Raw genomic sequence first — 518,632 nt, 5'->3', positions numbered from 1 at the left:
AAATCAGAACAGGACTTGTACACTTAACTATACTTATACACCAGGGAGTATAGGATAAATAGACAAAGTCTTTTTCCTGGCCTGGCAGAGTCCAGAACTTAGAGGGCATAGGTTTTGGGTGAGAGAAGAAGGTAGAAAAGGGACCCAAGGGGCAACCTTTTCATGTGGAGGGTGGTGTGTGTGTGGAATGAGCTGGGAGAGGAAGTGATGGAAGCTGGTACGATTACAACATTTAAAAGGCATCTGAATGGGTATATGAATAGGAAGAGTTTAGGGGGATATAGGCCAAGTGCTGGCAAATGGTACTTGATTAGGTTAGGATATCTGAATGACATGGATGAGTTGGACTGAAGGGTCTGTTTCCATGCTGTACATCTCTATGACTAAGACCTTGGAAGAATTGACATTAGTTGTAACATTGCTTAAGGAGAAAGTGAGGACTGCAGATGCTGGAGATCAGAGTCAAAAAGTGTGGTGCTGGAAAAGCACAGCTGATCAGGCAGCATTCGAGGAGCAGGAGAGTTGACGTTTCAAGCAAAAGCTCTTCATCAGGAATGTTCACATTCCTGAAAAAGAGCTTATGCTCAAAATGTTGACCAGCTGTGCTTTTCCAGCACCACACTTTGTAACATTGCTTAAGTGCATATTGGATTCAGAGTATGTCAAGTGAACAAATGAAAAATTGCCTACAATCTTAAATTAATTTTGAGGCATACTATAAGAAAGTACTTATGAACGATGTGATTTTAAAATATTTCATTTGGAGCCATAGTTTTGAAACATGGCAAGAGGCCCTTCAGCCAATCTTGCCTGTGCTAGTCATCCAGCATCTATCTACTCTAATGCCATTTTTCAGTATTTGAACTGTAACCTTGTATGCTGTAGAATTTCAAGTGTTCATCTAAGTACTACTTAAATGCTGTGAAGATTCTTGCTTCTACAACCCCTTCAGGCAGTGAGTTCCAGATTCCCTCTGCCTCTAGGTGAAAACAATCTTACCCAAATCTCTTCTAAATCTCCTCACCTAAGTCTATGTTTCCTCGTTTTTGACCTCTCAGGGAATTTTTTTTTCCCTTATCTACTTCTGCCCTTTTATAGCTTGGTACACCTAAATTGCACCCCCACCCCTCCAGTGCTATCACATCCTTCCTTCGTGTGCACAGAAATGCGCACAGCTGTGACCTAACACTGCATTCAGTTCCATCGTAACCTCCTTGATCTTGGATTCAATGTCTTGATTAATGAAGGCAAGTATTCCAAATGTTGCCTTAACTACCTACCTAGCTTCCTTCAGTGATCTGTGGACATGCACACCAGAATCCTGCTGATCTCTATACTTCACAGGGTCCTGCCATTCTTCATGTTTAAGTAGTGAGGGAGGCAGAAGACATGAAATTATAGGCAGGTTAGCCCGACCTTGGTCGTTGGTAAGATTTTAGAGTCCATTATTGAGGATGAGATTGCAGAGTTTGCTTGGAAGTGCATGGTAGAATAGGGTGGAGTCAGCACGGGGGGGGGAGGGGTGGCTGTCATGCCTGACTAATCTGTTAAAATTCTCTGAGATGATAATGTTAGACAAAGGAAAGCCAGTGGATGTGATCTATTTGAAATTCCAGAAGGCCTTTGATAAGGTGCCACCCAAGAGATTCTTAAATAAAAGCCCATAGTGTTAGGGGCAATGTACTGGCATGGATAGGGAGAAGGTAGAGAGTGGGTTGAAAAGGGCTTTTTTTTTTCATGATGGCAGCCGGTGACTAGAGAAGTTCTGCAGCACCATACTTGTGTGTTCGGACCATACCTTGATATCATGTATATTAATGATCTGAAAGAATTGAGAGCATTGTTGTGAAGTTTGCAGATGACAAAGGTAGGTGGTGGGGCAGTAGTGCTGAGGAAGCTGGGAGGCTGCAGAAGAACTTGGAAATGCTAGGAGAGTGGGCAAAGTAGCAGATGGAATACAATATCGCAGAAAAAGAATAGAGGCATAGACTGTTTTCTAAACAGGGAAAAAAAAAATCAAATGTGAAGTGCAGAGGGACTTGGGAGTCTCCGTTCAGTATTCTCTTAATCTTAACATTGGTTCAGGTGGTGGTTCGGAAGGCAAATGCAATGTTGGCATTCATTTCAAGACAGCTAGAATACAACAGCGACTTACTGTTGAGGCTGTGTAAGGCCCTGGTCAGATTGCATTTGGAATATTTATAGCTCCACTTCTAAGGAATGATGTGCTGCTGTTGGAGGGTGTTCAGGAGATGGTTTACACGAATTATCCTGAAGTTGAAGGGCTTGTCATGTGAGGAGTGTTTTGAGGACTCTGGGTCTGTAGTCTATGGAGTTTAGAAGGATGAGGGGGGAATCTGAAAGTTACATAATATTGAGTGGCCTGGATAGAGTGAACATGAGAGATTAGGGCCTGGGAGCGCACAGCCTTTGTAAAGGAATGACCCTTTAAAACTGAAATGTGGAGGAATTTCTTCAGCCAGAGTGTGGTGATTCTGTGGAACTCATTGCTGCAGAGGGCTGTGGAGGCAGAGTCATTGAGTGTATTTAAGACAGAGATAGATTCTTGATTATTAAGGGGATCAAATGCTACTGTAAATACAAGAGAATGCAGTTGAGAAACATCAACCATGATTGAATGACACAGCAGACTCAATGGACTGAATAGTCTAATTTTGCTTCTGTGATGTACTCCTTTGCCTTGTTTGTCATTTTAAAATGCATCAGGATTAAGTTCCATTTGACATTATGCTCTCCATCTATATTGTCCTGTATTTTAAGGCTTCCCTCCTCTGTACTTACCATACTGCAAATTATCCTGTTATTACTGATCATACCACCTACCTTCCTGATGAAAGGTTTATGCTCGAAATGTCGATTCTCCAGCTCCTTGGATGCTGCCTGATCGACTGTGCTTTTCCAGCACCGCGCCATTCAACTCTGATCTCCAGCCCTCACTTTCTCCTTTTCCACCTCCTTTCATGTCTGATCATTAATATGTACAACAAACAACAAGGGATCTGGCTCTGAACCATGCGGTACACCAATGGACACAGGCTTTGAGTCACAAAAACATCCTTTTACCATGCCTCCTGTAAGTAAGGCAATTTTTGATCCAATTTGCCAAATTGCCCTGGATCGCACATGCTCTCACCTTTTTGAGCTGCCTGTTGTGAGACATTGTGAAAAGCCTCACTGAGGTCTGTGCAGATGACATCAACTACACTACCCTTATCTGCAAACGCAGTCACCGCAAAATTCAATCAAATTTGTTAGATGTGATCTCCCCCAGATAAAGTCATGCTGATTCTTTGATCAATTCTTTCCTCTCTGAATGGAGATTAATTCTGTTGCTTAGAACATTTTTCATTTCCTGTTTTAACCCTGCCACCAAACTTGAGAAACTATACCACATCAGCTGTCCCCCAATCATCTGACACTCTTCTGTAGGAGAAAGTGAGGCCTGCAGATGCTGGAGTTAGTTAAAAAGAGTTACACTGGAAAAGCATGGCATGTCAGGCAGCATCCGAGGAGTAGGATATTTGACATTTCATCAGGAATGTCCCATAAAGGGCTTATGCCCAAAATTTCAACTCCTGCTCCTTGGATGCTGTCTGACCTGCTGTGCTTTTCTAGCACCACCCTTTTTGACTCTGGCATTCTGCTATGTCCAGAGAGGACTTGAATATTCATGTCAGAACTAATGCAATCTCCTCTCTTGCCTCCCACAGTAGCCTGGGAACTTATCCACTTTCATACCTGCTAATACTGCTTTCCTCTTGATGCTAATTTGTTATCTCAGTACTCCTCCCTGATTTCTATACTTACGTTGTTCTTTCTATCAAATTCCGAAATACGGCATGCCATCCTTCTCTCTTATCCTGCTTATGGGGTAGGATTACAGAGAGAGGTCAAATTAACTGCATTCATCATACCAAAAACAAATATTTTCTTTATCCTTGAATTGAAGAGTGTTAACATTTGATCATTTCTGAACTGTGTAATAAAACTGATAAACTTGGCCCATCAGCTTTCTTTAGTCAGGAAGGTCTTAGAAGGAAGAAAAAACCCAAAGGACTTGCAGATGCTGCAAGTCAGAAACAAAAGACATTGTTGGGAAAGTTCTTGGTTCCGGCAATATCTGTGGAGAGAAAAATAGTTAAAGTTTCAGGTCTAGTTTTTCAGAAGTCTAATCTTATACTCGCGCAAGACAAACAAAAGCAAAAGTATTTGGCAAGAATGACTTTTGTTCTTGCTGAACAAAAGTCAAAGGTTGAAAGTCAATTAGATACATTGCAGGTAAGGCAACAATCTAGTGTCTCATTGATGGGCTGTTAATCTAGGGACTCAGTGTTCTGGGGCCTTGGGTTCAAATCCTGCCATAGCAGATGAATTCAATAAAAACCTGGAATTAAGAATTCACTGATGACCACAAAACCATTGTTGATTGTCGGAGAAACTCATCTTGTTCACTAATGTTGAGGGAAAGAAGTCTGCCATCCTTGCCTTTTGTCTATGTGATTCTAGACCCATAGCAATGGGGTTCACTCTTAACTGCCTTCTGGACAATTTAAGGATGGGTAATAAATGCTGGTCGAGCCAGTGATGCATCCTGTGAATGAATATAAAAAATGGTTCCGACTGTAAATTATGATAACTAGCAATCCAAGAGCACTTTTTTCCACGGAGAAAAGTTTAACTTCTGATTCCCTTGCCCAACAAAATCTACATTTTGCCTCAGAAGGCGGTGGAGCAGGATCATTGAATATTTTTAAAGTTTCAAAGTTGCAGAATCCTGAGAAAAATAAATTATCATCTTCTCTATCCTAAAAGAGGAATCCTGATTTTAAGTGTCCCATAATTTTGGACTTACTCACAAGAGGAAACATCTTTCCACATCCATCTTGTCAGGATATCTCAGAATCTTATATATTTCAATCAAGTCTCCCTCTGCCTTCCAGTGGAAACGAGTCCAGTCTTCCCAGCTGTCAATCCAGTAAATCTCCTTTGAACCACCTCCAATGTATTTACATCCTTCCTTAATTAAGGGCACCAAAAACTGCACACAATATTTGTGAAATGTGGTTTCATCATTGGTCAGAATACGTGAATCATAACTACTTTTTTTTGTTCAATTCCTCATTAATAAGGATTAATCATTTGCTGAAAATGCAAATTAATTTTTATCTTGTGCACTAGATCACCTAGAACTCTTGGTGGCTCTGAATTTAGACTGTGCACCCTCTGTTCAAAGAAATGCTCTTTTTTCAAATTCTTCCTGCCAAAGTGATACCTGCCAACATTTTCCAGATTTTTGTCCACTCAACAAGGATGAAGACCAATACAAATAATGACAAATTCATTTACTCCTCAAAATCTGCCAATCGGAAACAAAAATTCATAATCTGTTTTCTGTCAGCCTGCCAATCTTCTATTTTTCGGGAGCGAGAGAGAGGCTGCCGGGAAGGTAAATTTTCCCACTTAAAACTGACTTACCTTGAGTGTCAGCAACCTTCATTTACAGCAGCAGTGGGAGCAGTGGCAGATAGGAGCGGGGAGAGCGAGGGGCTGAGTGGGGGAGTGCGCGGGGGAGAGGGAGAGGAGATGGGGGGAGCGGGGGCAGGGCGGAGGGGTGCGGGGGCATGGGGGGAGCGGGGGTAGGGCGGAGGGGTGCGGGAAGCGGGGGGGGCTGCATGGGGGGTGGCGGTGGGGGGGGAGCGGGGGCTGAGGGGACGGTGAACAGCCAGTTGTCGTGGTGCACATAGGCACCAATGATATTGGTTAAAAAACCGGATGAGGTCGTACAAGCAGAATTTAGGGAGTGAGGAGTCAAGTTAAAAAGTAGGACCTGAGATAGTAGTCTCAGGATTGCTACCAGTGCCACATGCTAGTCAGTAGAAATGAAAGAATAGGCAAAATGAACGCGTGGCTTGAGAGATGGTGCAGGAGGGAGGGGTTCAGATTTTTGGGACATTGGGATCAGTTCTGGGCGATACGGGACTATTACAAATTGGATGGTCTCCACCTGAGCTGGACTGGAACCAATGTCCTTGGGGGTGTTTTCGCTAATGTTGTTGGGGAGGGTTTAAACTAATGTGGCAGGGGGAATGGGAACCAAATGAGGAGTTAGTGGGCAGTAAGGAGGTAGCAACTAAATATTGTAAGGAACTAGGTAATTAAGTCAGCATGACTAAGAAGAGGAGGAGGCAGGGAGCAGATGAAGAGACTGGCGGTCTGAGGTGCATTTGTTTTAATGCAAGAAGTGTAGTAGGTAAGGTGATGAACTTAGGACTTGGATTAGTACCTGGGAGGATGATGTTATTGAGACTTGGTTGAGGGCATGACTGGCCTCTACCTTTGAGCCAGTTCTGTATCCAAATGGCTAGTTCTCCCTGTATTCCATGAGATCTAATCTTGCTAATCAGTCTCCCATGGGGAACCTTGTCGAACACCTTACTGAAGTCCATATAGATCACATCTACTGCTCTGCCCTCATCAATCTTTTTTGTTACTTCTTCAAAAAACTCAATCATATTTGTGAGACATGATTTCCCATGCACAAAGCCATGTTGACTATCCCTAATCAGTCCTTGCTTTTCAAAATACATGTACATCCTGTCCCCCAGGATTCCCTCCAACAACTTGTCCACCACTGAGGTCAGGCTCACTGGTCTATAGTTCTGTGCCTTGTCTTTACTGCCCTTCTTAAACAGTGGCACCACATTGCCAACCTCACCTATGACTATCGATGATACAAATATCTCAGCAAGAGGCCCAGCAATCACTTCTCTAGTATCCCACAGAGTTCTCGGGTACACCTGATCAGGTCCTGGGGATTTATCCACCTTTAACCGTTTCAAGACATCCAGCACTTCCTCCTCTGTAACCTGGACATTTTGCAAGATATCACCATTTATTTCCCTACAGTCTATGTCTTCCATATCCTTTTCCACAGTAAATACTGATGCAAAGTATTGATTTAGAATCTCCATTTTCTGTGGCTCCACACAAAGGCCGCCTTGCTGATGTTTGAGGGGCCCTATTTTCTCCCTAGTTACCCTTTTGTCCTTAATGTATTTGTAAAACCCCTTTGGATTCTCCTTTAATTCTGTTTGCCAAAGCTATCTCATGTCCTCGTTTTGCCCTCCTGATTTCCCTCTTAAGTATACCCCAACTTGCTTTATATTTTTCTAAGGATTCACTCGTTCTATCCTGTCTATACCTGACATATGCTTCCTTCTTTTTCTTAACCAAACTCTCAATTTCTTTAGTCATCCAGCATTCCCTATACCTACCAGCCTTCCCTTTCACCCTGACAGGAATATACTTTCTCTGGATTCTTGTTATCTCATTTCTGAAGGCTTCCCATTTTCCAGCCGTCCCTTTACCTGCGAACATCTGCCTCCAATCAGCTTTCGAAAGTTCTTGCCTAATACCGTCAAAATTGGCCTTTCTCCAATTTAGAACTTCAACTTTTAGATCTGGTCTATCCTTTTCCATCACTATTTTAAAGAAAATAGAATTAAGGTCGCTGGCCCCAAAGTACTCCCCCACTGACACCTCAGTCAACTGCCCTGCCTTATTTCCCAAGAGTAGGTCAAGTTTTGCACCTTCTCTAGTAGGTACATCCACATAACTGGATCAGAAAATTGTCTTGTACACACTTAAGAATTTCCTCTCCATCTAAACCTTTAACACTATGGCAGTCCCAGTTGATGTTTGGAAAGTTAAAATCCCTGACCATAACTACCCTATTATTCTTACAGATAGCTGAGATCTCCTTACAAGTTTGTTTCTCAATTTTCCTGACTATTGGGGGGGGTCTATAATACAATCTCAATAAGATGATCATCTCTTTCTTATTTCTCAGTTCCACCCAAATAACTTCCCAGATGTATTTCTGGCAATATCCTCCCTCAGTATAGCTGTAATGCTATCCCTCATCAAAAATGCCACTTACCCTCCTCTCTTACCTCCCTTTCTATCCTTCCTGTAGCATTTGTATCCTGGAACATTAAGCTGCCAGTCCTGCATCTTAACATTCTGATTATCTTATATGCCTCTATTAAGTCACCTCTCAACCTTCTTCTCTCCAACGAAACAGCCTCAAGTCCCTCAGCCTTTCCTCGTAAGACCTCCCCTCCATACCAGGCAACATCCTAGTAAATCTCCTCTGAACCCTTTCCAAAGCTTCCACATCCTTCTTATAATGCGGTGACCAGAATTGTACACAATACTCCAAGTGCGGCCGTACCAGAGGGTTGTACAGCTGTAGCATAACCTCATGGTTACGGAACTTGATCCCTCTATTAATAAAAGCTAAAACACTGTATGCCTTCTTAACAACCCTGTCAAACTGGGTGGCAACTTTCAAAGATCTATGTACATGGACAGAAATCTCTCTGCTAGTCTACGCTACCAAGAATCTTACCATTAGCCCAGTACTTTGCATTCCGGTTACTCTGACCAAAGTGAATCACCTCACACTTGTCCGCATTAAACTCCATTTGCCACCTCTCAGCCCAGCTCTGCAGCTTATCGATGTCTCTCTGTAACCTAAACATCCTTCGTCACTATCCACAACTCCACCGACCTTCGTGTCATCTGCAAATTTACTAACCCACCCTTCTATGCCCTCATCTAGGTCGTTTATAAAAATGATGAACAGCAGTGGACCCAACACCGACCCTTGCGGTACACCACTGGGTAACTGGACTCCAGGATGAACATTTCCCATCAGCCACCACCCTCTGTCTTCTTTCAGCAAGCCAATTACTGATCCAAACTGCTATATCTCCCACAATCCCATTTCTCTGCATTTTGTACAATAGCCTACCGTGGGGAACCTTATCAAACTCCTTACTGAAATCCATATACACCATATTAACTGCTTTACCATCATCCACCTGTTTGGTCACCACCTTAAAGAACTCAGGAAGGTTTGTGAGGCATGACCTACCCTTCACAAAACCATGCTGACTATCCCTAATCAAATTATTCTTTTCTCTATGATTATAAATCCTATCTCTTATAACCTTTTCCAATACTTTACAAACAACTGAAGTAGGACTTACTGGTCTATAATTACCAGGGTTGTCTCTACTCCCCTTCTTAAACAGGGGAACCACATTTGTTATCCTCCAGTCTTCTGGCACTATTCCTGTAGACAATGACGATTTAAAGATCAATGGCTCAGCAATCTTCTCCCTGGCTTTCCAGAGGATCCTAGGATCGATCCCATTCGGCCCAGGGGATTTATCTATTTTCACACTCTGTAGGATTTCTAATACCTCTCCGTTGTGAACCTCAATCCCACCTAGTCTAGTAGCCTGTATCTCAGTACTCTCCTCAACAACATTGTCGTTTTCAAAAGTGAATACTGTTGAAAAATATTCATTTAATGCTTCTGCTATCTCCTTTGACTCCACACACAACTTCCTACTACTATCCTTAATTGGCCCTAATCTTACTTTCGTCATTCTTTTATTCCTTAAATACCTATAGAAAGCCTTAGGGTTTACCCTGATCCAATCCACCAACAACTTCTCATGTCTCCTCCTGGCTCTTCTGAGCTCTCTCTTTAGGTCTTTCCTGGCTACCTTGTAACCCTCAAGTGCCCTAACTGAGCCTTCACATCTCATCCTAACATAAACCTCCTTCTTCCTCTTAACCACAGATTCCACTTCCTTCATAAACTACGGCTCCCGTGCTGTACAGCTTCCTCCCTGCCTAACAGGTACATACTTATCTAGGACACACAGGAGCTTTTCCTTGAATAAGCTCCACATTTCTAATGTGTCCATCCCTGCAGTTTCCTTTCCCATCCGATGCTTCCTAAATCTTGCCTAATCACATTGTAATTGCCTTTCCCCCAGCTGTAACTCTTGCCCAGTGGTATACACCTATTCCTTTCTATCAGAATTGTGATCGCTATCACCAAAGTGCTCACCTATTTCCAAGTCTAACACCTGGCCGGGCTCATTACCCAGTACTAAATCTAATGTGGCCTCGCCCCTTGTAGGTCTGTCTACATACTATGTCAGGAAGCTCTCCTGCACACACTGGACAAAAACTGACCCATCTATAATACTCGTACTGCAGTGAACCCAGTCAATATTTGGAAAGTTGAAGTCCCCCTTGACAACTACCCTGCCCCTCTCACTCCTATCGAGAATCATCTTTGCTATCCTTTCCTCTACATCTCTGGAACTATTCGGAGGCCTATAGAAAACTCCCAACAGGGTGACCTCTCCTTTCCTGTTTCTAACCTCAGCCCATACTACCTCAGTTGACGAGTCCCCAAACATCCTTTCTGCAACTGTAATACTGTCCTTGACCAACAATGTCATACCTCCCCCTCTTTTACCATCTTCTCTGTTCTTATTGAAACACCTAAATCCTGGAACCTGCAACAGCCATTCCTTTCCCTGCTCTAACTATGTGTCCGAAATGGCCACAACATCGAAGTCCCAGGTACCAACCCATGCTGCAAGTTCACCCACCTTATTCCGGATTCCTCTGGCGTTGAGGTAGACACACTTCAAACCAACTTCTTGCTTGCCGGTGCCATCTTGTGTCCCTGAAACTTGATTTTGGACCTCCCTACACTCAACCTTTTCTATACTTGAACTACAATTTTGGTTCCCATCCCCCTGCTGGATTAGTTTAAACCCACCCCAATAGCCTTAGTGAAAATCCCCCCCCCCCCCAGGATATTGATATCCCTCTGGCTCAGATGAAGACCATCCTGCTTGTAGGGGTCCCACCTACCCCAGAAAGAGCCCTAATTATCCAAGAATCCAAAACCCTCCCTCCTGCACCATCCCTGTAGCCACGTGTTCAACTCCTCTCTCCCTATTCCTTGCCTCACTAGCACATGGCACTGGCAACAAACAAGAGACAACAACTCTGTTCGTCCTCGCTCTAAGCTTCCATCCTAGCTCCCTGAATTTCTGCCTTAAATCCCCATCTCTCTTCCTACCTGTGTCGTTGGTGCCTATGTGGACCACGACTTGGGGCTCCTCCCCCTCCCCCTTAAGGATCCCAAAAACACGATCAGAGACATCATGAACCCTGGCACCTGGGAGGCAACACACCAACCGTGAGTTTCTCTCGTCCCCACAGAACCTCCTATCTGTCCCCCTAACTATGGAGTCCCCAATGACTACTGCTCTGCTCCACTTCCCCCTTCCATTCTGAGCAGCAGAGATAGACTCTGTGCCAGAGCCCTGTGCCCCACTGCTTTACACTTGTAAGTCGTTCCCCCAACAGTATCCAAAATGGTATACTTATTGTTGAGGGGAATGGCCACAGGGGATCCCTGCACTGCCTGCCGGTTCCCTTTCCGTCCCCTGACTGTAACCCATCTGCCTTTTTCTTGTACCTGAGGAGTGACTACCTCCTTGTAACTCTTCTCAATAACCCCCTCTGCCTCCCGAATGATCTGAAGTTCATCCAGCTCCAGTTCCCTAATGCAGTTTTCGAGGAGCTGGAGTTGGATGCACTTCCCGCAGATGTAATCAGCAGGGACACTAATGGTGACCCTTACCTCCCACATTCTGCAGGAGGAACATTCAACTGCCCTAACCTCCATTCCCACTATTCTAAATTCCCAAAGAGACTGTTGAAAAAATAAGGAATAAAAAAATAAACTCGTTACCTTACCAATCTGGCGCACAGGTCCTTTTTTTTTGGGTAGGAGGAGAATGGGTGGGAGACACTACCCGAGTAACGCACCCACACAAATATATGCCTTCCCAGAAATCCTTCGCTCCTCCCTCACACCTCTTGGCAAATGAAGGCCCAACTCCAGAGGTAAGTCCCTTTTAATGCGGGAAAACTCACCCTTCACATTCACAAGGCTGTTATTAAACTGGAAAGTGTGTAGAAGAAATTTACAAGGACGTTGTCAGAACTCAACAGTCTGAGTTATAGGGAGAGGTTAGACCATAAGACATATGAGTGGAAGTAAGGCCATTTGGCCCATCGCGTTCACTCAGCCATTCAATCATGGCTAATGGGCATTTCAATGCCACTTACCCGCACTCTCTCCATACCCCTTACGTTGAAAAAACTAGGTGTTTTCTTTAGAGCCTTGGAGACTGTGTATAAGATCATGAGAGGCATGGTTAGGGTGAATGCACTCAGTCATTTTCCCAGAGTTGGGGAAGGTTAAGGTTAGAGAGGAAAAAATAAAAGGGAACCTGAGGGGCAACTTTTTTTACACTGAGGATGATATGCATTTGGAATGAGCTGCCAGTGGAAGTGGTTAAGGCTGGTACATTAATAACATTTAAAAGGTATTTGTCAAATACATGGATAGGAAAGGATTAGAAGGATATGGACCAAGTGCAGGGAAATGGGGTTAACATGGATGAACGTTGTGGTCAATGTGGACCAGTTTGGGCTGAAGGGCCTGTCTCTGTGCTGTAGGCCTCTGACTCTATAATTGTGTGGCCAAATTCTGCTCTAACTCCATTTACAAATTTGCCAATGACACTATTGTAGTGGGTCGCATCTCAAACAACAAAACAAAGTACAGTTAAGAGATTGACAGCTTAGCGGCATGGTGTAAAGTCAACAATCTCTCCCACAGTGTCAGCAAAATGAAGGAGTTGGTTATTGACTTCAGGAAGCAAAATGGAGAACACATCCCTGTCTGCATCAATGGTGCTTTGTGAGCTTCAGGTTCCAAGGAGTAAATATCACCAATGATCTGTCCTGGTACATTCAGATTGATGCTTCAGTCACCAAAGTCTCTACTTCCTCAGAAGGCTAAGGAAATTTGGCATTTCCACAACGATTTTTATAGCTGCACCACAGATACCATCCTATTCAGATGTATCACAGCATGGTATTGCAACTGCTCTGCCCAAAAACCAAAGAATTACAGACAGTTGTGAATACAGGCCAGTCCATCATGAAAACTAGCCTTCCATGACACAGTCTATACTTCCCTCTGTCTCAGGAAAACACTAACATAATTATGGACACTTCTCACCCGGTTATATTTTCTTCCCCCCCTCTCTGAAGGGGTTATGCCCATAATGTTGATTTTCCTGCTCCTCGGATATGACCTGACCTGCTGTGCTTTTCCAGCACCATATTCTCAACTCTTCCATTGGGCCAAAGATGCAAAAGTCTGAAAACACGGACCAACAGATTCAAGAACAGCTTCTTCCCTGCTGTTATCAGAATTATAAACAGACGTATTCATACATTAGAATTGATCTTTCTCTGCATTTTCTCTGTAGCTGCACATTGTGCATTCTATTACCCTGATGTACTTATGTAAGGTATGATTTGTCTGGTTAAAACAAAACTTCTCACTGCATCTCGAGCTTTCACCTTGTCCACTAACCTCTTATGAAAGACCTTATTAAAAGCCTTCTGAAAATCCAAATACACCACATGAACTGGTTTTCCCTCATCTATCTCCTGGTTACATCCTCAAAAAATACTCCACTGGATTTGTTAATCATGAATTGCCTTCATAAACCAATGCTGGCCCTGTGCTTTTCTGTTTGGGCTAGACAGAGCTAAGTGATTCCATGTGGGTGAAAGTGAGGACTGCAGATGCTGGAGATTAGAGTCGAGTGTGGTGCTGGAAAAGTACAGCAGGTCAGGCAGCATCCGAGGAGCAGGAGAATCAACATTTTAGGCAAAAGCCCTTCATCAGGAAAGTGATTCCATGACCAACAGATCTAAGCACTGTAGTCCTGCCACATTTGGTCATGAATGGTGATGAACAATTAAACAACTTGCTGGAGAATCAGGCTCCACAAATATCCCCTACATCAATGATGGGAGTGCAAAGAATAGGCTGAAGCATTTGCAATAATTATCAGTAGCAAGTAACATTCATGCTACAGAAATGGTAGACAATAACCATTTCCAAAAAGATAGAATCTAATTATCATCCCTTCACTTTCAATGGCACACACCATCACCACCACACCCATCCCTCGCCACGATTGACGTCCTAAGGTTACCATTGACTAGAATCTCAACTAGACTTCCCATTAAAATATAGTGATCATAAGAGCAAGCCAGAGGCTAAGAGTCTTGAAGCGGGGTAGCCATCACCTGAATCCCCAAAGTCAATCCACTATTTACAAGGCACAAATCAGGAGTGGGATGGAATACTCCACACTTGCCCTGGATGGGTGCAGCTCCAACAACACTCAAGAAGCTTGACACCATCCAGGACAAAGCAGCCGGCTTGACTGACACATCCACAAACAACCATTTCCTCCACCACTGACAGTAACAACAGTGTGTACTATGTACAAGATGTATTGAAGAAATTCACCAAAGATTCTCAGACAGCCCATTCCAAACCAATGACCACTTCCATCTAGAAGGGCAAGGGAGGCAGATACAGGGGAACATCATCCCATGCAAGTTCTTCTCCAATTTGCCACCCTGACTTGGAAATAAATTGCTGTTCCCTCATTGTTGCTGTCTTGAAATCCTGGAATTCTTGAGGGCCTTGTGGGTCTACCTACAGCACATGGATTGCAGTGGTTCAAGAAGGCAGCTCACCATCACCTTTTCAAGGCCAACAGGGAACAGGCAATAAATGTTGGCCCCGATAGTGCCATTCATGTCACACAAGTGAATACAAATAACTGAACTAATTATTGCAGATTGTGAGTCTCTGAATTTCATCACCATCTCTCCAATCATGAGGGTTTGACAGAACAGATGCTGGGATGATCTTTCTGACTGGATGTACCAGTTTGGAATGAGTTGAAATAAGGATCACTGGACACAAATTGACGCAGATACAGTCAGACCAGCTCAGTTTGTCCAACACTTTTTGTTTCAGATTTTCATCATCCTCAGTTGTTTGATTTATATTATTAGAAATGGGGAGGGCTTTTATCTCTCAGAGAGGTGGTCAGTCTTTGGAAGGACCTGGAGACTCGGACATTCAATAGGTTCCAGGTCAATGGCAGGAGGTTGACTCTGAAGTTGAGCGATCAGGTTGAAACACGATGGAAATGCACAGCCGGTCAGGCACCATCCCAGACCGCCTTCTCCTCCACGATGGGCTGAACGGCTCCCTCCAGATATTTGGCGCGGTTTGGGATATCACCGCGATCCATTACGCGGGAAGCTGCGATTGGTGATAATACGTGTTTAATGAGTAGGCCAATCACGACCTCGGATAATGGGAGCTCGAGAGATCCGAGCTTTGATTGGCCACGGGTGAAGGGTTTTGAGTGTTCGTGGGGAATCCGGGTTATGATTGGCCAGTAGCACCTGGACTCTAATTGGCCCTCGAGAGTCCAGGCTTTGATTGGCTCCGGAGAAGACAGGCTCTGATTGGCTCTGCGGAAGCCAGGCTCTGATTGGCTCTGGAGAAGCCATGCTCTGATTGGCTCTGCGGAAGCCAGGCTCTGATTGGCCAGACGGAAAGCCGGGCTATGACAAGTTGCGGTGGGGGTGACGGAGAGAGATGGCGGCGTCTAAGTGTGTGGTGGTGAGTGAGGGAGGGATCGGTGTCATGTTCCATCTGGTTTAATGTGGCGGTATGGTGTTGGGGTATGATATATAACACTCCGGTCTCGGGGGGGGGGGGGTCTGCGTGAGGCCTCCCCGCGCTCAGGGACACAGGCCGCAGCTTCTACCAGGAGGTGGGCCCTGGGGCACGAGGATACCGTTCGGCCCATCGTGTCTGTGGTGGCTCTGAAGTCCCGTGTGACCGGGTCCTGTGTGATCTCCCTTTACCCATCGCCTCTAGGGTTTCCTCCTGACAGTAGAGGACCGACAGGACACTCAGGGTAGGGGTAGACTGGAGGCTGGTGTCCCGCAGGGATCTGTACTGGGCCCTTACTGTTTGTAGAGTATGAGAATGTGAAGCACCTTTAGAAATGACACCAAGATTGTGGAGTGGTTAATACCGACGAAGATGGTTGTTGGTTACAAGAATCTATTGATGGGTTGATTCAACTGGGCAGAGCAGTGGCAGGTGGTTTGTAACCATGATAAATGTGAAGTGATACACTTTGGAAGAAGAAACAAGATGAGGGAGTATTTTATGAATGACAGGACACTGTGTACCTTTAGAGGAACAGAGGGATCTCTGTAATTACTCACATCCCTGAAGTCAGCATAGCGTGTGAATAGCATAGTTCAGGCATTAGGGAATTGTTTTCAACAGATGTGGAATTGAGTATGAGAGCAAGTAGGTAATGTTGGAGTTGTTCAGTGTGTTGGTCAGGCTGCAACTGGAGTACTGTGTGTAGTTCTAGTCACCTTACTGCAGGAAGAATGTCTATCACAAGAGGAGGTTTGACAAGATGTTGCCTGAGATGGAGAAATTGTGCTACAATGAGAGACTAGATTGGCTTGGATTGGCTTAGAACAGAGCAGGCTGAATGGGGATATGATTGAGATATATAAGATTATATGGGGAATGGATAGGGTGAGTAGGGACCAGCTGTTCCCCTTGGTTGATGGGTCAATCACAAGAGGGTGTAGTTTTGGGGTAAGGGGCAGGAGATTGAAGGGGTTGAGAAAAACAGCCTTTTCATTCAGGATGGTGGGAATGTGAAATGCATTGCCTGGGAAGATAGGGGAGGTTGGCAACTTTTTAAACCTTTAATAAAAATTTGGATGAATACTTCAAATATCATAACATTCAAGAATATGGGGCAAGTTCAGGAAGTTAGGATTAATGTGTTTTTAGTGGTAGTCATGTCAGTGCAGACTTGATGGGCTCAAGGGCCTTTTGTGCGTTGTATGACTCTGTGAACCCCTTGGCTTGTTAGGTCATGTTGTGGCTGTACAGGACATTGTTTAGGCCACTTTTGGAATATTGTGTGCAATTCTGATCTCCCTTCTATAGGAGGAAGGTGAAACTTGAAAGGGTTCAGGAAAGATTTCTGAAAATGTTACCAGGGTGGGAGGGTTTGAGCTACAGGGAGAGGCTGAATAGGCTGGGGCTATTTTCCATGGAGCTAAGGGGTTACTCTTGTGGTTTATAAAATCATGAGATGCAAGGATAGGGTAAATAGGCAAAGTCTTTCCCTGGGCTGGGGGTGTCCAAAACTAGAGGGCATGGGTAAGGGGAAAGATTTTCATGGAGAGAGTGGTGTGTGTATGGAATGAGCTGAATTGAATTGAATTTATTGTCACATGTACCGAGGCATAGTAGAAAGCTTTGTCTTACGAGCAATACAGGCAGATCAGAATTAAGTAGCATAAGTAAGTAAATAATAGGTAAACAGCAGCAAAAACAAAAACACAGGCACAGGCGAGTGTTAGGAGTTTGAGTCCATTCAGTATTCTAACAGCAGTAGGGTAGAAACTGTTTTGAAACCGGCTGGTGCATGTGTTCAGGCTTCTGCACCTTCTTCCGATGGTTGAGGTTGTAGAAAAACATTGCGAGGGTGGGATGGATCTTTGGGAATGCTGGTGGCCTTTCCTTGACAGCGGGCCTGGTAGGTGGATTCTATAGATGGGAGATTGGCCTTTGTGATTGTCCAGGCAGAGTTCACCACTCTCTGTAACCATCTCTGATCTTGAATGGTTCAGTTGCCATACAGGTAGCGATACATCCAGAGTAAGTGGTGGAGGCTGGTTTGATTGCAACATTCTGTCTGGATGTATCACTACCTGGTATGGCAACTGAACTCGTCAAGATCAGAGACGGTAGTGGCCAGCTGTGATCGATGAACAGGAAGTTTGGTTGATACAGACTGCCAGTCGTCGACCCATGACTACATACCTGGCAAACACCAGCATTTTAACTTGGAAGAATGGGAGGGGGAACACATTAAGATATATACAGTGGACCACTGTTACTGTTGACCAGAACCTGAACTGGACTCTCAACATAAATACTGGCAACATGAGCAGGTCAGAGGATAGGAATATTGCTGTAGGTAACTCCCTTCCTGACTCCCCAAAGCCTGTCTATCATCTACAATGCACAAGTAAAGAGTGTGATGGAATATTCCCCATCTGCCTGGTTGAGTGTAGCTCCAACAACACTTAAGAACTTTGACAAACAGGACAAAGCAGCCCACTTGAGAGGCACTACATACACAAATTTTCTGTTCCTTCACCACCAGTGCTCAGTAGCATCAGTGCAATACCATTTTTTTTATTATTCATTCGCAGGATGTGCACATCGCTGGCTAAGCCAGCATTTATTGCTCATCCCTATTTACGGAGAGGTAGTTAAGAGTCAACTGTATTGCTGCGGTATAAAGTTGCACGTAGGCCAGACCAGGTGAGACTTAACAATCTAATGATAATGCCACTAGGCCATCACCACTCCTTTACAAGATGCACTGAAGAAATTTACCAAAGATCCTTCGACAGCACCTTCCAAATCCATGACCATTACCATCTAGAAGGACAAGGGCAACAAATACATAGGAACATCACCACCTGCAAGTTCCCCTCCAAGCCTCTCGCCATTCATTGCTGTAAGCGATGGCCTAGTGGTATTATTCTAGACTGCTGATCCAGAGACCGAGGTGGTGTTCTGGAGTCCCAGATTCTGAACTGTTACAGCAGAAGGTGGAATTTGAACTCTGTAACAGTCTTGAATCAAGAGTCTAATGATGACTGTGAAATCATTGTTGATTGTTCGAAAAAAAATCTGGTTCACTAATTGTCCTTTTAGGGAAGGAAACTGGTTTGGCCTACATATGAGTCCAGACCCACAGCAATGTGGTTGATTCTTAACTATTCGCTGGGTAATTAGGGATAGGCACTAAATGCTGGCCCATCAGCAATGCTGTCGTTCTGTGAATGAATAAAAAGAAGATTTAGAAATATATCACCCTTCCTTTGGTGTCACTGGTTAAAATCCTGGAACTCCCTCCCCAAGGGCATTATGGATCTACTTGCAGAATATGAATTTGTAATAATTTAAAGGTAGCTCACCACCACATTTTCAAAAGCTACTAGGGATGGGCAATAAATATTGGCCCAGCTAGTGATGCCCATGTGCCACAAGTGAATAAAAAAAATTGCAATGGGATGGAATGGATGCAGGAAAGATGATTCTGCTGGCTGGTATTTCTGAAATAAGGGGTCACACTCTCAGCAATATGTAGTAGGCCAGTTCTGACTGAGAAAAGGAGAGATTTCATTACTCAAGATGGTGAATCTATGGAATTCTCTGCCACAGATAATTGTGGAGGTCAGGTGCGGTCACTGAATATAGTCAAGAAAGGAAATAGGTTTGTAGAAGCTAAAGGTTAAAGCGCATGCGAAGAAAGCACGAACATGGTGTTGAGATTAAGGATCAGCCACGATCATAAGATGGAGGAGCAGAATTAGACCAATTGCCCCATTGAGCCATTCAATCATGGCTGAAATATTTCTCAATCCCATTCTCCTGCCTTCCCTGATAACCTTAGATCCCTTTGCTAATCAAGAACACCACCTATCTATATCTGTCTTAAAGTTACTCAATGATTTGACCTTCACACCTCCCCCTGACAGAGGTTTCACAGTTTTACCACTCTCTGGCTTCAACAGAGCATGTTGAATAGTGGAGTGGGATTAATGGGCTGAAAAGCCAACCTTTCCTATTTTACTTGTTTCTGTGTTCTCCCAACCACCGCCATCCTGACTTGGAATATGTAGCCTTTTCTCCAATAATACTGGGTCAAAATCCTGGAACTTTCTTCCTTAACAATATTGAAGGTCTACTGACAGCACATGGTCAGCAACTGATCACAAAAGCAGCCCACCACCATCAAGAGCAATTAGAGCTGGACAACAAATGCTATTCCAGCCATTGAAGCCCACCTCCCCTAGGTAGTATTTTTTAAAAAAGCCATTTGGCTCCCTTAAACCTATGGCAGTGAATCAGGAAAAAGACATCGGATTGGGAGGAGGCAATGTCCTAGAGGTATTATTGCTGGACTATTAATCCAGAGAGCCAGGCAATATACTGGGGACCCAAGTCCTGAAGACCACAAAAGATGGTGAAATTTGAATTAAATTTTAAAAATCTGGAATGAAGAGTCTAATTGATGACCATGAATCCATTGCTGATGGTTGGAAATACCCATCAGGTTCACTAATGTCCTTTAGGGAAGGAAACTGCCTGGTCTGCTGTTGTTCTGGAGTCACATGTAGGTCAATGTGGTTGATTCTTAACTACCCTCTGGGCAATTACGGATGACCAATACTGGCCTCATCCCGTGAATTAATTTTTTTAAAAAGTCCCGATTCCAGCCAGTGATACTGGATCTGGAAGGATCTTGTCAGCTCCTAAACCTAATACATAAGAACTTGAAATGTTGATCTCAACCACCAAATTGCTTCAGAAGAATTTAAATTTTGTACTGTAAATTTGAATGTTTTAATATCCAATGCATGGAATAATTTTGCATGGTTGTATTTTGCAGATCACTGATGATGAACAAGGCTATGACCTCGATCTATTTTGCATCCCAAAGCATTACTCAAATGATCTGGAAAGAGTATATATTCCTCATGGTTTAATCATGGATAGGTTAGTGGTTTCTCACACACTGATACCTGACCCTATATCTTTGGAACCGTCAAACACCTTTGACAGAAAGCTTTGGGAGAGTCAGTCATAACATTTAGCTACTCCAGAATTGCTTTGCCATCAGTTCCATTGCTTTCTTTATCTAACACTGACAGCATTTATATGAAAAACGATATACCAACAATATGGGCTCACTCAGCTCTTTTAGGCTGAAAAATCAAAGAGCTACAGATGCTGGAAATCAGAAACGGAAATTGCTGGAAAAAAAACTAAGCAGGTCTGAAGAAAAATAGAAATCTCTGGAGAGAAAGCAAAGTGAACATTTTGGATTCAATGAGCCTTCTTCAGAACACGCTAACTCTACTTTCTTGTATGTGGATGGGGGAGGTATTGTGTGCGGGTGGAGGGGTTTGTTGGTGGGTGGAATTGGTTGGACAGGAGGAGAGGTCAGATAATGGGTGGTGATGGAGCCTACAGAGAGAGGGAGTTATGAAAGGGGTAGGTAAGCAAGGAGATGATTGATATCAGGCCTAGACAGAAGAAAAGCTGAATAAATGATTAGTGGGAGAGAATGGGTTAGCTGCACTGAAAGGAGCCCATTATAATTTGATAATAGGCCTCATATACAAGGAAAAAAAAAGTAAAGGTGGCGAGCAGGAAGAAAGGTTAGAACAGAAATCCTATCGCAGAAAGGAGCAGAACTTCTTCAACGTGGAAGTCCATTAAACACTAAAAACAAAGAACTATGGGTGCTAGAGTTGTGAAGCTTTATTTTAGTTCAGAAGAACAGTCACTGGAGCCAAAATATTAATTCTGCTTTCTTTCCACAGACCTGCTAGGATTTTCGATAAATTTTTACTGAACACACAATTCCAGGTGCTGCCTCACCAACATTCTGTACAGTATAAAAGGATTTCCCTATTTTAAACTCCAACCCCCTACCAATAAAGGCCAAAATTCAATTTGCCCAAATTAATTGTTGACATGTTTTAACATTTAGTGTTTTATTCACAGATCCCTTTTGGGCTGTACTTTTTTGGAGTCTCTCTCCACTTAAAGCTTTGTTTTTAGATTCTCCTCTCTGCCTCCCTCAGTAACCTGCGATTGATTCCATCATATCCTGTGGACTTATCTAGTTTAATGTTTTTCAAGACACACAACACCACCTCCTTCTTAAGATTAGGGAGATCTATGTTGATATTATCATCATCTGTGTCCTTCTTGATGAATAGCGATGCCAAGTACTCATTAAGGACCTCTCAGACTTTCTCTGGCTCCACACAAATTGCCTCCTTTGCCATTGAGTGGACCTGCCCTTTCTTTAGCTAGCCTCTTGTTCCTAATATATGTTTAAAATGCATTGCATTTCTTAGTAATCCTACTTGCCAAGGACATCTCATGACTGCTTTTAGCCCTTCTAATTCCTTAATTAATTTTTTTCCTGCTTCCTTTATTCTCCTCAGGCACCATGTCTGATTTCAGTTTTGTAAATCTTACACATGCTTCCTTTTCCTTTCTTTGACTAAATTTTTATTATCTCTTGACATTCAGAGTTCATGAATCTTGTCATCTTTGTCTTTTATCCTCGCAGATACATGTTGGTCCTGAACTCCCAATTAACTGAGCTTTAAAAGACTCCTACATGGAACTAATCTTGAAGGCTGTCCCCAATCTAATTTTTCCAGTTCCTGCCTAACTCTGTTCTAATTAGCTGTCCCCCAATTTGGCACTTCCACGCAAACCAGTCTCATCTTTCTCCATAACTATCTTAAAGCTTATGGAATTATGATTACTGTTCCCAAAATGTTTCCCCACTGAAACTTCGATCACCTGGCCAATACAAAGTGTAGAATGGCCCCTTCCTGATGAAGGGCTTTTGCCCAAAACGTTGATTTCGCTGCTCGTTGGATGCTGCCTGAACTGCTGTGCTCTTCCAGCACCACTAATCCAGTATTTGATTTTCAGCATCTGCAGTCATTGTTTTTACCTTCCGTCATTAGCCAATCTACATACTATTTCAAGAAACTCTCCTGGATGCACCTGATAAATTCTGCACCGTCTAAGTCCCTGGCCTGGGAGTCCCAATCAATATTGGGGACGGTAAAATCACGCATCACAAACAACTTTCCATGATCTGCTTACATATCTGTTCCTCTGTCTCCCATTGGTTACCTATAATGGAACCCCATTAAAATAAGTGCGCCTTTCCAATTCCTGAATTCTACTCATATGGCCTCTCTAGATGAACCCTTTAAGATGTCCTCTCTCAGTACATCTGTGACATTCTTCTTAATCAGTAATGCAACTCCCCCACCCCTTTTATAACCCTCTCTATCTTGCCTGAAACATCTAAACTCTGGAACATTGAGCTGCCAGCCTTGTTATTCCCTCAATCAAGTTTCTGTAATGACTCCAACATTGTAGTGCCATGTACTAAGCTAAGCTCTAAGTTCTGACTTACCTGTTATCCTCTTTGCATTAAAATGAATACATTTCAGACCACCAGTTCTATATTAATTTGTCTGGTCCTGTCTGTTCTTCCTATTCAACTAACTTGACTTAACCTCTCTCCTCCTCCTTCTGACCTACAGCTCTTGTTCCCACCCCTGCCACACTAACTTGGCATTAACAAACCTCCATGCAAGCGTATTGGTTCCCTTTCAGCTTAGCTGTACCCATCCTTCTTGAAAAGGTCCCTCCTGCATGGGAAGAGGTCCCAATGATTCAGATATCTGAAGACCTGCCTCCCACACTAGCACTTCAGCCATGCATTCAACTGTAATATCTTCTTATTTCTGGCTTCTCTAGCACGTTCTGCAGGGAATAATCCCAAACTTGCAACCCAGGAGAACTTGCTTTTCAACTCCCTGACTCCTGAACTTCCCTTTTGCAGAACTTCTCTCTTCCTGCCTATGTTGTTAGTACTAATATGGACCACAACCTCTGACTGCTCAACCTCCCCCCTTCAGAATATTCCGTGCCTGCTCAGAGACATCTTTGACCCTGGCACCAGGAAGGCAACACACCATTCCAGGAGTCTTGATCGTAGTCACAGAAACTCCTATCTCTGCCCCCGACTATAGATTACTACCACTCACCTACACTTCAAATCACCATGGACATCCAGTCCCTCTATACCTCCATCCGCCATGATCAGGGCCTCCAAGCCCTCTGTTCTTCCTCTCCCGATGACCCCACCAGTACCCTTCCACTGACACTCTTATTCGTTTGGCTGAACTAGTCATCACCCTCAACAATTTCTGTTTCCAATCCTCCTACTTTCTCCAGACCAAATGGGTAGCCATGGGCACCCGAATGGACCTCAGCTATGCCTGTCTTTGTCAGCTACATAGAACAGTCCATCTTTCGGAGTTACACCGGCACCACTCCCCACCTCTTCCTCTGCTACATTGATGACTGCGTTGGTGCCACCTTGTGCTCCCACGAGGAGGTTGAACAGTTCATCAACTTCACCAACACATTCTACCCCAACCTTAAATTCACCTGGACCATCTCTGACACCTCCCCTCCCCTTCCTAGACCTCTCCACCTCCATCCACAAGGACCGACTCAAAACTGACAATTTTTTTTACAAACCCCACTGACTCTCACAGCTACCTGGATTACACCTCCTTCCACCCTACCTCCTGAAAAATGTTATCCCATATTTCCAATTCTTCTGCCTCCATTGCATCTGCTCCCAGATCCACCACAGAACACAGCAGATGGCTTCCTCCTTTGAAGACTGAAATTTCCCGTCCCATGTGGTTGAAGATGCCCTCCATCGCTTCTCATCCACGTCCTGCACCTCAGCCCTCGAACCCCACCCCTCCAATCACAGCAAGAACAGAATACCTCCGGTCCTCACCTTCCACCCTACCAACCTCTGCATAAGTCGCATCATCTGCCAACATTTTCGCCACCTACAAATGGACCCCACCACCAGGGATATATTTTCCTCCCCACCCCTTCCCGCTTTCCGCAAAGACTGTTCTCTCCGTGACTACCTGGTCAGGTCCACGCCACCCTCCCCTCTTGGTACCTTCCCCGCCACTGCAGGAATTGCAAAACCTGCGCCCACCGCCTCCTCCATCCAAGGCCCCAAAGGAGCCTTTCACATCCATTAAAGTTTCAAATGCAGTTCCACCAATATCATTTATTGTATCCGTTGCTCTCGATGTAGTCTCCTTTACGTTGGGGAGACTGGAGGCCTTCTTGCAGAGCGCTTTAGAGAACATCTCCAGGACACCTGCACCAATCAACCCCACCACCCTGTGGCTGAACATTTCAACTCCCCCTCCCAATCTGCCGAGGATGGGCAGGTCCTGGGCCATCTCCATCGCTGCTCCCTTACCACCCGATGCCTGGAGGAAGAAAGCCTCATCTTCCGCCTTGGGACCCTTCAACCCCAGGGCATCAATGTGGACTTCACCAGTTTCCTCATTTTCCCTCCCCACACCTTACCCCAGTTCCAACCTTCTAGCTCAGCACCGTCGTCATGACCTGTTCCACCTGTCAATCTTCCTTCCCATCTATCCATTCCACTCTCCTCTCTGACCTATCACCTATACCCCCAACTCCATCCACCTATTGCACTCTTGGCTACCTTCTCCCCAGCCCCATCCCCCTCCCATTTATCTCTTCACCCCCGTGGCTCCCAGCCTCATTCCTAATGAACGGCTTTTGTCCAAAACATCGATTCTCCTGCTCCTCGGATGCTGTCTGACCTGCTGTGCTTTTCCAGCAACACACTCTCAACTCTGATATCCAGCATCTGCAGACCTCACTGTCTCCTACACTTCAAATCTCCCTGCTGTACAAAAGTGCCAGTTGCGATGCCCCTGATCTGGCTGCTGCTGTTGCTTTCCCTGTGACAAACCATATCCCCAGTGGTATCCAAAACAGTATATCTGCTTGAGAGAGGAATGACCACAGGTGACTCCTGCTCTGCCTGCCTGTTTGCTTTTGAAGTGGGAGTTAATTTTACGCAGGCTTTAGTTTCATTCCTGAATTGATATGGCAATGCTAGTTTTGATTATGAGGAGAGGTATCATTCATTTGTACAGAATTTGGTTCGAAGAGGAAAATCAAATCATGAGCCTACAGGACCATTCCTGTGTTGTACAGTTTTACATAATGCTATCTTTTTGTGCTGATTGCTCTATTTTGCACCATTTCAAAAAGGGGTAAGCACAAATCTGTCTGTTTATCCACAGGACTGAACGTTTGGCAAGGGACATAATGAAAGGCATGGGAAATCATCACATCGTTGCCCTCTGTGTACTCAAGGGTGGCTATAAGTTTTTTGCTGACCTTTTAGACTACATCAAAGCTTTGAACCGGAACAGTGACCAATCAATCCCAATGACGGTAGACTTCATCCGCTTGAAGAGTTACTGTGTAAGGATTTATAACCAAATTTTGAATCCTTGTTTGATAGTACAGACCTGAATGATGCTGTAAAAATAGAGATGCTGTCAAAGCTTTTCATCTTCCACTCATCAGGAGAGGTACAAGAATATCGAACTTCAGAGTGAGCAACATTGCATGAAGAAAGGGTTGTACTTGGTTAGCAAGTCAGCTCTGGGCCAAGGCGTTGTCATGGTCAATACACCAGGAAAAGGGAAATGGTACCATAGTAGTTGTGCAGGCCATACCTACAGTAGCGATGTGACAGGACTAGTAATGCTGAATCCCTGGCAAATGTTCTGGGAACATGGATTCAAATCCCTCCATAGTAAGTAGTGAACATTGATTTCATTGGAATAGTAAACTAGTTGAACGATGACCATGTAACTATTGTTAATTGTTGTAAAAACAAATGCCGTCTGTTTCACTAAAATCCTTTAGGGTTGGAAATCTGTCGTTCTTCCCTGGTCTGGCCGACATGTAATTCCAGACCTGCAGCATGTGACTGATTCTTATTTAGCCTTGTAATGGCCACACCATTGTATCAAATCACTACAAAATCTAAAAAACAGAGTAAAGCAGGATGACCTAGGCACTGGCATAGCATACCCAGCCCTGTTGACCCTGGAAAGTCCCCATGTATTTTCTTGCCTTGTTTGACCTGTCCAAGTGCATCATCTCATGCTCATCCAGATTGAATTCCATTTGCCACTGTTCTGCCTATCTGACCAGCCCATCTATATCCTCCTGTAATCTAAGGCAAGCCTTCACACTATTTACCACCCTATCAATTTTCATATTGTCTGCAGAGTTAATGATAACCCTGCTACATTCAAATCTAAGTTGCTTACATATGCCATAAGCACCAAGGTTCCAACACCGATCCCTGCAGAGTCCCACTGAAGAGTCTTCCAGTCACAAAAACACTTCTCGACCATCACCCTCTGCTTCCTGCCACTCAGCAGTTCTGCATCTGGTTACCCAAATTTCTTTGGATCTATGACTCTTTGCTATCTGTCTCCCGTCTAGGACCTCACGAAACCTGTTGAACCACAACAGCTCCTTTCTACCCCAGTACTGATGCCTGTGCCCCATGAAACCCAGTCTCCACGCTATTCTTTGAGCCATGCACTTAACTCTCATTTACTTTTGTACCAGTTTGCTTATGGCTTAGGTCGTAATCTTGAAAATCTTACCTTGGAGATTCGGCTTTTTAGTTTAGCTCCTAACTCTTCAAAATCTTTCAGCAGAATCTTGGCTTTCATCTTGTTAATGCATTGATACCAATGTGGACAAAAATAGCTGGATTCCTACCCTCCCACTCCATGCTCCCCAGTATTATTTCCCTAGCATTGTTTGCTAAGGGGCTTATGTTCCAAAGGTTTTGCTGTTTTAGAGTAGAATCACAGAATTCCTATAATGCAGAAGGAGGCCTTTCAGCCCAACGAAACTGCATTGACCCGACAAGGACCATCCTACCCAACAAAAACCCAGACATCCACCCTATTCCTGAAACATTGCATTTAGCATTGCCAATCCAGCATATATTTGGACCGTGGGAAGAAACCCACAAAGACACTGGGAGAAAGTGCAAACTCCACACAGTTGCCTGAGGCTGGAATCAAACTTGGGTCCCTGTGAGGCAGCACTGCTAACCACAGCTACCATACTAGTTTATTCTGTAGTTTGTTTTCTCACTCATTATTTTTGGCATTTAAACAGTTAACTGCACCCTGAGTCTGTCTGTCTTGGGGGGTGGCGAGTCACGGTGCACCCAGGGTCCGCCTTGGGGGGGATGTCAATGTACACTGTTTGTACTGGGTTTGTATTGTTTTCTAGCTAAGGTGGTGAGCACTGGGTATGTTATGGATTATGCCTTGGGTCTTTGGGGCACACAGTGTATGAAAGTTAATGACCTTTCACCTATCAATGACTGCTAGTCCACTGTTTCCAGTTCAGTTTTGTAAAGTTGAATGGAAACCCTAAGTCTGTATACCACAGGTATTTTGGGAAGAGTTTTGAGACTACATTTCATGGTGAGGCTGTGTTTGGAGATGTCCAGGAAATGACATTCCCAGTCATCAATCTGCTTTTTCAAAAACTTATTTGTGGGATTTAGGTGTTGCTGGCTGGCCAGCCTTAATAGCCCATCCCTATTTGTCCTTTAAGGTGGTGGTGAACTGCCTTCCTGAATCGCTGCAGTCCACTTGCTGTGGATTGACCCACAATTCCAGTAGGGTGGGAATTCCAGGATTTTGACCCAACGACTGTGAAGGAATGGCAGTATATTTCCAAGTGAGGGTGGTAAGTGGCTTGGAAGGGAACTTGCAGGTGGTGGTGTTCTTGTCCTTCTAGGTGGAAGTGGTTGTGGGTTTGGAAGGTGCTGACTAAGGATCTTTAGTGAATTTTGGAGTGCATCTTGTAGATAGTACACACTGCTGCTACTGAGCACTGGCGGCGGAAGGATTGAGTGCTTATAGATGTGGTGCCAGTCAAGTGGGTTGGTTTGTCCTGGATGGTGCCAAGCTTCTTGAGTGTTGTTGGAGCTGCACACATCCAAGCAAGTGAGAAGTATTCCATCACACTCCTGACTTGTGCCTTGTAGATGGTGGATAGACTTTGGTGTGTCAATAGGTAAGTTACTTGCCACAGTATCTCTAGTCTCTGATCTGCTCTTGTAGCCATTGTGTTTATGTGTTGAGTCCAGTTGAATATTTGGTAAGTGTAAATGATCTCCTAACCTTTATACTACTGATGAGCAGAATTGCAGGTGCTGTTTGATTACACTTCTAACATTCAATATAGTTTAATTCATATCAAGCTGTCTAACGTCATGCTGAGCCCACTTGGCCACAATGCAGAATGTATTGCAAGAAATTGGGGCAGGTGCAGTTCGAAACAGTTTGTGATGGCCTAGTGATATTATTGCTGGACTATTAATCCGGAGACTCCAATACTGTTCTGGGGACCTGGATTTGAATTCTGCTGCAGCAGATGGTGGAATTTGAGTTCAACTTTTTTAAAATCCTGAAATAAGAGTCACGTGATGAGGATAAATGCATTGTCGATTGTTGGTAAAACCTGTCTGTTTCATCAATGTCCTTAAGAAACTGCCACCCTTACTTGGTCTGGCCTACATGTAACGACTGGCTCTTAACTGGTTGACTCTTAACTGGTCTCTGGGCCAGTTGGCAATTGGAGATGGGCAATAAATGCTAGCCTAGCCAGTGATGCCCTCATCCCATGAATGAAATTTTAAAAAAACCATTGAATCCTGGAACCCCCAGCCAGCTTGATAGTTACAATTGCTTGATTTGTAAAGGACATTTTGGCATCCGGAATAAGGTGGATGAACTGGCAACGTGGGTTGGTATCTGGGACTTTGATTTTGTAGCCATTTCGGAGACATGGATAGAGCTGGAATCGTTCTTGCAGGTTCTGGGATTTCAATGTTTCCATAAGAACAGAGAAGTTCGTAAAAGGGGAACGATGGCATTGTTAGTCAAGGACAGCATTACGGTGGCAGAAAGAATATTTGAGGATGCACCAACTGAGATAGTATAGGCTGAGGTTAGAAACAGGAAAGGAGAGGTCCCTCTAGGAATTTTCTAGAGGCCTCCGAATAGTTCCAGAGATGTAGAGGAAAGGATAGCAAAGATGATTCTAGATAGGACTGAGACCAACACAGTAGTTGTTATGGGGTCTTTAACTTTCCAAATATTGACTGGAAATACCATAGAGTCATAGAGATGTACAGCACAGAAACAGACTCTTTGGTCCAACTTGTCCATGCCGACCATATCCCAACCTAATCTCGTCCCATTTGCCAGCACTTGGCCCATATCCCACCAAACCCTTCCTGTTCATATACCCATCCAGATACCTTTCAAATGTTGCAATTGTACCAGCCTCCACCACTTCCTCTGGCAGCTCATTCCATACACGTGCCACCCTCTGTGTGAAAAAGTTGCCCCATTGGTCTTTTTCTAATCTTTCCCCTCTCACCCTAAACCTATGCCCTCTAGTTCTGGACATCACTGAATATATTCAAGGAGATAGATAAGTTTTTAGATTTTAAATGCATCCTGGAAAGAAATCTGGAGTATGGCATTCATACAGAGAATCAGCCATGAACATATTGCATGACATAGAGTCACAGAAACAAACCCTTCGGTCTGACTTGCTCTTGCCAACAAGACATCCCAATCTGATCTAGTCCCATTTGCCAGCATTTGGCCCATTCCCTCCAAACCCTTCCTTTTCATATACCCATCCAGGAGCCTTTTTAAACTTCATAACTGTACCCACCTCCACCACTTCCTCTTGCATCTCATTCCATACACAAACCACCCTCTGCGTGAAAAGGTTGCCCATCTGGTCCTTTTGAAATGTCTCCCCTTCCACCTTAAAACTATGCCCTCTAGTTTTGGACTCCCCCACACCCTAGGAGAAAGGGTGCTATTCACCCTATCCACGCCTGTCATAATTTTATAAACCTCTGTAAGGTCACCCCTCAGCCTCCAACACTCCAGGAAAAACAGCCTCTCCATTTTCAGCCTCTCCCTGTAGCTCAAACCCTCCAAACCTGGCAACTTCCTTGTAAACCTTTTCTAAACTCTCACAAGTTTAACAACATCTTTCCTTCAGAAGGGTGACCAGAACAGTATGGGATACTCTAATAGTGGCCTCACCAATGTTCTATACAGCTGCATGCAACATAACATTCTGGACCTGGCTTGAGGGGCTGCATGGCCTACTCTTGCTCCTAGTTTCTGTGACAGCGCAGAGGATCAAGGAGGATGATGTCAGCATACAAAAGATAATACAATTGTTACAATGAGTTTCAGTGTTTCTATGCTAGGGAAGAAACAATAAAGCAGTTCCTGTTTCTGATGGCTATCAATGATTCATTCATTTACATAGATACATTTAGGTTTATGCATTTACAGGTTAGTGATTTAATACAATTGATCGTGCTTGCTCGGCTATTTCAGAGAGCAGCTAAAAATCAACCACATTTTAGTCCTTCCACACACATCAGTAGGCCACACTTCTGACCAAGCAATATGACATGGTGTCAAACTAAGGAGCCCCTCTGTAACAACAACTCGGTTTGATTCTGAATAAAGAACCCCTCTTAACTGCCCACCACCCCCTGCAAGTTCCCCTCCAAGCCACGCATCACCCTCTGCTTGAAAACGTTGCCCCTTGGATCTCTTTTATATCTTTCCCCTCTCACCCTTAACCTATGCCCTCTAGTTCTGGATTCGCCACCCCAGGGAAAGACATTGTCGATTTATCCTATCCATGCCCCTCATGATTTTATAATTCTCTACAAGGTCACCCCTCAGCCTTCGATGCTCTAGGGAAAACAGCCCAAGCCTATTTAGCCTCTTCCTATAGCTCAAATCCTGGAACCCTGGCAACATCCTTGTAAATCTTTTTTGAACCCTAAAACGTTTCACAGCATCAGATAAGGAAGGAGACCAGAATTGCATGCAATATTCCAAAAGTGACCCCACCAACATCCTATATGGCAGCAACATGACCTCCCAACCCCTATACACAATATTCTAACCAACAAAGGAAAGCAAACCAAACGCCTTCTTCACTATATTATCTACCTGCAACTCTACTTTCAAGGAGCTATGGATCAGTACTTCAAGGTCTCTTTGTTCAGCAGCACTCCCTAGGACCTTACCAATATGAGTGTAAGTCCACCTAAGATTTGCTTTCCCAAAATGCAGCACCTTGCATTTATCTAAATTAAACTCCATCTGCCACTCCTCAGCCCATTGGCCCATCTGATCAAGATCCTGTTATAATCTGAGGTAACCTTCTTCGCTGTCCACTACACCTCCAAGCTTGGTATCATCTGCAAACTTACTAACTGTACCTCCTATGTTCGCATCCAAATCATTTATATAAAATAAAGAAAAGTAGTGGACCCAGCACTGATCCTTATAGCGTTCCACTGGTCACAGGCCTCCAGTCTGTAAAACAACCCTCCACCACCCTGTAAAACAACCCTCTGTATTCTACCTTTGAACCAGTTCTGTATCCAAATGGCTAGTTCTCCCTGTATTCTGTGAGATCTAACCTTGCTAACCAGTATCCCAAGGGAAACTTTGTCGAATGCCTTACTGAAGTCCATATGGGTCACATCTACTGCTCTGCCCTCATCGCACCTCTTTGTTACTTCTTCAAAAAACTTAATCAAGTTCGTGAGACATGATTTCCCACGCACAAATCCATGCTGACTATCCCTAATCAGTCCTTGACTTTCCAAGTACGTGTAAATCCTGTCCGTCAGGATTCCCTCCAATAACTTGCCCACCACTGAGGTCAGGCTCACCAGTCTACAGTTCCCTGGCTTGACCTTACTACCTTTCTTAAATAATGGTACCACGTTTGCCAACCTCCAGTTTTCTGGCACCTCACCTGTGACTATTGATGATACAAAGATTTCAGCAAGAGGCTCAGTAATCACTTCTGTAGTTTCCCACAGAGTTCTGGATTTCACTTGATCAGGTCCTGGAGATTTATCCCCTTTATGTGTTTCAAGACATCCGGCACTTGCTCCTCTCTAATATGGACATTTTTCTAGATGTCACCATCTATTTCCCTACATTCTATATCTTCCATGTCTTCCTTCACAGTAAATACTGATGTAAAATACTCATTTAGTATCTCCCTCATCTGCGGCTCCATACAAAGGCTGCCTTGCTGATCTTTGAGGAGCCCTATTCTCTTCCTAGTTACCTTTTTGACCTTAATGTATTTCTTAAAAACCCTTTGGATTCTCCTTAACCCAATTTGTCAAAGCTTGCTCATGTCCCCTTTTTGCCCTCCTGATCCATCTCTTAAGTATACTCCTACTGCCTTTGCACTCTTCTAAGGATTCACTCGATCTATCCTGTCTATACCTAACATATGCTTCCTTCTTTTTCTTAACCAAACTCTCAATTTCTTTAATCATCCAGCATTCCCTATACCTACCAGCCTTTCCTTTCACCCTGACAGGAATATACCGTCTCTGGACTCTCGATATCTCATTTCTGAAGGCTTCCCATTTTCCAGCTGTCCCTTCACTTGCGAACATCTGTACCCAAAATCAGTTTTTGAAAGTTCTTGCCTAATACCAATAAAATTAGCCTTCCTCCAATTTAGAACTTCAACTGTTAGATCTGATCTATCTTTTTCCATCACTGTTGACTTCTGGGAAGGTGAGTCTAACCGTTTAAAAGACTTACCTCAGGCGTCGGGGCCTTCATTTGCCGAGAGGTGCGAGGGAGGAGCGAAGGAATTCTGGGAAGGTGAATCTAACCGTTTAAAAGCCTTGGTTGTCAGGTCTCTGGCACTGAGCCTAGCACTGTGGCTCAGAAAGGAAGGGGGGGGGGGAATAGAAAAGTGCTAGTGGTAGGGGACTCGATAGTTAGACGGATTGACAGGAGATTTTGTGGTTAGGAAGGGGACTACTGGAAGGTATGTTGCCTTCCTGGTATCAGGGTCCAGATGTCACCGATCGGGTTTACGAGATTCTGAAGGGGGAGGGTGAGCAGCCAGAAATCGTGGTACATATTGGCACCAATAATATAGCCAGGAAATGGATTGAGGATCTGAAAAGTGAATACAGAGAGTGTGGTTGGAAGCTGAAGAGTAGGACGAGTAGAGTAGTGATTCCAGGTTTGCTACCGGTGCCATGAGATAGTGAGGTGAGGAACAGTCAGCGAATGCAACTTTACACGTGGCTGTGAGGCTGGTGCAGGAAGATGGGCTTCAGATACCTTGACCATTGGGATAACTTCTGAGGAAGGTGGGACCTGTACATGAAGGACGGGTTGCACCTGAACTGGAGGGGCACAAATGTCCTGCGTGGGAGATTTGCTTGGGTAATTCAGGAGGGTTTAATCTAGTTTGGCAGGGGGTGGGAATCAGAGCCACATGTCTGAGAGGGGGTCAGTTGCAGTGACACGATATATTGAATCTATCAGGAAGGTTTCTCACGCAATGAAACAAAGGGATTGGTTAAAGTGTGTCTGCTTTAATGCAAGGAGTGTCTGAAATAAGGGTGACAAACTTAGAGCATGGATCAGTACTTTAGGATATGATATTGCGGCCGTAACCGAGACGTGGGTTTCACAGGGGCAGGAATGGTTGCTTGATGTTCCAGGGTTTAGAACGTTTAGAAAGAACAGGGAGGGTGGAAAAAGAGAAGGAAGTGTAGCATTGCTAATCAGAGAGTGCAAGAGTGCATCACAGCTACAGAAATGAAGGTTATTGAAGGTTATTCATGCCCCCTCCTGTCTCTCCTCAGTCCATTTCTGAGCTCCTTTCTAGCAAGCCTGTAATCCTCTAAAGCTGTGCTAGATCCTTGCTTCCTCCACCTTACTTAAGGTGTCTTCTTCCTTTTGACACCTTAAAAGGAAGGTTTGTCCACTGAGTCAGTGTGGGTGGAAGTTAGAAACAGCAAGGGAACAGCCACCTCATTGGCGGTTTTCTACAGACCACCTAATACCAATAGAGAGATTGAAGATCTCATAGGCAAGCAGATTCTGGGAAAATGCAGATGTAGCAGGGTTGTTGTTATGGGTGATTTCAACTTTCCCAATATCGACTGGAACCTCCTAAGTGCAGATAGTTTGGGTGAAGCCATTTTTGTCAGATGTGTTCAGGAGGGTTTCTTTACTCAGTATGTAGACAGGCCGATGAGGGGAGAGGATAATTTGGATTTGGTGCTCTTCGATGAGCCAGGACAGGTGTCAGATCTCGTGGTGGGAGAGCACTTTGGTGAAAGTGATCACAACTGCCTCACATTTAGCATGGCCTTGGAGAGTGAAAGGAGCAGTTACCAAGGGAAGATATTTAATTGGGGAAAAGGAAATTATGATGCTATCAGACAGGAATTGGGAAGTACAGACTGAGAGCAATTGTTCCACAGGAAGGGCACAACAGACATGTGGAGACTATTTAAGGAGCAGTTGTTGCGAGTTATGCACAAATTTGTTCCTCTGAGACAGGTAAGAAGGGGTGAGATTAAGGAACCTTGGATGAAGAGAACAGAGGAACTTCTCGTCAAAAGGAAGAAGACACCTTAAGTAAGGTGGAGGAAGCAAGGATCTAGCACAGCTTTAGAGGATTACAGGCTTGCTAGAAAGGTGCTCAGAAATGGACTGAGGAGAGACAGGAGGGGGCATGAAAAAGGTTTGGCAAGAAGGATTAGGGAGAACCCAAAGGTATTTTACTGATACGTGAGGAATAAGAGAATGATCAGCGAGAAGGTAGGGCTGGTCAGGGATAGCGTAGGAACTTGTGCGTGGAGTCTGAGCAGATAGGGGAGGCCCTAAATGAGTTTTTTGCTTCGGTTTTCATCAAGGAAAGGGAACTTGTTGTAAATGAAAACTTAGAGGAGCTGGGATACGGTCTTGACCAGATCAAGATTGATGAAGATGATGTGCTAGAAATTTTGGAAATCATTAAGATTGATAAGTCTCCAGGCCCAGACCAGATTTATCCTAGGCTGCTCTGGGAAGCGAGAAAGGAGGTTGCTAAGCCGCTGGCGAGGATGTTTTCCTCCTCACTCTCCACGGGAGTTGAACGTTGTTCCTCCAAGAAAAGTAATAGGGAAATCTCTGGCAATTACAGACCAGTCAGTCTTACGTTTGTTGTCAGTAAAGTTTTGGAAAGAATTCCGAGGGATAGGACTTATGAGTATTTGGAAAAGTATAGTGTGATTAAAGGCAGTCAGCATGGCTTTATGAGGGGCAGGTCATACCTCACAAATCTTATTGAGTTCTTTGAGGAGGTGTCAAGACAGGTCGACGAAGGTCGAGCAGTGGATGTGGTGTATATGGACTTCAGGAAGGCAGTTAATAGGGTTCCCCATGGTAAGCTCATTCATAAAGTCAGGAAGTATGGGATACAGGGAGATTTGGCTATCTGGATTCAGAATTGGCTGGCTGACAGAAGGCAGAGAGTGGTTGTAGATGGGAAGTATTCTGCCTGGAGGTCAGTGTTGAGTGGGGTCCCACAGGGCTCTGTTCTTGGGCCTCTGCTCTTCGTAGTTTTTATAAAATGACTTGGATGAGGAGGTTGAGGGGTGGGTTAGTAAATTTGCAGATGACACAAAGGTTGGAGGTGTCGTCGATAGTATAGAGGTCTACTGCAGGCTGCAGTGTGACATAGACAGGATGCAGAGCTGGGCTGAGAAATGACAGATGGAGTTCAACCTGGATAAATGTGAAATGATGCATTTTGGAAGATCAAACTTGAATGCTGAATATTGCATTAAAGGCACGATTCTTGGCAGTGTTGAGGAACAGAGGGATCTGGGTGTGCAAGTACATAGATCCCTCAAAGTTGCCACCCAAGTGGATAGGATTGTTAAGAAAGCATATGGTGTTTTGGCTTTCATTAACAGGGGGATTGAGTTTAAGAGCCGCGAGGTTTTGCTACAGCTCTACAAGTCCCTGGTGAGACCACACTTGGAATATTGTGTCCAGTTCTGGTCGCCCTACTATAGGAAAGATACAGAGGCTTTGGAGAGGGTGCAAAGAAGGTTTATCAGGATGCTGCCTAGACTGGAGGGCTTGTCTTAGGAAGAAAGGTTGAATAAGCTCGGACTTTTCTCTCTGGAGAGAAGGAGGAAGAGAGGAGACCTGATCGAGGTGTACAAAATAATGAGAGGAATAGATAGAGTCAATAGCCAGAGACTTTTCCCCAGGGCAGGATTGACTGGTACGAGGGGTCATAGTTTGAAGATATTAGGAGGAAGGTATAGAGGAGATGTCAGAGGTAGGTTCTTTACACAGAGAGTTGTGAATGCATGGAATGTGTTGCCAGCTGTGGTGGTGGAAGCAGAGTCATTGAGGACACTTAAGCGACTGCTGGATATGCACGTGGTTAGCAATGAGTTGAGTGCGTAGGTTAAGTTACTATATTTGACATTAGGATTAAATCTTGGCACAACATCGTGGGCCAAAGAGCCTGTTCTATGCTGTACTTTTCTATGTTCTATGTTCAATATTTTAAAACTCATAGAATTATGCTCGCTGGCCCTAAAGTGCTCCCCCACTGACACCTCAGTCACCTGCCCTGGTTTATTCACGAAGAGCAGATCAGGTTTTGTATCTTGTCTAGTAGGTACATCCGCCTACTAAATCCCCAGAAAACTTTCTTGTACACTCTTAACAAATTCCTCTCCATCTAAACCCTGAACACTATGGCAGTCCAGTCTCTGTTTGGAAAGTTATAATTCCCTACCATAACCACCCTATTATTCTTACAGATAACTGAAATCTGCTCACAAATTTGTTTCTCAATTTCCTGCTGACAATTAGGGGGCCTATAATTCAATCCCAATAAGGTGATCCATCTACCAGGCTGCTGTCAAGGAAAGGCCGCCAGCATTCCCAAAGATCCATCCCACCCTGGCAATGTTTTTCTACAACTTCTACCATCGGGGAGACGGTATAGAAGCCCTCCAGTCTAGGCAGCATCCTGATAAACCTTCTTTGCACCCTCTCCAAAGCCTCTGTATCTTTCCTATAGTAGGGCGACCAGAACTGGACACAATATTCCAAGTGTGGTCTCACCAGGGACTTGTAGAGCACCATCCGGTTTCAAAACAGTTTCTACCCTACTGTTATTAGAATACTGAATAGATTCATAAACTCTTAACATTTGCCTGTACCTGTGTTTTTGTTTATGCCACTGTTTACCTATTATTTACTTATCTATGCTACTTCTCTCTGTGATTTGCCTATATTGCTCGCAAGACAAAACTTTCTACTGTGTCTCAGTACATGTGACAATAAATTCAATTCAATCCAATTCAATCGTCCCTTTCTTATTTCTCAGTTCCACCCTAATAACTTCCCTGGACGTATTTCCGGGAATATCCTCACTAAGTACAGCTGTAATGTTATCCCTTAACAAAAACGGTACTCCCCCTCTCTTGCCTCCCTTTCTATCCTTCCAACAGCATTTGTATCCTGGAACATTAAGCTGCCAGTCTTGTCTATCCCTGAGCCACATCTCTGTAATTGCTATGATATCCCAGTCCCATCTTCCTCACCATGCCCTGGGTTCATATACCTTCCCTGTTAAGCGTCTTGCATTGAAATAAGTGCAGTTTAATTTATCAGTCCAATGTTTTTTCTCTGCTTTGTTCCTGCCTGCCCTGACTGTTTGACACTTCTTTTCTCAACTGTACCAGTGTCAGATTGATCTCTTCCCTCAGTATTTCCCTGGGTCCTTGATACTGGGTAATGAACTCAGCCAGGTGTTAGGTTTGGAGGTAGGAGAGCACTTTGGTGATAGTGACATAATTGGTTATGTTTACTTTAGCGCTGGACGGAGTTAGGTATATACCACAGGGCAACAGTTATAGCTGATCGAAAGGCAATTATGATGCAATTAGGCAAGATTTAGAATGCATAGGATGGGGAAGGAAACTGCAGGGGATGGGCACAACTGAAATGGGGAGCTTATTCAAGGAACAGTTACTGTATGTCCTTGATAAGTATGTACCTGTCAGACAGGGAAGAAGTGGTTGAGCGAGGGAGCAGTGGTTTACTAAAAAAATTGAATCTCATGACGGAGGAAGAAGGCGGCTTGTGTTATGATGAGATGTGAAGGCTCATTTAGGGCGCTTCAGAGTTACAAGTTAGACAGGAAGGACCTAAATAGAGAGTGAAGAAGAGCCAGGACGGAATATGAGAAGTTGTTGGCAGATATGGTTAAGGAAAACCCTAAAGATTTCTCTAGGTATATCAGGAATAAAAGAATGACAAGTGTAAGTTGAGGGCCAATCAAGGGTAATAGTGGGAAGTTGTGAGTGGAGTCCAAGGAGTTAGGAGAATCACTAAATGAATATTTTTTGTCACTTTTCACACTAGAAAAAGACAATGTTGTCGAGGAGAATACTGAGATATAACTATATAGGGTCAATTTTCACAAGGAGGAGGTGTTAGCAATTCTGGAAAGTGTAAAAATAGATAAGTCCCCTTGGCCAGATGGGATTTATCCTAGGATTATCTGGGAAGCCAGGGAGGAGATTGCAGAGCCTTTGGCTTTGATCTTTATGTTGCCATTGTCTACAGGAATAGTGTCAGAAGACTGAAGGATAGCAAATGTCGTTCCCTTATTCAAGAAGGAGAGTAGAGACAGCCCTGGTAATTATAGACCTATGAGCCTTACTTTGGTTGTGGGTAAAGTGTTGGAAAAGGTTATAAGAGAGAGGATTTACCATCATCATGAAAGGAACTAGTTGATTACAGGTAGTCAACATGGTTTTGTGAAGGGTCGGTCGTGCCTCACAAACTTTATTGAATTCTTTGAGAAGGTGACCAAACAGGTAGATGAGGGTAAAGTAAGGTAGGCTGTTGCACAAAAATGGGAGAAATGGGATTGAGGGTGATTTAGTGGTTTGGATCAGAAGTTGGCTAGCTGATAGTGGTTGATGTACATGGACACCAAGATCTCGTGATCATCCTGGAGTTCAGTTACTGGTGGTGTGCTGCAAGAATCTCTTTTGGATCCCTTGCTGTTTGTCATTTTTATGGGTGACCTGAATGAGGGCATGGAAGGATCGGTTGGTGGATTTGCAGATGATACTGAGGTTGGTGGAGTTGTGGATAGTGCTGAAGAATGTTGTAGGTTACAGAAGGACATAAGAGCTGGGCTGAGAGGTGGCAAGTTGAATTTAATGTGGAAAAGTGAGGTGACTCACTTTGGAAGGAGCAACAGGAATAGAGAGTACTGGGCTAATGGTAATATTCTTGGTAGTGTAGATGAGCAGCGAGATCTTGGTGTCCATGTACATAGATCCTTGAAAGTTGCCACTCAGGTTTATAGGGTTGTTAAGAAGGCATATGGTGTGTTTGCCTTTATTGGTAGAGGGACTGAGTTTCAGAGCCATGAGGTCGTTTTGCACCTGTACAAAACTTTGGTGCGGCCGCAATTGGAGTATTGCATACAGTCCTGGTCACCGCATTATAGGAAGGATGTAGAAGCTTTGGAATGGGTTTAGAGGAGATTTACTAGGATGTTGCCTGATATCGAGGGAAGGTCTTATGAGGAAAGGCTGAGGGACGTAGGGCTGTTTTTGTTGGAGAGAAGAAGGTTGAGTGAGAGGTGACTTAATTGAGACATATAAGATAATCAGAGGGTTAGAAAAGGTGGATAGTGTGAGCCTTTTTCCTCGGCTGCTGATGGCTCGCACGAGGGTCATAAATTGAGGGCTGATAAATAAATATAGGACAGCTGTCAGAGGTAATTTCTTTACTCAGAGTAGTAGTAGTGGCATGGAACGCCCTGCTTGCAATAGTAGTAGACTCACCAACTTTAAGGACATTTAAATGATCATTGGATAAACATATGGATGAAAATGTAGGATAAATAGGCTTCAGATTGATTTCACAGTTTGGCACAGCATCAAAGGCTAAAGGGCCTGTACTATTTTGGATGTAGGTTTGCTCGCTGAGTGGAAGGTTCATTTCCAGACGTTTCGTTACCCTACCAGGTAACATCTTTAGTGGGCCTCAGGTTGATGAAAACTGCTGAAAATTCCTGCTTTCTATTTATATGTTTGGGTTTCTTTGGGTTGGTGATGTCATTTCCTGTGGGGACATTATTTCCTGTGGTGAAGTCACTTCCTGTTCCTTTTTTCTCAAGGGGTGCTAGATGGGGTCTAACTCGATGTGTTTGTTGACCTACATCCAAAACCGCAACCTGAGCTACAAATCTTCTCAAAACTCTCGAAGGCCTATACTATGCTGTAATGTGGTTATAAATGGAAGAAGGAATATTGATAGCAGAGGCTTAAGTGTCTTTATATATTCTTTTTGAGTAAACTAAAATGTCATTAATTAACTGGCGTTTATGAACTCTTAGTAACTAAAGCAAAAATTGGAACACGGGTGTCTCTTTACATATGCTCACATTGTTATCCAATTACTGCTCCTCAATAAACTTTAATTTCTACAGTTCACACTTGATGTACACAGTCTGGTTACCACGTTTCTTACCTTACAGTAGTGACTACACTCAATTGTCTGTGAAGTATTTTAGAGAGACCTCACATTAGGATAGGCATCAGAAACAAAAACAAAGTGCTGGAAACACTCAACAGATCTGGCAGCATCTCTGGAGAGAAAGTTGTTGCATTAGATCTAGTGACCGTTCTTCAGAACTGCTCTGTTCAGAGGCAGGCAATGCATTTCAGACCCCTAACCAATTCTCTGCGTGAAAACATTTTCCTCAAATCCCCTCTAAACTGCCTGCCTTTCATTTTAAAATTAAACCCCCTTTGTTATTAACCCTTCAACTAAAGGGAAGAGCTGCCTTCTATCCATCCTGTGCATGCCCCTTAGGATCTTGTACATCTCCAACAGGTACTCCCTCAACCTTCTCTGCTCCAAAGAAAACAACCTGAGCCTATCCAGCCTCTCCTCGTGGCTGAAATACATCATCCCAGGCAGCATCCTGGTGAATCCCTTTGTTTTTGTCCTCTCTCTCTCTGTTTCTCTCTCTCTGTTTTTCTCTCTCTCTCTGTTTTTCTCTTTCTCTGTCTCTCTTCTCTCTTTCTCTGTCTCTCTCTCTCTCTCTGTTTTTCTCTCTGTTTTTCTGTCTCTCTCTCTCTCTCTGTCTGTCTCTGTCTCTGTCTCTCTCTGTTTTTGTTTCTCTCTCTGTCTCTCCCACCCTCCCCCTTCCCCTCCCACTGTGTCTCTGTCTCTCTCTCACTGTGTTTCTCTCTCAAAGCATTTGACCAGATTTGTTAGGCATGACCATCTCCTGACAAAGTCATACTGACTATCTCTGATCTACCCTTTCCTCTCTGAATGGCGATTAACTTTCTTCTTCCCTGTTTTCTCACTAGTTTCTCCACCATTAATGTGAGACTCATTGGTCTATTGTTCACTGATCTATTTCGAACACCCTTTTTGTGAAGTGAAACCACATTAGCTGTTCTCCAGGCCCCTGGCACCTTTCCTGTGGCCAGAGATGAATTAAAAATTTGGGTCAAGGCCGTTGTAATTTTCACCCTTGTCTCCCACTCCAAGCCCGCAGCAATGTGTTTGATTCTTAATTGCCCTCTGAAAAGGCATTGAAACAAGGATGGATGATAAATACTGGCCTTTAATATTTGTTAATCTGCACATTCTGAATGTAAAGCAATGTAAATCAGTTTTGTTTTTAAATTTCAGAATGATCAGTCGACTGGAGAGATAAAGGTGATCGGTGGAGACAACCTTTCAACCCTAACAGGAAAGGTACTACAGCATCAGTAACACTTATTGCACAGAAGGAAGTGGGACAAGGCCAGCAGATGCTGTTGCATTGCTGAGCCAGAGGGAGTGAGCAGAGTGCAGGCAAGGGTAGTGTGGGGTGGATGGTGAGTGTGTGTGTGTAGGGTGTGGCCATGGTGGGGGGAGGGATGGAGTCTGCGTGTGTTCGTGTTCAGAGTCCGATCACCTTTTCAACCATTAAATGAGATCCATTCAGTTTTCAGCTTGATGAAGAAGTGCAATGAGCCTACATGAATTAAAGATTATTTTAATAGAAAGCAACTTAGAGTCCGACAGCACAGAGACAGGCACTTTGGCCCAAACTGGTCCATGGCAACCAAAATGTCTGTCCGTGCTAACCGCATTTCCTTGCACTTGGCCCATATCTTTCTAAACCTTTACAATCCATGTATTTGTCCAAATGGTGAGGGATGTCATTAGTGTCCCATCCAAGTACATCTACAGGAAATGCACCCAACTCTCGCTCCTCCAAGACCGTGTTAGGGAACTGGAGCGAGAGCTGGATGAACTTCGGATCATTCGGGAGGCAGAGTCTGTGATAGGTAAGAGTTATGGGAAAGTAGTTACTCCTAGGCACGAAGAAAGCTGGGTAACTGTTTGAAGGGGGTAGAAAACAGTTAGTGCAGGGATCCCCTGTGCTCGTTCCCCTGAAAAACAAGTATACCGTTTTGGATACTGTTGGGGGGATGACTTACCAGGGGCATGCAGTGGGGTGCAGATCTCTGGCACAAAGTCTGCCCTATTCCACAGAAGGGAAGGAGGGAAAGGAGGAGAGTGTTAGTCATTGGAGACTCAAAAGTTAGAGGATTAGATAAAAGGTTTATTGGGAATGAACGAGATTCACGGTTGTTGTGTTGCCTCCCAGGTGCCAGGGTCCGTGATGTCTCGAATCGTATGTTTGGGTCTTGAAGGGAGAGGGTGACCAGCCCCAAGTTGTGGTCCACATAGGTACCAACGACATAGATAGAAAGAGGATAGGGATGTAAGGCAGGATTTCAGGGAGCTAGGGTGGAAGCTGAGAGCTAGAACAAACAGAGTCGTTATCTCTGGTTTGTTACCCGTGCCACATGATAGCGAGGCGAGGAACAGGGAGAGATATCAGCTGAACACATGGCTGCAGGGATGGTGCAGGGGGGAGAGTTTCAGGTTCTTGGATAATGGGGGCTCATTTGGGGGAAGGTGGGACCTGTAAAAACAGGACAGTCTTCACTTGAACCAGAGGGGTACTAATACCCTGGTGGGAAATTTGCTGGTGCTTCAGGTGGGTTTAAACTGGCTCAGCAGGGGCATAGGAACCTGAGGTGTAGTTCTATTGCACAGGAGGATGAGAGTAGGGAGGACAGGGACAGGATTTCATGGTCATAGGAATGTGCTGGCAGACAGCAAGTTGGTTTGAAGTGTGTCTACTTCAATGCCAGAAGTATCCGAAATAAGGTAGGTAAGCTTGCAGCATGGATAGGTACCTGGGACCTCAATGTTGTGGCCATTTCGGAGACATAGATAGAGCGGGGTCAGGAATGGATGTTGCAGGTTCCAGGGTTTAGATCTTTCATTAAGAAGAGACAAGGCGGTAAAAGAGGGGGAGGTGTGGCATTGTTAGTCAAGGACAGTATAATGGTGGCTGAAAGAACTTTTGACGAGGACTTGTCTGCTGAGGTGGTATGGACGGAGGTTAAAAACAGGACAGAACAGCTCACACTGCTGGGAGTTTTTTATAGACATCTGCAGAGTTCGAGGAATGTGGAGGAGAGGATTGACAAAACGACCCAGGGTAGGAGTGAAAGGAACAGGATGGTCATTATGGGGGACTTTAACCTCCCAACATTGACTGGAAATGCTATAACCCTAGTACATCAGATGGATCAGTTTTTGTCCAATATGTGCAGGAGGATTTTCTGACACAGTATATCGAAGGCCCGACAAGAGGGGAGGGCACACTGGATCTGGTGCTTGGTAATGAACCAAGCCTGGTGTCTGATTCCGTGGTAGGTGAGCACTTTGGAGAGAGTGACCATAATTTGGTTACATTTAGTTTAGCGATGGAAAGGGATAGGTACATGCCAGAGGGCAAGAGTTATCGATGGGGGAAGGGCAATTATAATGCGATTAGGCAAGACTTGGGAGGCATAGAATGGGGTAGCAAAATGCAGGGGATGGGGACATAAAATGTGGAGCTGGCTTAAGGAACAGGTATTGTGTGTCCTTGATAGGTATGTCCCTGTCAGACAGGGAGGAAGTGATAAGGTAAGGGATCCGTGGTTTACTAAAGTAGTTGTACCTCTTATTAAGTGGAAGAGGGAGGCTTACGTGATGTTGAGACGAGATGGTTCAGATGAGGCAATGGAGAGTTACAGATTAGCTAGGAAGGATTTAAAGAGAAAGTTAAGAAGAGCAAGGAGGGGACATATGCACTCTTTAACAGGTAGAATAAAGGAAAACCCTAAACTTTCTATAGGTATGTGAGGAATAAAAAGATGATTAGGGTAGGAATAAGGTCAAGATTAGAGTGATGCTGGAAAAGCACAGCAGATTAGGCAGCATTCTGCTGTGCTTTTCCAGCACCACTCTAATTTTGACTCTAATCTCCAGCATCTGCAGTCGCCACCTCTGCCTAGGGTAGGAACAGGGCCTGTGTGTGGACCCTGTAGAGATCGGAGAGGTGATAAACAAATATTTCATATCTGTTTTCACTCAGGAAAAGGAGAATATTGTAGAGGAGAAGAATGAGTTACGGGAGATTAGACTGGAAAGGTTAGTAAGGAGGAGGTGTTATCAATTCTAGAAAGAGTGAAAGTAGACCAGTCCCCTGGGTCGGATGGGATTTATCCGAGGATTCTCCGAGAAGCTAGGGAGGAGATGGTGGAGCCTTTAGCCTTTGAATCGTCATTGTCTACAAGTTTAGTACCAGAGGACTGGAAGGTTGCAAATGTTGTGCCCTTGTTCAAGAAGGGCAGTAGAGATAACCCAGATAATTATAGACCAGTGAGCCTTATGTCTGTTGTAGGACAAGTTTTGGAAAGGATTATAAGAGCTAGGATTTATAATCTAGCAAGCAACTGTTTGATTGGCGATAGTCAACATGGTTTTGTCAAGGGCAGGTCATGTCTCACAAACCTCATTGAGCTTTTTTAAGAAGCTGACCAAGCATGTGGATGAGGGTAGGGCAGTTGAAGTGGTATACATGGACTTCAGTAAACCTTTGATAAGGTTCCGCGTGTTAGGCTGTTGGAAAAAATGCAGACACATGGGACTGAGGATGATTTAGCAATTTGGATTAGAAACTGGCTTTCTGGAAGAAGGCAGCGAGTGGTGGTTGATGGAAAATATTCAGCCTGGAGTCCGATTACTAGTGGTGTGGCACAAGGATCTGTTTTGGGACCACTGCTGTTAGTAATTTTTATAAATGACTTGGACGCAGGAATAGGTGGATGGGTTAGTGAGTTTGCAGATGACTCTAAAACCGGTGGAGTAGTGGACAGTGTGGAAGAATGTTACAGGTTGCAGGGGGACTTGGATAAACTGCACAATTGGGCTGAAATGTGGCAAACGGAGTTCAATGCAGATAAATGTGAGCTGATTCACTTTGGGAAGAATAACAGGAAGACAGGATACAGGGTCATTGGAGAGATTCTTGGTAGTGTGGATGTGCAGAGGGATCTTGTACATAGATCCCTGAAAGTTGCCACCCAGTTGCTGTTAAGAAGGCATACGGTGTGTTAGGTTTTATTAGTAGAGGGATTGAGTTCCAGAGCTGTAATATATCGCTACAACTATACAAAATTCTAGTGCGGCCACACTTGGAATATTGTGTACAGTTCTGGTCTCTCCATTACTGGAAGGATGTGGAAGCATTGGAAAAGGTGCAGAGGAGATTTACCAGGATGTTGCCTGGTCTGGAGGGAACGACTATTGAGGAAAGGCTGGGGGACTTGCGTCTGTTCTCATTGGAGAGAAGAAGGCTAAGAGGGGATTTTATAAAGACATATAAGATGATCAGAGGATTAGATAGGGTAGATAACGACGAGGGGGCATAGCTACAAATTGAGGGGTGGTAGATTTAAGATAGATGTCAGAGGCAGGTTCTTTACTCAAGAGAGTGGTAAGGGCGTGGAATGCCCTACCTGCCAATGTAGTTAAGTCAGCCACATTAGGGGCATTTAAGCAATCCTTGGATAAGCACATAGATGATGATGGGATAGTGTAGGGGGATGGGCTTAGATTAGTTCATAGGTTCATGTGTAATGTATCTCTCAATCTTCTCAAGTAACTTACCTCTCACGCATGTTAAGTTTACTGGTCTATAGTTCCCAGGCTTTTCTTTGCAGACCTTCTTGAATCAGGGCACAACATTTGCTATCCTCCGATTCTCCGGGAGCTCACCCGTGCTAACATTGATGCAAAACTATCAGTTAGAGCCCTGCAATTTCTTCTCTAGCCTTTTGCAGTGTTCTTGGATATATCTGGTCAGGAACAGATTTATCCATCTTCATACACAAAGAAACCTCGATTATCGGAATATTAATTACCCCAAAATTGGGTTAACCGAAAGAGATCTCAAGGACCCAATAGAAACATTACATCAAAGACGTGTTTCCAACACTGATCGCATCTTTTGTGTACAGTGATTAAACAGGTACCGTCTCCAAATAACTGACATCCTGCCCTCTCTCTACCTCGACACTTGCCCTTGAGTTCTACACAGGGGTGTACCCTAACCCCCCTTCCCCACATAATCTCTCCATCTGTCCTGTACAGGGCTGTGTGTGTGTGTGTTAGTTATTTGGAGATTCACCCCCCAAGAGGCAGCAGCAGCAGTTTTGTTGTTGATGTCCCATCCAGCTGCCACGGAGAGAGAGGCAAATGGAGGGAGGAGGAGGATCTGGGGGCAGGGGGGGGAAGGGTGTAGGTGATGCACGGGAGCGAGGGCAGTGGCTTGTGCACGGTGTGCTGCTGCCTCGTCTCCTGAATGGGGAGCAGACTTAAAACACTCTGAGCCCCAGAGGAAGGGCATTTAACCGATTAACTGAATAATTGATTATCCGAACAAAATCGTGCCCTCCCATCTCATTTGGATAGAACATAGAAAAGTACAGCACAGAACAGGCCCTTTGGCCCACAATGTTGTGCCGAGGTTTAATCCTAATGTAAAATATAATAACTTAACCTACACACCCCTCAACTCACTGATACCCATGTGCATGTCCAGCAGTCGCTTAAATGTCCCCAATGACTCTGCTTCCACCACCACAATAATTGAGTTTCCTCTCTAATATAATACATCCAACATCTCGACTGTGATATGGACTGTCCCCAAGATACTACTTAGAACTTATACGCAGAATGTAGCCATTTTTATTTATTTGTCAGGATGTTAATATATTTTAAAAAACATAGAATTTGAGAGTAGTAATTTATATTTAGCAGGAAAAGCTCTTGCATGTTGTGAATTGCAGGGTTATTGATGTTTTATCTGTGATGAAATAAAATGTTTAACAATTTTATTTCTCTTTCCCTTCTCGCAACTTTGGGAGACAGAATGTTTTAATTGTTGAGGTTAGTCTTTTTATTTTAAACTTATATTAATGTTATGAATTGCACTGCTGATTACTTTGTGGTTACAACTCCACTTGGCCCAATTTTTACTCCTTTCTCCACGGAAGTTGACTTCTGCTTTTGCACCATTCATTTTTTGAATCTTGTCCCACTCTGCTTTTCATTTTAATGAGTCAAAGTAGTCTGACCTTGGAATCTCCCTTATGGTATTCAGCAATTAGTTTCTCCTCTTGGAGAAGACTGTTTTCTAGAATTTGATCAGAGTAATTCACAACGGATCTTGAAGGAACCTGTTTGGGAGAGATCACCGCACAGAAACCGATAAGTAAACAATTTAAAGTATAGCCTTGCTATAAATCGATAATAATAAGTAGAGTGTGTACCTTCTTGATTATGTTTTTATTGGGATCTGACTCTTGATTAAATTTTAAAAATATAAGCCATAAGTATTAAGTTAGCCTGGAGCAGTGTTTTCTAGAGCAATAAGACGATGCTATTTTTGGGTCTGTAGATTGGAAGGTGCAAAAATGGTCTTTACTAGAGTGATATGCTCTTCTTGTTGGATGTGGGAGTTTAGAGAGAGTTTACATGTTAATGAGGATTATATCTGAAATAAATATCAGTTGCAAATCCTATCAGATTGAATGTATCAGTTCATGCGACAGTTAGAGGCGGTGAAGAATTTGCAAGAGCAAGGGGGTGTGATAGGTGGCAGTTATAGGAAGAGAGAAAAACTGCAAATGTAGTCACATAGATGGGTTAACTCCAGGAAAGGTAGGCAGCTAATGCAGGAGTCTCTGTGGCTATCCTCATTTCAAACAAGTGTGTTGTTTTGGAAAATGTAGGGGGTGATGGATTCTCAGGGGAATATAGCATGGGCAGCCAAGTTTCTTGTATCAAGACAGGCTCTAATGCGCGGTATGTCGGGTTCCATGCGATCGATTATGTTAGTGGACTGTCTGGTCAGAGGCACAGACAGATGTTCCTGCGGCTAGCAGCAAAAAATCAGAATGGTGTGTTGCCTCCCTGGTGCCAGGTAAAAACAATGACTGCAGATGCTGGAAACCAGATTCTGGATTAGTGGTGCTGGAAGAGCACTGCAGTTTAGGCAGCATCCAAGGAGCAGCGAAATCGACGTTTCGGGCAAAAGCCCTTCATCCTTCATTCCACACTGTAATGTAATCTGAATCTGTAATCCAGTCTCTGGTACTAGGATCAAGGATGTCTCAGAGAGAATGCAGAATGTTCTCGAGGGGGAGAGGGACCAGCAGGCGGTCATTATACACATTGGAATCAATGACATAGGAAGGGAAAAGGATGGTTTCTGAAGGGAGAATATAGAAAGTTAGGCAGGAATTTAAAAAGGAGGTCCTCGAGGGCAGTAATATCGGGTTACACCCGGTGTTATGAGCTAGTGAGGGTAGGAATAGGAGGATAGAGCAGATGAATGCATGGCTGAGGAGCTGGTGTATGGGAGAAGGATTCACATTTTTGGATCTTTGGATCTTCTGGGGTGGAAGTGACCTGTATAAGAAGGGTGGATTGAACCTGAACTGGCAGGGAGATTTGCTAGAGCTGCTCAGCAGTAAACTAGTAAGGAGGGGAAGTAGGACCCAGGGAGATAGTGAGGAAAGAGATTAATCTGAGACTGGTACAGCTGAGAACAGAAGCGAGTCAAACAGTCTGGGCAGGCAAGGACAAAGTCGAAAAAAAGGTAGGACTGATAAAATAAACTGCATTTATTTTAATGCAAGAGGCCTAACAGGGAAGGCAGATGAACTCAGGACATGTTTAGGAAGATGGGACTGGGATATCATAGCAATTACAGAGATGTGGCTCAGGGATGGACAGGACTGGCAGCTTAATGTTCCAAGGTACAAATACTAGAAGAAGGATCGAAAGGAGGCAAGAGAGATGGGGGTGGCGTTTTTGATAAAGGATAGCATTACAGCTGTACTGAGGGAGGCTTATTTGCATTGAACTGAGAAATAAGAAAGGGATGATCACCTTATTGGGATTGTATTTTAGATCCACTAATAGTCAGAGGGAAATTGAGAAACACATTTGTGAGCAGATTTCAGTTTTCTGTAGGAATAATAGATTTAGATTGGATTAGATTCCCTACAATGTGGAAACAGGGCCCTTCAGCACAACTAGTCCACACCAACCCACCGAAGACCCATTTCCTCTGCACTAATGCACCTCACACTACGGGCAATTTAGCCAATTCACCTAACCTGCACATTTTTTGGATTCTGGGGGGAAACTGGAGCACCCGGAGAAAACCCACGCAGACACAGGGAGAATGTGCAAACTCCACACAGACAGTCACCCGAGGCTGGAATTGAACCTGGGACCCTGGTGTTGTAAGGCAGCAGTGCTAACCACTGAGCCACCATGGTTATTGTAGGGAATTTTAACTTTCCAAACATAGACTGGGACTGCCATAGTGTTAAGAGTTTAGATGGAGAGGAATTTGTTCAGTGTGTACAAGAAAATTTTCTGATTCAGTATGTGGATGTACCTACTTGAGAAGGTGCAAAACCTGACTTACTCTTGGGAAATAAGGCAGCGCAGGTGTCTAAGGCGTCAGTGGGGGAGCACTTTGGGATCATAACACTCTTAGTTTTAAAATAGTGATGGAAAAGGACATTTTGGATCTAAAAGTTGAAGCTCTAAATTGGAGGAAGGGTAATTTTGATTGTATTAGGCAAGAACTTTCAAAAGCGACTGGGGGCAGATATTCGCAGGTAAAGAGATGGCTGGAAAATGGGAAGCCTTCAGAAATGAGATAATGACAGTCCAGAGACAGTATATTTCTATTAGGGTGAAAGGAAAGGCTGGTAGGTGTAGGGAATGCTGGATGATGAGAGAAAGTGAGGGTTTGGTTAAGAAAAAGAAGGAAGCATATGTCAGGAATAGACAGGATAGATTGAGTGAATCCTTAGACTATAAAGGCAGTAGGAATAAACTTAAGAGGGAAATCAGGAGGGCTCAAAGAGACATGAGGTAGCTTTGGCAAATAGGGTTAAGGAGAATCCAAAGGGTTTATAGAAATACGTTTAAGGACAAAAGGGTAACTAGGAAGAGAACAAGGCTCCTCAAAGCAGCAAGGGCGGCCTTTGTGTGAAGCCGCAGGAGATGAGGCAGATACTAAACGAGTATTTTGGATCAGTATTTAATGTGGAAAAGGACGTGGAAGATATAGAATGTAGGGAAATAGATGGTGACATCTTGAAGATTGTCCATATTATAGAGGAGGAAGTGCTGGATGTTTTGAAACGCAAAAAAGTGGATAAATTTCCAGGACCTGATCAGGTGTATTCTAGAACTCTGGGAAACTAGGGAAGTGATTGCTGGGTCCCTTACTGAGATATTTATATCATCGATGGTTACAAGTGAGGTGACGGAGGACTGGAGGTTGGCTATCATGGTACCACTACTTATGGAAGGTGGAAAGGATAAGCCAGGGAACTGTAGACTGGTGAGCCTGATGTTGGTGGTGGGCAAGTTGTTGGAGGGAATCCTGAGGGACAGGATTTATACGTATTTGGGAAGGCAAGACTGATTAGGGATAGTCAACATCATGTTGTGTGTGGGAAATCATGTGTTGTGAACTTGATTGAGTTTTTTGAAGAAGTTACAAAGAGGATTGATGATGACAGAGTGGTAGACATGATCTATATGGACTTCAGTAAGGTGTTCAACAAAGTTCCCCGTGGGAGACTGGTTAGCAAGGTTAGATATCATGGAATACAGGGAAAACTAGCCATTTGGATACAGAACTGGCTCGAAGGTAATAGGCAGAGGGTGGTGGTGGAGGGTTGCTTTTCAGACTGGAGACCTGAGACCAGTGGAGTGCCAGAAGGATTGGTGCTGGGTCCACTACTTTTTGTCATTTATATAAATGATTTGGATGTGAACATCGGAGGTATAGTTAGCAAATTTGAAGATGACACCAAAATTGGAGGTGTAGTGGACAGGGAAGAAGGTTACCTCAGATTACAAAAGGATCTGGACCAGATGGGCCAATGGGCTGAGAAGTGGCAGATGGAGTTTAATTTAGATAAATGTGAGGTGCTGCATTTTGGGAAAGCAAATCTTAGCAGGACTTATACACTTAATGGTAAGGCCCTAGGCAGTGTTGCTGAACAAAGACTTTTTGAGTGCAGGTTCATAGCTCCTTGAAAGTAGAGTCACAGGTAGATAGGATAGTGAAGAAGGCGTTTGGTATGCTTTCCTTTATTGGTCAGAGCATTAAGTATGGGAGTTGGGAGGTCATGTTGCGGCTGTACAGGACTTTGGTTAGGCTACTTTTGGAATATTGCGTGCAATTCTGGTCTCCTTCCTATTGGAAGAATGTTGTGAAACTTGAAAGGGTTCAGAAAAGATTTACAAGGATGTTGCCAGGTTTGGAGGATTTGAGCTATAGGGAGAGGCTGAGCAGGCTGGGGCTGTTTTTTTTCTGGAGTGTCAGAGGCTGAGGGGTGACCTTATAGAGAATTATAAAATCATGAGGGGCATGGATAGGATAAATAGACAAATTCTTTTCCTTGAGGTGGGGGAGTCCAGAACTAGAGGGCATACGTTTAGAGTGAAAGGGGAAAGATATAAAAGAGGCCAAAGGGGCAACTTTTTGAGTAGAGGGTGGTATGTGTATGGAATGAGCTACCAGAGGAAGTGGTGGAGGCTGGTACAATTACAACATTTAAAAGGCATCTGGATGGGTATGTGAATAGGAAGGGTTTAGAGGAATATGGGCCAAGTGCTGGTAAATGGGGCTAGATTAGGTTGGGTTATCTGGTTGGCATGGACAAGTTGGACCAAAGGGTCTGTTTCTGTGCAGTATATCTCTAAGTCTATATGGACATGTAATAGTGAGCTATATTTTCCAGAAATTATGTTGCATTACCACATGCATATTAAAACTACACAGAGCATATACTGGAGATTCACCGGGATAATTCCATAGATTATATAAAATTTGAGGAGGGGCCGGCAAGATCAGATTTATCTCTGCTGTGCACCATGCATCATGCTTTTACCTTAGAGTCAGGGTGTTGTAGTTCTGGTCTTACTTCAGAGACATGAGCAGAATAATCCTTGCTGTTGTTCCACTACAGTACTGTGTGTGTGCTTCACTATTGGAGGTGCTGACTGTTATATGAGGCATTAAATCAGCTCTGTTGTTTCCATCACATTGTTTCAAAGAGGTGTTCATGTTATCTTTGATATTCAGGTCTGTATTTTATGAGAGAATCAATTATTATGTGGTGGAGCTGAAACCATTACCAAGTCAGCACAAACTTATTGAATAGAGGAACAGGGTTCCTGCTGCTGAGTCCTATTCAAGGTTTTAAAATGTGTTTATATAGTGATTCAACAGCAAAATCTCAATCAAAATATGGTGCCCTTAACAAAAACCCAATTTATATATGAGTGTATATGCGAAAATGCAAATTAGGGACAGGAGTACTTCCTTCGGCCCATTGAGCATACTCCATCATTCATTGAGATCATGGCTGATCCAATTGAGGCCGAAACCCCAATTCTGACTATCCACAACCTTGGACTCCGTTGTTGGTCAAAATTCAATCAACCTCTATCCTAAAAACATAACTCTCAACCTTCTGAGAGGAAAGAATTCTCCTCATCATCTCAAGTTCAACACTCCTAAATTTAAACTGTCTCCCTTCATTCGTTTAAAGGAGAAATATCCTTTCATCACCAGCTTGTCAGACTGTCTCATTGGATATCACCTTGAACACCTTGTAATGTAGTCAAACAATCCTGGATGCTAAACTTCTCATTTAATGACTCATGTAGGAGAGCATTTCGGTGATAGGGGCCACAAGTACCTCACCTTTTACCATAGCCATGGAGTGGGATAGGAGCAGACAGTATGGGAAGGTATTTAATTGGGGAAGGGGAAATTATCCTGTTATTGGACAGGAGCTGTGGAGTATAAATTGGCAACAATTGTTCAACAGGAAAAGCACAGCAGAAATGTGGAGGCTGTTTAAGGAGCACTTGCTGCGAGTGCTGCAGCGGCACGGTGGCTCAGTGGTTAGCACTGCTGCCTCACAGCACCAGGGTCCCAGGTTTGATTCTAGCCTTGAGTGACTGTCTGTGTAGAGTTTGCACATTCTCCCCGTGTCTGCGTGGGTTTCCTCCGGGTGCTCCGGTTTCCTCCCACAGTCCAAAGATGTGCAGATCAGGTGAATTGGCCATGGGAAATTGCCCGTAGTGTTAGGTAAGGGGTAGATGTAGGGGTATGGGTGGGTTGCGCTTCGGCGGGGCAGTGTGGACTTGTTGGGCCGAAGGGCCTGTTTCCACACTGTAAGTAATCTAATCTAATCTAAAATGGACTGAGGAGAACTAAGTGGGGGCACGAAAAAGCTTTGGTGGGAAGAATTAGGGAAAACCCAAAGTTGTTCCACACATATGTGAGGAATAAGAGAATGATCAGAGAGAGGGTCGGGGCAATCAGGGACAGTGGAGTGAACTTGTGCCTGGAGTCTGAAGAAGTAGGAGAGGCCATATTGAGTTTTTTCTCCTTCAGTATTCACTAGAGAGAGGTACCTTGTTGATAGTGAGAACACCGTGGACCAGGTTAATAGGCTTGAACAGATTAATATTAAGTAAGTGGATGTGCTAGAAATTCTGGGAAGCATCAATATAGTTAAGTCCCAAGGCTGAACCAGATATATCTAAGGTTACTACAGGAAGCGAGGAATGAGATCGCTGCACCTCTGGTGATGATCTTTGCAACCTCACTCCACAGGAAGAGTACCGGATGATTGATGGGAGGTGAATGCTCTTCCTCCGTTCGAGAAAGAGAATAGGGAAATCCCTGGGAATTACAGACCAGTCAGTCTTAGGTCTGTGATAAGCAAGGTACTGGAAAGGATCCTGAGGGATAGGATTAATGACTATTTGGAAAAACATAGTTTGATTAAAGACAGTCCGCATAGCTTTGTGAGGAGCAGGTCATGTCTCACAAACCTTACTGAGTTCTTTGAGGATGTGACGACACTAGTTGATGAAGGTTGAACAGTGGATGTGGTGTATATGGATTTCATTAAGGCATTTGATAAGGTTCCCCACAGTCGGCTCATTCAGAAAGTTAGGAGGTATGGGATACAGGGAATTTTGGCTGGCTGAAAGAAGACAGTGAGTGGATGGAAAGTATTCCACCTGGAGGTCGGTGACCAGTGGTGTCCCACAGGGATCTGTTCTTGGGCCTCTGCTCTTTGTAGATTTTATAAATGACTTGGATGAAGAAGTGGGAGGGTGGATTTGTACGTTTGCTGATGACACAAAGGTTGGTGGTGTTGTAGATAGTGTCGAGGTTTGTTGCAGGCTACAACATGACATTGACAGGATGCAGAGCTGGGCTGAAGAGTGGCAGATGGAGTTCAACCTGGACAAATGCGAAATGATTTATTTTGGAAGATCAAATTTGAGTGCTGAATATAGCGTTAAAGACAGGATTCTTGGCAGTGTTAAGGAACAGTGGGAACTTGGGGTCCATGTACATAGATCCCTCAAAGTTGCCACCCAAGTTGATAGGGTTGTTAAAAAGGCGTATAGTGTGTTGGCTTTCAATAGCAGGGAGATTGAGTTTCAGAGCCACGAGGCTTTGCTGCAGCTCTATAAAACCCTGGTTAGACCACACTTGGAATATTGTGGCCAGTTCTGGTCCCCTCATTATAGGAAGGATGTAGATCCTTGAGAGAGGGTGCAGAGGAGATTTACCAGGATGCTGCCTGGATTGGAGGGCGTGTCTTATGAAGAGAGGTTGAGTAAGCATGTGCATTCCACACTGGAGAGAAGAAGGAAGAGAGGTGACTTGATAGAGGTGTACAGGGTAATGAGAGGCATTGATAGAGTGGATAACCAGAGATATTTCCCAGGGCAGAAATGGCTGTCACAACTTTAAGGTGATGGGAGGAAGGTGTAGGGGAGATGTCAGAGGTAGCTTTTTTATGCAGAGAGTGGTGGGTGTGTGGAATGCACTGCTAGTGGTGATAGTAGAGTCAGAAACATGAGGGACATTTAAACGACTGCTGGACAAGTACATGGACAGCAGTAAATTGAGGTGTGTGTAGGTTAGATTTACCTTAGATTAAGGTAAATGCTTGGCACAACATTGTGAGCCGTAGGGCCTGTACTGTGATGTAAATTCCAGAGATTAAATGTAAAGTTGCTGTGGTCCCAGAGGACCATAAGCCTTGATTCTCATTAGAGAAAGATGATTGTCGGTGTTTTAACCCAAGGACCACCTTGCCTCAGGAGAAGTTAAGAATCCTTCATGGTAACCTCAGCTAGCGTGGGAATTGAACCCACAAAATTGGCTTCTCTGTATTGCAAACCAGTCATTCAGCCAACTGAGCTAACGGCTGCTGATGACATGACTACCGTTGATGGAGTAGGGTGGTGGTTGTGTGAGGAGTCAGTCTCAAAACCAGGGTTCACTATAGCTAGAGGAGGTTAGATTAGATTAGATTCCTTACAGTGTGCCCAACAAGTCCACACCGACCCTCCGAAGAGCAACCCACCCAGACCCATTCCCCTACATTTACCCCTGACTAATCCACCTAACACTATGGGCAATTTAGCGTGGCCAAGTCACCTGACCTGTACATCTTTGGACTGTGGGAGGAAACCGGAGCACCCGGAGGAAACCCCACAGACACTGGGAGAATGTGCAAACTCCACACAGATAGTTGCCCGAGGCAGGAATTGAACCCTGGTCTTTGGTGCTGTGAGGCAGCAGTGCTAACCACTGAGCCACCGTGCCGCTACATAACTAGGTAGTGTGATTTCACAAAGAAATTTAAACAGGAGAATGCCAGTCTTAAATTTGAGCTATAGGGAACAAACACAACTTAGGTGAATGGTACTTGCTCTAAGTTAGAGAATTGCAGCAAGGTTTCAGTTTAGCTTGAATTTATGAATATCAGTGGCTGGATAGCTGAGACTGTGGATAACAAACGTTTAATAGATGAATGCGGGAGAGCCAAGGGATAAACACTGATGCTGACAAATGAGGATGGGAGAGACAATGTTGGCACTTGTAGGGTTTCGGTTGGTTGGTAGGGGGAGGGCTGCTGTTGGGGAGTGGGTAGTGCTGATGCTTACCTGTAGATGGAGGGGCAGGGTAGCACTGACATTCGTATGGTGGGGATGTGTCTGAGGAGCATTATTGTGTTGACCTCACAGCTTTCTATGAATCATACTTTACTCCCTTTTTCACAGGATATAATTGACACAGGTAAAACAATGCAGACTCTGCTGAGCATGTTGCAAGATTACAAACCCAACATGGTGAAAGTGGTGAGGTAAGCCTCATGTGAAACCTATCCAAAGATCAACTTAAACAGTGGGTAATAGATTGCCGAAATACCTTATGGCCTTGTGTTATTGTCAGCTCCAGAATCTCCAAACCCACATCTGTTATTGTTAATTTCAGTTCACACCCCATGATCCCTAACACCACAGCCTTTTCGAACCAGGCGTTTTTCTGAATATGTCCCAATTCTTGGGGCATCAACCCTTCGGGGGACTGCTCCTGCTGTCACAGAAAAATGCTTCAACTATTTGCATCAAATCTTCTATGCTCGCTTTGAGCAGAATTTTGGCAGAGGTAACACTTATTGCGGCAAGTCCTGGCGAACCTATCCCAACAGTCACTGCATCAGAGGTCAGATTGATTTTCCTTCGTGTGAATCCTAGGAAAGCGATGGAACCAGACGGAGTACCAGGTCATCTTGGACATCTCCAACCTCTCCCTGCAGCAGGCCACAGTCCCTGCATGTTCCAAGAGGCCAACATCATCCCTGTTCCTAAGAAGGCTCATGCAGCATGTCTCAATGTGGCCCTAACTACGGTGGTCATGGTATTAATCAATTCCAGCATCCCTACTACTCTTGACCCACTCCAATTTGCCTATCAGACCAACAGATTCATGTCAGATGCCAAATCGGTTGCCCTTCATTCGTCCTTAGAACATCTTGACACCAAGAACAGCTACATAAGGATCCTACTCATCGACTACAGTTCAGCCTTCAACACTATTATCCCCTCGAGACTGATTACTAAACTTAGTGATCTCGGACTAAACCCCACTCTCTGCAACTGGATCCTCGGTTTCCTGACCCACAAAGCACAATCAGTGAAGACTGGGGACAATTATTCATCCTCACTTACACTCAACACTGGAGACCCCCAGGGGTGCATACTCAGCCCCCTACTGTACTCACTGTATACCCATGACTGCATCGCCTAATACCAGACTAATGCCATTTACAAGTTTGCTGATGACACCACCATTGTCGGTTGAATCTCAGATGATGACGAAACAGACTACAAACAGGAGGTGGGAGACCTGAAAAAATGATGCACTGAGAACGACCCAGCTCTCAATGCAGGCAAAACCAAAGAACTCATTATTGACTTTCGGCAGGATGTTACTCATGCTCCCCTACACATTAACAGCACAGAGGTGGAACAAGTGGAGAGTGTCAAGCTCCTGTGAGTGGTCATCAACGACAAGCTTTCTTGGACTCTTCATGTGGATGCACTGGTTACAAAGGCCCAACAACGTCTCCTCTTTCTCAGGCAGCTGAGGAAATTTGGCATGATGGAGAATACCCTCGCCAACTTTTATAGGTGCGCCATTGAGAGCATTCTGTCTGAATGTATCACTACCTGGTATGGAACTGTACCATTCAAGATCGGAGATGGTTACAGAGAGTGGTGAACTCGGCCCAGACAATCACTCAGGCCAACCTCCCATCTATAGAATTCATCTACCAGGCCCCGCTGTCAAGGAAAGGCCACCAGTATTCTCAAAGATCCATCCCACCCTGACAATGTTTTTCGACAACCTCTACCATCAGGGAGAAGGTACAGAAGCCTGAACACACGCACCAGCTGGTTTCATAACAGCTTCTACCCTAGAATACTGAATGGACTCACAAGCTCTTAACATTCGCCTGTACCTGTGTTTTTGTTTTTGCCACTGGTTACCTATTATTTACTTTTCTATGCTACTCAACTCTGTGATCTGTCTGTATTGCTAATAAGACAAAGCTTTTCACTGTGCCTCGGTACATGTGACAATAAATTAAATTAAATTTTCTCAGATTTTAACCCAAAATCACACTTCCTTGTGTGGCTGTTTTTAGCAATTTGTTTGATTTATTAATTATTTTCCTTTGTTAATACACCGTCTTGGAAGGAAGGATTGAATTTGGAAAAACAGGATTTAATATCATCTGAAATGACTAATCTTGTGTGTTTCTTAAATGGTTCAAAGTTACATTCAAGTTGGAACCATTGGACTCTGGTTTACCATTATTTGTATTTTTAAAATTTTCTGCTTGACTCTGCAATTCTAATGGCAATTGAGTGTATGAAATTGTCATTTCATCGTTTCACTAATGCTCTCTTCTTTCTTAATAGTCTGCTGGTTAAACGAACTCCTCGAAGTGTGGGCTATCGGCCAGACTGTGAGTATTGCATTTCAATCCAGGATGTCTTTCAAACTGTAATTGCCTCTGAATCATCATTTCCTCTAAGCAGTGCAGTAAGGCATAGTCCCCACGCAGACCACTGATACATCAGTCCCATTAGATTACTGAGTGAGAAAGGGAATCACACACTTCAGTATGTTGCTAGTGTACTTCAAACAATAAATTAGAGGCAATGTTGCTTAGAACACAGCTCACTTATCAAATACCTTCATGAATTAAGCTCCAAGGGCTGGCATTAATTCCTCCAATCCCTGATCATTGCTCCAGTTTTAAGTAAAATACAATGAATAAGTCATCTTTCTCTATAAAAGGGGCATAAATTCTGATAATGTGTCTTAATTAGAGAACTACTGGCCCCAACTACTCGTAGCCTTTAATATCTAACTTGTCTAAATCCACCTTCCTGCTCACCACCTGTAGCCTTTAATATTCAACTCTCTGCTGTGTTCCAGACCTTTTTAACATCCTACTTTCCAAGCTATTAGTGAATTTCCTTCAATAGACTGTGCTTCAATTCAAACTTAGGTTAGTTTAGAAAGAGCCAACACTCAGGAGTTTAATGTCTGGGAGAAAGTGAGGACTACAGATGCTGGAGAGTCAGATGTTGAAACATGTTGAGCTGGAAAAGCACAGCAGGTCAGGCAGTATCTGAGGAGCAGGAGAGTTGATGTTATGGGTATCAGCTCTTCATCAGGATTGTGGAGGGGGAAAGGAGCTGGGAGATAAATAGGTGCGTGAGGGTGTGGTTGGGGAAAGGTAGCTGTGAAGGCACTAGTTAGATGCAGATGGGGGGTAATTGTGATAGGTCAGTGGTAATGGTGGAGCGGAGAGGTGGGAAGGAAGGTTGGTCAAGAGGGCGGTGCTGATATTGAGGACTGGATCTGGGATGAGAAGTGGGGAGGGGAGATTGGGAAACCAGTGAAGTTGATGTTGATGCCGTGTGATTGAAAGGTCCCAAGATGGAAGATGAGGTGTTGTTCCTCCAGTCAGCAGTATCATGTTTGGGTCAGTTTTGTTCTGCATGCTTACTTGAATCTTGGGTTGAACATGAAGCATTAATAAATTATTCCTGATGTTTAGATAGTTCCAATACTATGTTGTTGTTGATCATGAATGTAGTTAAAGGATGATCCCAGGGGATCTGCACCCATAATATCAAAGTCCAAGCTGTGCTGGATGTTCAACATTGCCGTGTTAAATTTTGCATTAATTGTCACTTTGCAAGTATTTCACTCATCTTAATGAACTTTACTTACAGTTGTTGGTTTTGAAGTTCCTGACAAGTTTGTGGTTGGATATGCACTCGACTATAATGAATACTTCAGAGACTTAAATGTAAGTAATTCACAATTTTTGGTTCTCATTCTCTCTCTCTTGCATTCTCTCTCTCTCTCTCTCTCGCATTATCTCTCTCTCTCGTTATCTCTCTCTCATTTGGGCAGCACGGTGGCTCAGTGATTAGTGCGGCCTCACAGCACCAGGATCCCAGGTTCGATTCCAGCCTCAGGCAACTGTCTGTGTGAAGTTTGCACATTCTCCCTGTGTCTGTGTGGGTTTCCTCCCGGTGCTCCAGTTTCCTCCCACAGTCCAAAGATGTACAGGTCAGGTGAATTGGCTATGCTAAATTGCCATAGTGTTAGATGAAGGGGTAAATGTAGGGAAATGGATCTGGGTGGGTTGCTCTTCGGAGGATTGGTGTGGACTTGTTGGGCCAAAGGGCCTGTTTCCACACTGTAAGTAATCCACTCTTAATAATTCTAAAAATTCTCTCTCGTTCTCTCTCTCTTTCTTGTTCTTTCTCTTTCTCACTTTCTCTCTCTCTCTTTCTTTCTTTCTTTCTTTCTTTCTTTCTTTCTTTCTTTCTTTCTTTCTTTCTTTCTTTCTTTCTTTCTTTCTTTCTTTCTCTCTCACATCTCTCTCTCTCTCTCTCACATCTCTCTCTCTCTCACATCTCTCTCCTTTCTTTCTCTTTTGCACTCTCTTTCTCTCCCTCTCTCTCTTGTTCTCTCCGTCTCTCCCTCTCTCTCTCTGTCTCGCTCTTGTTCGTTCTCTTTCTGTCGTTCTCGTTCTCTCTCTCTCTCGTTTCTCTCTCTTGTTTCTCTCTTTCATTCTCTCGTGTTCTCGCGTTCTCTCTCTCCCTCGTTCTCTCTTGTTCTCGCTCTCCCTCGTTCTCTCTTGTTCTCGCTCTCCCTCGTTCTCTCTTGTTCTCACTCTTTGTTGTTCTCTCTCGCTCTTTCTTGTTCTCTCTCATTCCCTCTCTCTCTCGTTCTCTCTCTGTCGTGTCTCTCTCTCTCTCTCTCGTTCTCTCTCTGTCGTCTCTCTCTCTCGTTCTCTCTCTCTCTGTATTGTTCTCTCTCAGTTCTCTCTCGTTTTTTCTCTCTCTCTCATTTTCTCTGTCTCTTTCTATCTCTCTCTCTCTCTTTTCTCTTTCTCTCTCGTTTTCTCTTTCTATCTATAGAGAAATTGGCACTCACAGTCATCTATATATTAGAGAAAATACCATCTAAACAAAACGATACCAATGATGACAGAAATTGAGGCAGAGAGATAATTACAAAAAACTAAAAATAAGGTGATGCTGGAGACAAACCAAATGGCTGGACTAACATGATAGGTATAAGAGACTCCAAGTCACCTGACGAAGGAGCAGTGCTCCAAAAGCTTGTGATTTCAAATAAACCTGTTGGACTATAACCTGGTGTCGTGTGACTTCTGACCTTATCTGACCAAAATGGATAACCTCTCACTTATTCACATTAAACTTCATTAGCTAAATTCTGACCCATTCACCTAACCTACACATATCCATTTGTAAATTTCTCTTTTTTCATAGCAGCACACTTTCTCACCTATTTTAATGTCATCTGTAAATCTGGCTGTTACATCTCTATCCCCGCACCCAAGTAATTAATATCGTTTGCAAATAATTGGGGTCCAAGGGCAAACTACTTACATCTTGTCAACTGGAAAAAGACCCATTCATCCCGACCTTCCACTTTCTGTTAGTTAGCCAATCTTCTATCCAAGCTAATAAATTACCCCCAAAACCCACATGACCTTGCCATGTGTATTAACCTTTTATGCAACTCTTTATCAAATGCGTGCTGGAAGACCAGACGTGCTACATCTGGAGGACCCCCTTTATCCACTTTGCTTGCAACATCTTTGGAGGGCGCTCGAATAAATTTGTCAGAAATAATTTACCCTTCAGGCTGACTCTGATAGCTCAAATCCTGCTGGCTTTATGTTTCCATTTGTGGAGTTTATATGCTTTTATTCCTGTAGAAGTTCATTCCACTTGCCTACATTTACATCTGAATTCAGGTTGTTGATATAAACTACGCACTGGGACAATCCCAGCATCTAATCCTTGCTGCATTGACACGACTTATTTTCTCTTTCAGCACATTTGTGTAATCAGTGAAAAGGGAAGAGAGAAGTACAAGGCATGAGGTGTGTGGCACTTCGATGGACTGTCAGATTGCGATGGTTGAAATCAGCTGAAGACATTCAGTCTAGAAGATAATCTCTAGGGCTATGTGTTTGTTACTGTCAGTGAATTAGATATTTAAGGGCCCATCATGAACGTACTTAAGTATTTATTTTTGTACTGCAAAAACATAAAATTACAATCTATCATCACCTTTTGTTATATCCATTTCATTCTGCAGTTATTGCTTGTATTAAGTTTGCTTGAAAAAAATTTGGTAAATTTTATATGATTAGTGAGAAACAGTAAAGGAACCAGAAGTAGCAATAATCATGATAATGCAAGTGTTTCCACCATGGTGGCTTGAATGATGATTGTTTACATTAACCTGTGACTTACTCCTGTTACTGGAACTGGTCTTTCTGTCAAAGGGATGCCATCAAAGAGATTCTTCCACACTTTAAGAATTCATTATAGCTGTCAAGGTAATAGCACACAAATCAGGGACTAGTGATGGTCCCCCAATTAAAATTCCACTGGACAGAGGAATGTAATGTGTCAGATTGAGGTATTGCCTGTCACTGGACAGTAAGACCAAGAGAGGTGCGTCTGATGGACCAACATCTTCTAGCCATAGGAGAGATGAATAGTACCTTGGGACAAGAATAAAGTTCCTTCTCTTTGCCCCACTTTCCACTGTCTCAGTATACACCACAGGATTTCCAGGAGCTCTCTTGCACCTCTGGTTTGCTCCAGTTGGTGTCCAGCATGAAGTTCTGTTAGCTGTTCAGTGATGAGCAGAGAGAAATCCTGTCTGTATTTCCCTTCTGGATTGTTACCAAAACTTTGCCCAGTCCACTTTACCTTATTAAACATTGATTAAACAAGTTACAAGGTAAGAGATTAGGGAAATTGAAAATTATAAAATATCATCTTAAATGTCTGACACCAAGATATGTTCCATTGAGAGAGATTCTGTGATGCATCATCCATCTGTAATTAAGGAAGCTAAGAATTGTATCAATTTGAAAGAAAAAACACACTATAGAAAAAAACAAAGCACAGAAAGAGGCCATTTAGTCAGGCTGTAATAAACTAGGTGACAATTTTAAACCTGTTTTTTAGGACCTGGTCCCAAGCAGGTTCCAGCATTTCAGGTACATCCTGATCCATTTCACATGAGTTCCAGGCACCTATCATCCAATGTTCCAGTTAGTTTTTTTTCTTCACAACTCCTCTGGAAACAAGTCAATACTGTAAACAATGTTGGCATGCTCTGGGAAAGCGCAAGTCCAGTGGTATTATCAGTGGATTGTAAATCCAGAAACTCAGGTAATGTTCTGGGGATCCAGGTTCGAATCCGGCCACGGCAGTTGGTGGAATTTGAAATCAATAAAAATCTAACTGATGACCATAAATCCATTGTCAAATGTTGCAAATATCCATCTGGCTCACTAATGTCCTTTTGGGAAGGAAACTGCCATCTTTAGGTGATCTGGCCTCTGTGACTCCAAATTTACAGCAATGTGGTTGACTCTTAACTGTCCTCTGGGCAATTAGAGATGGGCAATAAATGTTGGCCTAGCTAGTGATGTCCTCATCCAACGAGTACAAAAACAAAAAAAAAGTCTGAGCAATTACCTGTAACCAGACAGCTTAATGGAAATGTTGCCATCATCCACTGGGTGAAATATTTTCCTCATGTCTGCTCTAATCCTTCTACCAATCGCCCTAAATCTGTGCTTCAGTATTTAACATCTTCAATAGAGGAAACCGGTCTTCACTGCCAATTCTATCCAAGCCTCTCTTTATTTTGTACGTTTCAATTGAGTTTACCCCTTAGCCACCTCTGTTCTAAAAATAATAACCTATCCAGTCTTTCCTCATAGCTGCAAAGTTCAAACCCTCACAACATTCTTGTAAATTTCCTGTTTACTCTCCCTAGAGCAATTGTGTTCTTCCTGTAGTGTGGTGACCAACTTACAATGTGTGTACTTTCAAATGCGATCCCATAAGGAGTGTAATTTTAACTCTCTGACATATAAATATTTCCTGCACTTATGCACAGCTGCTTTATATTGTCATGCATTAGGTTAGTTAAAAATTAACAGAATCCATTTTTTACCACCTTATTTGCCATTTGTCTTCAGAGACCTGTGCACGTTCACTCTAAGGTCTCTTACTTTCTCTACCCTTTCAACATCCATTTATTGTTATAATAACTGCTGGCAAAACTCAGCAGATCTGGTAGTATTTGTGGGAAGAATGCAGAGTTAACATTTCAGGTTTAGACTCAATGTTAACTCTGCTTTCTCCTCATTTATTATTTATTCCCTTATTTTGTTTTTCTTCCCCAAATGCATTACCTCCTGTTTATCTGGATTGAATCCCATTTACCACTTTTCCACCCACTCAATCAAACCTTTGACATCATCCTGAAGTCGACAGCAACCTCTTCACTGTTGACTTCCTGTCCAGTTTTGTGTCATCTGCATATTTTCTAATTAAACCTTCCACATTTAAGTCTAAGACATGAACATATACAGTCAGTTCTTCTATAATGCAATGGTTGCGTTCTTGTACAACCCCAGGTTGTAGAAAAATCGTGCTTTAGAAATAGTGCTTAAAGTGTTGGTGATGTAATCACATTATAGCCAACACACGTTTTAAAAGTTCGTTCTGTAGAAACAGTGTCCCCAATTTATAATTTGTGTTACAGCAAATTCACTGACGAAATGCACATTATAACAGAACAACCTGGACCACAAATTGTAAATGACTCAACAAAGATCCCTGTGAAAGACCACTGGAGGTCCATTCCATTCACAAATGGAATCTGTTAACTATCGCCCGTTAGATGAGGGAGCAGGCTGAGCCAGTGATGCCCACCAAAAAAAACTGTAAACCATTTGGTCCATCGAGTCTGCTCCACTATGCAGTGAGATCATTCGTTAACTCCACTTTTCTGCCTTTTTGCCATAACACTTAATTCCCTTACTGATTAAAGTTCTGTCTATCTCAGCCTTGAATATATTTAATAATTTAGCCCCTAGCTCTCCAAAGAATTCTACAGGTTCAATTCTTTCTGAGAGAAGAAATGTCTTCTCTTAAATGAGTGACCCTTTATTCTGAGATTATATCCTCTCATCCTAGCCTCTCCCACAAGGTGAAACAACTTTTCCATGTTACCCTGTTTCCTGTCACTGAAGCGATTTTGGATCCAACCATCCCATCACCTTGTGTCTCATTTGGTTTAATTTTTTTGACCTATCTGCCAAGGACGACCTTGTTGAATGCCTCATTGCAATCCATGTAGACGAGTCCACTCTACAATTGTCATCAATTATCCTTCTTACTTCCTTAAAAATTCAACTAAAACTGCTTCGACTTTCCCCTAAAACCTAGGATGATGATGTCAGCGTGTACGAGGGGGCATAATTACAAATTGAGGGGTGATAGATTTAAGACAGATGTCAGAGGCAGGTTCTTTACTCAGAGTGGTAAGGGCATGGAATGCACTACCTGCCAATGTAGTCAACTCAACCATATTAGGGAGATTTAAACAATCCTTAGATAAGCACATGGATGATGATGAGATAGTGTAGGGGGATGCGCTGAGAATAGTTCACAGATCGGCGCAACATTGAGGGCAGAAGGGCCTGTTCTGCTCTGTATTGTTCTATGTTCTGAAACCAACGCTGGAACCTGTTCAGAGGAAGGGTCATTCAACCCAAAGTATTAACTTTGATTTCTCTCCATGTATGCTGCCAGACCTATTGATGAATTTGTGCTTTCTAAGCAACAGTTAATCTTCTATCTCAGGATTGATTTTAATAATTTGTCTACCACAAAGGTTCAAATTGACCGGCCTGTAATTATTTGGCGTATACCTCTCAGCCGTTTTGAATGATGAAACAATATTTGTTGACCTCTGATCCTTTGGAATCTCATCCCTAGCTTGTGTAAATTAGAAAATGATCCTCAGAGCATCTGCTATTTTTTTCCTGAGTTCTGTTGTTTTTAATAGCCTAGGATACAATGCATCTGGCCCTGATAATTTATCCCCTTCCTGAAGGTCAGTACTTTCCTTCTCATAAGCTTATTTGATTTAATATTTCACATTCTAGTTAAAGCAACGTCGTCTTCATCCCTATGTTTTGTGAAGACAGACAAAATGCACATTAAAATCCTTGCCCACATCTGCAAGTTATCTTGTGGTTTCTATGATAGGCCCGAACCTTAGTCATTCTCCTGCTCTTCATCCACTGATAGGGAGTTGGTTAGCTCTTGGCTAGGCAGTTGATTTGTGTGAGTGATTGAAAGACTGATGCCACACTGTGGGTTCAATTTCCACCCAGTTGAGGTTACCTTCTCAACCTCCTTTTGTCTGAGGCATGGTGACCCTCAGAATAAATAGCCAACAATCCTCTCTCTCTTTCTTTTGAGAGACAGAGCGAGAGCGAGCAGCCTTATGTCCTGGTGGGACTATGGCATTTTACTATGTATTCATTTTACCAGTCTGTATTCTGTTTGTTTTTCTAATTTTCCCTTTTTCACTTCACCTTGTACTCAAGCTTTACTCTCACTAGCCTTCCTAACATGACGTTTGTTTTTGAAAATATCCTGAACTCTATTTTTCTTCTTCCTCTTACCTGTTTGCGGCTGATCAATCATTGGGGATCTCGATTTGGCAGCGTCATCCTTTATTTGTGTTGGGACATCGCTACTCTGAGCAGAATTGTATAATACTGCAAATAAATAATTGTGGCCCCAGCATTGATTTCTCTGGCACTCCAATAGTTATAGGTTGCCATGGTGAAAATGTTCCCCATATCCTAACTTTGTCTTAAATGAGTTAGCCAATTCTCCATCTATGCTAATATGCTACCTTCAACACCATGGCTCTTATTCAGCAGACATTGGCAAATTTCCAAATCTCTAGGAACTTTCAGAATCTAAGGATTCCTGGAAGGTTGCTACTGGTGCATCCACTATCTCTATCGTTACTTCCTTTAACATCCAAGGATGCATCCCAATCAGGTACAGGGGACATCTCGGTCTTTAGATCCATAAGTTTCCCTAGCACTTTTTCTCTAGTGATGATTATTGCATTTACTTGCTCTCCTTTTACTTGAATATTTTGTGATTCTGGAATGCTATCAGTGTCTCCTGCCATGAAGACTGATGTGAATTATTTATTATTATACTCTTCTGCCATTTCCTGGTGCCCATTATTATTTCCCCAGCCCCATTCGCTAAAGGTCTTTGTTCATTTTGGCTTCTGTCTTCCTTTGCCTTCTAAAAAAAACAGGCTGTCCTCACATCATTCACACATCAAGAGGTCTACTGAGTATGCACCGATTAAAAAACTACTCTAAATCTACATTTTTCACACTTGTTAACATTTAAGGCTATATGTTGTGGTTCTGTTCGCCGAGCTGGGAACTTGTCTTGCAAACGTTTCGTCCCCTGTCTAGGTGACATCCTCAGTGCTTGGGAGCCTCCTGTGAAGCGCTTCTGTGCTGTTTTCTCCGGTATTTATAGTAGCCTGTCTCTGCCGCTTCCGGTTGTCAGTTCGAGCTGTCCACTGCAGCGGCCGGTATATTGGGTCCAGGTCAATGTGTTTGTTGATAGAGTCTGTGGATGAGTGCCATGCCTCTAGGAATTCCCTGGCTGTTCTCTGTTTGGCTTGCCCTATAATGGTAGTGTTGTCCCAGTCGAATTCATGTTGCTTGTCGTCTGTGTGTGTGGCTACTAAGGATAGCTGGTCGTGTCGTTTCGTGGCTAGTTGATGTTCGTGTATACGGATCGTTAACTGTCTTCCTGTTTGTCCGATGTAGTGTTTTGTGCAGTCCTTGCATGGAATTTTGTACACTACATTAGTTTTGCTCATGTTGGGTATCGGGTCCTTTGTTCTGGTGAGTTGTTGTCTGAGCGTGGCTGTTGGTTTGTGTGCTGTTATGAGTCCTAGTGGTCGCAGTAGTCTGGCTGTCAGTCCAGAAATGCTCCTGATGTATGGTAGTGTGGCTAGTCCTTTGGGTTGTGGCATGTCCTCATTCCGTTGTCTCTCCCTTAGGCATCTGTTGATGAAATTGCGAGGGTATCCGTTTTTGGCGAATACTTTGTATAGGTGTTCCTCTTCCTCTTTTTGCAGTTCTGGTGTGCTGCAGTGTGTTGTGGCCCTTTTGAATAGTGTCCTGATGCAACTTCGTTTGTGTGTGTTGGGGTGGTTGCTTTCATAGTTTAGGACTTGGTCTATGTGTGTGGCTTTTCTGTAAACCTTTGTGGTGAATTCTCCGTTCGGTGTTCTATTCATAAGGGCCACAACACACTGCAGCACACCAGAACTGCAAAAAGAGGAAGAGAAACACCTATACAAAGTATTCGCCAAAAACGGATACCCTCGCAATTTCATCAACAGATGCCTAAGGGAGAGACAACGGAACGAGGACATGCCGCAAACCAAAGGACTAGCCACACTACCATACATCAGGAGCATTTCTGAACTGACAGCCAGACTACTGCGACCACTAGGACTCATAACAGCACACAAACCAACAGCCACGCTCAGACAACAACTCACAAGAACAAAGGACCTGATACCCAAGATGAGCAAAAACTAATGTAGTGTACAAAATCCCATGCAAGGACTGCACAAAACACTACATCGGACAAACAGGAAGACAGTTAACGATCTGTATACACAAACATCAACTCGCCACGAAACAACACGACCAGCTATCCTTAGTAGCCACACACACAGACGACAAGCAACATGAATTCGACTGGGACAACACTACCATTATAGGGCAAGCCAAACAGAGAACAGCCAGGGAATTCCTAGAGGCATGGCACTCATCCACAGACTCTATCAACAAACACATCGACCTGGACCCAATATACCGGCCGCTGCAGTGGACAGCTCGAACTGACAACCGGAAGCGGCAGAGACAGGCCACTATAAATACCGGAGAAAACAGCACAGAAGCGCTTCACAGGAGGCTCCCAAGCACTGAGGATGTCACCTAGACAGGGGACGAAACGTTTGCAAGACAAATTCCCAGCTCGGCGAACAGAACCACAACAACGAGCACCCGAGCTACAAATCTTCTACCAAACTTTGGATTTAAGGCTATAGACCAAGTGCTATGATATTTCAAATGCTCATCCAAGTACATTTTAAAGGTTGTGAGGTTTACCAACTTAATTGTCGAGAGTGTAGTGCTGGAAAAGCACAGTACTCCTGATGAAGGGTTTATGCCCGAAACGTCGATTCTCCTGCTCCTCGGATGCTGCCTGACCTGCTGTGCTTTTCCAGCAACACACCCTAGACACTGATCTCCACCTTCTGCAATCCTCACTTTCTCCTTACCAACTTAACTACCTTCACAGGCAATGCCTTCCAGATTCCTACTGCCCTCCGAGTGAAGAAGTATTCCTCAAATCCTCTCTAAACCTCCTGCCTTGCACCCTAAAATTATACCCTCAATCTTTTTGTTCACTCGTTGGGCGTGGGCATCACTGTCTGTCCAGCATTTAATGCCCGTCCCAAGTTGTCCCTTGAGAAAGTGGTTGTGATTTGCCTTGAACTGCTGCAGTCCATGTGCTATAGGTAGACCCATATTATCTTTAGGGAAGGAATTTCATGAATTTGATCCAGTGACAGTGAATGAACAGCAAAATATTTCCAAGTTGGGATAGTGGCTTGGAGGGAACTTTCAGGTGGGATTGTTCTTATGTAACTGTTGCCCTTGTCCGTCTAGATGGATGTGGTCATGGGTTTAGAAGGAGCTGACTGAGGATTGTTGATTAATTGAGGGAGTGAATAATTGTGGATGTGGTCTCAGTCAAGAGAGCTACTTCATTCTGAATGCTGTCAAGCTTCTTGATGTAATGCAGCTGCACTCATCCAGGCAATTGAGTATTCCATCACACTCCTGACTTGTGCCTTGTAGATGTTGGGCAGTCTTTGGGAAATCATGAGGTGATTTACTCACTGCAGTATTCCCAACCTCTGACCTTATTCACATGACTGGTCCAATAGAGTTTCTTGTTAATGTTAATCTCAGGGATATTGATAATGGGGAATTCAGTGATGGTAATGCCATTGAACGTGAAGGGGTGGCAGTTAGATTGCCTCTTATTGGAGATGGTCATTGCCTGATATTTGTGTGGTATAAAGGTTACCTGCTACTTTTCAACTAAAACCTGGATATTGCCCATATCTTGTTGATTTTGGATATGGACTGCATCAGTATCTGAGGAGTTATGAATAAAGCAGAATATCCCCACTTCTGACCTTATGATGGAGGTAAGTCATTGATGCAGCTGAAGATGGTTGGGCCTAGGACACTACCCTGAGGAACTCCTGCAGACATGTCCCGAGGCTGAGATGACTGACCTCCGACAACCACAACCATCTTTCTATATGCCAGGTATGACTTCAATCCCACAAAGAATTTTCCCTGATTCACATTTTGCTCGGGCTCCTTGATGCCACACTCACTCAAATGTGGCCTTGATGTGGAGAGCTGTCACTCTCACCTCACCTGTGGAATTCAGCTCTTCTTTCATGTTTGAACCAAAACTATAATGAGGTCAGGGGCTGAATGGCCCTGAAATATCCCAAACTGGGCATGACTGAGCAGGTTATTGCTGAGTGGGTGCTGCTTGATAGCTCTGTTGATGACACCTTCCATTGGCTTTCCCTATCTCTGGATACATTTTTGTAGGTTTTCATGGAATGTGGACATCACTGGTTGTGGCAGCACTTGTTGCCTTTGAACTGAGAGCAGCTCTCGGTCATTTCAGAGAGAGTTACGAGTCAACTGTTTTGCTATAGGTCTGGAGTCACATGAGGGCAGATCAGGTAAGGATGGCAGTTTTCTTTCCCTAAAGGGTATTAGAGAGTCAGCATAATTGTTTCATGGTGCCACAGTGGAATTTGAACCCATGTTCCCAAAACCTTGTTTGGGTCGTTTGATTACAAGACCAATGACAATACCGCCTTTAGGGTGGCACAATGGCTCAGTGGTTAGCACTGCTGCGTCACAGCACCAGAATCCCAGGTTTGATTCTGGCCTCAGTTGACTATCTGTGTGGAGTTTGCACATTCTCCCTGTGTCTGTACGGGTTTCCTCAAGGTACTCCAGTTTCCTCCCACAGTCTAAAGATGTGAAGGTCAGATGAATTGGCCACGCTAAATTGCGTATAGTGTTAGATGCATTAGTCAGAGGGAAATGGAACTGGGTGGGTTACTCTTCGGAGGGTCGGTGTGGACTTGTTGGACCAAAGGGCCTGTTTCCATACTGGAGGGAATCTAATCTAATCTAAATATCATTGCCTTTCCTGAGTATTGTCCATACTCTCTTTCTGGTCTTTTAGAGAATGAGGCTACCAGAAGTATTGAACAAGATTTTTTTTCTTTGTCTTCACCATAGAAAAATTAAGAAACTTCTCAAAAAAGCTTGAAAATTAAAATCTGAAAGGGAGTATCTACAAAGAGTCACCATCATTGGGAAAAGATAGATACTGGGAAAACAATTAAACTTAAAGGCTGCCAAAATCCTAGGACCAGATGGTGTGCATCTCAGGAAGTGGCTGCTGAGTTGATAGAGGTATTGGTTATAATTTTGCCAAGCCTCTTAGATTAATAAACTTATATTTTCCTGCTTTCTGTCTCCCTCCTTTCTTGAATAGAGATTGTTATACTGGCTATTTCCAATCCCCTAGAACCCTATCAGAATCTAACATCTGTAATCATGAAAATTGCTGGAATCCATTAAACAGGTTATGGCAGGATATTTATAAAATCATAATGCAATCAGGAAGTATCATTGTAGATTTATGAAAAAAAGTCATATTTGACTAATTCTCATGAGTATTACTAGACGGAGTAACAGACAAGCTGAATAAAGGTGAACCTTTAGATCTAGATGGAGGCATTTAATAAGGTGCTGCAGCAAAGGTTGCTACACCATATCAGTGAATGGTATAGAGAGTGATGCATCAGCATAGAGAAAGATTGTCAAGAGGACCTGAGTCCAAAAAAGGGTATGGATGGGTTTAAGTGAGTGAGCAAACTTCTGGCACACTAGGAAAGTGTGAGCTTGTCATTTCTGGTAGAAAGAGTTGAGAAAAAAGGCATCTGTGTGTCTTAGTAAATGAAATCTCAAGGGAAAGGGTCAGGAAACCTTACTGCAGCATCAGTGAGTTGCCATCTGGAAAACTGTAGTTTCAGTTTATTTATTTAGAAAATAATGCAACTGTGTTAGAAACAGTTCTGAGAATGTCCACGCGACTCATGCCTAGGAAGAAGGCATTATCTCATGGAGAAAAATTGTGCAGATTTAGCCGATATGTACCATTATTGAATGAAATGTGAGTTTATGGAAATGTACAAGATCTTCAGGGAATTGACAGGGTGGATACTGGGGGGGTTGGGGGGCGGGGTGGTGTGGTTCCTCTTATGGGGAAGACTCAAATTAACAGTTTAGAAGAGGAATATTTTTTTTCTTGAAGGGCTGTTTATGTGAAATTTCTTCCCCAGTGAATAGTGGATGCAGGGTCAGCAAATTTATTCAGGGCTGAATTAGATTTCAGAAGGACATGTGTGATGAAGATTATGATGGCAGATAGGAAAATGGAGCTGAGACCAGAACTAGATCAGCTATAATCTTAATAAACAATTGAGCAAACTTGAAGGGCCAAAAGGCCTACTTAGCTCCTACGTCTATGTTTCTATGGCTTCAACAAAAGAAGAAACTTCAGAAACTTAAAACTTTCTCATTCATGAGAAAAACAGTTATAGAAACATAGAACATAAGTGTTGGATAGGCCATCTGACCTTTCAATCCTGCTCTACCATTCAATCTGATCATGGCTAATCTTCCAACTCAGTCCCCTGATCCTGCTTTCTCCCTATACCCTTTGACCTCTTTAGCCCTAAGAACTGTATCTGTTCAATGTTTTGGCCTCAACTGCTTTCTATGACAGAGAATTCCACAGGTTCACCACTCTTTAAGTGCAGAAATTTCACCTCATCTAAGTCCTAAATTACATACCCCATATCCTTAGATTGTGACCTGTGGTTCTGGACTTCCTGGTCATTGGAAACATCTTTCCCGTGTTTATCCTGTTTAGTCCTGTGAGATCCCCTCCTCATTTTTCTAAACTCCAGTGAATATAATCTTAACCTTTGATTTCGCTGCTCATTGGATGCTGCCTGAACTGCTGTGCTCTTCCAGCACCACTAATCCAGTATTTGGTTTTCAGCATCTGCAGTCATTGTTTTTACCTTATAATCCTAACCAATCCAGTCTCTCTTCATACATCAGCCTACCATCCCAGGAATCAATCTTGTAAACTTTTGCTGCATTCCTTCATTATCTAGAATATCCTTCCTCAGATAAGTAGGTCAAAACTACACATAGTACTCCCAATGTGGTCTCATCAAGGCCCTGTACAATTGCAGGAAGATATCCCTGCTTCTGTATTCATAGAGTCATACAGCGTAGAAGCAGAGCATTTAGTCCAACTCATCCATGCCAACCAAGTTTTCCAAACTAAACTTATCCCACTTGCCAATATGACAATAGTATGGCTTTAAGAGGCATATTTTGACCTGTTTTTATATGAAGAAGGTTGAGACAGCTAAAAGCTGGGGTTTTTTTCTTTCTGCTAGAATTGCATGTGAGGCAACTATTTTACAGAATTTGCCTTTGCCAAGAGTGTGTTTGTGATTATTATATTGGAACAGTTAATTAGTAACAGTTAGTATACATTGTTAAGCATTTCGATAGTTACAGTTAAGCCAATGCTTTTATTTGTATTTAGTCTGTATTACAATGTAGTATAAAAATAAGTTTGATTTGCTTAAAGTCAAGTAGTTTGACCAATTGAATTGCACCTGGAATATAATGCCTTACACTTACCTATACAATAAGAAAAAATTAGGGACCAAACTATCATCTTAACATATTTGAGGGTGATCAGTCTGGTCCGTAACAAACTGCTGCTCTTGTTGGGATCAAAATCTGTAGTTCCAGGCTGGATTGTTGGACTCAAAGGCAGCGAGTGGTGAGTGTTGGTATTTTGCATTCGATTGGTTGAAACAAGGTGTGCCTTGTGTAATAATGGCTGTTCAGGCACTAAGGCTTTTCTGGTGGTGGAAGAAGTTACTTTGTGTATTTTATTGAAAGTGAGCAAAACAAAACTTTCAGAATTGGCAGAGAGATTGAAGTTGGAATTGCCTGTGTCTGTGAGGAAAGGGGAAATAATTGCAGCTATAGCTTTACATTTGTAATTACCAGGAGTGCAATCAGAATTATTGGAGATTGATAAAACTTCGTTCCAAATGAAGCAGCTTGAAGTAGAGGCAATGCCAAGGAAAAAGAAAAGAAAGAAAAAAGGAAATGAAACAGTTTGAATTATGATTGAAAGCAGAGGGAAAAGAAAGGAAAAGAGTGGCAGTAGCAGAAGAAAGGGAGAAAGAGTTTTTGAACTAGAGATTTGAATTGAAAACTCAAAGTTGTCTCGAAATGGCAGAGGTAGAGTTGAAAGGTAGAGTAATGATGAGAACAGTGATGGAGAGCAATCCATTATAGCAAAAGGCCTGGTGCGAATCTGTTTAAATAAGTTCAAGCTGCATGGTGGCTCAGTGGTTAACACTACTGCCACACAGCACCAGGGACTCTGGTTCAATTCCAGCCTTGTGACAGTCTTTGTGGAGTTTGCACATTCTCCCTGTGTCTGCGTGGGTTTCCTCTGGGTGCTCCGGTTTCTTTCCACAGTCCAAAGATGTGCAGGTTAGATGAATTGGCCCATACTAAATTATCCATAGTGTTCAGGGATGTATATGTTAGGGGTAAATGTCGGGGAATGGGTTTGGGTGGGATACTCTTTGGAGGGTCGGTTTGGACCTTTTGGGCTGGAGGGATCCCACACTGTAGGGATTCTCTTCTATTCATTGCCTAAGTTCAACAAGAAGGATGTGCAGTCATTTCTTCTATAACGCGATAGTCACGTTCCTGTGTGACTCTGCTCTAAACAAAAATTGTGTAATGCAAATAACACTTAAATCTAAGTGCAATCTAATCGTGTTATAACCAACACACATTTTAGAAGTTCGTGTTTTAGAAACAGCATTCCCTATTAACCAATTGCATTAATGATTTGCGTTAACGAAAGATTTGTTATAGCAGCATTGACTATAGAAGCTTTTTTTATTTCATTTGAGCAAGTGGCTAACCAAATGAAATGGCTGGTGACCATGCAGGTATTGTTGATCCAAACAAAGTTGGTAGGTAGAGCTAGTGACATATTTGCATAACTATTATTGGAGGTATCTGGGAAGTACAATAAGGTGAAAAAAGCCACCTTAAGTGCTTATGATCTAGTACCAGAAGCCTAGAGATAACGTTTTAGGAATCTAAGGAGGAAACCTGGTTAAACATATGTAGAGTTTGAAAGGATCAAACAAACTAATTCTGATAAGTGGATAAGGGCATTGAAAATAGATCAAACATATGATGTTCTGAGAGAGTTATTCTGCAGGAGTTCAAAAATTCACTTCTTTTCCTTGGATAGTGACAGCGAGCAGGAGGGGACATAACTTTAAATTGAGGCGTGATAGATATAGGACAGATGTCAGAGGTAGTTTCTTTACTCAGAGTAGTGAGAGGTGTGGAACAGCCAGCCTGCAACAGTAGTAGACTTGCCAACTTTAAGGGCTTTTAAATGGTCATTGGATAGACATATGGATGAAAATGGAATAGTATAGGTTAGATGGGCTTCAGAGTGGTTTCACAGGTCGGCGCAACATCGAGGGCCAATGGGCCTGTACTGTGGTGTACTACTATGTTCTATGTGTGTTCTAATGCGAATGTGGAGAAGAGCAGAGAGCTAAGACTAAGATTAGCAGTAAAAATGGCTGATGATTATGAAAATTTGGCTTCCAACATCAATTTCAATCTGTGAGGGATAGAAATTGGGGAAAAGAGAAATTCTCAGGTGGTAAGGGAAAAGGAGATCTCGTTGAAAATAGGGAAAAAGGAGACCCATGAGGGGGAAAGAGAAGTAAAACATTTCAGGTATTTTCACTGCAATAAAATAGGCCACATGAAGTTACAGTATTGGTAGGTTAGAAAACTGGTTGTGGGAAAACAGGATAAGTCTAGTGTGGAAAATCAGGCAGCAGAGGTTTTAAGGGATGCAGTCCTGGGATTTGTCCTGACTGTGGTAACAAGGTCACAAAGCCACAGATTGAAGTAGGAGGAGAAATCAAAGAATAAAGATAAGCAAGTTGAAGTTCAATTATTAGAAACCATGTTTGGTCAAAAGGTTGAGGAAAACAAGAACAGGTGGAGGACAAAGTGGATATTTTTAGTTCAGGGAAATTAACTGAATTCCAACAGAAAGATGAAAAACTAAAGCAGTTGTATCAAAAGCATGCATAGAAGAAGAATCTGAACGTATCCCAAAATGTTACTGTCTTAAAATGATGACTTGATGAGGAAATGAAAACCACCACATATTCAGGCAGATAAGAAATTAGCAGAAGTTCATCAAGTTGAATTATTGGTGGATTACAGAAAGGAGGTGTTGTGGGTAGCACATCAATCACCAGTAGGAGGTCATTTGGGAGTAAGAAAAATTCAAGCTAAAATACAAAAACATTTTTATTGGCCTGGAATGTATAAGGATATGGTTGAATTTTGCTGGACATGTTATATGGATCAGGTAATTGGAAAAACACAGACAATGGTGAAACCAGCATCCTTATACCCATGCCTGCATTTGAGGAACCTTTTACAAGGGTCTTAATTGATTGCATAGGACCCCTCCCCAAAACAAAGTGTGGGAATCAGGATTTATTGACCATAATGGATGTGTCGACTATATTTTCAGAGGCCATTCCATTACACACTATTAAGGCTGAAAGGATTATAGAAGAGTTACTCAATTTTTTACTAGATTTGGACTACCCACAATACAATTGGATCAGGGATCAGCTTTAACATCAAAATTACCCAAGAAAGTTATGGATAGCTTAGGGATAAAAGAAATCAAATCTACTGTATAACAGACTGTTAACATACTTAACTTTCCCAATGGAACCTCCTTCGAGCAGATGGTTTGGAAGGAGCTGTTTTTGTAAGGTGTGTTCAGGAGGGTTTCCTAACTCAGTATGTTGACAGACGGTCAAGGGGAGAGGCCATTTTGGATTTGGTGCTCGGCATTGAGACAGGGCAGGTGTCAGATCTTGTGGTGGGAGAGCATTTTGGTGATAGTGACCACAATTGCCTCACATTCTACATAGCTATGGAGAAGGAGAGAAGCAGGCGCAATGGGACGATATTTAATTGAGGAAAAGGAAACTATGATGCTATCAGACGTGAGATGGGAAGCCTGGACTGGGAGCAATTGTTCCATGGAAAGGGCACTATAGACATGTGGAGACTGTTTAAGGAACAGTTGTTGCGAGTGATGCATAAATGTGTTCCTCTGAGACAGGCAAGAAGGGGTAAGATAAAGTAACCTTGGATGACGAGAGAAGAGGAGCTACTCGTCAAAAGAAAGAAGGCAGCTTATGCAAGATGGAGGAAACAAGAGTCTTGCTCAGCTCTAGAGGATTACAGAGAATCGACGTTTCGGGCATGAGCCCTTCTTCAGGAATGAGGAGAGTGTGCCAAGCAGGCTAAGATAAAAGGTAGGGAGGAGGGACTTGGGGGAGGGGTGTTGGAAATACGATAGGTGGAAGGAGGTCAAGGTGAGGGTGATAGGCCGGAGTGGGGGTGGAGGCGGAGAGGTCAGGAAGAAGATTGCAGGTTAGGAAGGTGATGCTGAGTTCGAGGGTTGGGACTGAGACAAGGTTGGGGGAGGGGAAATGAAACTGGAGAAATCTGAGTTCATCCCTTGTGGTTGGAGGGTTCCTAGGCGGAAGATGAGGCTCTCTTCATCCAGCTGTCGTGCTGCTATGGTCTGGCGATGGAGGAGTCCAACGACCTGCATGTCGTTGGTGGAGTGGGAGGGGGAGTTGAAGTGTTGAGCCACGGGGTGGTTGGGTTGGTTGGTCCGGGTGTCCCAGAGGTGTTTTCTGAAACGTTCCGCAAGTAGGCGGCCTGTCTCCCCAATATAGAGGAGGCCACATCGGGTGCAGCGGATACAGTAAATGATGTGTGTGGAGGTGCAGGTGAATTTGTGGCGGATATGGAAGGATCCCTTGGGGCCTTGGAGGGAAGTGAGGGGGGAGGTGTGGGCTCAAGTTTTGCATTTCTTGCGGTTGCAGGGGAAGGTGCCCGGAGTGGAGGTTGGTTTGGTGGGGGGTGTGGACCTGACGAGGGAGTCACAGAGGGAGTGGTCTTTTCGGAACGTTGATAGGGGAGGGGAGGGAAATATATCCCTGGTGGTGGGGTCCATTTGGAGGTGGCGGAAATGACAACGGATGATATGATGTATATGGAGGTTGGTGGGGTGGAAGGTGAGGACCAGTGGGGTTCTGTCCTGGTGGTGATTGGAGGGGCGGGGCTCAAGGGCGGAGGAGCGGGAAGTGGAGGAGATGCGGTGGAGAGCATCGTCGATCACGTCTGGGGGGAAATTGCGGTCTTTGAAGAAGGAGGCCATCTGGGTTGTTCGGTATTGGAACTGGTCCTCCTGGGAGCAGATGCGGCGGAGACGAAGGAATTGGGAATATGGGATGGCGTTTTTACAGGGGGCAGGGTGGGAGGAGGTGTAGTCTAGGTAGCTGTGGGAGTCGGTCGGTTCATAGTAAATGTCCGTGTTGATTCAGTCGCCCGAGATAGAAATGGAGAGGTCTAGGAAGGGGAGGGAGGAGTCTGAGATGGTCCAGGTAAATTTGAGGTCGGGGTGGAAGGTGTTGGTAAAGTGGATGAACTGTTCAACCTCCTCGTGGGAGCACGAGGCAGCACCGATACAGTCATCGATGTAGTGGAGGAAAAGGTGGGGGGTGGTGCCAGTGTAGCTGCAGAAGATGGACTGTCCCACATATCCTACGAAGAGGCAGGCATAGCTGGGGCCCATGCGGGTGCTGCCTGACCTGCTGTGCTTTTCCAGCAACACATTTTCAGCTCTGATCTCCAGCATCTGCAGTCCCCACTTTCTTCTAAAGGATTACAGGCTGGTGAGGAAGGAGCTCAAAAATGGTCTGAGGAGAGCCAGGAAGGGGCACGAAAAAGGCTTGACAGGAAGGATTAGGGAGAATCCAAAGGCATTTTACACGTATGTCAGGAATAAGAGAATGATCAAAGAAAGAGTAGGGCCAATCAGGGATAGCATAGGGAACTTGTGTATAAAGTCTGGGAAGGTAGGGGAAGCCCTAAATGAGTTTTTTGCTTCTGTCTTTACGAAAGAAAAGGACCTTGTAGTGAATGAAACCATTGAGGAGCAGGTAAGCATGCTGGAACGGATAGAGATTGAAGAAGCTAGTGTGCTGAAAATTTTGACAAATATTAAAATTGACAAGTCACCAGGGTCAGATCAGATTTGTCCTCGGCTGCTTTGGGAAGTGAGAGATGTGATTGTTTTGCCGCTTGCGAAGATCTTTGCATCCTCGCTCTCCACCAGAGTTATACCTGAGGACTGGAGGGAGGCAAATGTAATTCCTCTCTTCAAGAAAATAAATAGGGAAATCCCCAGCAATTACAGACCAGTAAGTCTCACGTCTGTCATCTGCAAGGTGTTAGAAAGGATTCTGAAGGATAGGATTTATGACCATCTGGAAGAACATGGCTTGATGAATGCAGTCAGCACAGCGTTGTGAGGGGCAGGTCATGCATCACAAATCTTATCAACTTGTTTAGTAACATCCTCAAAGAACTCAATGAGGGTCGAGTGGTGGATGTGATGTATATGGACTTCAGCAAGGCATTTGATAAGGTTCCCCATGGTAGGCTCATTCAGAAGGTCAGGAGGATTGGGAATACAGGGAAATTTAGCTGTCTGGATACAGAATTGGCTGGTCGACAGAAGACAGCGAGTGGTAGTGGAAGGAAAGTATTCTGCCTGGAAGTCAGAGGTGAGTGCTGTTCCACAGGGCTCTGTTCTTGGGCCTCTACTCTTTGTAATTTTTATTAATGACTTGGATGAGGAGATTGAAGGATGGGTTAGCAAGTTTGCAGACGACACAAAGGTTGGAGGTGTCGTTGACAGTATAGAGGACTGTTGTAGGCTGCAGCATGACATTGACAGGATGCAGAGATGGGCTGAGAAATGGCAGATGGAGTTCAACCTGGATAAATGCGAAGTGATGCATTTTGGAAGGTCGAACTTGAAAGTTGAGTACAGGATTAAAGACAGGATTCTTGGCAGTGTGGAGGAACAGCGGGATCTTGGTGTGCAGATATATAGATCCCTTAAAATGGCCACCCAAGTTGACAGGGTTGTTAAGAAAGCATATGGTGTTTTGGCTTTCATTATCAGGGGGATTGAGTTTAAGAGCCGTGAGATCTTGTTGCAGCTCTATAAAACTTGGGTTAGACCACACTTGGAACACTGTGTCCAGTTCTGGTCACCCTATTATAGAAAAGATGTGGATGCTTTGGAGAGGGTTCAGAGGAGGTTTACCAGGATGCTACCTGGAATGGAGGGTTTATCTTATGAAGAGAGGTTGACTGAGCTCAGACTTTTTTCATTGGAAAAAAGAAGGAAGAGAGGGGACCTAATTGATGTGTACAAGATAATGAAAGGCATAGATAGAGTTGATAGACAGAGACCTTTTCTCAGGGCAGAAATTGTTAACACAAGGGGTCATAGTTTTAAGCTGTTTGGTGGAAAGTATAGAGGGGATGTCAGAGGCGGATTCTTTATGCAGAGAGTTGTGACAGCATAGAATGCATTGCCAGCAGCAGTTGTGGAAGCAAGGTCATTGGGGACATTTAGAGACTGCTGGACATGCATATGGTCACAGAAATTTGAGGGTTCGTACATTAGGTTTACCTTACATGAGGATCAATGGTTGGCACAACATTGTGGGCTGAAGGGCCTGTTCTATGCTGTACTGTTCTATGTTCTATCTAAAATCACAGGGAGCATTAGGACAATGGCATACAACATTGCAGACCATGTTAAGAGTTACAGTCAAGATTATCCAGAGGATTGGGATAAAGGAATTCCATTTGTACCTTCTGCAATTAGGGATGCATTTAATGAGTCAACAAAATTCAATCTATTTGAATTAGTATTTGGGCATGAGGTGAGAGGACCACTGAAATTAAGTAAGGAGAAATTGGTGAATCAGAGTTTAGAGACTACATACTTATGTATTATGTATCAAAGTTTTGGGAAAGATTAAATAGAGCAGATGAGTTGGCTAGACAGCATTTGAAAGTAGCACAGCATGCAATGAAACAGGAAGCAGAGAAGAACTCCCAAAGAATCGTGTTACTCCCAGTGGTAGGTGAACCTGTAAAGCAAGGTTCAGTGTACTACACCAAATTGAAAGGAAATTGAGTGAGATGAATTATTTGGTAAGAACGCTAGAAAGAAATCTCACAGTGTAACATGTGAATGTGCTCAAAAGGTATTTTGATCGGGAAAGAAAGCCAAAGGAGACGTTGTTATTGGTTACAACACAGAGTGAAGAACCAAGTACAGATGATTCGGTATTGAACATTCCTCACATTAAATTGGACAACAAGGAAGTCTCATAAATTTGAATAAATTATTGAGTTTCCTTTCAGAGGTGTGGGCTTGGTGATAAACCTGGCTAAGAGTGAGTTTGCAAAAGTCCAAGTCATTGAACATGGACAGATGGCCCCATGGGTTGTGAAAACAAAGGTTATTGGGGAAATTCCCATACCATCGACGAAGAGGGAAGTATTACAATTCCTGGGATGGAGTGATTTTTATTGAAAGTTTGTTCTGAATTTTAGCAGTGTGGTTGCTCCATTGACTTCTGCGGAAGTGCAGAAAATTTCAGTGGATGGAGGAATGTCAGAAGGCATTTGACACCTAGAAACCTGTGTTATCCACTGCTCCAGTGTTAGCTATACCTAATAGTGCAAAGCCACTCGAGGTGGCTATCAATACTAGTGATGTAGATGTCAGTGCTGTACTCCTGCCAGAAGACAACGGGACGATAGAAAGAGTTATTGGTTATTTTTCCAGAAAATGGAATAACTTTCAACAGAAATATTCCACAAGTGAGAAGTTGACCTTGAGTTTAGTGTTGGCATTGCAACATTTATATTGCTAGTCATTTGTCTGAGATGATTGTATAAAATGATCATAACCCCTTAATGTTTATTGGAAAAATTTAAGGATAAAAATTCCAGACGGTTTAGATGGAGCTTATTATTGCAGCCAATTAATTTGTGAATTATACACATGGCAGGACAAGAGAACATAATTACTGACATGTCATAACTTTTAAGAAGGAAGATGGAGCGTTCAGTGGCGGGGAAAACAGACTGAAACGGACTGTAGTAGCAAATGTTTACATGGTCAGAGACATTGTAATGTATATTGTAGTGCACTCATACAGTAAGGCAAAAGGTTTTTCCAAAATGAAGGCATCTTTGTATATTGTTAGTTCATTCTTTAAGGGGCCAGATGTAATGATACTGTAGATTTAATACTGTATATTTTGTCCTGGTTTTTTCATGATGAAAGATTGAGACAGAGATCCCAAGCGATCTGCTCGAAGCCAATAAAGTAAACAACTTGTGAGGCCTTGAGGTTTTTTTACAAGTTGGAACAATAGAAGCAGCCTGAATGGGTTTGGCCTAGCTCCCACAGTAGGAGATCTTCAGCTTTACCTTTCAGCAGTTATTGGGGTCTTGAAGCTGGATGTTGGAGCTGTTTTTCCTCTCTGTTACAGCAAAAGGCTGGGGTTCTCTTCCTGCTGGTAGAATTGCATTTGAGACTATCAATTTTGCTGAATTTGCCTTTGCCAAGGATGTGTTTATGGGATGTTAGTATACTGGAACAGTTAATTAGTAGTAATTAATATATATTTAATTTTGTTAAGCATTTCGATAGAGTTACAGTTTTATTTGTATTTTGTCTGTATTTTATCTCAAGTAAAACACACTTTATTTTTACACAAAAGTTGAGTAATTTGATCAATCAAACTGCATCTGGAACCTAATGCTTTATACGTATCTTTACAATAAGAAAAAGTGAAGATCTGCACTATCTTCTTAATATATTTTAAAGGGGTTTGGTCTGGTTATAGCGCCTGCCCTCCTTCAAAACTTCCCCATTGTCCCCAACCCCATCAATACAGCTCACCATCAACACAGATCCCCATCAATACACCTTCCCCATCAATGCCCCTCCTCCAACATCCCTCCCAATCAACACCCCTACCCATCAATACCTGCCCCATCAATACGACTCCCCACATCAATAACCCCCATCAATAACCCTTCCCAATTAACACCCCTCCTCTGTCATTACAGATCAACCAGCAATACCCCACCCCCTTAAATCTCTTCTCCATCAAAACCCATCCCCAGTACTACCTCTTCCTACCAATACTCTCCCAATCAATAACCTTCCTCCATCAACACCCCTTCCCCATCAATACACCTTCCAATTAACATCCCCCCCATCAATACCCCTCCCCAATCAACACGTGACCCCATCAAACCCTTCTCATCAACACCCCTCCCCATCAACACCCCATCCCCATCAACACCCCATCCCCATCAACACCCCATCCCCATAAATACGCCACCCCCATCAATATTCCTCTCCCATTAAAATCTCCCATCAATACCCCTCCCCATCAACACCTCTCCTAATCAACACCACTCCTCCACTAACACCCCTCCCCCATTAATAGATCTTGTCCATCAACACACCTCCCCCACCAACATCTCTTCTCATCAATACCCCTGCCCATCAATATCCATTCCCCATAAATACCCCTCCCTTAACACCCATCCCCCATCAAATTCCCTCCCCATCAACACCCTAGCCCATTAACGCCACTTCACCTTCAATACCACACCTCCATCAGCATCCATCCCCCATCAATACCCTTCCACCATCAATACCTCTCCCCATCAATACACATTCCCCATCATACCTCCCATCAACACCTTGCCCCATCAACATCCCGCCCCATCTAAACCTCCCCATCAACACGCGATCCCATCAAACCCTTCTCACCAACAATACTCCTCCTCCATTATACCCTACCCCCAACAAGATCCCTCCCTATCTTTCCCATCTCCCATCAACACTCCTTCCCGACCAACACACCTGAACCAACAATATTTGTCTCCCATCATACCCCAACCCCAACACACTCCCTCCCCATCAGTGCCCCTCCCCCATTGAACATGGAACAATACTGCGCAGAACAGGCCCTTCGGCCCACAATGTTGTGCTGACCTGTGAACTAATCTAACCCATCCCCCTACACTATCCCATCATCATCCATGTGCTTATCCAAGGATTGCTTAAATGCCCCTAATGTGGCTGCGTTAATTACATTGGCGGGCAAGGCATTCCATGCCCTTACCACTCTCTGAGTAAAGAACCTGCCTCTGACATCTGTTTTAAATGTCTCACCCCTCAATTTGCAGCTATGTTCCCTCATACAAGCCAATGTCATCATTCTAGGGAAAAAAAACTCTCTCCACCCTCTCTAATCCTCTGATCATCTTGTATGTCTCTATTAAATTCCCTCTTAGCCTTCGTCACTCCAATGAGAACAAACCTAAGTCTCTCAGCCTTTCCTCATAAGACCTTCGCTCCAGACCAAGTAACATCCTGGAAAATCTCCTCTGCACCATATCCGATGCTTCAACATCCTTCCCGAAATATGGCGACCAGAACTGGACACAATATTCCAAGTGCGGTCGCATGAGTGTTTTGTATAGTTGAAACATGGCATCATGGCTCCAGAACTCAATACCTCTCCCAGTAAAACCGAACATTCTGTATGCCTTCTTAACAGCACTCCCTCCCCCATTAACACCCAACCACATCAACACCCCATCCCATCAACATCCCTCCCCCAACAAAACTCCTCCCCAGTAACACCGCACCCCATCAACACCCCTCCCCATCAACACCCCTCCCCATAAATACCCACCCCATCAACACCCCTCCACCATCAACACCCCTCCCACATTAACATCCCACCCCATCAACATCCCTCTGCCATCAACACCACCTACCCATCAACACCCCAACCCCATCAACACCCCCCCATCAACACCCCACCCCTAACAACACCCCCTCACCATCAACACCCACACCCATCAACACCCACACCCATCAACACCCTACCCCGTCAACATCCCACCCCATCAACACTGCTCCCACAATAACACCCCATCCCCATCAACACCCCCTCCCCATCAACAACCCGCCCCAATCAATTCCCCCTCCCCATCAACACCACATCCCATCAGCACCCGACCCCATCAAAACCCCACCCCATCAACACCCCCTTCCGATCAACACCCCTCCCCATGAACACCCTGCACCAATCAACTCCCCCTCCCCATCAACATCCCACCCCATCAATACTCCTCCACATCAGCACCCCACCCCATCAACACCCCACCTCCATCAACACCCCAACCCCATCAACACCCCAACCCAATCAACACCCCATCCTCATCAACACACCTTCCCCATCAACACCCCTCCCCATCAACACTCCCTCCCCACCAACACTCCTCCTCAACACCCCCTCCCCATCAACACTCCCTCCCCATCAACACCCCTCTCCATCAACACCCACCCCATCAACATCTCACCCCAACAGCACCCCTTCCCCAACAACACCCCATCTCCATCAACACACCTTCCCCATCAACACTCCCTCCCCATCAACACTCCCTCCCCATCAACACTCCTCAACACCCCTCCCCATCAACACCCCCTCCCCATCAACACCCATTCCCATCAACACCCCTCCACCATCAACACCCCTCCCACATTAACATCCCACCCCATCAACATCCCTCTGCCATCAACACCACCTACCCATCAACACCCCCCCATCAACACCCCAACCCCATCAACACCCCCCCATCAACACCCCACCCCTAACAACACCCCCTCACCATCAACACCCACACCCATCAACACCCACACCCATCAACACCCTACCCCATCAACATCCCACCCCATCAACACTGCTCCCACAATAACACCCCATCCCCATCAACACCCCACCCCATCAACACCCCACCCCATCAACACCCCACCCCATCAACACCCCCTCCCCATCAACAACCCGCCCCAATCAATTCCCCCTCCCCATCAACACCCCACCCCATCAACACCACATCCCATCAGCACCCGACCCCATCAAAACCCCACCCCATCAACACCCCCTTCCGATCAACACCCCTCCCCATGAACACCCTGCACCAATCAACTCCCCCTCCCCATCAACATCCCACCCCATCAATACTCCTCCACATCAGCACCCCACCCCATCAACACCCCACCTCCATCAACACCCCAACCCCATCAACACCCCAACCCAATCAACACCCCACCCTCATCAACACACCTTCCCCATCAACACCCCTCCCCATCAACACTCCCTCCCCACCAACACTCCTCCTCAACACCCCCTCCCCATCAACACTCCCTCCCCATCAACACCCCTCTCCATCAACACCCACCCCATCAACATCTCACCCCAACAGCACCCCTTCCCCAACAACACCCCATCTCCATCAACACACCTTCCCCATCAACACTCCCTCCCCATCAACACTCCCTCCCCATCAACACTCCTCCTCAACACCCCCTCCCCATCAACACCCCCTCCCCATCAACACCCATTCCCATCAACACCCCTCCACCATCAACACCCTGCACCAATCAACTCCCCCACCCCATCAACACCCCACCTCCATCAACACCCCCTCCCATCAACACCCCCTCCGATCAACACCTCACACCATCAACACCCATTCCCCAACACCCCTCCCCATCAACACCCCATCCCCATCAATACTCCTCCACATCAGCACCCCACCCCATCAACACCCCACCCCATCAACACCCCACCTCCATCAACACCCCCTCCGATCAACACCCCCTCCGATCAACACCCCCTCCGATCAACACCTCACACCATCAACACCCATTCCCCAACACCCCATCCCCATCAACACCCCAACCCAATCAACACCCCACCCTCATCAACACACCTTCCCCATCAACACTCCCTCCCCATCAACACTCCTCCTCAACACCCCACCCCTGTCAACACCCCACCCCTGTCAACACCCCTCCCCATCAACACCCACCCCATCAACATCTCACCCCAACAGCACCCCTCCCCCATCAACACCCCTCCCCCATCTGTCATCTGTCTTAAATGTCTCACCCCTCAATTTGCAGCTATGCTCCCTCGTACAAGCCAATGTCATCATTCTAAGGAAAAAAACTCTCTCCACCCTCTCTAATCCTCTGATCATCTTGTATGTCTCTATTAAATCCCCTCTTAGCCTTCGTCACTCCCATGAGAACAAACTCAAGTCTCTCAGCCTTTCCTCATAAGACCTTCGCTCCAGACCAAGCAACATCCTGGAAAAATTCCTCTGCACCATATCCGATGCTTCAACATTCTTCCCGAAATATGGCGACCAGAACTGGACACAATATTCCAAGTGCAGTCGCATGAGTGTTTTGTATAGTTGAAACATGGCATCACGGCTCCGGAACTCAATCCCTCTCCCAGTAAAATCGAACATACTGTATGCCTTCTTAACAGCACTCCCTCCCCCATCAACACCCAACCCCATCAACACCCCAACCCCATCAACACCCCACCCCCATCAACATCCCTCCCCCAACAACACCCCCTCCCCAGCAACACCCCACCCCCATCAACATCCCTCCCCCAACAACACCCCCTCCCCAGCAACACCCCACCCCATGAACATCCCTCACCATCAACACCCCACCCCCATCAACACCCTATCACTATCAACACCCCTCCGCCATCAACACCCCTCCCCCATCAATTTGCCACCCTTCCCCAATCAACACGCCCTCCCCATCAACACTCCAAACCATCAACACCCATCCCCATCAACACCCAAACCCCATCAACACCCCACCCCTATCAACGCCCCTCCACCATCAACACCCCTCCCCATCAACAACCTTCCCCCATCAACACCCCACCCCCATCAACACCCCACCCCCATCAACACCCCACCCCCATCAACACCTCACCCTCATCAACACCTCACCCTCATCAACACCCCTCCCCATCAACACCCACCCCATCAACATCTCACCCCAACAGCACCCCTTCCCCAACAACACCCCATCTCCATCAACACACCTTCCCCATCAACACTCCCTCCCCATCAACGCCCCTCCACCATCAACAACCTTCCCCCATCAACAACCTTCCCCCATCAACACCCCTCGCCATCACCAACCCTCCTATCAACACCCCACCCCAATCAACTCCCCTCCACCATCAACACCCCTCCACCATCAACACCCCTCCCCCCATCAACACCCCACCCCCATCAACACCCCACCCCTATCAACGCCCCTCCCCCCCCATCAACACTCCACCCCCATCCACACCCCCTTCTTTCGGCACCTCTCTCTCCCCTCTCCAATGGCCGCCGCGGAAAGGAAATGACCCCGCCCCCGGCCGGCGCGCCCCCGTTGGGGGCGTGACGTGTACACGGCGCGCGCGTCCCCGCAGTTAAAGCAGTCGCGGGGCCGCGCCCACATTCCGGTTAGCGCGAGGAAAGCGGCGCCATGTCGGAGCCGGAGCGGCTGGAGAACCACCGCATCCGGAACTTCAAAAACAAGGGCCGCGATGTCGAGGTACCGGGGCCTGGGCCTGGGCCGGGAGAGGGGAGGGGGGAGCCTGTGCTAATCCAGCCCGGGGACTGGGCCTTCATTCAGGGCCTCGGACTATCTGGTTTTGGGGGTTGGGGCGGTTTGGGCGCGGGCGGGTCACTGTGAAACCGGGACCGGCTCTCGGCCTCTTCCGGGCGGCGAGTGCTGCCCGGGGCCCTGCCTCCCGCCCGGGGCCCTGCCTCCCGCCTCCCCCGGGCCCTGCCTCCTGCCTCCCGCCTCCCCCGGGCCCTGCCTCCTGCCCGGGGTCTGGGGTCTTGCCTCCTGCCTGCCGCCGCCCGGGAGGCGGGGCTGTCCCCCGAGCCAGTCACTGAGGCCCCGCTGCTGCTGTGGAGGCAGACCCTGGAAGATAGTGACATTTCCATCAATTAAAATTCTGGAATTAAAACCGAGTCTCATGATGCCCATGAAACCCGTGTTGATTTTATAAAAACTCATCGGGTTCGCTAGTGGTTCTTGAGCGAGGGAAATGTGCCGTCCTGTCCTGACCTAGTCTGGGTCTCTATGTGACTCCAGACCCACAGATCTGGGATTAATTGATCATAAAGTCATAAACAGACACAAACTGAAGCAGGCTGTTCTGCCCTTTCTGTCAGCCTTGCCATTTATTGTGGTCATGGGTGACCATCCACTCAGCAGCCTGTTCCTGATTTTTTTTCCCCCCCACATCCCTTGGTCCTTTTAGCCTCAAGTGCTACTTGCTCCTTGAAATCATACAATACTTTGCCCTCAGTTGCTTTCTGTGGTAGAGAATTTCACATGCTTACTATTCTCTCAATAATAAAATTTTTCCTAATTTCAGTCTGAAATGGTTTACCTGTGGCCCTTGATTCTGGACTCCCCTATCAAACTTGGGGATAGTACATTTAATTCCCACTTACAAATTAAAATATGTTGAGATCCTAGCACTAGTCTCTGTGGTTCCCCACTAATCACTGCCTGCCATTGAAAAAAAAGACCCATTTATTCCACCATGATCTATCAGCAGAATGGACCCACAATAGAGGCGGTGGCACAGTGGTATTCAGTCAGATGAGAACTGCCTGAAAGTGACCAGGGTAGTTGTTTAAACTCAACTATATTGAGCTGCATCATCAGTATTTCTCCATTATAAGGTCAGAAGTGGGGATTTTCTTCTGTCCACCATCTATAAGGCACAAGCCATGAGTTTGATAGAATGATCCTTTCATTACTTTAGTAAGTGCAGTCCCAACAACAGTCAAATCCAACAGCATCTCTGAATTACCAGGCTGATTGAAGGTTGCAGATTGGGTGCCAATGTTTGCTCCTTCACTGACAGTCAGCAGCAGTGTGACCCATCTACAAGATGCACTGCAGATAATTCAATGAAAATTCATGATCAACACCTTCCAAACCAATGACTGTCCATCTAGAAGGATAAGGGCAACAGATGTGTGAGAATGCCATATACGCCTTTATACACAGCTGATTTAGAATCCTGTTTCTGTTCCTTCAGTGTTGTTGGATCAATGTCTTGGGATTCCCATCTGCACTATAATGGTTCAAGGACGCAGTTCTCCACCAGCTTCTGGACATTTAGGGATGGACAGTAAACTGGGCTGATCCAGACAGTGACACCTACATCCTATGAAAGCATTTTGCTCCATGACCCTGTCTCACCCACACCAAAGTAAATAATCTCTCACTTCTCACATTGATTTATTGCGACAGGTAGTAGTATGGTGGTAATGTCACCAGGCTAGCAATCCAGAGCCTCAGGCCAATGTTGTGAAGGCATGGATTTGAAACCCACCATGACATTTCTTTGCAACTTTGGATTAAAGAGCTGGTCTGATGGGGGCCATGTAACTGATGTTGTTGTTTAAAAACTCATCTAGTTGTGTAATGCCCTTTGAGGGAAGGAAACTGAAGTCCTTACCAGGTCTGCCTAATGGGATTCCAGGCTCTCAGCAAACTTAAGAGGCAGTTAAGTTTGCCTCTTAACTCCACTCTGAGCAATAACTGGTGACCTAGCCAGCAATAGTCATGTCCTGTGAACAAATTTAAAAAGCAATCTGTTAGTTTTATGCACGCAGTTGTCATATCTATGCTTTTTCCAGCCGCTGTGTTCTCTCAATCTGCGTTGTCTTTTTAAAATTTGATCGTGGAATGTTGGCTTCGCATGAAACGTTGATTCTCCTGCTCTTCAGATGCTGCCAGACCTGCTGAGTTTTTCCAGCATTTCCTGTTTGTTTCCAATTCCAGAATCTGCAGTTGTTTTTATTTTAGATGTATTGGTGTCTGTTTCTACCTCATTAAATAAAATAGATTGTGAACAGTTGACTCCCCAGCACTGATTATTGTGCGCTTGGTTTCAGTTTGCTAACCTGAAAATGATCCATTAATTAGTGTGGCTGGGGGATTGTCCAGGTAACATATTTACCCTAGAACCATTCATTCTTTTTTGCAACCTTTTATGTGGCATGCCATCGAATGCATTTTGGAACTCCAAATACACTATACCTATTGGTTGTCTCTTATCCACCCTGCTATTTCCATTGTCAAAGAACTGTGATAAATCTGTTAAATATATTTTCCGTTCAGTAGAAGCAGGTTGACTCTGCATGAATATTTTATGATTTCTAAATGTACTCTTGTCAGCTTAATAATAGTTCCTAGCCTGTCTCCTTTTTGTCTCTCCTCCTCCTCTTCCCTCTGCTCTATTGAATGAAGGTGTTGCATTTGTTCTATTTCAATGTGAAGCAATCTTTTCTGAATTGTTGGAAATTTAGGCAATTACAACCTATTCAGTGGTTATCTCTGCAGTAATTCTTTTGAAACACAGGAATTGCAGGTCATGAGGTGCAGAGTACTATCAACCTGTAATCCCGTTAGTTTTTCCAGTATTTGTTCTGTCGTGATTGTTTGAAGTTCATTGATCCCTCTAGCCTCTTGATATTTTAATATTTTTGGAGTGCTTTTGGGTCTTTTACTGTGGAGGGAGAAAAGGTTAAAGTACTTGTTCAAAGTGTTCACCATTTCCTCATTTTCCCCTGCCCAGCCCCCTCAGAATCTTATGTTTCTATAAAGTTCTTATTTTTCTAAAATCCAATGAGTTTAGACTCAACCTGCATATCCTTTCCTTATCTTTCAAGTTCATCATCCTAGAGGGTCAGCCTAGAGAACCTTACTTGTACTGATTTCAGTATCCCATGTAATCTGTTCTGTTCTTAAACAAGAAGAGCAATCTGTACCCAGTACTCCAGGTGTGGCCTTAGCCATGCCCTCTACAATTGGAGCGAGACTGGCCTACTTTTGTACTCCACGCCTTGAAAATTTCATTTGTATTCCTAATTATTTGCTGCACTTGCATGAAGTTTTGAGATTCACATACAAGAACACCCTGATCCTTTTTTTTTAACTGCAGCTTTCTTTAATGTCTCTGTTTAAATGCTAGTTTGCTTCTCTAAATTTTCCTGCCAAAATGGACAACCTCACATTATCTGCCAAGTTTTTACTCACCTGCTTAACCTATCTATATCTCTTTGCAGACTCTTTGTATCCTCACTTGCTTTTCTATCTATCTTTGTACCATTGAGGAAATCTAGTAGCACTACGGTTGGTTTCTTGATTAAAGTCATTAATATAGATGATAAATGGTTGTGGTCCAAGAACAGAGGCAGATGTTCTGTCTGCTACTTACAGTTTGACATACTGAAAATAGCTGTTTATCTGTGCTGTGTTCTCTACAAGCTAGCCAATTACTTCTTCATACAGCTAGATCACCCACTGGCCCGGGAGCTGTTGTCCTGTTTGATTATCTTTTTAGTGATGCCTCAGCATGGAAACATGAATATATTGCATCTACTGTTTGTTTCCTTATATCCACCAAACTTATAACATTTTGAATCAACTTTTTAGCAGATTGTGCAAATGGTGCCAAAGTAAAAGGAAAACAACATTTATGCTGTATGAGAAAAGTGTGTTGATTGATGACAAATGGATTCTGGTAGAGGCACAGAGAATGCTGTAATTAGATGATTGACAGTTAACTGGCAAGTGTTGTCTAAATTTTTTACGCTGATTGTAATGAACACTAGTTCAACATTGTTTACACACGGAATAGTGCAGCACAGTACAGGCCATTCGGCTCTTGATGTTGTGCCGACTTTTTATCCTACTTGCGTCAGTCTTCACTGAGGAGAGGGACATGATGAATCTTGAGATTAGAGATAGAAGTTTGATTAGTCTGGATCACGTTAACATAAGTAAGGAAGATGTGTTGGTTAGGCTAGGGGTTATTAAGGTGGACAAATCCCCAGGACCGGATGGGATCTATCCCAGGTTGCTGAGGGAGGCAAGAGAGGAAATAGCTGAGGCCCTGACAGATATCTTTGTGGCAGAGTTGCCAGAGGACTGGAAGGTTGCTCATGTTGCCGCCCTGTTGTACAAGAAGAGTAGTAGGGATATTCCAGGTAAATACAGACCGGTGAGCTTGATGTTGGTGGTGGGAAAGTTGCTGGAGAAAGTACTGAGGGATAGAATTTATTTATATTTAGAAAAGAATGGGCTTATCAGTGATAGGCAACATGGTTTTGTGTGGAGGAGATCATGCCATACCAACTTAATAGTTGTTTTCCTCCCCTTTTTAGGGAATTTTTTGCCAGTAAGGGTATTACTGATGGTCTTGAAGGTTTCCTCTAATTTGTTTCATTTAGTGATGACAAAGGTGTCATCCACTTAGTGGACCCAGAGTTTGGGTTGGATGGTTGGCAGAGTTGTTTGTTCGAGTCTCTGCATTACCTCTCACTAGTATCCTTACATACAGATAAGGAAGGACACCACTTCGCCTGGGACAACGCATCCATCCTAAGTCAAGCCACACAGAGACACGACTGAGAATTGCGGAAGCATGGCATCCCAACTGGAGCACACTCAACAAACATATTGACTTGGACCCGATTTACCACACTCTGAGGAAAAAAAAAACAGGGAATGACATAATTGGAAGAACTAGCTTTTGGAGCGCTGCTCCTTCATCAGGTGGTTGTGCTTCCAATTAAACCTGTTGGACTATAACTTGGTGTTGTGAGATTTTTAACTTTGTACACCCCAGTTCAACACCGGCATCTCCAAACCTCTGAGTGTCGTCAGTCTTTGCCATTCTCTTCCATAGAGAGCAGTGGAGGCTACATTAGACAGATTATTGATCTGCAAGGGAGTTGAGGGCTATGGGCCAGGCAGAAGTGAAGAAAGGCCGCAACCACGTCAGCCATGATCATACTGAATGATAGAGCAGGATTGAGGGGTTGAATGGCCTACTGTTTTTAATTCTTATGTAATTTTGCAACACTCAGTATAATTAGAGGAGGTCCTTCCCCAGCCACTATGCTGACCTTTTCATCTTCCTGTTTTTGTCTTCGTTTCTCTTCCACGCAACTCTCTTCTGCTCCTTCTGTTGTTGTTCTTGCAATTTCCTCTGACATTCTTCCATTTGTTTCTCATACTGGAGTCGTATTTCTTTTCTTTTTCTAGCATGTAAAGTTCTTTTGCAGAAAATTATTTTAAGAATACTTGAGAAGGAAATCAGGAGGGCAAAAAGGGGACACAAGATAGCTTTAGCAAATAGGTTTAAGGATAAACCAAAAGGTTTTTATAAATACATTAAGTGGGTAAGGGTAACTAGGGAGAGAACAGGGCCCCTCAAAGATCAGCAAGGCAGCCTATGTGTGTAGCTGCAGGAGATGGGGAGATACTAAACGAGTATTTTGCATCAGTGTTTACTGTGGAGAAGGACGTGGAAGATATAGCATGTGGAGAAATAGATGGTGACATCTTGAAAAATGTCCAGTTATAGAGGATGACGTACTGGATGCCTTGAAAAGCATAAAAGTGGATAAATCCCCAGGACCTCATCAGGTATACCCGCAAACTCTGTGGGAAGCTAGGGAAGTGATTGCTGGGCCCCTTGCTGAGATATTTGTATCATCGATAGTCACAGGGGTGGTGCCACTATTTAAGAAAGGTGGTAAGGAAAAGCCAGGGGTTTATAGACCAGTGAGCCTGACATTGGTGGTGGGCAAGTTGTTGGAGGGAATCCTAAGGGACAGGAGTTACGTGTATTTGGAAAGGCAAGGACTGATTAGGGATAGTCAGCATGGCTTTGAGCGTGGGAAATCATATCTCACGAACTTGATTGAGTTTTTTGAAGAAGAAAGAGGGCAGAGTGGTAGGTGTGATCTATGTTGACTTCAGTAAGACGTTCAACAAGATTCCTCTTGGGAGACTGGTTAGCAAAGTTGGATCTCATGGAATACAGAGAGAACTCGCCATTTGGATACAGAACTTGCTCAAAAGTAGAAGACAGAGGGTGGTGGTGGAGGGATGTTTTACAGACTGGAGGCCTGTGACCAGTGGAGTACCACAAGGATCTGTGCTGGTCCACTAGTTTTCATCATTTATATAAATGATTTGGATGTGAGCATAAGAGTTAGTAAGTTTGCAGATGACACCAAAATTGGAGGTGCAGTGGACAGTGAAGAAGGTTACCTCAGATTACAATGGGATCTTGATCAGATGGGCCAATAGGCTGAGAAGTGGAAGATAAAGTTCAATTTACATAAATGCTGCATTTTGGAAAGGCAAATCAGAGCAGGACTTATACACTTAATGGTAAGGACCTAGGCAGTGTTGCTGAGGAAAAAGACCTTGGAGTGCAGGTTCATAGCTCCTTGAAAGTGGAGTCGCTGGTAGATAGGAAAGTGAAGGTGGTGTTTGGTATGCTTTTACTTTATTGATCAGAGCATTGAGTATAGGAGTTGGGTGGTCATGTTGCGGTTGTGCAGGACATTGGTGCGGCCACTTTTTGAATACTGTTTGCATTTCTGGTCTCCTTCCTATCGGAAAGATGTTGTGAAACTTGAAAGGGTTCCGAAAAGATTTCCAAGGATGTTGCAAGGGTTGGAGGATTTGAGCTATAAAAGGCTGGGGCTGTTTTCCCTGGAGCGCCGAAGGCTGAAGGGATGTTTTCCCTGGAGCGCCGAAGGCTGAAGGGTGACCTTATAGAGGTTTATAAAATAATGAGGGGGCATGGATAGGATAAATAGATAAGGCCTCTTCCAGAACTAGAGGGCATAATTTAGAATACTGTTTAGAATACAGGGGCAGCATGGTGGCTCAGTGGTTAGCACTGCTGCCTCTTAGCCACAGGGACCCGGGTTCGATTTCAGCCTCCGGCACCTGTCCGTGTGGAGTTTGCACATTCTCCTCATGTCTGCTTGGGTTTCCTCCGGATACTGTGGTTTCCTCCTGCAATCCAAAGATGTGTGGGTTAGGTGAATTGGCCATGCTAAATTGTCCACAGTGTTAGGTGCATTAGTCAGGGTAAATGTAGAAAAATATGGGTAGGATACTGTTTGGAAAGCCAGTATGGAGTTGCTGGGCTGAAAGGCCGATTTCCACATTTGGGGATTTTACGTTCTAAGTTCAAAGCTCTAAGTTTAGGGTGAGAGGGTAAAGATATAAAAAGGACCCAAGAGTTAACTTTTTCACCTCAGAGGGTGGTGCCAGAGGAAGCGTGGAGGCTGGTACAATTACAGGATTCAAAAGGCATCCAGGTGGGTATATGAATAGGAATGGTTTATATGGATAAGGGCCAAGTGCTGGCAAATGGGACTAGATTAGGTTAGGATATCTGGTCGGCATGGATGAGTTGGACCGAAGGGTCCGTTTCAGTGTAGACAGGCCAAGAGGTGAGGCCATACTGGATTTGGTTCTGGGTAACGAACCAGGCCAGGTGTTAGAATTGGAGGTAGGTGAGCACTTTGGGTCAGTGACCACAGTTTGGTGACTTTTACTCTAGTGATGGAGAGGGATAAGTGTGAACTGCAGGGCAAGAGTTATAGCTGGGGACAGGGAAATTATGATGCGGTGAGGCACGACTTAGGATGCATGGCTTGGAAAAGTAGGCTTCAAGGCAAGGGCGCAATTGATATGTGGAGCTTGTTCAAGGAGCAACTATTGAGTGTCCTTGATAAGTATGTACCTGTCAGGCAGGGAGGAAAGGGTCGTGTGAGGGAGCTGTGGTTTAATAAGGAATTGGAATCTCTTGTTAAATGGAAGAGGGCGGCCTATGTAAAGATGAGGCGTGAAGGTTCAATTGGGGTGATTGAGAGTTATAAGGTAGCCAGGAAGGATCTGAAGAGCGAGCTAAGAGCAGCAAGGAGGGGGACATGAAAAGTCCTTAGTTGTTAGGATTAGGGAAAATCCAAAGGCTTTCTATAGGTATGTAAGGAATAAAAGAATGACTAGGGTAGGAATAGGTCCAGTCAAGGATAGTAGTGGGAAGTTGCGTGTGGAGGCTGAAGAGATTGAGGAGACACTGAATGAATACTTTTCGTCAGTATTCACTCTGGCAACAATGTCCTGTTCCTATGTGAATACTGAGTCACAATTAATTAGAATGGATGGCTTTGAGGTATGTAGGGAAGAGGTGTTGGAAATTCTGGAAAGGGTGAAAATAGATAAGTCCCCTGGGCCTGATGCCATTTATCCTAGGATTCTCTGGGAAGCAAGGGAGGAGATTGCAGAGCCACTGGCCTTGATTTTTATGTCCTCATTGTCTACAGGAATAGTGCCAGAGGACTGGAGGATAGCAAATGTGGCTCCCTTGTTCAAGAAGGGGAGTAGGGATAGCCCTAGTAACTATAGGCCAGTGAGTCTCACTTCTGTTGTGGGCAAAGTCTTAGAGAGAATTGTAAGGGATAGGATTTATGAACATCTGGATAGGAATAATGTGATCAAGGATAGTCAGCATGGTTTTGTGAAGGGCAGGTCGTGCCTCACAAACCTTATTGAATTCTTTGAGAAGGCGACTAAGGAGGTGGACGAGGGTAAAGCGATAGATGTGGTGTATATGGATTTTAATAAGGCGTTTGATAAGGTTCCCTATGGTAGGCTACTGCAGAAAATGCAGAAGTATGGCATTGAGGGTGAGTTGGAGGTTTGGATTAGGAATTGGCTGGCTGGAAAAAGACAGAGGGTAGGAGTTGATGGTAAAGGTTCATGTTGGAGTGCAGTTACTAGCGGTGTTCCGCAAGGATCTGTTTTGGAACCATTGCTGTTTGTCGTTTTTATAAATGACCTGGAGGAGGGGCTAGAAGGTTGGGTGAGCAAGTTTGCGGATGATACGAAAGTCGGTGGAGTTGTTGATAATGAGGAAGGATGTGTCAGGTTATAGCGGGATATAGATAAGTTGCGGAGCTGGGCGGAAAGGTGGCAAATGGAGTTCAATATAGGTAGGTGTGAGGTGATTCACGTTAAGAGTAACAAAAAGATGGGGTACTGGGCTAATGTCGGATACTTGGTAGTGTGGATGAGCAGAGGGATCTTGGTGTCCATGTACACAGATCTCTGAAAGTTGCCACCCAGGTAAATAGTGCGGTGAAGAAGGCATATGGCGTACTGGCTTTTATTGGTAGAGGAATTGAGTTCCGGAGTCCTGAGGTCATGTTGCAGTTATAGAAGACTCTGGTGCGGCCGCATCTGGAGTATTGTGTGTGGTTTTGGTCGCCATACTATAGGAAGAATGTGGAGGCACTGGAACGGGTGCAGAGGAGGTTTACCAGGATGTTGCCTGGTATGGTAGGAAGATCGTATGAGGAAGGGCTGAGACACTTGGGGCAGTTTTCATTGGAGAAAAGAAGGTTTAAGGGTGACATGATAGAGGTGTGCAAGATGATTAGGGGTTTAGATAGGGTTGACCATGATAAGCTTTTTCCACGTATGGAGTCAGCTATTACGAGGGGGCATAGCTTTAAATTAAGGGCGGGTAGGTATAGGACAGATGTTAGGGGTAGATTCTTTACTCAGTGAGTCGTGAGTTCATGGAATGCCCTGCCAGTAGCAGTGGTGGACTCTCCCTCTTTATGGGCATTTAAACGGGCATTGGATAGGCATATGGAGGATAGTGGGCTAGTGTAGGTTAGGTAGGCTTGGATCGGCGCAACATCGAGGGCCGCCAAAGGGCCTGTACTGCGCTGTATTTTTCTATGTTCTATGTTCAGAGTTGTCCGTCCTTATGACTCTATGACAAGCCTGATACCCACTGAGCTTTGTATTTTCAGTTTATCTGCTGTTGTCCACATTTAATGTCTGCAACAGAGGGCAGATAAATCTTGATCCAAAGAATGTGAAGGTGTTTACAACCTCCAAGTGAGTTTAGTGTTGATGGAAGGTCGAGTCTCTGCCCCGGCCCTTAAATTTAGTTTCCCTGACACTTTTACAGTATAATTTCCTTGCAGGAGGACTGGTTTGTAAGCTGCCGTAAGCATGAACTGACAGATTGGGATATTAGAAACTTTGGTTTTTGCCACACAGTCTTGCCTGCTGTCTGCTCTGGCATACAGTTAAAAATCTCGTTTGAGTTGCTGATAGCATCATGGAGAAATGCGGGTCAAAGAGTTGGTGCCCGAAGGCCCATATCCCATGAGAGAATAAAACTAACTACAGGATCTTTTTAAAACCAGTCATGTTGCAAATATGAATAATGAAGATTGAACTAGGTGGCATGGTGGCTCAGTGGTTAGCACTGCTGCCTCATAGCACCAGGGTGCCAGGTTTGATTCCAGCCTAGGGTGATTGTCTGTCTGTGTGGAGTTTGCACATTCTCTCAGTGTCTGTGTGGGTTTCCTCCCACAGTCCAAAGATGTGCAAACTAGGTGAATTGGCCATGCTAAATTGCCCATTGTGTTAGGTGCTTTAGTCAGAGGGAAATGGGTCTGGGTGGGTTTCTCTTCGGAGGGTCGGTGTGGACTGGTTGGGCCAAAGGGCTTGTTTCCACACTGTAGGGAATCTAATCTGAAAACTTTTTACACTCAACAACAACTTCACAGATTTTCAAACCTGGGTGAAAAGTTAGTCTATCTCCACTTTAAAGGCCCTTATTCATAGGCACAGCTGTAATTGGGATTTTTTCCAGCAAATGCAGCAAACTTTGTTTTAACTGGCAACTTATGAACCGACCAAAATTGTACACCTGAAATACCTGACATTTTCTATATTATCGGGTTCTCTCGATGTCCTTTTTGTTCGTGCATTCAACTGAACATGAAGGCTGTCTGCCTGTAATTTTTGAGGCAAAATTACATTATTATTTACTGTAAATAAAGTACTGCAGTGATATGTGTATCCCCTGCATTATGTTTCATAATTTAGTGAGTGTTTACATTGATTATGTGGGCGTCTTGATCAACTGATGCATTCCTGGTTCCATAGATGCCAGTTAATAAAACACTTTACATTCACGTAAGTGCTATTTTCTTTAGTTATTGCCTCTTCGTGAAACCCTTCAACAAATTGTTAAAGTAGCTGACAAAATCCATGTCTTATGCATCTTTCTCCTTCTGGAATTCTCTTCTCAGCAACTCAAGACTTTTTTCCCATCCCTAAATGTATTGAAAACAATTATTAACAAAATTTCTGCTAATAAGGGCCTCTTTTGTCCTTTAAACTTGCATGCTGCCTCATCTTCTCGATAGTGTCTGTGTTGCTGGATTTCTGTCACTAGATAACAGCAATTTTTTTTCTATTTTGGTTTCCTCGTTCACTGATCTGTTCTGTTCAATGGTTTAACCACTTCATTAAAATACTCGCAATAGAACAAATTTCCAACACCCTAACTCCACTCTCAATTCAAAGGTGAAACAAAAACTCCATCTTCCCCTTCCTATCACTTTCAATATAGAAATAACAATCAAATTCAAAGGTGTACATGTTCTGTCGAATTTAGAGCAGTCATGCCCTGTAACATTTTTTTTGCTGTTGCGTAGGCCTGCAACGTCTGTGTTCAGCAGCAGTCTCTGAAGTGGAAGCTGTTTGTTAGCATGCTGATCAAAGTGCACAGAGCTATCCAGTAGCTCTGCACTACTTTAAAGGGGATATCATTTACAACCAAAATTTCCAAATAACAATATCTCAAATCCTCATCACAAGAAACATTGTGCACTTTGTGTTGACATTACTGTGAAGTACTCAATTGGTTTAATCTATAAGAGCATTATGAAGAAATTATGTCTATTTTGATTGCTGACTGATTATGTCTTTTCGATGTTATAGACTATGAGAAAACAGCGAAATGAGATCACGGTTGAATTGCGAAAGGTAAGTATTAAAGCCTTAGCTACCCTCCGCTTTGTGCTGAAGAAGGGAGTAGTGGGCTGGATGGGAAGAGACAAATGAGGCAATGGAACACCATGAACGATTGGACACTGGGAAACACAGCATCAGAGGGACCTTGGTGTGTCTGTACAATGCTCCCTTAAGGTAGTGGGATAGATAGATAAAGTGGCTAAAAAGGCATGTGAGATGCCTACTTTATTAGCTGAGGCATAGAGTTTAAGAGCAGAGTAGTTATACTGAAACTGTATGAAGTGTTGGTTACGCCGCAGCTAAGAGTATTATATGTAGTTCTGTGTGTGCAATCCACATTTACAGAGAGATGATTGCACTGGAGAGGGTGCAGAGGAGGTTTACCAGGATGTTGCTGGGCTAGAGAGGTTATGAAAAGAGGCTTGACAGACTGCAATTGTTTTCCAGGGGAAACTGAGGGAGACGTCATTGAGATGTATAAGATTATGAGCAGAATAGACTGGGTAGACTGGAAGAACCCTCACCCCAATAGATTTAAAGTAAGGGGTAGGAGATTTAGAGTGAATGTGACGTAACACCTTTTTAATCAGAGTCGAGGGTATGGTGCTGGAAAAGCACAGCAGTTCAGGCAGCATCTGAGGAGTAGGAGAATCGATGTTTCGGGCATAGGCCCTTCATCAGGAATAAGCTCATTCCCGATGAAGGGCTTATGCCTGAAACGTCAATGCTCCTCCTTGGATGCTGCCTGACCTACTGTGCTTTCCCAGCACCATACTCTGGACTCTGATCCCCAGCATCTGCAGTCCTCACTTTCTTCTACCTTTTTTTACTCTGGTTGAAACGAATCTGGAACTTATTGCCTGTAAAGGTGGTAGAGGCAGAAACCCTCATTACATTTAAAAGTGTTTCGATGTGCACTTATGATGTCAAGGCATACAAGTCTATTGCCCGTGTGCTCGATAATTGATTCGAATAGTTAGGCCATGGTTTTTGACCAGTGCAGACTCAATGGGCCAAAGAGCCTTTTTGTGTTGCAAACCTCTGTGACTCTAAATTGGATTTGGGATTGTGCTTTAGTCTATGACCATGAAATACACCTGATTATAGTTTTCAAGGACCCAGTGTGAGTCACCTATGTACCATCAATTTTGTAACCTCTTTTGTTAAGGATCTGGTCAAGGGCACAGAATAGAGTTTAGGTGGTCCAACATGGATGAACTTTAGCATGTTATTTGTCCATATGTTGAACTGGGTTGGGATGAACACTGATCCCTGGGGTGGTTTGGTGGCTGATCTTCTTGCATTTCATCCTTACCTGAGGTAGACTCTCAATCATTTATCTTGAAGGAATGTTTCATCAACAGTCCTGACCCAGGTTGGAAGCATTCAGAGCAACTTGTACGGTTAGCTCCTATGATGGCACTTTGCTTTACCTGATTGCAGAAACCAATATCACTCGGGTGCTGATCAACAATAATGTATTATCGACTCCCTAATAGTAAGCAGGAAATTGAGAAATACGTTTAATAGGAGATTTCAGTTTTTTGTAAGAACATTAGGATGCTTATGGTAGAGGATTTTAACTTTCCAAACGTAGACTGGAACTGCCATAGTGTTAAGGGTTTAGATGGACATGAATCATCTGTTAAGAGAGTATAAAAACGTTTTGAGTCAGTATGTGGATATACCCACCAGAGAGAGTGCAAAACTTGATCTACTCTTGGGGAAATAAGGCAGGACAGGTGATTGAAGTGTCAGCGAGGGAGCACTTTGGGGCCAGCGACCATAATTCTATTAGTTTTAAAAAAGTGATGGAAAAGGATGGACCAGATCTAACAGTTGATTTTCTAAATTGGAGGAAGGCTAATTTTGATATTAGGCAAGAACTTCCAAAGCCTGATTGGGTACAGATGTTTGCAAGTAAGGGGACGGCTGGAAAATGGGAAGCCTTCAGAAAAGAGGTAACGAGGGTCCAGAGGCCATATATTCCTGTTCGGGTGAAAGGAAAGACTGGTAGGTGTATGGAATGCAGAATGACTAGAGAAATTGAGGGTTTGGTTAAGAAAAAGAAGGAAGCATATGTCAGGTATAGACAGGATAGATTGAGTGAATCCTGAGAGTATAAAGGAAGTAGGAGTATACTTGAGGGAAATCAGGAGGGCAGAAATTGGAGATGAGATAGCTTTGGCAAATAGAATTAAGGAGAATCCAAAGGGTTTTTAGAAATTAAGGACAAAGGGCAACCAGGGTGCAAATAGGGCCCCTCAAAGATCAGCAAGGCGGCCTTTGTGTGGAGCCGTAGGAGATGGGGGAAGATACTAAACTAGTATTTTGCGTCAGTGCTTACTGTGGAGAAGGACATGGAAGATATAGAAGGTGGAGAAATAGATGGTGATATCTTGAAAAATGTCCATATTACAGAGGAGGAAGTGCTGGATGTCTTGAAATGGGTAAAGGTGGATAAGTCTCCAGGACCTGATCAGGTGTACCCCAAAATTCTGTAGGAAGCTAGAGAAGTGTTTGCTGGGTCCCTTGCTGAGATATTTGTTTCATTGATGGTTACAGATGAGGTTCTGGAAGACTGGAGGTTGGCTAATGTGGTGCCACTATTTAAGAAAGGTGGTAAGGACAAGCCAGGGAACTGTAGACTGGTGAGCCTGATGTTGGTGGTGGGCAGGTTGTCGGAGGGAATCCTGAGGGACAGGATGTACATGTATTTGGAAAGGCAAGGACTGATTAGGGATAGTCAGCATGGCTTTGTGTGGGAAATCATGTCTCTTGAGCTTGATTGAGTTTTTTTTTGAAGAAGTAACAGAGGATTGATGAGGGCAGAGTGGTGGACATGATCTATATGGGCTTCAGTAAGGCGTTCGACATGGGAGACTGGTTACAAGGTTAAGAGCTCATGGTACACAGGGAGAACTAGCCATTTGGATACAGAACTGGCTCAAAGGTAGAAGACAGAGGGTGGTGGTGGAGGGTTGTTTTTCAGACTGGAGGCATGCGACCAGTGGAGTGCCACAAGAATCGGTGCTGGGTCCACTACTTTTCGTCATTTATATAAATGACTGGATGTGAGCATAAGAGGTATAGTTAATAAGTTTGCGGATGATACCAAAATTGGAGGTGTAGTGGACAGTGAAGAAGGTTACCTCCGGTTACAACGGGATCTTGATCAGATGGGCCAATGGGCTGAGAAGTGGCAGATGGTGGTTAATTTAGATAAATGCGAGGTGCTACATTTTGGGAAAGCAAATCAGAACAGGACGTATACACTTAATGGTAAGTCCTAGGGAATATTGCTGAACAAAGAGACCTTGGAGTGCAGGTTCATAGCTCCTTGAAAGTGGAGTCGCTGGTAGATAAGATAATGAAGAAGGCATTTGGTATGCTTTCCTTTATTGGTCAGAGTATTGAGTGTAAGAGTTGGGAGGTTATGTTGTGGCTGTACTGGACGTTGGTTAGGCCTTTTTGAAATATTGCGTGCAACTCTGGTCTCCTCCTTATTGGAACGATGTTGTGAAACTTGAAAGGATTCAGAAAAGATTTCCAAGGATGTTACCAGAGTTGGAGGATTTGAGCCATAGGGAGATACTGAATAGGCTAGGGTTGTTTTTCCTGGAGGGTTGAAGGCTGTGGGGTGACCTCATGGAGGTTTATAAAATCATGAGGGGCATGGATAGGATAAATAGATAAGGTCTTTTCCCTGGGGTGAGGGAGTCCAGAACTAGAGGACATAGGTTTAGGATGAGAGGGAAAAGATATAAATGGGACCTCAGGGGCAACTTTTTCACACAGGATAGTGTGTGTTTGGAATGAGCTGCCAGAGGAAATGGTGGAGGCTGATACAATTGCAACATTTAAGGGGCATTTGGATGAATATATGAAAAGGAAGGGTTTGGAGGGATATGGGCCGGGTGCTGGCAGGTCGGACCAGATTGGGTTGGGATATCTCTGGTTTGCATGGACGGGTTGAACCGAAGGGTCTGTTTCCCTGCTTAACATCTCTGACTCTATTTAAAGGCATCTGGAGGGGTAAATGAATAAGAAGGGTTAGAGGAATATGGGCCAATTGCTGACAAATGGGACTAGATTAGGTTGCGATATCTGTTCAGCATGGACGAGTTAGACCGAAGGGTCTGTTTCCGTGCTGTACATCTCTGCTTCTCTGTGACTCTATGACTTTTAATTGCGTGTGAATTGCTTTGTCTCTTTCTAAGAGAAAGCACAAGATTTCCTTCAATATCCTGAGGATAAAATTAAAGACCTTGCAAGAGTTGAAAAGTTACCATTAGTCTTGGCGCTACTTCGATTTCTGGAGTTCCCTGTTTGCACAACTTTCAACTGAATGTTGATAGTTTTCAGCAATTTGCCTAATGTGGTTAATGGGTTGGTACTAGGTGGAAGATCATCCATTTAGTAGTTTTGTTATGAACAGTTTGTTATTTTTGCCAAGTAGTCTTGGTGTTCAGTATTTTGTTAGAGATGTTCCAATAAAGTCCTTGTCCCTGAATTTCTGCCTGTTCTTAATGTTAAATCTTTGTCTTTCTAGAATAAGCGAGATGAACACTTGCTAAAGAGACGAAATGTGCCTCAGGAGGAGGGTCTTGATGACTCTGATATTGATGGTGATTTCAGAGTTGTAAGTAATACTTTCATTGACCGAATTGGACTAGGAGTAATCAAAGGTGAATTTTGGTTCACTTGGAATTGGGATCAGAATGTATATACAGATCTTAAAAAGGAAATTAGTGTAGCCACTAAATCTGAGGACTAAGGAGCCTCTCAAACAGACCTTAGCGAGCAGCATTCTAAACTTAGTTGTATCAAGTTACTTGGCAAGTTGATACAATTTCACAGATCAATGCTGTGGCACAAATGGTTTTTCCTTCAAATGTAGGTACTTTAGTGATTTTGTGTTTTCTGTGTGAAGCATTCCATAATGCTGTGTCTGTGAGATTTCTCTGGACACCAAATTGAGTCTCCTCATCACCAGTGAATGGGTGAGTAGATAGTTCTGGACTCTGTTTATGCTCCAGCTTCCTTCCATACTATTTCATCCTTCCTTATCAGCATATCATAGAAACATAGAAAATAGGAGCAGGAGTTGGCCATTCCACCCTTCAAGCCTAACCTTTCATTTATTATGATCATGACTGATCATCAAACTCAATAGACTTTTCCCAATATCCTTTGATCCCTTTTGCCCAAGGGCGAACTACAACTTCCTCTTGAAATCAGACACTGTTTTGGCTTTAACTGCTTTCTGTGGTTAATTTTAAAGGCTCACCAATTTCTGGGTGAAAAAATTTCTCTTCATCTCAATCCTAAATAATCTACCCTATATCCTTAAAACTATGCTCCTAGTTCTGGGCGCCCCTCCCATTGGGAATATCCATTTTGCATGTATCCTGTCTAGTCCTGTTAGAATTTTATAGGTTTCTATGAAATACCCCATATTCTTCTGAACTCCAGCAAATATGATCCTAACTGATGCAACCTCTCTTCATACGTCATTTCAGGAATCAGCATGGTAAACTCTTCATTGCATTCCTTCTATAGCAACAACATCCTTCCTCAAAACAGTGCACAGTATTCCAGGTGTGGTCTCACCAAGGCCCTGAATAATTACAGAAAAATGTCCCTGCTCCCCTCCGTATGAAGGCCAATATGCCATTTACCTTCACTGTCGACTGGTGTCCGAGGGCACCCAGATTTTGTTGTACGTTTCCCCCCTCTCAATTTATAACCATTCAGATAATTTGCCTTTTGGTTTGGATACCAAAGAGGATGACCTCATGTTTATCCACATTACAATGATTTTGCCATGCATTTGACATTCAGCTTGTTGAAATCAGATTGACATCTCTGCACCCTCCTCACAGTTCACTCTCCTGTCTAATTCTGTCACAATTCTGGATTAGTGGTGCTGGAAGAGCACAGCAGTTCAAGGAGCAGCGAAATCGACGTTTCAGGGGCTTTTGCCCTTCCAGCACCACTAATCCAGAATCAGGTTTCCAGCATCTGCAGTCATTGTTTTTACCTTGTTAATTCTGTCCCAAGTTTGCTGTGTTTCTTTCTGTGCCAAGAACTTATCTAAATTACTTTTGAATGCATCTGTGCTATTTGACTCTACTAGTTCCTGTGGTTGTGCTTTCACTATCCTTGCTAATCCCTGGGGAAAGAAATTGCTCCTAAGTTTCCCCCATGATTTATTAGTGACTGTTATTTATGGATGCAATTTTGATCTCACCTGCTTGTGAAACCGTATTCTGCACATTTAGACCATCAAACAATTTCAGAATGTTGAAGACTTCTGATTGGTGTCCCTCCTCTCAACTTCTCTTTTTTTTTCCTCATGGGTGTAAATGCTCAGTTACAATATCTTACTTTTAATTTCTTTTCACCTTCCATTGCCTCCATATCCTTTTTGTGAGGGAATGTGAAAAACACTGCACCAAGGAACCACGATGCAATATCTGGTGGATAGAGGTATAATTTTGGTCTCTTATTTGAAAAAGGATATAATTGTGCCAGAGGTCTGGTTTAAAGTCCCACCTACCCTAAACATGTTGTATCATCCCTGAACATGTCGATTTAAAATATCTATGATTGTGTTCGAAGCAGTTCAGAGAAGATTCACTTGGCTCATTCCTGGAATGAAGAGCTTTATGAAGGAAGGTTGGTATTCATTGGAGTTCAGAAGAATGAGAAATAATCTTAGTTTATGTATAGGGAATAATGTATAAAATTCTGAGAAGATGTTTCCCTTTGTAAGAGAGATTAGAACCAGAGCTAAAAATTCCCTTATGACTCACTTGATCAGGTGTACTGATACTCTACTCCCACTAATCTTGCATCATTTTACAAGAAAGATTTAATCAAAGGATGTAACATGGGACTCAAGTTAATGGAAACTCTGACCAGGGGTTCCTGTACTTAACTGTTTATTAGAATTTACTCATTTATAACAACAACAACCATGAGCTATCAACATAAGGGCTCTGCTAGTTTAAACTCCTCACCCAATTTTAAACCCTCTCCTCTCACAGACAAACGAGAAAACTCAGTTTTATCTGAAGAGGGGAAGGAAACTGGGAATCACTGTTCAATAGCACCGGTCAACAAAGATTCTCCAGTTGATCCTTTTGGTTTGCCAGGGCTTTTGTGTTCCTCAGTCTCTTTTCTCCAGGTTCTTTATGGAAGCTGAACAGGGCCTTGATTTAACCTTAAAAGAAAATTCACTGATGGGATGTGGGCATCGCTGGCTAGGCCAACATTAATTGCCCATCCCTAATTGCCCGGAGGCAGTTAAAACCCATTGCTGTGGTCTGGAGTCACATGTAGGCCAGAACAGGCAAGGACAGCATATTTGTTTCCCTAAAGGACATTAGTGAACTGGGTAGGTTTTTACAACAATTGAAAGTGGTTACATGATCACCATTAGCCTAACTTTTTATTCCAGTTTTTCTTTCATCAAATTCAGCTTTCACCGTCTGCCATGATAGGATTCCCCAGAGTATTAAACTTGGGTGTGCATTGATAGTCCAGTGATAATACCAGTTTGCCACCATCTCCCTGTCCACATTTGGGATTACTGTATAAAATTTAGCTCATCTTTTTTAAGTAAAAGCATACTTGCATTAGAAACAGTTTCATCAGGAAACAGGAATGTTTCATCAAATGATTACTGGCATGGAAGAGTTAACCTTGTGGAGAGAAGGTTGGACTGGGCCTTTATCTATTGTCATTTAGCTGACTGAAAGGTGATGATTTTGAAGCATGTACGAGTCTGAGGGGATTTAACAAGATAGATGTGAAAAGAATGTTTCCCCTTGCGTGAAAGACTGGAACTCGGTGAATTGGTTCTTGATTGAAAAATGAGTGAAAGGCTGTTGAGGGAAAATGGGAAAGTGGGTTTGAGGGTTAGGGTTAATGGTTCAAGAAGGCAGCTTACCAGTACTTTTCCATAGGTGACTCAGGATAGGGGCAGTCAATGCTGACCCAGCCAGAAATGCCAGCATCCCATGAATAAATTTTTAAAAAACCACAACCAGTCATTCATGAGCTTATCTAATGGCTGGACAAGCTCAAGGGGCCAAATGTCCTACTCCAAATTCATTTGTTCATGTGTTCACTTCACAAAAGGCGCAGGACAACTCAAACACTAACTGCAAAGTCTCTTAGTTTCTGGTCAAGGGCAACAGCTAACAGCAAATGGTGAGAGAAAATAAGTGGCTTTCTTCAGACATTTGTATTGGGCACAGAGAGAGAGAGAGACCATCTACCTTTCTAAAGGCTGAAGGCTTCTCACCATATTATTCACACTCGAGTTGTTCTGGAGGCCAAAAACCAGCAGAGCGTTGTCATCAGACAGATGATCTATGGTACCCAAAATTGATCACAAATGCATAAGCCAATTGGCTACTTGCTGCTGGCCAGATCTCACCCTGTCTGGTACCATGGGACTGTGTGCAATCTGCAAACAACTTCTCCAACTGCTTGCAACAATGTAGACAACATACAATGAGTTTCTGCAACTTGTTTTTGAGAGTAACAATTCCTTCCATAAGCCTAAGTCACGTGTTTCAGCATAGTTGGAGTGTTGATTGTGGATGTTTGGAATTATCTACATGGAGTGGTATTTTTGATGGGCCTATAGATCAACTACTCCATCGGTGTCTGGTCAACAAGATGCTATGTAATTTTTAATTTACTTTCATTAGAAGTATTTTCTTGTTAACAATTTTTAAACTGAATCTGTGCCATGGAAAGAAATGTAACTAAATCTTTTGTTCTTTTGCAGCAATCAATCACATTGTCAGGGATTGTGCAGGTGCGTGCCACATTAGGTCACTGCAGAATAATGCAAAATCATTTTTAAAAAGCAAATGTGTATTTTTATTTTAAAAACTTTAAAAATTCAGGTCATTTCTTAAATGCTAGAGGCTTTATGTTAAATTATTCTGGATTTTTTTTAGGGAGCTTCGAGTGACAATCCCGTGGTACAGCTCAGTGCAGTTCAAGCAGCCAGGTAATGATTGATGATTACATTTTGTTTCAGTTAAATTTGTCATGAATTTCATGCAAACCATTGAATGGTTACAACACAAAAGGAGGGCATTCAGCTCATCATATCCATGAGTTCGTCTGCAAAAGCAGTCAGCTAGCCTCACTGTAACACCCTTTCTGCATAGCCCTGAACATCTTTTTGGAGATAGATTCACAGAAGTGTTATCGTGCAGAAGGAGCCATTCAGCCCATAGTGTCTGCTTTGGCCATCCAAACACATCATGACTTGATGCTGAACAAAGAGAACTTGGAGTGCAGGATCATAGTTCCTTGAAAGTGGAGTAGCATGTAGATAGGATAGTAAAGAAGGTGTTTAGTATGCTTTATTGGTCAGAGTATTGAGTACAGGAGTTGGGAGGTCATGTTGTGGCTGTACAGAACATTGGTTAGGCCACTGTTGGAATATTGCATGCAGTTCTGGTCTCCTTCCTATCGGAAGGATGTTGTGAAACTTGAAAAGGTTCTGAAAAGATTTCCAAGGATGTTGCCAGGTTTGGAGGATTTGAGCTATAGGGAGAGGCTGAATAGGCTGGGGCTGTTTTCCCTGGCGTCTCGGGGCTGTGGGGTGACTTTAGAGGTTTATAAAATAATGAAGGATAAGATAAATAGACAAGGTCTCTTCCCTCGGGTGTGGATGTCCAGAACTAGAGGGCATAGTATGGAATACAGTTTTTAGAATCCCTACATGGGCAGCACAGTAGCTCAGTGGTTAGCACTGTTGCCTCACAGCCCCAGGGACCCGGGTTCGATTTCAGCCTCTGGCACCTGTCTGTGTGGAGTTTGTGCATTCTCCTCATGTCTGCGTGGGTTTCCTCTGGGTGCTCTGGTTTCCTCCTGCGATCCAAAGATGTGTGGGTTAGGTGAATTGGCCATGCTAAATTGTCCAGTGTTAGGTGCATTAGTTAGGGTAAATGTAGAGAAATATGGGTGGGATACTGTTTGGAAAGTCGGTATGGACTTGCTGGGCTGAAAGGCCTGTTTCCATATTTGGGGATTCTAAGTTTAGGGTGAGAGGGTAAAGATATAAAAAGGACCCAAGAGTTAACTTTTTCACCTCAGAGGGTGGTGCCAGAGGAAGCGTGGAGGCTGGTACAATTACAGGATTTAAAAGGCATCCAGATGGGTAAATGAATAGGAATGGTTTATAGGGATAAGGGCCAAGTGCTGGCAAATGGGACTAGATTAGGTTAGGATATCTGGTCGGCATGGATGAGTTGGACCGAAGGGTCTGTTTCCGTGCCGTACATCTCTGACTCTATGACATGGTGCTATTCTGTAAACAATCATGTCCTCTGGAATGTCTCAGGTGTTGCCTGGAATGAAAAGTCTCCGTTAAGAAGAGAGACTGGATAGGCTAGATTTGTTTTCATTGGAACAGAAGAGATCTGATTGATGTATATAAAATTGAAAGGTATAGACAATAGATTGTAAGAATCTCTTCCCCATGGCGGATGCATCTAAGGCCAGGGGGCATAGTTTAAGGTGAGGAGAAAGTGGTTTAGAAGAAATTTGAGAGATGTTTCTCACTCAGTGGGTGATAGAAGTATGGAATGTGCCATCTGAGACGGTGGTGGAGGCAGATACTATTGTAATATTTAAGAAGCGTCTGGATGAACGCTTAAAATGCCAGGACATTGTAGACTATGGACCAAGTGCAGGTAAATAGGATTAGTGTAGTTTGGCATTTGTTGGTGGGCTGCAGGGTCCGTTTCTATTCTGTGTGACAATGTAGGTATTTCAGTAACTGAGGATTGTTGGGGAGGAATTTGCAGGTGGTGTTTCCATGTAATTGCGGTGTTGTCCTTCTAATGGTAGTGGTCATAGGTTTGTAGTGGTCTTGGGAGTCCTGGTGAATTTATGCAATGTATCTTGTAGATGGCACACACTGCTGCTACTGAGTGTCAGTAGTGGAGACTGCATGTTTATGAATGTGCCATTCAAGCAGGCTCCTTTGTCCTGGATTGTGTCAAGCTTCTTGAGTGCAATTGGAGTTGTACTCATCCAGGCAAACGGGGAGAATTGCATCACACTCCTGACTTGTGCCTTGTTAATGCTGGCCAGGCTTTTGGGAGTTAGGAGGTGAGTTCCTTGCAAGAATCTTAGTCCCTGACCTGCCCTTATAACCACAGTACTTAGATGATTAATTCAGTTTGGATTCTGGCCAGTAGTAACTCCCAGGATGACAATAGTAGGGGATTCGATGATGATGATGCCAATGAATGTCAAGGGACAGTGATTAGATTCTCTCTCGTTGAAAATGGTTATTGTCTTGTACCTAGATATTGTCCAGGTGGTGTTGTACATGAGCACAAACTATCTGAGTAGTCACAAATGTCGCTGAACATTGTGCAATCATTGGCAAACATCCCCATTTCTGATGTTATGATGGAGGGAAGGTCATTAATAAAGCAGCTGAGGTTGAATGTGTCTAGGACACTGCTCTGATGAACTCCTGGAACTGAGATGATTAACCTCTGACAGTTTTAAAGTCTTTTGCAAGATGAGAAAAATACTTTTTCACACAGTGGCTAGTCATGGTCTGGAATACATTGCCTGGCAATGTGGTAGAGGTAGATTTAATTAAGGCATTCGAGAGGGCGTTGTTTCTATTTAAATGATCATCCAATGTGCAGGGAAAAGGCAGGAGACTGGTACTAAGTTAAAATGCTCAAATAGTCAGTGCAGGTGTGATGGGACAAATAGCTTCCTTCTGCACCATAACAATTCTGTGAACCTCGATCTCCACTTATTATCAACCTGAAATTGAGATGCACCCTTTCTGCTTTACCTTAGTTTCCATCACTTTTGTCATTGAAGGGACTCCAACTTCGTACCTTTCCAGTTTGCTGGAATGTCTCAATTGAACTGTCTCTTCCTAAAGGCAACTCATTGTTCACTTATGGTCCTGCAAATGATTTGATTATTTCACCTCATTCCCCAGACCCAGATCCAGCTATGTGTCCTCGCTTATTGGAAAAGAAAGACCGATTCTGGAAGTTTTCTGGATAATTATTAGTGTCCTAGTATATTGGGGTTATTAAAGCTCTCCTATTATAGCAATTGCACAAAGATATCAGTAGGCTGAACAGTGATAAATTAATCTCCAAACTAGAGAAGTACTAGCTAATGAATTTGGAAAAGGTAACAAAGCAAATATATAATAACTGGGAGGATGTGGAATAGTGTATAGGAGCAGGGGACAGTGAGGTACATGTGCAGTGATCTCTGAAGGTGTAGCAGTTGAGACGGCATATGAGATACTTGCCTTTATTAATTGAGGAATAGAACATAAGAGCTGAGGTTATGTTGGAACCATCTAAAATATTAATTAGACCATAGGTGGAGGACTGCGTGTAGGTCTGGCCACTGTTTTGTAGAAAAGATTTACTCATATGAGAAATGATAGGGAGAAGATTTTAATGTTTTGCATGGTTCCAACATAACCTTTCAATGCTTATATTCTATTCCTCAATTAATGAAGTTAAAAACTCACAGCACCAGGTTATAGTCAAACAGGTTCATGTGAAAGCAGTAACTTTTGGAATACTGCTAAGTCATGATCTTAACTTTGTATACCTCAGTCCAACACCGGCAGCTCCAAATCAATTAATAAAGGCAAGTATCCTGTATGCCGCCTTCTCTGCTATAACTTCAGAGATTGCTGGACATGTTGTTCACGGTCCCCGTGTTCCTTTACACTATTCCACATCCTCCCATTTATTGTGTACTCTTGCCTTGTTAGACCCTCTCCAAATTCATTAGCTAACACTTCTTTAGTTTGAGATAGACCATAGACATAGGAGCAGAAATTAGGCCATTCAGCCCATTGAGTCTGCCCCACCATTCAAGCATGGCTGATAGGTTTATTAACCCCATTTCCAGCTTTCTCCCTGTAAGCTTTGATCCCCATGGCAATCAAGAACTTATCTATCTTTGTTTTAAGTGTAGTTAATGACCTGGCCTCCATAGCCTTCTGAGACCATGAGTCGGCAAAATTGCTAATCGGACCACTTATATCTCTGTCCAAATCATTTATGTATGTGTGTGTATATCTGTATGTATGGGTCCTTGTCTTTCCTGCAATGGAAACATCTTCCCAATGTCCACTCTGTACAGGCTGTTCAGTATTCTAAGTTTCAATCAGATGCCCTCTCAGCCTCCTAAACTCCATTGAATATAGTCCCAGAGTCCCCAAACGTTCCTCATATGTTAAGCCTTTCATTCCTGGGATCATTCTCTTGAATCTCCTCTGGACCATCTGCAGGGCCAGTACACCCATCCTGAGGTATGGGCCCAAAATTGCTCACAGTACTCTAAATGCAGTCTGTCCAGAGCCTTCTAAAGCCTAAGAGGTACATCCCTGCTTTTATACTCTAATCCTCTTGAGATGAATGACAATATTGTATTTTTCCTTCCTAATTACTGACTCAACCTGCAAGTTTACCTTAAGAGAAACCAGGATTAGGACTCCCAAGTTCCTTTGCACTTCAGATCCATTTGCCTGGACTTAAGTGTTAGTTATGAGGAGTGGTTAGGTTGGTTGGAACTGATGAGAGGGAACGTAATTAAGGTGTACAAACTTATGAGGGGTCCAGGTAGTGGAAAGGAAAGCCCTATTTCCCTTGGCTGAGGAGGGGGAGGGGTCTATAATCATGGGACATCGAAACATAGAAAATAGGAGCAGGAGTTTTACCATTCAGCCAATTGAGCTTGCCCCATCATTCAACGTGGTCATGATTCGTGGGTGGCATGGTGGCAGTGGTTAGCACTGCTGGCTCACTGCGCCAGAGACCGGGGTTCAATTCCCACCACAGGCGACTGTGTGGAGTTTGCACATTCTCCCCGTGTCTGCGTGGGTTTACTCCGGGTGCTCTGGTTTCCTCCCACAATCCAAAAATGTGCAAGTTAGGTGAATTGACCATGCTAAATTGCCCGTAGTGTTAGGTGAAGGGGTAAATGTAGGCGAATGGGTCTGGGTGGGTTACGCTTCAGCGGGTCGATGTGGACTTGTTGGGCCAAAGGGCCTGTTTCCACACTGTAAGTAATCTAATCTAATCTAAAAATGATTGATCTAACTCAGTGCCATACTCCTGTGCTGCCCCCATACCCCTTTAGGTTTTAGAAATCTCTTTTTTTTTCTTAAATATATTCAGTGACCTCCCCTCCACAGCATTTTGTGGTAGAGAATTCCACAGGATCGCCAACCTCTGCGTGAAGACATTTCACCTCATCTCAGTCCTAAATGACTTGGAGATTGAGATCCAATCCTGATTTTGACCCCTTGTTCTGGGCCCCTCAACTAGGGGAAGTATCATCCCTGCATCTAGTCTGTCCAGCCCTGTCAGAATTGTATACATTTCAGTAAGATTTCCTTGCATTCTTCTGAAGTCAAGTGAACACAGGCCCAGGTATGCACAGTGCTCTCGATGTGATCTTACTATGGCCCTGCACAGCTGCCATCAGACCTCTTTGCAAAAGGATTTGAGTATAGGAACAATGAAAACCAAAATAGCATTTGCTTTCCTAACTACTTGCTTTCAGAGACTAGTGTTACATCTAGGTTGCTTATTGCATCAACATTTCCCAATCTCACCTTTTTAAATAATACAATACCATTCTATGGATAACTTTGCAATCTTATACTGCATCAGGCATGTATTTTCCCATGCACTCGGTAAATCCAAATCACCCTAAAGCTGCCACCTCACCTCTCAATTTCATTTAGTTTTGTATCTCCAGCAAACTTGAAATACACAGTGAAGTTCCTTTTCCCAAACTGTTGTGAGATTTAAAGTAAGCGATTTAGTTGGGTTTCTTTGAGTAATCTTTTCACCCAGAGTGTTTTGAGGAATTGGAACTCATTGCCTGAAAGAATGGCAGAAACTGAAACGCTCATAACATTTTAAAAAGTATTTGGATTCCCTAGGTCAAAATCCTGGAACACCCTCCCTAACAGGACTGGTAGTGTCTCTAATGGGCAAATGGACAGCAGCAGTTCAAGAAGGTAGCTCTTACCAACACCTTTAAGGACAATTAGGCTTGAACAACAAATGCTGGACAAGCCAAAAAGCCCCTGTCCATGAATGAATTTTAAAAATTTGAAGTGCTGTAAACTACAAAGTTGTAGACCAGGAACTGGAAAATGGGATGCAGCTGGATGACTAATAGTTGAGGTAAAAACAATGACTGCAGATGCTGAAAACCAGATTCTGGATTAGTGGTGCTGGAAGAGCACAGCAGTTCAGGCAGCATCCAAGGAGCTTCGAAATCGACGTTTCGGGCAAAAGCCCTTCATGAGGAATAAAGGCAGTGAGCCTTGAAGCGTGGACAGGTAAGCTAGAGGAGGGTGGGGGTGGGGAGAGAGTAGCATAGAGTACAATGGGTGAGTGGGGGAGGGGATGAAGGTGATAGGTCAGGGAGGAGAGGGTGGAGTGGATAGGTGGAAAAGGAGATAGGCAGGTAGGGCAAGTCCGGACAAGTCATAGGGACAGTGCTGATCTGGAAGTTTAGAACTAGGGTGAGGTGGGGGAAGGGGAAATGAGGAAGCTGTTGAAGTCCACATTGATGCCCTGGGGTTGAAGTGTTCCAAGGCGGAAAATGAGGCGTTCTTCCTCTAGGCGTCTGGTGGTGAGGGAGCAGTGGTGAAGGAGGCCCAAGACCTCCATGTCCTTGGCAGAGTGGGAGGGGGAGTTGAAATGTTGGGCCACGGGCTGGTGTGGTTGATTGGTGCGGGTGTCCCAGAGATGTTCCCTAAAGCGCTCTGCTAGGAGGTCCCCAGTCTCCCCAATGTAGAGGAGACCGCATCGGGAGCAACGGATACAATAAATGATATTAGTGATTGTGCAAGTAAAACTTTGGATGTGGAAGGCTCCTTTAGGGCCTTAGATAGAGGTGAGGGAGGAGGTGTGGGCGCAGGTTTTACAGTTCCTGTGGTGGCAGGGGAAAGTGCCAGGATGGGAGGGTGGGTCGTAGGGGATTGTGGACCTGACTAATAATTGGTCAGCATTAGTATGATTGGCTGAATAGTCTCTTTCCTTGCTATAAATATTGCACAGCAGAAAAATCACAATAAGAAAATAGAAAAACTTGAATTATTTGTTTTAATAAGCGTACATCAGTAATGTCTCCATATTCCATCAAGTAATGATTTAGTTCTGCAGATGCAATGCTATGTTAAAGAGGTTACATGTAATATGGACATGGAGGTATACAGCACAGAAACAGGCCGTCCTGTCCAACTCACTGTTGCCCAGTTTTCCTGAACTAAACTAGTCCCATTTGTCTGTGTTTGGCCCATAACACTCTTAAACCTCTCTCATCTGTGTATCTGTTCAAATGTCTTTTAAACATAATTGTAGCCATCTCTACCACTTCCTCTGGCAGCTTGTTTGAAAAATGCATCACCCTATGTGAAAAAATTGCCCCACAGATCCCTTTTTAAATTTTTCTCCCCTCACCTTAAAATTGCGCTGTTTAGTTTTAGAGTGCACTACCCTGGGGAAAAAGTTTTTGGCTATTCAATTTATCCATGCTTCTCGTGAGTTTATAAACCTGTATATGGTCACCCTTCAGCTTTCTATGCTCCGGGGAAAGATGCCCCAGCTTATCCAGCCTCTCCTTTAAACTCAAACCTTCCAATTTCAATAACATCCTCATAAATCTTTTTTGCACCCTTTCCAGTAAACACAGTCACCAGAATTGTATGCAGTACTCCAAATATGACCTCGTCAATATCTCCTACAGCTGTAAATGATGTCCCACCTGCTGTATTCAGCGTAGGAGCAAATTACTGCAGACGCTGGAATCTGTACTGAGTGTGTCAGGTAGCATCCATGGATAGAGAGCAAGCTAACGTTTTGACTCTAGATACTCTAGATTTGAAACGTAGCTTGCTTTCTCTCCTTGGATGCTGCCTGACTTGCTGTGGTTGGTAGCATTTTTTATATTCACTATTCTGACTGATGAGGGCAAGCATTTGCCAACTGCCTCCTTCACCACCTTTACCTGTGACACCACTTTCAAGGAACTATGCACTAGCACCCCTAGGGGTGTCTGTTTGACAACACTCCCCAAGGCTCTACAATTAATTGTTTAAGTCCTGTCCTGGTTTGATTTACCAAAATACAGCACCTTGCATTTATCTGAATTAAACTATCTGCCATTCTTCAGCCCAGTTGATCAAGATCAGTTTGTACTGAGATAACCTTTTCACTCCAACAATTTTGGAGTTGTCTGAAAACTTACTAACTGTGCCTCAAAATTGTTTGTATAAGTGATGAACAACAGTGGACCCAGAACTGAACCTTGCAACCCACGCTGGCTGCAAGATGATAATGATCAGAGATCGCAAGAGATCAAGATTAACATGGTCATGGCTGATCTTATCCTTGTCTCAACTCCGTTCTCCTGGTGCTCCCATTAGCTCTTTATCCTGCTTTTCATAAGAAACACATCTATTTCTTTCTTTAATCTGTTGACTGATTTTGCACTCTATCACAGTGAGTTCCAGAGATTCACCACCCTGTGAGAGAAATAGTTTCTCCTCATCTCCGTTTTGAACCGACCTCTTCTCACTGTATATCTAACCCTCTTGTTTGAGACTGAACCATAAGGGGAAATATCTGTTCAACGTTCACCTTATCAATCCCCTGATTACCTCAGTCAGATCCCCATTCTTCTGAACTCCAGTGAATATAAGCCCAAGCTATTCAACAGCTCCTCATAACGCCAACCCTGTTATCCCTTTCATACACTTGATCCTGGGGATCTACTTTTATGACTTTTAAGACCTCTCGCACCACCTCTTCTGTAATGTGGACTCTTCAAGTTGTTATTAACTTCTCAGAGTTTCATAATTTCCATGTCTTTCTCCACGGTAAATGCAGATGATAAATATTCACTTAAGATCATTCCCATCTCCTACGGTTGCGCACATGATAAACCTCTTGATTTTTAAAGGACCCTATTGTCTCCTTAGTTACTCTTTTGCCCTTAATACACTTGTAGAATCTCTTTGAATTCTCCTTTACTTTGTCTGCCGAAGCTATCTCACTTCCCCTTTTTGCCGTCCTGATTTCGCTCTTAAGGAACTCCTAAAACCCTAATACTCCTTCAGGGATTGACTTGATCCAAGCTACTACTACCTGACGTACGTCTCCTTTCTGTTGACCAGAGCCTCAATATCTCTAGTCATCCGGTGTTCCCCACGTCAGCCAGCCTTACCCTTCACACTAACAGAAACATGCTGGCTCTGAACTCTTGTTTTGTTTTTGAAAGCCTTCCAGTAGCCAAAAGTCCTTTTGCTCTTGAACAGCCTCCCTCAATCAATTTTTGAAAGTTCCTGTCTAATACCATCAAAATTGGCCTTGCCCAATTTAGAACTTTAACTTGTGGACAAGAGCTATCCTTTTCCACGACTATTTTAAAACTAATACAGTTATGGTCACTGGTCCCAAAGTGTTCTCCTACTAACGTGTGCTGTGGTCGCATATTGTGCAGGTCCATGTGTTTGGGACAGTATTATCTGGTGTATCTGGATTTGCATCATACCTGGTCAGTAATGCCCACATCCTGTGAATGAATTAAAAAGCAAATTCACACAGCTGGATCCCATAACAAAATCAAATGGGTCACCATGTGAGATGAATACCTACAGATTAATCTGCAGATTAACTTCCCTGTATGAAAAATGGGTAATTTTCATGGCTCCTCCATGCTTATGTCATTCCCCTGCAGAATTGGTCCTGGGACTTTCCACTCCTACTGGTAGCCAGCAGTTTGTGCAAGTGTCCATGGTGTACTCCACTCTGTAAACAGCTGCCATCTCAAAACAGTTGTAAACAGAAGAATTACTGACATACATTGGTTAGTGAGTAGAAAGTGAGGACTAAAGATGCTGGAGATCAGAGATGAGAGTGTGTTGCTGGAAAAGCACAACAGGTCAGGCAGCATCCAAGGAACAGGAGATTCTATTTTTTTGATGAAGGGCTTATGCCTGAAACGTTGATTCTCCTGCTCCTAGGATGCTGCCTGATCTCCTGTGCTTTTCCAGCACCACACTCTCGATACATTAGTTAATGTTCAAACTATCACCCTCAAAGTGGAAAGGTGGTGACATAGTGATAATTTCACTGGTAGAACCCCAGGCAAATCTCACCATGGCAGATGATGAAATTTGAATTCAGTATAAAAAAAACTGGGTTAAAAAGCTAGTCTAATACTGACCATTTAACTGTCAACTGTCATAAAAACCCATCTAGTTCACCAGTGCCCTTCAGAAAAAGAATTTGCCATCTTTATATGTGCCTGCAAACCCAGTGCAATGTGGTTGGCTCTAAAATGGCTCAGCAAGCCACCTAGTTATATCAATCTGATGCAAAACAATGAAAGTGGATGGATCAACAAGCATCAATTCAGGCATGAGAAATGCCAACAGCAAACTCTGGTACCATTGCAACATTTAAAAGGCATCTGGATAGATATATGAATAGGAAGGGTTTAGAGGGATATGGGCAAAGTGCTGGCAAATGGGACTGGATTAGGTTAGGATATCTGGTTGGCATGGATAAGTTGGACTGAAGGGTGTGTTTCTGTGCTGTACATCTCTCACTCTAAGCCCTGTCAACTTTACATAATCCTCATTAGGAACATCTGGGGACTTGTGCAAAACTTGGGAGAACTGACCTGCAGTCTAGTTAACCAACAGCTTGTGTAATCTTACTCATGGAATCATATATTGTGGACACAGCCTCAGGCATGACCATGCTCATCAGGTCTGGCAGCATCTGTGAGAAGAAAGCAGTGTCAACATGAAGTCCAGTGACCCTTCATCAGTGTCACTAGATTTGGAATGTTAATCTTCTTTATTCCACAGATGCTGCCAGATCTGATGAGTTTTGCCAGCAATTTCTTTGTTTCAGATCTCCAGTTTCTGCATTCTTTGTTTTAATTCATTGCTGGGCACGTCCTGTCCTACCAGTAAAGCAGACCTGGCAGAACAGCTAATCCAGAAATATACAGTCCGGAGAGACTTGCCTTGGGAAATATCAACATTTGATACCATGAAGGTATGGCAAGGAAATCTGACAACCCCCTCCCCCTTCACCACAATCTCACGTCCCCCCCACTAGTTCAGCTGATCAATCAGTTCTCCTCCACATTGACCAGTACTTGGAGAAAGCACGGAGGGTGAGGGGGACACAATGTACTCTGGATACAAAACTTGAATATTCATCTCGGAAGGTGGCTCAGTAGTTAGCAATGCCCACATTCGATGAACAAATAATGGAAAGTAGGCTCCTAATGGACTTTTCTGCTAGATTTGTGACAGCGGCAGGTGGTGAGGGAAGACCTTACTTGTACTCATCCTTAACATTCTAGTTATTGCAGATGCAGGTGTTCATTGCAGTATTACTAGTGATCACTGCACAGTCCTAATGGAGTCAAACATCCTGCCTTCCCATTGAAGATACCGTCCCTCATATTATGTGATACTACCACTATGCTAAGTAGAACAGACTGCAAACAGATCTAACAACTCAAAAATGTGCATCTACGAAGTACTCTGGATCATCGGCCGCAGCAGATTTGTACTCTGATATAGTCTACAACCTCACAGCCTGGCATGTTTTACATTCCACCATTACCATCAAGTCAGGGGCTCACCTTTGGTTTATTGAAGAGTGCAGGTGGGCATGAGGGGAACAGCGACAGGCATACTTAAAAATGAGTTGTCAACTTTTAAAAGCTATAACATGGGAGTAGTATGCCAAACAGCAGCAGACACACAACATACATAGAGTTTAGCAATCCCAGGATTCATCAATACAATCTAAGGTCTGCAATCTCTACATCAAGTGACGAATAATGGTGGGCAGTTAAACCAACAGAAAGAGGTGGTTTCACAACTGTCCCTATCCTCAATGATGTGGGAGCCATGCACATCAGTGCAAAAGACAATATTGAAGTATTTGCATTCATCTTCAACCAGAAGTGCTGAATGGATCATTCATTTTGTCGTCTTGATGAGGGTCCTGGCATCACTGACATGAATCTTCAACCACTCCATAAGACTTCTAGAAGCATTGAATGTCCTGGCAACAAAAGTATTGAAGAATTGCATTTAAGCATAGAAATTAGGAGCTGGAATAAGTCACTTGGACCTTTGAACTTGCTTCAACTTTGAATAAGATCAAGGCTAATTCACTTATTCCATATTCCTGCTACTGTCAATAACCTTTGAGCCTTGCTTACCAAGTCCCTATTTCCACCTTAAAAGTATTCAAAGACTCTGCTTCAACCTTTTTTTTGAGGAAGCAAGTTCCAAAAACACTCATCCCTTTTCCATTTCATTGCCTTAAACAGTGTGTCCTAGTTCAAGATCTTCTCAAATGATGAAGCATCCTTTATACATCCAGTTTGTCAAGACCACTCGCTTCTCTGCGTCAAATCAACTCTCTTCATATTTTTCTGAACTCCAGATACAAGCCTAGCCTGTCCAACCTTTCCTCATAAGTCAACCCATCCATGCCAGGAAGAGAGAGGGGAGAGGAAACCGGTGAAGTCCGCATTAATGCCCTGGGGTTGATTGGTTCCGCAGCGGAAGATAAGGTGTTCTTCCTCCAGACGTCAGGTGGTGAGGGAGTGGCGATGGAGGAGGCCCAGGACCTGCATGTTCTTGGCAGAGTGGGAGGGGGAGTTGAAATGTTCAGCCACTGGGCAGTGGGGTTGGTTGGTGCGGGTGTCCAGGAGATGTTCCCTAAAGCGTTCTGCAAGAAGGCATCCAGTCTCCCCAGTGTAGAGAACTCTTTGGTCACCCACTCTTGAACAAAGTTAAAGTTGACTCAACAATTTGGTTAAGCATTTGGGTGCTCAGAAATTCAGTCATTATCGGCCCATTTCAGAGAACAATTTTGGCAAACCATCGCATCATCCTCTGCCATTTCCGCCACCTGCAAATAGACCCCACCACCGAAGATATATTTCCGTTCCCACCCATATATGCTTTCTGCAGAGGCCATTCCCTCCGTGACCACCTGGTCACGTCCACACCCCCCAACAACCCACCCTCCTGTCCTGGCACCTTCCTCTGCCACCGCGTGGATTGCAAAACCTGTGTCCACACCTTCCCCCTCACCTCCATCTAAGGTCCCATAGGGGCCTTCCACATCCATCAAAATTTCACCTGCACTTCCACGCATCATTTATTGTATCCGTTGCTCCCAATGCATTCTCCTCTACATTGGGGAGACTGGATGTCTTCTCGCAGAGTGCTTTAGAGAACATCTCAGGGACAGCTGCACCAACCAACCCCACCATCCCCTGGCTGAATATTTCAACTCCCCCCTCCCACTCTGCAGAGGACATGCAGGTCTTGGGCCGCCTCCATTGCCACTCCCTCACTATCCGATGCCATGAGGAACAACACCACCTCTTCTGCCTCTGAACACTTCAACCGCAGGGCATCAATGTGGACATCACCAGTTTCCTCATTCCCCTCCCCCTACTTACCCCAGTTCCAACCTTCCAGCTCAGCACCACCCTCATGCCCTGTCCCTCCTGTCAACATTCCTTCCCACCTAACTGCTCCACTCTACTCTCCAATCTATCACCTTTACCCCCACCTCCATCCGCCTATTGCTCTCTCAACTACCTTCTCCCTAGTCCCACCCCTCCCATTTATCTCTCCATCTCAGAACCTCTAGTTATGCCCCTAGCCAAACAGTTACAACACTGCCATCTATCTGACAATTGCTTAGGCATGCTCTGTCCACCAAAAACAGGGCAAATCCCACCCAACCAATTGTTGTCCATCACTTGATTCTCAGCACAGTGATGGAAAGGATTATAGGCGGTGCTGTTATGCGCTTTTATTTGGGTTCTGCCTGGGTCATTCTGCATCTGACCTCATTACAGCCTTGGTCTCGACATGAACAAAAGAGCAGAACTCCACTGATGAGATGAGAGTGTCTACCCTTGACATCAAGGCAGCATTTGACCAAGGGTGGGGTGTAGTGTCTACTAGTTGGAGTCGTACCGAACATAAAGGAGGTTGTTAAGTGTTATGCAACTTTATGATGTATTAATAATAATGTCTGGAAACTTGAAAAGCTTTAAGTTTGATTTGTATTTCTATGTAGTATAGTTAAGAAGAAGTTTTAGTTTCAGTTTTGTGTTTTGAGAGTGGTGACCGGTTGTCTGGAGATTTTAAAACCTCGAGGTTTAAGAATTCCTTTGACACAGAATCATAGAATCCCTACAGTGCAGTTAGGTGCCATTTGGTCCACTGACACTGAAGTAGCCATCAGCAGAGCATCCCAGCAATCCTGCATTTATCATGGCTGATCTATCTAGCCTGCACATCCCTAGACACCATGGGACAACTTAGCATGGCCAGTGCACCTAAGCTGCACAACTGGAATTAATCTGTATGGTTTATGAGATACTAAATTCAGTGGTCCTCCTTGTGGTGCAGTGTTAACATCCATACCGCTGGACCATGAGGCCTAGGTTCAAGACCTGCATACTGCAAAGGTGTGTAATAACATCCATGTAGGATGATCAGAGCAAGAGGTTAAATAAAAGAAAAATGCTGATGCACAAATGAATTTCCGAGTGATTTGCCAAATTTGTTCTCTGGAATGGGCCTACAATATCTCAGCACCCCACAAGGTGATGCTTAATCAAATTGTTGAGTCTCACAGACAATTCCCTCTATTGGACAAAGTTTCCATTTCAACTTTAACTTTGTTCAAGAGTGGGTGACCGAATGTCAGAAATGTTTTGAGACAGGGAGACATAAACTCTTTCTTTTAGAAAGACATAACCATCTAAAAGGTGCAGTGCAGTTTAGCAATCTCCAAAGTCATGGCTCAGAGTCATTGAGAAAAGCTCAAGAAACAAAAGGCTATGGAAAAAGAGTTTAAGGAACTCATGTTAAGAAATAAATGATTGTGATAACAGTTTCTGCATGGATCCCAGGAAGGGACATTGACGAAAGAAATTGTCTTGATTGAAAAGAATCCAATTACAGCGGTGTTACTGAACAAGGAACTTTAAAATGGAAACAGGGTGACCCCTCACTGCGGTTTGAGTATTCTTCAAATCGTTGTTTGGGGTAAAATGGAAGTATCTTTATTATTGATATCTGTAATACTGTTTCACCTAGTTGTTTTACAGTGTAAAATTTATTTTTTCCTTTAATGCATAATAAATTTTGTTCTCTTTAACAAAAGAACAACGGCAGCCTCTTGTGAATATGTTTAGTGACTGACCAGCATGGTAAATGTATTGCAAAAATCAAATGTATGATCTCTCAAGACAGCATTCATTTTAGAACTTAACTTGTCCAGTATTGTCAACAGTGTCATAACAAAGATGAGTCATCTCAGTCGCAGGTCATTACTTCAGGAGTTCCTCAATGTAGTGTTCTAAGCAAAACTGTCTTCAGGGGGCTTCATTAATAACCTTCCCTCCATCATGAAATTAGAAATGGGGGCATTTTCTGATGATTGAACAAGTGTTCAGCACCATTTGTGAGTCACGTACTGAAGCATCCATGTCAAATGCAGCAAGATCTGGACAATATCTGGGGTAGATTGATAAGCGGCAATTAACTTTTGTACAGTCAATGATCATCTCCAACAAGAGACAATCAAACCATCAACCTTTGACGTTCTCATTGATGAATCCCCTGCTATCACCATCCTGAAGGTTGCTATAAACAAGAAACAAAATACCATGGCTATGAGAGCAAGTCAAAGACTGGAAATCCTGCAGGGAGGAACTCACCACCTGATTCCCCCGATCCTGTCCACCATCTACAAGTCGCAATTGAGGAGTGTAATGGAATACTCCCCACTTGACGGGATATTTGCAGCTCCAGCAGCATTCAAGAAACTTGACATCATCCAGAACAAAGTGTCTTGCTTGATTGGTACCACATCTACAACATTCATTCCCTCTTGCCCTCAGGGTGGCATGGTGGCTCAGTGGTTAGCATTGCTACCTCACCACGCCAGGGACCCGGGTTTGATTCCACCCTAGGGTGAAATTCTCTCCACAGCTGTCTGGGTTTCTTCTGGATGCTCTGATTTCTTCCCATTGTCCAGCGGTAAGCAGATTGAGTGGATTTGTCATGGAGTAGGGATGAGGAAGGACTTGGTCTGGGTGGGACGTTCTTTGGAGCATGGGTGTATCGATAGGCTGAATGGTCAGTTTCCATACTGTAGGGATTCTATGCTTCTATCACCGATGATTTGTAGCAGCAATACCTACCGTATGCAAGATGCACTGCATAAATTCACCAAGTCTTATTAGACAGCACCTTTCACACACAAGACCACTATCACCTAAAAGGACAAGGGTAACAGATCTGAACACCATATCATCTTAGAATGCAGATAACCAGTGCACAGGGGCAGGAATTGTTAAAGCATCACAATTTCCAAATCCTTCTTAGCAGCAATAAATGCAACTGACAATGAGTAATGGAATATTTAACTAGAAGTGGGTGAACAGTCCTCAGAGTTTAAATTATCTAAAGGAGCAGTGTTATTAGATTTCCTAAAATGGCTCAAACAAATTACAAGGTCCTGGAGGAAACTTACTAAAAATTAAAGGCTAGTTAATGGTGAATCTTAAATATAAAGATTGCAAAACTATTGAGTCCATGGCATTTACAATGAAAACTATTCTCTAAGTAGAAAAGCAGCTGATATTGTTCTGTAACATTTAATGGTTGCTGATACTGAATGCATAAATGAATTTCAAAGTAGTTTGCCGACATTGTTCTCTGGAATGGGTCGATAAAGACTGAATTTCTGAGCACCCAAATGTATAACCAAATTGTTGTATCAACTTTAACTTTGTTCCAGAGTGGGTGGCCAAAGAGTCAGAAATGAAGGGCTTTTGCCCGAAACATCGATTTCGAAGCTACTTGGATGCTGCCTGAACTGCTGTGCTCTTCCAGCACCACTAATCAAGAGTCAGAAATGTCTTGAGAACCTCACACAATGCTGGCCTAACACTTAATGAAAAAATGTGAATTTGTCAAGTACAGGATAAAATTATTTGGACACGTTGTTTAAACCATTGGAATTATATGTGGTCTACAAAAAAAAACTCAAAGAGAATCTCCACCTAGGAATGTCTGAGAACTTCAAAAGATCCATGGGATGGTAAATCGGATTGTTAATTCCTATTAAATTTGACAAAGGTCAGTGAGAATGCTTTTGAGACCATCAATAGTGTTGCTGAAATGTGAGTTAGCAAGTCACTTTTGAAAAGATTAAACAACTCCTCTCTTGAGAACTCTTAGCACGTAATGATCTGTGTTCACCAACTGTAATAGTGGCAGATGCCTTATCTACGGGAAAGTGTAAAACATAGATTTTTTTTTTGTGCTTCTAAGTGATTAACAGAATATTATTACTCCCCAAAGGAGAATCCCAAAGCGTTTTTATTCTTTAATAAGTAGCAAGTGGGTAACTAGAGAAAGGATTGGTCCACTAAAGGATAACGAAGGAAGGCTGCGTGTCGAACCTGAGAAAATGGGTGAGATTCTGAATGTTTACTTTGCATCATTGTTCACTGAGGAGAGGAACATGATGAATCTTGAGATTAGAGATAGAAGTTTGATTAGTCTGGATCACGTTGACATAAGTAGGGAAGATGTGTTGGTTAGGCTAGAGGTTATTAAGGTGGACAAATCCCCAGGACTGGATGGGATCTATCTCAGGTTGCTGAGGGAGGCGAGAGAGGAAATAGCTGGGGCCCTGACACATATCTTTGTGGCATCAATAAATACAGGTGAGGTGCTGGAGGACTGGAAGGTTGCTAATGTTGTCCCCCTGAACAAGGAGGGTAGCAGGGATATTCCGGGTAACTACAGACTAGTGAGCCTGACATCCTTGGTGTGATCATTGCTGGAGAAGGTACTGAGGGATAGAATCTATTTATATTTAGAAAAAAATGGGCTTATCAATGATAGGCAACATAGTTTTGTGCAGGGGAGATCATGCCTTACCAACTTAATAGAGTTCTTCGAGGAAGTTACCAAGTTGATAGATGAAGAAAGGGCTGTTGATGTCATATACGTGGACTTCAGTAAGGCGTTTGATAAGGTTTCCCATGGTAGACTAATGGAGAAAGTGAAGTCACATGGTGTGCAGAGTGTTCTAGCTAGGTGGATAAAGAACTGGTTGAGCAACAGGAGACAGTAGTAGTTGAAGGGAGTTTCTCAAAATGGAGAAGGATGACCAGTGGTGTTCCACAGAGGTCAGTGTTGGGGCCTCTGTTGATTGTAATATACATAAATGATCTAAAAGAGGGCACTGTTGGTATGATCAGCAAGTTTGCAGATGACACAGATTGGTGGAGGAGCAGAAAGCATAAGGGACTGTCAGAGAATACAGGAGGATATAGATAGACTGGAGAGTTGGGTGGAAAAGTGGCAGATGGCTTTCAATCCAGACAAATGTGAGGTGATGCATTTAGGCAAGACTAATTCTAGAGCGAACCATACAATGATTGGAAGAGCCTTGGGAAAAGTTGATGGGCAGAGAGATCTGGGAGTGCAGGTCCATTGTACCCTGAATGGTGCTGCACAGGTGGATAGAGTGGTCAAGAAGGCAGATAGACAATAGATGCAGGAGTAGGTCATTCTGCCCTTCGAGCCTGCACCGCCATTCAATATGATCATGGCTGATCATTCCTAATCAGTATCCTGTTCCAGCCTTATCTCCATACCTCTTGACTCCACTATCTTTAAGAGCTCTATCCAATTCTTTCTTAAAAGAATCCAGAGACTGGGCCTCCACTGCCCTCTGGGGCAGAGCATTCCACATAGCCACCACTCTCTGGGTGAAGTAGTTTCTCCTCATCTCTGTCCTAAATGGTCTACCCCATATTTTTAAGTTGTGTCCTCTGGTTCGGCACTCCCCCATCAACGGAAATATGTTCCCTCCTGCCAGAGTGTCCAGTCCTTTCATAATCCTATACGTTTCAATCAGTTCCCCTCTCAGTCTTCTAAACTCAAGGGTATACAAGCCCAGTTGCTCCAGTCTTTCAGTGTAAGGCAATCCTGCCATTCCAGGAATTGACCTCGTGAACCTACGCTGCACTCCCTCAATAGCCAGAATGTCTTTCCTCAAATTTGGAGACCAGAACTGTACACAGTACTCCAGGTGTGGTCTCACCAGGGCCCTGTACAGTTGCAGAAGCACCTCTTTGCTTCTATACTCAATCCCTCTTGTTATGAAGATATAGTATGCTTGCCTTCATTGGACAGGGTATTGAGTATAAGAGCTGGCAAGTCATGTTAAAATTGTACAAGACATTGGTTCGGCCGCATTTAGAATACTGTGTACAGTCTGGTCACCACATTAACAAAAGGATGTGGATGCTTTGGAGAGGGTGCAGAGAAGGTTTACAAGGATGTTGCCTGGTATGGAAGGTGCTAGCTATGAAGAGAGGTTGAGAGGTTAGGATTCTTTTCATTAGAAAAAAGGAGGTGGGGGGGGCTGATTGAAGTTTACAAGATCATGCAGGGTATAGACAGGTTGGATAGAGACAAGCTTTTTCCCAGGGTGAAGGATTCAATAACAAGAGGTCACGATTTCAAGGTGAGAGGTGGAAAGTTTAAGGGGGGTACATGCGGCAAGTACTTCACACAGAGAGTAGTTGGTGTTTGGAATGCGTTGCCAGCAGAGGTGGTAAAGGCAGGTGCGGTAGATTCATTTAAGATGCGCCTGGACAAATGCATGAGTAGGTGGGGAGCAGAGGGAGACAGATGCTTAGGAATTGACCAACAGATTTAGGCAATACATTTGGATTGGCTCAGGCTTGGTGGGCCGAAGGGCCTGTTCCTGGGCTGTAAATTTTACAGCGCAGTGCAGGCCCTTCGGCCCTCGATCATTTTGTTCTTTGTTCTTTGAGAAAAAAGCTTTAGTCATAATATGGGGACTTAACCATGTTTTAGACCTTGGAATTAGATTGTAGTTCAAAATCAAAACTAACCATCATCTGTTGGTAACCCTCCTGAATGTGAAAGAAGTTTTAAGATGTTGCCTCAACTTTAGCACTAAGGTTAAGCTTTGTATGGCACGATTCAGTCTCTGAATTGTGTACAGAGGAAGGTCTAACCTACAGCAGATGCTCTCAAGAATGACACGAGTATAGATAAACACAAATTCTGTATCGGTCTTTACTGTGGCCAGTACAGGTAACATATCAGAAATAGCTGTAAATCTGGGAATGGAAGATAGGGAGGAACTCGGGAAAATTATTCAGCAGGAAAATGATACTGAGTAAATTGTTGGAGTTATCTACTGATAAGTTGCCAGTCTTCATTAACTTTATTCTGTGGTCTTAAAAGAAGTGACCAGTTGATGAGTTGACTATAATTTTTGAAAATGCCCTTAATTCAGGGATGGCTCCATTAGATTGGAAAATAATGGACGTAACTCCTTCATTCAAAAAGGAGGAAACTACAGGCTAGCTAGCTGCTTGGCTGTCATATGGAAGATATAATGTCTTTGTTAATAGCTTTGATAATAAGAGAATGATCAGGGAGAAGGTAGGGCCGATCAGGGATAGCATAAGGAACTTGTGCGTGGAGTCTGAACAGAAAGGGGAAGTCCAAAATGAGTTTTTTTCTTTGGTTTTCACAAAGGAAAGGGACCTTGTTGCAAATGAAAACTTAAGAGGAGCTGGGACACCGGTCTTGACCAGATCAAGATTGATGAAGTTGATGTGCTAGAAATTTTGGAAAACATTAAGATTGATAAGCATCCAGGGCCAGACCAGATTTATCCTAGGCTGCTCCGGGAAGCGAGAAAGGAGATTGTCTCCTCACTCTCCACAGGAGTCGTACCGGAGGATTGGAACGAGGTAAATGATGTTCCTTTTTTCAAGAAGGGTAATAGGGAAGTCCCTGACAGTTACAGACCAGTCAGTCTTGCGTCTGTGGTCAGCAAAGTTCTGGAAAGAATTCTGAGGGATAGGATTTATGACTATTTGGCAAAGCATAGTGTGATTAAAGGCAGTCAGCATGGCTTTGTGAGGGGCAGGTCATACCTCACAAATCTTATTGAGTTCTTTGAGGAGGTGTCAAGACAGGTCGACAATGGTCGAGCAGTGGATGTGGTGTATATGGACTTCAGCAAGACATTTGATAGGGTTCCCCATGGTAGGCTCATTCATAAAGTTAGGAAGTATGGGATACAGGGAGATTTGGCTATCTGGATTCAGAATTGGCTGGCTGACAGAAGGCAGAGAGTGGTTGTAGATGGGAAGTATTCTGCCTGGAGGTCAGCATTGAGTGGTATCCCGCAGGGCTCTGTTCTTGGGCCTCTGCTCTTTGTAGTTTTTATAAAATGACTTGGATGAGGAGGTTGAGGGGTGGGTTAGTAAATTTGCAGATGACACAAAGGTTGGAGGTGTCGCCGATAGTATAGAGGGCTACTGCAGGCTGCAGCACGACATAGACAGGATGCAGAGCTGGGCTGAGAAATGGCAGATGGAGTTCCACCTGAATAAATGTGAAATGATGCATTTTGGAAGGTCGAACTCAAATGCTGAATATAGGATTAAAGACAGGATTCTTGGCAGTGTGTAGGAACAGACGGATCTGGGTGTGCAAGTACATAGATCCCTCAGAGTTGCCACTCAAGTGGTTAGGGTTGTTCAGAAAGCATGTGGTGTTTTGGCTTTCATTAACAGTGGGGTCGAGATTAAGAGCCGCGATGTTTTGCTGCAGCTCTACAAGACCCTGGTGAGACCACACTTGGAATATTGTGTCCAGTTCTGGTCGCCCTACTATAGGAAAATACAGAGGCTTTGTAGAGGTTGCAAAGAATGTTTACCAGGATGCTGCCTGGACTGGAGGGCTTGCCATATGAAGAAAGGTTGAATAAGCTCAGACTTTTCTCTCTGGAGAGAAGGAGGAAGAGAGGAGACCTGATCGAGGTGTACAAAATAATGAGAGGAATAGATAGAATCAATAGCCAGAGATTTTTTCCCCAGGGCAGGATTGACTAGTACGAGAAGTCATAGTTTGAATATATTAGGAGGAAGGTATAAAGGAGTTGTCAGAGGTAGGTTCTTTACTCAGAGAGTTGTGAATACATGGAATGTATTTCCAGCGGTGGTGGTGGAAGCAGAGTTACTAAGTACAGTTAAGCGACTGCTGGACATGCACATACATAGCAGTGAGTTGAGGGGTGTGTAGGTTAAGTTACTATATTTGACATTAGGATTAAATCTCGGCACAACATCGTGGGCCAAAGGGCCTGTTCTGTGCTGTTCTTTTCTATGTTCTATGTGCTATAGACATTGTAGTAGGACATTTAGAAAGATTGAATGTAATTAGGTAGAATCAACAATTTTATGAAAAGGAATTCATGTTCAATTTATTTTAGTTTTTTGAGGAAGTAATGTGCTGTGAATTTGAGGAACCACTGGATGTACTGTGTTTAGATTTCCAGAAGGCATTTGAAAACATTGAAGATTATTTTGGGAAATGGAAGCTAATGGTGGCAGATGTATAGATTGAAGATTAGGTAAAAACAAGGACTGCAGAATGCTGGAAACCTCTATTCCTGATGAAGGGCTTTTGCCTGAAACATCAATTTTCCTGCTCCTCGGATGCTGCCTGCAGGCTGTGCTTTTCTAGCACCACTCTAATCTAGATTGAAGATTGGCTAGTTAGCAAAAAAAACTATAGGTTCAAATGGACCATTTTCTGGTTGATAAGATGTAAAAGTGGTGTGTCACAAGTATCACTGTTAGAAGCTAAACCTTTTACAACTTCTATAAATGACTTGGATGAAGGGACTAAGGCATGGTTACTAAATGTTCTGATGACATAAAGTTAGGTATGTCGTGAGGAGGATGTAAGAAGGCTAAAAGGGGATATAGATAGATTGAACTTTGAAGCTTTTGTTCACTCATGAGATGTGGCTGTTGCTGGCTGGGTCAAAATTTTTTTAAGATTAGATTACTTAGTGCGGAAACAGGCTCTTCGGCCCAACAAGTCCACACCGACCCTCCAAAGAGCAACCCACCCAGACCCATTCCCCTACACCTAACACTAAGAGCAATTTAGCATGGCCAATTCACCTAACCTGCACATTGTTTTTTGGACTGTTGGAGGAAACTGGAGCAAACCCATGTAGACACTGGGAGAATGTGCAAACTCGACACAGACAGTTGCCTGAGACAGGAATTGAACCTGGGTTCAATTCACTCGGCAAATCACTCGGAAATTCATTTGTGCATCAGCATTTTTCTGTTATTTAACCTATTGTTATGATCATCCTACACAGATGTTATTACACACCTTTGGTGTATGCACAAATGAATTTCCGAGTGATTTGCCAAATTTGTTCTCTGGAATGGGCCTACAATATCTCAGCACCCCACAAGGTGATGCTTAATCAAATTGTTGAGTCTCACAGACAATTCCCTCTATTGGACAAAGTTTCCATTTCAACTTTAACTTTGTTCAAGAGTGGGTGACCGAATGTCAGAAATGTTTTGAGACAGGGAGACATAAACTCTTTCTTTTAGAAAGACATAACCATCTAAAAGGTGCAGTGCAGTTTAGCAATCTCCAAAGTCATGGCTCAGAGTCATTGAGAAAAGCTCAAGAAACAAAAGGCTATGGAAAAAGAGTTTAAGGAACTCATGTTAAGAAATAAATGATTGTGATAACAGTTTCTGCATGGATCCCAGGAAGGGACATTGACGAAAGAAATTGTCTTGATTGAAAAGAATCCAATTACAGCGGTGTTACTGAACAAGGAACTTTAAAATGGAAACAGGGTGACCCCTCACTGTGGTTTGAGTATCATTGTTTGGGGTAAAATGGAAGTATCTTTATTATTGATATCTGTAATACTGTTTCACCTAGTTATTTACCTATGTCATTTATTGCTCATCCTTAGCGAAGATGGTGGAGAGCTGCTGTTTTGAATCCCTGCAGTCTATTGTCTAATTGCTGAGAGATTGCAGAGCTTTTAGATATAGAGGAGTGTAGGTAACCTAGTGGATGAATCACAACCGAGTTTTGAGAAGATTTGTAGCTTAGGTTGAAGTTCTGGATGTAGGTGCTCGCTGAGGTGGAAAGGTCGTTTTCAGACGTTTCGTCACTATACTAGGTAAAATCTTCAGTGAACCCCTGGATGAAGAATTGCTGATGATTCCTGATTTCTATTTATATGCTTGGGTTTCTTTGGGTTGGTGATGTCATTTCCTATGGTGATGTTATTTCTTATTCTTTTTCTCAGGAGTTGGTAAATCGGGTCCAAGTCTATGTGTTTGTTGATAGCGTTCCGGTTGGAATACCATGCTTCTAGAAATTCTTGTGCATGTCTCTGTCTGGCTTGTCCTAGGATGGATGTGTTGTCCCATTCGAAGTGGTGTCCTTCCTCATCTGTATGTAAGGATATTAGTGAGAGAGGGTCATGTCGTTTTGTGGCTAGTTAATGTTTTTGGACAAGCATGCAGAAAACTAGCCACCAGGATACATGAACATCAACTAGCCACAAAACGACATGACCCTCTCTCACTAATATCCTTACATACTGATGAGGAAGGACACCAAATGGGACAACACATCCATCTTAGGACAAGCCAGACAGAGACACGCACAAGAATTTCTAGAAGCATGGCATTCCAACCAGAACGCTATCAACAAACGCATTGACTTGGACCTGATTTATCACCCTCTAAGAAAAAGAATAGGTAATGACATCGCCACAGGAAATGGCATCACCAACCCAAAGAAACCCAACTATATAAATAGAAAGCAGGAAACATTAGCACTGCTTCAGCCGGAGGCTCACTGAAGATGTTACCTAGTATAGTGATGAAACGTCTGAAAATGAACCTTCCAGCTCAGCGAGCAAACCTAATCCATAATCACAAGGTTAGTATGCAGGCGCAGCAAATAATCAGGAAAGGTAATAGAATATTATCATTTATCACAGGGGAATTGAATGCAAAAGTAGGGAGCTTATGATTTAATTATATAGGACATTGGTGAGGCTGCATCTGTACAGTTTTGGTCTTCCTATTTTAATAAGAACCTACTAGCTACTAAAAGGACTTTGCAAGAGATAAAGCAAGTTTTGAATGTTTCTAAGTCGAGAACTGTTTTCTGAAAGGATGGCCACATTATGTACCCAATATTCTGATATCAAACCAGCACTTTGAACAGTGTAAGCACCTCACAGTTGTTGGCAAATTACTGGTCTTCAGGAGATTAGTTACATCAAGAACACTTCAGCCTGATATTCTTCAATGCATACCCCTTCCCCACCCATCAAAGCATTTAGCGATCAATGAAGTGATGTGTGTGGATGCAGCAATCAAGTTGGTGGCCAGACATCACCACTCTCTAGAAGACATACAAGACCAACAAAAACCATTGTTACCTTTCCCATCAGTAGCGTGGAAGCAACTGGGAATGGATTTGTTTGAGTTCAAGGTTATATAGACTGAAGTTAGCTTTTTGCGTAATAACACAACAGATATTGTATTCAGTCCCTCAAAAGACATTACTGTACACTCAAGATCCTGGACATTGTCATGTCAGACGTTGGACCAAAGATTGCAGCTGCAGTTATTACTTAGTAATGTTATCACTGGCCTATTAATCCAAAGATCCAAATTATGTTCTGCAGGTCCACATCCAAATCCCATCACAGCAGACAGTGGAATTGCAATTTAATCCAAATTTGGAATTAAAATTCTAATAGTATTCCAACCCTACCCATTGTTGAGTGTCTGTTTTTAAAAAAAAGCATAAACATCACAAATGTCTTTTTAGAAAGAAAATTTACCATGTTTACCAGGTCTGGCCTACATGTTACTATAAAGTCTTAGCAATATGGTTGACTCGTAACTGCCCTCTGAAAAAGTTGAGTAAGAGCTTCAGTGGCATTCCAGGTTAACACATGTTGGCACAGACAATGACACCCTTAACCCATGAATGTATAATAAAAAAAAACAAGCAGTTCCAAAATTAAATATGCTTTCATGTTACCAGTTCAGCTGGAGAGGCTGATTGAGTGGTGTGAATGATTAAAGTTTGAGCAGACAAATTCCTGATCCTAATTTATAAGAAGGTCTTAATCTTACTGGATTGAATGATCAATCCTCACTGCTCAGAATGGATTATCACCACCAGAAATGTTAGGTAGGGAGAGTGAGAACACAACTTCCATCAAAACCTAATGTTGTAGAAAACGATCACGAAATAAAATATCGTGAAGAAGAGACAACTGTGACCAAAAATTCAATAACTTGCAAAGACCACAAGGTTTACCAGAGCTGAAGCCCAAGAAGGGAGTATGGGTAAGATGTGGAGAGGAGGTATAATTATTGAAAGAAAACCACAACTATGGTTGATCAAACGTCCAGCTGCTTTCTGTTGATCGATTCTCTCCTTGTGTAGTTCAGAGTAAAGGTACTCCAATCAAGTGAATAAATCAGTGACTGTTAACTCTGTAAGTTTTTTAGAACTTCAGTCCCTGAGGGAGCCACTGGATGGCAACTTCAGTGAGGGTTTGAGTTTTTCTAAATCTATCCTTTATCACTGTTCTGAATTAATCCACAAGATTTCAAGGATCCACTCAAACTAATCGTGCTCAAGAATAAAATCTTAAAAATCCTGCTCTGTGAGCAGGGTCAACAAAAAAGATATTATTCCAATGCCAACACTGTCCCAGATTTTATGAAAAATTGTGTTCAAAAAGGCTGAATACATTTAATCCTCTTCAAATAAAGGAGGTTTAATTAATGCATTGATGCAAAGCTGGATTGGTAAGGTGGAGATACAGCTGATGTTAGGCAGACTTAGCCAGTGGACTAATTGAGGATAGTGAAAAAGTATAGATTTAGAGAAACTCAAACCCAAACTGGTGCTGCCACCAAGTGGTTCCCTTAGGAACTTAAGTTCCAAAAATCTTCCTTCGTTTCAGTCTCTGGTTTATTCTCTTTATTGAAGTACCCTCAGTCTGAACAACACAAGTGGAGAACTGATCAACAGTTAGCAACTGTATGTTTAGGTCCGGTGAACAGAGAGAAGTGGATTAAATAAATATGCATGATTAGAGTCAGAAATAGAGCCTCAATTCCTGATGAAGGGCTTTTGTCCGAAACATTGATTTTCCTGCTCCTCGGATGCTGCCTGACCTGCTGTGCTTTTCCAGCAACATTCTAATCTAGACTCTGGTTTCCAGCATCTGCAGTCGTGGTTTTTACCTAAACAAATATTCATGCTAATTTATTTAGGAGAGGTTATGGCTTTGAGGTACTATCACTAGATTATTAATCTGAGACCTAGGGAATGTTCTGGGGACCAGGGTTAAAATCCCTCCCATGATTGATGGTAAAATTTGAAATTTTGTAAAAAAATTCGGCAATTAAGAGTGTAATGATGACCATGAAATAATTCTTGATTGTTGTAAGTATCCATCTGATTCACTAATGTCCTTTAGGGAAGGAAACTGCCATCCCTATGTGGTCTGGTCTACATGTGACTCCAGGCCCACAGCAGTGAGGGTTACTCTTAACTGCTCTCTGCATAATCAAGGGTGGGCAACAGATGCTGGTACCCACCTTCTGTGAATGAAGAAAAAAAATTGTGTTTCTTGAACGTTAGATTTAGTTATCTAATTTAGGCAGTTGACCATTTGTAAGGAATTTTCAGGTGGTGCAACAAGTTTAGGAGCAGCAGTTTAGATATGAAACATTAATTAATTAAATAAGGAACATATACAATTCAGAATGGTTCATTGATACCAGAGGATGAGCAGCCAATTGACAGAGTATGCACTCATCTCATTAAGGTTATGAAGACAGCATTCTGCTTGCTAGCCAAAGTATTAGAGGACTCCTCAGTGAGTTGTGTTCCGCCTCTCCTGGTTCACCTTTTATCGGAGGAAACAGCTGTCTAGTGATCACATGCTGAGAACTGCTGTCTTCAAGCTCTGATGCTCTGCACATGCTGATACACCCTGTTTGAGACTACCAATACAGGTTCAAACAAATGGTTGACACAGCATGGTTTGCCAATGTGCAAAACAAGCATCCAGCAATATGGAAGTTGTGTGATAAATTAATGTTTTTAAAAAGCTATCAGCAGAATCAGTTCTGAGTAAGGGGCACTGAACCTGAAATGTTAACTCTTGATTTCTCTTCACTGATGCTGCCAGACATAGAGTCATAGAGATGTACAGCATGGAAACAGACCCTTCAGTCTAACCCGTCCATACCGACCAGATATCTCAACCCAATCTAGTTCCACCTGCCAGCACCCGCCCATATCCCTACAAACCCTTCCTATTCGTATACCCATCCAAATGCCTTTTAAATGTTGCAATTGTATCAGCCTCCACCACTTCCGCTAGCAACTCATTCCATACATGTACCACCCTCTGCGTGAAAAAGTTGCCCCTGAGGTCCCACTTATATCTTTTCCCTCTCACCCTAAACCTATGCCCTCTAGTTCTGGACTCCCCGACCCCAGGGAAAAGACTTTTGTCTATTTATCCTGTCTATGCCCCTCATGATTTTGTAAACCTCTATAAGGTCACCCCTCAACCTCTGATGCTCCAGGAAAAACAGCCCCAGCCTGTTAAGCCTCTCCCTATAGCTCAAATCCTCTAACCCTGGCAACATCCTTGTAAATCTTTTCTGAACCCTTTCATGTTTCATAACATCTTTCCGCTAGGAAGGAGACCAGAACTGCAAGCAATATTCCAACAGTGGCCTAACCAATGTCCCATAAAGTCGCAACATGACCTCCCAACTCCTGTACTCAGTACTCTGACCAATAAAGGAAAGCATACCAAACGCCTTCTTCACTGTCCTATCTACCAGCGACTCCACTTTCAAGGAGCTATGAACCTGCACTCCAAGGTCTCTTTGTTCAGCAACACTCCCTAGGACCTTACCATTAAGTGTATAAGTCCTGCTGAGATTTGCTTTCCCAAAGTTTCTGATTTACAGTAACTACTTCATTTTGGTTATTGTTCAGAAGAGATGTTAGGAAGCACTGCTACATACAAAGGGTGCTAGAGCTTAGGAGCACTCTTCCACAGAGGCTGGTTATGCAAGATCATTGTAATTTTAAATCTGAGATTGTTAATTTTTTGTTAAATGAAAATATTAAGGGATATCAGTCAAAGGCAGGTGGTATATGGAGTTAACCTGCAGCTCAGCTGTAGATTGAATAGTGGAACAATTCCAAGGGGCTGTATGGCCTATTCTTGCACCTACATTTAATAGTGTATCAACTTAAAGGCAGTGAAGAAGGCTAATAGCATGCTGGCCTTCATAACAAGAGGAATTGAGTATAGAAGCAAAGAGGTTCTTCTGTAGCTGTACAGGGCCCTGTGAGACCGCACCTGGAATATTGTGCGCAGTTTTGGTCTCCAAATTTGAGGAAAGACATTCTGGCTATTGAGGGAGTGCAGCGTAGGTTCACGAGGTCAATTCCTGGAATGGCGGGACTATCTTGCGCTGAAAGATTGGAGCGACTGGGCTTGTATACGCTTGAGTTTAGAAGGCTGAGAGGGGATCTGATTGAGACGTATGAGATTATTAAAGGATTGGACACTCTGGAGGCAGGAAACATGTTTCTGCTGATGGATGAGTCCCAAACCAGAGGAAACAGTTTAAAAATAAGGGGTAGGCCATTTGGAACAGAGTTGAGGAGAAACTTCTTCAACCAGAGAGTGGTGGGTGTATGGAATGCTCTGCCCCAGAAGGCTGTGGAGGCCAAGTAGGTAAAAACAATGAATACAGATGCTGGAAACCAGATTCTGGATTAGTGGTGCTGGAAAAGTTCAGGCAGCATCGAGGAGCAGTAAAATCGACGTTTCGGGCAAAAGCCCTTCATCAGGAATACAGGCAGAGTGCCTGAAGGATGGAGAGATAAATGAGAGGAGGCACTATGTCTGTATTCCTGATGAAGGGCTTTTGCCCGAAACGTCGATTTTACTGCTCCTCAGATGCTGCCTGAACTTTTCCAGCACCACTAATCCAGAATCTGGCTGCCTGAACTGTGGAGGCCAAGTCTCTGGATACTTTCAAGAAAGAGTTGGATAGAGCTCTTAAGGATAGTGGAATCAAGGGTTATGGAGATAAGGCAGGAACAGGATACTGATTGAGGATGATCAGCCATGATCATAATGAATGGCCTACTCCTACACCTATTGTCTATTAAAAGTCCTAATAAACACCCCATCATTAATATTGAAAAATGAGTTTCATATTTATTGAATGTCAAATTTCTCTGTTGTGATTATAAGTCCATACTTTTTAAATTTAAAAACAGTTTTCATAAGTTTATATTCATACTTCAGCTTGCATCATTATTCTTACATAATCAGTTGTTGTCCTATCAGATCACTTTAATTAAAAGTGAAGCTAATTGGGGCTTTAATATTTCTTGGTCTTGCTGTGTGAATACTTCATTTTGATTGGCTGCTTCGTTCTGCCTGGTTACCACTTTAAATTGGTATTGGGAAAGCAGAAAGTCAGTCCAGTGAGATTGAGGTTTCACTGACAGCTTTCTTCAAGGTCAGCACTCACTACAAATTACAGGTCAATGTTAATGATGCATGAATTTGTTGCTCTGAGACAGGTAAGAAGGGATAAGATTAACAAGCCTTGGATGATGAGAACAGAAGAGCTTCTTGTCAAAAGGAAGAAAGCAGCCTACATAAGGTGGAGGAAGCAAGGGTCTAGCACAGCTTTAGAGGATGACAGGTTTAATAGAAAGGAGCTCAGAAATGGACTGAGGAGAGCCAGGAGGGGCCACAAAAAGGCTTGGTGGGAAGGATTAAGAAGAACCCAGGGGCATTTTACTCATATTTGAGGAATAAGAGAATGATCAGGGAGAAGGTAGGGCCGATCAGGGATTGCGGAGGGAACTTGTGCGTGGAGTCTGAGCAGATAGGAGAAGCCCTAAATGAGTTTTTTGCTTCAGTTTTCACTAAGGAAAGGGACCTTGTTGTGAATGAGAACTTTGAGGAGCTGGGAAACAGATTGACAAAGTTGATATGCTGGAAATTTTGGCAAACATTAAGATTGATAAGTCCTCAGGGCCAGACCAGATTTATCCGAGGCTGCTCCGGGAAGTGAGAAAGGAGGTTGCTAAGCCACTGGCGAAGATCTTTGCCTCCTCACTCTCCACGGAAGTCATATCGTAGGATTGGAAGGAGGTGAATGTTGTTCCTCTGTTCAAAAAAGGTAATAGGGAAATACCTGGCAATTACAGACTAGTTAGTCTCACGACTGTGGTCAGCAAGGTTTTGGAAAGAATTCTGAGGGATAGGATTTATAACTATTTGGAAAAGCATAGCATGATTAAAGGCAGTCAGCATGGCTTTTGAGGGGAAGGTCATGCCTGACTAATCTTGTTGAGTTTTTTGAGGAGGTGACAAGACAGGTCGACAGAGGTCGAGCAGTGGATGTGGTGTATATAGACTTCTGCATGGCATTTGATAAGGTTCCCCAGGGTAGGCTCATTCATAAAGTCAGGAGGTATGGGATACAGGGAGATTTGGCTATCTGGATTCAGAATTGGTTGGCTCACAGAAGGTATAGAGTGGTTGTAGATGCAAAGTATTCTGCCAGGTCTGTGTTGAGTGGTGTCCCACTGGGCTCTGTTCTTGGGCCTTTGCCCTTTGTAGTTTTTATAAATGACTTGGATGAGGAGGTTGAGAGGTGGTTTAGTAAATTTGCAGATGACACAAAGGTTGGAGATGTCGCCGATAGTATAGAGGGCTGCAGCACGACATAGACAGGATGCAGCACGACATAGACAGGATGCAGAGCTGGGCTGAGAAACCTGGATAAATGCGAAGTGATGCATTTTGGAAGGTCGAACTTGAATGCTCAATGTAAGGTTAAAGTCGGGATTCTTGGCAGTGTGGAGGAACAGCGGGATCTTAGTATTGAAGTGCATAGATCCCTCAAACTTGCCACCCAAGTTGGATAGGGTTGTTAAGAAAGCATATAGTGTTTTGATTTTCATTAACAGGGGGAATTGAGTTTAAGAGCCGCAAGGTTTTGTTGCAGTTCTACAAGTTCCTGGTGAGACCACACTTGGAATATTGTGTCCATTCTGGTTGCCCTACTATAGGAAAGATACAGAGGCTTTGGAGAGGGTGCAAAGAAGGTTTACCAGGATGCTGCCTGGACTGGAGGGCTTGTCTTATGAAGAAAGGTTGAATAAGCTCGGACGTTTCTCTCTGGAGAGAAGGAGGAAGAGAGGAGACCTGATCGAGGTATGCAAAGGAATGAGAGGCATGGATAGAGTCAGTAGCCAGAGACTTTTCCCCAGGGCAGGATTGACTGGCACGAGAGGTCATAGTTTTAAGATATTAGGAGGAGGTATGGAGGAGATGTCAGAGGTAGGTTCTTTATGCAGAGAGTTGTGAATGTGTTGCCAGCTGTGGTGGTGGAAGTAGAGTCATTAGAGACATTTAAGCGACTGCTGGACATGCACATGGACAGCAGTGAGTTGAGGGGTGTGTAGGTTAGGTTATTTTATTTTACATTAGGGTTAATCATCGGCACAACATCGTGGGCCGAAGGGCCTGTTCTGTGTTGTACATTTCTATGTTCTACGTTAACTGTAACATAGGCTTTTTCTGTAAGAAGAATGAGTACAAGATGGAAATACCAAAGCAGAGATTTGAACTTTTGTAATCCTTAGTTACAGGGGTATTCACCTTGTTAAAACTGTTCCTTCTGGGAACTGTAACAATTAAAGATGCAAAAAAGACAGCATCGTGAATTCAACAAAATCAGAAATTGCTGGAAAAAAATCTCAGGTCTGCTGCATCTTTGGAGAGAAAATAGAGTTAATGTTAATTTCTGTCAGCTTCACATCAGTAGTGGGAAAACTGATGGAGGCTATAATACAGGAAAAGGGAAACAACTTGGAGAAATGCCTCACAGTGCCAGGAACCCAGGTTCGATTCCAGCCTTGCAACTGTCGGTGTGCAGTTTGCATATTCTCCCTGTGTCTGTGTGGTCCTCCCACAGTCCAAAGGTGTGTAGGTTAGGTGAATTGGCTGTGCTAAATTGCTCACAGTGTTCAGAGATGTGGAAGTTAGGTGTATTACTCAGGGGTAAATATAGGATAGGAGGAATTGGTCTGGGTGGGTTACTCTTCGGAGGGTCGGTGTGAACTTGTGAGGCCGAAGGGCCTGTTTCCACACTGTAGGGATTGATTCTAAGAAATAAGTTCGTACTAGACAGTCAAGGTGGGTTTGCCAAATGTAATTGAGTTCTTTGAGGAGATGACACAGGCAATGGAAAAGGGCACTGTGGTTGTTTTCTATTTTGGCTTTCAGAAATTATTTAATACAATGTCACTTGATTGCAGAGTAGGACCATCTGGGTAACTCTTTTAGGAGCCAGTGCTGACATCATGGGTTGAATGCCTTCATTTTGTACTATAGAATTTTATGTTTCTATTTCTCACCATGTACAATATAGAGGATAAACACCTGGCCAGAGACTAACCAAGTCAAGAGCTCCTTCTGCCAAGTTAACTATAGGCTCTTTCTGAATGAGCCAAGATTTAGAACTGCTGCAGGTAGATCAACTGAAGGAACCACAATATATTTCCAAATCAGGATGCTGACTAGCTTGAAGAGGAATTTAACAGGTCGTGCGATTCCCATGTCCTTGTTGACCTTGTTCTTCTTGGATGAAAGTGGTTATAAGTATAGGAGGTGCCATTAAAGAAGCCTTAGTTAATTTTTGCTGTGTGTCTATTAGATGGCATGTATTGCTGCCTCTGTATGGTGGTAGTGAAGGAAGTGAATTTGAAGGTGGTGGATGGGGAGCCAGTCAAGTAGACTGCATTGTCCTGGATGGTGTCAAGCTTCTTGAGTGTTAGTGGAGCTGCACTCATCCAGGCAAGGGAATATTCCATCACTCTCCTGACTTGTGCCTTGTAAATGGTGGATAGCCTTTGGAGAGTCAGGAGGTGAGTTACTTCCTGCAGTATTCCTATCCTCTCTCCTGCTGTTAAGGCCACTGTGTTTATATGGCTGGTCTAGTTGAGTTTCTGGTCAGTGATCAGTATTTTGGAGTTCAGATCTTTCATCTTCACAAAATTTTTTTCAACACCAGGAGAGTTCCACATAAACTAATATTAAAACACTAAATATGTATGTTTAATGGTAAAGCTGATTATTTTTGTGTCATGTTATTGAGGGTCTGTAAATATCTTCTAACAATACAGTCCATTAGAAACTATAAATGCTGACTTAGTTTCAGGTTGTCATGAGTCAATGAAGTGAACTGTTAGAAATTGAGATACAATGCGGTAAATGAAAGGTATTCTGAAATTCTGTTTTGATTCATACCTAATTTAGTTCATCATAATGTACAAAGTATGACATATATTTGCTCAATTTTTTATGCAGAAAACTTCTGTCAAGTGACAGGAACCCACCCATTGATGACTTAATCAACTCGGGAATCTTGCCAATCCTTGTGCAATGTCTTGAAAGAGATGAGAAGTATGTACAGTGCTTGTATGATAATTTGACAGAGCTTTGTGTGTTCTTAAAGTATAAGTGTTGGCTCTCCTGCATTATGATATCCTTTCTTATCCCTTTATTACCCATGTTGCTGCTGTTTTGGGAACTTTTACAAAATGATATATATATGAAAACCTATGAAAGTGTGCCTGGAGTTTTTCATGTGTGGAGAACAAATTTTTATTACTTGGAAAATCATTTCTTTTCCTGAAATTCCCTCTGTTTCAAGTATACATTGTGCAAATGTCTTCCCCAGGTGTTGACTATTTTCTAAAAGCAGCCAACTGTTTGGATATGGGCACATACTTGTTTGTCAATGCAGCATTCTCTTTGTACTGACGTCTGACAATGTGGCACTTCTTCAGTGCTGAGCCTCTGACGGTATGGTACTCCCTCAGTACTGACCCTCTGACAGTGCAGAGCTCCCTCCCTACTGACGCTCCCTTAGTACTGACCCTTCGACATTAAAATGTTACCTCAGTACTGACCTTCTGACAGTGGTGCACTCCCTCAGTACTGACCCTTTGACAGTGTAATTCTCCCTCAGTAATGACTCTCTGACAGTGCAGCATTCTGTTGTACTGACTCTCGCACGGTATAGCACTTCCCCAGTATTGAATGTCTGACAGTCAGCATGCCCTCAGTACTGAACTTTGGTGGTAATGTGCATTATGTGGTGGTATCGTGACTGAATCCACAATGTTCTGCTTTCAAAGTGAATGTGCTACTTCTGAACCAAGCCTGGATAGTTAATGAGTTGTAACTCAAATTCTCATTGAGAAATACTTAACCTGAGAATATTTCCATTAACCCATGTAATTCTCCATTGCTCCCATCTGTGCAGCCCTTCACTCCAGTTTGAAGCAGCATGGGCATTGACCAACATAGCATCAGGAACATCAGCACAAACACAGGCTGTAGTCAAAGCTAGTAAGTGATCAAACAAACTTTTTATCATCTGCTGTTATATGGTGGTCATTGTTCAGAAATTTGTTCGGACTTTGCTGTTTGAGTAAGGTCTTATCATCCCACTTGTATGAAAAATATTGACTAGAAGTTTCAGCATGGAATCCAGGAACAGAAGGCCAATCAATGCGAAGAGTTTGGAGTTTGCTTAAATTGCAGATCAGGAAAGGAAAACTGAATTGTAAAATGAGATTACAGCTGTTAATTTATCCTAGAATAAGCCTCTTAGAGCTCTGGAAATTTGTTGTATTAGCAAAGATTATTGAAGGTGTAGGGGTTGGAATACACTTCAGGATTTCAAAATGAAAGATGTTTGTCTCTTGGGAAATGTCAGTGTTTAACTATTTTAGTGCGGGACAGCATTGATTTTTGTGATTTACCTGTTTCCATGTTGGAGGTTAACAGTGTCACTGGTAGATGTGTGCCAAAGAAAGCTGTGGCAAGACTAACAATTATCAATGAATCCAGTTTCCAAAAAGTTGACAAATGTTTTTGTCTGTAACTTTATCTCAGTAAATGCGTAAGATCTTTCAGTGATGTCCAGGTGTTTTACGCTAGAGATTTTTCAATTTTATATTCCACGAATAGACTACCATCTATTCAGTGATATCTGAATTATCTTGGTTTGTGAGCATCTTAAAGGAAATGACTCACTTGCTGTAATTGTTTCAATAGTGGAGACAAAAGTAATTGGAGTAAGTACACTGCTTAGGCATTGTAATAACCAGCCTCAATGTTCTATTACAGATGCTGTGCCTTATTTCCTAAGGTTGTTGCATTCACCACATCAAAATGTCTGTGAACAAGCAGTTTGGGCCTTGGGGAACATAATTGGTGAGAACCTAACCAGTTGAAGAATATTACACTGAAAGTGATTTGGTATCTGGGGTATTTTGGACAGAGGGGTTGTCTCTCTAGTTTTGGTCTCCCCCTCGAGCTGAAGTATCTCTACACCTGTGGATTAAACTCCCACTTAAACCTAAAGACCATTTTTAACATTTCACTCCTGGGATGCGTGAGTCACTGGCTGGACCACCAGTTATTGCTCATCCTTTAGGACCTGATCAACTTAATCACTCGTGCTGCTGCCAATCCATTCTTAACTGTGGACTTTGAAATCCCCCACCCAGAGTACATTTTGCATCCTTGCCATCTTCAGTGCTTCCCTTAAATGTTGGTTAATGTGGAGGAGCAATGATTTATCAACTGAGGGAAGACAGTATGGTAATCAGCAGGAGATTTCCTTGCCCATGTTTAGCCTGAAGCCATAAAACTTCATGGCGTCTGGGGTAAATGTTGAGGCCTCCCAGGGCAACTCTTTCCTGACTGTATACCACTTTGCCTCCAACTGTGCTGGTTCTATCCTGTCACTGGGACAGGGCATATCCAGGGATGGTTCTGCTGGTGTCTGGGACATTGCCTGTAATGTATGATTCTGTGAGAATGACTATGTCATGCTGTTGCTTGACTGGTCTAAGAGACATCTCTCCCAAGTTTGGCACTAGCCCCTGGATGTTAGTAAGGAGGCCTTTGCAGGGTTGACGGGGCCATTTCTGCTGTAGTCTTTTCTAGTTTGGTTTTAGCAAGCAGGCTGTTCAAAGCTGCAGGTCAAAGAAAGCTGCTGCAGTGAAAAGAGGTTCCGTGCTTCAGCGAGTGATCCTTAGCTGATCCTCTCTGCAATATTTCTGTCCTGTAAGAACCTGTGTTTGAATTTACCTCTTTGCCACTGGGGTGTATTTATGAGATGTTGCTTGAAATTGGAACAGCTCTTTGTTAAGTTGCAGGGGATATTGTTTCAGTTGGGTCTGTTATGGACCAGGCCAGACCCCCCTCACAATATTTTAAGAAGGTAGCCTAGACCCTAATTTTTTTAATTGTTTTAGGCAGATGTAAAATGGATATTTCAGGAGTGATGTAGCTGGTCAAACCACTCAGTTTTAAATGAAACAATTTATTTACAGACTACCAAATGAAACACAAACAGAAACACGAAGAGATCAGAATATACAATAGCTTATCTGAAAACCCAACGTGGCCACTCCCCTTTCATTTAACAAATGTTTTAAAAAATCCTAAAAGCCCTTTTCCCTGATTGTTGCCTTAGGCAGTATCTGTTAGCCATAATCAAAGTTGCTACTCAAGACAAATCGGAACCTCTGCCTTTTAGAGCCCCTTTTGAATAAACCAAGGACAACATAACATTGTTAAAGGAGCAGCATCATCACAATTGACAATGATTTAATGGCCATGAGTAGATTCTTATTTCCTGATACTGCTTATTGAATTCAAATTCCACCAACTGTCATGGTTGAGTTTCTGGAATAATAATGTAGTGATAATGCCACTAGGCCACCTATCTATTTCTAACTTCAATGCCCTCACAAATGGCTTAGCCTCCACAGCCCTGTGCTGCAGTGAGTTCCATAGATAATCACCTTCTGCTGAAGAAATTCCTCCTTGCCTCAGTTCTGAAGGATTGGCCCTTCACTCTGTGGCTGTGCCCTCGGGTCCTACTCTCTCCTGCTGGTGGAAATATCTTCTCCACATTGACTGTATCCAGGCCTGTCACTATTCTGTAAGATTCTATGAGATGCCCCCTCATCCTTCTAAACTCCATAGAGTACAGACCTAGAGTCCTCAAATGATCCTCATTTGACCACCCCTTCATCCCAGGAATCATTCTTGTAAACCTCCTCTGGAGCCCCCTCCAACACCAGAGCATCTTTCCTTAGATATAGGATGCAACACTGCTCACAAAATTCTAAATGCAGTTGGACCAGAGCCTTATACAGCCTCAGCAGTACATTTGTGCTCTTGTATTCTAGCCCTCTTGAAAACTAATGCCAACATTACATTTGCCTTCCTAAATGCCCACTAAACCTGCATGTTTACTTTAAGAGAATTATGAACTAGGACTCCCAAGTCTCTTCGTGCTTCAGATTTCCAAAGCCTTTCACCATTTAGAAAACAATCATTGCCTCTACTCTTCTTATGAAATTGCATAGCCTGACACTTTTTCATATTATAATCCATCTGCCACTTCTTTGCCCATGCTCCTTGTCTGTCCAAGTCCTTCTGCAGCCTCCCTGCTTCCTCAACACGACCTGTCCCTTCACCTACCTTTGTGTCATCAGCAAAGTTAGCAACAATGCCCTCTCTTCCAAAGAAACATAGAAGATAGGAGTAGGAGGAGGCCATTCGGCCCTTCGACCCTACTCCACCATTCATCAAGATCATGGCTGATCATCCAACTCTAAAATCTAATCATAGAACGTAGGACATTACAGCGCAGTACAAGCCCTTCAGCCCTCGATGTTGCGCCGCCCTGTCATACCAATCTGAAGCCCATCCCACCTACACTATTCCGTGTACGTCCATTTGCCTGTCCAATGACAACTTAAATGCACTTAAACTTGGCGAATCTACTACCGATGCAGGCAAAGCATTCCATACCCTTACTACTCTGAGTAAAGAAACTACCTCTGACATCTGTCTTATACCTATCCCCCCTCACTTTAAAGTTGCGTCCCCTCGTGTTTGCTGTCCCCATACTTGGAAAAAGGCTCTCTCTGTCCACCCTATCTAACCCTCTGATTATCTTGTATGTCTCTATTAAATCACCTCTCAACCTTCTCCTCTCTAACGAGAACAGCCTCAAGGCCCTCAGCCTTTCCTCATAAGACATTCCTTCCATACCAGGCAACATCCTAGTAAATCTCCTCTGCACCCTTTCCAAAGCTTCCACATCCTTCTTATAATGCGGTGACCAGAACTGTACACAATACTCCAAGTGTGGCCGTACCAGAGCTTTGTACAGCTGCAGCATAACCTCCTGGTTCCGGAACTCAATCCCTCTATTAATAAAGGCCAAAACACTGTATGCCTTCTTAACAACCCTGTCAATCTGGATAGCAGCTTTCAGGGATCTGTGTACATGGACACCGAGATCTCTCTGCTCATCTGCCCTCCCAAGAATCCTACCATTAGCCCAGTACTTTGCATTCTGATTACTCCATCTAAAGCGTATCACCTCACACTTGTCCACATTAAACTCCATTTGCCACCTCTCAGCCCAGCTCTGCATCCTATCTATGTCTCTCTGCAACCTACTACATCCTTCTTAACTATCCACAACTCCACCAACCTTAGTGTCGTCCGCAAATTTACTAACCCACCCTTCTAAGCCCTCATCCGGGTCATTTATAAAAATGACGAACAGCAGTGGACCCAACACCGACCCTTGCGGTACGCCGCTAGTAACTGGACACCAAGATGAACATGGTCCATCAACTACAACCCTCTGTTTTCTTTCAGCAAGCCGATTACTAATCCAAACTGCTATGTCTCCCACAATCCCATTCCTCTGCATTTTGTATAATAGCCTATTGTGGGGAACCTTATCGAACGCCTTGCTGAAATCCATATACACCACATCAACCTGTTTGGTCACTTTGTCAAAAAAGTCAATAAGATTCATTAGGTACGACCGACCCTTCACAAATCCATGCTGACTGTCCCGATCAGATTATTTTTTTCTAGATGGTTATACATCCTATCTCTTATAACCTTTTCCAACACTTTACCAACATCTGAAGTGAGACTCACTGGTCTGTAATTACCAGGGTTGTCTCTACTACCCTTTCTGAACAAGGGAACCACATTTGCTATCCTCCAGTCCTCAGGCACTATTCCTGTAGACCATGATGATTTGAAGATCAATGCCAAAGGCTCGGCAATCTCTTCCCTTGCTTCCCAGAGGATCCTAGGATAGATCCCATCCAGCCCAGGGGACTTGTCTATTTTCACACTCTGCAGTATTTCTAAACCTCTTCCTTGTGAACCTCAATCTCTTCTAGTCTAGATGCAAGTATCTCTGTATCTTCCTCGCCAACATTTTCATTTTCTATAGTGAACTCTGTCAAAAAATATTTATTTAGTGCTTCCCCGATCTCCTCTGACTCCATACACAACTTCCCACTATTATCTTTGATTGGCCCTAATTTAACTCTCATCATTCTTTTATTCCTGACATACCTACGGAAAGCCTTAGCGTAAAGCCTGATCCTATCCGCCAACAACTTCTCATGTCTCCTCCTGAGTTCTCTTTTTAGGTCTTTCCTGACTTCCTGGTAACCCTCAAGCGCCCTAACTGAGTTTTCACATTTTGTCCTAACATAAGCCTTCTTCTTCTTGACCAGGGATTCCACTTCCTTAGTAAACCACGGCTCATGCGTTCTATATCTTCCTCCCTGCCTGACAGGTACATACTTATCTAAGACACACAGGAGCTTTTCCTTGAATAAGCTCTACATTTTTAATGTGCTCATCCCCTGCAGTTTCCTCCTCCATTCTACGCTTCCTAAATCTTTCCTAATTGCATCGTAATTTCCCTTCCCCCAGCTGTAATCCTGCTTTCTCCCCCATAACCTTTGATCCAGTTTGCCCCAAGTACTATGTTTAGCTGCCCCTTGAATACATCCTTTGTTTTGGCATCAGCTACTTCCTGTGGTAATGAATTCCACAGGCTCACCATCCTTTGGATGAAGAAATGTCTCCTCATCACCATCCTAAATGGTCTACCCCAAATCCTCTGACTGTGACCTCTGGTTCTGGACACACCCACCATTAGGAAAATCCTCCCTGCATCTACCCTATCTAGTCTTGTTATAATTTTATAAGTCTCTAAGCAATTCCACCCTCATTTGTCTGAACTCCAGCAAAAACAATCCTAACCTAGTTAATCTGTCCACATAGGTCAGTCCCACCATCCCCAGAATCAGCCTGGTAAACCTTCGTTGCACTCCCTTGAGAGCAAGAGCATCCTTCCTCAGAAAAGAAGACCAAAATTTCACACAGTATTCCAGATGTGGCCTCATCAAGGCCCTGTATAATTGCAACAACACATCCCTGTTCCTGTACTCAACCTTTTGCAATGAAGACCAATATACCATTTGCCTTCTTTAGTGCCTGTTGCATCTGCATGTTTACCTTCGCTGACTGTGGGTCCCGCTGCACACTCCCCTCTCCCAATTTACAGCCGTTCAGGTAGTAATCTGCCTTCTTGCTTTTGCTTCCAAAGTGAATAACCTCACATTTATCCAAATTGTACTGTACCTGCTGATTTGCCAACTCATCCAACCTGTCCAGATCATGCTGAAAGATCTCGGCATCCTCATCACTGTTCACCCTCCCACCCAACTTGGTATCATCTGCAAAGTTTGAGATGTTACATTTTGTTCCCTCACCCAAACCATTAATATATATTGTGAATAGCTGGGGTTCCAGCACTGATCCCTCTGGCACTTCACTAGTTACTGCCAGCCATTTGAAAAGGACCCATTAACTCCTACTTTTTGTTTCCTCTCTGCCAACCAGTTTTCTGTGCATCTGAATACACTTTCCCCAATCCCACATGCTTTAATCTTGCACAATAATCTCTTGGGCAGACAGATTGTTAATGTATAATGTGAATAGTTGTGGTCCCAACATTGACACCTGCAGAACTCCATCTTGAAAAGGATCTCCACGTCTATGCTTACTGACAGTCAGACAATGAGTACCTTGCCCCTAACACCACAGGCTCTTAGCTTATTTAGCAACCTCCTGTGTAGCATCTTGTCAAAAGCCTGAAAATCCAAATAGACCATGTCTACTGGCTCTCCTTTGTCAAACTTGCTTGTTCGATTAGATTAGATTACAGTGTGGAAACAGGCCCTTCGGCCTAACAAGTCCACACCGACCCGCTGAAGCGCAACCCACCCAGACCCATTCCCCTACATTAACCCTTCACTTAACACTACAGGCAATTTAGCATGGCCAATTCACCTAACCTGCACATTTTTGGATTGTGGGAGGAAACCAGAGCAGCCGGAGGAAACCCACGCAGACACGGGGAGAATGTGCAAACTCCACACAGAGAGTCGCCTGAGGCAGGAATTGAACCTGGGTCTCTGGTGCTATGAGGCCACAGTGCTAACTATTGTGCCACTGTGCCGCCCCCTCAAAGAATTCTAAAAGCTTTGTCAGGCATGACTTCCTTTCATGAAGCCATGCTGACTCAGTCCTATTTTACCATGCAATTTCAAGTTCTTGCAATATCATCCTTAATAATGCACTCTCAAATCTTACCAATGACCAAGGTCAGGCTAGCCAACCTACAATTTGCTGTCTCCTGTTTACCTTTGTTCTTAAACAGGGGTGTAACGTTAGTCATTTTCTGTCCTCTGGGACCGTCCCTGACGCCAGTGATTCCTGAAAGATTACCACTAATGCCTCTGCAATCTGCTCAGCTGTCTTCTTCAGAACTCTAAGGGGTAGTCCATCTGGTCTGGGTGATTTAACCACCTTGAGACTTTTCAGCTTCCCCAGCACCTTCTCCTTAGTGATGACCATTACACCCACCTTAGCACCCTAACTCTCTTCTAGTTCTGGTATGCTGCAGGTGTTTTCCACTATGAAGATTGATGCAAAGTATCTGTTCAATCCTCCACCGTTTTTTGTTCCCCAATGCTATTTCTCCAGCCTCATTTTCTTGCAGTCCAATGTCTAGTCTTGCCTCTGTCTTACCTTTTATATATCTTTCATGACTTTTGTAATTTCCTTTTATCTTACAAGCTGACTTAATTCTCGTATTTCAACTTCTCCACCTTATTGCCTTCTTGGTTATCCTCTGTTGGTTTTGAAAGGCTTCCCAGTGTGTTTCTTCTTCCTGGGGATGAACTTCTGCTGTGCTCCTGAATTACCCCCAAAAACTCTGCCATTGCTGCTCCACCATCTTCCCTGCTAGGCTCCCCTTGCAATCAACTCTAGCTTGCTCCTCTCTCATGTCTTTGTAGTTACTTTTACTCAGCGAGGTTTGAGAAGATTTGTAGCTCAGGTTAAGGTTTTGGATGTAGGTTTGCTCACTGAGCTGAAAGGTTCATTTCCAGACCGTTACCTTACTAGGTAACATCTTCAGTGGACCTCACGCGAAGCAATGCTGAAAATTCCTGCTTTCTATTTATATGTTTGGGTTTCTTTGGGTTGGTGATGTCATTTCCTGTGGTGATGTTATTTCCTGTGGTGAAGTCATTTCCTGTTCCTTTTCTTAGGGGTGGTAGACTTGATGTGTTTGTTGATAGCTGCCTCCTAGGGGGTTCCCTTACCTGAAGCTCCTTAGTCACGTTTACCCCAATATACATCACCAAATCCAGAATAGTATGTTCCCCAGTGAACTGTATCCCAAACTGCTCCAAAAACACCATCTTGTCGACATTCCACAAATTCTTTTTCTTGAGATCTGCTATAAACCTGATTTTCCGAGTCCACGTACATATTAAGGTCCCTCATAGAACATAGAACAAGACAGCGCAGAACAGGCCTTTCGGCCCTCAATGTTGTGCTGACCTATGAACTAATCTAAGCTCATCCCCCTGCACTATCTCATCATGATCCATATGCTTATCCAAGGACAGTTTAAATTCCCCTAATGTGGCTGAGGTAACTACATTTGCAGGCAGGGCATTCCACACCCTTACCACTCTTTGACTGAAGAACCTTCCTCTGACATCTGCCTTCAATCTATCACCCCTCAATGTGCAGCTATGCCCCCTCCTACAAGCTGATGTAATCATCCTAGGAAAGAGACTTTCACTGCCCACCCTATCTAATCCTCTGATCATCTTTATGTTTCTATTAAATCCCCTCTTAGCCATTTTCTCTCCAATGAGAACAGATCCAAGTCCCTCAGTCTTTCCTCATAAGACCTTCCCTCCAGACCAGGCAACATCCTCTGCACGTTTTCCAATGCTTTCACATCCTTCCCGAAATATGGTGACCAGAACTGTACACAATATTCCAAGTGAGGCCACACTAACGTTTTGTGCAGTTGCAACATGACATTACAGGGTAAAAACAATGACTGCAGATGCTGGAAACCAGATTCTGGATTAGTGGTGCTGAAAGAGCACAGCAGTTCAGGCAGCATCCAAGTAGCTTCAAAATCGACGTTTTGGGCAAAAGCCCTTCATCAGGAATAAAGGCAGTGAGCCTGAAGCGTGGAGAGATAAGCTAGAGGAGAGTGGGGGTGGGGAGAAAGTGGCATTGGGTACAATGGGTGAGTGGGGGAGGGGATGAAGGTGATAGGTCAAAGAGGAGACGGTGGAGTGGATAGGTGGAAAAGAAGATAGGCAGGTAGGACAAGTCCGGACAAGTTATGGGGACAGTTACTGATCTGGAAGTTTAGAACTAGGGTGAGGTGGGGGAAGGGGAAATGAGGAAACTGTTGAAGTCCACATTGATATCCTGGGGTTGAAGTGTTCCGAGGCGGAAGATGAGGCGTTCTTCCTCCAGGCGTCTGGTGGTGAGGGAGCGGCGGTGAAGGAGGCCCAGGACCTCCATGTCCTCGGCAGAGTGGGAGGGGGAGTTGAAATGTTGGGCCACGGGGCGGTGTGGTTGATTGGTGCACGTGTCCCGGAGATGTTCCCTAAAGCGCTCTGCTAGGAGGCGCCCAGTCTCCCCCAATGTAGAGGAGACCGCATCGGGAGCAACGGATACAATAAATGATATTAGTGGATGTGCAAGTAAAACTTTGATGGATGTGGAAGGCTCCTTTAGGGCCTTGGATAGAGGTGAGGGAGGAGGTGTGGGCGCAGGTTTTACAGTTCCTGTGGTGGCAGGGGAAAGTGCCAGGATTGGAGGGTGGGTTGTTTGGGGGTGTGGACCTGACCAGGTAGTCGCAGAGGGAACGGTCTTTGCGGAAGACGGAAAGGGGTGGGGAGGGAAATATATCCCTGGTAGTGGGGTCTGTTTGGAGGTGGCGGAAATGTTGGCGGATGGTTTGGTTTATGCGAAGGTTGGTAGGGTGGAAGGTGAGCACCAGGGGCGTTCTGTCCTTGTTATGGTTGGAGGGGTGGGGTCTGAGGGCGGAGGTGCGGGATGTAGACGAGATGCATTGGAGGGCATCTTTAACCACGTGGAAAGGGAAATTGCGGTCTCTAAAGAAGGAGGCCATCTGGTGTGTTCTGTGGTGGAACTGGTCCTCCTGGGAGCAGATCCGGCGGAGGAATTGGGAATACGGGATGGCATTTTTGCAAGAGGTAGGGTGGGAAGAGGTGTAATCCACCAGAACTGGACACAATATTCCAAGTATTGGAAGTGTTGGTCAGTTTCTCAAAAAACTCAATGAAATTTGTGAGACACGACCTGCCCTTGACGAAACCATGTTGACTATCTCCAATCAAATTGTTGTTTGCTATATGGTTAAACATCTTATCTCTTATAAACCTTTCCATAACCTTTCCTACAACAGACGTAAGGCTCACTGGTCTATAATTATCTGGGTCATCTCTGCTACCCTTCTTGAACAAGAGCACAGCATTTGCAATTCTCCAGTCCTCTGGTACTAAACCTGTAGACAATGACGACTCAAGGATCAAGGCCAAAGGTTCCACCATCTCCTCCCTAGCTTCCCAGAGAATCCTTGGATAAATCCCATCCGGCCCAGGGGACTTATCTACTTTCACACCTTCTAGAATTGATAACACATCCTCCTTACTAACCTCAATCCCTTCAAGTCTAATAGACCCTATCTCTGTCTTCTTCTCTACAATATTCTCCTTTTCTTGATTGAAAACAGATGAGAAATATTCGTTGAACATCTCTCCGATCTCCACAGGGTCCACACACAACTTCGCACTTCTGTCTTTCCCTGGCCCTATTCCTACCCTTGTCATTCTTTTATTCCTCACATACCTATAGTAAGCTTTAGGGTTCTCCTTTATTCTACCTGCTAAACACTGCTCATGTTCCCTCCTTTCTCTTCTTAACTCTCTGTTTAAATCCTTCCTAGCTAATTTGTAATTCTCCATCTCCTCATCTGTACCATCTCGTCTCATCGTCACATAAGCCTCCCCCTTCCGCTTAACAAGAAATACAATTTCTGTAGTAAACCACGGTTCCCTTACCTTATCACTTCCTCCCATAGAGACATAGAACATAGAAAAGTACAGCACAGAACAGGCCCTTTGGCCCACGATGTTGTGCCGAGATTTAATCCTAATGTCAAATATAGTAACTTAACCTCCGCGCCCCTGAATTCACTGCTATCCATGTGTATGTCCAGCAGTCACTTAAGTGTCCCCAATGACTCTGCTTCCACCACCACCACTGGCAACACATTCCATGCATTCACAACTCTCTGCGTAAAGAACCTACCTCTGACATCTCCTTTATACCTTCCTCCTAATATTTTTAAACTATGACTTCTCGTACCAGTCAATCCTACCCTGGGGAAAAGTCTCTGGCTATTGATTCTATCTATTCCTTTCATTATTTTGTACACCTCATACCTATCAAGGACACAAAATGTGTTCCCTAAACCAGCTCCACATTTTGATTGTCCCCATCCCCTGTATTTTGCTACCCCATTCTATGCATCCTAAGTTTTACCTAATTGCAATTTACCTACCCTTCCCCCATCTATAACTTTTGCCATGTGGCATGTACCTATCCCTTTCCATCGCGAAACTAAACGTAACCGAATTATGGTCATTCTCTCCAAAGCGCTCACCTACCACTAAATCAGACACCTGGCCTGGTTCATTATCAAGTACCAGATCCAGAATGCCTCACCTTCCGCCTCGGAACACTTCAACCCCAGGGCATCAATGTGGACTTCTTCAGTTTCCTCATTTCCCCTTCCCCCATCTCACCCCAGATCCAAACATCCAGCTCAGCACTGTCCCCATGACTTGTCCTACCTGCCTATCTTCTTTTCCACCTATTCACTCCACCCTCCCCCCTAACCGATCACCTTCATCCCCTCCCCCACTCACCTATTGTACTCTATGCTACTGTCTCCCCACCCACCACCCTCCACTCACTTATCTCTTCACCCTTCAGGCTCTCTGCCTGTATTCCTGATGAAGGGCTTTTGCCCGAAACATCGATTTTACTGCTCCTCGGATGCTGCCTGAACTGCTGTGTTTTTCCAGCACCACTCTAATCTAGACTCTGGTTTCCAGCATCTGCAGTCATTGTTTTTACCTAACATATATTCTGGACCCTACTCTATGCATGTATACAAAATGGCCACCACATTGAAGTCCCAGGTACCTATCCGTGCTGCAAACTCACCTACCTTATTTTGGGTACTCCTGACGTTGAAATAGACACACTTCAAACCAGCTGTCTGCCAGCACATTCCTGTGACTGTGAAATCCTTTCCATGTCCTCCCTACCCACATCCTCCTGTGTACTGGAACTACACCACAGGTTTCTGTCAGATTCCTATTATGGTTATTGTAACAGTGCCTTTCTTACATGCCTTTTCTATCTCCTGGTTTATTTTCTTACATCTTGACTACTGCCCGGAGGCCTGCACATAATTTCATCATGGTCTTTTTTTCCTTTAGGATTCTCAACTCTACCCACACGTATTCTACACCTTCTGACTCTGTATCACTTGGAGTCATAGAGTCATAGAGATGTACAACATGGAAACAGACCCTTCGGTCCAACCCGTCCATGCCGACCAGATATCCCAACCCAATCTAGTCCCACTTGCCAGCACCCGGCCCATATCCCTCCAAACCAAATATACCCATCCAAATGCCTCTTAAATGTTGCAATTGTACCAGCCTCCACCACATTCTCTGGCAGCTCATTCCATACACGTACCACCCTCTGAGTGAAAAAGTTGCCCCTTAGGTCTCTTTTATATCTTTCTCCTCTCACCCTAAACCTATGCCCTCTAGTTCTGGACTCCCCGATCCCAGGGAAAAGACTTTGTCTATTTATCCTATCCATGCCCCTCATAATTTTGTAAACCTCCATAAGGTCACCCCTCAGCCTCCGACACTCCAGGGAAAACAACCCCAGACTATTCAGTCTCTCCCTGTAGCTCAGATCCTCCAACCCTGGCAACACCCTTGTAAATCTTTTCTGAACCCTTTCAAGTTTCGCAACATCTTTCCGATAGGAAGGAGACTAGAATTGCATGCAAAATTCCAACAGTGGCCTAACCAATGTCCTGTACAGCCGCAAGATGACCTCCCAACTCCTGTACTCAATACTCTGACCAATAAAGGAAAGCATACCAAATGTGTTCTTCACTGTCTTATCTGCCTGCGACTCCACTTTCAAGGAGCTATGAACCTGCACTCCAAGGTCTTTTTGTTCAACAACACTCCCTAGGACCTTACCATTAAGTGTATAAGTCCTGCTAAGATTTGCTTTCCCAAAATGCAGCACCTTGCATTTATCTGAATTAAATTCCATCTGCCACTTCTCAGCCCATTGGCCCCTCTGGTCCAGATCCTGTTGTAATCTGTGGTAACCCTCTTCGCTGTCTACTACACCTCCAATTTTGGTGTCATCTGCAAACTTACTAACTGTACCTCTTATGCTCGCATCCAAATCATTTATATAAATGACAAAAAGCAGAGGACCCAGCACCGATCCTTGTGGCACTCCACTGGTCACAGGCCTCCTGTCTGAAAAACAACCCTCCACCACCACCCTCTGTCTTCTCCCTTTGAGCCAGTTCTGTATCCAAATGGCTAGTTCTCCCTGTATTCCGTGAGATCTAACCTTGCTAATCAGTCTCCCATGGGGAACCTTGTCGAACGCCTTACTGAAGTCCATATAGATTACATCTACCGCTCTGCCCTCATCAATCTTCTTTGTTACTTCTTCAAAAAACACAATCAAGTTTGTGAGACATGATTTCCCACGCACAAAGCCTTGTTGACTATCCCGAATCAGTCCTTGCTTTTCCAAATACATGTACATCCTGTCCCTCAGGATTCCCACCAACAACTTGCCCACCACTGAGGTCAGGCTCACTGGTCTATAGTTCCCTGGCTTGTCTTTACCGCCCTTCTTAAATAGTGGCCAACCTCCAGTCTTCCAGCACCTCACCTGTGACTATCGATGATACAAATATCTCAGCAAGAGGCCCAGCAATCACTTCTCTAGCTTCCCACAGAGTACTCGAGTGCACCAATTTATCCACCTTTAACCATTTCAAGACATTCAGCACTTCCTCCTCTGTAATCTGGACATTTTGCAAGATGTCACCATCTATTTCCCTATAGTCTATATCTTCCATATCCTTTTCCACAGTAAATACTGATGCAAAATATTCATTTAGTATCTCCCGCATTTTCTGTGGCTCCACACAAAGGCTGTCTTGCTGTTCTTTAAGGGGCCCTATTCTCTCCCTAGTTACCCTTTTGTCCTTAATATATTTGTAAAAATCCTTTGGATTCTCCTTAATTCTATTTGCCAAAGCTATCTCATGTCCCCTTTTTGCCCTCCTGATTTCCCTCTTAAGTGTACTCCTACTTCCTTTATACTCTTCTAAGGAGTGATCTATCCTGACATATGCTTCCTTCTTTTTCTTAACCAAACCCTCAATTTCTTTAGTCATCCAGCATTTCCTATACCTACCAGGCTTCCCTTTCACCCTGACAGGAATATACTTTCTCTGGATTCTTGTTATCTCATTTTTGAAGGCTTCCCATTTTCCAGCCGTCCCTTTACCTGCGAACATCTGCCTCCAATCAGCTTTCGAAAGTTCTTGCCTAATACCGTCAAAATTGGCCTTTCTCCAATTTAGAATTTCAACTTTTAGTTCTGGTCTATTCTTTTCCATCGCTGTTTTAAAACGAATAGAATTATGGTTGCTGGCCCCAAAGTGCTGCCCCACTAACACCTCAGTCAACTGCCCTGCCTTATTTCCCAAGAGTAGGTCAAGTTTTGCACCTTCTCTAGTAGGTCCATTCACATACTGAATCAGAAAATTGTCTTGTACACACTTAAGAAATTCCTGTCCATCTAAACCTTTAACACTATGGCAGTCCCAGTCGATGTTTGGAAAGTTAAAATCCCTGACCATAACTACCCTATTATTCCTACAAATAGCTGACATCTCCTTACAAGTTTGTTTCTCAATTTCCCTCTGACTATAAGAACATGGCAGATGGGATATAATGTGAATAAGTGTTAAGTTATCCAATTTTGTCAGAAAGTCAGAAGATTTCTTAAATGGGAAACTGAGAGTTTCCAAAGGGATGTGGGTGCCCTTGTTCATGAGTTGCTAAAAGTTATTACGGATGTGCATCAAGCAATTAGGAAGTCAAATGGTTCTTTGACCTTCATCACAAGGGGATTTGCTTTCAGAAATAAGGATGTCTTGCTGCAATTGTGTAGGGCCTTGGTGACACTGCACCAGGATATACTGCCTTCAATTTTGTTCTCCTTATTTAAAGAAGGATATGTATGCTATGGAGGGAGTGCAACAGAGGTTTACCCCTGAGATGGCAGAATTGGTTTACGAGGAAAGGCTGAAGAAACTAGCTCTGTATTCTCCAGAATTTCACAGAATGCTCTCCTAGAAATTTAGAAAATTTTTGCAAGTGTGATAGAGTGGATGTTGATGAGAGGTTTCCTCTGGCTGGTGACTCTAGACCAGGGAAAATTATCTCAGGACAAGATATAGTCCATATAACACTGAGATGAGAAGAAATATCTCTGATCAGAGGCTAGGGAAACTTCGGAATTCTTTACCCCAGAGAGCTGTGGGGTCTCAGTCATTGAGCAGGTTGAAAGCAGAATTTGATAGATTTCTGGAGACTAAGAAAATCAAGGATACTGAGAGAAAATGGCATTGAGGTGGGTAATTTCATTGAATAGTGGACTAGGCTTGAGGGGTTGATGGTTTATTCCCAAACCTGGCAGCATTCTTCTCTCTGTCATCTACTGGAGATTATGCAAAGGCCATCATGGTGTAGAGAAATATTTCCCAGAGTATTTCTTATCTGAATTGACCTTTGGTTTCCTGTTTTTGCTCTGTCCCTGGAAATTGTATGCATTGGGGAAGTATTTGTCGGGTAAACATACCTAGCCAGCTTGTCTTTTACTGTTGTTTGTCAGTTCATGAGAGTTGGAAAAATTGCATTTTTGTCAGCAAGTAACTGAGGACCTGGCAGTTCATTAATGACAGTGATTATGGCAAGCTCTTTGATATGGCTTACTGATGTAATTTTGAGGAATGTTTTGTAAGTATGTGCATGTATGTGTTTGTGTGAGAGAGAGGAGAGAGTGTGTGTGCACATGAAGTGAATCAGTAATATATTGACTCTTGTTTCTGTCTATTGAAATCTTCCCTCTTTTCAGGTGATGGACCTCAGTGTAGAGACTACGTCATCAGTCTAGGAGTGATAAAGCCCCTGCTCTCATTTATTAATCCTTCTATCCCAATCAGCTTTTTAAGGAATGTCACATGGGTAATTGTAAATCTGTGCAGAAATAAAGACCCAGCACCACCAGGAGAAACAATTCAGGAGGTAGGTTTCCTTCACCAGCTCCTGCAGCTGTGCTGCCTATATTGAGAGAGGCAGGCATTACTTCACTATCAAGCCTTAATATTGTGTTTTTTATTTCTATTTCTGTTGTCTCTCCAATGTTCCTTTTCTGCTTAATTGTTAGCACAGGAACTATTAGAAACCTGATTCCTGGAATGTGAGAAACTGACTCCATCAGTACATTCCCTGCTTGTGTGAAATGGTTTACCAGCTTCAGTTAGCAAATCCACAAGGAACCCCTGAATGCAGCATCCCAGGAATGAAAAGCTTAACATATGATGAGAGTTTGAGAACTCTAGGTCTATACTCGATAACGTTTAGAAGAACGAGGAGGGATCTAATTGAAACATACAGCATACTGAATGGCCTGTACAGAATGAATGTTGAGAAGATGTTTCCATTGAGAAGAGAGACTGGAACCCGAGGTCACAGCCTTAGAGTAAAGGGATGACCTTTTAGAATGGAAATAAGGAGAAAATTCTTTAGCAAGAGAGTGGTGAATCTGTGGAATTCATTGCTACAGAAGGCTGTGGAGGCCAGGTCATTGAGTATATTTAAGACTGAGACAGATAGGTTGTTGATTTTCAAGGGATCAAGAATTACGGGAAGAAAGCGAGAGAATGGGGTTTAGAAACTTATCAACCATGATTGAATGGTGGACCAGACTCAATGGGTTGAATGGCCTAATTTCTGCTCCTATGTCTTTATGGTCTTATGTAGCAGCTGTACCTGACAGTGTGTGGCTGATGACTTCTTTGTGTTTTACCCCATAGTAAATGTGCACTTAAAGCCTTGAACTGCAAGGCAAAGCCATTGGCTACTCAACTGTCCCTGTTTAATATTGGACAGTGAAACACTGAGATGATAAAATTTCATGTGACACATTCTCCGTATCTGCAATGTAGTGAACCAAAACACTGGTCTGTGAGTATATGCAAAAGGCTGTGGAGGCAATGTCACCGAATATATTCAAGAAAGAGTTTAATATATGATTATGTTTTTAGGGTGTCAAGAAAGTGGATATATAGCATTGAGCTAGAGGATTAGCTGTGATCATCTTGAATGGTTAAATAGACTCGAAGGGTCAAAGGCCTTTCGTTTTTCTGTGTAGCATCCAGTACATATAGGTGTGTCACATTGTCAGTCTGACTGACAGTTTTAAAATTTGTTGACAAAAATAACTTGTACTTTGCGTCTATTTCCAGTCAACAAAACAGGTGACAGTCATTCTGTGATTCATTGCTGAGGACAATGACCATAATAGTGTAAAATGATGCAGCAGAAATAGGTCATTTAGCCTATTGAGTCTACTCTGCCATTCACTAAGATCATGGCTGATCTGATAATACTTTCCTGATGTTTCCCTATAACCTTTGATTCCCTCACTGATTAAAAATCTGTGTATCTTCGTCTTGAATGTCCTTAACAGCTGAAGCTTGACAGCTCTCTGTGGTAAAGATTTACACAGGTGCATTACTCTCTGAGAGAAGAAATTCCTTCTCACCTCCTGAATTTGTGACCCCATCTTCTGAGAATATGCCCTCTGGTCCTACATTTGCCCGCGTCTCCTGTGTCCGGTCCTTTAAGAATCCTAGATGTTTCAATAATGGCACCTTTCATTATTCTAAACTCCAGTGAGGACTGGCCCAGTCTGCTCAATTGCTCCTCATAAAACAATCCCTCCATACCAAATATTAATCTAATCAACCTTCAGTGGACTATCTTCAATGCCCAGTACATCTTACCTGACATAAGAAACTAAAACTACCCACAGTATTACAGCTGTTATACTCCATTCCCCTTCAAAATAAAAGCCAACCTTCTATTTGCCATCCCTCTTACCTGCTGAACTTAGATTATGGCTTTTTGTGATTCATGGATAAGGACTTCCAAATCCCTCTATTCTGTAGTTTTCTGCAGTCTTTCTCCATTTAAGTAACATTCAGCTTCTCTCTTCTTGCTGTCAACACAAAACATAGAACAATACAGCGTAGATAGGCCCTTCGGTCCTCGATAGTGCACTGACCTGTGAACTAGTTTAAGCTCATCCCCCTACACTAACCCATCATCATCCATATGCATATCCAAGGATTGTTTAAATCTCCCAAATGTGGCTGAGTTAACTACATTGGCAGGTAGGGCATTCTACGCCCTTACCACTGTCTGAGTAAAGAACCTGCCCCTGACATCTGTCTTAAATCTATTACCCTCAATTTGTATTTCTGCCCCCTCGTTCAAGCTGACGTCATCATCCTAAGAACAAGACTTTCACTGTCTACCCTATCTAATCCTCTGATCGTCCTTGTATGTCTCTATCAAATCCCCTCTTAGCCTTCTTCTTTCCAATGAGAACAGACCCAAGTCTCTCAGCCTTTCCTCATAAGAGCTTTTCTCCAGACCAGCAACATCCTGATAACTCTCCTCTGCACCTTTTCCAATACTTCCACGTCCTTTCTGTAATGTGGTGACCAGAACTATACACAATTTTCCAAGTGTGGCTGTACCAGAGTTTTATATAGCTGCAGCATGATCTTGTGGCTCCGAAACTTAATCTCTCTACCAATAAAAGCTAACGCATCATAGGACTTTTTAACAAGCCTACCAACCTGGGTGGTGACTTTCAGGGATCTATGCACATGGACACCGAGATCTCTGCTTATCTACACTACCAAGAATCTTACCATTAGCCCAGTACTCTTTATTGCTGTTTCTCCCTCCAAAGTGAATCACCTCACACCTTTCCACATTAAACTCCATTTTCCATTTCTGAGCCCAGCTCTGCAGCTTTTCTATGTCCCTCTGTAACCTGCAACATCCTTTGGCACTGTTCACAACTCCAATGACCTTAGTGTCATCTGCAAATTCACCATTGGTGACTGTACTCCAGGATGAACATTTTCCATCAATCACCACCCTCTGTCTTCTTTCAGTTAGCCAATTTCTGTATTAAACCATTAAATCATCCTCAATCCCATGCCTCCATATTTTGTGCCATAGCCTATCATAGGAAACCTTATCAAATGTCTTACTGAAATCCATATACACTATATCAACCACTTTACCCTCATCCACCTGTTTGGTCACCTCAAAGAACTCAATAAGGTTAGTGAGGCACAGCCTACCCTTCACAAAACCATGTTGACTATCCCTAATCACCTTATTCCTTTCTAGATGATTTGTAAATAGACAATAGACAATAGGTGCAGGAGTAGGCCATTCTGCCCTTTGAGCCTGCACCACCATTCAATATGATCATGGCTGATCATCCTTAATCAGTATCCTGTTCCTGCATTATCTCCATAACCCTTGATTCCACTATCCTTGAGAGCTCTATCCAACTCTTTCTTAAATTAATCCAGAGACTGAACCTCCACTGCCCTCTGGGGCAGAGCATTCCACACAGCCACCACTCTCTAGGTGAAGACGTTTCTCCTCCACTCTGTCTTAAATGGTCTACCCCATATTTTTAAGCTGTGTACTCTGGTTCAGCACTCACCCATCAGCGGAAACATGTTTCCTACCTCCAGAGTGTCCAATCCTTTAATAAACTTATATGTCTCAATCAGATCCCCTCTCAGTCTTCTAAACGCAAGGGTATACAAGCCCAGTCGCTCCAGTCTTTCAGTGTAAGGTAGTCCCTCCATTCCAGGAATTGACCTCGTGAACCTACACTGCATTCCCTCAATAGCCAGAATGTCTTTCCTCAAATTTGGAGACCAGAACTGCACACAGTACTCCAGGTGTGGTCTCACCAGGGCCCTGTACAGCTGTTCCTTTAATAAATTCCACGTTTCAGTTGTGCCCATCCCCTGCAGTTTCCTTCCCCATCCTATGCATTCTAAATCTTGCCTAATCACATCATAATTGCCATTCCCCCAGTTATAACTCTTGCCCTGCGCTATATACCTTTCCCTTTCCATTGCTAAAGTAAGCATAACCGAATTGTGGGCACTATCAACAAAGTGGTAAAAACAATAACTGCAGATGCTGGAAACCAAATTCTGGATTAGTGGTGCTGGAAGAGCACAGCAGTTCAGGCAGCATCCAACGAGCAGCGAAATCGACGTTTCGGGCAAAAGCCCTTCATCAGGAATAAAGCCCCTATCTCCAAATCTAACACCTGGCTGGGTTCATTACCAATACCAAATCCAATGTGACCTCACCCTTTTTGGCTGGTCAACATGCTGTATCAGGAAACCCTGCTGCACACATTGGACAAAAACTGACCCATCTAAAGTATTTGAACTATAATATTCCCAGTCAGTGTTTGGAAAGTTAAAGTCTCCCATAACAACTAAACTCTTAGTATCACTCCTATCCAGAATCATCATTGCTATCCTTTCCTCTACATCTCTGGAGCTATTCAGAAGCCTATAAGAAAACTCCCAACAGGGTGGCCTCTCCTTTCCTGTTTCTAACCTCAGCCCATACTACCTCAGTAGATGAGTGTCTGCCACCATAATGCTGTCCTTGACTAACAGTGCCACACCTCCCTCTCTTTTACTATCTTCTGTGTTCTTACTGAAACATCTAAATCCCAGAATCTGCAGCAACCATTCCTGTCCCAGCTGTATCCATGTCTCTGAAAGGACAACAACATTGAAGTTCCAGGTACCAACCATGCCACAAGTTCACTCACCTTATTCTGGATGCTCCTGGTGTTGAAGTAGACACACTTCAAGCCTCCTTCCTGCTTGCCAGTGCAGTCTTGCAATCTTGAAACCATATTCCTGACCTCACTACTCTCAACCTCCTGGACACTGGAACCACAATTTAGGTTACCATTCCCACTGCCCCCCCCCCCCCCCTCCCCCCCCCCCCCGCCCGCTGAATAAGTTTAAACCCTCCTGAAGAGCATTAGCAAATTTCATCTATAGTACAATCACTTTGCTCTCAACCAAATCATTAATATATTAATGTAAAACATAATGGCCCTATCACTGATCCCTGTGGCACTCCACTAGGTACAGGTTGCCATCCTGAAAATGCCTGCCTTATCCCAACTCTGTCTTTTATTAGCTAGTTAAACCTTTATCCAGGCTACTGAGAACATAGAATGACAAGCAGAAATAGAAAATTCAGCCCTCAAGCCATTTAATACAATCATGAGTCATCTCATCTCGATGTCAACTCAACTTTCTTGCTCACTCTCCATGATTCTTCAACCTATTACCAATTAAAAATCTGTCCATGACCTAGCATCAACCACATTTTAGTCGTGAATTCTACAGATTCATCACCCTCTAATTTAAATCTACTACCCCTTATCCAGAAACTATGCCTCTCATTCTAGATCGCCCGACATGAGGAATTCAATTCTCTTTAGCCTCTCACACCTCCATTGAATCTCCTCTCACTCTTTTAAACACCAGAAAGTATAGGCCTTGACTATTCAGTCTGTCTTCATAAGACAAATCCACCATCTCTGGAATCAATATAGTGAACCTCCTCTGTACTCCCTCCAATGCAACTACATTTCTCCTCAAGTAAAGGGATCAAAATTTTATGCAGTACTTCAAGTGTGGTCTCAATAATGACTTGTAAAATTTCAGTAACAATTCCTTACTTTTATACTCTATTCATTTAGCGATATGCCAAAATTCCATTGTCTTTTTTATTAACTGATGTACCTGCACACTGATTCATGCATGAGGACACATACATCTTCTGCACTGAAGCACTCTGAAGTTTCTCTCCATTTGTATAATAACTTGCCTTTCTCATCCTGGTGATGAAAATAGATAACCATACACTTATCCACATTAAACTTCATCTGCCAAATTTTGGCTCATTTTCGTAACATATTCATATCCATTTGTAAATTTCTTACTTCATCATTGCAGTTCACTTTCCCATCATTTTTATGTCAACTGAAAATTTGGCTATCAAACGTTTTCATTAATATAATTCAACATGGCGCATGGACTCCAGCATCATGGGCTGTTATCTTAAGTCATCTAATTTGTGGTACCTTTTCAAATCTGAATATCCAACCATCTTACATCCACTTCTTTCCCTTTATCTGTTCTAATTATTATGTCTTTGAAGAATTCCAGTAAATTTGTTAGGCGTGATTGCTCCTTCATGAAGCTATGCTGATTCTGATCATATTATGTGTTTCTAAATGCTGTGCTATTACATCCTTTGTAATGGACTGACATTTTCCCAGTAGCAGACGTTACATTATGTTGAGGAAGTGCCAGTGGACTGGGGTGGACAAAGTTAAAAATCACACAACACCAGTTTATAGTCCAATAGATTTATTTGGAAGCACTAGCTTTTGGTGCGCTGCTTCTTTGCCAGGTACCTGCGCTCCGAAAGCTAGTACTTGCAAATAAACTGGTTGGATTATAACCTGGTGTTGTGTGATTTTTAACTTTGTCCTATAGTTAGCTGTGTTTTTTGTCTCCTTCCCTCTTTAATCAAGGTGTTATTGAGTCATAGAGTTCTACAGCATAGAAACAAACCCTTTGGTCCAACCAGTCCACACTGACCATGTTTCCAAACTAAACTAGTCCCACCTGCCTGTACTTGGCCCACATTCCTCTTAATGTTGCCTATTCAGGAACCTGTCCAAATGTCTTTTAAATGTTGCAACTGTACCTGCATCCACAATTTTCTCTGGCAGTTCATTCCTCACACGAACCACACTATATGTAAATATTTTCCCTTCATATTCTTCTTAAATTTTTCTCCTCTCAGTTTAAAATATACCCTCTAGTTTTGAACTCCTCTATCTGAGGGAAAAGAGCCTTGCTATTTACCTGATCTATGCCCCTCACGATTTTATAAATTGCAAGAAGGTCACCCATCAACTTCCCACACTCCAGTGAAAAATGTCCCGCCTTTCCAATTCTCCATTCCTGGCAACATCCTGATAAATCTTTTCTGAACTATCTCCACTTTAATACTGTACTTCCCATAACTGGGTGATGAGAACTGCACATGATATTCCAGAAGAGGCCTCACTAAAATCCAATAACCTCAACATCCCAACTCCTATACTCAAAGGTCTGAGCAATGAAGGCAAGTGTGCTAAACACCTTCTTAACCACCCTGCCTACCTGTGACACAAAGTTCAAAGAATTATGTACCTGAACCCCTGGATCTCTCTGTTGTACAGCACTATACAGGACTCTACCATTAATTATTCAAGTTCTGTCCATGTTTGCATTACCAAAATGCAACATCTCACATTTATTCAAACACAACTTCTCTGCCCCTTTTCAGTTTGCTGCCAGATTGTCCATAGAACAAAGAACAATACAGCACAGAACAGGCCCTTCGGCCCACGATGTTGTGCCGAACTTCTAACCTAGATTAAGCACCCATCCATGTACCTATCCAAATGCCGCTTAAAGGTCGCCAATGATTCTGACTCTACCACTCCCACGGGCAGCGCATTCCATGCCCCCACCATTCTCTGGGTAAAGAACCCACCCCTGATATCTCCCCTATACCTTCCACCCTTCACCTTAAATTTATGTCCCCTTGTAACACTCTGTTGTACCCGGGGAAAAAGTTTCTGACTGTCTACTCTATCTATTCCTCTGATCATCTTATAAACCTCTATCAAGTCACCCCTCATCCTTCGCCGTTCCAACGAGAAAAGGCCGAGAACTCTCAACCTATCCACGTACGACCTATTCTCCATTCCAGGCAACATCCTGGTAAATCTTCTCTGCACCCTCTCCAAAGCTTCCACATCTTTCCTAAAGTGAGGCAACCAGAACTGCACACAGTACTCCAAATGTGGCCTAACCAAAGTCCTGTACAGCTGCAACATCACTTCACGATTCTTGAATTCAATCCCTCTGCTAATGAACGATAATACTCCATAGGCCTTCTTACAAACTCTATCCACCTGAGTGGCAACTTTCAAAGATCTATGTACATAGACCCCAAGATCCCTCTGTTCCTCCACCTGACTAAGAACCCTACCATTAACCCTGTATTCCGCATTCTTATTTGTTCTTCCAAAATGGACAACCTCACACTTGGCAGGGTTGAACTCTATCTGCCACTCCTCAGCCCAGCTCTGCATCATATCTAAGTCCCTTTGCAAACGACAAATGCCCTCCTCACTGTCCACCACTCCACCTATCTTCGTATCATCTGCAAATTTACTGACCCACCGTTCGACTCCCTCATCTAAGTCATTAATAAAAATTACAAACAGCAGAGGACCCAGAACTGATCCCTGCGGAACTCCACTTGTAACTGGGCTCCAGGCTGAATATTTACCATCTACCACCACTCTCTGACTTCGACCGGTTAGCCAGTTTTCTATCCAATTGGCCAAATTTCCCTCTATCCCATGCCTCCTGACTTTCCGCATAAGCCTACCATGGGGAACCTTATCAAATACCTGACTAAAATCCATGTACACTACATCCACTGCTCTACCCTCATCCACATGCTTGGTCACCTCCTCGAAGAATTCAATAAGACTTGTAAGGCAAGTCCTACCCTTCACAAGTCCACTGTCTCCATAGCTACTTCCTTTAATATCCTAGGACCTTAAAAAATCAGAGTCAATCTGCCTGGTTTAAATTTAAACAAAGATTACCAGTTAAATCTTAGTCATCATTTAACTATGCATTCTCCATGCATCTCAACCAATTTTTAAAAATTCATCTGTGGGATGTGGGCGTCGCTGGCTCGCCAGCATTTCTTGCTTTTTCCTAGTTGCCCTTGAGAAGGTGGGGGTGAGTTTCCTTCTTGAACTGCTACAGTTCACTTGCTGTGGGTTGACCCACAATGCCATTAGGGAGGGAATTCCAGGATTTTGACCCAGCGACACTGTAGCAACGGTGATATATTTCCAAGTCAGAATGGTGAGTGGCTTGGAGGGAAGATTGAAGGTGTTGGTCTTCCTATGTATCTGCTGCCCTTATCCTTCTAGATGGAAGTGGTCGTGGGTTTGGAAGGTGCACTTTGAGGATCATTGGTGAATTTCTGCAGTACATCTTGTAGATTGTACACTGTGCTGCAACTGAGCATCAATGTTGGAGGGAGTGGATGTTTTGTGCTAATCAGGCAGTGGCTGCTTTGTCCTGGATTATGTCAAGCTTCTTGAGTGTTGTTGGGGCTGCACTCATCCAGGCAATTGGGGAGTATTCAATCTCACTCCTGATTTGTGCCTTGTAGATGGTGGACAGGCTTTGGGGAGTCAAATGATGAGTTACTCGCTGTAGTATTTGTAGCCTCTAACCTGTAGCCACTGTGTTTGTGGTGACTCCAGTTGAGTTTCGGGTCAATGATAACTCTCAGGATGTTGATAGTGGGGAATTCAGTGATGGTAATGCCATTGGGCTGCTTCAGTAGCTGAGGAGTCACAAATGGTGCTGAACATTGTGCAGTCATTGGGGAGTACTACTCTGCCCACAGTGCCATATGGATGCCCAGTTATGTGTTGTTAGATCTGTTCAAAGTCTGTCCCATTTAGCATGGCATTAGTGCCATACACAATGGAGGTTATTCTCATTAACCCCCAGATAATAATGAGGACGACTTTTGCAGATTCAACAGGGCTGTTTGTGCCGTTGCTTTTTCTGGTGCCTGTTTGCTGTCAGGTGATCCATCTGGTTTCATTTTGAGACATCGTAGCGATTGGTACAATTGAATGGCTTGCTAGGTCATTTCAGAGAGTAATTGAGAGTCAACCTCACTGCTGTGGATCCAGAGTCACATGTAGGCCAGACCAGGTGAGAATGGCAGATTTCCTTCCTTGAAGGAAGTTGAGAACCAAATGGGTTTTTCTGACAATCCACAATGATTTCATGGCCATCGATAGACTCTCAATTCCAAAGTTTTTCCTATTGAATTCAAATTCCACCATCTGCCATGGAAGGATTTGAACCTGGGTCCCGAGAACGTTAGCTAAATTTCTAGATTAATAATCCAAGTGCACCACTCTGATCTAAACTCTAGTAATATCATGAGGCCATTGCCTCTCCATGCCACAAGAGTTCAGTTGCTAAATAATCAACACTTGCTTCATACAGATAAAAAGGTTGTTTATTTTTGCATTAGTGTTTCTTGCAAATTGTCCTGAAAAACAAGATGAAAAGCTTCAACAAAATGTGCCTTTTTTCAGCAATACTCAAGTCTTCCATTATCAAATGAAAATTTAGTCTGTATATATTGGTCCCAGGCTTGGGATCAGGGTCTTGGAAATAATGATTTGGTAACAAGATGATGAAAGTGACAATGCATCATAGAATGTCTCAAAACATTTCCTTTTGCCACCTTGCTACCAGCAATTGTATTGTATGGAGAGTGTTTCTCTTTCTGACGTAAGGAACTGGAATAATTGAGCACGCTATGAGATAATAGGTAGATAATATCAAAATGTGTGCACAGCCTTTACAGAACCTTTGTTGCAGTTAGGAATTTTTCTTCCAGGCTTAATTGTAAAAGAATCTAGCAATGAAACTGCTGAATTTACTTTTGAGGTAGAGTTTTTTTTTAGCAAGTAAACTGGCCATTGATTTCCTGGATGAGTAATGTGTGACAAGGATTCTTTTTGTTTTGCAGTTGCTACCAGCTTTGAGTGTATTAATACAACACAGTGACACAAATGTAAGTATTTAGAAAGTTCATTCTCTGTAAGTGAAGACGTTAGAATGTATACTTTCTTGCCTAAACAACTAATTGTTTTCTCAGATTCTAGTTGACACGGTCTGGGCTCTCTCCTATTTGACAGACGGAGGAAATGAACAAATTCAAATGGTGATAGATTCTGGTGTTGTACCCCATCTAATTCCACTTCTTAGCTGCCAAGAGGTCAAAGTTCAGGTAAGTAGTGAAAAACTGCCAAGGCCGCCTCTTGGCTAGAATCACGGAGCATTACAATTAGTACTTTATACAAATTAGTGCAGTAGTAGCTAGTGAGAGTAGTATTTTGTACAGACAGTACAGTGATTGCCATAATAAATAGGGACAGGAGTAGACCATTCGGCCCCTCACACCCGTGCCATTAAATTCAGTAATGTCTTGGCTAATCTGTGTCACTGCCCTTCCTGTCAATTTGTTCTCTTCATCATTCTTTCTCTTTTTCTCATTTGTTTTCTTTCTCTCTCTTGCTCTTTCTGTCTCTCCCTCTGTCTCTGTCTCTTTCTCTCTCTCTCTCTCTCTCTGTCTGTCTGTCTGCCTCTCTCTCTCTCTCTCTCTCTCTCTCTCTGTCTCTGTCACAGACGGATTGAATTGCTAGACTGGGTCTGTGGCAGGTGGTGAAGGAACTAACAAGAAGGGAAAAACAGACTTGACCTCATCCTTACCAGTCTGCCAGCTGCAGATGCATCTGTCTATGTCAGTATTGGTGAGAGTGACCACACACAGCTCTTGTGGAGACGAAGTCCCGCCTTCACATTGAGAATACCCTCCATCATGTTGTGTGGCACTATCACCATGTTAAATGGGACAGACTTTGAACAGATTTAGTAACTCAAGACTGAGCATCCATGAGGTGCTGTGGACCATCAACAGCAGCAGAACTGTACTCCAGCACAATCTGTAACCTCATGGCCTGGCATATCCCCCACTCAACCATTGCCATCAAGCCAGGGGATCAACCCTGGTTCAATGGAGAGTGCAGGAGGGCATGCCAGGAGCAGCACCAGGCAGATCTGAAGATGAGGTGTCAACCTGGTGATCAGACCCAAGCTCTGCAGTCCTGCCATATCCAGTCATGAGTGGTGGTGGATGATGAAACAACTCATGGAGGAGGATGCTCCACAACTATCCCCATCTGCATTGATGGAAGAGTCCAGCACATCAGTGCAAAAGATAAGGCTGAAACTTTCGCAGCAATCTTCAGGCAGAAGTGCAGAGTGGATGATCCATCTCAGTGGTTGCCCTGCAGTGGTCCCCAACATTACAGATACCAGTCTTCAGCCAATTCGATTCAGTCCAAGTAATATCAAGAAATGGTTGGAGGCACTGGATGCTGCAAAGTTCATAGGCCCTGACAACATTCTGGCAATACTACTGACGACTTGTGCTCTAGACCTTGCTGTTCCCCTAGCTAAGCTGTTCCAGTACAGTTACAACACTGGCATCTACTGGACAATGTGGAAAATTGTCCAAGTATGTCCTGTACATAAAAAGCAGATCAAATCCAACATGGCCAGTTACTGCCCCATCAGACTACTGTGATCATCAGTAAAGTGATGGAACGTGTCATCAACAGTGCTACCAATCAGCACCTGCTCAGCAATAACCTGCTCAGTGACACCCAGTTTGAGTTCTACCAGGGCCACTGAGCTCCTGACCTCAGTCTTGGTTCAAAAATGGACAAAAGAGCTGAATTCCAGAGGTGAAATTGACATCAAGGCTACATTCAACTGGGTGTGGCATCACATAGCCCTAGCAAAATTGGAATCAATGAGTATCAAGGGGAAAACTCTACACTGGTTAGAGTCATACCTGATGCACAGGAAGATGCTCATGGTTGTTGGAGGTCAGTCAACTCAGCTCCAGGATATCTCTGCAGGAGTTCCCCAGGGTAGTATCCTAGGCTCAACCATCTTCAGCTGCTTCATCACAAGGTCAGAAGTGGGTATGTCGGTTGACGATTGCACAATTTTCAGCACCCTTCATGACTCCTCACACACTGAAGCAGTCCGTATCCAAATGCAACAACATGTGAACAATATCCAGAGCTGACAAGTGGCAAGTAACATTGTGCCACACAAATGCAAGGCTGTGACCATCAGCAACAAGAGACAATCTAACCATTGCCCATTGACATTCAATGGTGTTACCTTCATTGAAAGCCCCCACTATCAACATCCTGGGAGTTATCATTGACCAGAAACTCAACTGGACTCACCACATAAAAGTAAGAGCAAATCAGAGACTAGGAGTACTGCAGTAAGTAACTCACCTCCTGATTCTCAAAAGCCAGTCCACCATCTACAAGGCACAAGTCAGAAGTGTGATGGAATACTCCCCACTTGCCTGGATGAGTGCAGCCCCAACAACATTCAAGAACCTTGACACCGTCCAAGACAAAGCAGCCACTGCTTGATTGACACAACTTTGTCAAGCATCCACTCCCTCCAGCACTGATGCTCAGTAGCAGCAATGTGTACTATCTACAAGATGCACGACAGAAATTCATCGAGATGCTCAGACAGCAGCTTCCAAACCCATATCCACTTCCATTTCGAAGGACAAGGGCAGCAGATACACGGGAAGACCACCACCTTCAAACCCTCCTCAAGCCAATCACCATCCTGACTTGGAAATATATCACCATTCCTTCAGTGTTGCTGGGTCAAAATCCTGGAATTCCTTCCCTAATGGCATTGTGGGTCAACCCACAGCAGATGGACTGCAGTGATTCAGCAAGGCAGCTCACCCCCACCTTCTCCACGCTACTAGAGACAGGTAATAAATGCTGGCCAGCTACCAATGCCCACATCCCATATAATGAATAATAAAAAAAAGTTGCTGCCAACTGTACAATGATGTACAGTTCAGATTGAAGTCAAGCTGATCTGTGCCTTTGGAAAGTGGGCACCGTTCTGCTTCTCGTGATTTGTTACATAAACAGAACATAGAACATAGAAAAGAACAGCACAGAACAGGCCCTTTGGCCCATGATGTTGTGCCGAGGTTTAATCGTAATGTAAAATATAATAACTTAACCTCAACTCACTGCTGACCATGTGCATGTCCAGCAGTCGCTTAAACGTTCCCAATGACTCTGTTTCCACCACCACAGCTGGCAACGCATTCCATGCATTCACAACTCTCTGTGTAAAGAACCTACCTCTGACGTCTCCTTTATACGTTCCTCCTAATATATTCAAACTATGACCCCTCGTACCAGTCAATCCTGCCCTGGGGAAAAGTCTCTGGCTATTGACTCTATCTATTCCACTCATTAGCTTGTATACCTCGATCAGGTCTCCTCTCTTCCTCTTTCTCTCCAGAGAGAAAAGTCCGAGCTTATACACCTTGCTTCATAAGGCAAGCCGTCCAGTCCAGGCAGCATCCTGTTAAAACTTCTTTACACCCGCTCCAAAGCCTCTGTATCTTTCCTATAATAGGGTGACCAGAACTGGACACAATATTCCAAGTGTGGTCTCACCAGGGTCTTGTAGAGCTGCAGCAAAGCCTCGTGGCCCTTAAACTCGACCTCCCTGTTAATGAAAGCCAAAACACCAAATACTTTCTTAACAACCCTATCCACTTGGGTGGCAACTTTGTGGGATCTATGTACTTGCACACCCAGATCCATCTGTTCCTCCACACTGCCAAGAATCCTGTCTTTAATCCTATATTCAGCATTTGACTTCGACCTTCCAAAATGCATCATTTCACATTTATTCAGGTTGAACTCCATCTGCCATTTCTCAGCCCAGCTCTGCATCCTGTCTATGTCACGCTGTAGCCTGCAGTAGCCCTCTATGTTATTGGCGACACCTCCAACCTTTGTGTTATCTGCAAATTTATTAACCCACCCCTCAACCTCTTCATCCAAGTTATTTATAAAAACTACAAAGAGCAGAGTCCCAAGAACAGAGCCCTGCGGGATACCACTCAATGCTGACCTCCAGGCAGAATACTTTCCATCTACAACCACTCTCTGCCTTCTGTCAGCCAGCCAATTCTGAATCCAGATAGCCAAATCTCCCTGTATCCCATATCTCCTGATTTTATGAATGAGCCTACCATGGGGAACCTTATCAAATGCCTTGCTGAAGTCCATACACCACATCCACTTCTCAACCTTTGTCGACCTGTTTTGACACCTCCTCAAAGAACTCAATAAGATTTGTGAGGCATTACCTGCCCCTCACAAAGCTGTGCTGACTGACTTTAATCACACTATGCTTTTCCAAATAGTCGTAAATCCTATCCCTTTGAATTCTTTCAAAACTTTGCTGACCACAGGCGTAAGACTGACAGGTCTGTAATTGCCAAGGATTTCCCTATTACCCTTCTTGAAAAGAGGAACAATATTCGCCTCCTTCCACTCCTCCAGTATGACACCTGTGGAGAGTGAAGAGGCAGCATCCTCGCTAGCGGCTTAGCAACCTCCTTTCTCACTTCCCGGAGCAGCCTAGGACAAATCTGGTCTGTTTCTGGGAACTTATCAATCTTAATGTCTTCCAAAATTTCCAGCACATCAACTTCATCAATCTTGATTTGGTTAAGACTATCCCAGCTCCTCAATGTTCTCTCATTCACAACAAGGTCCCTTTCCTTGGTGAAAACCGAAGCAAAAAAACTCATTTAGAGCTTCCCCTATCTGCTCAGACTCCACACACAAGTTCCCTCCACTATCCCTGACCGGCCCTACCTTCTCCCTGATCATTCTCTTATTCCTCATTTAGGAGTAATATTTACTTTTGGAACTTTGTCAGATTCTCAAGGAATTTGACTGAGAGAAGGAGAGAAACTTGCACCTCCTGTTGTTTTATTCCTTAGTATTTTACATCACTGCCATCAGGAAACTAAGTACAGAAAGGGTTGCGAGGCATCAACAACAAAGAGGCCTCCATGGTCTTTTGTAAGCCAGGTTTTCTAGCAATTAAGGGCTGTACATCCTCCCTCTATATTGCCTTTTAAGTTACTTGCGGCACCTGCATGCTAACTTTTCATATTTCATACAAAGAAACACCCAGATTCCTCTGTACTGCACTTTTCTTGTAATATCTGTCTATTTTAATAATAGTCTATCTTTGACTCTTCCTATCAAAGTACAAGACCTCACACTTTTCTACATTAAACTCCATCTGCCAAGTTCTTGTCCGCTCACTCAAGCCCCTGCAAATTCCTATGCTGTCAATACAACATATCCTCCCACCTGTTCTTGTATCATCAGCAAATTGGATACTTTACATTCTTTCCCCTCATCCAAGTCATTAATATATACAGCAAATAATTGAGCCCCTAGGACTGATCATAGCAACATAGAAAATAGTAACAGGATACGCCATTTGGCCCTTCAAGCTAACTCCACCATTCATTGCAATCATGGATGATCATCTAGCTCAATAGCCTGCTCCTCCTTTTCCCTCATATTCTTTGATCTCTTGAACCCAAGTTGCTATATCTACCTTCTCCTTGAAATCATATAATGTTTTGCCCCTAACTGCTTTCCATGGTAGTGAATTCCATAGATTCATCACTCTCTAGGTGAAAACAATTCTCCTTATCTCAGTCCTAAATGGTTTACCCCATAATCTTAGTCTGTGACCCCTGGTTCTGGCCTCCCACAGCATCAGCAACATTCTTCCTGCATCTACCCTTTCTAGAGCTGTTAGAAATTTATAGGTTTCTATGAGATCCCTCTTTATTGTTCTGAACTCCAACAAATATAATCCTAACCAATTCAATCTCTCCTCATTAATCAGTACTACCCACCCAGGACTCAGTTTGGCAAACCGTCACTACATTCCCTCTAGAGCAAGAACATCCTTCCTCAGGTAAGGAGACCAGAATTTCACGCAGTAGTTTTGGTGTGGTCTCACCAAGGCCTTTCATAACTGCAGTGAAACATTCCTGCTCCTCTACTCGAATCCTCACTATGAAGGCCAGCGTACCATTTGTCTTGATCACCTGTGGTCCTGCAAGCTCACCTTTGGTGACTGGTGTATGAGGACATCCTGGTCTTGTTGCACAATTCCCTTCTCTCAATTTGTAGCTACTTAGATAATAATCTGCCTTCCTGAGTTTGCTACACATTGCACTATATATGCTAAGCATTTACCCAATTACTCAGCTTGTCCAAATCGCACTCAATTATAACATAAGAGCGAGGAGCAGGAGTAGACAATTCAGCCCCATGAGCTGGCTCCTCCACTTAATACAATTAAGGCTGAACTCATCTTGGCCTCAACTTCACTTTCCCCAACTAACCCTTCATCTAATTCTGGGTCCACTGTTTTTTGACATTATATACATGATTTGGATGTGAATATAGGAGGTATGGTTAGTAAATTTGCAGATGACACCAAAATTGATGGTACGGTGGACAACAAAAAAAGGTTACTGCAGAGTACAAGAGGACTTTGATCAGATGGGTTGAGGAGTGCAGATGGAGTTTAATTTAGATAAATGTGAGATCCTATGTTTGTACTTAATGGCAAGGTCCTGGGGAGTGTTGCCAATCAAAGAGACATAGTTCCTTGAAAGCAGAATCGCAGGCAGACAGGGTGGTGAAGAAGGTGTTTAGGACGCTTACCTTTTTTGGTCAGTGCATTGAATATAAGAGTTGGGAGGTCATGTTGCAGCTGCACAAGATATTGGTGAGGGTACTTTTGGAATACTGTGTTCAATTTTGGTTTCCTTCTTTTAGGAAAGATGTTGTTAAACATAGAACAAAGAACCGTACAGCGCAGAACAGGCCCTTCAGCCCACGATGTTGTGCCAAAGATTAATCCTAATCTAATCTAAAATAACATAACCTATGCGCCCCTCAATTCAGTGCTGTCCAAGAGTATGTGCAGCAGTCGCTTAAATGTCCCTAATGACTCTGCTTCCACCACCATCGCTGGCAACGCATTCCATGCATTCATAACTCTACTTAAAGAACCTACCTCTGATGTATCCTCTACCTTCCTCCTAATATGTTTAAACTATGACCCCTCAAGGCAGTCAGTCCTGCCACAGGGAAAAGTCTGGCTATTAACTCTATCCTTGTATACCTCAGTCACCTCTTTTCCTCCTTCTCTCCAGAGAGAAAAGTCTGAGCTTAGTCAGCCTCTCTTCATAAGGCAAGCCCTCCAGTCCAGGCAGCATCCTGGTAAAACTTCTTTGCACCCTCACCAAAGCGTCCGTATCTTTCCTATAGTAGGGCGACCAGAACTAGACACAGTATTCCAAGTGTGGCCTTACCAGGGACTTGTAGAGCTGTAGCAAAACCTCGCGGCTCTTAAACTCGATCCCCCTGTTAATGAAAGCCAAAACACCGTATGCTTTCTTAACAACCCTATCCACTTAGGTGGCAACTTTGAGGGATCTATGTACTTGCACACCCAGAGCCATCTGTTCCTCCATCTTCCAAGAATCCTGTCTTTAATCCTATATTCCGCATTCAAGTTTGACCTTCCAAAATGCATCACTTCGCATTTATCCAAGTTGAACGCCATCTGCCATTTCTCAGCCCAGCTCTGCATCCTGGCTATGTTGCACTGCAGCTTGCAGTAGCCCTCTGTATTATCGACGACACCTCCACCCTTTGTGTCATCTGCAAATTTACTAACTCACCTCTCAATCTCCTCATCCAAGTCATTTATAAAAACTACAAAGAGAAGGGTCCCAAGAACAGAGCCTGCGGAACCCCTCTCACCACTGACCTCCAGGCAGAATACTTTCCATCTACAACCACTCTCTGCCTTCTGTCAGCTAACCAATTCTGAATCCAGATAGCCAAATCTGCCTGAATCCCATACCTACCATGGGGAACCTTATCAAATGCTTTGCTGAAGTCCATATACACTACATCCACTGCTCGACCTTCATTGACCTATCTTATACCTCCTTAAAGAACTCAGTAAGATTTGTGAGGCATGACCTTCCCCTCACAAAGCCATGCTGACTGCTTTTAATCACGCTATGCTTTTCCAAATAGTCATAAATCCTACCCCTCAGAATTCTTTCCAAAACCTTGCTAACCACGGATATAAGACTGACTGGTCTGTAATTGCCAGGGATTTCCCTATTCCCCTTCTTGAAAAGAGGAACAACATTTGTCTCCCTCCAATCTTCCGGTACAACCCCCATGGAGTGTGAGGACGCAAAGATCTTCGCCAGTGGCTTAGCAACCTCCTTTCTCGCTTCCGGAGTAACCTAGGATAAACCTGGTCTGTCTCTGGGAACTTATAAAATTTCCAGTACATCAACTTCATTAATCTTGATCTGTTCAAGGCTGTTTCCCGGCTCCTCAATGTTCTCATTCACAATAATGTCCCTTTTCTTAGTGAAAACCGAAGCAAAAAGCTCATTTAGAGCTTCCCCTATCTGCTCAGACTCTACGCACAATTTCTCTACACTATTCCTGACCAGCCCTACCTTCTCCCTGAGCATTCCCTTATTCCTCACGTATGAGTAAAATGCCTTTGGGTTCTCCCTAATCCTTCCTGCCAAGCCTTTACGTGCCCCCTCCTGGCTCTCTTCGGTCCATTTCTGAGCTCCTTTCTAGTCAGCCTGTAATCCTCTAAAGCTGTGCTAGATCCTTGCTTTCTCCGTAAGCTGCCTCCTTCCTTTTGATGAGAAGCTCCTCTGTTCTCATCATCCAAGGCACCTTAATCTTATCCCTTCTTGCCTAACTCAGAGGAACAAATTTGTGCGTCACCCACAACAACAGATTCTTAAACAGTTTGCACATGTCTGTTGTGGAACAATTTCTGTGGAACAATTGCTCCCAGTCTGTACTTCCCAACTCCTGTCTGATAGTGTCATCATTTTCTTTTCCCCAAATAAATATCTTCCCTTGGTAACTGCTCCTTTCCCACTTCAAGGCTGTGGTAAATGTGAGGCAATTGTGGTCACCAAAGTGTTCCCCCAACATGAGATCTGAAACCTGTTCTGGCTCATTGCCAAGCACCAAATGCAATATGGCCTCTCCCCTCGTTGGCCTGTCACCGTACTGAGTAAGGAAACCCTCCTGAACACACTGACAGAAACGGCTCCATCCAAACCATCTGCACTAAGGAGGTTCCAGTCAATATTGGGAAAGTTGAAGTCATCCATAACAACAACTCTGTTGCATCTGCATTTTTCCCAAATCTGCCGGCCTATGAGTTCTTCAATCTCCCTCCTGCTATAGGGGGTCTGTAGAAAACCCCCAATGAAGTGGCTGCTCCCCGCTGTTCCTAATTTCCACCCAGACTTTCTTGATAACCTTCCTTGAGAACCTTCATTTCTGTAGCTGTGATGCACTCTCTGATTAGCAATGCTACACCCCCTTCTCTTTTTCCATCCTCCCTGTTCAATATTCTAAATCCTGGAACATTTAGCAACCATTCCTGCCCCTGTGAAACCCACGTTTTCGGTGTGGCAACACCATCATAAACCCAAGTACTGATCCATGCTCTAAGTTCATCACTCTTATTTCTGACACTCCTTCTGTTAAAGCAGACACACTTTAACCAATCCCTTTGTTTCATCACGTGAAAATTCTTTCTGATAGATTCACTACATCCTGTCACTGCCCCATCTACAACTATCCCCCTCTCAGATATGTAGCTCTGGTTCCCACCCCCCATAAACTTGAAAGGGTTCAGAAAAGATTTACAAGGATATTACCTGGTGGGCCTGAAGTAGGATCACTGATTGTTTCTCACAAAGGGTCACGAACTCTGTAAATACATTGTTCCAAAGTGCGATGGACTTTGAGTGAATTTGTGGGTTGGAGGCTTTGACCTATAGGGAGAGGCTGGGGCTATATTCCCTAGAGCTTTGGAGGCTGAGGGTGACCTTATAGAGGTTTGTAAAATCAAGAGGGGCATGGATAGGGTGAATAGCGAAAGTATTTTCCCCAGAATGGGGGAATCCAAAACTAGAGGGAATAGGTTTCAAGTGAGAGAGGAAAGATTTAGAATGTAGAACAGTACAGTACAGTACAGGCCCTTTGGCCCTCGTTGTTGTGCTGGCCTTTTACTGTATTCTAAGATCAGACTAACCTACATGTACTTCATTGTACTATTTTCCATGTGCCTATCCAAAAGTCACTTAAATGTCTCTACTACCACTGCTGGCATTGCATTCCATGCACCCACCACTCTGAGTAAAGAACCTACTTTTGACATCACCCCTAAACTTCCCTCCAGTCACCTTAAAAGTATGCCACCTCATGATAGACATTTCCGCCATGGGAAAAAAATCTCTGGCTATCCACTCTATCTATGCCTCTCAACATCTCAAGTCATCTCTCATCCTTCTTCACTCCAATGAGAAAAACCCTAGCTCACTCAATGTTTCTTAATAAGACATGCCGTCCAGACCAGGCAGCATCCTCGTAAATCTCTGTGCACCCTCTTGAAAGCTTTCACATCATTCCTAAACATCCAGAACTGAAAACAATATTCCAAGTGTGATCTAACCAGGGCTCTCCAGAGCTTCAGCATAACCTTGTGGCTCTTAAACTCAATCCTCCTGATAATAAAAGCCAACACACCATATGCCTTCTTCAGAATCCTATCAACCTGGGTGGCAATTTTGAGGGGTCTTGGACATGAACCCCAGGATCCTTCTGTCTTCCATGCTGCCAAAAATCCTGCCTTTAACCCTGTATTCTGCATTCAATTTCGACCTTCCAAAGTGAACAATTTCACACTTTTCCAGGTTGAGCTCCATCTGTCACTAATCAGCCCAGTTCTGCATCCTGTCAATGTCCTGTTGCAACCTACCATAGCCCTTCACACTATCCACAACTCCACCTAGCTTTGTGTCATCCGCCAACTTACTGACCCACCTTTTCACTTCCTCATCCAAGTCATTTATAAAAATCAGAGTGCAGAGGTCCCTGTGGAACACCACTGGGCACCAACTCCAGGCTGCAAACGTTCCATCAACCACCTTTGTCTTCTATGGGCCAGCTAATTCTGTATCCAGATAGACAGGTTTCCCTGTATCGCTTCCCCCCTTACTTTCTGAATTTAAAAAGGACCTAAAGGGCAACCTTTTCATGCAGAGAGTGGTTTGTATATGTAGTGGTGGAGCTGGTACAATTACAATATTCAAGCATGGGTATATGAATAAGGGAGTTTAGAGGGATATGGGGCAAATCTGGCAAATGGGACTATGTTAATTTAGGTTGACTGCTTGTCACGGATGAGTTGGACCAAAGAGTCTCTTTCCATGCTGTATGACTCTAATTAAACATCTATCCATCTCCACAAATTCACTCAAAGTCCATCGCACTTTGGAACAATGTATTTACAGAGTTTGTGACCCTTCGTGAGAAACAATCAGCGATCCTACTTCAGGCCCACCAGGTAATGGTAAAACTAGACGAAGTGTATTGATTAAATCAGAAAAAGTGAAAATGAGCAGATGAATAAAGCACCAATGCTGAGGGACAGGTTCAAGTGTACTGGTCCACATAAAAGTTTTACATACAATGCATGGAGTGTAAGGATTAAATAAAGTGAGCTGCAGGCTCAAATTCAAACTTATTTTTTATTCATTCACGGGATGAGGGCATCGCTGGCTAGGCTAGCATTTATTCCTCATCCCTAATTGCCCAGAGGGCAGTTAAGAGTCAACCACGTTGTTGTGGGTCTGGAGTCACGTGTAGGCCTGACCAGGTAAAGATAGCAGTTTTCTTCCCTAAAAGACATTAGTGAACCAGATGGGTTTTTCCCGACAATGGGTGCACGGATTCATTAAACTCTTAATTCCAGATATTTATTGAATTCAAATTCCACCATCTGCCATGGTGGGATTCAAACCCAGGTCCCCAGAACAATTCCTACGTGTCTGGATTAACAATCCAGCAATAATGCCACCAAGCTATTACCTCCTCTTGAGGGAAATTATAATATAGTAGCCAGCATTGAGACATGGCTGCAAGATGGTTGGGACTGAAAACCAAATCTACTAGGTTATAAGATTTACGGAATGCACAGGGAAAATGGCAAAGATAACATAGATTAGGAGAGGCAGACAAACGCAGAAAGGTAGTGAAATCTGGAGGGTGTCTGGGACAGTTTCCTACAGCAAGATGCTCTGGATACAACAAGGGACAAGCAATATTACATTCAGTGATGATTAGTGAACCGATTTAATTAGTAACCTAATTGTGCATGAACATATATCAAGTATTGATCATAACATGATTGAGTTCAATGCTGCGTTTGAAAGCAAAAAGCACAAATCAGCTCCTAGTATTTTAAATTTAGGGAAGGCTGACTTTGATGAGATGAGATGAGATACAGACTGTCCATGGTAAACTAGGAAATTCTGCTCGTGGGTAAAACAATTGAAGAAGAATGAAGCATGTTTAAAGAAGAATTTAAACAGTACAAAACCAGTTTATACCCCTGAGAGGGAACAGAAAAAAACAGGCATGGACCCTAAAGAAAAAAGGCACAGTATAAATTTTTTTAAAAAGAGCTTGAAAAATGCAAAAAATAATGATTGAACTTGCCAAATGGGAAAGATAGAAAGACAAGCAAAGGGCCACAAAGTAGCTTATAAGAGCTACTGAAAGGGATTATGAAACGCAACTTGCAAGGGATATCAAAATCAATAAGAATAAATGTGGTCAGGGCCAATGTTGATTCACTAAAGACTGAAAGTAGGGATATTGTCAATGACTATGTGGAAATGGCAGACAAGTTGGATAATTATGGATTAGTGGTGCTGGAAGAGCACAGCAGTTCAGGCAGCATCCAAGGAGCTTCGAAATCAACGTTTTGGGCCCGAAACGTTGATTTCGAAGCTCCTTGGATGCTGTCTGAACTGCTGTGCTCTTCCAGCACCACTAATCCAGAATCTGGTTTCCAGCATCTGCAGTCATTGTTTTTACCAAGTTGGATAATTACTTTGCCTCAATATTTACTGTAGAATTTCCAGCCTGCTGAAAGATCCAAGAAAAAAATTAGTAGTGGGTTGGGGACAGGAAATAAATAAAATTAACATAAGCAAAGCATAGATATTGAGGAAATTAATTGAAGTAGAGATTGACTTATCCCCAGAACCTGACAGTTTCCATCTCCGGGTGTTCAAGGAAGGGGGGGGGGGGGGGGGGGGGTGGGGGGTGGTGGTTGGTGGCATATTACACCTGCCCTAATGATAATCTTTGAGTTCCCTAGCTGCAGGAACTATCCCTCTGGAATAGAAAATAGGACCATTTACTCGCTTTTTAAGCAGGGCAAAATAGGAAGACTGGGGAATTACAGACCGGTTAGCCTAACATTTGGAGATTGGTGAAATCTATCATCAAGGACAGGGTAACTGAACACCTCAAAAAGTTTTCAGTTAATCAGAGAGAACCAGCATAGTTTCATGACTGGTAGATTTGCCTGACAAATGTTATGAAACTTTTTTTTGAAGAGGTGACTAAGGTAATGGCCAGGGGAATATCTATGGATGTAAGAACATAAAAATAAGAGCAAAAGTAAACCATCTGGCCGGAGGAGCCTGTACTGCCATATTAGGTTTAGTGATGAATAGTGAACCAATTTAATTCGTGACCTAATTGTGCATGAACGTGTATCAGGTAGTGATCATAACAAGATTTAGTTCAATGTAGATTGAATTCAAAAAGAATAGATTAGATTCCCTACAGTATGGAAACAGGCCCTTTAGCCCAAACCGACCCTCCGAAGAGTAACCCACCCAGACCCATTCCCCTACCCTATAATTACCCCTGACGAACCCACCTAATACTATGGGGAAGTTAGCATGGCCAATTCACCTGGCCTGCACATCTTTGGATTGTGGGAGGAAACCCATGCAGACATGGGGCGGATATGCAAACTCCACACAGAGAGTTGCCCGCACAGGGACTCGAACCCGGCTCCCTGGCACTGTGAGGCAGCAGTGCTAACCACAGAGCCACCATGCTATCCCTCATGGCTGATCTTTTTGTAGACTCAGCTTCACTTGCCCAGTCGCTCACCATAACCCTTAATTCCTTTACTGTTCAAAAATCTATCTTTGCCCTAAAAACATTCAACAAGGTTCACTGGGTAGGGACTTCCACAGAAGAAGTTTCTTCTCAACTCAGTCCTAAATCTAGTTTGACCCACCAATAGAAACAATCTCTCTGCTTCTATCTCATCTATTCTCTTCATAATTAGTTTTGGAACTGTAGAAGGGGATAGAAGGGGGTCCTCTTGTGTTTGTCATTTATATAAAAAATTTGGATGAGAATGTAGAAGGCATGGTTAGTAAGTTTGTGGACCGCACTAAATTTGGTGACATAATAGACAGTGAAGAATTCTAAGATTACAAAGGGATCTTAATCAAATGGATCAATGGACTGAAAATGGCAGATGGAGTTCAATCTTGATAAATATGAGATATAGTATTTTGGTACATCAAACAATGGTAGGGCTTATACAATTAATGGTAGGGGGTTAGGTAGTGTTGTAGAACAGAGGGACCTAGGCTGGCAGGTAGACACTTCTTTAAAGTTTGTGTCACATATACACTGGGTGGTTAAAAAGGAATTTGGCAGGCTTGTCTTCATTGCTTAATCCTTTTCGTATTGGAATTGGGAAGTCTTGTTGAGGTTGTACAGGACATTGGTGGGGCCTCTTCTTGGAAAACGTGTCCAGTTCTGGTCGCCCTGTCACAGAAAGGATATTATCCAGCTGGAGAGGGTTCAGAAGAGATTTACCAGGATGTTGCCAGGTATGGAAGGTTTGAATTATAAAGGAAGACTGGATAGGCTGGGACATTTTTCACTGGAATGTAGGAGGCAACCTGATAAAAGTTTATAAAATAATGAGAGGTGTTAATGTTAGTTGTCTTTTCCCTAGGATGAGGGATTTCACGGCTACAGGGCACATTTTTAAGGTCAGAGGAGAAAGATTTAAAAAAGACATGAATGGCAAATTTTTTACACAGAGAGTGTCTCGTGTGTAGAATGAACTTCCTGAGGAGGTGGTGGGTACAGGTACAGTGATAGCATTTAGAAGACATTTGGGTAGTTACATAAATAGGAAAAGTTTGGAGGGTTGTAGGCCAGGAGCAAGCAGGTGGGATTAGTTTAGTTTGGAATTATATTCAGAATGGACAGGTTCAACTGAAATATCTGTTTATATGCTGTATGACTCTTTGACTGTAGGTTTCTGTAAATACCCCCTAATTGTTCTAAGTTGTTTATATGGACTTCCAGAAGTAATTTGATAAAGTTCCACATAAGAGACTGTTATCTAAGGTAGAAACCCATGGAATTGTGGACAAATTACTGACATGGAAATTGGTTGAGTGGCAGGCAACAAAAAGTTGTAATAGTGGGTAGGTACTCAAATTGGTGTCCCACATGGATGTGTGTTAAGGGCTCTAATATTTCACATTGTTTATTAAAATCTTGAAGGCTCTTATGGTGCAGTAGTAGTGCCCCTACCTTTGAGCCAGGAGGCCCAGGTTCAAGTCCAGAGGTGTGTAATAGCATTCCTCAACAGGTTGATCAGAAAATACCTTATTTGGCATGATTGCTCAGTGGTTCGCACTGCTGCCTCACAGGGCCAGGGATCTGGGTTCCACCCTACCCTCAGGCGACTGTGTGGAGTTTGCACATTCAGACCACATTTGGAGTATTGTGTCTAGTTTTGGGCCCCATATCTCAGAAATAATGTACTGGCCCTGGAGTATGTTCAGAGGAGGTTCATGAGAATGGTCCCAGGAATGAAAAGCTTAACATATAAGGAATATTTGAGGACTTTGGGTCTCTACTCGGTGGAGCTCAGAAGGATCTGAATGAAGCTTACAGAATGCTGAAAGGCCTTGGACAGAGTGAATGTTCGGAACATGTTTCCATTGGTAGGAGAGACTATGGCCCTGATGGCACAGCCTTAGAGTAAAGACAAGACTTTTTAGAACAGAGATAAGGAGAAACTTTTTTCAGAGAGTGATGAATCGATGGAATTCACCGCCACAGAAGGCTGTGGAGGCTAGGTCATTGAGTGTATTTAAGACGGAGACAGATAGGTTGTTGATTGTCAAGGGGATGAAGTATTTTGGGGAGAAAACAGGAGATTGGGGCTGAGGAACTTATCAGCCATGATTGAATGGTGGAGTAGACTCAATGGTCTAATTTCTGCTCCTACTCTTATGGTCTTATTCTACCCACATCTATGTGGGTTTCCTCCGGGTAATCCCGTTTCCTCCCACAATCCAAATTTATGCAAATTAGGTGGATTGCCCATGCTAAATTACCCATATGCTCAGGCATGTGTAGGTTAAGTGCATTAGCCATGGGAAATACAGGGTTACAGGGGTAGAGAAATGGGTCTGGGTGGGATGCTCTTCAGAGAGAGTAGGCATGGACTTATTGGGCTGAATAGCCTGTTTCTACACTATAGGGGTTTAATGATATTGGTAAAGAAAGTCATATATTCATATCTGATGTCACAAAGTTAGGCGGCATTGTATACTGTGTAGATGATAGTATAAAATTATGAAGATATGTTGATAGAGTAAGTGCATGGACAAAACTATGTCAGATGGAGTTCATTGCAAACAAGTGTGAGGTTATCCATCTTGGACCAATAAAGGATAGACCAGGGTACTTTCTAGTTGGTATGAAGTTAGATACAGTGGATGAGCAAAGACACTTGGGGGCTCAGTTGCATAGATCTTTATAATGCTATGAACAAGCCATGAAAATAATCAAGTAAACTAACGGAATACTGGCCTTTATATTTGGAGTATAAAGATACTGAAGTTATGCTGCAGTTATACAGAACCCTGGTTAGATCCCTCTTGGAATACTGAAAGCAGATCTAGGCACCACACCTTAGGAAGGATATATTGGCCTTGGAGGGAGTGCAATGTAAGTTTATAAGAATGATACATGGACATAAGAGATTAAGTTATGAGGAGAGTTTAAACAAATGAGGCCTATTTTGTCTAGACTTTAGAAGGTTAAAGGTGATGTGTTTGAAGTATTCAAGATATCAGTGAGAAAAGGCAGGTAGATAAAGATAAACTATTTCCATTGGTTGGAGATTCTAGAACTAGGGACATAGTCTAAAATTAGGGCTAGACTATTCAGGAGAGACATTAATTGATGCTGGATCAGTTGTTAATTTTAAACCTGAGATAGCTAATTGTTTATTAAGCAAAGGTGTGAAGGAATATGGGCCAAAGGCAGATATGTAGAGTTAGGCTACAGATCAATCATGTTCATGGAACAGAGTTGAGGGCTGAATGTTACTATGTAATTCCTCCTCATCTCTGTTCTAAATCTGCTACCCTTTACCCCAAAACTGTGACCTCTTGTTCTGGATTGCCCCATGTGAGGAAAAATCCTTTCCACTTCAATCCTTTACATAAAAATGTGTTGCTGGAAAAATGCAGCAGGTCAGGCAGCATCAAAGGAGCAGGAGAATCAACGTTTCGGGCATAAGCCCTTCTTCAGGAATGAGGAGGGTGTGCCAAGCAGGCTAAGATAAAAGGTAGAGAGGAGGGACTTGGGGGAGGGGCGTTGGGAATGCAATAGGTGGAAGGAGGTCAAAGTGAGGGTGATAGACCGGAGAGAGGGTGGGGGCGGAGAGGTCGGGAAGAAGATTGCAGATCAAGAAGGCGGTGCTGAGTCCGAGGGTTGGGATGAGAAAAGGTGGGGGGAGGGGAAATGAGAAAGCTGGAATCCGGAGTGTGGGGGTAAGTACATGAAAGTTTTTGGTACTTACTATCTTACTAAATAAGGGGGTGCCCATTTAAAACAGAGATGAGGAAACTTTTTTTTTCTGAGGGTTGAGTCTTTGGAATTAATTTCTTCAAAAGACAGTGGGTGCAAAATCTTTGAATATTTTTAAGACAAAAAGTGGATAGATTCTTAACAAAAACAAAGAACTGTGGATGCTGGAAATCTGAAACAAAAACAGAAAGTGCTGGAGAAACCCAGTAAGTCTAGCAGCATCTGTGCAGATAAAGCAATGTGAACATTTCAGATCCAGTGAACCTTCTTCAGAACGTTAACTCTGCTATTTCTCCTCCACAGATGCTTCCAGACTTGCTAAGTTTCTGCAGCTATTTCTGTTTCTGTTGTAGATAAATACTTGAATATTATGGGTGTGAAAGATTATCATGGATATTTAGGGACGTGGAATTGAGATTAAAATCAGATCAGCCATAATTTTTGATTTGATTTGATTTATTATTGTCACATGTACTGAGATACAATGAGAAACATTGCACTGCATGCGAACCAGACAAATCATACCTTACATAAGTACATTCGGGTAATGGAACAGAATGCAGTATATGGTGTTACAGCTACAGAGAGGGTTGTCACAAAGCTAGTCCTTTTTATTTCTAAAAGCTGTTCCTTGGCTCAAGGATACTCTGTCCTTGATTTTTTTCAGAGGGGTAATAAACCAGGCCGGGCTCCGATCAGACTGGTTTGGTACAGAGATGAAAAGGATTCTGAGAGGTCTTTTGTTTAAATGTAAACAGATGAGACTTCAGGCCAAAGTGGTCATGTTTTAGAAGTGACCTGTAGAATGAAAGGGGAGCGGCCAGCTCTCTAGCTGAGCATTTAGTTTAGTCCAGAACTGGTAGGGAGTTCAACAGTGAGCTGTGTGGAAACTCTCTCTTCTGCCCTTCTAACTTCAACCGTAAGCATCTGACCCTTTTTTTTTGTACTGTGTTTTAAAGGGGGGTTGCTTATATTTGGAACAGCGTACTTAAGTCTAGTTTGGATAGACTGAGTTCTGTAGGGATTCTTTATTCTGTTCTTCATGTTTCATTGTGTAATTTTGTGAATAAATGTTTTGTCTGTTTTAACCTGGTGGTCAACCTTGCTAACTTAATCCAGGTAATCTTCACTGTACACTTACTGAAACAAATTGCAAAGTTATTGTCTGGGCTGCCTGCTTAAGAATGTTTTCAGTGGTCTGGCCTAGTCCATAACAGGATGCAGAAAAAGATCAACTCTAATCTATTGATTGGTGGAGCAGGCTCAAAGGACCGAATGGCTTACTCTTGTTCCTTTGTTAGCATGATTGTATGTTTGTAGCATTACCATCAGCTTGAATCGTAATAAAGGCAAATTAAATATTGTTGTTTATTACAAGGGGAATGAAATCTAAAATATAATATAAATATAAAAGTCGAGACGTATTGCTATAGTCAGCAGAGCGTTGTCAGACTGAATCTGGCGCACTGTGTATGCTTTTGGTCTCCTTTACATTAAAGATATGACTGTTGAAAGAAGATTCGCTCAGCGGATGGCTGAGTTGAAGCAGGGCTTATCTCATGAGGAAAGATTGGACCTGCTGGGCCAATATATATTGCAGTTTAAAAGAATGAGACATGATTTTATTGAAACATATTACATCCTGAGTGGACTTAACAGAGTTAATGATGAAAGCATTTCCTCTTATGGGAATAAATAGAATTAGTTTAACAATTGTCTTGTTGGAGATGAGAAGAAACATTTTCTCTGAGGATTTTGAGTCTGTAGGACTCATCGTCAGACAGTGGTGCAGGCAATGATTGAATATTTTAAAGGCAGCAATAGATTGGTTCTTGATCAACATGAGAGTCGCAGGTTAGCAGAGGTAGATAGGAATGTGGAGTTGAGGCCACAATCAAACCTGATATGATCTCAACGAAAAACAGAGCAGGCTAAAGAGACCAAACAACCTATTCTTTACAATTCTAATGTTCATATCACTAAGGTTATTAAGCTGTGACACACGATGTAATAGTTTTGGTGTCCAGCACAGTTTGATGTGTGTGAAATGTTTGTATCTCTTTTTTACACAGACAGCTGCACTGAGAGCTGTGGGTAATATCGTAACCGGCACTGATGAGCAGACGCAGATCATATTGAATTGTGATGTACTCTCCCACTTCCCAAACCTTCTCACTCACCCAAAGGAAAAGATCAATAAGGTAACACACTACTAGTTACTTTGTAGCTGATAGCTTGTTCCATATCTCCAGCCCCCAGGACTGGCCCCTCCATGCCCTCCCTTGGCCCCCAGAACTGGCCCATGTGCCCACACTCTATCTCTTTGGGTGCGGTGGGCAATGCTGCACCCTGCCACCACCACCACAACTGCCCTGGGACTTGCTGATTTTATGACAGAGAATTTCTGCAGAGTCTAATCCAATTCTTCTTGGTTATTTGGACCAATTTACTTGCCAGTTGGAGTTTTTGGATTACAAGTAGGAACTCAGGTAGATTCCTCTCCCTCAATTTCCCTCAAACTGTTTCAACAGCTTTGGTGTTAATCTGATTGAAAGTACCTTACCCAATTCAGAGTTAGTGCTAAATATTTGTAAAAGTTTGTTTTACTCTAAAGTGAAGACACAGTTGCCATTTGTGAGAAAATGTGAGGTAATACATTTTGTTAGGAGAAACATGAAGAGACAATACAGGCTCAATGGTACAACTTTGAGAAGGGAGAGGGATTTAAGTGCATAATTCTTTGAAGGTAGCCAGGCAAATTGAATAGGTTGGTAGAGTAGATTATTCGGTAAAAACAATGACTGCAGATGCTGGAAACCAGATTCTGGATTAGTGGTGCTGGAAGAGCACAGCAGTTCAGGCAGCATCCAAGTAGCTTCGAAATCGATGTTTCGGGCAAAAGCCCTTCATCAGGAATAAAGGCAGTGAGCCTGAAGCGTGGAGAGATAAGCTAGAGGAGGGTGCCCGAAACGTCGATTTCGAAGCTACTTGGATGCTGCCTGAACTGCTATGCTCTTCCAGCACCACTAATCCAGAATCTGGTAGATTAGATTAGATTACTTACAGTGTGGAAACAGGCCCTTCAGCCCAACAAGTCCACAAAAATGTGCAGGTTAGGTGAATTGGCCATGCTAAATTGCCCGTAGTGTTAGGTAAGGGATAGATGTAGGGGTATGGGTGGGTTGCGCTTTGGCGGGGCGGTGTGGACTTGTTGGGCCGAAGGGCCTGTTTCCACACTAAGTAATCTAATCTAACCGACCCTCCAAAGAGCAACCCACCCAGACCCATTCCCCTACACCTAACACTATGGGCAATTTAGCATGGCCCATTCACCTAACCTGCACATTTTTTGGACTGTGGGAGGAAACCGGAGCACCCGGAGGAAACCCACGCAGACACCGAGAGAATGTGCAAACCCCACACAGGCAGTTGCCTGAGGTGGGAATTGAACCCAGGTCTCTGGTGCTGAGAGGCAGCAGTGCGAAGCACTGTGCCACCGTGCCGCCCAAGGCTTCGGTTTATAAATAGAAGCATAGAGTATAAAAACAAGGAAGTGATGCTACACCTCAACAAATTGTTGGTCAGGTCACATTTGGAGTATTGTATTGAGTTCTGGGCACCTTATTTATGGAAGGATGTTAATGCATTGAAGACAATGCAAGGAAATTTACTGAAATTATATGAGGAATGAGAGATTTTAGATTCAAGGTAAGATTAGAAACATTGGGCCTATTGTCCTTGCAGCAGAGAAGATTAAGAGGTGATCTGATTGGGGTGTTCAAAGTTATGAATAATTTTTACTGAGTAAAGAAGGATATTCTGTTTCCAGCTGGTTGCTGTGTCAGTTACGAGGGGTCACAATTTCAAGGTTGTCAGCAAGACAGCTGAGAGTGAGATGAGGAGAAATGTCTTTACTGAGAGAGTTGTTAGGATTTGGAATGCGCTGTCTGGAAGGGTGGTGGAGGCAAAATCCATAGGAGTTTCAAAAACAGCTGGATATATATTTGAAGGCGATAGGGCTGTAGAATGGGATTAGCTGAGTAGCTCTTTTGGGAGCTGGTACAGATGTGATGGGTTGAATGGCCTCCTGTACTGTAAAATATAATGATTCCTTTTCAACTTCTGATTTATCTAATATCAATAAGTCATTCTGGCAATATTTGATGTAATGCGACCTGAACTGTACTAATGTTGTGTCTAGGAAGCAGTGTGGTTCCTTTCAAATGTCACAGCTGGAAACCAGCAGCAAGTGCAGTCGGTCATTGACGCTGGGCTCATTCCCATGATCATTCATCATCTCACCAAAGTAAGTAACTTCCTGGTGGGTCAACCTGCATGACTGGATTTTTTTTTTAAACTAAGCATTTTTGTTTCTGTATTATGGGGCTGTTACCCTGCCTACATGAATACCTGCTCAGTGATGTGTCCAGCGTAATCAGTTATACTACCATTTCCTGGCCAAGCAAACAATCGTCTACTCAAATGTGCCTACAGATAATGCCCTCTGCTCTGAGGGAACACTGGGCACTTGAGGATTCAGATTGAGAAAACGCTATACTGTTGGAGGTTAGTATTGAGGGATCTCTGCATTTGAGGGGTCAGTGCTGAGGAAGTGATGCACTGTGGAAGGGTCAGTGCTAAGGGACTACTGCAGTCTCGGAGAGTCAGATCTGAGACAATATTGGACTATCAGAGAGAGAGTTAATCTAAACAATGAAATACTGTGGAAGCTGGAAATATAAAAGAAACATAAAACACTGGAGAAACTCAACCAGCCTGGCTGCATCTATGGAAAGTCTGTCTCCATAGATTGAGGTAAAAACAATGACTGTAGATGCTGGAAAGCAAATACTGGATTAGTGGTGCTGGAAGAGCACAGCAGTTCAGGCAGCATCCAACGAGCAGCGAAATCGACGTTTAGGGCAAAAGCCCTTCATCAGGAATAAAGGCAGTGAGCCTGAAGCATGGAGAGATAAGCTAGAGGAGGGTGGGGGTGGGGAGAGAATAGCATAGAAGAGCTTCAGAGCAGAGGAAATGACCTGGGAGTTGCAGTGGGAGAGGGACTCCCTGAGATTCTTGTAGAGAGAGGAGGAAGAAGAATGGAATATAAAAGTAAGGAATTTTTGCTGCAGCTATACAGGGTATATATAAGACCAGAATACTGTATTTAGTTCAGAGTTAGGTTTAGCAGTTCCAGAAAGTAGCTCACCATCTTCTCCAGGACAACTAGGGATGGTGAATAAATGTAGACTGGCCAGCGATGCCCACAATCTCGAATTATTTAAGAAAAACCACAACTGATCAATCGTGATCTTATTAAATGGTGGAAGAGGCTAGAGGAGCCATATGGCCTACTCCTGCTCCTAATTTATAAATTCAAATAAGTGCAAATTATGTCTCTTCTCTGGTTACATCAGGTTTTAATTATCCTGAGTTATTTTATACCTTATGAAGATTGAGTTTGATTTATTCTTTCTCTTCCAGACCTTAACAGTTTTGATTTTTTTTAACATCAGTAAGAAGTCACACGGCACCAGACTCCTTTGTCAGGTGAGAGAAGCAAAGAGAAGCTCAGAATATATAGGCGGAGAGATAATGGCAAGTCTGGGTCTGTGCGCTTCTCTCCACTTCACCTGACAAAGAAGCTTGTGACTTCACATAAACCTTTGAACCTGGTGCTGTGTGACTTCTGACTTTAGATTAGAGTGGTGCTGGAAAAGCACAGCAGGTCAGGCAGCATCCAAGGAGCAGGAAAATCAAAGTTTCGGGCAAAAGCCCTTACTTCTGACGTTGTCCCTCCCAGTCCAACACCTGCACATCCACACCATTTTTCACACTAATGTTGGATTGGAGCAAGCTTCTGAACCAGCTATGTGTAAAAGGGGTTCAAGCCATTTGCGATGTGTTTTTTTTGTGATTAAATACTCAATAACTAGCCACAAATTATTGTTATCTCTCCTTCTAGGGAGATTTTGGGACTCAGAAAGAAGCAGCATGGGCCATCAGTAACCTGACAATTAGTGGGAGAAAGGAACAGGTAACTGCACTTTTTGGTTATGCCAATGCACCAGCACATTTAGAGGCGATGCTTGTAGCTGAATGCATAACCCAGTAGATCTCATGGAGCTGTACATCCTTCATTATCCTCATCACACAGTTCTAGGAAGAATGCAACATAACATTAACACAATAGTCAGCTGGAAAAAGAAATCCTACAATCTGTCTTTAATCTGGTTATGATGTTTAATTTTCATACAATGCACACAGTGCATTTCAAATACAAAAACATATTTTAATTTTGAACATTAGCTTTGGTTTCTGGATTGCCATTCTGCCATCAATTCCCCATATAGGTATGGATATTTATTACATTAAGAGTTTTTTACTTGTTGCTTTCCAGGTTGAATATCTCGTACAGCAGAATGTTATCCCTCCTTTCTGTAAATTGCTTGGTGTGAAAGATCCTCAGGTGATTCAGGTGGTTCTTGATGGTCTAAATAACATTCTGAAAGTGGCTGGTTCTGACACGAATACTTTAGTTGAAATGATAGAGGAGTGTGGAGGTAAGTGAAATGCTTTCAATATCACCTGTTTCAGATCAAACTATATCTCAAGACTAAAATATTTAACTCCCTTAAACTTCCCAGGACTTGAAAAAATTGAAGCTTTGCAACAGCATGAGAATGAGGACATCTATAAGCTTGCCTTTGAGATCATCGACCACTACTTTTGTGGTGAAGAGGTGAGAAAGTTTGTAATCATTGCATCATCTCATAGAAATGTTGTGCTCATTAATTTTGCTAATTTTACAGGTACATACAACATACAGGCAAGGAGCAGCAGAAGGTTGTTTAGCCTCACAACCCTGCTGTCATTTAATAAGATTATGGCTGATTTTGATCGTAACCTTTAGACTACATTATCTACCCCTGACAGCCTTTCATCCCTTTACAAGTAACTGTCCTCCTCTGCCTTAAAAGGCTCAAAGCCTCTGCTTTTCAAGACCAAAGACTCACGATCTTCTGAGAGACAAAAATTTCCCCTCATCTCTGTTTTACGTGGGTGATCTGTTATTTCCAAACAGTGACCCCTAGTTCTAGTTCGACAAGAGGAAGCATCCTTGGACAAAGGATTTTGGTGCAGAACTAAGCCATTTGATTTATTATGTTTTTTTTCATCATTTACTGAGATTGTACCTGATTTAATAATACTCAACTCCACTTGTCTGCCTTTTCCCCATAAACCACTGATTAAAAATCTGTCTGTGTCAGCCTTGAATATAGTTAATGACCCAGACTCAACAACCCTCTGTGGTAAAGAATTCCACTGATTCATTTCCCTTTGAGAGAAGAAGTGACTGAATGTGAAATGACAAATATCTCTGGGGATCAGTAAAGAAAAACAAACAGTTCAGTGCTGTTCCACAGCTGACCCTGGGAGACCTCATGATCAGATCTATACTCGCCAGCTGGGAGTGATCAGTGACAATTTCAGAGCCTGATCAGCTAAGTGTTTGATTTAAGAACTTATAACTTATGGATCTTCATTTTCTTTTGTAATTCTATAATTGTGAATGAGGTGAATGTACATTTTTTTATGTTTTACTGAGATCTAACCCTGGTTAAATTTTTAATATAAAAGATAAGTGTTAAGTTATTGCAGAACAGTGTTTTCAATAGCCTGACTCTGCTAATGCTGAGTTTTTGAGAAAGTGTGTTGTGGTTATTTTTTGAGTATATTCTGCATCTGTACATTGTTAAGGTACAAAGATGACCTTTAGTAGAGTGATGTGCTTTGCCTGTCAGATGTGGGAGATTAGGGGGCATTTCAATGTTCCTGACTATTATGTCTCTTGGAAGAGTTTGGTTGCAAATCCTATCACATCACATGGATTGGTTGGAGTGGCAGTTGAGGTAATGAAGAGCCAGGGATATGATGGGCAGCAGTTTCAGGAAGGTAGAAAAACCACGGCTACAGTCAGGTAGATGGGTTACAGCAAGGAGAGGTAGGAGTGATGGGCACATAGTGCAGAGATTTCCTGTGGCTGTCCCCATCTCAAACAAGTATGGATACTGTGGGACTGCTAGCCTCTCAGGGCAATATTGCATGGACAGTCAAGTTTCTGGTACCATGACTGGCTCTACTGTAATGTGAGGGATGTTAGATTCCAAGTGATCGATTGTGATGGGGACTGTCTAGTCAGGAACACAGACAAATGTTGCTACGGTCAACAGCAAGACATCAGAATGGTGTGTTGTCTCCTTGGGATCAAGGATATCTTGGAGAGGTGCAGAATATTTTCAAAGGAGAGAGTGACCAGCTGAAAGTTGTTGTATACGTTGCTACCAATGACATAGGAAGAGAAAGGTATGAGGTTCTGCAGAGACAATATAGGAAGCTAGGCAGGAGGTTAAAAAGTAGGTCCTCAAGGGTAGTGATTATCTGGATTACTCCCAGTGCCATGTGCTACTGAGAGTAGGAATAGGAGGATAGGGCAGATGAATGCGTGGCTGAGGAGCTGGTGCAAGGGGCAGGGATTCACTTTTTTTAGATCATTGGGATTTCTTCTGGGATAGAAGTGACCTGTACAAGAAGGACTGGTTGCACCTGAATTGGAATGGGACCAATATTCTGGTGGGAAGATTTGCTAGGAGGCCTTCAAAATAAGATCATGAGAGTTCAGAGCGAGTATGATCCTGTTAGTGTGAAGGGCAAGACTGGCAGATGTAGGGAATGTTGGATGGCTAGAAAATGGTGGCAAAAACAGAAGTTGTTGGAAAAGCACAGCAGATCCAGCAGTATCGATGGAGAGAAATCAGAGTTAACGTTTTTGGTCCAGTGACTCTTCCTCAGAACTGATAGTAGCCAGGCAAAAATCAGTTTATATGCAAAAGATAGGGTAGGGAGAGGGGCTAAGGAGTTAACGATAGGAGGAGATAGAGCCCAAAGAGAGAGAAGAACAGTTGGACCGACAAATGAGTGGATAATGATCTGGCTAAGAGAGTGAATCGCTGTTAATGGGGACTGTTAGAAATTGAGGCTCTGGTCAAGAAAAAGAAGGAAGCGTATGTCAAACAGACAGCTGTGATTGGTTGAATCCCTAGAAAGCTATAAGGGCAGTAGGTGTATACTTAAGAGGGAAATCAGGAGCACAAAAAGGGGACATGAGATAACTTTGGCAAATAGAGTTAAGTAGAATCCAAAAAGATCCTACAAATACATTAAGGACAAAAGAGTAACTAGGAAGAGATTAGGGCCCCTTAAAGATCAACAAGGCTGTCTTTGTCTAGAACCACAGGAGATGGGTGAGACACTAAATGAGTATTTCACATCCGTTTTTACTGTGGAGAAAGACGTGGAAGCTAGAGGACTTAAATGAATAGTGATATTTTGGAAAGTATTAAGTTAGGTGGATTGGTCGTGCTAAATTGTCTATAGTGTCCAGGGATGTAAAGATGAGGTGAATTAGCCATTATAAGTGTAGAGTTTTAGGAAAATGGTAGTGGGGTGGGTCGGGGTGGGACGTTGTTTGGAGGGCTGGTGTGGATTTGATGGGCTGAATAGCCTGCTTCCACTCTGTAGAGACTGTATGATTCTATGTCCATATTACAGAAGAGAAGATGCTGGACATCTTAAAACACATAAAGGCGATTAAATCACTGGGACCTGATCAGGTATATCCTAGAACGCTATGTGAAGGTAGGGAATGGATTGCAGAGCACCTTGCTGAGATATTTGCATCATCGATAGTCACGGGTGAGATACTAAAAGACTGGAGGTTGGCGAATATGGTGCCATTATTTAAGAAAGGTTGTAAGGAAAAGCTGGGAACTATAGACAGATGAGCCTGACCTCAGTGGTGGATAAGTTGTTTGAGGGGATTCTGACGGATTTGTAAAGGCAAGGATTGATTAGGGATATTCAACATGGCATTGTGCAGAGGAAGTTGTGTTTCACTAACTTGATTGAGTTTTTTGAAGAAGTGGCAAAGAAATTGATGAAGGCAGAGATGTAGACGTTGCCGATATGGACTTCAAGGCATTTGACAAGATTCCATGTGGTAGACTGGTTAGCAAGATTAGATCACATTGATTAGAGAGAGCATTTCGATTACAAAATTGGCTTGAAAGTATGAGACATAGAACATAGAAAAGTACAGCACAGTACAGGCCCTTCGGTCCACGATGTTGTGCCGAGGATTAATCTTAATGTAAAATAAAATAACCTAACCTACACACCCCTCAACTCACTGCTATCCATGTGCATGTCCAGCAGTCGCTTAAATGTCCCCAATGACTCTGCTTCCACTACCACAGCTGGCAACACATTCCATGCATTCACAACTCTCTGTGTAAAGAACCTACCTCTGACGTCTCCTTTATACCTCCTCCTAATATATTCAAACTATGACCCCTCGTACCAGTCAATCCTGCCCTGGGGAAAAGTCTCTGGCTATTGACTCTATCTATTCCACTCATTAGCTTGTATACCTCGATCAGGTCTCCTCTCTTCCTCTTTCTCTCCAGTGAGAAAAGTCCGAGCTTATACACCTTGCTTCATAAGGCAAGCCGTCCAGTCCAGGCAGCATCCTGGTAAAACTTCTTTACACCCGCTCCAAAACCTCTATATCTTTCCTATAGTAGGGTGACCAGAACTGGACACAATATTCCCAGTGTGGTCTCACCAGTCACTTGTAGAGCTGTAGCAAAACCTCGTGGCTCTTAAACTCAATCCCCCTGTTAATAAAAGCCAAAACACCATATGCTTTCTTAACAACCCTCTCCACTTGGGTGGCAACTTTGTGGGATCTATGCACTTGGACACCAATATCCCTCTGTTCCTCCACACTGCCAAGAATCCTGTCTTTAATCCTATATTCAGCATTCAAGTTTGACCTTCCAAAATGCATCACTTCGCATTTATCCAGGTGGAACTCCATCTGCCATTTCTCAGACCAGCTCTGCTTCCTGTCTATGTTATGCTGCAGCCTACAATAACCCTCGATACTATCAGCAGCACCTCCAACCTGAATGTCATCTGCAAATTTACTAACACACCCCTTAACCTCCTCATCCAAGTCATTTATAAAAACTACAAAGAGCAGAGGCCCTCAAACACAGCCCTGCGGGACACCACTCAACACTGACCTCCAGGCAGAATACCTTCCATCTACAACCACTCTCTACCTTCTGTTAGCTAACCAATTCTAATTCAAGAGAGCCAAATTTTCCTGTATCCCATACTTCCTGACTGTATGAATGAGCCTACCATGGGGAACATTATCAAACGCCTTGCTGAAGTCCATATACACCACATCCACTGCCCGACCTTTGTCAACCTGTCTTGACACCTCATCAAAGAATTCAATAAGATCGGCGAGGCATGATTGCCTCTCACAAAGCCATGCTAAGCACTTTTAATCATGCTATGCCTTTTCCAAATAGTCATAAATCCCATCCTCAGAATTCTTTCCAAAACCTTGCTGGCCACAGATGTAAGACTGACTGGTCTGTAATTGCCAGGGATTTCCCTATTGCCTTTCTTGTAAAGAGGAACAACATTCGCCTCCTTCCAATCCTCCAGTAAGACTCCCATGGAGAGTGAGGACGCAAAGATCTTCGCCAGTGGCTTAGCAATCTCCTTTCTCGCTTCCGGAGCAACCTAGGATAAACCTGGTCTGTCTCTGGGAACTTATAAAATTTCCAGTACATCAACTTCAGCAATCTTGATCTGTTCAAGGCTGTTTCCCGGCTCCTCAAAGTTCTCATTCACAACAAGGTCCCTTTCCTTATTGAAAACCGAAGGAAAAAACTCATTTAGAGCTTCCCCTATCTGCTCAGACTCCACGCACAAGTTCTCTACGCTATCCCTGACTGGCCCTACCTTTTCCCTGATCATTCTCTTATTCCTCACGTATCAGTAAAATGCCTTTTGGTTCTCCCTAATCCTTCCTGCCAAGCCTTTTTTGTGCACCCCCCCACTCCCGGCTCTCCTCAGTCCATTTCTGAGCTCCTTTCTAGTAAGCCTGTAATCCTCTAAAGCTGTGCTAGATCCTTGCATCCTCTACCTTACATAAGATGCCTTCTTCCTTTTGATGAGAAGCTCCTCTGTTCTTGTCATCCAAGGTTCCTTAATCTTACCCCTTCTTACCTGTCTCAGAGGAACAAATTCATGCATCACTCGTAACAACTGCTCCTTAAATAGTCTCCACATGTCTGTTGTGCCCTTTCTGTGGAACAATTGCTCCCAATCTGTAATTCCCAACTCCTGTCTGATAGTGTCATAATTTCCTTTTCGCCAATTAAATATTTTCCCCTGGTAACTGCTCCTTTCCCTCTCCAAGGCTATGGTAAATGTGAGGTAGTTGTGGTCACTGTCAGCAAAGTGTACTCGCACCGCGAGAGCTGACACCTGTCCTGGCTCTTTGCCGAACACCAAATCCAAAATGGCCTCTCCCCTTGTCGGCCTGTTTACATACTGAGTAAGGAAACCCTCCTGAACACACCTGACAAAAACGGCTCCATCCAAACCATCTGCACTAAGGAGGTTCCAGTCAATATTGGGAAAGTTGAAGTCACCCATAACAGCAACCCTGCTACATTTGCATTTTTCCAAAATCTGCTGGCTCTGAGTTCTTCGATCTCTCTATTGCTATTTGGGGGGTCTGTAGAAAACCCCCAATGAGGTGGCTGTTCCCTTGCTGCTCCTAACTTCCACCCATACTGACTCAGTAGACAAACCTTCCTTGAGAACCTTCATTTCTGTAGCTATGATGCACTCTCTGATTAGCAAAGCTCCCCCCCATTCTTTGTAAATGTTCAAAACTCTGGAACATCTAGCAACCATTCCTGCCCCTGTGAAACCCATGTCTTCGTTATGGCCGCAACATCATAGCTGCAATTACTGATCCATGCTCTAAGTTCATCACTCTTATTTCTGACACTCCTTGCAATAAAGCAGACACACTTTAACTGATCCCTTTATTTCATCACATGAAAAACCTCCCTGATATATTCACTACATCTTGTCACTGCCCCATCCTCTACCCTCTTCTCAGATATGTAGCTCTGGTTCCCACCCCGCTGCCAACAGAGACAAGGGTGGTGGTGGAGTGTTGTTTTTCAGGCAGGTGGTATGTGACCAGTGGAGTGCCATAAGGATCAGTGTGGGGACCACTGCTTTTCATCATTTATATCAGTGAGTTGGATGTGAACAGAGGAGTTATGGTTAGTAAGTTTACAGATGACACCAAAATTGGAGGTGTAGTGGACAGTGATGAAGGTTATCTCAGGGTACAATGCGATCTTGATCAGATGCACCAATAGGTCATGGTTTGGCAGATGGTGTTTAATTTAGATAAATGTGAGATGTTGCATTTTGATAAGGCAGATCAGGGCAGAACTTATGCACTTAATGGTAAAGTTCTGCCCAGTGTTGCCAAACAAAGAGACCTTGGTGCAGGTTCATAGTTCCTTGAAAGTGAACTCGCAGAGTGGTGAAGAAGGCATTTGGCACGCTTGCCTTCATTGGTCAGTGTATTGAGTATAGGAGTTGGAAGTTCATGTTGCAGCTGTACAGGACATTAGTGAGGCCACTTTTAGAATGCTGCCTTCAATTCTGGTCTCCATGCAATAGGAAAGATATTGGAACAAATTACTATAGATGTTGGATTCTGTATGGGAAACAAAAAGTGCTGGAGATCACAGCAGGCCAGGCAGCATCCATGGAGAGAAAGCAAGCTATCATTTCAAGTCTAGATAACTCTTCATCAGAGCTTGCTTTCTCTCTATAGATGCTGCCTGACCTGCTGTGATCTCCAGCACATTTTGTTTTCAGTGTAGAAAAGATATTATTGAACTTAAAAGGAATCAGAAAAGATTTACAAAGATATTGCTGGGATTGGAAGGTTTGAGCTATGGGGAGAGACTGAAAGGCTGGGGCTTTTTTCTCTGGAGCATTGGAGGCTGAGGGATGACTTTCTAGAACATAGAACATAGAACAATACAGCACAGAACAGGCCCTTCGGCCCACGATGTTGTGCCGAACTTCTATCCTAGATTAAGCACCCATCCATGTACCTATCCAAATGCCGCTTAAAGGTCGTCAATGATTCTGACTCTACCACTCCCACGGGCAGCGCATTCCATGCCCCCACCACTCTCTGGGTAAAGAACCCACCCCTGACATCTCCCCTATACCTTCCACCCCTCACCTTAAATTTATGTCCCCTTGTAACACTCTGTTGTACCCGGGGAAAAGTCTCTGACTGTCTACTCTATCTATTCCCCTGATCATCTCATAAATCTCTATCAAGTCACCCCTCATCCTTCGCCGTTCCAACGAGAAAAGGCCGAGAACTCTCAAGCTATCCTCGTACGACCTATTCTCCATTCCGGGCAACATCCTGGTAAATCTTCTCTGCACCCTCTCCAAAGCTTCCACATCTTTCCTAAAGTGAGGCGACCAGAACTGCACACAGTACTCCAAATGTGGCCTAACCAAAGTCCTGTACAGCTGCAACATCACTTCACGACTCTTGAATTCAATCCCTCTGCTAATGAATGATAATACACCATAGGCCTTCTAACAAACTCTATCCACCTGAGTGGCAACTTTCAAAGATCTATGTGCATAGACCCCAAGATCCCTCTGTTCCTCCACCTGACTAAGAACCCTACCATTAACCCTGTATTCTGCATTCTTATTTGTTCTTCCAAAATGGACAACCTCACACTTGACAGGGTTGAACTCCATCTGCCACTCCTCAGCCCAGCTCTGCATCATATCTAAGTCCCTTTGCAAACGACAAATGCCCTCCTCACTGTCCACAACTCCACCTATCTTCGTATCATCTGCAAATTTACTGACCCACCCTTCGACTTAGAAGTTTCTTAAATCATGAGGGGCATTGATAGGATGAATACCCAAGGTATTTTTTTCCCAGTGTGGGGGAGTTCAAAGCTAGAGGACATAGTTTTAAGGTGAGAGGGGAAAGATTTAAAAGGGAACCGAGGGGCAACTTTTTCACACAGAGGGTGGTGTGTATATGGAATGAGCTGCCAGAGGAAGTGTTGGAGGCGGTACAATTACAACATTTAAAAGGCATCTGGATGGCTACATGAGTAGAAAGGGGCCAAATGCTGCATCTGGGATTAGATCAATTTAGGATATTTGGTCAGAATGGATGAGTTGGACCGAAGGGTCTGTTTCCATGCAGTATGACTTTATGGTTCGATAAGAAATGCTTTATTTTCATCTTAAATGGGCAACTCCTTATCCTGAGATTATTTCCTCTGGAATTATACTTTCCCACAAGGGGAAACAACCGCTTTGCATCTAGCCTGTCAAGTCACCTACGAATCTTTCAATGAGGTCGCCTTTCATTCTTCTGAATTCCAATGAGTGTAGGCCAACCTATTGCACTTGGGCAAGACAAACAAGGCAACAGAATACATGATGAATGGTCGGGTTTAGAGAGATCTTGGTGTGCATGTCAGGTATCAGAAAAGGTAAATAAAGTGGCTAAAAAGGCTTATTGGATACTTGCTTTTATTAGTTGAGGCATAGAGTTTAAGAGCAGCGAAGTGATGCTGAATAAAATGTTGGAGTATTGTGTCCAGTTCTGGAATCCACATAATGGGATATATATGATAACACTGAAGAGGGTACAGAAGGGATTTACCAGGGTGTTGTCTGGTCTGGGGAGTTTTAGGTATGAAGAGAGATTGTATAGACTGGGAATATTTTCCTTGAAGCAGAAGAGGCTGAAGCAGGAATATGATTGAGATGTTTAAATTATGAGGAGCAATGAGTGACTCGGGATCATAGATTTAAGGTAGAGGGCAGAAGGTTTAGAAGAGATCTGAGGAAAGCCCTTTTCAACCAGAGGGTGGTGGGAATCTGGAACTGACTGCCTGTGAGGATAGTAGAGATAGAAACCGTGCTAACATTTAAGAAGTATTTAGATGTATACTTTGAATGCCAAGGCATATAAGGTTATGGACCAAGTGCTGAAAATTAGGATAAGAATAGTTAGGTAGTTGTTTTCGACCAGCACACACCGATGGACCAAAGGGCCTTTATCTGCACTGTAGACCTCTATGACAGGTATACTGTGTCTGTGACTATAAGTTTTCCTCATAAGAAAATCTCTAAAACACAGGATCAACAGAGGGAATTTTCTTTTGACTGCCTCCAGTGCAAGATTATCTCTCTTTAGATAAAGGGCCCAAAACAGTTCACAGTATCCCAGCTGTGGTCTGACTCGTGCTTTGTACAGGTTTAGCAAAGCCTCTCTATTTTTATAGTCCATTCCCCTGAAATAAAGACATTCCATTTGCCTGCCCTTGTATCCACTGACCTTGGATGCTAGCTTTTTTTGATTCAAGTACAATGATTCCCAAATTCTTCTGTGTGGCAGCATTCTACGGTCTTTCTCTATTTCAATAATATTGACCTCTTCTATTCTTCCTGCCAAACTGCATAACCCCCTCATCGAACCTATGAAGTTTCCTCAGGGTCTGATATTTTTCAATTAAGACAGCTTGTACTCTTCTAAACTCCAGCGGATACAAACCTACCCCGTCCATATGTTTACCATAAGACAACACTCTCATTTTAGGTATTAGTCCAGTAAACCTTCCTTGAAGTGCATCCAACACAATTAGTTTTTAAATAAAACCCTTCAAGTCATCTTGGTGTACGCTGAATGGAAATATGGTGAAGAAACTGGTATACTGGTTTCTGATTCCTTCTTGGTTGCTAGAATTTTAAAGTGCTGGCAGTGCTGTTGCCCATTTGTTGCATTTTTGGTTGGACCAAGTCAATTTTTTTGACCACGTCAACGATTAAATCTTTAAAACAATGTTTGCCTTGTTGATTCCTAATTAATTCTTCTATGATGCACAGAGTAATGTATGGTGTGCTGTTTAGACTTTCTCTGACAAAGGAGCAGGGATCCAAAAGCTTGTGATTTCAAAAACTATAACCTGGTATCGTGTGACTTGTGACCATGCTGTTTAGAAATCGCCATTATCTAGTTTTGGAATTGTGCAGGACAGAAGAAGGCCAGTTGTACCTCTGCCCTTTGTAAGAGCTATCCAATTAGTTTTACTCTACTGCTGTTTCCCTATATCCCCGCACATTTTAATATAATTTTATCGGAGAATCATACAGTACAGAAGAGGCCATTCAGCTCATCAAGCCTGTACCACCAATGCTACACTAAATATACAATAATTCAATTTTCCAGCACTAGGCCAATAGCCTTGAATGTTATGACGTTTCAAGTGTTCATCCAAGGACTTTTTAAAGGTTGGGAGATTTCCTGCCTCAACTATCCTTCAAGGCAGCGCATCCCAGAACCCATCACCCTCTTGATCAAAACAATGTTCCCTTAAATCCTCTCTGAATCTCTTGTTCTTCATTTTAAAATTATACCCCCTATACTGGCCCTTTGACTAATGCGAATATCTGTTTTATATTCACCCTGTCCATGCCCCTCATAATCTTATTCACCTTAATCAGGTCCCCTCCTTACCCTTCTCTGCTGTAAAAAAAATAATCTGAGATTCTCATTCATAGCTAAACTGCTTCACCCCAGCAAACATTCTGGTGTATCTGCCCCGCACCCTCTCCAGTGTAATCACAGACGTTTGTATCAGTGGGGCTACTTGCATTTCTAAAATTCAGATCCCATATATACCGTTTGCAGAAAATTGTCCTGCACCTGATGTGCCCTTTAGAGGAGGAAGGATATCAAATTAACAGAAGTGTGTTCTCCTTACCATCAGTGTCATAGCCTTCTGTAGAACAACAGAGTTGTGTTAACTTTACCTGAAATGGTAATTTGCACTTTGAATGAATGAAACACATATATTCAGCATCTGTTCAGTATCACTAGAACATAGAACATTACAGCACAGTACAGGCCCTTTGGCTCTTGATGTTGCATTGACCTATGGAACCAATCTGAAGCCCATCTAACCTACATTATTTCATTTTCATCCATATGTTTGTCCAGTGGCTATTTAAATGCCCTTAAAGTTGGCAAGACTACTGTTGCAGGCAGGGCGTTCAACGGCCTAATTATTCTCTGAGTAAAGAAACAACCTCTGACATCTGTCCTATATCTATTACCCCTCAATTTAAAGCTCTGTCCCCTCATGCTAGCCATCACCATCCGAGAGAAAAGGCACTCAATATCCACTCCATGTAACCCTCTGATTATCTTATATGTCTCAATTAAGTCACCTCTCAAACTTCTTCTCTCTAACAAAAGCAGCCTCAAGTCTCTGAGCCTTTCCTCATAAGACCTTCCTTCCATACCAGGCAACATCCTAGTAAATCTCCTCTGAATCCTTTCCAAAGCTTCCGCATCCTTCCTATAATTCGGTGACAAGAACTGTACACAATACTCCAAGTGTGGCTGCACCAGAGTTTTGTACAGCTGCAAAATGACCTCATGTCTCTGAAACTTAATCCCTCTACCAATAAAATCTAACACACCATATGCCTTCTTAACAACCCTACCAACCTGGGTAGCAACTTTCAAGGATCTATGTACATGGACACCAAGATCTCTCTGCTGATCTACACTGCCAAGAATCTCACCATTAGCCCAATATTCCTTGTTCCTGTTGCTCTTTCCAAAGTGAATCACCTCACACTTTTCCACATTAAACTCCATTTGCCAACTCTCAGCCCAGCTGTGCAGTCTATCTATGTCCCTCTCTAACCTGCAACATCCTTTGTCACTATCTACAACTCCACTAATCTTAGTTTCATCTGCAAATTTACTAACCCATCCTTCTACGCCCTCATCTAGGGCATTTATGAAAATGACAGACAGTAGTGGACCCAAAACAAATTCTTGCAGTACACCACTGGTAACTGATTTCCAGGATGAACATTTCCCATCAATCACCACCCTCTGTCTTATTTCAGCTAGCCAATTGCTGATCCAAACTGCTAAATCACCCTCAATTTCATGCCTCTGTTTTTGTGCAATAACCTACCATGGGCAATCTTTTTAAAAAGCCTTACTGAAATTCACATACACCAGTTAACCCTCATTCACCTGTTTGGTCACCTTCTCAAAGAACTCAATAAGGTTTATGAGGCAGGACTGACCCTTCACAAAACCATGTTGACTATCTGTAATCAACTTATTCCTTTCTGGATGATTATAAATCCTATCTCTTATAACCTTTTCCAACACTTTACTCACAACCAAAGTAAGGCTCACTGGTCTACAATTACCAGGGTTGTCTCTACTTCCTTCTTGAACAAGGGGACGACATTTGCTATCCTCCAGTCTTCTGGCATTATTCCCCTGTAGACAATGACAAATTAAGATCAAAGCCAAAGGTTCTGCAATCTCCTCCCTGGCTTCCCAGAGAATCCTAGGATAAATCCCATCCGGCCCAGGGGACTGATCTATTTTCACACTTTCCAGAGTTGCTAACACTTCTTCTTTGTGAACGTCAATCCTGTCTAGTCTAGTAGCCTGTATCTCAGTATTCTCCTCAACAACATAGTCTTTCTCTAATGTGAATACTGACAAAAGATGTTCATTTAATGCCTGTCCTATCTCCTCAGACTCCATACAGAACTTCCCACTACTGTCCTTGACTGGCCCTAATCGTACTCTTGTCGTTCTTTTATTCCTGACATACCTAGAGAAAGCTTTAGGGTTTTCCTTGATCCTATCTGCCAATGACTTCTCATGCCCCCTCCTGGCTCTTCTTAGCTCTCACTTTAGGGCTTTCATGGCTAACTTGTAACTCTCAAGCACCCTAACTTGACCCTTCACTTCTCGTCCTAACATAAGCCTTCTTCTTCCTCTTGACAAGAGATTCAACTTTCTTGGCTCCTTCACTCAACCACTTCCTCTCTGCTTGACAGGTACATATTTATTAAGGACTCACAGTAGCTGTTCCTTGAATAAGCTCCACATTTCAATTGTGCCCATCCCCTGCAGTTTCCTTCTCCATCCTATGCATCCTAAATCTTGCCTAATTGCATCATAATTGCCTTTTCACAAGCTATGACCCTTGCCCTGCAGTATATATCTAACCCTTTCCATTGCTAAAGTAAACATAACCAAAATGTGGTCAATTTCACCAAAGTGCTCACCTACCTCCAAACCTAACACTTGGCCGGGTTCATTACTCAGTACCAAATCCAATGTGGTCTCGCCTCTTGTTAGCTGGTCTACATAACTATGTCGAGAAACCCTCCTGCACACAGTGGACAAAAACTGACCCATCTAAAGTACTCGAACTATAGTATTTCTAGTCAATATTTGGAAAGTTAAAACCCCCATAACAATTACCCTGTTACTCTCACTCCTATCCAGAATCATCTCTACTATCCTTTCTTCTACATCTCAGGAACTATTTGGAGGCCTATAAGAAAACTCCCAACTGGGTAACCTCTCCATTCCCGTTTATAACCTCAGCCCATACTACCTCAGTAGATGACTCCTCAAGCATCCTTTCTGTCCTTGACTAACAGTGCCACACCTCCCCCTCTTTTACCATCTTTTCTGTTCGTACTGAAGCATCTAAATCCCGGAACCTCCAACTGTGTCCATGTCTGTGAAATGGCCACATCGAAGTCCCAGGTACCAACCCATGCTGCCAGTTCACTGGCCTTATTCCAGATACTCCTAGTGTTGAAGTAGACATATTTCAAACCACCTTCCTGCTTGCTGGTGTGCTCTTGGACCTTGAAACCTTACTTCTGACCTCACTGCTGTCAACCTCCTGGACACTGGATCTACAATGTAGGTTCCCATCCCCCCTGCTGAATTAGTTTAACCCCTCCCGAAGAGCATGAGCAAACATCCCCCCCAGGATATCGGGTACCCCTCTGGTACAGATGTAAACCATCCTGTTTGTAGAAGCTCCACTTACACCAGAATGAGCCCCAATTATCCAGGTATCCGAATCCTTTCCTCCTGCACTATCCCCGTAGCCACATGTTCAACTCCTCTCTCTCCCTATTCCTTGCCTCGCTAGCATGTGGCATGGGTAACAAACCAAAGATAACAACTCTGTTTGTTCTAGCTCTAAACTCACCCTAGCTCCTTGAATTTCTGCCTTAAATCCCCATCCCTTTTCCTACCCATGTTGTTGGTGCCTATGTGGACCATGTCTTGGGGCTGCTCCCCTTCCCCTTCCCCTTCCCCTTCCCCCTCAAGGATCCCGAAAGCATGATCCAAGACATCATGAGCCCTGGCACCTGGAGGCAGCACAACACCAACCGTGAGTCTCTCTTGTTCCCACAGAACCTCCTATCTGTCCCCCTCACTATGGAGTCTGCCATGACTAATGCTCTGCTCATCTCTCCCCTTGGTAAAAACAATGACTGCAGATGCTGAAAACCAGATTCTGGATTAGAGTATGCTGGAAAAGCACAGCAGTTCAGGCAGCATCCGAGGAGCAGGAAAATCGACGTTTCGGGCAAAAGCCCTTCATCAGGAGCCCTTCTGTCCCCTGATTGTAACTCATCTGCCTTTTTCCAGTACCTGAGGTGTAACTACCTCCCTGTAACTTCTCTCTATAATCCCCTCTGCCTCCCAAACGATCTGAAGTTCATCCATCTCTAGCTCTGGTTCCTTAACTCTGGTTTTTGAGTAGCTGGGGTTGGGTGCACTTCCTACAGACTCGGTCAGCAGGGACACTAGTGGTGACCCTTACCTCCCACATTCTGCAGGAGGAACATTCAACTGCCCTAACCTCCATTCCCACTATTCTAAATCCCCAAAGAGACTGTTGAAAAAAAAAAGACTAGTTACCTTACCAATCCGGCACACAGAACTTTTTTTTTGGTTAGAGGAGGAGGATGGGTTGGAGACACTACCTAAGTAGTGTTTCGGGTAACGCAACCACACAAATATATTACTTTACTTACTCAGCAGTCCTGTGTCCGCTCCTGTTCGGTGTGTGCTCCACCTAAACATGAGGTAAGTTTTTAAAGCACTCATTTACCTTCCCAGCAGCCTCCTGGTAATCACTCCCTCTCTTCCTGCTGTGAAACAAAAGACCTGCACCTTTTAAAACTGCATGGATCCTCCTCAGTCAAAAGGGTGGGCATTCTTCTTTGTGTTCCTTCATTTTTGAGAATAAAATCACTGCCTTCTTGAGGCATTTTGCTTCTGACTGATGACACCTTTCCAATGCTCAGAGGACCTAAATCACATTCTCAAAGAGAAATCATTTAGGCATCTGGGGACAAATGGACATTTGCATCTGACTGAATATTAAAGCTGAAGTTACACCATTTTTGTACATTTCCATTTGTTGAAAAGTTGACAATTCTTCTGCCTGATATTAACATTTTTTTGTGATGAGTTTTTATTTTTGAAATGAGCTTCACTTCTCCTGTAGCAATTACACTGATAAATTTGGAATGCTAATCAATCAGTAATTTTCCTCCTAACAGTGTTTACTGTACGTTCTGATATTTCTACCACCATTTTAGTCTGTGTGTTGCATATTGTCATCATAATCCATCTTCTCATTATCACATTTTGAGATTTCCTGTCATTATGGATTGTGTTGAGTAATATTGATTAATACTGAGAGGAAATGTTGTGAAATGTAGTTACGATTTCACGATACACGGAGTCCTTTTAAAATTAGCAAAATGTCAAGCAATAAATCACAGTCATGTGTAATTAACTGGTTCAAATGTTTTGCTGTGTCACTTTGATCAGAATTAATCAGAATTTATCCTGTGTAACTTGATTACAACTTGGTATTTACTGTGAGTGGTTGTGTGTGCAAGGGAGTGTAGTTTAATTATAGCTGACTGAGTATTTGCTGTTTTTATGCCCTGGTAGATTGATGAAGATCCCTGCCTTATTCCTGAAACCACACCTGGAGGAACTTTCAACTTCAACCCTCCTACAGAGCTTCGGTCAAAGGAGTTTAACTTTTAAATGTCCACTCAGTCTGAAGATAGAAAATAGAGTGATTGGTCACCTGTCAATCAATATGTTTGTAAAAATGTAAAAAGCAACATCCGACTTAGAATACTGGCTTGCAAAAAAAGAAGTGCAGCTGTCTGCACACCAGACAGATCTTCCAGTCACAAAGAACAAAGCTGCTTTTATGTCTCTGCTAACCAGCAGGATGTCCTTCGCTGTTCCCCGCACTAATGTCTGTGATGCAATGACTGTGGTACATCCAGAGACATGGTGCTGAAACCTATCCTGTTTGAACGATCTAATGGACTGTGTCTCTGTCTTTGGAGAGAGACAGTGAAGAAAATATACAACTCCTTATTACTCTTGTTTTCCTTTCCTTTCATTGTTGTGGAAGCTTCTGCCTTTCCTGTATAGTTCCTTTGTCTTCATCCAGCTCCCTATTACTGAGACTACTTAAAATGCCATGAAAAGAAAACCTAATATTACAGTCCTGGTTTTGTGAGTTTGTATGTATCATAGGAGGCTTAAAATGGTGGGAAAAATCCAGATCTAAGGCAGCAATATCACCACACACTCAGAATTTCCAGTAACCACTGTACTCTAAGTTTGGATATGGTTCTCTGGATTTTCTCAAAGCTCTGCAAAATTTGTTCCTCTTTATTTTGTGAGACTCACCATAAAGGTGCTGAAATAGTTTTCTGCGACTGTATGCGCCTCAATTATATTCACCTCTAGAGATGTCTTTGAAAATTATGGAATTAATACTGTAACGTTTGGAAACTTTTCAACGCAGCAGAAAGTATTAATATTCAGATGTGAAGACAGTCAGCTCCCAGGAGTTCTGCACCTTTAATCTACCGCCTAACTAAGACTCCCTTCCTGAGAGATTTTGCATTTGACTCATGTGCACTATGGTATTTATAAGTACCCTTCTATGCTGGTGTGCATTTTGGCCTCACTGATAAAACTCCACAGCCGTTTGAAGTATTGATGTGTTACTGCATGAAACTGGTGTATATATGAAGTTTCTCACATTCAGTGTCACATTTTTATACCAGATGCCTCAATTCATTTTAATAATTAAAGAATCATTAATGTTAATTGCAAAACTAGGACTTAAAGTGCTGCCAAGTAGATATGATTTGGAAAATCTCATTGCTGTGGTTGGGTTTTCGTATTCCCATATAACATCTAGGGAAGTCATTTCAACTCATGTTTTGTTCAGTAATACTAAAAACAAATGTTTTCAGTGAAGAAATAATTAAAAGTATTGGTACAGTTGGCGACTTTTATTTCTGATACTTTAAACAGTTTTTTACTTCTGTTTGGTTACAACTGTTTGAGGCATGCTCTTGCCGCACACACATACCTGTTATCACTTCCATGACAAGCTCATTCTCACTCCCGCCACACACACCCATTCTCACTCCCGCCACACACACCCATTCTCATTCCCGCCACACACACCCATTCTCACTCCCGCCACACACACTCATTCTCACTCCCGCCACACACACCCATTCTCACTCTCGCCACACACACACATTCTCACTCTCGCCACACACACTCATTCTCACTCTCGCCACACACACACATTCTCACTCTCGCCACACACACTCATTCTCACTCCCGCCACACACACTCATTCTCACTCCCGCCACACACACCCATTCTCACTCCCGCCACACACACCCATTCTCACTCCCGCCACACACATCCATTCTCACTCCCGCCTGCACACACCCATTCTCACTCCCGCCACACACACCCATTCTCACTCCCGCCACACACACCCATTCTCATTCCCGCCACACACACCCATTCTCACTCCCGCCACACACACCCATTCTCACTCCCGCCACACACACCCATTCTCACTCCCGCCACACACACCCATTCTCACTCCCGCCACACACACCCATTCTCACTCCCGCCACACACACTCATTCTCACTCCCGCCACACACACCCATTCTTTCTCCCACCGATCACACTCATTCTCACTCTCACCCCACATACCTGTTCTCACTTATCTGCATACATTCACAATATGCTCGTTCTTGGGCTGCTTGCTCTTTTTCACCCCTCCCATAAACACCTGAACAAATGTTCAGAAAACATACTTACTACATGGCCAACAGATTTAAGATATTGAATGACAAAGTTTTATCTTCCCGTTATTCGTCCTGAAGATGTTCTGGCCTTTGTTGTGGAGATCAGCAAAGGAAAAACTGATACTAGTCATTGCCTCTGGTTCAGACATTGAATATTGGCAACGGTAAAAACTCAATAGCCTGAAGATGGGTTTGAAGCAACAACTCAAAGTTTTAAATGATAACATGTGGGAGAGTTTCTTTAAAGAGACTTCTTTTATTGGGCAAACAAAATGAATCTGATGGAAGCACAAGTCAGACAGGATCTGATGAAAAAGTACTAAAATACAAAATTATGCCTACCAGGTTTTGGTTAAGAAAAAGAAGGAAGCGTATGCCAGGTATAGATAGCAGAAAATGATGAATCCTTAGAAGAATATAAAGACAGAAGGAGTATACTTAAGAGGGAAATCAGGAGGGCAAAAAGGGGACATGAGAAAGCTTTGGCAAATAGAGTTAAGGAGAATCCAAAGGGATTTTATAAATATATGAAGAACAAAAGGGTAACTAGGGAGAGAATAGAGACCCTCAAAGATCCCTCTGTGTGGAGCCAGGACATGGGGAGATACTAAACGAGTATTTTGCATCAGTGTTTACTCCGGAGAAGGACATGGAAGATATAGAATATGGGGAAATAGATGGTGACATCTTGAAAAATGTCCATATTACAGAAGAGGAGGTGCTGAATGTCTTAAAATGCTTAAGAGTGGATAAATCCCCAGGACCTGATCAGGTGTACCCTAGAACTCTGTGTGAAGCTAGGGAAGTGATTGCTAGGTTCCTTGCTGAGATATTTGTATCATCGATAGTCACAGGTGAGGTGCCAGAAGACTGGAAGTTGGCTAATGTGATGCCACTGTTTAAGAAAAGCCAGAGAACAGGTGAGCCTGACATCAGTGGAGGGCAAGTTGTTAGAGGGAATCCTGAGGGACAAGCTTTACATGTATTTGGAAAGGTAAGGACTAATTAGGGATAGCCAACATGACTTTGTGCATGGGAAATCATGTCTCACAAACTTGATTGAGTTTTTTGAAGAAGTAACAAAGAGGATTGATGAGGGCAGAATGGTGGATATGATCTCTTGGACTTCAGTAAGGCATTTAACAAGGGTTCTCTTGGGAGACTGGTTAGCAAGGTTAGATCTCATGGAATACAGGGAGAACTAGCCATTTGGCTACAGAACTGGCTCGAAGATAGAAGACAGAGGGTGGTGGTGGACTGTTGCTTTCCAGACTGGAGACTTGTGACCAGTGGTGTGCCACAAAGATCGGTACTGGGTGCTCTAGTTTTCATCATTTATATAAATGATTTGGATGTGAACATAGGAAGTATAGTTAGTAAGATTGTAGATGACACCAAAATTGGAGGTGTAGTGGACAGTGAAGAAGGTTACCTGAGAGTATAACGGATCTTGATCAGATGGGTCAATGGGCTGATAGAGGTTAATTTAGATAAATGTGAAGTGCTGTATTTTGGAAAGGCAAATCAGAACAGGACTTATACACTTAATAGTAAGGTCCTGAGGAGTGTTCCTGAACAAAGAGACCTTGGAGTGCAGGATTATAGTTCCTTGAGAGTAGAGTCACAGGTAGATAGGATAGTGAAGAAAGCGTTTGGTATACTTTCCTTTATTGGTCAGAGCATTAGTGTAGGAGTTGGGAGGTCATGTTGCAGCTGTACAGGACATTGGTTGGGCCACTGTTGGAATATTGTGTGCAATTCTGGTCTCCCTCCTATTGGAAGGATGTCGTGAAACTTGAAAGAGTTTAGAAAAAGATTTACAAGGATGTTGCCAGGGTTGGAGGGTTGGAGCTATAGAGAGAAGTTGAATAGGCTGGGGCTGTTTTCCCTGGAGTGTCGGAGGGGTGACCTCATGGAGGTTTATAAAATCATGAGGGGCATGGATAGGATAGACAAAGTCTTTGCTCTGGGGTTGGGGAGTCCAGAACTAGAGGGCATAGATTTAAAGTGAGAGGGGAAAGATATAAAAGGGACCTAAGGGGCAACCTTTCCATGCAGAGGGTTGTGCGTTTATGGAATGAGCTGCCAGAGGATATGGTGGAGGCTGGTACAGTTGCAACATTTAAAATCTGGATGGGTTTATGACGAAGAACGATTTAGAGGGGTATGGGCCACGTGCTGGAGATGGGACTAGATTGGGTTAGGATATCTGGTTGGCATGGACGAGTTGGAGTGAAGAATCTGTTTCCATGCTGCACATCTCTACAATGCTATTCTTCCTCTGTATAAAAGCTGCCAGATGTGTGAAAAATTTTGAGGCTTTGCAATATCTTGCTTTTTTTTGTTTTATTGTTTATTTGGCTGTTTTTCTTAACTATGGGGATTTACACATATAATTTACAGCAAATTCACAAGAATTTCCATGTTTATTCCATGTGGGGTTGTAAGTTTGCTATTTCTGGTACTTGTAATATATTACCTGCTTTGGGGATTTGTGAGTTAAAAATTGACAGTACATCCTCCTGTCTGTGAGAGATAGAACATAGAACATAGAAGAATACAGCGCAGTACAGGCCCTTCGGCCCTCGATGTTGCGCCGATCAAAGCCCACCTAACCTACACTAACCCACTATCCTCCATATACCTATCCAATGCCCGCTTAAATACCCATAAAGAGGGAGAGTCCACTACTGCTACTGGCAGGGCATTCCATGAGCTTACGACTCGCTGAGTGAAGAACCTACCCCTAACATCAGTCCTATATCTACCCCCCCTTAATTTAAAGCTATGCCCCCTTGTAATAGCTGACTCCATATGTGGAAAAAGGTTCTCACTGTCAACCCTATCTAACCCCCTAATCATCTTGCACACCTCTATCAAGTCACCCCTAAACCTTCTTTTCTCCAATGAAAACAACCCCAAGTGCCTGAGCCTTTCCTCATAGGATCTTCCTACCATACCAGGCAACATCCTGGTAAACTTCCTCTGCACCCGTTCCAGTGCCTCCACATCCTTCCTATAGTATGGCGACCAAAACTGCACACAATATTCCAGATGCGGCCGCACCAGAGTCTTATATAACTGCAGCATGACCTCAGGACTCCGGAACTCAATTCCTCTACCAATAAAAGCCAGTACGCCATATGCCTTCTTCACTGCACTATTTACCTGGGTGGCAACTTTCAGAGATCTGTGTACATGGACACCAAGATCCCTCTGCTCTTCCACACTACCAAGTAGTCTACCATTAGCCCAGTAATCCATCTTTTTATTACTCTTACCAAAGTGAATCACCTCACACTTAGCTACATTGAACTCCATTTGCCACCTTTCTGCCTAGCTCTGCAGCTTCTCTATATCCCGCTGTAACCTGCCACATCCTTCCTCACTGTCTACAACTCCTCTGACTTTCGTATCATCCGCAAACTTGCTCACCCAACCTTCTAACCCTTCCTCCAGGTCATTTATAAAAATGACAAACAGCAATGGCCCCAAAACAGATCCTTGCGGAACACCGCTAGTGACGGCACTCCAAGATGAACCTTTGCCATCAACTACTACCCTCTGTCTTCTTCCAGCCAGCCAATTCCTAATCCAAACCTCCAACTCACCCTCAATGCCATATCTCTGTATTTTCTGCAGTAGCCTACCATGGGGGACCTTATCAAACGCCTTACTAAAATCCATACATACCACATCTACCGCTTTCCCCTCATCTACCTCCTTAGTCACCTTCTCAAAGAATTCAATAAGGTTTGTGAGGCACGACCTGCCCTTCACAAAACCATGCTGACTATCCTTGATCACATCATTCTTATCCAGATGTGCATAAATCCTATCCCTTACAATTCTCTCTAAGACTTTGCCCACAACAGAAGTGAGACTCACTGGCCTATAGTTACTAGGATTTTCCCTACTCCCCTTCTTGAACAAGGGAACCACGTTTGCTAGCCTCCAGTCCTCTGGCACTACTCCTGTAGACAAAGAGGACACAAAAATCAAGGCCAATGGCTCTGCAATCTCCTCCCTTGCTTCCCAGAGAATCCTAGGATAAATGCCATCAGGCCCAGGGGACTTATCTATTTTCACCCTTGCCAGAATTTCCAACACCTCTACATATCTCAAAGCCATCCATTCTACTTATTCGTGCCTCAGTATTCATATCGACAACAATGTCCTGTTCCTGAGTGAATACTGACGAAAAGTATTCATTCAGTGCCTCCCCAATCTCTTCAGCCTCCACACGCAACTTCCCATTACTATCCTTGATTGGACCTATTCCCTAGTCATTCTTTTATTCCTAACATACCTATAGAAAGCCTTAGGGTTTTCCCTAATCCTACCAACTAAGGACCTTTCATGTCCCCTCCTTGCTGCTCTTAGCTCTCTCTTCAGGTCCTTCCGGGCTACCTTATAACTCTCAATCGCCCCTATTGAACCTTCACGCCTCATCTTTACAAAGGCCGCCCTCTTCCATTTAACAAGGGATTCCAATTCCTTATTAAACCACGGCTCCCTCACACGACTCTTTCCTCCCTGCCTGATAGGTACGTACTTATCAAGGACACTCAATAGTTGCTCCTTGAACAAGTTCCACATATCAATTACGCTCTTGCCTTGGAATCTACTTTTCCAATCCACACATCCTAAGTCATGCCTCAACGCATTATAATTTCCCTGCCCCCAGCTATAACTCTTGCCCTGTAGTACACACTTATCCCTCTCCATCACTAGAGTAAAAATCACCGAATTGTGGTCACTGTCCCCAAAGTGCTCACCTACCTCTAGTTCTAATACCTGGCCTGGTTCGTTACCCAGAACCAAAACCAGTATGGCCTCACCTCTTGTTGGCTTATCTACATATTGTGTCAGGAAACTCTCCTGCACACATTGCACAAACACTGACCCATCTAACGAACTTGAGCTATAGCTTTCCCAATCAATATCAGGAAAGTTAAAGTCTCCCATAACAATCACCCTATTACTGTCACTCTTCTCCTGAATCATCTTCGCAATCCTTTCTTCAACGATTCGAGGACTATTAGGAGGCCTGTAAAAGACTCCTAACAGGGTGACCTCACCTCTCCTATTCCTAACCTCAACCCAAACTACCTCAGATGGCAAATCTTCGTCCATCTTCCTTTCCACCGCTGTAATACTATCTTTGACAAGCAAAGCCACACAGCCCCTCTTTTACCCCCACCTCTGACCCTACTAAAACATTTAAACCCTGGAACCTGCAACAGCCAATCCTGTTGGGAATGCAGCCTCAGACTCTAGCGAGGGCAGATGACATAATCTACTGCAATTCTGATGGCTAAACCAGCTTGTTCTGAGATGGCAACATCAGCCACAAGAGCCACACCAGTGTGTGATGAAGTCTGCTGGTGCTTTGTTTGCAGGGATGGTGTTTGCTTTGGAGCTTATGAAACCATCTTGTCCTGGATTCATGCCCATAGTTACAACTAGTTTCCAATTCTCCTAATCAAGTTGAAGGCTCTCATGTCTTTTTTGGCATCCTCCATGAATTAGAAGTGTAGGTACCCTTTTGGCATGAACCACCTCCTTATAAAATACATTCTTACCGATCTTAGTGTCATCCGCAAAATTTACTAACCCATCCTTCTATGCCCTCATCCAGGTCATTTATAAAAATGACAAACAGTGGACCCAAAACAAATCTTTGCAGTACCCCACGAGTAACTGAACTCCAGGATGAACATTTCCCATCAATCACTACCCTCTGTCTTCTTTCAGTTAGCCAATTTCTGATCCAAACTGCAAAATCATCCTCAATCCCATGCCTCCATATTTTGTGCAAAAGCTTACCATGAGGAACCTTATCAAATGCCTTACTGAAATCACATCAATCACTTTACCATCATACACCTGTTTGATCAGCTTAAAGAGTGGAAATTATAGGAATGAGAAGTGATCTTAGTCAAACATTTAAAATCCTGTGGGGGCATGATAGAATGGATATCCAGAGGATGTTTGCTTTGCAAAGGACACTAAAACTAAGGACACAGTTTAAGAATAAGAGAGCTCATCTTTTTGAGACTTGAGATCAGGAGATTATTCTCTGTGAGGGTTATTGGTATGTGAGATTCTCTTTCCCAGACAGCAGTGAAGTCATTGAATTTATTCAGGACTGAGTTAGATTTCCAAGACATGAGGGAGTTGAGAGTTATTGGGGGACAGGAAAGTGGAGTTAAGATGGCAAAGCAGGGCTCAAGGGGCCAAATGCACCATCTACACCTATCTCTGGTGTTTTTAGGAAGATTGAGAAAAATATATTAAACAGAACAGAGGAATACAAGTTTTCAGAATACAAGTGTTGAACTGAATATTTTCATGGACGGTGTGAGACAGAAGCTTGGGAAGATGGGATTTTTCATTAATATCTGGTAGAGGATCATTCTGTTCACTCTGTCAAGTGCTGTTGTGAGATCCATAAAAACAAGCCACAGTGTTTGCTGCTCTCTGCACCTCACTCAAAGCTGGGGTATATCATGTCTCATGCTGACCTGCCTGTACTGAATCCACATTTTACCTCTGAGCATATTCTGTTGGCTAGTTTCTGGGACCTGTTATAGTGAATTTGGCGAGGACATCCCAGTGTGGCTGAGGAGTGAGATGCCCTGGTAATTCTGGCAGTCTCCTCTGTTGCTTTGTTGGCGTATTGTGGTTTGCAGCACACATTTTCTGTGGGGTAGAACCTTCTCTCCAGCAGAGCAGAAAGTAGTTATTGAGATGTGGTCCCAAGTGAGGCTTTCCATACTTGAGAAGTTCAGTTGGTATCCTGGGTTTTCCTAGTGCTTTGTTGTGAGATGTTATCATTGAATATGTTCTGAAGGGATGCCTGAGACCTAATGCAATGAGGAAGAGGATGGGTATATTTTCTAATCGGTTCAGGGGTGTTACAACATACCTCTAAAGCAGGTGGGACTTGAACCTGGACCTTCTGGCTCAGAGGTAGAAACACTACCATTGCACCACAAGAGTCCCTAAGGAATGAATATATTAATGAAGAGTGAACTTACTGGGTGTGAATTGTTTGGATAAATATGGGACGCTAGTGATTAGAGGAGGTGAGTTATATGGGGTGTGGTTAACTGAAATAAAGCTCTTGCTTATTGGCTTGATTTCTCTTTAAATCCGGTGATCTTTTGGGATTCAATTAGGGTGTCAAAGGCCTTTTTAAGCTCTGAGTGATCAGGGTTCTGCATCAAACTTGTAATGCTAGAAGCACATCGAGTACAGACAGAAATATCCGTCTCATGTGAGTAATACTCAAGCGCAGTCTGTACCGAGTGGGAGACTTGCTTTTTCCTTTGAGTCAATACTTTCCCATCTGCATATTTTGAAGGGGTAACTTTAATGGTGGGTCCCAGGACTTTTTTTGATATTGTCATCCATTATCACAAGCGATTTGCACTTCTTCACATAGGTTGGTCTAATACCGGTTGGCACGGTAACTTGCCATCTTCTGAACCTCTACCTTAATGAGCATGAGATTGTCACATGCATTAGGATTAAGGGACAGGTTGTGAATGAAGTGAGCTGTGTACTTTGTTACAAGGATGGAACTCTTTCTGTTTGTGGGGTCTGGACCAATCTTTGTTCCTGTTTCTGATTTCTCAAACACTTCTGCAGCTTCAGAGATACTTGCTGCTTCATCAGCATCATCAGGTGAATCCTCAGGTAGAAGGGATTGAGTATATTAAGACATAGGTTCTTGAGTATCAAGGCGATCAAGGATTATGGGGAAAATGGGGTTGAGAAACTTATCAGCCATGATTGAATGGCAAAGCAGACTTAATGGGCTGAATGGCTCCTATGTCTTATGGTCTAACTGACCAAAGATTAAAAATCACACAACACCAGGTTATAGTCCAACAGATTAATTAGGAAGCACTAGCTTTTGGAGCGCTGCTTCTTCATCAGTTGGTTGTGGAGGTTAAGATCGTGCTCAAAGAACTTATAGCCAAAGGAGTCCAGTGTCATGGAGATGTGATACAGTAAACAATCTGAGATTAAAACTTTCATCTTTTATAATGGATATGCTGGTTTCTGTTCTTTGATATGTAACTCCCAGAACTTCTTTTAAATTACATTCTCAAATTAGCTCAGCTTTTTAAACATTAGGTGTGAAGTCTGTCTGTGTCCCAATGCTATGTCAGACTGACAAACTCTCTGTATAGTTTTACAGAGTGTTACAAGGATTCATGCAGTTTTTGAGCAAAGTAAAATTCTGCAAAAACAAATTCACTCCATACATTTATATGTGTGCACATGTAGAAGCAACAGATTGTGCATGTGAGTGTGTGCGTGTAGGTGTGAGGGTGATGGGGTATGTATGAGAGGGGGTGTGTGTTGGTGTGAGTGCGGGGGGTGTATGTGTGTGCATATGAGAGAGAGCTTGTGTATGACAGAGGATCTGTGTGTGTGTGTGTGAGAGAGAGAGAGAGATTGTGTAGCTTCTGCTCAGCCACTCTTGTTGCCTGTCCCAAAGTCCGCCTTGGAGGATGGTCACCCAAAGGTCTGAGGCCGAATGTCCCGAACCGCTGAAGTGTTCCCCGACTGAGGGCACACTCCTGACTGGTGATTGTTGTGTGGTGCCCATTCATCTGGTGTAGCAAATGCTCAGTCTCGCCAATGTACCATGCCTCAAGGCATCCTTACCTGCAGTGTATAAGATAGACAATGTTGGCTGAGTCATATGAGTACTCACTGCCTGCATAGTGGGAGGTGTCCCTATGTGTAATGGTGTTACCTGTGTCGATACTCTGATACTTCTTGCAGTGGCTTCTGTGACAGGGCTGTAGGGTGTTGAGTGCTGAAAGCCGGGCAGTTTGCTATGAATCATGATCTGTTTGATGTTTGGTTGTTGTTTAAATCCGAGAAGTGGAGGCGCACGGAAGGTCTTGGCAAGGTGCTCATCCTCAGTGATAATGTGTTGCAGCCTGGGAAGAACATGGTGTAGTCCTTCCGCTCCTGGGAAGTACTGGACAATGAAGGGAACACTATCGGTCGCCTTGAGTGGGTTTGTGATCTGTAATCCTTCTGGGATCTCTCCTGCATTTCTGCAAAAAACACCTGATGAAGTTGCATCGCTCTGAAAGCGTCTACTTCCAAATAAACCTGTTGGACAATAATCTGAAGTTGTGTAATTTTTAATTTTGTGCATCGCAGTCCAATACTGGCATCTCCAAGTCATGGTGACCAAAGATTGATAGTTTTAATGAGTTTCACAACGTTGAGCTCCATGGACCTGAACATCTTCTACACATCCTGAAAGACCTGACATTCCCCAATCCAACTGACCCCGCCCCTTCAGGAATAGGCCCCGCCCCTTCAGGAATAGGCCCCGCCCAACCGGGCTGAGCCCCGCCTTCTCCGGTATCGGCTCCACCTCCATCTCAGGGGTTGCGGTGGGGTCAGGTCGGGTTAACCCTCTTCCCATTGGACAGCGGTGGCAGGAAGTCCCACCTTTATTCCAAATCCACCGTTGCTTTCGCTGATTAGCCACGAAACTGCCAATCAGCGATAAGCTTGGTGTTTGGAACAAAGCCAACACTTCCCTACCTGTGATTGGCCAACAGCCCTGTCAGTCACCCATTCGTATTTACGGATTGGTACACCCACCTGCCTGTCAGTCGAGGCCGCTCCACGATTGGCTAGTGTTGGGGAGGCGGGATTTGTTTCAGGGCGGTTGGAGCGGGAGCGGGAGCCGGGAGATCGCTGTCTGTGTCCGGCCGGGGATGTGGGCGAGGCCGAGGCGCAGCCTCCCAGGTGTTTGTTTCAGGCCCGAGGCCTAGCTGGGCTGCTCCTCGCCATGTCGTGGCCGTGCTCGGGGACCCCGCTGTCGGGATGAGCGGCTGAGGCTCGGCCCCATGGCCCAGGAGAAGATGGAGCTGGAGCTGCCGCTGCCCGGCCCCGGGCCCGGGCCCTCGGCTCCCAGCGACGGCGGCCTCAGGAGATCCAATAGCGCGCCCATGATCAACGGCCTGAGGTAGGCCCAGGCTCCGGGTACAGGCCCCGCTGCTGTCGTTATGGAAACAGGGCAGCTCTGGCGCACAGGAAGATCCCACTCGCAGCCGGTGGCCGAGGCCCCGATTGGGAGAAGGAGGGAGTTTCAGGGCGGGCTCCTCAATCAACATCCCCCCGTCCCCGGTCCCCCCCCCCCCGTCCCCCCCCCGTCACAGCAACTTCAACAACACTCCTTCAGCCGTGAACTAATGTCCAACATCCCGAGATTGAGAGGGATGTGTTTACATCCTGGAGGTGTCTGAGTGAGTGAGTGAGTGATCTCCCCATGGCCACAGGGTGGTCGGGAGTAAACCACACACACACTCGGCTGTTTGGCTGGTGGAGAGAATCCAGGACAAAATCCCTGATCCCTAACATTAGAGGCAGGCTGGTCAGAGCTCATCTTCACACAGACGGTAGTAAAAACCTGAAACTTTCCCACAAAGTCCAGTGGGTCAGTTGAGATTGATCGGTTGTTATTGAGAGTATGAAGGTGCTTCACAGTAATCTAATTGGACTCGATATGACATTGCACTGAGAGTGATACTGGGACAGATGACAAGGAACCTTTAGACCAATGTGATGTGGGAGCATACGGCCCATCCAGTTTCCTACTCCTCCATTCAGTGAGATTGTGGCTGATCTGAAATTTCTCATATCCACTTTTCTGCCTTTTCCCACTATAAATCTTTCTAAGAGAGGCTTAAAGGTAGAAGAATTAGTGGAGAGATTTATGGAAATCATTTCAATATTTAGTACCAGGCAGTTGAAGGCACTGCTACAACTGGTGGAACAGAGATATTGTGAAGAACAAGAGACCAGAATTGGACAGACACAATGATCGTAAAGGTTTATGGGTAAGAGAGTTGTAGACATAGGATAGGCAAAGGCATAGACTGCCTGAGATGTTTCTATGACTATTACAGGACATGTACAAGACAAAAGTGAGAAGCATTGCAGGGAAAGTGACAGTTTGGAAGTCCAAATTGGACTGCACTTAAGGATTGACTGAGCCCCATTCTTTTACTGATTGTCGTGGATGATCTGAATGAATGATTGAGACTGGAGGTGTGATGGTCAGTGATGTTTGCTGTTAATGTTGACCATTTTAACAGGGATGATGAGAACATGAATGTCTGGAGAACTAGAGAAAAAAGCACAGGAAGACAGAGGTGTGAAGAAATAGAGAAGGATGAATCCCTAATGAGAGGAGGAGGAAGCAAAAAAGTGATGTGAAAATGAGAATTGAGGAGGTGTGGTGGTGTAGATAAGATATGGCTCAGTATCTCAGTTTATGATGGCCCTAGTATATTGAGAGGTCATGGTAGAAGATTACTAAGCCAGATAGAGCTCCAGCCAGATCTGACAATGGGTTGTGAAGCAGTTCTGTGCCAAAAAGTCTATAAAATCCTAGGAGCTTGCTGGTAAGACCACTGATTGTCTTGGAATAAAGGCAGTGAGCCTGAAGCATGGAGAGATAATTAGCTCTCCATGCTTCAGGCTCACTGCCTTTATTCCTGATGAAGGGCTTTTGCCCGAAACGTCGATTTCGCTGCTTGTTGGATGCTGCCTGAACCGCTGTGCTCTTCCAGCATCACTGATCCAGCTCTGATTGTCTTGAACTATCTTAATGGCCCAAACTAGTGTACAGGGCACAATTTTAACGTTTGAACTTGGAACAATGGGAGAAACATAAATTTTAGAGGGATATAGATGTTGTAGCTGCATGGGGAATCAGGTGGCCAATGAAATTTAATGGAACCATTACGTTTTATTAAGAAGAACAAGTATTATATGTGGCTGGACAAGCTGAGAAAGTGGTTAGATAAGTATACAGGATCCTCATATTTGATAGATATCTAGAATATAAAAGCATGGAAATTATGACAAAACACTTGGTCAGCCTCAGCTGGAACATTGTATTCACACGTTAGGAAGGTGCAGAAATGGTTCATGATAATGGATCCAGAAATAAGGAATTTAATTATGTGGATAGATTTAAGAAACTGCTACTTTAAGCTTGGAGAAGTGTAGATTAAGATGAATGTCATCATACCTGAAATATTAACTCTGTTTTTCTCTTCAAAGATGCTGCTGGAGCTCTAAGATTCTCTGGCAGTTTCTGTTTCATTTCAGATTTCCAGCATTTGCAGTATTTTAATTTTATGCTGTGATTTTGTTGTCTGCTATGTGGTCATAGGCCCTGGACAGTCTTGGAGAGATGTTTAATTATAGCACTGTACCCTATTTCAATACCTTTCTTTACTCAGCAGGAGACTAATCAGCACGAACAATTTAGACAATTTCATTCTACTTTCTCACCAACTCTGATTTGATCGTGGAGAAACAGATTCCTTTTTGGGGCCAAGAAGATCAAAAAGAGTTGGCAAAAGTGTTCAAAATCATGAAGGGTTTTGATAAAGTAAATGAGAACAGTCTCTTTCTGGTGGGAAGAGCATTGGTTTACAAAGACCTATATTTAAAATAATTGGAAAAAGAACCTGACGCTGGACTTTATTTTTCTGCATCATGTTGTTGTGATATGGAATATGCTGCTTGAAAGGACAGGGGAAACAGATTCAGCAGAAACTTTCAATAGAGGACTGGATAACTAAATTAAAGGGAAAATACACAGGGCTATAGAAGGAGAGCGGGGGAGAGTTGGACAGTTTTCAAATAGCCAGTACAGGCATGACTGATTGGCCTCCTCCACCATTCTCCATTTCCAGTGCTTGTATGAGGAAGTAAGCTGCAAATGATTGTTTGTGGGCTGGCCAGCTTCATAATTTCCATCCTCAGTTTGTCTCTTTGATGTTAACAGTTAAAGCAAAGAGCGGTTAATGCAATTTGTGATTTTAAGACAGGTTTTTGAACTTTTGTACCCAATGTTTATAGGTAGCAATGCATCACTTGCTGTTTGTGATGTCAGAACTGCCAAGCTGCTGTATTGTTATGTAGCACTAACCTTTTTATATGACTTAACATCCTAAACTGGAGCAAGATGTGAGATGCTCACAGGCGTGTCAGGAAAATGAAAACTGAGCTACAGAGGGGGTGAGTTACCAATTGTTGGGCTGTTGAAGGGACGGTCTTGCAGTGAGTGAATTTAAAGGGTTTGAGGGCTGAAATTTTTTAGTAAAGGTATTACAGGACTGTGAAAGGAGTTTAAGGTGGAAAGGTTGAAAGATTCCTCGTAAATTGGGGCTTAGGCAGAGGGTTTGGAGAGGGAGTTATGAGAGCTCCTTGAAAGTGGAGTCCCAGGTGGATAGGATAGTGAAGGCGGCATTTGGTATGCTTTCCTTTATTGGTCAGGAGTTGTGGCTGTACAGGACATTGGGTTAGACCACTTTTGGAATATTGCATGCAATTCTGGTCTCCTTCCTATCGAAAGATGTTGTGAAACTTGAAAGGGCTCAGAAAAGATTTACAAGAATGTTGCCAGGGTTGGAGGATTCAAGGTATAGGGAGAGGCTGAACAGGCTGGGGCTGTTTTCCCTGGAGCGTCGGAGGCTGAGGGGTTTATAAAATCATGAAGGGTATGATAGGATAAATAGACAAAATCTTTTCCCTGGGGTGGGGGAGTCCAGAATGAGAGGGCATAGGTTTAGGGTGAGAGGGAAAACTTTTTCACGCAGAGGGTGGTACGAGTATGGAATGAACTGCCAGAGGAAGTGGTGGAGGCTGATACAATTGCAACATTTAAAAGGCATCTGGATGGGTATATGAATGGGAAGGATATGGGCTGGGTGCTGGCAGGTGGAACTAGATTAGGTTGGGATATCTGGTCAGTATGGACTAGTTGGACCGAAGGCTCTGTTTCCGTGCTGTACGTCTCTATGACTCTATAACTGAGGGCAGTATTGGTGTTTGGGGTTGAAAGGTCAGATGGATTTGCTGGGGAGATGAAGGGGTTGAGAGCAAAAGCAGAATAGTGACAGCTACAGGGTAGAGGAATTTGAGGTTGAAGGAGTTTGATGGAGTTGAAGGGATAAGGATGGTATTGCAGAGCAGGGATTTCAGGCTGTTGAAGTTATAGCTTCTGTTGGTAGGAGTGAAATGAGGGGTATGCTTAAGCAATGTAATCAAGGGAAGCATGGAAAGTCATACTTGACAAATTTGCTGGAATTCGTTGAGGATATAACTAGTGGATTCGATAAAGGGGAGCTAGGGGATGTGGTTTGTTTGCAATTTCAGAAGGCTTTCGACAAAGTTCCACATAGAGTTTAGTCTGTAAAGCACATGGGATTAGAAGATAGTGTGTTGAGATGGATTAAAAACTGTTTGGCAGACAGGAAACAAAATGTAGGAATAAATGGATCTTTTTCCAAGTGGTAGGCAGTGACTGGTGGGATACTACAAGGATCAGTGACAGGACCCCAGCTATTCACAAATTACATTCATGATTTTGATAAGGAAGCTAAGTGTGATATCCCCAGAATTACAGAAGACACAAAGCTGCTAGGGTTTGTGCTGTGCGGAAGGTGTAGGGATGGTTTGGTGTGGTTTGGAAAAGTTGAATGAGTGGGCAGTTGCATGAAAGATATAATGTGGATTAATGTCATGTTATAAGCTGAAGGCAGCTTATATTTGAATGGCTGTGAATTGAGAGAGGGAAATGTGCAATGAGACCTGGGTATCTTTGTGCACCTCTTGTTGAAGGTAAGTATACAGCTGAAGCAGGCGATGAAGAAGACAAATGATATTCAGCAACCTTCATAGCGAGAGGATTCGAGTACAGGAGCAGAGATGTCGTGCTGTAATTGTACAGGGCGTTGGTGAGACCACACCTCGAGCATTGTGTTCAGTTTTGATGTCATCTGAACAGGAATGTTTTTGCTATGGAGGGAGTGTAGTGAAGGTTTATTAGCGTGATTCCTGGTCTGGCAGAGGGAGGTGTTAGGAGAGATTGAATCAGTTAGAATTACATTTGCTGCAGTTCAGAAAATGGGAGGGAATCTCATAGAAACCTATAAAACTCTAACAGAGCAAGTCAAGGTAGATGCAGGAAAGATGTTTCTGAAGGCAGGGGAGTCTAGAGCAATGGGTCACAATCTGAAGATATGGGGTAAATCATTCAGGACTGAGATGGTGAGAGATTTCTTCACCCAGAGAGTGGTAATGCTGTGGAATTAACGACCACAAAAAGAAATCAAGACCAAAACATTATCTAATTTCAAGAAGGAATTGGATATAGCATTTGGGGCTAATGGGATCAAAGATTAGATTAGATTACTTACAGTGTGGAAACAGGCCCTTCGGCCCAACAAGTCCACACCGACCCGCCGAAGCGCAACCCACCCAGACCCTTTACCCTACATTTACCCCTTCACCTAACACTATGGGACAATTTCCCATGGTCAAATCACCTGACCTGCACATTTTTGGATTGTTGGAGGAAACCGGAGCACCCGGAGGAAACCCACGCAGACATGGAGAATGTGCAAACTGCCTGAGTCAGGAATTGAACCCGTGTCTCTGGCGCTGTGAGGCAACAGTGCTAACCACTGTGCCACCGTGTCGCCCACAATGAATATGAGGAAATAGTGGGAACCTGCTATTGAGTTGGATAATCAGATGTGATCAGAATGAGTGGCACAGCAGGCTCGAAGGGCTGAATGGCCTACTCCTGTTTCTATGTTAGAGTTTGGAGATGGTTACAGAAATGTTGAGGGATTCAAACATGAGGATTGGATTTTGTCTTGGCAGTTTATCTATCTGGCTCACTGATGTTCCCCAGGGAAAGTATCTGCATTCTTTACAGGGTCAATAAATGCTGGTCTAGCAAGTGATGTCCAGATCCGATGAAAGACTAAAAAGATTAAAGTTTTGTGTGACTGATTGGTGGGTGAGTGAGTGGGACATTGTGTAGGAATTTAGCACTTTAAGACTTACGATGCTGTATTGGGAAAGCATAGATGGAATTAAATTTGTTCTATACTCAGTGTCTGGTTTTGAGTTTGTTAAAAGGACTGTCTTTGGTTTTGTTCCAATTACATTTTTGTGAATGGTTTTATTGATTTGAGTTATGTCTCCTTCAGCACCAGTGGATAGAACTGAATACAGAGTTCAATATCATGCCACTGTAAACCACACTCGAATTATTTTTGGCAACTTTGATCATTTTAAGGAATTTAGAATTAATTTCTTTAACAGTTGATCAGCAAGATCAATGGGCTGAGGAGTGGCAGATGGAGTTTAATTTAGGTAAATGTGAGGTGCTGTATTTTGGAAAGGCAAATCAAGGCAGAACTTACATACTTAATGGTCCTCTGGGGTGTTGCTGAACAAAAACAAGTTCATACTTTCTTGAAAATGGAGTTGCAGATAGTTAAGATAGTGAAGGAGGTGTTTGGTATGCTTTCCATTATTGGTCAGAGCATTGAGTGTAGGAGTTGGGAGGCCGTGTTACAGCTGTACAGGACAGTGGTTAGTCTGCTTTTAAAATATTGTGTGCAATTCTGATCTCCCTCCTTGTAGGAAGGATGTTGTGAAACTTGAAAGGGTTCAGAAAAGATTTACAAGGATGTTGCCAGGGTTGGAGGATCTGAGCTATAGGGAGAGGCTGAACAGGCTGGGGCTGTTTTCCCTGGAGCGTTGGAGGCTGAGGGGTGACCTTCTAGAGGTTTACAAAATTGTGAGGGGCATGGATAGGGTAAATAGGCAAAGTCTTTTCCCTGGGGTTGGGAAGTCCAGAACTAGAGGGCATAGGTTTAGGGTGGGAGGGGAAAGATATAAAAGAGACCTAAGGGGCAATGTTTTCACACAGGGGTTGGTACGTGTATGGAATGAGCTGCAGAGGAAGTGGTGGAGGCTGGTACAATTGCAACATTTAAAAGGCATTTGGATGGGTATATGAATAGGAAGGGTTTGGAGGGATATGGTCCGGGTGCTGGCAGGTGGGACTGGTTTGGGTTGGGATATCTGGTTGGCATGGACGGGTTGGACCAAAGGTCTGTTTCCATGCTGTACATCTCTGTGACCTTGTGCACTGCCTGGGTGTCTGGTGGAGGCTAGTTCAGATGAGGCACTCAAAAGGGCATTGGATATTTGTTTCCATTTAAAATATGTACAGAGTTAAAGGGAAAAGGCAAGCGATCAGTATTTAGTTAAAATGCAGGTGTGATGAGCTGAATGGCCTCCTTTGCACCCTAACACTTCTATTATTCATAGAAAAGAACAGTGCAGCACAGTACAGACCCTTCGGCCCACGATATTGTGCCGAGCATTTATCTTAACCTAAGATCAACCTAACCTACACACCACTCAATTTACTGCTGTCCATATCTTGTCCAGCAGTCACTTGAATGTCCCTAATGTCTACGACCACTGCTGGCAGTGTATTCCATAAACCCATCATTCCCTACGTAAAGAACCTACCTCTGACATCTCCCCTATATCTTCCTCCAATCACTTTAAAATTATGATCTCTTGTGACAAGCCCTGGTGAAAAGTCTCTGGCTATCTACTCTATCTATGCCTCTCATTACTTTGTATGCCTTTATCAAGTCACCCCTCTTCCTTCTCTCCAGTGTGAAAAGCCTGAGCTCACGTAATCTCTTTTCATAATACACACCCTCCAATCCAGATAGCATCCTGGTAAATGTCCTCTGCACCCTCTCTAAAGGATCTACATCCTTCCTACGATGAGGCGACCAGAACTGGACACAATATTCCAAATGTGGAAAAACCAGGGTTTATGGAGCTGCAGCAAAACCTTGTGACTCTTAAACTAAATCCCCCTGTTAATGAAAGCCAAAATACCATAGGCCGCCTTAACAACCCTATCAACTTGGGTGACAACTTTGAGGGATCTATGTACGTGGATCCCAGCCTCCCGCTGTTCCTCCACACTGCCAAGAATCCTGTCTTTAACCCTGTGTTCTGCATTCAAATTTGACCTTCCAAAGTGAATCATTTCGCATTTATCCAGGTTGAACTCCATCTGCCACTTCTCAGCCTAGCTCTGCATCCTGTCAATGTCTTCTTGTAGCCTGCAACAGGCCTCGACCTTTGTGTCATCAGCAAACTTACTAACCCACCCTTCCACTTCTTCATCCAAGTCATTTGTAAAAACTACAAACAGCATAGGCCCAAGAACAGATCCCTGCAGGACACCACTGGTCATTGACCTTCAGGTGGAATACTTTCCATCCACTACCACTCACTGTCGACTTTTGGCCAGCCAATTCTGTATCCAGACAGCCAAATTTCCCTGTATCCCATTGTTCCTATCTTTCTGAATAAGTCTACCATGAGGAACCTTATCAACTAGGAGAAAGTGAGGACTGCAGATGCTGGAGATCAGAGTCCAGAGTGTGGTGCTGGGAAAGCACAGTAGGTCAGGCAGCATCCAAGGAGCAGGAGAATCGACGTTTCGGGCATGAGCCCTTCTTCAGAAAGAAGGGCTCATGCCCGAAACGTCGATCCTCCTGCTCCTTGGATGCTGCCTGACCTGCTGCACTTTTCCAGCAATACATTTTCAGCTCGAACCTTATGAAATGCCTTACTGAAAATCATATATGCCATTTTCACTGCTTGACCTTAGTCAACTTGACTTGACATGACCTCACAGAACTCAATAAGGTTTGTGAAGCATGATCTATTCCTCACAAAGCCATACTGACTATCAATCAAACTATGTTTTTCCTAATAGTCATAAATCCTATCTCTCAGATTCCTTTCCAGTACCTTGCTCACCACAGATGTAAGACTGGCTGGTCTGTAATTCCCAGGGATTTCCCTATTCCCTTTCTCGAAAAGAGGAACAACTTTCACCTCCCTCCAATTAACTGGTGGTACTACTGTGGAGAGTGAGGATGCAAAGATCATCACCAGAGGTGCAGCAGTCTCATTCCTCACTTCCCATGGGAACCTTGGATATATCTGGTCTGGCCCTGGGGACTTATCTATCTTGATGCTTCTCAGGATTTCCAGCACATCTACTTTCTTAATATCAATCTGTTCATGCCTATTAACCTGGTCCAGATGTTCTCATTATCAACAAGGTCCGTCTCTCTCTGGTGAATAGTGAAACAAAAAAACTCATTAAGGGCCTCCCCTACCTCTTCAGATTCGAGGCACAAGTTCCCTCCACTATTCCTGATCGGCCTGACCCTCTCTGATCGTTCTCTTATTCCTCACGTACCTTTGGGTTTTCCCTAATCCTTCCTTCCAAGACTTTTGTGCCCCCTCCTAGCTCTCCTCAGTCCATTTTTGAGGTCATTCATAGCTACCCCTGTAATCTCTAAAGCTGTGCCAGATCCTTGCTTCCTCAACCTTAAGCTTCCTTCTTCCTTTTGACGAGAAGCTGTTCTGCTTTTGTCATCCAAGGCTCCTCCACCTTATCATTCCTTGCCTGTCTCAGTGAGACAAAGATATCCAAAACTCGTAACAATTGCTCCTTAAACAGCCTCCACATTTCTGTTGTGCATTTCCCGTAGAATAATTGTTCCTAATTTATACTCCACAGCTACATATTGAGTCAGGAATCCTTCGTGGACGCGCTTGACAAAATCGGCTCCATCCAGACCATCTGCACTAAGGAGGTTCCAATCAATATTGGGAAAGTTGAATTCACCCATAACAACAACTCTGTTACATCGGCACCTTTCCAAGATCTGCTGTCCAATCTGTTCTTCCATCTCTCTGCTGCTATTGGAGGGGGAGGAGAGAGTCTATAGAAAATTCCCAATAAAATGATTGCTCCTTTCCTGTTACTGACTTCCACCCATACTGACTCCGTAGACAAACCCTCCTGAACAACCTGCTTTTCTGTAGCTGTGATGCACTTTCTAATTAACAATGCTACTCCCCGTCCTCTCACACCTCTCCCTGTTCTTTTTAAAAGATCTAAACCCTGCCTCTGTGAAATCCATATCTCTGTATTCAAAGTGGATCCAGCCAGGACTGGACTCAGTACTCAGTGTGAGGCTTAACCAGAGAACTGTAGAGTTTGGTGACTTTTTTATTATTCATTCAAGGTACCTGGGCTTTGTTGGCTCAGCCAGCATTTGTTGCCCATTCCTTCTTACCCTTGAGCTCGTGGTGGTAAGCTGAGGTTTTGCAATAATGTTCACCCACCCATTGGCATTCTCGAATGCAGCCCCAAACTGATAGAGTGTGTTGAATTTGGAGAATTTAACAACTGTTTAATTATTGTCATTAATTTTGGAACATGATTTCATTAAGAAGCTGATTAGCATCTTAACTACACTTCAATTCTGATTTCTTTATAAGCAGTAATGAGCACATAGTATTTTAAAACCAAGAGCTGAACCTTGAGCCTATCCTATGAGGCGTGCTGTCTGATGCTAATGAAAATCATATTTATGATTTCTGTTTGGATTTTTTTTAGTGACAATGCTCAGGTTTTTCAACCCGATGTCCTGCGCAATCGGAGAAACAGCACCACTATTGTGAACCGGCACAGTCAGGTAAAGACAAACCGTGGGTGGGGGAGTGTGTGTGGGTGGGTTAGTGGGTTAACGTTGTGTTAACACCATGAAGTTGTAAACAGTCCTGATGGAATCATGTGTCTGAAATGGAAGTAAATCTGCTGGACATTTGTGACTCGACCTCATCGGTAGTTCTCTTCCTACTTTTTGCCATGGATTATATAATTTACCATAAACCTATTGCTATGACAGTAAAGCTGTTGATACCTGGGAATTTACTAGTATAGCTAGATCAGGAAGAGGTAATTGTTAACTGCAATTATTGGTAAGCAGCAGGAGAAAAGTTGGAGCTGTCTTTTTTTCTATATGTCAAATTAAAGCATTGACCAATAGCATTGGGGACTATTGTTAGGGCAATATTATTTTTCATGATTTCTTCTGTCACTTCCTTGTATTACATTTCATCTGTACCATAATGTCTGCAGACACATCCATGAAAATGGGTGTCACATTTACCACTCTTCGGTTCTCGGGCTTCTCCTCCATATCTAAGGAAGACCGGGACAAGCCCTCCTGTGACCTCCAATCCCACTTCCTATAGCTCTAAACTATCCAGGCCAGATGACATATCCACTTTGAGCATAGCTACCCTTTTCAGTACCTCCTGCCCTTTCAGTTTCCAATCTATCCATTATCTCTACCGATATCTGCTTCTACTAATGTTTTGACTCTTTTTAGTAAATACCAATATGAACTACTCATTAAATATTCTAACCTTGAGAATTGTTGAAAAAAGGAAATGCCATGAAAGCTTTTCACCTTGCAGTCATCAGGACAGATGCAGGAGTAGCAAATTTCAAAGAGAATAATACTCTATAATGTTTCAGAAACAGGATGCTGATTGGCTGTTAAGTGGACTTCCAGTAAGGCGTTTGATAAGGTTCCCATGGTAGGCTCTTGCACAAAATACGGAGGCATGGGATTAGACCATAAGACATAGGAGTGGGAGTAAGGCCATTTGGCCCGTTGAGTCCACTCCGCCATTCAATCATGGCTGATGGGCGTTTCAATTCCACTTACACGCGGTCTCCCCATAGCCCTTAAATCCGTGCGAGGTCAAGAATTTACCAATTTCTGCCTTGAAGGCATTTAACGTCCCGGCCTCCACTGTGCTCTGTGGCAGTGAATTCCACAGGTCCACCACTCTCTGGCTGAAGGAATGTCTCCTCATTTCCGTTCTAAATCGACCCCCTCTAATTCTAAGGCAGTGCTCACTGATCCTAGTCTCCTCGCCTGACAGAAACAACTTCCCAGCCTCCGCCCTTTCTAAGCCTGGCATTATCTTGCAAGTTTCTAATAGATCTCCCCTCAACCTTCTAAACTCTAATGAATGCAATCCCAGGATCTACCATTTTCATCGTATGTTAGGCCTACCATTCCAGGGATCATCCATGTGAATCTCTGCTGGACATGCTCCAGTTCCAGTATGTCCTTCCTGAGGTGTGGGGCCCAACATTGGACACAGTATTCTAAATGGGACCTAACTAGAGCTTTATAAAGTCTCAGAAGCTCATCGCTGCTTTTATATTTCAACTCTCTTGAGATAAATGACAACATTACATTCGCTTTCTTAATCACAGACTCAACCTGCAAGTTAACCTTTTAGAGAATCCTGGACTAGCACTCTCAGATCCCTTACTTTGGCTTTATGAATTTGCTCATGTTGAATTTCATCAACCATTTCCTGGACAACTCTCCTAAACTGTCTTCAATCTTCCTACAGCCGTCCTACCTCCTCAGTACTACCTGCCTGTCCGCCGAACTTTGTATCATTGGCAAACTTTGTCAGAATGCCCCCAGTCCCTTCATCCAGATCATTTATATATAAAGTGAACAGCTGCGGCCACAACACTGAACCCTGCGGGACACCACTTGTCACCGGCTGCCATTCCGAAAAAGAACCTTTTATCCCAACTCGCTGCCTTCTGTCAGACAGCCAATCCTCAATCTATGCCAGTAGCTCACCTGAAACACCATGGGCTCTCAACTTACTCAGCAGCCTCCTGTGAGGCACCCAATCAGAGGCCTTTTGGAAGTCTAGATAGATAACATCCACAGGGTTTCCTTGGTCTAACCTACTTGGTACATCTTCAAAGAATTCTAACCGGTTTATCAGGCACAACCTCCCCTGACTAAATCCATACTGACTTGATCTAATCCGAGCCTACACTTCCAAGAATTTAGAAATCTCATCCTTAACGATGGATTCTAATATTTTACAAACGATCCAGGTTAAGTCAGTCGGCTTATAATTTTCCACCTCTTGTCTTGATCCTTTCTTGAACAACAGCGATTTTCCAATCATCTGAGACTTTCCCTGACTCCAGTGATTTTTGAAAGATCACAACCAATGCCTCCACTATTTCCTCAGCCCTCAGAACTCTAGGATGCAGCCCATTGGGGCTCAGAGATTTATCAATTTTTAGACCTTTTAGCTTTTGTACCACTTTCTCTTTTGTAATGGCTACGATACTCAACTCTGCCCCTGACTCTCCTTAATTGTTGGGATATTACTCCTGTCTTCCACAGTGAAGACTGATGCAAAATATTTAATAAGTTCTTCAGCTGTTTCCTTATCTCCCAGCACTACCCTTTCTGCATCAATTTGGAACGGCTCAATGTCTACTTTTGCTTCTCATTTTTTTTTGTTATGTATTGAAAGAAGCCTTTACTATCATTTCTAATATTACTGGCTAGCCTATCTTCATATTTGATCCTCTCCTTCCTTATTTCTCTCTTTGTTATCTTCTGTTTGTTTTTGTAGCCTCCCAATCTTCTGATTTCCCAGTGCTCTTGGCCACTTTATAGGCTCTCTCTTTTTCTGTGATACATTTCTTGACGGCTGTCTAATCCCCCTGGATAATCTTTCTTTTCTCTGTACCGTGTCCTCAATTACACCCAGAAACTCCTGCTATTGTTGCTCTACTGTTTTCATCACTAGGCCTCTGCTTCCAGTCAATTTTCGTCAGTTCCTCTCTCATGCCCTTGTAATTACCTTTATTTAACTGTAACACCATATTGAGGGTGATTTAGCAGTTTGGATCAGAAATTGGCTAGCTGAAAGAAGACAGGGGTGGTGATTGATGGGAAATGTTCATCCTGAAGTTCATTTACTAGCGGTGTACCGCAAAGATCTGTTTTGGGGCCACTGCTGTTTGTCATTTTAATAAATGACCTGGATGAGGGCATAGAAAAATGGGTTAGTAAATTTGTGGATGACACTAAGATAAAGTGGAGTTGTAGATAGTGCTGAAGAATGTTGCAGGTTACAAGGGGACATAGATAAGCTGCAGTGCTGGGCTGAGAGGTGGCAAATGGAGTTTAATGTGGAAAAGTGTGAGGTGATTCATTTAGGAAGGAGCAACAGGAATGAAGAGTACTGGACTAATAGTAAGATTCTTGGTAGGGTAGATAAGCAGAGAGATCCCTGTAAGTTGCGAGCCAGATTGATAGGGTTGTTAAGAAGGCATATGGTGTGTTTCAGAGCCATGAGATCATGTTGCAGCTGTACAAAACTCTGGTGCGGCTGCACTTGGAGTATTGCATCCAGTTCTGGTTCTCGCATTTTAGGAAGGATGTGGAAGCTTTGAAAAGGGTTCAGAGGAGATTTACTAGGATGTTGCCTGGTGTGGAGGGAAGGTCTTATGAGGAAAGGCTGAGGGACTTGAGGCTGTTTTTGTTAGTGAGAGGTGACTTAACTGAGAAGTATAAGATAATCAGAGGGTTAGATAGGATGGACAATGAGAACATTTTTCCTTGGATGGTGATGGCTAGCATGAGGGGATATAGCTTTAAATTGAAGAGTGACGGATATAGAACAGATGTCAGAGGTAGTTTATTTACTCAGAGAGTAGTAGAGACATGGATCATGCTGCCTGAAACAGTAGTAGACTCGCCAACTTTAAGGGCATTTAAATGGTCATTGGATAAACATATGGACGATAATGGAATAGTGTAGGAGAGGTGGGCTTCAGATTGGTTCCATAGGTCGGCGCAACATTGAGGGCCGAAGGGCCTGTACTGTGCTGGAATGTTCTATGTTCTATGAACTCTGGCCATCTAATCTGTTCTAACAATGCCCAGCATTACGGAGCTTGTCAATTGAATAATTTCGCTTCATTTCATCGAAGGTGATTGCAGAAAATGAAAACTCATGGTGCAGGCAGTAACATATTGACATAGATCAAAGATTGGGTGGCTAACAAGAAGCAAAGGGAATAAGTAGATCTTCCTCAGGCTTGCAGAATGTGAATGGTATGCCACAAGGGTCAGTGCTGAGGCCTCAACTCTTTATAATTTATATAAATAATTAGATGAAGGGATCAAATGTAAAGAAGCTAAATTTACTAATATGCAAAGATAAGTAGGAAAGTGAGTTGTGAAGAAGACCTAAGGAGTCTACAAAGGGATGTAAAGAGCTTAAGTGAATAGGCAGAAGTCTAGCAAATGGAGTACAATGTGAGAAAGTTCATTTTGGCAAAAGAAATAAAAAAGCATATTATCTAAACAGCCAGAGTTTGCAGAGCTTTGAAATGCAGAGAGATCTAGGTGTCCTAGTGCATGAATTGCAGAACATTAGTATGTGGGTCATTCTAGAACTAAGGTCATAGTTTAAAAATAAGGAAATGCCCATTTAAAACACCAGGAAACGCTGTTTTCTAGGTTGAGAGTCTTTAGAATTCCCTTCCTCAAAAGTGGTGATGGGCATTGAAATCCACACAAATTGAGGTGTATCTGGAGTCAGGTGACAGCCAAACTCTGTCAAAAGGCAGATTTCCGTTGTTAAAGGACATTAGTGAACCAGAGATGTTTTCATGGCTGTCTTCAAATTCTATCAATTGCCCTAGGCATCTGGGTTAGTAACAAAAATACATTGCTGGAGAAACTCAGCAGTTCTAACAGCATCTGTGGAGAGAAAGCAGGGTTAATACTTTGAGTCCAGTGACCCTTCTTCAGAACTGGAATGCTAATCCAATGACAATGACACAAAACCATAGTTTCCTTTTTCCAAATAAGCAAGCACCTCCCATTTTATAGGAAGGATGTTCTTAAATTGGAGAGGGTGCAGAAAAGATTTACAAGGATGTTACTGGGACTGGACGGTTTGAGTTATAAGGAGAAGCTAGATGGGCTAAGACCTTTTTTTCCCTGGAGCGTAGAAAGTTGAGGGGTGACCTTTACAGAGATTTATAAACTCATGAGGGGCATGGATAAGATGAATAGTGATGGTCTTTTCCCGAGAGTGGTGGGGTTCAAAACTAGAGGGCATAGCTTGAAGGGAAAAGATTTAAAAGGGACCTGAGGGGCAACTTTTACATGTATGGAATGAACTGCCAAAGGAAGTGCTAGATACAGATACGGTTACAACATTTAAAAGACATTTGGTTGGGTACATGAATATGAAGGGTTAAGAAGGATATGGGCCAAATGCAGACAAAAAGGTCTACTTTAGTTTGGGAAACTTGGTTGGCATGGACGGGTTGGACTGAAGGGTTTATTTCTGTGCTACGTACTCAGAGCTCTAGCTAACTGATTCACCAGAACACAATTCCACCCAGGATCTTGGGCAAAGCAACCAAAATCACAATGGCAACTAGTCAGTTTCACACAGTGACTGCATCCAAATGTTGCACTGAGAGAGCAAGAGACATGCATGTGGAAAAGATGCATGCACCTCTGAAGTGCTTCAGCTTCAGGTCGTTGGTGCCCAGCTCTGAGACTGTTTGGTTGTGACAGTGCTATGGCACTAGATACCTTGACCAGGCTGTGCTGCATTCTTCCAAAGTTGACATTTTTCAGTTTGATCAGCGCACAAATGATATTTTTAGGTGAATTTTTAAAAAAACTTAAAATTCTAGATTTGTGATGTATTTATTTGTCTTATTTCTGTTTTTGTAGATTGTTCCCTCATCTCCAGTTCGTATCCCCAGCAGCAGGCTACATCAGATTAAACAGGTAAAGCTGCATCATCCTTCTAGAATGATTCAAACTGAATGACCAGAGTTCCGTTTCAGTGCAGGGATTAAATGTTCAATCATAAACTGTTATTTCTGATTTCAGAGGTGAGAACATTCCTGGTGTTACACTGTTCTAGTTTGAGGCGATGTTTTTCATCAATAACCTAATTATTGTTGGGTTTTTTCCGAAGAGACACCCAAAATATTAAACTAATTGACAGGCTAAAATAAAAGTATGGATCTGTATGTAGTGGAAGCTGGTTGTGTATCAGATCCTGTAAGTCATAACACACAGAAGTAAACTGCCTGATTTTTATTTAAAGTTTTGTAGAGATACACTGACCCGTAACAGATCTCCTCATTCTTCAGGACAAGGAGGCATGTGACCTTTGCTGAAGACGACACAATATCATTCTTTGAACCTTTAGCAAATTCAGTAAATAGCCGATGATTTGTGTGTCATTTTTGTTCTACGCAATGATAATGGAGTTGGGGGAGAATTTTCGGAAATTAGTTCCATTGTGAACCTGGTGAACAAAAATTGCACCAACATTGTGAACACTGATAATGTAAAATGCAGTTGAAAATATTGACAGGCATTTAACATTTGAAACGTTAGGTAAACAACCAAAAATCCTCACCAGGAAGTAAAGTTTTGTGGTCAGGAAATAGAAGATTTTCGATAGATATTCAGCTGAATTGGAATAGTCAAGTTGTCAAAATGAAATCCCTTTAAAATAGTGTCAGACATAATGATGCAGAGTGTAACTGTTAGGGTTAGAAGGTGTGATAATGAAATTTCTTGATATTGATGGGTTATGGTCAACCTCATTTATAAGATCCACATTATGCCGATCTACTGGTTGAACCTAATGATCGGAAACTTGTTGATTGTGGAAACTGGACCTTACTTGCTCCCTACCATGGAGCAGCAAAGTCCAGCTAATGACACACCACTCGCTTTTGCTGTCCATCTATTCCTGGTTTATTTAAGAAATAATTGCTAACTTCTATTTTAAAACTATCATTGCATGCTCAGACATCCTGAGCTCTTCTTTGTTCAGAATACAGTGAGTGGAAAAAGTTTGACTGGATTTAATGTATCAAAACTCTTTGATCTTAAAAATACTAGAAGGTCTTAGCATCTGTTTACAAATGCAAATATGATTTATGAAATCAGCTGTGCATCAGCTGCATTGACGTCAACATCTGCAAACGCAGCACAAACATCACGAAACTTCCTTCTTTCCAGTGGCCTAAAACTGACATTAAACTCAACACACAGGACAAGATTTGATTTTAACTACTTAAAAACTAGACGCTGACACTGGGCTGTCAGTGTAAGGTTGAAGTCACTTTGAGGCTACGTATATTTTAGAGGAGTTCTTAAATAAACTGACAGTGTACATGCTCAAACCCAGAGAATCCTGTACTGTCGTGTCCCAAGTTACCCCTGTGGTGAAAATATAACACAATAGTACTTGAAGACTTGATTTTTTTTCTTTAAATAGGAAGAAGGAATGGACCTCATGAACAGAGAGACAGCTCATGAGAGGTAAGATTGGAGCCACATGTTTATTTAAATTTGCAGTCAGAATCTTTGCTGCCACTCAGCAGTTTCGAACTGTATTTCTTTTACCTCTGGACATTCGAGACATACTTGCTTCCAAGAGTTTTCATATTCAGAGCAGCCGTTTCATAATGTGGTGATGTTTTATGAATGTCACATTTCTCTATATCAAGATTCATCACTCTGCTCTTAGTTTGCTCTTGCTGTGTTTTGTATTTCCAAACTGTGCTCAATCTGTCTCTGGATTTTGCTGCTTCTTAAGAGCAGCTGTGTCTTGGCTTTCCTTGTTAATCCTGAGTGTGCTTTATAAACAGGGGAGTACAGGCAGCAATGCAGATGAGTGTTTCATGGGAAGAGAGCTTGAATCTGGTGAGTCATCAATACACATGGAGAAATGTCCTTTGTTATTGAACTCTTAGTAGCTGCTTCGAACCACAGTTACTTCCAGTTCTCGGGAGGAGTGATAATGTGCTCCTTGAGAAAGTAATCCAGTGAAGTAACACTTTTTAATAGATTATTCCATTCAGTGCAGCTCATTTATCAGCGACTGAAAAATCTCCAGGTATGATCAGATATGGCAGGAAGAAAACTTAAAATATTTCTTACTTTAATCCTTTCGAATTCTGAATGAGTCCAGGCACTTGATACCTTCACAGACACAGTTTGATGAACAGTGTCAGATTAAAGTGAGACATGAATTCCAAACAGATGTAAACTGAGCGCATGTATAGAAACTGAACCACTTACAAAGACAGAAGTATGTTTTGTAGTCTCTCTGCATTGTTTCCTCACAAAGAGACTACAATCTAACTGTACCTATGTTTATGGCTGAAGAGGTAGTCAAATTGTACACTGGTCTGGCAGTATCTGTGGAAAGAGAAACCAAGTGAATGTTTTGAGTCCAGTATGATTTGAAGAGCAGTCATAACATGTTGAAATATTAACTTTGTTTCTGCCTCCACAGATGATGCCAGACATGCTGAGTTTCTCCTGAACTTTGTTTTTGCTTTTATTTAACTATGCACAGTACACCTCAGTGATGCAATCTGTTTGACTTGTGAGAGGGTGTGTAATGGACAGTTAAATTAATGCACTTATGGGAATACATAACATACTGCAGTCTGGTTATTGCTGTCTAGTCCAAGTAGAAACTAGAACTCTGTTTAAGGCCTGTCCTTTGTGAAAGTAATCTTGTGTTGTTCTGTTCACTTAGAGTGATAATGACCTGGATAAATCTGCCTCGCCAAAGCGTATTGACTTCATTCCAGTGTCACCAGCTCCGTCACCAACCAGAGGAATCGGGAAGGTAGGAGGTGTTACAGAAAGTAACCTGGACTGATCTGAAAGCAGGAGAAAGTGAGGACTGCGGATGAAAGCAACCAAGTTATCACTTGTCAGGCTTTTTCAAAGAATTATCCCAGCTGTCTAATGGGGAGTCATTGTAAAGAAACCAAGTCTATTGGAAATTGATCGCACTTATCAGCATAATATTGATCTCAACACTTCCACTGTTCATTGTGCGTGAGTGGAGGTCTGTGGGAAGTTGGCTGAGGGGAAGCAGGGAGATGGGTTGGGGTAGAGATTGCGGTAGTGTGGAAGTCTGGTTGATGGGGCCGGGGCAGAGTCACAGTGATAGAGCATGCTATTGGTGTGGGAGAATTGAGGAAGAGGGAGATGGGTGGGGGCACAGGAGGTGTTTGGTGGGGTGGAATTTAGATAACTGACTCAGGGAAGTTGGGGGGAGTTGGATAGGTGAGTGGGGGAGTTGGTGGGGAGAGGTGGAGAAGGTTATGGAAGAAGGGGAGGGAGGTTGTGTTTTTGATTAAGGCAAGTATCACAGCAGTAATCAGATGAAATAACTGAAGGGTCATCCAAAAGGGCTTTGTGGGTGGAGCTAAGAAATCGGAAGGGGATGGTGACATTATTGGGGTTGTACTATAGGCTCCCAAATAGTTCATGGGAAATAGAGGAACAAATATGCAAGGACATTGGGGAGACTTGCAGAAGCAATAAGGTTGTCATAGTGGGGGATTTTAATTTTCCAAACATAGACTGGGACTGCCAAACTTTTAAGGGCTTAGATGGGGTGGAATTTGTTAAGTGTGTTCAAGAAAGTTTCCTCAAGCAGTATATAGAGAGCCCTACTCGGGTAGGGGAAAAACTTGACCTATTCTTGGGGGGAGATAGGGCAGGATAGGTGACTGAGGTGACAGTGGGGGAGCACTTTAGAACCAATAACCATCGATCTATTAATCATAAAATAGTTATGGAGAGGGACAAAACTGGTCCACAGCTTCAAGTTCTAAACTGGGGCTAGGTGAATTTTGATGGAATTAGACAGGAGCTTGCAGGGGTTAATTGGAGTAATTTGTTTGCAGGTAAAGGGACCTCTAACAAGTGGGAGGCCTTTAATCCTGTGAGTGTGAAGGCCAAGGTTGGCAGGAATAGGGAATCCTGGATGACAAGAGATATTGAGGCTTTGACCAGAAAAAAGGAGGAGGAGTGGCTCAGGTACAGGCAGCTGGGATCAAGATTAGGGTGAATCCAAAGAGGTACTTTAAGTAGATTAAAGGAAAAAAAGAGAGATTAGGCCTCTCAAGGACCAAAGTGGACATGTATGTGTAAAACTGCAGGAGATGGGCAAGGTTTTCAATGAATATTTTTCTTCTGCGTTTACTGGGAAAGACATGAAGACTTGGGAACTTGAGGAAATTAGTGGCTATATCTTGGGGACAGTCCATATCACAGTAGAGGTGGTGTTGGATATGTTAGAATGTATGAAGGTGGATAAATCTCTTGGTCCTGACCAGATATATCCAAGAACCCTGCAAGAGGCTAGAGATAAAATTGCAGGGGCTCTGGCTCATATTTTTGCGTCATCATTAGCCATAGTCCTGGAAGACTGGAGGGTAGCGAATGTTGTGCCCTGATTCAAGAAGGACTGCAAAGAAAAGCCTAGGAACTGTAGACCAGAAAGCCTAATGTCTGTGGTGAGTAAGTTACTTGAGAAGATTCTGAGACAAGATGTACATGCCATTTGGAAAGACAGGATTTGATTATAAGTAGTTTGTTAAAGTTCCTTGATGAAGTGACCAAGAAGGTTGATGAGGGCAGCGCAGTAGATGTAGTCTATATGGATTTCAGTGAGGCCTTTGATAAAATTCCACATGATAGGCTGCTCTGGAAGGTGAGATCGCATGGAATCCAGGGTGAACTGGCAAATTGGATACACAATTGGCTTGATGGTAGGAAGCAGAGGGTAATAGTGGAAGGATGCTTGTTGGACTGGAGACCTGTGACTAGTGGAGTGCCTCAGGAGTTGGCGCTGGGCCCTTTGCTGTTTGTTATCGATATCAATGATTTGGATGAGAATATAGAAAGCATGATTAGTAAATTTGCCAATGATGCTAACACAGGAGGTATTGTGGACAATGAGGAAGGTTATCAGAAATTGCAGCAGGACCTTGATCAGCTGGGGAAGTGGACTGAGAAATGACAACTGGAGATTAATATAGGTAAGTATGAGGTCTTACATGTTGGAAAGTCAAATCAAGGTAGGAGTTTCATGGTTAATGGTAAGGCCTTAAGGAAGGACAGAGGGACCTTGGAGTTCAGGTGCATGGTTCTCTGAAAGTGGAGTCACAGGTAAACAGGGCAGTGAAGAAGACTTTTGGCACAATGGCCTTCATCAGTCAGGGCATTGAGTTTAGAAGTTGGGAAGTTATGTTGCAGCTGTACAGGATGTTGATGAAGCCAAACTTGTGTTCAGTTTTGGTTGCCTTGTTACAGGAGGGATGTTTTAAACTGGAAAGAGTGCAGAAGAAATTTACAAGGATGTTGCCGGGACTCAATGATCTGAGTTATAGGGAGAGGTTGGACAAGCTGGGACTTTTTTCTTTCGAGCATAGTAGACAGAGAGGGGGATGTTATGGAAGTGTACAAGATTGTGAGAGACATGGATAGGGTGAATGCACTCAGTCTTTTTTCCCACGGTTGGGGAATTGAGGACGAGAGGGCATCAGTTTAAGGTTAGAGGGGAAAGAATAAAAGGGAATCTGAGGGGCAACCTTTTTACAAGAGGGTGGTATGCATGTGGAATGAGCTGCCAGTGGAAGTGGTTGAGGCAGATACAATAACAATATTTAAAAGGCATTTAGACAAATACATGGATAGGAAAGGATTTGAAGGAAATGGGCCAAGAGCAGGGAAATGGGATTAGTGAGGATGGACATTTTGATCAGCATGGATCAGTTTGGGCCAAAGGGCTTGTCTCCGTGCTGTAGGACTCTGACTGTAAACATTTGGATGACTAAGTAGGGTGAATGAGAGAGAGGGAAGCAGTTAGGTGGGAGAGTGAATCAGATGATGGTACTAGGGGTGGGTGGGTGTGAGCCATTGTGAGACTGCTTTCTGGTGACAGGACATGGGAAAGTTGGGGGAGGGGTGGTGGATTGAGTTGGGGCTCCACTGACAGTGCTGCAGCCTGTTGGTGATACAGTACAAAGTCATCTTCAATGATCTGGATACTCTGAAGTGGAATTGAAAGGTCGACTTTCTGACTCTGCAATAAGATTCAACCCTGTGAAGCCTGGCTTAACTGATAGGTGCGAGCATCTTGTACCTGTTTATATTCAGGCAAATAGGCTTTCTGTGGTGGATTTCTGAACCAGTGGATGTCAGCTTCCTCTTGATGATTTGCAAATGTTCAAAAAACCCTGCTTGCACTTTCATTTGATTAAAGGAAAGGTCCAAATTGAATCTCAAACTTTAAGTCTGCTGTCTCAATTCAACCTTCCTTGTTTTTAAATATATTTCAGTCTCTACATGTGAAAGCCTTCCTACTCCCTGCTGACAGGACTGGATTTTCCCTTTTGGATATTGCTAACATGTGACTTTTCTGCCTCCCGCTCCCTACAGCAATGCTTCTCACCCTCCTTACAGATCTTTGTGAGCAGTAATGGGCTCCCTCCAAGCCCCACCCCTAGCCCAACAAGGAGATTTGCCACGTGAGTACTCCCTGGGAATTTTGTTGATTCAGAAAAGTTTCTTTGAATCTTGTGAATTTGGTGTGCCCTGAGCTATATTATGGTGATGTTTTTAAATAATTTACTGTCTGGAAATGGGTGTCACTGGCATTTATTGCACGTCCTGAGTTATCCTGATATAGTGATTGGAATTAGGGTACAGCTGAGCATCCAAGGAACAGAATCACAGAATTAAAGGCCACCTAAATAGAGTTGTCTCTGGGTATTGCTGTTTTTATAGATCTTTCTCTGGATCACTGACACCCCACATACAGAGGAGGACTTGCAAACTTTTGTTATACTGGCCAATTAATTTTAATATTGACAAAGTTAATAGTGTATTTGCAACAAAAAGTAAGAAAGACTCATTTACTGGAACATAAAAGTGTAAATACGATAGAGAATCAGGATCAGATTCTGCTCGCTGTCCACTCTCTGCTCGCTGTCCACTCGCTGCTCACTGCCCGCTCTCTGCTCGCTGTCCACTCTCTGCTCGCTGTCCACTCTCTGCTCGCTGTCCACTCTCTGCTCGCTGTCCACTCGCTGCTCGCTGTCCACTCGCTGCTCGCTGTCCACTCGCTGCTCACTGCCCGCTCTCTGCTCGCTGCTCACTGTCCACTCGCTGCTCACTGTCCACTCGCTGCTCACTGTCCACTCGCTGCTCACTGTCCACTCGCTGCCCGCGGCCCGCTCTCTGCCCACACACTGTTCACTGTCCAACCTCTGCTCACTGTCACTTTCTGCTCGCTGCCCACTCTCTGCTGACTGCCCACTTTCTTCTCGCTACGCATAATCTGCTCACTGTCAGCTCTCTGCCCGCAATCTGCTCACTGTCCAATCTCTGCTCTGTGCCCACACTCTGCTCACTGTCGCTTTAAGCTCGCTGCCTGTACATTGCTCGCTGTCCGCTCTCTGCTCACTGCTACTGTTGGCTCTCTGCTCTCTGCCCGCTCCCTGCTGGCTGCCCCTCCCTGCTGACTGCCTGCACTCTGCCCGCACACTGCTCACTGTCCAATCTCTGCTCTCTGCCCACTCCTTGCTCACTGCCGCAGTCTGCTCGCTGCCTGCACTCTGCTCACTGTCGCTTTCTGCTCTCTGCCCGTTCTCTGCTCACTGCCCTAACTTGCTCACTGCCACTGTCTGCTCATTGCCGACTCCTTGCTCACTGCCAGCACCCAGCTGACTGCCCGCTCTCTGCTGACTGCCCCGCTCTCTGCTGACTGCCCCGCTCTCTGCTGACTGCCCCGCTCTCTGCTGACTGCCCCGCTCTCTGCTGACTGCCCCGCTCTCTGCTGACTGCCCCGCTCTCTGCTGACTGCCCCGCTCTCTGCTGACTGCCCCGCTCTCTGCTGACTGCCCCGCTCTCTGCTGACTGCCCGCTCTCTGCTGACTGCCCCGCTCTCTGCTGACTGCCTGTGCTCTGCTCGCTTCCCGCGCCCTGCTCACTGGCGCCCTACCCTGGTTGTCGTATGTTTTATGATATGGGGTATAGGCTTGTGGGCAGTGTGAGTGCAATCAGCTTCTTTTGTGAATTCTAACTGCAGTGACTGTCCCCAGTGGAACAGTGGAGATGTGAGACATCATAGTGGCATATGTTATATCTGCTGCCTTAACCTGTCAAGGAGATCATCACAAATATGTACATCTAATTTATTTTGTTATAAAAAGTACAGTTTTTATTTAATGATAAAGATCAGTGCTTTTCTGCAGAAGTGAATTTGACAATATTTCTAAAGTTAAAGTTTTGAAGGATAATTTTCTGCAGATATCTGAACACTTTTTGCTGGTATTTGCTGTCCTGTGATCTTGGGGACCTCTTCAGTTCACAGCCTAAGTGAGACTACTGAAACCAAACCTTGTGCTAGTTTTCAGCAGCTGTTGATAGTTGGGTTTTGTTCGTGCCATTGATTACTAAAGGAATGTTTGAAGTTGTTGAGTTGGACCCGGTGTAGTTTTAAAATATTGATTTCTGTTATGATTTCAGTCGGAGAAGCCAGAGCCCAATCAATTGCATCAGGCCAAGTGCACTGGGGCCTTTGAAACGAAAAGGTAACTGTTCTGTATCAAATGTTATTTTTCTTTTAAAAAGACAATTTATTGTCCTGTCAAGTGCCATCAAAACTACAATTGATTGACTCTGGTTTAAAAACAATCCTAGATTTAAATCTCACTTCTACACTGGGTGCAGAATCCAGTCTGACTTCTTCCAAGAAAGTCGTTTTGAGCTGATAGGTGTATTCAAACAATCCCTTGGCACTGTCTCAATAAAAGCAGGAGTATCCTTCAGTTAGCTCCATCAAAATTCATTAAGTTATCATTTTTGTCATTGCTGGTTGCACTATCTTACTATGTGGAAACAAGAGTGCCCAAACTTGAAAAAAATTCAACAGATTGCCTTGACAGGATGAAATGTGCAAATACAAATTTTAAAAATCAACTACTGAAGCAGTCCACATCCATATACAGCAATACCTGGTCTGATAGGTTGCAAGCAACATTCACGTCATAAAAGTGCAGCCAATAACCATTTTGAGATGTTTTATGAGATGGTTTTCTGGATTGATACATTGAGAATAAGCCATGCTAGACTGGGTATTGTGTAATAAGGAAGTAATAATTAGCAATTCAACTGTTTCAGATCCCTGGGATAAAGTGATCAAAGTGTGATAGAATTCTTCATTTAAGATGGAGAATGACATAGTTGATGCCTAGATTAGGGCCCTAAATTTAAATTGAGGTAACTACAATAGTATGAAGCTTGAGCTGGATATGATAACTTGGGAAAAATTACTTAAAAGATATTGGTGATTAAGCAATGGCAAACATTTAGCAATAGAGGAATTGCAACAATTGTTTATTCCTGTCTGGTTCTGTCACTTCACAGCAGCTGTCCTGCAGTGTAGCTCCCTCACTGTTCAGCTGTGGGACTATCAGCCAAGATATTGCATTCATGTTTCTGGATTGAGTCGTGAACTTTTTTATCTTCTGACTCCAAGGCAAGAGTAATTTCCAACCACAGCTGACCTTTTCTTGCACAGACAAACGATGTCTGTAGCTGTAGCAATTAATGTTTAATTCTAATTCCAGGTGATATGGAATCTGAAAGCCAACCAAAGCGACTTTTCCAAGGAACTACAAATATGCTGTCCTCTGATGCCACACAATTGCCAGAACTTGGCTCGTGGTGAGAACTCCATTTGCTTCACTTCATTGCTGCTCTCCGTCAATTTTTCCTGTGTTGTGCGCCTCCATCTGTTGTTTCAAATTATAATTGTGCAAACAAGGAGTAGTGGGAGGCCATTCAGCACTGATCCTGCTCCACCAATCAATGCAATCATAGTTCATCTAGTTGTAACTATCTACATTTCCAATTACCCCAATAACTTTTCACATCTGCAAACGTAACCAAAGAACTGCAGATGCTGAAAATCAGAAACAAAAACAGAAAAAGCTAGAAAAACACTGGCAGCGTCTGCCGAGAGAGAAAAAAGTTGACCTTACAAGTTAAAGTAGTTAGTTTGTGATTCTTCTTTGTAACTTGTGACAATTTCACAATTTTGACATATTGTAGTCTATTTGCCACTAATTTGCCCACTTCCTTAACCTATTTATATCCTTTTGCAGCGTCTTTATGTCCTGTTCACTCATAGGTTGTGGGCTTCACTGGCTGGGCTAGCATTGATTGCCATCTCTAGTTGTCATTGGACTCAGCCCTTTCAGAGAGTTGTAATTCTGGCTGCAAACAAATAAGGACAGTCATTTGCTTCCCTGAAGGATATTAGTGAACACAATGGGGTTTAATGACAATCAACATTGATTTGATCTTCATCATTAGACATTTAATTTCAGATTTGGTGGGATTTGAGTCCAAGTCCCCAGAACACTGCCTGGATTTCTGAATTACTAGGGGCCAGTGACACTACCATTGGGCTTATTGTCTCCTCTAAATTTAGTAAACATATCTTCAGATAAGTAATTTCTCCAAATTTTACATTGTTGTGGTCCCAGAAACTGATTCCTGTGGCATACTATTTGTTACATCTTGTCAACCTGAAAAAAAATTAATTTATATGCTCTGCTTCCTTTAATCAGCTAACCTTCTACCATACCAATATCCTGACGCAACACCATGGCCTTTTATTTTCCTCAATAATCTTTGATGTGACATGTTATCAAATGCCTCTTGGAAAGCTTAAATAAATACATCCACTGGTTCCCCTTTATCCATAACATTTGTTAGCTCCTCAAATAGGTCCAGTAGACTAGTCAAACAGATATCCTCTTTGCAAAACCTCATTCCTGTAATATGTCTGTTTATCCCTGTAACATGTACAGTCCATCCACTGTCCTTGGGAAATGTGATTTGGAATTCCACATGCAGCCTGTGGTTTCCTTGCTGTTCAGTGTAAAATATTGCATATATGGGAGCACCTTAGCAAAGGGACTGCAACAGTTTCAAGGTGGCCAACAAGCAACACTTCAAGGCTGCTCGGGATGAACAAAGGCATTTTGAGCCCTACTCTTGGAGACTTGCTGAGAGTCAATTGGATGTGATTCGGCAACTTTGCAGGTCGGTTCTGAAGAGGTAATCTCATGCCTGGGCTACTTGAGAATTACCAACTGGAGTTCTTGCTGCTAAATGCTATTGCACTTCTAAAGTTGTGGCTGGGTTTTTGCTTTCATCATTGCTAATGTTTTTGTTTGCTTTCTCTTTCAGTGCGATTCGAAGTAGCGATCTGTTTCTCAGTCTTTCAACAGACTGTTTGGATGGCAGCAGCAGCAATGGTAGTTCAAGTCAGGATTCACCAGCAAAATCAAGTGCAGTGCGAGAGTCTCCGGTGATGACGTCTGATTTCTGCTCGTCATTCACTGGAGGACCTGGCCTTTCACCAAAGTGACTCTGTCTATTCTAAAGGAATTTTGGAAACAGAGAATTTGGGAACAGAGTCTACATCAAGTATAACCTGGTGTAAACATGTGGTGCCATTAATATATGTAATTGTGTAGAAGAATGTCAGTGTTAATGAACTGGTTGTTGTAATTCTGAGAAATATTTTCTCCCTTTTTAATTTTTCCTTGAAATTGATCATTTATTTTTTGCACCAACTTGGAATCTTGAGAAATTCTGAAATGTCTCCTGCCAGAATTATAAGGTTTTGACTTTTAGTTCTACTTTCACAAGCAGATTCTAAATGCAGCACAAGTTTATCCTTTTCAGATACTTATGGGCTTTACTTTTTATGAATAGCACTAAAAGGAAGTGGTTCTTGACTTGAATTTATTTTGAAGCTGTTGTTAAATAGATTGCGCTTAAGTAAGCAAAGCAACCTTGACCCGGGTGCTGATAGTTTTACTGTAATGGGAGAGGTGGGAGTGTGGATTGAAAGCTCTCTTGATTTCCATTAGTCCTTTTGTACAGATTCTGTTACTTCAGTTATTTCTTTGTTGAATGATTATTGTAGAAGCACCTTTTACAGAGTCTCGCAGTTACCTTTATAGTTAGGGTACTTGTGGAGCTATTAACAGACATGTGCATAGTGTAACATACCAGAAGGGAGACTTTGGTCTAATTTAATATAGTGTTTCATAACTCTCCAAGCCTCACAACATGACTTGTGTATAGTTCATAGATCCCTATAAAGAGTTTCACTGGCTTTTGGGAAAATAATTTTAGTTAAATAGAGCTGTTTGTTGTTTTCCCACAAACCTTTTTGTGTGTTATTAACTTTTTCTTGCCATGTGTTGTGATAGAATGTTGTATAAACATCTGTTTAATTTTTTGTGTGTTGTTATTGTTGTTGGACTTACACCTGACTTGCCAGGACACTGAACTGTCTCCTGCTTAACAACATCCTTCTTTTTCCATCTTTATGCAAAAAGGAAAATCAGGCTTCAGAACGAGGAGGAACTGATGGGTGTTTGGTTCTGAAATACTGTTTCGAATGAAAATATATATTGTGTATATATAAAAGAATTTTGCAGCATCACTTTTATCTGCATTTGTGAAAATCTTTGAGAGCGATTGATAATTAATATTAACTGCAGAGTGTTAAGTTGTCACAAGGCTTGATCATCTTGAGCAGCAGATGCACTGAATCGACTTGTGTATTGTTTCTGTGTTCCAAGGTGGAGTCTGTCTCGTGCTTTGGGCATTTCAATCTTCAGTCAGAACCACTAAAGAGGAATGTCACTGACACAAAGCCTGCAGATTACAGCTATACACAATATAGGTCAAAGTTTGTGTAAATGCAAGGATTATTACAAGTGAACTCTGGGTCTTGATATTTAACTGTGATCATAACTTATTGAAGAAATTAAGAATAAATTGGTAAAAAGCAGTGAATAAGAGCTGCAGAACAAGAAAAACACAGAGGTTCTCAGGGACTTTGAGTACCTACGAAGCTTATACCTTACCAGTAGCAAAAAACTTGTACCCTGTAAATTCAGTGTTAGAGCTGGTAGCATATATACTCTCAACCTGTCATCCTGATGAGGACAAGTTCTCTCTCCAGTGGAACCACTTTGAATGCTTTGTTATAATCTGTCAGCCACCCTAGTCTGCTGCTGACCTTCCCGAGGGAGGTCAATAGAGCCAGACTCCAAAGACCCTGCTGGAACTCCTGAAAGCTGTTTGCAATCTCGTCTGGTAAAAGGCTGCTGACTTTCACCAGAAAGCTATTCCAGTAGCGCTTTGGCGGTACAATTGGATAGGGAAATGAATAGGTACTAAAAGAATGTACATTAGGGAGTAATTATTATTTACTTTAAATTAGAACTAATTGGATTAGGTTTTGGAATTTATGTTTATACTGGTGAAAGTGAGTGCAACTTGGAAAAGCATGGATTTCAAAACATTAGAAATGAGAGAATCAAATGGCAACAAAGAGTGATAAACTTAAAACAATCATTATCACACGAGAAATAAATATTAGGTAAACTACTGAAACTAAAGGAAGCCAAGCCCCCTGGACCTGATGCTGTGGTTTTGGGCTTGAGGGAACTGCTGCCAAACCTGCTTGCTGTAGTAAATGATTAAATTTAATGCCAACAGCTTCAAGGAATTATTGAGTTCCCCCTTTGTACTTAGACTGAAAACAAAGTTCTCAACATTAAAAGGATTACATTTCCTTTGTGAAAATCTCATCCTTCACATTTTGTTGAGGTCTCCACCTTATTGTTGTATGATCATATTAAATTAACAAGGGTTTATTTATTGTCATTTTAAAAACATTTATATTCCTTAATTCAAGTCACAAAAATAATGAAAAATTAAAACACCAATGAGTGATTGGTCACATTCTGGTCCCATTCAGTGCAAATCATTTTCAAACACCTTGTACAAGTGACTGCCACACTAGGAACTTTATTGCTTGATCCAGTTTATGAGGTAGAATTGAGAGTCTGTATATATTTAATTGCTCATTTGCTGCATGTCCTTTATTTTTTCCTACCAATTATTTGGTTCTGACCATGTACAATAATGGAATCATATGAATTGTGTGACAGACTGTGGGGTCATGCACTATTTACAAATCCACATCAGTTAAAGGAGTCAGAAATTGTAAAGTGCCATTCTCACAATGGAAAAAACAAAATGTTAAAATCTGTTCTCAAAAATAACTTTATTAAAATGTTTAAATAAATTGTATAAATCATGATGTAAACATTTACAAATTGTCATATTGGTACTTTTTTTAAAAACATAAATGACATTGAAACAGAAAATCTTATTGACTGTTTACACAGCACATTTCACTCACCCATGAGCTCTCAAAGGGACAACACCCCCTCTACATGTAGTTTGCTCCGTAGGGTAATTCCCGACACCAAGTAGTCACAATCTGCTTCCTGTATCCGTAACAGTTTAAACATAATTTAACTCACATTCAGTAATTCTGAATTTTAATAAGTTGCTTTGCAGAAGACCTGACAATTGTTTAAAACAATTTTTAAATACATTTATTTTTTGTTGTGTGGAGCAGCCTTGGCAGCTGGGTAATTTCTGTTTGACACAATTCGGCGATTAAGCATCTCTAAGCAAGACAGCCACAAATTTAGATAGGATCTCCTGCAGGATGGGCTGTTAATTGCTTGCCCTTAGCCCACTGCCTAATAAGTTATAAACTGCCAATTTCATTTATTACCCCTTTTTATTTTGTTTTATTTGAAAAACTGATCATTACATTATAAACTGACTGGAAGCATTAACCAGTCTCCACGCATTGCAAACTAATAGCTAAACACTGAATGTCCAGACATTGAAACTGAAATGCTATTTGACTGTGGAAGGTATCACAGTTCCTTGTCTAGAATCCAATTATCCCTTCATTTCAGCTCTTTCTTTATAGACTCTGGAGTTAATGCCAGCTGATTTCTGTGGCTGAGTGGGACCAAAGCCCAGCTGTTCAATCTGGAGTTATTCAGTGTGGAAAAAATGAGGACACCAGATCCAACTTCGTATCCTCTTCAGGTAGCATTAGTCAATATGAATGCCGTTCATGGATATTTCTGTATAATCCCGGAACAGGTGCGAGATGGATGACCACTCCAGCAATCTGAGGTTTGATCCAGATCATTACTGAGCTTTACCAACTTGGAAAGCACCTCATGCAATAATTCAGAACCTTCAAAGACAATCACCAAAGCTGACATGTTGGCAACCAAGCCTTTCAGAATGGATTCCTTTACATCTGTTTGCAGGTACAGTATATTGTACTAATTTTATACATAGTACTGACTTTCAAAAACCAAATGTACATTAAACCTAATCAGTTAGATACTGTGGAACTATTGCAACAGACCAGAAGGAAAATTAACGTTCCCTTTAAAATCCACTTCTTCCACTTGAGTGGTGAGGGTCCATTGACTACTGTGTTAATCTATTAGTTATTCAATGTAGACTGAGTGCTTCCAAAAAGAAACATCACAAAGCGTTTTATGGCTAATGAAGTAATGTTGAAGTGCTATCACGGGTGTAATGTAGGAATCATGGCAGCCAATGACTATTTGCCTCAAAATCCTGCAAAATGTGTAATAAATGACCAGATATTTACTTTTGATTCGGTTGATTCAAGAAATAATAACCTGGACATTGGGATGAACCCCCCTGCTCTATTTGAAAAACTGTCACACAATTTGTACCCCACCAGAGGCAATTTAACATTCTGAATGAAAGACATCCTATGGACTGAGTGCTCTCAGCACTGACCCTCTGACGGTGCACCACTCCCTCAATACTGACTCTGACAGTGCAGCATCCCCTCAATACTGACTCTGACAGTGCAGCATTCCCTCAGTACTTCCCCTCTGACAGTGCAGCTTCCCTCAGTACTTCCCCTCTAACAGTGCAACATTGCCTCAGTACTTGCCCTCTGACAGTGCAACATTCCCTAAGTTCTGCATTGGGAAGGTCACCTTGGATTATGTGCTCAACCCTCTGAAACGTGGCTTGAATCCATGACCCTTGACGAGATAGTTGTATCCACAGAGCCAAAACTAACACATTGGATTAAACTAAAAATGTGATCAGCATCCTAACTGAAGTTTGACAAGTGCACTTGTTGAAATAAACACAAAAGTTCTAGAAGTATAAAGCTTGATGCACTAGAACCTGTAGAGAGGAAAAAACAGGTTAAAGTTTTAAATGTGTACCCTTTGTTACTGGAGTAGAAACCGCTTTTGTTCTGTTGAAGTGCCTGTTCTTAAGTCAGTGTCATGAGTACATTTCACAAGGTACAGCCAATCCCTGGCAAAATTCCACAACTTGTGAGTACTCACTGGATTTTCCTCAGGATATCACCTGGGACAGAATGACATGATTGCACATCAAAGCTGGACATGGATTAAAAAATAACAAACATCTATTTAATAAAAGTTACACACATGAAACCATTTATCTAAACATTTTCAGAGCAATTAAAACAAAGCTTATTGATATGGTGTTTTGCGACAATGTGATTGCAATCTTACAGCTCAAGGTCTTGGATAAACATTAAAATACACAAAGTTCAGATAAATCCATGCTGGTTGCAACAAGTGCTCCTGCTGGAGGCCTTCATGTTCAGAAGAATGTAATGTGACTCCATGGGGGAAGCAGCCTGTGCCCCGGATTAACAAATGGATCAGTCCATGCTGGATCTCCTTCACAACTCCTTTTCATGTTCGAAGGATAACCATGGTCACAAGGCCTGAAATAAACAAGATTCTGTTTTTGTTGAGGAAGAGAGTGTGCATTTATACAGCGCCTCATATTCTCAGGACATTCCCACTGACTTTACATTTAATAAAATGCGGCTTGGGTACAGTCACTTCTGTAGGAAAATATGGCTGTCAAGCTGTGCACAGCAGATTCCTCAAGCAGCAAATGAATCAACTGGTCACTGAGCTGTTTGTGTGCTGTGGAGGGATTGAGTTCCAGAGTAGATCATCTCCCTCTCCTAATAATATCACTGAATATTTCCACTGTCTGGACTGGGTGACCCAGCTTTAGCTTAACATTTTGTGAAAGGAAGCATTTGATAAAATGGTTTGAATTAAGTATTGCGCAAAGTAGGAACTTACAGGGAGATTAAAGTTCTGGATGTAGATTTGCTCGCTGAGCTGAAAGGTCCATTTTCAGACGTTTTGTCACCATATTTGGCTTCACCTGGAGACTGACTGATGGTGTTACCTAGTATGGTGAGGTTCTACATCCAGAACCTCAACCTGAGCTACAAATCTTCTCAAAACTCAGCTACATCCCCTCTTGCCTGAATTTAATGTTTTAGAGTAATTGGCTTTCTTGACATATTTTGCGAAACAAACCAATCACAAAAATCAAGGTGAAACTCGCTGCACGATAAATTAATAATTGGGTTTGATTTGCAATGCAGTTACATTCCAGATAGTAATTACTAAATCTCTCATTGCCTTTCCCAAAGACTCAATGATTTGTGGGAGCTTTGGGACTTAAAGTGTAGCTAAAGCAACTCCTAAGACATTTCAGAAGCAAATACATGAGATGCAAGAAAACTGAAATTAAAATACAAAGAGCTGGAAAGACTCAACAAGTCTGGCATCATCTGTGGAGAGAGATATCCTTGCCCATGTTTAACCTGAATCCATGAGACTTCATGGGGTCCTGAGTCAATGTTGAGGACTCCCAGGTTAACTTCCTTCCAGCTGTATACCACTGCGCCGCCACCTCTGCTGGGTCTGTCCTGCCGGTGAGACAGGACATATCCAGGGATGGTGCTAGTGCTGTCTGGGACATTGTCTGTTCAAGAAGGGGAGTTAGAGACAACCCTGGTAATTATAGACCAGTGAGCTTTACTTCAGTTGTGGGTAAAGTGTTGGAAAAGGTTATAAGAGATAGGATTTATAATCATCTAGAAAGGAATAAGTTGATTAGGGATAGTCAACATGGTTTTGTGAAGGGTAGGTCGTGCCTCACAAACCTTATTGAGTTCTTTGAGAAGGTGACCAAACAGGTGGGTGAGGTTTAAGCTGGTGATGTGGTGTATATGGATTTCAGTAAGGTGTTTGATCAGGTTCCCTGGTTGGCAATTGCACAAAAAACGGAGGCATGGGATTGAAGGTGATTGATGGGAAATGTTCATCCTGGAATTCGGTTACTAGTGGTGTACCACTACTGTTTGTCATTTTTATAAATGACCTGGATGAAGGTCTAGAAAGATGGGTTAGTAAATTTGCAGATGACAGTAAGGTCGGTGGAATTGTGGATAGTGCTGAAGGATGTTGCAGGTTATGGACAAGCTGCAGAGCTGGGCTGAGAGCTGGCAAATGGAGTTTTATGTGGAAAAGTGTGAAGTCATTCACTTTGGAAGGAGCAACAGGAATAAAGAAAACTGGCCTAATGGTAAGATTCTTGGCATGTAGACAAGCAGAGAGAACTTGGTGTCCATGGACGTAGATTCCTGAAAGTTGTAACCCAGGTTGATAGGGTTGTAAAGAAGTCATACGGTATGTTAGCTTTTATTGGAAGAGGGACTGAGTTTCAGAGCTATGAGGTCATGCTGCAACTATACAAAACTCTGGAGCGGCCGCACTTGGAGTATTACATACAGTTCTGGTCCCTGCATTATAGGAAGGACGTGGAAGCTTTGGAAAGGGTTCAGAGGTGATTTACTAGGATGTTGCCTGGTTTGGAGGGAAGGAATTATGAAGAAAGGCTGAGGGACTTGAGGCTGTCTTCATTAGAGAAGAAGGTTGAGAGGTGACTTAATTGAAATGTATAAGATAATCAGGGGTAGACTGATTGGACAGTGAGAGCGTTTTTCCTCTGATGGTGATGGCTAGCACAATGAGACAAAGCTTTAAATTGAGGGGTGATAGATGTTGGACAGATGTCAGAGGTAGTTTCTTTACTCAGAGAGTAATAGGGGTGGGGAAAGCCCTGCCTGCAACAGTAGTAGACTTTAAGAGCCAACCTTAAGGGCATTTAAATTGTCATTGGATAGGCATATGGATGAAAATGGGATAGTGGAGGATAGATGGGCTTCCGATTGGTTCCACAGGTTGGCGCAACATCGAGGGCCGAACGGCCTGTACAGCACTGTAATGTTCTATGTACGATTCCATGAATGTGACTATGTCAGGCTATTGCTTGCCCAGTCTGTGAGACAGCTCTCTCAATTTTGACACTTGCCTCCAGCTGTTAGTGAGGAAGACTTTGCAGGGTTGACAGTGCTGTTTCTGCTGTTGTCTTTTCTGGTGCATAGGTCAATATCAGGTGATTCATCTGGTTTTACTTCTTCGAGACTGTAGCAATTGGTGTAAGTGAATGGCTTGCTAGGCCATTTCAGAGGGCAGAGTTGAAAAATGTGGTGCTGGAAAAACACAGGTCAGGCAGCATCCAAGGATCAGGAGAATCGACGTTTTGGGCATAAGCCCTTCTTCAGGAATGAGGCAAGTGTGCCAAGTGGGCTGAGATAAAAGGTAGGGGGGAGGGAATTTGGGGGAGGGGCACTGGGAATAGAATAGGTGGAAGGAGGTAAGGGTGAGGGTGATAGGCCGGAGAGGGGGTGGGGGTGGAAAGGTCGGGAAGAAGATTGCAGGTCAAGAGGGCGGTGCTGAGTCCGGGGGTTGGGACTGAGATAAGGTGGGGGGAGGGGAAATGAGGAAGCTGGAGAAATCTACATTCATCCCGTGTGGTTGGAGGGTTCCTAGGCGGAAGATGAGGCGCTCTTCCTCCAGGCGTCATGTGGTTAGGGTCTGGCGATGGAGGAGGACAAGGACCTGCATGTCCTTGGCGGAATGGGAGGGAGAGTTAAAGTGTTCAGCCACGGGGTGGTTGGGTTGGTTGGTCCGGGTGTCCCAGAGGTGTTCCCTGAAACGTTCCGCAAGTAGGCGGCCTGTCTCCCCAATGTTTAGGAGACCACATCGGGTGCAGCGGATACAGTAAATGATGTGTGTGGAGGTGCAGGTGAATTTGCGACAGATATAGAAGGATCCATTGGGGCCTTGGAGGGAAGTGAGGGGGAGGTGTGGGCACAAGTTTTGCATTTCTTGCGGTTGCAGGAGAAAGTGCCGGGAGTGGAGGTTGGGTTGGTGGGGGTTGTGGACCTGACGATGGAGTCGCGGAGGGAGTGGTCTCTCCTGAATGCTGATAGGGGTGGAGAGGGAAATATATTCCTGGTGGTGGGGTCTGTTTGGAGGTGGCGGAAATGACTGAGGATGATACGCTGTATCTGGAGGTTGGTGGGGTGGTAGGTGAGGACCAGTGGAGTTCTGTATTGGTGGCGATTGGAGGGGCGGGGTTCAAGGGCGGATGAGCGGGAAGTGGAGGAGATGCGGTGGAGAGCATCGTTGACCACGTCGGAGGGGAAATTGCGGTCTTTGAAGAAGGAGGCCATCTGGGTTGTTCGGTAATGGAACTGGTCCTCCTGGGAGCAGATGAGGCGTAGGAATTGGGAACATGGGATGACATTTTTACAAGGGGCAGGATGGGAGGAGGTGTAGTCTAGGTAGCTGTGGGAGTCGGTCGGTTTGTAGTAAATGTCTGTGTTGAGTTGGTCGCCCAAGATAGAAATGGAGAGGTCTAGGAAGGGGAGGGAGGAGTCTGAGACAGTCCAGGTAAATTTGAGGTCGGGGTGGAAGATGTTGGTAAAGTGGATAAATTGATACAATCATCGATGTAGCGGAGGAAAAGGTGGGGGGTGGGGCCAGTGTAGCTGCGGAAGATGGACTGTTCCACATATCCTACGAAGAGGCAGGCATAGCTGGGGCCCATGCGGGTGCCCATGGCTACTCCTTTGGTTTGGAGGAAGTGGGAGGATTGGAAGGAAAAGTTGTTAAGAGTGAGGACCAGTTCAATTAGTCGAAGGAGGTTGTCAGTGGAAGTGTACTGGTTGGTTCGGCGGGAAAGGAAGAAGCGGAGGGCTTGGAGGCCTTCGTGATGGGGGATGGAGGTGTATAGGGACTGGATGTCCATCATGAAGATAAGGTGGTGGGGGCCGGGGAAGCGAAAATCATGGAGGAGGTGGAGGGCGTGGGTGGTGTCCCAAACGTAGGTGGGGAGTTCTTGGACTCAGGGGGACAGGACCGTGTCGAGGTATCCAGAGATGAGTTCGGTGGGGCAGGAGCAGGCTGAGACAATGGGTCGGTTGGGGCAGTCAGGTTTGTGGATTTTGGGCAGGAAGTGGAAACGGGCGGTGCGGGGGTTTTGAAACTATGAGGTTGGAGGCGGTGGATGGGAGATCTCCTGAGGTGATGAGGTTATGGATGGTCTGGGAGATGGTTTAGTGGTGGGAGGTGGGGTCATGATCAAGGGGGCAGTAGGAGGAGGCATCCGCGAGTTGCCGTCTAGCTTCAGCGGTGTAAAGATCGGTGCGCCAAACTGCCAGTGCGCCTCCCTTATCTGCCAGTTTGATAGTGAGGGTGGGGTTGGAATGGAGGGAGTGGAGGGCTGCGTGTTGTGAGGGTGAGAGGTTGGAGTGGGTGAGAGGGGTGGACAGGTTGAGGCGGTCAATGTCACGGCGGCAATTGGATAAGAAGAGATCGAGGGCGGGTAAGAGGCCAGCACGGGGTGTCCAGGTGGATGGGGTGTGTTGGAGGCGGGAGAAGGGGTCGTCAGAGGGTGGGTGAGAATCCTGGCTGAAGAAGTAGACACAGAGGCAAAGGCGGGGGAAGAAATGCTCGATATCTCGCTACCTCGTGCTCCCACGAGGGTGAACAGTTCAACCACTTTACTAACACCTTCCACCCCGACCTCAAATTTACCTGGACTGTCTCAGACTCCTCCCTCCCCTTCCTAGACCTCTCCATTTCTATCTCGGGCGACCGAATCAACACAGACATTTGCTACAAACTGACTGACTCCCACAGCTACCTAGACTACACCTCCTCCCACCCTGCCCCTTGTAAAAACACCATCCCATATTCCCAATTCCTACGCCTCATCTGCTCCCAGGAGGACCAGTTCAAATACCGAACAACCCAGATGGCCTCCTTCTTCAAAGACCGCAATTTCCCCCCAGACGTGGTTGACGATGCCCTCCATCGCATCTCCTCCACTTCCCGCTCCTCCGCCCTTGAGCCCCGTCCCTCCAATCGCCACCAGGACAGAACCCCACTGGCCCTCACCTTCCACCCCACCAACCTCCATATACATCGTATCATCCTCAGTCATTTCCGCCACCTCCAAACAGACCCCACCACCAGGGATATATTTCCCTCTCCACCCCTATCAGTATTCAGGAGAGACCACTCCCTCCGCGACTCCCTCGTCAGGTCCACAACCCCCACCAACCCAACCTCCACTCCCGGCACCTTCCCCTGCAACTGCAAGAAATGCAAAACTTGCGCCCACACCTCCCCCTCATCTCCCTCCAAGGCCCCAATGGATCCTTCTATATCTGTCACAAATTCACCTGCACCTCCACACACATCATTTACTGCATCCGCTGCACCCGATGTGGTCTCCTCTACATTGGGGAGACAGGCCGCCTACTTGCAGAAGGTTTCAGGGAACACCTCTGGGACACCGCACCAACCAACCCAACCGCCCCGTGGCTGAACACTAACTCCCCCTCCCACTCCGCCAAGGACATGCAGGTCCTTGGCCTCCTCCATCGCCAGACCCTAACCACATGACGCCTGGAGGAAGAGCACCTCATCATCCGCCTAGGAACCCTCCAACCACGCGGGATGAATGTAGATTTCTCCAGCTTCCTCATTTCCCCTCCTCCCACCTTATCTCAGTCCCAACCCTCGGACACAGCACTGCCCTCTTGACCTGCAATCTTCTTCCCGACCTCTCCGACCCCACCCCCTCTCCGGCCTATCACCCTCACCCTCACCTCCTTCCACCTGTCGCATCCCCAACGCCCCTCCCCCAAGTCCCTCCTCCCTACCTTTTATCTCAGCCCACTTGGCACACCAGCCTCACTCCTGAAGAAGGGCTTATGCCCGAAACGTCGATTCTCCTGCTCCTCGGGTGCTGCCTGGCCTGCTGTGTTTTTCCAGCACCACATTTTTCAACTCTGGTACTCCAGCATCTGCAGTCCTCACTTTCTCCACATTTCAGAGGGCAACTGAGAGTCACCCACATTACTGTGGGTCTGGAATCACGTGTTGGCCACTCCAGGTAAGGATGGTAGATTTCCTTTTCTGGATTGAATTCAAATTCCACCATCTGCTGATTACCTTCTCCTCTGCAAAGTTATTTATACGCACATGGACATAATGTGACCAATAATAAATAGTTAGAAACAGCCTAAGGTAATAATCATTCTGAATTATTTAACTGATTCACGAAGCAAGGTTTGAGACTTCCCAACAAATTTGGCAGAACTTGACAGGTCCTAGAAACTGCTGCAAAATCCAAACTCCATATCTTTGACTGATGAATCTTACATGCATTTTATGCTTTGTATTTCCTTAATGTAAAATTTCTAAAATTTGCTGCAGTTTAATAAGTAAAGGAATTCAAAAAGACACTGTAGTCCTGATTTCAACCCCATTTCCAAAACTAGAATTATTGATTAGCACTGTGCAAATTGATATACTGCCTTCTATCTGAAAGCCTAAAATAGACTATAAGATATAGGAGCAGAATTAGGCCATTTGCCCCATCGAGCCTGCTCTGCTGTTCAATCGTGGCTGATATGTTCCTCAATCCAATTCCCCTGCTTTCTCCCCATCACCACTGATCCCTTTACTAATCAAGAATGTATCTGTGTCTTCAGTACACTCATTGACTTGACCTACACAGTTCTCTGTGGCAATGTACTCCATACATTCACGACCCTTTGGCTGAAGAAATTCCTCATCTTAGTTCTAAAGGATCATCCCTTCACCTTGAGGCTGCACCCTCGGGTCCCAGTCTTTCCTACGAGTGTAAACATCTTCTCCATGCCCACTCTATCCAGCCCCCTCAGTATTCAGTAAGTTTCAATCAGATCCTCTGTCATTTTTATAAACTCCATCGAGTACGGACCCAGAGGCCTCAACTGCTCCTCATATGACAAGCCCATCCTCCCTGGAATCTTTCTTGTAAACATTCTCTGGACCCCCTCCAAAGCCAATACATCCTTCCTTAGATACAGACCCAAAACTGATCTCAATATTCCAAATATGCCTGACTACAGCATTATACTGCCTCGGCAGTGCATCCTTGCTCTTGTATTCTAGCTCTCTAGAAATGTTCTTTCCTAACGGCCACTGAACCTGCATGTTAACCTTAAGAGAATCCTGAACTAGGACTCTCAAGTCTCTGTGCTTCAGATTTTGGAAGCATTTTCCCACTATTCTTCCCACCGAAGTGCATAACCATACCTTTCCCACGTTGTATTCTATCTGCCACTTCTTTGCTCACTTTCCAAGACTGTACAACTCCTTCTGCAGCCTCCCCCCTTCCTCAACACTACCTGTCCCTTCACCTATCTTTGTGTCATCTGCAAAAGTAGCAACAATAGACAATAGATGCAGGAGTAGGCCATTCAGCCCTTCTGGCCTGCACCGCCATTCAATACGATCATGGCTGATCATTCCTAATCAGTATCCTCTTCCTGCCTTATCTCCATAACCCTTGACTCCACAATCCTTGAGAGCCCTATCCAATTCTTTCTTAAATGAATCCAGAGACTGGGCCTCCACTGCCCTCTGGGACAGAGCATTCCACACAGCCACCACTCTCTGGGTGAAGAAGTTTCTCCTCATCTCTGTCCTAAATGGTCTACCCCGTATTTTTAAGCTGTGTCCTCTGGTTCGGCACTTACCCATCAGCGCAAACACGTTTCCTGCTGCCAGAGTGTCCAATCCTTTCATAATCTTATATGTCTCAATCAGATCCCCTCTCAGTCTTCTAAACTCAAGGGTATACAAGCCCAGTCGCTTCAGTCTTTCAGTGTAAGGTAATCCCGCCATTCCAGGAATTGACCTTGTGAAGCTACGCTGCACTCCCTCAATAGCCAGAATGTCTTTCCTCAAATTTGAAGTCCAGAACTGCACACAGTACTCCAGGTATGGTCTTACCAGGGCCCTGTACAGCTGCAGAAGCACCTTTTTGCTTCTATACTCAATTCCTCTTGTTATGAAGGCCAACATGCTATTAGCCTTCTTCACTACCTGCTGTACCTGCATGCTAACCTTCATTGACTGGTGTACAAGAACACCCAGATCTCTCTGTACTGCCCCTTTACCTAAATTGATTCCATTGAGGTAGTAATCTGCCTTCCTGTTCTTGCCACCAAAGTGGATAACCATACATTTATCCACATTAAACTGCATCTGCCATGCATCTGACCACTCACCTAACTTGTCCAGGTCACCCTGTAATCTCCTAACATCCTCATCACATTTCACCCTGCCACCCAGCTTTGTATCATCAGCAAATTTGCTAATGTTATTGCTGATACTATCTTCTATATCATTAACATATATTGTAAAAAGCTGCGGTCCCAGCACTGATCCCTGCGGTACCCCACTGGTCACTGCCTGCCATTCTGAAATGGAGCCATTTATCACTACTCTTTGTTTCCTATCAGCCAAACAACTTTCAATCCAAGTTAGTACTTTGCCCCCAATACCATGCGCCCTATTTTTACTCACTAACTTCCTGTGTGGGACTTTATCAAAAGCTTTCTGAAAGTCCAGGTACACTACATCTACTGGATCTCCCTCGTCCATCTTCAGAGTTACATCCTCAAAAGATTCCAGAAGATTAGTCAAGCATGACTTCCCCTTCATAAATCCATGCTGACTCTGTCCTATCCTGTTACTACTATCCAGATGTGTCGTAATTTCATCCTTTATAATAGACTCCAGCATCTTTTCCACCACTGAGGTCAGACTAAATGGTCTATAATTTCCTGCTTTCTCTCTCTCCCACCTTTCTTGAAAAGTGGTTTAATATTAGCCACCCTCCAATCCTCAGGAACCAACCCCGAATCTAGCGAACTCTGGAAAATAACTCTGGAAAATAATCACCAACGCATCCACGAATGCCCTCAGTTCCTTCATCCAGATCATTAATGTATAGCGTGAATAGCTGTGGTCACAACACTGATGTCTGCAGATTCCACTTGAAAAAGACCCCTGGGGGATCCAAGATGGCGGCAACCCAGCAAGTCTGAGTCTACAGTACTCTTCCCAAGACTTGGGCAAAGTGGGTCACCCGCCCCCACCACACTCACCAAATCATTTAAAATACTTTTTACATAATGTAACTAGTTGTTTAGTAATTAATTTAAACAATTTAATCCCCAATATAAATGACTAAAGGGAAGGGAGCCCGCAGCTCTCAGCAAGCAGGAACCCCTCCCCCACCCTCTCCAGCTGCAGCTGAGGTGTCCACAGCCGCCCTGGGGGACTTACCTACGGTGGCGAGCCTTGTGGACATCATCTCCAAACTCAAAACGAAGATCGACACTTTTATTGAAGAATCGCAAAGTCGATGGGACTCACTCTTGGCCGCGCTACAAAAGCACAGCCGAGACATCAAGGACATTGAGTGCCGAGTTGGAGGGGCGGAGCTAAAGGCCGCGACCTCCGAAACTACAGCACAATCGGCCATGGATCAGGTCCGGACTCTCGAACAGAGAGCCCAGACCTTCGAGAATCACATTGACAACCTTGAGAATCGAGGTCGTCGAAAAAATATTCATTTGCTGGGCCTTCCCGAACGGGAAGAGGAAGGCCAGCTTACAGCGTTCCTCGAGCAGTGGCTGCCACAGCTTTTAAACCTGGAGGCTGGATCAGGCCAGGTAAGGGTGGAATGGGCCTACCGGGTCACAATACGCAGGCCCGGCTCGAACCAGCGTCCCCACCCGGTCCTGTTCCGGCTGCAGAGCTATAGGGAGAGGCAGATACTCTTAGAAGCCTCCAGAAATCTCGGAAAAGATCCCCAAGCCATGATCTGTAAAAGATCCAAGATCATGTTATTCCAGGACTTTTCCCCAGCTCTGGTCTGAAATAGGAAGGCGTTTGATGAGGCAAAGAAGTGTTTAAGGGACTTAAATATTCAGTACTCCTTGCACTACCCAGCGACGCTACGCATTAACCATGAAGGATCCGTGTATAACTTCAGATCGCCGGAAAAGGCTAAGGAATTTTTAGACTCTCTTAGATAAACTGTAAGAGATAATTGATGTTGGTTTGCTCTCCCTCCATCCCGGTTTATATCTCCCTCTCCCCTTTTTTTTATTAATCCCTTTTTTTTAACCTTACTGTTTAATATTATCTTGGGGGGTGGGGAGAGGGATTTATTTATTTGTTCTCTACTTAATGATTTTCTCCCCCCTCTGTTTTTTACTATTCTATATATATATATATATATATTACATATATATATATATATATATAATACAAAATAACAAGGGAAAACAACCCCGCTCCTAGAGACAGAGGTAAAATAGAATAAGGTAACCACCTCCCCCCACCAACATTAACTAGACCCCCCGGCCTATATATATATATAGGCCGGGGGGTCTAGTTAATGTTGGTGGGGGGAGGTTGTTACCTTATTCTATTTTACCTCAGTCTCTAGGAGCGGGGTTGTTTTCCCTTGTTATTTTATATTATTATATTTAATTATTACTTGTTGAGGTTGTAATTTTATAGTAATATATGTTTATACATGGTATTAACATTACCAAATAGATCCAGGTGTTGGTGTGGGTGGGGGAGTGGGGGTAGGGTGCTCACTGTTAACTCTAGCTTTGTAGTATATTTGAAGTTTCTTCATCCTATTGAGGAGCACCTGGGTTAAGGGTGGAGCACTGGTTGGGAGAGGATACAATGGACTTTTGGGAAGGAAGTGATACTCCCTGAGAACAAGGGGGAAAATATCCATTTAAATACATTTTGTTTTTTTTTGTTTAGAAAGAGTTTGTTATTATACTGTTGTGAGTGTATTAGAGAGTCTTTATTTTTGTGAATTTTATATGGTCTATGCTCGGGATGTTCTGGATAGGGTTTCCCCTCCCAAGGGGTCTCGGATTTGCCCGGATGATCATGGTTGATCAGTCGGTTAAGTGGTGCACCTGGAATGTCAAGGGGAGTAATTCACCAGTCAAAAGGAAGAAAATATTATCAAACCTCAAGAAAGAAAGGGTGATATAGCTCTCCTACAGGAGACACACCTTCGGATAAAGAACACTTGAAATTACGACAGGGTGGATTTGATCAGGCCTTTTTTTCTTCTTTTAGCTCAAAATGCAGAGCAGTTGTTATTCTTATTCGGAAGAATTTCCCTTTCAAAATCCTAAATCAGATAAAAGACGAATCTGGACGATATATTCTGATAAAAGCCCTTGTAAATGGAGAGGAATATGGGATTCCTCGGCACATCCTTTTAAATTTATAACGGAAGCCTTCTCAAAATTGATGGCTCTCGGTGCCCGTCATACAATTATAGGGGGAGACTTTAATTGTATTATGAATCCGGAAATAGATAGGATTCCCAGGAGTACTGCAGGAGTATCTCCCAGATCTAGACAATTGGTGGATCTGAACAAAGAATTAGGATTAGTAGATGTATGGAGATGTCTTCATCCACAGGGCAGAGATTTTTCTTTTTACTCCAATCCACATAAATGCCACACCAGAATCGATATATTTTTTGTCCCCTCGATTTTTTTAAATTCCGTATCATTCTGTAAAATAGGCAGTATAATAATTTCTGATCACACTGCTGTATATATGGAAATCAAGGCGAGGAACAATGGGACATCCCCTCGGCATTGGCGTATGGACCCCTTCCTGATGAAAGACAGTAAATTTGTAAAGCACTTCTCTCAAGAATTTAAAACTTTTTTAGAAATTAATTTAGGTACGGCTAGCAACCCATCAATGATGTGGGAGACCATCAAAGTTTACGCATGAGGTTTAATCATCTCATACTCAGCAACCCAGAAAAAATTAAAGGGAGAACAACAGCGACTGCTCGAAGCCCGCTTAAAAGCAGCTGAAACAGCATACGCTGATAGACCTTCTATTATCAAATTGCAAAGGATTATGGCCCTTAGGACAGCTCTAAACACCACGCTTACCCGAACGGCTAAGAGGGAAATATTATTTGCAAAACAAAGGTTATATGAATTTGGCGACAAACCGGGTAGATACTTAGCATTTCTTGCAAAGAAAAAGAGGGCCCCTCAAACAATCACTTCTATCAAGGAAAGTGTGGATATTCTGACTCATGATCATAAAAGGATGAACGCAATCTTAAGAAAATTTTATTCTGATTTATATAAATTGCAGGATTGTGAAGACAGAGCTAGGAGGATGCAATCATTTTTTAAAAACTTGACCTTTCCGGACCTAACTCCGGAACAGGTATCAGTCTTGAATGTTCCCCTAACAATCCAAGAAATACTTGACGCAATCAGGCAACTTCAGTGCAGTAAGGCACTGGGCCCAGATGGCTTTCAAGCTGAATTCTATAAAGAATTTACAGAAATATTGGCTGATCCACTTATGGACATGTATAACTATTCATACAGTCAGGGCTGTCTCCCGTCTTCGCTGAAAGAGGCAAATATCTCTCTTATCCTTAAAAAAGGAAAGGATCCAGAAGATTACGTGTCATACAGACCAATATCCTTGCTAAATGTAGATTTTAAAATCCTCTCTAAAACGTTAGCATTGAGGCTAGAAAGGGTATTGCCACATATTATAAAGGAGGATCAGACGGGGTTTATTAAGGGCCGTAGATCATCCAATAATGTCAGAAGGGTTTTGAATGTGATTCAAGCCTGCCATCAGGGAAAGATACCAGGAGGTATAGTCTCATTAGACGTGGAAAAGGCATTCGACAGGGTTGAATGGTCATATTTGTTTTACACATTGGAAAGGTTTGGCGTTGGAAAGGTGTTTACCAAATGGGTCTCAACACTGTATAGTGATCCCAAAGCAGTTGTGATTACCAATGGATTAGCTTCAGTGTGGATAGGGGCTGCCGTCAGGGATGTCCTCTCTTGCCATTGCTATTTACGCTTATAATTGAGCCACTAGCAGAAGCTATATGGGCTGACCCTAATATAATGGCCCCGAGGATTGGTACAGGTAAACATAAAATTACCCTTTATGCAGATGATGTTCTTCTATTTCTCAGTAATCCTTTGATGACCGTGCCTCACTTAAGCCAAGTTAATAATACATTTAGTGCATTTTCAGGCTATAAAATTAATTTCTCAAAATTGGACGCTATGCCAATGGGTGGCCTTGCTAGTATATCCCACTTATTGGACGGGTCCCACTTTCCCTTTCGGTGGTCCCTGGAGGGTTTTTTATATTTAGGCATTTTTATTACCCCAGTATTTGGTCAGTTATACAAGGCTAACTTTGTGCATTTACTGGAGTGGATAAGGCAGGACCTCCAGCGATGGGGAGACCTTCCAATTTCCTGGCTGGGTAGAATAGCACTAATTAAAATGAATGTCCTGCCCCGTCTCCTATACCCTATGAGAATGCTTCCGGTGATGCTGCCGAGGATGGCTCTACGTAAATTATATGGCTGGCTGGGTTCCTTTATCTGGAATCATAGACGGCCCTCATTAAGCTGAATAAGCTACAGCTTCCACAGGCAAGGGGAGGATTGGATTTCCCAGATTTCAGGAAATATCAGTTAAGTCCCCTATTAAGTTACATAGCCGATTGGGTCTTGTCTGACCCGCAATCAATCTGGCTGGACATCGAGGCTTCTCAAGTAAAATGCCCACCTATTAACCTTTTATTTTCAGACAAGAGGAAAATCATTACGGATCACTGTAAAAACCCTATAATACTAAACACAATGAAAGGTTCAGACAGAGCCTTGGAGGGATACAGGATAGCCAGGAGGGAGCTGAAGAAAGGGATTAGGAGAGCAAAGAGAGGGCATGAAAAATCTTTGGCGGGTAGGATCAAGGATAACCCCAAGGCCTTTTATGCGTATGTGAGAAACATGAGAATGACGAGAACGAGGGTAGGTCCGATCAAGGACAGTAGTGGGAGATTGTGTATTGAGTTGGAAGAGATAGGAGAGGTCTTGAACGAGTACTTTTCTTCAGTATTTACAAATGAGAGGGACCGTATTGTTGAAGAGGAGAGTGTGAAATGGACTGGTAAGCTAGAGGAGATACTTGTTAGGAAGGAAGATGTGTTGGGCATTTTGAAAAACTTGAGGATAGACAAGTCCCCAGGGCCTGACGGGATATATCCTAGGATTATGTGGGAAGCAAGAGAGGAAATTTCAGAACCACTGGCAATGATCTTGTCGTCTTCACTGCCAATGAGGGTGGTACCAGGGGACTGGAGAGTGGCGAATGTTGTGCCCCTGTTCAAAAAAGGGAATAGGGATAACCCCGGGAATTACAGGCCAGTTAGTCTTACTTCTGTGGTAGGCAAAGTAATGGAAAAGGTACTGAGGGATAGGATTTATGAGTATCTGGAAAGACACTGTTTGATTAGGGACAGCCAGCACGGATTTGTGAGGGGTAGGTCTTGCCTTACAAGTCTTATTGAATTCTTCGAGGAGGTGACCAAGCATGTGGATGAGGGTAGAGCAGTGGATGTAGTGTACATGGATTTTAGTAAGGCATTTGATAAGGTTCCCCATGGTAGGCTTATGCAGAAAGTCAGGAGGCATGGGATAGTGGGAAGTTTGGCCAGTTGGATAGAGAACTGGCTAACCGGTCGAAGTCAGAGTGGTGGTAGATGGTAAATATTCAGCCTGGAGCCCAGTTACAAGTGGAGTTCCGCAGGGATCAGTTCTGGGTCCCCTGCTGTTTGCGAGTTTTATTAATGACTTGGAAGAGGGAGTTGAAGGGTGGGTCAGTAAATTTGCAGACGATACGAAGATTGGTGGAGTTGTGGATAGTGAGGAGGGCTGTTGTCGGCTGCAAAGGGACTTAGATATGATGCAGAGCTGGGCTGAGGAGTGGCAGATGGAGTTCAACCCTGTCAAGTGTGAGGTTGTCCACTTTGGCAGGACAAATAAGAATGCGGAATACAGGGTTAATGGTAGGGTTCTTAGTAAGGTGGAGGAGCAGAGGGATCTTGGGGTCTATGTTCATAGATCTTTGAAAGTTGCCACTCAGGTGGATAGAGCTTGTAAGAAGGCTTATGGTGTATTAGCGTTCATTAGCAGAGGGATTGAATTCAAGAATCGTGAGGTGCTGTTGGAGCTGTACAGGACCTTGGTAAGGCCACATTTGGAGTACTGTGTGCAGTTCTGGTCGCCTCATTTTAGGAAAGATGTGGAAGCTTTGGAGAGGGTGCAGAGAAGATTTACCAGGATGTTGCCTGGAATGGAGAATAGGTCATACAAGGATAGGTTGAGAGTGCTAGGCCTTTTCTCATTGGAACGGCGAAGGATGAGGGGTGACTTGATAAAGGTTTATAAGATGATCAGGGGAATAGATAGAGTAGACAGTCTGAGACTTTTCCCTGGGTACAACAGAGTGTTACAAGGGGACATAAATTTAAGGTGAGGGGTGGAAGGTATAGGGGGGATGTCAGGGGTAGGTTCTTTACCCAGAGAGTGGTGGGGGCATGGAATGCACTGCCTGAGGGAGTGGCAGAGTCAGAATCATTGGTGACCTTTAAGCGGCAATTGGATAAGTACATGGATAGGTGCTTAAGCTAGGACAAATGCTCGGCACAACATTGTGGGTCAAAGGGCCTGTTCTGTGCTGTATTGTTCTAAGTTTAAAGCTTGGAATATAATGTGGCAAAATGAGGGCAACTCACATAAAACATCCCCCTATGCTCAGATAGTGGGAGCATGGGGATTTCAACCGGGGTTTACAGATACCACTTTTAAACTCTGGAGATCCAGGGGTATCTCTTGTTTAGGGGATCTATTTAAAGAAGGGGTCCTGATGTCTTTTGAACAGCTGCGTCAGAAATTCAGATTACCTAATGGAGACCTCTTTCGATAATTCCAAATTCGAGATTACATACAGAAGAAGACTACGTTATTAGATAGTCTTTATAAATCAGACAGAGAATGTAAAGTGCTATGGCCAATGGGGGTATCTTCCGTCAGTACTATTCATCATTTACTACATGATGAAGTATCGGGAGATATGGACAATCTGCTTAAAACATGGGATCAGGATTTGGGACTAGGAATCTCTATAGAAACGTGGAATGACATTTGGGAAAATGCCAGAAGAATCACCATCTGTAACAGAACTCAGGCTATCCAGCTGAAGATACTTCATAGGGCCCATATAGCACCGGATCGATTGGCAAACTTTAAGGCAGGAGCATTTCCAATGTGTCCCAAATGTAAAATAGAGGTGGGCACTCTTGTACATTGCCTATGGACCTGTCATAAGATCCGTAGATATTGGACTAAAGTAGCAAGTGCTCTGACAGAAATTTTAGGAACGGAAATTTAGAGTGGATCCTGTATCTCTCCTTTTGGGCTTTTCGAACTTACCCTCCCTGGATATGCACGGGAAGAGATTATTCAAAGTTTGGGAGAAGATTTGTAGCTCAGGTGCTCATTGTTGTGGTTCTGTTCGTCGAGCTGGGAATTTGTCTTGCAAATGTTTCGTCCCCTGTCTAGGTGACATCCTCAGTGCTTGGGAGCCTCCTGTGAATCGCTTCTGTGCTGTTTCCTCCGGCATTTATAGTGGCCTGTCTCTGCCGCTTCCGGTTGTCAGTTCCAACTGTCCGCTGTAGTGGCCGGTATATTGGGTCCAGGTCAATGTGTTTGTTGATAGAGTCTGTGGATGAGTGCCATGCCTCTAGGAATTCCCTGGCTGTTCTCTGTTTGGCTTGCCCTATAATAGTAGTGTTGTCCTAGTCAAACTCATGTTGCTTGTCATCTGTGTGTGTGGCTACTAAGAATAGCTGGTCATGTCGTTTCGTGGCTAGTTGGTGTTCACGAAATGACACGACCAGCTATCCTTAGTAGCCACACACACAGATGACAAGCAACATGAATTCGACTGGGACAACACTACCATTATAGGGCAAGCCAAACAGAGAACAGCCAGGGAATTCCTAGAGGCATGGCACTCATCCACAGACTCTATCAACAAACACATCGACCTGGACCCAATATACCAGTCACTACAGCGGACAGCTCGAACAAACAACCGGAAGCGGCAGAGACAGGCCACTATAAATGCCGGAGGAAACAGCACAGAAGTGCTTCACAGGAGGCTCCCAAGCACCGAGGATGTCACCTAGACAGGGGACGAAACGTTTGCAAGACAAATTCCCAGCTCGGCGAACAGAACCACAACAAGAGATTATTTTCTATTCTCTCTTTCTGTGCAAGGAAAAATATTTTGGTAAACTGGGTGGCTGAGGGCCCCCCTGGACTTTCAAATTGGCACAGATTAATTATGAAATGTATTCCCCTTGACTTCCTTACAAATATGGTGCACCAAAAGACCGAATTATTCCATAAATTATGGCAGCCCTTCTTGAATTACATAAATACAGATATTTCGGCCATCCTAACAAGGGCTTTTATTTAATTGAGATGGCAAACCTGGCTGGTCCGGGGCCCCTTGGGAGAGGAATCCCGCACGAATACGGGTTTTGTTATAATTTGATGTTAATACATTCCGAGCATGTATCTCACGACCAATTTCTGTGTTATCTGTCGGGTTTTTTTTCTCTTATATGAAAAATGTAAGAGACTTAATTATACACTCTGGTTAGTTATAGGTTAGATTAGTAGTTAGTTGAGTTTTGTTTATTTCTCTGTATTTTTCTTTTGTTAAATTTTGGTTATTATTTATTTAAGATTTAATTGTATATCAATGTTTATACTTGGGTTTTTTTTATTTTGTAAACTTGTAAAAATGTTAAATTTTCAATAAAAATATCTAAAAAAAAAAGACTCCTTTCTTCCTACCCTCTGCCTGCTGCCAGTCAGCCAATCCTCTATCCATGCCAGTACCATGTTTCTAAAGTCATGGGCTCTTATCTTATTTAGCAGACTCCTGTGTGACCTTCTGGAAATCCAAAAAGGTCACATCAACTGGCTCTCCTTTGTTTAATTTACTCGTTTCTTCCTCAAAGAATTCTGACAGATTTTGTCAGGCATGACCTCTCCTTGACAAAATCGTACTGACTCCGCACTGTTTTATCATGCACTTCCAAATTCACCACAATCTCAACCTTAATAATGGTCTCCAAAATCCTACCAACAACCAAGGTCAGGCTAACTGGCTTATTGTTTCAACTCTTCGGTCTCCCTTCCTCTCAAACAGGGGTGTGACATTAGCCATTTTCCAGTCCTCTGGGACCCTCCCTGACTTTAGTGATTCTTGAAAGATCACCACCAATACCTCTACAATCTCCACCTTCAGACCTTTCAGCTTCCCATGCACCTTCTCCTTAGTGATGGCCACCATGCTCACCTCTGCCTTCAATTCTCAAAATTCTCATATGCTGGTGTCTTACACAGTGAAGACTGATGCAAAGTACCTATTCAGTTCCTCCACCATTTCTTTGTTCCCCACTTCTCCAGCCTCATTTTCCAGCAGTACAATGTCCACTCTTGCCTTTCTTATGTCTTAGATATCTAAAAGAACTCTAGTATTTTTCTTTTATATTACTAAGTAGCTTACTCTCATATTTCATCATTTCCCCTTCCCGATTGCTTTTTTGGTTATCCCTTGTTGGTTTTTAAAAGATTTCCCCGGATGTTGCCTGGTCTAGAGGGAAGGTCTTATGAGGAAAGACTGAGAGACTTGGGTCGGATCTCATTGGAAAGAAGAAGGCTAAGAGGGAATTTGATAGAGACGTACAAGATGATCAGAGGATTAGATAGGGTAGAGAGTGATAAGGGCGTGGAATGCCCTACCTGCCAATGTAGTAAACTCAGCCACATTGGGGAGATTTAAACAATCCTTGGATAAGTACATGGATGATGATGGGATAGTGTAGGGGGACGAGCTGAAAATAGTTCACAGGTCGGCGCAACATCGAGGGCCGAAGGGCCTGTTCTGCGCTGTATTGTTCTATCCCAGTCCTCTGGCTTCCCACTAACCTTCACCACATTGTATGGTTTTTCCTTTGGGTTATGCTGTCCCTGCCTTCCCTTGCCAGTCACGGTTGCCTCATCTTCCCCTTAGTGTGTTTCTTCTTCCTTCGGATGAGTTTCTGCTGTGTACTCTTGAGTTACCCCCAGAAACTCCTGCCATTGCTGCCCCTCTGCCTTCCCCACCAGGCTCCTCTTCCGATCAACTCTGGCCAGCTCCTCCCTCATGTCTTTGTAGTTACCTTTACTCAACTGTGATACCGTTACACTGGATTCCAGTCTCTCCCTCTCAAACTGCTGGGTGAATTCTGTCACACTGTGTCCTCGGTGTTCCTTCACCTTAAGCCCCAAATCAAGTCTACCCACTACACATCATCAAATCTAGAACTGCCTGCTCCCTAGTGGGGTCTACAACAAGCTGCTCCAAAAAGCCATTTCATAGATGAAATGATTCCACAGAGACCAGAATCCCATCATCAAGTCACCCTTTATTTACACATGAACAGTCCTTGACAGTGGTACTGCCTTATACAGAGTCAGACGAGAATGTTAGTATCATTGACACGTAACTATTTTATGTCAGCCAGGACTCCCTAATTGGACCAGATCAACAGCCCCAATCAGGGAACTCATATGCTATGGTGTCCAACTGGCTGACCTCATTACAAGCACTCATCCCTCCCAGAGTCTGCGGACACAGGTCAGCTCTTTTTCTTGGAGAGCGTCTTGGGGCGTTTTAGCCCCCAGTCAGGTTCCTCTGACTTGGTGTCTGACATGGGTGTTGTGTAACAAACAGGAGCTTGCCTCTTGTGCCAGAAGCACCTTGGCAGAATTTCACCCTCTTTTTCCAGTGGCAAAGGCATCTTAGTGTCATATTGTGTGAAAACAGACTCTCCACACCAACCAGACATCCCAACCTGACCCAGACCCATTTGCTGGCATTTGGCCCATATCTCTCTGAATCCTTCCGATTCAGATATCCATCCAAATGCCTTTTAAAAGTTGTAATTGTTCTAGCTTCCACGATTTCCTCTGGCAGCTCATTCCATACATGCAGCTGTATACTTTCATCAGGCCCATCTCTGATTCAGAGGATTCATCAATGTTTGATTGAGAGGGAGAATCCATGAATTCTGGCAGCATTTTTGACAGTTCTGAGGGACAGGACATGTTTTGAAGAATTTAAATTTGCAGATTTCACATGGTCCACCTGCTTATTCAGGACAATCATACCTACCTGAACTTTATACATCACTGGTCCGAACCTCACGTCGTCAATGATGAGATTAGATTAGATTATTTACATTGTGGAAACAGGCCCTTCGGCCCAACAAGTCCACACCGCCCCGCCGAAGCGCAACCCACTCATACCCCTACGTCTACCCCTTACCTACACTACGGACAATTTGGGATGGCCAATTCACCTGACCTGCACATTTTTGGACTGTGGGAGGAAACCGGAACACCCGGAGGAAACCCACGCAGACACGGGGAGAACGTGCAAACTCCACACAGTCAGTCGCCTGAGGCGGGAATTGAACCCGGGTCTCTGGCGCTGTGAGGCAGCAGTGCTAACCACTGTGCCACCGTGCCGCCCACAGGTAATGCCTCTTACCTATGTGGGGCTATTTCTGTGATAGAACATAGAACATAGAACAATACAGCACAGAACAGGCCCTTCGACTCTTGATGTTGCACCGAATGTGAACTATTCTCAGCTCGTCCCCCTATACTATCCCAAAATCATCCATGCGCTTATCGAAGGATTGTTTAAATCTCCCTAATGTGGCTGTGTTAACTACATTAGCAGGTAGGACATTCCACACCCTTAGCACTCTCTGTGTAAAGAACTTGCCTCTGACATCTGTCTTAAATCTATCACCCATTAATTTGTAGTTATGCCCTCTCGTACAAGCTGACATAGGAAAAAGTCTTTCAATGTCTACCCTATCTAACCTCTGATCATCTTGTATGTCTTCATCAAATCCCCTCTTAGCCTTCTTCTCTCCAATGAAAACAGACCCAAGTCTCTCAGCCTTTCCTCATAAGACCTTCGCTCCAGACTAGGCAACATCCTGTAAATTTCCTCTGCACCTTTTCCAATGCTTCCACATCCTTCCTGTAATGGGGCGACCAGAACTGTACACAATATTCCAAGTGTGGCCATACCAGTGTTTTGTATAGTTGCAGCATGATATTGCGGTTCCGGAACTCAATCCCTCTACCAATGAAACCTAACACACCATATTCCTTCTTCACAGCACTATCCACCTGGGTGGCAACTTTCAGGGATCTATGTACATGGACTCCAAGATCCCTCTGCACATCCACACTACCAAGAATCTTTCCATTGATCCAGTACTCTGCCTTCTTGTTATTCTTCCCAAAGTGCATCAACTCACATTTAGCTGCATTGAACTCCATTTGCCACCTCTCAGCCCAATTCTGCAGTTTACCCAAGTCCCCCTGCAACCTGTAACATTCTTCCACACTGTCCACTACTCCACTGACTTTAGTGTCGTCTGCAAATTTACTAACCCATCCACCTATGCCTGCGTCAAAGTCATTTATAAAAATGACAAACAGCAGTGGTCCGAAAACAGATCCTTGTGCCACACCACTAGTAACCAGACTCCAGGCTGAATATTTTCCATCAACCACCACTCGCTGCCTTCTTTCAGAAAGCCAGTTTCTAATCCAAACTGCTAAGTCATCCTCAGTCCCATGCCTCTGCATTTTCTCCATCAGCCTACCATGTGGAACCTTATCAAAGGTTTACTGAAGTCCATGTATACCACGTCAACTGCCCTACCCTCATCTACATGCTTGGTCACCTTCTCAAAAAACTCAATGAGGTTTGTGAGACATGACCTGCACTTAACAAAACCATGCTGACTATCTGAAATCAAACTGTTGCTTGCTAGATGATTATAAATCTTATCTCTTATAATCCTTTCCAAAATCTTTCCTACAACAGAAGTAAGGCTCACTGGTCTATAATTACCTGGATCTCTGCTGCCCTTCTTGAACAATGGTACAACATTTGCAATCCTCCAGTCCTCAGGCACTAAATCTGTAGGCAATGACGACTCAAATATCAAAGCCAACAGCTCTACTATCTCCTCCCTAGCTTCCCAGAGAATCCTCGGATAAATCCCATCCGGCCCAGGGGGCTTGTCTACTTAACAACAAACTTAGTCCCCTGTATCAAATGATCTCTCGCTTGGCAGAGTCTTGGGTTTTGACTCATTGGGGTTCCTGATGCCATTTCACCCTAACACCTCCCAAGGGTTGGAAAGATCAGACTTAACCTGGTGTGGAGTCTTCTACCCATCAGCAACTCTGCTGGTGTTATTTCTACAGGTGTATGTGGAGTGGTCCTACAATCAAGAAAGAACCATGACATCTTGGTATCTAGTGAGGCAGTAGGCTCTCTTCAAGCTGGCTATTGGATGATGGCTGATAAGGGACTGGCCGAATATGTCAAATCCCATTCAACTTTAAGAAATAACCAAATTCCCTGCTGGTAAACGATGGCCCATTATCTGCGACCAACAGTTCTGAGACTCCATGTCTTGCAAAAGATGTGCTTAATTTTCCTATCGTCCTTCAAGTCTTTGATGAATGGAACCTACGTATGTCCAACCACTGAGTGGCTGTCTGCAAAGACAAAGAACGAACCCATTGATGTGGGGAAGCTGCTGGCAGTAATGCCTGTCCTTATTGACACGCTGGGCACTGCCCACAAAAGTGGCTATGTCTGCGTCCAAGCCTGACCACCAGACCAACTCTTCGCCAACATCTTCATTTTGGAGATTCCTGGATGGCCCTAGAGGAATTCAGTATTTAATGGCATCCTTGGCTCAGGACAATCAGTCTTGCACCCTGCATCAATATAGCATCTTCTACCGAGAGCTGGTCTCTCCGGGTCCTTGAAGATTTACATTCTAGTTGTGAAGGTCCTTTGGTTCCCCATTAATATCAGCTGTTTCAGTTTGGAAAGGACTGGATTTTTGTGCATCCAAAATCTGACATTATTGGCTGTAACTGGGAGTGTGTACAGAAAATGTAACATCATTACAGACTCTTGTACTGGGGTATCACCGGGGCTGTATCTTCTAATGGGAGGCTGCCCAATGCACCTCCATTCACTACTTGGCCTCCCAGATGGTGTTCTCATTTATAATTATAAGCACTTAGCATTACTGCCTTGTCCTCTTTAATCAGACCAAGTAGGTGTTTGTGGTCAGTGACTATCACAAATTTTCATCCATAACGTATTTGGTGGAACTTCCTTACTCCAAATTTGACCGCCAATCCTTCTTTCTCTATCTGGGTGTATTTACTCTGCCTTAGCCAAAGTCCTGGATGCGTAAGCAAATTGCCATTCATCTCCATTGGGCCACCATTATGTCAGATCTTTCTTGGGATCATAGTGTGCCAACACATTACAGGATGATAGCTGTTTCTTTACTTCATTATAAGCTGGGACCTGACCATGCAATCATTCCAAGGCTGACCTTTTTTTTAGGATTTCTTGCCAAGGTGCCAAGTTGGATGCCAGGTTATGTATGAACTTTTCATAATAATTTACAGCTCAAGAAATTACCTAAGCTCTTGAATAGACGTGGGAGTCTGGGCAACTTTGATGCCCTCACTCTATACTCCAACAGAGTGCAACCCGGTCTGGTCCACTCTGTAGCACAAGTATGTCACTTGGGGTTAGGGAACACATTTTCTCCCTTTTTAGGCATATAAAAATGCCATCGTAAAATGCCTTAGGACTATATCCAAGTTCTCTAAATATTCCTTTCTGGTTTTCCCTTTTAGCGGGTTGTTGTCTAAGTAAATAATGACCTGAGGTAAACCTTGCAAAAAGGTTCTCCATCATCCACTGAAAAATTGAACAGGCTGACAATACCTCAAATGGCAGTCTCATGTATTGGAACAAGCCCTTGTAGCACATTTCTGGGAATGCTGGTCGAACCACAATTGCAAGTAAGTGTGGCTCATGAAGGACAGCCCTACCCCCAGTTTTGCACATTAATCCTCTATCCAAGGGTCTTTGTTTTATCCAGCTGTGAAAAGCAGTTCAATTTGTTCAAAATCCCCCTCAAGGTGAACTGTCTGACTGGTCTTCAAAATTGATAATACCGGTGCTGCCCGTTGGACTGGTTTGATGATTCCTTCACATTCCAGCTTTCTGATTTCTGCCTCTATTTTTGCCTGTAACGCAAATGGCACTGGACAGGCCTTGTATAGTAACAGAATTGCTGGTCAACTGGCAAGGTGGCCTTGGCTCCTCAGAAGAGCCAGGAGGACACATGAGAAGTTGTTGGCGGATAGGATCAGGGTAAACCCTAAGGCTTTCCATAGGTATTTAAGGAATAAAAGAATGACGAGAGTAAGATTAGGGCCAATCAAGGATAGTAGTGGGAAGTTGTGTGTGGAGTCAGAGGAGATCGGGGAAGCACTAAATGAATATTTTTCAACAGTATTCACTCTAGAAAACAACAATGCTGTCGAGGAGAATACTGAGATACAGGCTACTAGACTAGGTGGGATTGAGGTTCACAAGGAAGAGGTATTAGAAATCCTGCAGAGTGTGAAAATAGATAAGTCCTCTGGGCCGGATGGGATTGATCCTAGGATCCTCTGGGAAGCAAGGGAGGAGATTGCCGAGCCTTTGGCATTGATCTTTAAATCGTCATTGTCTACAGGAATAGTGCCAGAAGACTGGAGGACAGCAAATGTGGTTCCCCTGTTTAAGAAGGGGAGTAGAGACAATCCAGGTAATTATAAACCAGTGGGCCTTACTTCAGTTGTTGGTAAAGTGTTGGAAAAGGTTATAAGAGATAGGATTTATAATCATCGAGAAAAGAATAATTTGATTAGGGATAGTCAGCATGGTTTTGTGAAGGGTAGGTCGTGCCTCACAAAGCTTATTGAGCTCTTTGAGAAGGTGACCAAACAGGTAGATGAGAGTAAACCAGTTGATGTGGTGTATATGGATTTCAGCAAGGTGTTCGATAAGGTTCCCCACAGTAGGCTTTTGTACAAAATGTGGAGGAATGGGATTGTGGGAGATATAGCAGTTTGGAACAGTAATTGGCTTGCTGAAAGAAGACAGAGGGTGGTGGGTGATGGGAAATGGTCATCCTGGAGTCCAGTTACCAGTGGTGTACTGCAAGGGTCGGTGTTGGGTCCACTGCTGTTCGTCATTTTAATAAACGACCTGGATGAGGGTGTAGAAGGGTGGGTTAGTAAATTTGCAGACGACACTAAGGTCGGTGGAGTTGTGGATAGTGACGAAGGATGCTGTAGGTTACAGAGAGTCATAGATAAGCTGCAGAGCTGGGCTGTGAGGTGGCAAATGGAGTTTAATGCGGACAAGTGTGAGGTGATTCACTTTGGTCGGAGTAACCGGAATGCAAAGTACTGGGCTAATGGTAAGATTCTTGGTAGTGTAGATGAGCAGAGAGATCTCGGTGTCCATGTACACAAATCCTTGAAAGCTGCCACACAGGTTGACAGGGTTGTTAAGAAGGCACATAGTGTTTTAGCTTTAATTAATAGAGGGTTCGAGTTCTGGAACCATGAGGTTATGCTACAGCTGTACAAAACTCTGGTGCGGCCGCACTTGGAATATTGTGTATAGTTCTGGTCACCGCATTATAAGGAGGATGTGGAAGGTTTGGAAAGGGTGCAGAGGAGATTTACTGGGATGTTGCCTGGTATGGAGGGAAGGTCTTACGACGAAAGGCTGAGGGACTGGAGGCTGTTTTCGTTGGAGAGAAGAAGGTTGAGAGGTGACTTAATAGAGACATATAAGATAATCAGAGGGTTAGATAGGTGGACAGGGAGAGCCTTTTTCCAAGAATGGTGATGGTGAGCACGAGGGAGCATAGCTTTAAATTGAGGGATGATAGATATAGGACAGATGTCAGAATGTAGTTTCTTCACTCAGAGAGTAGTCAGAGTATGGAATGCTTTGCCTGCAACGGTAATAGATTTGCCAACTTTAAGTACATTTAAAGCGGCATTGGACAAGCATATGGACGTACATGGAATAGTGTAGGTTAGATGGGCTTCAGATTAGTATGACAGGTCTGCGCAACTTCTGATTGCAGATGTACCTACTAGAGAAGGTGCAAAACTTGACCTATTTTTGGGAAATAAGGCAGGGCAGGTGACTGAGGGGTCAGTGGGGGAGCACTTTGGGCCAGCGACCATAATTCTATTCGTTTTAAAATAGTGATGGAAAAGGAAAGACCAGATCTAAAAGTTGAAGTTCTAAATTGGAGAAAGGCCAATTTTGACAGTATTAGGCAAGAACTTTCAAAAGCTGACTGGAGGCAGATATTCACAGGTAAAGGTACGGTTGGAAAATGAGAAGCCTTCAGAAATGAGATAACAAGAATCCAGAGAAAGTATATTCCTGTCAGGGTGAAAGGGAAGGCTGGTAGTTATAGGGAATGCTGGATGACTAAAGAAATTGAGAGTTTTGTGAAGAAAAAGGAGGAAGCATGTGTCAGGTATAGACAGGATAGAACAAGTGAATCCTTAGAAGAATATAAAGAAAGTAGGAATATACTTAAGACGGAAATCAGGAGGGCAAAACGAGGACATGAGATAGCTTTGACAAACAGAATTAAGGAGAATCCAAAGGATTTTTACAAATATATTAAGGACAAAAGGGTAACTAGGGAGAAAATAGGGCCCCTCAAAGATCAGCAAGGCGGCCTTTGTGTGGAGTCACAAAAAATGGGGGCAATACTAAATGAATATTTTGCATCAGTATTTACTGTGGAAAAGGATATGGAAGATATAGACTGTAGGGAAAAAGATGGTGACATCTTGCAAAATGTCCAGATTACAGAGGAGGAAGTGCTGGATGTCTTGAAACGGTTAAAGGTGGATAAATCCCCAGGACCTGATCAGGTGTACCCTCGAACTCTGTGATAAGTTAGAGAAGTGATTGCTGGGCCTCTTGCTGAGATATTTGTATCATCGATAGTCACAGGTGAGGTACCAGACGACTGGAGGTTGGCAAATGTGGTGCCATTGTTTAAGAAGGGCGGTAAAAATAAGCCAGGGAACTATAGACCGGTGAGCCTGACCTTGGTAGTGGGCAAGTTGTTGGAGGGAATCCTGAATGACAGGATGTAGATGTATTTGGAAAGGCAAGGACTGATTAGGGATAGTCAACATGGCTTTGTGCGTGGGAAATCATGTCTCACAAACTTGATTGAGTTTTTTGAAGAAGTACCAAAGAAGATCGATGAGGGCAGAGCAGTAGATGTGATCTACATGGACTTCAGTAAGGCGTTCGACAAGGTTCCCCATGGGAGACTGATTAGCAAGGTTAGATCTCATGGAATACAGGGAGAACTAGCCATTTGGATACAGAACTGGCTCAAATGTAGAAGACAGAGGGTGGTGGTAGAGGGTTGTTTTTCAGACAGGAGGCCTGTGACCAGTGGAGTGCCACAAGGATCGGTGCTGGGTCCTCTACTTTTTGTCATTTACATAAATGATTTGGATGCGAGCATAAGAGGTACAGTTAGTAAGTTTGCAGATGACACCAAAATTGGAGGTGTAGTGGACAGCGAAGAGGGTTATCTCAGATTACAACAGGTTCTGAACCAGATGGGCCAATGAGCTGAGAAGTGGCAGATGGAGTTTAATTCAGATAAATACAGAGGTGCTGCACATTTTGGGAAAGCAAATCTTAGCAGGACTTATACATTTAATGGTAAGGTCCTAGAGAGTGCTGCTGAACAAAGAGACCTTGGAGTGCAGGTTCATAGCTGCTTGAAAGTGGAGTCGCAGGTAGATAGGATAGTGAATAAGGTGTTTGGTATGCTTTCCTTTATTGGTCAGAGTATTGAGTACAGGAGGTGGGAGGTCATGTTGCGGCTGTATAGGACATTGGTTAGACCACTGTTGGAATATTGTGTGCAATTCTGGTCTCCTTCCTATTGGAAAGATTTTGTGAAACTTGAAAGGGTTCAGAAAAGATTTACAAGGATGTTGCCAGGGTTGGAGGATTTGAGCTATAGGGAGAGGCTGAACAGGCTGGGGCTGTTTTCCCTGGAGTGTCAGAGGCTGAGGGGTAACCTTATAGAGGTTTACAAAATTATGAGGGGCATGGATAGGATAAATAGACAAACTCTTTTCCCTGGGGTCGGGGAGTCTAGAACTAGAGGGCATAGGTTTAGGGTGAGAGGGGAAAGATATCTAAGAGACCTGAGGGGCAACGTTTTCACGCAGAGGGTGTTATGTGTATGGAATGAGCTGCCAGAGGATGTGGTGGAGGCTGGTACAATTGCAACATTTAAGAGGCATTTGGATGGATATATGAATAGGAAGGGTTTGGAAGGATATGGGCCAGGTGCTGGCAGGTGGGACTAGATTGGGTTGGGATATCTGGTCGGCCTGGACGGGTTGGACCGAAGGGTCTGTTTCCATGCTGTACATCTCTATGACTCTATAACATCGAGGGCCGAAGGGCCTGTACTGCGCTGTAATGTTCTATGTTGTATGATCGTTCCTAGACCTTTCAAGCACTTAATTAGAACTTCACTCAGGCAGCTATTTTCTAATTGAGAAATTTTGAGCTAATTGAGCTGAAACTCTTGCAGTCAATGTTGCCCCATTAAGCTTGCGCCCAAGCCTTTTACTATAATCACTAGTAACTGAACCAGCTGCTTTTCATAAGTGACTAGAAACAAAGTTGGACCCTAAATCTGTAAAAGCTCCCAAGTATAGGTTCTCAGCTGAACCGAGGTCTTACACAAAGTTAAGGGTGGAGTCCAGGGTGAATTTTACTAAAAGATGGTTCGGCTGTCAATAATACATCAGTGCCAGCATGGATCTCTATTATAACCAGAGGACCATTTAACCAGATGTTGGTCTTGACTGGTTCCGATTTGGATGGTGCTATGCAATTTAACTGTTTCAACCCAGATGTAGGTGGACTTTTCAGAGTGTGCACCCTCCTGGATACTGACCTTTGAGTTCTCTTAGTCAGTTCAGGAGTAGTAAGGTTCTTTTGCTGTCTCATGTCTGCATACCAGCAACAAATACAATGGCTTGATGCTCAGGATTCTGCAGAAAATTTTTACTGTTTGGCAGGAGCTTTATTCCAGGGTTTTGCTGTGGGTTGACCAAGAGCCCCGCTGTTCAGGATATGTCCTGAGCGAGGCTATGCAATTGCCTGCACTCAAGTGGTATCCTCCAATCTCAATGACCTGGCGAGGGTCTCCACTTTCATTGGAATATCCTGCAAATCATATGGTCTACTTGGCTGCATTTTCCAATGACAAAGCCAGTTGTAGCGTCTGTTTGAAGTCCAGTTGGGCTTCAGCTAGTAGGTGCTTTTACATGGTTACATCATTACTCCCACATACTGGATGGTCTCAAAGCATATCTCATTAAAGGTTAAGCCAAATTCACAAGCTTCTGCCAGTCATCTTAACCTACTCAAGAACCCGGACATGGATTCCCCTGTTTCTTGAATTGCCGGGGTAAAAGTAATAGCATCTCAGAATTAGAGGCGGCTTGGGTCAGAATATTCCTTAATTAATTTTTCAAAGTTCTGAACATCTGGTGCCTCAGGGAAATTTAGGCTCCTAATGACCGAAAAAGCTAAAGCTCCAGAGGCTGTCAGGAGAATTATTTGTTGTATTTTTAATCTGCCACAATATCATTACCTGGAAAAAGATAGACCATTTTTTCCCCATACTGGGTCCAGTCCTCAACGGCAGGGTCGAATGAGTCAAGCTTCCCAAATAACGGTATGATGTAAGGTAATGCTTACCCCAAACTCAAAGACAACTGTTGTGAGTGAGGTTCTTCAGGATTCTGCTTTACTTTCGTACCCACTGAAATTACTTCAGAGATGCCTCTATCCCATCACCAAATCCCTTTTTATTTACCCACGAACTGTCCTTGACTACAATTCTGCCTCAAAGTCAGATCCCCGAGTGTCAGTATCTCTGACACTCAACCTTTTTATGTCAGCCAGGGCTTCCTGACTGGACCAGGTTAACAGACCCAATCAGGGAATACATTCTATGAGATCCATGTGGCTGACCTCATTACAAGCACTGCAGTAGACATTCACACATTTCTTGAGATCTGCTACCAATCTGAATTTCCCAGTCAACCTGCATATTGAAATCCCCCATGATTACTGTAACAATGCCTTTCTTAAATGCCTTTTCTATCTCCTGATTTATTTTCTTCCCCACATTCTGACCACTGTTAGCAGACCTGTACACAACTCCTAAGAGAATCTTTTTTCCCTTTGCGGTTCCTCAACTCTATCTACACAGAGTCTATGCCTTCTGGCTCTACCTCACCTTTTGCAAATGGTTTAATTTCATATTTTATTAACAAGGCAACCCCGGCCTCTCTGCCCACCTGCCTGTTCTTTCAATAGGATGTATATCCTAAATGAGTTTGTGGCACAGATCAAAATTGGCAGGTATGATGAGGAGGGCATCACAAAGATGTGGCTGCAAGGGGATCAGGATTGAAAACTGAATGTTCAAGGATATAAATTCTACTGAAAAGATAGGCAGGTGGGCAGATGGGATGGGGTTACTGTATTAGTAAGAAATGAAATTCAATCAATAGTAAGAAATGAAGTAGGGTCAGATGGTGTAGAGTCTGTGTGGGTAGAATTGAGGAACCGCAAAAGGTAAAACCACCAAATCTGGAGTTATGAAAGGCCTCCAATAATTGTCAGAAGTTGGAGTGCAAGATACATTAGGAGAAAGAAAAGATGTGTAGGAAAGGCAAAATTACAGTGATCATAGGGGATTTCAATATGTAGGTAGAATGGGAAAATCAGGTTGGTAGTGGATTGCAAGAAAATGAATTTGTGGAATGCCGACGAGATGTTTTTTTGGAGCAGCTTGTGGTGAAGCCCACTAGGGAACAGGCAATGCTGGATTTAGTGTTGTGCAATAAGGCAGACTTGATAAGGGAGCTTAAGGTGAAGGTACCCTTAGGAAGCAGTGATCATTATATGATAGAATTTACTCTGCAATTTGAGAGGGAAAAGATAGAATCAGAGGTAATGGTATTACAGCTGAACAAAGGCAACTACAGATGCATGAGGGAGGAGCTGGGTAGAATTGACTGGGAGAGAAGCCCAGCAGGAAGGACAGTGGAACAGCAATGGCAGGAGTTTCTGGGAGTATTTCAGGAGACACAGCTGAGATTCATCCTGAGGAAAAAGAAACATGGTACAGGGAGGACGAGGCAACCATGGCTGACTAGGGAGGTCAGGGATAGTATAAAAGCAACAAAGAAAGCATATTATGCGGCAAAGGGCAATGGGAAACCAGAGGATTGGGAAGCTTACAAAGACCAACAGACGGCAACAAAGAAAGAAATATGAAGGTAGATTAAATAATGAGGGTAAGCTAGCCAGTAACATAAAGGAAGACTGTAAGAGGTTCTTTAGATATACAAAGAACAAAGAAAATTTATAGCCCAGGAACAGGCCCTTCAGCCCTCCAAGCTTGAGCTGATCCAAATGTACTGTCTAAACTGGTCGGTCAATTCCTAAGCATTTGTATCCCTCTGCTCCCCACCTACTCATGCATCTGTCCAGACGCATCTTAAATGAACCCACCGTGCCTGCCTCTACCACCTCTGCTAGCAACGCATTCCAAATGCCCACCGCCCTCTGTGTGAAGTACTTGCCATGTGTATCCCCCTTAAACTTTCCACCTCTCACCTTGAAAGCATGACCTCTCATTATTGAATCCTTCACCCTGGGAAAAAGCTTATCTCTATCCACCCTGTCTATACCCTTCACGATTTTGTAAACCTCAATCTCCTTTTTCCTAATGAAAACAAACCGAACCTACTCAACTTCTCTTCATAGTTAGCACCTTCCATATCAGGCAACGTCCTCGTAAACCTTCTCTGCACCCTCTCCAAAGGACCCACATCTTTCTGGTAATGTGGCGACCAGAACTGTACACAGTATTCTAAATGCGGCTGAACCAATATCTTGTACAATTTTAACATAACTTGCTAGCTCTTATACTCAATACCCTACAATCCCTCTGCTCTAATCCCAACCTCACCATTAAGCCAGCGGAAAAAGGGGGCGCAGTGGTAGTCTGGCGCACTGACCTCTACACCGCTGAAGCCAAACGCCAACTCAAGGACACCTCTTCCTACTGCCCCCTCGACCATGACCCCACCCCCCATCACCAAACCATCATCTCCCAGACCATACAGAACCTCATCACCTCAGGAGATCTCCCACCCACAGCTTCCAACCTCATAGTCCGGGAACCCCGCATTGCCCGGTTCTACCTCCTTCCCAAGATCCACAAGCCTGACCACCCTGGCCGACCCATTGTCTCAGCATGCTCCTGCCCCACTGAACTCATCTCTACCTACTTTGACACTGTCCTATCCCCCCTAGTCCAGAAACTCCCCACATACGTTCGAGACACCACCCACGCCCTCCACCTCCTCCAAGACTTCCGTTTCCCCGGCCCCCATCGCCTCATCTTCACCATGGATATCAAATCCCTCTATACCTCCATCCGCCATGATCAGGGCCTCCAAGGCCTCCGTTTTTTCCTCTCCAGACATCCCCAACAGTACCCTTCCACTGACACTCTCATTCGTTTGGCCGAACTGGTCCTCACCCTTAACAATTTCTCCTTTGAATCCTCCCACTTCCTCCAGACCAAAGGTGTAGCCATGGGCACACATATGGGCCCCAGCTATGCCTGTCTCTTTGTTGGCTATGTAGAGCAGTTGATCTTCCGTAATTACACCGGCACCACTCCCCACCTCTTCCTCCGCTACATTGATGACTGCATTGGCGCCACCTCGTGCTCCCGTGAGGAGGTTGAGCAATTCATCAACTTCACCAACACATTCCACCCTGACCTTAAATTTACCTGGACCATCTCTGACACCTCGCTCCCCTTCCTGGACCTCTCCATCTCCATTAATGACGACCGACTTGACACTGACATTTTTTTACAAACCCACCGACTCCCACAGCTACCTGGATTACACCTCTTCCCACCCTATCTCTTGCAAAAATGCCATCCCGTATTCCCAATTCCTCCGCCTCTGCCGTATCTGCTCCCAGGAGGACCAGTTCCACCATAGAACACACCAGATGGCCTCCTTCTTTAGAGACCACAATTTCCCTTCCCACATGGTTAAAGATGCCCTCCAACGCATCTCGTCCACATCCTGCATCTCCGCCCTCAAACCCCACCCCTCCAACCATAACAAGGACAGAACGCCCCTGGTGCTCACCTTCCACCCTACAAACCTTTGCATAAACCAAATCATCTGCCGACATTTCCGCCACCTCCAAAAAGACCCCACCACCAGGGATATATTTCCCTCCCCACCCCTTTCCGTCTTCCGCAAAGACTGTTCCCTCCGTGACTACCTGGTCAGGTCCACACCCCCCTACGACCCACCCTCCCATTCTGGCACTTTCCCCTGCCACTGCAGGAACTGTAAAACCTGTGCCCACACCTCCTCCCTCACCTCTATCCAAGGCCCTAAAGGAGCCTTCCACATCCATCAAAGTTTTACCTGCACATCCACTAATATCATTTATTGTATCCGTTGCTCCCGATGTGGTCTCCTCTACATTGGGGAGACTGGGCGCCTCCTAGCAGAGCGCTTTAGGGAACATCTCCGAGACACCCGCACCAATCAACCAAACCGCCCCGTGGCCCAACATTTCAACTCCCCCTCCCACTCTGCCGAGGACATGGAGGTCCTGGGCCTCCTTCACCACCGCTCCCTCACCACCAGACGCCTGGAGGAAGAACGCCTCATCTTCCGCCTCGGAACACTTCAACCCCAGGGCATCAATGTGGACTTCAACAGCTTCCTCATTTCCCCTTCCCCCACCTCATCCTAGTTTCAAACTTCCAGCTCAGCACCTTCTCCTTGACTTGTCCGACCTGCCTAGCTCCTTTTCCACCTATCCACTCCACCCTCTCCTCCCTGACCTATCACCTTCATCCCCTCCCCCACTCACCCATTGTACTCTATGCTACTCTCTCCCCACCCCCACCCTCCTCTAGCTTACCTGTCCACGCTTCAGGCTCACTGCCTTTATTCCTGATGAAGGGCTTTTGCCCGAAACGTCGAATTCGCTGCTCGTTGGATGCTGTCTGAACTGCTGTGCTCTTCCAGCACCACTAATCCAGTATTTGGTTTCCAGCATCTGCAGTCATTGTTTTTACCTACTCAATACCCTGTCCAATGAAGGCAAGCATACTATATGCCTTCTTGACCACTCTATCCACCTGTGCAGCAATCTTCAGGGTACAATGGACCTGCACTCCTCGATCTCTCTGCCCATCAACTTCTCCCGAGGCTCTTCCAATCATTGTATAATTCGCTCTAGAATTAGTCTTGCCTAAACGCATCACCTCACATTTGTCTGGATTGAAAACCATCTGCCACTTTTCTGCCCAACTCTCCAGTCTATCTATATCCTCCTGTATTCTCTGACAGTCCCATATGCTTTCTGCTACTCCACCAATCTTCGTGTCATCTGCAAACTTGCTGATCATACCAACAGTGCCCTCTTCCAGATTATTTATGTATATTACAAACAACAGTAGCCCCAACACTGACCCCTGTAGTACACCAGTGGTCACCTTTCTCCATTTCGAAAAACTCCCTTCAACGACTACTCTCTGTCTCCTGTTCTCAACCAGTTCTTTATCCACCTAGCTAGAACACTCTGCACACCATGTGACTTCACTGTCTCCATTAGTCTACCATGGGGAACCTTATCAAATGCCTTACTAAAGTCCATGTATATGACATCAACAGCCCTTCCTTCATCTATCAACTTGGTCACTTCCTCGAAGAACTCTATTAAGTTGGTAAGGCACGATCTCCCCCGCACAAAACCATGTTGCCTATCACCGATAAGCCCATTCTTTTCTAAATATAAATAGATCCTATCCCTCAGTACTTACAAGGGGCAAAAGAGTGGCAAAAGTGGACATTCAGCCGCTGGAAAATGATCCTGGAGAGATAGTAGTGGGGAACAAGGAAATGGCTGAGGAACCGAATAATTACTTAGCGTCAATCTTCATGGTGGAAAACACGAGTAATATCCCAAACATTCAAGAGAATGAGGGGCCACAGTTGAGTATGGTGGCCATCACCAAGGAGAAAGTGCTCGAGAAACTGAACGGCCTCAAGGTGGACAAATCAGCTGGACTACACCCCAGAGTTCAAAGGAAGATAGCTGAAGAAATAGCAGAGGTGTTAGTGATCTTTCCAGAATCGCTAGAATCATGAAGGATCCCAGCATACTGGAAAATTACTAACGTGAAACCCCTGTTTAAAAAGGGAGGAAGGCAAAAGAAGGAAAATTATACACTGATTAGCTGAACATTGGTTGTGGCTAAGATCCTGAAATCTGTTGTGAAGGATGAGATTTCTGAATAGTTGTAAGTGTATGGTAAAATTGGGCAAAGTCAGTAAGGTTTCATCAAGGGGAGGTCATGCCTGACAAATCTTTTAGAATTCTTTGAGGAATTAACAAACAGCTTCAACCAAGGAGAGCCAATGGATGTTATCTACTTGGACTTCAAGAAGGCCTTTGACAAGGTGCCATACAGGAGGCTACTATGTAAGATGTTAGAGGCGAGCATGGACAGAAGCCTGGCTGTCTGGCAGAAAGCAGAGAGTGGGGATAAATGGGTCCTTCTCAGGAAGGCAGCCGGTGACAAGTGGGGTTCTGCGCAGCTCAGTTTTGGGACCACAACTTTTCACTTTATAAATTAACAATCTAGATAAAGAAACTGATGACGTTCTGGCTAAGTTTGCAGATGATACAAAGATAGGTAGAGTGACAAGTAGCATTGAGGAGACAGAGGCTGCAGAAGGATTTGGACAGGTTAGGAGAATGGGCAAAGAAGTGACAGATGGAATATAACATCAGAAAATATGAGGTCATGCACTTTGGTAGGAAGAAGAGAGGCATGGACTATTTTCTAAATGGAAATTTCAGAAGTCCAAAGTGCAAACAGACTTGCGAGGTCTAGTCCAGGATTCTCTCAAAGTAAATTTGCAGGTTGAGTCAATAGTTTGGAAGGAAAATGCAATGATGACATTTGTTTTGAGAGGACATAAAAGCAGGAATGTACTTTTGAGGCCCCATATCCCAGGAAGATTGTACTAGCCTTGGAGTGTGCTCAGAGGAGGTTCATGAGAATGGTCCCAGGAATGGAAAGCTTAACATCTGAGGAACCTGGGTCCACACTCGATGGAAATTAGAAGAATGGGGGATCTAATTGAAACATACAGAGTACTGAATAGTGTGGACAGAGTGGAAGACGGGAAGATGTTTCCACTGGTAGGAGAGACTAGGACCCGAGAGCACAGTCTTAGAGTGAAGGGAAGACCTTTTAGAACGGAGAGAAGGACAAGCTTCTTAGGCCAGAGAGTAGCAAATCCATGGAATTCATTTCAACAGAAGGCTGTGGAGGCCAGGTCATTGAGAATATTTAAGAAAGAGATGGATAGGTTCTTGCGTATCAAAGGGATCAAGGATTATGGGGAAAATAAGGTTGAGAAACTTATCAGTCATGACTGAATAGCAGAGCAGATTTGATGGGCTGAATGGCCTAATGTTTGCTCCTATGTCTTATGGTCTATAACCGTGGATATTTAGCTCCCAGCCCTATTCCCCTTGCAGCCATGTCTCTGTAATACCCACAACATTGAAATTAGCTGGTACAATCTGCGCTAAAAGCCCTTTTACCTTATTTTTCATACTGTGTGCATTTAAGTACAACAGTCTCAGCCCTGTGTTGACACCCACCCCCCACTTCATACTTGTCCCGTTATCTGTTGTGCCTTTCTGTACTCTGTCCTATTACTTGCTCTGAAAACTTTAATAATAGGGCAGCACATCGATTCAGTGGTTAGCACTGTTACCTCACAGCACCAGGGACCCGAGATTGATTCTAGTTTTGGATAATGATCTGTGTGGAGTTTGCACATTCTCCCTATGGCTGTGTAGATTTCCTCCGGGTGCTCTGGTTTCTTCCTACAGTCCAAAGATGTGCAGGTTAGGTGAATTGGCCTTACTAAATTGCCCATTAGTGTCCACGGATATGCATCCTAAGTGGGTTAGTCATTGGAACTGCAGTGTTACAGAGATAGGGTAGGGGTGAGAGTCTTGGGTGGGATGCTCTTCGAAGAGCTGGTGCCGACCTGAATGGCCTGCGCCCACAATGTAGGGATTCAATGCTGAACCTTCCTCCACCTTGTGCCAGTTTGCTGGGAGCTCAGGTAGTAGTCCAGAGATTACCACCTTTTTGGTTTGCTTTCTAATTTAGTCCATAGAATGCTCATACTTCCTCAGCATATCTCCTCTTTCTACTTATATTGTTGGTATCTATGTGGACCAAGGCAAATGGATTGTCCCCTCACACTCCAAGTTCCTCTGTAGCCCAGATGAGATATCCTGAACCACGCAGGCAATGTAGTCCTTGGAATTCTCGATCCAGGCAAGAGAGACCATTGCCTTTTCCCCTAATTATAAATCCCCAATTACAACTACATCTCTCTTTTCTCCCCCCTCTTGGATAGCTTCCTGTATCACTGCGCTAGTGTTAGTTTGCTCATCCTCCCTACAGGCCCAACTCAGCCACACAGGGAGCATGGATTTCCCTGGGTAACATCCTCTGAACTGCCCTCAATGAAATCTCCAGTTAAAATACTTCTTTAAGATGAGCTTAGAGCCTGAATTAGTACATGGAACTAAGATGTTGCAGCCATTACAGAAACTTGGTTGAGAGAAGGGCTGCGCATCATTCTAGCTTTTAGATGTTTCAGGTATGATAGACACGATGGGCGAGTTGCATCACTGATTAAAGAAAATGTCACAGCTGCATTAAGAAAACATTTTAAAGGGCTGATACAGTGATCATATAGGTAATCAGGAACAAGGTGCAATCATGCTACTGGGGTTATACTATAGGCCTCCCAATAGGCAGCAGGAGATAGAAAAACACCAGAGTTGTTGTTGAGGGTAACTAACTTTCCCTATATTGACTGGAACTTCCTTAGATCCAGTGACTGAGATGGAACTGAATTTGTTAAATGCATCCATGGGAGTTTCCTTTTTTTGAAATTATTGATGGGATGTGGGCATTGTTGGCTGGCCAGCATTCATTGCCCGTCCTTAGTTGCCTTTAAGAAAATGGTGGTGAGCTACCTTCTTGAACCGCTGCAGTCCACTTTCCATGGGTTGACCCACAATGCCCTTTGGGAGGGAATGCCAGGATTTTGACTCAGCAACAGTGGAGGAATGGCGATGTATTTTCAAACAAGGATGGCGAGTGGCTTGGAGGGGAACTTAAAAGTGGTGGGTATTCCCATAGGTTTGCTGTCCTGGTCCTTCTAGATGGAAGTGGTCATGGGTTTGGAAGGTGTTTTCTGAGGATCTTTAGTGATTTTCTGCAGAGCATCTTGTGGATAGTACACACTACTGCCACTGAGGGTCAGTGGTGGAAGGAGTGGATGCTTGTAGATCTAGCGCCAATCAAGTGGGCTGCTTTGTCCTGGATTGTGTCTAGCTTCTTGAGTGTTTTTAGACCTGCACTCATCCAGGCAGGTGGGGAGTACTGCATCACACTTCTGCCTCATGCCTTGTAGATGGTGAGCAGGCTTTGGGGAAGCAGGAGATGAGTTACTTGCCTAGCTTCTGACATGCTTTTGCAGCCACTTTTTATGTGGAGAGTCCAGTTGAGTTTTTGGCCAATGATAAACCTCAGGATGCTGCTGGTAGCGGATTCAATGATGGTAACATCATTGATTGTGAAGAGGCAGTGGTTAGATTGTCTCTTAGAGTAAGAGAGATATAAAGCACAGAAACAGACAGTTCAGGTGAATTCATTGATTCCGACCAGATATCCTAAACTAATCTAGTCTCATTTGCCAGCACTTGGCCAATATCAATTTAAACATATCGTATTAATAGAAGGGGCTCTTATTCCTCCAACTGCCAATAATCCTGCTTTTAACCCTGTATCTGCATTCAAATTCAACCTTCCGAAATGAATCACTTCACACTTTTCCAGATTGAACTCCACCTGCCACTAATCAGCCCAGTTCTGTATCCTGTCAATGTTCCACTCAACCCACAACAGCCCTCCACACTATCCACCACTCCACCAAACCTCATGTAATCAACAAACTTACTAATCTACCATTCCACTTCCTAATTCAAGTCATTTATAAAAATCACAAAGAGCAAAGGTCCTAGAACAGATCCTTGGGGAACGCTACTGGTTACCAAGCTTTGTCTTCTATGGGCCAGCCAATTCTGTATCCAACAGCCACATTTCCCCGTATCCCATGCCTCCTTACCTTCTGAAGAAGTCTACCATGAGAAATCTTATCAAATGCATTGATAAAACCAATGTAGACCATATCCACTGCGCTATGTTGATGAATGTGTTTTGTCAAATTGTTAAGAATTCAACAAGGTTTGTGAGGCATGACCTGCCCCTTACAAAGGCAAAAGTGAGGACTGCAGATGGTGGAAACCAGAGTTTAGATCAGTGTGGTGCTGGAAAAGCACAGCAAGTCAGGCAGCATCCGAGGAGCAGGAAAATCGATGTTTCGGGCAAAAGCCCTTCACCAGGAATAGAGGCAGGAAGCCTCCAGGTGCTGACTATAAAACTATTATTTCCCAAGTACAGGTAATCATCAATAGTTCGTTGCCAAGCACCAAATCCAATATGGCCTCCCCTCTAGTCAGCTTATCTACATATTGAGTCAGGAGAGCTTCCTTGACACACCTGACAAAAATTGCTCCATCCAAACTATTTGAACTAAGGAGGTTCCAATCAATATTAGGGAAGTTAAAGTCACCCATGACAACAACCATGTTACTTCTGCACCTTTCTAAAATCTTCCTTCTCATCTGCTCCTGCAGGTCTCTGCTGCTAATGGGGGGTCTATAGAAAACTCCCATTAAAGTGACCGCTCCTTTCCTGTTTCTGACGTCCACCCATATTGACTCTGTACACAAACCCTCTCCGACAACCTTTCTTTCTGTAGCTGTGATACTAGCCCTGAATAGCAATGCCACTTCCCCCACCTTTTCTACCTACCTTACTATTCCTTTTGAAACATCTAAACCCCAGAACATCCAACAGTCATTCCTACCCCTGTGATATCCAAGTCTCTGTAATGGCCACAACATCATAGTTCCAAGTACTGATCCATGATCCATTCATCACCTGGCACTTCTTGTGTTAAAAAAGACACACTTCAACCCATTGCACTGACTGCATCTTTGCTCTATCACCTGTCTATCCCTCTTCACAGACTCTCTGCCCAGAGTATCTGCCTGTTTACTACCTACTCCATCATCTGATCTGTAGCTATGGTTCCCAACCCCCTGCCAATCTAGTTTAAACTCTCACGATGAGCTCGAGCAACCCTCCTGCCCAGGATATTGGTGTCCCATCAGGTAAGGTGCAACCCATCCTTCGCGTACAGGTCCCAACTTCCCCAGAAGGTATCCCAATGATCCACACGTCTGAAGCCCTCCCTCTTACACCAGCCCTGAGGCCACTTGTTCATCTACTCGTTCATCGTCTGTTTCTAGCCTCACTCACCCAAGACACTGGTAGCAATCCTGAGATTACCACTCTACTTGAGCTGCCTTTTAGCTTCCAACCTCACTCTCCACATTAACTTTTCAGGTCCTCATCCCTTTTCCTAGCTATGTCATTGGTACCGATGTGTACCACAACTTCTGGCTCCCTTCTCTCCCCCTTAGGAATCCTGTAGACTCGATCAGAAATCTCCCTGACCCTGACATCCTGGAGGCAACATACCATCTGGGAGTCTTGTTTGTGACCACTGAATCTCCTGTCTGTTCCTCTAACCATTGAATCTCCTATCACTATTGCTTGCCTATTCTCCCCCTTCCCTTCTGAGCCACAGAGCAAGGCTCAGTGGCAGAGACCTGGCCGCTGAGGCTTTCCCCTGGTAGGGTCCCCCCCAACAGTATCCAAAACGGTATACTTATTATTGAGGGGAATGGCCACAGGGGGTCCCTACACTGTCTGCCTCTTCCCATTTCCTCTCCTGGTGGTCACCCAGCTCCCTTTATCCTGTCACTTAGGTGTGACTGCCACCCTACATCCCTCTCTTATCATCCCCTCAGCCTCAAACAATTCAAAGTTCATCCACCTCCAGTTCCCTAACAGTCTGTGAAGAGCTGGGTTTGGATGCACTTGTCACAGGTGAAGTCAGCAGGGTCCCCAGCGGTGACCTTTACCTCCCACATCCTGCAACAGGAGCATGCAACTACCCTAGCTTTCATCCCCTCTGCTCTAAATTGTGAGGAGAGATTGAAAACCGAAAATAAAACATTATCTTACCAACCCTTCACACAGGGTCATTTTTTATACCCATCCAGATGATCTTTAAATGCTGTAACCAGACCAGCCCCCACCACTTCTTCTTGCAGTTCATTCCATACACTCACCACTCTCTGCATGAAAAAGTTGCCCCTTAGGTCCCTTTTATATCTTTTCCTTCTCACCCTAAATCTATGGCCTCTAGTCCTGGACTCTCCCACTCCAGGGAAAAAGACCTTGTCTATTTATCCTATCCATGCCCCTCGTGATTTTATAAACGTCCAGAAGGTCACCCTTCGGCCTTTTATTGGTGATGGTCATAGTCAGGCATTTGTAGAATCATCAGTGACCGTCCTTACTTCTGACCTAGTGATGGAGAGCAGGTCATTGATGAAGCAGCTGAAGATGGTTGGGCCTGGGACACCACACCGAGGAACTCCTGCAGAGATATCCTGGGAGCGGAGATGACTAGAACCATGACCATCTTCCTGTGTGTCAGGTATGACTCCAACCACTGCAGAGTTTGCCCCAATACCCACTGATTCCAGTTTTCCTCAGGCTCCTTAATGCCACACTTGGTCAAATACAGCTTGGATATTGAGGATTGTCACTCTCTCCTTCTCTCTGGAATTCAGCTCTTTTGTCCATGCTTGATCTAAGGCTGTAATGAGATCAGGAGCTGACTGGCCCTGGTGGAACCCAAACTAGGCGTCGCTGAGTAGGTTATTGCTGAGCAGGTACGACACCTTCTATCACTTTACTGATGATCAAGAGTAGGCTGTCAGGGTAGTAATTGGCCGAGTTAGATTTATTCTGCTTTTTATGTACAGAACATACTTAGGCAATTTCCACACTGTTGGATAGATGCCAGTGTTATAACTGTACTAGTACGGCTTGGCTAGGGGAGCAGCAAGCTCTGCAGCACAAGTCTTCAGTGCTATTGCTGGAATATTGTTGGGGCCCAAAGCCTTTGCAGTATCCAGTTCTTCTCACTTTTTTTGATATCACTTGGAGTGAACTGAATTGGCTGAAGACTGGTTTCTGTAGTACTGGTGACCACGGAGGATGCTGAGATGGATCATCCACTCGGCACTTCTGGCTGAAGATTGCTGCAAAAGCTTCAGCCTTTATCTTTTGCACTGATGTGTTGGGCTCTTTTATCATTTAGAATGGGATTATTTGTGGAGCGCACTCCTCCAGTGAGTTCTTAATCATCCACTACCATTCACAACTGGCTGTGGCAGGACTACATTGCTTAGATCTGACCTGTTGGTTAGAGGATCGCTTGCCTCTGTTAATCACTTGCTGCTTATGCTGTTTGGCATACACTCAGTCAAGTTTGGTGGCTTCACCAGGTTGACACGTCATCTTCAGGTATGCCTGGTGCTGCTGCACTCTCCATTCAACCAGTATCGATCCCCAGGCTTGATAGTAATAGTCAAGTGGGGAATATGCTGGGCCACGAGGTTTTGGAGTACGATTCTGTTGCCGTTGATGGCTCACCGTGCCTCATGGATACCCAGCCTTGAGTTGCTAGATCTGTTCAAAGTCTGTCCCATTTAGCACAGTGATAGTGCCACACAACATGATGGAGGGTATTCTCAATGTGTAGGCAGGACTTCTACTTCACAAGGACTGTGCGCTGGTCACACTTACTGATACTATCATGGACAGATACAAAAGTAGCCAACAGATTGTTAAGGATGAGTTCAAGTATATTTTTCCCTCTGTTGGTTCCCTCACCACCTGTCAAAGACCCAGGCTAGCAGCAATGCCCCGTAGGGCCAGATCAGCTTAATCAGTAATACTGCTGCTGAGTCACTTTTGGTGGTGGACATTGAACTTCCCCACCTAGAGTACAATTTGTGCCTTGCCATCCTCAGCATTTCCTCGAAGAGTTGTTCAACATGGAAAAGTAGTGTGGTGTTGGAAAAGCACAGTGGGTCAGGCAGCATTCAAGGAGCAGGAAAATCGATGCTTCCTTTGCAGAGATGTTGATTTTGCTGCTCCTCGGATGCTGCCTGACCTGCTGTGCTTTTCCCGCATCATACTCTCAACTCTAATCTCCAGCATCTACAATCCTCACTTTCGCCAACATGGAGAAGTACCGATTTATCAGCCAAGGACAGACAGTACGTGTAATCAGGTTTCCTTGTCCGCGTTTAACCTAAAGCCACGGGATTTAGAGTCAACAGAGACGTACAATATGGAAACAGACCGTTCAGTCCAATTCATCCATGCTGACCAGATATCCTAAATTAATCTAGTCCCACTTGCCAGCATTTGGCCAATATCCTTCTTCATGGGGTCTGGAGTCAACATTGAGGTTCCTAGGGAAACCTCCTGCCAATTGTATTCCACTGTGCTGCCACCTCTGCTGGGTCTATCCCGTCAATGAGACAGGACACATCCAGAGATGGTGATGGTGGCGTCTGGAACATTGTCTTTTAGGTGTGAGTCCCTAAGTATGATTATGTCAGGCTGCTGCTGGACTCATCTGTGAGACAGCTCTTCCAATTTTGGCACTACCCCCTAGATGTTAGAAAGGAAGGCTTTGCAGGGTCAACAGGGCTGTTTCTGCTGTTATCTTTTCCAATGCCCAGGTTGATGCAGATGACATGTCCGGTTTCATTTCTTTGAGACTTTGTAGCGATTGGTACAATTGAATGGCTTGCTAGGCCATTTCAAAGGACAATTGAGAGTCAATCACATTGCTGTCACATGTAGGCCAGACCACATGAGGATGTCAGATTTCCTTCCCTGAAGGACGTTAGTGAACCTGATGGGTTTTTACAACAATCGACAATGATTCATGGTCATTGTTAGATTCTTAATTCCACATTTTTATAAAAAATGAATTCAAATTCTGCAGGATTTAAACCCAGAACATTAGCTAAATTTCTGGATTAATAGTCCAGCAATAATACCACTCAGCCATCACCTCGTGAAACAATACGTAGATAAGTCCAAATAGAGAAGGGTTGGTACTAAACCTTGTACTAGGAAATGAACCTGGCCAGGTGATCAAAATTTCAGACAGGGAGCATTTTGGGACAGTGATCATAATTCCATAAGTTTTAAGATCGTTACGGAGAAAAGACAAGACAACATTTGGCAGTATGCTCCATCTTGGGGGAAGGCTAATTACAACAGTCTTCAGCAAGAACTGGAGAAATTAGAATAGAAGGCAGCTGTTTGAGGGTGCATGCATATTTCACATGTGGGAGACTTTTAAAGGCCAGTTGTTCAGATTTCAGGACCAGCATTCTGAGAGGCTGAAAAATTAAAATGGCAATATTCAGGAACTTTGGATGAGGAGAGATATTGAAAGTTTAATTAAAAAGAAAAAGGAAGCTTATGTAAGATTTAGGAAACTAAATCAATCAAGACCTTTGAGGAATATAAAGGAAGCAGGAAAGAACTTAAACAAGGGATTAGGCAGGTTAAAGGGCTTATAAAAAGTCCTTGGCAAGTAGGATTAAGGAGATTTCCAAAGCATTTTATATATGCATATTAGGAGCAACAGCACAAATAGCAAACTAGGTGGGTTTACTCAAGGACAAAGGAGGGAACTTATGCATAGAGCAAGAAGTAGTGGTTGAGGTCCTTAATCATTTTTATCAGTATTCCCAAAAGACATGCATGATGGTAAGTTTAGGGAGGGATATGTTGATATTCTGGGGCATGTTGATATTAAGGTAGTGGTGGTGCTGAAAAATATTAATGTAGAGAATTCTATCAGGCCTGATGAGATCTACCCAAGATAGTGACAACAGGAAAACGTGGAGATTGCTGGATCTTGACAGAGATCTTTGTATTCTCTTTAGCCACAGGCAAGGTTCTAGGAAACTGGAGAACGACTAATGTTCTTTAGTTTAAGGAGGGGCAACAGGATAATCCAGGAAATTACAGACCAGTCAGCCTTACACCAGTAGTACAGAAATTATTGGAGAAGATTCTTAGGCACAGGATATACTTGTATTTGGAAAAGAATGGTCTTATTAGGGATAATCTGCTTGATTTTGTGCAGGAGAGGTTTTGTCTCACGACGCTGAGTTTTTTGGGGGAGTGGCGATAATCAATGAAGGTAGGTCACTGGATGTTTCCCACATGGACTTTACTAAAACATTTGACAAGTTCCCTCAATGTAGGCTGGTCCAGAAGATTAAACTAAATTGGATCCACATTGAGCTGGTATGCTGAATACAAAATTGGCTTGGTTACCAAAAAACAGAGGGCGTTTTTAAGAGTGGAGATCTGTGACCAGGGGTATTTTACAATGATCAATACTGGGGCCTCTGCTGGTGTACTATATCCATACAAATGATGTGGGTGAAAACGGTGGTCTGATCAGCAAGTTTGCAAACGTACAAAAATAGGTGGACAATGAGGAAGGTTGTCAAAAGATACAGCAGGATATATAGATCAACTGGAAAGTAGGTAAGAGAAATGGCAGATGGAGTTTAATCTGGACATGTGAGGTGATGTATTGGGAGGTCAAATGCAAGAGGGAAGTAGAGAGTAAACGGCTAGACCCTTAGGAGCATTGATATACAGAGGAATCTTGGGATGCAAGTTCACAGTTCCCTAAAAATAGCAACATAGGTGAATAAGGTGGTAAAGCACGCATACATCATCAGTCAGGGCATGGAATATAAAATTTGGCAAGTTATACTGTGGCTGTATAAAAGTTTAATTAGGCCACATTTGGAGTATTGTGTGCATTTCTGGTCACCTACAGGATGGGTATATAGGCTTTGGACAGGGTACAAAAGCAGTTTAACAGGGTGTTGCCTAGAGTGGAGTGTTTGGGCTATTGAACAGAGATTGGACAAACTTGAATTGTTTTCACTGGAGCATTGGAGGCTGAGGGACAACCTGATAGAAGTATATATAATTATGAAAGTCATTTTGTAGGGTGGATAATCAGAGTCTCTTTCCCAGGGTGGAAACATCAAAAACTAGTGGCATAGGTTTATGGTGAGAGGGGAAAGCATAAAGGAAATGTGCTAGACAAATTTATTTGTACACAGAGGGAGATAGTTGCCTGGAATGCACTACCAGGGAAAGTGGTAGAAGCAGATACATAAGCAAGCCCAAGAGACATTTTGACAGATGCATGAACAGGCAGGGAATATGGGAATACAGATCCTGTGCAGGCGGGTGGGATTAGTTTGGAATGGCATCATGGCCAGCACAAATATGGTGGTCTGAATGGCTTGTTTCTGTACTGTACTAAAACTACTTACAATACTCCATATGTGGTCTTACTAGCACTTTGTACAGGTGCAGGAAGACTTCACAATGCTGAAACTCCAACCCCCTTGAAATAAGGGCTAACATTCTATTAGCCTCCCGCAGCACCTGTTTGATAGCTTTTTAGTGTTACATGCACAAGTACCCCAAGTCCCTTGTGTTGCAGCTTTCTGCAGTTTTTCTCAATTTAAGACTTCTTTTTCTTCTCCTTTCCAAATGAACAACTTCACATTTTCCCACATTATAACATGTATTTCTTCAACACAAATTGGCTTTAATGCAACTGAAGAATTTAGACTGTTATTTGTGGAACATGTACTTTCCTTGCCTGTATTGGTTATAATACAATTCTAGCCCCAGTAGCGCAATGGAGCATCTATTGCATGATTTTCTTATAATGTGAGATCGCATGAGAACGGAACTATTGCGTTACATATTAGCACTGGCTGTACTCCATTTGCCAACTTTTTGTTCACATACATGATCTGTCAATATCTCTGAACAAAAATGGAAATTGTTGGAAAAGCTCAGCAGGTCTGGCATCTGTGCAGAGAAATCAGAGTTGACGTTTTGGGTCGAGTGACCCTTCCTCAGAACTATAATCGATTTGCTTCCCTTTTCCAATCTGCCTTTCCACCTATTTTTGTGTTTGCTGCAAATTTGGCTGCAGTGCATTCAATTCTTTCCTCCAAGCCATTAACACATGTTGTGAACAGCTGCAGTCCCAACACTCATCTTTGTGGAACTCCACTGGTAACACGTCACCAACCTGAAAAAGAACCCTATATCCTCATTGTTCCCTGCCGATCAGCCAGTTCTCTATCCAACCCAATATACTACCTTCAACACTGTCGGCTCATTCCTTATAACAAACTTTTGAGTTACCTTGTTGAAAACTCTGGAACAGCTACTTGCCTTTAGCCCCATTAGTTTGTTGAATGCACTTCTCTAGTGATGGTGGTGGCACTTAAATCCTCCCCCCATATTCTTTATTAATGGAACAAAGTATCCTCCACTATAAAGATTGATGCAAAATATCTGCTGTGAAAGGCTGCTCATGGCATTAATCAACTTTAGCCTTCCCACTACTCTTGACCCACTCCAATTTGCCTACTGGACCAACAGATCCATGCCAGATGCCATATCACTTGCCCCTCACTCCTCCCTCTGCCTGCCAGTGCTTGCTTACTGTCTTCCCTGCTAAACTATAGGCCAGTTGTTTCTGACAAGTTTCTCACTCTCGACCTAAATATTAAATTCTATCATGTTATGATCACTACTTCCTCAGACATCTTACACTCAAAAATTAGTTAGTAAATCTGTCCCATTACCCATCATTAGATCCAAGATACCTGCTTCATGGTTAGCTTGACATTGCCCTGGGAAACTCTCCTTAATGCATTATCCTTTCCAATTTGACTAACCCCAAACATGAAGATTGAAGTCATCCATAATTGTTCTCTATTCTTTTTACATGCTCCTATTATTTGTTGATTCAAAGCTTTTCCCCCGCAGTATGGGTTCTGCACACTACTCCTACCACCGTCTTCTTTCCCTTGCTGTTTTTTTTTCAAACTTCACTCAAATGGACTGCACATCATCAAAGTCTAGATCTCTCACCACTGACCTTATTTCATCTCTTTTTAACAGCGCTACACCACCACCTTTTTCATCCCTCTGTTTTTCTGAAAGGTCAAATATCCTGAATGTTAAGTTCCTAGTTCTGATCTCCTTACAACCATGTTTTCACAAATGGCTTCAAAATCATATTTATTTACCTTGATTTGTGCTATCACTTCACCTAACTTATTTCAAACGCTTCATTCTCTAAGATAGAAAGCCTTTAAAAATTTGGAGAAGGTGTTCCTGCTCGCAAAAGAGAAAAGAATGAGAGCGCCATAAATTTAAAATAATGAGCAAAGAAAGCAAGGGTGTTTCAAAACACAAATGGAAGAGATTGAATGTCCTGTCAGGGCAGGGTGTCTGTGTCTGCACCAGTTCCACCTCCTATTCACACCATGACCTGGAAAATTTCATTTACATTTTTCTTTCAAATTTCCAACCTTCCCTTGCCTTCAGTTGGTCCACTTCAGAATCTTGTCTTCCCTTTCTTCATTTCTGGGCATTGGCTTTCTACTAATAATGTTCACTATTCCCACAGTGATCCTGACTACACTTGCACTTCATGTAAAGACATCATTCCATTCTCCCAGATTCTCAGTCATGTGCTTTCCATTACAATCACACCAACACGTATTCCTTTTCCCACAAATAAGGATTCACATCCACCTCGGTCGACAGGCTCCTCCACTACAGGGCCTTGGTGAGGCCACACCTAGAATATTGTGTGCAGTTTTGGTCTTCTTTTCTGAGGGAAGGTGCTGTTGCTCTCTGGAGAGTGCAGCAAAAGTTTACCAGGCTGATCCCGGGGATGGTGGGACTGATGTATGAGGAGAGATTAACTCGGTTAGGATTGTTTTCACTGGAGTTCAGATGAATGAGGAGGGGGATCTCACAGAGACCTATAAAATTCTAACAAGACTAGATAGGGTAAATGCAGGGAGGATGTTCCTAATGGTGGATGGGTCCAGACCAGAGGTCACAGTCAGAGGATTCAAGGTGGACCACTTAGGACAGAGATGAGGAGACATTTCTTCACCCAAAGAGTGGCGAGTCTGTGGAATTCATTACCACAAGCAGTTAATGCCAAAACAGTGAATGTACTCAAGGGGCAATTAGATATAGCACTTAGGTGAATGGGATCAAAGATTATGGAGAGAAAGCAGGATTAGCCTATTGAGTTGGACAGTCAGCCATGATTGTGTTGAATGGTGGAACAGTCAAGAATGGCCGAATGGCCTCTTCTGCTCCTATCTTCTATGTTTCTATGTAAATCATGGACCTCTCTGCTCTCATCCCTTTCCCAGGCTTACTGATCCATGACAGATTTCCCCGGTCTCCATTTTCCATCCCTTCAGCTGTGTTTTAGGGATCAACCCCTGTGATTTCCACTAACCATATAATCACAGAGCGCCTACCTCCCAGTTCAGCACATTAAAAACACTGTTTATTCCATGACACACTGGACCACTCGTCAGTTACTCCAACACCCTCTTCTTTTCCTATAGCACTATTCTATGCACCGCATGAAATGCAACATCCACCCTTTTATCTTTTCTCCATTCGAGGCCACAAACATGTCTTTCTGGTGAAGCAGTGACTTAGTGAGAAATCTTTCAATTAAGACTACTGCTTACAATGTGCTCTCTTATTCACCACGACCTAAACGCACAGTGGATGACTGCTACTTCACCCATTACCACAAAGCTTTTGGTCATTTAATCTTCGACCTATTAGTTTCTCATTTGTCTTTCCGCTGCCCCTTAGAATGTTCAAAACCTATTCTTATTGCATCATTCATCAGTTCTGAAGAAGGGTCACTGATCTGAAACATTAACTTTGTTTCCTCTCAACATATGCTGGTGGATCTGAATTTCTTCAGCATTTTCAGTTTTTATTGATTAATTAAGCAGGTCTTTGCTTGTTCTCCCAGGTACAAAGGCAAATGTGAACAATCTCATGTTCCAAAAACTAAGACAAGCTGTCACTGTATCACTGAACAAATGCAAACAGAATATTTGCTTTCATACTGTAACTCACAAATGAACTAGTGTGACATTGGTGACTGGACAAAAACCACAGGGCCTGTTCTTTTGGGCCAAAGGTAGATGTCTGACACCTAAATGATGATAAAGACCCTCATACCTCGCAGCTCACTGGTGGAACTTCTAAAGGTCGACGTTCACTTACTTTATCTGTCAAATTGTGAAATGATTTAGAATTCAAGCTGTTGAGCATCTCTCCATTTCTATTACTTGTTACAGATCTTATGTTAAATAACTGTGGACAGAAACAGGTTGTCACCTTCATATACAAAGTACTGAAGTCTCTAAAGTACGAAGAGAATGAGAATGTCTCGCAAAGTTACAGTGGAGGTGGAGAACAAAAACCTTACATGACCTACAGCTCCACCTGCCAGAGCTAGCTCTGCGTCTGAATGCAAGTGCTCCAAACACACTGTGCTCTATACCACCTTTAATCCACGTCCAATACCTTTTGATAGAGTCTCTGCTTCAAATAACATTTCAATTAAGATTACATTTCCTTCTCTTTCACCCCTGAATTCTCTGACTACGTTGAGAGTTGATGCTTCCTAGTGAGGGAGAATTTTGGAAAAAGGTTGTAATGGCATAATCGAGACAAAAATGGTCATAGCAAACACCTAGGGAGAACTAATGCCATCTTTAATGATGAAATTAATAAAATTGTTGTTTTGCCATAATTTTGTAGGAAATTCCAGTGTTTTTAAAGCATATTGCTTTCATAGCAGGACAAGTAAAATGGTGAAGGATAAAATGGCCTATGTGCACTGGAAAATTTTATGATCATGTCGTGAAAGGCAAACATCCAACAATTGCACTAATTGTGCAAACAGTAAAACTCGTGAACAATAATACTCAGTGTTGCAGGTTTGTGGAACTTAAGGTATCAGAGAATCATTTTCAAAAACATTCCTAGATGGAACTAAGAATCTTCTAGTGTAATATTGCTTCCTAAGTTTAATTATATAGAGAAATGAAAGCAACACTTATTGTGTTCCATGGAAATACAAAACAAGTGGTGCCAGAGTTCCCCAATAATTGAAACAGAGGGGGATCCAGGCTGGCTGCTACACTGAAGGCAAAGTGGAGATGGGAGGGTGCGGCGAGAGGCATGGAGGTGTTGAACCGTTGATATAGGAGAATCTTTAGATTGAATCTGTGACTTTAAACACTGTTTCAGCATCAGTCAGCACTTGATTTCATTTACTACGCTTTGGTTAATGTACTTACCTAAAACATAAGCAGCGACTAATTTCTGATTGACACTTAAGTGGAGGTAAACAGGCACCAGAGATTCTGCTTCCCCAAGTGTTGGTAACATTAATGCTATGATACAGATGATTCCCAGGAAGACTGTAAGTAAACTCGGTCCCGAAGAGGCAGTTCTGGATTCTGAAAATCAATTAGATGATTGAGCGATATACAAAATCATCAAACTATACAGCAGAGACACAGGAGGCAAAACATTAATTTCATGCTAGGATCTTGATTTTCTCTGTAGAGAATCTGGTCAGGTCTGTAATGGTTGCGTATGCACTCGTGCCGAAGATAAACAGTTATTTCCACAAATGCAATGTTTAAAGTCACCACTGTTTTTTATTTGAATGCTGTGTTTATGCAGCAAAAAGCCACTTAACTGCACAATGCTCAACAGAAAAATCCTAGCAAATGCTGACAGATGCCATGAGCTAGCAGAAATAGAAATACACTTGTTATTTCTCATCCCTATTCAAAGGCTGCTGCACACAAGGCATCGTCATGCAAGGGCTAGGCCCAAGTTCAATTCCTACTATGTCGCTTACGGTCAAACAGCTCTTTGAAATTCAGCCGTGAGGTCAGCTGTGGGAAGCTTTAGACAGCTGAGTGCCACTGCATCTACACCCACGGGGGAGATGAAACCACTGAAACTTAACATCAACTGAGGACAGTATTCACTTAGTGTGGGCAGTCAGTTCCTGTAAAGAGTCAAATGGCAATAGTTCCAAACAGTCATATTGGATTTGAAATGTTAACTTCCATAATGTTGCCTGACCTGCTGAGTTTCTTCAGCATTCTTTTCATTTTAGATTTCTAGCATCTACAGTATTTTGCTTTGTGACAAGGTCATTCCTGTTTCAAAGGCAATTACATTTTTACAGAAGAAGTTAGAAACAGGGAGCTAGCAGTTGTGGGTGCACAGCTGTGTTTCACAGGAACATAAGAACAGGAGTAAGCCATTCAACTCCTCAGGTTGTTCTGCCATTCAATGAGATCGCAGCTGATTCGTGGCCTGTGACTTGTGGCCCATATCCTTTAATACATTTACTTAACAAAAAAATTTAATTATCAAGGATTGAAAATTAACTACTGATCGAGCATCAACTGCAGTTTGTGGAAGAGAGTTCCAAACCTCGACCACCCTTTGTATATACAGATGCTTCCTAACATTTCTCCTGAATAGACTGGCCTTACATTGTAGGCTATGCCCACTAGTTCTAAAATATCCAACCAGTTTATTTTTATCTTCCCTGTCTTTTCCTTTTACTATCTTCTATACATTGATCAGATCACCTTTAACCCTTCAAACTTGAGAGAAAACAGGCCTAATTTGCATAATCTCTCCTCATAATTTAAATCCTAAGATCCAGGTATCATTCTTGTAAACCTACATTGCACTGCCTCGAAAGCCAACATATCCTGTGCACAGATCTGCTCACATACTCCAAATATGGTTAATCATTGTTTTGTATAGCTGCAGCGTAACATCTGTGCCCTTAAACTCGAGTCCTTTGGATATACAGGGGAACCTCAATTATCCAAACGAGATTTTGGGGGGGGGGGGGGGGGATTATTTCAATCAGATAATTGAGTATTCAGTTAATTGATTCAATGCCTCGCCTCTGGGGCTTGGAGTGTTCTGAAGTTTTCTTTTTCCTTGCTTTGCCTGCCTTGCTCCCACCCTCTGTCTCAGGGTTTGTTTCTGAGCAGGCACACAGGTGTGTGTGCAAGAAACCTGCAGCATTGCTGAAGCCCCCCCCCCCAAATTAGTTCAATGGGATTGACAAAGCACTTGCCTAGTTCATTCCCCATTCAGGAGACTAGGCAGCAGCACACTGCGAGTGAGGCCCCACCCCTCATACCCCACACCCCCAGTCCGACCACCCAACCCCATCCAAGCCAGCCCCCAACCCACACCCCCCGGCTACCCACCTAACCCTGTTCAACACAGCTCCTTGTCTGCACCCCCATCCCCTTCTGACCTGGGTGCCCTGGCCAGCTCCAGTGAAACCCACCCATCTCCCACCTTCACCGGCACAGCCGGACTGGACACCAAAAGCAAGACTGCTGCTGCCTTTTTTTTGGAGGGGGTGGGTCTCACAATAGCACACAACATTTTACTGCAACTTTTTGACAGGTTCCACGTTTGCCCTATACAGGACAATGTTGGAGAGATTATCTGGGGAAGGAGGGTTTAGGGTACACCCCTGTATAGAACTCCAGGGAAAGTCTGGGGCGAGAGAGAGCGATAAGACAGGTGGTCAATCATTTGGAGATGGTGCCTGGGCTCCCATCGATGTCCAGAATTGTTCTCAGCTGCATTTCAGTTAGCAGAGTTCATTTTTAATCATTGCAAATAAAAGATGCGATCAGTGTTGAAACAGTTCTTTGATGTAATGTTTCTATCGGGACCTTGAGCTCTTCTTCGGACATTCCGAAATTTGGATTATTGATATTCAGATAATCGAGGTTCCTCTGTAAAGGCCAACACTCCGTTAGTTTTCTTGATTACTTTTTGTACCTGTCACTGGCATTTTAAATATCAATGCACCTGAACCCCCAAGTTTCTTGGCACATCCATTGTATTTAACTTCATACCATCTAGAAAGTACACCCATCTATCCTTTTTCAGTCCAGCATTTAATTAAATTAGAATAAGTCTACTGCAGAAAACATCACTTAGAGTTCAGTTGATATTCTACATGCTGGTTAGAAGGGTCAAGAAACGTGTCTGACTACTGAATGACTAATAGCTAGTTAAACTTCTGAGAAAGCCAAGTTAATAGGGGGAGTACAGGATGTCGATATTACCAGCTAGGCCAATATTTATTTCCCATCCCTAACTGGCTGCCTTCTTGAACTGCTGTAAGTCCATCCAATGTCGATATACACCCACACTGTTAGGAAGGGTTAGAATTAGAGTTTCAAGATTTTGACTCAGTGACAGCAAAAGCACAGCAATACAGTTCCAAGTCAGGAAGTATGTGGCAAGGAGGAGAATTTGCCAGTGATGTTTCCAGCTTCTGGTGCCCTCATCCTTCCCATCAGAATTTGAAGCCTTATATATTAAACCTGCCCTGCAGCTGTCACACTACATTCTGTTCTATTACCCTGATGTACTTGTGTAAAGTATGCATGATGTGTCTGGTTAGTAAGCAATACTATATTTTTCACTGTACCTTAGTGCATGACAATAATAAATCAAATATCAACTTTAAGCACAGCCAACTATGCTTGTACTTTGTCTTTATCAAAATTTAGATCTCCCCATGTCTTAATTATCTTCTCTTTCACTATGATTTTAGCCCTTATTTACTAAGTTGCAAACTCATATCTCATCCATGTTCCCTGCCTCCATGTGGCAGTTTGATAACAGTGGGGAAGGATCCATTCTTGAAACTGTACGTGTTTCAAACATTTGTACATTCAACCTGATGAAAGAGGGTGAAAGGCAGCATAACCAGAATGGGAAGATGTTGATTATGTTAGCTGCTTTTCCAAGGCAGCAACAAGTGCACACAGAGTCAATGGAAGGAAAGCTGGTTTGCGTGATGGACTGGTCTGCGTTCACAACTTCCTAATTTCTTGCAGTCTTGGGCAGAACAGTTGCCGTACTATGCTGTGATGCATTCGAATAGGATGCTTTCTAATGGTGCATCTATTAAAATTGATATGTCCTTGCAGATGTGCCTGCTTTCCTTAGCCTTGTGGGGAGGTAGAGGCATTGGTGTGCTTTCTTGACTGTAGCATCGATGTGGATGGACCAGGATAGATTGTTGGTGACATTTACTCCTTGGAACTTGGAGTTCTTGACTACATTCATCTCAACACGACCAATGCAGCCAGGGATGTCTCCTCCTCTATTTCCTGAAACTGATGACCAGCTCCTTTGTTTTGCTGACATTGAAGGAGAGATTGTTTTCCTTATCGCATGCCACATAGCTGTCTACCTTTCTTGTACTCTTGTCTCGTCGTAGTTTGAGATCTGACCCATTACGGTGGTGTCATCAGAAAACTTGTAAATGGAGTTAGAGCTGAATTAGGCCACACAGTTGTAGTGCATAAAGTGTATAGTAAGGGGTTGAGTATGCAACCTTGCGGGCACTGGTGTTGAGAATTATTGTGGAGGGGGGGTTGTCACCTATCATTATTGATTGCGGTCTGCGGGCCAGGAAGTTGAGGTGCAGAGGGGGAGCAGAGTCCTAGGTCTCGGAGTTTGGAGAGGAGTCTAGTTCCCTTTTGAGTCTCAATTGGACAAAAAAATAGTGAAAAGGTGGAGGAATAGTTATGCTTATGGAAGACTTCTGAATTCTCTTTTATTGTCTGCCAGGATCTTAATTTCACTTTGCTTCTTTTATTTCCTTTGTGAACTTTCTGAATTTAGCCAACTTTTCAGTTTTGCTACCAATCTAACATCTGTCATATGCAGCCTTACTCTGCTTCATCTTCCTCTCTACCTCTTTCATAATTAAAGAAGCTCTGGAGTTGTTCAGCCTGTCTTTTTTTTTAAAAAATGGCAATATATCTCAACGGCATCCAAATGATCTCCTCTTTAAAGGCAGCCCATGGCTTGCTACAGTTTTATTCAACAATACAACATTTGATTCCAGTTTACCATGGCCAGATTCATTCACAATCCAGTGAAGCTGGTTCACTCCAGACTTCTTCATCCTTTTCCACGGTTAACCTCAACAATGTGCTAAAGTCATGGTCTCCTAAATATTCCCTGACTGCCACTTGATCAATCTGTCACATCTCATTCCCAACAGTGCCTTCTTTCTCATTGAACTGGACACATAACGCGATAGGAAATTCTTCTGTACACACTCTAGGAACTCTGTTCTTTACATTCTAGTCTGTAGTAGAATAATAGAGATCCCTCAATGTAACTACTGTACAGTTTTTGGATTACTCAGTAAATGTGCCCCTATTAGGTGATTTATAGACTACATCTTACACTTTACCTCTACACTCTCTTAACTACCCAACAGTTTCAGACTTGGATCTATCCAACACTAACATTCTCCTCCTCCTTTCTCCTCCAAACATCTTGTAATCAAGGATATTTAATGCCTAGCTCTGTCCTGTTTTGAGGAAGGTACTCGTTATTGCTACCCAATAGCTACCTGCACCTGCAGCTCACCTGTCTTATTTCATTAAATTATTTTCTGAATGATCTACCTGGTTCTCCTGCTAACCATTTTCATCTCACACTATCAATATGAACTTTTAGTCCTTTCTCCATCACGTGATCACCTGCATTTAATTATTCATTTTAATCTCTCCCATGGCATAGCTTAAAATGTTGACAGAAGAAGTGACAGTAAAATCTACCTACCCTGCTGGAATGAGGTCTGTTCAAAAAACACAGCTTCTGCAAGATGTTCTTTGATGTGTTTGTCCTCCTCCTCCTTCTGTTGTTGCTCCTTTGTTGATGGGAGGAGAACAGAAATCACCTCTTTTTTACCCAGTGCTTTCCGCTGGCTTTGTTCAGACACTTGTAGCCTAAACTTGTCTATGATTCCATAGTGGCATGGTCGCACATCTCGATGGCGAATGACGCTGGAAATGGGGGAGAGAGAGAAAAAAAACAGTTCCTACCTTTCATTGAGTAAAACAGCCAATTGCAACTACAGGATACAAACAGAAATGTAGAAAATAGGAACAATAGTTTTCCATTTGGCCCTTTGAGCCTGCTCCACAATTCAATGTGATCATGGCTGATTGTCCAACTCAGTACCCGGTTTGTTTCCTTCTCATACCCTATGATCCCCTCAGCACTAAGAACCATACCTGCATCCTTCTTAAAAGTTTTGGCCTGACAGTTTTCCATGGCAAAAACTTCCACAGGCTCACCACTCTCTGGGTGAAGAAATTTCTCACCTCCGTTCTAAATGGCCTAGCCCATATCCTAATACTGTGACCCCTAATTTGGGATTCCCCGATCACTGAGAACATCTTTCCTGCATTTATCTTGTTAGGCCCGTTAGAATGTTACAGGTTTCAATGAGATTCCTTGTCATCCTTCTGAACTCCAGTGAATATAGTCCTAATCGATCCATTCCCTAAGCATTTGTTGGTCCTGCCAGCCCAGGAATCAGTTTGGTAAAACCTTGTTGCAATCGCTCCACAACCACAACATCCTCCCTCAGGTTAGGAGTTCAAAACTGCATGCAATACTCCAGTGTGGTCTCATGAAAGATCTGTTCAATTGTAGCAAGACATCCCTGCTCCTGTACTCGAATCCTCTCACACTGAAGGCCAACATATCATTTGTCTTCTTCATTGCCTACTGCACCTGCATGCTAACTTTCAGTTACTAATGTACAAAGACACCAAGGTCTTGATGCACCATCGCCATTCAGATAATAATCTGCCTTCTTGTTTTTGCTACCAAAGTGAATAACCTCACCTTTATCCAGAGGACCTGAGCACCCCATAAAGAACAAAGAACAAAATATTTACAGTCCAGGAACAGGCCCTTTGGCCCTTCAAGTCTGAGCTGATCCAAATCTACCGTCTAAACCGGTCAGTCAATTCCTAACCATTCATATCCGTCTGCTCCCCATCTACTTATGCATCTGTCTGGACGCATCTTAAATGAATCTAACGTGCCTGCCTCTATCACCTCCACTGGCAACGTGTTCCAAATGGCCACCACCCTCTGTGTGAAGTACTTGCCGCGTGCACCCCTTAAACTTTCCAGCTCTCACCTTGAAAGCATGAACTTTCGCTATTGAATCCTTCACCCTGGGGAAAAAAGCTTGTCTCGATCTACCCTGTCTATATCCTTTGTGATTTCGTAAAACCTCAATCAGGTCCCCCTCAATCTCCTTTTTTCTAGTGAAAATAAACCTAACCTACTCAGTTCTACTCTGGGGTCAACTGCAAATTAAAAGCTTCAACTTTGTAGAATACTCACTGTGCTCTTCACATTTTGCAATTTCCTGGTTTAGAAATTACAATGGAGAAAAGCAGGAAGCACCAACTTCACAGTTGCATTATATGGTAACATATATCACCAAGCCATGTAAGGAATTATGAGGTCAAGTAACCAAATATTTGGCCGAAGAGTTAGGTTTTAATGCACATCTTAAACATACACATGTAGATCTAGAAACAGACATAGATCCTTTGGCCCCTTGAGCCTTTACTATCATTCAATAACGTCGATTGTGTTTTGAATTCCAGATTCCCATCTACATCAATACCCTTGACTCCCATGTCCCACAAGAATCAAAATACCCGTCTCAAAAATATTCTCCCCTGATTTCTGAAGCAAAGTGTTTACAGCTCAGGCAACTGAAGGCACAGCCGCAACAGTCGACTGGATAAAACTGGGGGTGCACAAAAGGCCAGAATGAAAGGATTGCAGGTGTCTCAGAGGATTGTGAGTTGGTGTACATTACAGAAATAGGGAGGGGTGATGACATGAAGTGACTTGAAAACAAAGATGGGAATTGTAAAATCAAGCTGTTATGTGACAGGAGCCAATGTAAGGCAGCAAAAACAGGGGCAATAGTGGTACAGGACTTTAGGAGCGTTAAGACACAGGAGGTGGAGTTCTGTGTGGATTCTTGTTTTCAGAATATAGCATGTTGGAGACAATCCAACAGTACGTTGCAAGCAATTCTACAGTTAATGAAAGGTCAGAGCAACAGAAAAGTTGAGAGGGGATGAATGTGGGCAATTTAACAGAGATGAAAGTATGGGAACACACACAACTCAAAAGAAGTTACATGCCTGCCAATCAGTCAGCAAACTTTAGTGAGGCGAAGGGCTTACGGTTCACGCTCCATTCTGCTACCTGGGCATATCATCTAGATTGTCAGAAAGTAAGAAATGCAATCAGCCTTTCAAACCTGCTCTCACCTTCCATACGATCATGGCTAATGTGATGGTGGCCTGAACTTTATTTACCAGCCTGAAGCCCCATAATTCTTGACTCTCTGGTAGATCAACAGCCTGCTTCACTCAGCTTTCAATACGCTCAATGATACATCCTTCACAACTCACCCAGGTAGAGAATTTAAAACAATTTTTCTCAAAAGATAAAATACCTCCTCATATCAATCTTAAAGGGGAAACACATTATTCAATTTGATGGAGTATGGAAGCAGTGCTGAGGGAACCCTGCGCTTTCCAAGGGTCAGCGCTGAGGGAGCCCCGCGCTTTACGAGGGTCAGCGCTGAGGGAGCCCCGCGCTTTACGAGGGTCAGCGCTGAGGGAGCCCCGCGCTTTACGAGGGTCAGCGCTGAGGGAATGAGACACTGTCAGAGGATCAGTGTTGAGGAAGTGCCATACTTTTGAGACATGCTAGAGTCAACACACTGGAGTTAAAGACAAAGCATATCTTGTCCAGTTTTCCAATACTGTAACAGATTCAGTTGACAGCCATTCTTCACTTACATGTCGACACAGCACTGAGGCTTCACTGCACCTGCAGCATCAACAACAACATATTTGTTTGGGGCTGTGCACAAAACTGAAAAGACAAAAAAGGAAACATTTACCACTTAAAGGAGCTTTACCACTGAAAATCATTTACTCTAAGTCAACGTGAAATTGCAGACGTACCTTTGAATTTTAAGGCAAACTCGTATGGGTTGTAAAGAGTCAACACTTGTTTGTGTGTTGATTGATCATCTGCATAAAATATCAATTCTGTTGGAAATACAAAGACAGGAAGATTTCCTTCCACTAGTTCTGGCTGTCGCCTGTGTTGCTGCATTGGCACTGAATATTTTGGATGTTCTTGCTCACTTAAACTCTTTTAGGACACTTTTCTTGTTTTATAGTCCTCTGAACATTGTGTCAGGTCTGTAAAGACAAATAAAAATGAGGCTATTAGAGAATGCTATTGATCCAAGGCATGTAGTGCAGGGTTGCACAATAAATTTGTTTTGTCTTTTGATGCAGTCCTAGGGCATTAACCTATGAATGAGTTGATATCATAAACATCCAGCTGCTCACAAACAAAGTGATATTCTACTTTAGACCCACCATTCAACCCATGATGAAAATCCATCATTTTCTCTCACTTGACTCCAATATAAAGAATGCAGAAAATTTCAAGGACTAACAGATCAATCAAAGCTCCTTCCCCTTGTTCCTGATGAAGGGTTTTTGCTCGAAGCGTCAATTCTCCTACTCCTCAGAAATGCAGCCTGATCTGCTGTGCTTTTCCAGCACCAGACCCTTGACTCCTTCCCCATGTTACTCAAACTCATTCAACCTGACAGCAAACAATCAAACATCCTATGGTTTTGACTCCACCTGATCGGAAACTCCCTCCCTAAAAGTCTTGTGGGTGACCCTATGCCCCAAAGACTGCAAAAGCTGAAGAAAACAATTTGATCGTGGGCGGCACGGTGGCACAGTGGTTAGCACTGCTGCCTCACAGCGCCGGAGACCCGGGTTCAATTCCCGCCTCAGGCGACTGACTGTGTGGAGTTTGCACGTTCTCCCCGTGTCTGCGTGGGTTTCCTCCGGGTGCTCCGGTTTCCTCCCACAGTCCAAAGATGTGCAGGCCAGGTGAATTGGCCATGCTAAATTGCCCATAGTGTTAGGTAAGGGGTAAATGTAGCTGTAGGGGCATGGGTGGGTTACGCTTCGGCGGGGCGGTGTGGACTTGTTGGGCCGAAGTGCCTGTTTCCACACTGTAAGTAATCTAAAAAAAACATTTGCTGAAAGCAATTATGAATAGAAAATAAATGCTGGCTTTACCAGAGACATCCACATCCCTTGAATGAACAAAACGAAAATCATGGCTGATCATCCAACTTAGTACCTGGCTCCTGAATTCTCCAGATGCCCTTTGATCCCTTTAGCCCTGAGGACGATATCTAACAGCACGATGGCTCAGTAGTTTACTGATGCCTCACAGCACTAGGAAACTGGGTTCGATTCCAGCCTCGGGTGACTGTGTGTGTGGAGTTTGCACATTTGCGTGGGTTTCCTCTGGGTGCTCCAGTTTCCTCCCACAATCCAGAGATGTGCAGGTTAGATGAGTTAGCCATGCTAAATTGCCCATAGTGTTCAGGAATGTTTGGTTGGTCCAAATGACCCGTTTCCATATTGTAGGGATTCTATGATTCTAACTCCTTTTTGAAAATGCTTCAAGTTTTATTTTCAACCTTTGTTGCCTACCAAGGAAATGCTTAATTTCTGTGCTTAATTCAGGAAATATATTGTTTTGACTTGGTCACACCTTCCCTGAATAGCTAGTTTCATCCTCTTTCACCACCAACAGTTCAAATCCTACAGTGAGAAAAATATTTAAATGCAGAATCAAGCTAACAAAAAGGAACAAGATAACTGGTGGGTAGCTGTGAAAAGTAAAGGTGAAGTGGAATAATGTAGAACCAACCCGATAAGAAAACTGTAACTGGGATTATTGCATTGAAATCCATTTTATAAGCTTCTAGGACAGATCCTGAGGAAGATCTACTTACAAAGTTCAGTTCAACCTAAAAGCAACAGAATCAGAAATCGCACAGCACTATGTCTTTTCAATCTTTCCCCCTTTCATTATCTTCTCTCCTTTTATTTCAAGTTTTGTGTTGCTTTTACAATTTTACAAATCATTCAGAAGATTTTGAACAATGAAAAATGCTGCCTGACTGCTACATCTGTATATGTTCTCAAAGTGAAGTGATTACATATCCCTCACTCCACTCCTTAAAACCATTGTTGAAAGTTGAACCAGGCTAGCTGTAACTCAGGCCCTGAACTGAGCTTCCAACTCCATAATTTTTCCGACGGTAACTCCAATTTTACCTATATTCATCTGCTGCTGAAACTCTCACCCATGCCTTCATTACCACAGTCTGAATATTCCAATAGTCTTCTACTGGATGGCACCCATCTCCCCTTTTGAAAAAGCTTTCACAAGATTAGTGCTCTGCTGGCAAAGCTCTCACTTTTGCCCACCCCTTGAACTGAGTGGTTTGTGAGGCATTTCAGAGGACTATGGAATTAGATGAAGGTCAGACCAGATAAAAACAGATTTTTTTTTGTTCAATCATGAGATGAAGAAGTCAATAGCTAGGCCAGCATTTATTACCCTTCCCTAGAGGACATGAGTGAACCAAATGGGTTTTTCCAACAATCGACAATGAATTCATGGTCATCATTAATTCCAGATTCAGATTTTTACTGAATTCAAATTCCACCATCTGCAATGGCAGGATTCAAACCCAGGTTCCCTGGACATTACCTGTGTCTCTGGATTAACTGTCCAGTGATAATACCACTAGGCCATCACTGCCGCTCCCCCCACCAATTCCCCCCCAATTCAGTATACCAGATGGATATTTACAACAATTAATGAGAATTTCATGGTCATGTTTTCAATTTCAAACTTATGAACTGAACTCAAATCCCATGAGATGCCCTAGTTGAACTTTAGCCGCTGTCCCCAAAGCATTAACCTGCTTTTCTGGATTATTAACCTACTGATAATAGCAATCACTGCCAAGTCCCCTCCATCACTGAGCTCAACCAAAATCTCCAAAGTCTAAGTCTCATTTATGCTGCGTTCACTGACAATATTGGCTCCCAGTCTGACAACACCTCAATATTAAATGTGTTATCCTTAATTTCAAATCCCTGCATGATCTCACTCAGCCTTAGCTCCGAAATCTCAAGACCAACAATACTTTGAAATTTTCCTGCTGTTCTAATTCTGGTCTCTCAACAATCCTTGACTTTAACATGCCACCACTGACAAACAATAGTAGTGATACGAGGAGAAAGTGAGGACTGCAGATGCTGGAGATCAGAGCTGAAAAATGCATTGCTGGAAAAGCACAGCAGGTCAGGCAGCATCCAAGGAGCAGGAGAATCGACGTTTCGGGCATGAGCCCTTCTTCAGGAATGAGGAGAGTGTGCCAAGCAGGCTAAGATAAAAGGTAGGGAGGAGGGACTTGGGGGAGGGGTGTTGGAAATGCGATAGGTGGAAGGAGGTCAAGGTGAGGGTGATAGACCGGAGTGGGGGTGGGGGCGGAGAGGTCAGGAAGAAGATTGCAGGTTAGGAAGGCGGTGCTGAGTTCGAGGGATTTGACTGAGATAAGGTGGGGGGAGGGGAAATGAGGAAACTGGAGAAATCTGAGTTCATCCCTTGTGGTTGGAGAGTTCCTAGGCAGAAGATGAGGCGTTCTTCCTCCAACCGTCATGTTGCTATGGTCTGGCGATGGAGGAGTCCAAGGACCTGCATGTCCTTGGTGGAGTGGGAGGGGGAGTTGAAGTGTTGAGCCACGGGGTGGTTGGGTTGGTTGGTCCGGGTGTCCCGCAAGCGGAACGTTTCAGAGAACACCTCTGGGACACTCGGACCAACCAACCCAACCACCCCGTGGCTCAACACTTCAACTCCCTCGTCTGGATTAGTGGTGCTGGAAGAGCACAGCAGTTCAGGCAGCATCCAACGAGCAGCGAAATCAACGTTTCGGGCGAAAGCCCTTCATCAGGAATAAAGGCAGAGGATCATATACGTGATTGTACACTCATAGCCCCTGAAATGCTCTGTCAAAATAGAGTTATACTCAAGGCAGTGGTTTAGATGGCTTGAATTTTGGCAATGACCACCACATCCATTAAATGAAGGAAAACACTGGAAGCCATGTATTCCTCTACCTGAGCCTTATAGAGTCATAGAGATGTACAGCAAGGAAACTGATCCTTCGGTCCAACTTGTCCATGCCGACCAGATATCCTAACCTAATCTAGTCCCATTTGTCAGCACTTGGCCCATATCCCTCTAAACCATTCCATTCATATACCTATCCAAATGCCTTTTAAATGTTGCAATTGTACCAGCCTCCACCGCTTCCTCTAGCAGCTCATTCCATGCATGCACCACCCTCTGTGTGAAAACGTTGCCCCTTAGCTCACTTTTAAAATGTTTCCCCTCTCACACTAAACTTATGTCCTTGAGTTCTGGACTCACCCAACCCAGGGAAGAAACCTTGTCTCCTAAGCTTCTCCATATTCCTCTTCAACCACAAAAACTTTGACCAAACCTTCGGTCACCTCAGAGTCAGAGAGACGTACAGCACGAAACAGACCTTTTGGTCCAACTTGTCCACGCCAACCAGATATTCTAACCTAATCTAGTCTCAGTTGCCAGCAATTGGCCCATATCCCTCCAAACTCTTCCTATTCATATACCCATTCTAATGCCTTTTAAATGTTGTAATTGTACCAGCCTCCAGCTCTTCCTCTGGAAGTTCATTCCATACATGCACCATGTTCTCCGTAAAATAGTTGGCCCTTATGTCCCTTTTCTATCTTTCCCCTCTCACCGTAAACCTATGCCCTCTAGTTCTGGACTCCCCCAACTCAGGAAGAAGACCTTGTCTATATACTCTATCCATGTCCTCCATGATTTTATAAACAACGATAAGGTCATCCCTCAGCCTCTGATGCTCCAGGGAAAACAACCCCAGCCTGTTAAGCCTCTCCCTTTAGCTCAAATCCTCCAACCCTTGTAAATCTTTTCTGAACCCTTTCAAGTTTCACAACATCCTTCCTGTAGGAGGGAGACCAAAATTGCACACAATATTCCAAAAGTGGCCGAACCAATGTCCTGTTAAGCTGCAACATGACCTCCCAATTCCTAAACTCCACGCTCAGCCCAATAAAATAAAGCATACCAAACGCTTTCATTGTCCTACCAACCTGCGACTCTACTTTCAAGGAACTGTGAACCTGCAGTCCAAGCTCTCTTTGTTCAGCAACACTCCCAGGACCTTACTATTAAGTGTATAAGTCCTACTCTGATTTGCCTTTCCAAAATGCATCACCTTTCATTTATCTAAAATTAAACTCCATCTGTCACCAGCCCAATACCTCCTTAAGGTTGTATTAAATTTTATCAGATCACACTCCCGTAGATTGGGCAGCTCACACATGCTGGTGAAGTGCAAGATGTTGTTAATTTATCTGAAAATATCCTAAAGATCTCTATTATGGCACCATTGATAATTCCATAGCTTTACACTCCAACGCTCCATCTCAATGAATTACAGTAGTTGTGGCCCTACCATTCAACCAGAAGTCCTCAGCTCAAGTCCCATCTGTTCTAGATGTGCATCATAACATGTTTGAGCAGGTTGATTAAAAATATCTAAGAACATTATTATCGCAAAATGCATGCCTTCATCCATTCATGAATTTTACATGAACGATCCAGATTTACTCCTGATGCAATAGTAGTGTCACAAATTAGAGACACGAGTCACAAAACAAAGAAGTTCAATTCTCTCAAATCTTTATCTTTAATTCAGACTCTGATGTGGGAACCAGCAAAGCAGCTCCTCACTGCTGTTTTAACTTTGTAATCTCACCCTTATATCTCACTGACTAAGTATGGTACCCTATGCCTCAGGTGGGTTTGAGCAGGAACCAGAACACGTGCTTGAGGTCTGTCCAAATGAAATTATACCCTGTGATTAAACTGAGTCCAAGCAGAAATCCACCTGAGCTCGAAGAGGGATCACGTGGAATGGGATCTATGCTTGAGGTGGGTCAGAGAAGAACTGGACCCTTTGCTTGAGATGCACATTGAGAGTTACAGTCTGCACACTACAGAGGCATATCATATATAAATGAGACAATATGGTAAAAAGTTAAAACGAGAAGAACGTTCAAGCTGTTTGGGAGAATTGGAGCAGGCAGAATGGCAGGGGCTTGGGGGTGAACTGTCCTTCAGATAACAATAGGCTAGCTTATGAACAATTAAAATTTTGTCAAGAATAATGCACAAGGAAAGTGGTTAGCAATTCTCACCTTATGTTACTTTGAGTATCAATACGCAGGACTCTATACATACACACCAAAAAGGAGCGCCACACTGCGTGTGTGTGGGAGTGAGTGAGAGCGTGCGTGCGTGTTGTGGGAGTGGGGAAGAAGAGTTATGTGCTGGGGGAAGTGTCACCCAGTCGGATAGGGGTTCAGCGCTGAGGGAGTGCCGCATTGTCGGAGGGTCAGTGCTGAGGGAGCGCCGCCCTGTCGGAGGGTCAGTGCTGAGGAGTGAGCACTGTCGGAGGGTCAGTGCTGAGGGAGTGGGCACTGTCGGAGGGTCAGTGCTGAGGGAGTGGGCACTGTCAGAGGGTCAGTGCTGAGGGAGTGCCGCACTGTCAGAGGGTCAGTGCTGAGGGAGTGGGCACTGTCAGAGGGTCAGTGCTGAGGGAGTGGGCACTGTCGGATAGTCAGCGCTGAGGGAGTGCCGCACTGTCGGATAGTCAGCGCTGAGGGAGTGCCGCACTGTCGGATAGTCAGCGCTGAGGGAGTGCCGCACTGTCGGATAGTCAGCGCTGAGGGAGTGCCGCACTGTCGGATAGTCAGCGCTGAGGGAGTGCCGCACTGTCGGATAGTCAGCGCTGAGGGAGTGCCGCACTGTCGGATAGTCAGCGCTGAGGGAGTGCCGCACTGTCGGATAGTCAGCGCTGAGGGAGTGCCGCACTGTCGGATAGTCAGCGCTGAGGGAGTGCCGCACTGTCGGATAGTCAGCGCTGAGGGAGTGCCGCACTGTCGGATAGTCAGCGCTGAGGGAGTGCCGCACTGTCGGATAGTCAGCGCTGAGGGAGTGCCGCACTGTCGGATAGTCAGCGCTGAGGGAGTGCCGCACTGTCGGATAGTCAGCGCTGAGGGAGTGCCGCACTGTCGGATAGTCAGCGCTGAGGGAGTGCCGCACTGTCGGATAGTCAGCGCTGAGGGAGTGCCGCACTGTCGGATAGTCAGCGCTGAGGGAGTGCCGCACTGTCGGATAGTCAGCGCTGAGGGAGTGCCGCACTGTCGGATAGTCAGCGCTGAGGGAGTGCCGCACTGTCGGATAGTCAGCGCTGAGGGAGTGCCGCACTGTCGGATAGTCAGCGCTGAGGGAGCGCCGCACTGTCGGATAGTCAGCGCTGAGGGAGCGCCGCACTGTCGGATAGTCAGCGCTGAGGGAGCGCCGCACTGTCGGATGGTCAGCGCTGAGGGAGCGCCGCACTGTCGGAGGGTCAGTACTGAGGGAGCGCCGCACTGTCGGAGGGTCAGTACTGAGGGAGCGCCGCACTGTCAGAGGGTCAGTACTGAGGGAGCGCCGCACTGTCGGAGGGTCAGTGCTGAGGGAGCGCCGCACTGTCGGAGGGTCAGTGCTGAGGGAGTGGGCACTGTCGGAAGGTCAGTGCTGAGGGAGCGCCGCACTGTCGGAGGGTCAGTGCTGAGGGAGCGCCGCACTGTCGGAGGGTCAGTGCTGAGGGAGCGCCGCACTGTCGGAGGGTCAGTGCTGAGGGAGCGCCGCACTGTCGGAGGGTCAGTGCTGAGGGAGCGCCGCACTGTCGGAGGGTCAGTGCTGAGGGAGCGCCGCACTGTCGGAGGGTCAGTGCTGAGGGAGCGCCGCACTGTCGGAGGGTCAGTGCTGAGGGAGCGCCGCACTGTCGGAGGGTCAGTGCTGAGGGAGCGCCGCACTGTCGGAGGGTCAGTGCTGAGGGAGCGCCGCACTGTCGGAGGGTCAGTGCTGAGGGAGCGCCGCACTGTCGGAGGGTCAGTGCTGAGGGAGCGCCGCACTGTCGGAGGGTCAGTGCTGAGGGAGCGCCGCACTGTCGGAGGGTCAGTGCTGAGGGAGCGCCGCACTGTCGGAGGGTCAGTGCTGAGGGAGCGCCGCACTGTCGGAGGGTCAGTGCTGAGGGAGCGCCGCACTGTCGGAGGGTCAGTGCTGAGGGAGCGCCGCACTGTCGGAGGGTCAGTGCTGAGGGAGCGCCGCACTGTCGGAGGGTCAGTGCTGAGGGAGCGCCGCACTGTCGGAGGGTCAGTGCTGAGGGAGCGCCGCACTGTCGGAGGGTCAGTGCTGAGGGAGCGCCGCACTGTCGGAGGGTCAGTGCTGAGGGAGCGCCGCACTGTCGGAGGGTCAGTGCTGAGGGAGCGCCGCACTGTCGGAGGGTCAGTGCTGAGGGAGCGCCGCACTGTCGGAGGGTCAGTGCTGAGGGAGCGCCGCACTGTCGGAGGGTCAGTGCTGAGGGAGCGCCGCACTGTCGGAGGGTCAGTGCTGAGGGAGCGCCGCACTGTCGGAGGGTCAGTGCTGAGGGAGCGCCGCACTGTCGGAGGGTCAGTGCTGAGGGAGCGCCGCACTGTCGGAGGGTCAGTGCTGAGGGAGCGCCGCACTGTCGGAGGGTCAGTGCTGAGGGAGCGCCGCACTGTCGGAGGGTCAGTGCTGAGGGAGCGCCGCACTGTCGGAGGGTCAGTGCTGAGGGAGCGCCGCACTGTCGGAGGGTCAGTGCTGTGGGAGCGCCGCACTGTCGGAGGGTCAGTGCTGAGGGAGCGCCGCACTGTCGGATAGTCAGCGCTGAGGGAGCGCCGCACTGTCGGAGGGTCAGTGCTGAGGGAGTGGGCACTGTCAGAGGGTCAGTGCTGAGGGAGCGCCGCACTGTCGGAGGGTCAGTGCTGAGGGAGCGCCGCACTGTCGGAGGGTCAGTGCTGAGGGAGCGCCGCACTGTCAGAGGGTCAGTGCTGAGGGAGTGGGCACTGTCGGAAGGTCAGTGCTGAGGGAGTGCCGCACTGTCAGAGGGTCAGTGCTGAGGGAGCGCCGCACTGTCAGAGGGTCAGTGCTGAGGGAGTGGGCACTGTCGGAAGGTCAGTGCTGAGGGAGTGCCGCACTGTCGGATAGTCAGCGCTGAGGGAGTGCCGCACTGTCGGATAGTCAGCGCTGAGGGAGTGCCGCACTGTCGGAGGGTCAGCGCTGAGGGAGCGCCGCACTGTCGGAGGGTCAGCGCTGAGGGAGCGCCGCACTGTCGGAGGGTCAGCGCTGAGGGAGCGCCGCACTGTCGGAGGGTCAGTGCTGAGGGAGCGCCGCACTGTCGGAGGGTCAGTGCTGAGGGAGCGCCGCACTGTCGGAGGGTCAGTGCTGAGGGAGCGCCGCACTGTCGGAGGGTCAGTGCTGAGGGAGCGCCGCACTGTCGGAGGGTCAGTGCTGAGGGAGCGCCGCACTGTCGGAGGGTCAGTGCTGAGGGAGCGCCGCACTGTCGGAGGGTCAGTGCTGAGGGAGCGCCGCACTGTCGGAGGGTCAGCGCTGAGGGAGCGCCGCACTGTCGGAGGGTCAGCGCTGAGGGAGCACCGCACTGTCAGAGGGTCAGTGCTGAGGGAGCGCCGCACTGTCGGAGGGTCAGTGCTGAGGGAGTGGGCACTGTCAGAGGGTCAGTGCTGAGGGAGTGCCGCACTGTCAGAGGGTCAGTGCTGAGGGAGTGCCGCACTGTCGGATAGTCAGCGCTGAGGGAGCACCGCACTGTCGGAGGGTCAGCGCTGAGGGAGCACCGCACTGTCAGAGGGTCAGTGCTGAGGGAGCGCCGCACTGTCGGAGGGTCAGCGCTGAGGGAGCACCGCACTGTCGGAGGGTCAGTGGTAGTTACCCTAAGGCCTGGATTTCTTTCTCTGTTGCCTGTCTGTCCCCGAAGCTCGGGCCTCCTCTTGTATCTCCCCGTTCTAGTTGCCGGTGTTTGGGCTACAGCCTGTATCCTGTGCCGGTCCCAGGCCCCCCCCCAAACCGCTCCCTTACCCTTACCCTTACCCTCAATCCGCCGCCTGACGCCCTCCGCTTCACTGTCGCAGCGGCCGCTGGGATACTGGAGGAGCAGGGATAGTCCTCCGGCCTGACGTCACCGAGGCTGAGGGAAGTGATTAACTTGGTAAATGTATCACCAATGGTCAAGGAAGGAAGGAGAGAATAAACATTAAACCTACACTGACATCAATCATCAGGAAAGTCTTGGAACTCTGTGAAGGAACACTTAACAATTCACTTAGACGAGCATAATAGGAGTACAACAAGTCAATGTCGTTTTATGAGAGAAATCTGTTTAGATTTCTTTTTATAAGATGTAACTGGTCGGGTCCACATCAGAGCAGTGAGATGTATTCAGAAGCATAATAGTGAGAGTACAGGACTAACATGCTCCCATAAACACGAAGGGTGAGACCAAAAAGTGTAGAAACCCTGCATTGTCAAGGAATGTACAGGATTCAATGAAGGGCAAAAAAGGGTGATGATGGCTCAAAACTGCAGTTCCTCTAGAAGAGTTTAGAAAATGATGGATCTTGCTTAAAAATGAAATTAGGAGTACAAAGAGGAAACTTGAAATAAAAACATTGGCAGGTAATATTAATGAAAATTAAGGAAAACGCTATCGGCCAAGTGTGGGAAAATAGGATTAGAATAGATGGACGTTGATGATTAGTGTGGACACAATGGGCTGTAGAACCTATTGCTTTTTGCTGCAAAAACTCTTATGATGCTTTGATAGCTATAGAGGAACCAGTAGATGCTTCAACTTTTCAAAAACATCAATTGATATAATGCCACATAAAAGGTTAATATACAAGTTCAGAGATCATGGAGTTGGTGTGATATATAGGCACAGATAACAGATTGGTTTGTGACAATACTTTCACTTTCAAAAGGTTATTTTGTCCATGCTTTTTTAAAAAAAATAGGTCATAAAGGCAGAGGTGCCGAGGGGGTCTCAAAACAGCCTAGTTTAACATAGGCAGGGGAGCGGCCAGTTCAGGTTTTTTCTAGTTTAGTTTAAGTGTAGCCGTCAGAAGATGCTGGAGTCCAAGAAAGGTTCGAAGCTTCAGCAGATGATTCCCGATTGACTTTTCTCTCTGAAATCTCTTTGGAAGTTGTTCTCTCCTGCCTGTAAGAATCTATCTTTCAATTTACCTTTTTGCCAAGGGGTGTGTTTATGGGGTGTTACTGAATTGGAACAGCTCCTTAATTTAATCAGGTCAGTTAAGTTTTCCAATAGTTAAGTTATTCTGAACTCAGGTTTTCTTTTGTTTGTGTTTCAATTGTAGTGTTTAAATAAATTGTTTCACTTAAAGCCGAGTGGTTTGACCAGCTGCATCACACCTGGAATATCCACTTCACATCTGCCTTTAAAATAAGAAAAAGTTAGGGTCTTGGCTACTTTCTTAAAATATTTTGAGGGTGTCTGGACTGGTCCATAACAGTTATTGGACAATAAGCAGAGGGTAGGAATAAATGGGATAACTAGTGTAGTGCTGTAAAGATCAATGCTGGGACCTTAGTTATTTACAATTTACATTAATTACTTTTAATATGCATTTGTACAAGTATAGGGAACTTAAAGATTCCAATCGCCAGACATATGATGATGTCATCAGCCTCTTCAGGCAGGAAATAATCCAACCTTGTGGCCACAGAATAAACATCTCCATAATAAAGCTCTGCTGTTTAACACTTCAGCTGATGGATCCTTCTTGGGAATTTCACACACACAAAAAAAACTGGTGACAAAGATAAAACCTGCTTTGGACCAACCAGATCAATCTGCTGATTTATTCAAACAAAGAATCACGGTCTCCAGTGCAGACCTTGGAGGTACTTCGATAAGTTCTCTGGCACCATACCCATTGCTGAAGATGATACAAATATCTCTGCTAGGGGCCCCAAATTACTTCTCACAATGTCATGACATACATTTGATTAGGTCCCAGGGATTTATCTACCTTAAATATGTTTTAAGACTTCCAGACCTCTTCTGCTATAATCTGGATTTTTTTCAAGACGTCACTGCTTATTGCCCTATCTTCCATGTCTTTCTCCACAGTTAGTACCAAGGCAAAAATTTTCATTTAGTATTTTGCCCATCTCCTAGAGTTATCCACAAAAAATAGCCTTGATCTTTAAGGGGCCTTGTTCTCTTCCGAGTTACTCTTTCATCCTTAATGTAATTACAGAATCTCTTTGGATTCTCCTTAACCTTGTGCCAAAGCTGTTTCAGGTCCCCTTTTCGCCCTCCAGATTTCCTTCTTGAGTGTACTCCTGCTCCTACTATACTCAAGGGATTCACTTGATCCCAGTTCTCTATACCTCTTAATATGCCTCCTCTTTCTTGACCAGAGCCACAATATCTCTAGACATCCAATATGCTACTCCTCCCAGCCTGGTTCCTCACACGGTCTCTGAACTCTGATTATCTCACTTTTGAAAGCATCCTAATTGCCAGTCATCTCTTTACCTGCAAACAGCCTACCCCAATCAACTTTTGAAAGTCCATGAGAGAGTGGCTAATATTGTGCCATTATTTAAGAAAGACAGGAAGCAAAAGCCAGGGAACTAAAGACCAGTGAGTCTGACATCAGTGGTCAGAGTCATACAGCACAGAAACAGACCCTTCGGTTCAACCAGTCCATGCCAAACATCCCAAGTCAAACTAAACATTTTATCTATCTAGACTTCCAAAAAGTTTTTGATAAGGTGCCTCACAGGAGGCTGCTGAGTAAGGTGAGGGCCCATGGTGTTTGAGGTGAGCTACTGACATGGATTGAGGATTGGCTGTCTGACAGAAGGCTGAGAGTTGGGAATGGAATGGCAGCTGGTGACAAGAGGTGTCCCACAGGGTTCAGTGTTGGGGCCGCAACTCTTCACTTTATATATTAATGATCTGGATGAAGGGACTCGGGGCATTCTGGTGACGTTTGCCGATGATACAAAGTAAGGCGAACATGCAGATAGTACTGAGGAGCTGGGGAGACTGCAGAAAGATTTAGACAGTTTAGGAGAGTGGTACGAAATGGCTTACAAAATTCAACGTGAGCAAATGCAAATGCACTTTGGGAAAAAGAATACAGGCACGGACTATTTTCTAAATGGTGAGCAAATTCATAAAGGCTAAGTACAAAGGGATCTGGAAGTGTTAGTCCAGGATTCTCTAAATGTTTAACTTGCAGGCCGAGTCAGTGATTAAGAAAGCAAATGTAATGTTGTCATTTATCTCAAGAGGGAATATAAAAGCAACGATATGCTTCTGAGACTTTATAAAGCTCCAGTTAGGCCACATTTAGAATACTGTGTCCAATTTTGGGCCCCACACCTCAGGAAGGACATACTGGCACCGGAGCGTGTCCAGCGGAGATTCACACGGATGATCCCTGGAATGGTAGGCCTAACATACGATAAACAGCTGAAGATCCTGGGATAGTATTCATTAGAGTTTAGAAGGTTGAGGGGAGATCTAATAGAAACTTACAAGATAATGCATGGCTTAGAAAGGGTGGATGCTGGGAAATGGTTTCCGTTAGGCGGGGAGGACCCATGGGCATAGCCTTAGAATTATAGGGGGTCAATTTAACACGGAAGTGGAGAGACATTTCATTAGCCAGTGAGTGGTGGGCCTGTGGAATTCATTGCCAAAGAACGCAGTGGAGGCCGGGACTTTAAATGTCTTCAAGGCAGAGATTGGTAAATTATTGATCTCGCAAGGAATTAAGGGAACTGGGGAGAATGCGGGTAAGTGCTGTTGAAATGCACATCAGCCATGATTAAATGGTGGAGTGGACTCGATGGGCCGCATTGTCTTACTTCCATTCCTATGTCTTATGGTCTCATTCCACCTGCCTGCTCCTGGCCCATATCCCTCCAAACCTTTCATATTCATGTATCTATCCAAATGTCTTAAGTGTTGTAATTATATTCACATCCACCACTTCCTCAGGAAATTCATTCCACATGGTAACCACCCTCTATATAAAAGCTTTGCCTCTCATGTCTTTTTAAAATCTCTCTCCTGTCCTCATAAAAATGTAACTTGCTGAAGTATTCTGAGAAACAGTGTTTATATTCATTTGCAAAGGCAAGGAGTTGATTAGGGATAGTCGGCATGGCTTTGTGGATAGGAAATCTGCCTCACAAACTTAATTGTGTTTTTTTGAAGACGTGACTAAGAAGATTGCTGAAGGCAGAGTGGCAGATGTGGTCTATATGGATTTTAGCAAGACCTTTAACAAGGTTCCACATGGTGGACTGTTTATAAGGTTAGGTCACATCCAGCAAGAGGTAGCCAACTGGATACAAAATCTACTTGACGGTAGGAGACAGAGGGTAGTTGATCACACTGGAGGACTGTGACCAGCGGTGTGCCACAAGGGTCACTGCTGGGCCCACTGTTCATCATTCATACAAACAATTTGGAAGAGAATTTAGGAGGCATGGTTAGTATGTTTGCTGATGCCACCAACATTCGTGGTATAGTGGACAGTGAAGCATGTTATCAAAGAGCACAATGAGATCTTGGTCAACTGGGGCAATGGGCTCAGGAAACTTGGACTGTTATAGAGTCACAGAGATGTACAGCACGGAAACAGACCCTTCAGTCCAACCCGTCCATGCCGACCAGATATCCCACCCAATCTAGTCCCACCTGCCAGCACCCGGCCCATATCCCTCCAAACCCTTCCTATTCATATACCCATCCAAATGCCTCTTAAATGTTGCATTTGTACCAACCTCCAACACTTCCTCTGGCAGCTCATTCCATACATGCACCACCGTGTGTGTGAAAAACTTTCCTGTATGTCTCTTTTATATCTTTCCCCTCTCACTCTAAACCTATGCCCTCTAGTTCTCGACTCCCCAACCCCAGGGAAAAGATTTTGTCTATTTAACCTATCCATGCCCCTCATGATTTTGTAAACCTCTATAAGGTCACCCCTCAGCCTCCGACGCTCCAGGGAAAACAGCCTCAGCCTGTTCAGCCTCTCTCTATAGCTCAAATCCTCCAACCCTGGCAACATCTTTATAAATCTTTTCTGAAGCCATTCAAGTTTCACAACATCTTGCCGATAGGAAGACCAGAATTGCAGGCAATATTCCAACAGTGGCCTAACCAATGTCCTGGACAGTCACAACATGACCTCCCAATTCCTGTACTCTGACCAATAAAGGAAAGCATACCAAATGCCTTATTCACTATCCTATATACCGGCGACTCCACTTTCAAGGAGCAATGAACCTGCACTCCAAGGTCTCTTTGTTCAGCAACACTCCCTAGGACCTTACCATTAACTCATTAGATTAGATTACTTACAGCGTGGAAACAGGCCCTTCGGCCCAACAAGTCCACACAACCCACCGAAGCGCACCCACCCACACCCATTCCCATACCTTTACCCTGCACCTAACACTAGGGGCAATTTAGCATGGCCAATTCACCTGACCTGCACATCTTTGGACTGTGGGAGGAAACCGGAGCACCCGGAGGAAACCCACGTAGACACGGGGAGAATGTGCAAACTCCACACAGGCAGTCGCCTGAGGCGGGAATTGAACTGGGGTCTCTGGCATTGTGAGGCAGCAGTGCTAACCACTGTGCCACCGTGCCGCCCACTTATACACAAGTGTATAAGTCATGCGCCGATTTGCTTTCCCAAAATGCAGCACCTCGCATTTATCTGAATTAATCTCCATCTGCCATTTCTCAGCCCATTGGCCCATCTGGTCCAGATCCTGTTGTAATCTGAGGTAACCCTCTTTGCTGTCCACTACACCTCCAATTTTGGTGTCATCTGCAAAATTACTAACTGTACCTCCTATGCTTGCATCCAAATCATTTATCTAAATGACAAAAAGTAGAGGGCCCAGCACCGATCCTTGTGGCACTTCACTGGTCACAGGCCTCCAGTCTGAAAAACAACCCTCCATCACCACCCTTTGTCTTTGACCTTTGAGCCAGTTCTGTATCCAAATGGCTAGTTCTCCCTGTATTCCATGAGATCTAATCTTGCTAATCAGTCTCCCATGGGGAATCTTGTTGAACGCCTTACTGAAGTCCATATAGATCATATCTACCGCTCTGCCCTCATCAATCCTCTTTGTTACTTCTTCAAAAAACTCAATCAACAAAGCCATGTTGACTATCCTTAATCAGTCCTTGCCTTTCCAAATACATGTACATCCTGTCCCTCAGGATTCCCTCCAACAACTTGCCCACCACCGACGTCAGGCTCACTGGTCTCTGGTTCGCTGGCTTGTCCTTACCGCCCTTCTTAAACCGTGGCACTGCATTTGCCAACCTTCAGTCTTCCGGCACCTCACCTGTGACTATCGATGATACAAATATCTCAGCAAGAGGCCTAGCAATCACTTCTCCAGCTTCCCACAGAGTTCTAGGGTACACCTGATCAAGTCCTGGGGATTTATCCACCTTTACCTATTTCAAGACATCCAGCACTTCCTCCTCTGTAATATAGACATTTTGCAAGATGTCACCATCTATTTCCCTACAGTCTATATCTTCCATATCCATTTCCACAGTAAATACTGATGCAAAATACTCATTTAGTATCTCCACCATTTTCTGCGGCTCCACACAAAGGCCGCCTTACTGATCTTTGAGAGGCCCTATTCTCTCCCTAGTTATCCTTTTGTCCTTAATGTATTTGTAAAAACCCCTTGGATTCTCCTTCATTCTACTTGCCAAAGCTATCTCATGTCCCCATTTTGCCTTCCTGATTTCCCTCTTAAGTATACTCCTACTTCCTTTATACTCTTCTAAGGATTCATTTGATCTACCCAGTCTATACGTTACATATGCTTCCTTCTTTTTCTTAACCAAACCCTCAATTTCTTTAGTCATCCAGCATTCCCCATACGTACCAGCCTTTCCTTTTACCCTGACAGGAATATACTTTGTCTCAATTCTTGTTATCTCGTTTTTGAAAGCCTTCCATTTTCCAGCTGTCCCTTTACCTGCGAACATCTGCCCCCAATCAGCTTTCAAAAGTTCTTGCCTAATACCGTCAAAATTGGCCTTTCTCCATTTTAGAACTTCAACTTTTAGATCTGGTCTATCCTTTTCCATCATTATTTTAAATCTAACAGAATTATGGTCACTGGCCCCAAACTGCTCCCCCACTGACACCTCAGTCACCTGCCCTGCCTTATTTCCCAAGAGTAGGTCACGTTTTGCACCTTCTCTAGTAGGTACATCCACATACTGAATCGGAAAATTGTCTTATACACACAAATTCCTCTCCATCTAAACCCTTAACATTATGGTAGTCCAAGTCTATGTTTGGAAAGTTAAAATCCCCTACCATAACCACCCTATTATTCTTACAGATAGCGGAGATCTCCTCACAAGTTTGTTTCTCAATTTCCCTCTGACTATTAGGGGATCTATAATACAATTCCAATAAGGTCATCATCCGTTTTTTTATTTCTCAGTTCCACCCAAATAACTTCCTGGATGTATTTCTGGGAATATCCTCCCTCAGCACAGCTGTAATGCTATCCCTTATCAAAAATGCCACTCCCCCTCCTCTCTTGCCTCCCTTTCTATCTTTCCTGTAGCATTTGTCACCTGGAACATTTAGCTACCAGTCCTGCCCATCCCTGAGCCATGTTTCTGTAATTGCTATGATATCCCAGTCCCATGTTCCTAGCCATGCCCTGAGTTCACCTGCCTTCCCTGTTAGACACCTTGCATTAAAATAAATGCAGTTTAATTTATTAGTCCTACCTTGTCCCTGCCTGCCCTAATTGTTTCAGTTGCTTCTGTTCTCAACTGTACCAGTCTCAGATTGATCTCTTTCCTTACTATCTCCCTGGACTGACCCCCCCCAAACCTTACTAGTTGAAATCTTCCCGAGCAGCTCTAGCAAATTTCCCTGCCAGTATATTAGTCCCCTTTCAATTTAGGTGCAGTCCGTCCTTCTTGTACAGGTCACTTCTACCCCAAAAGAGATTCCAATGATCCAAAAATGTGAATCCTTCTCCCATACACCAGTTCCTCAGCTATGCATTCATCTGCTCTATCGTCCTATTCCTGCCCTCACTAACTCGTAGCACTGGGTGTAATCCAGATATTACTAATCTCGAGGACCTCCTTTTTAAATTTCTGCCTAACTCTCTGTAATCTCCCTTCAGAATCTCAACCTTTTACTTTCCTATGTCGTTGGTTCCAATGTGGAAAATGACCTCTTGCTAGCCCCCCTTCCCAGTGAGAACATTTTGCGCCCTCTGAGACATCCTTGATCCTGCACCAGGGAAGTAACACACCATTCTGATTTTTCGCTGCTGGCCACAGAAACGTCTGTCTGTACCTCATACTAGAGAATCCCCTAACACAATTGATTTCTTGGAACCTGATGAACTTGTTGCATTAGAGCCAGTCTTAATACCAGATACTTGGCTGTTCGTGCTACGTTCCCCTGAGAATTCATCACCCCCTACATTTTCCAAAACAGCATACCTGTTTGAAATGGGTATATCCACAAAAGATTCCTGCACTAGCTGCCTACCTATCTTACCTTTCCTGGAGTTAACCCATCTATGTGACTGTATCTGAGACTTTCCCCACTTCCTATAACTGCCATCCACCACATACTGCTGCCGTTGCAAATTCCTCATTGCTTCTAACAGTCTCTCCAACCGATCCATTCGATCTGATAAGATTCGCAGCCAACAGCATTTATGGCAGATATAATCCGCAGTAACCCTTAAACTCTCTTTAAACTCCCACACCTGACAAGAAGTACATATCACTCTATTAAGGCCATTTTTGCTCCTTCACAATCTAGAGTCCCGAAAAATAACCGTCTTATTCCTCTCCAAACACTGCCCCAGGTTATATTAATAGTTATGGCTTATATTTTAAGTTTAATTAAGAGACATATCTCCAAAAACATATAATCAAGAAAGAACCCACTCTACTCACTACTGCAGATTCGCTGTAGGTCACACTTAAAGCAACGATTAACTTATCTGATTCTGTGCTGTGAACTTCGCCCAACGGTTCCTCCAATATCAGTTGTGAACTTCACTGTTTGTTAATTTTCCCAGATGCACTCCAATGTCCAGCGATACATGGATTCAAACAGCAAAGGCAGTAACTGTGCAGGTTCTCTCTCTGTCCCTGTCCTGCAATTACTTCACCATGTGCTTCCTTTGTTTGTTCTTCTCCCTTTTAAAACTGCTGTTGTTTTGACTTTTTTTTCCCCAAAGTTCCAAAACAATGCAACAGCATATAAAACAGCAATTGCTGCTTCTGGAATTCGAGGAAATCACCTCCTAAACCTAAAATAGCTCAAAGAAGGAGCAGCTGTTACAGCCAGAAATGTTTCCTGTCCTTCATCTTGAATTACCCAGAATTACCCTGGAGTCTAGGTGCTGGCACAGACTTGGTGAAAAAGACTATAATTCAAGTACTTTTTAAAAAAAACTCTGTATTCCTATGCTAGAGTATTTATTATTCTTTCAATTCTGTAACAAATACAGAAGTATCTACGCCTAGGTATCCTGTACCTAAGATGGCACAATAAGCGGTGACATTACAAAATTTTCACTGCACTCATTCGAGTGCACATGACAATAAAGTCAATTCTAATTTTGGTAAGACAAGGCAGGACATGACTTACACAGTTTGTGGTAGGGCCCTGGGGAGTTATCAAACAAACAGAGACCTAAGAGTTCAAGTACATAGTTTCTTGAAAGTGGCATCAGAGTGGTGAAGGCAGCTTTTGGCATGTTTGTCTTTATTGGTAAGAGCATTGAGTATAGGAGTTATGATTTCATGTTGCAGCTGTACAGGACAGTGGTGAAGGCACCTTTGATATTGCATTCAGTTGCGGTCACCCTACTTTAGGAAAGATGTTATTAAACTGGAAAGGGCGCAGAAAATATTTACAAGAATGTTACTGAGACTGGAGGGTTTGAGTTAGAAGAAACATTTGGATAGGTTGGGACTTTTTCCCTAAAGCATAGAAGACTGAGGAATGATCTTATTGTGGTTTACAAAATCATGATAGCCAAGAACTTTTCTCCAGGGTCGTGTGGGCGGGGTGGGTCCAAAACCCAAGGGTATAGGTTTAAGGTAATAGGGGAAAAGTTTAAAAGGGGCCAGAGAGGCAGCTTTTTCATATAGAAGATGGTCAGTGTATGGGATGAGCTGCCAGAGGAAGTGGTAGAGGTGGGTACACTTACAACATTCAAAAGGCATTTGGACAGGTATACAAATAGGGAAGGTTCAGATAGATATGGGCCAAATGCTGGCAAATGGGACTAGGTCAAACCTGGTCAGTATGGGCGAGTTGGACCGAAGGGTCTGTATCCACGCTGAGAAATCACAAGCCATCACTGCACTGAAGCAGTACAGTTAAAAAAAATCACTCCAAGAAAGAGGCGAACAGTGTGGAAGAAGTTGGTCACATACTTCACCTCGAAGAAACTCTGTCGTTAATGAGCTGGGGGTAAATTTGGAAAGATAATGGACTTGTGAATACCTGGTTTTAAACTTGGCATATTGTACTATGTATGCCCTTTCCAAATGAAAAAAAATAAGTGGGAAATTTTGTTTGCATGGACTGTATGATGAAAATACAGAAAGCTGGACACATGTTGAAGCTAACAAAATTGAAGCAAATATAGTTGTTCTTGAGTATTGTGCAGGGATGAGGGTGGGGCAAAGCTTTTAACCTCTTAAGAAGTCTGTTACAGCTAGAGAAACCAGATTCCAAAACTTTAGAAGAAATAGTAGGAATCCTACAGAAGTATTTTTCACCAAAACCATTGGTGATTGCTGAAAGGTTCAGATTCCACAAACACAACCGGCATGATGGTGAATCTAGTTCCCAGTTCCTAGAACTTTTAAAGAAGTTAGCAGAAATTTGCAATTTCAGAGACAACTGTCAAAGACAGACTGACGTGTGGTTTAAGATGCGAAGCAATCCAGGAGAGGCTACCGATGGAAATAAATATATACATAAAGAAAGCACTTGAAATAGTAATTCAAAATGGAACTAGCAGCCAAAGAAGCTCAATAGCTTAGCTTCAGCATGGCAGTTCACAAAGTAGCAGGTGAGACAATGAGTACTGCCACCCATTTGGAAAAATATGTTACACAGCAACAAATCGCTGGCATTAGGAAGCTGTATGCAGAAACTGCAGCAGAAAAGGGCACATTGTTCATGTTTCTCCCTCAAAGATGCCTGTTCAATGCAGCAACCAAAGAATAGGAAGAAAACTGACATTACGAAAAGTGCATGAGAAAAGCCTAGACTCTCAGTCTAAAGAGGAGCTGTTATTAAACATACTGGCCATTGCTGGAGACACCAACCAATATTAGGTCATAAGATACAGGAGCAAAATTAGGCCAGTCGACCCCTCGAGTCTGTTCCAAGATTCAACCATTGCTGATTTTTTTTTCAATACCTTTCTCCTGTCTTCTTCCCGTAACCCTTAATCCCCTTACTATTCAAGAACCGACCTATCTCTGACTTAAATACACTCAATAATTTGGCCTCCACAATCCTTTGCAGGAATGGGTTACAGAGATTTAACACACTCTGGCTGAACAAATTCTCAGTTCTAAAAGATCATCTCTTCACCATGGGCCTGTGCCCTTGGGCCCTAGTCTCTCCTACAAATGGATACATCGTCTCCATGTTCACTCTATTCAGGCCTCTCAATATTCTGTAACTTTCAATCAACCCCCCCCCAACCTTCTAAACTCCATGTACAGATCCAGAATCTTCAACTGCTCCTCATATTACAAGTGTTTAAGGATGAAATGTGAACGAAGAGCAAAAGCACAGAAACTGAAGAGTAGAGTGGTCTGGTTTCCTCCCACAATCCAAAAGATGAGAGGGTCAGGCGAATTGGCTATGCTAAATTGCCCATTATGTTGGGTGCATTAGATAGGGGTAAATATAGGGTAGGGGGATGGGTCTGGGTGGGTTACTTTTCAGAGGGATGGTGTGGACTTGTTGGGCCGACGGGCCTGTTTCCACACTGTAGGGAATGTAATCTAATCTAAAAATCTACATCGACAAAAAGGACACGAGAAAAGCCCAGACCTGTCTGAAGAAAAGCACCCTTAGTTTCTCTATTACTAAATGACAAATCAGGAAATGGACACAAGTTTGCATACGATACACAGTTATGTGGGAATGCCAGATGTCAGGAGGATGCAAAGAGATATGACTGGGTTTAGTGAGCTGGCAGATGGAGTATAATGTGAGTAAGTATGAGATTGTTTACTTTGATTGTAATAATTGAAAAACAATTTTTTTAAAGAAGTTAAACCTGTAAGTGATAATCTTCAGAGAGAATTGATATACTTTTTGAAGGAAGACAAAATATTTGCTTGTTGGAGCATCAAGCAATCACAAAAGCAAATTGTACTTTGGCCTTCATAAAAAGGGGATTGTGAATATTATGCTGTTCAGAGAGTTGGTGCAGATTCAATTGGCTGAATGGCCTCTTTCCACACTGTAGGGGTGTTGTTAAGTTCTTCTTCCTGAGATTCCTACACACTTGATGCAACTGCAGATGCCAACTTCTGTGAACAACCAAAATTTTATTAAGCACATTACAGTACAAGCTTTCTGGAGAAACCCTTAACACTCTTCACAATGTTTGCAAAGCTATGTCAAGGGATCTTTCTCTAAACAAAGGAAACAGTTTATACAATACCTTTACATCTCATTCAGTGATGCCCGCAAGACAACCCCCCAGCCACTCGCCACTCAAGATACAATGCAGTGACATTATCTCCAGAAACAATATAATGTAAATCATCCCTTCATGGTCAAATCTGTTGTGAATCATTTTTTTAACTGCAGGAAGTGTAACGTTCTTATCAATTTCTGAATAGGATGATGATGCAATTCTTTTACTCTGAATAACTGGGAAATGGCCAGGCAAATGGCTCTGAATGGCAAGAGATGTGAATGTAAATTCCTTACAATCTACCTGCAAGTCAGAGGCATCCCATTGTAGTCTCAGGATAGCCAATTTACTGCAGGTCAGCAGCGCAAATTTACTCTTTAATATCTCAAGGATTCTATCAGATGAGCTGTACCATTTTCATCTGTGATTTTGGTTTTTCTTTCCGGATTGTGAATCTTTGTAATTCTGTAATCTAAGGTTAATGTGCCACTGAATATTTTTAAGGCTGAGAATAACAGATTTTTCATCTTTCTGGGGATCAAAGAATATTGGGAATGAAGCAGGTCAGTGCGTTTGAAGTGTACGTCTCCCTCTCTTCTCTTGAAATGATATTACATATCTATCTGTTTGAGCAGATTTTGGATACCTCTTGTGATAGCTCCTTCTCTGTCTGTGTGTCCTTTTTATGTGTTAAATAAATGCAAACTGTTGTTCTTGAACAATTACCTAAACTTCAAACAAGGGTCGTGCAGTTCAGACTTAAGAGTAAGTAAAGATATCAGAAAGATATCTGAAGTCAAAATGTTTGAAAGAAGTTCCAGAAATGTTGCAGTATGTGTTCTAGCACAACGGAGGAAGAGGGGGCTTCACTTACCTTATGTCAATGTGCTGGATAAATGTTTCTAGTATGCTGATTTAAAGCTCACTTACCTTTCTGTAACTTTTTACCCATGCAGTTGGGAGCAAAATTCTAAATGGAGTAAGATTTTTTTCTTGGTTGCAGACATGGAGATGATGGGTTTAGTTGCAGTGCAAGCTTTCTGGATGCCACCAGCTTTCTGGCTTTAATCGCAAGCTCAGGCAGTGATTCTTGCTTCTTTGTTAATTGGCAAGGTTAAAGGCCAAGGGCAGCACGGTGGCTCAGTTGTTAGCACTGCCGCCTCACAGCACTAGGAATCCAGGTTCGATTCCAGCCTCGGGTGACCGTCTGTGTGGAGTTTGCACATTCTCCCAGTGTCTGCTTGGGTTTCCTCCGCATACTCCGGTTTCCTCCCACAGTCCAAAGATGTGCAGGTCAGGTGAACTGGCCATGCTAAATTGCCCATATTACTAGGTGCATTAGTCAGAGGGAAATGGGTCTGGATGGGTTACTCTTTGGAGGGTCGGTGTGGTCTTGTTGGGCAAAAGGGCCTGTTTCCACACTGTAGGAAATCTAATCTAAATAGAATCATAGCTGATCAACCTCAATTTCAACTTCCTGCACTAACACCTAAAGGTTTATGGATCTTTTTAGAATATATTCAAAGACTGAGTATCCACAACTTTCCATGGTAGACATTCATAATCTTTTGAGTGAAGAAATTTCTTCGGATCCCAGTCTCAAACGATTAACTCCTTATTCTGTCTAAGACTGTGACTCTAGTTCTTGATCCTCCAGCCAGGGAAAGCATCCTCCCATTGTCTAGCTTCAAATTCCTTAAAGTTTGCAGCAACTTCCATTTGAATCAGGGGAAGTAGCCCTTCTATGTGGGAAAGTAAAGAATACTCTAAAAGGAATCACATCCAAAGAGCAAGCATTGTAAAGTATGTTATGCCTCACTGGGGTAGTACACCGAAAATCAAGTCCCAAGATTGCAGGAGTTGGCTTTACCTATCTTTTCGAATCAGACTGACAAAAAGTGAAGCAGATTTCTGTACTTAACAAGAATCACTATTTATTACAAATAAATAGACTCTGGTTACAGGTTAACAATTATAAACAGTCAGCAGATGCTTTACAAAGTTAAAACTCTAACCCATTATAAATTTCCATCCCTGGACACATATACAGACAGAAACAAAAAGAACATGGATGTAAAAGAGCAGGGATAGGCTAGGAAGACAGTTCAACATATGCTGAAATGGTCCTTTTGGCTTGTCAGGGTGTGCTGTTCCTTGACTCTCCTTCTCCATATACTTCAATTGTTGGCAGGAGGCACAGGATGATTGGTTCACACTTATAAAAGTCTATGACTTATCAATTAAAAGTCACAGCTTACAGAGCTGGAAAGGGGAAATAAACTTGCTGTCTTCAGACTTAATATGCCTTTTTTTAAAAAACTGCAGAGCAAAAACTGCTCCTTCTTCTTCAGAGGTCCAATGTTTCTGCCAAAACATTCACACCCCAAGTTATCAGCTACCTGAGAGTCAATGACTTAGATACTGATCAGTAGTTAATAGGCCAATTTGTTACTTTTTAATCAGGCAAAGCTCCATTTGTAGACATCCCTTGGCTCCAGTTCGTCTATAAAATAAGCTTCTACTACTGATTGAAGAAACTACTTTGTAAACAGAACTTACAATAGGAGTCAGGTTATAGACATTTCTGTTCCGAAATGTTCTTACACACCTCTGCAGCAAGTGGAACTTGAATCCAGGCCTCCTGGCTCAATGGTAGGGACACTACCACTGCCCCACAAGGGCTACTAAAGTTTGTAGATATTTTTTAACCAACCTATCCAGGTACATTATGACACACTTCTGGAGCAGGTGGAACTTAGATTTAAAGAATCCCCACAGTGCTGAAAGAAGCTATTTGGCCCATCAAGTCTGCATCAAACCAATGAAAAGCATCCCACCCAGACCCAGACCCCTCCCCACACCCCGCCAATCCCCATAACCTACATTTACCATGGCTAACACACCTAGCCTGCACATTCCTGGACACTACAGGCAATTTAGCATGACTAGTCCATCTAACTTGCACATCTTTAGGGGAAACTGGAGTACCCAGATGAAACCCACACAGACATGGGGAGAATGTGCAAACTCCGCACAGACAGTGGCCGAAGGCTGGAATTGAACCTGGGACCCTGATGCTGTGAGAAAGCTATGCTTACCACTGAACCATCCACTTGAACCCAGGCCTCCTGACTCAAAGGCATGGTTACTACCACTGCACAAGTCTCTCCAGGAATGTCTTTTTCAGAGTGTAGCAATCCTTCAATGATCCTTATTTTTTAAAGCAGTTCTTTTGCCATTTCAGCCAATATCAAAAATACAGAAAATAAAAACTTATGGTCTTTACAGGACTTTACTGGGACAGAAAGTCAGCACCCATTGGCCTTAGCCATAGCTGGCAAAATTTTCAGGAGTAACTTGTATAAGATAGTTGGCCTGAAAACGTTAGTACAAAACATTCACATTGGTCCACAACCCAGCCTCCCACCTGAGATACAAATCACTTTTTAAAAATATATTAAAAAGATATGTATGACTGCCTCTGATCATTGTCATTTGTAGTTATTTTAGTCTGTTACACCCACCTGTACTGGTAACAATGATGCAACTTAGAAATATTTTCTCTCAGACAATAATGGATATTTTGAACTCTTCCTAAAATATTTTTAAGACAGAGTTAGATAGAGTCTTGTTATGCAGGGTTGTAAAGGATTATTCAGAGTAGGCAGGAATGTGGATTTCAGATTACAATTGTATACACATGCAAGCTCCAAATGACTTTCTCCTGCTCCTTGTTCACATTACTCTCATTCTACTGAATAAATGTTCCACTGAAACCTGTCATTTTAAGATTTCAGCAACTTTTTAAAAGGAGCATGTATCTAGTTAGTTATTGCCTTAGCAGCAGCTAACAGCAGCCAACACTCAGAGCTGGAATGACTGTTATACAAACAAGTTAACTAGAAGCAGGAGTAGGCCTCTTGGCCTTTTGAGTCTGCTCCACCATTCAATAAGACTGTGGCTGATCTGATTAAAACCTTAATTCCACATTTCCACTATCCCTAATAATCTTCCACCCATCTGGTCACCACAAATTTACCTAACTTTGTCTCAAAAGCATTCAAGGAATCTTTTTCCATTGCCTTTTCAGAAAGGGAGTTCTAAGGATTCACAATCATTTATGTGAAATAAATTCTTTTTGTTCTCTATTTTAATCACACTTAAAAAAGTGTGATTCCTGATTTTTAAACAGTGCCCATTGCTCGAGATTCTCCCACCAGAGGAAACTCTCTTTCCATATCCACCTGGTCAAGATCCCTCAGGGTCTTATGTTTCAATCAACTCACTTATTTCTCTTCTGAACTCCAGCGAATACAAGCCTAGGCTGTCCAACCTTTCCTCACAAGATAACCCACCCATTCCACATACTTGTCAACTAAACTTCTTCTGAACTGCTTCCATTACATTCACATCCTTCCTTGAATAAGGATACTAATACTCTCGACATGGTCTTACCAATGGCCTGCATAACTGAAACACAACTGCACTACTTTTATATTCAATTCACCTCACAGCAAGCCGGGCAGCATCAGGAAGTGGAGAAATCAACATTTTGGGTGTAACCCTTCTTCAAGACAGCAGGTCGATGGAAGGGGAGCTGCAGATAAAGGAAGGTGGGGGAGGGGAAAGGTGGTGACGTAGGGCTAGGTGAGCACAACCTGGGTTGGTTCATGGTAGAATGAATCTGGTTGGTAGCTGAAAGGAAGGGTCAGTCAGAGGAATGAAAGGGAAGGGAAGGGGGAAAGAGGCTGGGAAGGGAATCAGGGGATCAGAAGGGAGTTTATTTGAAATTGGAAAACTCAGTGTTGAGTCTTCTGGGCTGTAGGATGCCTAGGTGAAAGATGAATTGTTCTTCCTCCAATTTGGCAGAGGCAGGAAAGATGTTATTGATGATGTAGGAATACGGAATCAAGGGGACATAGTAAAGGCCTTTTATGACAGAAGTTTCTTCACTTAGTGATTGGTGAGCCTGTGGAATTCTCTGTCACAGGCAACTATTGAGGTCAAAACATTGAAGACTTTCAAGAAAGATGTAGATATAGTTCTTAGGATTAAAGGGTGTGGGGGAAAAAGCAGAAACAGGGTATTGAGTTGGATGGAGACAGTGAGGTCTGCAGATGCTGGAGATCAGAGTTGAAAATGGTTGTAATTGTTGGAAGTCAGTCACCTCAGTTCCAGGACATCACTGCAGGAGTTCTTCAGTGTATGTCCTGGGTCCAATAATATCAGCAGCTTCATCAATGACCTTGCCTTCACAATAAGGTCAGAAGTGGGAATGCTTACCAATGCTCAGATATTGAAGCAGTCCATGTTCAAATGCAACAAGAAGGGTGGCACGGTGGCTCAGTCGTTAGCACTACTGCCACTCAGCGCCAGGGACTCAGGTTCGATTCCAGCCTTGGGTGACTGCGTGGAGTTTGCACGTTCTCCCCGTGTCTGCATGGGTTTCCTCCCACAGTCCAAAGATGTACAGGTCAGGTGAATTGGCCATGCTAAATTGCCATAGTGTTAGGTGTATTAGTCAGAGGGAAATGGATCTGGGTGGGTTACTCTTCACAGGGTCGGTGTGGACTGGTTGGGCCGAAGGGCCTGTTTCCACACTGTGGGGCAATCTAATTTGCCGTGATGCTCTTGATAAAGACTACATCCCCCAGAATGCTCTGCTCAGCGAGCGGCGAACTGTTCTTTGGGGTCACGTGGCAGCCTGGCTCCGCCCCTCCGGAAGCTGGCCAGGCCGTGCTGTGCACGCGCAAGGAGTGGGGTAAACCTTGCCTGCGCGCGTGCGCGCGGCGGCTTAGAGCGCGCGGCCCTCGTGGGCTTCGAGTCAGTTCCAGCGGCGGCCGCGGCCGAGCGCTCCCCCTCCCCCCACTTCGGGCCCAGCCAGGCCCAGGTCCCGGCCCCACGATGCCCATTTTACTGTTTCTCATAGACACGTCCGCCTCCATGAACCAGCGAACTTACCTAGGCACTAGCTACCTGGACATCGCCAAGGGCGCCGTGGAGATCTTCATGAAGGTAAAAATCGGAGAGCAGTTTGAAAGATAACGACACCCCCCCCCGCGTTGCCTCACTGACGGCGCTCTCTCTGTCCTTACAGCTCCGGGCCCGGGACCCCGCCAGCCGCGGAGACAGGTACATGCTGGTGACGTTCGACGAGCCGCCCTACGGCATTAAGGTAGGGCTTCAGCCGAGGGTGGGGTTGGGGGTGGGGGAGGGGGCATTTCCCGGGTCTGTGGTGGGTACGGGGTGTGGGGGAGGGGCTTGGACTTCAACATGGCGCCGCTCTCTTTGTGCGGCGACGCCGTGACGTCACTCGCCGGTCTATAAACCGGAAGTGCCTGGGATCCAAGCAACACTTTCCCTTCTCAAGAACCCTCCATTTCCCTTCCCCAGTCGTCCTCCATAAAAGCCCTCTCCCACTCATTCCACAACTACCGCTCCGTCACCCTCCCCAAATGCCCCCAGTCATGTTTCTTCCCCCTCAGCGCCTGCAGATGCCTTCCCCTCCAATGCCCACTGTCATATTCCCTGTCATCCCCCCCCTCACTCTACCAGCCCCTCTAATTCCTGCCTCCAGAAACCCCTCAACAGCCCCTTTGCTTGCTATCCCCAATCACCCCCACCATTTCCCTACTAGCCCTCTCCTCTCAGCACCACCTCTAATCCCTGCCCCAATTACTCATGTCATTTCCTCAATCACCGACAACTCTGTACCTTCTATTTCCAACCGTTTCCTCAAACTCCTCAACTCCCCCGTCAAACCCTCCATTCCTATCCCAATCGACCCCTGTCAATGAATGCACCTTCTTTGCCTCCAAACCCCAATTGCTAATGATATAAGTAGAACTTGGCATAGTATTAAAAATAAGAACCACAAAAACCACAAAACTTATATAAATTCTGTGCCTTACAATTGCGTCCACCACAATCACCCAATAAAGGAGCAGCACTCTGAAAGCTAGTGTGCTTCCAATTAAACCTGTTGGACTATAACCTGGTGTTGAGTGATTTTTAAGTTTGTACACCCCAGTCCAACACCGGCATCTCCAAATCATGACTACTTTTCTTTTGGGGTAGTCTTCATTTGAAGCATGCTGTCAAGCCTTGACAACCTATACCCATTTTTCTAATCAACCTGATCAGAGGTTATCATATGTTATTACACTCCCCTGGAGCAGGTGGCACTTGAATTCAGGCCTTGGCCCGGTGGTAGGCACTCTACTTCTACACCATGAGAGTCTGTTCCTGCCCCCCACACCCTCTTTCTCCCCCCCCCCCCCCCCCCCCCCCCCCCCACCGACAAATGATAAAATTATGATTGTAGATAAACCTTAAACTATGTTGTGAAACTTGAAAAGGTTCAGAAAAGATTTATAAGGATGTTGCCAGGGTTGGAAGATTTGAGCTATGGGGAGAGGCTGAACAGGCTAGGGCTGTTTCCTCTGGGGTGTCGGAGGCAGAGGGGTGACCTAATAGAGGTTTACAAAATTATGAGGGGCATGGATAGGATAAATGGGCAAAGTCTTTTCTTTGGGGTCAAAGAGTCCCGAACTAGAGGGTATAGGTTTAGGGTGAGACATAGGGTTGATGTAAAGATATAAAAGAGACGTACAGGGCAACGTTTTCACAGAGGGTGGTACGTGTATGGAATGAGCTGCCAAAGGAAGTGGTGGAGGCTGGTACAATTGCAACATTTAAGAGGCATTTGGATGGGTATGGGCCAGGTGCTGACAGATGGGACGAGATTGGGTTGGGATATCTGGTCGGCATGGATGGGTTGGACCAAAGGGTCTGTTTCCATGCTGTACATCTCTATGACTCTATAATTAGTGAGGTTGGGGAGGGTTAAATTAAAGGGAAGTTTAAAATATCAAAGAAATTAGTGAGCAGAAGTGCAGGGTGGGAAAGAGGCAAATAATAATCAAAGTGAAGGCAAGGGATATAAGTACTGAAGAAATTAGAACCAGAATAAGTAATGATGATAAAAAGTCAAGTCAACTCTACCTGAATGCACTTGGTATTTGTAACAAGGTAGGGAGTTTGATGACAGAAAGAGGAATAAATTAACATAGACCAATTGCTATTACGGTGATGTGGCTGCATGATGACTCAAACTGAGAATTTGATATTCAAGGGTATTGGACATTGTGGAAAAATAGGCAAAAAGGAGATGGGATAGCATTGTTAATAAAGGAAGTTGTCAGTGTGGTGGTACTTTAGGTGCGATCAATCATGATGTGGAATCAGGTTTGAAGGAAATACAGAATAGCAAGAGAAAGAAGTCACTGGTGGGAGTTTTCTATATGTCCCTGAAGAGTTGCCTCACTATGTCAAAGGACAAATCAGAAAATAATAGAGTTATGTGAGAAGGGCACTACAATTGTTGGTGATTTTAATCTGTTTGTTGACTGGAAGAATCAGATAATAGAAAAGCACAGCGGGTCAGGCAGTATCCAAGGAGCAGGGGAATTGATGTTTCGGGCATAACCCTTCATCAGGAATGAGGCTTGTGGGTCGGGGCTGAGAGATAAATGGAAGAGGGGGAGGGGTTGGGGTGAGGTAGCTGGGAAAGGAATAGCTGGATGAAGGTGAGGGCGAAGGTGATAGATCAGAGGGGGCAATGATAGATGGGTCCGGAGGGCGGTGCTGAGTTGGAGGCTTGGGACTGGGATAATGTGGAGGGAGAGGAAATCGGGAAGCTTTTGAAATCCACATTTACCCTGTGTGGTTGCATGGTCCCAAGGTGGAAAATGATATGTACCTCCTCCAGGTGTCGGGTGGTAACGGTTTAGTGGTAGAGGAGGCCCAGGACCTGCATATCATTGACAAAGTGGGAGGGGGAGTAGAAGTGTTCAGCCACGGGGTGGTGGGGTTGGTGGGTGCAGATATCCCAGAGAAGTTCTCTGAAAAAATCCGCAAGAAGGTGTCCTGTCTCCCTGATGTAGAGAAGACCACACAGGGTGCAACAGATGCAGTAGGTGACATTGGTAGAGGTGCAGATGAATTTCTGATGGACTCCGGACCACATTTAGACCAACACATACCTAGATGCCCAGCATTTATCCATCAGAAATTCATCTGCCCGTCTACCAATGTCATCCAGTGCGTCCATTGCACCCGCTGTGGTCTCCTCTGTATCAGAGAGACAGGACGCATTCTTGCGAATTGTTTCAGAGAACGTCTCTGGGACACCTGCACCTACCAACCCCACTGGCCCGTGGCTGAACACTTCAACTTCCCCTCCTAGTCTGTCAAGGACATGCAGATCCTGCGCCTCCTCCACTGCCAAACAGTTAACACCCGACCTGGAGGAGGAACCTGCCTTGGGACCCTGCAACCACATGGGATAAATGTGGATTTCAACAGCTTCCTCATGTCCTCTCTTCACCTCCTCGCCACCCCCCCCCCCCCCCCCCCCCCCCCCCCACCCCCCACCCAAGGTTATCCTAGTTCCAAGCATCTAACTCGGCACCGCTTTCCGAACCCAACCATCACTGCCCCCTCTGACCTGTCACCTTCGCCCTCGCCTTCATCCAGCTGTTCCTTTCCCAGCTACCTCACCCCAACCCCACCCCCTCTTCCATTTATCTCTCAGTCCCGACCCACAAGCCTCATTCCTGATGAAAGGCTTATGCCCAAAATGTCGATTCTCCTGCTTCTCGGATACTGCCTGACCTGCTGTGCTTTTCCAGCACCACACTCGACTCTGATCTGCAGTCCTCACTTTCTCCTGGAAAAATCAGATGGGCAAGGGGGCACTGGCAGACAAATTTGTTGAGGGTGTTAGCAATTTGTTTCTTGATGCAAGAGGTTGCATAACTTAGAATCATAGAATCCCTGTGTGTAGAAAGAGGCCATATGGCCTGTTGTGTCCTCACTGATCCTCTGAAGAACATCCCACCCAGACCCAGACCCAGTCCCCTACCCTATCCCTGGAACCCCAAAATTTCCCAATGCTAATCACCTAGCTTGGATATCCCTGGATACTACGGGAAAACTAGCATGGCCCCAATCACCGAATCTGGGTGATAGGGCCTGATGATATTATAGCTGAATTGTTAATCCAGAGATCCAGTTAATGTTTATGGGATTGTGGCAGATGGTGGAATTGAATTCAATAAAATCTGCAATTAATGATGACTACGAAACTGGTGCCAATTGTCAGGGAAAGCCCAGCAGTTCACTAATGTCCTTTAAGGAAAGAAACTCCAGTCCCTTACCTGATCTGGCCTCCATGTGACTTCAGATCCACAGCAGTGTGGTTGACTCTTAAGGATAAACAATAAATGCTTGCCTGACCAGTGATGCCCACAACCTGCAATTAAATAAAAATAATTCCAGTGAGGGATTTGATTTAACTAGAAATCTTATATTTGCTGCCTAAAATATCATCGCATTTGAAAAGTTGGCTTGGGAAACAAAGTGGCTCGAAGATGTTTGGATCTTAGTACTTCATAGTGTTTTGTCAGGTATAGCTATGAATGTTTAAGCTAAATTGTCAGAAGGACAATTTACTGTCTAAGAAACCGTTCTTAAAAAAATAAACTGTTTAATGCTTATGAGCTAACACAAAGAACAAAGAAAATTTACAGCCAGGAACAAGCCCTTCGGCTCTCCGAGCCTGTGCTGATCCAAATCCACTTTCTAACCTATTGCCCAATTCCTAAGGATCTGTATCCCTCTGCTCCCCACCTACTCATACATCTGTCCAGATGCATCTTAAATGAATCTACCGTGCCTACCTCTACTACCTCTGTTGGCAATGTGTTCCAGGAACCTACCACCCTCTGTGAAAAGTACTTTCCATGTGTATCCTCCTTAGACTTTTCTCCTCTCACCTTGAACGCGTTACCTTTTGTTATTGAATCCCTCAGCTTGGGAAAAAGCACCCTGTCTATACCCTTCATGATTTTGTAGACTTCAATCAGGTCCCCCTCAACATCCTTTTTTCTAATGAAAACAATCCTAACTTATTCAACCTTTCTTCATTGCTAGCACCCTCCATACCAGGCAACATCCTAGTGAACCTCCTCTGCACCCTCTTCAAAGCGTCCACATCCTTTTGGTAATGTGGCGACCAGAACTGTATGCAGTATTCTAAATGTGGCTGAACCAAAGCCTTGTACAGTTTTTACATGACCCTGCCAGCTCTTATACTCAACATCCCGTCCGATGAAGGCAAGCATACCATGTGCCTTCTAGAACACTCTATCCAACTGTGCAGCCACCTTCAGGTTACAATGGACCTGAACTCCCCGATCTCTCTGCTCATCAACTTTTCCCAAGGCTCTTCTGTTTATAGTATAGTTCGCTCTAGAATTAGATTTCCCAAAATGCATCACCTCACATTTGCTTGGATTGAGCTTCATTGAACCTGAAATTCATCAGTGATCACTCCAAATGTTAAGAAACAAACTCAAACAGACATTTGTAAAATTTTTAAGAAAAGGAAATGCTGTGTGATCAGTAGCTTTGATCATGGAGTATAGAACATTACGGCGCAGTACAGGCCCTTCAGCCCTCGATCGTGCGCCATCCTGAGAAACCAATCTGAAGCCCATCTAACCTACACTATTCCATTCTTGTCCATATGCCTATCCAGTGATGATTTAAATGCCCGTAAAGTTGGCGAGTCTACAACAGTTGCAAGTTGCAGAAGGAGTTTTGACAATGTGAGGGAAACTGATTATGGAAGAATTCCAAAATAATATTCCAACCAATCTTAAGACCGAGATAAATGTCAAATATTAAAAATCTGAGAAGCAGCAGTTCTAATAGATACCTGTGCTGCGGCTTATATAGAACATAGAACATTACAGCGCAGTACAAGCCCTTCGGCCCTCGATGTTGCGCCGCCCTGTCAAACTAATCTGAAGCCCATCCCACCTACACTATTCCATGTACGTCCATATGCCTGTCCAATGACGACTTAAATGCACTTAAACTTGGCGAATCTACTACCGATGCAGGCAAAGCATTCCAAACCCTTGCTACGCTCTGAGTAAAGAAACTACCTCTGACATCTGCCCTATATCTATCACCCCTCAATTTAAAGCTATGCTCCCTCGTGCTCGCCGTCACCATTCTTGGAAAAAGACTCTCCCTGTCCACCCTATCTAACCCTCTGACTATCTTGTATGTCTCTCTTAAGTCACCTCTCAACCTTCTCCTCTCTAACGAGAACAGCCTCAAGGCCCTCAGCCTTTCCTCGTAAGACATTCCTTCCATACCAGGCAACGTCCTAGTAAATCTCCTCTGCACCCTTTCCAAAGCTTCCAAATCCTTCTTATAATGCAGTGACCAGAACTGTACACAATACTCCAAGTGTGGCCGTACCAGAGCTTTGTACAGCTGCAGCATAACCTCCTGGTTCCGGAACTCAATCCCTCTATTAATAAAGGTCAAAACACTGTATGCCTTCTTAACAACCCTGTCAATCTGGGTGGCAACTTTCAGGGATCCGTGTACATGGACACAGAGATCTCTCTGCTCATCTACACTACCAAGAATCTTACCATTAGCCCAGTACTTTGCATTCCGATTACTCCATCTAAAGTCTATCACCTCACACTTGTCCACATTAAACTCAATTTGCCACCTCTCAGCCCAGCTCTGCATCCTATCTATGTCCCTCTGCAACCTACTACATCCTTCATCACTATCCACAACTCCACCGACCTTAATGTCGTCCGCAAATTTACTAACCCACCCTTCTAAGCCCTCATCCAGGTCATTTATAAAAATGACGAACAGCAGTGGACCCAACACCGACCCTTGCGGTACACCACTGGGTAACTGGACACCAAGATGAACATGTTCCATCAACTACAACCCTCTGTTTTCTTTCAGCAAGCCAATTACTAATCCAAACTGCTATGTCTCCCACAATCCCATTCCTCTGCATTTTGTATAATAGCCTACTGTGGGGAACCTTATCGAATGCCTTGCTGAAATCCATATACTCCACATCAACCGGTTTACTCTCATCCACCTGTTTGGTCACTTTGTCAAATAAGTTCAGTAAGATTCGTTAGGTACGACCTACCCTTCACAAAACCGTGCTGACTGTCCCTGATCAGGTTATTCTTTTCTAGATGGTTATACATCCTATCTCTTATAACCTTTTCCAACACTTTACCAACAAGTGAAGTGAGACTCGCTGGTCTGTAATTACCAGAGTTTTCTCTACTACCCTTTTTGAACAAGGGAACCACATTTGCTATCCTATCTTGGAACAGTTACATCTGGAGACATGGTCACATCATCTTGTTAAGTTCTTTTCTTGAGGTTTCACACACAAGTTTTTTTTTATTTCAAAAATATACTTTATTCATGAAATGATTTGATGGTCTGTACATTTGGTCATGCCATACATATGTCAACATTTACAAACACAGATCAGAATTTATCATTGTCATATACAGGTCTGTGCATTTCTCAATCTTATGCATATATTTGGCTGAGGCATCAGCAGAGCCCAAAAAAAGTCCGCATGGGCCCCCAGTTCTTCTTTAGGCAGGCCGATCTTACACGGTGGTCTTTCCCCACCGCGCCTTGGCGGCAGCTGCCCCAAGCTTCAGCGCGTCCTTCAACACGTAGTCTTGGACCTTGGAATGTGCCAGTCTGCAACACTCAGTCGGGGTCAACTCCTTCAGCTGGAAGATCAACAGGTTTCGGACCGCCCAGAGAGCATCCTTCACCGAGTTGATGATCCTCCAGGCGCAGTTAATGTTCGTCTCAGTGTGAGTCCCGGGGAACAGGCCATAGAGCACGGAGTCCCGCGTCACGGCGCTGCTCGGGACGAACCTCGACAAGCACCACTGCATTCCTCTCCAGACTTCCTCTGCATAGGCACATTTCAGAAGGAGGTGTGTGACAGTCTCGTCCCCACCGCAGCCACTTCGAGGGCAGCGTGCGGTGCGGCAGAGAGTCCGGGTGTGCATGAAGGATCTCACAGGCAGAGCCCTTCTCACCACCAGCCAAGCCACGTCTTGGTGCTTGTTGGAAAGTTCTGGCGATGAGGCATTCTGTCAAATGGCTTTGACAGTCTGCTCAGGGAACCGCTCGACAGGATCCGCCCTCTCCTTTTCCCGAAGGGTCTCAAGGACACTACGTGCTGACCACTTCTTGATGGACTTGTGGTCAAAGGTGTTTTTCCTCATAAATTTCTCCACGAAGGACAGGTGATACGGAACAGTCCAACTACTCGGAGTGTTCCGCGGCAGCGAGGCCAGGCCCATCCTTCGCAACACCGGGGACAGGTAGAACCTCAGTACGTAGTGACACTTGGTGTTTGCGTACCGGGGATCCACGGACAGCTTGATGCAGCCACACACAAAGGTGGCCATCAGGGTGAGGGTGGCATTGGGCGTGTATTTTCCCCCGTTGCACCGGTCTTTGTACATTGTGTCTCTTCGGACCCGGTCCATCTTTGATCTCCAAATGAGTTGGAAGATGGCCCGGGTGACTGCGGCGGCACAGGTCCTGGGGATAGGCCAGACCTGTGCCACATATAGCAATACTGAAAATACCTCGCACCTGATGACCAGGTTTTTTCCCGCGATGGAGAGTGACCGTTGCCCCCATCTGCCTAGTTTCTGTCTCATCTTCCTGATCTGCTCCGCCCAGGTCTTGGCGCACGCCCCAGCCCCCCCGAACCAAATACCCAGCACCTTCAGGTGGTCAGTCCTGACGGTGAAGGGGATAGAGGATTGGTCGGCCCAGTTCCCGAAGAGCATGGCCTCGCTTTTGCCTTGGTTTACCTTGGCCCCCGAGGCCCGTTCGAACTGGTCACAGATGCACATGAGTCTGTGCACGGACAGCGGATCCGAGCAGAAAACAGCGACGTCATCCATGTACAGGGAGGCCTTAACCTGTAGGCCCCCGCTGCCAGGAATAGTCACCTCTCTCAGGCTCGCATCCTTCCTGATGGATTCGGCAAATGGCTCTATGCAGCACACAAACAAGGCGGGTGAGAGGGAGCATCCCTGCCTGACTCCAGATCTTCCAGGGAAGCTATCTGATTCCCACCCATTGATTGAGACTGCACTGACAATGTCTGACTGTCTGATCCAATTTCCAATCCCCTCCCCAAAGCCCATTTTGGAGAGGACATCCCTCATATATGTATGCGATATCCTGTCAAAGGCTTTCTCCTGGTCCAGGCTGATGAGGCAGGTGTCCACCCCCCTGTCCTGCATGTAGGTGATCGTATCCCTGAGGAGTGCAAGACTCTCAGAGATCTTCCTGCCCGGTATAGCACAGGTTTGGTCCGGGTAGATCACTGATCCCAGAGCAGACCTGACCCGGTTGGCGATGACCTTTGACAAGATTTTGTAGTCTGTATTTAACAGTGAGATCGGTCTCCAATTTCTAATTTCCTGCAGATGGTCACTTTGCAATCTGCCGCCATGTGTCCCGACTTCCAATCACGATCCAGCGATGATCTCTTCTCTAGTTCTGATGACTCGCAACTCGACACCTGTCCTGATAAGAACAGACACTTGATCTTAGCCAAAAGGCCGAGAATAAGAACAGAAACTATCGCATACACCAAATTCTGCAAACAGTTAAAGTTTATTATAGCTTGTACAAGCTAGGTGACGTCCTTTGTCCCTCTTCAACGAAAAAACATCCCCTTTATATAGGTCAGTTGGTAATACTCACAAGTACTCTGCCCTCTGCCCTCCCCAAAAAACACATGTTACTATAGAATAAAGTCATCCTTGGAGATAATGTAAATGCCCTAATCCTGGGGAATCATTATGCAAATGATTTCCTGACTCTCTCATCCCTCAAGACAATGTAGGTGTGATTTACTTCAGTATCAGGGGATGGCTATGAAAGCATTTCTGAATGCAAGGGACTGAATGAGAGTTTAATTTGATAATAGCAGGAGAGTAGTGGTAAATGGCTGTCCAGATGAAGTGGGGGTCATCCACATTCCTGCATGAATGTCACCCCCAACCACTACCAGAACGTTCAGTTTCTGGAGAAAGACAGTACAGTCTAATCCTTTAACATTTCATTAATGTCCAGAGAGATAGTACAATTTAATCTTTTAACATTACAGTCTGGATACTCGGAGAAATGGAAACTCTGGAAATGGAAAAATTAGTTCAAAGGAGCTAGCAGTAAGATTCCAGAGTAATAAATGAGAAAGGATAGAACATAAAAATAATACATTAAATAAAATATATGCTTCTATTGTAAGAAGAATGGACATACTTCAAGCTAATTGCAGTAACTTGGTAAGTGCTTAGCTTGTGTTTTAGAACATAGAACAGTACAGCACAGAACAGGCCCTTCAGACCACGATGTTGTGCTGACCATTGATCCTCCTGTAAAGTAAACCTAATGTACCAACCCTCAAATTTCTGTGACCATATGTATGTCCAGCAGTCTCGTAAATATACCCAATGACCTTGCTTCCACAACTGCTGCTGGCAATGCATTCCATGTTTTCACAACTCTCAAAAACCCGCCTCTGACATCCCCTCTATACTTTCTGCCAAACAGCTTAAAACTATGACCCCTCGTGTTAACAGTTTCTGCCCTGGGAAAAAGTCTCTGGCTATCAACTCTTTCTATGCCTCTCATTATCTTGTACATCTCAATTAGGTCCCCTCTCTTTCTTCCTTTTTTCCAATGAAAAAGTCCGAGCTCAGTCAACCCCTCTTCGTAAGATAAGCCCTCCATTCCAGGTAGCATCCTGGTAAACCTCCTCTGAACCCTCTCCAAAGCATTCACATCTTTCCTATAATAGGGCGAACAAAACTGGACACAGTATTACAAGTGCGGTCTAACCAAAGTTTTATAGAGCTGCAACAAGATCTCACGGCTCTTAAACTCAATCCCCCTGATAATGAAAACAAAAACACCATATGCTTTCTTAACAACCCTGTCAACTTGGGTGGCCATTTTAAGGGATCTATATATCTGCACACCAAGATCCCGCTGTTCCTCCATACTGCTAAGAGTCCTGTCTTTAATCCTGTACTCAACTTTCAAGTTTGACCTTCCAAAATGCATCACTTCGCATTTATCCAGGTTGAACTCCATCTGCCATTTCTCAGCCCATCTCTGCATCCTGTCAATGTCATGCTGCAGCCTACAACAGTCCTCTATACTGTCAACGACACCTCCAACCTTTGTGTCGTCTGCAAACTTGCTAACCCATCCTTCAATCTCCTCATCCAAGTCATTAATAAAATTACAATGAGTAGAGGCCTAAGAACAGAGCCCTGTGGAACACCACTCACCACTGACTTCCAGGCAGAATACTTTCCTTCCACTACCACTCGCTGTCTTCTGTCGACCAGCCAATTCTGTATCCAGACAGCTAAATTTCCCTGTATTCCCATTCCTCCTGACCTTCTGAATGAGCCTACCATGGGGAACCTTATCAAATGCCTTGCTGAAGTCCATATACACCGCATCCACCGCTCGACCATGATCAACTTGTCTAGTAACATCCTCGAAGAACTCAATAAGATTTGTGAGGCATGACCTGCCCCTCAAAGCCGTGCTGACTGCATTTAATCAAGCCATGCTCTTCCAGATGGTCATAAATCCTATCCCTCAGAATCCTTTCTAACACCTTGCAGATGACAGATGTGAGACTGACTGGTTTATAATTACCAGGGATTTCCCTATTTCCTTTTTTGAAGAGAGGAATTACATTTGCCTCTCTCCAGTCCTCCGGTACAACTCCGGTGGAGAGCGAGGATGCAAAGATCTTCACAAGTGGCAAAACAATCACATTTCTCACTTCCCAAAGCAGCTGAGGACAAATCTGTTCTGGCCCTGGCGACTTGTCAATCTTAGTGTTTGTCTAAATTTTCAGCACATCAGCTTCCTCAATCTCTATCCGTTCCAGCATGCTTACCTGCTCCTCAATGGTTTCATTCACTACAAGGTCCTTTTCTTTCATAAAGACAGAAGCAAAAAACTCATTTAGGGCTTCCCCTACCTCCTCAGACTCCACACACAAGTTCCCTATGCAATCCCTGATCAGCCCTACTCTTTCTTTGATCATTCTCTTATTCCTCACATATGTGTAAAATGCTTTTGGATTCTCCCTAATCCTTCCTGTCAAGCCTTCTTCATGCCCCCTCCTGGCTCTCCTCAGACCGTTTTTGAGCTCCTTCCTCGCCTGATGTAATCCTCTAGAGCTGAGCAAGACCCTTGCTTTCTCCACCCTACGTAAGCTGCCTTCTTTCTTTTGACGAGAAGCTCCTCCGCTCTTGTCATCCAAGATTTTTTTATCTTACCCCTTCTTGCCTATCTCAGAGGAACACATTTATGCATCACTCGCAACAACTGTTCCTTAAACAGTCTCCACATGTCTATAGTGCCCTTTCCATGGAACCATTGCTCCCAGTCCATGCTTCCCACCTTCACGTCTGATAGCATCATAGTTTCATTTTCCCCAATTAAATATCTTCCCATTGCGCCTGCTTCTCTCCTTCTCCATAGCTATGTGGAATGTGAGGCAGTTGTGGTCACTATCACCAAAATGCTCTCCCACCACAAGATCTGAAACCTGCTCCGGCTGATTGTCGAGCACCATATCCAAAATGGCCTCTCCCCTCGTCGGCCTGTCAACATACTGAGTTAGGAAACCCTCCTGAACACACCTTACAAAAACAGCTCCTTCCAAACCATCTGCTCGAAGGAGGTTCCAATCAATATTGGGAAAGTTAAAGTCACCCATTACAACAACCCTACTACATTCACACTTTTCCAAAATCTGCCGACCTATGCTTTCTTCAATCTTCCTGCTGCTATTGGCGGGCCTGTAGTAAACCCCTAATGAGGTGGCTGCTCCCTTACTGTTCCTAATTTCCACCCATACTGACTCAGTAGGCAGACCCTCCTCGACAATGGTAACTTCTGTAGCTGTGATACCTTCTCTGATTAGCAATGCTACACCCCCTCCTCTTTTTTTCCCCCCTCCCTATTATTTTTAAACGTTCTAAACCCTGGAACATCCAGCAACCATTCCTGCCCCTGAGAAACCCACGTCTCTGTTATGGCCACAACATCATAGCACCAGGTACTAATCCATGCTCTAAGCTCATCACTTTTATTCCTGACACACTTTAAAGCAATCACACTTTAACCGATCCCTTGGTTCTTTCCCAGGAAATTCCTTCCCACTGGCTGCGCTACCTCTTGCTATTGCCTCATCTCCATCAACTCTCACCACCGGTATATAACTCAGGTTCCCACCCCACCCCCCTCCCCCGCCATACTAGTTTAAACCCTCCTGAACCACTCAAGCAAACCTTCCACCCAGGACATTGGTCCCCTTCCAGTTCAGGTGCAACCCGTCCTTCATGTACAGGTCCCACCTTCCCCAGAAGGCATCCCAATTATCTACATATCTGAAGCCCTCCCTCCTACACCAGCTGCACAGCCACGTGTTAAACTGAGCCAGCTCCCTGTTCCTCGCCTCGCTATCTCGTGGCACTGGTTGTAAACCCGAGAACACTACTCTGTTCGTTCTGCTCTGCAGCTTCCACCCTAACTCCCTGAAATCACTTTTTATATCCTCAATCCTTTCCCTGGCTATATTACTGGTGCCAATATGTAACACGATTTCTGGCTGTTCGCCTTCCCCTTTCAGAATTTTATTTACCCGATAGGAGACGTCTCAGACCCTGGCACCAGGGTGGCAACATACCTTCTGGGAATCCCGATCCTGACCATGGAAATTATGTATTTAGTTCACTGTTCTATATAACTTTCTGATACTTTAATTAGAAAAATCAACATTCCTCTGATTTATAATTGAAATTTCCAAGTGATAATGACATATGCACTTGATTGTACCTCCCCCCCCCCCCCCCCCCCCCCACCCGAGAGAGAGATTATGAGGTGTCCTTAAGAGGCACTTTCATTTCCGTTGTCATTTCTTCTTATCACATAATTCTGTTTACATTGGCAATAATAGCATTTGCATTAAATGTTCATGGACAGTAATAGTTGCGTTCAGGTCAAGTCCACTTTGATCAAGGTATTTGATTTCTTTTGTATTTACTGTGTGGTCTTGGGAAGCGCAGTTGCCATACCACACTGATGCATCCAGACTGGATGCTTTCTACAGTGCGTCTATAAAAATTGGTAAGACTCCTTGTGGACATGCCGAATTTCCTTAGCCTCCTGAGGAAGTAGAGACGTTGTTTTGCTTTCTTGACTGTTGCGTTGGTATGGATGGACCAGGACAGATTGTTCCCAGGATCATCGTTCCCAGGAACCTGAAGCTGTCGACCATCTTCACCTCATCACCATTGCAGACAGGGGCATGCCCTCCACTCCGCTTTTTGAGCTCAATGATCCTCTCTTTCATTTTGCAGACGTTGGTGGAGAGTTTATTGTCTGGTTGTCAGTTTGCTCATTGAACTGTTAGGTTTGTTTTCAAGTGTTTTGTCACCATGCAAGGTAATATCATCAGTGAGCCTCTGATGAAGCATTGCTGTTCTGTCCCACTTGCTATTTATGTGTCTTGGTTTGTTGTGGTGGGTGATAACATTTCAGGTTCTGTTTCTGAGAGTTTGGTAAATGGGTTCCAAATCTTTGTTTTGTTCATGGAAACCCTGTTTGAATGCCGGGCCTCTAAGAATTCCCGTGCGTGTCTTTGATTGGCCTGTCCTAGGATGGATGCATTTTCCCAATTGAACTGGTGTCCCTCTTTTCTGTGTGTATAGATACCAGTGATAGTTGGCCATGTTGTTTGGTGGATAGTTAGTTCTCGTTCTCCTAGTTTCCTGCCAGTTTGTCCAATGTAATATTTGTTATAGTTTTTGCAGCATATTTTGTGTATTACATTCGTTCTGCTACTGTGGATATGGGGTACTTGAAATTTGACAGTAGTAGTTTTCGTGTGGTAGTAGGTTTGTGGGCTACCCTGATACTGAGGAGCTGGAGTAGTTGGTAGTCATTCCTAAAATGGCTTTGATGTATGGTAGGGTGACTAAGTCTCTGGGTATTTTGTGTCTTGTTTATTGTCTTTACACCATGCCACTTGATCTCTTTTCTGTATTCTGCCTTGTTGTTTGAGATCTGATCTACAATAGTGTGTTGTCATCAAACTTGTAAATGGAGTTGAGGCAGAATTTGGCCACGCAGCCATGAGTGTAAAAGGAGTATAGTAGGGGACTAAGCATGCAGCCTTGCAGGGCACCAGTGTAGAGGATTACTGTGGAGGAGGTGTTGTTGTCTGTTCTTACTAATTACAGTCTATTGGTCAGAAAGTTGAGGATCCACTTAGAGGAGGAAGCCGAGACCTATGTCTTGGTGTGCAGAGGATATGAATGCACAGTTGGGGTGAGTAAAGTAAATAGGTGTTGACGTTCTAAATTGACTTGTGCATCGCCAGACCCTACGCCCTGTCATGACATGGGCTGCTTTCACCTACATGTGGTTCCCAATGTTCGCTTTCCTTTCTCACTAACGTATTATCATCCATTCCTTTGTCTTTTGAACAATTGTTCTGTCTCTCTGGGGTTCAATGTCTGCCTATTCACTCAATCACCCTGACCTTGTCTTCATCAGATTTCCATCATTCACTGTTCTTAGTTTTATTTCACTATAATAATAATTTTCCCACAGCATGATTCATTTTAAATTGCATGGCTGTAGTCCAAAATTTTTGTCATGGAACTTCTCCCAAAAAAAATCAAGAAGGCATTGTAGTGTTGAAATTTGAAATGAGCTTCTGATAAAATCAATTTGCCAACATATCGCAGAATTTTATATTTAGTCTTGGACATTGGATGGCCCTTATTTCTGTTTCTGTAGGTGCTACTTGGTCTCGTCCCTCAATGCGGTTTAAATAAGTGGCTTTCATTTTGCATTCACTTCTAAGCAAATTTATGGGAGAAAGTGAGGACTGCAGATGCTGGAGATTAAGGTTGAAAAATGTGGTGCTGGAAAAACACAGCAGGCCAGGCAGCATCCGAGGAGCAGGAGAATCGACATTTCGGGCATAAGCCCTTCTTCCTCCTCATTCCTGAAGAAGGGCTTATCCCCGAAGCGTCGATTCTCCTGCTCTTCGGATGCTGCCTGGCCTGCTGTGTTTTTCCAGCACCACATTTTTCAACTAAGCAAATTTATGGGCAAGTTAACTTTTTGTAACTGATTAATAGTTTGTTCAACTTTTGTAAATGTTCCTTCTAGATTTGCCTGCACATAAACAAATCATCGATGTACATAACAAAGTTGCAAAATCTTATATTAATTTTGTTGGTTATCATTGAAAAGTTGTGGGCCCTTTTTCATTCCAAAAGGCAAGAGATTACATTCTTGTCTTTCAGTGAAGGAAATCTGCCATCTTTACCTGGTCTGACCTACATGTGACTCCAGACTCATAGTGATGTGTATAATTCTCAGTTGCCCTTGAAATGGGCAAGCTACTCAGTTATTAATCACTAGAGAGTCTAAAAAAAAGTGAAACTGGATGGACCATTGAGCATCGACCTAGGCATCGGAAACAACGCAGCAAAAACAACCCTGTTGTCCCTGCCAAGTCCTCCTTAGAGGCATCTCAGTGCCAAAATTGGGAGAGCTGTCTCACAGATGAGTCAAGCAATAATCTGACATTATCTTATTCCATGAGTATGATGTTGCAACACTGGTAAACCCTGCCTGCTTAACTTAAACCAGAAGCACAGAAAAGATTTATCCCATGCAATAATCTGTGAAAATTCAAGAGGCCAAGAACTATTTAAAGTAAAATTAACAACTTTATTTCTTAGTGTAACAGAGAATAATTAACTAACAACTATTTACAACTCCTTCCTCTAACCGATCTTTTACTTTCCCTTCTATAATACTACTTTGATAAAATCCCCAATTAAGATTCACCAAAATTCAAATTTTCAAAACCAATCAGATGCTGAATTTTCCTGTCTTTTCTTCTTTAGGATTTCTGTTTCGTAGGTTACTGATCGATAAAGGTATCTTTAAGAGAGGTATTCTCCAGACAGTCTGCAGATACTGGTGGATTGGCAGTTCTCCTCCGAACTGTTCCATTTTCCCCAGTCCTTTACCCCCAAAGCATCGGATTGTGTCATTGGCTTTTAAGATTGTCAGTATATTAAATTCAAACTTAATTGGAGTTTGGTATTTTTCAAAGTATAATTTAAACTGATTGGCCTAATTTGAATCTGTTTTGTTGTTTCCAAGCAACGCAGCTAATGTAGCTTTCGACCAAGTGTTACATTGTTACCTTATTCAGAACACTTGGTGCTGTCAGAGAGATCTGCTCGCTTTTAACTCTCTTAAAGGTACAGTACACTCACATCTTCAAAACAGTGACAATGTCCCAGACACCACCATCCTTGTATATGCCCTGTCTCACCGATAGGACAGACCTAGCAGAAGTGGTGGCACAGTGGTTTGAAGTTGCCCTGGGAGTTCTCAACGTTGACTCTGTACACAGTGAAGTCTTATGGCACCAGGTTTAAGAGAGGCAGGGAACCCTCCTGCCATCTACCATATATCCATCTCCCTTGGTTGATTAATCATTACTCTCCCCATGTTGAATAACATTGGAGGAAACACTGAGGGTGGCCAGGGCTCAGAATAAACTCTGTGAGGGGGACTACATTGTCTGCTGTCAAGAGTGGTGCAGCAGTATGATTACTGATCTAGCTGGCTGGAACCGAAAGGACTTTGCTGCTAGATGGGGTGGTGAACCAACAAAAGGGAAAAGCATACTTGACTTCAACTCTTACCAATCTTCCAGCTGCAGATGCATCTGTTCATGACAGTATCGGTAGGTGTTGCTGCCGCATAGTCCTTGTGGAGGCAAATTCCCACCTTCACGTTGATAATACCTTACATTGTGTTGTGTGGCACTATCACCATGCTAAATAGGAGATAGTTTGAACAGGTCCAGGATCTCAGGACTGGACATCCACAAGGCTTTGTGGGCCATCAGCCACAGAATCTCACACCAACACAATCTGCAATCTCATAGCCTGTCATATCCCACACTCAACCATTGCCATCAAACTCTGGTCCAGTGGAAAATGCAGGAGGGCATGCCAGAATCAGCTCCAGGTATACCTAAGATTCAGGTGTCAACCTGGTGAATTTGCAAACTTAAGTGATCCCACAGCCAATGAATCAGAGCTAAACTCTGCAGTCCTGCCACATCCAATCATGATTAGTAGTAGAGAAAGTAACTCACTGGGACAGGAAGCTTCACGAATACACCCGTCCTCGAAGATGAAAGAACCTAGCACAAAGGATAAGGCTGAAGCATTCAATAGAAATGTTGTGTGGATGAGCCATCTCCGTCTTCTCCAGGATCACACATGCCAACCTTCAGTCAATTTGATTCACTTCACGTAATACCAAGAAAAAGTTGGAGGCCATGAATACTACAAAGCTTGTGGCCTCTGGCAATAATATCAGGACTTGTGCTCCAGAAACTGCCAAACCCTGAGCCAAGCTTTCCAGTACAACTGCAATTCATCTACCTGGCAGTATGGAAAATTGCCCAGGCATAACCTGTACACAAGAAAAACCAGGACAAATCCAACCTGGCCAGTTACTGCCTCCCATCAGCCTACTCAGAATTATCAGCGTGATGGAAAAGTATTATCAACAGTGCTACCAAGCAGCACCTGCTCAGCAATAACTTGCTTACTAATGCCCAGCGTGTTCCACCAGGGCCACTCAGCTCCTGACCTCATTACAGACTTGATTCAAATGTGGCCAAAAGAATTCCCGAGATGAAGAGAGAGCGACAGTCCTTGACATCAAAGCTGCATTTGACTGAGTGTGGCATCAAAGTACCTCACAAAACTGAATCAATGGGAATCGGAGGCAAACTCTCCACTGATTGGAATATACTTGACCTGTGGGAAGATGGTTGTGGTTGTTTAAAGTCTGTCATCTCAGCTTCAGGATATTTCTCCAGAATTCCTCAGGGAAGTGTCCAATGCCCAACCATCTTCAGTTACTTCATTCTCAACACCATGAGGTCAGATGTGTGGATGTGCAATCATTGAACAAGGTTCACCATTCACAGTTGATACTGAAGCAGTTCAAGTTGCAATTCAACAAGTGCTGGACAGTTTCCAGTCTTGGGCTGAAAAGTGGCAAATGACATTCATGCTACCCAAATGTCAGGCAATGACCAACTATAATAAGAGAGCATGTAACCATCACCCCTTGGCACTAAGTGGTGTTACTATCGCTGAATCCCCAACTATCAACATTCTGGAGGCTACTGTTGACCAGAAACTGTATTGGACCTGCCATATAAATACAGTGGCTACAGGTTAAAGCTAGGAATACTGCAGCAAGTGACTCACCTCCCAACTCCCCAAAGCCTGTTCACTATCTACTAGGCACAAGCCAGGAGTGTGATGGAATACACCCACTTGGCTGGACGAATGTAGCTCCAACAACTGCACCATCCAGAATAAAGTAGCTACTCGATTGGTACAGCATCCATTAATATCTCTGCACCACTGACCCTTAGTAGCAACATTGTATGTTATCTACAAGATGTACTGCAGAAATCCATTAACATTCTTTAAACAGCCCCTTCCAAACTCGTGATTACTTCCATCTAGGAGGACAAGGGGCAGCAGAAATATGGGAACGCCACCATCAGCAAGTTCCCCTACAAACCACTTCCAATCCTGACTCTGAAATATCTTGCCATTTCTTCAGCGTCAGTGGATTAAATCCTGAAATTCTCTGCTTTATGGCAGTGTGGGTCTACCTACAGCACATGGGCTGCAGTGATTCAAGAAGGCAGCTCACCACCACCTCGATGACTGTTACGGTCAGGCATACATTTTGGTGCATCCAGCATTGCCTGCATCTTGTGAGTGAATTTTTTTTAACAAAAGGTCTATTTTTTAACTTTTAAAATCCTTTTAGAAAAGAAAGGACGTGAGAGGCAACTTTTTCACGCAGAGAGTGGTGCCAAATGGAATGGGCTGCCAGCAAAAGTGGTTGGGGCAGGTACAATACCAACATTTTAAAAAGCATTTGAATAGGTACATGGATGGGAAGGGTTGAGAGGTATATGGACCAAATGTGGACAATTGGAAATAGCTGAGTGGGCAGTGTGGTCAGCATGGATGATTTTGGGCTGAAGGGCCTGTTTCTATGCTGTATTACTCTATGACTCCAAGGTGTTGGAAAATTTTGAAGTTTCTTGATTCTTAGTCAATGGAACTTTCAAATTACTTTTTAGCAAGACCAAAATGACATAGGAGCAGAAATGGGCCCTTCAGACCACTGAGATAGCTCCATCATTATTACTGATTATTGTTCATAGAGTCATAGAGTTGTGCAGTACGAAACAGGTCCTTTGGTCCAACTCGTCCATGCTGACCAGATATTCTACATTAATATAGTCCCATTTTCAGCATTTGGCCCATATCCTTCTAAACCCTTCCTATTTCATATACCCATCCAGGTGTCTTTTAAATGTTGTAATTGTACCAGCCTCTATCGATTCCTATGGCACCTCATTCCATATACAGACCCATCTCTGCATGAAAAAATTACCCTTCGATCCTTTTTAAACCTTTCTCCTCTCATCTTAAACCTGTGCCCTCTAGTTTTGGATTGTCCTACTCCAGAGAAAAGACTTTGGCCATTTACCCTCTCCATGCCCCTCATGATTTTATAAACCTCCTATGTGGTTTTTGACTCTGACTGATAAAGGCAAGCATACCGAATGTTATCTTCACTATCCTGTCTAACCAAGACTCTACTTTCAAGAAACTTTGAACCTGCGCTCAAAAGTCTCCTTGTTTAGTAACATTCCCCAGGATTTTACCATTATGTGTATAAGTCCTGCCCTGACTTGCCTTTCTGTAATGCAGCACCTCACGTTTATCAAAATTAAATTCTGCCTGCCACTCCATAGCCCATTGACCCATCTGATCAAGGCTATTTGATAATCTTCCACTCCACTTTCATGCTTCCCCTATAATTCCTGATTTGCTTACTGAGTAAAAGGCTATTTTAGCCTTGAAAATTGTTAACATCAGAGCTACTGCAGTCCTGTATGGTAAAGAAAATTCCACCTCATCTGTGTTAAATGTGAGATCTTTTTACTCCGTGGTTATGTCAGCTGGTTCTATACTTACTTACAAGGGGAAACATTCTGCATCTACCCTGTGAAACCCTAAACATCTTCTTTACTTCAATAACTTGTTCTTAACTCCAGTGAGTGCAGGCCCAATCTATCATCCGCTCCTCATAAGAATATCTTTCCATAACTCTATTCAACCCAGTAAAGTTTTTCTGGAGAGTCTCGGATGCCTTTATGTTTTAGGTAAGGGACCCAAAACTCTTCACGATATTCTAGCTATAGTCTCACGAGTACCTTGTATAGTTTTAGCTATATTTCACTGTTTTTATTCTCCATTCTGTTTGAAATAAAGGTCAGCATTCCATTTGCCTCCTGTATTACCTGCTGAATTCGTTTTTATTTTAAAAGGCAAAGTCTTAGAGAGAATTATAAGGGATAGGATTTATGAACATCTGGATAGGAATAATGTGATCAAGGATAGTCAGCATGGTTTTGTGAAGGGCAGGTCGTGCCTCACAAACCTTATTGAATTCTTTGAGAAGGTGACTAAGGAGGTGGACAAGGGTAAAGCGGTAGATGTGGTGTATATGGATTTTAGTAAGGCGTTTGATAAGGTTCCCCATGGTAGGCTACTGCAAAAAATGCGGAGGTATGGCATTGAGGGTGAGTTAGAGGTTTGGATTAGGAATTGGCTAGCTGGAAGAAGACAGAGGGTAGTAGTTGATGGTAAAGGTTCATCTTGGAGTGCAGTTACTCGCGGTGTTCCGCAAGGATCTGTTTTGGGACCATTGCTGTTTGTCATTTTTATAAGTGACCTGGAGGAGGGGCTAGAAGGTTGGGTGAGCAAGTTTGCGGATGATACAAAAGTCGGTGGAGTTGTTGACAGTGAGGAAGGATGTGTCAGGTTACAGCGTGATATTGATAAGCTGCAGAGCTGGGAAGAAAGGTGGCAAATGGAGTTCAATGTGGGTAAGTGTGAGGTGATTCACTTTAGTAAGAGTAACAAAAAGATGGGGTACTGGGCTAATGGTCGGATACTTGGTAGTGTGGAAGAGCAGAGGGATCTTGGTGTCCATGTACACAGATCTCTGAAAGTTGCCACCCATGTAAATAGTGCGATGAAGAAGGCATATGGTGTACTGGCTTTTATTGGTAGAGGAATTGAGTTCCTGAGTCCTGAGGTCATATTGCAGTTGTATAAGACTCTGGTGCAGCCGCATCTGGAGTATAGTGTGCAGTTTTGGTCGCCATACTATAGGAAGGATGTGGAGGCACTGGAACGGGTGCAGAGGAGGTTTACCAGGATGTTGCCTGGTATGGTAGGAAGATCGTATGAGGAAAGGCTGAGGCACTTGGGGCTGTTTTCATTGGAGAAAAGAAGGTTTAGGGGTGACTTGATAGAGGTGTACAAGATGATTAGGGGTTTAGATAGGGTTGACCATGAGAACCTTTTTCCACGTATGGAGTCAGCTATTATGAGGGGGCATAGCTTTAAATTAAGGGGTGGTAGGTATAGGACAGATGTTAGGGGTAGATCCTTTTACTCAGCGAGTCGTGAGTTCATGGAATGCCCTGCCAGTAGTAGTGGTGGACTTTCGCTCTTTATGGGCATTGGATAGGCATATGGAGGATAGTGGGCTAGTGTAGGTTAGGTGGTCTTGGATCGGCGCAACATCGAGGGCCAAAGGGCCTGTACTGCGCTGTATTTTTTCTATGTTTTTCTATTCTATGTTCTAGGCTTCATTATTACCTCTAAGCTTTTGATACGTAAGGGAACACAAACTAACTTATTGACCTGTTCTCATAATTTAAATCATGGTACCCTGCCAACTAAAAAACCTCTCCAGATATTTGGTGCCCTAAGCTGTCTGAACTCTGGCTGCTAAACTGACCAAGGCTGGTACAATTGAAATATTGGTTCCTCCTTTTTTTTTAAACCCACGCCATTGAGTGTGAGGCTGAGGGTCCATCAGCTGTTTTGATTACTTTTCATATCTGTCAATAAGCTTTTAGTCATTGGTATGTGCCTAAATAAAATATGCTGATTTGTTTATTCTCAGATTCAAAATCAGATGTGTCTGATTGCACTTGTCCAGGTTGAATTATCAAACAGTCGTGGTACATATTGGCACCAATGATATAGCCAGGAAAGGGAATGAGGATCTGAAAAGTGATTACAGAGAGTTAGGCTGGAAGCTGAAGAGCAGGACAAGTAGAATACCGATTTCAGGTTTGTTACCGGTGCCATGAGATAGTGAGGTGAGGAACAGTCAGCGAGTGCAGCTTAACACTTGGTTGCGAGGCCGATGCAGGAGGGAGGGCTTCAGATACTTAGATTATTGGGATGCATTCTGGGGAAGATGGGTCCTGTACATGAAAGACTGATTGCTTCTGAACTGGAGGGGCACAAATGTCCTGGGTGGGAGATTTGCTCGTGTGGTTCAGGAGGTTTAAGCTAGTTTGGCAGGGGTGGGGAACCAGCGCCACATTTCTGAGAGGGCGGTAGTTGTAGATGGGGCAGTGACAGGACATAGTGAACCCATTGGGAAGCTTTTTCATGTGATGAAACAAAGGGATCCGTTAAAACGTGTCTGCTTTAACGCAAGGAGTGTGAGAAATAAGGGTGATGAACTTAAAGCATGGATCAGTACTTGGGACTATAATGTTGTGGCCATAACAGAGACACGGGTTTCATAAGGTCAGGAGTAGTTGCGTGATGTTCCAAGGATTAAAACATTTAAAAAGAACAGGGAGAGTGGAAAAAGAGAAGGGGGTATAGCATTGCTAATCAGATAGTGCATCACAGCTACAGAACTGAAGGTTGTCGCAGAAGGTTTGTCTACCGAATCAGTATGGGTGGAAGTTAGGAACAGCAAAGGAGCAGCCATCTAATTGGGTGTTTTCTACAGACCCCCAAAAGCGGTAGAGAGATCGAAGAACTCATAGGCTGGCAGATTTTAGAAAAATGCAGATGTAGCAGGATTGTTGTTATGGGTGACTTCAACTTTCCAATATTGACTGGAACCTCCTTAATGCAAATGGTCTGGTTGCAACCGTTTTTTGTTATGTGTGATCAGGAGAGTTTCCTTACTCAGTATGGAGACAGACTGACAAGGGGAGAGGCCATTTTGGATTTGGTGCTCGGCAATGAGCCAGGACAGGGGTCAGATCTCGCAGTGGGAGAACACTTTGGTGACACTGACCATAACTGCCTCACATTTACCACACGCCATGGAGAGGGAAAGGAGTAGTTACCATGGGAAGGTATTTAATTGGGGAAAAGGAAATTATGACGCTATCAGACAACAGTTGGAAAGTACAGACTGGGAGCAATTGTTCCACAGAAAGGGCACAGCAGACATGTGGAGACTGTTTAAGGAGCAGTTGTTGCGAGTGATGCACAAATTTGTTCCCCTAAGACAGGCAAGAAGGCGTAAGATTAAGGAGCCTTGGATGATGAGAACACAGGAGCTTCTTGTCAAAAGGAAGAAGGAAGCAAGGGTCTAGCACAGGTTTAGAAAGGAGCTCAGAAATGGACTTAGGAGAGCCAGGAGGGGGCACGAAAAAGTCTTGGCAGGAAGGATTATAGAGAACCCAAACGCATTTTACTCATGTGAGGAATAAGAGGATGATCAGGGAGAAGGTTGGGCTGGTCGGGGATAGTGTAGGGAACTTGTGTGTGGAGTGTGAGCACATAGGGGAAGCCCTAAATGAGTATTTTGCTTCAGTTTTCACGAAGGAAAATGGCCTTATTGTGAATGAGAACTTTGAAGAGCTGGGAAACAGGCTTGAACAGATCAAGATTGATGAAGTTGATGTGCTGGAAGTTTTGGCAAACATTGATTGATATGTCACCAGGGCCAGACCAGATTTATCCTAGGTTGCTCCGGGAAGTGAGAAAGGAGGTTGCTAAAGCCACTGGCAAAGATCTTTGCTTCCTCACACTCCATGGGAGTCTTAACGGAGGATTGGAGGGAGGTGAATATTGTTCCTCTTTTTCAAGAAGTGTAAAAGGGAAATCCGTGGCAATTATAGACCAGTCAGTCTTACGTCTGTGGTCAGCAAAGTTTTGGAATGAATTCTGAGGGATAGGATTTATGACTATTTGGAACAGCAGAATGTGATTAAAGGCAGTGAGCATGGCTTTGTGAGGGGCAGGTCATGCCTCACAAAACTTAGAGTTCTTTGAGGAGGTGACGAGACAGGTCGACGAAGGTCGAGCAGTGGATATGGTGTATGTGGACTTCAGCAAGGCATTTAATAAGGTTCCCCATGGTAGGCTCATTCATAAAGCCAGGACGTATGGGATACAGGGAGATATGGTTGTCTGGATTCAGAATTGGCTGGCTGACAGAAGGCAGAGAGTGGTTGTAGATGGAAAGCATTCTGCCTGGAGGTCAGTGTTGAGTGGGGTCCCGCGGGGCTCTGTTCTTGGGCTTCTGCTCTTTGTACTTTTTATAAATAACTGAGGAGGAGGTTCAGGGGTGTGTTAGTAAATTTGCTGATGACACTAAGGTTGGAGGTGTCGTCGGTAGTGTAGAGGGCTACTGCAGGCTGCAGCGCAATATAGACAGGATGCAAAGCTGGGCTGAGAAATGGATAAATGCAAGGTGATGCATTTTGGAAGGTCGAACTCAAATGCTGAATCTAGGATTAAAGACAGGATTCTTGGCAGTATGGAGGAACAGAGGGATCTTGATGTTCAAGTGCATAGATCCCTCAAAGTTACCACCCAAGTAGATAGGGTTGTTAAGAAAGTATATGGCGTTTTGGCTTTTATTAACGGGGGATTGAGTTTAAGAGCCGTGAAGTTTTGCTGCAGCTCTTCAAAACCCTGGTGAGACCACGCTTGGAATATTGTGTCCAGTTCTGGTCACCCTATTATAAGAAAGATACAGAGGCTTTGTAGAGGGTGCAAAGAAGGTTTACCATGATGCTGCCTGGACTAGAAAGCCAGTCTTACGAAGAGAGGTTGATTAAGCTTGGACTTTTCTCTCTGGAGAGAAGTAGGAAGAGAGGTGACTGACCAAGGTATACAAGGTAATGAGAGACATGGGTGGAGTTGATAGCCAGAGACTTTTCCCCGGGGCAGAAATGACAGGTGTGAGGAGTCATAGTTTTAAGATTTTAAGAGTAAGGTATAGAGGAGATGCCAGAGACAGGTTCTTTACAGAGAGTTGTGAATGCATAGAATGCGTTGCCAACAGTGGGTGGAAGCAGAATCATTAGCGATATTTAAATGACTGGTGAGCATGCACATGTTCAGCAGCGAATTGGGGATTACATAGGCTAGGTTATTTTATTTTTAGATTAGGGTTAATCCTAATTGTCAGCCGAAGGATCTGTTCTGTGCTTTACTTTTCTAACTTCTATGTTCTAAGTCACAATCTGACCTGCACAATTATTCTGTGCCACTTTGCTTATTGTAAATTCAGCTTAGAACCACTTGTTAACTTAGTATACAGCTTTCTTGGCTTACATCCAAGTAATACAATAACACGGTTTAAATTTGAGATGCCAGTGCAGGTCCCTGGGAGCCAAGCATGCTTGATTATGCTGGGAAGGCATTAAGTGACATTTTCTTACAATTTATTTGTGCAGATGTAGCTCTCTGCAGCCGCACCTGGATTTCGTCACTGACATTTGTAACATCTAGAAGTGTTGTTGTAGTGGTTAGCACTGCTGCCTCACAGCGCCGGAGACCCGGGTTCAATTCCCGCCTCAGGCGACTGACTGTGTGGAGTTTGCACGTTCTCCCCGTGTCTGCGTGGGTTTCCTCCGGGTGCTCCGGTTTCCTCCCACACTCCAAAGATGTGCAGGTCAGGTGAATTGGCCATGCTAAAGTGCCCGTAGTGTTAGGTAAGGGGTAGATGTAGGGGTATGGGTGGGTACGCTTCGGCGGGGCGGTGTGGACTTGTTGGGCCGAAGGGCCTGTTTCCACACTGTAAGTAATCTAATCTAATCTAATTTTAATGTTCTAGGCTGGAGTGCAGAACTCTGATGACCGAGTGGGATGGATCTCCGGTTCATATAAAGCTATTCGAATTGTTTCTTTCCAGTGGATGTACAGACATTATTTCTTGATCATTTTCTATTTGAGGTTGTTGTATTTGGTGGCACTTGCTCACACTCAAACTGTCAGAAGGGATGTGAGGAATGTTTTTCATTATTTCTGGAAGTTTTGTGGAACTGCCAGTTCTCTTCTGAACATATTCCAGTTCTGTGTTAATAAGTTAATGGCACTTGTTGCCAGGCTGTGTTTTGGATTTCAGTGAAGTATATTAGATGATGTTTTGCTGCATCTATAGACACTACATTGTACTGAAGTCTACTTCTGTTAACGTGAAACTCTCCTCACCTGTAGTAGCGTAACGATCAATTGCGTTAGTCAGGGAACACTTTAACACAATGTCCAATGGCCTCTGAATGATCAGCTTGATGCGATTTGAGAAGTCGTCTGACAAATACATGATTTAGTTGAATCTTGAATCTGTTGAACTAAAGCCACATTAAATAAACACATGTAAATTTAAAGCAGGGGTGCAGAATGTGAGTTGGTGAAGGCCCTGAGGATCCAAATAGCAAAGGTTTTGAACTGAATTTGCTTTAGAGGAAAGAAATGTGTACTTTAATCTGTTCACGGGAGCTGGCTGGTTGGGCCAGCAGTTATTATCCATCCCTGATTGCCTGAAAAAAGGTTGTGAACTACATTCTTGAACTGCTTAGAGTATAGAAATATCCAAAAGGCTGTTAATGGAGGATTGTGAGAAGAAGAATGATGGTGAGCAAGAATTCAGATAGAAAAGGATGTTTGCAGTACAATTTTGTAAGATAAGGACTTTTATATATGGTAGGTCTCTGGTTTGGTCATTAAAGGTTTAGCAACAGTGAAGCAAAGAAAATTGCAAAGTTAGAAGTACTTATCTGGAGGTTCATAGAGTATGTACCTCTGAGCTAATTGCATCCTCCGAAAGTTTTCAAGAGAATCTGTGGCACAGACTCTGGGATTGATACATCGCTTTTCATTTATTCATTGCTTTGCTTTCTGTTGATTCACATGATCAATTTTGCTGGTAAATGAATATCAATTCATAATTTTCTTGCTTTAGAGGCTTTCAGGAAATGAATGAAAATTAATTTATTACAAAAAAAGTTAATTGAGCTATAGACAGATACACCCCTCAACAAAAAGGCAGTGGTTAGCACTGCAGCTTCACAGCGCCAGGGACCCGGGTTCGATTCCAGCCTTGGCCACTGTTTGTGTGGAGTTTGCACGTTCTCCCCGTGTCTGCATGGGTTTCCTCCGGGTGCTCCGGTTTCCACCCGCAATCCAAAGATGTGTTAGGTGCATTAGTTAGAGGAAACTGTGTCTGGGTGGGTTACTCTTCAAAAGGTTGGTGTGCACTTGTTGGGTCAAAAGGCCTGTTGTCACACTGAAATAACACTTAAAGTATTAAATTTTGTTCAAAGTGGCCTGAACACCAGATTCATCTTCTGCACCAATGTCTTTGGCTTTTTTTGGGATAGAATTCTAGAATTTTGGGATAGAATAGTGTGACAAACATCAGTGCTGAGGTCTCACCTGTTCACAGATTAGATTAGATAAGATTACTTAGTGTGGAAACAGGCCCTTCAGCCCAACAAGTCCACACTGACCTGCTGAAGCGCAATCCACCCAGACCCATTCCCCTACATTTACCCCTTCACCTAATTGACGGGTAATTTAGCATGGCCATACTACCTAACCTGTACATCTTTGGACTGTGGGAGGAAACTGGAGCACCCGGAGGAAACCCATGCAGACATGGGGAGAATGTGCAAACTCCACACAGACAGTCACATGAGGCAGGAACTGAACCCAGGTCTCTGGCGCTATGAGGCAGCAGTGCTAACCACTGTGCCACTGTGCTGCCATCAGTGTATATTAATGATGTGGATGCATAGCCAGACTGTAGATTGTAGTTCTAGACTCTCCATAAAGAGGTATCATCCTCGCCTCATGCATCCCGTCAAGGCCCTCAGTCTCAATGATTAGTGCAACCATTCATTTATCTAAACATTGCCGCTGTACAATTCTTGTTCAGTTAAGGGAATTTTGCTCACTTGCAGATTCTATCATCTCAAGCAGCACTCCAGTGAAGAGTTCTGTTGAGTAGAGACTGGTAAGGGGTTATCAAACGCCAGCCAATTGGATTTTTTTTTGTAGAATGCCTAGAGTGCAGGTAGAGAATTTGGCCCATCAAGTCTGCACTGACCCTCACAAGATCGTCCCACCCAGAATGATCCCGTCTACCCTGTCCCTGAAACCTTGCATTTCCCATGGCTAATTTACACAACCTACACATCCGTGGACACTAGGGCAATTTAGCATAGCCAATCCATGTAACTGCCACAAGTGTTGGAGGAAACCCAGTAATGCTGACTGCTGTGACCCTTGAGTAGTTAGAAGCTGCATTCTGCATTTGGGCCTTTGACTAGAAGATCTCAATTCTAGTATCACCATTGCTGACTTAAATTCCCAAGGCACTGCGGTTGCTAGAGGTACTTAGAGCTTAGAGGTCACAGCTCAACAGATTTTTGTTGGGTAAGAATATAATGGGAAAGGGCATAAAAACAAATGGTTAGAATCATGCAGAAGTCAACAATGGGCAGGATTGCAAAATGATTCTATTAGAGAACTAGTCATGTAGTGACACCTTCATACTCTGTAAAGAGAAGGAATATGTACAAGCCTTGCATGTTTTTTTAACTGTCTGGCAACATAGGTGCTTATAGTTCGCTGTTGTTTTCTTCATGGCAGCACTTCGGCCAGTGCGAGAGTCAACATGCTAGTCAATCAAGATTAGACTTTCCAATCAGTCAGCACCTCTTTTCTCTTATAAATTTTTTGTGATCATCTGAAATATGGCATTCGTGTGATTGTCCTGATGAATACATGATGGAAAGCTTTGGTGTATTTGAGGTGATTACGGTGTCCTTAACTCCCACCAGCCCGTTGTTTGAGCCTGCTGGAGAAGTTGCTGTAATATCACCTGCACAGGATTGCAAGTCTAGAATATCGGAGCTGGATTGTCTGTCAGTGGACCGACATTTAGACTTTCAGATGGGTCAGCAAAAAAAATCTGAGACTTAATTTTGTGGCAGTGCATGTCTTTTTATAACTCTTGTTTGTGCCTCTCTAAATCCGTGCCTCTCTAAATTCATGCTATAGCCTGCTTCAGAAGATGTGTATTTAAAGAAAACCTCTCCCTTGGAAGGTTTGATGTCTGAAATATGATATTGAATTTGTCGTCTTTAGTATGAGTAATCGTCAAAGGAATTCAAACTCTGAATGAAAGGGAAATTTTCATTGGTGCTATAATTCAGGGCAAGGTTGATTTTTATCATCAAACAGGAGATGTACTTTCCATGTCCACATTATTACTATAGTTTACTATCTTAAACACTTTTTCATCACACCTCTTATTCTTCCCCAGTCTTTTTCTCATTAGACAACCTGCTCATTCCAGGTATCAATCTAGTCAACATGCTCTGAATTGCTTCCAATGCCTTTCCAGCTTCTCTTAAGTAATGAGGGCAAAACTGCAAACAATATTTAATGTGTTTTCACCGGTGACTCGGATGTCTATCTATGTGGAGTTTGCACATTCTCCCTGTGTCTGTATGGGTTTCCTCCAGGTGCTCTGGTTTCCCCCCTCAGTCCAAAGATGTGCTGGTCAGGTGAATTGGCCATGCTAAATTGCCCATACTGTTTGGTGCATTAGTCAAGGATAAATATAGGGTAGGGGAATGGGTTTAGGTGGGTCACTCTTCGGAGGAGCAGTGTGGACTTGTTGGGCCGTAGGGCCTGTTCCCATAGTGTAGGGGATCTCATCTCATCTAGATGCCCTGTATAATTGAGGCATAACACCCATATTGTTATGTTCAATTCCTCTAGTAATGACTTTTGACCCTGAGTACTAACCTTTTGTGACTCATGCACATCCAATAACTATTAGATGTTACAATTATTTTGCAGGCTGGTTGGAAAGAAAACCATGCGACTTTCATGAATGAGCTGAAGAATCTTCAGGCATCAGGGCTCACCACCCTCGGGCAGGCACTGCGGACATCCTTTGATTTGTTAAATCTGAACCGCTTAGTTTCTGGGATAGATAATTATGGTCAGGTTAGTATGCATGCATTTTTTAAAAAATCCCTAGCTATTCCTGTCTCAACTGTAACTGGCTAAATTATTTTTGTAATTATCATCTGTAACCTCCATTGTGTTTAGTAACAAAATGCAGTTCAACTAAAACCTTTTCTTGCCAACGTCTGCAAATATCTTTCTCTGGTTGATGGTCAGCACTACAAATAGCACAGAGCTTGCAAAATTGTAAGAAGTCGGAAGTTTTTTTAATTTACTCAAGGGATGTGTGTGTCTCTGGCTGGGCCAGCATTTGTTGCCCATCTATAATTGCCCTTGAAAAGCTGATGGTGAGCTGCATCATTGAACTGCTACAGTCCATGTGCTATAGATAGACCTACAACATTCTTAGGAAATTTCATGACTTTGACCTAGTGACACTGAAGGAACTGCAATATATTTTCAAGTCAGAATGGTGAGTGAAAAGGATCTTGGCAAATTTCTGCAGTGCATCTTGCATATACTACACACTGCTGCTACTGAGCATTGGTAGTTGAGGGAATGGATGATTGTGGATGTAGTGCCAGACAAGCGGGCTGCTTTGTCCTGGATGGTGTCAAACCTCTTAAGTGTTGTTGGAGCTGCACCCGCCCATGAAAATGGGGATGATGCCATTACACCCTTGACTTGCGTCTCATAGATGGTGGACAGGCCTAGGGGAGTTAAGAGGTGAGTTACTCAATGCAGTATTCATAGTCTCTATCCTGCTGCTGTATTTATATAGCGAGTCCAGTTCAGTTTCTGGTTAGTGGTAATCCCCAGGATATTGGTAATGGGACATATGGTGATGGTGACAACATTGAATGTCATAGGATGGTGATTATATTGCCTAGCATTTGTGCGCCATGAATATTATTTGTCACTTGTCAGCCCAAGCCTAGATATTGTCTAGATCTTGGTTGCATTTGAACATGGATTGCTTCAGTATCTGAGAAGTCATGAGTGATGCTGAACGTTGTGCATTCATCAGCAAACATCCTCAAATCTGACCTTATGATGGAGGGAAGGTCATTAATGAAGCAGCTGAAAATGATTGGGCCTAAAACCTCACCTTGAAGAATGTTGTGCATTTAATGTAAGGACAGCCAGTTTTACTCAGTGTGGCCATCGTGCTGCCCAGCAGTGCTATGACCTGGCTGCTTTGTATAAGCTTGTAAAACAAATTATCTGTATGTAACATATGTCAAGATTCTATTTATGAAGAAAGTGTGAGTGGTGATTGTTTCAAATGGTTTTACCATCTTGTGTCAATGATGCATTGTGACAGGTGTGCGTTATGTTGCATGACTCCAGTGATTAATGCACTTACCCTGTGGAGTTTATACGTACATCTGTAGAGTAGATCCACTGGTGCAGAGTATGAAAATGCCAGATGTGGTGAGATTTTGTCATTGAATGAGATCATATGAAACACTGACAGAAAATGTGAGGAAAGCAGTTGAATGTTAAATTAATGTTTAAGTTTATGTTGACTATTTATTGTTTAATCTATCAATAAAGCATTCAAATTACTTAATGTTTCATGCTAAAGTTTTGAGCATTTAAAATAAAGTTGAGCTATGTCATGTACACATTGCAAAAAATTGCATGTGCTGACAGTAAAATACATTGGTTTTAAAAGCTTAGCCTTTTGCATACATGGAGTATTAGTATTTGCAGTAAGGTGTGGTTACAAGCTATAACAATTGATTTCAATTCCTTACACTGAGAATGTGTATAGGGTATAAGCAGGCAAGGAAAGAGTTAAGTTCTGAGTTTTGTGAAACAAAATTTCAGCTGAGCATGACTCCGATCAGATAAGAACATACAGTTAACAATAGGGTGCTGGAGGCAAGGGTAGTGGGTTCACAAGGTGGAAAAGCACTCGTTATGTGAGGCATTTAACAAAATGAGGTAGCATTCAGTATGTAATGTCAGTTAACAAGGTGAAAGCACTCATTATGTGAAGCTAGTTAACAAGGTTAAGAACATTAACCTTGTACCAGCAGATGGCTTAATCTTTACTGTTGATGCTTGCTGATTGTAATGGTCACCCAATTAATATATATGTTGCCTTATCTGGATGCTCCTCCCTGTAAAATGACTAGATAGTTCATTAAGATACTGCTGTTCAGAAAAAACTGTGAACTCACATCTCTGTGCACATGGGAGATCATTCTCTCTCCCTCCAGGGTTTGGAATAAAGATGAAGGAGGTAACACTATACTCTGTCTCTGACCATTTGCTTCAACTGGGGGAGGGGGCGGGAGCGGGACGACAACACCATGTTTTTGTTTACTGGAAATCTTTAATGTTTCCTGAAATATTTGCTCATCAAATATGAAATTGTATCGCTGGTGGGTTTTTAACCATCAGTAGGTAAAGATAAAGTTACAATAGTCCCAGAGAACCATAGGGAGGGGGAGAGAGAGAGATGACTAGTGAATTTAGCCTGAATGTCACTATGTCATGAAGGCGAAACCTTCATGGTGACTTCAGCCAAGTTGAACCTCTGCTTTTCGTGTCACTCTTCATCGCGAACTAGCTATCCCACAACACATTTCATTGCTTTGAATTACAGTTTCGCTGATGGGAAAGATTTAAATCATCTTGAAGACTTGAGTTCTAGCATTTAAATTGTTCAAGTAGCTTGCCTGCTTTTTGAGTTTAAAAAGATCTTAATTTAGAATCATAGTCATGGAGATGTACAGCATGGAAACAGACCCTTTGGTCCAACCTGTCCATGCTGACCAGATACCCCAACCCAATCTAGTCCCAGCTGCCAGCACCTGGCCTGTATACCTCCAGACCCTTCCTGTTCATATATCCATCCAGATGCCTCTTAAATGTTGCAACTGTACCAGCCTCCACCACTTCCTCTGGCAGCTCATTGCATCCGCGTACCACTGTCTGCATGATAAGGTTGCCCCTTAGGTCTCTTTTATATCTTTCCCCTCTCATCCTAAACCTGTGCCCTCTAGTTCTGGACACCCCACCCCAGGGAAAATACTTTGTCTATTTACCCTATCCACGCCCCTCATAATTTTGGAAACCTCTAGAAGGTCACCCCTCAGCCTTTAATAGGGTCTTCTTAGCTTGCTGAAAAAATGGCATTGGCAGCTACTGAGGGACTTGGAGCATGTATGGATGCAAAATGCATTTTTTGGTGTAGAGGGCAGGGAATGAGGTAAAATTTTAAATCGGGAGTATCTTGGATTTAGCATTTGGATGGGATGCTGCAGTGCATATGCATGTCCAGCAGTCTCTTAAATATCCCCAATGACCTTGCTTCCACAACTGCTGCTGGCAATGCATTCCATGTTCTCACAACTCTCTGCGTAAAGAATCCACCTCTGACATTCCCTCTATACTTTCCACCAAACAGCTTAAAACTACGACCCCTTGTGTTAACAATTTCTGCCTTGGGAAAACGTCTCTGGCTATCAACTCTATCTATGCCTCTCATTATCTTGTACACCTCAATTAGGTCCCCTCTCTTCCTTCTTTTTTCCAATGAAAAAAGTCCGAGTTCAGTCAACCTCTCTTCGTAAGATAAACCCTCCATTCCAGGCAGCATCCTGGTAAACCTCCTCTAAACCCTCTCCAAAGCATCCACATCTTTCCTGTAATAGGGCGACCAGAACTGGACACAGTATTCCAAGTGCGGTCTAACCAAAGTTTTATAGAGCTGCAACAAGATCTCACGGCTCTTAAACTCAATCCCCCTGTTAATGAAAGCAAAAACACCATATGCTTTCTTAACAACCCTGTCCACTTGGGTGGCAATTTTAAGGGATCTATGTACACAGATCTCTGAAAGTTGCCACCCAAGTAAATAGTGCGATGAAGAAGGCATATGGCATACTGGCTTTTATTGGTAGAGGAATTGAGTTCCGGAGTCCTGAGGTCATGTTGCAGTTGTATAAGACTCTGGTGCGGCCGCATCTGGAGTATTGTGTGCGGTTTTGGTCGCCATACTATAGGAAGGATGTGGAGGTACTGGAACGGGTGCAGAGGAGGTTTACCAGGATGTTGCCTGGTATGGTAGGAAGATCGTATGAAGAAAGGCTGAGGCACTTGGGGCTGTTTTCATTGGAGAAAAGAAGGTTTAGGGGTGACTTGATAGAGGTGTACAAGACGATTAGGGGTTTAGATAGGCTTGACCATGAGAACCTTTTTCCACGTATGGAGTCAGCTATTACGAGGGGGCATAGCTTTAAATTAAGGGGTGGTATGTAAAGGACAGATGTTAGGGGTAGATTCTTTACTCAGCGAGTCGTGAGTTCATGGAATGCCCTGCCAGTAGTAGTGGTGGACTTTCGCTCTTTATGGGCATTTAAACGGGCATTGGATAGGCATATGGAGGATAGTGGGCTAGTGTAGGTTAGGTGGTCTTGGATCGGCGCAACATCGAGGGCCAAAGGGCCTGTACTGTGCTGTATTTTTCTATGTTCTATACCTGCATACCAGGATTCCGCTGTTCCTCCACACTGCCAACAATCCTGTACTCAACTTTCAAGTTCGACCTTCCAAAATGCATCACTTCGCATTTATCCAGGTTGAACTCCATCTGCCATTTCTCAGCCCATCTCTGCATCTTGTCAATGTCATGCTGCAGCCTACAACAGTCCTCTATACTGTCAACGACACCTCCAACTTTTGTGTCATCTGTAAACTTGCTAACCCATCCTTCAATCTCCTCATCCAAGTCATTAATAAAATTACAAAGAGTAGAGGCCCAAGAACAGAGCTCTATGGAACACCACTCACCACTGACTTCCAGGCAGGATACTTTCCTTCCACTACCACTCGCTGTCTTCTGTCGACCAGCCAATTCTGTATCCAGACAGCTAAATTTCCCTGTATTCCCATTCCTCCTGACCTTCTGAATGAGCCTACCATGGGGAACCTTATCAAATGCCTTGCCGAAGTCTATATACGCCGCATCCACCGCTCGACCATGATCAACTTGTCTAGTAACATCCTCGAAAAACTCAATAAGATTTGTGAGGCATGACCTTCCCCTCACAAAGCCGTGCTGACTGCATTTAATCAAGCCATGCTCTTCCAGATGGTCATAAATCCTATCCCTCGGAATCCTTTCTAACACCTTGCAGATGACAGATGTGAGACTGACTGGTCTATAATTGCCAGGGATTTCCCTATTTCCTTTCTTGAAGAGAGGAATTACATTTGCCTCCCTCCAGTCCTCAGGTACGACTCCGGTGGAGAGCGAGGATGCAAAGCCCTTCACAAGTGGCAAAACAATCATATTTCTCACTTCCCAAAGCAGCCGAGGACAAATCTGTGCCCAGAACTGCACACAATACTCCAAATGTTGTCTGACCAGACCCTTAGAGAGCCTCAGAAATACATCCCTGCTTTTATATTCAAGTCCTTTCAAAATAAATGCCATCACTGCATTTGCCTTCCCAACTACTGACTCAAGCTGTAAGGTTACCTTGAGAGAATCCTGGAGTAGAACTCCCAAGTCTCCTTGCACTTCAGATTTCTGAATTTTCTCCCCATTTCAAAAATAGTCCATGTCTCTCTTCTTCCTACCAAATAGTCCATGCCTGTATTCTTCCTACCTCTTCCTCTGGGACTATCCCTGACTCCAAAGATCCCTGAAAGTTCAGTACAAATGCCTTTACATTCTCGTCACCTATCTCCTTCAGAACTCTGGGGTGTGGTCCGTCTGGTCCGGGTGGTTTATCCACCCTCTGTATGTTTTGTGCCTTTAACTAAACCAGTTGGCAGCTTAATGTTCCAAGAAACACCTGCTACAGGACAGATGGAAAGGGAGGCAAGAGAGGAGAGGCAGTGGCGTTTTTGATAAGGGATAGTGTTACAGCTGTACTTGGGATATTCCCAGACTTACATCCAGGGAAGTTATCTGGGTGGAACTGGGAAATACAAAAGGGATAATCACCTTATTGGGATTGTATTATAGATCCCCTAACAGTCAGCAGGAAATTTGTAAGGAAGTTTCAGTTATCTCGAAGAAAAGTAGGGTGATTATGGTCAGAGATTTTAACTTTCCAAACATAGACTGGGATTGCCATAGTGTTGTGTTTAGATAGAGAGTAATTTTTTAGGTGTGTACAGAAACCTTTCTGATTTAGTATGTGGATGTATCTACGACAGAAGGTGCAAAACTTGACCTACTCTTCAGGAATAAGGCAGGGCAGGTGACTGAGGTGTCAGTGAGGGAGCACTTTGGGGCCAGCAACCATAAATCTATTAGTTTTAAGAATGCTAGATGACGAGAGAAATTGAAGGTTTAGTTCAGAAAAAGAAGGAAGCCTATATCAAGTAGAGACAGGATATGTTGTTCTGTTTCTCTATGCCCATATCGGTCAAAGTAAATGCTCAGCCACACAGTATGGCTTTACCTTCTTTATCTTTATTCTGGGCCTTAGAAGAGAGATACAATTGCCCATGTGCACGGATACATGAGTTCTCGGTCTTATCTTGAACAGCAGATTCTTCTTGAATTGTATAATGATGTACAGGGAGCAGCATCCAAATAAGGTAACATCTCTATTGATTGGGTGACCATTACAATCAATGAGCATCAACAGTAAAGATTAAGCCATCTGGTGTTACACAATGGAAGCTTTTCAACTTGTTAGCTGGCATTGCACAATGGATGCTTTCTAGTCCGTTAACCCACTACCCTTGCCTCCAGCACTTCATTGTTTACTGCAAGTTCTTATCTGGTCAGAGTCTTGCTAGCTGAGCCTTTGTCACACAACTGAAAGCTTAACTCTTTCCCTACCCGCTCATTACCTTATACATTGAGTGAATCCTTCGAGTATAAAGATAGTAGGAGAATACTTAGAGGGCCATCAGGAGGGCAAAAAGGGGCATGAGATAACTTTGGCAAATAGGGTTAAGGAGAATCCAAAGGGTTTTCACAAGTCTGTTAAGGACAAAAGGGCAACTAGAGAGAGAATAGGGCCCCTCAAAGATCCCTGTTGAAGGGCTTTTGCCCGAAACGTCGATTTTCCTGCTCCTCGGATGCTGCCTGACCTGCTGCGCTTTTTCACTCTAATCTAGACCCCTCGAGGATCAGCAAGGCGGCCTTTCTGTGGAACCGCAGGAGATGGGGAGATATCAGTGTTTACTGTGGAGAAGGATGTAGAAGATGTAGAAGATATAGAATGTAGGGAAATAGATAGTGACCTCTTGAAAAATGTCATTTTACAGAGAAGGAAGTGCTGGATGTCTTGAAATGCATAAAAGTAGATAAATTCCCAGGACCTGATCAGGTGTACCCTAGAACTCTGAGAAGCTAGGGAAGTGATAGCTGGGCCCCTCTTGCTGAGATATTTGTATCATTGATAGTCACAGGTGAGGTGCCAGAAGACTGGAGGTTGGCTAATATGGTACAATTATTTAAGAAAGGTGTTAAGGACAAGCCAGGGAACTATAGACCAGTGAGCCTGACATCAGTGGTGGGCAAGTTGTTGGAGGGAATCCGGAGGGACAGGATTTACACATATTTGGAAAGGTAAGAACTGATTAGGGATAGTCAACATGGCTATACGTGGGAAATCACATCTCACTAACTTGTTTGAGTTTATTGAAGAAGTCACAGAGGGTTGCTGAGGGCAGAGCATTATCTATATGGACTTCAGTAAGGCACTTGCCAAGGTTCCCCATGGGAGACTGGCTAGCAAGGTTAGATCTTGTAGAATACAGGGAGGAATAACTATTTGGATACAAAACTGGCTCAAATGTGGAAGACAGAGGGTGGTGGTGGAGGGTTGTTTTTCAGATTCGAGGCCTGTGACCAGTGGTATGCCACAAGCAGTGCTGGGACCACTACTTTTTGTCATTTATATAAATGATTTGGATGTTAACATAGGAGGTCTAGTTAGTAAGTTTGCAGATGGAGGTGTAGTGGACAGCGAAGATGGTTACCTCAGATTACAATGGCATCTCGATCAGATGAGCCAGTGGGCTGAGGAGTGGCAGATGGAATTGAATTTAGGTAAGTACGAGTTGTTGCCTTTTGGGAAAGCAAATCTTAGCAGGACTTATACACTTAATGGTAAGGTCCTAGGGAGTATTGCTGAACAAAGAGACCTTGGAGTGCAGGTTCATAGATCCTTGAAAGTAGAGTCATAGGTAAATAGGATAATGAAGAAGGCATTTGGTATGTTTTCCTTTATTGGTCAGAGTATTGAGTGCAGGAGTTGGGAGGTCATGTTGCGGCTGTCCAGGACATTGATTAGGCCACTGTTGGAATATTGCGTGCATTTCTGGTCTCCTTCCTATTGGAAAGATGTTGTGAAACTTGAAAGGGTTCAGAAAAGATTTACAAGGATGTTGCCGGGGTTGGAACGTTGGAGGCTGAGGGGTGACCTTATTGAGGTTTATAAACACATGAAGGGCATGGATAGGATAAATAGACAAAGTCTTTTCCCTGGGGTGGGGGAGTCCAAAACTAGGGGGTGTAGGTTTAGGGTGAGAGGGGAAAAGATATAAAAGAGACCTGAGGGGCAACGTTTTCACACAGAGGGTGGTGTGTGTATGAAATGAACTGCCAGAGGAAGTGGTGGAGGCTGGTACAGTTGGAACATTTAAAAGGCATCTGGATGGGTATATTAATAGGAAGGGTTTAGAGGGATATGGTAAAAACAATGACTGCATATGCTGGAAACCAGAGTTTAGATTAAAGTGGTGCTGCACCACTCTAACCAAAAACTAGAGGGATGTGGGCCAAGTGCTGGCAAATGGTACGAGATTAGGTTGAGGTATTTGATCAGTATGGGTGAGTTGGACAAAAGGGTCTGTTTTCGTGCTGTATACATCTGTGACTCTATTCTGCCTGTATTCCACCCTCACTTCTGGTGTTGTTTTTTAAAGCAAAACAGTTTGGTATTGTGGAAATGAATTCTGACCATCATCGCTAATGTGCCTTTGCTAAGACTGCTGAAGACTCTTGCAGTTTGAAGTAGATAATGAATTGATATTCTTTTCCTTGATGAAGGTTTTAAATTTATGGAACCTACTAAACATGTAAAAAGTCCATTTGTATTTAAACTCAAGATGTAAACAAAACATATGGGAAGGGAAGTTCTTCATTTCCATAATGTTGCCCAGCTCTTCGTGTCGATCATTTTTATTCACTCTTGTATGTGAATGCCTTGTGGATGCCTACTTTTGAGTGCTGATTGTTTGGCAATTTGAGTCTGGCTGAGGTGTTACCATGGATCAACCAACAGTAGACTGTGTGCTCCTCAAGCTCCCAATACTTCAAACAGGCTAAAGGCTTGAACATAATTCTGTTCTGTGCAGAGAACAAGTGCCTGCTTATCGGGTTCTTGATTATTCTGGTCAGATCGATGTTCTTTTCAATACAGACAGCTTGAGGGTGTGTGCTGTTGACGTAATACCACTAGGCATTAGTCAGTTCTGATAACACCTTGTACAAAGCAAAATATCAAAAGAAAGTATATGAGATTAATAGTCAGTATGATTTTTAAAAATGATTTTGCAGCCTGGGGAGGGTGTTGACCAGTATGAGAGAATTCTCTGTTGTCACGTGGAACCCTGATGTCATTTATGTATGCTTGATTGGTTATAGTTTAATATCTGATTTGAAAGTTGGAATCTCCAGCAACACAGCACTGTGTGCAGCCATGGAAGAAAGCCTGAAATATATGCCACAACCTTCGATTCCAAGAGAGGAGTGTACTAAATTACCAATTAGTTAATTACCAGTAAATTACTAAGATACCAATTGTACTAATACGTTGGTTGTTGGTAAAATTCTAGAATCCATCGTTTAGGATGAGCTTTCTGAATTCTTGGAAGTGCAAAGTCGGATTAGAACAAGTCAGCATGGATTTAGTAATGGGAAGGCCGTGCCTGACAAACCTCTTAGATTTCTTTGAAGAGGTAACAAGTAGGTTAGACCAGGGAAACTCAGTGGACATTATCTATCTCGACTTCAAAAGGGAGGCTGAGTAAGGTGAGCTCATGGTATTCGAGGTGAGCTTCTGGCATGGATTGAGGATTGGCTCTCTGACAGAAGGCAGAGAGTTGGAATAAAAGGTTCTTTTTTGGAATGGCAGCTGGTGACAAGAGGTGTCCCACAGGGTTCAGTGTTGGGGCCACAGCTGTTCACTTTATATATAAATGATCTGAATGAAGGCACTGGGGCATTCTGGTGACGTTTGCCGATGATACGAAGTTAGGCAAACAGGCAGATAGTACTGAGGAGATGGGGAGGCTGCAGAAAGATTTAGACAGTTTAGGAGAGTGGTCCAGGAAATGGTTGTTGAAATTCAACGTGAGCAAATGCGAGGTCTTGCACTTTGGGAAAAAGAATACCGGCATGAAATATTTTCTAAACAGTGAGAAAATTCATAAAGCCAATGGGAGCGCTAGTCCAGGATTCTCTAAAAGGTTAATTTGCAGGTTGAGTCCGTGATTAAGAAAGTGAATGTAAAGTTGTCATTTATCCCAAGAAGGTTGAAATGTAAAAACAGTAATGTGCTTCTGAGAATTTATAAAGCTCTAGACAGGCCCCATTTAGAATACTGTGTCTAATTTTGGGCCTCACACCTCAGGAAGGATATAGTGGCACTGGAGCGTGTCTAGCAGAGATTCACATGGATGATCCCTGGAATGGTAGGCCTAACATACGATGAACGGCTGAGGATCCTGGGATTGTATTCATTCGAGTTTAGAAGGTTGAGGGGAGATCTAATAGAAGCTTACAAAGATAATGCATGGCTTAGAAAGGGTGGACGCTGGGATGTTGTTTCCATTAGGCGGGGAGACTAGGACCTGTGGGCATAGCCTTAGAATTAGAGGGGGGTCAATTTAGAACTGAAATGAGGAGACATTTCTTCAGCCAGAATGTGGTGGGCCTGTGGAATTCATTGCCACGGAGTGCTGTGTAGGCAGGGACATTAAATGTCATCAGGGCAGAGATTGATAAATTCTTGATCTCGCAAGGAATTAGGGGATATGGGGGTGAGTGCCGGTAAGTGGTGTTGAAATGCCCATCAGCCTTGATTAAATGGCGGAGTGGACTCACTGCTGTGACCTATGGTCTTAAATTAAACTGAAATGTGGGCTAAATCTAGAGCAGCAGGGAGAGGGACATCAAGATATAGTGAGCCCGAGATTGGGGGGGTGATAGAACACAGAACAGTACTGCATAGAACAGTACGGCCCTCGATGTTGCACTGACCAGTGAACTAATCTAAGCTCATCCCCCTACACTATCCCATCATCATCCATGTGCTTATCTAAGGATTGTTTAAATCTCCCTAATGTGGGTGAGTTAACTACATTGGCAGGCAGGGCATTCCAAGTCCTTACCACTCTCTGAGTAAAGAACCTGCCTCTGACAACTGTCTTAAATCTATCACCCCTCAATTTGTAGTTATGTCCCCTTGTACAAGCTGACGTCATCATCCTAGGAAAAAGACTTTCACTGTCTACCCGATCTAATCCTCTGATCATCCTTGTATGTATCTATCAAATCCCCTCTTAGCTGCCTTCTTTCCACTGAGAACAGCCTGCCTTTCCTAATAAGAGCTTCCCTCCAGATCAGGCAACATCCTGGTAAATCTCCTCTGCACCTTTTCCAATGCTTCCACATCCTTCCTGTAATGGGGTGACCAGAAGTGTATACAGTATTCCAAGTGAGGCCACACTAGTGCTTTGTATAGTTGCAGCATGACATCACTGCTCTGGAACTCAATTCCTCCACTTATAAAACCTAACACACCATATGCCTTCTTGACAGCTCTATCAGCTTTGGTGGCAACTTTCAGGGATCCAAGTGCATGGACTCCAAGATCTCTCTGCACATCGACACTACCAAGATCTTTCCATCGATCCAGTATTCTGCCTTCCTGTTATTCTTCCCAAAGTGTTGCACCTCCCATTTAGCTGCATTGAACTCTATTTGCCACGTCTCAGCCCAATCCTGCAGTTTATCCAAGTCCCCCTGCAACATTTTCCACACTGACTACTACTCCACCGACTTTAGTGTAATCCATCCATCTATGCCTGTATCCAAGTCATTTATAAAAATGACAAACAGCAGTGGTCCCAAAACAGATCCTTGTGGCACACCATTAGTAACCGGACTCCAGGCTGAATATTTTCCATCAACCACCACTCGCTGCCTTCTTAGAGAAAGCTAGTTTCTAATCCAAACTGCTAAATCACCCTTAATCCCATGTCTCTGCATTTTCTCCAACAGCCTACCATGTGGAACCCAATCAAAGGTTTTACTGAAGTCCATGTTTACTACGTCAACTGCCCTACCCCTATCTACATGCTTGGTCACCCTCTCAAAAAACTCATTGAGCTTTGTGAAACTCGACCTGCTTTTGATGAAACCATGTTGACTATCTAAAATCAAACTGTTGCTTGCTAGATGATTATAAATCCTATCTCTTATAATCCTTTCTACAACGGAAGTAAGGCTCACTGGTCTGTCATTACCTGGGTCATCTCTACTGCCCATCTTGAACAAGGGCACAACATGTGCAATCCTCCAGTCCTCTGGTACTAAACCTGCAGACAATGATGACTCAAAGATCAAAGCGAAAAGCTCCACCATCTCCTCCCTGGTTTCCTAGAGAATCCTTGAATAAATCCCATCTGGCCCAGGGGACTTGTCCATTTTCACTCCTAGAATTGATAACAGCTCTTCCTTACTAACCTCGATCCTTTCTAGTCTAATATCCCGTATCGTAATCTTCCCCTCTAAAATATTCTCCCTTTTCCTGAGTGAAAATCAATGAGAAATATTCACTTAGCACCTGTCTGATCTCCACAGGGTCCACACACAACTTCCCACTTCTGTCTCTGACTGGACCTATTCCTACCCTAGTCATCCTTTTATTCCTCACATGCCTGTAGAAAGCTTTAGGGTTCTCCTTTATTCCACCTGCTAAAGACTGCTTTTGTCCTCCCTTTGCTCTTCTTAACTCTCTTCTTAAATCCTTCCTAGCTAATCTGCAACTCTCCATCGCCTCATCTGAACCATCACGTCTCATCGTCACATAAGCCTCCTCCTTCCGCTTAACAAGAGATGCAATTTCTATATTAAACCTCGGTTCCCCTACCTTATCACTTCCTCCCTGCCTGACACGGACATACCTATCAAAGGCATGCAATATCTGTTCCTTAAACCAGCTTCACATTTCGATTGTCCCTATCCCCATCCGGGTGCTCCGGTTTCCTCCCACAGTCCAAAAATGTGCATGTTAGGTGAATTGACCATGCTAATTTGCCCGTAGCGTTAGGTGCAGGGGTAAATGTAGGGGAATGGGTCTGGGTGGGTTGCGCTTCGATGGGTCGGTGTGAACTTATTGGGCCAAAGGGCCTGTTTCCACACTGTAAGTAATCTAATCTAAAAAGTCCCCTGCATTTTGCTACCCCATTCTATGCCTCCTAAGTCTTGCCTATTTGCATTATAATTGCCCTTGCTCCATCAATAAGTCTTGACCTGTGGCATGTACCTATCCCTTTCCATTGCTAAACTAAATGTAACTGAATTATGGTCACTCTCTCCAAAGTACTCACCTACCACTAAATCAAACACCTGGCCTGTGTTAATTACCAAGCACCAGATCCAGTGTGGCCTCCCCTCTTGTTGGCCCTTCGATATGCTGTGTCAGGAAACCGTCCTGCACACGCTGGTCAAAAACTGATCCATCCGACGTACTAGAGTTACAGCATTACCAGTCAATGTTGGGCAAAGTTAAAGTTTCCCTTAATGATCACTCTGTTCCTTTCACTCCTATCCAGAATCATTTTGCCAATCCTCTCCTCCATCTCCCCGGAACTCTGCAGTCATATAAAAAGCTCCCAGTCGTGTGACCTCTCTTTTCCTGTTTCTAACCTCAGCCCAAGTTGTCCTCGTCAAAAGTTCTTTCAGTGACCATTGTACTGTCCTTGACTAACAAGGCCAGTCCTCCCCCTCTTTTACCGCCTTACTCGTTCTTAATGAAAGGTCTAAACCCTGGAACGTGCAACATCCATTCCAGACCCTGCTCTATCCATGTCTCCAAATTGGCCACAACATCGAAGTCCCAGGTACCTATCTATGCTGCAAGCTCACCAGCCTTATTTCAGATACTTCTGGCATTGAAGTAGACACACTTCAAACCAGCTTGCTGTTTGCCAACACATTCCTGCGACCGTGAAATGCTGTCCATGCCCTCCCTACTCTCCTCCTCGTGTGCACTGGAACTACACCTCAGGTCCCCATCCCCCTGCTGAGCTAGTTTAAACCCACCCGAATAGCACCAGCAAATTTCCTACCCAGGAAATTTAAACTTCTATGAGGATTTTTCAGGTTTACGTTGAAGGGGAAACTTTTGATTTGGTCTTTGCCATGATTTGGAAAGGAACCTCACCTGGCACCAGTCAAAAAACAGGTTTAACCAACATGGAAATAAGCAAAATACTCCATCCAGTTACGTAAAACTGGTTGTGTTATATTTCTGGGAGAATTTCCAACTATCCTGGAATTTACCATTTTGAATCGGGTGTAATGATAATTCAAAACTTAACTATTCCATGTTCGTGGAGATATATGCAAACTATAATTAGCAGGCCCTAAAATTCTAAGCATGTTGTGCAGGGCAAATGAATTGCACCAGATGATTTTGAAAGAAACAGTGCTAGCTGCCAGGAAAGGAAATGCCTTAGAAGTCCTTAAAATGGACTGGTGACCCTATGAAGTCTCACAGCATCAGTTCAGACATAGTGACATGATGTCAAGAAATAGCTGAAGACTTTAGATACTGCAAATGCATCGGGCGCCAACAATATTCCAGTGGTAGTGCTGAAGGTGTCTGTTCCAGAATGAGCCACGTCCATTGCCAACTTGTTTCAGTACATTTACAGCACTAGCATCTACTCGACAGTGTGGAAAATTACCCCGGTATATCGTGTCCATAAAAAAGAAACAGGAGAATTAATTACCACCCCATCAGTCTGCTGTCAATCAACAAAATGATCTAAGGTGCTATCGACATCACTATCAAGTCGTACTTTAGTTTAAGGTTGCCTCTGCAACAGGTTAGAAGTGAAGATGTTTTCTGTTGATTATGAGATGATCAATGCTATTTGTGACTTCTCGAGTACAGAATGTTCCCACATAACAAGATTGGATAACATCCAGGTTTGAGCTGAGAAGTGGCAAGTAACATTTGTGCAAAACAAATACAAGGCAGTATCCAGCAAGAAGGAACCTAACCAATTGCCTTTGACACTCCGTGGCATTACCCTCGCTGTCAATGTTATTGATTAGAAACTGAATTGGATTTGTCATTTAAATACTGTGGTTATAAGAATCCTGTAGCAAGTAACCCACATCTCTGACTGCCAAAGCCTATCCACCATCTACAAAGCACAAGTGAGAATTGTAATGGATTACTTTCCACTTAAGTGGATGAGAGCAGCTCCAACAACATTTGAAGCTTCACACTATCCAGGACAAAACAACCCACTTGATTGGCACCACATTCACCACCTATGCATACTGTCAGCAGCATATACCGTTTACAAGATGCATTTCAGGAACTCATAAAAGCTGTTTCCACAGAGACTATTTCAACAGCACCTTCCAAACCTGCAATGCGTATCATCTAGAACAGGAGCAGCAGATGCTTGAGAGCACCACATTCAGTTTCCCCTCCAAACCATACCATTTTGACTTAAAACTACATTGCCATTCTTTTACTGTTACAGGACCAAAATCCTGGAACCTCCTGCATAACAGTGCTGTACCTATATCATATGCATTGAAGTGCATCATGAAGGCAGCTTATCATCACCATTGCAAGGGTAATTAGGGATGAGCGACAAATGCTGGCCTACAGGTGATGCTTACATCCCTTGAAAGAATCCAAGCCAGTGTTCTGTACAATTTTGACATGATTTCTTTGCTCTTATTATCTGTTTCCCAAGAGAATTTGGGATAATGTATGCTATTCTAACTATTCACTCAACCTGTCTTTCCACTTTTAATATTTTATGCATGTATACACCCAAGAACCTTTGCTCCCTCAACCACATGAGAACAAAGAACAAAGAAAATCTACAGTGCAGGAACAGGCCCTTCAACCCTCCAAGCCTGAGCTGATCCAAATCCACTGCCTTAACCTATCGCCCAATTCCTAAGCATCTGTATCGCTCTGCTCCCCACCTACTCATGCATCTGTCCAGACATACCTTAAATAAATTTACGGTGCCTGCCTCTACTACCTCTGCTGGCAACGTGTTCCAGGCACCTACCACCCTCTGTGTAAAGTACTTTCCATGTGTACCCTCCTTAGACTTTTCTCCTCTCACCTTGAAAGTGTGACCTCTTGTTATTAGATCTCTGGGAAAAAGCTTATCTCTATCTGCCCTTTCTATACCCTTCATGATTTTGTAGACTTCAATCAGGTTCTCTCAAATTTTCCTTTTTTCTAATGAAAACAATCCTAACCTGCTCAACTTCTCTTCATAGCTAGCACCTTCCATACCAGGCTACATCCTCGTAAACCTTCTCTGCACACTCTCCAACGCATCCATGTCCTTTTGGTAATGCGGCGACCAGAACTGTACACAGTATTCTAAATGCGGCTGAACCAAACTCTTCTCCAATTTTAACATGACCCGCCAGCTCTTATACTCAATACCCTGTCCATTGAAGGCAAGCATACCATATACATTCTTGGCTACTCTATCCACCTGTGCAGCAACCTTCAAGGTACAGTGGACCTGAATTCCCAGATCTCTCTGCTCATCAACTTTTCTCAAGGCTCTTCCGTTTGCAGTACAGTTGGCTCGAGAATTAGACTTCCCAAAATGCATCACCTTACATTTGCTTGGATTGAACTCCATCTGCCACTTCTCCACCCAACTCTCCAGTCTGTCTATATCCTCCTGTATTCTTTGACAGTCCCATATCCTTTCTGCTATTCTACCAGTCTTCGTGTCATCTGCAAACTTACTGATCAGACCAACAATACTCTCTTCCAGATCATTTATTTATATTACAAGCAACAGTGGCCCCAGCAGTGATCCCTGTGGAACACTACTGGTTACCTTTCTCTATTTTGACCCTTCAACTACTACTCTCTGTCTCCTGTTGCTCAACCAGTTCTTTATCCACCTAGCTAGAACACTCTGCACACCATATGACTTCACTGTCTCCATTAGTTTACCATGGGGAACCTTCTCAAATGCCTTACTGAAGTCCATGTATATGACATCAACAGCCCTTCCTTCATCTGTCAACTTGGTCACTTCCTCGAAGAACTCTATTAAGTTGGTAAGGCGCCATTTATCCCTCTCAAAACCGTGTTGCTTATTACTGATAAGTCCATTCTTTTCCAACTATAAATAGATTTTATCCCTCAGTACCTTGTCCAGTAACTTTCCCACCACTGACGTCAGGCTCCCTAGTCTGTAGTTACCTGAAATACCCTTCTTGTACAGGGGGACAACATGAGCAACCCTCCAGTCCTCTGACATCTCACCTGTATTTAAGGATGCTACAAAAATATCTGTCAGGGCCCCAGCTATTTCCTGTCTTGTCTCCCTCAGCAACCTGGGATAGATCCCATCCGGTTCTGGGGATTTGTCCACCTTAATATCCTTTAGCCTACCCAATATATCTTCCCTTCTTATGTCAACATGATCCAGAGTAAACAAACTTCTATCTCTAATCTCAACATTCATCACCTCCCATTCCTCAGTGAACACTGATGCAAAGTAATCATTGAGAATCTCACCCATTTTCTCAGGTTTGACACACAACCTTCCTTCCTTATCCTTTAGTGGACCAACCCTTTCTCTGGTTACCCTCATGTTTCTTATGTAAGAATAAAAGGCCTTGGGATTCTCCTTAATTCTGCTCCCTAAAGTTATTTCATGACCCTTTTAGCCTGCTTGATTCCTTGTTTAAGATTTGTCCTACTCTCCCGATATTCCTCCAAGACCTGTTCTGTTCTTAGCTGCCTGGACCTTGTGCACGCTTCCCTTTTCCTCTTGGCTTGTCGCACCATTTCTCCTGTCATCCACGGTTCGCGAATCTTGCCTTTCCTATCCCTTGTTTTCAAAGGGACGTGCCTATCCTGCACTATCTTCAGCCTATCTTTGAAAGTTTCCCTCATATCAGATGTGGACTTTCCTTCAAATAGCTGTGTCCAATCCACATTTCTGAGCACCTGCCTAACTTTGATTAAATTGGGCTTGGCCCAGTTCAGTAATCTTCCCTTAGGACCACTCTCATCTTTGTCAATGAGTATTCTAAAACTTGCAGCATTGTAGTCACTATTCCCAAAGAAGTCCCTCACTGCAACTTCTCCCACCTGGCTTGGCTCATTTCCCAACACCAAGTCCAATATGGCCCCTTCTCTCGTCAGACTATTGACATATTGCTCTAGAAAATTCTCCTGAATGCTCCTTACAAATTCTACCCCATTCAGACTTCTGACACTAATGTTGGGAAAATTAAAATCTCCCATCACCACCACCCTTTGCCTTTACATCTTTCCATAATCTGTTTACCTATTTGTTCTTCTACCTCACGCTCACTGTTGGGAGGCCTGTAATACAGCCCCACCATTGTAACTGCACCTTTCTTATTTATCAGCTCCACCCATCACGCCTCACTGCCTTCCATAATGTCTTCCCTTAGCACAGCCGTGATATCATCCCTGACCAGCAATGCAACTCCTCCTCCCCCCGCCACCCCCCTTTTATTTCCCTCCCTGTCTTGTCTGAAGCATCTACATCCTGGAACATTTAGTTGCCAATCACACTCTTCCTTCACCTAAGTCTCTGATTGCAATAATGTCATATTCCCAGGTACCAGTCCAAGCCTTAAGTTCATCTGCCTTACCCACTATACTCCTTGCATTCAGTACAGTATATGTACTTCAGGCCGCCAGTTCTTTTGCGTTCATCTGCTCTCTGCCTATGCTTCCCCTTGGTAATGCCAGCTTTGTGATCCTTACAGTCTCCAGTTTCCACCTCACTGTCTACTGGTCTTCTCTTCTGGTTCCCAGCCCCCTGCCACATTAGTTTAAACCCTCCCAACAGCAGTAGCAAAAACTCCCCCAAGGACATTAGTTCCAGTCTGGTTCAGGTGTGGACCGCCCAATTTGTAATAGTCCCACCTTTCCCAGTAACGGTCCCAGTGTCCCACAAATCTGAACCCCTCCCTCCTATACCATCCCTCAAGCCACGTGTTCATCTTGCCTATTCTTTCTTTTCTACCCTGGCTAGCACATGGCATTGGTAACAAGCCTGAGATCACTACCTTTTAGGTCCTCCTCTTTAACTTCTCTCCTAGCTCCCTGAATTCTGCCTTCAAGACCTCATCTCGTTTTTTACTTATGTCACTGGCTCTTCACCCTCCCCTTTCAGAATGCTCTGCAGTCGATCAGTGACATCCCTGACCCCAGCACCTGGGAGGCAACATACCATCGAGAAATCTCGTTTTCGGCCACAGAACCGACTATCTACTCCCCTTACAATTGAATCCTCTATGACTATGGCCCTACGAGTCTTTATCCCACCCTCCTGAACAGCAGTGCCTGCCATGGTGCCATGATCCTGGCAACTGCTGCTCTCCTCTGGTGAGCCATCTCCACCAACAGTATCCAGAACTGTATATCTGTTTTGGTGGGAGATGACCATAGGGGACACCTGCCCTGCCTTTCCACTCTTTCTCTGCTTTTGGTCACCCATTCACTGTCTCCCTCGGCAATTCTAATCTGCAGTGGACCAATTCACTAAACGTGCTATCCACGACCTCCTCAGAATTGCAGATGCTCCACAGTGAGTCCATCTGCAGCTCCAGGGCCGTCATGCAGTCAAACAAGAGCTGCAGTTGGACACACTCCTTGCAAGTGTAAGAGTCATGAGATTTGTACTCTTTATTTCTTTCTCTGTTTCCACTTCAAAAATTAATTACTTTACATTGCACTGTATTCCGTTTCATTGCCGCTTGTCCATCTATTGCACCACCTGTTTTCCCTATTGACGTTGGGTTCCCTATTGTCCTCACAATTCACAATGCTTCCAAATTTGGTATCATTGGAAAGTTTTGAAGATGTGTTCCGTATACCAAGGTATAAGCCATAAATAAACATGAGCAAGTGCTAGGTCTCAAACCAAAGCTTCCTTCAGTTTGAAAGACATCTGATAAACAGTACTCTGTTAGTTATTCAATTTCATATCCACATTGCTGCTTTTCCTCTAAGTATTTGAGCTGTAACTTTGCTGTTTTGTTTGTTGTACAGCACTGTATCGAATGCCTTTTGGAAGTCCGTGTACATTGTATCAACAGCAAAATTCCAGCAAGTTAGATAAACTTATGTTTTAAAAAATCCACATAGCTTATAGTAGTTAGCCTGTGTGCTGCATGTTGTGCTGAATGACTATTTACCTCAGCACTTGTATTTTACTGTTGAAAGTGCCATCCTTCAGGTGAGACAGTTTTTGCTGTTTTGTAGAAGAGCTCACGTCCCTACTACCACCACTATTCGCAAGAATGACCACCTCTTATCCCTCAGCATCACCAGAATGGTAGCAGGTTGTCGAATCATCGATGCATTTGCATTCGAGATGCTTTTTGCAAATTGGCTGCTATGATTCCAATATCGCACCTTTGTTTATGCTTCAAAACGACTCAAGTGGCTGTATAGTGCTTTGGGACACCTTGATGTTTTTCTTTATTCATTTGTGGGATGTGGGCATCACTGGCTGGTCATTTGTTGCCTGTCTCTACTTGCCCTTGAGAAGATAGAGGTGAGCTGCCTACTTGAACCTCTGCAGTCCATTTTGCTGTGAGTTGACAACCAATTCCTTTAGGAAGGAAATTCCAGGATTTTAATCCAGCAACAGTCATGGGTCGGCGATATTTCCAAGTCAGGATGGTGTGTGGCTTGAATGTGAACTTGAAGGTGGTGGTTTTCCCATGTATCTGCTGCCTTTGTCCTTCCAAATGGATGTGGTTTTGTTTTGCAAGGAGCTGTCTGAGGATCTTTGGTGAACTTCCGCAGTGCATCTTGTAGTCAGTACACGCTGCTGCTACTGAGCATTGGTGGTGAAGGGGGTGGATGATTGAATGTAGTGCCAGTCAAGCAGGCTGCTTTGTGCTTGATGGTTTCAAGCTTCTTGAATGTTGGGGCTGCACCAATCCAGCATGTAGGGATTATTCCATCACACTCCTGACTTGTGCCTTGTAGATAATGGACAGGTATAGGGCAGTAATGAAGTGAGTTACTCACCTCAGTATTCCTATCATCTGACCTGTTCCTGTGCGCGCTGTTTATATGGTGAATCCAGTTGAGCTTCTCATTAATGATAACACTCAAGCGTGTTGATAGTGCAGGATTCAGTGATGGTAACAGGGTAGTGGTAGGGACAGTACTTAGATTGTCACTTATTGGAGATGGTCATAGTCTGGCATTTGTGTGGCATTAATGCTACTTGTCACTTGTCGGTTATAAAAGACATTTGCGAGCATTTGTATTTTAAAATGTCCGAAGTGTGCTGAGAATCTTTTTAATGAAAAGAGCTGCGATGCAATGTATTGCGTTGAAAGACCAGTCAAATTAAATTCAAGAGTCACTTTCACAAGGGAGTTAGAACAGGGGGACCTGGGACTGTATGTGCATCAGTCTTTGAAGTGGAAGGGCATATTGGGAGAGTGATTAGCAAAGATTGAGATCTTGATAAATAGAGGCACGGAGTACAAAAAAACATGCAGGTGCAGGAGGTGGTCAAGAAGGCAAATGATATGTAAGCCTTCGTATTGAGAGGATTCGAATTGTACAGTGCCTTGGTGAGACCACACCAGGAGTATCATGTGTAGCTTTGGTCTCCTGTTTGGAGGAAGGATATTCTGACAATGGAGGGAACACAACAAAGGTTTATCAGCTTGATTCCTGGAATGTTGACTACACTTGCGACTGATTTGATTTGATTTTTACTGTCGCGTGTACCGAAGTACAGTGAAACGTGTTGTGTTACGTGCTTTACAGGCAAATTGTATTCTCGAAGTGCATTAGGGTAAGAGAACAGAGTGCAGGATAGAGTGTTACAGATGCCCAGAATGTACAGAAAGAGAGAGAGAGAGAGAGATCAACATTAACATTAAAGAGGTCCTTAAAAGACTATAAAAATCTTTTGAATACACTCAGGCCATGAAAGTCCTGAAAGGAATACAAGTTATCTCTATTTGAAAAGTACATTTGTACCGTCTGTGCAGCAACAATGAATAAAAACTTCACTGAAACAAAGTTATAAAATGTCAGTGTTTCCAAGAACTTTGTATTGCTTGCCTTTCTTTAGTATCTATGCTTTTTGAGAACTGAATTTTTTGAGAACCAGTGTGGAATTATGAGTTAACCTGCTGTAAAATTTGCCATGTACAGACATCTCTGAAATCAGCTTACTTTATGGCTTTTATTTTACAGGGAAGGAATCCTTTTTTTCTTGAACCATCTGTTATAATCACCATCTCTGATGGAAGCAAGATGACAAATAACAGTGGAGTGCAAGAGGAGGTATGATACAGGCCCTTGCACCATTTTGTGATGTGAATATAGTAGCAATTCTAAATTTTATGCATTCAAGAGCATTTTAGCAGTGCATTGCTATGCAATAAACCTTATGTCCTTTGTCCCTTCCAAATGATTGCCCAGGTGTTATGACCTGCTTTTGATGTATGTGTTTAGGTTTCCTTACATTGGTGGTGTCATTTCCTGTAGTGATATAATTTCCTGTTCTCTTTCTCAGAGGGTGGTAAATGGAGTCCAAGTTGATGTGTTTGTTGATAGAGTACCAGTTGGAATGCCATGGTTCTCAGAATCCTCGTTTATGTCTCAGTTTGGTTTGTCCTAGGATGGATGTGTTGTCCGAGCTGAAGTGGTGTCCTTCCTCATCTGTATGTAAGGATATTAGTGATAGTGGGTCTGTGGGTCATGTCTTTTTGTGGCTAGTTGATGATCATGTATCCTGGTGGCTAGTTTTCTGCCTGTTTGTCCAATGTAGCATTTGTTACAGTTCTTGCAAGGTATTTTGTAAATGACATTAGTTTTACTTGTCTGTTTAGAGTCTTTTAAATTCCTTAGCTGCTGTTTTCATGAGTGGGTGGGTTTGTGGGCTACCATGATGCCAAGAGGTCTGAGTAGTCTGGCAGTCATTTCTGAAATGTCTTTGATGTAGAGGAGAGTGACTAGGGTTTCTGGACGCGTTTTGTCTGCATGTTTGGATTTGTTGCTGAGAAATCGGCGGACTGTGTTCATTGGGTACCTGTTGTTTTTGAATACGCTGTATAGGTGATTTTCCTCTGCTCTCTATAGTGCTGCAGTGGTGGCTTGTTGAAATTAAGTCCTTACTTAATTTCACAAAAAAGGAGGAAAAAAATAACAAATTGCCATTCCTAGATGTCACAGTAGAGCAAACAGTCAATCGGGAACTTTAGCGTCTATTGGAAAACAACACATATAGACCAAATATTGAACTACAGAAGCAATCACTCCAACATCCACAAACATGGTTACGAGTCTTTAAACTACCACTGACAGCCTGCAAATGCACAGACGCCCTGGTGGGAATGTGTGGTTGACATGCTGAAAGGAGTAGGTATCCTGTAGCAGATTGAAGGGAGCGTGACTATGAAGATCTTGGCCCCTGGGAGGGGTGTCTCGGTTTCGCGATCGGTTAAATAATCAACAGGAATGTGGTCTGCTTCAGCAAGTTTCACAGTTTATTCAGATGCCTGGCACAGGTTTGTCCACCAACACAGATGTTAACAGCTTCTGTGTTCCTTGGAGAAACTGCGCAATTTCACTTAGAACAAAGGCAATTTTTTTATAAGTTTCTTAAGAAATAGTACAACCTTCATTACAGAATAAATTCACTAAAATATAATAAATGACATAATGGACAGCAGGTTAATCCAATGATATTTTCTGGAAAACAAAGTTGTTTACTACACATTTATCTCTTCCCACCTGCATTTCAAGGTTAACTAAAATAGTTGGTAATGTCCTCTCTAGCTTAGTTAATTCCATGCTGTGAATCTGCTTTATCTTTAATCAGTTAGCTCAGGAATGCGGCCTTGAGAAGCCATTTTAAACACGGTGTTAATTTGCATCCTGAAGCCATTTTGTTATGTTACTTTGTATTAAGAAGCCATTTTGTGGTTAATAAAAATATGCATAAAAATGATTTTAGATCCTCAGCTAGATAGCCTCGACATAAACCCAGCTTCGTTTGTGTATGTTGGGATGATTGCTTCTGTAGTTCAGTATTTGGTCTGCATGTGTTGTTTTCCTATAGATGTTGATTTGAAGTTCCCCATTGGCTGTTTGCTCTATTGTGACATCTAGGAATGGCAGTTTGTTGTTTTCCTCCTTTTTTGTGAATTTTATGACAGTAAGAATATTATTTTTGGTCTTGAAGGTTTCCTCTAATTTGTTTTGTTTAGGGATGACAAAGGTGTCATCCACATAGCGAACCGAAAGTTTGGGTTGGATGGTTGGCAGAGCTGTTTGTTCAAATCTCTGCATTACTGCCTCTGCTAAGAACCCTGATATCAGAGATTCAGTGGGTATTCCATTGGTTTGTCTGCAGGTTTTGTTATTGAAAATGAAGTGGGTGGTGAGGCATAGATCCACTAACTTGACAATGTTGTCCTTGCTGATGAAGTTGGTGGTGTTTGGTATATGTAGCTTTGGTTCTTCTAGTAGTGTAGGCTGTGTTTCTTTGGCCAGGTAGATGTTGATGGACGTGAACATGGCTGTTATGTCAAAGGAGACCATTATTTCATCCTCTTCCATCTTGGTGTCTTTGTTGTTCAGAAATTCTTGGCTGGAATGAATGGAGTGGCACGAGTCTTCTAGTAAGTGTTTTGGTCTTTGGTGTAGTTCCTTGGCTAATCTGTATGTTGGTAATGAGATTATGAGTCTGAGGAGGATTCCTGGTTTGTGAATTTTGGGTAATCCATACCACCCTCTCAGAAAAAAACAGGAATTGACATCACCAACCCAAGGAAACCGAGTCACATCAGGGAAAGTGCGTCATAACACCAGGGCTTCACTGGAGGCTCACTGATGTTACCTAGTATGGTGACGAAATGTCTGAAAATGAACCTTCCAGCTCAGCAAGCAAACTTACATCCAGAACCTTAACCTGAGCTACAAATCTTCTCAAAACTCACTAATGTTTATTCTTTATTGTATTCTCATATATACCCAGGCTAGGGAAGGGTGTTAACTGCCCACATGGGTTTTTATTAGAATCTTGTAGCTTCAGATCACTTAAACTGGACGTAAAAAGCTGGATTCGGTATGTTAATACAATTCAAAATTACAATCTGCTTTGAATAGTTCAGACTCTGGGTTACTCATGGAGTCATAGAGATGTGCAGCACGGAAACAGACCTTTGGTCCAACTTGTCCATGCCAACCAGATATCCTAACCTAATCTAGTTCCATTTGCCACCACTTGGCCCATATCCCTCTAAACCTTCCTTATTATATACCCATCCAGGTGCCTTTTAAACATTGTAATTGTACTAGCCTCCACCACTTCCTCTTGCAGCTCATTCCATACGCACCACCCTCTGTATGAGAAAGTTGCCCTTAAGTCCCTTTTTATAACTTTCCCCTCTCACCCTAAACCTATGTCCAGTAGTTCTGGACTCCCCCACCCCGGGAAAAGACCTTGTGTATTTTTCCTATCAATGCCCCTCATCACCTAAGCCTCTATAAGGTTACCCCTCAGCCTCCGACACTCCAGGGAAACAGCTCCAGCCTCTTCCTGTGAACTCTGAACCTGCATTCCAAGGTCTCTTTGTTTAGCAACACTCCCTCGGACCTTACCAGTAAGATTTGCTTTCCCAAAATGCAGCACCTCACTCTTATCTAAATTAAACTCCATCTGCCACTCCTCTGCCCACTGGCACTTCTGATCAAGATCCCATTGTACTCTGAGGTAACATTCTTTGCTGCCACTACACTTCCAATTTTAGTGTCATCTGCACATTTTACCAACCATACCTCCTATGTTCACATCGAAATCATTTATATAAATGACAAAAAGCAGTGGACTCTGCACCGATCCTTGTGGCACACTGCTGGTCACAGGCCTCCAGTCTGAAAATCAACCCTCCATTACCACCCTCTTATCTTCAGCCTTCGAGCCAGTTCTGTATCCAACCAGCTAGTTCTCTCTGTATTCAATGAGATCTCAACCTTGCTAATCAGTCTCCCATGAGGAATCTTGTCGAACACCCCACTGAAGTCCATGCAGATCACGTCTACCACTCTGCCCTCATCAATCCTCAGTAAACTCAATCAAGTTTGTGAAATATGATTTTCCTTGCATGAAGCTATGCTGACTATCCCTAATCAGTCCTTGCCTTTTCAAATATATGTAAATCCTGTCCCTCAGGATTTCCTCCAACAACTTGCCTACCACTGATGTCAGGCTCACCACTCTATAGTTCCCTGGCTTTTCCTTACCACCTTTCTTAAATAATGGCATCATGTCCATAAGACCATAAGACATAGGAGTGGAAGTAAGGCCATTCGGCCCATCGAGTCCACTCCGCCATTCAATCATGGCTGATGCGCATTTCAGCTCCACTTGCCAGCGTTCTCCCCGTAGCCCTTAATTCCTCTAGACAACAAGAACCTATCAATCTCGGCCTTGAAGACATTTAGCGTCCCGGCTTCCACTGCACTCCGTGGCAATGAATTCCACAGGCCCACCACTCTCTGGCTGAAGAAATGTCTCCGCATTTCCGTTCTGAAATGACCCCCTCTAATTCTAAGGCTGTGTCCACGGGTCCTAGTCTCCTCGCCTAACAGAAACAATTTTCTAGCATCCACCTTTTCAAAGCCATGTATTATTTTGTACGTCTCTATTAGATCTCCCCTTAATCTTCTAAACTCCAACGAATACAATCCCAGTATCCTCAGCCATTCCTCATATGCTAGACCTGTCATTCCAGGGATCATCCGTGTGAATCTCCGCTGGACACGTTCCAGTGCCAGTATGTCCTTCCTGAGGTGTGGGGACCAAAACTGGACACAGTACTCCAAATGGGGCCTAACCAGAGCTTTATAAAGTCTTAGTAGTACATCTCTGCTTTTATATTCCAACCCTCTTGAGATATGTCAGCCAACCTCCAGTCTCATACAATGCCTGCAGTGTAGAAATAGGGCTTTCGGCCCAAGTAGTCCACACTGACTCTCCAAAGAGCATCCCAGAATCACCCCCTACCCTATCCTTGTAACCCTGCAGTTCCCATGGCTGATCCATACAACCTACACTTCCAGGACAATATGGGACCATTTAGCATGGCCAATCCATCAACCTGCAAATCTTTGAATGGTGGGAGGAAACCTGAACACCCAGAGGAAACCCACGCCAATACAGGGAGAATACACACACTTCACACAGATGGTCACCCGAAGGGTGGAATTGAACCCAAGTCCCTGGCGTTGTGAGCCAGCAGTGCTAACCACTGAGTCACCATGCCACCCAGGTTAGAGGTCAATAACAACTGCCGTACCATAACCAATTTTGGGCAGGGCAGAGCAAAACAAGATACAATGGGATACATGGATGTGCTGATCTATCAAGCTGATGAAAGCAAGGCCACTCTGGTTGTTTCATTGAGTACTCTGTGGGACCTATGTTTGATTGAAGCTTTCCTCAGTTGCTGTTGCTGCCACATTTAAATAGAGTATGACAGTAAGGAACCGTCTCGAAGTCATCTGTTGAATTGACATGTCTGAGGAAGTAGACACCATGATAGCGCTTTAACACTATATTTATAACTACATCTCACTGACAGAATTTCAAGAAGACAGCTCACCACTACCATTTTCTACTTGGGATTGGACAATAAATGATACACCACCAGCAATATTCCTATATCCATGAAAAAAAATTAACAATCTTTCTACCAGATCTGCCATTGAGATAAAATGATTTTTTGCACATGTCACACAAACACGTTGTAAGTTGCAGATCTTTCTGTTAGTAAAATTAAGGAGGTTTACATCAAGAGCTTTAGGGAGCATTTGGCCAGAATGTTTTATCATGTTCTCCTATCATGTTGAATTCACTGACTCCCTTAAAGTAGCAGCCACTGTGTGATATGTCTCTGATCTCCTGTGGGGTTTGAAATAAACTTGTTGACTCTGGTTGGTATTTTCGGAATCATGGACAAGCCAGGCTTGTCCAATGATGGTAGTTGCAGATCAGAGCCCACCTGTTGTCTCTGGCAGTGAATGCTTGGATATATTTGATAGGATTTGCATGAATTGTCAATTGTCTTTAGGTGGAAGGAGATATTGTCTTGCAGACAGTGTTGCTTAAATGCTATCGCTCGCTCCCTTGCCCCCTCTCTTTCTTCACTCCCTTCCTTCCTAATTACTTCCCTTCACTCAGAGCTAGATTTTTACAATCTATTAAATAAATAAGGACTAAAGTCTGCTGGTGGTTTCCTTTGTGTCTCAATGTAAGGCAAACAAAAAATATTTTTAAAATATTTTTCTGTAATTCTTTCAGTTTCTGTTAAACTATTCTTCATTTTTAAAGACTTCAAAAATCAGTATTAGTGTACACATCTATTGCCATCTAACTGACTTTTTGTGAAACAAGAACTTGAAACTGAAGGAGCAAAAGTAGACTATTTAGCTATCAAACCTGCTCTGTCATTCAGTGAGATCATTGGCTGATGTATTCATCTTCAAATCCACTTTTCTGCCTTTTTTCCCATAACTGTTGGGTGGAATTTCATGTGATTTCGGAGTCATAGAAGTCTATGGCACAGAAAAGCTCCTTTGGCCCATATGCACTGGTCAAATGCAAATACCTCGCTATTCTAATCCCATTTCCAGCACTTGGTCCATAGCCTTGTATGTCTTGACATTACAAATGTAAATCTAAATGCAGTACTACTTAAATGTTCTGAGGTTTCTGTCTCTACCACCTTTACAGCATCTGGATTCCTCCCAGTCTCTGGGTACAAGGTTTTCCCCTTGTCTCCTCTAAACCTTCTGCTCCTTGCCTTAAATCTATGCTCCTTTGTCATTGTTCCTTCTACAAAGGGGAAGAATTTCTTCCTGTCTACCCTATCTGTGTCCCTCATAACTTCATACATTTCAATCATACCAGTTTCCTCTTCCCTAAGGATAATAACCCAGTCTGTCCAATCTTTCTTCGTAACCAAGACTCTCCAGCCCCATCAACATCCTGGTAAAACTCCTTCATTGCATTGCTACTGCATTTAATATGGACTAATCAACTGAGCAATATTAGCAAGTGCTCATGACTGAAGTGATGCAGTCTGGAAACAAGGAATGCTGTTGAACTCTGTCCTTGGGAATCCTCCCATGAAATTGTCCAAACACTGCAACATAGCAAAACTGGCAACTAAATAAGGGCATTATTCTATTAACTAATTAAATTTAATCAAATAATTTCAATTCTTCAGCTCAAATGTATCTGTCAACTCATTCACCGTGTCCCTATGAAACGATCCATGCATTGTAGTTTATTTTTAATTCACTCATGGCATATGGACATCGCTATTGCCCAACCATAGCTACACTTGAGCTGAGTCCATTTCAGAGGACAGTTGAGAGTCAGCCACATTGCGCCTGGAGTCACAAGTAAGCCAAACTGGGTGAGAATGGCAGATTTCCTTCCCGAAACAACATTAGTGAGCCAAGTTGATGTTTTACGACAATTGACCTTTTTTTTTCATGGTCATCAGAAGATTCTTAATTTGTTTTTTTTAATGAATTCAAATAAAGGTATAACAGCTTTGTTGCAGCTTAGACCTTGGGATAATTGTATTTGTTCACCAGTTGTTAGTGGGCAGGCTATCATCTTCTAGTATTACATCTCGTTTTGAAGTATAGAATGATGCCATAGAGTTGTCTTTTTGGTGATCTCACTTTATGTTTATGTTGTTTGCAATAAAAGAGACTTTGTTTCTGCTGCATGTTTCATAATATCCTACATTATTTCACAGCCAATCAGTGTGTTTGAGCCACCATTATTGTTGCAATTTACAAACCAGAACAGTCAATTTATGCACAGCAAACTCTTACTAGCATCAACAAATAAATGTTCAGGATATCTATTTCAGTAATGTTGATTGAGGGATAAATATTGGTTAGGTTATCCTTTTCATTGTCAGCTTAGTGCTGTGAGATCTTTTATGTCCACTTCAGGGCAGATTGTTTAACATAACAACCACAAAATTGACGTGGGGTTGACTTGGACTAGTTTCTGACAACTGGGTTAACAAATGTTTCTGATCCTAATATTGATTCAGAAAACATGGACTTTTGCATTTTTTAAGTACTCTTCTGTATCCGTTGTGTTCCTGGTTGAGTGCCTATTGAATTTGCTCTAAACATGCTGCTAGTGGTGTAGTGAGACTGAAAATTGTTAGAAAGCACTGTCACAACTCAATTTGTCCTTCTGCAGTCAGACTCACTACTATCCTCAGGGAATTGATGGAGTCGAAGACAAGCAGGAGCTACTCTGCGGCTACATCAGTCGAGAGCTATCCTAAAGGGAATCGTGTCTCAGAACAGATATCCAGGCAACCTAGCCTCCAGAACCGTCTGTACTGGTCAAGTAATGAAAACATTAATCAACATTCAGGTGGTTTCCTCATTTCTATTAATGCTGCTGTAGATTTCAGTCAATAATGATATTAGTAGCCGTGGAAGTGAACTGAGCACCTTGCTTCTGGGCTGTTTGGCAGCAGTCTATCGATCTCAACACTCATAAGCTTATAAGCCATTGTTTTCCTTTAAAGAGTAAAGTTTTGGCCCAGTGAGTCTTTGATGTTGATCCAATTTAACCGCAGTGGCACTACTGATATTGGCCATTGATAAATAACTATATCAAGTGCTTTGCTTTTCCATGGTCCTCTTTAATTCCTCCCATTGCATTCCCAGCTGTTCTTCCAATTCAGACTTCAAATGGCCAATCCTACACCGATGGAAATTCTTCAGTACTTGGTATGAAATGGTCAAAATAAGAGATTCTTGGGGCCAGAAGTTTCCATGATGAATTAGCTTTTTGGAGCAAGCTAGCCTGTTGCACTCTGTCTGCTCTTATGATAACCCAGTGACAAGCTGATTAAATAATACCAATCAGGCAGCATTCTGCTTTAGTTATCACCCCACAATTCAGTGATGGTGTCCAAAAAGAGTGTTAAGAAATAATAGTGTTATGGAGGGTGATGCTTCAGGGCAGCTGCCATCTCTAAATATGTTTTGACACCGTTTTAAAACAATAAGTGCCAATGCCCTTGGGGGCAGTGTAAGGAAAGAGAGTGAGGAAAATCAGCAATGCAAGTGAATGGAACTCTTAGATGTTTGGAAGAATCAGAGCAGTTCCCATGTTAACAGTTTGTAAATATTTATTCCTGGGATAAGGGTTGCTGTCTAGGCCAACATTTGTTACCCACACCTAAATTCCCTTAGAGTGTCAATGAGCTGCTGTGTTGAACTGCTGCAGTCTATGGTGGTCTTTACGCACAATGCTATTGCGGAGAGTCATCCAGGTATTTACTGCTCATGTCATTTTTGATTGATGGAGCTCATGGGTTCAGAAGGTTTTGTTGAAGGATCCTGTGTTAGTTACTGTACTGTCTCTTGTAGATGATACAAACTGCTGCTGCTTTATTTTACTGGTGGAGGAAGTGAATGTTTGATGTCAGTGCAGTGCCAGTTATCCTGGATGACATCAAGCTGTTTGAATGTTTTTAGAACTGTACCAATCCAGGCAAGTGGAGGGTATCCCATCACACTCCTGATTTGGATCTTTCAGATAGGGCTTTAGGAGGTGAGTTACTCGCTGCAGAGTTCTTAGCTTGTGACCCTGTTTCAAAGCCACAGTATTTGGCTAATCCAGTTTTGTTCTTCTCTTGGGTAATTCTTAGTATACTCAGCCACTTGGCTATTTCTGGTCAGTGGCAATGTCAAGGTGTTGGTATTGGGGTATTCTTCAAATGCTATTGAATTCAAGGAAACTTAGTTGCATTTTGCCTTGTTGGAGATGGTCATTGCCTAGTGTGTGTATGGTGTGAATGTTACTTGCCACTTGTCATTCCAATTCTGGCTGTTGTCCATCAGCTTTAATACCTGATGAGTCAGAGTCATTCAACACAGAAGAGGCTCTTCAGCACAACAGGTCTGCATCAACCTATTTACACTAATCCCATTCTCTAGGACTTGGCCCATAATGTTGAATGTTATGACATTACAAGTGCTCACCTATGTATTTTTAAAAGCCATACAGTTTTCTGCCTCTACTGTCCTTCCAGGCAGCATTTTCCATATACCCACCACCCTCCAGGTAAGGAAATAGTTCTTCCAATCCCCTCTAGATCTCCTGCACTTCACCTTCTTATTGACCCCTCGACGAGGGGGGTCAACTGTCTCAATCCACCCTGCCTATGCCCCTTATAATCTTAAACACTTCAATCAAGTCCTCACTCTGCCTTCTCTGCTCTAACAATACAAACCTATCACCCTGTCTTCATAACAATAGATTGTAAGAATATCTTCCTCATGGTAGACATACCTAAGACAAGAGGGCATAAGATTAAGATGAGGAGCAAGTGATTTGGAGGAGATCTGAACAAAACAGATTCACCCAGAGGGTGGTAAGTGTATGGAAAGTACTGCCTGACAGCATGGGGGAAGCAGGTACTTCTGCAGCATTTAAGAAGTATCTGTGTGGGTTCTTAAAGACATCAGAGCATAGACTATGGACTAAGTGCAGGTACTCCATTTGGATATATTTAAATCCCTTTATCTCAGGGATCATGCTAGTGAAGTTTTCTTGCATTTTCTTTAGAACCTGTATGTCCTTCTTTGAGTCAGACGCAAATCTGCATGCATTCGTCATTCATGATCCACCAAAGCCTTATGCAAGTGCACAAAATCTTCTTTACTCTTGTACTCCAACCTATTTGCAATAAAAGCTAGCATATGGTATGCCTTCAGAGTGGACAGTTGCACTGTTAGTTTTTTGTTACTTGTGTATAAGGACACTCTGATCTCTCTACCAACCTTTTCAAGTTCCTAATTGTTTTAAAAATGCTTTATTTTCATCCAACCCAACAGAATGACTTATGGAATAGAAATGGAATAGACTGCTCATATACTCCCTTGGGTTTAGAAGATTGCTAAGTGATCTAATAAAAACACAATATGACATAGTCGATGCTGAGAAAATATATGCCCCAACTCAGGAATCAAATTCAACAATCCCCAATCTTGAAATAAATGGTCAGCTTATTAGGAATGAAGAAAGGAAAAATGTTTTCATTCAGACATATGCAAATTTTGGAATTCTCAACCTCCGAGAGCTGTGGATATTTAGTTAATGAACATCTTCACCATGGAATTGATCCTTTTCTGGATGCAAAAAGAATCAAGACTATTAAGCTAGTGGAGCAAAAATGGATTTAAGGTAAAGGATTAGCTATGATCCTTTGAAGAGCAGCAGATCCAAAGGATAGCCTATCATTCCAATTTCATATATTCTTACAAGTGCTCAGTTCATCAATGATGTCATGAATGCTGAATTTTACAAGGTTTTTTTTAAAATATACCTTTGAATATTATAAAATAGGAGTAGAAAGACACCATTTGGCCTCCCAAGTCTGCTCCACCATTCAGAAAGGTTTTGGCTGACCAGTTTGAGCTTCAAATTTAGCATTCCCATCTGTCCCCAGTAACCCTGGATTCCCTATTCCCCTGTTTGTCAATATCAATCCATGTCTGCCTTAAAACAAATCAGTGATTCCAGCTCCACTGCAAGTTAAGGCAGAGCATTCCAAAGATGGGCAACTCTGAGAGAAAAAAAATTCTTCCTTTCTCCCCTGGAAGGGCCACCCCTAATTTGGAAACAATGCCCTCTAGTTCTGGATTGACCAACAAGGAGAAGCTTTCTTTGCATGTCCGCCTTGTCAAGATCATTCAGGATCTTATATACTTCCATCAAGTCATCCTTTACTCTGATAAACTCCAATGGAAACAAGGCCACCATGTCTAACCTTTCCTCATACATTGACCCATTCATTCCAGATATTAATCTGGCAAACCTCTGGAAGTGGTTCAAAGTTTTAAAATCTTCCTTAAGTGAGGAGATCAAGACTGCACCAAGTATTCAAGATGTGGTCTCCCCAACACACTGTATAACTGAAGCACAGCATCTTTACTTTTATGTTCAGTTCTTCTTGTACTAAAAGATAGTATCCCATTAACTGCCTTGATTACACGATGTACCTGCATGCTAACAAACACCTAAATCTCTCTGCACCTTGATATTCTTTTGTCACTCTCCAGTTAAGTAATATTCACTTGACAGTATGAATAATTTCACGTTTTCTCATTCCATCTGACATATGTCTGCCTGGTCAACGTATCTGTATCTATCTGCAGCTTCCTTCATATTGTCTTTGCAATATGTTTTCCTATTTTGATCGCGTCTGTGAATTTAGCTGCCATGGCTTTGCTCTCTCATCTAAGACATTGAGCTAATTGTAAATATTGAGGGCTCAGCACAGACCCCTGCAGGATTCCACTCATGATATCCTGTCAATCAAGCAAAGACCCATTTATACATACTGTTATTGTCTGCTAGCAGCCAAACTTGTATTTGTGCGAATGTTACCCTTGACACATTATTATAATCTTTTATTTTCCATAATAACCTTTTGATATGGCACTTTCTGAAAATCTAAGTGCACTAAGTCTACAAGCGCATGTTACTCATAGAGTAAAACAGCAGGGAAACTGACCCTTTGGTCCAACTCATCCAGCCGACCAGGCATCTCAGTCTGACCTATTCCTAATTGCCAGCATTTGGCTTTTATCCCTCTAAACCCTTCCTATTCACATACCTATCCTGATGCCTTTTCAATGTTGTAATTGTACCAACCTTTGCTACATTCTCTGACTGCTCATTCCATGCATGCACCACCCTCTGCATGAAAGAAAAACTGCCCTTCAGATTCTTTTTAAAATCTTTCAGCTCTCACCTTAAACCTATCCCCTCTAGTTTTGGACTCCCCGTCCTGGAAAAAGACTTTGGATTAGTGGTGCTGGAAGAGCACAGCAGTTCAGGCAGCATCCAAATAGCTTCGAAATCGACGTTTCGGGCAAAAGCCCTTCCTGATGAAAGGCTTTTGCCCGAAACGTCGATTTCGAAGCTATTTGGATGCTGCCTGAACTGCTGTGCTCTTCCAGCACCACTAATCCAGAATCTGGTTTCCAGCATCTGCAGTCATTGTTTTTACCACCTGGAAAAAGACTTTGCCTATTCATTCTATTCATGCCTTTCATGATTTTATAAACCTCTATAAGACAGCACCCCAGCCGCCAACGCTCCAGGGAAAATAGCTCCAGCCTATTCAGCCTCTCCCTGTAACTTGTTCAAAGAAGTCTAATAGGAGGGCTGATGCCCGAAACGTTGATCCTCCTACTCCTTGGATGCTGCCTGACCTGCACTTTTCCAGCAACACATTTTCAGCAAAGAAGTCTAATAATTTAGTTAAAGATGGTTTCCTTTTGAAAACCACGCTGACTCTTCCTGATTACTTTGTCTGTGAATAAATCAGAATTTTTAATAAACACCTCAGTTTGGAGACATGCTTTTGTCATCCACTTTCCCTGGAGAGAGAGACTCTTTTATTTAAAAAAAATCCTATTGAAGTGGAGGTGGCAGTTTTAACAAGTTTTGTAGAGAAAGAACTATTGAGGCACACAAACAAAAGAGCTACTTGGGAAAGCATTGTGAACGGTTTTGTCATAACAACCAAGCAGGATACAAACAAACGTATGAATTAGGTACGTAGAAACTAAGTATGGGAGTAAGCTATTCAGCCCTTTCAGTCTGCTTCTCCATTCATTATGATTGTGGCCGATCTCCCAACTCAATAAACTGTTCAACTTTTCTTCCATATCCACTCTTCGGATGAAACAAATTTCTCCTTGTCTCTATCCTAAATTGTTCGCCCATATCTTGACACTATGACCCCTGGTTCTGGACTCTCCTACCATTGGGAATATCCTTGCTGCATTAATTTTGTCTAGTCATGTTGAATTTTATAGGTTTCTTTGAGATTCCCCTCTCAACATCCAATGAATATAATTCTGCTTGATTCAACCACTTCTCGTACATCTGACTCGCATCCTTGGAATGAGTCTGATAAATCTTGTGAGCAGTCCCTCTACGTCAAGAATATCTTTCCTCCGATAAGGAGACAAAAATGACGCAAGAGTTTCCAGATCTGGTATCACCAAGACCCTGTACAATTGTAGCAAGACAATCCTACTCCTATATGACACAGAATTACAGAATCCCATAGTGTGGAAGTAAGCTGTTTGGCTTATTAAGTCCACACCAACCTGTGCCTGTAACCCTGCACTACCCATGGAAACTTAAACATTCCTGGACACTATGGGTGATTTAGCATGGCCTATCCACCTAACCTGCACATCTTTGGATTGTGTGAGGAAGTTGGAGCACCCGGCAGAAACCCACGAAGACACAGGGAGAATGTGCAAACTCCACACTGACAGTCACCAGAGGGTAGAATTGAACCCCGGTCCCTGGGGCTGTGCAGCAGCAGTGCTAATCAATGAGCCACTGTGCTGCCCCTTCAGTCCACTTGTGAAGAAGACCAACGTACCATTTGTCGCCTTGACCACTTCACATGCTTTACTTCAGCAACTGGTGTATGAGGACACCCAGCTATCATTTACACATTTCTCACCCCAACCCCTGTCCATTTATAACTATTCAGATAATCTACCTTCCTGTTTTGCTCCCAAAGTGAATGACTGCACGTTTGTCTACATTATGCAATATCTGCCATGCATTTGCCCACACTCTCAGCCTGTCCAAATCAAACTGACGCATCTTTACATCCTGCTCGCAACCCATCTTCCCACCCAGCTTTATGTCATCTAAATTTGAGGATATTATTCCCTTGTCCAAATCATTAATATATACTGTGAATAGCTGGGTCTTGGAATTGATACCTGAGGTATCCTACTGGTCATTACCTGCCATTTGGAAAAACACCTGTGTATTTCTACTGTTGTCTGTCTGTGAACTAATTTTCTATCCATCTCAATACACAAAACTCAATCCCAATTTTCAGTTTTACTCTGATGTGGGACTGTTGAAAATCTTCAGAAAGTCCAAAGAAGCCACATCCACTGGCTCTCCTTCTTCAGCTCTAGTAGTTGCATTCTTAAAGAATTCTAGATTTGTTAAATCCTAAAATAAGATTAGGGTGCCATGGTGGCTCAGTGGTCATCACAGCGCCAGGGATCTAGGTTCGATTCCACCTTTAGGTGACTGTGTATGGAGTTTGCACATTCTTCCATGTGTCCTCATATCTTCTGAGTGCTGTGGTTGCCTCCAACAATCCAAAGATGTGCAGTTTAGGCGGATTAGCTGTGCTAAATTGTCCCATAGTATTCAGGGATGTAGAAGCTAGGTGGACCTTCCATGGGAAATACAGGCTTACAACCCCAACGTAGGGGCTGGGTCTGGGTGGGATGCTCCTCAGAGGGATCGGTATAGACTGAATGGCCTGCTTCCACGCTGTAGGGATTCTGTGATAAGAGGCCATAGAGTTGGAGTTAGTATATTGGCATGGGTAGAGAATTAGCTGATGGGCAGGAAACAGCGAATGGGGATAAGGAGTTCTTTTCCAGATAGGTGACTTGTAACTTATGGTGTTTCACAGGCAGTGAAAGCAACTGTTTACAATACGGATTAATGACTTGGAGGAAGGAAGTCAAGATATTGTAGCCAAATTTGAAGACAACTCAAAAATAGTTGGAAAAGCAAGTTGTGAAAGGGATACAAACCATTCATAGAGAGATAAAACAGTGAACTCTGGATGTTGAATATCTGAAACAAAAACAGAAATTACTGGAGAAAACCAGAATGTCTGCCAGCATCTGTGGAGAGAAAGCAGATTTAACACTTCGAGGCTAGTGACCAGTGACCACTGGATTCAAAATGTAAACTTGTTTCTCCATCAATTTCTGGTTTAGTTTATAGAGACAGATTAATAGATTAAGTAAATGGCCAAAAAGTTATCAAATGGATTATAATGTGAGAAAATGTAAGGTAGTTCCCTGATGTATGGTCTGCCTGCAAAGCATGTACCTTGGTACACATGATGGTAATAAGTCAAAATTTTGAAAGGAAGAGCAAAAGAACAGTATTATTTAAATGTAGAGAAACAAATACTTGTTCAATTTATCTGCTGTCTTTTCTTCAGTATTTATTTACTTGTCTCCCTTTCAAAAAGATCAGTGGTTCACTTTAACTCTTTCTTTTTAAGTATTTCTAGAAACTCTTACTATCTGGTTTTATCTTTCTAGCTAGTTTCCTCTGTACTTTAACTCAGTCCCATCCTACTGGTCTTTAATCAACCTTTGCTTTTTTTTAACATGTTGGGTTCAGTCTTTTGACTTATTCACTTGTGGGATATGGCCAACATTTATTCCCCTTCCCTGGTTGCACTTGAGAAGGTGGTAGTGCGCTGCCTTCTTGAACTGCTGCAGTCCATTTGCTGTTAGGGAGAAAATTCCAGGATTTTGACCCAGCGACACTGAAGGAACGACAATATATTTCCAAATCAGGATGTGAGTGGCTTAGAACAGAACTTGCAGGTGATGCTGTAACCATTGTAGTTGCTGCCCTTGATCTTCTAAAGGTAAGTGGCCATGGGTTTAGAAAGTGCTGTCTAAAGATCTTTGGTGAATTTCTGTAGTGCATCTTATAAGTAGCAAAATCTGCTGCTGTTGAGTGTTGTCAGAGTGGATGGTTGTGGATGTAGTGCCATTCAGGTGGGCTACTTTGTCCTGGATGGTGTCAAACGTGTTGAGCATGCTAGACCTGCATTCATCCAGGCAAGTTCTGCAACACTCCTGATTTGTGCTTTGTAGATGGTGAACAGGCTTTGGGGAGTCAGGAGGTGTGAGTCACTACAGTATTCCTAGCTTCTAACCTGCTCTTGTAGCCACTGTATTTAGATGACAGGTCCAGTTCTGTTTCTGGTCAATGGTAACCCCCCCCCCAGGATGTTGTTAATGTTACCCATATTTGCATAATTATATGTTTTTTCTTGAAGTTTGATATCTTTAAGCTTTTTTAGTTAATTGCAAGTGGTGGATCCTTGTTTGAAAATTTTCCTTTACAGTGGAATATATTTATTCTGAAGGGGCCGAAGGGCCTGTTTCCACACTGTAGGGAATCTAATCTAATCTAATCTAATCACCTGAAATGTCTGCAACTGTGCCTTTATTGACTTGTTTCTCAACCTAATGGATTTTAATAAGGCTTTTGACACAGACACTCCTAGCAGGCTCATCCAGAAGATTAAGATGCATGGGATCCATGGTGATTTGGCTACTTAGATTCAGTATTGCCTTACCCATAGAAGGCAGAGGGTAGTGATAGAAGGGTGTGTTTCTGGCTGGAGGTCTGTGACTGGTGGTGTTCTGCAGGCATCCGTACTGGGGCTTCTGCTGTTTGTGGTATATATAAATGACTTGGATAAAAATGTAGATCAGTAAAATAGTAAGTTTGTAGACAACACAAAAATCGGTGGAGTTGTGGATAGTGTAGAAGATTGTTAAAGGATATAGCAGAATTAAACATCAGTTGCAGATATGGACGGAGAAATGGCCGATGGAGTTTAATCGGGCTAAATATAGGGTTCTGCACTTTGGGAGATCAAATGTTAAGGAAAAGTCTACAGTTGATGACAGCACCCTGATCAGTCTTGATGTATGGAGGGATCTTGGGGTTCAAGTCCATAGCTCCTTGAAAGTGGCTGGGCAAATAGATGAGGAGGCATGCTTGCCTTTATTGGTCAGCGAATTGAGTACAATGGTCAGGTTGCCATGTTGCAGCTTTGTAAGACTTTGGTTAGGCTGCACTTAAGAGTATTGCATTCAGTTCTGGTTGCCACATTACAGAAAAGATATGGCAGCTTTGGACAGGGTGCAGAATGGGTTTACCAGGATATTGCCTGGATTAGAGGGTATGAGGAGAGGCTAATACTCTAGAGTGGCGGAGGCTGGAGGGCAACTTGATAGAAGTGTATAAAATGATGAGATGCCTTGATAGGGTTGACAGTAAGAACGTTTTTCCCAGAGTTGGAAATGTCTAAAACCATGTTTTTAAGGTGAGGAGGGGGAAAGTTCAAAGAAGACATGAGGGGCAATTTTGTTTACACAGAGATTGTTAGGAGTCTGGAACACATTACCGGGGTGGTGGTGGAGGCAGATACGAAAGGGGCGTTTAAGGGACTTTTAGATAAATGCATGAATGTGTAGGGAATGGAAGCATATGGACCAAGTTTAATTTGGCGTCATGTTTGGCACAACATCGTGGGCCGAAAGGCCCGTTCCTGTGCTGTTCTGTTCTATGTTGTATGTTCTATGTTGCTCCTCAAACTGCAAACACTTAACTACAAACAGATTTACCCTTAATCATGTTAGCATCCAGGATTCCCCATGTGTGGCATCTGTGACACGTCACCTGTTCTGTCATCCTTGATCTGATTTAATTAATGATTGAATAAAATAAATCAATTATTTATTTTCCTTTTTGATGTTTTAGTTGTCCTATCAATATTTCCAGATTATTTTCGACTTTAGAAATAGGATAGACCTTAACAATTTTGCAGATGTTCACTCAACAGTTCACTTCTTCCCTTGGACTAGAACCTTTTCCTAGATGAAACATTTAGACTTTTGCTAAGTGGAAGAGTCGTTGAAGGTCACTGAATGTTTTGACCTGGTATGATGGAGGAAATGACCCTTCACTGGAAGTGACTGTGGGGCTGTTCTGATAATGCTCCAACTTAACCAGAAGCACGTGGAATTAATGTGAAACATTAGTTAGGACACAACTGTAGAACTGTGCACAGTTCTGATCGCTACATTATAGGAAGGATTTGATTACGTGGCGGGGGTGCAGTGGAGATTCACCAGGATGTTGCCTGGCCTGCAGCAGTTCAGCTATGAAGAGGTTGCAGTTGCTTTCTTTACAGCAGAGAAGGATGGATCTGATGGATGTGTACAAAGTTCTGAGGGGCTTGGATAAGGAGAATTGTTTCCCCTTTAACAGAGGAGTCAATAACCAGGGGCATAGTTTTAGGGTAAGTAGCTGGAGATTTACAGAGCATATGAGGAAAAAATATTTTCACCCAGAGGGTTGTGGGTATCTGGAGCACTCCATTGAAAGGATGATGGAGGCAGGAACCCTGAAGACATTTAAGAACTATATAAATTTGTGCTGGAATTCCACAGCATACAAGGCTAAGGGAAGGTGCTGGGAAATGAGATTAGAATATGTGTTTTTTAAAAAAACTGAAAAAACAGTGGATGCTTGAAATCAGAAACAAAAACAAATTGCAGGAAACATTCAGGCTTGGCAGCATCTGTGGTGAGAAATCAGAGTTACGGTTTCAAGCCCAGTGATCCTTCCTCCGAATTAAACTAGTCCTCACAATAGTTTAGGACTAGTTTAGTACTGAAGAAGGGGCACTGGACGCAAAACCTTAACTCTTGATTTCTCCCCACAGATGCTGCCAGACTTCGTGAGCTTTTCCAGCAATTTCTCTTTTTGTTTAGAATATAGAGAAAATGAGGATTGCAGATGCTGGAGAGCAGAGTCGAAAAGTGTGGTGCTGGCAAAGCACAGCTGGTCAGCATCCGAGCAGCAGAAGAATCGACGTTTTGGTCATAGGCTCTTCATCAGGAATGGGGGTAGGGGGGGAAGGGGACTGAGAGATGAATAGGAGGATGGGGGAAGGTAACTGGGAAGGTGATCGGTTAGAAGGGAAGGTGGAGCGGATAGGTGGAAAGGAGGATGACAACTAGCATAGCTCAAGAGGGTGGTGCCGAGTTGGAGGTTGGATTTGAGACGAAGTGGGAGGAGGGGAGATAAGAAAACTGGTGAAGTCGACATTGATTCGTGTGGTTGAAGGGTCCCAAGGCAGAAGATGAGGCGTTCTTCCTCTAGGCGTCGGGTGGCTTGGATTTGGTGGTGGAGGCGACCCAGGACTTGTATATCCATGGCAGAGTGGGAGGGGGAGTTGAAGTGTCAGCTCCAGGACAGTGGGATTGTTCGATGCACATTATCCATTGCCATTTCTGACATCTACAATCAGACCCCACCATCAGAGATGTATTTCCCTCCCCACCCCTATCTGCGTTCTGCAGAGACCATTCCCTCCGTGACTCCCTCGTTAGGTCCATGCTCCCCACCAACTCACCCTCCAATCCCAACACCTTCTCTTGCCACCGCAGGAGATGTAAAACCTGCGCTGTCACCTCCGTTCAAGACCTCAAAGGATATTTTCACATCTGCAGAGATTTTCTTGCACATCCAAACACCTCATCTACTGGAAAGCAAACCCGGTCTGTCCAACCTTTCTTCATAGCTAAAATCTGTCATGCCTGACAACAACCTGGTAAACCTTTTCTGTACCCTCTCCAAAATATCCACATCCTTCTGGTGGTGTGATGATCAGAATTGTAAGCAGTATTCCAAGTTATGCCTAACTAAAGTTCTATAAAGTATTAGCATAATTTGCTGATCCTCCGTGCCCCTTCCAATGAAGGCAAGCATACCATAGGCCTTTTTTTTACTATCTTATCTACTTGCACACCTCGATCCCTCTGCATATCAGTACTCTTAAGGGTTCTTCCGTTCACTATATAATTTCCACCTGTACTTGACATTCCAAAATGCATCATATTGTGTTTGTCTGTATTAAACTCCATCTGCCATTTTTCTGCCCAGATCTGCTGTATCCTCTGACAGTCCTCCTCACTATTTGCAACTCCACCAGCCTTTGTATCGTCCACAAACTTACTAATTAGACCATCCACATTTTCCTCCAAGTCATTTATGTAGATTGTAAACAGCAGAGGGCCCAGCACTGATCCCTGTGGAACACCAAATAGTCACTGCCCTCCATTCCCAAAAGCATCCTTCCACTGCTATTTCTGTCTCCTATGACTCGATCAAGTTAGTGAATCCCCCTGCACAAAACCGTGCTGTCTATCACTAATAAGTCCATTTGCTTCTAAATGTGTATAGATCTTGTCCCTGATGATGTTTGCCAATAATTTCCCTCCCACCGACATGGCTCACAGGCCTGTAATTTCCTGGATTATCCCTGCTATCCTTCTTCAACAACGAGACAACAATGGCTATTCTCCAGTCCTGTGGGATCTCACCTGTGGGTAGCTATCTGTCAATGCTCCAGCAATTTGTTCTTTTGCCTCCCTCAATGTTCTGGGATAGATCCTATCAGGATCCAGTGTCTTACCTACCTTAATACTTTTTAAGATGCATAACACTGCTTCCTTTCTCATAGCAACTTAGCTTAGAAATTCGACACTCTCTTTCCTGAGTTTATCCTCCTCAAATTTCTTCTCTTGGGTGAATATCAACACACAGTATCCATTTAGGACCTCCCCTCCCTTTTCTGGCTCCACACATAGATTCCCTCCTCTGTCCTTGAATGGGCCAACCCTTTCCCTAGCTACCCTCTTGCTTTCTTTATAAAAAGCCTTTGGAGTCTCCTTAATCCTATTTTGCTTATGATTTTTCTTGACCCTTTTTAGCCCTTCGAATTCCTTGTTTAGGCTCTTTCCTACTTTCCTTATTCACCTTGAGGGCTTTGTCAGTTCACATCCTCTTAGAGCTCTTTTTGATCAAGGTTATAATAGCCCTAGTCATCCAAGGTTGATGTAACTTGCCACACCTATCCTTCATTCCTGCAAGAACGTGCCGCTCCTGAACTCTTTATCAACTGCCATTTGAAATACTCCCACAATTCCAATGCGCATTTACTTCAAGCAGCTGCCTCAAATCAAAATTCTCCAGTTCCTGCCTAATGTTGTTATAGTTTTCCTTCCTCCAATTTAACATCTTCACCCAAGAACTGCTGTTATCCCTATACCCGAGTATCTTAAAACTCACTCTGTTCTGGTCACTGCTGCAGAAATGCTCTCCCACTGAAACTTCACTCGCCTGACCAGGCTCATTTTTCCAAAACCAAGTCTAGTTGAACCCCTTCCCTGGTTGGACTGTTTACGTACTGCGTCATGGAACCCTCCTGAATGATCTTTACAACTTCTGCCCCATACAAACCCCTAGCATGAAGTGAGTCTCATTCAATACGGGGGAAGTTAAAATCATCCATCACAGCAACTCTGCTGTTTTTTAACAACTTTCCAAAACCTGTCTACATATTCTCCCATGTATCTCCAGCTGGCTGTTGGGAGGCCTGTGTTATACCTCCCAGCATTGTGATTTAATCTTTCCTATTCCTGAGTTCTACCCATGTTGCCTCACTGCATGAGTCCTCTGATGTATCCCCTCTCAGTACAGTTGTGAAATACTGCTGTACCAGTAATGTAACTCCCCCATCCCTTTTACATTCCCTTCCATCATACCTGAAACATCTAAATCCTGGGACATTCAGTTGCTGGTCCTGCCCCTGTTTCAGCCAAGTATCTGTAATTGCAATAATGTCATACAGAGCACAGAATAACAGAGCAGACTTAATGGACAAGATGACCAAGCTCTGCTCATCTTTACTTAATTGTGTCCAAAGCACTTTGGATACCCTGAATTGTTTGAGTCAGTTTAGGATGTGCTGAGGTTGTGACAGACCTTATTACACAATATTGTGATTACTGTCCAATGTTGAATTTAGGCTGTCCGTCCCTTGTTACCTTCAGCTAACATTTCGTTTGCCTTCTCTTTGCCTTGTGTTTTTGATCCCATGTGTCGTACAAGTATAAGTTGGAATGTTTATAAAAATACAGGACCTGTTCTGAAAAAAGTGTGTTTTGACTTGTTTGGAAAAAATAGTGCGTGTAGTGTGTGTGAGAGAGAATGTTGGGTCGTGTTTGCAGATACTGACTACTGCTGAATACTTTCAGAATAGTTCGATTTTGTCGGATTTTAAGTATTTTTTTTCTTTTTTATATATTTATCATGTCACTTGGTGTATGGCAATTATGTCCTGAAACAACAATCTGACCTGTGCTGGTTGAAATGCAGTTAGGGAGTACTCCCAGAATAAATTGTACTGAAATAGAGTGGCATTTAATGGAGGGGAAGGGGGTCTCACACACCAGCTCAAGAATCGGTGAGACTACCATATCACTTCTGTTCAGTTAAGTGTCAATCAGACATTTGATTAAGCAGCAGTAGACGTTCCCTGCTCCTGGACCGTGAGGGTGAATGAGCTGCTTGCTAATTATAGTGTTTGAGTGGAATTGCCGGTGGTTACTGCTGGTATGCTCAATGCTCATAATAATCACTGGATCCCAGGCCACAGGTGAGTGATAATAGGACAATATTGTGGGGAAGGAGGATGAGAGGGTTTGGATCAGGGTATGGCTCCCAGTGGGGACACCTTGCAGATGCTGGATTCCTCGACCATATGTTGAGTGGGTTTGTGAGGGGGGGGTGCTCTCCTCCTGTAGTGGTTTGCTTGGTATTCTACCACATAGTTAGCCTACTGCTTTATCTTTAGGTTGGAGGTGACCGCATCCCCAATCTCAATCTTCCTGCTTAATTGCCCCTCCCACCGTCAAATAAAACTTTCCCGTGCGAAGGGCATTAAATTCTGTGTTGTTGATTTTGGACACATTACTAAAATGTTACATCATATTTGTTCTTTGAATTTTATTTTCCTATTGCAGCTTCACCTGCCATTAAATTCCCCCCTACCTGGCAGTGAATTAACAAAAGAGCCATTCCGTTGGGATCAGAGGTTGTTTGCGCTGGTCCTTCGTCTCCCTGGTGCTTCATCTCTCGAAGCAGAGCAACTTGGCAGTGTACCTTCAGATGAGTCTGCAGTAACCCAAATGTGTGAAGTAACAGGAGGTGAGTGAACAATCACATTGACCAAGGGAAAGAAGTTGATTTAGATTTCTGAGCTGAATTTAGTACTTCTGTCTGGGTGGTTAGTGGGTGCAGTTGGGTAAGTGATGATGTGAATGTTGGACATTAAGATGCTGAAACAAATGATTACTAAGTTGTGGTAATACTAATAAATTAGTCTCTTAGTGAATGCACTGCTAGAGTGGATAATTGTCAGAAAATCACATTTTATTGATGCCCACTTACACATCAGAGTGTGGATCCTTGTAGAATTCTTAAAGTCATTACGTTAAAAACAAGTTATGTCACTGGGACATGAGCAGCATTAATGTGGATTTGCTGTCTATACCTATTTACTCCTGAAAGTGATAGGTGAGGTTCTCTTCACCACTGAAGTGGTGTTGATATTTGCTCAGGGAAGGACTAATAATTTATATCCAAATTGCATTGGAGTCATGTCATTTTGTGTTGTCGATCATCTTAGTTTTGTGTTCTTATGGTGGCTGTGACTAATGCTGTCAAAGTAACTTCAGTGAGCTGTTGCAGTGCATTCAACCGATGTACACTTTACAGCCCTGAGTGAGCCAGTGATAAAGGGGCTAGGCACTGAGTTCAGGCATGCAGGCCAAGTATCTTGGATGATGTTCAGACAAGATGAAGGTACCTTCACAGGTTTGACATGGGTTTTTTTTTTGTTTATTGTTTGTCATTACTTAGTCCTTCTGTGGTGTGACTATATTTTGCCTCAGTCACCGAAGTAAATTCCCACATTTAACTGTCTTGTTTTGAGATTGGATGAGTCTCCCAGTCTAGGGTAAGAGATTGACTAAATCCAGACGGAAGCTGATGAATGACAAGTTTCCAAAATTGGATGTGTCTCTCAGGGGAAAAGATTCTAAAGCACCAAAATGAAACATGGTATCAGATATGTTAGCGATGTGTCAGCCAATAAGAAGCAAGAGACATTGGTGGAAGTCTTTTGTATCCTAACAAAGAATAGCAGTGACAAATAGCATGGTATAAATCAGGAATTTTGAGGCACTGTCAAATATAATACAGTAATCATAGGAGATGCCAGTCTAATTAGTGCGAATGCTGTGGACACCAGTTTTGTGGAATGCATACTCGATGTTTTCTAAAACAGGATTTTGTTTTATGGGATGTGGACATCATTGGTTAAGCTGACATTTGTTTTCTGACCCTAATTTGCTTTGAACTGAGTGAGTTGCTCCGCCATTTCAGAGGGGAGTTAAGAGTCGACACTTTTTTTGTGGGTCTGGTAACAGTTGTAGGCGAGATGTGGAGGAAACATTAGTGAACCAGGTGGGTTATTGCAATAATCAATATAAGATTTGAGGCCATAGACACATAACAACAGGAATGGCTATTTAGCCCGACAAGCATACTTCACTTGTTAATATGATCGTGCCTAATCAAAATGCTTCAATGCGTTTTATCCATCCAATTCCTTTCTCCACTTTCGCTATTGTTAAACAAAAATTTCAGCTTCTACTTTAAACATACTGAAAGACTAAGCTTTCACAGCCTTCTGGGTTGAAGAATTTCAAAAGCTGTATAAGTTTTTAAAAAAATTCTTTCCTCATCTGGGTTCGAAATGGCATTCCCTGTTATTTTTAAATGGTGTTCTCTGGTTTAGAACCCCCCCCAAACAGGAGTGATGACAACCACCAACTTGTCCTGGACCTCCCATGTAGATGCGATGGTCAAGAGGCACGTTGTTCTTCCTAAGGCAGCTTAGGAAATTTGGCACGTCCATAAGAATTCTTCCCAACTTTTACAGATGCACCATAGAAAGCATTCTATCTGGGTGGATAATGGCCTGGTATGACAACTACTCTGCAAGGTTCTGTAAGAAACTAAAGAAAGTTGTGCGCACAGCCCAGACCATCATGGAAGCCAATCTTCCATTCATGGACTCCATTGACATGGCTCGTTGCTGCGGAAAGGTGCCAACGTCATCAAAGGCCCTTCCCACCCAGCTAATGCTGTCTTCCAACTACTTCCGTCAGGCTGAAGATATAGAAGCTTGAAGCTGCGCACCAACAGATTCAAGAACAATTTCTTCCCTGCTGTTATCAGACTGCTGAATGGACTTCTCTAACTTCAAATAATGTTAAACTTGGTTAACTCCTGTGCAGTCATAACCTTGTATGACTCGTTCTGTCTAAGCATGCTATAATCTGCCTTTATAAACACTTGCAAAACGAAGCTTTTCACTGTACTTAGGTACATGTGACTACAATAAATCAAATCAAAAGGAGAAATATCTTACCTGCATTTACCCTGTCTGACCCTCTAAGCATTTTGCATTTTTCAAATGACATTATTCTCTTTAAGTTTTGAAGAATAAGACGTAAAAGTCTACTTTTAGATTAGATTCCCTACAGCGTTGGAACAGGCCCTTTGGCCCAACCAGTCCGCACTGACCATCCGAAGAGTAACCCACCCAGACCCATTTCCCTCTGACTAATACACCTCGCACTATGGGCAATTTAGCATGGCCAATTCGCCTGACCTGCACATCTTTGTGACTGTGGGAGGAAACCGGAGCACCTGGAGGAAACCCACACAGACACGGGGAGAACATGCAAACTCCACACAGACAGTCGCCCGAGGCTGGAATCGAACCTGGGATCCTGGTGCTGTGTGGCAGCAGTGCTAACCACTGTGCTGCCCAAATCTTTGCCCAATCTCTCTTCACAGGTCAGTCCTGTATAGCACTCCTGTGTCAGTAATCTGGTTCCTGACATAAGGAGAAGAAAGGATTAGTGGTGCTGGAAGAGCACAGCAGTTCAGGCAGCATCCAAGGAGCTTCGAAATCGACGTTTCAGGCAAAAGCCCTTCATCAGGAATAAAGGCAGTGAGCCTGAAGCGTTGAGAGATAAGCTAGAGGAGGGTGGGGGTGGGGAGAAAGTAGCACAGAGTACAATGGGTGAGTGGGGAAGGGGATGAAGGTGATAGGTCAGGGAGGAGAGGGTGGAGTGGATAGGTGGAAAAGGAGATAGACAGGTAGGACAAGTCCGGACTAGTCATGGGGACAGTGCTGAGCTGGAGGTTTAGAACTAGGGTGAGGTGGGGGAAGGGGAAATGAGGAAACTGTCACCTCACCCTAGTTCTACCTGCCTAGCTCCTTTTCCACCTATCCACTCCACCCTCTCCTCCCTGACCTATCACCTTCATCCCCACCGCCACTCACCCATTGTACTCTATATTACTTTCTCCCCACCCCCACCCTCCTCTAGCTTATCTCTCCACGCTTCAGGCTCACTGCCTATATTCCTGATGAAGGACTTTTGCCCGAAACGTCGATTTCGAAGCTTCTTGGATGCTGCCTGAACTGCTGTGCTCTTCCAGCGGCACGGTGGCACAGTGGTTAGCACTGCTGCCTCACAGTGCCAGAGACCCGGGTTCAATTCCCGCCTCAGGCGACTGCCTGTGTGGAGTTTGCACATTCTCCCCGTGTCTGCGTGGGTTTCCTCCCACAGTCCAAAGATGTGCAGGTCAGGTGAATTGGCCATGCTAAATTGCACGTAGTGTTAGGTAAAAGGGGTAAATGTAGGGGAATGGGTGGGTTGCGCTTTGGTGGGTCGGTGTGGACTTGTTGGGCCGAAGGGCCTGTTTCCACACTGTAAGTAATCTAATCTGATCTAATCCAGAATCTGGTTTCCAGCATCTGCAGTCATTGTTTTTACCCCATAAGGAGAAGAAAACTGAGCAATTTACTCCAGGTCCACCTTTACTGTAACTACCATCCAATTCCAAAGTTATTGAATTTAATTTAAATTCCACCAGCAGTACAATCCTGAGTCACTGGAACATTAGCCTTGGCCTCTGAATCATTAGTTCAGTGACATTGCCACTATACCACCATCTCCCCCTGTGCAATTAAAAGTGGTTCATTAACAATCTTCTGAAAACGTGCCTCTACGAAAGAGTGACCATAGGAAGCTGAATTTGATTAAGTTTCAAAGTGATGCAGGTCAGTCTGAAACAGGAGCTTAATCTAAACAAAGGTAACTATACAGGTATGAGAGTTAAATTAGCCAAGGTAGATTGGGTAAGTTTATTAAAAGTAGGTAGTCTCTGGCTAGCTTTTCTTTTAAATGCGGTTTTGAATATTTACATTTATTTGAAGCAAAAAAGCCGAGCAGGAAAGGTGGACCAATCCTAATGAGAAGTTAAGAATATTATTATTTTTATAAACGACCTGGATGAGGGCATAGAAGGATGGGTAAGTAAATTTGCGGATAACACTAAGGTCAATACAATTGTGGATAGTGCCGATGGATGTTATACGTTACAGATGGACATAAATGAGCTGCAGAGCTGGACTGAGAGGTGGCAAATGGAGTTTAAAAGTGAGAGGTGATTCACTTTGGAAGGAGTAGCAGGAATGCAGAGTATTGGGCGAGTGGTAAAATTCTGGGTAGTGTAGGTGAACAGAGATCTCGGTGTCCATGTACATAGATCACTCAAAGTTGCCACCCACGTTGATAGGCCTGTTAAGAAGGCATACAATGTGGTAGCTTTTCTTGGTAGAGGGATTGAGTTTCGGAAACATGAGGTCATGCTGCAGCTGTAGAAAACTCTGGTGTGGCCGCACGTGGAGTATTATGTGCAGAAATAATGTGGAAGGTTTTGAAAGGATTCAGAAGAAATTTACTAGGATGTTTCATGGTATGGAGGTAAAGTCTTACGCGGAAAGGCTGAAGGACTTGAGGCTGTTTTCATTAGACAGAAGAAGGTTGAGAGGTGACTTAATTGAGACATATAAGATAATCAGAGGATTAGGTAGGTTGGACATTGAGAGCCTTTTTCCTCGGATGGTGATGGCTAACACAAGGGGACGTAGTTTTAAATTGAGGGGTGATAGATATAGGACAGACGTCAGGGGTAGTTTCTTTACTAGAGAGTAGTAGGGCCATGGAATGCACTGCCTGCAACAAGTATAGACTCGCCAACCTTAAAGGCATTTCAGTGGTCACTGGATAAACATATGGTTGAGAATGGAATAGTGTAGGTTGCTTGGGCTTCAGATTGGTTTCATAGGGCGGTGCAAAATCCAGGACAGAAGGGCATGTACTGCGCTGTAGTGTTCTATGTTCTATTAGTCGAATGGGAGAGACTCTTTAATTAATTAGAAAATAGGAGCTTGAGTATAAGGCTAAGGGATGGATGAAGGGGTGAGGAGGTGAAGACAAAAGTAAACTAGGCAGAAACACAAATGGACTGTAAAAATCTTTGGTATGTGAAAAAAATGTGTACAGCCAAATGTGAGCCCAGTAGAGGCAGAGCCAAGAGATTAAGGACATAACAAAGCTAAACAATTTTTGACCTGAGTTACATCCATCTGCGTGAAAATGGCAGCAGAAGCAAAATTGGGAGGTTCTGTCCCACTAGACCCAGTCTTTGCTGTTTTCACAGGAGTAGAAGTGGTGATTCCTGGAAATAGCTGACCATGTAAATCAGCAATTACACCCAAATATGTCATCTTTTTGAGCTGTGTGTAGATTAGACCTCATAAGAACAAGACTGAACCTTGTGGATGGCCTGGTGCCATTTCTAAGAGATGGAGTGCACCTTTGGAAGAGGTTAGTTGCTCTTAACAGTTGTATAAAGTAGAGATGAAAGTGTGTAAGAAGTGCAAACACTCATTGGAACTGTCAACTATCAAAAGAATGGTCAATTTGTGCTACATGTTTAATAGATTGATATCCATATAGATATCAGTCTATTAGACAGGAAAAAACTTTCTGAAGGTTTTCAAAGACTTAATACAAATTTATAATTGAGCACAGAAAAAATTTGCATCTTTCCCATATGGATTCCTTTCCCTGTTAAGAAGTCCACTCCCCACTGGGGAAGAACCCAGCTCTTTCTTTTACATTCAGTTAACCCAGGCCAATTTACCAACTCATTTGATAAGAACCCAGCTCTTTTGTTTTTGTATGAGAATCCAGTTCTTGATATTTTCAAATCAACCTATTCAGACATGTAAGGAAAGAGCTCCAGAGCAGACAAGACTTAAACTTGGGCCTCCTGGCTCTGAGGTAGGGGTGCTAACTTTGTGCCAAAAGATTCAATACATCCAATTCTTTGTGTTTTTTTTACTTCTTTTAAGATGGCAGGCTTTTCTGCTCCAGCATCAGAAGAGTCAGCAGTGGTCACAGTGACTCCAGTTCTTTTAAGATAGATCTTTAATTAGCCTGTTCAGAGTTGTTATGATACATTGAATCTGGGCCTTTTGGCTCAAAGGTAGGGACAGTACTACACAGGAGAAGAACCCAGCTCTTTATTTCTTTATTTTTATGATCTATGTCCAGATATGCTCTTACAACTGGGCGTTATTTTTCCATCAGAGAACCACCTGTGGCTTTTCCTTCATCTATACAACCCAACTCTTAAACACACGTTCCAATAAGCATCATCTGCTCTCAAGTCAACTCTTGATGTTCAGGTTGATCCTTCAAGGGGCATGCATTTTGAATACTGACAGTGCGGTTACACTCCAAGCCACCTTTTGTGATACCCTCCAAACACTTTACACCTGCTACCAAGACCAGGGCAGCAGATGTATGGCACACCCCCATCTGCAAATTGCCCTGCTTGTTATACCAATTTACACAATAGCACGATATCATTATTTCTTCACGTAGCTTTTTCAAAATTCCACCAGGAAAGGTGATCTAGCTCTGGCTAATGAGAGAAGATTCCATTAGATCAAAGCAAGAAGTTTTTTTTAAGTTTTGCAGTTGATAGGTAACAAGCTGATGATTGAGACTATTTGGAATCTAGCAAAATAGGACCAAAAAACCAATAGAGATATATATGAACATTAAAACTTCTGAGCATGAATCGGCCATTCAGCCCCTAGAGCCTGTTCCACCATTCACTAAGATCGATGTGACCGGTTTCTAACTACCTATCCACATTCCTGCCCACCATTGACTATCTTTCAACCCTTGCTTAATAAGAATCTATCCATCTCTGCCTTAAAAATATTCATCACCATCTTTTCTGGAAGGGGGGTCCAAAGAGTTATGACATCGAGAGGAAAACGAATGCCAATTGTCTATTTAAATGGGTGTTTCCTGGCCTATTAAACAGTGACGCCTGGTTGGAGATTCTCGTATAAGAACCACTATCCTCTCCACAAATACTCTGTTAAGACTGTACAGGATTTTATCCTGGTCTAGTGTAGGATTATCCAAGCTTAGTCTGTTCAACTTTTCCTTATAAGCCAATCTGCCTATTCCAGATGTTAGTCTAGTTAACCTTGTCTGACATCCATCTTTAAATAAGGTCACCAATGCTGTACACACTACTTTCAGATGTGTCCTCACCAGACCGGTGTATACAGAGGAACCTCGATTATCCGAAGCACACAGGCAGGCAGTATTTTGTTCGGTTAATCGAATTCTGGACAATAGAATACTGGATAACATAGTTTAGCCAAGCATTGGAATCTTGTGGTCTTGTCGGATAATCAGATATTCAGATAATCCAATGTCAGATAACAGCGGTTCCACTGTAGTTGGAGCATAAACTCCCTACTTGTGTATTCGGTGTGTTAGGTTCTTTTTCTTGAATTCTTACCACTTGTGCAACTGCAATATGCCAACTTCTGTGAACAGTCAAAACTTATTAAGCAAGTGCAAGGTTTGGAGGATCACTTAACACTTTTTGCAATGCTTGTGAAGTGTGTCAAGAGAAGCTCTCTGAACAAAGGAACCAGTTTTTCCTTTATACAAAATCTTACACCACTGTCAGTAATGTCCATAAGACAACCCCCAGCCACTACCTCACAGTCACTATGCGCCACTCAAGACACAATGCAGTGACCTGGCTTTCTCCAGAAACAATGTGATGTAAATCTTCCCTTAATGGCAAAATCTGATGTAAATCATTTTTTAACTGCAGGGTGTGGTCAGAAGTTTACTTGCAATGTTCTTATTGATTTTTGAATAGGGGGTGATACTCTGAAAGTAAATTTTTTACATTGTACCTGCAAGACAGAGAAACATACCACCCTACCCCGGAGCATCCAATTTCTTACAGGTCAACAGAGCAGATTAACCCCTTAACATCTCAAATGTTGTTCATGACAAATGATATTCAGTTTGCTTTCCTAATTATTTGCTGTGTCTGCATACTAGCCTGTGATTCGTACACAAGGATACCCAGTTCCCACAGCATCTCAGAACTCTGCAGTCTCTCACAATTTACATAATGTACTTTTTATACTTCTAGAGATATTATTTGTCCTAGGGACAGTAAGGAACCTCCTCAAAGAACTGCAATAAATTGATTAACATCTCTGCTTGATACCTGAATTTCTTTAAGAATAATGTCTACCATTCTCCTTGTGACAAATGGACAGCTGATAAGCTTGTAGTTTTCTGTTTCCTGTGTCCCTCACTTTTTGAATGAAGGAGTTATGTTTGCTCTCTTTCAATCTCATGGCACTTTTCCCATTGCAAGCATTTTGGAAAATTAAAACCAGTGCAACAACTCGCCACTTCTTTCAAGACCCGAGGATGAATTGCAACAAAATCCAAGGACTTGTCAGCACTAACTTCAACAATTTATTCAGTGCCATTTCACTCATGTTTGTGATTGGTTTATTCCTCTCTGCCATTCTTGGTGTATTGAAAGAGGAACTAAAATTTACAAGTAAGGTGGGGTGAGAGAGTTGCTGGCTAGACCAGTATTTATTGCCCATCCTTAATTGACTTGGCAAAGGTGGTAGTGAGCTGCCACATTGAATTGTGCAGTCCATATAATGTAGAGATGACCTCAGTGCCATGCAAGAGGGTGTTCTAAGAGTTGCCCCCCAACACTGAAGGAATGACAATATATTTCCAAATCTGGATCGCGAGTGACTTGAAGGGAGCATGCAGGAAATTGTGGTGTTCGTACTCTGCCTTCTAGGTGGTATTGGTTGTGTGTTTGGAAGATATGCTTTACTGCCACTTAACTCACTGTCCAGCACCTCCTTAAAAACACCCTCTAAACAAAAAGTGCTGTGAATACTCAGTCGCTTGAGTAGTTTCTGTAGAGGGGGAGGCTGTTAACAGACAGGATCTTATTATTAATATGGAGTTTGGTGATGGTGGGATGAAATGTGTGCCAGCCATCTGCCTAACTGGCAACGCTCTGGCTGTTATGAATGGTCACTCACCAGCAAGAGCTGCTGGCAGTCAGAAGCATCAGAAAACCTGAAACTAGGCAAAAGTGAGGACTGCAGATGCTGGAAACCAGAGTCTGGATTAGATTGGGTCTGAAAATGCACAGCAGGTCAGGCAGCATCCGAGGAGCAGAAAAATCAACATTTTGGGCAAAAGCCCTTCATCAGGAATGGATTCCATTCCAAAGGGGCAGTTGCTGGAGAGAAAATCTCTTTTTAGGGATGTTGTTGGGACCTTGAGGAAGCTGTTCCTGTCCACGGTTTTCTGTGTTGCTGGATGGCTGCTTCCAATTAGTTGGTGACTTCCCCATGTGATGGGAGGTTGTCCCTATGCCAATAAGATGGTAACAGCTCAGTAAAAGTGACCTCAGTAAGGCCTTTAAGTATGTAACTTAGGTGCCTGCTACCAGTCTCTCCTGCCACTACCACCCCCACCCTACCCCCCCCCCCCATCCTCCTCAAAGATTAGGGTCAAAAATGTTTGGTACTGAAAATGTACAGCCGGTCAGGCAGCATCTGAGGAACAGGCGAGTCAACGTTTTGAGCTATTTGTAAATTGGCGGTCAGTAACTCTGCAGTAGGATTAAAGCTGTCAGACTGTATGTTCAGCATCATCTCTCCTACTGATTGTTAAATGTGAGTGGCTTAGAAATGGGCCCTTTGTTGCTTATTTATTCCCCACTTCACAACCTCAATTGGAAAATGGTGAAGCCCCAATGTGAGTCCCTCCCCCAAAGCCTCACCCACTGTTGTAAAATGAGAAGGGGAGGGTTGGCCAGCTGCCATCACTGATGGGGGATGAAATCCTGTTGGATAGTTCTGTCCACCTACTTAGCTTCCACCCCCTAACACCTCACCCCCCCTCCCCACCCCTGCCATTGACCCTTTTGTGCCTCTCTCCACAGATGCTCCCAGATTTGCTGATATTTCCAGCAGTTACTGTTTTTATTTCAGATTTCTAACAATCATAATATGATGCTTCTTCTTTGGTACCTTTCTCACCTACTGCAATATCCAATGTCCAGTCTTACTCCCTTTGATGTAGCATCTTCATTGTCCAAGGATGCCAATCATGGCTTATGTTGTGATATCATATGGAGTGAGATGAGAAGGTGGGTCCCAAGAATTATCTCAGTCAATACCGAAGTTGAACCCATGATGTTAGCTTTATTCTACACCACAGTCTCTTCTAACCATTTCACCAACTGATCTAATCGACACCTCCCCCCTCAGGGTTCATCTTGAAACTCTCACCCTGCATTTTCATTCATAAACAAAAGCAGAAATTGCTGTAAAATCTCAACAAGTCTAAAGAAACGTCACTGGACCCAAATTGTTGACACTGCTTTCTCTCCACAGATGCTGCCAGACCTGCTGAGTTTTTCAAGGAGTTTCTGTTTTGGTTTCTGGTTTCCAGCATTGCAGTTCATTGGGTTTTTTTTCTGAATTTTAATTCATTGATTATTCCTGAAAACAAGCCACTAAATCTGTAGTTATCTGTTCTAACTGCCTTTTTCTTGACATGTCCTGCAGTTTCTCTCTGGGTGGAGGTACTCAGGGCTTCACTTCTGTTATCCTTGAGACTCCATCACTATCTGTGTGCTACCTCTCTTTGTTGATGTACTGTGTCCATTCTTAAGCCTTTAACTCAAAGTCAACAACTGAACTGCACTACACTGCTGCCTGAGCAACATGCTTAAAGTCATTGCATACACATTACACTGAGAAACGCACATGCCAATAGAAAAAGTTAATATGTTACTTTCTCATGTATTCTCAACTCCCTGGTCAGAATATTGCTCCTTTTGGAAAAAAAACATCCTCTAGCTGACCAGGAATTATGTAATGGTCAAATCGTGAGTTCAAATAAAAATGGCGTGTTGTGTTTTAGTAAGTACAAGATCAAGTTGCCTCTCATTGATTATGTAGGAAAGGCAAGTGTTAAAAATAAAGAGGAGATTTATCCTATATAAGAATATATGATGTTCACACAGGTAAGTCTGTCTTTTCTCAGAAGGACACTTTCAAAAGCTGATTGGGGCAGATGTTCACAGGTAAAGGGACGGCTGGAAAATGGGAAGCCTTCAGAAATGAGATAACAAGAATCCAGAGAAAGTATATTCCTGTCAGGGTGAAAGGAAAGGCTGGTAGGTATAGGGAATGCTGGATGATTAAAGAAATTGAGGGTTTGGTTAAGAAAAAGAAGAAAACATATGTCAGGTATAGACAGGATAGATCGAGTGAATCCTTACAAGTGTATAAAAGCAGTAGGAGTATACTTAAGAGGGAGATCAGGAGGGCAAAAAGGGGACACTAGATAGCTTTGGCAAATAGAGTTAAGGAGAATCCAAAGGGTTTTTACAAGTATATTAAGGACAAAAGGATAACTAGGGAGAGAATAGGGTCTGAAAATGTGTTGCTGGAAAAGCTCAGCAGGTCAGGCAGCATCCAAGGAACAGGAGAATCGACGTTTCAGACATAAGCCCTTCTGGCTTATGCCCAAAACGTCGATTCTCCTGTTCTAGGATGCTGCCTGACCTGCAGCATTTTTCCAGCAACACATCTTCAGCTCTGATCTCCAGCATCTGCAGTCCTCACTTTCTCCTCAGAGAATAGGGTCCCTCAAAGATCAGCAAGCCGGCCTTTGTGTGGAGCCACAGAAAATGGGGGAGATACTAAATGAGTATTTTGCATCAGTATTTATTGTGGAAAAGGATATGGAAGATATAGAATGTAGGGAAATAGATGGTGACACCTTGCAAAATGTCTATATTACAGAGGAGGAAGTGCTGGATATCTTGAAACGCATAAAGGTGGATAAATCCCCAGGACCTGATCAGGTGTACCCTAGAACTCTGTGGGAAGCTAGAGAAGTGATTGCTGAGATAGTTGTATCATCGATAGTCACAGGTGAGATGCTGAAAGACTGGAGTTTGGCTAACGTGGTAAGGACAAACCAGGGAACTATAGACCACAGTGACCCTGACATCAGTGGTGGGAAAGTTGTTGGTGGGAATCCTGAGGGACAGGATGTACATGTATTTGGAAAGGCAAGGACTGATTAGGGAGAGTCAACATGGTTTTCTGTGTGGGAAATCATGTCTCAAACTTGATTGATCTTTTTGAGGTAGTAACAAAGAGGACTGATGAGGGCAGAGCAGTAGATGTGATCTATATGTACTTCAGTAAGGCGTTTGACAAGGTTCCCCATGGGACACTGATTAGCAAGGTTAGATCTCACTGAATAAAGGGAGAACTAGCCATTTGGATACAGAACTGGCTCAATGGTAGAAGACAGAGGGTGGTGGTGGAGGGTTGTTTTTCAGACTGGAGGCCTGTGACCAGGAGTGCCACAAGGATCAGTGCTGGGTCCTCTACTTTTTGTCATTTATATAAATGATTTGGATGCGAGCATAGGAGGTACAGTTAGTAAGCTTATAGATGACACCAAAATTGGAGGTGTAGTGGACAGCGAAGAGGGTTACCTCAGATTACAACAGGATCTGGACCAGATGGGCCAATGGGCTGAGAAGTGGCAGACGGAGTTTAATTTAGATAAATGTGAGGTGCTGCATTTTGGGAAAGCAAATCTGAGCATGACGTATACAGTTAACGGTAAGGTCCGAGGGAGTGTTGCTGAAAAAAGAGACTTTGGAGTGCAGGTTCCTTGCTCCTTGAAAGTGGAGTCACAGGTAGATAAGATAGTGAAGATGGTGTTTGGTATACTTTCCTTTATTGGTCAGAGTATTGAGTATAGGAGTTGGGAGGTCATGTTGCAGCTGTACAGGACATTGGTTAGGCCACTGTTGGAATATTGCGTGCAATTCAGGTCTCCTTCCTGTTGGAATGATGTTGTGTAACTTGAATGGGTTCAGAAAAGATTTACAAGGATGTTGCCTGGATTGGAAGATTTGAGCTATGGGAGAGTCTTAACAGGCTGGGGCTGTTTTCCTTGGAGCATCGGAGGCCGAGGGGTGACCTTATAGAGGTTAACAAAATTATGAGGGGCATGGATAGGATAAATAGACAAGGTCTTTTCCCTGGGGTGGGGGAACTCCAGAACTAGAGGGCATAGTTTTAGGGTGAGAGGGGAAAGATATAAAAGGGACCTACGGGGGCCCCTTTCTTGATGTAGGAATGAAACTGGCCTTTGTGATCTGTTGGTCTTTTTTTGGTTGTTGCCACAAACTGATTCAAGACCCAGAGTTGTTTGCTCAGGCTAGAGAAGCACAGTGTGGGGACCAACAACCCAAAATCACTTTGCTACCTAAATAAGCAGAGGGTGAAGGAGGTTAATCTGCTCCCTGTTCTGTGTGCGTGGTACCTTGATCTGTTGCTGGTACTCTGTTGCTGTCTAATTGGTACTTTGTACCAGTGCTGTGTAGCTGTTGTCAGTGCAGACAGAGACCAGTTGGCCTGTTGATGCAGCAGGTTGTGGGAGTGCATATTACTTTTGGCATCTTCCTGTGCTGTCACCAGGCTTGAAGATGTCACCTGTTGTTTCTACAGGCAAAGAACAAGTGGATCTGCTCCCGAGTGAGGCTGTGAATCAGCAGAGTTGGGGAAGATCATCTGACTTGAAACCTGAAAATTTATGGGGACACTGTCCCAGAGAATGATTTCTGATAAGATGGATAGACAGAGAGAGAGAGAGAGAGAGAGAAAAAAAACTCCTATTTATTTCTGGAGGTTGAAGTTCACACACAGAATGTTGGAGGCAATCTACAGTAAATGATCCCTCATTACTAAATGTCATATACGCAGCAGGAAACAGTGCGGAATGATTTTGATAATTTGCTGGCAACACTCACTTGCACATTGTGGGGGTTACATTACAAGTGTTTCAGTTTCCCATTGTGTCTCCTCTTTGCTTTTAGGATGGAAAAATAAATTTTAAAATGCACTTTTTTCAAATTCTTAAAGAGTTTGAGGCAATGCATTAGGAAGTTCAGGATTTAAAGTGGATCAGGATGCCTAAGTTGCCTTTTTATTTCCATTCAAGGTCGGTCCTATTGTGTGCGTACACAGCGAATGTTAAACCAGTGCCTCGAATCCTTAGTACAGAAAGTCCAAAGTGGAGTGGTTATTAATTTTGAAAAAACTGGACCAGATCCAACACCAGTTGGAGACGGTAAGAAAAATATTCCTTGAACATTTTTCCTGTTGGAATATAACCAGCAAAATGTTTACAGGGAGTATTCATGATTAGATTTTGTCATTTCTGTAAAATTTCTGAACGTTTACGTAATATATTGTGTGCCTCTTTTTGATCAATGCCCTAACATATCAACTGTGCATCTTGAAGGATGGCTATCCAGTATATCAGCATTGAGGAAGGCCATTTTGAAGAGATTAATCTCAGATTTAGCATAAACAAGGATAGATCTTGACTCCATCACAACATAAAATGGGTGCTACTGAGTCTGTAACCCTTTCCCCTTTTCTGATATTTATTTCTATTGAAGTTAGTAGAAATTTAAATGGAGAAGGATATAAAAAGGGTTGTTGACTTCGTACCATCTGCTTTTGACTACCATGAGGAATTCAGTTCTATTTCATGCCTCATTGCTTTGATATATTGAGAAAATAATGACAGTGAGGAGCGGTGAGAGTGAAAGGTGGGGGCTTTTGGGAAGGTATATAAATTGGGTGTTTGGTACACCCAAGACCCAACACCTATAGGGCCTCCCACCCACAGCCTCTAACCTTGCATTACTAGAGGGAAATCAGGTAAGCTTTTTTTCTCTTTCATTTCTTAGAAAGTAAATTTAGCAGGGATGACAGTGCAGGCAGTGCAATGTTCCTCCTGTGGGATGTTTGAGGTGAGGGACACTAGCTGAGTACACCTGCAGGAAGTGCACCCAATTCCAGATCCTTGAAGACAGTGTTAGGGAACTGGAGCTGGAAGTGGATGAACTCCGGCTCATTCGGGAGGTAGAGATAGTTATAGATAAAAGCTATAGGGAGGTAGTTACTCCTAGAAATGAAGATACTTAGGTGCCTTTTAGAAGGGGTAAGAAGCAGTCAGTGCAGGGGCTTCCTGTGGCTGTTCTCCTGTATAACAAGTACACTGTTATAGATACTGTTGGGGTGGTGTGGGGGTGAGGGATTTACCAGGGGTAAGCAATGGGGTACAGGTCTCTGGCACAAAGTCTGTCCCTATTGCTCAGAAGGGAAGGGAAGAGATGAGTAGAGCATTCATCATTGGGGACTCCAAAGTTAGGGGCACAGATCAGAGATTCTGTGGGAATGAGAGAGATTCACGATTGGTGTGTTGCCTCCCAGGTGCCAGGGTTCATGATGTCTCAGATCGTGTTTTCGGGATCCTTAAGATGGAGGAGGAGCAGCCCTAAGATGTGGTCCACTTAGACAACAAGGACATAGGTAGGAAAAGGAATAGGGATGTAAGGCAGAAATTTAGGGTGCTTGGATGGAAGTTTAGAGCTAGAACAAACCGATTTGTTATCTCTGGTTTGTAACCCGTGCCATGTGCTAGTGAGGTGAAGAATAGGGGGAAGAGAGTAGTTGAACATGTGGCAACAGGGATAGTGCAGGAGGGGAGGATTCAGATACCTGGATAATTGGGGTTTATTCTGGGGTAGGTGGGACCTCTGCAAATGGGATGGTCTACAACTGAACCAGAAGGGTACCAATATCCTGGAGGGGAAATTTGCTAATGCTGTTCAGGGGGGTTTAAACTACTTCAGCAGGGAGTTGGGAATCTACATTGTAGATCCGTTGTCCAGGAGGTTGAGAGTAGTGTGGTCATGAATAAGGTTTTAAGGTCACAGGAGTGTACCGGCAGGTAGGAAGGCGGTTTGAAGTGTGTCTACTTCAACGCCATGTGCATTCGGAATAAGGTGGATGGACTTGCAACGTGGGTTAGTATCTGGGACTTTGATGCTGTGGCTGTTTCGGAGACCTGGATAAAGCAGGGACAGGAATGGTTGTTGCAGGTTCTGAGATTTCGATGTTTTGGTAAGATAAAGGAAGGTTGTAAAAGACAGGGAGGTGTGCGTTGTTAGTCAAGGACAGTATTCCGGTGGCAGAAAGGACGTTTGATGACTCGTCTACTGAGGTAGCTTGGGCTGAGGTTAGAAACAGGAAAGGAGAGGTCAGTCTGTTGGGAGTTTTCTGACAGGCCTCCGAAAAGTTCCAGAGATGTAGAGGAAAGGATAGCAAAGATGATTCAGGATAAGAGCGAGAGTAACAGGGTAGTTGTTATGGGGGAACTATAATTTTCCAAATATTGACTGGAAATGCTATAGTTCAAGTACTTTAGATGGGTCAATTATTGTCCAATGTGTGAATGAGGGTTTCCTGACACAGAACGTAAACAGGCCAACAAGGGGCAGGGCCACATTGAATTTGGTACTGGGTAATGAACCAGGCCAGGTGTTAGATTTGGAGGTAGGTGAGCACTTTGGTGATCGTGACCACAATTTGGTTATGTTTACTTTAGCGATGGAAAGGGATAGGTATATACTGCAGGGTAAAGACAATGACTGCAGATACTGGAAACCAGATTCTGGATTAGTGGTGCTGGAAGAGCACAGCAGTTCAGGCAGCATCCAAGGAGCTTCGAAATCAACGTTTCAGGCAAAAGCCCTTCATCAGGAATAAAGGCAGAGAGCCTGAAGCATGGAGAAATAAACTAGAGGAAGGTGGGGGTGGGGAGGGGCAAGAGTTATAGCTGGGGGAAAGGCAATTATGATGTGATTAGGCAAGATTTAGGATGTGTAGGATGGGAAAGGAAACTGCAGATGATGGGCTCAATCAAAATGTGGAGTTTATTCAAGAACCAGCTACTGTGTTGATAAGTATGTGCCTGTCAGGCAGGGAGGAAATGGTCGAGTGAGGGAGCCGTGGTTTACTAAAGAAGTTGAATCTCTTGTCAAGAGGAAGAAGGAGGCTTATGTTAGGATGTACAAAGTTAAAAATCACACAACACCAGGTTATAGTCCAACAGGTTTAGTTGGAAGCACACTAGCTTTTGGATCATTGCTCCTTCATCAGGTGGTAGTCTGATGAAGGAGTAACGCTCTGAAAGCTAGTGTGCTTCCAACTAAACCTGTTGGACTATAACCTGGTGTTGTGTGAATTTTAACTTTGTACACCCCAGTCCAACACCGGCATCTCCAAATTATGTTAGGATGAGATGTGAAGGCTCAGTTAGGGTGCTTGAGAGTTACAAGTTAGCCAGAAAAGACCTAAAGAGAGAGCAAAGAAGAGCCAGGAGGGGGCATGAGAAGTCTTTGAGATAGAATCAAGGAAAACCCTAAAGCTTTCTATAGGTATGTTAGAAATAAAAGAATGACGAGGGTAAGATTAGAGTCAAAAGGTGTGGTGCTGGAAAAGCACAGCCGGTCAGGCAATATCCAAGGAGCAGCAGGAGAATCGATGTTTCGAGCGTAAGCGCTTCATCAGGAACAGCGCAACATTTTTTGACTCTGATCTCTAGCATCTGCAGTCCTCATTTTTTCCAGGGTAAGATTAGGGCCAGTCAAGGACAGTAGTTGGGATGTTGTGCTTAGAGTCCGAAGCGAAAGGAGAGGCAGTAAATTAATATTTTTTGTCCGTGTTCACGCAAGACAAGGACAGTATTGTTGGGGAGAATACTGAGATACAGGCTATTAGGCTAGACGGGATTGAGGTTCATATGGAGGAGATGTTAGCAATTCTGGAAAGTGTGAAAATAGATCAGTGCCCTGGGCCAGATGGGATTTATCCGAGGATTCTCTGGGAGGCCAGGGAGGAGATTGCAGAGCCTTTGGCTTTTATCTTTATGTCATCGTTGTTTACAGGAATAGTGCCAGAAGACTGGAGGATAGCAAATGTTCAAGAAGGGGAATAGAAACAACTCTGGTAATTATAGACCAGCGACTCTTACTTCTGTTGTGAGCAAAGTTTTGGAAAGGTTTATAAGAGATAGGAATAAGTTGATTTGGGATAGGCAGCACGGCTTTGTGAAGGGTAGGTCGTGCCTCACAACCCTTATTGAGTTCTTTGAGAAGGTGACCAAACAGGTAGATGAGGATAAAGCAGTTAATGTGTTGTATATGGATTATCAGTAAGGCGTTTGATAAGGTTCCCCACAGTAGGCTATTGCAGAAAATACAGAGGCATGGAATGGAGGGTGATTTAGCGGTTTGGATCAGAAATTGGCTGCCTGAAAGAAGACCGAGGGTGATGGTTGATGGGAAATGTTCATCCTGGAGTTCATTTACTAGTGGTTTACCACAAGGATCTGTTTTGGGGCCACTGCCATTTGTCATTTTTATAAATGACCTGGGTGAGGGCATGGAAGGCTGGGTTAGTAAATTTGCAGATGACACTAAGGTTGGTGGAGTCATGGACAGTATGGAAGGATGTTGCAGGTTGCAGAGGGATATAGATAAGCTGCAGAGCTGGGCTGATAGGTGGCAATGGAGCTTAATGCAGAAAAGTGTTAGGTGAATCCCACACCATCAATACCTTTGACATTACCATTGACCAGAAACTAAACTGGACTAGTCACATAAATACTGCGGCTGCAGTAGCAAGGAATCCTGTATGAAGTAATTGCCTACTGATACCACTTGACTGGATGGAGTGTAGCTCTAACAACACCACAGAAGCTTGACACCACCCAGGACAAAGCAGTCTGCTTCTTTGGCACCACATGCGCATCCACACCCTTCGTTACTGACACTCAATAGCGTTAGTGCGTTTTGAAAAGGTTTGTAGCTCAGGTTGAGGTTTTGGATGTAGGTTTGCTCACTGAGCTGGAAGGTTCATTTTTCCACTCTATGAGAAAATGAACTGAAAATGACATCACCAACCCAAAGAAACCTGAGCATTGCAATAAAAAGCAGGAATCATCAGCACTGCTTCATCCGGAGGCTCACTGAAGATGTTATCTAGTATGGTGACGAAATGTCTGAAAATGAACCTTCCAGCTCAGCGAGCAAACCCACATCCAGAACTCAGTACAGGGGAACCTCAATTATCCGAACGTGATGGGCGGGCACTATTTCGTTCGGAAAATCGATTATTCGATTAATCAATTAAATGCTTTTCATCTGGGGCTCGGGGTTTTTAAAGTCTGCTCCTCGTTCAGGAGACTGCAGCAGCACACAACCCGTGAGCCCCTGCCCTTCCCGCCTGCCCACAACTCCATCCAAAACTGCCCGCCCCCCGCCTGACCCCCAACCCAGTCTAAGACCACCACCCGGCCCCGCCCCCCCCAACCTGGACCAACATCACCCCCCTGCAAACCCCGCCCCCATCCAACACCACCCTCCCACTCACCCCCAACCCAGTCTAACACTACCCCTGCCCCAGTCCAACACCACCCTTTGCCCACACTCCAACTTGATCCAACATCGTGCCCGTCCAACACCACCCTGCGCCCCAACACCGCCCCCTACCGCCCCCAGCACCATCGAACACAGTTCCCGCCCCTGTCCAACACCATCGCCTGCCCCCCAACCCCGTCCAGCACCGCCCCAGCACCATGCAACACCGTCCCCACCCCTGTCCAACACCACCCCCTGACCCCCAACCCTATCCAACACCACTCCAGCACCACCCCCACCCCTGTTCAGCACCAGCCCTTGCCCCCAACCCTATCCAACACCGCCCCCAGAACCATCCAATGCCGTCCCCACCTCTGTCCAACACCGTCCCCTGCCTTCAACTCTGTCCAACACCGACCCCTGCCCGCGTTCAACACTGCCCCCGCCCCCCAATCCTGTCCAATACCACCCACCCAACCCCGCCCCCTGCCCCCCAGCACCGTCCAACCCTGCTCAACACCACCCTCAACCCCGTTCAATACTGACCCCCGCCCTGTCCAACACCCCAAACCCTGTCCAATGCTGCCCCCTGCACCGTCCAACTCCGTCCCTGCCCCCAACCCCGTCCAACACTGCACCTCCCCATCACTGTCCAACCCCATTCCCGCCCCCCCCAGCACCATCCAACGCTGCCCCATCCGCCCCCTAACCCCGTCCAACACCGCCCCATCTGCCCACCCCCCTCAACCCTGTACACACCCACCTCTCTCCAGCGTAACTGGACTGGACACCAACAAGACTGCTGCAGTTAGATTAGATTACTTAGTGTGGAAACAGGCCCTTCGGCCCAACAAGTCCACACCGACCCACCGAAGCGCAACCCACCCATACCCCTACATCTACCCCTTACCTAACACTACGGGCAATTTAGCATGGCCAATCCACCTGACCCACACATCTTTGGACTGTGGGAGGAAACCGGAGCACCCAGAGGAAACCCACGCAGACACGGGGAGAATGTGCAAACTCCACACAGTCAGTCGCCTGAGGTGGGAATTGAACCCGGGTCTCTGGCGCTGTGAGGCAGCAGTGCTAACCACTGTGCCACCGTGCCATAAAGTTGCCTTTATGGGGTAAGTCTCCAAATAGAGCATGCACATACACATGCTCTCACACATTTTTATGACAACTTTTTCACAAGTCCCATATTTGCCCTGTACAGGACAATGTTGGAGAGATTATCTGGGGAAGGGGGGGTTTAGGGTCACCCCTGTGTAGAACTCCAGGGAAAGTGTGGGGAGAGAGAGGGCGGGAGGTCAGTCATTTGGAGACGGTGCCACGTTTAATCACTATAAACAAAAGACATGATCGGTGTTGGAAACATGTCTTTGATGTAATGTTTCTATCGGGACCTCAAAATCTCCTTCAGATAATCCGATTTTTGGATAATTGGTATTCGGATAATAGAGGTTCCTCTGTAGTGTGAACCGTCTACAAAATTCACTGAAGAAATTCACCAAGGCGCTTTAGTCAGCAACTTCCAAACCCAGTGGCCTTTACCATCTGTAAGTACAACGGCAGCAGATACATTAGAACACTGCTCGCCAAGTTCTCTTTCAAATCATTTGTTATCCTGAACTTGGTAACATGGTGCTCTTCCTTCAGTTTTGCTGGGTCAAAATTCGGCTACTCCCTCACTTGCAGTTTTCTGGGTTGCCCTACACCAAATAGACTGCAGGAGTTTAAGAAATCTTTGGTGCAGACTCAGTGGCCATAGGGCCTTTTTCTGTGTTGTAGACATATATAACTCTTAAGATAGGTTCGCAGAATGGGTAGACATGTGGCAGGCAATATTTGATACAGAGAAATGTGAGCTGATAGATTTTGACAGTCCACACCGGCCCTCCGAATAGTAACCCACCCAGACCCATTCCCCCTACTCTGTATTTACCCCTGACTAATGCACTTATCACTTTGGGTAATTTAGCATGGCCAATTCACCTGACCTGCACAGCTTTGGACTGTGGGAGGAAACCGGAGCACCCGGAGGAAACCCACACAGACACAGGGAGAATGTGCAAACTCCACACAGACAGTCACCCGAGGTTGGAATCGAATCGGGTCCCTGGTGCTGTGAGGCAGCAGTGCTAACCACTGAACCCTCGTGCCACCTACCGTGCCGCCTTCATTAACAGAGGTATTGAGAACGAGGGGTGGGGAGTTTTGGGATCAGCATTTATCAAACTTTGACTTGGCTACCGCGAAAGTATTGGATCCAGTTCTGGTCAGCACACTTTGTGAAGGATGTGAAGAATCTTGTGAAGGTCTGGAGGAGTTTAATCGGAATGGTTCCAGAGATGGAGAATTTTAGTTATGCAGTTAAGTTGGAAAGACTGTGTTTACTGTCTTGGAGCAAAGGAGGTTGGGACAAAATTTGATTGGTGTGAGCAAGATTATAAGACATTTAGGTAAAGTAGATGAGAAACCAAAATTATTCCCATCAGCTAATCATCTGTCATCGAACAGAAGATTTTGGGCAAGAGATGCAGAAAAATGTGATGCTCTACACAGAGCTGTCCGCTGAGGGGCTGGAAGCAGAAACATTCACCAATAATTTCAAAAGAAAATTGGCCAGGCACTTGAGACAGGGAAAGCTGCAGGGCTGTGGGGATTGAGCCAGTGTTGGGACTGACTGGATTGCTCAGCGGGTGGCTGCCGTTAATTCAGTAGGCTGAATGACCTCCTTTTGTGCTGTCAACGTCTGCCTCAATGTAGCCATCTAACGCTCAAACTTGCAACGTGGAAGATTTTCTCATTGATTCTGATAAAGCAGGAAGCTTCTACCTTTGGCTCTGTGTTTTATTTACAGATGGTGTTGTTGACCCACCTCGAGCAACCTCTTTATTTCCCCCTCAAGCTTGGCATAGCTGTCACAAGCTGATTTATGTGCGACCCAACCCCAAGACCGGAGTACCTGTTGGACACTGGCCAATTCCTGAATCTTTCTGGCCAGATCAAAACTCCCCCACACTGGTGAGTATTAGTCACCAAGACAAGTCATTCAACTTTACACAAGCTCTTTTTTGCAATTTGACTTGGTCAATATTTTCTCAATAATTTAAAGAGTTTGATTCAGCACCAGTATAATTGGTACATTCACAGGAAATATATTTAAACTGAAGTTGCCATAGAATCCCTACAGTGTGGAAAACGGCCATTTGAACCGTTGAGAGGGTTCAGAAGAGATTTTATAAGGAGACGCTGAATAGGCTTGGACTTTTTCCACTGGACAATAGGAGGTTAAGGGGTGACCTTAAAGAGGTTTACGAAATAATGAGGAATATAGATGAGGTGAATGGGAGGTGTCTTTTCCCAAGGGTGGGGGGTTTCAAGACCTGTTGGGGGGGGGGGGGGGGGGGGGGTCATATTTTTACTGAGAGAGGAGAAAGATTTAGAAAAGACATGAGGGGGCTTTTTTGCAGAGAGTGTGGTTCATGTGTGGAATGAACTCTGAGGAAGTGATGGATGTGGCTACAGTTAGAACGTTTTAAACGCATTTCAACAAGAGCATGGATAAAAAAATGTTTGGAGGGATGTGGGTCAAGTGCAGGCAGGTGGGACTAGTTCAGTTTGAGATTATAATTGGCAGGGACTGGTGGAATGCAGGGTCTGTTTATGTGCTGTATGACTGAGTCTGCACCCAGCCTCCAAAGAGCATTCCATGTTGCCTGACCCCTTGACCCTATCTCTGTAACCCTGCATTTACTATGGCGTAAGTGTGCACTGCAGATGCTGGAGATTCGAGTCAAGAGTGTGGTACTGGAAAAGCACAGAAGGTCAGGCAACATCCGAAGAGCAGGAAAATCAACGTTTCGGGCTTATGCCCGAAACATGGATTTTCCTGTTCTTCGGACGCTACCTGACCTGCTGTGCTTTTTCAGTACCACACTCTTGACTGCATTTACTATGGCCAATCCACATCATCGGCACATCTGGGCAGCCTGGTAGTTCAGTGGTTAGCACTGCTGCCTCACAGCATGAGGGACCTGAGTTTGATTCTAATCTCAGACGACTGTCTGTATGGAGTTTGCGCATCCTCCCTATGACTGCATGTGTTTCCTTCGGACGTGAACCGAAGATGTCCAGCTAGCTGGATTGGCTGTAGTCTAAATTGCCCATGGTATCCAGGGATGTGCAGGCTAAAAGGGTTAGCCATGGGAAATGCAGAGTTCCAGGGAGAGAGTAGGTGGCAGGTCTAGGTGAGATATTTTTCAGAGGGTTGATAGGGACTTGATGGTCTGAATGGCCTACTTTCACACTGGAGGGATTCTATGGTCTTTGTACCGTGGGAGGAAACTGGAGCATCCAGTGGAGGCCCAATAAGCCATGGGGAGAATGTGCAAACTCCACACAGCAATCCAAAGCTGGAATTGAACCCAGGTCCCTGCTTGTGATGCAGCAGCACTAACCACTGAGCCACCATGCCACCCTCAAAGTTACACAACTGCCCTTACAAATTCATTTGGTAGAAATTAATCCAAGGACTGTGTACCATTAATGTTGGAAGTAATCAAAAAGTGTCTGTTTCTAAATACAGAGGAACCTTGATTATTCGAACGAGATGGGTGGGCATTATTTCGTTTGGATAATTGATTTTCGGTTAATCAATTCAATGCCTTTCCTCTGGGGCTCGGAGTTTTCTATTAAGTCTGCTCCCCATTCAGGAGACTAGCAGCAGCACACCGCACACGAGCCCTCGCCTGCCCCCCCCAAACCATGTCCAATACTGCACTCCCCTGCCCCCCCCTTCCACCCCAACATCACCTCCTTCTGCCCCTGTCCCCTCTCTGGGGCAGCTGGACTGGACACCAACAACAGGTCTGCTGCTGTTACTGCCTTTTTGGGGGGGGGGGGTGAGTCTCCAAATAGCGCGCACGCGCACACATGTTTTACTGCAACTTTTTGACAGGTTCCACTCTGCCCTGTTAGAGAGATTATCTGGGGAAAAAGAGTTTAGGGTACTCCCTTGTGTAGAACTCCAGGGAAAGTGTGGGGAGAGAGAGAGCAGGGGTGGGGGAATCAGTCATTTAGAGACTGTGCCTGCACTCCCATCAGTCGAGGACTGTTTTCAGCAGCACCTTTTAAACAAAAGATGCGATCAGTGTTGGATACACATCTTTGATGTAATGTTTCTGTCGGGACCTTGAGATCATCTTCGGATAATCTAGGTTCCTCTGTAATTGGATTCCATTTATTGGAAATGGGAATTGGCAGGTTTGTGAATTGAACTACTCCTGCAAAACACAATTAGCAAACAGAACCGTAGCAACTAAGGCTGTCTAGGTGATCAACAGGAGGTCAAGGTTGTTCTGTGCGACAGATCATCGTCATTGGTAAGAGGTCAGAGGATAATGTGTAGAGAGCTTACTGTCAGAAGTATTAAAATGTGAACAAAATACAGTAAACACACAGCAAATCTGCAAAGAAAGCAATATATCTTATTGGTGTAGATCCTTTTTTACAACTTATGTATAAGATTCTTTTTTGTCAATTGAGTGCAGTGAACGAGCCAAAGTATCCATACAATTCTCTATGCTTCCAGATAATCTGTTTTGTTCCTTATTAAAGATGGGAAATAAGACAGACTGAGCAAAGCCAAAGCTACACCCCCTCCCTCCCCCATGGTAAAGAGTATGGTGGAGCTAGTATTTTTCTGAATGTTAATATTATTCAAGATTGTGAATTTTGGGGTTGAATGCAAGCTGTGCAGAAAATATAACTTGGTTAGAAGATATTTGCCCAAACATTGTATTATTTTAAAAGTTAATCATAGATCAGGTGGGATTCTGTATGTTTTCGGGAGATTCACATAATAGTAATATATTAATTATAGTCATGATGTGGGGGTGCCAGTGTTGGATCGGGGTGGACAAAGTTAAAAATCACATAACACCAGGTGACAGTCCAACAAGTTTAATTGGAAGTACAAGCTTTAGGAGCGCTGCTACATCGGGTAGCTACTGGCACAGGATCATAGGACACAGTCATAGAGTCATAAGGTAATGTCTCCCCCAGATGTTTGAGTTACTGATCTTTATGCAGGGGAGATCTTGACTCTCAAAATTCATTGAGTTTTGTTTGAAGGATGTTGTGGAATGAGCTGCCCAATGAAATGGTGGAGGCTGGTACAATTGCAGCATTTGAAAGGCATCTGGATGGGTATATGAATAGGAAAGGTTTAGAGGGATATGGGCCAAGTGCCAGTAAAAGTGACTAGATTAGGTCGGGCTATCTGGTTGTCATGGCCGGGTTGGATTGAAGGGTCTGTTTCTGTGCTGTACAACTCTATGACTATGAAGAAGTGATGAAGATGTTTGGGGCAAGGGTAGTGGATGTTGTCTACTTGCAGTAAAGCTGTTGACAAGATCCCTCATGGCAGGCTGGTCCAGAAGATTAATTCACACGGGATCCACAGTGAGTTGGTAAATTGGATACAAAATTGGCCTGGACATAGACAGAGAGCGGTTGTTGGTGAGGGTGGTGTTTTTGAGACAAGTCGTCTTTGACCAATGGTGTTTCAAAATGATCTGTGCTGGAATCTCAGTTTGCTTTATATATGTATGTATATATAAAGTGATTTGGATGAACATGTAGATGCTCTGATTAGTAAGTTTGCAGATGACATGAACATTGATGGAGTTGTGTATAGTGAGGAAGATTGACAAAGGATACAGCAAATTATAGATCAATTGGAAAGTTGGGTGGAGAAATGGCTGATGGCATTAATCTGGACAAGTAGCAATCTGATGACCCTTGTTCTATTGAGGGTTGATAGTTTTTGGAATTCCTTTCCTCAAAAGGCAGTGAATATAGATCTTTACATATTTTTAAGGGCGATACATTCTTGATTACCAAGAGAATGGAAGAATATATGAGGATATGCAGGACTTTGGTGTTGAGATTAAAATGAGATCAGCAAGATTTTATTGAATTGAGGAGCAGGCTCAAAGGGCTGAGTGGACTACTCTTGTTCCTTATTCCTATATCTCACAAAGCTGGAGGTGCAACAAATTGTGGTATCAATAGTCCTTTCATAGTGAACAAAAGCAGTGTTAAGAACATAATTAATGTAACTTTTCGTGTGTTTGATCCACAGCCTCCACGTACTGCTCACCCTGTTGTACGGTTCTCCTGTGCTGATTGTGAACCAATGGTCATTGACAAATTGCCCTTTGATAAATATGAACTTGAACCTTCACCTTTGACTCAGTACATTCTAGAGCGCAAATCACCTCACACCTGCTGGCAGGTAAGTCACTAGATGTCCTCATGAACATGTATCCTGTATTTACCCTTACAAGGTTTCTTTTTGGACAGTCTGATTTTTATTTTTATTCTTTCTGTATTATTGAGAGGGAGTGAGTAATAGAATAATGTCTCTTAGCTGGTCACGTGGTGTGATCTGTGTTTGACTATAAATAAGAACAATAGAGAAGTACAGCACAGGAACCAAGTCTGTGCTGATCATCATGCCCTAACTAAACTAAAAAACAAACTTTCTGCCATTATTTGGTCTATATCCCTCTATTCCCTCCCTATTCATGTAACCATCCAGATACCTCTTAAATGTCACCAGCATCCTTGTTTCCACTACATCGCCTGGCAGTGCGTTTCAGGCTCCTACCATACGCTGCGTGAAAAATGTCCTTTGCACATCTACCTTAAACATTCCCCTTCTCACCTTGAACCGGTGCCCTTTTGTAACTGAAACTTCAACCCTGGGGAAAAAGCCTCTGACTATCCACACCACGTATACCTCTCATAATTTTGTAGACCTCCATTCAGTCTCCTCTCACCTGCTGTCTTTTCGGTGCAAACAATAGTCTTTTTAACTTTTCCTTTGCACTCTCTCCCAAGCTTCCACGTTCTTCTGGTAATGTGGCGACCAATACTCCAAATGCAGCCTAACAAGGGTTTTATATAGCTGCAACATAGTTTGGCAACTGTTGAACTCCATGCACCGGCTGATGAAGGCAAGTATGCCATATGCCTTCTCAATCAGCTTGGTCACCTGTGTTGCCAGTTTTAGGGAACTGTGGATCTGCACATCCAGATTTGTCCATGTGTTAATGGTCCTAAGGGTTCTGCCATTTACAGTATAATTCACACCTAAATTTGATCCTCTAAAATGCATCACCTAGCATTTGTCTGGATTAAGCTCCATCTGCCATTTCTGTGCCCAAGTCGCCAATCTGTCTGTATCCTGTTGTATCTTTTTGCAATTAGCGGCAGTATCAGCATCTCCTCCAATCTTCCTGTCATCTGCAAACTTGCTCATCAGACCACTCACATTTTCTTCCAGATCATTTATATATACTACAAACAACAAAGGACCTAAGACTGATCCCTTTGGAACGCCACTAGTTATTCGTCTCCATTCTGAAACCCCCCCCCCCCCCCCCAACCCCTCAACCTTTTCTTCTATGACCAAGCTAGTTTTGTATCCATTTAGCCAGTCCACCCCGAATCCCACGTGATAGTTTTTTGTTAACCAATAGAACTTTGTCAAATGCTTTACTGAAGTCCATGCAATCTGCATCCACAGCCCTTCCCTCATCAATTACCTCTGTCACCTCTTCAAAAGTTTTAATCAGGTCGGTGACACATGACCTTTTCCATACTAAATCATGCTGCCTGTCACTAACCAGTCCATTTTCTTCCAAATGTGCATATATCTTGTCCTTCAGTATTTTCTTCAAGAGCTTTCCCGCCACAGACATCAGACTCACCGGCCTATAATTGCCTGGATTATCTCTGCTTCCTTTCCCAAACAAACGAACAACATCGGCTAATCTCCAGTCCTCTGCAACCTTGCATGTGGTCAAAGAGGATGTGAAGATATCTGCTAATTCCCCAGCTGTTTCTTCCCTTGCCTCTCTCAGAAACCTGGGATAGATCTCATCTGGCCCTGGGAACTTGTCTACCTTAATATGATTTAGGATACACATAACTTTGTTTTAATAGTCTTGAGCATAAAAACAGTGACTGCACTTGAAAGTTAGTTGTGTGTGAAACACTTACCAGGCAGTGACTATCACCAGTTGGAGACAATCTAACCACTGCCCCATGACCTTCAATAGTGTTACCATCACTGAATCCCCCATTATCAACACCCTTGTGGTTGCCATTCATCAGAAAGTCAACTGGGCTCGCTACAAGGGCAGGTCAGAAGCTAGCATTACTGGGTCGAGTAACTCCTGACTCTCCAAAGACTCCACCATCTAAAGGCACAAGTCTGGAATACTCTCCAGTTGTCTGGATGGGTAAAGCTCTGATAACACTCAAGAAGCTTCCAGCACAAAGTAGCCTGCTAGGTTGGCATCAACTTCTTCCAGCACTGACGCTCAGTCACAGCAGTGTGAACTACCTACAAAATGCACTGCAGAAATTCACTAAGGCCCCTTCCAAACCCTTAATCACTTACATCTAGAAAGACAAGGACAGCAGATACATGGGAACACCACCCCTTGCAAATTTTCCTCTTAGCCACCCACTGTCTTGACCTGGAAATATATTGCTATTTCTTCACTGGTTCTGGGTCAAGATTCTCGAATTCTCTCCCTATGGATTTGTGGGTCACCTCCAGTATGTAGACTGCAGTGGTATAAGAAAGCAGCTCACCACCGTTTTCTCAAGGGCAACTAGGGATGGGAAGTAAATGCTGGCTGGCCAGTGATGTCCATGCCCACCAAGTAAATTTTTAAAAAAACCTACAGTATTCAAAAATATGAAAATTGCTATTTAGTTGCAGGTTCCTTCATTCTTTCTCAACTGCCTAAATTAGGACTCAGATTTTTGCAGCTCTTAAGACCATACTCCACTAATTTGACGAAATCATGAGGTACTGAATGGAACAGGTTTTACCAGCCATAGAATGATATTTACAAATGTGATCTGCACTATCTCTTATTCAACCAAAGTAGGTTTGATGCCAGCTGGCGGAAATGAGCAACTTGAAATTACAAATAAAAATAAAATACTGAACAACTGAAAAAAAGTCTTTCAGCATCTGTGGAGACAGAAACGGAGTTCATGTTTCAAGACCATTGTGACATTCTTGAAGGGCTGGACCTGCTAAGTTTCTGCAGCAGTTTGCTTTTATTCAGAGTAATCATAATTTCTTTTTTGTTGAATATAATGGCTGGAACTTGGTGTGAAACACCATGAACTGGAGCAGTGTCAGCCTCATTTCTTTAAATCCTACTGTTAACATGATGTCAGTGTGATGGCAGCAAGGATAATGCAAACGAGGAGCCGTGCAGGTTACTGCAAATGAGGGAACTCTTCTGCACAAAGTCAATTCTATCAAATGAACAAACCAACAATTCTTTTGCAAACTGATTTTTAGTTTTTTGGAAATTTGTTTAATTTGGTGTTTAATCTAAGTTTTAATTATTTCTTAGATAATTTCTCCCTCTTGATGCATATGTTAGATTTTGATCTGTTTTCTTGTTCTACAAATACATGGTCAGCCGTGCTTATATGATTGCAAAGGTTTCACCTGACTTTTGATTTATTGAGGGATATTCTTGGTTTCATGAAAATAGTATCAGTTTAATGGCATATGCCTTTTAGTAATAGGTGAAGACATCTTTATTTTTCACAGCTTCCGAAGTCCATGATAGAAATTGTCATTTAGATGAGGTATAACTGAAATATGAAACACTTGATGCAATTGGAACTATCCACAGTTGAAAACTCAGTGCAAAACATAAGTTGAAATTGTTAATGATCTTTGTATAAAAAGTTATTTGCTTAGCTTTTTCAATAACATTCTCCATTACTTGCTAATAGCAGATAACTTAAGAAACAGACTTCTAGTTGGGAAACCTGGCAGCTTTCTCTTCAATCTCAGCTGTAGTCACACAATCATATTTCATAATAAATTAGTAGTGCAATCATTTAAGAAGCCCAGTCAACACACTGAGCAGTAAATAGCTCTATAAAGTTTGGCTGAGTGTGTGTGTGTGTGTGTGTGTGTGTGTCTTGTCTTTTGCTGTCCTGATAAGCAATGAGAACCCATGAAAACTGGGCAAAATTGTTATCGCTGTAGGATAAATGTGGCTGGAGCTATTATGAGCAGGAGCAGATGGTCCAGGAAATGGTTGTGGTATAAAAATTGGCAAAATCACTTGTCCTTTCTTTGCTAGAATTACACTGTTGATACAGCAATATTTGATAAAAACTTGATGAGAGTTTCTGGAAATTTTGAACTATCGGTTGATACTTAGGGCTGTAGGCACTGACAGCATCAAAGGCTACTTTTCATCCATAGAGCAAATTTCTTCCTGCTAGCTTTTAGTGGGCTGGCAGCGACTTAGTGATATTATTGCTAGACTATTAATCCAGTGATCCAAGTAATGTTCTGGGGACCTGGGTTCGGAAGACCACTAAAAATGGTGGAATTTGAATCCAATATAAGCCTTGATTAAGAGGTTAGTGATGGCCATGAATCTGTTGTCAATTGTTTGAAAAAACCCACTAACGCCGTTCAGGGAAGGAAACTGCCAACCTTACCTGATCTGACCTACAAATGCTCTAGACCAACAGCATTAACTGCCCTCTAGGACTGATCAATAAATGCTGGCCTAGGTGGCAACACCTTCAGCCTGTCAATGAATTTTTAAAAATTCTTTCCATTCTCTGTTCTCAGCAAGCCAGAAATCCAGAACATTTATCAATAGCACACGGTTCCAAGAGTTGGTGACAGAATCTACCCAGAAAAAAATGGGACAGCCTTCATGCTAGGATTTCACTAGGTCATTCAGAGTAGGCATGAAAAACAGCAATCATGGGAGTCAGACAGAAACAAAAGCAAGTACCATGTTAGAGGTGCTGCAATTAAGCTGTATTGCTTTGAAAGCAGATGAACTACACAGATTTTGTGTGTTGAACCTGGTGAGGAGTCAAGAGCAGTTCGATGACTTTGCACTAACAAATCTGCTTTCAAGCAAAAAGTACATGGGTTTCCTGATTTATGGACATTTGACTTAGAGCGCTGGTACTTATGAGTGTGGTTCCATATAGGAGTGAAATTTTAAAGACCCAACATATAAAACTTTCCTGTACTTGGGACTGGCTTTGTTATGAATGATTGATTTGTTACTTGTACCCTACAATGAACAATACAGTAAACGGTGAAAATCTGACACTACTTGAACATTTTAAGAATAAAAATCTAAGGTTGAAAGAAAGTCTGTTTTGTTCTACAATGAGTCCTGAACTCTGAGCAGGCTGACCAACAACAGTCACCACCACCACCCCTCTGTTGGACCTACCAACGTCAGAGTCGCCACTCTTCAGGTGCCATCTCTTCATCGCTGGGTCCACCTTGCCAATGGGCCACCGATGCTCGACACACACTCGCCCCACATCCAGGAGCCCCAGACTCTGCCTTGTGGATAATCAGGAGGCCACAGCTCCGCAGCTTCCATGACCAGGAGTTCCTGGCACTGCTGCCACCTTGACACCTGGAGTCTCCGCTCTGGCCGTACAACACCCCTGCCACTGCAGCTGCCACCTTGCTGACATTTGGAGTTTCCTCTCCAGGCGTACCAAACCAGGACTCCCTGGCTCCATTGCCAGGCCAGGCCAGGCGCTGCACGTCAAGATTCCCTCTCTGGCTGCTCTCCTCTGTGATGTTGCCTTTGCCGTTGCTGACAAGAAGAAGATAAAGAAAAAGAAAGAAGACAAAAAGTGTAAGGTAAGAAAGGAAAAAGCAGCTGCCTGGAGCAGACGGCCCCAGGAGCATACATGCTGCCTGCCTTGCTGGTACTGTCACCATGGAGGAACACAATGTGGATTAGTGAGACCCATGTTTAAAAACAAATACATTTTTGGTTCTGGGAACATTCCTGATAAGAATTCTGATAATCATTTGAAAACCTCTATTCCTTTCATTGAATAAATATCGCATGTGAAGATATGATTTAAACTGGAAGAGGCAGCTTAGGAATCTAGGTTGCATTGTCCTGCATTATGTTCTGACATGCAAATGGACTGTAACAGAATCCATTCACAACCTGGGGTCTGTTAGTAATTGTTAATTTTTCAAATACTCTGCTGCAATGAGGGAATTCAGTATTATTGAAAAATTGGTGCCAGAGTGGAACATCAAGGAATCTACCCTTAGAATGATACCCAAGACTAACTGCACTATGAAAACAGGGACTCTGCCCTGACCTTGAAGTGTGAATAGGAATGGATCTTTGATAATTGTCAGAATGGTTACATTGATGCCAGAAATCCAGTGTGTACATACAAACTTACGTGCACCAAATTAAACATGTGACTTCCTACAAAGATTTCCAAGTAATAGCCAGTTGGTCGAGCCCCTTGATGGAATGAAAAAGTCTAATACTGCAGAAGACCAAGATTGCTTCAGAACCTAACAAAAGACTGTGAAGCCAAAATGACCAGTTTCCATTGATTTATTGTCAATGGCAGAAACACAAGTACTCATTATTTCACATTCAACACGGGTGCAACATCCATGAATAGTAATCCATCCAGCAGTCGAATTGTAGTGTGGAGAGATTTCAAAACAGTTTTATTGAATACCACAAAAGCAAGATACAGTGGATTTCTGCGCACACATTTCAATGAAGCAAAAGCATTTTTAAAATCGACAAGCCGTTTCTAATAGAACCACAGACTCCCTACAGTGTGGAAACAGGTCCTTTGGCCCAACAATTCCACACCAACTCTCCAAAGAGTAACCCACCCAGAACCCATTCCCCTGTCCTCTTACTCTGCATTTACCCTGACTCATGTACCTAACCCACACATCCCTGAACACTATGGGCAATGTAGCATGGTGAATTCACCTAACCTGCACATCTTTAAACTCTGGGAGGAAACCCACACAGACACTGGGAGAATGTGCAAATTCCACACACAGTCACCCAAGGCTGGAATCAAACACTGGTCCGTGGCACTGTGAGGCAGCAGTGCTGACCATTGAGCCACCGTACTGCCCTAAAGCAATTTCTTACCTATTTTTCTTAATGAACAAGCTGATGTTTTTCTACAATAAAGTTCCTTACTAGCGAGGCTTTACAGGCTTTACTTGACCTTGGTTGTGCTTCATTAGATTGTACTGTACATTAAGTGTTTGAGGAGGCAGGGTAAAGCTGCTGTAATAAAGCCACATAGCTCAGCTGGAGGTTGCATAAGCGACATTGCAAGAGATATGATTTGGAGATGCTATCACCATTGTTAACTACTAACCCGAGAATGCAACCTTTTTTTAAAAAAAAGGTTTTGTGATTTTCACATGAAAGAAGTGAAACTATCACTGTATTCTAACAGATGAAAGGCTTAACAGACAATCAATTTTTCAATGTATAATTTCAATTACATCACACTGTAAATTTTTGCTATAAATTCTGTGTGTTAGGATTGAGTCCTCCACTATCACCTGATGAAGGAGCGTTGCTCCGAAAGCTAGTGCGTTTCCAATTAAACCTGTTGGACTATAACCTGGTGTTGTGTGATTTTTAACTCTGCAAGAGATAAGCAGTTTCATCTTTCACACTTGCTTTAAAAAAAACCTGAGTCAAAGGTCTGTAACCTTCAGCTCTGCAAATGCATGTAGATGTTTAACATCTCGTTTGCAGATTGTAGCCTCTGCCATTTAGATGGCATGAACCTGAAAACATCCTTAAAAAATAATTTAGGTCAAGAAAGTTAAGAGCTGTGTTGTCATTGAGGAGGTGAAACACTGAATGTTATGCTGCATGTTATGTTTTCAAATAATTAGATTAACAAAAAAGTCATAGTGCTGAAAATAAACTTGTTTGGTGTACCATGGTTATAGACAATGCTTTTGATTTAAGTAACAGGTTTTAAGGTCGCAACTATTATTTATTTGAAAACAGTTGAGATATATCATTCTGAATGTACTGTGAGAAGCTTTTTTTTATCATGAGAATCAAAAACATTGTCTCAATTCTTTGCATCCTATGTTAATGTTCATTATAAAGTTGACTTCACTGATTAAAATTACACTGCAAATGTGAAAAATGAGTTCATTTAATCAGTTCTGAGGAAGGGGTCACTTGACTTTTTAGGTCAAGTTATCTCTGATTTCTCTTTACAGATGCGGCCAGACCTGCTGAGCCTTTCCAGCAATTTATGTTTTTGTTTATAATTTAATTAGATTTGTTTTAGTTTCAGCTTTTTGTGTTACTGCACTTTTAAATTAATCCAATTAATCTGTTCTTTTCCACTAAGCTCTGTAATTTTTTTTCTTTCAAGTAAAAATGATTTGAAAAATGCATAGTATGTACTGATGTATTTTTAACATTTTTCCGTAGGTATTTGTGAGCAGTAGTGGAAAATACAGTGACCTGGGTCATCCATTTGGTTACCTGAAGGCGAGCACAACATTAACCTGTGTGAATCTCTTTGTTATGCCTTATAACTACCCAGTGCTGCTACCACAACTTGGTATGTTCATCTTTTCACCTTTTTTAATGGACTTGGATTGTGCGTCAAAAATTGAGGTGCTGGAAAAGCACTGGAAGTCAGGTAGCATCCAAAGAGCAGAAAAGTTGACATTTCGGGCATAAACCCTTCATCAGGAATTCCTGTTGAAATGTTGACTCTCCTGCTCCTTGAATGCTGCCTGACCTGTGTGCTTTTCCAGGGCCTTACTTTTTGACTCTGATCTCCAGCATCTATAGTCCTCACTTTCTCCTTGAATTGAGTGTGTCAGATGTCTGACATGATGTCAAGGACAGTTAAAAAAGTTTCTTCAACTGAAATTTGAATTAAACATAGAAACATTTTGTTTATATAGTGTGTACATTTGTATTATTTGTTGTTTTTAAAATCTTTCATGGGATGAGTGAATCACTGCCTGAGCCATCCTTAGTTGCCCTTGAGAAGGTGGTGGTGAACTGCCTTCTTGACGTGCTGAAGTCCGTGTACTTTAGATAAACCCATAATGCTGTTAGGGAGGGAGTTCCAGGATTTTGACCCAGTGACACTGAGGGAATGAGGATTTATTTCCAAGTCAAGATGTTGAGTGGCTCAGAGAGGAACTTGCAGGTAAGGGTGTCCCAAGAATCTGCTGCCTTTGACCTTCAAGGTGGAAGTGGCGTGGGTTTGGAAGGTGCTGTCTAAGCAACTTTGGCGAATTTCTACAGTGCATTTTGTGGATAATACATACTGCTAGGAGAAAGTGAGGACTGCAAATGCTGGAGATCAGAGCTGAAAATGTGTTGCTGGAAAAGTGCAGCAGGTCGGGCAGCATCCAAGGAGCAGGAGAATCAAAGTTTCGGGCATGAGCCCTTCTTCAGGATAATACGTACTGCTGCAACTTAGTATCAATGGTGGAGTGACTGTTGTGTAACCTCCTCACATCCGATCAAATGGGGAGTATTCAGTCATACTCCTGACTGTGGCAGACAAATTTTGAAAAGTCAAGTGGTGAATTACCCACTGCTGTATTCCTAATTGTGACCTGCTCTTGGGCCACATAAATCCAGTGATTACATCTAGAATCATTGAATTGTAGAATCCCTGCAGTATGGAAGCAGGCCATTTGGCCCATTTGAGTCCACAGTGTCCCTATAAAGAGCATTCCACCCAGAACCCACCCCTGTAACCCTGCATTCCCATGGCTGATCCATCTAGCCAACACATCCTTTGATACTATCAGCAATTTAGCATGGTCAATCCATCTGACGTGCACATCTTTGGGATTTGGGATTAAACTGGAGTACCCAGAGGAAACCCACGCAGATGTGGGGAGAATGTGCAAACTCCACACAGACAGTTGCCCAAGGTTTGAACCAAAACTGGGTCTCTAACGCTGTGAGGCACTAGTGCTAACCACTGAGTCACCATGCCAGTCAGTCTCTGATCAGTGGTAATCCCAGGATGTTGATAGTGGAGAATTCAGTGGTAACCATAAGACGTAGGAGCAGAAATGAGGCCATTCAGCCCATCGAGTCTGCTCCGCTAATCAATCATGGATTATAGGTTTTTCAATCCCACTTTCTCCCCATAATCTTTGATCCCCATGACAATCAAGAACTTATATATCACTGGTTTAAATGTACTCAATGACCTGGCCTCCACAGCCTTCTGTGGCAATGAATTCCACAGATTCCCTACTCTCTGGCTAAAGAAGTTTTAAAAGGTCTTCCCTTTACTCTAAGGCTGTGCCCTCGGGCCCTTGTCTCTCCTACCAAGGGAACATCTTCCCAACATCCACTCTGTCCAGGCCATTCAGTATTCTAGAAGTTTCATTCAGATCCCTCTTATCCTTGTAAACTCGCATCGAATATAGTCAGAGTCCTCAAACTTCCTTCATATATTAAGCCTTTCATTCCTGGGATCATTCTCATGAATCTCCCCAACACCTGTTCCAGGGCCAGTATATCTTTCCTGAGGTATGGGGCCCAAAGTTGTTTTCAATATTCTACAAGTGGTCTGGCCAAAGCCCTCTAAAGCCCAGAAGTACATCTCTGCTTTTATATTCTAGTCCTCTCAAGGTGAATGCAATCATTGTATCTGCCTTCCTAACTGCTGACCCAACCTACAAGCTTACCACAAGAGAAACCTGGATAAAGACTCCCAAGTCCCTTTGCACTTTGGATTTCTGAATTTTCTCCCCATTTAGAAAATAGTCCATGCTTCTGTTCTTCCTACCAAAGTGCATGACCTCACACTTTCCAATGTTGTACTCCATCAGCTACTACATTACTCATTCTCCTAATCTGTCCAAATCTTTCTGTAGCCTCCCTGCCTCCTCAATGCTACCTGCCCCACCACCTATCTTTGTATCATCTGCAAACTTAGCCAGAATGCCTTCAGTTCCTTCATCCAAATCATAAATGTATAAAGTGAAAAGTTGTGGTCCTAACACTGACCCTTGTGAAAGACCACTAGTCACCAGCTTCCATCCTGAGAAGGACCCTTTTATCCCCACTCTGTCTTCTGCCAGACAGCCAATCTTCTATTCATGATGTACCATGGCTGTTACACTATAGACCCTTGTCTTACTCAGCATCCTCCTGTACGGCACCTTATCAAAGGCGTTCTGGAAATCCAGATAGATAATGTCCATTGTCTCTCTTTGGTCTAACCTCTTGTTAGCTCCTCAAAGAATTCTAACAGATTTGTCAGGCATGACTTGATGAAACCATGCTGACTTTGCCCTATTTTCTCATCCTTCACAATGGAATTCAGAATCTTACCAACTATTGAGGTCGGGCTAATCGGCCTGTAATTTTCCGTCTTTTGCCTTGCTCCCTTCTTAAATAGAGTTTACATTAGCGATTTTCCAGTCCTCTTGGACCCTCCCTGACTCCAGTGCTACTTGAAAGATCAATTTTAAAGCCTCCACTATCTCTTCAGCTGTCTCCTTCAGAACTCTAGGGTCAAGGCAATCTGTCAACTTTCAGACCTTTCAGTTTTTCTTGCACCTTCTCCTTGGTGATGGCCATACTCATCTCTGTCCCCCTCCACTGAATTTCTTGAATTTTTGGAATATTACTCATGTCTTCTACTGTGCAGACTGACGCAAAGTACTTATTCACTTCCTCAGCCATTTCTTTGTTCCCCATTACGACTTCTCCAGCACCATTTTCCAGCGGTCCAATGTCTACTTTTGCCTCTGCTTTGCCCTTTATATATCTAAACTCTTGCAATCTTTCCTAATATTACTGGTCAGCTTGCCGTCATTTAAGATTCTCTCTCCTTGTTACTTTCTTCATTGTCCTCTGTTGATCTTTGTACATTTCCCTATCCTCTGGCTTCCCACTGCCCTTCGCCACATTATATGCTTTCTCTTGTGCTTTTATGCTGTCCCTGACGTCCCTGGTCAGCCATGGTTGCCTCAGGATGAATTTTTGCTGTGTCTGCTGAATTGCTCCTCGAAACTCCTGCCATTGCTTTTCTGCTAAGCTCCTCTCCTGGTCATGGTAATATTAATGTTGAATGTTAAGGGATAATGGTTAGATTTTCTTTTATTGGAGATGGTTACTGCTTGGCATTTATGTGTAGGAATATTACTTGCCACTTTTCAGCCCAAGCCTGGCATGTGGACCTCATGCCAGCCACCATTTCTGCCTGTACCTAGTTACCTTGTAATGGGTCACCATCTTGAACCACTAATGTGTAAATGATGGTGTTAGGTAGGGGTTTGCAGGATGTTGAGTCAGTGGCAGTGATGTACCCCCTGAGCAAAACAGTGCTTGGAACTGATGAAGGGCTTTTGCACGAAACCTTTTCCTCAGATGCTACCTGACCTGCTGTGCTTTTCCAGCACTGCACTCTTGACTCTAATTTCCAGCATCTTCAGTCCTCACTTTCACCTTGGAACTGATTTAGGAAAACATTAGGACATTAACAGTCTGATCTTTGTCACAGTGAAGAGTGGTTTTGAAGTAAGTCAGACCTATATGATTTGGTGCTATTATTACATGTCTGACTTGTTTTGTTGGTTCCAAAGCAGCTGTCATTGTTTGTTTTATTGTCATTACAGATGATTTGTTCAAAGTGCACAAACTGAAGCCAAATATGAAATGGCGCCAAACTTTTGAGAATTACTTGAAGACCATGCCTCCGTATTATCTGTTGGTATGTGCAAGTTTTCTTTTGTTCATTAATTCTATGTTTCTGTGGTCTCTGACCAATGCCAGCTAGGTCAATGTTTATTGCCCATCTGTGATTGTCCTGGAAAAGTAGCACTGAGCTGTCTCTAGAATTGCAGCAATCCGTGGAATGTAGTGAAGCCCACAATGCTTGTCAGGAAGGGAGTTCCAGGATTTTGACCCTGCGTGGTGAAGAAACCATGGTATAGTTCCAACATACGATGCTGTGTGTCTTAGAGTGCACAGGCATTTGGAAGGTGCTGTTGAAGGAGGTTTAGTGCGTTTCTGTGGTGTTTGCGTATTGTTGGAGCTGCAGTCCTTCAGGTAAATGGGAATTACAGCACATTACTGACTTCTGCCTTCTAGAGGATGGACAGGCATTGGGGAGTCAGGAGGTGAGTTAGTCATCAGTATTCCTCCCCTTTGACCTACTCCTGTAGCCACTATATTTGTATGGTGAGTCCAGAAGCATTTCTGGTTCATGGTAATCTCCACATTGTTGTTTGTAGGGGATTTTAACAATAGAAATGTTGTTAAATTATCAAAAACGGTTAGATTCTTTCTTAGGGATTATCGCCCAACACTTGCGTGGTGCAAATGATACTTGCAAATGTCTAATCATTTTATTTATATTCTTAGCCATTGAAAAAAGCTCTGCGGATGATGGGAGCTCCCAATTTAATCAATGACAATAGCATCGATTGTGGGCTCAGTTACAGTGTCATTTCTTACCTCAAGAAACTCAGCCAACAGGTAAGAAACAAGTCAAGTTCCATATCCTCGGATAGGGTGGCTCTCAGATTACAGAATTGACAGAACAGTGTAATGGCATGGATGAAGAACTGTTTGGCAGGTAGAAAACAATAAGTAGGAATAAACAGGTCATTTTTTAAGTGACCACCGATGACCAGAAGGGTTCTGCAGGGATCACTGATTATGAATAGCTAGGATCCAATGCAAATTAATAATTTAGATGAAGAAACTAAATATTATATGTCCAAAACAACACAGAGCTCAGTGGGAGGGTGAATTGTAAGGAAGAGGCAGAGAGACTTCAGTTTCATTTGAGGAGAAAGTGAGGACTGCAGAAGCTGGATATCAGAGCTGAAAATGTGTTGCTGGAAAAGCGCAGCAGGTCAGGCAGCATCCAAAGAGCAGGAGAATCGACAGGACTGAAGAAGGGCTTATGCCCAAAACGTCGATTCTCCTGTTCCTTGGATGCTGCCTGACCTGCTGCGCTTTTCCAGCAACACATTTTCAGTTCAGTTTCATTTGGACAAGTTGAGAGAGTCGGCAAATGCATGGTAAATGAAATAGGATAAGCAAAAACAAAAAGATGAATTTTTATCTGAATAGCAATAGATTTGGAAAGGGGAAGAGTAAAAAGACCTAGCTGTTCTTGTACACTAATTGCTGAAGCTAATATGCAGCTGCTGCAGAAGGAGAAGAAAGCAAATTGTATGTTAGCTTTCACAGCGGAAGGATTTGAGTACCGTAGCAAGTATGTCTTGCTGCAATTATACAGGGCCCTGGTGAGATCAGTGGATTTATCCTGCCTGATTTCCTTGTCATAAATTCATGCTGACTCTATCCAATCCTGTGACTGTTCTGTAACTTCTCAGCTATTAAGTCATTTGTAATGGACTCTAGCATTTTTCTCTTATTCTGGAACCAACCAGGAAAGAAGCTATTTTAGGCCTGGTAATATTAATGATCAGGTTAATGACATAATAGTAAAGTATTATAAATGCAGAAAATAGAAATGGGTGGTCATTCAGGCCTTTGAGCCTGCTCTATTGTTCAGTAAGATTGTGGCTGCTCATCCAATTCAGTACGCTGTTCCCGCTTTTTCCCTATGCCCTTTGATCACTTTAGCCCTAAGAACTTAATCTAACTCTTCCATAAAAATGTTTGATGTAAGGCTTGGATTGGTGCCTGGGAGTATGACATTATTGCCATCACAGAGACTTGGTTAAAGGAAGGGCATGATGATTGACAACTAAATGTTCCAGGATATAGATGCTTCAGACAGGACAGCGAGGGAAGTAAAAGAGGAGGTGGAGTTGCATTGCTGGTCAGGGATGGTATCACGGCTGTGCTAAAGGAGGACACTATGGCAGTCTCGGGTAGTGAGGCATTATGGGTGGAGCTGAGAAATAAGGGTGCAGTTACATTGTTGGGGCTGTATTACAGACCTCCCAATAATGAGCGTGAGGTAGAAGAACAAATAGGTAAGCAGATTATGAATAGATGTAGAGGCAATTGGGTAGTAGTGATGGGAGTTTTAATTTTCCCAACATTGACTGGGATGCACTTAGCGTCAGAGATCTGGTTAGAGTAGAATTTGTATGAAGCGTCCAGGAGAGTTTTCTAGAGCAGTAAGTCAATAGTCTGACAAGGGAAGGGGCCATATTGGATCCATTACTGGGGAGCGAGCCAGGACAGGTGGTAGAAGTTGCGGTGGGGGATTTCTTAGGGAGCAGTGACCACAATTCTGTAAGTTTTAGAATACTTGTAGTTAAAGAAGAGAGTGGTCCTCAGGGAAGAGTACTAAACTGGACCAAGGCTAATTATATCAAAATTAGGCAGGAGCTGGGCAATGTGGATTGGACACAGCTATTTGAAGGGAAGGCCACATTTGAGATGTGGGAGGTTTTCAAAGATAGGTTAACGGCAGTGCAGGATAGGCATGTCTCATTGAAGGTAAAGGATGGGAAGGGCAAGATTTGTGAACCGTGGATGACAGGAGAAATTGCACGACTAGTCAAGAGGAAAAGGGAAGCGTACATAAGGTCTAGGCAGATAAGAACAGACGGGCCCTGGAGGAATATCGGAAGAGTGGGACAAGTCTTAAACAAGGAGTCAAGCGAGCGAAACGGGGTTATGGAATAGCTTTAGCGAGCAGAATTAAGGAAAATCCCAAAGCATTTTATTCTTATATAAGAAGCAAGTGGGTAACTAGAGAAAGGATTGGTCCACTAAAAGATAATGAAGGCAGGCTGTGTGTCGGACCTGAGAGATTGGGTAAGATTCTGAATGATTACTTTACATCAGTGTTCACTGAGGAGAGGAACATGATGAATCTTGAGATTAGTGATAGAAATTTGATTAGTCTGGATCACGTTGGCATAAGTAGGGAAGATGTGTTGGGTATGCTAGAGGTTATTAAGGTGGACAAATTCCCAGGACCGGGTGGGATCTATCCCAGGTTGCTGAGGGAGACAAGAGAGGAAATAGCTGGGGCCCTGACAGATATCTTTATGGCATCCTTAAATACAGGTGAGGTGCCGAGGACTGAAGGGTAGCTTATGCTGTCCCCCTTTACAAGGAGCTGGAAAAGCGCAGCAGGTAAGGCAGCATCCAAGGAGCAGGAGAATCGACGTTTCGGGCATAAGCCCTTTTTCAGGAATGAGGAAGGTGTGCCAAGCAGGCTAAGATAAAAGGTAGGGAGGAGGGACTTGGGGGAAGGGCGTTGGGAATGCGATAGGTAGAAGGAGGTTAAGGTAAGGGTGATAGGCCGGAGTGGGGGTGGGGGCGGAGAGGTCGGGAAGAAGATTGCAGGTCAAGAAGGCGGTGCTGAGTCCGAGGGTTGGGACTGAGATAAGGTGGGGGGGAAGGGAAATGAGGAAGCTGGAGAAATCTGCATTCATACCTTGTGGTTGGAGGGTTCCTAGGCGGGAGATGAAGTGCTCTTCCTCTAGGTGTCGTGTGGCCAGGGTCTGGTGATGGAGGAGGCCAAGGACCTGCATGTCCTTGGCAGATTGGGAGGGGGAGTTGAATTGTTCAGCCACGGGGTGGTTGGGTTGGTTGGTGCGGGGAAACGTTCTACAAGTAGGCAGCCTCTCCCCAATGTAGAGGAGGCCACGTCGGGTGCAGCGGATGCAGTAAATGATGTGTGTGGAAGTGCAGTTGAATTTGTGACGGATATGGAAGGATCCCTTGGGGCCTTGGAGGGAAGTGAGGGGGGAGCTGTGGGCGCAAGTTTTGCATTTCTTGCGGTTGCAGGGGAAGGTGCCGGGAGTAGAAGTTGGGTTGGTGGGGGGTGTGGACCTGACAAGGGAATCGCGGAGGGACTGGTCTTTCCGGAATGCTGATAGGGGAGGGGAGGGAAATATATCCTTGGTGGTGGGGTCTGTTTGGAGGTGGCGGAAATGACGAAGGATGATACGATGTATCTGGAGGTTGGTGGGGTGGTAGGTGAGGACCAGTGGGGTTCTGTCCTGCTGGCGATTGGAGGGGCAGGGTTCAAGGGCGGAGGAGCGGGATGTGGAGGAGAAGCGGTGGAGAGCATCGTCAACCACGTCTGAGGGGAAATTGCGGTCTTTGAAGAAGGAGGCCATCTGGGTTGTTCGGTATTGGAACTGGCCCTCCTGGGAGCAGATGAGGCGTAGGAATTGGGAACATGGGATGGCGTTTTTACAAGGGGCAAGATGGAAGGAGGTGTAGTCTCGGTAGCTGTGGGAGTCGGTCGGTTTATAGTAAATGTCTGTGTTGAGTTGGTTGCCCGAGATAGAAATGGAGAGGTCTAGGAAGGGGAGGGAGGAGTCTGAGACAGTCCAGGTAAATTTGAGGTCGGGGTGGAAGGTGTTAATAAAGTAGATGAACTGTTCAACCTCCTCGTGGGAGCACGATGTAGCGGAGGAAAAGGTGGGGGATGGTGCCAGTGTAGCTGCGGAAGATGGACTGTTCCACATATCTGACGAAGAGGCAGGCATAGCTGGGGCCCATGCAGGTGCCCATGGCTACTCCTTTGGGTTGGAGGAAATGGGAGGATTGGAAAGAGAAGTTGTTCAGAGTGAGGACCAGTTCAGTCAGTCGAAGGAGGGTGTCAGTGGAAGTGTACTGGTTGGGTTAGCGGGAAAGGAAGAAGCGGAGGGCTTGGAGGCCTTCATGATGGGGGATGGAGGTGTACAGGGACTGGATGTCCATCGTGCAGATAAGGTGTTGGGGGCCGGGGGAGCGAAAATGATGGTATGTTCTGTGGTGGAACTGGTCCTCCTGGGAGTAGATACGGCGTAGGAATTGGGAATGTGGGATGGCATTTTTGCAAGAGGTTGGGTGGGAAGAGGTGTAATCCAGGTAGCTGTGGGAGTCGGTGGGTTTGTAAAAAATGTCAGTGTCAAGTCGGTCGTCATTAATGGAGATGGAGAGGTCCAAGAAGGGGAGGGAGGTGTCAGAAATAGTCCAGGTAAATTTAAGGTCAGGGTGGAATGTGTTGGTGAGTTGATGAATTGCTCAACCTCCTCGCGGGAGCACAAGGTGGCGCCAATGCAGTCATCAGTGTAGCGGAGGAAGAGGTGGGGAGTGGTGCTGCCTCGCCTCACCTCACCCCAGTTCCAAACTTCCAGCTCAGCACTGTCCCCATGACTTGTCCAGACTTGTCCTACCTGCCTATCTCCTTTTCCACCTATCCACTCCACCGTCTCCTCCCTGACCTATCACCTTAATCTCCTCCCCCACTCACCCATTGTACTCTATGCTACTTTCTCCCCACCCTCACCCTCCTCTAGCTTATCTCTCTACTCTTCAGGCTCTCTGCCTTTATTCCTGATGAAGGGCTTTTGCCCAAAACGTCAATTTCGCTGCTCCTTGGATGCTGCCTGAACTGCTGTGCTCTTCCAGCACCACTAATCCAGAATCTGGTTTCCAGCATCTACAGTCATTGTTTTTACTTCTACTAAGAGATAAGCTCATTCTTTTCTAAATATAAATAGATCCTATCAGTGATAGGCAACATGGTTTTGTGCGGGGGAGATCGTGCCTTACCAACTTAATAGAGTTCTTCGAGGAAGTGACCAAGTTGATAGATGAAGGAAGGGCTGTTGATGTCATATACATGGACTTCAGTAAGGCGTTTGATAAGGTTCCCCATTGTACACTAATGGAGAAGGTGAAGTCATATGGTGTGCAGGGTGTTCTAGCTAGGTGGTAAAGAACTGGTTGAGCAACAGGAGACAGAGTAGTAGTTAGAACATAGAACATAGAAGAATACAGCGCAGTACAGGCCCTTCAGCCCTCGATGTTGCGCCGATCAAAGCCCACCTAACCTACACTAACCCACTATCCTCCATATACCTATCCAATGCCCGCTTAAATACCCATAAAGAGGGAGAGTCCACTACTGCTACTGGCAGGGCATTCCATGAACTTACGACTCGCTGAGTGAAGAACCTACCCCCTAACATCAGTCCTATATCTACCCCCCCTTAATTTAAAGCTATGCCCCCTTGTAATAGCTGACTCCATACGTGGAAAAAGGTTCTCACTGTCAACCCGATCTAACCCCCTAATCATCTTGTACACCTCTATCAAATCACCCCTAAACCTTCTTTTCTCCAATGAAAACAACCCCAAGTGCCTCAGCCTTTCCTCATAGGATTTTCCTACCATACCAGGCAACATCCTGGTAAACTTCCTCTGCACCCGTTCCAGTGCCTCCACATCCTTCCTATAGTATGGCGACCAAAACTGCACACAATATTCCAGATGCGGCCGCACCAGAGTCTTATACAACTAAGTTGTATAAGTTGAAGGGAGTTTCTCAAAATGGAGAAGGATGACCAGTGGTGTTCCACCGACGTCAGTATTGGAGCCACTGTTGTTTGTAATATACATAAATAATCTGGAAGAGGGCACTGTTGGTATGATCAACAAGTTTGCAGATGACACGAAGATTGGTGGAGTAGCAGAAAGCATATGGGACTGTCAGAGAATACAGGAGGATATAGATAGGCTGGAGAGTTGGGCAGAAAAGTGGCAGATGATTTTCAATCCAGACAAATGTGAGGTGATGCATTTAGGCAAGACTAATTCTAGAGCGAATTATACAATGAATGGAAGAGCCTTGGGAAATGTTGATGGGCAGAGAGATCTGGGAGTGTAGGTCCACTGTACCCTGAAGGTTGCTGTGCAGGTGGATAGAGTGGTCAAGGAGGCATATAGTATGCTTGCCTTCATTGGACGGGATATTGAGTATAAGAGCTGACAGGTCATGTTAAAATTGTAGAAGATGTTGTTTTGGCCACATTTAGAATACGGTGTACAGTTCTGGTCACCACATTACCAAAAAGATGTGGACGCTTTGGAGAGGGTGCAGAGAAGGTTTATGAGGATTTTGCCTGGTATGGAAGGTGCTAACCATGAAGAGAGGTTGAGTAGGTCAGGTTTGTTTTCATTAGAAAAAAGGAAATTGAGTGGGGACCTGATTGAGATTTACAAAATCATGAAGGGTATAGACAGGGTGGATAGAGACAAGCTTTTTCCCAGGGTGAAGGATTCAATAACCAGAGGTCATGCTTTCAAGGTGAGAGGTTGATAGTTTAAGGGGGATACACACCGCAAGTACTTCACACAGAGGGTGGTGGGCATTTGGAACGCATTGCCAGCAGAGGTGGTAGAGGCAGGCAAGATAGATTCATTTAAGATGTGTCTGGACAGATGCGTGAGTAGGTGGGGAGCAGAGGGATACAAATGCTTAGGAATTGACAGACAGGTTTAGATAGTACATTTGGATCGGCTCAGGCTTGGAGGGCCGAAGGGCCTGTTCCTGGACTGTAAATTTTCTTTGTTCTTTGTTCTTTTCTGACTCTGGGTGAAGACATTTCTCCTTCTCTCAGCCCTAATTGGTCTACCGTGAATGCTTACTTTGAGCCCTGGTTCTGGATTCCTTGGCCATCGTGAAGATCTGCCTTGTCTCGTCCTGATGAAAGAGTGGTTATAATGTGAAATAATTTCATATTCAGTTTGAAGATGAGAAATGTTTTCCTGAAACTAGTTTCTTAAACTCAAAGGCAATTGCAAGAGTATGGGAGCAGTTGACTAAAGTGGAATGGGGAAATAGGTTACAAGGTAAAACAGAAGAGAAGCAGTGGCAGACATTGAAGGAGGTGTTTTGTGACTCTCAAGAAAGATATTTTCAATTGATAAGGACATACCATATTTAACTAATTAAGTCTATTAAAGAGAGTGCAAAATAAAAAGTATTTCATTCAGTGTTGCAAAGCTTAGTGGTGGCCCAGAAAAAAAGGAAACATTTAGAAACTAGCAAAGACTGACTATAAAAATAATAGAAATTGTGAGTATGGAAGACTGGATGTAGGTTCGCTCACTGACTGGAAGGTTTGTTTTCAGACATTTCGTCACCATACTAGGTAACATCATCAGTGAGCTTCTAGAAGAAGCACAGGTGGTGTAGCCCACTTTCAATTTATATGTTTGGGTTTCCTTGGATTGGTGATGTCAGTTCCTGTTCGTTTTCTCAGGAGGTGGTAAATGGGATCCAAGTCAATGAGTTTGTAATAGAGTCATAGAGATGTACAACATGGAAACAGACCCGTTGGTACAACTCATCCATGCCAACCAGATATCCCATTCCAATCTAGTCCCACCTGGCCCATATCCCTCCAAACCCTTCCTAATCATATACCCATCCAGATGCCTTTTAAATGTTGCAATTGTACTCGCCTCCACCACTTCCTCGGGCAGCTCATTCCATGCATGTACCACCCTCTGCGTGAAACAATTGCCCCTTAGGTCTCTTTTATATCTTTCCCCTCTCACGCCAAACCTATGCCCTCTAGTTGTGGACTCCCCCATCCCAGGGAAAAAACTTTGTCTATTGATCCTATCCATGCCCCTCGTGATTTTATAAACATCTTTAACGTCACCCCCCCCTCCAGCCTCCAACCCTCCAGGGAAAACAACCCCAGCCTATTCGACCTCTCCCTATAGCTCAAATGCTCCAACCCTGGCAACATCCTTGTAAATCTTTTCTGAACCCTTTCAAGTTTCACAACAACTTTCCGATAGGCAGGACATCAGAATTGCACGCAATATTCCAACAGTGGCCTAACCAATGTCCTGTTCAGTCGCAACATGACCTCCCAATTCCTGTACTCAATACTCTGACCAATAAAAGAAAGCATACCAAACACCACCATCACTCTCCTATCTACCTGCGACTCCACTTTCAAGGAGCTACGAACCTGCACTCCAAGGATCTTACCATTAAGTGTATAAGTCCTGCTCAGATTTGCTTTCCCAAAATGCAGCACCTAACATTTATCTGAATTAAACTCTATCTGCCACTTCTCAGCCCATTGGCCCATCTGTATTGATAGAGTTCTGGTTGGAATGCCATGCTTCGAGGAATTCTAGTGCATGGCTCTGTTTGGCATGTCCTAGGATGGATGTGTTGTCCCAGTCAAAGCGGTGTCCTTCCTCATCTGTGTGTAATGATACTAGTGAGGGTGGGTCATGTTTTTTTGTGGCTAGTTGATGGTTCCAATCTTCCAGCTCAGCACTATCCTCATGACCTGTCCTACCTGCCAATCTTCCTTCCCACCTATCCACTCCACCCTCCTCTCCGACTGATCACTTTCATCCACCCCTCCATCCACCTATTGTACTCTTGGCTACCTTCTCCCCAGCCCCACCCCCCTCCCAGTTATCTCTCCAGCCCGGAGGCTCCCTATCTCATTCCTGATGAAGGGCTTTTGCCCGAAACATCGATTTTCCTGCTCCTCGGATGCTGTCTGACCTGCTGTGCTTTTCCAGCACCACTCTAATTTTGACTCTGATCTCCAGCATCTGCAGTGCTCACTTTCGCCTGCCTGCATGATGGTTTACTGGGTTTCTTCTGTGAGTTGGATGTCTTTCACTGTTGTTTCTAATGCTGCTAAGAAATCTTCCTTGTCCGCATCCTGGAAGTTGTAATTTAATCCTCTTACTAAGACTGCTTTTGCAGTGTCTGTTAGCGGTTGGTCAGATAAGTTTGTTTTTTAATCCATGCTTTTGTGTTGTCAGTGTTGTTATTTTGGGTAAGTTTGTCTACTTTTTTCTGTAGGTCTAATATTTTCATTTTCTGTATTTCTTGCTGTTTAATGTCTGTGGCTTTTTGTACTGTGTCTGTCCATTCATGGTCTGTTGCATGACTGAGTAAAGATTTTTGGTGCAAAACTTCCCACTTGTATTTACGGAGTCTGTTGTGGGCATCATTGATCATTTCTCCGAGAAGCATGGCATTCCAACTGGAACTCTATAAACAAAAATTGACTTGGATTCCATTTTGTAACCAGCGCATCCACATGATGAGTCCAAGAAAGCTTGTTGTGGATGACCACTTCTATGAGCTTTACACTCTCCTCTCATTCCACCTCTGTGCTGTGTTAATGTGTAGGGGGGCATGAGCAACATCCCACTAAAAGTCAATAATGAGTTCCTTGGTTTTGCCGGCATTGAGAGCTAGGTTGTTGTAAGTGCACCATTTTTCCAGGTCTTCCATCTCCCGTCTGTAGACTTTTTTGTCGCCATCTGAGATTCGACTGACTATGGTGGTGTCATCAGCGAATGTGTAAATGGCATTAGTCTGGTATTTGGTGATGCACTCAAGGAGCTACGCCAAAAGACTAAAACGTTTAGTAGAAGACTCGCACCACAACATCCACTCCACCCAAGAATTCCTGAAGACTGCCAAAGATACCAAGATAGAAGAGGATGAAATAATGGTCTCCTTTGATGTAACAGCCCTGTTCATATCCATCAACATCAGCCTGGCCAAGGAAACACGGACTACATTGTTAGAAAAATCAAAGACATATACACCAAACACCACCAACTTCACCAACAAGGACAGTATCACTAAGCTAGTGGACCTATGCCTTACCACACACTTCACTTTCAACAACAAACCTACATACAAACCTATGGAACACCCATGGGATCTCCGCTATCAGGGTTCTTAGCAGAGGCAGTAATGCAGAGACTCTAACAAACAGCTCTGCCAACCCTGCAAACTAAACTTTGGGTCCACTACATGGATAACACCTTTGTCATCACTAAACAAAACCAATTAGAGGAAACCTTCAAGACCATCAACAATATCCTTACTGGCATAATATGCACTGAAGAGGAGGAAAACAACAACAAACTGCCATTCCTAAATGGTATAGTAGACCGAAAAGCCAATGGGTAACTTCAAACCAGCGTACACAGGAAAAAAAAACACATACGGACCAAATATTGGACTACAGAAGCAATCATCTCAACATCCACAAACGAAGCTGCATTAGAACATTATTTCAATGAGCTACCACACACTGCAACACAGAGGAACTACGCAGAGGAAAATCACCTATACAGTGTATTCAAAAAGAATGGGTATCCAATGAACACAGTCCGCTGATCTCTCACAACAAACCCAAACAAGCAGACAAAATGCATCCAGAAATCTTAGTCACTCTCCCCTACATCAAAGACTACTCAGACCCATTGGCATCATGGTAGCCTACAAACCCCCAACACACTGAACTTGAAAGACCCTATACAGACAACAAGCGAACTAATGTCATTTACAAAATACTGTGCAAGGACTGTAACAAACAGTATATTGAACAAACAGGCAGAAAACTAGCCACGAGGATACATGAACATCAACCAGTCACAAAAAGGCATGACCTACTGTCACTAGTATCTTAACACATGGATGAGGAAGGACACCACTTCTACTGGGACAACACATTCATCCTAGGACAAGCCAAACTGAGACATGCCCAAGAATTCCTAGAAGCATGGCATTCCAACCAGAACTGTATGAACAAACACGTTGACTTGAATCCCATTTACCACCCCTGGGAAACAGAACAGGAAATTACATCACCAACCCAAGGAAACCCAAACATATAAATTGACAGCGGGCTACACCACCAGTGCTTCATCTGGAGGTTCACTGAAGATGTTACCTTGTATGGTGGTGAGATGTCTGAAAACAAACTTTTCAGCTCAATGAGCAAACCTATATCCAGATCCTCAACCTGAGCTACAAATCTTCTCGTAATCACTAATATGGAAGACTTTTACATGAGTGAATGATTAGGTTCTAGAATGCAATGTCTGAGAGTTTTTGGAGCCTGGTTCAATTGAAACATTAAAAATGAAATGGAATTAATAATGAAAAGAAAGAATATGCCTAGAAAAGGGAATGACAGTTAATGAATTTCTCCATCAGAGCGTCAGCATAGACACAACAGGCTGAATGGCCACTCATTCTGTGCCTTTCAGGAGAAGTGGGATAACCGAATGAGGGAAAAAGGAATAGAGGATCATGCTGATCTTGTTCAATGAGGAGGGTGGGAGAAACGTAGGGTGGAGGTTTGACATCAGGATTAGGCATGTTGGGTTGAATGACCTCTTTTGTTGCTTTTTTGTACTTTTCTTCTGGTTGATTTGAGCTGGGAGCATAGTGATTCAGCTCTGGCCCAGTTGGTTCTATTCTCATTCCTGAATTTCAAAGTTCAAGTCCCACTCCTCGATCTTGAGGGCAGAATCATGGCCAGCACTCCTGTGCAACATTAAAGGAGTGCTCACAGATGTGCCATCCTACAGATGGGACATTAAACCAAAGCCCTCGTATATTTGCTTAAGAGGATGTAGAAGATTATCGTATTGTTGTTGTAGAAATTTGCAGTATTACATATAGAAATTTGGTGCTGCAAGTCCATCACAGTAGGAAGAGTCTGGGAGCCACTCACAGGAGTTTCTGATGCCACTGAAGTGGTGAAGTTTCTACTGTGGACTTGAGTTTGTAATAAAATGTATGTAACATAAAGTTGTTTTGTGTTTCAGGCCAAAATAGAGTCAGATCGTATAATTGCATCCGTTGGGAAAAAGAGCCCACAAGAGTTGGGAATCAAAGTTAAAAACCAGTCCAGTGTTCTGTCTCTGGCTCATCGTAGAGACTTCAAGCAGCTCCTGCAAGGAATTTCTGGGGAAGTGCCCCTCAGGCCCATGGAACTAAATATGAAGGAGTTTGCTGGCTTTCAGATTGCAATCCTAAACAAGGTGAACAATGCTTCCATGACAATTTTTGGTTGAACAGGAATTTTTTTTGTGTTGTAACAGAAGTTCCATTCCTTTGTTAAAGGTGCAAAGATAACTGAATGAGTCTTCAGTGGCATGTGGATTTGTCCTTGAATCATACAGCATAGAAACAAACCCTTCAGTCTAACTAGTCCAGGCTAACCATGTTCCCAAACTAAACAAGTCCTACCTGCCTGCATTTGGCCCATATCTTTCGAAACCTTTCCTACTCATTTACTTGTCCAAATTTTTAAAAAATGTTGTTAACTGTACCTGCATCCACTACTTCCTGTGGCAGTTCATTCCACACACTAACAGCTTGCTGTAAAGATGTTGCCCTTCATGTCTTTTTAAAATCTTTCTCATCTCTCCTTAAAGATATGCCCTTTACTTTTGAACTCCCCCACCTTAGGGGAAAAAACTTTTGCTATTCACCTTATCTACGCCTGTCATGCTTTTGTAAACCTCTATAAGGTGACCCCTCAACTTCCTACACTCCAGTGAAAAAAGCTCAAGCCTATTTTTATAACCCAAGCCCTCCATTCTCTTCCGAACCCCCTCCAGTTTAATAATAATCTTCCTTTAACTGGGTGCCCGGAACACTCCACAGCATTCCAGAAGAGGCTTCACCAAAGTCCTGTACAATCTCACCACAACGTCCCAGCTCGTATACTCCTATAGTGAAGAGAAAAGAATAAATTCACTGCTGTTCACAAATGACATCAGCTGTTTAGACTTTGAAATCAAAAACATGATTTCTAAATTAGTGGATGACTACACCTCCAATTTTGGTGTCATCTGCAAACTTGCTCACTATACCTCCTGTGTTCATATCCAAATCATTTATATAAATGACTAAAAGCAGTGGACCCAGCACATTCCTTGTGGTACACCGTTGGTCACAGGCCTCCAGTGTGAAAAGCATCCCTCCACCACCACCCTCTTTCTTCTACCTTCGAGCAAGTTCTGTATTGAAGTGGCCAGTTCTCCCTGTATTCCATGAGATCTAACCTTGCTAACCAGTCTACCATGAGGAACCTTGTTGAACACCTTACTGAAGTCCATATAGGTCACTTCCACCCCTCTTCGTTACTACTTCAAAAAACTCAAATCATGTTAGTGAGACATATTTCTCACGCACAAAGCCATGTTGACTATCCCTAATCAGTCCTTGCCTATCCAAATACATATAAATCCTGTCTCTCAGGATTCCCTCCAACACTTTGCCCCAAAATGGCAGGCTCACTGGTCTATGGTTCCTTGGCTTTTCCCAATATAATGACACCACGTTAGCCAACTTCCAGTCTTCTAGCACCTCATCTGTAACTATCTATGATCCAAACAGAGTTAAAAATCACACAAAACCAGGTTATAGTCCAACAGGTTTAATTGGAAGCACTAGCTTTTGGAGTGCTGCTCCTTCATCGGGTGGCTGTGGAATATAAGATTGTAAGACAGAATTTCTAACAAACGTTGCATCACACTGTAAACGTTTGATTATAAATTGTCTTACAATCTTATGCTCCACAACCATCTGATGAAGGAGCAGTGCTCTGAAAGCTAGTGCTTCCAATTAAGCCTGTTGGGCTATAACCTGTTGTTGTGTGATTTTTAACTTTGTACACCGCAGTCCAACACCGGCATTTCCAAATAGCTCTACTAGAAGCTCAGCAATCACTTCCCCAGCTTCCCACAGAGTTCTAGGGTACACCTAGAGTCATACAGATGTACAGCATGGAAACAGACCCTTCGGTCCAACCCGTCCATGCCGACCAGATATCCTAATCCAGTCTAGTCCCCTTTGCTAGCATTTGACCCATATCTCTCTCAACCCTTCCTTTCATGTACTCATCCAGATACCTTTTAAATTTTGTATTTAGATAGAAACATACAGCACAGAACAGGTCTTTTGGCCCATGATGTTGTGCCGAGGATAAATCCTAATGTAAACTAAAATAACTTAACCTATGCACCCCTCAATTCACTGCTATCCATGTGCATGTCCAGCAGTCGCTTAAATGTACCTAATGACTCTGCTTCCACCATCACCACTGGTAACACATTCACAACTCTGCATAAAGAACCTTCTTCTGATGTCCCCTCTATACCTTCCTCCTAATATCTTAAAGCTATGACTCCTCGTGCCAGTCAATCCTTCGTCGACCTGTCTTGTCACCTCCTCAAAGAATTCAATAAGATTTGTGAGGCATGACCTGCCCCTCGCAAAGCCATGCTGACTGTCTTTAATCACACTATGCTTTGCCAAATAGTCATAAATCCTATCCCTCAGTATTTTTTCCAAAACTTTGCTGGCCATAGACATAAGACTGACTGGTCTGTAACTGCCAGGGTAATCCCCTATTACCCTTGAAAAGAGGAACAACATTTGCCTCCTTCCAACCTTCCGGTATGACTCCCGTGGAGAGTGAGGAAGCAAATATCCTTGCCAACGGCTTAGCAACCTCCTTTCTTGCTTCCCGAAGCAGCCTAGGATAAATCTGGTCTGTCCCTGGGACTTATCAATCTTAATGTTTGCCAAAATTTCCAGCACATCAACTTCATCAATCTTGATCTGGGTCAAACCTGTTTCCCAGCTCCTCAAAGTTTTCATTCACAACAAGGTCCATTTCCTTAGTGAAAACCGAAGCAAAAAACCCATTTGGGGCTTTCCCTACCTGCTCAGACTCCACGCACAAGTTCCCTACGCTATCCCTGACCGGCCCTACCTTCTCCCTGATCATTCTCTTATTCCTCACGTATGAGTAAAATGCCTTTGGGTTCTCCCTAATCCTTCCCACCAAGTCTTTTTTTGTGCCCCCCCTCCCCCCGGCTCTCCTCAGTCCATTTCTGAGCTCCTTTCTAGCAAACCTGTAATCCTCTAAAGCTGTGCTAGATCCTTGCTTCCTCCACCTTCCGTAAGCTGCTGCCTTCCTTTTGATAAGAAGCTCCTCTGTTCTCGTCATCCAAAGTTCCTTAATCTTACCCCTTCTTACCTGTCTCAGAGGAACAAATTTGTGCATCACTCGCAACAACTGCTCCTGAAACAGTCTCCACATGTCTGCTGTGTCCTTTCTGTGGGACAATTGCTCCCAGTCTGTACTTCCCAACTGTTGTCTGATAGCGTCATAATTTCCTTTTCCTCAATTAAATATCTTCCCTTGGTAACTGCTCCTTTCCCTCTCCAATGCTAAATATGAGACAGTTGTGATCACTATCACCAAAGTGTTCTCCCACCACAAGATCTGACACCTGTCCTGGCTCATTGCTGAGCACCAAATCCAAAATGGCCTCTCCCTTCATCGGCCTGTCTACATACTGAGTAAGGAAACTCTCCTGAACACACCTGACAAAAACTGCTCCATCCAAACCATCTGCACTAAGGAGGTTCTAGTCAATATTGGGAAAGTTGAAGTAACCCATAACAACGACCCTGATACATCTGCATTTTTCCAAAATCTGCCAGCCCAAGAGTTCTTCAATCTCTCTACTGCTATTGGGAGGTTCTGTCGAAAACCCCCAGTGAAGTGGCTGCTCCCCTACTGTTCCTAACTTCCACCCATACTGACTCATTAAACAAACCTTCCTCAACAGCCTTTGTTTCTGTAGCTGTAATGCACTCTCTGATTAGCAATGCTACACCCCCTCCTCTTTTTTTCCCACCCTCCCTGTTTTTTTTAAATGCTCTAAACCCTGGAACATCTAGCAACCATTCCTGTCGCTGTGAAACCCAGATCTCTGTCACGGCCACAGCATCATATCCTCAAGTACTGATCCATGCTCTAAGTTCATCACTCTTATTTCGGACACTCCTTGCGTTAAAGCAGACATACTTTAACCGATTCCTTTGCTTCATAGAGTGAAAAACAATAGGCGCAGGGGTAGGCCATTCTGCCCTTCGAGCCTGCACCACCATTCGATATGATCATGGCTGATCATCCTTAATCCGTATCCTGTTCCTGCCTTATCTCCATAATCCTGGATTCCACAATCCTTGAGAGCTCTATCCAACGCTTTCTTAAATGAATCCAGAGACTGGGCCTCCACTGCCCTCTGGGGCAGAGCATTCCACACAGCCACCACTCTCTGGGTGAAGACGTTTCTCCTCATCTCTGTCCTAAATGGTCTACCCCGTATTTTTAAGCTGTGTCCTCTGGTTCGGCACTTACCCATCAGCGGAAATATGTTTCCTGCCTCCAGAGTGTCCAATCCTTTCATAATCTTATATGTCTCAATCATATCCCCTCTCAGTCTTCTAAACTCAAGGGTATACAAGCCGAGTCGCTCCAGTCTTTCAGTGTAAGGTAATCCCGCCATTCCAGGAATTGACCTCGTGAACCTACGCTGCACTCCCTCAATAGCGAGTATGTCTTCCCTCAAATTTGGAGACCAGAACTGCACACGGTACTCCAGGTGTGGTCTCACCAGGGTCCTGTACAGCTGCAGAAGAACCTCTTTGCTTCTATACTCAATCCCTCTTGTTATGAAGGGCAGCAGGCTATTAGCCTTCTTCACGACATGCTATAGCTGCATGCTAACCTTCATTGACTGGTGTACACGAACACCCAGATCTCTCTGTACTGCCCCTTTACCTAAATTGATTCCATTTAGGTAGTAATCTGCCTTCCTGTTCTTGCCGCCAAAGTGGATAACCATACATTTATCCATATTAAACTGCATCTGCCATGCATCTGTCCACTCACCTAACTTGTCCAGGTCACCCTGTAATCTCCGAACATCCTCATCACATTTCACCCTGCCACCCAGCTTAGTATCATCAGCAAATTTGCTGATGTATTTGCTAATACCATCTTCTATATCATTAACATATATTGGAAAAAACTGCAGTCCCAGTACTGATCCCTGCGGTACCCTACTGGTCACTGCCTGCCATTCCGAAATGGAGCCGTTTATCACTACTCTTTGTTTCCTATCAGCCAACCAACTTTCAATCCAAGTTAGTACTTTGCCCCCAATACCATGCGCCCTATTTTTACTCACTAACTTCCTGTGTGGGACTTTATCAAAAGCTTTCTGAAAGTCCAGGTACACCACATCTACTGGATCTCCCTCGTCCATCTTCAGAGTTACATCCTCAAAAAATTCCAGAAGATTAGTCAAGCATGATTTCCCCTTCATAAATCCATGCTGACTCTGACCTATCCTGTTACTACTATCCAGATGTGTCATAATTTCATCCTTTATAATAGACTCCAGCATCTTTCCTACCACTGAGGTCAGACTAACTGGTCTATAATTTCCTGCTTTCTCTCTCCCACCTTTCTTAAAAAGTGGTATAACATTAGCCACCCTCCAATCCTCAGGAACCGATCCCGAATCTATCGAACTCTGGAAAATAATCACCAACACATCCACGATTTCCCGAGCCACCTCCTTCAGTACCCTGGGATGTCGACCATCAGGCCCCGGGGACTTATCAACCTTCAGACCTAACAGTCTCTCCAACACCAATTCCTGGCAAATATAAATTCCCTTCAGTTCAGGTCCTTCAGCCACTGTTACCTCAGGGAGATTGCTTGTGTCTTCCCCAGTGAACACAGATCTGAAGTACCAATTCAATTCTTCTGCCATTTCTTTGTTCCCCGTAATATATTCCCCTGTTTCTGTCTTCAACGGCCCAATTTTAGTCTTAACCATTTTTTTGCCTTTCACATACCTAAAAAAACTTTTACTATCCTCCTTTATATTATGGGCCAGTTTACCTTTGTACCTCATTTTTTCTCTGCATATTTCCTTCTTAGTAATCCTCTGTTGTTCTTTAAAAGCTTCCCAGTCCTCCGTTTTCCCACTTATCTTTGCTATGTTATACTTTTTCTCTTTTAACTTCATACGTTTCTTAACTTACCTCGTCAGCCACGGCCACCTATGCCTCCTCCTAGGATCTTTCTTCCTTCCTTTTTGGAATGAACCTTCCCGATAGATTCACTACGTCCTGTCACTGCTCCATCTACAACTGTCCCCCTCTCAGATATGTAGCTCTGATTCCCGACCCCCTGCCAAACTAGTTTAAACCCTCCCGAACCACACGAACAAATCTCCCACCCAGGACATTTGTGCCCGTTCCAGTTCAGGTGCAACCTGTCCTTCATGTACAGGTCCCACTTCCCCAGAAGGTATCCCAATGGGTCTAGGTATCTGAAGCCCTCCCTCCTGCACCAGCCTTGCAGCCACGTGTTAAGCTGCATTCGCTGACTGTTCCTCATCTCACTATCTCGTGGCACCGGTAGCAAATCTGAGATCACTACTCTACTCGTCCTGTTCTTCACCTTCCAACCTAACTCTTTACAGATCCTCAATCCCCTTCCTGGCTATATTATTGGTGCCAACATGTACCACGACTTCTGGCTGCTCCCCCTCCCCCTTCAGAATCCTGTAAACCCGATCGGCGACATTCCGGACCCTGGCACTGGGGAGGCACCATACCTATCAGGAGTCCCGTTCCTGACCACAAGATCTCCTGTCAATCCGTCTAACTATTGAGTCCCCTACCACTAGCGTTTTCCTATTTTCCCCCCTTCCGTTCTGTGGCTCAGTGCCAGAGACCTGACGTCTGTGGCTTTCCCCTGGTAGGCCGTCCCCACCAGCAGTATCCAAAACAGTATACTTATTGCTGAGGGGAACGGCCACAGGGGATCCTGCTCTGATCATCGGTTCCCTTTCCTCCCCCTGACTATAACCCAGCTGTCCTTATCCTGTGTCTGAGGAGTGACCACCTCCCTGTACATCCTCTCAATTTCCCCCTCAGCCTCTCAGATGATCCATAGTTCATCCAGTTCCTAACTCTGTTTCCGAGGAGCTGGAGTTAGGTGAACTTATCGCAGATGTGGTCGACAGAGGTATGTGAAGTGTCTCTCACCTGCCACGTTCTGCAAGAGGAACATACAACTGCCCTAACATCCATATCCTGCGGCTCTGAAAGCCCACACAGGGCTCAACAAGGAAGAGAAGAAAAGTGAGAAAACCTGAAAACTTACCGAGTTTACAGATTCTTAGTAAGGTTAGAGGAAGTGGGTGGGAGGACGGCCCTACGGTGTAGGGTTTAGATTTCACCCGCTTAAAAACTTCCCGGCAGCCTTTGTTTCTCTCTGCACTCTTTCCTCGCCGCTCTGTTCAAAAACTCTTGTTTTATACTCACCTTCCCAGCAGTCCTCCACTCCTCCCTCGCACCTCTCGGCAAATTTGTACCGGCTTCCACCACTACCTCTGGTAGCTTATTCCATACACCTGATCAGCTCATGGAGATTTATCCACCTTTTATGCATTTTAAGACATCCAGCACCACCACCTCTGTAATATGGACATTTTTCAAGAGGTCACCATCTATTTCCCCATATTTTGTTTTTCCATGTCCTTCTCCACAGTAAGCAGTGATGCAAAATACTCTTGTAATATCTCCCTGACATAGGATGCATTGCTATCCTTTGAGGGGTCCTATTGTCTCCCTAGTAACCCTTTTGTCTTAATGTATTTATAAAATCTCTTTGGATTCTCCTTAACCCTATTCACCAAAGCTATCTCATGTTACCTTTCTTCCCTCCTGATTTTCCTCTTAAGTATACTCCTACTGCCATTATACTCTTCTCAGGGTTGAATCGATCCTTGCTGTCTATACCTGACATATACTTCCTTCTTTTTCTTAACTAAAACCTCAAATTCTCTAGTTATCCAGCATTCCCTACACATAGATAGGAGTTACAGGGAAGTAGTTACTCCTAGGCACAAAGAAAGCTGGGTGACTGTTCAAAGGGGGAAAAAAAAACAGTCAGTGGAGGGATCCCCTGTGGTCATTCCCCTGAAAAACATGTATACTGTTTTGGATACTGTTGAGGGGGACGACTTACCAGGGATATGCAGTGGGGCCCAGGTCTCTGGCACAGAGCCTATCCCTGTTGCACAGAAGGGAACGAGGGAAAGGAGGGAGAGTGTTAGTCATTGGGAGGTTTGGATAAAAGGTTTGTTGAGAGCGACACCACCTTATTAGCTTAAATCCTCCTAAGCAGCTCTAGCAAATCTCCCTACCAGTATATTAGTCCCCTTCCGATTCAGGTGCAATCCTTCCTTCCTTTTATAGGTCAGTTCTACCCCAGAAGAGATTGCAATGATCCAAAAATGTGAACTCTTCTCCCCTGCACCAACTCCTCAGCCACGCATTCATCTGCTCTATCCTCCTATTCCTACCCTCACGAGCTTATAGCACTGTGTGTAATCCAGGTGCTCTCGAGGACCACCTTTTTAAATTCCTGCCTTACTTCCTATATTCTCCCTTCAGAATCTCATCCTTGTTCCTTCCTATGTTGAGTGCCAATGTGTCCCTGCTGGTCCCACTCCCCTTTGAGAATATTCCGCACTGTCTCAGAGATATCCTTGACCCTGGCATCAGGGAGGCAACACACCAGTCTGATTTCACGCTGTTGGCCACAGAAACATCTGTGTGTGCCTCTGACGAGAAAGTGCCCTGTCACCATCGATTACTTGGGACCTGACCAAACCCCTTGTTTATTAGAGCCAGTCATGGTACCAGAAACTTGACTGTTCATGCTACATTTCCCTGAGAGTTCGTCACCCGCTACATTTTCATAAACTGCATACTTGTTTGAGATGGGAGACTCCTGAGCTACCTGCCTCCCTTTCCTGGCGGTGACCCATCTACCTGACTGTATCTACAGTTTTTTTTCCCCCCTTCCAGTAACTGCTGTCCATCACATCCCCAGCTCCTGTAACTTTCTTAATGCCTAACGGCCGTTCCAACTGATCTGTGTGATCTGATAGGATTCGCAACCAAACACACTCACTGCAGACATCATTATCAGTAACATGGAAATTTTCCCTAATCTTCCACTTGTCTGTTCCTGTGCTGTGAACTCTCCCACACAGGTTCCTTAGGTCATCTGTGGATTTTGCTCTTTGTTAATTTTTCTTAGATGCACTCCGATGTCCAGAAATACTTGAACTCAAACAGCAAAGGCACTAACTGTGCTGATTGTTCAGGCAAGAGAAAGGGTACTTGAGTAGTTCTGTCGATTGAGCATCTTTAAACTTATTTGAACTGGAGTGGCTTGCCCTGCCATTTGAGGTGGCAGTTAAGAGTCAGTCATGTTATTGTGGATTTGGCATGTTGGCCAGACCAGAAACAAATAGCAGATTTCATTCTCATTACTTCAATTAGGGCAACAGATCTGCTTTTGCAACAACTAATGATAGGTTCATGGTCACCATTACTGAGGATATCTCTCACTTCTAGATTTACGCATTGATTTAAGTTCGACCCACTGCCAGGGAGGGATTTGAACTCGTGTCTCCAGAGCATTAATTAGCTTGTGCTTCTGGATTGCGAGTCCAATGAAATATGCTAGTATTTCTTCATGTATTTTGGATTTCTTGCCAAGAAAATGCAATTTTAAAATTGCTTTATCTTTAAAACTAGGATGTTAAGCCTCAGACTTATAGGAATGCCTATGATATTCCTCGCCGGAGCTTGTTAGACCAACTAACAAGAATGAGATCAAATCTGCTGAAAACAACCCAGAAACTGATCCGTGGGCAGGATGAAGGTAAGTCGAATGAGATTGGCATAACGTTGCAAATGCATGGCAACAGATATATTCAATTTTCCATATCAGCTAATGGCAAAGAAAACTTTTGATGATCATCTTGTGCTGGAGATGTGAAGGATAAGAAGCCAAACTTGTCACAATTTCTGTGAATGAGGGCATCTCTGACCATTCGTTCATTTGGAATGTGGACTTTGTTGAGCCACCATTTAATACTCATCCCTAGTTGACCTTGAAAAGATCCATTTGGTGTAGGTACACCTCATTCTCTCGTGCAAGCTTACCTCTTACTCCGCTTTTGCCTTCGAGACATTTTAGCAATTTGACACAACTGAGTGGCTCACTGGGCAGTTAAGTGCCAACCATCTTTTGGGCGGCACGGTGGCACAGTGGTTAGCACTGCTGGCTCACAGTGCCAGAGACCCGGGTTTAATTCCCGCCTCAGGCGACTGACTGTCATCATCTCTATTGATGTTCAAATAAAATTCCCAAGACCGGAAAATGAATGAATTATTTAAAGTAATCAGATTGTTATTTTACTTAGAAGTATCAAAAGTATTAATATTAAATAAAAACAAACAATGCTGGAAAAACTCAGCAGTTCTGGCAGCACCTGTGGAGAGAAAGCACAGTTAATGTCTCGAGTCTTGTGCAACTCTTCTTCAGAACTGAGGGGTTTTGGAGGCAGAGGAGGATCAAGATGCAGGTGGTGTAGAGGCCCAATACTTTGTACTGGGTCTCTATATCATCCTCCCTCTTTCTCTGCCTCTGTCAAAAGTATAAAAACGGACCTGTTTCCATCACTTTTCAGTTCTGAAGAAGACTCATGCTGAACTTGAAATATTAGCTATGTCTCTCTGTCCATCAAAGTTGCCAAACTTGCTGAATTTCTCCAGTGCTGTGCGTTTGTTTCAATTTTTGCTCTTATTAAATGTTTATCCATGCAACTACCAGACATGTGAAGTGATAATTGCACAACATAGATCTGTTGGAGCTAATGCCCAGCTTTCCTTTCATTGCAGATTATCTGCACAGTATTCCTGTGGCACAGATGGGTAACTATCAAGAATACCTGAAACTTATGCCATCGCCTCTTCGTGAGATTGATCCAGACCAACCCAAACGGCTCCATACGTTCGGCAATCCGTTCAAGCAGGACAAGAAAGTAGGTAGCTGGCAGCATTGTAGCAGCAGGATACTTTGCAAGTTTGAGCTTTTATCAGTGTTAGATGGTACACTTGATGGGCAACCTTGTAGGCATGAAATTGGATTTCAAGCTCTAGTGCAGTGATCTCATATAGAGTGTTTAAGCCTGAGTGGGCACTGAACATGTAACTGATGAGAAATGTTGATCATGAACTGTCATTGCAGACACTAGTGTAGCCTGCAGTGGGTGTGTGTACCTATCAAATATTAAGTGGTTTTGACTGACAGCAACATTTTAATAACCTGTCTAGGACAACATACAATTACACTGCACCATTAAGATCACAGACATTTCAGGGTGACCTATAAAACCGAGTAAGAATTAGAAATGCTGAGCCAATGCACGGCCATAAAAGGAGTAGGCAGTTGGTGTTGAAGACTGGAGCACAAATTCGATAGATTGGAAACCGCTCCATTGGTTTGGTGAACTGGAAGGAAGGATTGGGTGGGGACTGCATAGAATTCAGAATGGAAGGGCAGTGAGTATAAGTGGGGTTGCAGGCTGATATGTTTAAATTTTACATTTAAAACAGATGCAGTTCATTTTTTTTTTCACACTTTGTATCAAGCTCGAGCTGCCCTGCCTTTTCAGAATGCAGTCGCTTACACTTTGGCCTTTGATGAATGCCTGCAGAATAGCACATTACAGCAGAGTGGGCAGAAACCAAACTGACCACTTATCATTTTGATACAGGGATTTGAACACCTTTGATCAGAGTTGTTTCAGTGCAGAAGGAGATCAGTAGCTCCAGTATATCTGCACTGGCTCTTCAAATGAGCATCATTGCCTATTGCCAGCTCTTGTTTGTTTTTTTTTCTCCCCAACCCCCTCCACACCATTTATACCCAAATAGTTATCCAGTGCCCTCCTAAAAGCCTGAATTGAATCTGCCTCCACTATGTTTTCAGACAGGGCAGTGCAGTCCATATCCTAATTATTTGCTGAGTGAAACATTTTTTCCTTTTATCACCCTTGTTTCTTTCGCATATCACTTTAAACCTGTGACCTCCTGTTCCTTCCTTTTACAAACAGGAACAACTTCTTCCCTATCTACTCTGTCCAGGTGCTCATGATTTTGAAAACCTCTATCACATCTCTGAGCCACCTTCTGCCCAAAGTGGACAGCTCCTAATTTAATCTATCCTCATCACTGAAGTTTCTCATTCCTAGAATCATTCTAATAAATCTCTTTTGCACTGTTTCGGGTGCATTCGCATCTTTCATGTATTGTGGTGCCGACAACGTTCCAGGTGAGATCTGACAGGTTTTAAAAAAAAAACCAAAAACCTAAGGATGCTGCAAATTGGAAACAAAATATGACAAGTATCTAGTACAATGTCAATGCCACCTCCATTTATACTCCTTATGCTTTATTAACTACTCTCTCCACCTCTCCTGTCATCTTCAATAATCTGTGAATATATATGCCCAGGTCCCTTTTCTTCTGCATCCCCTTTAGAATTATACCCTCATTTTATATTGCCTGTCAGTGTTCTTCCTTTCAAAATGCGTTACTTCAAATTTCTCTGCACCTGCCAAAAATCTGTCCACTTCCTCACATTGTCAGTGACCTTTTGGAGTTACACATGTCCTTTTCACAGTTTACAATTCTCCCAAGTTTCGAGTTATAATGCTTCTTTTGTGTTTGTTTTTGTATAATCAGGGAATGATGATAGATGAGGCGGATGAGTTTGTGGCAGGACCACAGAACAAGGTGAAACGGCCTGGCGAATGCAATACACCTGGATCACTGAAGAGAAGGCGTAGTATGTCACCATTACTACGGCGACCTCAGACTCCACCTATCATCAATCACACTGGAGGAAAGGGGCCTCCTTCATCTCCAAGTCCAGGAGCTCAACCCCAGCCCAATATTGTAAAGCACGTCACAGTCCATAAAGGTAAAGATGCTGTCATCATTACAGCATTACAGCGTTACACCATTAACGTCTTTGATTCTCACAGACCATGAGATTTTACATGCTAGTGATGGAGGTACTGGATGTTTGGTACTGCATCTACAAATATCCAATCACTCCACCACCAGTGCTCAGTAGCAGTATCTTGGTATCTACAGCATGCACTGCAGAAATTCACCAAGGCTATGTATAGCACATTCCAAACTTGCAGCCACTTCTATCAAGAAGGAATAGGTAGCAAACACATGGTAACATCACCACCTGCAAGTTCCCTTCCAAGCCACTCACCATCCAGACTTGGAAAGATATTGCTGTTCCTTCAGTGTTGCTGGGTCAAAATCCTGGAATTCCTTTCCTAATGCCATTGTGGGTCAACCCACAACACAGGGACTGCAGATATTCAAGAAAGCAGCTCACCCTCACCTTCTCAAGGGCAACTAGGAATGGGCAATAAATATTGCCCAGTCAGTGAAGCCCATGACCGATAGTGAATAAATGAATATAAAATGACTAGATTGGTATGATCCCATGTGTCTGCTGCCCTTGACTGTCTACATGGAAGTGGTCATGGGTTTGGATGGTGCTGTTGTAGGTTCTTTCGTGAATTTCTGCAGTGCATCCTGTAGATAGTAAATACTGCTACTACTGAGCATTGGTGCTGGAAGGAGTGGATGCTTGTGGATGTGGTGCCAATCAAGTGGGCTGCTTTATCCTGGATAGTGTCAAGCTTCTTGAGTGTTGTTTGAGCTGCACCAAACTAGGGGGAGTGGGGAGTATTTCATCACACTCTTCAGTTTTGTCTTGAAGATGATGGATAGGCTTTGAGGAGTCAGGAGGTGAGTTACTCTCCTCAGTATTCCTTGCTTCTGACCTGCTTTTGCAGTCAGTGTTTGTATGGTGAGTCCAGTTACGTTTCTGGCCATTGGTAACCCCCAGGAGGTAGATAGTGGGGGATTCAGTTAAGATCACACCATTGAGTGTCAAAGGGCAGTGTTTAGATTTGTTTCTTAGTGGAGATGGTTATTGCCTTGCATTTGTGTGCTGTGAATGTTACTTGTCAGCCCAAGCTGAATATTGTCCAGGTCTTGTTGCATTTCAACATTGTCTGCTTCAGTATCTGAGGAGTTGTGAATGATGCTGAACATTATGAATCATTAGCAAACATCGCTATTTATGATCTTAGGGTGGAGGGAAGGTCACAAATGATGAAGCAGTTGAAGATGGTTGGGCCTAGGACACTACTCTGAGGAACTCCTGCAGAGATATCCTGAAGCCAAGAGGACTTGACATTCTACAACCACAACCTTCTTCCTATGTGCCAGGAATGACTCCCACCAGTGGAGAACTTGCCCCTGATTCCCATTGTTTCTAGTTTTCCTCGGGTTCTTTCCTGATACACTCAGTTGAAAGTAGCCTTGATGGCAAGGGCTGTCACTCTCTGCTCAGCTCTTTTCAGCTGTTTTTCATGCTCGAACCAAAGCAGTAATGAGGTCTGAGTGGCTCTGACAAAACCCAAACTGGACATCAGTAAGCAAGTTATTGCTGCTTGATAGTACTATTGATGAAACCTTCCATCACTTTACTGATGATTGACGGTAGATTGATGATTGACAGTGGACTGATGGTAATTGGCTATGTTGGATTTGTCGTGCTTTTTGTGTGCAGGAAATAGCTGGGCAAAATAGTGGGTGGCACAGTGGTTAGCACTGCTGCCTCTCAGCGCCAGAGACCCGGGTTCAATTCCCGCCTCAGGCAACCGTCTGTGTGGAGTTTGCACATTCTCCCCGTGTCTGAGTGGGTTTCCTCCGGGTGCTCCGGTTTCCTCCCACAGTCCAAAAATGTGCAGGTTAGGTGAATTGGCCATGTTAAATTGCCCATAGTGTTAGATGAAGGGGTAAATGTAGGGGAATGGGTCTGGTTGGGTTGCTCTTTGAAGGGTCGGTGTGGACTTGTTGGGCTGAAGGGCCTGTTTCCATACTGTAAGTAATCTAAATCTAAACTTTCTACATTGGTGAGTAGATGGTAGTATTGTAGCTGGATTGGAACACCTTGGCTAGGGGAGCGACAAATTCTGCAACACAAGTCTTCTGTGCTGTTGCTGGAATGTTGTCAGGGCCCATAGCCTTTGTGGTATCCAGTGTCTCCAACCGATTCTTCTTGTCACATGGAGTTAATTAAATTGGCTGAAGACTGGTTTCTGTGATGCTCGGGACCACTGGAAGACTCCAAGATGGATCATCAATTGGATGCTTATGGCTGAAGATTGCTGCAAATCTTTTGCACTGATATGCTGGAGCTTAGATCTGATCTATTGGTTGTGGGATTGCTTAGCTCTGTCTTTCACTTGCTGCTTATGCTGTTTGGTAGCTTCACCAGGCTGTGACCTCCTTTTTAGGTATATTTGGTGATGCTCCATGCATTCCCTCCATTGATCCAGAGTTGATGCCCTAATTTGATGGAAATGATTGAGTGGGGGATATGCTGGTCCATGAGGTTGCAAATTCTGTAGCTGTTGATGGCCCATAGTGCTTCATGGATGCCTAGTCTTGGGTTGTGAGATCAGTTCAATGTCTGTCCCATTTATCATGGTTTGTTATCACAAAACACACTGTTGTGTATTCTCAATGTGAAGGCAGGACTTCATTTCCAAAGCACTATGCAGTCTTACCAATCCAATCATGGACAGATGCATCTACAATCACCAGATTGGTAAGGATAAGGTCAACATTAGTAAAGATGATTAATAGGTTTGTGTATTTATGGAGCGGTGCAGAGATCTAAAAGGTGAAGTGTTAACTAGGGTAAGGAAATTGCAGAAGAATAATGTTCCTGCCTTGACCATTACAGTAACATTGTGGTGAGTATACTTGGACAGCACCTCCATCACAGAAGGTCAATGGGAAACAGCTGAAATGCTGAAGTTTTCTGTTCACGTGTTGAGTAAATTATTTCAGTTTGAGATAGAGAGGATATAAATGGGGTGGGGTAGTTGCATTATTGATTAAGAATGTCACTGCTGCACGAAGAAAGGGGTATCTTGTTGGCTCATCCAGTGAGGCCATATGGGTAGAAGTTAGGAATAAGAAAATTGCACACTGTGTTGGGGTTATACTGTAGGGCTTTGAGAGATAGAGGAACAGATAGGCAGATTGTGGGAAGATGTAAAAACACCAGGAATGACGTGGCGCATAATATTAACTTCCCATGTTGACTGAGTCAGGGGCTTAGAGAGGGCAAAATTTGTTAGGTGCATCCCAGGAAGATTTCTTGAAACAGCATGTAGATAGTCCACCTGGGGAATGCACCTGGCCTGGTGATCAAAGTTTCAGTGGGAAAGCCTTTTGGGAACACTGATCATAATTCTGTAAGTTTTAAGATAGTTATGGAGAAGACCAAGACTGGTTCACGAGTGAAAGTGCTAAATTAGGGGGAGGCTAATTATAACTGTATTATGCAGGAACTGGAGAAATTAGATTGGGGAGAACTGTTTGAGGGTAAATCTACATCTGATACAGAGTCTTTTAAAGACCCATATTTAGGGAGGAACATGTTCCAGTGGGAATGAAAGAGGCAGCTTGGGGGCTCAGTGGTTAGCACTGTTGCCTCACAGCACCAGAAACTCGGGTTCGATTCCTGCCTCGGGCGACTGTCTGTGTGGAGTTTGCACATTCTCCCTGTGTCTGCGTGGGTTTCCTCCGGGTTCTCAGGTTCCCTCCCACAGTCCAAAGATGTGCAGGTCGGGTGAATTGGCCATGCGAAATTACCCATAGTGTTAGGTGCATTAGTCAGGGGTAAATATAGGGTAGGGGAATGGGTCTAGGTGGGTTACTGTTCAGAGGGTCGGTGTGGTCTTGTTGGGCCAAAGGGCCTGTTTCCACACTGTAGGAAATCTAATCTTTTTAAAAAATGGTAAAATTCAGGAACCCTAGATGACAGGAGAATTTGAAAGATAAGTCAAAGAGAAAAAGAAAGCATATGTAAAGTTTAGGAAACTGAAATCCAGCAAGGCCTATGTGATATAAAGAAAGCAGAAAAGGTTTAAACAAGAAGATGGGAGTGCTCGGAGGGAGCATGAAATATTCTTGGCAAGTAGGATTCAGGAGAATTCCAAGATGTTATATGCACATATTAAGAGCAAAAAGGTAGATCCATTCAAGGACAACGGAGGCAATTTATGTGTGGACTTATAAGATGTGGATGAGGTCCTTAATGAATGCTTTGCATCAGTATTCACCAAAGAGGAGGACAAGGATGATAGTAAGGTTGAGGAAGGGTCTCTTTATATTTTAGGGCATGTTGGTATTAAGAAGAAGGTGAGATTGGGCAAGTATTAAGGTAGAGAAGTCCCCAGTCCCCTGGGATCTAACCCCAGAGGGAGACCAGGCAGGAGATTGCTGGGACCTTGACAGATATCTTTGTATCTTTTATAGCCACATGCAGGGTCCCAGAAGCCTGCATGATAGCCAATATTGTTCCATTGTTTAAGAAGGACAACAGAGAAAATCTAGGAAATTATAGACCGGTAAACTTTACGTCAGTGGTAGGGAAATTATTGGAGAAGATTCTTAACGACTGAATTTATTTGCATTTGGAGAAGAATGCTCTTATTTGGGATAGTCAGCATGGCTTTATGTGGGGCAGGTCTTATCTCACAACTTAATCGAGTACATTGAGGAAGTAACAAAGCTGATCTTTGAATGTAGAGTAGTGGAGTTTGTTTGCATGGACTTTACTAAAACATTTGACAAAATCCATCATGGTAGGCTGGCCCAGAAGATTAAGTCACATGGGATCCATGGTAAGTTGGATACAAAATTGGCTTGGCCGTAGAAGACAGGTGGTAGCTGTGGAGGTGCATCTTTTTGATTGGAGGTCTGTGACCAGTGGTGTTCCACAAGGATCGGTGCTGGGACCTCTTGTCATATATATTATACATATAATTTAGATGGAAGCTTAATGGGGTAGTGAATAATGAGGAAGGTTATCAAAGGATACAGCAGCATACTGACTTGTTAGAAAGTAGAGAGATGGTTCATGGAGTTTAATCCAGACAGGTGTGAGGTGCTGTATTTTGAGGGTCAAATGAAGCAGCAAAGTATACAGTAAATGGCAGGATGCTTAGCAATAATAGACAGAGGGATCTTGGGACCCAAGTCGATAACTCCTTGAAAGTAGCAACCCAAATGGATGAGATGGTAAAGAAGTCAAATGATGTACTTGCTTCATCAATTTGGGCAGTGAGTATAAAAGTTGACAAGTCATTTTGCAACTGTATAAAACTTCAGACAACGTATAGAGTTCTGCATGCAGTTCTGGTCACCACACCACCAGAAGTGTGGAGGCTTTGAAGAAGGTGCAAAAGAGTTTTACTAGGATGTTGCCTGGATTGGTGTGTATTAGCTATAAGTGGGTGCTGGACAGCTTGTTTTTGCAAGAGAGTCAGAGGCTGAAGGGACCTGATAGAAGTATATAAAATGGTGAGAGGCATGGATGGGGTGGATAGTCAATCTTTTTCCCAGGATGAAAATGAAACATCAGGAGGCATAGGTTTAAGATGAGATGACAGAAGTTGAAAGGAGATTTACAAGTAAAGTTGTTAATACAGAGGGTGGTAGGTGCCTGGAACATGCTACCAGAGAAGGTAGTAGAAGCAGAGATGATAGCAGTATTTAAGAGGCACTTAGACACACACCCAGTCAGGGAATAGGGGGATATAGATCAAGTACAGGCAGTTGGGATTAGTTTAGAATGGAATCATGGTGAGTTAAAGGGGCCTGTTCCTTTTTTGTGTTATTTACTTTGTTATTGTTGTAGTAACTGCTGAAAACTTTTACTTTTATTTTTCTTTCACATTTAGATATGAATAGCATTCCATTGGTCGATGCGAGTGGAGAGAAGAGGATGGATGACTGGCAACCATCAGAGAGATTAGCTGAAGATGTCCCAGTAACGTCTCCAACAGAGGGACCTGCGTCAACATCCTCTCCTGCAATGGAAAACCTGTTGCCCAGTGACTTTCAGGCTGTCTCCGAGCTCAATCATGTGGCTGAGGACGTACTTGATCATAAGCTTGGGACAGATACAGTTATGAGAGACTCGGTGGAGAGCCCATCTGAGACTGATGATGAAACAGATGTGGCAGTAGAAAACAATCCAGGCTTATCCTTTGCCGTGTCTGACAGATTGCAAGTTCACCCAGTGGTGGAGGGTAACAATGCTGAACTCAGGATTAGAGTCATGAAGGAGATTCGCAAACCTGGTCGAAGTAAGGGTCTTTCTTGTAGTCATTAGTAATGCTATAGACAGATCTGTTCCAAAAGCTGTTGACTAGCATCACTTGCTTCTATTCATTCCAAGGGAGTTGTGATTGGGGTGAGGGAGAGATTTTAATAACAGCAGTACAGCACAGTACAGGTCCCTCAGCCCACGATGTTGTGCCAAGCATTTACCTTAATCTAAGATTAATCTAACCGACACACTCCTCAATTTACTGCTGTCCATGTACTTGTCCAACAGTCACTTAAATGTCCCTAATGTTTCTGACTCTACTGTCGTCACTGGCAGTGTATTTCACACACCCACGACTCTGCATAAAGAACTACCTCTGACATCTCCCCTATACCTTCCTCCAGTCACCTTAAAATTATGACCCCTTGTTACAGTCATTTCTGCTCTGGGGAAAAGTCTCTGGCTATCTACTCTATGCCTCTCATTACCTTGTACGCCTCTATCAAGTCACCCCTCTTCATTCTCTCCAGTGCGAAAAGCCCGGCTCACTCAACCTCTCTTCGTAAGACAAGCCCTCCAATCCAGGCAACGTTCTGGTAAATGTCCTCTGCACACTCTCTACAGTATCTACATCCTTCCTACAATGAGGCGTATTTGTCCAGGTTGAACTCCATCTGCCACTTCTCAGCCCAGCTCTGCATCCTGTCAATGTCGTCTTGTAGCCTGCAACAGCCCTCGACACTATCTACGACACCCCAGACTTTTGTGTCATCGGCAAACTTACTAACCCACCCTTCCACTTCTTCATCCAAGTCATTTATAAAAACTACAAACAGCAGAGGCCCAAGAACAGATCCCTGTAGGACCAATTGGTCACCAACCTCCAAGCGAAATACTTTCCATCCACTCACTGTCTTCTTTTGGCCAGCCAATTCTGTATCCGGCCAGCCAAATTTCCCTGTATCCCATACCTCCTGACTTTCTGAATGAGCCTACCGTGGGGAACCTTATCAAATGCCTTGCTGAAATCCGTATTCACCACATCCATTGCTTGACTTTGTCAACTAGGATAAATAGACAAAGTCTTTTCCCTGGGGTTGGGGAGTCCAAAACTAGAGAGCATAGGTTTAGGGTGAGAGGGGAAAGATATAAAAGAGACCTAAGGGGCAATTTTTTCACGCAGAGGGTGGTACGTGTATGGAATGAGCTGCCAGAGGAAGTGGTGGAGGCTGGTACAATTGCAACATTTAAGAGGCATTTGGATAGGTATATGAATAGGAAGGGTTTGGAGGGATATGGGCCGGGTGCTGGCAGGTGGGACTAGATTGGGTTGGGATATCTGGTCAGCATGGACGGGTTGGACCGAAGGGTCTGTTTCCATGCTGTACATCTCTATGACTATGACTCTATAATTTGTCTCGTCACATCCTCAAAGAACTCGATAAGACTTGAGGCATAATCAAACTATGTTTTTCCAAATAGTCATTAATCCTATCTCTCAAAATCCTTTCCAGTACCTTGCTTACCACAGATGTAAGACTGACTGATCTGTAATTGTCAAGAATTTCCCAGTTCCCTTTCGACAACAGAGGAACAACTTTCGCCACCCTCCAGTCATCCGGTACTACTCCTGTAGAGAGTGAGGATCCAAAGATCATCGCAAGATGCTCATCAATCTCATTCCTCGCTTCCCATAGGAACTTTGGATATATCTGGTCCAGCCCTGGGGGATTATTTATCTTGATGCTTCCCAGAATTTCTAGCACATCCACTTTCTTCATTTCAGTCTGGTTCAAGCCTATTAACCTGGTCCATGGTGTTCTCACTATCAACAAGGTACCCCTCTCTAGTGAATACTGAAGCAAAAAACTCATTTAGGGCCTCCCCTACTTCTTCAGACTCCAGGCACAAGTTCCCTCCACTATGCCTGATCAGCCCTACCCTCTCTCTGATCATTCTCTTAATCCTCATTTAAGTGTCAAATGCTTTTAGGTTTTCCCTAATCTTTCCTGTTAGAGAATGCAAGGGCAGTCAGTTCAAGCAGTTTATTCTGAAGCCACAATTATACCAAAGTAAATTTTAAGCTAACAGAATCAAAATAAGCATGAGAAATATGTTGGGGTTGCATTTATCAGACAAAAATAACAGAAATTATTTATATGTCTTTAGGGATCAGAGAGATGCTGTAACCGGTAGAGACTATTACTGTCTGAATGTATTACACCCATGTCCCTGTGAACAATGCCCTTCTAGAAAGTTTGGGAGAAGATTTGTAGCTCGGGTGCTCGTTGTTGTGGTTCTGTTCGCCGAGCTGGGAATTTGTCTTGCAAACATTTCGTCCCCTGTCTAGGTGACATCCTCAGTGCTTGGGAGCCTCCTGTGAAGCGCTTCTGTGCTGTTTCCTCCGGCATTTATAGTGGCCTGTCTCTGCCGCTTCCGGTTGTCAGTTCGAGCTGTCCGCTGTAGTGGCCGGTATATTGGGTCCAGGTCAATGTGTTTGTTGATAGAGTCTGTGGATGAGTGCCATGGCCAAGGGACAGCTCGAACTGACAACCGGAAGCGGCAGAGACAGGCCACTATAAATGCCGGAGGAAACAGCACAGAAGCGCTTCACAGGAGGCTCCCAAGCACTGAGGATGTCACCTAGACAGGGGACGAAACGTTTGCAAGACAAATTCCCAGCTCGGCAAACAGAACCACAGCCCTTCTAGAAACATAGAAAGTCAGTGCAGGCGTCGATGGCCAGCTCTTTGACCAGCTCCACCATTCAATATGATGCTGGCTGGTCATCCAATTCTGTACACTGTTCCTACTTTCTCCCCATACCTTTGTGAACCCTTTAACCTGAAGTACAATATTTATCTCCTTCTGGAAAGTATTCAGTGTTGTGGCCTCAGCAGCATTCTGTGGCAGAGAATTCCACAGGCTCACCACTTTCTGGGTGAAGACATTTTTCCTCATCTCAGTTATAAATAGCCTACAGTATTTCCTTAAACTGTGATCCCCCCTAGTTCTGAACTCCCCAGTCATCAGGAATATCCTTCATACGTTTACCCTGTCTAATCCTGTTAGAATTTCATAGGTTTCTATTAGATCCCCCCTCATTCTTCTAAACTCCAGTGAATACAGCCCTAACCAATCCAGTCTCTCTTCATATATCCATCCTGCCTTTCCAGGATTCAGTCTGGTCAGCCTTCACTGCACTCTGTCCACAGCCAGAACATCCTCCTTCAGATGAGAAGACCAAAACTGCACACAGTACTCCACGGATAGAATCATAGCATTCCTACAGTGTGGGAGCAGGCCATTTGGCCCATTGAGTCCACATCAACATTCTGAAAGATACCCAACTCCGAACCACCCTCCTTCTCTATCCCTGTAACTCTGCATTTCCCATGGCTAATCCACCTACACCTGTCCATCCCTGGACATTATGGGCAATTTAAGACCAGAAGACATAGGAGTGGAACTAAGGCCATTTGGCCCATCGAGTCCACTCCACCATTTAATCATGGCTGATGGGCATTTTCAAATTCCACTTACCCGCACACTCTCCATATCCCTTAATTCCTTGCAAGATTAAGAATCTATCAATCTCTGCCTTGAAGACATTTAAAGTCCTGGCCTCCACTGCGCTCCATGGCAGTGAACTCCACAGGCCCACCACACTCTGGCTGAAGAAATGTCTCCTCATTTCTGTTCTAAATTGACCCCTCTAATTCTAAGGCTGTGCCCACAGGTCCTAGTCACAAATTCCCAGCGTCCACCTTTTCTAAGCCATGCATTATCTTGTAAGTTTCTATTAGATCTCCTATCAATCTCTAAACTCTAATGAATACAATCCCAGGATCCTCAGCTGTTCATTCTATGTTAGGCCTACCATTCCAGGGATCATCAGTGTGAATCTCCGCTGGACAATTTAGTATGGCCAGTCCACCTAACCTGCACATCTTTCAACTCTCAATGCCCTATACAGTTGCATCAAGACATTCCTGCTGCTGTACTGGAATCTCCTCACTAGGAAGGCCAACTTTCTTCACCTGCTTAACTTTCAGCAGTTAGTGTATGAGACACCAGGTCTCATTGCTCCTCCCCCTTTCCTAGTCTGTGGTCATTCAAATAAAAATCCGTCTTACTGTTTTTGGTACCAAAATAGATAAAGTCACTTTTATCCACATAATACTTCATCTGCCATGCTTCTGCCCACTCACTCAACTTGTCCAAGTCACACCACAGCATCTCTGCTGCATTCTCATAATTCACCCTTCCATCCACCTTTGTCATCTGCAAATTTGGAGATATTACATTTAGTTCCTTCATCTAAATTATTAATATCTAAATTAATTAATTTAGGGTGGCACAGTGATTAGCACTGCTGCCTCACAGCGTCAGAGACCCGGGTTCAATTCCCATCTCAGGCAACCGTCTGTGTGGAGTTTGCACATTCTCCGTGTGTCTGCATGGGTTTCCTCCGGGTTCTCAGGTTCCCTCCCACAGTCCAAAGATGTGCAGGTCGGGTGAATTGGCTATGCTAAATTGCCCGTAGTGTTTGGTGAAGGGGTAAATGTAAGGGTGGGTTGCTCTTCAGAGGGTCAGTGTGGACTTGTTGAGCTGAAGGGCCTGTTTCCACACTGTAAGTAATCTAATCTAATCTAATCTAATCTATTGTGAATAACTGGGGTCCAAGCACTGATCCCTCCAGTATCCAACTAGCCACTGCCAATCACTCAAAGTGACCCATATATTCTTACTCTTTACATTCTGTGTGCATGCAATTCTCAGTTCCTTGTCAGTATTACACCCACAATGTGCTTTAATTGTGTGATAATCTCTCACATGGGATCTTCTAAATTGCCTTCTGAAACTCCAGGTAAACTACATCTACTGGTTTTCCCTTACAGCTCTACTAATGACATCCTTGAAAAATTCTACTAGCCTTGTCAGGCACGATTTCCCTTTTCTAAACCCATTCTGCCTGTATTTTTCAGTGTCCTGTATAATTGGAGGGATTCTATGAGCTATGAAGCATATTCTCCCTACTTCTATGTTCAATTTTCTCACAACAAATGATACCATTCTATTAGCTTTCCTAATTACTTGCTCTACCCCAAACTTTTTATGATTCATAGACGAGGTCACCCAGATCCTTCTGTATCTCAGACGTCTTCAGTCTCCAGTTATTCAGATAATATGCTTTTTATATTCTTTCTGCTAATATGGACCATTTTACATTTTTACTGTATCATGCTCCACTTACAATATCTTTGCCCCACTCAAGGTAGTGACAAAAAGGACAAAATTAGATTATGTCCTTTCCACAACTTACTTTCTTACCTATCTTTGTGTTGTCGGAAATTGAGTTACCATACCTTCTATCTATTCATCCAAGTCATTTATGTAAATTATTCACAGTTGAGGTCCCAGTGTTGATCCCTTTAGCACACCATTTGTTACATTTTGCCAGTCTGATCAAAAGACCCATTTGCACCCACTCTTAGCTTGCTATCAGCCAGCTGATAGTCTGTCCATGTCAAAATGTTATCCCCCAGACCATAAGTTTTTTGTTGTTTGAACGTTATCAAATGTCTTCTGGAAATCCAAGTACGATACATTCCTTGGTTTTCCTTTGTTCACAGTGCTAATACATCCTCAAATAACTTGATGTGGAGGAACCAGTGTTGGACTGTAGTGTACAAAGTTAAAACTCACACAACACCAGGTTATAGTCCAACAGGTTTATTTGGAAGCACTAGCTTTCAGAGCGCTGCTCCTTCATCAGGTGGTTGTGGAGTAGGACCATAAGACAGAATTTAGAGCAAAAGATTACAGTGTCATGCAATGATATAATTAACAAACCTCGATCAAGGACTACCACCTAATGTTGTGTGATTTTTAACTTCAAAGAACTTGATTAGACTGGTCAAACATGATTTCTCTTTTACACAAACATCCTGACTCTGCCTATTACCTTGAACTTAACTAAGTGTCTTGTGATAACTTTATTAACAAGAACTTCCAACATTTACCCATGACAGAAAATTGTGCTTATTGCACAGAGACTGATCTTAACAGGACAAAATAAACTTTGTAATAAATAACACCATAATCAAGTTGTTATTATTTCTGTATGATGTTAACCTTTGCATTCATGACCCCAATGCCTTTGGCTGAACTTGTGTTGAATTTTGTAGCGTTTTGTTTTCACGGAAAAACACATGCCTTCACCATGTGAAGTTATTCACTGTCTTTCAATTTCAGATTATGACAGGCTCTTCAGGTTACTGGAGGATATACAAGGACCTTTAGAAATTCAGAGGAATTTTATTCAGAATACTATCAAAGAAGCTGCCAGGTATGTGCTTATTTATCCTTGAGTCACATTGACCTTGACAGTGATACTTGTAACTTAAAATACCAATTGGCCATCACTGATCTTTAGCACTAGTGACTTGTAAAGAAACTTATTCTGCGTGAACTTCTGAGCAATACAATAAATAATGTAAATGTCAATTAGGGTGTTTAGCAAAGGTAATGACATTAATCCCATTGGATTATTGATATTGATATTGATTCATTCATAATTCATTGATATTAATCCCAGTGTGACACAAACTGAATTGTCTCATCTATTGGAGTCAGTGTTAAAATTCAGCAAACCACAAATGTCTTCTGCAGGGAAGTGACATTGTAGAATTACAACCTTTAAAAAGCGACGAGAGTAAAGCAACCCCCTTTGCACGCATACTGCAATGTCATTGGAACACTGATCACTACTTGAAGTAGACATGAAATGGGCAACAAACAGGGCTTTTGTTATGATTAGAGCGGTGCTGGAAAAGCACAGCAAGTTGGGCAGCATCCAAGGAGCAGGAAAATCACCATTTTGGGCAAAAGCCCTTCATCAGGAATCATCAATTTTCCTGCCCGAAATGTTGATTTTCCTGCTCCTTGGATGCTGCCTGACCTGCTGTGCTTTTCTCGCACCACTCTAATCTAGACTCTAATCTCCAGCATCTGAAGTACCCACTTCAGCTTTTGTTGTGATGCTCACACACTAGAAGCTGAAGAGTATTGAAGAGTATACAATGGTGCTTGATGACTTTTTTCTGGGAAGGAACTCAACAGTGAAAATGCATGGAGCCACAGAGCAGATAGAGCACTGAAAGAGGCCATTTGGCCCTTTGGGTCTATGCTGGCTGTCCAAAGGAGCACTGCACCTTCTGCCAGTTCCCTTCCTTCTCTCCATTAAAATTCTTCCTTTTGAGATAAGAATCTAATTTCTCTTGAATATCTTGATAAATCTGTCTCTACCACACAATCAGACAGCCCCTTCCAGATTCTAATCGCTTGCTGCATGAAGAAGTTTCACCTCAAGTCCACATTGCTTTTGCCAATTATTTTGATTCTGTGCTGTTGTGTTCTCAGTCCTTCCACCAAAGTGGATATTCTTAGTGATAGTGATGTAAAGTCAGAATGTGGTGAGTTGAGAAACCACAAAGGGTAAAAAGACCCTGATAGGAGTTACAGACAGGCATCCTGACAGTAATCATGATGTGGGGAAGAATATAAATCAAGAGATGGAAAAAGCACATAAGAAAGCCACTATTACAATAATCACAAGGGACTTCAACATGCAGGTAGACTGGGAAAATCAGGTTGATGGCGGATCTCAAGAAAACAAATTTGTGGAATCGCTATGAAATGAGTTTTTTTGGAACAACTTGTGGTAAAGTCCACAAGAGAGAATTCTAGATTTAGTGATGTGTAATGAGATAGACTTGATTAAGGAGCTTATGGTAGAAGGAACCCCCAGAGCAATGATCATAATATAATAGAATTCACCCTGCAGTTTGAGAGGAATAAGATATAATGATGTTACAATTGAGTAAAGGTAACTACAAAGACATGAGGGATGAGCTGGGCAAAGTTTCTTGGAAGGGAAGCTTAGCAGGGAAGATGGTGGAGCAGCAATGGCAGGAATTTCTGGGAATAATTCAGGAGGCACAGCAGAAATTCATCCCAAGGAAGAAGAAACATACTAAGGGGAGGATGAGGCAATTATGGCTAACAAGGGAAGTCAGGGACAACATAAAAACAAAAGAAAAAGCACACAATTGGGTGACAATTAGTGGGAAGCCAGAGGACTGGGTACCCTTTTAAAACCAGCAAAGGATCATTGAAAAAGCAATATGAGGGAAGAGGATGGAATAGAACATTGAACATTACAGAGCAGTGGCCCTCTATACTGCATTGACCTGTGAAACCAATTGAAGCCCATCTAGTCTACACTATTCCATATTTATCCTTATATCTATCCAGTGACCACTTAAATGCCCTTAAAGTTGGTGAGTCTACAACTGTTGCAGGCAGGCCATTCCCACCCCTACTACTCTGTGATTAAAGAAGCTATCTCTGACATCTGTCCCATATCTATCACCCCTCAATTTAAAGCTGTGTCCCCTCATGCCAGCCATCGCCATCTGAGGAAAAAGGCTCTCACTATCTACCCTATCTAACCCTCTGATTATCTTATATGTCTCAATTAAGTCACCTCTCAAACTTCTTCTCTAATGAAAACAGCCTCAAGTCGCTCAGCCTTTCCTCATAAGACCTTCCCTCCATACCAGGCAACATTCCTTTGAACCCTTTCCAAAGCTTTCACGTACTTCCTATAATGTAGTGACTAGAACTGTATGCAATACTCCAAGTGCGACCACATTAGAGTTTTGTACAGCTACAGAATGATCACATGGCTCTGAAACTCAATCTTCTACCAATTAAAGCCAACTTTTATGCCTTCTTAACAACCCTATCAACCTGGGTGGCAACTTTCAGGGATATGTGCACATGGACACCAAGATCTCTCTGCTCATCCACACTGCCAAGAATCTTACCATTAGCCCAGTAGTCTTCCAAAGTGAATCACCTCACACTTTTCCATATTAAACTCCATTTGTCACCTCTCAGCCCAGCTCTGCAGCGTATCTATTTCCCTCTGTAACCTACAACACCCTTCAGCACTATCCACAACTGACCTAGTGTCATCCGCAAATTTACTGATCTATTCTTCCATATCCTTATCCAGGTCATTTATAACAATGACAAACAGCAGTGGCATCAAAACAGATCCTTGTGGTACACCACTAGTAACTGAACTCCAGGATGACCATGTCCCATCAACCACCACCCTCTGTCTTCTTTCAGCTAGCCAATTTCTGATCCAAACTGCTAAATTACCCTCAATCCCATGCCTCCGAATTTTGTGCAATACCCTACCATGGGGACCTTTTTTTAAAATGCCTTACTGAAATCCATATACACCACATCAACTGCTTTACCCTCATCCACCTGTTTGGTCACCTTCTCAAAGAACTCAATAAGGTTTGTGAGACATGACCTACCCTTCACCAATCCGTGTTGACTATCCCTAATCAATTTATTCCTCTCTAGATTATTATAAATTCTATCTCTTCTAATCTTTTCCAACACTTTACCCACAACTGAAGTAAGGCTCACAGATCCATAATTACCAGGTTTGTCTTTACTCCCCTTCTTGAACAAGGGAACAATATCTGCTATCCTCCAGTCTTCTGGCAGTACTCCTGCAGACAATGATGACATAAAGATCAAAGCCAAAGGCTCTGCAGTCTCTTCCCTGGCTTCCCAGAGAATCCTAGGATAAATTCCATCTGGTCCAGGGGACTTATCTAATTTCACCTTTCCAGAATTGCTAACACCTCTTCCTTGTGCAGCTCAATCCCATCTAGTCTAATAGCCTGTATCTCAGTATTCTCCTTGACAACATTGTCTTTTTCGAGTGTGAATACTGATGAAAAATATTCATTTAGTGCTTCCCCTATCATCTCTGACTTCACTCACAGCTTCCCATTACTATCCTTGATTGGCCCTAATCTTTCTCTAATCATTCTTTTATTCCTGACATACTTATAGAAAGCCTTAGGAATTTCCTTGATCCTATCTGCCAACGACTTCTCTCCTGGCTCTTAGCTCTCTTTTTAGGTCTTTCCTGGCTAACTTGTAACTCTCAAGCATCCTAACTGAGCCATCACGTCTCATCCTAACATAATCCACCTTCTTCCTCTTGACAAGAGATTCAACTTTCTTGACAAACGAAAGGCCCCTCACTCGACCACTTCCTGCCTGCCTGACAGGTACATACTTATCAAGGACTTGCAGTAGCTGTTTCTTGAATAAGCTCCACATTTCAAATATGGCAGCTAGTAATATAAAAGAAGACTGCAAGAGTTATTGTAGCTATCCAAAAGGTAAGAGAAGTAAAGGAGTGGACATTGGACAGCGGAAAAATGAGACTGGAGAAGTAGTAACTGGGAACAAAGAAATGGCAGAGGAACTGCATGGATGCTTTGCATCAGCTTTCATGGTGAAAGACACCAGAACTTTGAGAGAGTTTGGTAGAGATGAGTGTAATTACTACCTAATAAGGAGAAGGTACGAAAACAGAAAATGCTGGGGAAGCCGAAAGGTCTGAAGGTGGATAAATCATCCAGACCAGATGGACAAAGCCCCAGAGTTCTGAAGGAGATAGCTGAAGAGATTGTCAAAGTATTGGTGGTGATCTTTCAGGAATCACTGGGGTCAGGGAGGATGTCAGAGGATTGGAAAATGACTAATGTAAAACCCCTGTTTAAAAAAGAGAGGCAGAGATAGGAACCCAAAGGCCGGTTAGCCTGACCTTGGTCATTGGTAAGCTTTTAAGATCCGTTATTAAGGATGAGATTGTGGAGTATTTGGAAATACATAGTAAAATAGGGCTGAATCAGCACGGCTTCATCAAGGGGAGGTCATGCCTGACAAATCTGATAGAATTCTTTGAGGAAGTAACAAACAAGTTAGACAAAGGAGAGCCAGTGGACATGATCTATTTGGATTTCCAGATGGCCTTTAACAAAGCACCGCACAATAGGCTGCTAAACAAGATTAGAGCCCATGATGTTCGTAGCGATGTACTCGAATGGATAGAGGATTGGCTGACTGGCAGCAGGCAGAGAGTAGGGATCGTAGAATCAAAGAATCCCCATAGTGTGGAAGATCCTCATTTGGCCTGTCAAGTCTACACTGACCCTCTGAAGAGAATTCCAATCAGACCCCCCCCCCCCCCAATTCTGTTCCTGTAACCCTGCATTTCCCATGGTTAATTCACCTAGCCTGCATGTCTTTGGACTGTGGGAGGAAACTGGGGCATCCAGAAGAAGCCCATGCAGACATGGGGAGAACATGTAAACTCTAAACAGATGGTTATCCGAAGGTGGAATTGAACCCGGGTCCCTGGCTCTGTGAGGCAGCAGTGCCAACCACTGTGACACCATGCTGCTCCAGTGCGTCTTTTTCAAGATGACACCTGGTAACGAGTGGAATTCTACAGAGGTCCGTTTTGAGACCACAACTATTCACTTAATGCATTAACAATCGAGAGGAAGGAACCTGAGGACATTGTTGCTAAGCTTGCAGATGACACAAAGATAGTGAAGCAGCAGGTAGTGTTGAGGGAACAGGGAAGCTGCAGAAGGATTTGGACAGGCCAGGCAGCAGGAAAAGAAGTGACAGATGTAATACAAAATGGGGAAGCGTCAGGTAATGCACATTGGTATAAAGAATAGAGGTGTAGACTATTTTATAAATGGGGAACGGCTTTGAAAGTCTGAAGCACAAAGGGACTTGGGAGTTCAGGATTCTCTTAAGATTAACATGCAGTTGGCAGTTTGAAAGGCAAATGCAATGTTAGCATTCATCTCAAGACAGCTACAGTACAAGAGCAGAGATCTACTGCGGAGGCTCTGTAAGGCTCTGATCAGACCATATTTGGAATATTGTGAGCAGTTTTAGGCCCCGTATTTAAGGAAGGATGTGCTGGCCTTGGAGGCGATCTAGAGAAGGCTTACAAGAATGATTCCAGGGATGAACGGCTTGTCAAATGAGGAGCAGTTGAGGACTCTGAATCTGTACTCACTGGAGTTTCGAAGAGTGAGGGGACAAGGGTGGAATCTGACTGAAACTTACAGGATACGGAGAGGCCTAGATGTAGTGGATGCGGAGAAGATATCTCCGTTGGTAGGAGAGACTCGACCCCAAGAGCACAGCCTCAGAGTGAAGGGCTGGCCTTTTAGAACTCAAATGTGGAGGAATTTCTTCAGCCAGAGGGTTGTGAATCTGTGGAACTCAGAGGGATGTGGAGGACAAATTATTGACTGTGTTTAAGACAGAGAAGTTGTTGATTGGTGAGGGGTCAGGCGTTAAGGGGAAAATGACAAGAAAATGGAGTTGAGTAACATGTCTGCTAAGTTTGAGTGGCAGAGCAGACTCTTTGGGCTTAATGACCTAATTACACTTCTGTATCTTAGGGTTTTTCTATCTACTCAATCCAAGTCCCTCAGGATTTTGAAAACTTCTATCAAAGCTCCTCTGAACCTTCTCCAAGGGGAACAAAACAACTTAAATCTGTCTACAAAACTGATGTCCTTCATCCTTGGAATCATTCTTGTGAATCTTTTCTGCACCATCTCTGATGCCATCATATCCCTCCTAAAGTGTAGATGCGGTTGAGGCTGAACCAGTGTTTCATACAAATATGACATGACCTCCTTTTTGTATTTTATATCCCAAATAATAAGGCCTAAGCTGCAGTATCAAAAACAGAAATTGATGGAAATGCTCAGGTCTGACAGCATCTGTCAAGAGAAATGAGTGTTAACTTTTCAGGTCCAGTGACCCTTCCTCAGAACAAATGGTAGCTAGGAAAATGTTGGTTTGTAGATTAGATTAGATTAGATTAGATTATTTACAGTGTGGAAACAGGCCCTTCGGCCCAACAAGTCCACACCGCCCCGCCGAAGCGTAACCCACCCATACCCCTACATCTACATATTCATTTACCCCTTACCTAACACTATGGGCAATTTAGCATGGCCAATTCACCTGGCCTGCACATCTTTGTGACTGTGGGAGGAAACCGGAGCACCCGGAGGAAACCCACGCAGACACGGGGAGAACGTGCAAACTCCACACAGACAGTCGCCTGAGGCAGGAATTGAACCCGGGTCTCAGGCGCTGTGAGGCAGCAGTGCTAACCACTGTGCCACCGTGCCGCCCACCGTATGCAGAACATAGTGTGGGGGGGAGGGGGTAAGGAGTAAATGACAGGTGGGGATAAAGCCCAAAGAGAGAGACAGCAGTTGGATAGACAAAGGAGTGGATAACAATCTGGCTGGGAAAGTGAATAGTTGTTAATGGGGACTGTTAGTGGCTATCAATAGGTAATGTGTAATGGCAGATTGTGTGATAACAAGGCCTGGTGTGTAGAGTTGGAGGCTGGGACATGGGAAGATTCGGGCCCTAAGGTTATTGAACTTGATACTGAGTCCAGAGGGCTGCAGGGCCCCCAAGCGGAAAATGAGGTCCTGTTCTTCCAGCTTGCACTGAGCTGCAGTGGGACACTGCAGCAAGCCTGAGACAGAGATGTTGGGAAGGAAACAGGATGGTGTGTTCAAGTGGCAGGCAACTGGAAGCTCCGGATCTTTTCTGCTGGTGAACGTAGATGTTCTGCAAAGCGGTCACCCAGTCTACGTTCCATTTCCCCAGTGTAGAGGAGACCACATTGTGAGTAGTGAATGCAGTAGACTAGATTATGGGAAGTGCAGGTAAAGTGATGCTTCACCTGGGAGGTATGTTTTGGTCCTTGGATACTGAGGAGGGAAATGGGCAAGTGTTATACCCAGCTTTAAGCAGCTCGTTCTTGGGTGTCTGACAAATAGCTTGACCCATTCTCAGGGAATCCATGCCTTATATTTTTCCACATTACACCAGCTTTATGCTCATTATGGGATGCTGTTTCCACCAATGTATTTCATTCAGTGGCGGAAAATGGGACATAAGGAGTTCATGATTTTAAACTAATGGAAGCTGTGATTGATACGTACCTGATGTGCTAATGGTCTTGTAGTGGACTTCATGTTCTGATTCTAATGTTCACTTTGCCCCCAGGTTTAAAAGACGAGTGTTAATCCAGCAACTAGAAAGAGTACTGGAAGATGTTGTTTCCAGGTCTTTGTCAACACAGATCAACCATGTCAACAGCAGATAGTCCAATTGGAGCACTATGGACCAATGATGTACTTCCCTGTCAATCTGTGTACTGTGCATGAACACTGTTAACTTGCTCGCTTTACCCATCCTGTCACTCCAGCGGCATTAGCTTCTCTTGGGAAAAGCAACACCACTATAACAAGGCCTGTGAACAGAGGCCCTGATGGATTGTTGAAGTGTTTACCAAATTGTGGTGACTGTTGCTTTAGGGACAAAGACATGGTGAGATTTAGAGGTGGTGGAAAAATCAACTAATGTCCACAATCCTCTTTTTAAGCTGATCTTCAGCTTGTTCTTGTGGAAGCTTTTTGTCTAGGGACTTCTGCGTTCATAGTTCATAAATTGTGCCATTTTTGTTTTGGCACATTAACCACACACTGGGGGAGAAAATGTGAGTATTTTATTTAACAGGCTAAAAGTTAAATATGGGGAGGAAACCATCTACCTCAGACTCACTTTATTGTTTTGTCTGCAGACTTGTTGAAGGTTCACTTGTGGCTAATTCCTCCCAAGTTGTATTTCAGCCTGTAAGGAGGATACTGTCTTACTGAGTGCACTTTCCACAATGTGCTTAGGAAGCACTGAAGTGGATATGGAACATAATGACCTTTTTATTGTTCATACAAGAGGAATTATTTTTGAACTACGTTGTTACAATAAAACACCAAATTGTCATATTTTAACGTGTGAGGTAACTTTTGTAACTTCTATCTATTAAAAATAAATACAGTTTATCATGAACTTTTTTATTTACACGTGAAAATGTATCTAATGCATTTTTGATGGCACTTTATACCATTGTAAAACTTTCCATTTAATCCTGTTGATAACAAGCAGTTGTTTAGAAATGGCTTTCTGTTATTGTAGTGTAATTTGATACTTTTTAAAACTTGTTTGGGGCAAAAAAAAACTTTTAAAGTTAAATAGCAAAGTTCTGAATGAATGCTTGCTACAAGTTCAGAAAGTCTGATGGCTCGTGTAAGTCTGTAAGATTTATAAATACTTAAACTCTTTTAAAACGTGTTGTAGCACACTTTACTGAATGCATGACCTTGTATGTTGAGAACATTTTCTGCTGGCTATGTATCGTCTGATATAGCTATGGCTTTTAAAAAGAATAAGTTCCTGGATATCTTTGCTAGTTAAAACATTTTAGATCAAAATATATTTTAATTGTATTTTTTAAAAGCCAAACAAATATGTAATTTGAATGTGCAAATTATTATGACTATATATGTAACATACAAGAAAAACAGACTTGCATTTATATAGCCTGAAGACACCCAAACACTTTACAACTATTGAACTACTTTGTCAAGTAATCATTGCTGTAACCTAGAAAAGGTGGCAGCCAATTTGCAGGAAGCAAGCTCTTCTACCTAGCGAGTGTGATACTGAGTAGATATTCAAAGTGAAAATGGTTTAATTTTTGACAATTCTCCTGGAAGTAGTGTCATGATAGGTGGCCTATTAAGTCCTCATGAGAGAGATGTGCTCAGTTAAGCACCTCGTCTTTAACAGTGTAGTATTCCATCTGCTCTACCCTGGAGAGTTAGCCTAGATATCTGAAACCAAGTAGTAGGGGTCAGAGTAGAATCTAAAGACCTCAGAGATCAGAGTGCAACCCACTGGGTTACATGTGCAACTCTCTGACCTATCACCTCCATCCTCACCCCCATTCACCTACTGTACTCTTTGCTACCTTCTCCCTCTGCTCACCTTCCCCCCCCCCCCCCACCACCATTTATCTCTCCACCCTGGAGGCTCCCTGCCTCTATTCCTGATGAAAGGCTTTTGCCCGAAACGTTGATTTTCCTGTTCCTCTGATGCTGCCTGACTGCTGTGCTTTTCCAGCACCGCTCTAATCTAGACACTACATGTGCAACTTGTACATCAAGCCACGTCATAGAGTCATACAGTGTGGAAACAGACCAGTCAGTCCAATTTGACTATGCCAACAAAGTTTCCCAAACTAAACCAGTCCCATTTGCTTGTGTTTGGCCCATATTCTTCTAAACCCTTCCTATTCATGGACCCGTCTGAATGTCCTTAAATGTGGTAATTGTACCTGCATCTACCTCTTTGTTTGGCAGTTCATTCCACATATGAACTTCCCTCTGTGTAAAACATTGCCCCTCAGGTCCTTTTTTTAAATCTCTCCTCTCACCTTAAAATTATACCCCCTAGTTTTGAGCTCCCCTACCCTAGGGAAAAGACCTAATCACTTTATCTATGCACCTCATGATTTTATAAGAATTTGTGTATGTTTTTGGTGATGATTTGATACATTGGAAAAAGATCTGTTAAATGTTTGAAATCTCCAGCTTGAAAGTAGGAACTGTTGTATCCCATAATTTTTTTAAAAAATTTATTCATTCATGGGTTGTGGGAATTGCTGGCCGGCCAGCATTTATTACCTGTCATTAGTTATCCTTGAGAGGATGGTGTTGAACTGCTGCAGTCCACCTGCTGTGCATTGGGTCAAAATCTGTAGTCCCTCCCTCAGAGCATTATGGGTCAGCGACCTTGAAGGTGTGGCGATATATTTCCAAGTCAGTTTGTTGAGTGGCTTGGAGGGGGCCTAGCAGGTGATGTTCCCATGTATCTGTTGCCCTGGTCCTTCTAGATGGAAGTGGTCATGGGTTTGGAAGGTACTAAATCTAAGGATTTTTGGTGAATTTCTGTAGTGCATCTAATAGATGGTACATGCGACTGCTACTGAGTGTTGGTGGTGGAGGGAGTGGATGCTTGTGGATGTGGTATCCAGCAGGCTTCTTTGTCCTGGATGATGTCAAGTTTCTTTAATGTCAGAGCAACACACTACGGACCTGTGCCTACTAGATGTTGGGGAGTCAGGAGGAGAGTTCCTCACTGCAATAACTTTCAAGCTTGACCCCATCGAGAACAAAGCAGCCTATTTGATTTTTTTTTCGCTATTGATCATGGGATAGGGACATCACCAGGTAGGTCAGTATTTATTGCCTATCCCTAATCTCAATTGAGAGAAAACCATATTGCTGTGCGTCTGGAGTCACATGTAGACCAGACCAAGTTCAGATTGTAGATTACTTTCACTAAAAGGTACTAGTGAAATCCCCTACCCTTGGGAAGAGAGATCTGTTGTTGAAGCTGCGCTAGTCCAGGGAAGTGGGGATGTAGACATTTTTGGCCAGACCATTTATTGCCCATTCCTAATTGTCCAGAGGATAGTTAAACATATTGCTGTCTGGAGTCACATTTAGGACCGTAGTATCCTTCGCTAAAGGAGATTAGTGAATCAGATGGGATTTTACAACAATCACCAGTAATCAGCATTAGAGCGTTAATTCCAGATTTTCGTTTTGTTGAATTCACATTCCACCACTTGCCATTGTGGTATTTGCAACCAGATTATTACATTGGCTCTTTGGATTAAAGGTACAGTAACATGCCATGTCAATGAGTAAAAATTATTATGAAGCTACTCTCTCCATCACATTCCTGACTTGTGCCCTATATGGACAGGCTTGTGGGGGTCAGGAGGTCCTCCTAGCCTCTCACCTGCTGTTGTAACCATTGTTTATGTGGTGAGTCCAGTTGAGTTTCTGGTCAAGAGTAACCCAAAATACTTTGATAATGGGGGTTTCAGTGATGTAACACCATTGAATATCAAGGGCTGATGGTTAGATTGTGTCTTGTTGGAGATAGTCATTGTGTGTACGAATTTGTATTTGTGTGTACGAATGTTACTTGCCACTTGTCCTCATGCTGCAGCTGTACAAAACTCTGGTGTGGCTGCACTTGCAGTATTGCGTACAGTTCTGGTCACCACATTACAGGAAGGATGTGGAAGCTTTGGAAAGGGTTCAGAGGAGATTTACTAGAATGTTGCCTTGATTGGAGGAAAGGTCTAAAGAGGTGAGGTCACACTGCTGGGAGGTTTATATAGGCCTCCACAGAGGTCCAGGGAGGTGGAAGAGAGGATCGGCAAAATGATTCTGGGTAGAAGTGAAAGGAACAAGGTGGTCATTAATGGGAACTTTAACTTCCACAACATTGTCCAATGTGTGCAAGAGGGTTTCCTGACACAGTATGTCGCAGGGCTGACGAGGGGAGGCCACACTGGATCTGGTGCTTGGGAATGAACCAGGCCAGGTGTTTGATTCAGTGGTAGATGAGCACTTTGGAGAGAGTGACCATAATTCGATTACATTTAGTTTAGCGATAGAAAGGGATAGGTACATGCCACAAGGCAAGGGTTATCGATGGGGGCAGGGCACTTATAATGTGATTTGGCATGACTTAGGATGCATAGAATGCAGGGGATGCAGACAATGGAAATGTGGAGCTGGTTTAAGGAACAGATATTGGGTGTCCTTGATGAGTATGCCCCTGCCAGGCAGGGAGGAAGTGATAAGGGAACAGTGGTTTACTACAGAAATTGCATTTCTTGTTAAGCGGAAGAAGGAGGCTTATGTGTTGATAAGACAAGATGGTTCAGATGAGGTGATTGAGAGTTACAGATTAGCTAGGAAGGATTTAAAGAGAGAGTTAAGATGATCAAAGAGAGGACATGAGCAGTCTTTAGCAAACAGAATAAAGAAGAACCCTAAAGATTTTTATAGGCATGTGAGAAATAAAAGGATGACTAGGGTAGGAATAAGGCCAGTCAGAGACAGAAGTGGGAAGTTGTGTGTAGACCCTGTGGAGATCGGAGAGGTGCTAAATGAATATTTCACTCAGGAAAAGGCGAATATTGGACAGGAGAAGAATGAGATACGAGATATCAGACTAGAAAGGATTGAGGTTAGTAAGGAGGAGGTGTTTTCAATTTTAAAAGGTGTGAGAGTAGATAAATCCCCTGGGGTAGGATAGGATTTATCCGAGGATTCTCTGGGAAGCTAGGGAGGTGGTGTTGGAGCCTTTGGCTTTGATCTTTGAGTCATCATTGCCTACAGGTTTAGTAGCAGAGGACTGGAGGATTGCAAATGTTGTGCCCCTTTTCAAGAAGGGCAGTAGAGATGGCCCAGGTAATTATAGACCAGTTATAGGAAAAGTTTTGGAAAGGATTATGAGAGAGAATTTATAATCATCTAGCAAGCAACAGAATTGATTGCAGATATTCAACATGGTTTTGTCAAAAGCATGTCATGTCTCACAAACCTTTTTTTTTGAGAAGGTGACCATGTAGATGAGGGTAGGGCAGTTGACGTATACATGGATTCAGTAAAGCCTTTGAAAAGTCTTTTGGAGAAAATGCAGAGGAATGGGATTGAGGGTGATTTAGCAGTTTGGATTAGTAACTGGCTTTATGAAAAAAGGCAGCGAGTGGTCGTTGATGGAAAATATTCAGCCTGGAGTCCAGTTACTATGGTGTGCCACAAGGATCTGTTTTGGGACCACAGCTGTTTATCATTTTATAAATGACTTAGACGCAGGCATAGGTGGATGGGTTAGTAAATTTGCAGACGACACTAAAGTCGGTGGAGTAGTGGACAGTTTGGAAGAATATTCCAGGTTGCAGGGGGATTTGGATAAACTGCAGAATTGGCTGCGAGGTGGCAAATGGAGTTCAATGCAGCTAAATTTGAGGTGATGCACTTTGGGAAGAATAACAGGAAGGCAGAGTACTGGGTCAATGGAAAGATTCTTGGTAGTGTGGATGTGCAGAAGGATCTTGGAATCCATGTACATAGGTCCCTGAAAGTTGCCACCCAGGCTGATGGTACTGTTAAGAAGGCATACAGTATGGTCGGTTTTATTGATAAAGACATTGAGTCATGGAATTGTAATGTTATGCTGGAACTATATAAAACGCTAGTGCAGCTGCACATGGAACATTGTGTACAGTTCTGGTCGCCCCATTACAGGAAGGATGTGGAAGCATTGGAAAGATGCAGAGGAGATTTACCAGGATGTTGCCTGGTCTGGAAGGGATTTGGTAGAGCCATACAAGATGATCAGAGGATTAGGTAGGGTAGACAGTGCAAGTCTTTTTCCTAGGATTATGATATCAGCTTGTACGAGGGGGCATAGCTACAAATTGAGAGCTGATAGATTTAAGACAGATGTCAGAGGTGTGATAAATATAGGACAGGTGTCTGAGGTAGTTTCTTTCCTCAGAGTAGTCGTGTGGAATGCCCTGACTGCAACAGTAGTAGACTCGCCAACTTTAAAGGTATTTAAATGGTCACTGGACAAACAGATCTATGAAAATGGAATAGTGTAGTGCTGGAGGGATGAACCTTTCAGTTGTTCTGGGAGATGGGCTTCAGATTGCTTTCACAGGTCAGTGCAACATTGAGGACCGAAGGGCCTGTACTGTGGTGTAATGTTCTATGTGGTCAAGTCTAAATATTGCACAGTCTTGCTGCATTTGAACATGAACTGTTTAAGTCCTGGAGCAGTTGTGACTGATGCTAAAACTGCAGACTCAATACTGAACATCCCTTATTCTTCATTCCTGAAGAAGGGCTTATGCCCGAAACGTCAATTCTCCTGCTCCTCAGATGCTGCCTGTGTTTTTTCAGCACACATTTTTCAATTTTCCTCACTGTCAGCGAGATGCCAATGTTATAGCTGTACTGGAATAGCTTGGTTAGGGGAGCGACAAGTTCTGAAGAACAAGTCTTCAGTACCATTGCTGGAATGTTTTCAGGGCCCACAGACTTTGCAGTATACTGTGTCTCCAACCATTTGTTGATAATCACATGGAGTGAATTGAATTATATAGAGTTTTACAGCATGGAAAGAGGACATTCGGCCCAATGCCTGCAAGTTTTTCATCAAGCACCTATCTATTCTAGTCCCACTTTCTAGCACTTGGCATGTAATTTACTATGCTATGGAGTTTCAAAATGTTTAGCTAAATACTTAAATGTTGTGATGGTTCCAACCTCTGCCATCTTTTCTTAAACATGCTCTAACCTACCTGACTTTTTCAATTAATCTGTCCACCTTTGATACTGACTCCTCAACAAAGGGGAACAGCTCATAATCAGATGTCACCACTGTCTGTCTAGTTGTTACTACCTTCTGGTTTTCAGCATAATTTATAATTGCTGGAGGGATGAACCTTTCAGTTGTTCTGGGAGTAGTATTTGACAGCTGACTGAAATAGAGATAAGAGTCCTACAGCACAGAAACAGGGTGTTTGGCCTATACTGATCCATGTCAACCAAAATACCATCAATGCTAACCCCATTTCCCTGCACTTGGCCCATATCATTCTAAACCTTTCCTGTCCAAATGTCTTTAAAATGTTGTTAATGTACGCACTTCAACCACTTCTGCTGGCAGCTCCTTCTACATGCATACAATATGCATTCTGTAAAAAAAAAAAGCTGCCCCCCAGGTTCCCTTTTATTCTTTTCTCCCTAACCTTAAACTCATAGAACATAGAACAATACAGCGCAGAACAGGCCCTTCTGCCCTCAATGTTGCGCTGACCTGTGAACTATTCTCAGCTCGTCCCCCAACACTATCCCATCATCATCCATGTGCTTATCTAAGGATTGTTTAAATCTTCCTAATGTGGCTGAGTTGACTACATTAGCAGGTAGGGCATTCCACACCCTTGCCACTCTCTGCGTAAAGAACCTGCCTCTGACATCTGTCTTAAATCTATCACCCCTCAATTTGTAGTTATGCCCCCCTCGTACAAGCTGACGTCATCATCCTAGGAATAAGTTTTTCACTGCCAACCCTATCTAATCCTCTGATCATCTTGTATGTCTCTATCAAGTCCCCTCTTAGCCTCTTTCTTTCCAATGAGAACAGTCCCAAGTGTCTCAGCCTTTCCTCATAAGAGCTTCCCTCCAGACCAGGCAACATCCTGGTAAATTTCCTCTGCACCTTTCCGATGCTTCCACATCCTTCCTGTAATGGATGACCAGAACTGTACACAATATTCCAAGTGCAGCTGCTCTAGCATTTTATATAGTTGCAGCATAAACGTTACAGTTCTGGCACTCGATCCCTCTACCAATAAAACCTAACATCCCCACCTCAATGAATTCCGGGCTCGA

The 518,632-nt window shown here is 43.6% G+C and overlaps 5 protein-coding genes across 14 annotated transcripts; 4 read left to right on the top strand and 1 right to left on the bottom strand.

Moving 5' to 3' along the window:
* Window positions 1–15,396: 15,396 nt before the first annotated feature.
* hprt1 (hypoxanthine phosphoribosyltransferase 1) lies at window positions 15,397–62,945 on the top strand. 2 transcript variants are annotated; one of them, XM_072595664.1, is made up of 9 exons: window positions 15,397–15,487; window positions 20,385–20,491; window positions 25,708–25,891; window positions 42,109–42,174; window positions 47,746–47,763; window positions 57,025–57,107; window positions 59,233–59,279; window positions 60,562–60,638; window positions 62,708–62,945. In XM_072595664.1, exons 1-9 carry the CDS (start codon window positions 15,464–15,466, stop codon window positions 62,753–62,755), a joined length of 654 nt encoding a protein of 217 aa, XP_072451765.1. In that variant the 5' UTR covers window positions 15,397–15,463; the 3' UTR covers window positions 62,756–62,945. The 2 variants fall into 2 exon arrangements, with proteins under 2 accessions (XP_072451765.1, XP_072451766.1); XM_072595665.1 differs by lacking the exon at window positions 47,746–47,763.
* A 26,433-nt stretch (window positions 62,946–89,378) lies between these two features.
* On the top strand, window positions 89,379–215,187 carry LOC140496101 (importin subunit alpha-4-like). 2 transcript variants are annotated; one of them, XM_072595663.1, is made up of 18 exons: window positions 89,419–89,532; window positions 91,043–91,216; window positions 101,641–101,685; window positions 106,226–106,315; window positions 110,480–110,509; window positions 110,655–110,707; window positions 145,206–145,301; window positions 146,167–146,252; window positions 147,036–147,122; window positions 162,447–162,616; window positions 173,174–173,218; window positions 173,303–173,434; window positions 193,046–193,174; window positions 195,175–195,279; window positions 196,939–197,010; window positions 197,374–197,536; window positions 197,621–197,715; window positions 213,823–215,187. In XM_072595663.1, the coding sequence occupies exons 3-18, from the start codon at window positions 101,644–101,646 to the stop codon at window positions 213,919–213,921; spliced, it is 1,494 nt and encodes a 497-aa protein (XP_072451764.1). In that variant the 5' UTR covers window positions 89,419–89,532; window positions 91,043–91,216; window positions 101,641–101,643; the 3' UTR covers window positions 213,922–215,187. The 2 variants fall into 2 exon arrangements, with proteins under 2 accessions (XP_072451763.1, XP_072451764.1); XM_072595662.1 differs by lacking the exon at window positions 91,043–91,216 and having other exon boundaries at window positions 89,379–89,532.
* A 10,535-nt stretch (window positions 215,188–225,722) lies between these two features.
* Window positions 225,723–256,733, top strand: pabir2 (PABIR family member 2). The gene is made up of 10 exons (XM_072595656.1): window positions 225,723–226,037; window positions 236,409–236,487; window positions 242,407–242,463; window positions 243,977–244,020; window positions 244,350–244,404; window positions 245,249–245,341; window positions 248,953–249,041; window positions 251,044–251,108; window positions 252,147–252,243; window positions 253,777–256,733. Exons 1-10 carry the CDS (start codon window positions 225,919–225,921, stop codon window positions 253,955–253,957), a joined length of 879 nt encoding a protein of 292 aa, XP_072451757.1. The 5' UTR covers window positions 225,723–225,918; the 3' UTR covers window positions 253,958–256,733.
* On the bottom strand, window positions 256,663–348,441 carry mospd1 (motile sperm domain containing 1). Of its 4 annotated transcripts, XM_072595657.1 has the most exons (7): window positions 348,285–348,425; window positions 329,643–329,739; window positions 319,676–319,918; window positions 319,508–319,583; window positions 316,437–316,660; window positions 311,072–311,233; window positions 256,663–259,246 (listed from the first exon to the last, which is right to left on the bottom strand). In XM_072595657.1, exons 3-7 carry the CDS (start codon window positions 319,827–319,829, stop codon window positions 259,215–259,217), a joined length of 648 nt encoding a protein of 215 aa, XP_072451758.1. In that variant the 5' UTR covers window positions 319,830–319,918; window positions 329,643–329,739; window positions 348,285–348,425; the 3' UTR covers window positions 256,663–259,214. The 4 variants fall into 4 exon arrangements, with proteins under 4 accessions (XP_072451758.1, XP_072451759.1, XP_072451761.1 ...); XM_072595658.1 differs by lacking the exon at window positions 329,643–329,739 and having other exon boundaries at window positions 348,285–348,441; XM_072595660.1 differs by lacking the exon at window positions 311,072–311,233.
* ints6l (integrator complex subunit 6 like) lies at window positions 348,086–511,389 on the top strand. 5 transcript variants are annotated; one of them, XM_072595650.1, is made up of 18 exons: window positions 348,102–348,338; window positions 348,421–348,498; window positions 379,418–379,567; window positions 402,040–402,129; window positions 425,395–425,578; window positions 439,786–439,914; window positions 447,930–448,093; window positions 452,217–452,369; window positions 460,438–460,570; window positions 464,619–464,713; window positions 465,367–465,480; window positions 477,349–477,564; window positions 487,025–487,151; window positions 488,174–488,316; window positions 490,022–490,259; window positions 496,135–496,542; window positions 502,764–502,857; window positions 510,525–511,389. In XM_072595650.1, the coding sequence occupies exons 1-18, from the start codon at window positions 348,228–348,230 to the stop codon at window positions 510,622–510,624; spliced, it is 2,727 nt and encodes a 908-aa protein (XP_072451751.1). In that variant the 5' UTR covers window positions 348,102–348,227; the 3' UTR covers window positions 510,625–511,389. The 5 variants fall into 5 exon arrangements, with proteins under 5 accessions (XP_072451756.1, XP_072451751.1, XP_072451754.1 ...); XM_072595653.1 differs by lacking the exon at window positions 379,418–379,567; XM_072595652.1 differs by lacking the exon at window positions 402,040–402,129.
* The last annotated feature ends 7,243 nt before the right edge of the window (window positions 511,390–518,632 follow it).

This window comes from Chiloscyllium punctatum, chromosome 25 (assembly GCF_047496795.1).
Source record: "Chiloscyllium punctatum isolate Juve2018m chromosome 25, sChiPun1.3, whole genome shotgun sequence".
In the NCBI taxonomy this organism is placed as follows: Eukaryota; Metazoa; Chordata; class Chondrichthyes; order Orectolobiformes; family Hemiscylliidae; genus Chiloscyllium; species Chiloscyllium punctatum.
Note: the sequence above shows the minus strand (reverse complement) of the source record. Positions and strands in the feature narration are given on the sequence as shown.

Excerpts from the sequence above, each read along its gene's own strand:
- hprt1 (XM_072595664.1), top strand. The coding sequence starts at position 15,464 with ATGGCGGCGTCTAAGTGTGTGGTG. Across the intron at positions 15,488-20,384 it reads CGGCGTCTAAGTGTGTGGTG|ATCACTGATGATGAACAAGG; the intron begins GTGAGTGAGGGA and ends TGTATTTTGCAG. Across the intron at positions 25,892-42,108 it reads TCCGCTTGAAGAGTTACTGT|AATGATCAGTCGACTGGAGA; the intron begins GTAAGGATTTAT and ends TTTAAATTTCAG.
- LOC140496101 (XM_072595662.1), top strand. The coding sequence starts at position 89,464 with ATGTCGGAGCCGGAGCGGCTGGAGAACCACCGCATCCGGAACTTCAAA. Across the intron at positions 106,316-110,479 it reads TTGATGGTGATTTCAGAGTT|CAATCAATCACATTGTCAGG; the intron begins GTAAGTAATACT and ends GTTCTTTTGCAG. Across the intron at positions 193,175-195,174 it reads CAAAGGAAAAGATCAATAAG|GAAGCAGTGTGGTTCCTTTC; the intron begins GTAACACACTAC and ends TGTTGTGTCTAG.
- pabir2 (XM_072595656.1), top strand. The coding sequence starts at position 225,919 with ATGGCCCAGGAGAAGATGGAGCTGGAGCTGCCGCTGCCCGGCCCCGGG. Across the intron at positions 244,021-244,349 it reads AGAGAGACAGCTCATGAGAG|GGGAGTACAGGCAGCAATGC; the intron begins GTAAGATTGGAG and ends CTTTATAAACAG. Across the intron at positions 249,042-251,043 it reads CCAACAAGGAGATTTGCCAC|TCGGAGAAGCCAGAGCCCAA; the intron begins GTGAGTACTCCC and ends TTATGATTTCAG.
- mospd1 (XM_072595658.1), bottom strand. The coding sequence starts at position 319,829 with ATGCAGCAACACAGGCGACAGCCAGAACTAGTGGAAGGAAATCTTCCT. Across the intron at positions 319,584-319,675 it reads GTTTGCCTTAAAATTCAAAG|TTTTGTGCACAGCCCCAAAC; the intron begins GTACGTCTGCAA and ends TTGTCTTTTCAG. Across the intron at positions 259,247-311,071 it reads AGTCGCTGCTTATGTTTTAG|GCCTTGTGACCATGGTTATC; the intron begins GTAAGTACATTA and ends TGTTTATTTCAG.
- ints6l (XM_072595650.1), top strand. The coding sequence starts at position 348,228 with ATGCCCATTTTACTGTTTCTCATAGACACGTCCGCCTCCATGAACCAG. Across the intron at positions 348,499-379,417 it reads AGCCGCCCTACGGCATTAAG|GCTGGTTGGAAAGAAAACCA; the intron begins GTAGGGCTTCAG and ends ATTATTTTGCAG. Across the intron at positions 448,094-452,216 it reads ATCAAAACTCCCCCACACTG|CCTCCACGTACTGCTCACCC; the intron begins GTGAGTATTAGT and ends TTTGATCCACAG.